The sequence below is a fragment of the Zeugodacus cucurbitae genome, chromosome 6, assembly GCF_028554725.1.
Source record: "Zeugodacus cucurbitae isolate PBARC_wt_2022May chromosome 6, idZeuCucr1.2, whole genome shotgun sequence".
Lineage (NCBI taxonomy): Eukaryota > Metazoa > Arthropoda > Insecta > Diptera > Tephritidae > Zeugodacus > Zeugodacus cucurbitae.
The window spans coordinates 72,460,050-73,006,082 of record NC_071671.1 but is presented as its reverse complement, the minus strand read 5'-3'; the positions used below and the strand labels follow the sequence as shown (position 1 = coordinate 73,006,082).

General features: G+C 35.6%; 64 protein-coding genes and 3 long non-coding RNA genes across 177 annotated transcripts; 34 read left to right on the top strand and 33 right to left on the bottom strand.

Annotated features, from left to right (window-relative positions):
* Positions 1-1,731: 1,731 nt before the first annotated feature.
* Positions 1,732-15,922, top strand: LOC105221415 (uncharacterized). Of its 3 annotated transcripts, none has more exons than XM_011198386.3 (24): positions 1,732-2,054; positions 4,489-4,691; positions 4,765-5,112; positions 5,204-5,298; positions 5,440-5,549; positions 6,775-6,851; positions 7,067-7,199; positions 7,314-7,456; positions 7,652-7,838; positions 8,298-8,410; positions 8,499-8,759; positions 8,936-9,985; positions 10,108-10,576; positions 10,650-10,813; positions 10,878-10,971; positions 11,037-11,121; positions 11,202-11,341; positions 12,251-12,505; positions 12,566-12,900; positions 12,961-13,028; positions 13,285-13,454; positions 13,533-13,748; positions 13,844-13,969; positions 15,622-15,922. In XM_011198386.3, exons 2-24 carry the CDS (start codon positions 4,616-4,618, stop codon positions 15,674-15,676), a joined length of 4,770 nt encoding a protein of 1,589 aa, XP_011196688.2. In that variant the 5' UTR covers positions 1,732-2,054; positions 4,489-4,615; the 3' UTR covers positions 15,677-15,922. The 3 variants fall into 3 exon arrangements, with proteins under 3 accessions (XP_011196688.2, XP_054090079.1, XP_054090078.1); XM_054234103.1 differs by having other exon boundaries at positions 1,733-2,054; positions 12,269-12,505; XM_054234104.1 differs by lacking the exon at positions 8,936-9,985.
* On the bottom strand, positions 14,331-15,119 carry LOC105221414 (uncharacterized). Its single transcript, XM_029037624.2, has 2 exons — positions 14,900-15,119; positions 14,331-14,580 (listed from the first exon to the last, which is right to left on the bottom strand). Exons 1-2 carry the CDS (start codon positions 14,973-14,975, stop codon positions 14,450-14,452), a joined length of 207 nt encoding a protein of 68 aa, XP_028893457.1. The 5' UTR covers positions 14,976-15,119; the 3' UTR covers positions 14,331-14,449.
* Positions 15,923-18,129: 2,207 nt separating the features above from the next.
* LOC128922849 (uncharacterized) lies at positions 18,130-18,921 on the bottom strand. The gene is made up of 3 exons (XR_008472042.1): positions 18,823-18,921; positions 18,441-18,634; positions 18,130-18,373 (listed from the first exon to the last, which is right to left on the bottom strand). It is a non-coding gene; the product is annotated as an uncharacterized LOC128922849 (long non-coding RNA).
* A 3,265-nt stretch (positions 18,922-22,186) lies between these two features.
* On the top strand, positions 22,187-28,093 carry LOC105221506 (mucin-2-like). 2 transcript variants are annotated; one of them, XM_054234380.1, is made up of 8 exons: positions 22,187-22,816; positions 22,958-23,047; positions 23,134-23,247; positions 23,324-23,694; positions 23,759-23,970; positions 24,032-25,153; positions 25,344-27,767; positions 27,826-28,093. In XM_054234380.1, the coding sequence occupies exons 1-8, from the start codon at positions 22,625-22,627 to the stop codon at positions 27,912-27,914; spliced, it is 4,614 nt and encodes a 1,537-aa protein (XP_054090355.1). In that variant the 5' UTR covers positions 22,187-22,624; the 3' UTR covers positions 27,915-28,093. The 2 variants fall into 2 exon arrangements, with proteins under 2 accessions (XP_054090355.1, XP_028902113.2); XM_029046280.2 differs by having other exon boundaries at positions 22,188-22,816; positions 25,371-27,767.
* Positions 28,094-30,698: 2,605 nt separating this feature from the next.
* Positions 30,699-33,896, top strand: LOC105221412 (GATA zinc finger domain-containing protein 14). The gene is made up of 3 exons (XM_011198385.3): positions 30,699-31,193; positions 31,252-31,926; positions 32,225-33,896. Exons 1-3 carry the CDS (start codon positions 31,031-31,033, stop codon positions 32,887-32,889), a joined length of 1,503 nt encoding a protein of 500 aa, XP_011196687.1. The 5' UTR covers positions 30,699-31,030; the 3' UTR covers positions 32,890-33,896.
* LOC128922459 (farnesyl pyrophosphate synthase-like) lies at positions 33,645-38,613 on the top strand. The gene is made up of 7 exons (XM_054232943.1): positions 33,645-33,929; positions 36,040-36,128; positions 36,949-37,019; positions 37,083-37,223; positions 37,324-37,685; positions 37,749-37,975; positions 38,209-38,613. The coding sequence occupies exons 1-7, from the start codon at positions 33,745-33,747 to the stop codon at positions 38,388-38,390; spliced, it is 1,257 nt and encodes a 418-aa protein (XP_054088918.1). The 5' UTR covers positions 33,645-33,744; the 3' UTR covers positions 38,391-38,613.
* A 3,148-nt stretch (positions 38,614-41,761) lies between these two features.
* On the top strand, positions 41,762-45,521 carry LOC105221505 (uncharacterized). 2 transcript variants are annotated; one of them, XM_054232944.1, is made up of 8 exons: positions 41,762-41,894; positions 42,713-42,920; positions 43,039-43,130; positions 43,268-43,338; positions 43,394-43,534; positions 43,613-43,974; positions 44,224-44,450; positions 45,022-45,519. In XM_054232944.1, the coding sequence occupies exons 2-8, from the start codon at positions 42,748-42,750 to the stop codon at positions 45,204-45,206; spliced, it is 1,251 nt and encodes a 416-aa protein (XP_054088919.1). In that variant the 5' UTR covers positions 41,762-41,894; positions 42,713-42,747; the 3' UTR covers positions 45,207-45,519. The 2 variants fall into 2 exon arrangements, with proteins under 2 accessions (XP_054088919.1, XP_054088920.1); XM_054232945.1 differs by having other exon boundaries at positions 41,828-41,845; positions 45,022-45,521.
* Positions 45,522-45,605: 84 nt separating this feature from the next.
* Positions 45,606-50,513, top strand: LOC105221411 (farnesyl pyrophosphate synthase). 2 transcript variants are annotated; one of them, XM_011198384.3, is made up of 8 exons: positions 45,606-45,760; positions 46,085-46,292; positions 48,747-48,838; positions 48,978-49,048; positions 49,115-49,255; positions 49,460-49,821; positions 49,904-50,130; positions 50,243-50,513. In XM_011198384.3, exons 2-8 carry the CDS (start codon positions 46,090-46,092, stop codon positions 50,425-50,427), a joined length of 1,281 nt encoding a protein of 426 aa, XP_011196686.2. In that variant the 5' UTR covers positions 45,606-45,760; positions 46,085-46,089; the 3' UTR covers positions 50,428-50,513. The 2 variants fall into 2 exon arrangements, with proteins under 2 accessions (XP_011196686.2, XP_028893447.2); XM_029037614.2 differs by lacking the exon at positions 46,085-46,292 and having other exon boundaries at positions 45,614-45,760.
* On the bottom strand, positions 50,335-55,178 carry LOC105221410 (CWF19-like protein 1 homolog). 2 transcript variants are annotated; one of them, XM_054232940.1, is made up of 11 exons: positions 53,883-55,178; positions 53,504-53,823; positions 53,288-53,454; positions 53,128-53,229; positions 52,769-52,998; positions 52,592-52,692; positions 52,295-52,508; positions 52,097-52,217; positions 51,707-52,035; positions 51,490-51,647; positions 50,335-51,426 (listed from the first exon to the last, which is right to left on the bottom strand). In XM_054232940.1, exons 2-11 carry the CDS (start codon positions 53,521-53,523, stop codon positions 51,288-51,290), a joined length of 1,581 nt encoding a protein of 526 aa, XP_054088915.1. In that variant the 5' UTR covers positions 53,524-53,823; positions 53,883-55,178; the 3' UTR covers positions 50,335-51,287. The 2 variants fall into 2 exon arrangements, with proteins under 2 accessions (XP_054088915.1, XP_054088917.1); XM_054232942.1 differs by having other exon boundaries at positions 53,504-53,715.
* Positions 55,179-55,617: 439 nt separating this feature from the next.
* Positions 55,618-57,399, bottom strand: LOC105221408 (UBX domain-containing protein 6). Of its 2 annotated transcripts, none has more exons than XM_011198380.3 (6): positions 57,259-57,399; positions 56,719-57,186; positions 56,569-56,663; positions 56,079-56,502; positions 55,869-56,017; positions 55,618-55,805 (listed from the first exon to the last, which is right to left on the bottom strand). In XM_011198380.3, exons 1-6 carry the CDS (start codon positions 57,310-57,312, stop codon positions 55,694-55,696), a joined length of 1,302 nt encoding a protein of 433 aa, XP_011196682.2. In that variant the 5' UTR covers positions 57,313-57,399; the 3' UTR covers positions 55,618-55,693. The 2 variants fall into 2 exon arrangements, with proteins under 2 accessions (XP_011196682.2, XP_054088914.1); XM_054232939.1 differs by having other exon boundaries at positions 56,719-57,203; positions 57,259-57,392.
* On the bottom strand, positions 57,257-57,990 carry LOC105221409 (uncharacterized). Its single transcript, XM_011198381.3, has 2 exons — positions 57,502-57,990; positions 57,257-57,421 (listed from the first exon to the last, which is right to left on the bottom strand). Exons 1-2 carry the CDS (start codon positions 57,776-57,778, stop codon positions 57,342-57,344), a joined length of 357 nt encoding a protein of 118 aa, XP_011196683.1. The 5' UTR covers positions 57,779-57,990; the 3' UTR covers positions 57,257-57,341.
* Positions 57,991-66,628: 8,638 nt separating this feature from the next.
* On the bottom strand, positions 66,629-68,061 carry LOC105221407 (uncharacterized). The gene is made up of 5 exons (XM_011198379.3): positions 67,903-68,061; positions 67,664-67,804; positions 67,383-67,602; positions 67,004-67,331; positions 66,629-66,928 (listed from the first exon to the last, which is right to left on the bottom strand). Exons 1-5 carry the CDS (start codon positions 67,917-67,919, stop codon positions 66,735-66,737), a joined length of 900 nt encoding a protein of 299 aa, XP_011196681.1. The 5' UTR covers positions 67,920-68,061; the 3' UTR covers positions 66,629-66,734.
* A 1,444-nt stretch (positions 68,062-69,505) lies between these two features.
* On the bottom strand, positions 69,506-80,354 carry LOC105221406 (uncharacterized). 3 transcript variants are annotated; one of them, XM_011198377.3, is made up of 2 exons: positions 79,163-80,354; positions 69,506-70,240 (listed from the first exon to the last, which is right to left on the bottom strand). In XM_011198377.3, the coding sequence occupies exon 2, from the start codon at positions 70,175-70,177 to the stop codon at positions 69,608-69,610; it is 570 nt and encodes a 189-aa protein (XP_011196679.1). In that variant the 5' UTR covers positions 70,178-70,240; positions 79,163-80,354; the 3' UTR covers positions 69,506-69,607. The 3 variants fall into 3 exon arrangements, with proteins under 3 accessions (XP_011196679.1, XP_028893449.1, XP_054089843.1); XM_029037616.2 differs by lacking the exon at positions 79,163-80,354 and adding an exon at positions 78,204-79,131; XM_054233868.1 differs by lacking the exon at positions 79,163-80,354 and adding an exon at positions 75,404-75,422.
* An 11,485-nt stretch (positions 80,355-91,839) lies between these two features.
* LOC105221404 (uncharacterized) lies at positions 91,840-121,137 on the top strand. Of its 20 annotated transcripts, none has more exons than XM_054234701.1 (13): positions 91,840-92,056; positions 101,816-102,158; positions 102,236-104,065; positions 111,915-112,250; positions 112,324-112,579; positions 112,642-113,071; positions 113,387-113,582; positions 113,645-114,204; positions 114,468-114,697; positions 115,268-115,579; positions 116,634-116,789; positions 116,952-118,231; positions 118,362-121,137. In XM_054234701.1, the coding sequence occupies exons 3-13, from the start codon at positions 103,907-103,909 to the stop codon at positions 119,181-119,183; spliced, it is 4,737 nt and encodes a 1,578-aa protein (XP_054090676.1). In that variant the 5' UTR covers positions 91,840-92,056; positions 101,816-102,158; positions 102,236-103,906; the 3' UTR covers positions 119,184-121,137. The 20 variants fall into 20 exon arrangements, with proteins under 20 accessions (XP_054090676.1, XP_054090675.1, XP_054090688.1 ...); XM_054234700.1 differs by having other exon boundaries at positions 101,805-102,158; XM_029046287.2 differs by lacking the exon at positions 91,840-92,056 and having other exon boundaries at positions 101,805-102,158; positions 113,645-113,918; positions 113,976-114,204.
* On the bottom strand, positions 107,834-109,502 carry LOC105221403 (uncharacterized). The gene has a single exon (XM_011198366.3). The coding sequence runs from the start codon at positions 108,650-108,652 to the stop codon at positions 108,083-108,085; it is 570 nt and encodes a 189-aa protein (XP_011196668.1). The 5' UTR covers positions 108,653-109,502; the 3' UTR covers positions 107,834-108,082.
* A 2,206-nt stretch (positions 121,138-123,343) lies between the features above and the next one.
* Positions 123,344-125,640, top strand: LOC105221402 (transcription factor grauzone). Its single transcript, XM_011198365.3, has 5 exons — positions 123,344-123,659; positions 123,725-124,073; positions 124,150-124,516; positions 124,652-125,234; positions 125,318-125,640. The coding sequence occupies exons 1-5, from the start codon at positions 123,549-123,551 to the stop codon at positions 125,501-125,503; spliced, it is 1,596 nt and encodes a 531-aa protein (XP_011196667.3). The 5' UTR covers positions 123,344-123,548; the 3' UTR covers positions 125,504-125,640.
* A 1,435-nt stretch (positions 125,641-127,075) lies between these two features.
* On the top strand, positions 127,076-128,593 carry LOC128919793 (transcription factor grauzone-like). The gene is made up of 4 exons (XM_054233529.1): positions 127,076-127,238; positions 127,297-127,475; positions 127,755-128,306; positions 128,381-128,593. The coding sequence occupies exons 1-4, from the start codon at positions 127,076-127,078 to the stop codon at positions 128,591-128,593; spliced, it is 1,107 nt and encodes a 368-aa protein (XP_054089504.1).
* A 2,280-nt stretch (positions 128,594-130,873) lies between these two features.
* On the top strand, positions 130,874-140,527 carry LOC105221399 (vacuolar protein sorting-associated protein 51 homolog). The gene is made up of 10 exons (XM_029046290.2): positions 130,874-130,999; positions 137,679-137,878; positions 137,939-138,565; positions 138,625-138,749; positions 138,822-139,330; positions 139,393-139,520; positions 139,578-139,724; positions 139,782-140,144; positions 140,213-140,325; positions 140,387-140,527. The coding sequence occupies exons 2-10, from the start codon at positions 137,798-137,800 to the stop codon at positions 140,493-140,495; spliced, it is 2,202 nt and encodes a 733-aa protein (XP_028902123.1). The 5' UTR covers positions 130,874-130,999; positions 137,679-137,797; the 3' UTR covers positions 140,496-140,527.
* Positions 131,126-137,383, bottom strand: LOC105221400 (WD repeat-containing protein 35). The gene is made up of 16 exons (XM_011198362.3): positions 137,208-137,383; positions 137,041-137,152; positions 136,684-136,971; positions 136,314-136,459; positions 136,091-136,250; positions 135,629-136,008; positions 135,387-135,573; positions 134,499-134,602; positions 134,111-134,418; positions 133,424-134,041; positions 133,216-133,359; positions 132,508-132,668; positions 131,984-132,446; positions 131,770-131,915; positions 131,543-131,711; positions 131,126-131,455 (listed from the first exon to the last, which is right to left on the bottom strand). The coding sequence occupies exons 1-16, from the start codon at positions 137,229-137,231 to the stop codon at positions 131,263-131,265; spliced, it is 3,603 nt and encodes a 1,200-aa protein (XP_011196664.1). The 5' UTR covers positions 137,232-137,383; the 3' UTR covers positions 131,126-131,262.
* Positions 140,528-140,669: 142 nt separating the features above from the next.
* On the bottom strand, positions 140,670-143,093 carry LOC105221397 (transcription factor grauzone). Its single transcript, XM_011198360.3, has 6 exons — positions 142,869-143,093; positions 142,380-142,806; positions 141,840-142,311; positions 141,580-141,774; positions 141,139-141,514; positions 140,670-141,076 (listed from the first exon to the last, which is right to left on the bottom strand). Exons 1-6 carry the CDS (start codon positions 142,977-142,979, stop codon positions 140,684-140,686), a joined length of 1,974 nt encoding a protein of 657 aa, XP_011196662.2. The 5' UTR covers positions 142,980-143,093; the 3' UTR covers positions 140,670-140,683.
* A 361-nt stretch (positions 143,094-143,454) lies between these two features.
* LOC105221395 (U2 snRNP-associated SURP motif-containing protein) lies at positions 143,455-147,289 on the top strand. 2 transcript variants are annotated; one of them, XM_011198357.3, is made up of 13 exons: positions 143,455-143,591; positions 143,655-143,771; positions 143,834-143,927; positions 143,991-144,183; positions 144,235-144,397; positions 144,463-144,852; positions 144,920-144,963; positions 145,023-145,355; positions 145,419-145,661; positions 145,726-145,909; positions 145,979-146,222; positions 146,307-146,680; positions 146,740-147,289. In XM_011198357.3, the coding sequence occupies exons 1-13, from the start codon at positions 143,586-143,588 to the stop codon at positions 147,190-147,192; spliced, it is 2,838 nt and encodes a 945-aa protein (XP_011196659.2). In that variant the 5' UTR covers positions 143,455-143,585; the 3' UTR covers positions 147,193-147,289. The 2 variants fall into 2 exon arrangements, with proteins under 2 accessions (XP_011196659.2, XP_054089135.1); XM_054233160.1 differs by having other exon boundaries at positions 145,726-146,222.
* LOC105221396 (cyclin-Q) lies at positions 147,245-209,018 on the bottom strand. 2 transcript variants are annotated; one of them, XM_054233171.1, is made up of 6 exons: positions 209,007-209,018; positions 148,475-148,555; positions 148,235-148,379; positions 147,959-148,177; positions 147,665-147,898; positions 147,245-147,603 (listed from the first exon to the last, which is right to left on the bottom strand). In XM_054233171.1, exons 2-6 carry the CDS (start codon positions 148,549-148,551, stop codon positions 147,508-147,510), a joined length of 771 nt encoding a protein of 256 aa, XP_054089146.1. In that variant the 5' UTR covers positions 148,552-148,555; positions 209,007-209,018; the 3' UTR covers positions 147,245-147,507. The 2 variants fall into 2 exon arrangements, with proteins under 2 accessions (XP_054089146.1, XP_011196660.2); XM_011198358.3 differs by lacking the exon at positions 209,007-209,018 and adding an exon at positions 149,083-149,234 and having other exon boundaries at positions 148,475-148,578.
* On the top strand, positions 150,788-164,925 carry Ric-3_1 (Resistance to inhibitors of cholinesterase protein 3). Of its 19 annotated transcripts, none has more exons than XM_029037640.2 (12): positions 150,788-150,938; positions 153,240-153,826; positions 154,018-154,125; positions 155,972-156,129; positions 158,166-158,309; positions 158,430-158,556; positions 159,428-159,448; positions 160,072-160,391; positions 162,654-162,905; positions 163,395-163,487; positions 163,957-164,112; positions 164,177-164,925. In XM_029037640.2, exons 2-12 carry the CDS (start codon positions 153,622-153,624, stop codon positions 164,312-164,314), a joined length of 1,722 nt encoding a protein of 573 aa, XP_028893473.2. In that variant the 5' UTR covers positions 150,788-150,938; positions 153,240-153,621; the 3' UTR covers positions 164,315-164,925. The 19 variants fall into 19 exon arrangements, 15 of the variants coding, with proteins under 15 accessions (XP_028893473.2, XP_028893480.2, XP_028893477.2 ...); XM_029037647.2 differs by having other exon boundaries at positions 150,818-150,938; positions 153,519-153,826; XM_029037644.2 differs by having other exon boundaries at positions 150,869-150,938; positions 153,244-153,826.
* Positions 165,773-166,937, top strand: LOC105221392 (NADH dehydrogenase [ubiquinone] 1 alpha subcomplex subunit 11). Its single transcript, XM_011198351.3, has 4 exons — positions 165,773-165,917; positions 166,147-166,411; positions 166,471-166,565; positions 166,629-166,937. The coding sequence occupies exons 2-4, from the start codon at positions 166,155-166,157 to the stop codon at positions 166,772-166,774; spliced, it is 498 nt and encodes a 165-aa protein (XP_011196653.1). The 5' UTR covers positions 165,773-165,917; positions 166,147-166,154; the 3' UTR covers positions 166,775-166,937.
* Positions 196,125-206,265, bottom strand: LOC105221391 (DE-cadherin). 3 transcript variants are annotated; one of them, XM_054233158.1, is made up of 3 exons: positions 205,748-206,265; positions 204,311-205,507; positions 196,125-200,796 (listed from the first exon to the last, which is right to left on the bottom strand). In XM_054233158.1, exons 2-3 carry the CDS (start codon positions 205,112-205,114, stop codon positions 196,888-196,890), a joined length of 4,713 nt encoding a protein of 1,570 aa, XP_054089133.1. In that variant the 5' UTR covers positions 205,115-205,507; positions 205,748-206,265; the 3' UTR covers positions 196,125-196,887. The 3 variants fall into 3 exon arrangements, with proteins under 3 accessions (XP_054089133.1, XP_054089134.1, XP_011196651.1); XM_054233159.1 differs by having other exon boundaries at positions 206,041-206,265; XM_011198349.3 differs by having other exon boundaries at positions 204,311-206,265.
* On the top strand, positions 206,480-208,653 carry Xpac_1 (DNA repair protein complementing XP-A cells homolog). Of its 4 annotated transcripts, none has more exons than XM_011198348.3 (4): positions 206,480-206,577; positions 206,889-207,013; positions 207,087-208,220; positions 208,304-208,653. In XM_011198348.3, exons 2-3 carry the CDS (start codon positions 206,895-206,897, stop codon positions 207,808-207,810), a joined length of 843 nt encoding a protein of 280 aa, XP_011196650.1. In that variant the 5' UTR covers positions 206,480-206,577; positions 206,889-206,894; the 3' UTR covers positions 207,811-208,220; positions 208,304-208,653. The 4 variants fall into 4 exon arrangements, with proteins under 4 accessions (XP_011196650.1, XP_011196649.1, XP_011196648.1 ...); XM_011198347.3 differs by lacking the exon at positions 206,480-206,577 and adding an exon at positions 206,602-206,620; XM_011198346.3 differs by lacking the exon at positions 206,480-206,577 and adding an exon at positions 206,632-206,815.
* Positions 208,488-211,830, top strand: LOC105221389 (F-actin-capping protein subunit alpha). Of its 2 annotated transcripts, XM_054233170.1 has the most exons (5): positions 208,488-208,713; positions 209,319-209,589; positions 210,371-210,540; positions 210,603-210,776; positions 210,881-211,830. In XM_054233170.1, exons 2-5 carry the CDS (start codon positions 209,349-209,351, stop codon positions 211,154-211,156), a joined length of 861 nt encoding a protein of 286 aa, XP_054089145.1. In that variant the 5' UTR covers positions 208,488-208,713; positions 209,319-209,348; the 3' UTR covers positions 211,157-211,830. The 2 variants fall into 2 exon arrangements, with proteins under 2 accessions (XP_054089145.1, XP_011196647.1); XM_011198345.3 differs by lacking the exon at positions 208,488-208,713 and having other exon boundaries at positions 209,311-209,589.
* Positions 211,831-211,954: 124 nt separating this feature from the next.
* LOC105221388 (uncharacterized) lies at positions 211,955-212,949 on the bottom strand. Its single transcript, XM_011198343.3, has 3 exons — positions 212,609-212,949; positions 212,427-212,549; positions 211,955-212,372 (listed from the first exon to the last, which is right to left on the bottom strand). Exons 1-3 carry the CDS (start codon positions 212,763-212,765, stop codon positions 212,230-212,232), a joined length of 423 nt encoding a protein of 140 aa, XP_011196645.1. The 5' UTR covers positions 212,766-212,949; the 3' UTR covers positions 211,955-212,229.
* Positions 212,950-213,046: 97 nt separating this feature from the next.
* LOC105221385 (39S ribosomal protein L54, mitochondrial) lies at positions 213,047-213,753 on the top strand. Its single transcript, XM_011198337.3, has 3 exons — positions 213,047-213,261; positions 213,323-213,465; positions 213,517-213,753. The coding sequence occupies exons 1-3, from the start codon at positions 213,168-213,170 to the stop codon at positions 213,676-213,678; spliced, it is 399 nt and encodes a 132-aa protein (XP_011196639.1). The 5' UTR covers positions 213,047-213,167; the 3' UTR covers positions 213,679-213,753.
* A 581-nt stretch (positions 213,754-214,334) lies between these two features.
* Positions 214,335-216,949, bottom strand: LOC105221386 (transcription factor Adf-1). Of its 2 annotated transcripts, none has more exons than XM_011198339.3 (4): positions 216,409-216,949; positions 215,316-215,436; positions 215,063-215,247; positions 214,335-214,980 (listed from the first exon to the last, which is right to left on the bottom strand). In XM_011198339.3, exons 1-4 carry the CDS (start codon positions 216,569-216,571, stop codon positions 214,679-214,681), a joined length of 771 nt encoding a protein of 256 aa, XP_011196641.1. In that variant the 5' UTR covers positions 216,572-216,949; the 3' UTR covers positions 214,335-214,678. The 2 variants fall into 2 exon arrangements, with proteins under 2 accessions (XP_011196641.1, XP_011196640.1); XM_011198338.3 differs by having other exon boundaries at positions 214,335-214,992; positions 216,409-216,937.
* Positions 216,950-217,147: 198 nt separating this feature from the next.
* On the top strand, positions 217,148-220,229 carry LOC105221387 (glucose-6-phosphate exchanger SLC37A2). Of its 3 annotated transcripts, none has more exons than XM_011198341.3 (9): positions 217,148-217,303; positions 217,807-217,968; positions 218,021-218,172; positions 218,234-218,799; positions 219,001-219,036; positions 219,180-219,384; positions 219,445-219,593; positions 219,662-219,863; positions 219,928-220,229. In XM_011198341.3, exons 2-9 carry the CDS (start codon positions 217,850-217,852, stop codon positions 220,092-220,094), a joined length of 1,596 nt encoding a protein of 531 aa, XP_011196643.1. In that variant the 5' UTR covers positions 217,148-217,303; positions 217,807-217,849; the 3' UTR covers positions 220,095-220,229. The 3 variants fall into 3 exon arrangements, with proteins under 3 accessions (XP_011196643.1, XP_011196642.1, XP_054089141.1); XM_011198340.3 differs by having other exon boundaries at positions 217,262-217,432; XM_054233166.1 differs by lacking the exon at positions 217,148-217,303 and adding an exon at positions 217,639-217,657.
* Positions 220,230-221,693: 1,464 nt separating this feature from the next.
* On the bottom strand, positions 221,694-223,518 carry LOC105221384 (phosphomevalonate kinase). The gene has a single exon (XM_011198336.3). It carries the CDS (start codon positions 222,996-222,998, stop codon positions 222,444-222,446), a length of 555 nt encoding a protein of 184 aa, XP_011196638.1. The 5' UTR covers positions 222,999-223,518; the 3' UTR covers positions 221,694-222,443.
* Positions 223,519-223,818: 300 nt separating this feature from the next.
* LOC105221383 (transcription factor Adf-1) lies at positions 223,819-226,710 on the top strand. Of its 2 annotated transcripts, none has more exons than XM_011198334.3 (4): positions 223,819-224,362; positions 225,594-225,714; positions 225,775-225,959; positions 226,135-226,710. In XM_011198334.3, the coding sequence occupies exons 1-4, from the start codon at positions 224,200-224,202 to the stop codon at positions 226,425-226,427; spliced, it is 762 nt and encodes a 253-aa protein (XP_011196636.1). In that variant the 5' UTR covers positions 223,819-224,199; the 3' UTR covers positions 226,428-226,710. The 2 variants fall into 2 exon arrangements, with proteins under 2 accessions (XP_011196636.1, XP_011196635.1); XM_011198333.3 differs by having other exon boundaries at positions 223,821-224,362; positions 226,126-226,710.
* Positions 226,458-228,964, bottom strand: LOC128922498 (uncharacterized). 3 transcript variants are annotated; one of them, XR_008471718.1, is made up of 3 exons: positions 228,826-228,964; positions 227,724-228,061; positions 226,458-227,009 (listed from the first exon to the last, which is right to left on the bottom strand). It is a non-coding gene; the product is annotated as an uncharacterized LOC128922498 (long non-coding RNA). The 3 variants fall into 3 exon arrangements; XR_008471717.1 differs by lacking the exon at positions 228,826-228,964 and adding an exon at positions 228,375-228,812; XR_008471716.1 differs by lacking the exon at positions 228,826-228,964 and having other exon boundaries at positions 227,724-228,348.
* Positions 228,965-229,088: 124 nt separating this feature from the next.
* On the top strand, positions 229,089-232,198 carry LOC105221381 (D-glucuronyl C5-epimerase B). Of its 4 annotated transcripts, XM_011198331.3 has the most exons (7): positions 229,090-229,228; positions 229,390-229,497; positions 229,631-230,137; positions 230,202-230,354; positions 230,483-231,273; positions 231,368-231,582; positions 231,659-232,198. In XM_011198331.3, exons 2-7 carry the CDS (start codon positions 229,429-229,431, stop codon positions 231,808-231,810), a joined length of 1,887 nt encoding a protein of 628 aa, XP_011196633.1. In that variant the 5' UTR covers positions 229,090-229,228; positions 229,390-229,428; the 3' UTR covers positions 231,811-232,198. The 4 variants fall into 4 exon arrangements, with proteins under 4 accessions (XP_028902152.1, XP_011196633.1, XP_011196632.1 ...); XM_029046319.2 differs by lacking the exon at positions 229,390-229,497 and having other exon boundaries at positions 229,089-229,228; XM_011198330.3 differs by having other exon boundaries at positions 229,154-229,497.
* An 866-nt stretch (positions 232,199-233,064) lies between these two features.
* On the bottom strand, positions 233,065-234,409 carry LOC105221382 (coenzyme Q-binding protein COQ10, mitochondrial). Of its 2 annotated transcripts, XM_029046324.2 has the most exons (4): positions 234,128-234,409; positions 233,869-233,970; positions 233,619-233,814; positions 233,424-233,565 (listed from the first exon to the last, which is right to left on the bottom strand). In XM_029046324.2, exons 1-4 carry the CDS (start codon positions 234,193-234,195, stop codon positions 233,554-233,556), a joined length of 378 nt encoding a protein of 125 aa, XP_028902157.1. In that variant the 5' UTR covers positions 234,196-234,409; the 3' UTR covers positions 233,424-233,553. The 2 variants fall into 2 exon arrangements, with proteins under 2 accessions (XP_011196634.1, XP_028902157.1); XM_011198332.3 differs by having other exon boundaries at positions 233,065-233,814; positions 234,128-234,381.
* A 136-nt stretch (positions 234,410-234,545) lies between these two features.
* LOC105221380 (UPF0545 protein C22orf39 homolog) lies at positions 234,546-235,357 on the top strand. The gene is made up of 2 exons (XM_011198329.3): positions 234,546-234,737; positions 234,793-235,357. Exons 1-2 carry the CDS (start codon positions 234,669-234,671, stop codon positions 235,189-235,191), a joined length of 468 nt encoding a protein of 155 aa, XP_011196631.2. The 5' UTR covers positions 234,546-234,668; the 3' UTR covers positions 235,192-235,357.
* A 4-nt stretch (positions 235,358-235,361) lies between these two features.
* Positions 235,362-237,982, bottom strand: LOC105221377 (uncharacterized aarF domain-containing protein kinase 5). The gene is made up of 7 exons (XM_011198323.3): positions 237,663-237,982; positions 236,985-237,605; positions 236,677-236,922; positions 236,360-236,525; positions 235,895-236,246; positions 235,645-235,809; positions 235,362-235,582 (listed from the first exon to the last, which is right to left on the bottom strand). Exons 1-7 carry the CDS (start codon positions 237,675-237,677, stop codon positions 235,462-235,464), a joined length of 1,686 nt encoding a protein of 561 aa, XP_011196625.1. The 5' UTR covers positions 237,678-237,982; the 3' UTR covers positions 235,362-235,461.
* A 111-nt stretch (positions 237,983-238,093) lies between these two features.
* On the top strand, positions 238,094-239,766 carry LOC105221378 (post-GPI attachment to proteins factor 3). Of its 2 annotated transcripts, XM_054233168.1 has the most exons (8): positions 238,122-238,173; positions 238,276-238,359; positions 238,464-238,627; positions 238,697-238,849; positions 238,905-239,029; positions 239,089-239,225; positions 239,310-239,514; positions 239,566-239,766. In XM_054233168.1, the coding sequence occupies exons 1-8, from the start codon at positions 238,137-238,139 to the stop codon at positions 239,639-239,641; spliced, it is 981 nt and encodes a 326-aa protein (XP_054089143.1). In that variant the 5' UTR covers positions 238,122-238,136; the 3' UTR covers positions 239,642-239,766. The 2 variants fall into 2 exon arrangements, with proteins under 2 accessions (XP_011196627.1, XP_054089143.1); XM_011198325.3 differs by having other exon boundaries at positions 238,094-238,359.
* On the bottom strand, positions 239,724-240,591 carry LOC105221379 (peptidyl-prolyl cis-trans isomerase H). The gene is made up of 3 exons (XM_011198327.3): positions 240,366-240,591; positions 240,132-240,308; positions 239,724-240,070 (listed from the first exon to the last, which is right to left on the bottom strand). The coding sequence occupies exons 1-3, from the start codon at positions 240,447-240,449 to the stop codon at positions 239,780-239,782; spliced, it is 552 nt and encodes a 183-aa protein (XP_011196629.1). The 5' UTR covers positions 240,450-240,591; the 3' UTR covers positions 239,724-239,779.
* A 36-nt stretch (positions 240,592-240,627) lies between these two features.
* Positions 240,628-273,659, top strand: LOC105221376 (ribonuclease P protein subunit p25-like protein). Its single transcript, XM_011198321.3, has 5 exons — positions 240,628-240,778; positions 271,228-271,367; positions 271,424-271,605; positions 271,723-271,839; positions 272,451-273,659. The coding sequence occupies exons 2-5, from the start codon at positions 271,257-271,259 to the stop codon at positions 272,863-272,865; spliced, it is 825 nt and encodes a 274-aa protein (XP_011196623.1). The 5' UTR covers positions 240,628-240,778; positions 271,228-271,256; the 3' UTR covers positions 272,866-273,659.
* Positions 243,606-247,963, bottom strand: LOC105221373 (aromatic-L-amino-acid decarboxylase). The gene is made up of 4 exons (XM_011198317.3): positions 247,461-247,963; positions 245,799-245,983; positions 244,645-245,707; positions 243,606-244,155 (listed from the first exon to the last, which is right to left on the bottom strand). Exons 1-4 carry the CDS (start codon positions 247,588-247,590, stop codon positions 243,809-243,811), a joined length of 1,725 nt encoding a protein of 574 aa, XP_011196619.1. The 5' UTR covers positions 247,591-247,963; the 3' UTR covers positions 243,606-243,808.
* LOC105221374 (uncharacterized) lies at positions 255,951-259,961 on the top strand. Of its 2 annotated transcripts, none has more exons than XM_011198318.3 (2): positions 255,951-256,111; positions 256,174-259,961. In XM_011198318.3, exons 1-2 carry the CDS (start codon positions 256,086-256,088, stop codon positions 258,200-258,202), a joined length of 2,055 nt encoding a protein of 684 aa, XP_011196620.2. In that variant the 5' UTR covers positions 255,951-256,085; the 3' UTR covers positions 258,203-259,961. The 2 variants fall into 2 exon arrangements, with proteins under 2 accessions (XP_011196620.2, XP_028902151.2); XM_029046318.2 differs by having other exon boundaries at positions 255,978-256,155; positions 256,221-259,961.
* LOC105221375 (tyrosine decarboxylase) lies at positions 259,782-271,231 on the bottom strand. The gene is made up of 10 exons (XM_011198320.3): positions 268,344-271,231; positions 267,386-267,551; positions 263,610-263,846; positions 263,464-263,534; positions 263,141-263,377; positions 262,890-263,087; positions 262,504-262,718; positions 262,121-262,247; positions 260,078-260,592; positions 259,782-259,978 (listed from the first exon to the last, which is right to left on the bottom strand). The coding sequence occupies exons 2-10, from the start codon at positions 267,513-267,515 to the stop codon at positions 259,795-259,797; spliced, it is 1,914 nt and encodes a 637-aa protein (XP_011196622.1). The 5' UTR covers positions 267,516-267,551; positions 268,344-271,231; the 3' UTR covers positions 259,782-259,794.
* Positions 273,660-274,063: 404 nt separating the features above from the next.
* Positions 274,064-275,799, bottom strand: LOC105221372 (MOB kinase activator-like 4). 3 transcript variants are annotated; one of them, XM_011198315.3, is made up of 5 exons: positions 275,613-275,799; positions 275,461-275,538; positions 275,175-275,338; positions 274,912-275,121; positions 274,064-274,784 (listed from the first exon to the last, which is right to left on the bottom strand). In XM_011198315.3, exons 2-5 carry the CDS (start codon positions 275,518-275,520, stop codon positions 274,526-274,528), a joined length of 693 nt encoding a protein of 230 aa, XP_011196617.2. In that variant the 5' UTR covers positions 275,521-275,538; positions 275,613-275,799; the 3' UTR covers positions 274,064-274,525. The 3 variants fall into 3 exon arrangements, with proteins under 3 accessions (XP_011196617.2, XP_028902156.2, XP_054089147.1); XM_029046323.2 differs by having other exon boundaries at positions 274,064-274,763; positions 275,613-275,798; XM_054233172.1 differs by having other exon boundaries at positions 275,602-275,797.
* Positions 275,800-276,465: 666 nt separating this feature from the next.
* On the top strand, positions 276,466-278,529 carry LOC105221371 (ras-related protein Rab-2A). The gene is made up of 5 exons (XM_011198313.3): positions 276,466-276,646; positions 277,278-277,437; positions 277,502-277,657; positions 277,884-278,064; positions 278,138-278,529. The coding sequence occupies exons 1-5, from the start codon at positions 276,601-276,603 to the stop codon at positions 278,234-278,236; spliced, it is 642 nt and encodes a 213-aa protein (XP_011196615.1). The 5' UTR covers positions 276,466-276,600; the 3' UTR covers positions 278,237-278,529.
* Positions 278,344-286,212, bottom strand: LOC105221369 (monocarboxylate transporter 9). 3 transcript variants are annotated; one of them, XM_011198306.3, is made up of 6 exons: positions 282,226-286,212; positions 281,238-281,347; positions 280,958-281,139; positions 280,650-280,890; positions 280,330-280,537; positions 278,344-279,655 (listed from the first exon to the last, which is right to left on the bottom strand). In XM_011198306.3, the coding sequence occupies exons 1-5, from the start codon at positions 283,954-283,956 to the stop codon at positions 280,417-280,419; spliced, it is 2,385 nt and encodes a 794-aa protein (XP_011196608.2). In that variant the 5' UTR covers positions 283,957-286,212; the 3' UTR covers positions 278,344-279,655; positions 280,330-280,416. The 3 variants fall into 3 exon arrangements, with proteins under 3 accessions (XP_011196608.2, XP_054090926.1, XP_028902150.2); XM_054234951.1 differs by having other exon boundaries at positions 280,336-280,537; XM_029046317.2 differs by lacking the exons at positions 278,344-279,655; positions 280,330-280,537 and having other exon boundaries at positions 280,722-280,890; positions 280,962-281,139.
* A 141-nt stretch (positions 286,213-286,353) lies between these two features.
* LOC114803508 (uncharacterized) lies at positions 286,354-291,669 on the bottom strand. Its single transcript, XM_011198302.3, has 5 exons — positions 289,193-291,669; positions 288,102-288,211; positions 287,813-287,994; positions 287,228-287,468; positions 286,354-286,871 (listed from the first exon to the last, which is right to left on the bottom strand). Exons 1-5 carry the CDS (start codon positions 291,263-291,265, stop codon positions 286,730-286,732), a joined length of 2,748 nt encoding a protein of 915 aa, XP_011196604.2. The 5' UTR covers positions 291,266-291,669; the 3' UTR covers positions 286,354-286,729.
* LOC105221370 (SET and MYND domain-containing protein DDB_G0277331) lies at positions 291,374-318,005 on the bottom strand. 5 transcript variants are annotated; one of them, XM_011198312.3, is made up of 3 exons: positions 316,755-318,005; positions 293,949-295,766; positions 291,374-291,818 (listed from the first exon to the last, which is right to left on the bottom strand). In XM_011198312.3, exons 2-3 carry the CDS (start codon positions 295,207-295,209, stop codon positions 291,751-291,753), a joined length of 1,329 nt encoding a protein of 442 aa, XP_011196614.2. In that variant the 5' UTR covers positions 295,210-295,766; positions 316,755-318,005; the 3' UTR covers positions 291,374-291,750. The 5 variants fall into 5 exon arrangements, with proteins under 5 accessions (XP_011196614.2, XP_011196611.2, XP_054090931.1 ...); XM_011198309.3 differs by having other exon boundaries at positions 293,936-295,766; positions 316,755-317,981; XM_054234956.1 differs by lacking the exon at positions 316,755-318,005 and adding an exon at positions 296,477-296,929 and having other exon boundaries at positions 293,936-295,766.
* Positions 318,006-319,275: 1,270 nt separating this feature from the next.
* Positions 319,276-354,848, top strand: LOC105221368 (uncharacterized). 21 transcript variants are annotated; one of them, XM_054234938.1, is made up of 29 exons: positions 319,276-319,430; positions 319,881-320,450; positions 326,512-326,668; positions 326,982-327,148; positions 327,917-327,952; positions 334,380-334,562; positions 334,659-334,802; positions 334,874-335,007; positions 335,094-335,274; positions 335,374-335,688; positions 336,642-336,956; positions 337,103-337,747; positions 337,815-337,997; positions 338,067-338,204; positions 338,261-338,443; positions 347,970-348,101; positions 348,457-348,780; positions 348,838-349,026; positions 349,265-349,402; positions 350,441-350,662; positions 351,260-351,442; positions 351,647-351,778; positions 352,039-352,194; positions 353,278-353,434; positions 353,651-353,817; positions 353,910-354,066; positions 354,138-354,304; positions 354,379-354,561; positions 354,635-354,848. In XM_054234938.1, the coding sequence occupies exons 2-29, from the start codon at positions 320,231-320,233 to the stop codon at positions 354,820-354,822; spliced, it is 5,496 nt and encodes a 1,831-aa protein (XP_054090913.1). In that variant the 5' UTR covers positions 319,276-319,430; positions 319,881-320,230; the 3' UTR covers positions 354,823-354,848. The 21 variants fall into 21 exon arrangements, with proteins under 21 accessions (XP_054090913.1, XP_054090911.1, XP_054090922.1 ...); XM_054234936.1 differs by having other exon boundaries at positions 319,276-319,436; XM_054234935.1 differs by having other exon boundaries at positions 319,334-319,490.
* A 4,182-nt stretch (positions 354,849-359,030) lies between these two features.
* On the top strand, positions 359,031-365,590 carry LOC105221367 (protein phtf). 2 transcript variants are annotated; one of them, XM_011198285.3, is made up of 13 exons: positions 359,031-359,596; positions 361,252-361,324; positions 361,388-361,527; positions 361,595-361,905; positions 361,976-362,175; positions 362,265-363,387; positions 363,458-363,695; positions 363,759-363,893; positions 363,962-364,140; positions 364,203-364,423; positions 364,487-364,616; positions 364,677-364,934; positions 365,040-365,590. In XM_011198285.3, the coding sequence occupies exons 2-13, from the start codon at positions 361,299-361,301 to the stop codon at positions 365,265-365,267; spliced, it is 3,189 nt and encodes a 1,062-aa protein (XP_011196587.2). In that variant the 5' UTR covers positions 359,031-359,596; positions 361,252-361,298; the 3' UTR covers positions 365,268-365,590. The 2 variants fall into 2 exon arrangements, with proteins under 2 accessions (XP_011196587.2, XP_054090925.1); XM_054234950.1 differs by lacking the exon at positions 359,031-359,596 and adding an exon at positions 359,804-359,825.
* A 375-nt stretch (positions 365,591-365,965) lies between these two features.
* Positions 365,966-385,441, top strand: LOC105221366 (lysophospholipid acyltransferase 6). Of its 7 annotated transcripts, none has more exons than XR_008472030.1 (11): positions 365,966-366,120; positions 366,703-366,883; positions 380,330-380,553; positions 380,692-380,860; positions 381,046-381,216; positions 381,965-382,312; positions 382,388-382,588; positions 382,654-382,785; positions 383,126-384,106; positions 384,498-384,637; positions 384,734-385,441. XR_008472030.1 is itself a non-coding variant. In XM_011198284.3 (9 exons), the coding sequence occupies exons 2-9, from the start codon at positions 366,788-366,790 to the stop codon at positions 383,870-383,872; spliced, it is 2,088 nt and encodes a 695-aa protein (XP_011196586.2). In that variant the 5' UTR covers positions 365,966-366,120; positions 366,703-366,787; the 3' UTR covers positions 383,873-384,432. The 7 variants fall into 7 exon arrangements, 4 of the variants coding, with proteins under 4 accessions (XP_011196586.2, XP_054090927.1, XP_028902095.2 ...); XR_003753372.2 differs by having other exon boundaries at positions 384,498-384,645; XR_003753371.2 differs by having other exon boundaries at positions 384,498-385,441.
* Positions 380,329-381,133, bottom strand: LOC128922843 (uncharacterized). The gene is made up of 3 exons (XR_008472031.1): positions 381,001-381,133; positions 380,667-380,948; positions 380,329-380,585 (listed from the first exon to the last, which is right to left on the bottom strand). It is a non-coding gene; the product is annotated as an uncharacterized LOC128922843 (long non-coding RNA).
* Positions 385,442-386,356: 915 nt separating the features above from the next.
* Positions 386,357-387,977, bottom strand: LOC105221363 (activating signal cointegrator 1 complex subunit 1). The gene is made up of 6 exons (XM_011198276.3): positions 387,714-387,977; positions 387,555-387,657; positions 387,369-387,502; positions 387,166-387,308; positions 386,950-387,092; positions 386,357-386,892 (listed from the first exon to the last, which is right to left on the bottom strand). Exons 1-6 carry the CDS (start codon positions 387,874-387,876, stop codon positions 386,463-386,465), a joined length of 1,116 nt encoding a protein of 371 aa, XP_011196578.2. The 5' UTR covers positions 387,877-387,977; the 3' UTR covers positions 386,357-386,462.
* Positions 387,978-388,019: 42 nt separating this feature from the next.
* On the top strand, positions 388,020-392,942 carry LOC105221364 (putative methyltransferase C9orf114). The gene is made up of 2 exons (XM_011198277.3): positions 388,020-388,876; positions 388,936-392,942. The coding sequence occupies exons 1-2, from the start codon at positions 388,162-388,164 to the stop codon at positions 389,727-389,729; spliced, it is 1,509 nt and encodes a 502-aa protein (XP_011196579.2). The 5' UTR covers positions 388,020-388,161; the 3' UTR covers positions 389,730-392,942.
* LOC105221365 (palmitoyltransferase ZDHHC15B) lies at positions 390,837-397,303 on the bottom strand. Of its 6 annotated transcripts, none has more exons than XM_029046265.2 (8): positions 396,474-397,295; positions 396,288-396,409; positions 395,578-395,684; positions 395,266-395,503; positions 394,984-395,116; positions 394,784-394,913; positions 393,839-393,925; positions 390,837-391,713 (listed from the first exon to the last, which is right to left on the bottom strand). In XM_029046265.2, the coding sequence occupies exons 1-8, from the start codon at positions 396,622-396,624 to the stop codon at positions 391,575-391,577; spliced, it is 1,107 nt and encodes a 368-aa protein (XP_028902098.1). In that variant the 5' UTR covers positions 396,625-397,295; the 3' UTR covers positions 390,837-391,574. The 6 variants fall into 6 exon arrangements, with proteins under 6 accessions (XP_028902098.1, XP_011196583.1, XP_011196585.1 ...); XM_054234953.1 differs by lacking the exon at positions 390,837-391,713 and adding an exon at positions 392,199-393,665 and having other exon boundaries at positions 394,984-395,134; positions 396,474-397,303; XM_054234954.1 differs by lacking the exon at positions 390,837-391,713 and adding an exon at positions 392,199-393,665 and having other exon boundaries at positions 396,474-397,299.
* A 400-nt stretch (positions 397,304-397,703) lies between these two features.
* On the top strand, positions 397,704-463,653 carry LOC105221361 (cAMP-dependent protein kinase type II regulatory subunit). Of its 4 annotated transcripts, none has more exons than XM_029046267.2 (10): positions 397,704-397,858; positions 400,739-401,089; positions 443,861-444,081; positions 453,898-454,079; positions 455,059-455,159; positions 455,683-455,778; positions 458,912-459,059; positions 459,194-459,269; positions 459,340-459,522; positions 460,094-460,385. In XM_029046267.2, exons 3-10 carry the CDS (start codon positions 443,871-443,873, stop codon positions 460,234-460,236), a joined length of 1,140 nt encoding a protein of 379 aa, XP_028902100.2. In that variant the 5' UTR covers positions 397,704-397,858; positions 400,739-401,089; positions 443,861-443,870; the 3' UTR covers positions 460,237-460,385. The 4 variants fall into 4 exon arrangements, 3 of the variants coding, with proteins under 3 accessions (XP_028902100.2, XP_028902099.2, XP_011196573.2); XR_003753374.2 differs by lacking the exons at positions 397,704-397,858; positions 400,739-401,089; positions 460,094-460,385 and adding exons at positions 433,823-434,059; positions 460,449-461,526; positions 463,018-463,230; XM_029046266.2 differs by lacking the exons at positions 397,704-397,858; positions 400,739-401,089 and adding an exon at positions 433,821-434,059 and having other exon boundaries at positions 460,094-460,386.
* A 4,297-nt stretch (positions 463,654-467,950) lies between these two features.
* On the bottom strand, positions 467,951-472,079 carry LOC105221362 (transitional endoplasmic reticulum ATPase TER94). Of its 2 annotated transcripts, none has more exons than XM_011198275.3 (7): positions 471,902-472,079; positions 470,790-470,892; positions 470,211-470,657; positions 469,152-470,142; positions 468,489-469,081; positions 468,267-468,421; positions 467,951-468,180 (listed from the first exon to the last, which is right to left on the bottom strand). In XM_011198275.3, exons 1-7 carry the CDS (start codon positions 471,916-471,918, stop codon positions 468,087-468,089), a joined length of 2,400 nt encoding a protein of 799 aa, XP_011196577.1. In that variant the 5' UTR covers positions 471,919-472,079; the 3' UTR covers positions 467,951-468,086. The 2 variants fall into 2 exon arrangements, with proteins under 2 accessions (XP_011196577.1, XP_028902134.1); XM_029046301.2 differs by lacking the exon at positions 471,902-472,079 and adding an exon at positions 470,997-471,441.
* A 1,074-nt stretch (positions 472,080-473,153) lies between these two features.
* LOC105221504 (uncharacterized) lies at positions 473,154-474,749 on the bottom strand. Its single transcript, XM_011198533.2, has one exon. The coding sequence runs from the start codon at positions 474,747-474,749 to the stop codon at positions 473,154-473,156; it is 1,596 nt and encodes a 531-aa protein (XP_011196835.2).
* A 1,006-nt stretch (positions 474,750-475,755) lies between these two features.
* On the bottom strand, positions 475,756-477,844 carry LOC105221503 (uncharacterized). Its single transcript, XM_011198532.2, has one exon. It carries the CDS (start codon positions 477,589-477,591, stop codon positions 475,756-475,758), a length of 1,836 nt encoding a protein of 611 aa, XP_011196834.2. The 5' UTR covers positions 477,592-477,844.
* Positions 477,845-491,547: 13,703 nt separating this feature from the next.
* On the top strand, positions 491,548-493,365 carry LOC114805373 (uncharacterized). The gene is made up of 2 exons (XM_029046292.2): positions 491,548-491,809; positions 491,879-493,365. The coding sequence occupies exons 1-2, from the start codon at positions 491,548-491,550 to the stop codon at positions 493,363-493,365; spliced, it is 1,749 nt and encodes a 582-aa protein (XP_028902125.2).
* A 208-nt stretch (positions 493,366-493,573) lies between these two features.
* On the bottom strand, positions 493,574-494,713 carry LOC114805372 (uncharacterized). The gene has a single exon (XM_029046291.2). It carries the CDS (start codon positions 494,711-494,713, stop codon positions 493,574-493,576), a length of 1,140 nt encoding a protein of 379 aa, XP_028902124.2.
* A 1,414-nt stretch (positions 494,714-496,127) lies between these two features.
* LOC128922574 (uncharacterized) lies at positions 496,128-497,963 on the top strand. Its single transcript, XM_054233527.1, has one exon. The coding sequence runs from the start codon at positions 496,128-496,130 to the stop codon at positions 497,961-497,963; it is 1,836 nt and encodes a 611-aa protein (XP_054089502.1).
* A 730-nt stretch (positions 497,964-498,693) lies between these two features.
* LOC128922573 (uncharacterized) lies at positions 498,694-500,571 on the top strand. Its single transcript, XM_054233526.1, has one exon. The coding sequence runs from the start codon at positions 498,694-498,696 to the stop codon at positions 500,569-500,571; it is 1,878 nt and encodes a 625-aa protein (XP_054089501.1).
* A 359-nt stretch (positions 500,572-500,930) lies between these two features.
* On the bottom strand, positions 500,931-503,013 carry LOC105221500 (uncharacterized). Its single transcript, XM_011198529.2, has one exon. The coding sequence runs from the start codon at positions 502,854-502,856 to the stop codon at positions 500,931-500,933; it is 1,926 nt and encodes a 641-aa protein (XP_011196831.1). The 5' UTR covers positions 502,857-503,013.
* A 1,364-nt stretch (positions 503,014-504,377) lies between these two features.
* On the top strand, positions 504,378-506,237 carry LOC105221499 (uncharacterized). Its single transcript, XM_011198527.2, has one exon. The coding sequence runs from the start codon at positions 504,378-504,380 to the stop codon at positions 506,235-506,237; it is 1,860 nt and encodes a 619-aa protein (XP_011196829.2).
* A 4,889-nt stretch (positions 506,238-511,126) lies between these two features.
* Positions 511,127-537,598, top strand: LOC105221360 (uncharacterized). The gene is made up of 5 exons (XM_011198269.2): positions 511,127-511,343; positions 511,675-511,754; positions 532,856-533,228; positions 533,314-536,695; positions 536,903-537,598. The coding sequence occupies exons 2-5, from the start codon at positions 511,734-511,736 to the stop codon at positions 537,093-537,095; spliced, it is 3,969 nt and encodes a 1,322-aa protein (XP_011196571.2). The 5' UTR covers positions 511,127-511,343; positions 511,675-511,733; the 3' UTR covers positions 537,096-537,598.
* The last annotated feature ends 8,435 nt before the right edge of the window (positions 537,599-546,033 follow it).

The following is a 546,033-nucleotide window of genomic DNA, read 5'->3' as shown; positions in this document are numbered from 1 at the left end:
GCTGAACTTCAACAATCAAGCAGCGGACTGTGGCTTCCGGTCTGCGCAGCGTTTGCTGGTCGCGATTCATAGTCCGTCGAACCAGTGACACCCAGCCCCATAAGGTGTCAACGACAGCTTCAGAAGCAAATATACATACATATGTATAATTTGCAAAAGCACCAATATGATTATATGATACTCTCTATCAATCAATTTCTACATGGATTTTTTATTTTTAATTGTGTTTGCTCTAAAATAGGAACAATTGTTGTAGTTCTGGTCAGCTGGCCATCGTGGTTCTTCACATCATGCCATCAATGGAATTTATTGTTTAACGTATGTTGGCGTGTAGCCACATGTCTGCGTTTAATTAGAATGTGTTAGTTACACTTTTTGTCATACATAAATATAATCTACTTCATAGAAACATGTATGTGCACACATATATAAATAATTTTACCATTTAAATGAAAGAAATGTTTTTGCTGCCAAAGTCAACAAAATTGTATCGGTGGCGCAATGTGACAATACCATAATCTCTCATAACTTGTCTTGCGTGTCTTTAGTTTCATTTCATGAAAATTCACACATCCCAGAGATGTGCATATGTTTCACACGATACTATATTTTCATGGAAATTATAAACTGATATATTTGGGAGCTGCAATTGAAATGGTATGAAATTGGAAAACTCTTATGCTTTGCCTACAGCAACACCAATGATTTTTGGATTCGATGACCTTTAAAGCGGTCGCAAAAATTTTAGTACGCCTTTTTACATATCGACTGTCTGGAAAGCAATATTTGGCAATATTCGCGGACAGAAGTTTAGGGCCTGCCAATCACAATTGTGCCCGTCAGCGTAGCGCATTCAATGACAGTATGACGACACCTTAAATAGCAAAAACAAAGCCAAGAACAAATATTGAAGCAAAAAGTTGCGCTGCTCATTCAAACATGACCAACGACGCAGGCGCCGCAGCTACGTATGCTTTTCCGAGGGCAAACCACTGCAGCGACTGGCTCCGAAGCCATAATCGTCAACTTTGTACTCAGAACGCAAACACTATTTACAGAAAAATACCGTGGTGCCCAAAGAACTCAGTGTACAGTGGTAGAGTTTCGAGAACTTATGTATATCGGTCGAATATATACGTGTGGTCTGATGACATCAGGGCACACGGCGAAATCATTGCAGGGATCGAAATGATCACTCCATGAACGTGTAAGGTCGAAATTTCGAGTTTGTGTGTGGCAATATGTGCCTATGTGTACGAGTACGTGTGCGTGCGGGCCTGGTTAATTATCTATGTGTTGGTGGTCGGGGTGTTTTTATGACACCTGACCGCGTCGTCGACAACTCCCACAAATGACGCCTAGCAGCGCGACAATCATTCCAAATTCCACCATTTCGTGCGTTTGTGCTGCAGAATGTTAGTGGTGGTAGCAGCGCAGATTTGCATCACAATGATTTAAGTTTTCATATCGTTTTTGTAAATTTTTCGTTTTTTTTTTTTGTAACTTGTTACTATTGTGTGCGCGCATCTAATTATTATTTTTATTTTCTCTGTCTATGTAGAATGCGTGGTTTCATTATTTTAGTTGTTATTGTACATTAAACTCTATTATTCATTGTGCGCAAGTGTTGTTGGTTTGGTTTTATGCTTTGCTGATGGGCATCTGCTTTGTTGGCTCCAGCCTAAAATCGCCATCCACCCGTATCAGGGAATTAAGTTCTGACGAGCGTTAAGCACTTTTAGTACAGCGCGAGATTTTCCAGCAATCGGTCGAGTTTTCCGGATAATTTGCTCAGTAATTGTGAAAAAGTACAGTTGCCACATACTTAGTCCTGCGAAAATTAAAATGATATACAGAATTAAATTTATAAGCGGATATTAATTTAAACTAGTAAAAAATTCGAAAATAACGAAACAGAATATTGAGTTTTGTTGCAAATACGTGTGATTACGGTTTTGTGCATTTAACGAAGAAATTTAAATATTATGTCCATTTAGTTAAATTCACATTTTCAAATTGAGTTCTTTCGCCTGAAAGAAATTTGGCGTGCATAAGTAAGTTCAAATAAAAGTACAAATCCCTCGTCTAATTTAGGAATTGAGAATTGCGAAGAGCGTGCAAAATTTCGCGTTCGGGTCAATATTACCTCAAGCCATCGATGAAACATTGATACATACTTTATCCTTGCATCGGTCTGCAAATGAACAATAATATTCCTTGGTAGTTCGTTCAATGAAATGTGCATAAATTTCGGACATAAAAAGTTGTGAAAATACAGTTTTAACTGACATCGAAATAGTTACATAACTTTTTTCGTATTTATTATACAGTGGAATTTCCATAACAAGAATTTCTATAACTCGAAGATCTCTATAACTCGAACTTTTGAAGTGGCAATAGCGATTAGAAACAAAAATTTCGAAATCTCTCTAATTCAAAGATATTTTGTGGATTATGGTGATTTGAGTTAGAGAAGTTCCACTGTATATATACATATATATGTATATATATCGCATGTGCGATTATATCCGAATCTATAAAAGCGCGCCATTCATCTGAACCTATGACTACGTCGTATAACTCGTTGCTAAAGTTCAAAGGTCCATAAATCATTCGCTAAACCTTTCTCTCTCCTGAAAACTCCTAGTGTCGTCTCATCGGATGTCGAATCGTCCACGTTTCTGCACCATAAATCAGGACGGGAATAATGAGCGACTTGTAGAGTTTGGTTTTGGACCATCGAGAGAGGACTTTACTTTTCAATTGCCTACTCATTCGAAATAATCATCTGTTGGCAAGAGTATTTGATTGATTTCGAGGCTGACATTGTTGATGTTGTTAATGCTGGTTCCAAGGTATACCAAATTATCTACGACTTCAAAGTTATAACTGTCAACAGTGACACTTGTTTAGTCAGTTAATTTAAATAATGCAATTGTGTAAAGACGGAAAACTACATCTACATATAAAAATATGTTTATATATATGCGAGTATACATATGTAGTATATCGCTACTACGGTTCTATGTCATGAAAGTGTGTTGAGTTCCATTTCAGATTAATGTGAAAGTAATAGGCGTGCTAACCGTTTGAATCGAATGCCAATGCCGTATGACAAATATGCGCGCGGCTGTTATAACAACTAAAACAAACAATTGAAGTAACTAGAACGAATGGACAAGCAAGCAGTAAATGTCAAAGTGACAATTGACATTTTTCACTTTTGACACGCTTATGTAGATAACTGTAAGTAACATATAACGAAACGGAACTCACATCCGTCCATGCCGTTCACAATACAGATCGCTGTAAAATCGAATTCAAGCTCACAAATGAGTTTTCCTCGTATACGATCACCTCTTATTTGTTGGGTTATGGTAATCAGTTTGATTGTCGTTTCGTTACGCATAGTGCACCTAATGACCAAAGAGCAGCTCCCAGCGAATGACCGTTCAACAGCAACAAAAGTGCGTGTTTAAATGGCCAATACTTTTTGTATGAAACAGATTTACTAGCATATATACATACATATATAAATGGTCATAATTTCTTTATTCAGGTTAAAATTATTTCCTATCATATGAGTATATATTTGGTATACGCGAAAAAAAAAATAAATTTAATGATGAAATTATTATTTTATTTTATTAGAAATGAAGAATAAAAATTCGATTTAATATTTTGAATTCAAATTTATAGTTCTAAGGACACTCCATTCGCTCTTATTCTTATTTTATAATTTCTTATCTCCTTACACTCAAAAGGTTTATTTTGAAAAATGTCTTTAGGTAAATTACATTCGCATTAGCAAGTTCTCTGTTAGTGATCCGAAGAGAAATCTTTCCGTAGGTAATGTGGACATTCAGAAAATACATTCAGAAAACGATAATAACATTAATTAGAAAAAATTCCATATTCAATAAGATATCTCGTAGTTTGACCGATATTGTCGACAACAAATCAGCCATGGGCTCTGAGTTGTCCATATTCGGCATCTGATGTTTTGGCAAGTTATGGTCCGATTTCGACCACTTTTACAAAAACAGTGCCACATCTAATACTACTATTTACTATAAAATATACTACTTCTGATGTTTTTAGCGATTTAATGCGTAGTTTTTAACATAACCTTTGTATTGATTATCTGATTTTAGACATCTTCATACCCAAGAAGAGGTATGAAACGGAAATATGTTCAGTAAGTTTGCTTGATGAGGTTAGCTGGACAAAATTATTATACCTTGTACACCATGTTGCTAGAGTATACAAATTTATATCGGTTGTTGCGCCTTTCTGTTTACTATTGACATTCATAAAAGCGAATTTTGTAACATCGCTAGGAACAACGCATTATAAATCGTTGTAAACAGTATAATTCCATGAAAAATATATATTTTCTAAAAAAATAAGTTCAATTGTAAATACATATCTATAGATATCTGTACGAATTTATAAAAATTATATTTGTATGTTTTTCTATAATTCCAGCTAAAAATAATAAGTATGCGATTCCTAAGAATGCGACCAGAACCGCCGATCGACTTGTAGAAAAATAGTACCAAAGAATTTGGAAAGACGAAACATAAAGTAAAAAATTGTAATATTCACCAAAACAATGACGAACACCAAGCAAGAGTTTAATTTCATACCCTTAGCTGTAGTATTTATTATAGGCATCCAAGCCAATTACGGTGAGCATTTCTTCACATTTGTCTACTTTTAAACCTATAGACTGATATTTGTGGAGTTTGCCAACCTTCGCAGCACAAACAACGTGTAAGAATGGTTTAGGACGCGTCCTATACGAACGACTGCCCAACCAACAACTGCAGGGCTACGACGATGACGTGGTGCGTGACACAGCGCCTCCCTTTCGAGTTTTAGAGAAGTGTCAAGACTTGTGCCTGCGCGATCGCACCGGTACCAACAACTTGGTGCGCACCTGCACCAGCTTCGATTTTCAACCGGGCAGTCGCATCACCTCTTTCGGCGGCACCTCCGAATACGAAGAATCCCTATGCTATCTAACATCCGAGCAAGCGGGCCCTGAGGGCATCGGCAGTCTGATGCTAGTACCAAATAGTGTGCATTTCAATGAGATTTGCTTGACCTGTAAGTCCAGGCACAAAGTGAAGCACACAATTCTCATATCATTAGAATCTATATAATTAACTCATTTTATTTGTCGCTTGATAACTTGCAGCAAATCGCCCGGAAAGAGAATGTCCCAGTAGGCGATATGTGTTCGAGCGGCATCCACGCAAGAAACTGAAATTACCCATCTCGGATGTCAAGGAGGTGTGTGTGCGATGACTATCAGCAAATATAACTATAGCTGTTATTTCTTTCATTTTGTCATTGTTAATTGTATTGTATATTTGGTTGCTCAGTATTTGTAACACTCTTATCGTTAACACATTCAAGTTTGTATTCATACAGTTTACCGCAGCGAATCGTTCGGATTGTGAAGATAAGTGTTTGAATGAATTCGCATTCGTTTGTCGCTCCGCCAATTTCGATTCTACAATGCGTTCCTGCACGTTAAGCAGGTAAGTGGTACAGCCAGCTCACCATGGAGTTTTACATACATAGATATACTTCTATATTTACATACATATACTTCCTGTGATACATAGGTACGTATGAATCTTTGTTATTCGGCTGGCTCTGTGTGAAGATGCATTTCTCTACAAGCTTTCAATTTTCCTAAAATATATGAACTTTGCATCTAATATCGTAAATTGAAAGATCCAAATATTAACAAGTAAGGAAAGGCTAAGTTCGGGTGCAACCGAACATTTTATACTCTCGCAATTTATTGCTATATTTTTATTAAGATAACACACAATTCGGCATATACATATGTATATAGTATAAAGTCCATTGAAAGTTTAAAACCCCTAATATTAGGTATATGGGAGCTAGGGGAAGTTATGACCCGATTTTAACCATTTCTGGTACATAGACACACTATTAGAAGAAAAAGTTTCGGTGTAAAATTTAGTGTTTCTGACATTTTTCGTTCGTGAGTTAACGCACTTTTAGTAATTTTCAACCTAACCTTTGTATGGGAGGTGGGCGTGGTTATTATCAAATTTCAACTATTTTCATGGTGTATGGTGGGGTATGTAAGGGAACCGACTGCAGAAAGTTTGGTTTATATAACCCCCTGTTTGGGGGTGGGGCCACGCCCACTTCCCCAAAAAAATTACAGCCAAATATGGCCCTTGCTAGTGCGATTCTTCGTACCAAATTTTACTTTTATAACTATATTTATAGCTTAGTTATGACACTTTATGTGTTTTCGGTTTTTGCCATTTTGTGGGCGTGGCAGTGGTCCGATTTCGCCCATTTCATTTTGAATACCAACCGTCTCATGGTTCCAAGGAATATGTGTACCAAGTTTCATTAGGATATCTCCATTTTTACTCAAGTTATCACTTGCACAGACGGACGGACGGACAGACATCCGGATTTCAACTCGTCTCGTCACCCTGATCTCTTAGCAACTTTGTTGCGAGAGTATGAAAGTAATTGAATTGTTGGCTATCGGCCCTATTAAAACAAAGAGAGCTTGAGTAATCACATCCGAATGAGAGACTTGCATCTTGTGCCAACATATAATATATAAAATGCTAGCATATTATATTTAAGACATCTCACTAGTGTAACGCTAACATAGCATTAAGAGAAACATATAAACACATTCAAAAACATATGTTAATGTTAGGTAGTCAGCAACTACAAATTAAATATTTATCTCCCCATCAACAGATTCACACGTCGCACACATCCAGAATTGCTGGAAGATGACCCCAACTCCGATTATCTGGAAAACACCTGCTTGAATGGTATGCAAATTCTAGTTTCATAGTCATTTTCAATTTGTTGTATTTGTACTCACTAACACACATCCATGTAATAACCGGCTTAGCGAATATCTTGTAATCATTCAAATCAAAACAAATCCCACTTATCAGCAACTTCCTAACATATGCGTATATGTACATGAATATATTTTGAAGTATACAGCTGGTCTAAGCAATTAAATATTATTTTTTTTCAGCTGAGCGACGTTGTGACGGTCTGGCTGTGTTCGTCAAGGAGGAGAACAAACGGCTAGGCGGTCCCTTCGAAGTGGATATTTTCAATAACATGACATTAGAGGAATGCCAGACTATGTGTCTACGCGCCGAGAAGTAAGCTGTAGCATTGAAATCACACAACCACGTTACATAATAATTTACATGCCATTGTATTGGTGCAAATATAATGAAATAATTACTAGAATAGCATATGTTATGAAATTTCAGATACTTCTGTCGTTCCGTCGAGTTCGATGATCAAACGAAGCAGTGCATTTTGTCTGAGGAGGATTCTATTTCACAGAAAGACGACATCAGTATCAGTTCCAGTCCAACACACCATTTTTACGATCTGGTCTGCTTAGATAATCGTAAGTGACAGAGGACGATGGGTTGACAAAGTGGATGTGAAGAGCTTATGATTTGTGTATGATTTACCAGCCATAGGCAAACTTCCTCGTCCACCACTAAATATTACTTTTAAAACTGAATTTGTTTGTCTAATATTTTGTTTGTCCAGTGTGGTTCCTTATCTTAATTTCTCTTTGATCATAACCTCATTGCAGAACGTGCCACTGATTACCCCGACAATTCGGTCACATCGCATTTATTCTCGTCGGGTCGTCGGCCCGACACTGCGTTTCAGCGTTACCGTAATTCACGTCTGGGAGGCGAATTTCATTCCGAAATTACTGGCCGCTCCCTGAGTGAATGCCTCGATGAGTGTTTGCGCCAAACGAGCTTCCAGTGTCGGTGAGTGGATGCTATAATTGATACATTTTTCAGTTATATATAAACAAATGGATATGGATGTGCATGTAAATATAAACACCAAAAATATATAGAGTCTTATGGCTCCGCGGGGAGCACACAAAATACCTTGAATATATAAACTCTTGATTTTTATTAATAACATGAACAAACCAAACAATAGTACAACATTCATGAGTTAGGATGAGTAAGTCGAAGAAAAGTTTTCTGCTTTTGCCTTTGGATAGAATTTTTCTATTAGCCGGCATTCAGGCCTTACTCCTTCTAGCGAGTGGTTACATACACAAATTCGAAATGCTTAAACTCTGACAATGGGCCTAAAGCATAATCGTGTATACAGTTCGATTATACAATCAAATTAATTCAAAGATATTTCGCGTTAAATTATTTATCGCTCTACAGCTTGTCTCTTTGTCTTCAATATTTACTTCCTCCTTACAGATCGGCGGTTTATAGTGATCGATTTCGCACTTGCCGCTTGAGTCGTTACAATCAAAAGGACGGCATGCGTATTATTTACGACGCAGACTATGATTATTATGAGAATCTAATGTGTAAGTAGCCCAGTTTAGTAGACATAGTATTATTTTATTGCAAAAATGTGTGTGCATATAAATAAATTGTTTTTTTTTTTTATGCGAGTGAACGTGGTTGGCGGTGGTGATACGGATGGACACGGAGGAACCAGCAATGGTGGGGCTCACCGACCAAGTGAACATGGGAACCCTAATTGGCGACCACCCAGTAAAGACGATGACCGTTATGGTGCGGGGGGTGGTGTCAGTACTGGTAGTAGATACCCTGGCGGCAGTGGTGGTGCCGCTGGATCAGGAACACCTGGTGGAGGTAGTGCTGATGACTACGGACGCCCTTACGATCGCTATCCATTACCTAATGAATATGGTAGGTTTGTATTTATAACTCTATATGTATGTTGGTTTATGTTTAACTGCAATACGTCGACTAAATTTTAATTTCTAAATGTCTTTAATATTATAATTCGTATGACTGGCTACACACATACTTTGTTACACGCTAACAAACTAACAACTAACTGTTTATTAACACTCCTCTCCTAGATCGTTATCCTGGTGGTGGCGGCAGCGGTGGAGACCGTTATGCTAATGATGGCCGTTACCCACCACCTGTTGACAGTCGCGGTCCTTATGAAGAACGCTATCCACCAGGACGCCTTCCTGTTGGAGATCAAGAGCGGTATCCGAGCGATCGAGATCGTGAACGGTATCCAGGTGTAGGATTAGATTTATATCCAGGTGATCGGGAACGTTATCCCGGAGAACGTGATCGTTACCCTAATGATCGTTATCCATTCAATCGCGACCGTGACCGCGATCGCGACCGTTTTCCTATTGGGGAGCATGATCATGAAAGATATCCTGGTGGGGATCGAAATCGTTATACAATTGGTGAGAGAGATCGTTTTCCGATCAGTGATCGTGAACGGTATCCAGGTATCGAGGATCGTTACCCACCAGGTCGTTATGGTGAGCGTAACCGTGAACGAGATCGTGATCGTGATCGTTACCCAATTGGTGGCTATCCACCTCGCGATCGTTATTCTCACCGCCCTCTCGATCGTTATCCAATACCGCCAATCAACGATAATGACGTACCCAGTGATCTGCCTCACACAAGACCTTATCCTCCAGATGATGATTTGCCATATCGTCCTTACGGTACTGCAGGCCGTTATCCAGAAGATCGTTATGCTAGTAGATATCCTTCACGTTATCCACCGGAAAGAGATCATACATATGGGTACACTGGACGTGATGCTCCCGACAGTTTCTTCCTTGATAAACGTTTCCGCCCCTCCTCTATTGACTCACGCTACCCATTACTGACCGATGGACGTGGAGGTCAACCGCCACCACGATTTGGTCCAGACGGCCGTTATCCCCCAGATGACCTAATACATACTGCTCGGAGACCAGAACCAGACTCTGCAAAACGTTATCCCCCCGCACCTTTAATACCACCCACAACTATAAGTAAATATCCTTCCACACCAAACCGATTTCCGGTAGGTACTGACCGCTACCCGATCGATATATATAAATACGGCAACCGATACGGTAGTAGTAGTAGTAGCAGTGGCGTAAGGCCAGGTGAGCTAATGGAAAATAATCATATGCACTAACCTTATATAATAGCAAAACATTTTATTAATAATTAAAATTTTTCCTCAAATCTTAATTAGAATAATAGTTGCATGAGTATATTTATTTAGGTTATGAACGTCCACCTCCGCCACCACATTACTATGATGTAGAATACGAAGAACGTTATGGCGACCGTTATGGTGGCTATGATCGTGAATATGAGGGGCCCATTGGCAGACGGCCATTAGGTGGTAACGGTGGCGGTGGCTATCCTAATTATGAGAGTCCCTTCAATCGTCCCTATGGGCATGGTGTAGGCGCTCCGCCCCCACTTGATGACAATCGACCTTTGCCACCACCATTACATCCCTATGGTGGCGGTGGCTCTGGTGGTATTGGACAAGTCGCTCCGGGTGCTGGTCCACCACGGCCCCCTGTGACGCGTTGCGAAGAGACTGACAATTTCAAACAAATCGCAGCAAGACACAAAATGCGACGACACTATGTACGGCGTTCACTGGTTGTGCCCTCTCTAATTCAGTGCGAACGAGAATGTATTGAATCGCGTGACTTTATTTGCCGAAGTTTCAATTACAGGCATGTTAATTGAGCTTTTTGTTGATCACTGTTACTGCGTTAATTAACAGACTGTCCTCTATTTTCCCTACAGAGATACGGCGGCCACGAACTACGATGAACGCGATTTGCCCAATTGTGAGCTAAGTGATCGGGATTCACGCGAACTGGACGTACATGATCCAAGCAATTTCGATGCAGCTAATTACGATTACTACGAGCGTAGTTTGGGTCGCAGTGATGGCGAGTGTATGGATGGTAAGAATATAACGCCATTAATACTTGGAATTATATTTATGTATATAATATATTATAATTTCAGTGACTCAAACTTGCAACGAGGAGGGAATGGAATTCACCATACGCACTCCGGAAGGATTTCTTGGACGCATATATACATATGGCTACTACGACCGGTATGTGTAGTATTCAAATTGCCTATATGTCTTTATAATTGTTTTTTTTTGTCACAATATTTTAGATGTTTCTTCCGCGGCAACGGCGGCACTGTAAATGTGCTCCGCATCAGCGGTCCTCAAGGCTATCCCGACTGCGGCACGCAAAGAGTAAACCAAATTAAGCCTATTATTATCCCTCCAATCATTTCAATTACAATACCTTCTCAATCATTTGCTTATTTTTACAGTACGGCGACACGCTGACTAACATTGTTGTTGTACAATTTTCCGACAATGTACAAACCAGTCGCGACAAACGATACAATTTAACATGTGTATTCCGTGGGCCAGGCGAAGCAGTTGTCACTTCCGGCTATATTGGTGCAGGGTAAGACACAATTTCTGAACTGTACATTTGTAGATGTTGTAAAATTGTATAGCATACTTGTAGGAGTGTGGGAAGCTCATAATTTTGTAGAGTGTAGTTTGCTAGAATAAGCGGTTACACTATTTGCATAAGTAAAGAAATAAACAGCGAAAATATGAATATGTATAGTTAGAAACTAAAAAGATTGCTCTGGTCAGGACTGATGAACTCATGCATATTGTGTTGGGCTAAGTTTCCATCGTATCTTAAATCGGGAGTTATAAACAAAGCCACAGTGGAGAGAATAAATTAAGATAAATCTCGGATTTGCAGGGTTTGTATTCAATAGTTAAATAGCTGTTTATTTTAAATAAAGGTTATTGTCGGCAATTTCTTATAACAATATAATATATATAAATATTTCTTTTCAAAAAACAATAATAGCTATGTAGCACACATTTGAGAAAATATGTGAATCTTTTGGCATAATTATTTTTGCAAAAGATTCTTCTTCTTATTTTATGTGTATTCACAATAGAATTATTATTTACCTACCTACCTTCTTTCAAACAAGTTGTGAGCTTTTATTTGAAGCTCAGCTAAACATGGTTCTTGACTCAGACCTCGTCCGGGGTAATCCCACACACGCACACAGCACACACGCCGGTTTATACGCACATTTGCTTAGCTGATTGCAAAATTCATCTCTATTCATAAGGCTTAACACATAGTTAGACAATGATCTTTGATTTCGCTATGATCGTGGCCAAAGTCTACATTAATTTTAATTAGCTCTCACTAATCCCGTTAACTTGGTCTGTATGCAACACAACAAAGTGATATGAAAAACAAAGAATCTACACTTTAGTATTCTTTGTGTTTTTTGTTAACCTTTGTTGCTCTTCGGCAACAATATGTTTCTGTATGAAGTCTTTCTAATTCCGATAGATCCGGCAGTCCCATACCCATTGAATATTTGCCCGCGGAAAACACACTAAGTTCGAAGGTCCGCCTAATGATTCTCTACCAAGGGCGCCCAACAACCACCATAGCGGTGGGTGATCCACTAACTTTCCGTCTGGAGGCACAAGATGGTTATAACCATGTAACTGACATATTTGCTACTAATGTGGTGGCGCGTGATCCATACTCGGGCAGGAGTATACAACTTATTGATAGATTTGGGTAAGTGACGAATAAACGGTTCAGTCTAACTAAACTCTATTTTGTTATTTCTTATTATAGCTGCCCTGTGGATCCATATGTCTTCCCCGAGTTGGATAAACTACGCGATGGAGACACATTGGAGGCGCGTTTCAATGCATTCAAAATACCCGAGTCAAATTTTCTTGTATTTGAGGCTACAGTTCGCACTTGCCGTGACGGTTGCCAACCTGCTTATTGTCCAGGCGCAGCTGGTCGGCAAGAACCTTCTTTCGGACGTCGCAGACGCTCAGTGAATGAAACAGATGTTGCAGAAGTCGAAAATAATACGGAACCTGTTTCTGAACGTTTGATTGATGATCTCTCTGATGTAAATAGTACTAAAGTAATGGGTACACTTGGAGACTTTAATAAAAGTAAGTGATTTTAGTATAGAATACACTATATATTTTGAACAAAAATTTGAACTCTTGCAGCGAATACAAGTGATGACAAGTCTAATCAGGAGCTAGAGGAGCCAGAGCAAGTGCGTGAAATGATTGAGGTAAGTTTTATCAGACATGAGAATTGTAACAAATTGTTCGGATGAGGTTGGGAACGCATGCTGCTAAATACATACATATTAAAATATTTGAATTGTGACGCTTATGGGAATTTAAAAAAGGTTGCGGAAAATCAAAAAAATTTCTTAGAATTTATTTAATTGCTATTACTATTAGTATTTTTGTTATATGAGAACATTTAAACTAAATGATTGGCTTTTATTTTTGTGATATTTTTATTTCTTTCCATTGGTGAAGGTATTTGAGACTCGTGAGGAAATCGAAAAAGACTCTTACCCGCGAAAACTGGTTGCCCCGATTGAGACCGTGTGTATGACACCCTCCGAGTACCATGGTCTTATAACAGCAATTATATTACTTATGATTTTGTTGTTCAGCATCACATTGGTCTCCGGTTTAGCTTACAGGTACGTTCAAATTGGCTGGAAACTTAGTTAATTGAATGAGCATGTTTTTGATAAAAATGTTGACTTATTTCGAAATAGACGCTATTGGAGCACAATGACGAAAAATCGAATCGCCGACCGGCACTCTCCGATACATTCCCTAGGGCAGTCTTCGATACGTACGCACGAACGCTTCAGTGAGATCGGTCAAATGGCAGGTGGCAGCGGAAATGCAATGCCAAATAGTACCGCGAACGCATTCCGCGCCAATATGTCAATCTTCGGGGGAAGTCTTCATAAAACATTCGCCACAGGGTAAGCAAAATTCCCAATATGATCATCGCGATTTGTTGAAGCTCCTTGAGTATTTTTCTAATTTATTTGATCTAATATATTTTATTACTCAATAGGAATTTGGCGCGAATGTGTCAACTGCCAGTCATTAATCCGATGCGTAATAACGGTGGTACAAATCACCAATTTGAGGACCCTAGTGAACCAATATATACTGACCCATCATTGTTCGAACGCTCTAGGTGCGTAAATTGAAATTTGTGTGATGTTAAAGCTAGCATACCTCATCATCCGTATACATATAGCATAGGAGCAATTAGAGTGAAAATGATTTTATTATTTTTATTTTTAACCAATTTATAAATTATATAGAGGCATTCTACACTGTTACAAGCGCTTAGGTATACGCAAAAAATGTCGTCAAATAATTTTAGAATGTGAAAATATTCATGCCTAATGCCCAAAAAATTTGAAACTTCCGCTTTCTGTGTACGTGCGATTTAGTACATAATTTACCTATTTTAGTTCATCACTTATCAACAACGGATTTTCGAGAACATGTCTTAATGTATATGACAATATTCATAAGCAAAAGATGTAGTATTCATTTGTAAATAGATATTTACGATGACTGATTTATTGACTTATAAACAGGTTTACGTATGTCCAAAGTATGGGCTAACTGATATAAATAAGAATTTCGATTCGATGGAGCATTCGGCTTACATTTGCCTGCAATTACAAATTTTTGCTTTGTTGCAAATGCCGTCGCGCCCGCCTGCAATTTGACATTTTAGTGTGCACCAATCTCCGCCCTTCTCCTCACAAACGCCATTAAAAGTCAGAGTATTAACTGAAAAAATAAAAAGCAAAAACAGTTCCAATTCAATTATAAATTCACATTCATATTTAAAAAAAAATGCTTTAGTCGAACAACTCTATTGACCATTGGTCACATAAAATTACTAGGGGCACAACAACGAAAAACATTTAAAAACGTCATTGTCGAGAATTGATAAAAATATCTTATAGAATCCACAATGACCAAAATTACAAAAAAAATTAGTCTCGCCGTGGAGGAAGTATTTTTTCTTCTATTTATATATAATAAGTTGTTTCACATTTTGATTAAATATCTTGTTTGAACACAGTATGTGCAAATGTGTATGCACCTTCGATTGATGAAGCATTCGCGGCGAACACAAACAAAAGCAAAACAATTATTGTCGACGCGCGGAACCAATACATTCTCCCGATTCTTTATATTCCTAATTAGATATATAACTAATCACTCAAAAATAATTTAAGTAATAGTTTTTCAAGCGCTTCTTTTATCAAAAGCACAAACTTCAATGCGCTGATCACGTTTTAAAGTCAATCTGAAAGATTTCGCCTTAAATAGATGTGACATTTATATTTATATTTCTTATCGCTTTGCCATTTAATATATGTAGTTGTTGCTATCAGTATTATTTCAATTAATGGGCGTAAAGCAGATGTGCTTATCGAATTTTGTGGCCCAATATTCAGTTTGGTATACCAAACTTAGCAGGAAATAGGAAGAATGTTTATTGTTGATCAAGCTACTGAATATAAATAAATAACATTTTTTAAAGACAAAAAATATCCGAAAATCAGAAATAGGTGAAATAAATGTATGAAATAAAACAATTTAACTGAAGAAATTTGGAAAATTAGGAATTAAAACCTCATTTTTGGCGCGCGAAAGGTAAATATACATTCATACATATGTAAATATATATTCCATACTTGTATATTCGCGCACTATTAGTTTATGGCATTACCATTTTATAAAATATGTATTTAGGAAAACTTATTGCGGAGATTTTCATTACATTGAAATGTTTAATTGGCTCTACTCTATGTATTTTAGATCTTTGCGCAGTCTGACCACAGAAGGAGAAGCTGAGAATCGTCACGCAGTGTAGGGCCGACTATTGCACATCCAAAATACATAAACATATATAAGGAAAAATAAGTAAAGCACGAAGAGGATATTAAGAGACATAGTAGATGCAGCAGATTAAGTACATTACAAAAATCAAAGATATTACGTATAAAATCCAAAAATACGCGTGTAATTGGAAGTTCAATTTTAAGTAAACTATGTAAAATAAAAATATGCGTTTTGTTTAGATAACATCTGCAATAAAAATAATAAAAATGAGCATAAAAAGCAATACTAAAAAAAGTTACATCGAGGACTATCCGTTCATTGCCACAAATCGTATCTGAGCTATCCTGAACTAAAGTGTTCTAATCGAAATTTCCTTAGCTGTAGTGTGAAGCTTAGAGTATTTACACCATATGTTTACAGATTGGGCTTAAGTGGCAAAATGCAGAAGAAGCCTCTAAGAAAGAACGTTATTAGGTTATTAGTTTTCATAAGTGCAGTTTGAATACCCTTGTTTATCACAGATTTAAATAACACAAGTAAGGAAAAGATAAGTTCGAGTGTAACTGAACATTTTATACTCTCGCAATTTATTGAAGAAATTTTATTTACATAACACACAAATTTACCCATAAATTCGGCATAAAGTTTAATAGAATAACGAAAATCGTCATATATAGATATGAGGGCTGAGGTAATTCCTGAACCGATTTCATTAAATTTCATCAGCAAGGTACACTATATCCAATACTATACGCTCACTTAATTTTGCTAAGATATATCACATATTAACCAATACATATATGCGGAATAAAGACCACCGTGCTTTTGAAAAACCTGTAATTAGGTATATGAGAGCTAGGAGATGTTGTGACCCGATTTTAATAATTTTTGGAACAGAGACACACTATTGGAAGTAAACAATTTCCTCTGAATTACATTAAATTATCAGAGAGATTTATCATATTTTCGGTTAAAATTTACCCTTAGACGCGGAGTTCAACATGTTCGATTTCTGGGGCCTTGAAAAGTTAGAGTCCGTTTTCGACAATTTTTTCACAAGTGATGCCACAGATCATATACAGTATTTGTGTAAGGTTTTATTTCGCTATCTTCATTGGTCCCTAATGTATATATTATAAAGTGTAGGTTTCAGATTAGTGTATCTGACGTTTTTTGTTATTGAGTTAACCCACTTTTAGTAATTTTCAACCTATATTTCGTATGGGAGGTGGGCGTGGTTATTATCCGATTTCTTTCATTTTTGAACTGTATAAGGAAATGGCTAAAAGAAACGACTGCAGAAAGTTTGGTTTATATAGCTTTATTGGTTTGCGAATTATATACAAAAAACCTATTTGGGTCGGGGTCGGGGTCACGCCCACTTTTCAAAAACAATTACATCCAAATGTGCCCCTCCCTAATGTGATCATATGTTCCAAATTTTATTTTTATAACAATATTTATGGCTTAGTTATGACACTGTATAGGTTTTCGGTTTCCGCCATTTTTGGGCGTGGCAATGGACCGATTTTGCCCATTTTCAAAATCACCCTCAGGGTGCCAAGGAATATGTGTTCCAAGTTTCATTAAGATATCTTAATTTTTACTCAAGTTATCGCTTGCACGGACAGACGGACAGACGGACGGACAGACATCCGGATTTCAAATCCACTCGTCATCCTGATCATTTATTTATATATATATAACCCCATATCTAGCTCTTTTATTTCTTGGAGACACAAACAACCGTATTAGAACAAAACTATTATACTTTGTGCAACATGTTGCGAGAGTATAAAAATACGTAATTAAATACACATGAAGTATGAAATAATATTAAATAAGTAGGGTAAAGCTAAATTCAAGTGTAACCGAATTTAATTTTATTAAGATAGCACACAATTTGATCAATTTGATTAAGGGAAATTATGGCTCTAGTTTAACCAATTTTTGGTACATAAGCAATTATAAGAAGAAAGAGAAAACAAATTAGTAGTTGAGATACGATTTACAGTGGAACTTCCATAACTCGAACCTTCTATAAGTCGAAGATCTCCATAGCTCGAACACTTGAATTGACAATAGAAGTCAAATTTCATACAAATTTCCTTCCATAAATCGAACTTTTCGACACAATTTTAAAAGAGTCTTTCTATATCGTATGGGGGCAAACAAAGAATATGATTTTATACTTATAGATTTCCTAAATGTACATTTGTAAAACTCGAAGTCTCTCTAACTCGAATTTTGTTGTGGATTATGGTGATTCGAGTTAGAGAAGTTCCACTGTATTTCCAAAAGTGGGCGACCACAATGTTTTGATCATGTCAAATGAAGATATCGGTCATTTAACCAAAAATATCGGTACATATCTGAGACAGCATAATGGAATTCATTTATTCCCCACACTTATAATTTAATAAATTTCGGCTAATTTTTGGGTAAATATTGTCCTTTTAGTATCTGAATAGAAGATGCCACAATAATAATGAATGACAGCATTTATATTATCACTAAGTCTTCCAGTTAATATGACGCTAAATATGATTACATTCTACACTACAGTTTTGTCGAATAACGAAGCTTGACTAATTTTCAAATTGTTTTAATTTAAAGATTTCCAACACCTGAAAATATTTCGTCGCCTTTGATCCTTGCAAATTGCGTTTGTTTCAAATGAATGAATTTAATTCTTCTTTACTTGTTCTATAAATTTTCAAAACCTCATCTAGAAAATCAATTAATAATAATATATATAAGCTATTAAATAACAAATAACACAATTTAAACTTAACTATGTTTCAGTATATATGTATGTACATGTATGTTTAAATACATATGTATATACAATATTATATTTCAGCACTTGAAACTATTCCATAACCAAGTGCTGATAAATCAATCAGTCTCTCCTTACTAATGATTGTTTCTGAAACCCGAGGCAAATCCACAGTTGAGTACGCATTAAACGAAATTGTTGTTGTAATAGCTGAAACGTGAATTTCAGAGAGTTTTGATTTGTAATAAGCAAATGAATTGTTTTAAAATTATTTGTTTTATTTTCATTTTCTTTTCGGCGCATAAAACATTTTAGCCGCTACTAGCACGCGCCGTTGTTTGCATCTGTACGACCAGCATTTACTGGGCGTGCGCCGACCGCTAACCGGTAGTACATACACTAAAAGCACTGCAACGACCTTCTGCTATAACATTACACATATTTAACAAAAACTGAGATTTCGTTGACTTTCTTCCCACAAGTATAACTACAAAAACCAATGCATACTTTTCGTAAAGAAAAATTTCCGGAAACCAATAATTTTGTTTGTTTTTGCTTTATAGTAGGAAATAGTATTATAAAAATTTATACTATTTTAATTAGTGTGGCTGTCTAAAATTTGGGTTTGGCTGGCATTTGGCAGCGACTTGCTTTCTGATCAATGGCACTCAAATCACAATAACGAACTAACCCACCGCTTGGCTTCGATACTGGTAATACTATATAAGACATATGTATGCAAAATACTAAACTAAATAGGTACGCTTTTATTTCTTTTGAACTTCTTACCGAATAATGGTATTGGTATTCCTAAATACTCACACCTACTTGTTCATAAGTTGATAAGTTAGATATTTAAAAAAAATTGAACCACAGAAATTCAGTTAACTTCTGTATCTATATATCTTCTATATATATAAAAATTGCATGTCACGTTGTTTGTCCGAGATTGGCGCATAAACTAGTGAACCGATTTAAATGTAATTTTGCACACGTCTGCAGTTTGGTCCAACTTAAGAGATAGAATAGTTTCTATTTCAAAATTTAGTCGCTATGTCCATCCGTCTGTCTATTTGGCCATTCACATACAGCACGGAAAGGCGTTCGGATTTACACATTTTTAAGTAAGTGGACGTGGTCACAGCTCAACATCCACCTGTCCGGTAGGTCATTTGGTCAAGTGATAATTTGATCTGGATAACCTAAAATAACTAAGCTCACACTTAAACCTTGATACTATGAGAAGGTTGGTATTCTTGATGGCCAAAATCGGACTTCTGCAGCGACTAAAAAATAACAAAAAGGGGTTTAACAAAACGCACTACTCTTTGACTGCTTTGATTCAAATTGGGTGCATATTATTTTGACATCCTTTTACAAATATTATTCTTTGGGAGCGGTGGAACAGAACTACAACAAATACACAATGTATTAATCTGCAAGACAGTTTATGACCTATTGTGCACGACAAAAATTAATTAATTGAGGTGCAAGTATAAAATAATTACTTGGATCATAACTGATTTAGTAATCCCGATACTTTGGCAGCAAACAATTTTTATGTTGACAGCATTAACTTCAAGATAAAGCAGTTGTTGACAGAAATTTTAATTTTATTATAGTTTGATAGTATTTTTGTCTATATTTTAAAATAATTAGTTACTCCCTGTATAATTTCACTCTATCAAATTGTTAACCAGAATAGAAGTTAACATATATATATCTTATCCACAGCAATGCGTGGCCGGGACTACTAGTATGTATATGTATGTATGTGATTGGCGTTGCAACCGTTTAGCCGGTTATAGCCGAATCGACGATAGTGCGCCACCTGTCTCTCTCCTTCGCAGTTCGGCGCCAGTTGGAGATCCCAAGTGTAACCAGGTCGCTCTCCACCTGGTCCCTCCAACGGAGTGGAGGCCTTCCCCTTCCTCGGCTTCCTCCGGCGGGTACTGCATCGAACACTTTCAGGGCTGGAGTGTTTTCGTCCATTCGGACAACATGACCTAGCCAGCGTAGCCGCTGTCTTTTTATTCGCTGAACTATGTCAATGTCGTCGTATAACTCGTACAGCTCATCGTTCCATCGTCTGCGGTATTCGCCGTTGCCAATGTTCTGAGGACCATAAATCTTGCGCAAAATTTTCCTCTCGAAAACTCCTAGTGTCGTCTCATCTGATGTTGACATCGTCCAAGCTTCTGCACCGTAAAGCAGGACGGGAATGATAAGCGACTTGTAGAGCTTGATTTTGGTTCGTCGAGAGAGGACTTTACTGTTCAATTGCCTACTCAGTCCAAAGTAGCACCTGTTGGCAAGAGTTATTCTGCGCTGGATTTCGAGGCTGACATTGTTCGTGTTGTTGATGCTGGTTCCCAGGTATACGAAATTATCTACGACCTCGAAGTTATGACTGTCAACAGTGACGTGGGAGCCAAGACGCGAATGCGCCGACTGTTTGTTTGATGACAGGAGATATTTCGTCTTGTCCTCATTCACCTCCAGACCCATTCGCTTCGCCTCCTTATCCATGCGGGAAAAAGCAGAACAAACGGCGCGGTTGTTGCTTCCGATGATATCAATATCATCGGCGTACGCCAGGAGCTGTACACTCTTGTAGAAGATTGTACCTTCTCGGTTTAGGTCTGCAGCTCTTATAATTTTTTCCAGCATCAGGTTAAAGAAGTCGCACGATAGTGAGTCACCTTGTCTGAAACCTCGTTTGGTATCGAACGGCTCGGAGAGGTCCTTCCCAATCATGACGGAGCTTTTGGTGTTGCTCAACGTCAATTTACACAGCCGTATTAGTTTTGCGGGGATACCAAATTCAGACATCGCGGCGTAAAGGCAACTCCTTTTCGTGCTGTCGAAAGCAGCTTTAAAATCGACAAAAAGGTGGTGTGTGTCGATCCTCTTTTCTCGGGTCTTTTCCAAGATTTGGCGCATGGTGAATATCTGGTCAGTTGTCGATTTTCCAGGTCTAAAGCCACACTGATAAGGTCCAATCAGTTTGTTGACGGTGGGCTTTAGTCTTTCACACAATACGCTCGATAGAACCTTGTATGCGATATTTAGGAGGCTGATCCCACGGTAATTGGCGCAGATTGTGGGATCTCCCTTTTTATGGATTGGGCAGAGCACACTGAGATTCCAATCGTCAGGCATGCTTTCTTCCGACCATATTCTGCAAAGAAGCTGATGCATGCACCTTATCAGTTCTTCGCCGCCGTATTTGAGTATGTATATACAAATATTTAAATAATTTGAAATTAGTTACATAGTAAGTAAGCAATTAATGAATAGTGGCCAGTAAAAGCAGTTTCCACCAGTAAACAGTTACGTTACACCGTTTCCTTTCGTATCATACGGATATTCGGGTGTTCTGTAGCTGGGCAATTGAGAAGGGAAGGAAATTATGCAGGAAGAATTCCTTACTCGATCAATCTATTTGCAAAGTTTACCGGGCAGCTTGTGTGAGTCATTAATCGGAGTTGGCTTTGTGGAAACGCTGGCGAAGCGATGAACAAAAAGTGTGTTAACGTTGAAAGAAGAGACGCCCTTATCAATCGCTTAAGCACATAATATACCATTAAACAATTGACGAAAGCAAAGTAAAGCAAGTGTCTCGACCGGTGGTTTCGTTTGCTCGCCCATTACTATAGTTAGCAGACCAAGATATCAGGTGCAACAACAAAGCGCAGCATACACGTTCCGAGCGCATTATGCAATCCGCCGCCGCAGTTGGCAAAATGCATTTTATAAATGATGCACACCAAATGTAAATAGAACATTCGAACGGGTGCATTGCATGAGGCGAGACTGCAGCTGTGCTTTAATAATAGTAAGCAATAAACTACGGCCCACGCCAGTGTAGAAAATACCTCAAGTCTACCAGAAGAAACGAATCTTTTCGAAAGTGAAAACGGAAGTGCTTAATTAAGTGTTTAGGTTTAGAAGGATAGTGATTGTAACTGTATCCATACAGAGTTCAAAATGTTAAAACATTATATGTAAAGGCAAATGACATGAAATGAAATCATCGCTTGGATTTTTAAACACAAGGACACTCTATTACTTGAAAAATTTGCAATCTGAATAAGTGAAATTTATTACGTATAATACGTAATTGATAGTGTGAAATAAAGAAATTGAAAATTAACTGTTGTGAAAGAATTTTCCTGTGCCACAAAAGGCTCTAACAAAATGCCTACAAGTGATTTTATAATAAAACAGTTTCTTCTGGAATTTATGATATTTACAAATTTGGGATATGTTTTTCCCCGATCTGTACCAAGTCTGAATCAAAGGCCAACTCCACAATTTGAGCATCATTTTCAAAGTAGTTTGGCATTGCATCCATTCCGTTACGATCATTCAAATCTCCAAGCTTATCGGGTGAGTCCGTGAATCAAATATTATGCTATAATATATTAGGATTCAACACCAAACAAGGCTCACACCCTCAATCCATTTCATGTACATGCATTATCACTTCACAACTCAAAAACTACATTTATAATAGCGTATTCCTTTCAGCTCCCTGAGCCAGTTGGTACATTTTATGACAGCAAACGCGGCATATTGCGCTCATTTCCTGGTGGGGGCGTGCCAGTGTTGGTCGACCATGTAAGTGTTCAGACATTGTTATCATAAAATTCATGCTACATGGGTATGCCAATAAGTATTCACTATATTCACTTTATATCCATTAGCACAAGCGTTGTTCCAGCAACTTTGTAGGCATTAAGCCACATCCCAATCAACGGCAATACTACTACGTTTGCAAGCCCGATTGTGTGATATTTGGCAAATGTCAAAACCTACAGGTAGAGCGTGAAATAGCTTTTGGTACACAAATACTTAAACTTAAATAATAAATACCTTTAATCTTATTTTTAAAAGTCGTTCGATGCTATGAAAGCACAATGCATTCCAAATTCGACACCTGACTACAACCCTGTATGTACAAAGCCTGGCAGCTTCCCCATTTCAACAGATTGCACTATATACTACAGATGTGATGCGCAACTAAAATCCCGCATATACTCGTGTCCACAGAATACCGTTTTTTCGCCACACAATGAAAGATGCATATGCGGCGCTCATTGCAATCCAACGAAAGTTTCGGCCCACGGTTCGCATATACCTCAGGACAGTGAACACAAATTTCCACCATGCTTACAAGACGGCACATTTCGTACGCCAACGGATTGTGCACTTTACTATACGTGTGCTAAGCAACAAGGACCGCTCTATCTGCAAACCCGCTTCAAGTTTGTTAATTAACCGTAGACTAACCAGCTGTAACAACTGTACATTTTTACGAATTTCTTTCAGATGTCCAGAGCTGGAATTTTTCGATCCTGCACAAGGCACTTGTCGACCGCAACATGAAGTCGCCTGTGATTCCATTCAACTATCTGAACTTGTATTTCCCAGGCCACCACCAATGCCAAACCTTCCCGTAATTTACCCTGCTCATTATTCCATGGACTCTTTGGACGATAGTGAATATCCAACAGAATATTCTCTGTCTTGCTCTAAAGAGGGTAGGTCATATTACTTAATGGAAGTGTTACTTAATTTATAAATCCTCTTTATTTTGCTCAGATACAGTCAGTGCCAGCGTTAGCTCAAGCGAAGGGACGTCATCAGACTCTTCTGCACAAACTACTAAATCGGCGAAGCGTTCTACTGTATTGACTACAGTAACAACTGTAATTCCAAGTGATTCTATAAAACCTAAAGAAGTTTCCTTATTAAAAATTTCTACATCTACACTAAAACTTGATGATATATCCACATCAACATTAAATCCACCTACTCCAAGCTCATTTCCTACTTCTACCATCAGTATAAAATCCACAATAATTGACGAGAATTCGCACGATCAGATGTTCACATCTGTAAACGTTTCTAATGAGAGCCTTCCACCTGCAGCTTTTCCCACGACTAATTCAATTTCTGCAGGTTCATCCTCTTCAACAGCTTCATCATTAAATCCATCTGCAGCGAACTTCGTGACAACTTTGTCCACCGACATAATTTCAGGTTCAACCAGCTCACCAACTAATTTTCTTTCATTGAATATACACACCGGTGAATCTCATTTCCCCATTTCCCCCTCCGCATTTTCGTCAACAAGTTCGTTCAGAGATCCCACATTTAAACCTATGTTAAATACAAATGTCACTACAACAAATACCATATTAGCATCGACTGCTGAAATAAATACAACTCCGGTAGTATCTACTTCAATAACTTCTTTGCCAACAACAGGGGATTTGACGTCAACAACAAGAAAACGCCCTTTTCCAACAACCGCACAACCTAGTTCCCCTTTAATAAATAAAGTAGATAATAGTTCGCCGAATGTTCTCTCTTCTTCCGTCGGAATAATTAGAACCACAACAATTCCCACTTTTAGTTCGTCACTGAACACTTCTCTTCCTATAACAACTTTATCTCCGCTAGATTTGACAACAACTGATCCACCAACCCATTCAAATACACCTTTCGTCGAAACCGCCGCACAAACGTCTAGATCCATGCCTATTGATCCACCAATGTCATCTCCAGCAACTTCTAATCTAAGGGAAGTAACAACTACAATGTCGCCAAATACTGAATCACTAACAAAGGGTTCTTCAGTGACTACTTCTTCGATATTAAGTGACTCTCCCTCAAATGAGACAAATGAGTCTAAAGTTAAGCCAACTGTTTCGTCTGCAGGTATGACAAAAACAACAAAGAAAAAATATTTATTTTAAGAAGGTTTATTCTACCAATTTGTAAAAGGCATTTAGAACTTCTTTATCTATAATTATATTTAAACTAAAGCTTCTTTCTTAAAATATACATTCCCTTATATTCCACACTTACTCATTCACTACTCTCTTTCTCTCACATTGCCAATATCCAGACTTGACACAAAGTAAACTAATTTCAGAACAAACACCGGACACTATTACAAATACTCTAAGCCAAAATGAAGTCAGAAGTATAAGATCAAGCTTATTGACCGGATCAGTTACGGCAGAAGAAAACCATGCGTTGGAAAAAGCAGTCGATATTGAATACAACTCTAATGAATTTGAAAACCTTGGCTACTACGATGACTATGAGCTCATTTCTGAAGATACTGAAATTTCAACAACAAATAAATCTGCACAAAGTGATATATTGGACGATAATATAAAACCATTGAATATATCAAGCTTAATAACAAATACCGAAAATGATAATAATACAGCAGTTAATGGTACAGAGGGAGTGGTGAATAATTCACACGACGGCAGATTTAGTAACGATGTTAGTTATTATGAAGATATTGGGGATTACTTTGAGGAACTGTCTTCAAGTACAGTATCTGGTCCACGTATAGAAATGCTTTCAACGGCGCAATCAACAAGTTTGAAGTTAAATAGTACTCCTCTAAGTACACGGTCAGCCAAAAGAGGTGCCCCGAATTATAATTTTCAAATACACAATAAGTCCGACAAACAAACAAACGATAAATCAGATATTACCGATATGACCTTTGTCACAACTGCACGATCGGATACTGAAGTATCAAAATGTGCCATTCAAAGTATCGAAATGTCAACTGAGATCAGTCCAAATGAATATGAATTGGGGTCAAATAGCCATATTGCGATAACCACTCCTTTCTCAGAATCTGTTTCAAGTATCAGAACAGAAAGCAACCATGTTTATAAAAATGTAGCACATTTACATGCAGAAGACTCGACAGTGGTGGAAAGTTCCACAGAAAGTAATTTAAGTGATTTAAAAACGGCTTCGAATACAACAAGTGGCTATATCGCCACAGTGAGTTCGTACGAAGATTCAGGGGATATTCAAACAAAAACTTTAACCAAAGTGCAGACTAAGAATATTGAAAAGTTTTCTAAAGGAACGACAAATGAGAATTTAACGAATTCTTCAACTCCAGCAATAGATTTCAATACTTTTACATTCGCAAGAAATTTCATAAATAATATCGACGAAACCTTAGTAATTGACAACGAGATCCAAATTTTGGCTGAAAACTCCACAAAGATCAATAAAGGCGAAGAATCAACGAATTCGTCAAAAATCTCTTTTACAGTGATCGAAAAAGATGATATCGATATTCCACAAACAGTACCTAAATCGTCCACTGAGCCAACTACATTCAAGGTAGCGAGACAGGCTATAGACCAAATAAACAACAGCTTCGAATTATCAAATGAAAATGAAATATTTACGGAAAGCCCATCAATAGCGTTGTTTACTGTTAAATCGGAGATAGAAGCCGCAAATATAACGGAATCTTCACTAGAAACAACAACTGCGACTGAAGTATTGTCAACAGAAAAAATATACAATAAACACCATACACCTAAGGACTTATTAGAAACTCGTATGATATCATCAACAGCGCCTACGGTCACGATAGTAAATCACACGACTTACTATGAACAGGAAGCAAATGCTAAGGTATTATTATCCAGCAGCACGGAGGTAAATCTAACTGTGCGTGATTTAAAAAAACCTGATCCAATTCCCAACCTAGTAGATATTTTGATACCTCCACACACACAAAAACCGTCCCAAAAAAATAAAAGAGTTGTAGAATCTATTAACTTTGGTAAGAATTATACAAATCAAGATAAAAGCCATACAAATCCACAATATTTGAAAATGGATCGATATCTCAATTATGCGACAACCGTAAGCACACCAACTGAAACACCAAATCCTAAGGAAATCGTAATAAACCATTTCGAAAGTGCCGTCATCGATGTGATGAGCTCTACAGAACCAGAGAAACCTTTCAATTCTTTTGAAAAAAGTACTGGTCTTATAAAAATTAAAGATCGCTTCCAGAATAACAACTCAAATGAAGGAGATAATCAAGAAAATTCCCAAGCACCCAACTCAAAGCCTAAATCTCTAAGAAACAATGTTATTTTCAAGACACGTACGAATGATTTACTTTCACAATCCACTACAACACCAAATACAATAATAACTGTAAAGGAAAAATATCAAGAAAACACGACAGTTCGCACAACCTATTTAGACATAAAATTCCAAGATAATCTCGTAAATATCGAGTCCAACGATTTACGTATAGCTCGAAATGTGCCAAATACCAAAACTCTACAAGATACACCTCAAATATATAAAGGGATATATAGAACACAAACACCTGTGTCTAATTCGAATTCCGAAACAGTTACAGGATTTCCAAATCATGCTACCGATATACCCAAGCTTGAGGTTGTTGTCTTCGGAAACTTGGATTTGACCGTTCTTTATTGTCCAAAAGACTGTAGTAAGCAGCATGAACACAAATATGGTAAGTAGTATATTTGGAGATCTTTTACTACCATTTGCTAAATAACTTAAAATTATAGACAAAAAGTTCTTTGGCGATCAGCATGTGGTGGGCATTCAGTGGGATCCAGCAAAGACTAGAAAAACTATGAGTATTCAAACGGTTTAGCAGAATGGAGAGGATTGTTGTAAATAAATTAGAAGAATAAGAAATAACGTTTTATGTTAACTAAGAATACATATTTGTCAATCCCTTAATTAAAATAATTGATAATTATAGCTTAAGTTAAGGAATACGAATACTTAAAAAAATGTATTCAAATACTTCTTGTATTAAATAAAGTAACTATAAGATTTAAATAAATAGATTGTTGTTGTTGTTGTTGTATTGGCATAAAACATTCCCCATATAATTTTGAGGAATACTGCCGATTTTATAGTCCTTGACCGGGTTAAAATTCGGATCCGTTCCCGTTAAGGAGAACCGACTGTCGTGAGAACGGTAAATATATATATTATATATTCTTTCTTTATTTGTGAAGGAGTTTTTTTAACACCATTTTAAATATAAAAGTAAACTTGGGATTTCTTTGTTTTGCTCTTGTGGCCATTCATTATTTGTAAAGAACACATGGAGTATTTTAATATCATGATTTTTACATTCTGAGAATTTTGTCCTGTACGTTAAGTACAAGTGATTATATAATTAATAAGTTAATGATTGAGAGTATCTATATAATCAACATTTTTAAAATATAATGATGTAAGTTTCAAAAACCAATCATCTGTGTTAGCCTGTACGAAAAATGTGACACACAATAAAACATGATAAAAACCACTACTGTCAATACATATTGTCAAACAACAGAGAACGTTAAATATAGAGAAGGTCCAATTGCGGACCAGCGTGTGAATTGTCAAAATCTAACAAAACACGATGAGCGTGTTTCACCTCAGCCAGCTCGGAAGGAGAAATTTTAACAGCGTCACGTTAACATTGCTGAGCATTAAATGAAAAATATGCTCAGAGATTTACATTTCTATTATATCGGAATGTTAGCCCGTTTGCTAATATATTGATACATTTATATGCAATCATATGTGCTAATATGATATTTATTTATGACTGCATGCAAAATTTATTCAATTCAAATAAATTATGCGATTTCAGAGGCATATTTGTCATCAAAATGGTTTAATGTAATGGTTAAATATGTAATGTTTTAAAATAATATACCTACTTTCATAAAAAATGTTTTTATTTTTATATTAAATGTATTTCTTACAATACTAAAATTAACTACATATTTCATTATGTGAGTCTTGTATATATCTACATGTAAACAAAAGCGCTTACGTACATATGTAGATGCATATGTATAGACATCTTCCAAAATTCGAATTGTCTCGTTATCACTTATCAGTGAAGGACATATGCACGTATTGCTACAAATGCATATACATAAATATGTTTGTATGTCATCGACGAAGAAGTAATGCATACACAAACTTACATTCGCATATGCGTACGCGTAAGTTTGTCACCATCACAAAAAAACAAAAGCATTTTCTACAAAAACAACAAGCGCCTCAAACGCATAAGCAGCATCACAAGTCAATATGGCAGCCAATCAACGAAGCCAAATTTTGTAGTACATACAACAAAACCATTTTCATTCATGAACGCAAGCGCACATTCACTTGGCAAAGTTGCTTCATTCATAAAAGTAACGCCATACACACCTCCCTGCGCATGCCATGTCTACAAACGACTTTTCGCGACGATGACAAAAATCATAAATTGAAGATTTTTCTAATGTTCCCTCCAGAAGGAAAATTTACAACATCGCAAAAACCTAGGTACAAAAAGGGCAACATAGCCTTTTAAAATATTTTTCAGCAAAAATTCTGATTTGAGGCTCGCAAAAATTTATGTCGATATGTTTGCATGCTCATACATATTCATACATATTTACGACAAGCCGATTTTCTACCAACAACGCAAAGTTGCGTCGTTTTGACGTCGCGCAGGCGGCCATCAAACCTTCGACACATCGAGCTTTACAGAGGCGTTTCAAGTGATCCCTCCCTAATTATAAATGCGCTAATTATGTATTGTATAGTATTGACCTACAATTAGCAAATACAAGTAATTAAATGTATTTAAATATTCTACCAATGTATTATGCCATATTTCAATGTACTACGACTGATTTCTGTAAGAATCAAGACATAAAAATTCAAACGATAACATGAGTTGGGGACCTGGACCTCTTCCCTTCGAACGTGCGACACTGCTTTGACTTGAGAACAAAAAATCACAATTTGCGGCCATTCGTTGTCTGTGGCAACGAAGATTTTACAACGAACCATGAGGCTCATATTTACGCACATATGCATGTAAACAAATTTACAAACATTATGCGTATGGTTCTTTCGATTTTGTTTACATGCACACATAATTACAAATTATGCGCCAACTTTTATTCTTTTGGTATATTATCGAAACTTTTAATAACCAAAGAAAATAAATATTCATATGTATGCAGTATATAATTATATTATATTTTAACATATGTATATAAAATAATTATTTCATTATATACTTCAAAGCATTTTCTGGAATAAATCATAAAGTTTTGCATATATACGTATGTATTTTGATATTAAATGTAAATGAAATTATATAGCGAGTCGTTTGCGCACTGTATATAAGCGAATCTGTAAGCGTACAGTTATTAACATTCAAATTAACACAATTTTTCTCATTTAACACTGAAACCGCTCAATTCTGCTATTTTCGAGTGCGCTGATGTTAAACCTGTGGTGAAACACGCTAATAATTTTCTGTGGTGAAACACGCTCATCTTGGCGAGTACCCCTGCGAAAAGAGGACCATTTTGACAATCGGCACACCATGAACCTTCTCTATATTATACGTTCTCTGCAAACAATCTGAAGAGTTGATTTTATATGCGGTTGTTTTATTCATGTTCATTAATTTAAGTTTTTACTACGCAAGAATATACCTAATTATAGTGAAAACAAAATGATCATAGAAAAGGTCAGAACAATTGTAACTTGTAAAATTTATATACCGTAATTTGTGTAAGAAAATTTTGGTAGTGCATTATGTTGTATTATAAATAGTAGACAAAAATAATTAACAAATTTAATAAAGCGATAATTAAAGTGATATATGAGGTATTAAAGTGACAGAGACCCTAAAATTTATAACTTAGTTGACTTATCAAAAATAAATATAAATACCTACTAACTAAGAAAATGATGGATGAACAGTTAATTGATGAAGTGGCTCAGCATGGTGTTATTTTCAATCGTCAAAAATATTACCTTAATGGCAGTAATGGACCTGGCGCAGTTGGAGGAAAATATGAAACTAAAGATGAGGCTTGGCAAACAATTGCAATAAAATTGAGGACAGATGGTAAGTGTATTGCATATTCCAAAAATATTTTCAAATTCCTAAGAATGCTCTTATTCAGTTGAAACATGTAAGAAACGATGGAAGTATTTACGAGAACGATATGTGTCACAACGAAAACAAGGAGATCCTCCGGTATATGAACACCTTTCTCGTCCCTACCTCGAAAAAATGAAATTTCTCGACCAGCATATACAGCCTCGAAAATCATACAGAAATGTGCCAAATTTTCTTACATCACCACACTCGGTAAACAGTTCCAATTATAGTGAGTTCAATATGGATTCTAAATCAAATGGATCTATGAAAAATATAGCTCACTTCGGAAACTCTGCAGTCTCTCAACATCATTACCACCAATCAGATCCGCAACATACTATGAATGTGTTAGGTTCAACAGCTGTAGCTTCTTCAGTTCCAGAAAATGGAAATGGACATGTGAAAATAGAAGCGGATCAAATGTTTCGAGATTTTGCTGCAGCAGTGGCTTCACAGCAGTTACAACAAATCTCACAATCACAGCTTCATCATCATCAAGCAGCTGCTGTAGCTGCCGCTATGGCCGACTCCTCTCAAAATTATAATGAGCACTATCGTGATGGGAATCATTTGAATGGAAATGGGGTAACGCATAATGGTAATAGCAACGGTATGGGTATATCGTCGTCATCTTCATCAATGAAATCACCATTATCTTCTCCTTTAGATGGAGTAAACGGCAATCACAGTGGAGGGAGTAAGTAAATTTAAGTTTAGGTAAATTTTTTAAATTAGTTATTTTTTTGTGTGATGGGTGAGGGATATTAAAATGCGTGTAGCATCTGTCATGTTGGCTTTAATCAACGCGTGGTGCATTTACGTATTTAGAAATAATGAAAATAAATACGAATAATTATTTACGGCAGAGTCACCAATATGAGTAAAAATTAAACCCCACCTGGACATATATCTTTAATTTCGTTAAAAACGGTATTTGATGTAGTTTCTACATTCTACGTATATTAATATATTATTAAAAATTCTCTATTTTAAAGACTCCTCCACAAATGGCGCACAGCAAGCAACAGCACAGTCTTCATCCTCCAATCAAATATCTTCACACACATTTAATGCTTCCAATAATGATGAGTTGGACTCATCAACTGGTAGCAGCTATCATACTAAAAAGCCGCGTGTACATCTAAATTCCAATGTTACCAATATGACTCATAACAATAATCATTCGCAGCAACAACAACACCCAGGCGCACATAATACATCTAATTCAACAAACGCACAATACGTTGACGATACGGACGACGATTCAGATGACAATAGTAGTAGTCTTTTGCAACCTCAAGCTATACTGAATGATAACCAGAATAATAACTATGATAGTGCAGCTTCAACTTCTTCTGCAGCGGCAATGCAACGCAATCCCAGTTCGTCAAATAATAGCCAACAACAGGGCATGTTTCCGGCGAACGCTGACTTCCTTTTTCAGCTTTATCAGCAATTGCCACATCAACAGCAAACAGTTACTTCGGGTCAACAGCACCAGCATATTAATAAGTTCCAAACACCACAAAATCCTGCACCGGCGCGCAGTTCAGAGCATCTACTTGGGGAATTAGTGACAACAGAGTTATTAAAAATGACAAAAGAACGCCGTAAAAATGTTCAGAAACGGATACTTGAAATCCTATTCTTTGATGATTGAAATATAATATACTTGTGTATATGCTCGTTAACACCATACTATATTTCGCCAACTCCAAATTGGAGACGCAAATATATGTATTCATTCCATGTACGAAATTTAATTTAGTGATTATATCAGTACGTATATATACAATATATATTTGCTATAATTTTAAGTAATTGTATTTGGCTTGTGTTTGTAGGGCCCACCTTAAATATGTTTCCGTGTTAGTTCTATTTTTTACAAAATCAGTTTTCTATTCTAGTCATTTTGCAAAGTTTTGTTTAGAACAATTATCGCTTACTTACTTTTATCTTAAAACTATAACAATATGAAAAAATTTCTACGAGACGTTTAATTTCTTATGTTTATGTACATATTCTAATATATCTCTTGGTAAAACTACATTTTACCGTTTCCTACAATTGTATGTTAAAATTAAATATAAGTTGCATGAATATATATTAGAGTATAAAGATCTATCAATATCGCTTCTGGATATTACCCAAAAAATTAATAATAAACAATTATTCCTAACCCAAATTGCCGAAAACAACACAATGGCATTATGATTTCGAATATTAAAATATGTTATACCAAACTATATGTGAGATATAAACTTTTGCGTGTGTTAACACCTTAATTGTAAATAATGACTTTCATCGGCGCTGTTTGTTTTCAACGGCGCAGCCGTAAAAATGATCAGCTGATTTCGTTTTATGCGCCGGTTAACTAGGTTCCTCTGTGGTGAAAGTGTCAGTTGTATTTTACAAGTGATAACTGAATAGTATAAATAATTTATGGACATTTTTTCCACGTAATATTTTCCTAAATTACTAGATAAAGATAGATCATCATTGAATTTGAATAAAAATGATGTCAAGGACATTTAGGTTCCTACCATTGCGGCTTAATGTTAGTGCAATTTTTAAATCAAATGCAAACAAAGTTACAAGCAGCGCGAGAAAACTTTCCCATCATCACTGGTCAGCAAAGGATTATGCTGAGAAAAAGTCTATGCAGCCGACTCATCAGTATTTATTTGTGAATTTACAGCGGTAAGATATTTAATGGAAAAATTTAAATTTTCGAACAATAAACAAACAGCCATATTTTTTAAAATACTCTAAAATTTATTAAGTACATTTGGAAATAGAAGAAGAGACGAAAATAAGGCTCCAATTAATATTAACTGCAATGGGCTGGATTATACACTGTCTTTTGTCATAATCTTGTCTCTAATGACTCTCTCTAATAATATAACACCTTTTCCGGATAGTACTTGCGGGGCAATCTTGCGACATGTCCTATGCCGCTTGCACAGTAGTGCTGCAATACTTTCTTTGGTGGTGAGGAATACTTTAAATACTTTAATACTGCGCAATAAAACATTTGTTAGTTTCGAGAAGGGTCCATACTTTACGTTTTTATTTTTTAACAACTTATTGCAATTTCAATTCATTAAAAAAATTGGGTACTTACAATTAATAAAGCAGTTCTAGATAAAAAATAGCACCACGGTTATTCGCACTTCCTAAGATCTCCATAAATTGTTTTGTCATTATGGTTATTATACGGTTCCAACAATTTTTAGTACAGAGTTTTGTAGATACATATAACAAGCAGTTTGTGCGATAAGAATAAAAATCTTATTAGCGGGCTAGGCCAAGATATCTATCCAAAATTTTTTATTCAAGTTATCGCTGGCTTGGTAATATGTTAATAAATCGGTTAATTTGCGAGATATATTTATGAAATTATGTTTACTTAGTAAATAATACATTATAATTATTTTTTTTTTTATCCTATTGTAGTTTAATGTCCAGACTTTTCCATATTTTACATTGCACAACATCACACTTGGAGAAAATCAAAACAAAAAAAATGATAATCGTCTGAATAGTCTTAAATTATGCAACCCTAATATGGGTCAAACTCCAATGCCGCACAGGCATTAAAATTCCAAGGGACATCTTTCTCGATTGTCTTTCAGTAAATGACGTTTTAGAAGTTAAACCACCAAAGCGATTTTGTGATTGATATTGATGGTAGATACGATATCAATTTATTCAGACTGTTCTGTAAGATATTTAATATTCATACATATGTCCTGTATGCACTATTCTATTATATTAAACATTTTTATGCATGTCCACTTAAAACATATGGTTCGGCTATGCCAATAGCGTTTTCTTTCTTCTTGATGAAAATGTTGCCTCTTTATATTTCAACATTATATACATGCTTCATTCTTCCTCTTTGAATGTGTTCCATTTTTTATATGATAAAAGAACAAAAAAATGTCTTCCTATTATGCGGGACAACTCGCACTCACAATTTGAAAACGAGTACAGGCCAGAATAAATGTTACATATTTTTGAGAAAAGAAAACGCTATAAGTTAATTAACATAACTTATTAATATAAGTTAATCAAACATACTTTAGTTTGATGCAATAGGTTCATAATTTGAATAAATAACGAATGCCGAATTTAAGTTTTTATAATTCAATTCTACAGACACCTCGAAATACGGCCAAATATAGCATTGATTTACAGTCTTTTATACAATTTATTTTATAATTTTTGGTAATAGCTTTTTATTGTAGGATTTTTGTGCTTTATTTGTATATTCATTCATATATGTATTTGTATCCAAATATATATATACCTATATACGTACTATGTATAAATCGTTAGAAAGATTGTATATAGTATGCAAAATCCGTATTCGTACAAAGGGTTCGTAAAAAAGGGTTGGAAATTTGCAATATTGGGGACGGGAACAACTTTGTAAAGGAAGTGCTAGAAGTTATCCCCAAAACTTACGAAAAAGTTGTGGAAATCAATGCAAAGGCGATTGTACGAAGTTATTAAACAAAAATTACATCTCACTAAGTACTAATTATAATCTATGCTATTGATTACAGGTATCAGTTAGGAGTGTACGAATACGGATTTTGCGTGTGTTTATGCTATAATTTTAGTTTTTGTGGAAATATTATTAACTTTCATATAAAATCAATACATTGGCATTCTGCAGTCATTTTTCATCCATATCTAGTTTTTGTTTTCAAAATTGGTCAGAAAATGTCTATTTTCGCTAAAGAAAATAGGGTCTACGAATACGAATTTTGCATACTGTATATGTATAAATTTTTGCTTGCAGTCCCTTTTCAATACGGACGCATGTGCCTGATGCGGCTCATGTTAGCGGGTCAGACGATGGAACTGCTGCCTTCATGGCATTATTTCCAGGTAAGAACAATGAAAATGTGTATAAAATTAACATATCATACATCGGGACCTCTAGTGCACATATGTATGTATGCACATATGAAGCCATCCATAAGTAAAAGTATCAAAAGCAGGGGTTACTTATTGTTACACATTTCATATTGTAATGCAAACGTTTTCGTTTTGTTAGAAATATCTAAATAAATTAAAATTAAAAACACATGTGTGTTGCATATAATTTGCATGATGAGACCGACTCAAACTCTAGTCATAACAATAGGAGATTTATACAAATTATCACAACAATTGGTCCAATCGCTGAATGCAGAATTTTCTGATATGCATTTTAATGTAGCGTGGTTTAGGTCTGCTCATTGTTAGGCAAAGGGTGGGCTGATCAGGCCTTCGACAATCCAACATGTTCCTTGGTATGAAGACGTTGTAGTTTTTCGAATACTAAGATGGTGTTCGAAATTTGGGTGCTTTCGACCTCGACGTTTGGTACGACTTTCGTCTTTCGTCCAGTGGGTGAAAAATGTGCTCGTTAACCCAGAATTCATGCAGGGACAAATGTTATCAGTTAATAAGGTGATTGTTGATTTTGTCCCATAAGGGTTACCCGATATCAAGACAGCAATCTCCTTGCGTTTTCCATATCTCTCGAATAATGATTGTAGCTAAGGATAAATGGGTGAACTTGCAATGGGTAAATTGACTGCTACGATGTATATTTGGTTCGGCATCATCATGGATATCAGTTCGCTATCGAACTAAATTGTGTGGATATATGGGGCTATGTTCAATATGTTAACATCAATTTTAAAGCGTGGTTGTTTTACAGATATTGTACGTGAACTCACCGAGGAAATAAAGAGTTTAAAAGCAGATGAAGCTGCAACTTGGAACGAAAAGGTAGTTTAACATGTTTTTTACAATCCATTGATTTAATTAATAAGATTTTCCAATATATTTCAGGCTTTAGAGTACAATGGACTTGGCGGGAAAAAGAACCGTGCTTTTCTTGCTATTTCAGCATATAAAAATCTAGTCAAACCTGAAGAACTCACTCCTGAAAAACTGCTATTAATACAGTATCTGGCGTGGTACATTGAAATGGTTCGTTTCTCATATTTGTTTTTGTTGTTGTTTGTATTAGCAATGAAAAAAAAAATTATTTAAAATACATTGATTTTAAACATTTTTATTTTCGTCACAGTTGCAATGTTTCTTCCTGATAATTGATGACATAATGGACGACAGTGTTACTCGTCGCGGTCAGTTGTGTTGGCACAAAATGGATAACGTTGGGACTGTTGCTATCAACGATGCCCTGATGATTGAAAATGGAATATACGCGCTGCTGCGAAAACATTTTCGTCACTTAGATTGTTACGTTGATTTACTTGAATTGTTCCATCAAATAAATTTTATTACAACCTCTGGACAATCAATGGATAATATATATTCGAAGAAACAAGTAAACGAATTCAATATGAACAAATACAATGTGATTACTGCTACAAAAACTGGCTATTATTCCTTCTATTTTCCTGTGGCAGCGGCTTTACATTTAGCAGGGTAAGTTTGGAATTTTAAATATTAATTCAATTCAATGAAACGAATGTGAATAACTCATTCCAGTGTAAAGGACAAGGCTGTGTTTGAAAAATCAAAAGCTATTCTTTTAGAAATGAGTCAATTATATCAAGTACAAGATGATTTCATCGATTGTTTTGGTGATTCTGATATAAGTGGCAAAATCGGCACAGACATACAGGACAACAAATCTTCTTGGTTGGCTGTGATGTGCGTAGAAAAATGTAGTCTTGAACAAAGAGCAATAATGGAGGAATGCTATGGGCAAAAAGGTGAGGAATTATAATATAGAATCTTCAAACCTGAAATCACTATATGTTATTTTCTAAAAATCTGTCAATCAATGCTTACCTATGCATACTTTACAAAAGTGCGAAAAATTAATTCCCTTGGTCCAATACGTGATTGTTTAAATAATTAATAATCTTCCCTCAATTTATGTGCTCCCTAAACTCTTTAAACATTTTTTTTATTTTTTTTTTTTTGTTAATATCTTCCTTTGCAGATCCCGAAAAGGTCGCGCGTGTTAAACAACTTTACAAGGAATTGGATCTTATCAACTGCTACCACGTGTATGAAGAAACAAAATACAATGATATTAAATTGCAAATTCAACAAGTCTCGAATGATGTACCGAAAGATGCCTTTTTAACTTTACTCAACAAATTCTATAAACGTCAAACGTAAGAGGAGTCAAGAAGGAGTAGAAGTTCTTACAGATTAACTGAAATTGAGCAGCGGCACTATTAATTCATAATTATAAACCTATAAATTCCATCGGTTTTAGTTGTTATCTTAATAACTCTTTATTATTGTTTTTAACATTTCATATACCTGAAAATGAATGTGTTTAACTTGTTGATAACGAAAACCGATCAAACGATTCAAGAAAATAAACAGTTTTTATACATTTCTTAGAAATCATTATAGAAATTAAGGTTGGTGGATTCGGAGAAAGATTTGTGCGAAAAAAAATACTCCCTTGATATATACTATTACTGCTTTTCATAGTTGTTTATTAGACTTTATATACTGCACTTTTTTTGTTTTCGTTGCAATTTTTGCGCCAAAGAATAAATAAATTATAATGAAATAACTTTGGCAGATGGTGTTAAGATTTTCATCAGGGAATATTTACATGTACATGAGTAAATATGATAAATTGAATAAATGTCTTTACTAGCTAAAACTTAAGGAAATAGTGATTGTGATCAATTCGTATTGTAAACGGATATGTCCGAACCGCATACTATGGTCTGTGTATGCACAGAGAGAGTTAGTCAAAAGTATTAACACATCGGACGTTTTCGTACAAGTTTCACAGAAAAATCTTTTGCTTGTTGTTGTTGTCACAGGGTAACAAAGTGCTTGATATATTCCTGAAAGAATGAAGTCAGTTTCGCTAGAATAGCTAGAAATATGGCGGTGATATAAGCAAATGAACTGAAGACTCTGAGTAGTCAAAAGTATTTACACACGGCGATTTAGCCTTTATCCTTGGATTTGGTTTGAGCAAGAGTAGTAATTGGATTCTATTACACTCATAACAACCAGAAGGAGACGAACAATTGCAAGGATACTTTAAAGCGAACTGGGCAGAAACCTGTGACAACTCAAAGATAATATAGAAGATTAGCAGGAACTGTCATACAATATCCCACAATTCTTGACTGGCGTAGACACCGCTTACGCGGTATAGCCCATAATTAGTCCTGTTAATATTGCAGCAGCATCGAATCAGCATATTGCATGAACAGTCAATGATACTACACTGCTCAGAAGATTAAAAGAGTTAAGACCCGACGTTTTGTAAAATTGGTCAATATTTCCGAAAATAAAAAAGCGATATGTCAGTCTTAAATTAGATCCGGGAGCCTGTCGTGGGCAGATGATGCTGAATTTTTGTTCCAGGGCTTGTTTAGTAAACGCTTTATGCATTTACCACGTGAAAATAAGAAATATTCAGGTTTGGCGCTAAACGGAGTCGGAGGTGACATGATGATTTTTTGGCGAAGTTTTCCTTACTTAAGTTCTGAAGATTTGGTACTTATTTAGGGAGCCTAAAATATCCGAATATATCAGAACTCACATTACCATGCCATTGTAGTGGTTAGTCGGCCTTTTCCAACTATTGACTACATTTTACAACAGGACAATGCTCCATTTCATAAAGGATCGTTACCAACAAAACTTTTAAGTGAAGCAAATCAAGTTGACCTCCGCAGAGTCCCGACCTAAACTTTATTGGAAATATTTGGGGTTTCGTTAAATATCAGAGGAGAATTGATATAATAACCGAAAACGCCGAAATTACCGACATTTGGTCTAAATTAACAGTTAACCTAGCGCCAAATTGTGTTGAATCAATTCGGACCAAAAAATACATGCCAAAGGCGATGTAACCAATTATAAATTTATCGCCTTAGAATAGTAACATAGACTAAACATTAAAATTAAAAAAAAATTATAATTAAACAAGTAAGGAAGGGCTAACCGAACATTTTATACTCTCGCAATTTATTTATTTAACTTTATTTATATTATATAATACACAATTTAACCCACATATTTGTCATATATATTGTATAAAGTCCATTGAAAGTTGGAAACCATAATATTAGGTTAGAAGCACCGAGGTTCTCGTGTTCGATATATGGGGCCTTAAAAACCTATGGTCCGATTTCGGCGATTTTTAGAATGGGGCTGCCACACTATTAACATAGTATTTGTGCAAAGTTCTGCACCGATATCTTCACTAGTGCTTACTTTATATATTGTAAAGTAAACGATTCAGATCGTCTTCAAAGTTCAGGTATATAGGAAGTAGGCGTGGTTGTGAAGCGATTTGGCCTATTTTCACAACATATCATTGGGATATAAGGAAACTATTACAAGCCAAGTTTCATTGAAATCGGTCGAGTAGTTCCTGAGATATGGTTTTTGACCCATAAGTGGGCGACGCCACGCCCATTTTTCAATTCTGTAAAAAAATCTCAGTGCAACTTCCATCTGCCATTTCTTATGTGAAATTTAGTGTTTCTAACGTTTTTCATTAGTGAGATAACCCACTTTTAGTAATTTTCAACCTAACCTTTGTATGGGAGGTGGGCGTGGTTATTATCCGATTTCAACTATTTTCATGATGTATGGTGACGTACGTAAGAGAACCGACTGCAGAAATATTGGTTTATATATCTTAATTGGTTTGCGAGATATATACAAATAACCGATTTGGGGGCGGGGCCACGCCCACTTCCCCAAAAAAGTTACATCCAAATATGCCCCTTCATAGTGCGATCCTTCATACTAAATTTTATTTCAATAGCTTTATTTATGGCTTAGTTATGACACTTTATGTGTTTTCGGTTTTCGCCATTTTGTGGGCGTGGTAGTGGTCCGATTACGCCCATTTTCGAACTTAACCTTCTTATGGTGCCAAGAAATACGTGTTCCAAGTTTCATTAAGATATCTCAATTTTTACTCAAGTTACAGCTTGCACGGACGGACGGACGGACAGACGGACATCCGTTATGTGGACAAAACTATAATACTCTCGTAGCAACTTTGTTGCGAGAGTATAAAAATAACAGGATAACAGAGTACAAGTTGTGTGTAAATATTTTTGACTACTGCGAGTCTGTAGATCATTTGCTTATATCTCCGCCATATTTCGAGCTTTTCTTGCCAAACTGACTTCACTCTCTCAGGAATAGATCAAGGTTTATAACAACATAGCATTTTGTTACCCAGCGACAACAACAACAACAAGCAAAAGCTTTTTCTGTGAAACTTGTACAAAAACGTCCGATGTGTGAATAATTTTGACTACCTCTGTATGTAAATAGCTCGCCGGATGTGTTTTAATTATAATTACACACTGGTAGGGTATTGGGAGAAATTGGAATTTAATTCAATTTAATTTGAATCATTTTGTTCGTTATGAATTTTCGCGGAACTTCAATACTAGAGATTACTTTGTTATAAAATGAATTCACCTAAGGTCATCGTGTAATTAATAGTAAATGTATACACTAAACCGATTGATATTTCATGTTTTATTTTAAATATTTGCAATCTGCAGTCTCTCCATGCAGTTTTATTTCGTCAGTGGTGCTCTACACATGTTTTTGAAAACTTAAAAGTATAATAAAATCTATAAGTTGAAATAAATTATTTTTGTGATAAACAAGGTAGATAAAAAAGAAACCGTGCGAAAAAATTTTACATGCATATATATGCTCATATTTTACAAGTATTTAAATCTGCCTATTCGTCAATAAAACTTTGCAAGCCTACAGCACAAGGAGACAATAATAATTTATTCCAAATATGGCCATGTACCATCTACTTCAACAATGCATAAGGAATCTCCGAATTAGAAAAAGGAAATTCTGATTGAATAGTGAATACGTATTAAGGCGTCTTTCATTACATATGTATGTCCGCACTTACAATATGTACAAACATACATAGCTGTCTTTGTTGAAAATCTAAAGTAACAAAAATGTATGATATACATAAGTACTATGATTGATATATTAAGGAATCTGATCTGAGTACTAATATAATGAATATTCACAGAATTCGAAATGAATGCGTTGTTATAAAAAATAATTAGCCTTCTTCCCTTAATCTCCAACTTGGCATACATATATAAGTTACAGAGGAAGGTTAAGTGATGGTATTAATACACACTATACAAATATTACCAGATTGATGCCACATCCATGAAATATTAGACAATTTCCTCATTCTATGACTAGTTTCCTAATCACCAGGATGTAGTGGGTAGAAGTGAGCAATAATACTATACACTATACTATACTCTACTACTCTATAATTATAGATATTTCAAACCGCAGAGTGTATTTCAGTCTTACTACGGAGTAATTTGAATTAATCTAAAAACAGATCCCTGGGAAAAATTATGACTGTTCCAATTGGTTTACAGACAGAATGTACCAGATATTGCACATATATACATATCTATATATTATTTTTTTTATAGTGATCATTAACTTTCGAAATTAATTAAATTCGAAAATGTGTTCTCTGCTTCGGAAATGGCGACAAATACAATCGCCTTTGGTAACCGTAATCACCGGTGAAAGTAATTTTAGTATAAACAAGAAGATACACATTTTTCCCTACACATCACCTCGATTTGCATCATTTACTCGGGTGGTGCCGCAGCACAACATCGAAAGTAAAAGGAGGTGAGTGAGCATGGTCACCATTTCCTATATACTACATACATACATATACTCGTATACTTACATAATGAAATCGAACTGCGATTAATACATATATAATTTTCAATGTTATATTCCTTAGCCTTTCATCAACATTGGCAGGCGATTTTGAGTTAATCTATAGACGATTGATGTCAAAAGATGAAATACGAGAATTTGAGACCGTAATGCCAGGTATTTTCAAAAAACACACCGTGAAGTTACAATTGCAAGAAAATCGAAGAAATTAAAAGAAGAAAACTCATTTTAAAATTATTTACTGTGAATATAAATACATATGTATGTACACATACATATTTGATCTTTTAAAGATGTCGTGAATGACCTGGTCTCAATAGCCGAGCGACACAAAAGCAAAGAGGCAGGGGAATGGTTCGGGAAGGTACCGGTTTTGTTTAATCAATTATCAATTAAAATAAAACAATATATATTTACAGTCTCTGCTGTATAATTTATCACTATCGAATAACAAAATCGGTCTTATCCCCGTGTTGACATACAAAAGTTTAGCAAAAGGCGATCAACTCAATCCCGAACACTTAAAATTGGCACATATACTGGGCTGGTGTTTTGAAATGGTAAGGTGTGAACTGGTCAAAAATGGTCGCACGGAGGATTTAACAAAGTCACGTGTTCTACTTCTCTATGTTCCGCAGATAATATGCTTCATACTTATGGTCGATGACTTGGTGGACAAAAGCACAACACGTCGTGGTCAATTGTGTTGGCATACATTGGAGGAGGTCGGTCTCTTTGCCATAAATGATGCTATCCTGATTGAAAATGGCTTATATGAGCTTCTCAACAAACATTTTCGTAAATTGGATTGCTATGTTGATCTTATCGAATTGTTTCATCAAAACACTTTTAAATGTATATGTGGGCAATCATTCGATATGCTTCTGACAAAAAAGAATGTTACTACCTTCAATATGGAAACATACGATTCGCTTGTTATGAATAAGACTTCCAGTCATTTCTTCTATTTACCCGTTTTTGTGGGGTTACATTTGGCAGGGTAAGTAAGAAAGTAAGAAATAGGCGACCATAAATTGTTTATACTCTCGCAATATGTTGCACAATTATTAGATATTACAATTATCAAATTCGGAATTTATGAGTAAGACGTTTTTAAAACAAATTTTACTGACACAACAAAGTTTTCAGAGGGTTTAAATGCTTAAATATTGCAAGAGTGTGTAATGTTTTACTAGAGCCGGAAGAGCTGTTTTACTTCTTTAAAATACCATTTTCTAATTCATTTAAGGGTGAAGGATAGAAAGGTCTTCGATGAATCCGAGAGCATCATATTTGACTTGGGTCATTACTCTCAAGTTCAAAATGATTTTCATGATTGTTTCGGTAAATATGAATATACTGGTAAAATTGGTACAGATATTGAAACCAATAAGTGCTCCTGGTTGGCGGTGAAGTGTATGGAACTGGCAAACCCAGAACAAAGGTCTATTATTGCAGAGTGCTATGGTCATAATGGTTTGTATCGTCCATATATGTATATGGATTAGGGCTCTTAAAATTATTCGATTAACCTGAAAACCGATTATTCGAATATCCGGTTTGTAACCGCTCGTACGAATATTAACCGGCTAGTACTATTCGATTAGTCGCAATGTTACGACTATTCGAATAGTCGTTCTACTGCGGTTATTCGAATAGTTATACTGTCACTATTCGAATAAATGAAAATTGTTTGAAATCCAAGCAGGCTTTGATTTTTGTTTGTTTTTACTTGTGAAAATGTCAATTGTGCGCATTTTTCCTGTGTTTCGAATTTTTCAATAAAAATAGAAATTTAATGAACTTACACTATTCGAATAGTAGACAACGAACGGTTAACCGAATAGTCGGAAATGAGGGGTTAATCGAATAGTCAATGATTGACGATTATCCGAATATTGCAAACCGAATATTATTATTCGAATAATGCCCTATTCGGTTAATTCGGTTAGTCGATTAGTCGAATACCAAGAGCTCTAATATGGATAATTATATATAGGTAGAATTCGCTATAATTGTTGGTTCAATCAAATTTTCTATACTTCAGACCCTCAAAAGATAGCGCGGGTTAAGCAGATTTACGAAGAATTGGATATGCTCAACATTTATGCCAAATATGAGGAAGAGACGTGTCGCAGAATTCTTATGAATATCCAAAAGACATCAGATGCAGTGCCCCGAGACATTTTGATAGAAATTCTTTGTCAAATTTATGACAAACAAATTAAATGAGACAGGAATTCCAAAAGAACGATTGGACAAATAAATAAACTACTATTTCTTATTAATTTGACAGATTAACTTCAATGTTATAGAGTGAGAGTAATCTTAAGTTAAGTTTGGTGGTCATTTCAAATATATCCCTCTGCTCTCTAATATTATATAGAATGCGCCTTTGCTTCAATTAATTGTTCATAATAAGCCGGTGATTCAATAATTTTATTCTGAACTAGACCGCTACTATCGTTCAAACAATGTGCGTATATTCCGACTTTTTAGAAACTAAAAATTATGAACTGATGTTATCAAATGGTCATGCTATTAAAATAAGCAAAATAAAATTTGTATTTACATGCAAATAAACATATACGTGTGAATTATTGAAATCTATGTCAATGCAATCCGAGTGCACGAATCGGATAAGCTCGAGCGTGTTTTTTAATTTATAACACCGGATCTCGGAGAAACAGATGTATTCCGCTTTTGATCAGTTTCACATGCACATCGCACCAACTTCAGTTCAAAATACGAATAAAGTTGAATCGTATCGGAAATTAAAAAAAAATGTAAGCAATTTAAGAAACCACGACATCCCATGTTATAGAAATAAATTATTCTATTTGAAGTGTTGAAATTTATATCTGCGAGAAGGATCATTTAAACGCCAACAAAATGTTAAGTGGCATGTTGTAAAAATATAGTTAGTGAGACTAATTATTATAAATGTCGTTGAAATCACCTAAGATACATATACATATATGTTTATGAATATTATTATTTCTGACTAAAAGGCCTTATAAAACTCAGGTTCTAGTTAGAGCCCAATAAACAAACCTCATACGTATTTGATTATTAATTATAGTTTTGTTATTATTCATAAATTCTAACAGCGAATATGTTGTCTGTAATGCGAAAATTATCGCAGAAGTGCCCGCGTATAACGGCTGGCGCCGTTGGTAATATCGCAAAGAATATCGAAACAAACAAAACCTTTCCAGTTCGCCTTTTATCACAATATCCTTACATACTCGGGGTAAGCAGTGGTAAGCACTTTGCTTTTAATTCGAAGGAAAAAAAGTATTTCGGAATATTAAAACGGTAAGTGTGAAAATATACCAATTAAAAATATGGCATATAAATAATACGTTTTTACTAGTAAAAATATTACATACTAGCAGACCGCTCCGGCTTCGCACGGGTTTAACAAACATTTCAAAAGTTAATAGCTTTTACGCGCATACATATACACACTCTCCCATACATATGTATGTACTTTCCCGTTTCTTGCGTCATTTAATGTCATTTTAAAAAAAGTAAAATGAGGAAAATTCGAACATGAAATTATATATTTTTGTAATGAGCTAAAACTTGATTACGACCTCTAGTCTTTGATGTCCGTTGTCTTTCTCTCTGATTATGAAGGCGTTGGCAAACTCTCAGTGTTCCGACTCCCTAGTGCGAGCTTGTATATTTCATATATTTTGTTCTTCAAGCCGCTGCACATCCGTACTCGATTTTCAAGTGTTTACTCACGATTGAGATGCGAAGAGAATGACTTGAAAGAGGATTTTCAGTTTCAGATTAAGATTATCCACCACCAAGTCCTTTTTGATACCCTCCCCTGGGAACTATTCCCAGAAAGTTGAGATTTAGATTAAACTGCTTTGGTACAAAGTTCTAAATTATTTGCTTAATAGCTTTTATTAATTAAAAAATCATAAGAAATACTTGAGTCGCTACGCTGTTCTGATAGTTAATTATTTACTGAAACAATTAAATGACTTTTGACAGTTTCCACTGACCATTGGTGCACTATCATTTTCACCCAAAATATCCACGCGAATTTCATTTGCTGTTTTTGGTGGTATTTTTTTGATTCACTCGTCATCTCTAGCGATGGTTATACGAGGTATTTTCTTGCTAGGGACTCTTACAGTGGTTTTATGGGATTTAAAATACTGAACAGTATTGAAACCCATTATATTAAAGATCTTTAAAGATTGTGCAATCTCAAAATAAGACTTCGCATCGTTGCTCATATTAATAAGAATGGCTATCGTAATTTCGTCACAGGATTTGTTTCTGTCCATTTCACACCAGGCTAATTATGCACTATACTTAAGATAAAAGAGTATTAAAATACTGCCTTGCTAATTACGTGACCACTGTAATTTAAGCTTACTTCAGAAAAACACATGCGGTTTTTAAACTAACGGAACTTTTTGAATAAATTTAGACAAATAATGCATGGGAACCAATTTAAAATTGAAATCAAGCAAAAAATTTTACCAGAATAAAGAAATATTTGGTGTTAGGGCAACAAAGATTTCTTTGGTGCATATCGTTGTTAGTTGACCGTAGCTGTATATGCAATACTAACACTTTACCAAGATATCTAAACATCTAAATCATAAAGCTAAAGGTGTTCTTAGCTTTGTTAAACGTTAGTCTAAAGAATTTAGTGATCCGTATATTACCAAAATTCTTTTTACAACATTGGTAAGGCCTATATTGGAGTATGGTTCTGTGGTATGGAATCCTAGCTATCAATCCCATTCTGATAAGCTTGAGTCCGTTCAAAAACAATTTTTACTTTTTGCTTTAGGTCACTTACATTGGGATTCAAGATTGAATCTTCCCCCGTATACTAGTCGTTTAAAACTTATAAATCTTCCCACACTCACTAGTCGCAAAGAAATGCTAGGTATAATATTCCTAGTAAAACTTCTGAATGGTTTAGTTTGTAGTTCATTCCTTTTGTCTGATATTAAGTTTAATGTCCCATTGCGTTCATCCAGGCAGTTTAGACCATTATTTCTAAAATCTTCTAGAACAAATTTTGAGTTAAATGAACCATTCCGCCGAATATGTCAAGACTTTAATTCGCATTCCAGCACATTTGATCCATCTGACTCAATATTTAGCATCAAAAAAACTATTTTGTCTTCTCTTAATAAGTAATATTCAGAAATTTTTAACTTTTTGTTTTCATAAATTTTTAATTCTCAGCTGTTGAAATGTTTGTTTCTGTAGCTGAGCAGTTTGAGAACCGGACGCTTAAAAATCTCTTGCCTTTCTAGACTCGGCAAATTCCGCTCATATGCGGACTGCGCCCCACGCGTCGGTTGGGCGGGAGGAGGGTAATCGTTTGGGTTAATAATAAATAACACTGTGTGCAACGTTTGGGTTATATGTGTATATTTTATATCCGTTCTCTAAAATAGGCTATGGTAAAATAAAACGCATATAATTTGATGTTATGATCAAGAATGTAGCTCTATTATAAAGATAAGGGTTTGCCATTATATTTAAAAATAATTTGTGGCAAGTGTCGAATAAATTCCTGCCGAGAGGACCAATTTTTACAGCAAGAGGAGTAGGTCACCAACAAATCGCCAAGTAACAGTTGTCAAAAAGACCAATCCCGAAAAAAGTATTGCCTCATTGAAAACCACACGTCTAAAAAACACACGTTATATTACTATTATATGCAATTGTGCAAATATTACATTATACTTTTTTTTATTCATTTATACAAATTCTTCTCTTCAGGGCATCATCATCATTGGAATCCCATATTGCAGCAAAGTCACAGTACTTTTCGGCACAACATGAGATCCGTGATCTTATGACAATTTATCCAGGTATATGCGCTGTATTTTGTAAAATATCAGTAAATAAATTGATTGAATAACATAACTTGTTCTACGGCCTATAAATGTCTATATACTCAAAGGACAAGAAAATTCATTACAAAAAACAGAATATTTTTCTGAATTCCAGATATTGTTAACGACCTTGTTGAGACAGTAGAAGGATACAAATGCAACAACTTTGCAGAGAGTTTCAGAAAAGTAAGTGAAATAAAGGTGAAAATTAATTAAAGTACCACTTAGTAATAATATTTTACCACTTCCTAGACACTGGAATACAATTTACATCTCTCAAACAGAAAACATGGTATAATCCCTGTGTTGACTTATAGGTGTATAGCACAGAAACACGAGCTCACCGCTGAAAATATTAAGTTAGCACAAATACTTGGCTGGTGTATTGAAATAGTATGTACGCTGCAAAACTAACAGCCTACTTTTTAAATTAAATATTTTCAAAATTTAAGCTAAGTTAAATATAATTTGTAATAATTCTTCATTTACTTACTAGCGATATGAGTAGTTCTTGTTTTTCCTCTGTTTCCATTCGGAAAATACATATATACACATATGTATTGAACTAACTAATCTATGTTCATATGTGCTCTTTAGGTTCATGTGTTGTCCTTCATTACCGATGATGTAGTGGACAACAGCGACATGCGCCGTGGGAAAGTGTGTTGGTATAAATTAGATGGGGTGGGTTTGAATGTCATCCACGATTCGTTATTGCTTGAGAATGCCGTCTTCAAACTTCTTAAGAAGCATTTCAGCCATTTGGATTGTTACATCGACTTGTTCGAACTGTTTTTTGAATGCATTTTTAGATGTATTTGCGGTCAGTCATCGGATGTGATTGTTAGTACTATGCACGTGAACTCATTCGATATGGACACATTCTATTCGGTTATGAGAAACAAAACTGCCAGCAATTTCTTTTATTTGCCAATAGCAGCTGGTTTGCTTTTGGCAGGGTGAGTAGAGATATAAATAAATATAGAAATGCAAATAATTGGTAATCATTTTTATTAAAGCTGTTATTTTATGTCTTTCCAGCGTCAAGGACCAGAAGATATTTGAGGAATGTCAAAAAATTACTTTTGAATTGGGATATTTCACTCAAGTGCTAAATGATTTTCTCGATTCATTCGGAAATCCGGATTTCACTGGCAAATTTGGCACAGATATAGAATCTAACAAGTGTTCTTGGTTGGCAGTGAAGTGTATGGAATTAGCCGATCCAGAACAGAGAGCTATTATGGAGGAGTGCTACGGTCAAAAGGGTAAATTTCAAGCAAACGAATTATTTACCACATACCCACCAGTAGTTTCATAAATCAATTAATGCATTGAAATTTATTACATTTTATATACATATGTACATATGTATTTCAGATCCACAGAAAATCGATCGTGTGCGACAGCTTTACGAAGACATGGGACTGCAGGCCTTATATGCCCAGTTCGAAGTAGAAATATGCGATAGAATAAAAATGCAAATTAATCAAACACCGGTTCTGATGTTACGTGAAGTGTTTTTAGAATGTCTTAATTATGTCTGCAATAGAGGAGTTAAGTAATTGTAATCACGCTATTTACGTTTAATATGTACATATATAATTGAAAACGGGTTCCACAAATAAATACATTTGCATTATTAAACGTTTCGGATGTACATATGTACGTATATTCTTCTGTCCGTCTGTCCGTAGATATTAAGATATCTTAATGAAACACTCTCCTAATATGAGTAAGATGGGCGTGGGCTCGGCCCTTAACAATAAGTCGTTTTTGCATCGAACTGTGCTCGGAACGCAAAAAATCATCAGACCGACGGAATCCATAAATAGTCAGAAAGATGGGAAAGTGTTAAAGCTACAGATGGGCAATACTTTGAATAATATTATTCAACATTTTTTTCTTATATAATCGTTTAAATTAAAAAAAAAACTCTTATATATGGCCCAAATTCGTTGAAATAGGAGTTTGTTTACATTTTGAACGAGGTCAATGACTTTCACACGAGTTTGTCTACGTTTGAAGGAATCAGTGATGCCAGGTTTGTTGAGAGTTTGTTTAAATTCTACTGACTGACTGACTGGGTCACGTAAAGTCAGCTCTATTTAAATTTTGAGTGTTTCATGAGATCAATAATATTTACGAATCTAATTGTCTCCTTTATTCTGGATATTTGGTTACAACATAATGAACAGAGTACGTGATGGTCACATTAATTTATGTAAAGATATGTACCTCAATATTCCAAACACATATGTAAGCAAGTCCCTACGCTTCCATCGAAATTCTACAAAATTATATTCAAACACAGTCAAAGGTTATAAAAGAATGTGGCTATTATGAAATAAAGAAAAATGATTTGTTCGGGTAAATTATTAGTACATTACTAAATTTGAAATATATTTAAAACCATTGTAATAACTTAAAGAGTAAAGTCGTACTTTTGAAACTTTTTACGAAAATTTTTGACCATTTCAATTTCTTTATCTTTATCCAGTTTGCAATCTTTCCAATCTACTTTTTCCTCACAATTTAGCAGGTTCTCCGAGCAAAAGACATCACTGAAATTAGTTAAGCATAAATTAGTACATAAAATGACTACAAACTTGAAAATCGGAAAATACCGTGCAAAGTGCAGTGGAAAATGTTTCATTTGTCGTGTAATTAACGTGCTTTCATCTGGTAGTTCTGCTACAAAATAGGGCCCTTGTTGTGGCAACATTTGGGATGAAGTAAGTGCAGGTAGAGTTTCGAATTGTAAATTGAACTCCTCCGCTTTATCCTACAAGATAAAAATATTATTTCTCTCTCTAATATTATTCAGAGTTAAAGTCAATTTACTTCGAACGCATGTTTAATCTTCCACGCATAACCTTCGTCAATACCGAGCGCATTAATTTGCAGATGTGATGACTTGTAGTGACGTTCAGTGAAGCAAACAATTTGTCCGTACGATTTAAATAAGTACCGTAGTGCCTTTTTAAATTTCGATAATTCCTTCCAATCGTCATCAGATAATAATGATGCCGAAGAAATATGAGTTATTGACATAATAAGAACATGGAATTCGTTGATTGGTCCTTTAGCAAGAGCTAAATAAAAATTCTCTCCAATGGAAATTACTAAATGTTTTTCCACATCGGATGATGATAAACAGAACCAACATTTTTCTAAAAAATATATTTTACATTAATTGTAGCAAATGTAAGAGATACAATTTGGCGTTTTTACCTTGATCTATATTCATAATTCTTGGGCGTTTGTCATGACGTTGACCGCCACCTCCAGACCGCTTTCTATTATCATCTCCCACAATATTCATGTCATAGAAATACTGTTTATTTTCCGATTCCTATGCGAAAATGATTGATATATTAAACTACTTCTTTCCTTTTCAAATATTTTTGTACTTTACGCAAGAGACATTACCCCATCATGTCCCGTGAAATCATGGATGTTTATACCAATAAATGGGCATTTAGTTTCATTTGTGGTTTTTTGTATCAACTCCAAAACACGCATTTTCTCCACTGGCGTTAAACTTAAGGCATAAATATATTTTTCTTTAGCAGTATTGCCGACCTCCGCCAGAGAAATAAAACGAGTACAAAGTTCTAATGGAGTAAGCTGATCAGATGGTATTCTAAAATCATATTATTGTAAAATTTTATAACAAGTAAATATAAATAAATAAATATTACATGTGTGTACACGTTTGGCTATTACCTAAATGGAGGTGGCTCGTAATACTTGCTGCTAAGTCCACAAAAATGGTAGCGGGGCTTGATTTCCTTACATAAAAATGATATTAACTTAGAAGCGTTTTCCTGCAAAAATAATTATTGAAAAATATCAGGATAACAAGTATAAATGAAAATATTCAAACCTCCTAACACCACTTACATGATTATCGGTTATGCCGTATGGGTATTGTGAAGTGAGCAGAATATCCACACCTTTATAGTCCGAGGAAGATGTTTTACTAGCAACACATGAATTACGTAGAGATAAAACGTCATCTTTGTCATAGAAAATCTGTTTCTCATCTTCAGGATTGTGACCACTAACTTTCTCAAGCCCACTTAAGTAAGCTACTTTCACCCCAGAGGTAAGAGTATACAACCCACGTTTGCCTATATAAGTATACAAAAAAAAAATGTTTATTTTTAATAAATTTAATATCCAATTAGTTAATCCACGAGCTTCAGCAATATTTACAGATATCTTATAATGGTAATATATGAACTATTTTTTTTATTTACCCAAGTACGTTAAATTAACACATATTTCCCCATCTTTTATGTCATTGTAAAAACGTACGGTTTCCTTTGAACACGGTCCAAGGATATACGTAGGCACGTGCACTGTAATTAAACTGTCATTATTTTAAATCTTCTTAAAGCAGTATTCATCGCAGCTTACCCGATTTATTCCTATTTTTGTAAGCAATCAGTTCATCATTTTGTTCTACTGTGCCAAAAAACTCACCAACACAAAATATGATTTCAAAGGGGCCGGCTTTTTTGTTTATACTTTCTACGCGTTGAAAAAGTTGTCGAAATCGACCGCGTACGTCACCAATTATAAGTCTATAACAAATGTTTTAATTTACTCTCTCTGAATTTAAAAGTTACTTACATCTTAATTTTTGAATCCATTTTGTTCCAAACAATCTTTAGCTCTGTATACTATCTACTGGCAAGTGACAATTTGTCAAGTTTCAGCTGGAAAAACGTTTTCTTACTAAAAATATTAGCAGAAACTAGCAGAAGATAGCGCAGTTGATCGCATGAGAGCTGTTTGTTTCTGCTGGTGGAATTTTCGCTAGCAGCCGTCACATGTAGAAACAGCTGTTGAATGAATGCGTAAATCAGGACTGCTTTGAGCGTTTACTTTGATTTATTTCTTTTGTTTATTAAAATTAATATTAAATATTCATTCAGCACTCGGAAGGCTATCTGCTAATTTCTGTTAGTTTTCCGTTTCTTTACTTTCGATAGTTGTGAGAGTAACTTACTATTTTGGACATTCTTTCTCTTCCAAAAAGCCAGCAGCTATCAGCAGTTAATATACCGACTTTTTCCTTCGTTGTTTTTACAGCTTAGAGCTGTTTCAAACGTGTCAACTCCTGTTGCGGCAATTCCTAGTTTATAGGAGAGGGGGCGACGAAGAGACTAGAATCGGAAAAGAAAAATTAGGGACTCCAACTCAAATAAAAAACGAAATTTTTGTATCCCTTAAAAAGTTCGAAATAAAAGTTTTAATAGTGGATACAATCTAGCGTAGATAATTAGCGTAGACAATTTTATATCAGCTGTCTTAGTTTTATCATTCCTCTGCTCGCTATCCAGAGAACGTATTGTAACGGATTTCCAAAATCTATCGTTACCGCTGAAACTCTACCCTGAGTTCGATCCCTGGATTGCCAAATAAAAGTCAAACTTTAATGGCTATTCACTAATCTTTATTTCTAATTCCTTATAACTTAACACTTTATTACTCAATACTCTACTTTACAACTCTAACTTATAACTTGTTTACTTTTTGCTCGTCAACTCTCTCTTTAGAATTGTCCATACTCGACAACTCTCTTATTAGAAATGTGTCTTGCTGCCAGTTCGGCAGCCCTTATACCCCTGACAGACGGCGTCGTTAATTCGGGTTAACTGCTTTAATCGAGGTTAATTCGAGAGTTATCTCAGTTAACTCCGTTTGCTAACTCCCATTTAATCATCAAAATTTTAGAGAGTTAGTGGGAGTTCGTGGCATTTTCGTTGACAACATTGTTAAACATGGCCGCTTTTTATCTATTGTGAATGAAAATATCCAATACTGACAGCCATTTTTCAACTAAACGTAAACAAAACCATACGCATGCTAATTTTTTCTAAAATGGAAGTTTTAATAATAACGTATTTATGTATATTTTTTCAATAATTAGTGATTTTGTACTAATTGTGCGGCTAACAACCGCAATATTTCCTTTCTATCCAATTTATTTCACCAAAATGGAAATATTATTGCCACTCAGCTGTTATGGGAGTTTATAACTCGCTTTGCTGCCGCCTATCACCCAAAAAATTCGAACTGATTAAAAGCGCAGTTAATCCGAGTTAACTCTGCCGTCTGTCTAGCGTATTATATAATCGATTGTTAGCAATACATTGCCACTCGAACATTCTTGCAATATCGATGTCTGGATAAATCTGGCAAGTTATTGATTCGATTTTCAATTCTAGTATGTTCTAGTACCATTTTCGTTACAATATTCAGATTTTCTATTGTGAATGGTTAAAATGGCAATTTATTGCAAAAAGTTAACAAATTTTTACCGATTTTAAAATATTAAGACTTAAGAAAAAAATTAAAATCATTTTTTGGGTTTTTCGCGAAAAGGATTTCGCCAAATAGAGAAGGAATACATTTTTGCGCGGGTTGCAACACAAGTGCCGATAGTTTATTTGAAAGTCTGATATAGTTCAATTCGCTAATTTCCAACGGATTGTGAATCGAAGTTATTATTTATGAAACGATTTACAAAATTTAGTGGAATAATCCAAACCATTTATTTTATTAAATCTGGAGTAATTCATAATAGTCAAAGATAGTAGCATATATTTGCCATTTAAGAACTTCTTGGCAAAGGGAATTGTGATGTGCTGAGGCGTAAAAATCTTATCAAAAAATATCGCACTTAGTCCGTTTAAAAAGATGTAACAATTTTCAAATTTGTAAACACATAAAATAGTATAAATAGCAACTAAGTAAAAAAAATACAATGATCGCTTACACTTATATTTTGCCCTATTATTCTGAAAAAGGTGAATTTTACATCTTTTGAATCAACATCAAGAATTCTTCTTTTAAAAAATTTGTATCAACTGCCAACGAGGTGGTTGCGCCAGGAAACGTAAAGAGTAGCACAATATTTGGAATGAGTCTGTAAATGATGAAGGTATATATATATATATATTCTCAAAAGTTAGCAAACACTTTTTATTACCGAAAATCATATAAGGTCTTTTCCATGTCTACGTCGGTAAATTTGACACCATTAGTAGCAACTAAATTAAAATCCAAATTTTCGTCTATAAGACACGACTGCACAAATTCATAAATATCCCTAATTTTTTCGTAGACATTAAAGGTACCCTGCAAAAATAAATTAAGTTACAAGTTGCGTATATATTTGTATGTGCAATCGCTCACTCACCTGAATGTAAATACCATTTGGAAATTTAACTCTTATCAATGCAAAACGGTATAAACGCAAATTACGCTGCTCTTCACGTTCGCGCATTGCTTTTGTCCGTAATACTTGCGCACTTTCAATAGCTTCACTTCGTAGCTGCTGCTCACGCTTGATTTCCATGGGAGAGATTCGATAAAAATCATCAGGCAACTCTGCACTTCTAGCCTGTGAAGGCATTAGGACTCTAATGTTTCTGTCTAAATCTAATTGTATAGTTTCAGCATTTTTCAAAGCGTCAAGCAAAGTAGGCAAGTCATAATCATTTTCTATATTTTCCTTAGACCAAACGAGAAAAGGTTCACCATCGATATCAATCTCACGGAAACCAGCTGCAAGTAGAAAATCTAAAGCACCCTCTACGTAACGAACTTTCTCGGTAAAAATTCTGAAATTTATTAAAATTATTTTAGGATAATAAAGAACTTTGTGATAAATGACTGTCAAAACTTACTTATTGGACATTCTAATTTTATAGTATTTCTCTTCTTCGGGATGGTTATAGATGTTCTCAAGATATTTTGAAAGTGTTTGTATGCAATCATCAGACTGTAAGGTTAGATTTTAGAAAAATGTATATTAACAAAAAATCACATATTCCAACCTTTTCACGTGTGTTACAGTTGCAAATTATCAAGCAAGCTGTCAAAGCTCGTTCGGATTCCAATTGTTGATAGAGAAACTCTTTTATCTTAGTTTTCCATTCTTTTCTGGGCAAAATTTCATCACTAATTAGCGGACATCGAAAAAAAACTCCTTCGCATGCCATATTTCGTTTTGTCGCTGTACTTGACGACCCTGAAGATACGCTTAGCTCCTCTGTCCTTAGTTTCTGTTCTGCTTCTAACTCGCGTTTCGCTTGAGCTTTAATGGCTGCCAAGGACGTATTGAAATCCTTCGTCTCTTTATTCTCTATACGAGCTAATGCTGCTGCAGCTGCTTGACGTGCTTCCGAACTCATTTCTTGGCGCTTTGGTGGCACATACACACTACCGGATTTAGAACATGAGCTATTCGGAGGTGCTGTTGCGTTTAATGCCCGACCTTGTCCCATTCCGCCACCTATTTTTAACTACAAAAGTAAATATTCTAATATTAGTGGAATTGGGGTTTATGAATTTAAATCGATTAATGCATTGTGAACCTTAAATGCTGCTTCCTCCTTTTTCCGAGAAAAGAACTTTTTGATTTTCGACATGTTGGTTATTTAAAAACAAACCAAGTGCCCTATATTCTTGGTGAATGTTCCTTAGGCAATTTTAATTTGGCAACAGATAACTTAAGCTCTTCAATTTCTTTGAGTGTGCCTAGGACAATATAACTTATATATCGAGCAAACAAAATACACAATTATAAATAATAATATGTTAAATATTTTTTCACTTACTCGGCCGAACAAATTTTTCAGTTATTACTTTTCCGTATACACGCCACGAGTATGCTATTAAGCCTGCCGTACCCAGTAGCAAAACCAGCAGCACTTTCAGCAGTGTTAACTGCAGTGCTGAAAATTCTATAGGACTACGCCAATCGCGAGTTGTCTCTGTTAATTCGTGCTGGAATGAAACAACTGTTTGCACTGCCACGCCCACAAATAGCTCCAATTTTAACGCAAGGGCTTGCAGTGATTGATTTAACGACTGCTGGAAAGCATCAATATTCATTTGGTGCGATCCCTTCTCAATTAATCTCTCTAAACTTGATTTATAACACGAACTCACTCCTTAACAATTGATATGGAATTACCTGAAATATATCTTCAAAGTTCACAAGGACTTAATCCGAAAGTAATGTTATCGCTGTTCAAAATTAGTGAAAAATTTTAATTCAATGAATTGTCATAATTCCTCCGCAGCTGTTTTCTGATTCATAACAGTGCTGCCGTACCTATAATTTTATAATTGCTTGCTTATAATTTTTTTAATTCAATTAATTTACTTTGTCCTTCAAATCCACGCACATGGCAACTCTAAAAAGAATAAAGAAGAAATGCGGAAAATAGAAGAAAATATATTTATAATTTACATTCAAATATTTACATTTTGTATTTCACAGTCTATGCAAAAATGATAGATTTTTAGAATTGATATTATAGCATTCATTTCATGATTCATTATATTAATTGGAAGAAATATTAGGTTTTGACGTTATGGGCCTAAATATTAATGGAAAATTGTTGCTTTTTTGATTTAACGAAACCATTAATTGAAATTGTTTAATGGTTATAAACTAATAAATAGTTTATTTTTTCAAGCTGATAAGCTATTATAACAACAACAACTAATCAAACGCTTTCACTCTAAACGTTAACAACGTTTATTCGTTGGTTCCATCAATGTTCTTTTTAATTCAAAAAAAGTTGTTAACTGATGACTCAATTATTGGAACATGATTTTACCCGAACAAATTTTATTGAGAAAAAAATTTTCTTTTAATGTTACTGTAAGGTCAAATTTAAGGTATAATAAAAGGCGAGACATATACATAAGTATATATTTTTCAAGAGTCTTCCATTTAAAGTTTCTTTATTACATTTTATTTTTCAAAACGAGTGCCAAGGAAATGCATGTATTTAATTCACCGTTTTCATAGCACTCATTAAATCTATTGGGGTTAACATCGGCGTTCTCAGCGTGACAACTTCGTGTGCATCGTACGAGTTGCGACACAACTTGAAGGGATGGTAGTCACATTACTGTCTAAATACAAAGCCTTGATTTCGCAAAACCACGCTCAGCCGCAACACCGCAATGCACAGTGGTTCCGCTTGTAGAGGCCGCGGCCATAAATACTTCCCGTTGAGATATCGTTATGAAATTTTCACCAAATATCTAGAAAAATATTTTTAAAAAATCGTGCGACTATATCCTATATCTCCCATAGGAACGATAGGGCCAAGTTATAATAATTTTGTTATTTTCGGTTTTAAACTTTTTCATTTTATTGTAATAACAGAAGTATTAATATATGGAGAGAGAAAAGGCGTGGTACACACCGCCCACCCACTTCTTTATACATATATATACAGTGGAACTTCCCATACGAATATTAAGGACTCCCTTAAAATTGTTCCTTGATAGTATAATTTTAAATTTTGTATTATGCACCGGTCGAAAAATTCGATTCCCAATTTAAGAGTTCGAGTTATGGAGAACTTCAAGTTATAGAATTTTGAGTTATAGAAGGAAATTTGTATGAAATTTAATTTCTAAACGCTATTGCCAATTCAAAAGTTGGTGTTATAGAGATATTCGATTTATAGAAGTTCGAGTTATGGAAGTTCCACTGTATATACATATACATATTCTTTATAAGACATTTCTATACATATTTTCTATTCGGAGAGATTAACCGAAATAGCCAAAAACAATGAGGCCCTAATCTTCTATATCTGGGGTCTCGGATGGACTTCAAAATTGTGGTGTCAATGTTGTAAACCGATTTCGCCAATTTGCTACTGTAGTATTGGGAGGCAAAAAAAAATTATGAACCGAATTTCGTTGGAATTGGTAGATTAGTTCCTGATATATGGTGTTTAAACCATAAGTGGGCGTCACCCCGCTTATTGTCCATTTTTTATGCCATACATATATATGTATGTATGTATATATGTATAAATAAGATCAGGTTGGCCAGACTCTTTCCATGCCAAATCTTCTTTTAAAAGGGCAGAGGATATATTACGTCTTTAAAAAGTCAGAAATGTTTTTGAAAGATCTTATGATTTTATATTTAATATTTGTTTCGTTTATTTAGGATAAATAGTGAATTTATTGATTTGTTATTTTAATTTTATGGTTTATTTATCTATGAAAGAGAGTACCTTTAATTTGTAATACTATTTTATATTAATTTTTTGCTTGTGGTAAAATAATTATCTACCATAAACTTTACGTCTCTCCCCTGGCCGATGTATTTACCCTGGTCGTCGAAAAAGTTATAAAATATGTATTAAATGACTTGCTCTTGCGTGAGAAGATAAATAAAAGGGACACAAATTATAATAAAGAGGTTTCATGAAAAAAATCCAAAGTTTTTCTTTGGCCATGTTCTCTATGCAATTGAAATGGTAGAATCACCCATATAGTAGATTATCTGCAAATTTCTGCAGCAAACTTTAACATTTATATTAACTTAAGGCACCCACGAATATGCTGGATAAAAAAATCAAAGGGGGAGAGGGGGAACACAACGCTAACTTTAAGCAAACATAATAAAGACGCATACAAAATATCCAAAAAACCAGATAACGAAAAGCAGTAATTAAAATACAACACGAATTAGCTTTTAATAATATTGGAACATAAAATATATATTATACAAATTTAGTAATTTTAGAGATAATTCCTTTACATTTTGAAAAAAAAAATATTTTGCTATCGATTTTTTTTATTTTTGGCCTTTGGGGATACCACTGTGCAATGCAACAACGACCACATATCAGTTGACTAACCAACAACGGCATCAGGCGGTTTCGAGACAGCAACAGTTGGAGTTGTATACACTGCACTTTGCTGAACCTGAAAAACGTGTTAAGTGGCTTGCCATACCAACGCTTTGTATTCATTCTTCAGCAGGCGCCGTCTCTACTTCGTTTTTGCTCAGTCAAGCTTGTGATATTTAGAAACGATATATGTTCATACGTATGTATTATGTACATACTTTGCACTGCTCACGAAGTGAAAGCACTGCATTTCGCGCATAGTTGTTTCGTGCAATCTCTATATCCGAACGCGCAATGCTGTATGAAAAATTGTTATAGATATTTTCGTCCAATGATTGCATCGGATAATATCCACGTAATACGCAAAACGGAACTATTTTTAGACTAATTTTAGATTCACTAGCCTTTTACGATTACACCGGAGTTGAAAGAATCATAGGATAAAAGTAGAATGGAAAGTATGTACATATGTACATGTGAGGAGACTCTTGCGCTATTTTTTAGTTAATGCTGTTACAAAGGCATACATACTTACATATGTCTTAATCCTACGCTTTTACCTTGTATCTACATATATACATATTTGTATGTTTATATGCATCTGTATGTACTACTAAATCTAATGTATATCCATATGCACATTACAATGCAATTAATAAATTCGAGGAGCTAGCGAAATAACTAGTTTTATGCGATTTTATTAAGGTTTCTCTTTTTGCTCTTTTTATGTCTCTCTGTGCTTATTTCAGGTTGTCTTTTTTTTCAAAATATATTTAGTACACCGAAAGTCAAGGCTGTCCGCTCAAACCATTTAAAATACATGTTGACTTTGAAGTCAATGCGACAACACACATACGCACATACACGTATTTACATATTCATATTTAAAAGTGCGCTCAAATCACGAAAAGCTGTGAAGAGCACGAAAATATTTTATACGAACGCATCTAAACCCAAAAACACAATATATTTTTGATAAAAGACTTTCATAGTAACAAAGCGAAACAGCTGTTTGAGCAAACGATCCATTTCACGGTCAAGTTGACTAATTGTAATCGCAAAACGGGAGTATTGAAATTTACAAAGGGATTGGGTCAGCTGAAGCAGCTTCATCTCGCCGATAACTGATTGTAGTTTCAAAATGTGGAAATGATCGCATGTACATAAATAAATATGTGTCGGTAAATATGTATCATACTTCTCTGAGGCTACAAGAAAATTGTTGAAAAATTTCCCACAAATGTTCGAAAAGCTCCGCACTTCAAAATTGAACTGAATATACAACTTCACATTCACTTATGCATGTGTGTGTATATGTGTAAACAATTAATTTATGTTTCCATCCACTGTTTTGAAACAAACAATTTACGTACAATTGTACTTCAACTACCATGATATGAACTAGTAGAATGACTTCGTTATTGCTTCTTCTAGTTTTTTACACGCGAGGGTTTCAACTTTTCCCATCGGAATGAACACCGCGGGAGTTTTCCATGTTTACATTCCGTTGTGGGAACGCTCATATAAGTACTTTGGCGTATTAATAAATAAAAGACCACTCTTTCACCAGAACAACTACATCTATTCAAATCGACCATCTAGAAGCATTCGCTTTGCTGTAATATTACTAAGACTATGTGGCATTTTATATATGAACGCAATTTCTGTCATCCGTACTACAATGTTAGTATTTAAATACGTACTTACGTCCATATATGTACATATGTATATATATATTACATGCAACTTTTTGGCTTTCGTACTTGGAAAGAAATCAATCAAATATTACTAGTAAATTATTATTTGCTTGACGTATTTAAATTTTTTTTTTTTTTCATATAATTCTTTATTTATTGAATCTGCTCTTTGGAGCCTAACAATAAGTTATAAAATCTTAATTCTAATTAAAACTAGACAAGCTCAACCAATTGATTGAGTTGTTTTGGTGAAACGTTGCTCCTCAGTGTGCTGGCATATCTCTTCTTTTTAGACGTGATTGATTACAAGAATGTAATAAAGCATTAGCCAATGGGTTTGGGTGATCGCGGAGTTTGGACAAATATTTATTTCTGCTGTTCTCTACTTCTTTCTTTACCATGAGAATACCAAGATCTTTATGGATATTTTCATTACGCACATACCATGGTGAGCACGTGATTGTTCTAAGCATTTTTGATTGGAATCTCTGAATTATATCGATATTGGTTGCACAGGTCGTACCCCACAGTTGGATGCCGTACATCCAAATCGGCTTTATGACCGCGTTGTATAATAGCACTTTGTTGTCTAGGCTAAGTTTTGAATTTTTATTTAAAAGCCAATTTAAATGTGCTGCTCTTATCTTCATGCAGGTTATTTTGCACGATATGTGTTTTCTCCGCGTGAGCGTTCTATCCAAGTGAATACCAAGATATGTTACTTCAGTCGCTTGGGGTACTAAAATATTGTTCATTTTAACTGCCGGACACGTTTTTGGTCTTAGAGAAAATGTAACATGCTTGCACTTCTGTTCATTTACATTTATACGCCAGTTTGCTAGCCATTCTTCGACAAAAATCAAATGCGCTCCTAATACTTTTGATGCTATAATTGGGCATTTGTTTCGGCTCACTAAAGCTGTGTCATCCGCAAAAGTTGATGTCAAAATATTACTAGCTGTTGGAAGGTCTGCTGTATATATTATGTATAGAGTTGGCCCTAAAACACTGCCCTGAGGTACACCAGCTTTTATTGGTCGTTCTTCAGATATGAAGTCTCCTACTTTGACAGTAAACTTTCTATTTTTTAAATAAGACTCCAAGGTTTTATGCATTTCGAGAGGTAAGCTTTTTTTAATCTTATATAAAAGCCCGTCATGCCACACTTTATCGAACGCCTGAGCCACATCTAGAAATATAGCAGAACAGTACTCTCTATACTCGAACGCCCTTCTGATTTCGTTAGTAATTCTATTTACTTGTTCTACAGTGCCATGTTTTGCACGAAAACCGAATTGGTGCGTTGGTATTACATTATTTTCAAGGAGGAAAGGAGACATCTTTGATAGTAACACTTTTTCAAATATTTTAGAAATACAGGGTAGAAGACTGATTGGTCTGTATGAAGACGGCTGTGTCAAGTCTTTACCTGTTTTCTCTATCATGATGATCTGCGACTTTTTCCATGAACTTGGATAGTACCCGAAACTGAGAATAGCGTTAAAGAGCAAGGAGAGTACTGTTAAAGCAATATTTGGTAACTCAATTAGCATTTTTGGAGTAATTTTATCGTGTCCTGCCGACTTTTTAGGATTCAGCTCTTTTATGATTTTAATAATTTCAGAAGATGACGTTTGAATAGACCCAAGCGACTCGTTAGCGCTATTGGAGATGATTGGCAGCTTAAAGCTGTTCTTTGGGCAATTAGGTTGAAATACCTTTTCTAGGTGATTTGCGAAACAATTTGCCTTATCCTCGTCACTTCTTGCCCAGTTTCCACCCAAGCCTCTTATAGGCAAGTTGGAGTCGACTGGAGGCTTCATTGACTTTTGGGCTTTCCAAAGAGAATTTCCTTTGTTTGAATTTGGACACAGTTTCTTTATATAAGGAAAGGAGACATCTTTGATAGTAACACTTTTTCAAATATTTTAGAAAGACAGGGTAGAAGACTGATTGGTCTGTATGAAGACGGCTGTGTCAAGTCTTTACCTGTTTTCTCTATCATGATGATCTGCGACTTTTTCCATGAACTTGGATAGTATTTAAATAAGTACGCGGTCTTGTGTGGTAGCTTTCATTTGATTTTTGCATATTTTACTTCTTCACCATCCTTGATATATTTTCGTTTTTTTAGTAATATACATACATATGTATATACGTGATATAGTGCATATGTATATATCTGTTTAAAGTGAATCATTTCTAGTATTTACTTTCTTTTTTCTTTTCCTCACGTCATGGAGCATGACACACGCACTCAAGCGCTGAAATGGTGAAATGTTTAATTTTACTGTAATTGTATTCAAGTCGGAGGCGACCTTTATCTCTGCCTTTAGACCCGATATGTAAACATTTTGAACACGATAAAAACGGAAATACTTACGGAATACTTATGTACGTTCATTTATCTCAACATATAGACAATGAAGCGATAAAAAAATATTTGTATTTGGGAACGTCGCAGATCGTTCAATTCCCTTCACCCCTTGTACGGTCAGCTACGATATCAGAAATTTTGCGTATATACATACATCTGATTTTCTCAATGTGATCTTTCCCAATCTTGTATCATATCGAAATATATAGCGTTTCGTGAATTGTATCTACATACGTATCGGTAATACGAGTACTTTGTTTTCAAAGTTGGACAGTCCGTTACTCCGGCTACTGAAGATTGGTCAATATCTTCAAAGTTTAAAAGGTAAATTTTTAGATAAATATAGAAGGAAGGAAGGAGATCAAGTTTAATGGCGCTGTTTTAAACTTCTGGTATAACAACTAAGTATCTATGAAAATATTGTTTATTACTGAAAGTGTTTTAGCAACTCTTCTTAATACATATGTGTATGCATATGATATCGAGAAGTTTAGCAAATATGCCAATGAAAACTTACAATTTACTGTTACTCATGGGAAATTCAAGTCAATTGCATCACGAGTAAACATAAAATACGAGTATGCTTATGTAGTGGGGCTCCGTTCTAATTAGCTCATCCGCTAAGTGATTCAATTGATTCGATTTCAACATGTATACGTGTATAAATGGAAAATCAAGAGAATGTCTATATATCAGTATATAGTTTATATCGTACATGAAATCAAAGCTGCATTGTTTGTAAAGTAGAACACTTGAAAAGAACATAACTCAAAATTGTTTGTATCTCATCCAAATCCATTTAAATAAGTTGCACATACATATGTACATATGTATATATTTAGTCGAGTCACTTCCTTTCCTGTGGTGAGTAGTTAAAATAACCGGCAATGGAGCATACGTCGAACAACGGAACATTTTACTGTAGAACACAACAGGAAAGTTCAATTTTTCAATTTAGAACAATAAACATGGTTTCAATTAAACCTTTGAGACATCGAGTTCTAACACTTCGGAAGTCCAAAATAAGTAGATGCAACTCGTGTGTGAACTTGCGGAGTATTCAATGGAATCAACCTAGCAGAAGCACTTTAATACCTTAAATGCGGAAAAAGGTAAATGGGTAAAAAGTCAAAAGCCGCCACTTTCCTGTTTCCTCTCTCTCACACAGATGTATACACACATAGCGACACAAACTCTCATCGCACATCGCACAATATGAGCCATAGTTGGCACATTGCTGAGGCAGCGTAGTGTTGAGCGCGAAATGAGTGGACTTTATTGTTCTGTAAGAGTACGCGTCAATCTTTAGACGGTAAATGGCAAATGTATAAACGGGTAAACGGATGCTTAACCGCCGCTTTAGCGTTTAATTTAATTACTCTCCGGTATTGGTTGTTGTGGTTAGAAGTCTTCACATAACGCGGCTACAAAGTGAGTATTTCATTTTCCATATTTACGTGTATTTCACTAACAGCATTTTACGAGCACGTGTATGTTGTAGTCGCGAGTCGTGCTTACTTTGTTAAGCGCGTGGTATGTTCTTGCATACACTCGTATACATAAGTACATGTTGAGTTGATATGTAAATGATTTCCTCTATATTGTTTTTCAATTTACATTATTCCTTCCTTCTGTCCTCTCTATATACCTGTTGTTATTTTTATTTCTCTTTTTTATTGTAAGTTTGGTGATTCAGTTCTCATTGTGCATTGTTTTGATCAAATACTTCCGCCAACAATTGCCGGCTTGTTGATCGTGATGGTCGGACGGTTGCGGTGGTGAGTATTTGGGGTAATAGAGGAAGAATGAGTGACCAACATTATCACCGGATATTGATTGTCTCGATATTCATATTTTTATATATATGAATATATGTAAATAAGTATGTATATGTACAGAGCTTTAAATAAGTCCAAGAACAAACAGAAAAGGAATTTAATAACGTTTGAACATTCAGGACAAGAGCATTTCTAGTTGCTGCGAAAAAGATTTAAGATTGAATAAATGTCATCAAATCTAGTTCTGTATTAACGTTTCGTGTTTAAATTTCAAAAAATCGAAATAAATACATATCAATAAAAAAACACCCAGACACACCTTTGCTACCACAAATTTCGCGCAAATTGCACAAACATCTCTACCTTCGTCATTGGCGGTTCCTCCTTATTGTACCAATTAGTTAGGAAACGTAAAATGCCGCCCAACATGTCAAACATTCCCTCCAGCTCAAAGAAAGTCGAAAAGAGCCAAGAAACAACGGTTATCAAAGTGAGTGCAGACGCAATGCTTCGCAATTCTGTAGGAAAAATGGCCAAATGGTAGTAATTAAAGACTTGTATTTTCTTCAAAGGCATTGCTTCCCAATATGTACCTGAATAGCTTTTAAATGACTTCTTCTCACGCGGCAATGGCAACACCCTGAGCGGCTGTCTGCGGGAACTGTCGAGCATGTCACCGACTGTTTCGCGGGGCACATAACGACGAGGGATCTGCAGTGGCGGCACCATTGGCGGTGGAAGATATGAACGTGGTGTTAAAGCCGAACAACTGGAGTTGATCTCTGTCTGAGTTTGCGCATTCATGTGAGGCGAAACCGGTTTGACTTTGACATCGTCATTGAAGAAGCGTGTCGGAATTTTGTCCATATTGCGCGGTGTAAATATAGGTCGCGTCTTCTGATTGGAATGGCGACGAGAGCCCTATGTGACAGCATTATAATGAATTGGAAATTTTGTTATTATTTTTCATACTTTCGAACGCTTGGTAGTGATAAGCCTGGAGCAATCATTTCCAAAACCCGACATTTTCGTTGATGAAGCGGTATTCTTTGGCAGTGAAAAGACCTGAGAACACTGGGAAGAAACGGTGAATGGATTTAAGTTCGTCTGCATATTATCCTCTTCCAGGTGAATAGAATGCTTTTCGCCTGTTTCGGTAACAGCAACTGCACGTGGCCCTTCATGCATAACACTAGGATACATTAAAAATCTTAGTAATTCAAATCAGAGGCAGCTGTAGAAACCTTGCTCACGTGTCACCGATGAAGTTCGTCTTGGAACTGTGGTTCGCCATGGTATAAGGGCTCCGCTCGTTTTGAAACAACTCAGTACGCGGACTGAGCTGTATGAGATTAATGGCAGAGGGATCATTGACAAAACCTGCAGTTTGTTTTCTACCGAACAGATATAGATAAATCGTTAAGTCGCCTATGTGTATAGAGTGTGCACGTGCAGTTATGTGCGCAAATAAATATTCATTTTGTCTACTCACCGAGGTTTTGAGGACATTCGGCAGTATTTTAAGAAAGAAAAATATCAGTTAAATGTATATACAAATAAATTTTTGTATTTATATAAAAATATATATTTTTGAATGCAAATCACAAAAGTACTTGACACAGACAACTCTGTGAAACTTACTGAAAAGAATGCTAATGATTGTGATTTGTGTATGGTGTGTTTATTGACATGGATATTAAGCGTATCGGAAATAAAATACGCTTGTCCGATTCCAGATTATCTACCTGCGAATTTATACATATAGAACTATACCCGATATTGCGGGATCTTTTAATCTTTTATTGCGGGTTTTTTTTAACAATATCATCGATTTGTGGGCTGCTCATAGAATTTTCTGCTTCCGCCGAAGTGCTCTAGATGTGTTAGAAACAATACGTGAACACTGGTCATTCAGTTATGTACGTACTTGTGTATGCGGGATTATTGAACGCTGCAGTGCCGGAAATGCAAATTTGACCGGTACCCATTGCTCCATACAACGCCGACTAGGCATCGTGGATTACCTTTAATAATTTTCTTCACTTCTATTCCATTTGTCTGAAATTATTTTACTTTCGACTTTGCATTTCGAATTCTGCTATTTTATTCTACCTTTAAAAAGTTCAAACACGTACACTCCTATGAACTCACGGATGAACATAAGGCACACTTCATTCACGCGCCATTAGAAGACAAGGCGCTTGCTTCTCTTCTTGATGCTATTTTTGATGCATGAGTGCATTTGCACATACATACGTATATAATGTGAAAAAATACATATAGATAAAAAAACATATAGAAGTCGCAGAGACTTGGATGAGCTATAAGGGTTTTAGTACCTGCGTAGTCGTCGTCTCACATGGAGTTAATTTTTTGCCATCGACTGTGTGAAAACCGTTGGACCACATCCACTTTTCCAAAAAATTCATTGAAAGATGCCCCTCCCTGATGTGATCTCCTTTACAATTATTAGAACATGCTGGTCGAATGTCTTATTATCACCAGAAAAACGGTATTCCCGCTTAATAAGCGAGACAGAGTAAAATGGTTCTGAGTGAATTTCTTGATTAGCTCATATACGAGTACAAACCCATGTGTGTAAATGAGTTTGTAATATATTGTTAAAAATATAAGTTTGATGACATTTTTAAGTTGTGAGTTCTAGAGAAGCCTTAATATTAACTAAACGACCTCTGTTATGAGTCGCAAAATTATCAAATCGTTGAAAGAAAAATGTTAAGCAAGGACACCTTTAGTACTAAATACGATTGTAGCTAATAAAAGTCAGTATTCAGCCACAAAGAATTATAATGTTTTGTGTTTGTTTTAATTGTCTTCTTTTAGGAACAAATTTTTATTTATTTGAAAGTTTTTATATTTTCACATTCCTTGTTTTCTATTTTCTAATTAACAATACTACTTACTTTTGGACTCATTACATATAACAATATATAAAATATAAAACAAATGCTTAATATAAAAATTATGATTATCTAGGAATTGTGCCTTAAATACTCGTTAAACTAATAGGACAGCGATATTTTCCAATACTTAACTAACATACAATTAATCATCTTTACATATATGTGTGTATGTATATGTGCATGTGCATGTATGATCGCTTATAACTGATAGCAAATCAACCCATATTTATTTAATTTTTACATAACTATTTATAGGAGTGTATTGTCTAGGATCTACGACAGTAACGCCATAGCACGCGCCAACCGGACACGAAAATCACGATAAAGCATTTTGCCACCCACCGGCACTCGGCATAAATACATATCGAGGCTCATAAGACAGAGAGCTTTGCCGTTCATGGGGAACTTTTGTGGCAGCTCTGGCGTCACTTCTAGGCCCTCCGACAGGGCCATATTGATTAGCCATTTCCAGACATCGGCGCGTGTCCAATCGCGCGGGTCTAATGGCAAGCCGTCGGAACCCAGTTGTTGCAGTGAGGTGTTTTGCGGTAGTATTGTGTTAAAATTGCCGTTGTTGTTGTTGCTGATGCAATCATCGATGTTATTATTGTAGTTATTATTACTATTGGCAGCAGGGGCGGTAGGACTGGGCGCAGGTGTATGTGGCAAATGCAAGTAAGGATGCCTTAGCGCGGTGGCTCGTTTCAGCGCAGACGGCGAATTCGCCTTGCTACTCCAAAGATGCTGAAGCTCACTTTCATTGCGGCAATTGGTGCTGACCTGCGAGAGGTCGAGAGGCGGCACGCGACCGGCGTATTTCATAAAACTCGATTCCACTTGCATGATTAAATGGAGACCGACAAATTCTGATGTGGGGGTTACCTTCAGTATACTTGATTCGAGTGTCTGCAAAGAAAAGATAGTAAAAATATATTTATTTTATTTTCTGCCCAATTGTTACATACGAAAATATAGAATACATATGTATGTATAAACTGTCTTTCATATTAAGCTAATAATAATAACGTAGGTAATCAAGTGTTTGATTCCACATTGGAGCGAGAAAAAACACGGAATTTATGTACATACTAGTAAATGTACATGTTAAAAGTTATCACACATATCCATACGTATGTATAATCTCAGGCTCTCATATCTGTATATATAGTTAAAGAAACTATATAAGTATAATTAGTTATTAGCTATAATACATATATCTATGTCAATGTGTCCAATACTCAATTAACTCTCTCCTTAATTTATAACTTAGGGACAACCTGAACTAATCAGTTATACTAACTCAATCAATTTGTTCGTTCGACATTTATCACCAGCGGATAATACCTGATCGGCGGAATGCATATCCATATAATTAAGCTGAATAGTATTGAAAGCGAAGATATCAGAAGGGTTTATAATTGGCCCTTTTATTAAATCAATGTATTAAGTTATTGGAAGAAACTATTTCATGTATGTATAATCTGCTTGTTTCTTCGCTTCATTGGACACAATGAAACTGTTTACATGTCCGGCTTGGAAACAATTTTTTATCAACATCAACAACAACTTCAAAAGAGACCAGCGTTAATAAATAAGCAATAATCGTAAATTACGATGACACCTACCCAAAGTAGTAGTTTTTTCTTTACGCATTTCGGTGTACGGGTATGTGCACACTTGTAAACTGGCATTCCAATTAAACACTAAAGGAAATGGAAACCCATAAAACGCTAATAAGTTGGTTTAATGATTTAACGTACGTACCCAATACGTAGCACAATGTGTGGCATGAATCACTTTACATGGCATGAAATATCTTTTAGCCACGGGATATAAGCCTAAAAAGCAAATCACATGGTCAACGTGTGAGCAAATGGGCACCCCTTTAGCTTTTGCCATTCAAATAAAATAGATGTTTGGAGTCGGATAAACGATTAATAAATTCTGGGCAGTCAAGGTACCGATGCCAGACAAACAGACAATAAATTAAATTAAATTAAACAAGAAATCGAAGTGTAAATAAAATAGAGATTTGAGCCACGTAAGCCTCTATTCTAATTATTAAGTATTTTAACTTGCTTGTTAGTTAATTACCACTCTCCAAATATTTTAATCATTATTGGATTTCTGTATAATTTAAGTTACTTACACAGATATTTAAATCGTTTGTAAGTTTAGAAACTACTGGGCAATTGAAGCACTCCTTGTCATTTACTTATCTCAATGAGAGGCCAGCCACCGTTGCGCTCCGATAGATCAAAACGAAAATAATAAAAACTGTTAGAGGCATAGCCCCATGAGTTCACGCATGCGCCATTCACAACTGATGAAGACTGCGACTTTTCCCACCATCGTGTACTAACATATTACTATATTCCCAGGGTTAATGCTATTTCGTTCTCATGAGCAGTGAGTCAGTGCGCCTACGTACGTACATTGAGAGCGGTTTAGATAATTAACGAAGAATGATTACAATTTACCACAATAAGGCAGAATGTTAAAAAATCGCATGAAAACTTCACATGTATGCTAATTAACGGATATAAATAATGAATTTACTAAGAACGCACACACATACATATTTAGTATATATTGTATCTAGATATTAATCCAATAAAACGCAATTTATAATATTAAACAAAAGGAAAATGTTACCTGTTGAATCTGGACCTTTTATAGCGGACTTAATTGCATTTATTATATAACTAAATGGAGGGATACTTTGAGGGTGTAGTAATGATGAAAATTATTCGGAGTGGGTATATAGAAGGCAATGTTGCTGTAGTTATTTTGAATTGTTGTTGTTATTTTTTTAAACCATTTGTGTTAAGAATGCGGAATCTTTGCTACAAGTTATTCTAAATTAATTTTTTGCCCTTAAGGTAAATAAACACATCGGGACTATATGTAAGTGTATAATATGTACATTTGTATGTAAGTACGTGTTTGCGCATATGTACTTCCTGCAGATTGTCGATTCCCATATTTAAGTCGTATTTACAATTGCGAACCTCATATTACAACTGATGATTATACATCCAGAGTTACTCGCACTTAGTGGCTGATCGTAAACGATTATGGTCGGATGATTGGCTGATTTGAGCAGGAAGCGCAAACGCATGGGCACGCGTCATCTGCACTTGAATGCTTCCGTTGCGCGCCACGTCACGCCACAATCGCACGAGCAACCACCCGCATTTAATTTACACATATGTATGTATGTGGGTGTGTACATATAGCAGTTGCAGTATACATATATGTAAATATTTATGTATTTACAACAGACTCATGCACAGGAAGGAAAACAGAAAGAGAAAAAAATAAGAATTTCATAAATGCCTTCTCCTGGTGGCACCGCAGACGTTGTCATCGACAGGATGTACTCGCACAACAAACAACGACAAAAATAGTCAGTTTGTGCGTATGTCTGTATAATTTGGGTGTCTGTGGCTACAAACGGCAAACAGCAACTATAACTAAACCAAACACATAAGGCAACAGTAATAATTGTACGTACTTCCTCCCGCACTTCCACAACTGACACAATGCACTGGAGCGATCGGTTGTGGTTGTGGCTGTGACTTTCGTTTGAATGTCAACGGGAAATTTTTCTGCGGAAATTGTATTGCACATTAAGGGAGAATTTTGAAAATGGAGCCACTTGGCAAACACATTCACAGCCACTTAAAGTTAAATTGTAATTTCTACCTATTAACTTTTGAAGTTCATTTAAAAGATTTGAAATTCGTAGCTTCTTCCCCATTCTTTCAGCGATGTACCTATGTATGTATACGAATATGGTTGTAAATGTACAGTTCTTCCAGCCGCAAGTGAAATGTTTTGTTGAAAATGAAAATGACGCGTTTCCTGCCATTTGGCGAGCACTTTCAGTTTGGCGTAATTTGCTGGCAGCGCTTCAGTCTTTGTGTTTATCATTTCGAGCTTACAGACACACCTACATACACACATATATTCATTCAATGAATGTGCGAGCGTGTGTATCATTTATATGTGCATATGTAAATACAAATGTATGTATGATAAGCTTGAAAGAATGGAACGAATGATGACCCGCACAGCGGTGGTTCTTAGGATCCTACATAATTAAGGACTAAAACTGAAAAATATAGACATTTAGTTAATATTTTCATTTTCACAAATGGAAAATTTCACAACACGGAAATAAAAGAAAACTTCAAGGCGAGTTTTCGGCGATTTTCGAAATGTAGTTATGAGTATATACTGTACTTGTATACATGTAAAGGTTCTACAAACATTGTATATATTAGGGCTCTTAAAATGATTCGATTAACCTGAAAACCGATTATTCGAATATCCGGTTTGTAACCGTTCGTACGGATATTAACCGGTCGCAATGTTACGACTATTCGAATAGTCGTTCTAATGCGGTTATTCGAATAATTATACTAGCACTATTCGAATAAATGAAAATTGTTTGAAATCCAAACAGCATTTGATTTCCGCATTCCAGTCACTTTACCAGAATCAGAGAGGACGTTCTCCATTGCTAGTAACATTGTGACACCACGTAGAAGCTACTTGCAACCAACAAATGTTAACCTTTTAACTTTCTTATATCAAAATATGTAGATGTTTTATGAAAAATACTGATTTAATACATTCGTCCAGTTGAAATGGTTAACAACTATTTTGTCATTTCTTAATGGGTCCCGTGAAATCATTGTTATTTTTTGTATTTTAAAGCAAGTTTTTTGTTAGTTTTAATGTTTCACTTTTTTCAATAAAAATAAGAAAATTAATGAACTTGCACCATTCGAATAGTCGACAACGAACGGTTAACCGAATAGTCGAAAATGAGCAGTTAATCGAATAGTCGATGACTGCCGACTATCCGAATAGTGCAAAGCGAATATTATTATTCGAATAATGCCCTATTCGGTTAATTCAGTTAGTCGAATACCAAGAGCTCTAGTATATATGTATATACTATAGAGAGCGTTGGAAAATTTGGCTGACGCTTGAGAACAGCTGTCGAAACGCAGTGAGGCGGAGACGATTTACAGCAGAATCGAAGTTAATGCAAACATCAATGCTATACGAGTATTCACACATGCTGATTATAAATTATGATACAGGTATTCATGTACGCTTGTATACGACGATTATTTTATAATTTCTGCAGTAAAATGCTTTATTCGCTCAACCGACCGCCGGCTTCGGGCAGTCTCAATTATTTGCTTCCTGTGACAGTTTTGTTAATTTTGTAAAACTAAAAATAACACATACAAAACCAACTATTCTCTTCTGTTTTTTGTGTACTGTTGAAAGTCGGGACAACAAATGGATAGTCAAAAAAATGTAGATATGAATGCGCGATTTCCGGTAAACATCTCTTATTACAGACGATGTAGCCGGATGCAAGTACAGTAGTTTTCCGAAATAACGAATATTCGTTTTAACGAAAACCGCTTATAACGAATAAGCAAATTTGTTACATTGAGTACCCTAAATAACGCACATCGGGTATTTGTAAGTACTCGGTTTAACGAACGACATGAATAACACAGACATGTAGAAAGAGTTTAAAATAAAATAAAATATGTATATTACCACGGCAAAAAAAAAATATTATAATAATATATAATATATTATATACATATATATACATACATTTGAGCGATTTTTTACGTCTTGTATTAATTTGTTTCCAAAAAATGTGCAAAGTAAATATAGTAGAAGAAAAATATTGAAATTCATAGAAAAGCTTAAAATTATTGCTCAGACTAAAAAGGACTAAAAAATGTCACAATTGTGAAAAAAAAAAAATTTAAAAGATGAACCGTAAACCTTTTAAAAAAATATGAAAAATATTGCATAGTGGAGAGTTTCCTGAATTAGTCCATTTTGGAATAATTTATCTGATAAAATCTAAGTACACTACTGAAAAATTTTTTGATCTCATATAACGTGAATTTGCTTTACTTCCTTTAAATAAAGTTTTGAATTGTTTTGTTATGTTTCTGTTCACAAATTATTTATTATATTGCAACTTTTGGTTATTTAAATATTTTTTATTGAAAAACATACCTCTAGAGTACTCGAATTAACGAAATATTCCACATAACGAACAGGTCTGACAATTAATGTGTTCGTTATTTCGAAATACTACTGTATATACTATTTATTCTTCTTGAAGAAACTGATCTGTTCTCCAACAAAGGCCTGTGGATATTTAAACATACTTAAATATTCATTTGAATTTTATTGTAAATGTTTTTATTGAAATTATTTGCAATTATTCGCTAAAAACCCGTTATTGGATTTTATAATACAATTAAAATCTCTACTGTAATAAAAATAGTAATCCGAATCATAAATCCGATAGTAATATTATATTAAATTAGTTTTGTTAAACTCTTAAAAAACGTATGCAAATTTGCACTGATATATGGCCCTTTAAAATGTATGCCTCGCAATTTCAACGCCTATACCTTCCACTTTTATACATAAATGTATGTTAATGGGGGCGCTGACACCAATTCTGCCACATTATGCATTGTAAATGTGTACATAAATACATAAGTATGTATGCACATTTAATACACACTCATTTGTTGTATATGAAGTGCCTACCTCTCTGTCCGGTATTTTATTATACTTTAGACATTTTATTTAATGTTTAATTGCAGTAAGTACGTAAAAGTAGTGTCTTAAATACGTATTACTTTTGTATGTCTTATGTATGTATACGAGACGTACATATGTATGTAGCAATAGTTTGTTGTTGCCTTCCGTTTTAAGATCTTGCGCCGACTCAAGTCATAACTTCAGATAGTGCGTTATTCAGTTTCATTTTCAGTTGGATGCACTTTCCATCTTCTTTTCAATTCAGAAACTGCAACGACAGCTGACTGCACCATATTTGTAATTAATAACAGCGTAAAATGTTTGCCTTAGTTAAAATTGTAAACGAAAAGAACGAAATCATAGCGCAGGAAACTGTATGTTACGAAGCAGAAAATAAGCACACAGCGAAAGTGAATACAACAACTCAATTGAATTCCATCGCAGCGGAAAATTTATTTTAATACCCATGCAGCCATAAAAGTCACCCGAAAAATAACAAGTCAAAATACGAATACATACTAAAACGTGCAGAGCAAACACGCTAATGGCGCCTCGCGTGGCCCCTTTCAAGCCTCCCCAAACAACTTCATAATCATTACAGCGACCAACGAATGATCCACGCGTCGGCAAGCAGTGTCGTCTAATGTGCACCAAATTGCATTGCAAGATGTGAAGAGTGCCCATCTCCATTGTACGATCAAATACAAATATACTTGATTTAATTTCATATGGGTGTCTGCATATTTCTTGTGCAAGACGAAGGACTACGTACGATTGATTCACTTATACAAAAATTAACAAAAATATTTGCGTTTTATGGGCCGTGGAATAGCTGTGTACCAGAAGTGTGTAAAATTAATTTCGGTAACACACGCCATTCATATGATACTCTCCAGACTGATGATAGGCGCGCAAGCTGAGCAAAAAGAATAATGTCAGACTTTGAAGTGAAAATAAATAAATATTGTAAGATTTAGCACTCTGATAGCCGGTTCACATCGTTTCCTTATATTCTGTAAATTTTTGGACAACATTGAATTAAGAGTACTTTAATAAATTATGAATAAATATATACTCGAATGTGTATGATATATAAACAAATGTTCCTAGTTTTTGACACGAAGGACCTCCGCGTGTTTCCAGCAGAATTTTCTCAGTCAAAGAATTTCTCTAATGAATTTCCCTTGTTCTTTAACATTTTAAATGTTTCCCCTCTAAAATTAAATTTACTTTTAAAACCTCATTAAACTACTAAAACGTTTTTCTTGCTAACAAATTGATGCTGGCAAATATATGTCTTTCCATTAAAAACAAGCAAATTTACATTTATTTTATATACCTTTAATTATTAATATCCGCCTGCGGTTGTCGTAAACGAAGAAGAAGGCCTTGCAATTTGGGCGAGTAGTCGACAACGCTGTCTGTCTAATATGTTTTTGAAAATGACGTCACCATGTAATCAAACACAGACATATACATACGTACAGTCACAGTAAGTCACCTTGTGAACTGAAAGACCAAAGTCAATGCGTGATATTCTTAAATACCAGGCGAAGCTACGCAAAGCCCAAAATACAAAAGGTTTGTATATACATACATATGTACATACATATATAGGTATGTGCAATAATATACTTTCCAAATGTGCATATTATATGTGTACTATATCGTAATTTTTATTAAAAGCCACAGACCAACATTGAAAATATATCATTAGGGGCGGACATTTTTGTTTTAATTTTATAGGGTACAATGTTGACCATTTTTAGACGAGCTCCAATGCAATATTTGTGCAAAATTGTTATGTACTACAGTTTATTGAAATGAATACGATGAAAACAAGAAAAGATGTTTGTTTGAAATAAAGTACTATTGTTTGATACCGAATTCTACCCAACGCCGAAAATCTTCCTATAGATAAAATTGAAAAATTTACTCACATTTTGTGATTAATTCAGATTATCTGTGGCTGCGTTGTTACCTTTATAGTATCATTGCAGTAAATTCTAAAAATCTACAATCGCCCTAGCCTTAGATACATGCGTATGATTTCGATACTTATAACATAGGTTTGGATGTGCAGATTTGCCATATATAAGTTTTGGTCCATTCAAGTATTTATTAGAATTATCAATGTAATTAAACAACATTCAAACGCTGTATAGTGTAGTAGTGTATGTGTGGTGTGCCCCCTTTAAACGATTTCCTTCCTTATCTACTGTAATATATGTAAATATACATAGGAATGAATAATTTTTACCGCAATCAATTATAATTTCTCGTTCACTTCATATCAATAAACCCTGTACTTAGTTCGATGTCACCAGGTAAATTTTTTTTACAACCACGTTGTTATCACATAGATCATTGGCGGCACCCAAGAGCACGAGAAAAAGCGTTGAACAGCTGTTTTGTAGCCGAATATGCGCCAACTCATTATTGTAGCATCACTCTATACGAGTATACGTACTTAAGTGGTACTACACGTTCCTGGCTGCGGTGCCTTTCACTGCACATGCGTGCGCATTAATGTTGCCACATGCTCAGATACATCTGTGTATTTTGGACATACGAGTATGGGTATGTATCACCACAGCACACTCTTAAACCATTTGCTCCTGATGTCCTATCTGCACCTTTCGATGCCTTCTTCAATTTCGAGTCAATTTCAAGGCGTACGTTTCAACTGAACCGACAATTCATGAGTTTCAAATGAGTGTGCGTGCATGTGTGTTTATTGAACTAATTTATGTACCTTTTTCGACTTTAGCAGCATATTTGTACCTTTGCAGCTGCCGTTTTCGAAATTTGTTAAATTTTTCAGTCTTTAGACTACAGAAGTCCATGTTCGAACCAACGTATGTATGTACATGAGTATATGTATATACATGAGTATATATGTACATACGAGTATAAGCATACATACACACATACATACATATGTATATATGTCTTTATTACTTTAATATAGCTGTCTTCATGGTATGTTTTAAAACACATCTTCACCACTAATTCTTTGTGGCAGTCTTTATGCAGAAGCTAGCCAAATGTGTTCCACTCATAGCAATTACACATTTATACCTTTATCAATAGTAGTACTATTTCTAAAATTATCAAGTATGCATACCACTTATTTTTATTTTTCGGCATAACAACTGATTATCTTGCCAATAATTATTTACAGTTTTTAAATACCGCTTTATCATTTCGAGTACTCACATTTTGTATCAGGTATTTATTTCCGAGAATTTGATAATTGTTAGGAAATCCACTTCCGCCGGGAAGCACAGTAGCGTATGTCGTATGTGTGTTGTATTTATTTATTATTGCTTTTTATTGATAAGAAAACACTTGACGCGCTCCAATTAATCGAATAGAGCATGGAGCGTTTAAATGACGTATCCAATATTTGATTACCGGCTATTTATTAAAAGCTTCTCTCCACTATCGCAAAATTAAAATAGTATGTTGTTGCTATTGTACAGCAATTGTGACGCTCGATCGATAGAGAATATTGAATCCAATTAATTTGTTGGCACAACTTGACACAAACGAGAGTGAGCTCATATGCACTGATATATGTATGTAAGTATGCAAATTTATATGAATTCTGCGTGTGCTAACAATTATAATTTGTGGGTGGCTGTGTGTGTAAATTTGTTGCGCTTCCGTTGTGATTAGACGATTTGTGCGCGTTTTGCAATCCTTCGTATTTCGTATTTCGTATTTCCTATTGCCAATTTAATTTCACCTTTTCAACGATTTTTTGGGTTTTTAACCATTACACTAATTTTTTCTGATCACTGAATTTCCCTTTTACGAAATCAAATATCAAAAATCACAATTCACAAAGTTACGAACGACCGTTACGCGCTGGTTATTTTAGCTATTTTGCTAATGTTGCACACTGTCTGCCTCGCGCATTCGCTGCTAGGCAAGAGTAATAGATGCCAACACAGATACTCGTGTAACCTGCGCTTTGAGCTACTTTTTGAAAGTTTCGAAAGTTTTATGTTTTCGTTGTCACTGCTCTCCACCGCTACCGCTAAACGGTCTTTACGCTCTGCAATATGTTACTTTATTCTTGTGAGCGTCTTCTTTATTCCGATTTCTTTTGCAATCTGTGTAGTTGCAAGCACGTAAACTAACGAAAACTTTAGCAGACTATTTTGTTGCTATTAAATGTTTTCAGACTATCACTTCCACTACGTATTCTTTTTTAGAAATGTGTTTTTCTCCAACTCAGTTTATCTTCGTCACAATTTACACCCGATGAGTAAATATTAAGAACTTTTATTTTTCATGCAATACAAGCACTGTATCGGAAGATTTTCTTATTGTTAAATTTTTATTTTTGCACCACTTGCTCGCATCCACTCGCATCCACTCGCACTTTTGTACGTTAACGTATAGCTCACTTTACCGAATGAGTTGTGTTTCTGTGTGCGCTGCTAGTTTTGTTATTAGACCGGAGTAATTTATGTTCTCTGATTCGATAGCGCATTGTGCTGAGAACATACAAGGTATATTTTGGTCTCTCTTGGTGCTCTTCGATGCTCTCCCGTGTGATTCCCTGCATTCTATGCATTCGGTTCGTTCGATTTGTGGTTGATTAGTTGAGCAGACGGACAGTAGTTGCAACATGTTCGCGATGACATTGGTCGGTGCACACCGACATCGGAATTATATAAAACTGGCAAATTGGCAATATGGCAATATGGCAATATAAGTTAAATGACAATATTGCTATATGACTGATATTTTATCATAAAATCTTTGGTTTCTAAAACAAAATCGTTAAATATTTTAATATTACCTCAAATTATCTTTCAATCTTATATTTTAAACCAAATAAACGCTTTGAATTAGAAGCTGATTATGAATTGCGTAAACTTGCCATGAATGCCACTGAAAATGGTCTCGCATATTAGCAAGATTGTCGTAAAGTAAAATGCATGTAAAAATGAACAGCTGTTTTACGACATTGCCATACGTTTGCGACGTTAAATGAGTACCACTAAAATGTTTTATGGTATTTTACATTCTCATATAATCAATCACGTTCCATATATGACATTGGTATTCTTTACATCTGCGACGTTTCATTTCTTATATTCTATTGGATATGACTTTAGGAAAGCATATTGTACTAAATATGAATTAGTATTCATGTAAAAAATGTGACCAAACAGTTACAAAGTTGCGGATAATTTATGTCCTTAATTTGATAATCCCCTGGGCACCTAGCGAAGAAATTAAATTTAAAACCTTAAGAAACCAAAGCTTGAAGAATCGCAAAAAATACACACAAATATATAATATATGTATGTATGTGTATGCATCGTTGGGTAGGCGTAACTTGTATCTTTTACTAAATCGGATGACAGGAAATTCGTTTCGCTTTCACTAACATAAAGGTTTTGTCCGCATGTAGTCAAATGATGATTGTATTTATATGCTATATGTAAGAAATTTCATAGAATCACTACCCATCAAATCACTTGAACTATCGCAATTTGTTTTCGCTACGCACATGTATTGCTACTCACATTGGAGTCAAAAAAATTATTGATTTAAGCGCAAAATATTGTTCACTGTTTTAATAACATGAGTATACTTAACACATACATATGTATATATGTATAAGTGGACATGTGAGAAGGCGCTTGCACGAAATCCTAAAGGAAAAAAAAAAGGAATCGAATAACGGACACCAGTCAATACTCTGTCCTGCATATGTAAATACATACATATATAAGCATATATGAGTACATTAGAAAGAAGACACACGCGCGCATCTCTTGTTACATAATATCGTGCGGTGGCAAGGACATTTAAATAAAACTTAAAAAGAAATCGAATTTCTATAATTCAAGAAATGCAAATGAGCCTACGAAAATGGAAAGATGATACTCAAAATCTCATATGTACTACATCCTATGTGAGATTGTTATGTCGAACTTCCAAAAGATTTATTGCTGCAGATGATGGTCAACGCATCCGTAATAAAAAAACAACAATTCGTATACATACAGTCGTAACCATACATATGTACAAATATCAACCCTAGGTTATTTGATAAAATGCTAACTGAACCCGCCAATCAATTTAGGTAATTCTTTAATGCAATGAAGAGTACTTAAAATTGTTAGTACGATTGGAGTAGAGTCAGATGTTCTTTATACAATATATGAATTTGTTAATTTCTTCAGTAAGACAATGGGAGTATGATTTGAATCATACATTTAAGCTTGATCGCCCTTGAGTGTTATACACATATACATACATATACAGTAGTTTTAATAAATAACGAACACATTAATTGTCCAGGGCATCGAGTTATTCGTTACATCGAATTTTTCGTTAATTCGAGTACTCACTTAGAAAACTTGAAAAACATACCTTTTCAATAAAAATGAGTAAAAAATCCGTAAATTGCAGTTTAATAAATTGTTCTATTAATTATTTGTTAAAACATGAAAAACCATAACAAAACAATTCAAATCCAATAAATTCACCCGAAATGGATCAATTCTGACACTTATACTTCTATTTGGTGCTGATCAATAATATTAACCTTTTTTATAAAATTCAACATTTTTTTCAATTTGCACATTTCTTTTGAATTTTTTCAAGTTTTATTTTTAATTCTGGTTCGATGTTATTTGATTTTTTCACATTCTTCATATGTCTCCTTCATGTTGTTCGTTAAACCGAGTACTTACAAATCACCATGTTCGTTATTTAAGATACTCAATGTAAAAATTTGCTTGTTCGTTATAAGCGGTTTTCGTTAAACCGAATATTCGTTATTTCGGAAAACTACTACATATATATGTACTATGATTAATAATGGCGTTTGCAGTAGGCTAAATTTCGAAACTCGAGAGCGAAAGTCGATTTTGCCGCATAGTGTAATGGAAAGGAAAACGTTGGTTCTCTTTTAGCGGCACTTCTGCAATTGATTTAGTTCAGAGAAAATTTGGAAAAAAGTTTTTAATATCTCCTTTGTTCACAGTCACGTTCCGGATAGGCAGGAAATCCTTGCACAAACACAAATCACATAGAAAACAAACAAAACTCATAGGTATGCCATATACAGTACCCATATATAGAAAATAAGTATAGCACATGCTGCATGTACATAGGTACATATGTATGTTGGCAATTGCAGCCGCATCCGGGTATTTGTTAGCATCCGAAGTGAACTGCCGAACCTACAACTGGCTGATCCTAAATAAACAACCCCGTTATCGTTGTTACTTGATCGAAGCCGCAGTGTTTGTGTTGCTTAATTTCTACGCATGCGTACACACATACCGTATACCAATAAATAGCTAATAGACAATTGCCTGTGCTGATTGCTTTGAATGGCTGATAAGTCAAAAATGTATTATTTGGAGGGCATTTCCCGCATATTCAGCGGTTCCCTTAGAACTTGATGAAAAATAGGTAAAAATCGCCATTGCTATTTAACGTATTAGCCAAGGCCGAAACGCGAAATTAACGGGAGTTTCCTCAAGCATTAATTATGCCCATCAGCTGCAAGTGATCCTGTTAATAAACGCTCTCTAAATATAGCCAGTAGTGAAGCTTAATCCAACTTACCAATTTTCTGCCGCAATTTAATGGCCGATTTCAAACCAGTCAAGAAGAAGTCACAATTATAACAATAATACACAACTTGCTTAAAAACCGTTGTAGTATGGTTTTTTTCATAAAACTTAGAACAAACAAGTAAGGAAAGACTAAGTTCGAGTGCAACCGAACATTTTATACACTCGCAAATTATTGCTATAGTTTTATTAAGATAACCCATATATTCGGCATAAAGTCCAATAGAGTAACAAAAGTCATCATTTATAGGACATATATGATTGCTGAGGTAATTCATGAACCGATTTCACTCTTTGTCACCACCAAGGCACGCTATATCCAATACTATACGCTCACTTCATTTTGCTAAGATATAAGATCTCACATATTAACCGATATATGCCGAATAAAGCCCACCTGTAATTGGGTATATGAGAGCTAGGGGAAGTTATGACCCGTTTCTAATAATTTTTGGAACAGAGGCTCACTATTAGAAGAAACAAATTTCCCCCGAATTACATTAAAATTTCTGAGAGATTTGCCGATAATTTCGGTGAAAAATTTCCTTTTCCTTGAAAGGTTATTTCAAATTTTGTTAAGAAAATATTATATATACCGAATTTTATTGAAATCCATAAGTGGGTGAGCCACGCCCATTTTAAAAAAATCGGAGTGCAGATTCCTTTTCCTTTTCTTCTGTAAAATTTAGTGTTTCTGGTGTTTTCCGTTAGTGAGTTAACGCACTTTTAGTTCAGTTTAACCTTTGTATGGGAGTTGGGAGTGGTTATTATCCGATTTCACCTATTTTTATGGTGTGTAATGGGATACGTAAGGGACTGCAGAATGTTTGGTTTATAAAGGTCCAAAAATGTCCCTTCCTAGTATGATCCTTTATACCAAATTTTACTTTTATAACTTATAAAAACTGAATCATTTGAACCGAATCGAACCGCGGTTCAGATATACAGTAGTTTTCCGATTATTTCGTTATCCGATTTTTTCGTTATTTCGGAAACCTACTATACTCATAAAGCTCTTGAAATGGTACAACATTTTTCAGAAATTTTGAGCTTGCCGTTCTTCGTCTAAGGGCGATAACCTAAAAATGGATTTACTAAACTGTTTAATGAACGCATGTGTATTTATATTTATTCATAAACAATAACTTTCTGATTGCCACACTACGTTTTTCCCTTCTCATAATTAATGAAGAAATATAAAGTATTATTTTTAGAATTGGTGAAAACTTAATATGGTGTATAAGAAGTTGGTACATAACACTGACAATTCTTTATTGATTTATTGTCGTCCAAAGTGCCAATAATAATTTAAGTATTATTGGGACGAAAGGAAAGAAACAGATGCGACTACCCCTCAAAAGGAATTTAAAATATGCTTCCACAGATAAATACATACATACATATATACATACATCTCCTGTATCTGAACTTATTTATAAACTCATTGCTACTTCGGGAAGCTAAAAATAACAAAGGAACATAATTAAAAACTCTGCCAACGTTGATGGAGTCTGCTCAAGAAATATTCTATATTAATGAGTAGCATATTTATATTTAAATAATATTAAGGGGGTCTATATTTGTATTGTAAGAGATCTGTTAAGGTGCAACTTCAGGAGAAGTTTTAGTCCGCTTCATAGTGTAATGCCCAATACTATTCCACCGAATAAGGGTACAATCATAGTTTCCCGTCAATACTAAAATGATCACTCCACATTTTTTAAGAGAAATAAAGTCGTAACCGCAATAAGGAAAAGAAACTTCGTATGAATATCTAACAAAAGTGTAAACTCCTATTATTTACTCCCATACATATGTACATGTGTTGAATTATTCCCGCAACGCCGGAATCTGAGATGATAATTCTAGTGTCCGACCGTTTCCAAATTTTTGGCCGAAGCCGATACCGATTAATCGGCCATTTGACGAAGTATCGGAATTATGAAATTATCTACAAAATCTCAACAAGTTGTTGAACAAAACTGTGTACATTTGAAATAAATCGGGTCATTCTAAATAATGTAATTATTAATGTAAAACAAAAATAATGAAGTTCTTTATACTAGACTTAATATTAACATCGTGAGGAATGATTGGTTCAGGGAACTATGAATCAAACTGTGTTTTATGAGGTGAACAGAAGACTTAATTTTTTTGGCACTGAAGAAATCAAGAAAGTAAAAAAAAATTAAAGTAAGTGTAATTCAAAAGAAATAGAAAGAATCTGTTAAGAATCGGCCAAATAGGGCCGATACCGATGTGGCCGATACTGGCCGATGCGGGTGCCAAGGCCAATTAATCGGTCGGACTCTGGCTAATTCATCTTCACTTTCGACCGCTACGCTACTACGGCTTAACAAATATTTTTATTCTTGTCTCTGAAACTTAACACAAACAAAAATGTAGATAATTGTTTTTAATTTTTTGTGACATTAATAAGATTACAAACACATATACAAATATTAAGTCATAATATGCGTCGTAAAGCAACCAGTCTACGTATTCTGTTAAGCTGCGACGGAAGTAACCACCGTTACAAGCCGCATTTGTTGCATTATGCCACAAACGAACCGACATAAGAGAACAAATCAAAACAGAAGGTGAAGTTATATACATATATACTATACATAGTATATGTATGTACATACATATATATGTACATATATGAACCGAATATCGAATAGGAAGATTGCGCCTATCATGATAATATTGTTCAGCTCACATATATATATTTTTTTTTTTTTGTACGTACTGCCAAAATCTGTCTTCAGCCATACAATACACCTCCAGTTTCCCGCAGCTTCATCCGAATTGTTTACTTTTTTTATAATTGTATGCAATAAACCACAGCTCCATGACACACGGTGCGTCATCTGCTTCCTGCATCACCATTGTATTTCATTTATTAATTATATATGTATATATAAGTGTATAAATATCTTTATTCTTTATATATCTTTATTTATGAATGAAATTGAAGATGTTATTTAGCCGATTTATTTTAAATGCGCACTGTTTTGCTCGACAACTGGTTCATATTTCTAAGATAATTTCATAATGACACTCTCATATACGGACCCTCGTCCCTATTATGTCGATTCTCACAAGCTTCTCCATCAATCTCGGTTCCTATACTGTTGGTCAAAACTAACCTATTACCGGCGATTGATTCCTTCAGACGGTCCAATTGTTGACGATACAGTTCCGAATTAAGAGCTTGACCGCACAGAAGGAAATTCAGTAAATGACGCGGAACGAAATTGACGGAACCAAAATTGAGCTTGATAGGCTATTACAGTATCAGGACCATAGGCACTACATATTTACCTTTTTATCCCTCTGGGTTCGAAGAAAATTTAGACGCGTGCTCAAACAATACTGAGTCAAGCAAACCTCACATTATCATTTACTTATTAATTACTTATACAACGCGAGACACAAATACTAAAGCCATTAATTGTAAAAATAGTGGATTTCTTTTTACCAGATAGCTTTTTTTTATCAATTCCAAAATTTCAAAATATTTGTTGCATTACTTTTTTACATCTATTTCAGTGTGGCATCGGTTTGGACAATGTTGCTCTCCTGGTAATGAATCTGGGTCAATAAACCAGATCTTATTGAAAAAAGTTTTCGAATACGCTGGCAAAGGGAATCTCAAATGGATTTCTATTGATAAACTAACAACTGACATCCTGCTGAGCATAAAATATAAATAAATGGCATATAAAATTGCATGCTCTATATAAAATATGGAGCAGATATGAGGAATAAAAAACAAACAAAGCGACAACTACAGCTGGTGCGCGCAAACAACAAAAACAAGGAAAAGGATGTCCTGCTCAGCGGGCATAATAAAAAAATCAATCATGAACACAACAGATAACAAAAGTAATAATGAAAGATTAAATATGTACATACAATAAATACATATATGTTTGTACAATGTACATATGTAGGAATATACATGCACATACGAGTCGTTATGGATAAACATTTAAAAGGCTAGGCGATGGATATACTCGTACACTTAAACATAAAAGGAATTAATAAACAATGGGCAAAGGCAAATTGTGCGCAGCAAATTCGTATGCATGCACTAAGGACGGAATAATTTTGCTGCTTGTCCGATTAGGTCCCATCCTCTTCCGGCCTATGTGCGTAATCCGGAAGTGCGGTGCAGGCGCTTAATGGCTCAAAAGAAACCTTTAAAAACGTAAATGCATATGCGATGTAAAACCTCGTGGTGCCAGTTGCTTGGAGACAGTTCGAGGAAAACGGCATTTGTGCACCAATAATAATTTTAAAGGGTGTGAACTGTAAAATAATGTGAACTGAACGGCATTCCTCATAGGGCGAAGATACTTGCCTTTATTGAATTGTACATTCGCATGTTTGTAGGCATATACATCCTAAAAATTACGCAATTATGTATATTTTTTAATAATTGCAATTTCTAGTAAAAATTGTGCAAACTCATATATAAATATGAAATCTTAAACGTACGCACATTTGTCAGTTATAAGTCAGTCCGTGAATGAGCAAATGTGTTAAATGCGTGAAGTTACGAGCAGTAAATGAAGCAATGTCTGAATGAGGGAATACGAGCATTTGCGTAGTCTCTATGTCCTTCTCCTGTCTTTTGTTGGCCGCACGTCGCCTCCCGAGCATGTGTTAGTCAAAGATCCGATAATAGTTTTTGTATTACACGTACAAAACAGCATGTGGCAAAATACGTACATACAACGATGCAAGACCTCGACAAGTACAGCAATACAAATCGGTGTTGAACAAATACACCGCAATACCAATTCCTCTCGCTTCCTGTGCCATTCATTTATCAAAACGATGCCTTTATGTATTATTGCAGTATAGATACCCTAAAATATTTAGCACTATAACCATTTTTGTTTTTGTAGATTCCGCATTTCATAGTTTCGCATCGGTTTTGCCCCATCATTTCAAGTGTCAATTGTGCGAGTGAAACGGTAGTGTTATGGGCTTGTGAGTATTGGAAGTTTGTGCGTTTGCGTGACTACTCTTAATAGCCCCAAAATTTCTTTTTTTCAAATTTCATTTGTTTTTTTTTTATCCTTTCGTCGATAACTCACCTATTAAATTCCCCCGTTGGAAATGCCCCTTCCACATTATCCATCAGTATTTGTAGTTTTACAATTTTATTCTGATTGATTGCCTCATGTGATCGGCCTCAACTTAAACCAACAGCTCTCATTTCGATCTTTTCTATAACTAATAGGGTCAATTGTAATGTTGATTGACTCCGTTTGAATGCTAAATTAAATTGAGGAATTAATTTACAATATGCCAAATATAATATATACATGTACATATGGTTTTAATGTCGCAATATGCCGGATGCCCCATGCCACTCACCAATTAATTTAGAAAAGTTATTGTGAAAATGATTATAGCGATACTAATGTGGTTGCTGTCGAATTATCAACGATTTGTTTATTTGACAACATTCAGGCCTCTCTTCCCCAGCTATAAGTATGTGGCCCTGAAATTTAGTTTGGTATGCGTCAAAGGATGTCGCCTCAAGGTGTCTACAAAATATGTAAATATGCGAAATTGACGAATTGACATCAAATTATGTTACAGGTCACGTGCTATATGTACATATGTTTTTATTGGGATATCCGATACTTACCCATCGGTAGGTTATTATATTATGTAACCACAAAACTTTGCGACCTCTTCTTTTGTAAAAGATCTCCATAGAAGAAGTACTCGTACGAAAAGCTCTCGCTAAAAATTCATATAATAATGTGAGCAAAAGAGAAATAAAATAGGGGAATACATATGAGAACACAAGCAAAGGTTTTACCAAAAAATTCATTCATAAAAGCTTGATAAATGCGATGATGTTGGAAAAGGGAGAAAAGTAAGAGGGAAACTTGCCGAATAGTGAATGAAAGAATCAAAAATGAGTGGGAGGTTATGTCTCTTCTCGCTGTATGAATACGAGTATATTTTTATATGTACATTCACGAAGTAAACTAATACAATCATACCATCGCATATGTAAACTCTCTTAGACGAAGGCCGAAACTCCTGTAACAACAAATCAAATTATAACTGCTCATATATAGGTATATTTGTAGATAAGCTGAGGGCTTATCGTATTCTTACGTAAACTGTATTGAATGAAGAAGCCAGCAAGCCAGCGTCCAACGGCAACGGCAACGTCTACGTTGGCGAAGCGAACAGTCGTGGGAGAGAATCAATGATGCTACGTTAATTTCGGAAGAGCTGAGTGCCCAACCCGAGCGCAAATACCAGCCAACATGGCGTACAATAACAAAGGCCTCAATAATACGAGTTTTGCACCAATTTTAAACACTCTCAACTCCACCAAGTCGCCTGGTGTGCCGATTTTGGTGCGTATTATCGAGCTCGCGCCCAAGAGGTCCTCGGCGATTTGGTCCACTTGTCGGCAAAATTCACATGCATGTGTCTATGTAATTTTGCGCAGCGCCCACGTGCGTCAATGAAGAGAGCTCAATGATGTGCGTAGTGATGCGTAACACTTCTTGTGTATGCTGGAAATACATAACTGCGTATATATGTATGTGTAGACACATTGAATAAATATAATATGGATGTGTATGTGATTGGTGAAAAGTTGTTCATGTATTGTATGTCGTATTTGAATGTATTTATTGGCGACAGCTATTCACACTGTTACAAATATATACGTTTTTCAATCATTGAATGAAACACCAAACGGTTGCGTGGGTTTCTGTATCAGAATGCATGAATGGAAATCTCTCCAACAAAGGAGGACCTACTAATTTGGAGTAGTAAAAAACGGAGTCTGCGTATACTTACTTGCGCAGTTTTAGGATTGGTAGTGGTTCGACTTTGAAAAAACTTGAGAATAAATGTTGTCAATGACGTAATTCTACCATCGACTTGAGATAGATGATGCAAATGGCTTTGTGGGTGCTTTTTTGAGATATACGAGAATGGACATTTTAATAGGATTGAGATGCAGACTTCTTCAGATAGACAATGCTTTGAAAATGAAAAGAAAAAATAGAGGAGTTCAGAAGAATGAAATTTAGATTTTTTAGTTTGAGCTGAAATCAAGTTATATAATTTGAAAAATGTTCATTATAGATAATACGGGCCTTTATCTAATTATTGACTTTATTATAACCATGTCACAGACAGGGCGAGAAATTTAGTTTACAGCTTATGAATTGTATTAACTTGTTTTTCACAAAAGAAACCAAAAGCTTCAGAATTTAGAATGTAAACATAATTACGAATGTATCTGTGTGCTAATATTTATAAATTATTTCCTATTTCGGAAATCAATATTCGGAAATGAAAACACATATCCTATAATTGATGAAAAAATATTTAGCCTAAAAGTATGCAAAAGGAAATTAGACATTCGACCTAGAGAACGTATATTGTAATTTAAATACATTAAATACATTTATATACGTTCTCTGGCATGAATGTACAAACTCGTATTGCTATCACAGAGCAAATAAATTATGCATGTATGTATGTATATATGTACCTAATTGTGAATGAATAAATAATAATTTCTTGAACTAAATATATGAAGCACAATACATATATTCCCGAACAATGCGAAAATAACTTAAATTGCAATCCAACTACTACATATGTATGTAAATCGATGCACATGTATCTATACCCAATAGAATTAGCAGTTGCATAGCACCACTTGCATATACATACATATGTACATATTTACATACATCTGTTATTTTTGTTATTTCACATAAAGAGCACGTGACGTCAAAGCGCTCAGGTAAAATTACACAATCGGAGAGCGGCAACTGCAGCGGAAATACATAGGCATACGTACCATATTTATTATACTGATAAGAGAGATTGTTCAAATATGTGGATCCTGTTAAGGACTCTTCTGTAATTTGACTAAGTGTTGCCATAACGACTATTCATTAAGTAACATACGGAATTTTGTAATTAAATTTTATAATGCATTTAATACTTTTAATATTTGAAAAATGAATATACAACGAATGACTGTCTCGACAGTAAATGCATAAAACAATTCATTTCGGTCTTAGCCAAGGTCCTCCCACACCCACCTGCTAGTCAACATCTAATCAGCTGCCAATTCGATCCAATTGGAATTATACACCGTGGAAATGCAACCGTGCATGTAACAGTGTTGCCCCCTTATACTGTTTGCGCCTTTTCCATTTTGACAGCTTTACCAAGTACAATGGCATGCAATGTGTAAGCGCCTCGCTGCTATCTTTCTCACTCGGTATCAATCTCTCGTTTTGTATCGTTTGCTGTCGTATCGGTATCGGTATCGGTCTGTGTACAAAATATGACGGGGAAAATATTTTATTTGTGATTCGAATATTACCAACGAAAGAAATTATTAAAATTAAATAGAATAAAAGAAGAATGTACGAAAAGATCTTCGCCACAAAAATCTTGCGCCGAATAATAAGCTAAGGTTCACTAGCACTCTATAGTATATTAAGGTGTATATGTATTATATATCACATATATGTAAGTGCATATATGTACGGAAGTGTTGGTGGATATTGAAGTGATACAGATTGTGTGTGTGTGTGTGTATTAAAGAGCAAAGAAGTGCGGTGTCAAAAATAATAATTTTGTAGTGGGAAATTGCAAACAAATATGTATTCTAAGTAAATAATTAAGGAAATTTAGTAAATGAAGAACTATAAAAACAACAAACCCGTGCAGCTAAGAGAACATCTGTAATGGCAGCGGGCCATTTATAAAAGTGAAGAAGTAAACTATGAAGCATGCATAAATATATGTATGAATAATCAGAAATTACGTGGACAGGATAGGAAAGGGTGTACATGCATACGTGCAAACGTACATCCATATGTATTTCTGAAAAGGTGAGCAGTCAGGCAAGGAGGCAGATTGAGAAAGATACCGATGCGATAAGTAAGCCCGCTTAGGGTTTTTGACAATAGTTCGTAATGGTAACGGAGACCGCGCGTTCATCAGTTCATCACATTATTCGTCACATACGTCAGATTTTCATTTCCACACCTCACCAACATCGCTGCCATTCTCATCCATATTCTCCATGTTTCTCATTATCTGCCGTTCTCACCACCTCCGCTTCAAACTGCTCAAGCTTGCGTCGTAAATGTCGACAGCAATAACATAGTGACGATAATCGTCCAAAGTCATCGCCGAAGTCGTCGCTCTCATTTTTCTTTTGTTATTGTTGCTACCTCATATTAAAGTGAAGTGAATGTAGTTGTTACTTTTTGATGTTTTGCTAGGTTGTCGACGTCTTCATCATCTACATATGTATGTGTATGTATAAAATATGTACAATTAATGCATATAGTCGCCACTGTCGTTTTTCCCAACATCATCGTAGTCATCGTCGCCTCCGCCCGTTCGCATACTCGTTCACCTATGTATATGCACATATAGATTTTTACATACATACGCACATATATGTGTATTGGCCGTCTCGGCGGTGTCTGTTTACCGAATGGAGCACCATACTAGTACGCCAGCAGAGCGGTCGGTTGGAGACTCCTCAGTTGCTTTTCGGCGTCTGAACTGTGAGCGTGTACCAGTACACCACTCTCGTCGTGACGTGAGCACCTCTATCTGCATGGGTACAAATACAAAACGCAAAAACATAAAACCATACATATCTTTATTCACACACACACAAATCCGTAAGAGTACATAAATTGTACCGTATATATGTACACATGTATATGCTGTGTGTAGTGTAGTTAAGCAAAGCAAAATTGTATTATTGTGCCAATTGTTTCCATAACATGCAATTTTCATGTGGAAAGTTTAATTCGCTTTCAATTTCCCAGAAAAACACGGCTTACCAAAATAAAGTGAAAAGTGTGCATACCGTTACTTCAGACAAATATGTCCAAGAGCAAAGTGTATAACAAAGTATACGTGAATACAACTACATATATAAATATAGAGGGGTATATTTGCAGCCACAAAACATAGGTTTTCGAAAAACAAACTGAATTAATTGAAATACGTATCTGTATGAAAATACTAAGATTTAAATTTGAGAAGTGAAGTGATATTAATTGTGAAAATATTCGCGTATTATTAACAAATTAGGAAGATGTACTTTGACTCCTACTCACCACCAGGTCTCAAGATCTTGTTGCTGCAGGAAGATTTTGTGAATGAACTTCTATGCGTGGGTTTGGCAGTATACTTAATTGCTGTGGTATGCTCTCGCAGGCGCATCGGTGTTTCGTCAAAGCTAATCCGGTGTTTTTGCCTTCATCATGATTGGAGCAAACACTCGCAATCATCAGTTTTATTGTTGTGGGCTTATCAAATTCACATGTGTATGTATTCACGTGTATCTGATCCGCATATGTACATACGTATGTACATATCTCTGAATTTATGACACTTAATTAGAAAAAAATGTCTGTTGACCAATTACATCGTGCATATTTATGTAAAATGTAAATAACATAAATGCATGTACATATATGTATATGTATATAAGTGACAATGCAATCACTTAATTGAGATTAAGAAAGAGCGAAAGAAGCGAAGATGTTTTGTTGTAGTTGCTATTGTAATATAATTTGTTAAGATACTGATGTACAGCAAGTGACTTTTCTACTATGGTCTTCTCAATCAGTGTACTGTTGCGGATCTCTATTTAAAATCATCTTTTGGGCCTCAGTACAAGTCTTCCACCCTAAACACAGGATATCTCTGAAACATATAATATATGTATGTATGTATGTATGTACATAGAGGTCTTAACCTTCCTCGTCGAGTAAGCTTCCGTTTAATTTTTGACCCACTATGCTCTTTATTAGCTCATTTGCTATTCAAAATTACAATCGGATAATTGATCAGTAAAACACCAGTGTTTGATTGACTATAGTAAAGGACAAAAATGTTCCTTATATAAATTAATTTCACATTGGACATTGGAGCTCTTCTCGTTAGCCAACATCTCATGCGTATCGCTCTCAGGCATTTCAGCTACTCGTTTCTTTATTCGACAAATACGTGGATGTTCTCTTTTTACCACTTTATTTCACTTTCCTCGTGTCTGAGAACTCACTATGGACACATCAACTCACCGGCAACCGAGGCAATATAGTATGTATTTTACATGCACTTGGTATATTGTACAATATATTTACGCATACATATACTGTAGTTATGAAGTACGATTGGTAGTTGCCGCAAAGCACTTACGAACTAAGCTTTTGGGCAGAAATATAGTGAAGAGCAGGTTTTCGGAGCCGTACATCCAAACATAGTTAAAACAGCTGTTGTGCACAATGAAGAAAATGTGACAACTTGAAGGCAAACTACTTTCGAACAAGAAAACCCTACAACTAAGAGAAACACAAAAAATGTGCTCATATGAATCAATATTGTAAGAATATTCAATTGGAGTTGGGTTACGTTTTGCACCAATTGAGCTTTGTAGCAAAATTTTCAAAAATTTTGCGAACCACAATTTCGAAAAGAAACCATTACTGCCTTACCTACTACCACTATGGGCTTAACCTACGTACGTACATACATAGTATGAGATTAAAACGTAGTAAGAGCTTCTGACACCTATTGAGTAAGCGAATCACCGACCTAGAAAATATCATATGCACATGTGTTTGTATACGATATAATGAAAGATATGTAAGAAAATATAAATAAAATAAAAACGAAAAACAATTCACGTTCGAAAAAACGCATATAAGGCGAAAGAGAAGCAAAGAAAAAATCTAATTAAACAAGGTCTAAAATCGGGTGGGACCGTCATACTGGACATAATATTTCAGTTAATATTAACTGCTCTGCCCAATCCATAAAAAGGAATACCCCACAATCTGCGCCAACTACCGTGGTATAAGTCTCATCAATATCGCATATAAGGTCCTGTCGAGCGTATTGTGTGAAAGATTAAAGCCCACCGTCAACGAACTGATTGGACCTTATCAGTGTGGCTTAAGATCTGGAAAATCCACCATTGACCAGATGTTCACCATGCGCCAAATATTGGAAAGCACCCGAGAGAGAAGAATTGACACTCACCACCGTTTAATCGATTTTAAAGCTGCCTTCGATAGCACGAATAGGAGCTCCCTCTATATCACGATGTCTGAATTTGGTATCCCTACGAAACTAATACGGCTATGTAAACTGACGTTGAGCAACACCAAAAGCTCCGTCAGGATCGGGAAGGACCTCTCGGAGCCGTTCGATTCCAAACGTGGCTTCAGACAGGGTGACTCACTATCATGCGACTGCTTCAATCTATTGCTGGAAAAAATAATACGAGCTGCAGAGCTAAATAGAGAAGCTACAACCTTCTATAAGAGTGCAGCCAGCAGCGTACGCCGATAATATTGATATCATCGGAAGCAACAACCGCGCCGTTTGTTCTGATTTTTCCAGACTTGATAAGGAAGCGAATCGTATGGGTCTGGTGGTGAATGAGGACAAGACGAAATATCTCCTGTCATCAAACAAAAAGTCAGCGCACTCGCGTGCCACGTAATCCAACGCAGAATCAGTCTTACCAACAGGTGCTTCTTTGGACTTAGTAGGAAATTGAAAAGTAAAGTCCCCTCTCGACGAACCAAAATCAAACTCTATAAGTCACTTATTATTCCCATCCTGATGTATGGCGCTGAAGCTTGGACAATGACAACATCCGATAAGACGACTCTTAGGGTTTTCGAGAGAAAGGTTCTGCGCAAGTCCTCTTAACATTGGCAACGGCGAATACCGCAGACGATGGAACGATGAGCTGTACGATTTATACGACGCCATTGACATAGTTCAGCGAATAAAAAGATAGCGGTTACGCTGTCTAGGTTATGTTGTACGAATAGATGAAAACAATCCAGCTCTGAAAGTCTTCGATGCAGTACCCGCTGGAGGAAGCCGCGGAAGTGGACGACCTCCACTCCGATGGAAAGACCAAGTGGAAAGTGACCTGGCGTCACTTGGTGTTTCCATTAGGCCAAAAAACAAAAAGGAGGAATGAGTGGCGCGCTCTGGTGGATTCGGCTATAATCGCTTAAAGCGGTTTCTACGCCAAATATATATATATATATATATATATATTAACTGGGTGGACTGAAACTAATACAGTAGTTTTCCGAAATAACGAACACATTAATTGTCAGGCCTGTTACATCGAATTTTTTGTTAATTCGAATATTCACTTAGAGGTATGTTTTTCAATAAAAATTAGTTACATATCCGTACATTTCAGTTTAATAAATTGTTTTATTAAATGATTTGATAAAATAGGGAAAACCTTAACAGAACAATTCAAATGTTGCCTTAAGAGATGTAATGGTTCTAGGCCTATTCAGCATTTTCACGTTATACGATACCAACATATTTTTTCATTAGTGATACTTGATTAATCAGGTTCGCTTTATTGGAATACGAAGATTATATTTCATGTTTCCTTCCTGAAGTCAATCAATACAATAAGTTTTTAGTAATTGACATTGTTCTTCTTTTAGTATCACTTAAATTACAGCTCTCCTCCCTTGGATATTTTTCTCCCGGCGTTCTGCAGAGTATACATTTATTTTATTTATCAACTAAATTCTTCCAAAATGTACCAATTCAGCAAATTCACCACTTCGGAATGTTTACTTTTTGTAACAGGAGCTCATATTTTTCGAACGGTTTACCTTATTTTTTAATATAGTCGAAACGGTGAACACTTTTAATCTATTTTTTACACAATTCCGACACTTATACTTCTTTATGGTGATGATCAATAATTCTAAGCTTTTCTATCAAATTCAATATTTTTCTTGTACATTTCTACATGTGTCATCCTAATGTTGTTCGTTAAACCGAGTACCTACAAAACCCCGATGTTCCTTATTTAAGGTACTCAATGTAAAAAATTGCTTGTTCGTTGTAGCCGTTTTTTGTTAAAACGAATAGTGTTTTTTTCGGAAAACTACTGTATTATGTATTCGGCCGAGGACATAGTTACCGCTAATCCGTATAGATGGACGATGCTTCGAGTATAGTCACTCTGAGCACTCTGGTACTTAACCATTTTAAGCAATTACAATCAAATGTTCACGAACAAAGGTAGATGGTAGGTAGATGTTGTGTCACTCTAAAAGCAAACAGCAGGCAGTTTGGTTTATCAAATAACAACTGATCGGATACAAAAAATTAAATAAAAATAACTAAGGAAAGGCTAAGTTAGGGTGCGACTGAACATTTTATACTCTAGCAATTTATTGATGTAATTTTATTAAGATTTACACAATTTTACCCATATTCGGCATAAAGTCCAATAGAATATCGAAAATCATCATATATGGTATATGAGGGCTGATGTAATTCCTAACCTATTTCACTAATTTTCCCCACCAAGCTACACTATATGCTCACTTAATTTTGCTAAGATATCTCACATATTAACCGTTAATTTGGCGTGCTTGTGAACCGATTTCGCCCATTTTTCATCCGTGTTGTCAGGGTGTAAAGAAAATATTATATGATTTTCAACATAACTTTTGTATGGGAGGTGAGCGTGGTTATTATCCGATTTCTTTCATTTTTGGACTATATAAGGAGATGACTAAAAGAAACAACTGCAGAAAGTTTGGTTTATACGGTTTTTTTGGTTTGCAAAATATATACAAAAAAACTAATGGGGCGGAGCCCCGCCCACTTAAAAAAAAATGCGTCCAAATGTGCCCCTCCCTAATTCGATCCTTTGTACCAAATTTTACTTTCATAACTTTATTTATGGCTTAGTTATGACACTTTATGTGTTTTCGGTTTTCTCCATTTTGCAGTGGACCGATTTTTCCCATCTTCGAAAGCAACCTCCTACAAGGTTGCCAAGGAATATGTGTTCCAAGTTTCATTAAGATATCTCAATTTTTACTCAAGTTATCGCTTGCACGGACAGGCGGACGGACAAACATCACTCGTCATCCTGATCATTTATATATATATAACCCCATATCTAACTCTCTTACTTTTGGGTAATACAAACAACCGTTATGTGAACAAAACTATAATACTCTGTGCATCATGCTGCGAGAGTATAAAAATATATACATATAACCAATACAGTAGCCACTTTTCATACATATTGATCTACGCTTCGCATATATGTAGTTATAGCGACTGATTGCTGTGAATATAATTGTAAAAGCAAACCGTTGATCAAACACACAAAGTATATGCAACGAATAAGGGCTGTTGGAATGGAGTGAAGCATATAAATATATACTACGCATCTCTGAGTTTATAGTGGAAGAAAACATATGTAAAACATGACAATTTGAAGATTTGAGCAATTTTGTTTATGTTGCGTTGATTTAGTAAGCATAGAAGCATCTAATACGGTTATATGGCTGTGAATTCTGCAATCCGTTTAACGTGTAAAAGATCTGACTCGTTATCATTGCTCTCCTTTGAATATCTAAACATCAAAAGCAAATGGCTCCAATAAAAACTATTATCAGTCTCTAAATAATGATAATATTGATAAAGAAGTGAGTAAATTAGGTAAAAGAATAAAAATATACATCATACTATGCAATAAACCATGAATATCTCACTATTACAAAATGATCTCGACATCTATAGTGTTTCACTGCCTCACATATTTGGTTAAAAATATACCTATATATGTATGTATGTATACATAAATGGCATATTTGTCGAATATTATGTCCGAGCTATGCTAATTGGCCTGAAGCCACTCCAAAACAAGTAGGGAAGGGCTAAGTTCGGGTGTAACCGAACATTTTATACTCTCGCAATTTATTTATTTAACTTTATTTATATAATATAATATATATTGTATAAAGTCCATTGAAAGTTGGAAACCATAATATTAGGTTAGAAGATGCGAGGTCCTCGTGTTCGATATATGGGGGCTTAAAACCCTATGGTCCGATTTCGGCGATTTTTAGAATGGGGCTGCCACACTATAAACATAGTATTTGTGCAAAGTTCTGCACCGATATCTTCACTAGTTCTTATTTTATACATTGTAATGTAAACGATTCAGATCGTCTTCAAAGTCCTTGTATATAGGAAGTAGGCGTGGTTGTGAAGCGATTTGGCCTATTTTCACACCATATCATTGGGATGTAAGGAAACTATTATAAACCAAGTTTCATTGAAATCGGTCGAGTAGTTCCTGAGATATGGTTTTGACCCATAAGTGGGCGACGCCACGCCCATTTTCCATTTTGTAAAAAAATCTGAGTGCAGCTTTCATCTGCCATTTCTTATGTAAAATTTAGTGTTTCTGACGTTTTTCGTTAGTGAGTTAACCCACGTTCAGTAATTTTCAACCTAACCTTTGTGTGAGAGGTGGGCGTGGTTATTATCCGATTTCTTTCATTTTTGGAATGTATTAAGAAGTGGCTTAAAAAAACGACTGCAGAAAGTTTGGTTTATATAGCTCTATTAGTTTCCGAGATATGTACAAAAAACCTATTTGGGGGCGGGGCCACACCCACTTCCCCAAAAAAATTACAGCCACATATGCCCCTTCATAGTGCGATCCTTCATACCAAATTTTATTTCCATAGCTCTATTTATGGCTTAGTTATGGCTCTTTATGAGTTTTCGGTTTTCGCCATTTTGTGGGCGTGGCAGTGTTCCGATTTTGCTCATTTTTCGAAAGCAACCTTCCTATGGTAATAGAAATAAGTGTGCCAAGTTTCATTAAGATATCTTAATTTTTACTCAAGTTACAGCTTGCACAGACGGACGGACGGACGGACAGACAGACAGACATTCGGATTTGAACTCCACTCTTCACCCTGATCACTTTGATATATATAACCCTATATCTAACTCGTTTAGTTTTGGGTGTTACAAACAACCGTTATGTGAACAAAACTATAATACTCTCTTAGCAACTTTGTTGCGAGAGTGTAAAAAATTTTTCATTACTACTTAGTCTATCAAATCAATATTGAGCTTTCAATCTATTGGAATTTTCCCACATTTATTTTGGACCATGTTAAGTAATCTTAATCTGGTCTATATTCACATCTGAATTTTGCTTATTGAGCCTTATTTTAATTTGAAAGGCATTTGGAAATGCTCACTTCATAACAATGAATTAATTTGTGTCTCTACGTCACCACAGTATATATGTACATATCTAATAACATGTTATATGTAATTCTTATACGCTTTCTTTAAATGTTGATATGTAAATTCATGTGGCAAACAAAAAGTATGATCACCGTAAGATAGTGGTAAGGAACAATCTTCTAATTCCTATTACTGAAAAATAATTAATTTTAATTACAATACCCGGGAACATATGACAACTGAGACATTGCGCTCAAGATGAGATAAATGGCTAATGGAGCATTGGCAGCTGGATAACTTCTGTGGCTAAAACTTAAATATATGAACTCTAAACTATGCGTATTGAAAATAATCCATTATTAACATGTACATAGCACTATATAAACTTTATAATATATAAATAAGGAACCGATAAAGATAGCGGAATAAAACTTTACACAAATATATGATATATCTGTGGCTTCACTGATGGAAACATTTTCGAAATCGGACTATAACTTTTCTAAGCCCAGGATATCTACATGAAGACCTCGGTGCCTAAGGGTAATTTTTCACCGAAAATATCGGCAAATCTTTCAGATATTTTAATTTAATTCAGAGGAAAATTTATTTTCTCCTAATTGTGTGTCTCTGATCCAAGTATTATTATAATCGGATCAGAACTTCCCCTAGCTCCCATATACCTAATTATGTGCGGGCTTTATTCCGCATATATCGGTTAATATGTGAAGGATCTTAGCAAAATTAAGTGAGCATATAGTGTAGCTTGGTGGGGAAATATTCCGTTATTCGTTATTCTATTGGACTTTATGCCGAATATATGTATGGGCCAAATTGTGTGTTCTCTTAATAAAATTACATCATTAAATTGCGAGAGTATAAAATGTTCGGTTGCACTTAGCCTTTCCATGCATAAATTACTTCCCCCACACATACTAGCATCCCTCATTTTTCGGTCATCCTCAATTATTTTGTAAAATTTTTAATTTTTAATTGAGCAATTTTGAAACGGCTTCTCCTGACCACACACCGATAACACCAATAAAGAAATTGTTTGGTATCAGCAACATCATTATTTCTTTTATAAAAAATAACTATAATATTGTCTGATCAATCAGAATATTCTTAGTGTGAGATACAACAATTGCAATTGTTGTATATAGACATTTAGATATGTATGTACGTATGTACAAATAAATGTAAACTGTGAAACACGTGACCAAAGCTGTGTAATAAAGAAATACAAATTACATAGATAGGTATTCAAGTGAAAATATAATTAAAAACTCGAAGAACGTAAGAAAGAAGTTGAAAACCACCGGACAGTGAGTCACTGTTCATTGCACTTACCGTGCGTTCCCAGGCACATTTGCGTGGGTGTGCTTGCCCACGTGGCTACCGTAAGCGACCACCTTCATTTAATTTTGGGTCTGCACAGATATTACGAAACATACACATAATTTCAGAGTAAGGTGAGTGAGAAAACTAATAAAAGGTACAAACTAATAAAGGTACAAATACTATATTTTATTTGAAATCATCAACACAGTGTTTCGGGTCCATCATTCATCGAGAAATAAGTGATAAACTGTTGCGCAAATATCTGGCACGTACGATATTCTGCGACTGTGTAAAAAATATGGAAAATGTTTTTTTTTTTTTGGCGGTTACTTATCGTACCTTGCGCTTGAGTTCGTTGTTCTCGACAGCGCCAGCGTCATCGCATCTCAACAAATCGGCCAACATCGTCTACAACGAAATCAATAATCTAAAGAGGCATCCTCATTATTTTAAACTTCAGTAAACAGCCGGCACAACTATTGCCGCGTAGCTGTCGTTAGCTACAGTTAAACCCCATGATCCCGTGGTTTTCCCTGCCTTGCCCTCCCGGTGTACACTGCTTGCGGACTAATTGTTGATTTTGAATAACAACAAGAGACCTCACCGCCCACGCCGGCATCAGCGAACAGCAACAATCAGCATCAGATCAGAAACAACAACAGCGAAAACATCACACATATGCAAGTGGATAACGCGTTTTTTGGTGTGTTGATCAAGCGGTTGTACGGTTGTTCGGTCGTTCGGTCCTATATCGTTGTACTCACATTATAAATACGTCTTCTCCAAATCTGCGATCGGTAAATTTCGTAAAATAAACGGAATATTGTTCGTTTCTCACAAATTAGCAATAATCAGAATACCACCCCTTTGCCCTTCACTGCAGTTTTATCCGGCAAAAAGCTGAAATCGTTCGCTGGCGGTGAGTTTGAGTATTTGTAGAAACGACGGACGCCAGATGATTTGTTTATTAGTCGATATATTGGAGCATACGTGAATTCCTAGGCCACTTGTACGTCACCTCAAGTTCGTCGACAGTTGGCGCACAATCGTATAGGAAATTGAATCGCAGAATCTCAAACGTTGTCGTTTTACTTGGACAGACATTTAAAGAAACAGAAAGTGAGATGTAAATATTCCAACAGATATACATATATAATATAAATATGTAGACATACATATGTATGTGTACATATGTATCAGGAGAGAAAGAGAGCGCATACTTCATGCAGAGTCGGAGCTCAAAGTCAACTTATCACTCAGTCGACAATTGTGGCAATTTAGTGAAATTAATTTTATTAATGAATTAACGCATGTCGTTACTACACACACACATACATATATACATATACACGTATTTATATTTAGTAGCAACAATAATAACAATATAAACTAAAAACATAAAAGCTTTGCCTTTACGTTATGTAAAAAGTAAAGAAAGATCTCAGCAGCTATATCAGTTACTTCACAAAACCATTTAATAGAAATAAACATTTCCTTTCCATTCCTTCATGGTTGGAACGACTACACCCCAGTGACTCAAAGTCACATTTTCATACACTCCGAGCTTACTTTGCAACGACTCTCATCGGTACGACCATAGCATTGCTAATGAGCAGTGCAGTGCAAGGTAAACAAGCTGTAGCAGGAACATAAAAATGTACGCGCACAGATTGTACTGAAGCACGTCTAGCCAGCTTCCTGCCCCCGACAAGCCTTCATATTCGTGCGCAGAGTTGTAAAGTGGCTCGCCAGGAGGAGCAACAGCAGTTGTCAGGCGATAAGCCCAGCCATTGAAAAATATCACTACAATTGTTTGTCTTCGCGTGTGTTGTAGGCGGTGACGGTGAAAATAGTACAACAAGTGAACGCACACGCAGCGATGGCAACCTCAACATCGGATAACTACAAAATTCCGTCGACAAGTAAAATTTCTGTTGATAAACTGTTGCGAGTTGGCTATTATGAGCTGGAGAAGACGATTGGCAAGGGAAATTTTGCAGTTGTGAAGTTGGCATCGAATATTGTGACCAAGTCAAAGGTAATTACTCGGACGTAGCATAGAAGTATAATATATAATTTTCCATTAATATTATAATTCCAAAAATGTGCACATGCAATACATTTGTACATATGAATGAATGAATGAATATTCCGCCCATTACTTTTGCTATTATGTGTTTGACAGTCAAACAGTACACAAATGTACATAAATACATCAGATAATATTTAGATTGGCATTCATGGAATATCGGACTTGAATTTGAAATAGTCGCAAAAAATTATTAGATGAATTAGATTCCCTTTAAAAAAGTTTTCATATCGATACATTGAGCATACTATTTTGTCTTGAAAGCGGCGAGAGGGGTTCCTCAACACTTAGTATAAGTTGCACATCTGCCTAGATAGTTTCAAAGTTATCATAATATTGACAATTTTAACAACAAGTTTATGTTACTGGCCCTGGCTTATCAATGGAAAGTCAATCGATCCCAGAGAGTCCGATAAGGGCTAGAATTTCTACTAATTTTACCTTTCAAAATACATTCACTTTAATCGAAATATAAAACGCAACCTGTATGTCCAGTGTTATTTATCGGTTCTAAGGAAATTTATGGTTTTCTTTTGGTACTTTAACTAAATTAGTCCCGCCAAAATTTACAACAAACCAAACAGTTCTCATTCTAATAAGTGTTAATATACAAATGTATATTAATGGTAATATATAATTGTAGGCATATGAAAGTACCTACGAATTTTTGAGATAAGCTCTAGAAGGTGAGATAAGTTTTCGGGTATGCATACATCAGACTGGTAAAATCCGGTCTAACGCGGTATGGCCACCGAAAGCATTACTCTCAATTCAAATTAGTTTGCTAACCATTTGTGTAAGTAAATATATATGTACATATATATTAGTCCCGAAGCATCTGCGTGCTTCGGTACGTGGGCGACACTAAAATGTTCACAAATGCAGCAAATTTACACTATACCCAGATATGGACTCAATATACATACCTATAATTTAAATGATAGTTTCAAGCTGATCTCGTCCTTATGTTATTAGAGTCTAACTCTAGACTTGAAACTAATAGTAGCTTGGCTCATTTTTACCCCAGGTTATTTAATTACATTCATATTGGTTACTCATAAATATCGTATGAACCTGTTTACGTTTGATACTTGAACACTATTGTCAGAAGAAATTAATTGTTTAAGCAATAACAATTTAAACAAGTTAGATTGTGTAAGAGAATTCGTAAGAGGATTCGATATTTCAAATGTAAACACATATTACACATTATAAAGTACTGAATACCAAAAAGTATATAAATATACCTAAATGATAGTGTTTTTGTTAGTGTTGATAGTGTTTCGTGACTACATATCAGGTTTACACCGATAAGTCAAGTCGAAATACATACATATATGATAAGGAAAGTGATAACAGATTATATGTAAGCAGCATCTACACCAAACTATACAGAATAATTCTCGCAATATGAAAAACGAAGAGAAGGTTACGTTAAGGGATGTAAATTTCTGCGGATTCGTTAAAATTAGATGCACTGATTGGGTGCTTACACACACGCTTTCGTGTCACCAACGAACTGAAATGCGTACAAACATATGTGAATGAAACGATCACCAACTTAAATAAACCCTCAAATTCTAAACACACAAACATAATAAAAGCCCAGTGATAGTCCTAAGCACATATGTATGTATGTATGTCTGTAGGTACAAATATATGAAATTATTTATTTATACAGATTGGAAAGAGTTACTTAGCACCCAAACAGAAAACCCATATTATACATGTATTCCACGGACTACTACAATGATTTTGATTTTCAAGCAATTTACGCCTTATTTGTAAAATAAGTTGACATTCCTTATTGACAATTTATTATCAACGAATTAAATAAACCGAGATTTCATGAAACAAATCTGAAGTTGTAAGTATGAGTTTCGCAACCCCATACAGATGAAATTGCGCCCATAGAAATCAGGAACCTTTACTAAACATGCGTGTACATATGTATACCTATTATATACATACATACATATATGCAATTATATATAATTGGCACTCGGAAACTAGGAAGTGTGCCATTGTCTACAGAAAGGCGGCTGTTATTGGAGATAAACATTTCTCATAAACTGGAATCAACTCTGTCATTAACCACTGCCACAGAGATAATGAATAATGTTTATCTTCCTTTCAATATTGGCCATTATTCAGACCCATGTATATGAAGTGGGAAATATGTATTTATATATTATTTTCTTTATATTCTATCCAATCATAGATTTCTTTACGATATTTTCCTTAAACATTATTTATCTAGCCTATCTCCCATTTTTGTTAATACTTTATTTATACTGTTATCTATATTATTCTTTCTTTCTGCATTCATTCTTATTTTGTTTTCACTGTTTACCTTACAGTTTTGTTGTTTCTAATTTGTTTACTGTCAACGTCAGACAAGACGATTATTTCTTATATTGTTTTATGACGTGATCTAATACACGTAAGTGTAGCGAATAAATAAATAATACAAAATATACATTAAATATATGGTATATATAATCATTCATACATCGAGTATAACGTAAAGAAGATAGTTCAAAAACAAAAAACCACAAACTAAATAAATGCATTTTGGATTATGTTCTCTTTTTACTTTATTTTTGCCAAATATTGTTATATTTTATAGATAGATTAATAAGTATGTCTTTCTGGAAAGATTAAACGAGCGAAGATTCGGAATTTCTTCTTTTCCACAATTTAGGACTTTCAATGTCCGAGAACCGTCAGGTTGCTTAAACTTACACGAGTCTAAGGCTGGGAGATATTCATATTAAGTCCAAATATCATAAATGAACTAAAATATGTAGGTACAAACATGCATATGTACATAGTAGGGTTCTTAAAATTATTCGATTAACCTGAAAACCGGTTATTCGAATATCCGGTTTGTAACTGTTCGTACGAATATTAACCGGTTAGTACTATTCGATTAGTCGCAATGTTACAACTATTCGAATAGTCGTTCTAATGCGGTTATTCGATTAGTTATACTGTCACTATTCCAATAAATGAAAATTGTTTGAAATCCAAACCGCTTTTGATTTTTTAAAGTTTCCGCATTCCAGCCACTTTATAAGAATCTCAGAGGACATGTTACATGACGGTATTGCATTATCAGTTCACGTACGGCATCGATGTTTTCTGGCACAACGGCTGTTTTTGGACGACCTTCACGGAATTCGTCTTTGAGCGAGCGTCGGCCACGATTGAATTCGTTGTACCAGTTTTTCACAGTGCTATAGGATGGTGCTTCATAGTCATACAAAGATTTTAGTTCATCGATGCACTCTTGTCACGATAATCCTCGTCGAAAGTTGTGAAAAATGATCGCACGAAAATGTTCACGAGTTAATTTCATTTTTTGGCCGAGATGATTTTTTTAATTTGTTATGCTAAAAAATGTCAAACTTTCGAATGGAAATGTCAGATTGCACCTGGCAACACTTAGTGTTGCCTAGGCCAGAAATATATATAGCAGCCCTCGTATATTCAACTTTTTGGTGGTTTATTAGGATTATTTCAAATATAAAAATACGGACAAAGTTTAAGCCAAGGGATATAGTAACTTGTGAAAGCACCGACGAACGTTGAAATTTTACTAAAAAGTTTTAAAGAGTTGGTTAATTAGAACAAAATTACTAACCCAATTCCAAATTTGCGTGTTAACTCATTCGGAGTAGAACCAAAAAAGTGATGCAGTGATTTCAAAATAACTTGAAATTTGACTTCAATAAATTGAATAATTTATTTCACTAACAGAACTTAGACAAACATCCAATACATAGGTATTTACATACATATTTATATTTGTAGTAGTATTAAAACCGTATACAATACTGACCTAAATAATGGTTTTAATTAGAAACCAAATAAATGAATATATGAATGTTTGCATACATATGTTTTTCATTTGTTTTAATTTGTTGAACTTATAATTTCACTTTTCTAAACATTCACAAAAACTTATTTATCGTGCTCAATCTTTTCATACTCGCCCCGCAATTTCTCCATTTCCTTTTCGTTTTTGTCGCAGAGTTGCATTAGTTGCGTATTTATACTAATAATACGTTCACGTAGTTCCGGCAACGAGCATTGGCTCAAACGATGCGGCTGAACATCGTCGCGTATAGAGCTCACCACTTGTCGAAAGTCTCGCACCTCACAATAACAGTTTTCCCGATAAGCTTTCAAGCTACCTTCTAAATGCACTTTGAGGTTTTCAATTTCATTTATCATTTGTTTGGTGCTATTGTTTTTACTTCTTCCGCTAACCGGTTGATCTTCATAGTGAGCCGCATTCAATTTAACCTGATTACATTCGAGATACTTTTGCTGGGACCTGAGATGTGTCAGCTCACAAAGCAGCGATGTGCAAGATTTCTTCTTATGTAAACTCTGCTCGGCAATTCCAGCGGCTTTTGTTGCTTTTCGTGAAGACACTAACTCTTGTGAAGGTACTACCTCTAGCGTGATTGCTGCTGTATCGATAGCCATTTTTGGTTTTGAATTACGAAGTTTTCCCACGACTTTCATTATTTTCGGCCAAATTACTGGATCCTTGCCACTTGGTGATTTATTTATTTGTCGCCCTCTTAAATGAAACTGTCTATTCGAATACACGTATATTGGCCACGTGCAGATGCATGTGCGGCAAACGTTTACTACAACTCCACAAGAGGACTCAGTTCAGCTAAATTTACTTTCACCCTCTTTACACAAGCACTCCTTTCGAAGCCTGTTTATATGACTGGCTGGCTGTTGCTACTGTTCCTTCTTATTTACGGAATGTAATCAAACCCAATCCAGTTGCCACTACCAACTGCAATCACCTTATGGGCGTTTTAAGATGAGAGCCGCGTGGTTAGTTGCTACCTGCACTGTCCTAGAAAAAAAACAACAAGTTTTCCCTCGTCAACCAAATGTCGCAAGCGAGTCACTCGTTTTTTACGGTTAATTTAATCGATAGGCGCGCAGCTCTGCAACACTTTTCTTCTATGCTACTTTTTGTTAATATAATTATTTTAGATTTTGTTTCACTTTTTAAAGTATATCGGCATAGATTCAAAAACCTTCTCGCAAAGGAGGAGTCTTTAGTGGTTGGTGCACTACTGCTGGAAGCAACCGTGCAAATTGTGTTTTTGTCAATAGAAGATTTCTTGACACACTTTTTCTTTGATTTTATGTTTTTAAACTAACAATTTTTAAAATTTATAAAAACTAACGTCAATCGTCCCTATCTGGGCCCAATTTGGCCTCATCTGATTGCTTTCGAACATTTCACCACTAAAGTTTGAAATTTCCGTTTAATATTATATTTTTTTATTTTCTTTCGCTATCAATAATACTGAAATTTGAAATTTGGATGAAGGGTTATTAAACTTTTTATTCCACAGTATTGCACAGTATAGTTCCACTTTTGGCAAATTACGTACCTTGATTCAATACAACATAAATCATTTCTATGAATGTTATAATTTAAAGATACTGCGTTACGTTTCTTAAGGTAACTTATGTTTTAGTTGAATTCAAGTTTATTTCGAAAGCTCTGCAGATATAGTTCCAATTAATAGCCTTATTGATGAAGCAACATGCGATAGGGTATTATCCCCATTGACGAAACAGTGGGTTGTGAAGCAGTTTGTGGTCTTCACGTATACCTATAGAGTAATGCCGTGACCACGGTTGCCGTTGTGGTCTATTTTTTCTCTTGTTCCATTGGTCCAAGACTTTGTGAAATGGTCCATTTTGAATGCATCATTTTATCCAATAAATGAACAGGTTTTTTTCATTAGTGCTACAATAAAATTTCAGCTTAGTATATCCGAAAGTCCTGTTTTATTTTTTTTACACAATTCCGACACTTACACATACTTATATTTGGTGCTGATCAATAATTTAAAGCTTTCTCATTTTTGAAATTGCATATTGCATATTTCTTTTGAATTTTTTCAAATTATATGTGCTTTGGTTATCTGTTTTTACCACGATTTTATTTTATTTGTAACTCTTTCTACATAGCCTAATACATGTTGTTCGTTAAACCGAGTACTTACAAATCCCCGATGTTCGTTATTTATGGTACCCAATGTAAATAATTTGCTTGTTCGTTATAAGCGGTTTTCGTTAAAGCGAATATTCGTTATTTCGGAAAACTACTAAATAAACAAAATTAATGTTTTTTTTCTTTTTGGAAAAATATTTTGTATATATATGTTTTGTTGCTTACACACTCGCCGCCCTCTTCGGTTTCGAATTAGGTTTGGTCCATTTTTACTCTATTTGGACCACTTTTTGGACCATTAATAAAAAGTCAAACGGGAACCGTGACCGTGACGTGTGGATATTTCTTCGTCTTCGTATCGCGATTTGTCGGTTCAAATTGTTACGCTGTTAATACCGTGTCAGTCCACGCCCTGACCTCATTGTCATTGCATTGAAAAATTATGCAAATATCCACGCTCATAACATAAGCGAAGGCTATAAACGAAAGGTAGCAAGCATATTTGAATATATTTTGGTATTTAACCGCACACTCTTGAAAGTCCTAACAACAAGAAGTTGTCCTTTCGTGGCGAAAAGCTCTGGTAATGCAATAGATTCCTTAAAGAAAATTTTGAAGATACATATGTACATAAGTGCATCAACTTGCCACACCTGTCATCATTGTACCAATATTTTATATTCGAATTCTTGTACACGTGTACAGGTTCGTATCATAAGTACATAGTGTCTCATAGAGAAGTTTTAGAAATTTTGCAACTGTTATACATACATACATATATGGTAAATACACATCTAAGCGTGTAGTATTATTACATAATTGTATTAATCAACAAGTTGTATTCCTCGATAATGGCACAGCTCATATGATTTGATCGTGATTTTTAAATATCTATATACATACATATTTATAATATATAAAAATTTCATGTCACGGTGTTTGTCCGGGATTGACGCCTAAACGACTGAACAGATTTTAAAGAAATTTCGCACATGTCTACAGTTTGGTCTAACATTAAAGATAGAATAGTTTATATTTTAAATTTTAGTCGCAATGTCCATTCGCATGGAACACTTGATCACGGTACGGAAGGGCATCTGTGGTTAATTGCTAGGTAAATTGACGATCTCACAGCCCAAAAGAGATTTTTTCTAATTTCTGCCTAAACCAATGTAGATATCAGAATAAAACGTGGCAAAATATAAGCGATAAGCTTTTCGAAAGGAGGAGGGGTTTCTACAGCATTTGCCTAAAAAATGTTTGATATCGATTATATTTTCAAATAATTAGTGACTCGCTAAATAATATAATTTTATCAAACAGTTAACTAGAATATAATTTAAGTTACCCACAGCAAAGCGTGGCCCGGTCACTTGTATATACATAAATTATATACGCAAATGCCTTTCCCGTCTCACTGCTAAATATTTATAACCATTTGAAGGACATATATTTTTAAATATGATATTAGATTTAATTTTTTTCCGTTTTTTATGTATATCCCAACTAAGTACATATATGTAAACTATCATATATCCAATATTATAGAAGTTTGTAAAAAATCATTTGGCAGATATTCGTTTTTAAAGTCAAGAAAAAGGACCTAAAGGACTTGCATTTAATTTATATTAAGTTATGTTATATCTATTAAGAGCTCTACGTCAAGAAAATATTCGTTTTTAAAGTCAAGAAAAAGGATCTAAAGAGCTTTCATGTAATTCTTATTAAGTTATGTTATATCTATTAAGAGCTCTACAAGTTTTTACATTTACATTTTTCATTTTAAATTTTTAGGTAGCAATAAAAATCATTGATAAGACTTGTTTAAATCCTGAGTACCTAACTAAGACATTCCGCGAAATTTCCATTTTAAAATCCTTACGTCATCCACATATAACTCGCCTCTATGAGGTGATGCAGTCAGAGACGATGATCTATCTTGTCACCGAATACGCATCAAACGGTGAGATATTCGATCATCTAGCAGATAATGGTCCCATGAAGGAACTCGAAGCGGCACGTGTATTCACACAACTGGTCTCGGCAGTGCAGTACTGTCATTCGATGGGTGTCGTGCATCGAGATCTTAAGGCGGAGAATGTGTTACTCGATAAGGATATGAATATAAAGGTATGATAAGATTCCTATGCAATTGTGCAGTTAATTCCATCGAATTTTAACATTTTTTAATTTAATTTTACAGCTTGCCGACTTTGGTTTCAGTAATCGATACGAAGAGGGCAGTCCATTAACTACATGGTGCGGTTCACCACCATATGCCGCACCTGAAGTTTTTCAGGGTCTGGAATATGATGGACCTAAAGCGGACATTTGGAGTCTGGGTGTAGTTCTTTACGCTTTAGTATGTGGTGCATTACCATTTAATGGTGACACACTACTCGAGTTAAAAGGACGCGTAGTTACTGGAAAATTTCGCATTCCATACTTCATGTCACGAGGTAAATCAAATTGTACATCACAAATAATAAGTATTATTATTAATTTAACTTATTTGACATAGATTGCGAGCATCTGTTACGTAATATGTTGATAGTTGAGCCGGATCGCCGATATACATTGAAACAAATTATTAAACATCGCTGGCTAAGTGACTGGGCGGCGGAACTGAACGACATCAATGATAGCGTTGGTGGGTGTAGTAGTGGTGCCAACGCCGCGGCGTATACACAACAGTCTGAGAATAATTCACTTATTCGAAGCGAGAACAACTGTAGCTTTAATATGCATGGACCAGTGGCTATTGCCAATCTGGATACAGAGGTAATGAGAAACATGTTGCAGTTGCCCGGGCTGACTGCCGATATGATTGCCGACTCGGTGCATAACAAACGGTTTGACAATATCTATGCCATCTACAATTTACTTGCCGATAAACTGCAGCAAAAGCGTCGCGAGCATCATAGGATGCAACATCAAGCCGCATATTCAAGGTACATACTTTTTGAACGGACAGTCCATTTAGATATCAGTATAATATTCGAGTGTATCGTAATCTTAATTCCATAATATTTAATTTCATCTTATAAAGACTTACGAAAACGACAGAATTGTCACATAACACCTTAACTCAAGCGTAAAGCAAAAAATTTGTCTGGTGTCAACCAAGTTAGAATCCCAATAAACATTTTATACGAAAACAATTATTTCATTCTTGCTAGTTAAAGAAAGTAGAGTAGAAACGTTCATCATGTACGAGTATGTTATATGCATTGATGATGATGAGCCTTCTGCATTTATTGCTTTAGATTACGTAAAACCAGCATAACAACAGGCGTGGTCGATCGTTCTGAACCAATTAAGCAGGAATCAATTGATCGCTTGAGTCCGCTGACCAACACAAATGCGCTGCAAGGCGGCTTGGGCTTCCAATGGACTGATGTTTCGGTGGATTTGGAGAAGTTTGGCGAGCTCGAATTGGAATGTTTAGCGCGAACAAATGAGGTCCGTCACGTGGTGATCAAATTGAGTCTATGCATTATTAAATGTTATTTGCAACATTTCAGCCACAAAATCAAAATCAAAATCACTTGTGTGCCAATGCTGGCGGAAACGGCGGCAATACGAGGCGACACACTGTCGGACCTGGCGATGTGGCACACGAGCAAGCACTTGCCAATCCAAATGTGCCGCCAATCAATTTTAAATGCCCGCCTGAAAATAAGAATGACACAGGCCCATACTTGCCAATGAACCTGCCAATGTTACAGAATCAACCTCTGCACAATTTAACTATTAAGGACCAGCATCTATTGAAACCACCAATGGTGATGGGCGCAAGTAGGTGTAATAAATACTTCACACATGTGTTTCTTAATTTTATGCTCATCCACTTAGGTTCATTTGGACGTCGTGCGTCAGATGGTGGCGCAAATCTGCACATTTACTATCCCTCGACCGGAAATAATGTGCACCAAGATCATGTGCACCATGGATCAAATACGAGCGGATTGAGTGGAGCATCCACAGATAGACACATGGTGCACGGTATGCGTGACCAAGCCCATCTACCGCAATTGGGGGCGAGCGATACTGTTAGCGAGGAAAACAGCGAGGAGATACAGAAGTAAGTGAACGGACATTGGGCAATCAGTCTAAAATAATTGCAAAACAATATATATACATATATTGTATATGCAAAAGACTTTTTTGTAAACAATTTGATAAATAGGTCAAAATTTTACCCTATAAATGATATAATATAATGTTTTACAATTACAATTACTATTTAATAATTTAATAATAAGTATTACATACACACATATATATATACATATATACATATATATATATATATATATATACCGCAATATATATATATATATTCAGATATATTCAAATTCGTGGGAAACGACACACTGTGAGTTGCACAGAAGACCTATCGATACAGCACCAACCGGGCGAGACTTGTACAGTCTGTGGGATATATGAACCACCTCTAATACAACAAATGCCGACCATCATGTCACCGCAGTCGGGAACCAGTGGGGCAAGTGGTGGTGGTGGTGGAATGCGCATGAGACGTACCGGTCTGCTCACAGTGACGGAACGACCGCCAGGTAAGTTGAAAATACTTCACATTCATGTAGCACTTATGTATGGTATTGTGCCAATCGAACGCTGCATAGACATGCTCCTAATGGCAAATTAATTTATAAGGATTGTGATGCGCATGCGCAGGTTCGCTTCATTGCAGTTATTGTCCATATACTGCTATAATTTCCATACATAGTATGTAAATAAAATTGAATGCTTTACACATTTAGATATATTTTAATAGACCATGAAATAATAAGAGCTTATTAAGTTTACTTTTTGTTTCATAATATTCTTTCTAAACTTATTTGTTTTAATTACATATTAATTTTATGTTGTTTGATTTAAACCATTAATATTTTACTTTTCGTTCTCTTTTCGTTTTATATACATTATAAACAAATCGTTGAAATTTATTTTATTTGATTTTTGCTTGGATGTAATATATATAATATAATCAACTAAAAATCGAAATGCCCTGCGTTGCCTCCGCCATTTATCGGCTCTTCCACACTCGTACACATATATAATCCCGTAACCGAACCAAACGATCCCTATGTACACATCCATTCCTTTCCCTCCTTGCATCATAGTTATCAGTCCTGAGCTTATACGTGAAGTGGAATCGCGTATGAATCGAAATTATTTGCCACCTGCTTTGAAAATGCAGCAACATCAATCGCATACACATCCACCACATGGTGCACCGAATCCCACACTCAGTCAATCCCCTCCCACGACCAGCCTAATGACTTACCATTCGTCGTCAAGTTCCAATATTTTGCCAGCACAGGCATTGAGCAATGCAGCTTTGGCGGGGCAACAAGGTCCACCAAGCGCCACTGGAAACAATAGACGAGTCCATTTCAAATCCACAAATAAATTACCAACAGTGCAAGAAGTTGGTAAGTTTTTATTTTTCTTTATTTTATTTTAATATTACCAAAATATGTTATTTTTCTGTTTAAAGTGATTATTTGTTAACTTTAAGTAATTTATTTTTAATTTGTATTGTTTTCACTTTCAATTGTGATTACGAAACCTTCCTTTTCATAGGACATTTATTATTTTGTATTGTTTTATGGAAATAAATACTAGTATATTTATATATAAATAAAGAAAACTATGCTCAAAATAGATGTAACATATTAATCTAGTAGGGTCTAATGTACATATGTCTAATTATAGAAAACCGTTTACATATTTTGTTTGTCCAGACATACTGTGTATTATAGGTTTGTAGAGCCAATTTTTTAGCTTTAATTTTTAGCTAATCAGAGCGCTTACTTACACATATTAACTATTTACAAAAATTACAAGCATTTTTTTCTGTTATATGTTTTCCCACTTACAACATTATTTAATTAACATTTATTAAAACGCTTTAAGTGAATTATCCCACAAAAAATATAATAATAAATAAATAGGGAAATTATTCACTGATAAAAATATCCAATTTCAGTTAATTTACATATACTTGTGCTCACACAATTAAGCCACTGCGTTTCAAAATTACGTTTCTGAAAAAAAGTTATCGAAGAAGCTTTGCATTTTTATAATGGTATGAAAAATAAATCCGTTATAAGTGTAGAAATTACAAAGAGCATTTTCAGAAAAATTAGTAATGTGGCATGCGAAAGAATTGCAAATATTCTGCAAAGCCGAGCATTACATTATTAATCTGTATAATTACAGAACGGTTTACTTACTACATCTGAAATTACTTGTTTCAATTACTACGTTCATATTATGTGTGTAAACATATTTAATTTTATCGAAGAACAAAGAAAAAATCTAATTACTTCGTAAAAATATATAAATTATACAGTGTATAAACACACAGAAAAAAGAATTTGGATTAACGCTGATTAAATAAGCAGTTTAGCCCTTCATTTCTACTTAATGAAATATGAAGGCGATTGTTCATTTACGTTCTTCTCTCTAAATGAATCGTTATAGGCCGTTATAGCCCAGTACGACGTGCTTCTGAAGGGTCCAAAGCGCAATTCCAAGGACCGCTGCAAGAATGTCAGTATCTACAAAAGGTATCGGCACAACGTAACTTCTTGATTGCCCCAACGCCCCCACTTTCAGAGAACTCGATTAGTTTGCCAGGTAAGTTTCCAAGATGTATACGTAAAATGTTATTCTTACAAACCATCTACAACAGTTTGTCAATTTCGTTGAAATTTAATATCGTTTAATTTGTAAGATTTGAATTAATTTGAACGTTCATCGTGAAATTATATACTTCTCAATCTCAATTAATTGTTGAAGGTTCTCCCATACACGGTAAACCCGCACCGCATATGATGTTCCGCCGCGGTCAGGATCTCGAGGTGCCACCCGAAGCAGTGCGTGCTCTGATGCCACATCTTGATCGCCTCGTCAAGGAGCACCGCCTGAATACAGATGTAGCAAAGAGAATTATTTCTACTGGAATTGTACCTTTAGACTTGGCCTCGCATCTGGGTTTGACAGCACATTCCGGAAATGTAGCAGTGAGTGGTGGCCACTTAGATATGACATCACCTGGAATGCAGCATCAGGGTGCAATATATAGTTTAAGTGTGGCGCCACTATCTTTGCCAAATAACGCCAATACAAGTGTTATAGGTGCCGTGAGTGGACCGTTAACGACGCAGCAACCAGCTTTTAACCACAATATGGGCACATACTCAAAGCAAATGTTAGGCAAAGGGCCATATCAACAGCAGCAGCATTTTGGCCTGGTGCATCCACAAATGCAGCATCCTGGTAATGGTATTGTGGGGCAATTCAGTCATATTACCCTTAGTCAGGGTGTGGCTGCACTCGCGAGTGGTGGACACTTCAGCGGTTCAAATAGCAGCAGCGGTTGTCAGTCACCAATCTATAGCAGTTTCAGTGGCTCATCTTCGCCAAATCCTTATATTCCAGGTCCTGGACCATTTAATTCTTGCACTGTTAGCGGCAATGGTGGTGGTGGATCTTCTCCACTTCATCAAATAACCAAAGGTATTTCAGTCCTATCTACGGGTGGAGGCGGTTCAATAACGCGTGGCACTTCAGCGACAAGCGAAATTGCTTCTTCTGCAACATGCGTACCTGTAGCTGCTGATGCTGCTTCTATCAATCAGCCTTTAGATCTTTCCATGGATATATGTACGTCAGATCACACTAACACTGAGATGCCAACAAGTACATTTGCTCAACAACATGTGAATTGGATGATACCACAGTTATCTAGCTTTGATCTCAAACCATTAAATTTGTCGCCAGCACAACCAGTACGAGTGGTGCCCACGCCTCCCGCCTCACCGAATCTCTGTATCATACAGGAAGAGAATGCAAATGGACAGATGTATCATACAATTACAACAGGAACGCCGCATGTTGGTTGCACGGGTGGCCTTATCAACGAAGACATGTCATCGCCGTGCCAACCTTCTCATCCACAAATATGTCTTACGGACGTACAGGGTAGTGAAATCACTCTAGTAGCATTGAGCTCGGAAAATAGTCGAGACAGTGAATGCGATTCATTGGAACCACCTGCATCTCTGATGTCATTACAGGTGAGTGATTCAATAATTTTTTTTCCTTTTGACGAGTCATTCAGAAAATTTAGTATATTCGTTTTAAATAGTTTATTTACTACGAAATCGATTTTTATGTAGTAATGCCAACTGGACTTCTTTTTAATAGGGCCTGATAATAACAGAGTCCTCCAATGATATGCCTTCGATCACACGATGCATTGGACGCAAAACCAGTTTGGAGTGTGCGGTCGATAGTCAATCAAGCCGATTGGAAAGTGATGCCAATGCAACAAACAATGTCGGCGAGTCAAACCGCCGTGGGAGTGATAAGTCCCTTGGCTTTTCTGATGATTCATTAAGTAATGATTCAAACAATCTCTCACCATGTCAAGAACCATCGGCCAGCTCAGGTTTTAAATCAGAATCACTTTCCGAAATTGGCGATCAAACGGAGGGGCATTTGTCACCCGATTCCATTTGTGACTCTCGTCGTATGTCCGAGGAGATGTGTTACGAAGTACCATTGCCACATGAATGCTCTAACCTCGATTCAACCCGCATACTAGAATTAGTCAAACAAACCATCGACCAAACGATGCCACCAAAAGGCGCGGTTCTTCACAAAGGTCTCCCAGAGGAGTATAGTGGCGCAGTTGGTGCATCTGATATGAATGCAGAGGCACGTTTAAGCAATGCTTCGAATGCTACCAGTGAATCATCGGCTATCTCAATGGACACCAGCAGTAGTATCTCCGGCTGTTATGGAAACTTTGGCGGCATCATCGGAAGCAGCACAAGTACAAATCTCAGCCTAGAATACTCAGGCGGCTTACAAATAGAATTGCAAGTGTGCGAAGGTCGTAGCCGTGACAACCAAGCAGCAGGCAAAGGTATCAAACTGCGCCGAATATCGGGAGATCAATTCGAATATGGTAAATTATGTCAGCAACTGATTAATAAGTTGACCATGCAGCAGGTCGCCGGTTAGGGTTAAGAGGGTTGCAACAAGATTATGTTCCTTCCTTAAACTTACATACCGACAAACGACGCATGGCAAAGGGAGTACACGACTTGTTAGTAACACAGCATTTAGCACATAAAAGACAAAGAATATGCACACATAAGGAACAAACATTAATATATTAATAACGTGATAGTAACGCTTTGCCAATAAAAATAATTAAAACGAATATAATATCATACATACATACATATATGGACTCCTAACCTTACTTCGACGTTAGCAGAAGTTTCGCAATTAAATATTATAACAATTTTAATATGATTCGGTTTTAATTTTTAATCAATTCATATGTACATAAATATGTCATATGCGTGCGTATAGTATGTACATATGTATGTATGTGTATGGAATATGCATACATTGTAATAAAATATGTACATATGTAGATAGACATGTGTGAATATTCGAAGTAATTGCAAAATTACCAAGTTATACTAGCTATCATTAAATATAAATGTAGATAAAAGATCGTATATATAAAAATTAAGTAAAAGTTTACGTAAATAGTGTTAAATTTTCAAGTATGGGTATAATACATACATACATATACATATGTATCTAGTGCTGATGTATATGCATACGAACGATACGATATATATACATACCCGTATCTGCATATGATAATCAGCTAAATTTTTTTAATTTAAAAAAGTTCGCTATTGTATGGAGTGTAAAATAGTTTTACGCAATTGTTTCATCTTCACCATTGTGTTGGGTTACTTCCTCAGTTATGCATTTGAAATTCGTATTATATATTAATTAAAGCAAATTTCACCTATACGAAGTATATAAATCGCGATTATATGTACATATGTGCTCGATTAAAAAAGTAAGAATGGCAAAATCTGCAGGTATTTCTCGCATAAATTCGCCACGTCGTATGAAATACGCACGTAACTAAACTAAATTTCAGCTATAATAAAATCTATACATATGTATGTGCATATATGTGAAACAAAGAAAAACTAATTATAGAAAACAGATTTAAGACAAAAATATTTGCTATTCAAGATAAAAAAGAACTACTGAATGTTAAGTGTACTATATTGTCCATTTTTGTTGTAAATTGTAATTTTGAAATTATTACAAATATTTTATAATGACAGTTTTAGTTAAATTCATCAAAATTTAATTTACATTCAAAGTGTAAACTTATACTTAACTCTTAAAATACCTAAAATATACATACGTACATTTCGTATTTCTAACCATTTCCTCTGTCCGAGTAATATTATTAGCAACACAAATCAGACGTTATACTTCCTGTTTGAAAGGCGAGCATCCAGACGCTCCCTACTCACTAATCAAATTCAAAGTATGCGCATGTACATACTACTGATTGCCTTAAATAAAAATAAGTTCTATAATGTTGTTCTACAATTTTATATATTTGGAATAGCTACGTATTCCACCTGCGCGACTGCTTCGGCAGCAAGTGTGTACTGGAGAATAGTTGCTCGCGAAAGTGTACACATACTTTCTGCACAATATCTTGACCGAGTGTTGGCAAAAACCTACAAATTAATAAGTAATTGTATGTAACTTTATTGAATCAATTAAAATGTACATATTTGAAAAAATATATAACTTCACTTGTATATGTGTAGCGCTCTTAAAGACATCCAAAAATGTATGCAAAAAAAAAACAAAAATAAACGCTTCAACAATATTCTTCAAGTGCAACATCAGTAAGAATAAAAATTGCATTCCATTGTAGTAAAATATTTGCATAAATCAATTAAATCACAGTTTTACTAGAAAGCACTAGGCGGCAGAACTATTTACTTCAATTCATTTTAGAATTACGTTTTAGAATTAACTTGTTGTTTAGAGGTTTTACGTTTGACTGGGATTTAATTCAATATCTAGAAATGTCAGGGTCATAGAATTTTGACCATTTACTAATATTGGCAAGTATTCAATACTGTTGTTGCCGTACAAGTGGCAAGTGCATAATTCTTAAGTAATTATCTACTTTCATTCAAGTGCAGTATTTAGAATTTTTACAATACTTCCAATATGCCACAAATTCCAATACCTTAAAACAGTTATTCTAAAACTAGTGTGACTTTTTCTTAAACAAATTGTATGTCCTAATTTCATTTAATTATGTATTTGTTTTCGGCACATTACCATATAATACAAATATACACGAATAGACACTATTAACTAAAAACATTTTAAGAACAAGTAAAAATTATGTGAATGAAAGTACCATCAAATAGAGTTTGTGAAAAAAATTATATATTGTTTAAATAACATATGTATATATGTGTATACATACATATGTGTATATGAAGACTGCTGTGATTTAAATATATTTAAAAAATAATCTAAAAATACATATAAAATAACAGTTATAAACTTACGAAGCTCTAAATTAATGTCTTAATAAATTACGAATATTGAAATCAAAATTAATGGTCTTCTTATCAACAAAAACAATAATAAACTTATTTGTTATTTTAATTGCGGAGTGTTTGCATACCCCTCTATATACTGCACACATCCACATGTATATAATATTTTCCGGGTGTTTGGCCAACTTCTTCTGCTGTTCTCCAACAACCAGAGGTTATTGTCAGATTTTAGCAACTTGTATATGGTTAACATAGATGATGTAACCTTTACGGAAAAATCTTTTGTGGAAAAAATCGGTCAAATACTCCTACTTACTAATGTACTTAATATCATGAGTTTCGAACCACCTATTGTCTAAATATCATAACAACCTATTTTCTTAGACATCTTTAATATATCAATTTGGTTCCGACAATACTTGAAATTAGTCAATGAATTACCCCATCTCTCGAACTTTTTGCCGAAGATATAGGTCATAGTGTGAGTTATCTTTAAAAAATTTGGTGGATTATAGCATATTTGGTGGATTATAGCATATTTGGTGAATTATAGCAAATTTTGTGGATTATAGCAAATTTAGTGGATTATAAATGGAGGAGATCGGTTCAGACCATGATCTAGTCCCCTTTTAATGAATTGGATGTACATGTATGTGTACGTTATTGAAATGAGGGTGATATGTAGATCCTAAAAGTATTCAAGTTCTAAATGTAGTCTATGGTCCTGGTTTCTTATTTCTCACACTACTTTGACAATTTGAGCCATATAAATATATAGATATCTTGAAACCCTTCATGTTTAGTAATAATTATTACTCCTGCCTTGTTAAAACTAATTTCTAACAATGAACGAAATCGCAATACAGTGTATTTTGACACCAGAAAAGGTATTAACATTATTAACAACTAATGAATTAAAATAGTCGTTTTGGTTAAGTCTATCATATTTCAAAATCCATGCTTTATTCATTATTTCGTTAATTTCGAACCCTTTTATCTTCATACAAAATCTAAAAGAACTTAATGGGCCTAATCATTGAATCCGGCGCTAATAGATGTCGCTAATTACGAAATCATTGAATCCGCAAAATCGAAAATTTTGTTCGGAATTTATTCGTTGGTGAATGATTTGCGGAAATGTTAAAGAAATAAACCATTTGGAAGTTTTTGTGTAAATAATTACTGATGACGGACTAACTTATGTTTTAAATGGTTATTTTAGAGCCAAGAGACAAAAACAGACTAACAAAAATAAATTAAACATGTTTAAAAGCGATATAAAATGGCCCCTCGAAATAGCGATAGAATTTTCTCAAAGAGGCTCAGGCGAATTAAATAATTTTTGGAAGAATCGATAAAGGTTGATAAAACAGTTTTCATTCTTTCGTTCTCACTTTGTGTTAAAGCAGTTTATCGACGGAATCAATGATTGCATGCACATTTACCATCGAAAATCTTTATCGTCGTAATCGAATTGAATCGCTGCGGATTCAATAATTAGACCCAAATCTTTAATGTATGTATTTTTTAAACTCATAGAATGTCCTTCTGCTTAAAAATAGGGTTTGTAAATGTATAACTTTAAAGCAAGATAAAAAAAAATTCCAACTATATTTTGTTGAATACCCATTTAATAATCGCCCATCGTTATCGAGAACGTTTCTATTTGCAGAGCGGCCTGCATATACATACATAAATGGCTGATTGATCAACCAATATTTCAGTATTACAGATATACTAACTTACATTTTACATTTAATTACAGGAAAAATAAATAACAAACGTACATTTTCTTAAATTTTCTGTTAAATCCCAATGCTACATAGTTTGATGGCGTAAACTTTATTTCCTTTATTTAACCTTGATTGGGAGGGTGGCAACGCCACTTACTCGATTTTTTTTTATTTTGGAATAACAAAATTGCATTCTTTGTGGAAACAAAATTGGGCGAAAGATTTGACTTCACAGGATGGTGTGTCGACTATGTTTAAAATATTCTGATTGCTGTTTGGAAATATTTGACGTTAATGGCGAACAATTGGAAATAGCGGATATATTGAAACGACACTTCTGGTTCCAGGTGTTTATCGCCAACAATTTTATATAAACATATTTTTTAATTGTTATTTGGATTGAATTATTTAGCCCCTGCCCAATGATACCATTTCAACGGTGATATGTCGAATTTGTTGGTTAAAAGTCAGCGATTTTCATCAATTTTATTTGACAATAGAACAAGCGCATTCGTCTCTGAGTGATACCTACGTAAAACATGAAACCGTAACTGTGGCAATTGATCAGGATTTTATTGAACAATCTGTACAAATTAAGGAAGAATGTCTAGACTATTTGCGCACAAATGAGAAAGTTGAAGAAGAAGTTAATCCATTATATGAAGCAGAATTGGATCAGGGTATGAATGAGGATTCAGAAGAAGGTGAAATAAGAGACGAAAAGATTAAAGAAGAATCAAATGTGGTAAAAAAATCGGAAGGTCAGTTAGCAAACTTGAATGATTTCAGAAAAAATAAGAGTAATTTGATATTAATATACGATTATTTTTCATTTAGAAAAAACACCGAGACAAAAACGGAAATATGTGCGAAAGAAACAATGTAAAAAAAAAGTGTCCAAAAATGAAATAGATGAAGATGACGAAGATAGTGAAGATGATGATGATGATGATGAGCAGGAAAAACCAAAACGTCAGAAAGTTATTACATCAACGCCGCAAGACGATGCTATGGTTAAAAAGCACATTCCCATGGGTTGTGAACTTTGTACATTTGTAGGAGAGGACTTCACGGCAATGGCTAAACACTTTCGTTTGCAACATCCTCTGATTAAACCCTACATTCGTTGTTGCAACAAAAAACTAAATAAACGATTTAAAGTAGTACAACACGCGTATAAGCATGAAGATCCTGAGTTTTTTAAGTACGACTAATTTTGTTTATTTGGTCTTGATATCCTTCGGGATTGGTAATATAATTAAATAACTTAATTAACTATCGTTGCTATTTTTCATGAAACAACATTTAAATGCATATTTTAAAATATATAATTTTTCAGATGTCAGGATTGTCAAAAAGTTTTTTCCGATCGGTACACACTAAGGTCTCATAAGATTGCCACCCATGCGCCAGAGGAAGAACTCAATTTCGCCTGTGACCAATGTCCCAAAAGGTTTTCACGGAAACATTTATTAGAGTTGCATCGGCCTTCACATGTACCAATGGATAAACGTTCTTTCGTATGCGATCAATGTCCAAACAGTCGATTCGCTAGCAATCATTTATTGAAAATTCACATTAGCATGCGTCATCGTCGAGCAACAAACGTATGTCATGTGTGCGCTAAAGAAATACGGGATAAAGCATCATTTGAAAAGCATGTTCGTTTACATTTCGAAGACAGCGGTCCTCGTGTTAAATGTCCACGCCCCGATTGTGATCGATGGTTGAAGGATGAAGAAAATTTGCGGCAGCATATGCGTCGACATAATGACGAGGGACTGGTTTTTAAATGTGACGAATGTAGTCGCGTTTGTAAAAACCGCCGTGCACTACGAAGTCATAAACTTTATGTGCACTCAAATGAAGTTTTCACATGTGAGGAGTGTAATAAAACCTTCAAAAAAGCCATTACTTTGAGGGTAAGCAAGAATATTATTTTGTATATTTAGAGATTTATTTAGACAGAGGTAGTAAATAAAATTAATACCCACATGATTTTCAGGAACATATGGCTCAGCATACTGGTGAAAGTCTCTACAAGTGTCCATTCTGTACTCGAACCTTCAATTCGAATGCTAATATGCACTCGCACAAGAAAAAAATGCACCCTATTGAATGGGACGTTTGGCGTAAAACGAAACAAGGGAGTTCGCAGCAGTTGATAAGTAAACAACAGAGCACTTTATAAGACGAAACGTAATACATAGAGACGTATTATGCTATGTTCTTAATAGTTAAAGTTAAAATGTCCAATTCTATAATCAGTTTCGTTAAATTTCTTATATTTATAAATAAATAAAATAAATACAACTTTACATATCGGAATAAATTTTCAATTTCCTTTGCAATAGAACAATATTTGCTGTAACTAATAAATGTATAATATGTTAAAAACAATTTTACTAACACAGAAGTTGATTCTTATTTTCAATCCTTAGAAGGCAGTTTTGTCATATGTAGAAGTGAGAAATTGTGGAAGAACAAATTATATTACTTTTTTTTGTTGTGTGTAATACTACTTTCAACTGGTGTACACAAAGATATTACCTTTTTTTGCTCTTTGCCGGGTATAACAGAGTAGCAAAACTGCGAGCGTTCTTGAGTTGACAAATGTTATATGAGGGTGAGTTTCTTGTGACATCTAACTAACAAACTTTTTGTCGAAAACGGTTGCATTTACTTATTCATAAAATTTTGTGAAATGTTGTAATGATGCTCAAAGAACCGACATTATTACCAATATAAGAGTAATAAAACTTTATATTGTTATCTATTTTTACCATGATATTCACCTCAGACACAAAGCAATAATAAAACATATGTTACTTATTTTAAGAAACTTCTCTTTTCGAGTTGCCAATTGAGTTCACACGAGCAACTCGCTGGTCCCCTCCAAACACGAGTGCTGCATAAAAAATATACACCTAAATACAGTGGAACTTCTATAAGTCGAAGATCTCCATAACTCGAATTTTTGTATTGGCAATAGCATTTAGAAATCAAATTTGATACAAATTTTCTTCCATAACTCAAACTTCCCTAACTTGAAGTTCCCCATAACTCGAACTCTTGAATTGGTACATAAATTTATTTAATTCCTAATACTAAGTTCTACTGCCGATAATTGTAAATAGTAGCATTCAATATTCATGCAATTTTTTATAATGCGCAACCCATTTTGGTGAATATAAACTCCGGCTATAGTTATTGTGCAAAGATTGTTCTGGTGGTGAAAATTGGGAGCTTCACTACTTTCTTATTCATCGTTTATTATTCTTTGTGATAAGATTTAATGTGTGCTTCTTGGATTTAATTTAATTTTTATCATGGTCTGCACACTTTGTGTAAAATATTCCGATAGTTTGCTAAGCATATTTAAAACGGATGGTCTCGCATTGGGTATTGCTGACATTATCAGGCGACACTTTTGGTTGAAGGTATTCAATGAATAAAAATTGCTTGCATTGATACTACATACATTGTTTAGCTTCATCCTGATGATGACAGGTCCGCAGCTATTTGTTCTCCGTGCTGGCTGAAATTAAACGACTTCCATCAATTTTATAAGACGGTAGAACAAGCACATTCTGCTCTTACAGATGACAGTATAAAAAAAGAACCCCTAAGTGAATTAATGGACATAGAATTTGTTGATCCTGACTTAAATATTAAAGAAGAACCCGATGAAAAGACCAATTCCAAAGCCAAACAATCTACAGATATCTCGAGAGAGATGATAAACCAATTTTGCGAGCTAGAAATGCCCTCTGCGAGTAGCAACGGAACAACGGATATAGAGGCGGAATTGCAGAATCCTTTTAGTGAACTAAGCTCCCACGATATAAAAAATGATAACATTTTCGAGAATATCGAGAAACATGATGAATTTGAGGGTAATGTAACTAATTCCCCTGAGAATACAGGTAATATAAGGTATCTGCATATACTATGTATGAATACATATTAATTTACATTTCAAAGATATAAATCCAACAAATACGGAAATGCGAAAGAATCAAAAATACGTTACACGCCAATTAATGACTTCTAAAAGAATGAAGCGTAAAGCTGAAAGAGATGAATCGTCAAAAAAAAAAGATTGTCCAGAAAAGGTGAAAGGTCGATCAAGTATTAAATCAAATTCAGAAGATGATGAAATGGTGAAAAAATACATTCCAATGATATGCGAGTTGTGCACTTTTATCAGCACTGACTATTCTTCAATTCGAAAACACTTCCGAAAACAGCATCCAAAAATGAAATCATACGTAAGATGTTGTAATAAGAAATTATTTCACCGCCTTGAAATTGTACGTCATGCGTATAAACATGACAATCCGGAATTTTTTAAGTATATTAATTAAAGACGTGAATATTATAGTGTTTAATTACAATTTCGTTAAAGGTGTAAAGACTGCAAAAAAAATTTTGCGGAACAGTCAACACTCTCCCGCCATATGATAACTGCACATGCACCAGAGGAGGAACTAAATTACCATTGTGATCAATGTCCTAAAAGATTCCCTTGTCAAAAGAAGTTGGAAATTCATAAAAACTCGCATGTGCCACAGAACGAGCGTGTATTCGTTTGTGACCAATGTCCTAATAGTCGATTTGCAAGTAATGATCTTTTAAAAATTCACATATGCATGCGACATCGTCGACCAACCAATGTTTGTCATGTGTGTGCCAAAGAGATACGGGATAAAGCCTCATTTGAAAAACATGTACGGTCACATTTCGATGATGGTGGTCCGAAGGTAAAGTGCACATTAGAAGGTTGTGACCGTTGGCTTAAGGATGAGGATAATCTTCGACGACATATACGAAGACTACATTCCAAAGATCAAAAAGCGGTTACGTGTGATACATGCGGACGGGAGTGTAAAAATCAAGATGCATTAACCAGACATAAATACCGTGTCCATTCGAATGTCGTATTCACCTGTGAGGAATGCAAAAAAACGTTTAAGCGAGCGATTTATTTGCGGGTAAAAGTTTTTGTTTAATTTGCTGTTTCAACGCACAAGAATTACCATTTATATATGTATGTACCTATTTTCAGGAACATATGGCGCAACATACTGGTGAAATCCTTTACAAATGTCCATTCTGTACGCGTACTTCAAATTCCAATGCAAATATGCATTCGCATAAAAAGAAAATGCATCCCCTAGAGTGGGAAAATTGGAAAAAAACAAATAATGGAAATTCTCGGCAGTTATTAAGTGAGCAACAGAAAAATAAACCAAATTCGTATACATTATGTAACAATTAATACATAATCATAGTGTATCTTCATTGAATGTACAATTGAACTTCCCTAACACGAGTCTCAATAATCTACAAAAAAATTCAAGTTATATAAGTTTTATTTAAAACATAAAATTCGTCGAAATGTTGTGTAGATTTGTACATAGTTTTATTTATTTAATTCGCATACAGCTTTCTGCTTATGCTCTTTATGAAACGAGATTTTAATCTGTTTAGTGCTTTGTAGTAATCGTCAGTTCTATTTACATTCGTATAAGAATTTAAATTTACAAATGATTGCGCTACATATTTTATGGATGGCGGTTGAATAATTTTTTCTTCAGAATCCTCATCGTTTTCCATGGCGCTAGAAGTCATATTCGTTGGGTCTGAAATGTTCGGTTCTACAATAAAATCATATTTTATTTATCTGGCTGAGCAAATCTCATTGTTCACCTCAATATAATCTGTAATAGTAAAATTTGAAGGTATATTTATATTAATATTTCTCATCCATAATTCGAAATCAGTTTCCATAAATTTTTGAATATCGTCAATGCTTTGCAAAAAAATTAAAAGTATATACACGTTTTTCGTTCGATTTATGGAAGGACATTTGTATGAAATTTGACTTCCAAATGCTATTTCTTTCAAGTTATAGAAGTTCGAGTTATGGGAGTTCAACAGTATATGTATGTACCAGAACAATATGCCGAAAATTGATGAATAAGCGAAAAAGTGTTTTTGTTTTGTGTATGCATCGTAAATTAATGATAAGGGAAGCATATTTGGTTCTGAAATTCATTCATTGTTTATCATTTGCAATACTATATACAAATGTACATATATAATTCATATTTATTCAATAAATTTTTATAATTGGTAAAACATGCCTACTATCACAATTACCTCATTAGTACTTTTTTTATTTTTAAACACAATCAAAATTCACAGAGGTCATATTTTGAACTTATGTTTTTTCAATTACGGATGTTGCCATCATCTATGTCTACTTTATTTCAGCTGAAAGAATGTTTCCTAAACAGTGTTTTTTCCAACAAATCATTCAATAATAAAACATATAAAATAAGTAGTGCAAGACGATATGTTTGAACACGATCATTTTGAAAACGAGTCGGTTTCGCTTGGGAATTTTAATATAACACATATATACATATTTACTAGCTGACTCCGCAGACGTTGCCCTGTGCGAAATTATTTGTTTTGAAAAGAAAACAAAGTGGAATTTATATTGTGTTGAAAATATTTATTTGCAATTTTTCTAAATTTTTTCAACGTAACGCAGCTTGATAATCAACAATTTTTGTTTTCTGTACTGGTGCGTAAATGTACAGAGATTATGGTTTTCCAACTCACATACCACACATTATTCGATGGCTGCGTCACAATCAGTCGGATTAAATTACACAGTTTCGGCGCATGAAGATAGCGAAGCATAGTAATGACAGATCCAACTTTGAGACACAAATGGTGCGGCGGAATGCCAGGCAAATCCAAAGGCTTTAGAAATTGAATAGGATAATTCACCGCTTTGTCTTCATTTCCAACACAAATCTCAGGGAATTTGACATGAATCGTGTAGTTATGACTTAAACATCGGTATTTTTGACAGCTAAAATTGCGCGTCCACTCAACCTATCGTAGTTAGGATAATTTTGGAAAATGCTCGGATAAACATTCGCGATAAGTTCATCTTTCGTTGAAGTGAATTAACAAATGGCATTTGGAATTGATATCAAACCATTGGAAGTATCAACCGGAATTTGCCCATTTCCAATCCTTAGCAGTTCTTCTGCGGTTCTATACTGTTGCAAGTACAATCGCATATTCATAGTCAATCGTATGGTTTTCACGTACCGCCACAAATACGATGATTTGATACATGTGTTCAATTCATCCGCCGCTGTTTCGAATTTCGAAATAACGGAAGTGTTTGCCAAAAATAACAGGAGCATTATGCCACCAAAGCAGCGATTATTATTCCACAGAACTTCCATTGTTCTGTCAAGTGCTTCTAGAGAATTGAACACATCTCTTCAGTTTACAATTCTTCAACACTTTTGCCATAGCCGATTGCGTTGCAAACAGGTGTTTCATTAATTTGCATGTTTAACGGAAGTTTCAGTGCCGAATGTACCGCTCTTCCAACTTCTAGTAGCGTTGCAGCAATTCCAGTAGATGCGAGAGCCAACGCAATGCATTTTGAAATCGTATAGTTGCCTAAATCCTTATTAATTCAAATCAAATACAATTATCAAAATATTTCACTAAAACTTCCAAAAATTTCTTAACAAAGCAACAACGACAACCTTCAAAATTTCAAAACTAAAATTACCCAAATCGGTTCTGCCATTCTCGGCTTTTAGCGAGACTAACGAACAACAAATCATTTACATATATGTACGAAAATGTAAGTATTCGAAATTTGGATACGGTAAATTTTGCATACACTTCATATAAGGCTAGCTAATATTGCTATTAAAAGAAAAAAAATACGCTATAATTAAAATAAATAATACATTGAGAACACGATAAATCTCTTTACTGTGATAAATATAATTTAAATAAGAAATCATCGCCCGCTTCTTTCAAGGCAAGCAATCAGTAATATAAATGTCCCTATTCCTACAGGTTAAGTGAATATATACTTGTTATGACCGTCTGAACTTTATATTAAATTTCAAGCGTCATTGAAATTATCAAACTATGACAGAGAGGACAGGTATGATGGCGTGAGATTTCAACTGGAGCAGCACAATGGTGACAGATGCCACAAATCCAAATATTGCTTGTGGGTTGAGTGATAGGTTTGCCTGAAGACACACATGCTGGAAAACGAGCGCCACAAACTGTACAGACCGGCAAACTAAAAAATAAGAAAATATATTAGTTTTAGTATATACATACATACATAGCTATGAACATATCATGAAGCTACAGATCTCAAGCTAACCTATCGGGCACCGGCGAATTGCATGCGTAACATTTAACCGTTTCATTTTTGGTATCTTCAGTGGTATACTTGGAAAAAATACTTTCCGCAAGCTGTTTATACTCATGGACTCTACACTCCGGAATATTCTCCAAACCTTCTAACTTTGTAAAAGCCTTGACGCATGTTCCTAATGAAAGTGTCTCTTTGAATATATTATTTATAAGACCAAAATTCTGAGTACCCACCAAAGGATCGATCTGCACAGCAGGAAAGTGCGAGTATATTATATACATCTTCTGCCGGCAAAATATCATCGTAATCGCACAAGCGCAATGCAGTAACTACCGCACTGTGTGCAATACCAAAACGTAACTGACGCTGTGCCAACATCCTAGAGAAAATTAATTAATTCAATAGAATATTGAATATATCCGACCACTTATATCTGCTTATAATTACATAAAGTGATAAGCTTCCGCCGCATGCCACATATGTTCAACGACATGTGCGTCCTCTGGACTCATCGTGTCCAATATAGAATTTCTATCAACTTTGTAACTCAATTCAGCTGTACTCAACGATTTTAGATGTTCCTCGGATAATAATCCAGCCAGAATATAGAGCTTCTTAATACGTAACATACTGGTATCTTTCTCCGCTTCTCGTTGAGCCAGTTTACCCAACAAACGCGCGGCTTCCAAATAGAATCCGGCTTTCTTTTGAAGTTCGATTGCTTCAGGTAGACGATCTTCTTTGATAAGCTGTGTTGCATGCTTGCATAGCAATTCTCCAATTTGTGGCATATCGAATTTTCGAGCAAGTTGTACCGCCTCTCCCCATTGTCGAAGATTAACACAAGCATTTACCGCCGATTTAGGATCGCCCATTTTTAAGTACGCCTTGACTGCCTCTGTGCACATTCCTGCAAGTGAATCAAGTTAAATTATTTCATAATTTTAATATGATCTATCAATGTTGTTTACCAACTGAAGCCAACATTTCGGCTATTTTTGCTAACAATGGACTTTTCTCAGGTAATTTATCAATGCATTGATCCAACTCATCAAATCTCTCAAGATGGTAAAGAGCATCCATTAAACCTTCTAAGTGATGTGATTTTTCATAGTATTCTTTTGCGCTCTCCCTGTGAACAGTTGGGTAAAGATATTACTTGTAACTTACAACATTTTGAACAGAGATTATAAGGAGTTTTAATTACTCTAATCACCTAACGGGTTAAATTGACTTTAATTTATTAGTCTCATTTGAGATACTGAAACACATCGCTAGTTTCCACGGCGGTCATATACGGATTTTTATCCAGCCAAGGACTGTCAACAGTACAGTATTCCTCAAAATTATTGTTCTCTGACACTGTAACAATAACAAAGTTCTGAAGCACAATAGCATTAATTAAATGTAGTGATCTCTTCCAAAAATACTCGAAATCGGTTCATATCTTTTCCATTTACAGAATAAGAGGATTTCCGTCATTTCGGTCGAATTTTCACATTATACATATGTATGTATATTGGACTCTTTCCAATATGTGATAAATTCCGATGCTAATAAGCGCATTACATCTAATCGTTTTTTGAAATCAAAAATATGCGAAAGTAGTCAATACTTTCTCCTAACTTCCTTATATAAACAATGATATCAAATTCTTTTACTGTTAATATTTTTCTTACCATGAACGTAAACTTGCAAAATGATTGCCAATTTCACGCCAAGCGATTTCCATTTGTTGGTCGGACACACCCGAACCCATACGATAGAGTTGAACGGCACGAAACCAGTCGCATAGAGTAATGCGCAGATTGATGGCCAAATCTCTGTTTCCAAATATTGTTATTGTTTTAGTCGAAAATCAAAAATTATGATTTTTTATGTACTTACCTTCTATCAGCATCCATATATAATTTTTCAGCTTCCTCGAACTCACCATAGAAAGCGGCCACTTCAGCTTTTTGTAGCATGGGCGTTGTGATATTTCGCATACGTTTTATTAATTGAATCCCCTGATAATTAGCGCAGCGAACAAATGCATTTTCAGCGGTTCCTAATTCGAGTTTCTTTAATGCCGCCTCAGCCAACAAACGCCATAAGCGTGGGTGTGGATTATCTTCAATGAATTGCTTCGCGTCTTCTAAGCCCACATGTTGCAGCAGATCATCGGTGTCACGCAACGATTTAACTCGCAACTGTATAATATGATTAACAGAATTTTGAGTCTCATCGCCACTAATTATGTCATCAAGCAGAACACTAGTGATCTCCAAATCTTCAAAAGCACATATATAACCGGAACAAGAAATAGGTTCTTCGGGATCATTGCCACGAAATACATACATGCGTGTCTTCTCCATTAATGCGAGTAATAAAGGATTATCCTTGGCCCAACAAACAGCCCAAACATCCTTTCGTTCAACTCGATTAAAATTCACCTGTGATTGACGATCATCCTCTAAATCTAGCAACGTCATAACACCAACATCATCTATAACGGCCGCACGACTAGAAAAGTGGTTTTACAATATTTAATTATATTTAACAAACTTAATGACTGTGAAGGGATTCAGATACCTAGAATTGCAATTAATAGCCAATTTATGAGGTGTTGCATTGATCTTATGACGATTTCGCAGTGCTACATTCGGTACACTATACTCATTTATAATGCCCGAGGAACGTGCCACCAACAATATTTTCTCGGACATAGCGAGTGCACATATGGGATCTATGTTAACATGTTGCTTATAGGCTTTTCTATCACCACTTGCTCCACCTGTAGCAATTACTAAATCTTTTGCCATTTCGACGCCAGTTGGCGTATCATCTATATGAAACCGATTCTCTTTACGTCCCTTCGCCCCATGCAAATTCGCTGCGCTCTAAGTATGTGTATGAATCAATAAAAAAAAATATATATATATACATTGGTACTCTTTTAAATTACAAAGTTGAGACTCACCTTGGGAGTGTTGTAATGCCAAATGAGTACTTCATCAAAAGAGGCTATTGTTACATGTCCAGAATTAATGCCAATGAAATTTGGTTTCATATCAGTGTATTTAGCTGCCAAATCAGACGAAAATTTAAACACATGAATAAAGAGAATTCTTTCAAAAGTGTAAGAACAACCGTCCGAAATGTATTATCTGCCTTTATGACTTTCTTACAATTATTAATATTTATTAAAAAATTTAAGTAAATTAACAAGTTAATATAACGAGATAATTTTAATGGCTGTATAACAAACGGCATAGGTGTGGCTTTGACAAAACTTTTTATAAAATTTATATGAATAGTGAACAGGTCCTTAATTTGTTGGTTGAATTAGACTGGTTAGAGGAGGAAAATAAGGAGGAGATATGAATTGATATACAGTTCAACTGCCCTAACTCGAATCACCATAATCCAAAAAAAAAAACTTCGAGTTATAGACACTTCCGAGTTACAGAAGGTAATTTGTGTAAAATTAAACTTCTATTGGGAATTCAAGAGTTCGTGTTATGGAGAGCTTCGAGTTATAGAAGTTCGAGTAATGGAAGTTCAACTGTCTTTGTATAATAGTCGGCGATTAATATAGCCGATTGTATAATAGTCGATTTCTTGAAATATCAGCACTGTGTCAAATGCCGAAAATATGTAAATGTAAATGTAAATATATGATGAAAGTCGAAAAATTGCGACAAAAATATATTTTTGAATAATCAAATGTTTAGTTGTTATTATTCCGCGGAGTAGTAGAATTAAGCTCATTGCATGCAATGCTGGGCGACTTGTAACTTATAAGAGCAACTCAACATGAGTAATAGTCAATTACCATATATTTTGAGACTATCAATTGTGTACTTACAGTCCACAGTAGTTCCAATAGAATTGCACAACATTAACTGATAGCATTTATCGTCATTCTGATTTTGATTTTTAGCATCAGTAATAATATTTTCCTTCATATTACTATTTAAGCATTCTACAGCTAAAACGCAATACTCGCTGCAAGCAGCCATCCCCAATGCAGGTTCGACTTCCTTTAGAAAACTCTGAAAAACTTTATTATAGACTATATTGCAATTATTCATTATATGAATACGACACCTGATTAGAAAGTGTATTCCAGAATGTGATAACATTCGTCGTTGAATTACGAATATGATTAGTATTGTTTTTGTTTAGGAAAACAACAGTTTTTTCAAAATAGCACCACATATAATCGGGACGTATATTTGCAAAATATATGAATGAATCTACAGCCATTGCAATACGTAAAGATTTTCCTTCCCATGAAAGGGAAGAGATCTCATTTCCTGGAACCTTCAGAATGCGTATCAACTGTCCGAATGGCGAGTAAAAGTTTACTTGATTTGATTCCTTCGAAGTACTGTAATCTATAAGAGTTCCACAAACAGATAGTACAGAACCGTCTTGATTCCACTCCGCGTCTATATTTCGCATGCCAGTATCGATGATAACTGGGGCTAGATGAATGCATATACATAAACACATATTTCAAATAAATTAGCGGTCTCTTAAAGCATACAATTAAAAAAAAGTACTTACCGTCATCGATTTCATTACGCATAATTTGCAATTTGCACGTCTCAAAACAAATCGCTAGAACTGGTCTGTTGGATGGTGCTCTTCCGCTGTACCAACAAAGTGCCGAAATTCTAAAGTTTCTATTTGGACTGAGCGAGACGCATTGTATATTTAGCTTCATCTGTTTTCGGGATGAAATGCCATTAGTATGACCATGTATGATAAATAATATTTAAATACCGACCGCAAAATTTCCTTGGTTGTCATATAGATGACATTCACCATTAGCTAAACCAAATAAAATCAAGCGATTATCCGGACTCCATTGCACACTAGTTAAATGTGTATTCTTTAGTTCCTTGCCCCATATACGATTTCCATCCACTGAGCCTTAAAGTATGCAACATATATTTATGTATGAAAACTGAAGAAATCGGAGATAGTTAGCAAAGAACCTGAATGTAATAAATGGATGAATGTTCTTTCGATTTTTACATGAGCAATGTATCTATAAAGACTTGCGATACGATGTAAATTAAAAAATTAAGAACGAACCTCCAGTTCCTGATACATAGAATTTTCACACATTCATTCATCCCAATATTGGTACTTACCTACAATAATGGCCCCATCTTCATACACTATGCATATTTTGGCACCATCAGATGTCCAACTCATACTATTAACGGTGGATTTTTTGCGATCATTAGTCATCTCTTCGTACCAAGAACCTTTATAGATCATCCAAACCATAATGACTCCATCCAGATCCGAAGAAGTCAATTTCTGCTGCGTCTCATTCCAAGTGACCACTTTAACCCCTTCCTTATGCCCGTCCAGTGTTTGATTCATGGACAAGTTTGATACGGCAGCTAGATTCCCCTTATTTGGCCCACTGGATGCTAAATAAATGGAGCAACAATAAATTAGTTTTTGGATTTAAATTAATAAAAAAGACTATAGTATACTACCTTGCTCTAGTTTCAACACCTTAAGTAGGCCCTCAGAACCAGCGACAGCTATGTACCCATGCTCCTTATTCCAAGCTATGCAATTCAATTTTACATTGTTTGGTATGGCAATCTAGATGTTTTATTAGTGTTTTACAAAGAATATGTACGAATTGAAAAATGCAAACCTTTTTACTTAAATATACAAACATGATGTTGAGTATTAGTTTTCTTTGCTTTCGTTTGATTTAATTGTACAATGTTCATATCCCAAATAAAATATGTTAAAACTCGTTCCCATAGCGACTACGACTGTGATATGTCTATTTTATGTTTGTTGTGTTTACCAAGTGTTGTTTTTGTTTGTTGTTTGATGTACTCTACTGAGGGTTTACAGTGATACTAAAACTGTTTCGACAGTCTAATGAAATCTTTACATTTTTCCGCTTTTTCGACATTGTCTAAATTCTTATACAAAATGTATAGAATTTCTATGACATTTTCACATTTAATATTTATTTATTAATTCAAGTCAGCAAAATATTTAGAATGGTACAACAACAACTAATACAAAATCTGGCAGCACTTGCTGCACTGAACTTGAACAGCTGATGCATAAACATTTTATAATTGTACATTAAACATTTTCATTTTCATAGAATAAATACTTAAACCATACTTCTTGAGCAAGAAATATTGTAATTCAAATTATTCTTTTAACGAGTGTATCGCTTATCCAAAACAACAACATTGATTTTTGATTGCAAATACCTCCAAGATGACGGAAAGTGGTAGTAATCCATACGACATGGATAGCTCGGCATTTAATTCTGAAAAATATTTGGAAAAGTTATTGAAGGTAAAGATGTACACAATTATTTATTAAAATAATGTTTTTAAAATTTGTGGAGTTTTACAGGATTGTACCTTAAAGCAAATTATGGACACTGAGACTGCTGTAATAAAGGATACTCAAACACTACATTCCGATATGCAGACACTCGTCTATGAAAACTATAATAAATTCATATCGGCAACAGATACTATACGAAAAATGAAAAACGATTTCAAGCAAATGGAATCAGATATGAATTTATTGCGCAATAAAATGAATTCTATAACATCATTTAGTGATCAAATTACAGACACATTACAAGGGACTCGTTCACAACTGTGTCGTCTATCTGAAAAACACTCTCTACTTAAGCGTTTACAATTTTTATCCTCACTACCAGCTAAGTTGAAGGGCCTGATAGAAGAACACAATTACACTCAAGCTGTGCAAGACTATTTACATGCACAAAAAGTGTTTGCCCAATATGGTCGACAACCTTCATTCGATGGTATTCAAAGGGATTGTGTGACAATATTACACGACTTGAAGGGACGCTTGAGAATCGATTTCCAAATGGCGAGTAATTCAGCTCAATCATTAAGTGAGATTGGAGAGTTATTATTGCAGTTAGATGAAAAACCTGCAGATTTGGCGAACGAAATGCTGACTTGCGCTTCAAAACGTTTGCACGAACAAATCGTACTTTTACAGGTATTTGTAACATTATTTCAAAGTTCATATAAATATGTTAAAACTATTTATGTAATTAGGATCAAACTGAACGTGACATGATTGAATTTGTTGATATGGGCATAGAAGGATTTCTCAATGACCTGACAATAGTCGTTACTTCATATTTTGATATGTTTGTAGCAAAAAACTATGACAAAGAAAGGTAAGAGTTGTGATTTACATATGTTTTTTTAAAGTTCCTACAAAATTGTAAATAAATATGTATATATTTTAGCGATGATTTTCAAGAGAATACCTTGCGTCAATTAAACGTATTTCTTAATCAAAATGTTGACAAATACTTGGCACTTGTTCATGATCGTGTTGAGTCAGACATAGGCTTCGGTGACACCCAAATAATGCTCCGTGGTCTTGATCGCCTCCATCGGCGCCTTTTGGCTATGCGCAATATTTGTCGTGGATTGGAAATACAACGTAATACCATAGATATCATAATTGCCGCAGCACATCAACTTTGTGAAGCACATTCTAAAGTCTTAAAAGATCACTTCTCCGATAGCCTTAGCTCTGTACGACTGGCGCTGGTTTCGGCAAAAAGTGACAATAATAATGGTGCAAATTTAAATGAATTAATTACTAATTTGTATATGTCTATGGTGGAAAAGGTAAAAGGGGTGCTGCAAGATTTATTGGTATTTCTGCAGACAGATTGGTCATTTAATATTAAAGCTGAATACAAAGGAGGTCTATGCGTTGAAGGTATACGGGAGAGTTTATTGATTGGTAAATATTGTCAATACATTTGCACTTAATTTTTAATATATGCTGTATATCACATTTATCAGGATTCATGCGTCATATTTCTAAAGTGATGTGTTCTTTTGCTGAATTTTCAAGTCCAAGTCCTCCAAATCTTCTATTGGTATTATCAAAAACATGTCTTGAAATGGAGCAGAATGGTGTGCATATTTTGGTAAATTCAAAATTTATACTGTTTACAAGAAAATACTAATTTTTCTTTATATTTTAGATAACATTGGTTGATGACTTATATGAAATTGATTCAGAAAATAGTGCGGTATTAACTCATGAAACAGAAATTTGCGCGGAAATGCGAGAAACCGCCCAAACTCTACTTGATGGATATGTGCGTTTACAGGGAACAAATATTTCGCAGGTATTTCAATACTGCAAGAGTATACATGAATCAAATTTACAACAATAACAATTTCAGATGCTAAGAAAAAGCGTAGAAACTCGTGATTGGCTAAATTGCCTCGAACCTCGCTCAGTGCGGGCCGTAATGAAACGGGTTGTAGAGGAGCTTGGTTCCATTGAAACTGTTGTAGCTAGTCTTTATGAAGCTGGCATTAGGACGACGGCAAGCAGTGATTCAAGTCGAAAAACCCATTTTAGCACATTGACAACAACTAAGCAACAGTATCGTTCAAATTGGTCGAATTATACGCCATCACAATTAGAATCTAGTTATGTCTCGAATATACATCGATTATTTTCGGAACGCATTGACATATTTACTAATGTTGATTTCTCAAAAGTATCCATTGTGACTGGTATTATAAAGATTGGTTTAAAGGTAAATTTGTTTGATTCGCTCGCCGGCTTCAAAGTAATTCTATGCTATTATTCATATGTGTAATTTAGACACTTCTGGAGTGCATACGCCTTAGAACATTCAGTAAGTTTGGCTTGCAACAGGTACAAGTGGATACGCATTACCTGCAAATGAATCTTTGGCGATTCGTTACTGATGAGAAGTTAGTATGGTAGATTATTCAGTATTAATTCCATTGAATATATTTTTTACACATATTTCAGTCTCGTGAATTTTCTGCTTGATGAGATACTCGGTTCCGCTGTTCATCGATGTTTAGAGTCCATACTTATGGAACCGAATGCGGTGGAAATAATATGCGAGCGCGGTTAGTAATATCTTTTCAAGTTCATCACATAAAACAAAATTATAATAAATATCTAATAATAATAATAATATATTTTAATCACTAATTATTAGAAATATCTATCTCGTTAATATGCTAGCCTAAATATGGATATAAATACAATCGAAGAGATTTGTATTTAATATAAAATAAACATTAAATTTCAAATAATATGCTAATTTATTGTAAAAACTATACTCTCATCGTTAGCATTATTAGCATCTCCCTCGTTATCACTGAAACCTTCTGTGGTTACTAAAATGTTGTGTGTTTCTCTTCCGTCGTCTGATTTAATCATTATTACTTGTGGCATAGAATCATCATCACTGCTTATATCTACTTCAGACACAGTTTGTCCTTTTGGAGTTTGTGTTTCGCTTGCTTTCTCTATATTATCGATATAAACATCAGGTTTCGCAGCATTTTCACGTCGTTGTTTGCGGGTCTCTTCAAACTCTTTAGGATGCATTTTTTTCCGATGAGAGTGCATATTTGCATTGGAATTAAATGTTTTAGGACAGTGTGGGCAACTATATAAAACTTCGCCTGTATGCATGGTCATATGTTCCTATAAAAGATATACATATATGTTTAAGCCATTGTGATTATAGTATATATATTACAAAATACCTTCAAAGATATGGCCTTTTTGAAAGCCTTCTTGCAAACACTGCACTCGAAAACGCGTTCAGATTTGTGAACATAACGTTGATGACTGAGCAGCGCACTGCGATTTGGTGCCACTTTTCCGCAAATACTACAAACGTGTAATGTTCCATCGTCGTTATGACGTCGCTTATGTTTCTGCAAGCTGTATTTATCTTTATGCCATGAACCACATTTTTCACATTGAACCTTCGGCAAAACAATGCCTGAGTGTTCCAATTGATGTCGTGCAAAGGCTGTGCGTCCTCTTATGACCTTTGCACAAACATCACACATAGTGGCTCCATAACTCGAATGCATTGTTTTCATATGTGTACTGAGCATGTTGGCTGATGCAAATCTTTGGGGCAAATTAAAAGTTATATATGTACTTGAAATTAAATACGATACATGAACTATATTTACCCTCTTTTACAGACATCGCATATGTGACTACGTTCTTCATGAATAAGACGATGTTGTTCTAAGATATAGGGCCGTGCAAACCGTTTCGGACAGTGTTCACATTGATATTGCTTTTCTTCTTCCGGCTGATGTTTGATCAAGAAATGATTACGCATACATTGTTTGTCGGCAAACGTTTTGTCGCATGATTCACATCTGGACAGAGATAAATTTTACTACTCAAAATACTACATTTCAATTTGGTTTACATTTAAGACTACCTATAACAATCCGGATTTATGTGTTTTTCAATGTGACCTACCAGTAGCGCACGTTTATTGAATTTTTTATTACAGCAAGTTGCGTACCCTTTACATTGGTGAATTTTCTCCATATGTTTTCTTAATTGAGAAAATGTTTGTTGTTCTGTTGCACAGATATCACACACTAAACGTATGCATTGTGCGATTTTTTCATCGATTTGACGCATCCGTTCCTCATAACTTTCTTGTTGCGAATCATCACCTTCATTTGTAAACATTTTAGATTTCGTTTTCCCTTTTTTATCCCTTGTTTCACTTTTAATTTTAGGTGGTCGACCCCGTCGTTTACTATTACCAAGTTCCGCTTTTTGGCATTCATTGCCAATTATTTTCGATTCGGAGTCTAAAGAACTTTTGTTCTGCTGAGAAATATTTTTTGTTTTAGAGCGGGTGGAGCGTAACTGCCGTTCTGTCGGTAAAGCAAGTGCATCTAATTGTTTTATATATAAAGATTAAAAATTACTATGCAATAGAATATATATGTATAAAATATATTACCTTCGCTTTCTTCTACGATGCCCATTACTTCTTCCATAAATGATTCGCTATTTATATAAGGCTCATCATCATTTATGGACTGTTCACTTTTTAATTCTTTCGATTCCAGATCTAACCCTTTCGCAGTTAGCTTTTCGGGCAAAAAGTCATTTTTTTTATTGCTTTCTATTTTTTCATCATTATTGAAATAATTTGTGGGAATTGCAGTTGACAAATTTTGATCCAACCATTCGTTGACATCTTTATCCTCGGTTATTGAATAATTACGCCTCTTACGACAATTGGGCTCTAAATCCGTATTTAATGAAAATCGTTCAGTCAATAGCCTATGAGCTTCTTCCACGCCCAAGTAAAATTCATTGAAATTGGAAACGCTAATCCAACACGAATTGCATATTGCAGTAGATATCGGATCATCACTCCTTGGCTAAAAATAAGCATTTTATAAAAAAAATAACATATTATGAAGGCGATGTTTGGATAAGCTACCTCGAACCAGAAGTACTTAGCAAGTACGGCAGCCACATTCAACTCAATGCCTATCTCATCAAAAATATTAATTACATCTTTAATATGCTTCAGGCACAACCTACAAATCATTTTATATACGTTTTATAATCGTTTGGGATAAATATTGAAGTTTGATAAATAACACATTGGCAACTAGTAAAAAAGCAAGTACAAATCACAACCAGCCATAAACAAAAATAAAAAAAAAACAATTGGAAAGTGTTACCACCATTTGTTAATTAATAGTAAATGAAATGTTTATTTAAAAAAAATTTAAATTTGCAAGTTGTTGTATTTGTTTTAAGCATAATCCCAATTTCGAAAAATGGAGAGCATATTCTAACTTAATAGATTTTAACAAAACATATTCAATATTATCTAAATATATTATATTATTTAATCACACCGGTAAACAAATTTAGGATAAATCATTATTTACCCTCTTTATCCAAACCAAGTAATAACAATTTTAATTGTTGGTTAACTTGTATTTTTATTTATCTATCCAAAAAATTATTAAATAATGAGCTTAATATGCAAAGAAAAATACACTTCTTATCGATAAGATAATCCCATTTCTAAAGGATTTAATCGATGTTTTAATATTAAAGAAGAAGAACAATTAGTTTGACTTCTTATGGACAATTTTTTCTTGGTTCTGTTTTTGTATAATTTTGCTTTATATGTCCACTAAATATGAAGGTAAATAAAAATGTGATATTCAGTAATGTCTTTAGTAAAATATTATATAAATTTTATTGCCAGCGTATTAGTGAAAAGAAACTTGAAGCGTTTGCCGTTGGGAATATGGGCAAACGCACCCTGTCTAAAAAGGAAATTGAAGAACAGAAAAAGAAAGAAGATGAGGCAGCCGCGGCACATGTAATCAACTTATTTATTTAAATAAAAATGGTTTCGTCTACTAATTTTTTTATATGTATCAGGTTTTCAAAGAATTCGTTGAAACATTTCAAGAAGCTCCCAGTGCCTCATCTAAAGTATGGGTAAAGGCCGGTACTTATGATGCGGGATCAAGACGTAAGTTGAATAATTTTTTTTTACTTACATTAAATTTGAATTCGTAAAATATTATTTGTGAAGGTGAAGACAGCCGTGAGAAGGGTAAATTATATAAACCAGGATCAAAGTTGGATGAAAAAAGCGCAGCAGAAAAGGCACAAGAATACGCTAAAATGCTTGCATCGGACTTGAAAAAAGATGCAGTTCCGATAAAAAAGAAAAGTCAAGAGAAGAAGAAAAGCAATTTGGAATTGTTTAAAGAAGAATTAAGACAGTAAGTTTGAAAAAATTATCCGTACTGCATGAAATATATACCATCTTTTAGAATACAAGAGGAACGTGAAGAGCGTCACAAATACAAACATCTTGCGGGTCAGGCAGTAGCTCAACAGATCGTTGAAAGTGCACCCGAATCCCGCGAATCGGGTTCATTCGATACTGGCGACCCAAATACCACTAATCTCTATCTAGGCAATCTCAGTCCCAAGGTGCTATTGCGTTTTATGAGTATATCGGTAAATAAATATCCTTTTTTTTACATACATCACATTAGATTTCAGAACAACAGCTAATGGAAATTTTTGGACGTTATGGGCCTCTTGCAAGCATAAAAATTATGTGGCCACGTTCCGAAGAAGAAAAACAAAGAGGACGTAATTGTGGATTCGTTGCTTATATGAGTCGTAAAGACGCCGAAAGAGCTCTAAGAACTCTGAATGGTCGATACATAATGGGATATGAAATGCGCCTAGGTTGGGGTAAATCCGTACCAATTATGAACCAACCAATTTTTATACCACCCACACTTTTGGAACTTACGTTACCACCACCCCCATCTGGTCTACCATTTAACGCCCAACCCCCACCTACAGAAGTTCAAAATATACCAAGAATAAACTACAAAGAATACACTACAGAAGAAGAGAAGGAAAATATGGAAAAGGTAATATATTATGATTATTTCAAAATAATGTTATTTCCCTTCATAAACGTTTTTCTAATATATTCAGATACTATATAAATCTGTTGTGAAAGTACTCATACCTACAGAAAAGTAAGTGTTAATAAACTTGTTAATTAAAATATATATAAATCGTTCATATTACATTTTAGAGCGGTTCTCAATATTATACATCGTATGATTGAATTTGTGATACGTGAAGGTCCTATGTTTGAAGCTCTGATAATGAGTCGCGAAATGGAAAATCCATTATTCTCGTTTTTATTCGATAACGAAAGTCCTGCGCATATATATTATCGATGGAAACTATTTTCATTATTGCAAGGAGATACACCCTCAGAATGGAACGAAAAGGAATTCCGGATGTTTAAAGGAGGTCCTATTTGGAAGCCACCGATAGCAAACTTTTATACGATGGGTATGCCAGATGAACTTGTCATTGATCCAGATGCCACCGTTGTGCACAAAGGTGCACTTTCAAATGCGTATGTAATCATTAGTATTGAAGTGTTTTGTATTCATTAATAGCTATTCACTTTTCATTTTAGCCAACGCGATCGCTTAGAAGACCTTTTGCGCCACATAACACCGGAGCGTACGCGCATTGGTGATGCAATGATATTTTGCATAGAACACGCTGATGCTGCAGATGAAATTTGTGAGTGCATTGCCGAATCACTGTCCAATCCAGACACATTAGTATCAAAAAAAATTGCTCGTCTCTACCTCGTCTCCGATTTATTGCATAATTGTACTGTGAAAGTTTCGAATGCTTCCTTTTTCAGAAAAGCGTAAATATATATGGCATTGAAAATTTAATCGCAGTATTTAATAATAATCATACAACTCTTTCAGCATTGAAAAACATTTAATGGAAGTATTTGAAAATATGCACAACTTTTTCAATTCAATGGAGAGTCGGCTAAAAGCTGAAGGCTTAAAGTCGCGTGTTATTAATGTAATACGTGTTTGGGAAGAATGGACAATATATCCAAAGGAATTTTTGGCAAAACTTAAAAGTGTATTTTTGGGAAAACAGGTAAAAAAAAACATGTTAATTACAATAGTAAATATTTATTTATGTACAATATGTATTTTATATATGAAGATCGCATCGTCACCACCTCCAATAGAGGAAGCAATAGAAGAAGTGCACGATGATATTGATGGTGCTCCCTTGTCAGGTGATGAAAAGGACGATGAGGACTTAGATGGTATACCACTGGATGGTGCAGCTTTGTTGAAAAGCGCTCTGATGCGTGGCTTACCAGAAGCAATGTCGATACAAAAAAGCACACCCACAAGACGTGGTGCTGACATTGAAGAAGATGACGATATCGATGGAGTACCATGTAAATTCAAAATCAGAAATATTATATTATATTATAAATTTGATTTGTTGGAACTTGTTTTATTATTTTGTTGCTAATTCATAGTGGACGATGACATTGATGGTATACCTTTGGAAAAATTATCTTGTGATTCATCAAATGCCAAGAGCGGTGCATTCATACCGTCGAAGTGGGAAACAGTTGATCCCGAACAGGTTGAAGCTCAGGCAATCACAACTAGCAAATGGGATACTCTGGATCCACCACAACCACCAAAGTTTTACGACTCTAGTGACGATGAACAGTTAAGCAATAATGTTGCACATCATTATGACGAAGATAAACGTACAAAATTACGTGAAATTGAAGTGAAAACAATGCAATATCAAGATGAGTTGGAAGCTGGCATGAGACAACTAAAATCAGGCTGGACTATAAGTGAACAAGTGGAATACTTTAGGCACAAGCTACTTAAAAGGGTTAGTAGACCGAAAAGCTTTAAACGTGGACAAATATAATATTTTGATATTTCTTATAGGATACTGATGTAACAGATTCACCGTTATCTTACATGAATATAAAAGATAATCGTCGAGGAAGTGAATCTCCAGATAGCTCTAGCAGAAGAGCTCGTCGTCTTAAGCATTCGCCATCAACAGTACAATATAATAGCAGCAGTTCACGATCGTCTCCAGCGCGTACAAGTTGTAAACGGTCACGTTCTCCACTAGTTACACGACGTGAGGGATCACCAAACTCTACTAGTACGCGCAGCACAAAATCAAAAAGAAATCGTTCACGTTCCCTTTCAGACTCGCCAAAACGATATATTGAACGCACAACGTATATATCAAAATCTGTTCGATATGAAAATTCACCACGTTCCCGCAAATCGCCTTCGCCGGGCTATTCGTCTTCGCGTTCAACTAAACGTGATGATAGAGAACGTGAATATCGTAGCGAAAAGCACAAAACCCGGCATAAGCATTGAATTGAAAGGAGAGAGTACATCATAAATGTATGAAAAATAAACATTTTCAATAATTAAGCAATTTTAAAAATAATAAAAATTTATTTAATCAAACTAACATATTATTATCGAGATACATAAATAAATATGATCAGTATGCAGGTATGTTTTAAATCTCTAAGGAATTCGGTTTCAATGAATATGAACTAAAATACAAGGCAGAAATAAACCATAGCCACTTTTATAGCTTGAAAAATTTCCTTATCACAAGTTTTACATATTACTTGAACGTAGGTATCTACGCTTATAAGAAATAAATTCAGTATAGAATTTCATTTAAACGGAATTAATATCGCTTTCTTGCTTATAAGTCTCTATTATATCTTCAATTATTTCCCAGTGTTTTTCTTTTGTTAAATCACTTACAAATGGCTGAAACGAAGAAGTTAAAACGTTATACATTGTAAAATCAATATCTTGTAGTTAAGCTCACCGTATACCACATGGAAGCTTCATCAGATTCATCGGCAAGTGGGACCTGGACACCATACGATTGCAATGCCAAAGATAAACAGCATATAGCAACATGCGATTGTTTGTGGTTAAGGATTTTCGAGCTGTGATGGAAATCTTGAAGAAAAGAGGCTGCTGACTTTGCTATCGGTACTGATGACCAAATAGTAGGACCTAACCAAGATTGTAGCGTTTTCATATAGTAAAGCAAATACTGTTGAGAAAATTATATTTAATCGTTTATACGGAGTATATGGAGGTACAGTAGTAGTACCTTGTGTGGATGTTCAATATTCAAATCAAACTTTAAAGTGCGAGCGAGTAGCAACTCGGCCTGGACTATGGCATCGCGTATTGACCAATATTCATCTCCCAATTCTAGTGGTGGAACTCCACGATTCAAAGTATTATGTGTAACATTAATAACATCACGAATTTTGACAGGATCGTCCTTAATTTTTCCTGCTAAGTATAATGCGGAAGCAGCAATAAGCTGTGGAGAAAACACAAACTTTTAGAAACATTTTTTATTTTTCAATTTTCAATTTACATATTCATCATAATCGGTGCTCGATACTTCTTTAAAGAAACGATGGAAAATTATAGCTGCACTTGCTGAGGTCAGTGGCTTAATTTGTAGTTTAATAGCGCATTCAAATAGGAAACGTGGCACAACACCAGGCTTATCAACTTTGCTGCAATGATTACAATAAGTAATACATATTGGTAAGTAAATATTTACTCGTCTGAGAAATTTCAAATGCACATCTTTATCTATGTACATCTTTACCGATAATCTGCTTTTATTTCGCATTTATTGGCTTCAGACCGCTTTTGAATTGTCATCACGTCCAATAAGTTCTTCATTATTGTCTTCAATTTATAATTTTAGTCCTACGTAAAAATGGAAATTTAGTTATTTTAAAGTTCAATATTCATAATTTTTTGTATTGTTAATGCATTACTTTCTAATAAGCCTTTGTATTAGTTATATGTTATGCTATATGACAATTGAATTGAAACTGGTTATTTGACCCTAATGAAAGCAAACGGGTAATTTCGTTTTTTGTTCGTGTATGTCACCTACAAACTGTTTAAATTAATAGTTAATGCATTTGTCATAAATTACAGAGAGTTGTTCAGGAAACTTATATATTTTTTTTAAATTTCAATTATATCTAAAATTGAAATTTATAGTAAAAATATATATTTTCATATATAAATTGGTAAACTACATACTAAACAGCTGTCATAGTTATACACGTTGTTAAGTTCCCCAACCACCCCACATTATTTCAACATAAACAACATCTTCACGAAGTACCATGTTTTAAGCATAACAATATTGTAAAACCTATGTGATTAACAATTTGTAATTGTATTTGGTTTTCGACTTACCTACAAGAAATCAGAGATAAACTACAAACAAAAACACTTTAATCACACACAAATATGTTATTATCTATCAAACTAAACAAAAGTAAACCAGAGATAAAAGTAAACTTTTTAAAGTACTGTAAATCTGAGAGTAGAGACCGGAAAAAACTATCGATCAGTGATGCCACAAAAAATAAAATTGATAAAAACGAATTTACCACACAGAAAGCAAATTATTTTTTTAATGAAATAAAACTTTGTTATGTTTAAAATTTTAATTATTGATTTAACTATCGAGCTTTTATATCGTTAAAATAAATGTGTATTCTTTCATTACGTAGTCGAGTCTGACGGGTAGTTATTGCTTCTTTATGCCAGCGCTGTTTTGATTGCTCTCTTATCTAAAATTTTGTTTCTAATATCATTTGTATTATTTTTGAAAAAGTTACAAATCGACTGTCTTCTTAGTACAAATAACTAGTAACAAATAACTCCAAGTTAAAATTACTGCATTTACTTAATGCTTGCTACGAGATATGGCAACCACATATATTTGGTACCAATGCCTACCATTATTGATTTTTATATAGATGTGTTAACGGCAATTTTGTAAATCGGAAATATTTTTGTCGGCATTGTTCCTGTAATGGAAAGCGGGCCTTTAGTAAAATTATTCCATATAACGTAACGTAAGCATTTCCTAAGGCTGGAATTATAAAATTAATATCATAATATACAATAACCATAATTAAAGATGCCGAGTGTTAAAAAATGTTGCAAGTACACACCCTTTAGGACGAAATGTTTTTTTTATTTATTCTACATTTAACACATAGTGGGAAAGTGTAAACCATACTTGCTTAAAGCAGTTTATGAGATACATATGAGAAGCTTCAATAGTGTTTTACAAATGTGCACTATAGAACCACTTCACTTTTCAAAAATAAATAAATATATATTGTATATACATACATATATAATTTATCCGGAAGGACCATATTATAAATTCTAAAATATTAAAAAAACATATGCAAAAAAACAATATAGAGATTTTGTTGTACATAGACTCTATGTATGTATATACAAAATGTTGTTAAAAAATTGTGTCAAAATTATAAATAAAACCGTTAGATTAAAAATAATGGCATACTTAAATGTACATATGTACATATTTATGGAACTTTTGCTGCACCGTATGTGAACGTGGTAATCTTCTCCGAATATAATAAATGCCGAGTTGTTACTACTGTTGCTTTTGCATTTTCAAGATTGGTCAAGTGCAGTGCAAAAATGTAAACAACAGCTTTAATGTCTCTACATATGTACATATATGAAAACATCTTGAGAATATCCGAGTATTTGTGGGCAAGTTTTGCTTGCAAATTATTCATGTATTCAGGAAGGCAAGTATATGTGTGTGTTTACATACATATGTACATATATTGAGCGCCAAAGTGAACGGTAGAAAATCGCAAGAGAGAATGTGTTAAGTGGAAAACTGGCATGATATGATTATGAAAAGGCTTTTGTGTATAGGTATGTATATGTGTATTGTCTTAAGTTGCAACAACAAACTGTAGTGCACGGAAAAACAGCAGCAGACAATCCACGACAATTTTCCTAAAAATATTGCTCACGAACTCAAATGCAATAGACGTCATTGACTAAGAAAACGATGGATTGTGACTGGTGTAAAAGATGGTGTATACGTATGCGAAAGTACATATGTATGTACATACATATGTATATACACAATTTGCACAGTTGATGGTGGTTGTGGTGCTAAAAGTTTTCACATTGAAGACACAATTTCGCCGTCGAAATAGTCTCCGAGATTTACTTGACTAGATCGAACGTGAGCATCGATTTTAACGAAGGTTCGAAAAACATTTAAAAACTGTTAATGTATCTAAATGTATAAATAATGGAATACGTTTAAATTAAGTGATAAAGTGATAGTAAACTAAATAATATTAATATCAAATACAATATCAATTAAAGCAACGGTATAAGCACATTATAATTATACGGAAACTAAAATGCGAATTGTTAAGATTTTTTTTTTGAAAGAAATTTTAGGATATATGTTATCATACATATGTGTACATACTAATACATACGTATATATGTATGTATGTATGTGTATATTTTGGCTCGTTAGCTTTGTGGAACAAATTCTGAAAATTTTTAATTTCTGAAATGCTCAAGATGTGAGCTAAAAATAACTAATTACGGGGAGAATATGTTTTTAGTCACAAAACGCAGTGCGGATCGCAAAATTTTATGTAATAATAAATTGAAATGAGTATATATGTATGTGGTATATATGACATGAATACATAAATTAAACATTTAATTATATTGCATCGAAATTAATATAAAAGTACAAATGAAGTGAATCAAGTATACATTTGGATGTCCAGACATGTACCAACGGATATAAAAAGTATTAATGTGTAATAAGAAAACAGTGTGAATACTTCAATATATGCACATACATATGTATGTAAAGGGTGATTTTTTAAGAGCTTGATAACTTTTTAAAAAAAAAAACGCATAAAATTTGCAAAATCTCATCGGTTCTTTATTTGAAACGTTAGATTGGTTCATGACATTTACTTTTTGAAGATAATTTCATTTAAATGTTGACCGCGGCTGCGTCTTAGGTGGTCCATTCGGAAAGTCCAATTTTGGGCAACTTTTTCGAGCATTTCGGCCGGAATAGCCCGAATTTCTTCGGAAATGTTGTCTTCCAAAGCTGGAATAGTTGCTGGCTTATTTCTGTAGACTTTAGACTTGACGTAGCCCCACAAAAAATAGTCTAAAGGCGTTAAATCGCATGATCTTGGTGGCCAACTTACGGGTCCATTTCTTGAGATGAATTGTTCTCCGAAGTTTTCCCTCAAAATGGCCATAGAATCGCGAGCTGTGTGGCATGTAGCGCCATCTTGTTGAAACCACATGTCAACCAAGTTCAGTTCTTCCATTTTTGGCAACAAAAAGTTTGTTAGCATCGAACGATAGCGATCGCCATTCACCGTAACGTTGCGTCCAACAGCATCTTTGAAAAAATACGGTCCAATGATTCCACCAGCGTACAAACCACACCAAACAGTGCATTTTTCGGGATGCATGGGCAGTTCTTGAACGGCTTCTGGTTGCTCTTCACCCCAAATGCGGCAATTTTGCTTATTTACGTAGCCATTCAACCAGAAATGAGCCTCATCGCTGAACAAAATTTGTCGATAAACACATTTCGAACCGAACACTGATTTTGGTAATAAAATTCAATGATTTGCAAGCGTTGCTCGTTAGTAAGTCTATTCATGATGAAATGTCAAAGCATACTGAGCATCTTTCTCTTTGACACCATGTCTGAAATCCCACGTGATCTGTCAAATACTAATGCATGAAAATCCTAACCTCAAAAAAATCACCCGTTACATTATTGTATATATCAAATTTATTGCATTGAAAATGATTAGAGAAGACAGCACGGACTATCTACCACACTTATTACAGATAATAGGTGTAGTTTTATATTTTGATGCATTCTAACTTTAGCTTAAAAGGATATGCATTTTATTATGAACCAATAACATGGCACATTGGGCCATATTTGGGAGTTGCATGTGTACATATTATGCTCACAAGTTATGTATCGACGGTCCCAACATGAGAAGCCTTTTTCTGACATGAAGAAGGCCCTCAAAAACCGATCATCCTTTCTTCCGCTTAAACTATTGAATACCGGAAACACACAACTCATATGAGTGGAGTTTCTCTGAGGAACATCTAGCGATATGTATACAAAATAAATACTTTCATTGGATGACGTCGAAGATGCATATGCCCTGCACCGCAAATTGACTCAAACCAGTTCAATCATTCGATTCATTTCAAATATAATATTAGTTTGTATTATTATTATGTATTTCAATTTAGTATTGTTCATTTTATTATTACTTTTTGCTTGGCAAAGGATGTTCCAGGTAGCAATATCCAAAAATTCTTTTTTTTTTTGTGACAAGTTTCAAACTCAATCTACTCCTTATCTATTACAACGATGCAAATATATGTATGTATATTATTCTGGCATTAGGGAACAAATTGTGGTCTATATGGACAATTGGGAAAGCATCAAATACAAAATAATTAAATAATCGTGTATTTTTCAGATAGAAATGCCAAGTGAAATTAAAAAATTTTGCCAGAAATAATGGAACATTCTGTTATCAAGCGGGCGCCATAAAATTATCACTTTGAAAGGATATAACACTCGAAAATTCCGAAATCCTAATTAATTTAACTACATATAACTAATCAACGAATAGTAATAAATTAGTTATAAATAAATGAGAAAACATAATAAAAACTTAAACAAAAATAAATAAATTAGTAAGATAATTCAAAAACAAAAAATAGTATTATCTATATATATACATATGTATGTATAGCTTATTGACAAATTCATAAAAAAATAAAATACATACACATACACGGATATATATTCAATATACTTTTTGGAAGCCGTCAAAATCGAATAACCAAAAAAGAAAAATGCAACAAACGCGTTCACAACGAATGCAGTCTAGTCATCCTTTCCAAATGCAGGATGGGCTCAGTCCTAAAAAAACCGCCATTATAATTGTGACAGTGGTTGGCTGCATTGCGATAATTTGGCCGAAGGTATTCCACCCTATGATGTTCGGTAACAATGTGCCGGCAAAAAGTGGAAATTTGAAGGATCAACGCGGACCGGGAGGTATGTAGATAATGAGGGGACCTAAACTTACAGTTATGCGTATGCCCATGTTTGTCAATTTTCGTTTCATTATTTCAATTTATAATTTATAATTTATTTATATGTGTATTATTTTAAATTTTTTTCTTTTGTATGGGAAAACGTAAATCCGTTGTAAAATTGTGCGTGCTATGTTGTTTATCAATATTCAGGTTGTTGTGATGTTGTTATTGACAGAGATAAATTTCTGAATGAAACTCCAGCAGAAATCGGTCCACAATTGTACCGCAAGCAACTGAATTTATATACCGGAGAGATGAGTATGGTTTCTTCATATTTTAACAAAATATTTTCATTTAACATAACTAAAAAATGAAATAATTATATGCGTGGAATTCTAATTCCAACAAGAAAATGGTTGACGCTTACTAAATTAGTTGTTGCATTATTAATCAGTTTTAAATTTATGAATTACTAATATAATTTAAGAAGATCATAGTATCCTTGATGTCCTTGTTTCGGAATATTATCGTTTAGATGTGTGCTTTGGGTGAATATAGTAAATCTCGTATTAATGTTAGGCCTGTTAAGACAGGTAGCTTGTATATATTTATGCTTACATATACACCTCGCTCCAGCCAAATATCAATGATACTTCCTCAAAATTGTTGTTTTTCACTAAACTTGATCTCCTTTTTACACGGTTAAAAGATCTAATTTTACATGTAAATCTATCTATTCGTACAGTGAGAATGACACTGTAGATTTTTTTGTATTATATGTATGTTTATGTATAATGATCTAAAGCCTTGATAACAGTAAATTATAAATTCATTCCACAGGAAGAATGGTGCATTTCGTCTCTCTTACCAAGAAATATATTTATACCCTGAATAGGGTATATTAAGTTTGTCACGAAGTTTGTAACACCCAGAAGGAAGCGTCGGAGGCCCTATAAAGTATATATATAAATGATCAGTATGTTGAACTGAGTCGATTTAGCCATGTCTGTCTGTCCGTCCGTCTGTCTGTATATATACGAACTAGTCCTTCAGTTTTTAAGATATCGTTTTGAAATTTTGCAGACGTTATTTCTTCTTCAAGCAGCTGCTCATTTGTCGGAACTGCCGATATCGGACCACTATATCATATAGCTGCCATACAAACTGAACGATCGGAATCAAGGGCTTGTAATTTAGTGTGAGTTATTGTTCATAGAAATAATTTAATCTCCGAAAAAATTGTTCAGATCGGTTCACTATAGCATATAGCTGCCATACAAACCGAACTGTCGGAATCAATGGCTTGTATGGAAAATTTTCGCATTTGACGTGGTATCTTCACGAAATTTGACATGGATTACTGCTTAAGGTAATAATGGAAGAAATTGTTCAGATCGGTTAACTATATAACTTTAATGTTTCTAGCAAACAACCCGGCTAAAAAGAATTAGTAAAATGTTTTCTTTTCTTTTTACTTACTTTTTCTTACGTCTTTAGATTTGCTTAAACACATAGTTACTAAAAGAAATGCACTTGTGAAGGGTATATTAGCTTCGGTACAGCCGAATTTAACGTTTTTTCTACACTTTAAACAACTTTACCGGAGTATGTTACTATGAATGTATATTACTATTACGTAATCTGTATATTTAGATGATTTATACAATATATACATTCTGATTAAATTTTGAAATATAAACTATCCCATCTGTTAAGTTGGACCAAACAGCAGACGTGTACAAAATTTCATTAAAATCGGTTCAGTAGTTTAGACGGCAATCCTGGATAAACAACTTCACATTTTTATATACATATATATATAGATTTAGAGGTCTTTACTTAAACCAAAACATTTTGTTCGGATACTAAAATAGTACTGATTTTAACTAAAACATCGCCTTCAAACTAACATCGATTAATATTGAATGACCATTTAAGGCATTTCCTTTTTTTGCTAAATTTAATTAACATATTAGTAATTTACCGTACATTGTTGATAAGTACATATGTACATATGTGTATAGCATAACTCTGACAATATTAAACATTTAATTAGCCTTAATATGTTTTAATTAAGATTTTCATCACAACACTAATTCATGGTTTAGAAAATATGTACATAAATATATTGGTAATCATCAATTAATAAGTAATTATCATCTAGGTTTAAGGCAAGAACGTCCAGCACATTTACATCCCGAATCCATCTATCAGGCGATGCGAGAACGGGGACGAGCTATACCTGCAACTACACCAACAGTGCCAATTTTGGAGCGCAAAGGATCAGCCAGCAACCCACCGCCACGTATCATTGATGGCCGCGTGAGTATAATATGCATACGTCTTGAAAGATATGTCGTGACGCTTTCTACCCACAACGTACTGCTCCTAAATCCTGATCCTGACCCTCTTTATTACTGAAAAATCCTATACGTACATGCATACACACGTATGTATATGTATACTCAAAATTTGAATAAGTATTTTCTCATAAAATTTAAACTTTTCTCGACTTAGTGAATTTTCGAGTACAACACCCTGGAATTAGTCAGAGACGGCATTTATTTCCCTTGTGCTTTGAATAAACATATAACTCTATCGCCCACTCAGACATTAAAGTTCCAATAAGAATTTTCATGAATAATAGCATATGAATATTATTATATGTATATGTATATGTAGGTATATATATCAAGCATACCAACAATGTTCGCGTATGTGTAGCGATATGGACTCTGAGTGAAAATTGAAAAATTCACGGTCAAAATACTACTGTACGCTTCTGTTCGCATTTTACGTATGTATCTATGTATGTACATATATGTGCTCTAACTTTCGCCTTTCTCTTTCAAGATCATTTCATTTTTATACTCTCACAACAAAGATGCTAAGAGAATATTATAGTTTTGTTCACATAACGGTTGTTTGTAACACCCAAAACTAAACGAGTTAGATATAGGGTTATATATACCAAAGTGATCAGTGTGAAGAGTGGAGTTCAAATCCGGATGTCTGTCTGTCCGTCCGTCTGTGAAAGCTGTAACTTGAGTTAAAACTAAGATATCTTGACGAAACTTGGCACACTTCTTTCTTGGCACCATAGGAAGGTTGCTTTCGGAGATGGGCAAAATCGGACAACTGCCAAGCCCACAAAATGGCGAAAACCGCAAACACATAAAGTGCCATAACTAAGCCATAAATAAAGCTATGGAAATAAAATCAACACAAAGGATCGCACTATGAAGGGGCATATTTGGAGAAGTGGGAGTGGTCCTGCCCCGACTAAGTTTTTTGTACATATCTCGTAAACTACTTAAACTATATCAACCAAACTTTCTAGAACCGTTTCTTTTCGATACTACCTTATACAGTCCAAAAATGGAGGAACTCGGATTATAACCACGCCCACCTCCCATGCAAATGTTGTGTTGAAAACTACTAAAATGCTTTAATTCAGGAAGTGAGAACACCAGAAATCTTAAATTTCATTATCAAGAAGGTTTAGAAGGGCTCCACCCAAATTGGTATACAAAATTTTAAGTGGGTGTGGCTCCGCCCACTTATGGGTCAAAAACCATATCTCCGAAACTCCGAATATCAATGATATTTGGTTTGTAATATTTTCCTTGCATCGCAATGATATTTTGTGAAAATAGGCCAAATCGGTTCACAACCACGCCTACTTTCTAAATACCAGAACTTTGAAGCTAATCTTAATCGTTTACTTTACAATAAGTAAAGTAAGCACTAGAGAAGATATAGGAACAGAACTTCGCATAAATACTGCATAGTGTGGCAGCCCCTTTCAAAAAATCGCCGAAATCGGACCCCTATATATCGTACATGAGGACCTCGATGCTTCTAACCTAATATTAGGGTTTCCAACTTTCATTGGACTTTATACCATATATATAACGAATATGTGGGTCAATATTAATAATATTATATAAATAAATTGCGAGACTATAAAATGTACGGTCACAACCGAACTTAGCCTTTCCTTACCTGTTCGTTTTGTTTTCATTCTTACATATATTTTACATTTTTACATACGTTGCAAGCACGCAGCCAAATTTACTAAAACATTTATTCACACATGAATTCATATGGTACATACATACATATATACAATGCATTTACACAAAAACTTGTATGTATGTATTATACATACATAGATGTATATGTATGCATGTAATGTAGTAATATTTAATACTCTCTCAGTCCATACTGAATGTAGTTTTGCTTTCGATTGGTTAATGCAATTACAAATATATGTAGTAAATAATTTTACAATCGAATTAACAAAAAAATTTCAAAATTGTAAATAAAATGTTATACCTATAATTTAATTAATTTAGCCTGGTCCTATTCCCGGAATGCGTCCACCCATGGGCGCCGGATCTATGCATCAACCGCAGGCTCGTGCTGGGAATAGTATGGGCTTCATAATGCCACTTTATACAATTGGGATAATAGTCTTCTTCGGTTACACCATTATGAAGGTAAAAAAAGTGTATATAAAAAAGTATAAAGTAAAAGTTAGGGATCATTTGTTGTTTTATACACAGGATTTACCTTCAAATATTCTCAAATTATGTCGTTATTTTATTTTGCTTTCGCAGATAGTATTCAAGCGGCCTACACCCAATGCGCCCTATGGACCCATGCCAACAAATCCCGACTTTAGAAAAGAAGTGTTTGGTCAAGAAAATGGCAAACATGTCGACGAAGTCAACAATTCTAAACTAGGTGAGTTATTTTCATGTTAATAAGTAACTCATATAGTGAGATATATTTTTTCTAAAACACTGCGATATATTCATTAAATTGTGTGTGTGAACCTTCAAGGGAAGATTCCTCAGAAAACGATTTGGAAAATTTTTCTAATAAACTCGTAATAGTTTGGCTCATCTTACGGAATTCTGTAGTACATATACTTGTATCAGAAATAATGAAATTTGTGAGAACAACAGATTTAGCCTACGGTCTATCCACTTTGCTATTAAAAAAATTAAGAAAAGAAAAAGAACCATTTCCACAAATCGATATTATAAACATATATTAAAATTTTACTATTGGTTTCACAACAAAAAAGGAGTCTTATGTGTGTCATTTCTTTCAATTACGCGATCTATACCAGCGTGGGACCAGAAATATATATATAATCTGAATATAACTGTTGTTATAGTCGTCGAAATTCTGTAATTTTTCATTTTTTAGATTCACAATTCCATTCGCTAATAGTTCCAAGCACACATTTAATTATAAAATAAAAAAAAATTATATTAGAAACGTAGTTAAGGCTTTTCAATCAATACCATAAAGTCAGGAAATATCAAAGAGCTGATGTGACTGTAATTGTAATCAAGTGAACTTTTTAGTTTGTTAGATAATGGGTATAACAAAAAACATGTGATGGTTGAGGCTTTAATAATTCAATCAATAGGAAATTACATAAATACGCGCCTACATACACATGTGTGTTGGCGTGTTTTTCTTAGTGACGGAATGATTCATATTTACATTATTGAAGGCATATGTACATAGTATATAAATAATCTTTTAAAATGTATGCCAAACAAATTCAACTTATTTATCTTCGTGTTAAATTATAAATCAGGGTGGCGAGAACATCAAGCAAGTAAGCAAATTTTGCGAACTCATTGCGAGTATAAGTTACATACATATGTATATTAAGAATCATTACAATCGCATACTTATGATTTTATTTGAATTAAAAGCAATTTTTATCTCAATCATTTTAAAATATGTCCTACTTTTCTGTGAGCTTAAAAAATATACTTTTACTCATTAAATATTTATTGGCATTTCTTAACACAAAAAACTGTATAGGATAGATTTTTATTCATTATTATTATTTATTCACACAAAAGCCTATTACGCCCTTACGCCAGCATCCAACATTTATTATTGTGAAGTATTATGATGTTGTAATAACACAGAAACCCACACAAATTATATTATAAACATACATACATACATGTACGTACTATACTTAAGCTACCCTATTACCTTCATCCAGTTACATAAACACCTTATCCACGTTGTTGCTTGCAAAAACATGCATTTGTAGAGTATTTGTAGCTCTGAACGCTTACATCGATTTTGTCGTCTAATCATTTTGAATTCACTTATGATTTTAATAAGTTATTATAGTATGAGAAACCCGAATTTAAAAGTGTAGTAATGTAGTGTTGTCAATGAATACACTGAAACCAAATACCGAAACCAATAACATTCTAGGGTCGAAACCACATGAACACATCAGCGGTAGTGGTGGCGGTGGTGTTGCAAGTGGCAGCGAGCTTTACAATGCAAGTTTGGCAACTGCCACGGCGGCTTCCATCCTGTCGACGCAGCTGAAGCAACATAGCCATGGCGTACCCAACAGTTTTGGTGGTGTTGGCAGTGGCGCTGGCATTGGTGGAAGCTTTATGAGCGGACCCAGCAAGGAAACCGAACAATTGATGGAAATTGAGAAATTGCGCAAAAAGCTTGAGGATACCGAGAAGGCGATGGCAAAATTGATCGCAGAAATGAACTCAGATCAATACGAAGCTAAGGTTAGATAGTCGTTCCCCAAAACACATACATACTTACTGATTTTTGTTTTTCAAGCAAACGATATTTCTACAAAATTTGCATAAATTCATTAATACCAGCATACAAATGTACAAGTACTTGTGGTCTTCAGTTAATTAATTTCCTAGAGAGTAAAATGATGGATGGAATTAATATATGTTGAAGTTGTGCTTTATAAAAATTAAATATTCTAGAATAAAGTACAAGATTTGCAATCTGCAATATCTATGCACACACATATACAAACATGCATAGTAATATAAAAAGATATCTATTGAAAGCAGCATATAACGACTACTTTTATCTCTGAATAATAAAAAAATCGTTTCAAACAATATCCAAGGGTGGGCTAAAAACGTAAATAGCTGTGGCACATTGTTTCAGTAGATGTTAGACCCATAAAAGAAGAATCCTTCGATATCAAAATGAGGAAGTGTGACTGTTTAATTTAAGTATATTATCCATATCTGTCACCCAATAAAAAGACAACTTCAACAAATATTTTGTTAATATTTGAAAATTTATTTAGTCGTATATACATATGTATATTTTAAGTTGATTTATAAGAAATTATATTTTTATAAATATCGTCTAAACAAAGCAAAGTTATGTTAGTTTAGTTAATAATTTGTAAATTTTATTACGTTTTATTCATATGTTCATTTCAAGATGATCGCAATACAATTTATAAAGAGTAAAATGCATTAGAATCTTCACAACGAATCAAGTTAAGAACGAAAATCATCTAAATGTCAGCTCTAACGCCAACACATCACCAACCTAAGTACTAGCAAATAGATATATGTGAATTTTTTCTTTCATTCATAACTTCTTGATTTCAATTTCAAACTGACTTATTTATGTATATACATATATACGATGCACCTTGTTGGTCCCGAAGTTGTGCAGCAACTCCTTAATCAGTCAACGACCAATTAACAAATTGAATGGCACCCTTTGAAAATAATCCACATGTTGGATGAAAATATGATGAAATCGTGTAACAGAGTTTACGCTTCTACTATGTATGTGTCAATAAGCCATTCTAACTCGAATGTTTTATCTTGCCCTCTATCTGATATACGAGTACCATTAATTCGCGCGACCTGGCCTATCTATCGTATCTTACCGAATTTCTCCTAAACCCACGGCATGCTAATAAACTTCAATATGTTGTGTAACTGCATGATTCCAGCAACACTACTAACTTCTAAATATTTTGAAAATATATCATAACTTAACTCATTCATAAATAACTTATAAAATCTAATTTGGTAGAGCATTGAATTCGATTAAAAAGGAACCAATCCAGAAGAGGACATATTTTAAATGATTTTTTTTTATTTTTCTAATGAGGTATGTTTTTGAAAATTTTCCATATATATTCTACTTTAAAACACTTCTATCTCTATATCTCGACTATTTCTGACGAAATACATCATCGCTTCTCACCACAAATCATTCAAATTGCAATTTCTATTACTCATATTACTTCATTATACACTTTCAATATATGTATATACATAAGTATAAGTACATTTATTAGAATGTTCTCTTCAGCAAAAATTAAATACCAAAACTTTCTTTTTCATTATTCTTTCCATATGGTGCACGTGCTCGAACCCTGTTTAAATTATGAAACAATAAAAATTCAATAAATTGAAAAACATAAACATGAACAAAACGAGTAGTTGTAACAGCAATTCAAGGTTTAATTGATGCTGCCGATGAGCAAATAAAATTACGAGAAAATAATGCGACTTCAGATACACCTAAGGTTAGCCCCGCCCTCATATTTACAAATTTATTTCACTACCATTTTCGCTGATTTCGTACTCAAAGTACCTGCTACGAATATTAAATTTATTTATTCTAACCACATCCTTTGAAGCTTCAAAATGCATTTCTTAAATACTATTTAAGTTCTTTCTCATTTCTCGTTTCTATACTAACTGTTTCATTTGAATGCGTGATAGTGTTAGTAATTTATTACTTACCCTATTTTTGTTTTTAATATAATTTATATTACTAGACATGTTGGCATGTAATTCACTAAGCATTAAACCATACATATGTGGTGCATATAAATTTTCAAAATTGAAAAAGCTAAGTAACCGCTGCTTTTCAACTGGTTTCGTTGCAAATTTTCGAGTCTGTTGAAATACATAATTACAAAAACACATATATAAAGTCGAACATATAACTGTGATATACATAAATATTTACCTTTTTAATGAACGCAGAAATCAAGCGAAAATCCGATATCGAATTTAGAAGATATTTCCAATGGGCATACGAAATCTGAGCAGGAACATGAGGATTACAAAGTAACGAACGAGCAAAACCTTGTGATTAATGAAACCCCCTCTAGCGTGGATAGAGAACATAAGCATGACAACCAGAGTCCAATTAGTAAAACCGTAGATAACCGTGCAGAACAAAAGAACATCCAACAACGATTGAAACGGGAAGGCAGTGCTGATCGATCAGTGGCGGTAAGTATTTCATTATAAACATTTAAAACACATCATCACATTTTTAAACTATTATAAACACTTAAGTATTATAAGTTAAATTGCGTAAATACTTTCCTGAACATAAATAAATTAAATTTAGTAAAAATAAATGAAATCATTCCATTTGATTACCAGTAGGGTCTCAAAAGCTGAAAATAGAAACAATACACAAAGTACTCTAACGATCGTTAGATTCAGTTAGTACGTTAGGTTAGGTTTTCATGTTATTTTATTATTTTCCGATGCAATTACCAACAAATAAGTTCGATTTTAATTTTGTGGTTTGAGTTTTACCAGAAGCAATTGTAATTATAATTGATTTACAATTCTAGCGACTATGCCCATCTGTCTTGGATTTTACCCAAGCAGTATAGATTTCAATTAAATGAAAATGAATTTACATATTTTTTATATTTTGTATTTTTTTTTATAATTTGTAATTTATTTTAATTTATCAATATTATTTAGGTTCTTGGAATGGAGGTGACAGCAAGTTGTGAGGGTGGCCAAAAGTGGACAGGACGCCCTCCAACGCCTGTTTTCTTTTTGCATCATGAACATGTAAGTGCACCAGGCTATCCTACATACAACAAAAATGTGCTTGTACAAATGTATACCAAGCCCCCAAGTTACCATCAAAACGCCCATATCTTGGTTTAATTAAGCGATATTTATTTAATTACAAGTATCTATCTTAATCTAACACCGAATCAATTGGAATGTAATGTTTATGTCCACTTAGGCGATTAAATTTTTAACCATATTTTTAAATAAGAAAAAATAAGGCAAAAAACTACAATTCAATATTGAATTATAATTGTAGATGATGTTTGAATTGAAATTTTATAAAAAGCTAGAAAATGAAATATAATTTAAAAAAATCATAGATAAATTTAGTAAATATTTGAAAGCACATACAAATAACGCATTTTTAAGTATTTGGCTTTAAAGATTGGCATAACTTATTCCATTGAATTAAAATTGTTTTTAATTTATATTAATATTACTACTTTCTGTTCAAATTTACTAGTCCAATGATAAAGACGATACTCAGGGGCCTGAACCACAATCCATCTACTTGGAAGGTGCTTTGGCGCACGAGTCACAAATATTAGTTACTGATTCGGAAATTAAAACTGAGGAAGTTTATGACAGAGAGCTCAATGGTTCACCAGAAGAGCCAGCGGTACATAGACGTAAAATAATAGTGTGAAGCACTCAATTTATTTGTATTTCAATATACTCCGCAGGTGGTGTTGAGCAGTAAGATGACATTATCACTAATCAATTTGGATACAAATCAGGAAAACAATGGTGAGAAAAATCAGCCGGAAATCGAAAGTCCCCTAGCAGATGATATCGAAATAATTGGTGATGATGAAAAATAGAAATTATTACTTGACTAAATAAAATTAATAAACCATTAAGTTGGATTTATTTCAAAACTGCTTCAAATGTCATGAAAGAATACCATTTCAATTATATACATACATGCAAACCTAATCAGAAATTATTAAGAGAATTCTGTACATGTATAATTTGGCAAACTTCAATAAGATTTGTATAATCTGTATGAATGAATTGTATGTGTATTCTATATTTGTAAGTCGTATTGATAATTGCTGTTTTTAAGAACATTCATTTTATCCAAGGCCGAGAAGTTTACATTATGCATGAATATGCTTGACTCTGCTTATGTATATTTGCTAAGTGTTTATTTGTCATAATATGAAAATCGTGTACTTCCGTTGTATGGAAATTTTTTAAAAATAATTTCAATAATAATATAAACTTCTATGTTATTTTACTTATTCGTTTCGGATTTTACTTCCTATCGCCATCATTTTTATCAATTTTTGCTCGTAATTATTCAGAATAATCAAAAAAATGTACTTTTGTACATATATGCTCAAAACATTTAGTATGCCAAATATCAACATTAATTAAATTGTGACATTAATGCCAAAAGTGTGCTCACACATACTAAACATTGAACTCATATCCTAAATATGTTAAAGACAAGAAGAAACAATAAAAATTATTATCTAGTCTTTACAATCAAATATAATAATACTCTTAATTGAATAAAAGTTTTGTTCATTCTAATAATTATTACTTAATAAAGTTATATATGTTTGTGTATCTTGAAGGGTATGCATGTATTATTTTCACAAACAGCATAAGTTTAATTTGCCAGTGGTTTGTCAATTTGGCAATGATCTGTAAATCAGTCCATACATAAATTTGTTTGTAAAAGACTCCAAATATAAATAGATTATAATTAGTACATAATAATAACGGTGTTTTATTTCGCACTGGAAAGCAATGGTTATAGTAAATAAGTACCATCAGTTAATAGAATTTTCTAAACTGAACGCGGGATCCAGCACTCCCAGCCCAATCCAGGTACAAAAAACTATATAATAAATAGATTGGTAGAAAAAGAAAAAAATTAACAAAAAATTAACAAAAAATTAATTGTGAAAGAATGCATGAACTGACCGATTCAAACAGGGTTAAATCGTCAAAATAAGATTGACTGGATAAATCCGGATCAATTCAGGTAGTGTAGAATCGGATTTTGTGAGAATTGCAAGTATACTCGTACTCGTACTTGACGCCTAAACTTCTAATTATTATTAGAAATTCTCAAATGTAAGTATTTTTTTTATCTCCATTGATATTAATTATTAAAGAAATTGTTTTATTAATTTTAGGAATTTATATATTTATTTAATTTAAACTAATGAAATAAAAAGATAAAAAAAATTAAAATTATATTCACTTGATATCTCCCAAATTAGAATACATCCGTCAAAGCATGCATAGCATAAAACCCTTTCCTTCAATTAATTTCTCTCCGTAATTGTTAAAATAAAATTAATTTAAAAAATGTGGCCACACTATTCTCCAATTAAAAACAGCTGTTTGCTTGTCAAATTCTTCTTTGGTACGACTGCAACTGTTTTCGTAAGGAAATTACGTAAAATTGTGAGTAAATCATATTTGTGCTTAAAATTGTTAATATTATATTAAAAAATATTGCCATAATACTATCTACTACAATGCAAGTAGTGCAACATTGGCATTTCCTTTGCATGCAACAATATGTTTCTTTAACTGGCCAGATATAGTGCCCAAAGCATAATGTGAATCAAAATATTTCGATAACCAAAGGCATATGTTCAATATATATAATTTTTGTATGTATTTCTTTAAGCATTTATTATGTCGTTCCTCAAATCACAATATTACGATTATCCTGACGGGGAGGATGCGTTTGGAAAAATAGTAGCCACCAATAAATATGCTATTGGCACCGGTCTCGCTTGGTCAACATTCGATGTACTGATGTTATCCAAAACGCAAGGTTACCTGCCAACAATAGCTCGATTTGCATATAACACTGGTCCAATGATGGGCATGGCAACTGCGTTCACATTGACCACTTTGATTTCGACAAATGTACGCGGCAAGGATGACAAGTAATAACAGAATTGGATAATTGCTTAAATGAAATTATAATATACTAATTTAATTTCAGATTAAATTATTTTCTTGGTGGATTTGCCGCTGGTGCAGTGTACGGTGCGTGGAGACGGAATCATGTTGCCGGTCTCGTTGCAGGTCTTTTCTTTGGTAAGTAAAATAATTTTGAATTTTTTTTTAATAATTAATGAATACATAATTTTGTGTATATAGGTATGGCAGGTGCTGTGAAGAAACTATCAAAGGAAGAAGGCTGGGAATTCTTTCCACCAATCAAACATCAACAAGGCTCATTAAATGGTGTTCTTCATGACTTTACTCTAATGAAAGACCCTGCCAAACGTTCCGTTGAAAATTAAAAATAAAAATATATCTAAAGAAATATAAACGAAAAACATCTAATTTAAATGTTGTAAAATCTCACAACTATGTGTATTAAGAGAAACAAATTAGGAGTGAATACTTACTAAATTCCTTGTAAGTGTACCGAATACATATCTAAAATTGTATATTTCAATGTGACATTATTTGATGTTTATTTTCCACAAGATCCTTATAATGAGCTCATTGGGAATTTAATTTTGAATTCTGAATAGTTTTATATCATACACAAAAATATTTATTGCACAGATTGGAAGCTACTGATGCGATATCCATGTGTGATCCATGTGTACATATATGTATACATACATATATCTATCTCGGTGTCGTGTTGCAAATAACCAATAGGTAAACCAGCCTATTTTACCTATATAGCAACATGTTGCGACAGTATAAAAATGACAAACTGGAGCCGGAGTTGTTGTTGAGATTGCTTGCACACGTATGTATGTATGTGCATATGTATTTATGTATGTAACTGACACATTTGTATGTATTGTGTGTGCAAAAGCATTCAATTTAATTACACGCATGTACATACATTCATACATATATACGGATTATACACAGCTTTAAAATAATTTAACTTGTACTTGTACGTATCGTACATATATGTATGTACATATGTAAAGTTCAACAGTAAGCATGGAATGTGTGGAATATAATTGAGAAGATGTCAGCCATGGTACTCCATGATTTGAATAGAGCAGAACAGCTAAGAAGGAAAGAACATAGAGTAGCGAATAGCGCGTTAATGACGTGAGCCCACAGGTTACGTTTGCCCTGTGATGAAATGACTAACGGCGGTCCCTCAGGGCCACAGTAAAGCTACAGGAGACGGAGTTAGGGTTTAGTTCGTAGGTCCAGAACAGTAGGTAATACAGACTGGGCGTCAGAATAAGGTATAGGTGCGGACAGTACGAATCGTGCATATTGCTACTGCAAAGTAGCAGTATCTATGCAAGATTCCCCCTTCGGCAACAAGAAAAAAAAACGGTAAGCATGGACTCAGACATGAACATACATCGAGTTAAGAGACAACACTTGCTTGGCGCAGCATCCGTGTGGTAAGTGAGTACGAAGTGCAGAGGTGTTTCTTGTTTGATACATCGAGTGCAAACCGGGTTTAAGACAATGATGATGAGTTTCATGCTCATAAATATCTGCATGGTTTTGCTAATTATTATTATTTAAGATTAAGACTTTATATGAAAAGAAGCGCATTTAGCACCGATAGATACAACTTATTGCTCTCACTTCCTATATTCGACTAACAAGTTTTGGCCTTAAATCTTTTGTGTTGCATCATATTTAGATTATCTTCCGTTTTAACCAAATTTCTCAAAATGATTTAAAAAGTAGTTTGTAGTATCATTTCGCAATTGGTAAACAATGCTATATGCAATTATTTCAGTGTAACTAATGTCACTCCAGAATTTCATAGACGACAAGTTCCAAGTTTACAATTAAAACGTATTATACGAATTCATTTACCACGAAGCAGAAACTAACATACTTATAACAATAATGTTTTCTAGAAAAAATTAACATATAGATCATAACATATCGCAAGACATATGGAAATGTGAATAATTTCTAAATGTCTGGAAAATACGAGTCATGGCACACCCGATTGGTATTGCAGTCTGTGCCTGTTGGTTGTCCAACAAGTTGACACTCACAATGGGCAATGCATGTCAACAAAATAATGAAGAAATGTAAGATATACTCGAAAGGTTTTAACAAAGCCCATCAATCTTGCTTCACCGGAGGAGTACAGAGCAAAAAGGTAAGTCTGGTGGCAGTCGAAGACTGAGGGAGAGAGAATGAGTAGGAAGTAATGTGGAGCGGCGACTGTATTTAGCTGCCTACATCGAAGAGATTCGTGCAACAGATATGACTGTATGAAAAATGTGTCTGCCAAAAGAAAATCGAATACACAAATACACCTTATAAATGAGGAGAACTACAAATGCAATGCATTGTTAATCAAATGTTGATATTCACTTGGCAAAGCTATGATGCCACAGTTACTATGACAATCGGTGTAATCACTAAAAAATAGCATTATATACATACATATACATATACGAAGAAGTGAAATGTTGATTGGATGATAAAAAACAAGTGGAAGACAGAAATGGTAACACACAAAGCAGGGAATGAAAAGTATACAGATGTACATATGCATATAACTACTATATACATTTATTACACATTATCTACAAATGAATGCACCACCATATGTGCTGTACGTAAAAGTGCATTCATGGTATGTGTTGATAACGCCGCTGTAGACAATTTGGTGGATCCATGTCATTATTAACACAGAGTGTAGCAATTTTCAATAGTGAGAGAAGGTAAATAAAGAAATGAAGAGAAAAATGGAAATAACAACAACTAAAATTCAAAATAAGGGCAGCGTATTTACTTTTTAAATATTACTAATAAGTTTCAGTATTACTCTTTATTTTGCTGTGGATACCTTTCGTTGAACAGGAAACATGACAGCTGTAATCTTATGACTGGCATACCTTTAAAGTGACTCAGTGTCAATGACAGACATCAATGAACGAAAGAAAGTGAATTCCTCAAATTACATATGTTGGCCATAGACAAGAACAGCAAAGCGAAATGTTGAGGAAAGGGTTTTTTACTTATGGAATTTTCTTTTCTTAATATTTATCCTTACTATTTCCTATATCAACACAGCGAGTTCTAAACTTCATGCAAACAACAAAAATTATGAACGAACTGCGAAAAGTTCAGAGGGCAGTGGTTAACTTAACGCAGCGCGCTCCCGAAGGATATATTATGCACTTATATTATACATACATATGTATGAATGTATTATGTACACTTGTGCATACGTACAATATATTTGTGATTGAAGAATTAAACGTTTATGTAAGTATAAGCAGTAAAAATTCAAGAGCACATATTGTATTTCTTTTCGAGCGGCGCAATGTTGTTAGTTTGCCTTTAAGATAATTAAGCTCTTGAAGCTGCGACTTATAACGAAAAATATACTTGAAACTCATTTCTTCTGGAACAAATTTTGATTTTGCTAGTGTCATGGCAAAGCAAAACAAATAAAAGCCAAAAGCAAACAATAAACATATTTAAGAGGCAATACCGTACTAATGAGTTGGAGAAATGGAAACATCTAAACTGTCACATGCACATACAGTGGAACTTCCATAACTCGTATTTCTAGAAATCGAAGATCTCCATAACTCGAACTTTTGATTTGGCATTAGCGTTTAGAAATCAAATTTCATACAAATTCGCTTCCATAACTCAAACTTCTATAACTCGGAGTTCTCCATAACTCGAACTCTTAAATTGGCAATAGAAGAATAGAATTTCTTACCAATTGCCTTCCATAAATCGAACTTTTCGACCTTATGCCCTGGTCAAAATTAAAAATTTTACTTTAAAGGGACAATTTTAAAGGAGTCTGCATATTCGTATGGAGACGAACAAAAAATATGTTATTACACTTATAGATTTCATAAATCGTGTAACATAGGCATGAGATACAGACGTCAAGAGCCAAACAATAGCAAAGTGCAACAAGCAAATTTGCAGAATGCATGTTTTAACGTCTGTACATAAAACTTTATGGAAAGTAAATAACTAAAACTGTGGGTAAATCTATATTTTACAGCTTTTTGTAAAATTTATATTTTAATGCAAATTTCTATAACTCGAAGTCTCTCTAACTTTTTTTGTGGATTAGAGAAACTCCACTGTACTTACATACATAAATATAGCAGAGCGCCACATATATATTGATAAATTACTGTTATCGTTAGATATACCGTTCCAAACGAGTGCAAACGAAGAAATCAATGTTCATCCAAATAGGGCTGTTACGAACGAAAAAATTATTTTGGAGACCTCTGACAAAATATGTATATACACAAAAAATTATGTTTTAATATCAAACTCGGTACTTTTTTTTGTTAATGGACTTTAGTATTGTCCTAGACGCCGAATGTGTAGGTTTTGTTCGGTATATGCTGACTAAAGAAAGATGTAGACCAATAGCTTCAATTTTTATTCATTTATTCTGATAAACTTGTTGTATATTTATGAATCCAATACATAGCTACGTGATTTTAAGAGTTTTTGCTTTCGGACCAATGAATTTGAAATGAATTCATTTATCATATACAGTATATTCTTAAGCCCGTTGGAATTTTGGGCCATTTAATATCAACTTCCATTAGAGCTTCTTAATAATAAATCAAACATTCCACCCCATCTCAATAGCCACTTGAAACTGACTTATTTTCAAGTTACTTCCACTGATTTGTTTAATTTTGAATAGAAGTAATTCACTTTAATTACCAAAAAGATTCAGTACACACTTGCATGCATAATTGAAAGAAAACAAGGTTGGCCTGAATTCGGGCGCAGCCAAACATGCCATGCCTTCATTTCGCATTCAAACTATCATTACCCCTCGTGATTCCATTTGGACGTTACGTGTATGTATGAAAATATATCAAAAATGTCAAAAATTATAAGTATAGATTTAACTACAATATATAAAATAAATATAAAAACATTAACTTCTTTTATTGATATTTACCTAATACCGCGTACGATTCGTTTTTCACACAGCAGCAATACAGTCACTCCATTTCTGAGTAAGAATTCGAGTTATGTGGACTATACTATAAAATGTTAAAAGCACGAAGGCATGTCTGTTCATAAGATACGAGGCGAATATCTATGATATATGAGGTATATAACATATAACTATGTTTGTATTTATATAATCGTCCACTTAACGTATTTATGTATTTTGCAAGTAAAAGCACGCTCAACAAGTCACAGCTATCAATATTTTCCAACATTGTCCATTACGCATACTAGCACTTGTTGACTGGGTATGTGTACTGCAGAGGTCAAATGAACGAGCGATCGTTCACCCAACGCCAGTGCCGCTTGTAAAATGCATAACAATTTACGCATTTATAAAAACGAACCGCCACTGCAATTGGGACTACAGAACTCTGCACCGACAAAAGCTAACGATGCGTCTGGCGTCTGCGTTGGTGCACAAACTAACTCCGCACTTGGATGCCATGTGACACGCGGCAGAACGTCGAAGCAGCTTAGTGGCGACACACTTCAACCATTGGCACTGCCGCACAACCTTCTTCCAATGGCATCACGCCAAAGCTGAAAGAGGGAAAATCTGTTTTGTATTTGCATGCATTTACCCAACATATTCATTGCACTCCACGCCAGATTGCCTTATTGAATTGGATTATTTTGATTTTATGTTGCTACTGTATTCGCTCCCTCCACTCCATTAGCTTTCATCATTTTGGTGTGCGACACAGGGTGCTGGATAGCTGAACGAGCTGGACAAAATCAAACAAATAAAAACTGAATACATTGATTTCTATTAATTTAGATGTCAAATTTATTTACAAATATACATATATGTACATTATATCCGATATCACCTTTGAGTGTTATAGCGCGTATGCTGTTTATAACGGAAAACTCGTGATATTATTTAGTTTTGTTTCTTGGTTCACCGATTCAGCCCACTGTACGTAGTAATACAAATTCGTGGGGGAAATTGTTTTTACTATTCTTGCATTCACACACACACTTACACTAGTACCTACTTATGTGCAGTTAATTGTCGAATGTAATTGGATTTCGTTGCATATTAAAATGTCCATTAAGAATTCCTTTTCACACAGTTATTGTTTTTGCTATATAACAAGAATTATATTTTCAGAGAGTGCATGTTGCATATTGGCCTTCAGAGTAGAGGTTTTTGAATAGTTAATTGACATTGATTAAATACAAGTTTTATTGAGTTAAACTGACTGAATATATTATAGAGCAGGACTAATAGCAAATTATTTCATTGATGAATTTTAATTTCTAACTGTAATAAATGGTACTCCAAGGATGTCCGTAAATCCTGTGTATCGTATTTTTATACTCTCGCAACAAAGTTGCTAAGAGAGTATTATAGTTTTGTTCACATAACGGTTGTTTGTAACACCCAAAACTAAACGAGTTAGATATAGGGTTACATATACCAAAGTGATCAGAGTGAAGAGTGGAGTTCAAATCCGAATGTCTGTCGTCCGTCCGTCCGTCTGTGCAAGCTGTAACTTGAGTAAAAATTAAGATATCTTGATGAAATTTGGCACACTTATTTCTTGGCACCATAGGAAGGTTGCTTTCGAAGATGTGCAAAATCGGACTACTGCCACGCCCACAAAATGGCGAAAACCGAAAACACATAAAGTGCCATAACTTAGCCATAAATAAAGCTATGGAAATAAAATTTGGCACAAAGGATCGCACTATGAAGGGCATATTTGGATGTAATTCTTTTTGGAGAAGTGGGCGTGGCCCCACCCTCAAATAGGTTTTTTGTATATATCTCGCAAGCCAATAAAGCTATATAAACCAAACTTTCTGCAGTCGTTTCTTTCAGCCACTTCTTAATACACTCCAAAAATGAAAGAAATCGGATAATAACCACGCCCACCTCCCATGAAAATTACTAAAAGTGGGTTAACTCACTAACGAAAAACGTCAGAAACACTAAATTTCACACAAGTAATGTCAGATAGAAGCTGCACTCAGATTTTTTTACAAAATGGAAAACGGGCGTGGCGTCGCCCACTTACGGGTCAAAAACCCACACCTCAGGAACTACTCGACCGATTTCAATGAAACTTTATATAACTGTAATAGTTTCCTTACATTCCAATGATATGTTGTGAAAATAGGCTAAATCGCTTCACAACCACACCTACTTTCTATATACCAGAACTATCTGAATCGTTTACTTTACAATACATAAAGTAAGCACTAGCTGAGATATAGGTGCAGAACTTTGCACAAATACCACGTTTATAGTGTCATTCTAAAAGTCATCGTAATCGAACCATAGGTTTTCAAGGCCCCATATATCGAACATGAGGACCTCGGTGCTTCTAACCCAATATTAGTGTTTCAAACATTCAATGGACTTTATACAATATATATGTGGGCCAAATTGTGTATTATACGATTTATACAATACAATAACGGATACGAATTACAGTGGAACTTCTCTAACTCAAATCACCATAATTCACAAAAAAACTTCGAGTTAGAGATGTTTGAAAAAGATGTGAAATATAGATTTATATACAGTTTTATTTATTTACTTCGCATAACGTTTTATTTAAATACGTTAAAACATGTATTCCTTAATTATATTTGTTGGATTTTGCTATTGTTTCGCTCTTGACGTCTGTATCCCATGCCTTTCTTACATGATTTATGCAATCCATAAGTGTTATATCATATTTTTTGCTCGCACCCATATGATATGGAGGGATTCTTAAAATTATGCCTCGATAGTAAAATTTTTATTTTTGAATTATGCCCTGGTCGAAAAGTTCGATTTATGGAAGGAAATTTGTATGAAAATTGACTGCTATTGTCATTTCAAGTTCGAGTTATGGAAGTTCCACTGTATTTGTGATGGCAAATTTAATTTTTTTTTATATAAGTATATCTTTGTTTATTCTGTTTACTCAAGAATATCTCTCTTTATAGAGGGCAACATAAACTTATTTTTCTCATGTACAATGTTGACGTTGACAATCATTTATACACCTTCCAATATATACATACAGTTATGTACATACATACATATGTACATGTCAAACAATTATTTGCATTATATTTGGGAACAGCTTGGAATTGTCTTGTCGATTTGTTAGTTTTCCAATCAAACTTTCAAAAAAATTTAGCCTCATAACATAGTCATAACAAACTGTCAACACTTAGATGTTACAGTCCCGGGAATAAATCACTGAAAAAATAATGTACAGAGAGAAATCTAACTAGTCGCAATGAAGCCAACCTGATGCCAAAGGTCTTCATTATTTTACGGTTTTTGGTTTTTAGGATTTCACAATTTCAGTAGCTTGGTTTGTTCCACAAAATACTGGTTGTACATACATAAATGTCTCTCAAAGTGTAATTCTCACTTTCTGAAATATTAACAAATTACCCGGAGACTACAAATATGTACCTTGGTACGTATGTATGTATGTATGTAAATCACGTGAACTTTTACTTTAACGTAACTTTCTTTTTCATGGAGTCGAGCGCAGAATATGGAAAATTCGCAACAACGTTGGATCGCCTCCTCGTTAGATGGTGGCTAATTGGAAAGACACTCACTTTGCTCATTGAGTTTTGTACATTTGTAATGTACTCGTATAACGCGAATATAAAACATATTTTTCCTTACTATATGTATGGGTATGTATGTATTTCGCTCAAACATGTTTACTTTGCATTTTCGTACCCATACCGGCTTAAGTCATTGCGTATATCGCCTTTTATGACGAATCAACTATGTATCTCATTGTAGCCTCTGATGATTCATAGCATAACATTGATCAATTTAGTGATCTAAATATGCTCGTGACCTTGCTTTTTAATTAAAGTGAAAAATATTCATACATGCACACATATGTATATACATACATATTTTATAGATACATCATATGTATAAAAGCATGTATAAACATATTCTACAAATACATTTGTATAATATATACATACATACATATGTGCTCATTTGCTATAAGTTCGGCTACGCTTCTTTCCTCTTTCGAGGTGCAGGTTAAATGCCTCTATTCGAAAATATAACACTCCAATTGTGTGAGGCGAGAGTATAATATCCACAATGCAGACATGAACTGGCAATTGGAGTTTGTATACATTGAATATCTTTAAAGAACATATGTATATATTTTATTTTATTTTATTTTTTTCATGAACGTTTCCAATTGAATAAAATTGGACATTTCCATAAAATGTTCGTGTTTTGATACCTTATGAAATTCTATTATCAAATAATATTTACTTCGTTTCTTACTCTTTTGGTGGAAAATATTTTCAATCATATTTTTGATAATGTCTACTGATGTGTTAGTTTGGTTTATATAATATTTATAGTTGTAATAATCTTATGAAAACGCCGTCTTCTTCTTACACAGAGGTAGTCAAAATTATTTACACATCGGACGTTTTTTTTACAAGTTTCACAGAAAAGGCTTTTGCTTGTTGTTGTCGCAGGGTAACAAAGGGTAATGTACATAAATGTAATCATGTTACAGTACAAAATAATTAAAGTAGAATATATGTAAATTTTCGCAATGCAAAATATTCACACAACTTAATAGGTCTTATAGACGAACTGTTTTACTGATATACAAACATAAATATTTTTTATATAATCCTCGGAATCACATTTTTATAATTACATTAAACAGACAGCGGATGTTTTGGAATAGCTGCATATTATTTTCCCGTTCACTTACAAAATCCTAAGCGGACAAAATGGATACATATTTAATATGTATGTATGTATATGTAATACTGTAGATATTTGTACTCCATTAGATTACCTCGTAATCAAAGTCAATGTGCCATATTGTCTTCCAAGTGTGACACAACTGATTTAAAAATGAGTAAACTTCACGCCTGCGCATTCTCATTAGTGGCACCACATGATATCACAGCAATGGCTTTTGCGTCTTCAACTTGATAAATTACAAACGTTTTTTGTGGTAAGAGAAAACATTGTTTGCTGATACTCTCGATAAACTCGATAACTTTCACACTGAAGCGGTGGATAACTTTGTATTATCATTCATTTACTGCACTTTAATGCCCTAAATATATAAATTTCGCATTTGAGACTTAAATGAAAATGCACAAAGTATTCCGTTTTTGGAAACTTACTGTTTTTGGAAGCTTCGCGTAGAACTGACTCTTCAACAGTTTGTAATGTATTCAATTCTTCATGGTGTCACTATTATTACTATTATACACATTAGCCTAACGATCTATTGTATTGACTGCCGTGCCTCTACAATAATGCTTATGAGTAGAAATATGTGCATATACATATCGCTCATTTACTTGAATAGTGTCACAACTCAAAAAAGTCGATTTTTCAGAAGAGCGATTTAAAGTTTTCAATTGTCTCTTATTTAGCAAATATAGAAAAATGGCATCAGTTTATTGACAAATCTAGTGGCCTGTAATATATTAAATACAATGTTGAGCATAAATGGTCCAAATAGAGTGTACTAATGCTTTTTCTTGGGCATAAATGTGACCCACTTTGAATTATGTCATTATTTGTGAAAAAAAATAATTAAATTTCGTCGTCATAAGTCAAATGTGTCGGTTTTGTTGAAAAAAAATCAATACGAACAAGTAAGGAAGGGCTATGTTCGGGTGTAACCGAACATTTTATACTCTCGCAATTTATTTATTTAACTTTATTTATATTATATAATACACAATTTGACCCACATATTCGTCATATATATTGTGTTAAGTCCATTGAAAGTTGGAAACCATAATATTAGGTTAGAAGCACTGAGGTCCTCGTGTTCGATATATGGGGCCTTAAAAACCTATGGTCCGATTGCGGCGATTTTTAGAATGGGGCTGCCACACTACTAACATAGTATTTGTGCAAAGTTCTGCACCGATATCTTCACTAGTACTTACTTTATATATTGTAATGTAAACGATTCAGATTGTCTTCAAAGTTCTAGTATATAGGAAGTAGGCGTGGTTGTGAAGCGATTTGGCCTATTTTAGTAATTTTCAACCTAACTTTTGTATGGGAGGTGGGCGTGGTTATGATCCGATTTCTTTCATTTTTGGACTATATTTGGAAGCGGCTAAAAAAAATGACTGCAGAAAGTTTGGTTTATATAGCTTTATTGGTTTGCGAGATATGTATAAAAAACTTTGTAGGGGGCGGGGCCACGCCCACTTCCCCAAAAAAATTACATCCAAATATGCCCCTTCATAATGTGATCCTTCATACCAAATTTTATTTCCATAGCTTTATTTATGGCTTAGTTATGGCACTTTATGTGTTTTCGGTTTTCGCCATTTTGTGGGCGTGGCAGTGGTCCGATTTTGCTCATTTTCGAAAGCAACCTTCCTATGGTGCCAAGAAATAAGTGTGCCAAGTTTCATCAAGATATCTTAATTTTTACTCAAGTTACAGCTTGCACAGACGGACGGACGGACAGACAGACATTCGGATTTGAACTCTCTTCACCCTGATCACTTTGGTATATATAACCCTATATCTAACTCGTTTAGTTTTGGGTGTTACAAACAACCGTTATGTGAACAAAACTATAATACTCTCTTTAGCAACATTTGTTGCGAGAGTATAAAAATTTAATTACTTTTCACCAATATCGTTGTAATACAAAATATGTCGTTCTTTCTGAAAAGAAAACCAAATTCACTCTATGACAATAGAGAGAAGTGTTGTTATTGTAGTTAAAAAATATTGCAACATATCAAGTTTAATAACGGCACATTCTTATTTCACCGCTTATTTTTCTACGCATCGGAATGAAATTTTTATACAATGTGGACGCTGAAATTGCACACATTTCTGCATACTCAACTCAGAAATCGTGTTTTTTGAGTTATGACACTATTCAAGTAAATGAGCGATATGTATATAATATATTTTCATCATATATACAATGGTAATAATAAAATAATCGTAACGAGCATTGCTAAGTGTCTATTACTAGTAGATGTTTTGAGTGTAAACTTCGTTGGATCACAACAAATAAACCAACGACAATTTACTTGAGATCTTTGCTCATCAATCGCATAGGAAATACACTTTGATTGTATTTAATTATTGGTGTAGTATGCACTGAAATATTTGAAATTTAGAAAACTACAATTGTTATTCTTCTTAGTAATATGTACACATGTACTAGGACGGTAATTTATCCACTTCTGGTGCCTCATTCACACCCCATTATTTTGCTAATACGTATGTACATATATCAAATACGAGACGAGTTTAATAAAATTAGCTAAATATTAAGTTGGCAAATATCTCCCTTCCATTTTTTACTGTTTTTTCAATGCTTTATAAAAACTGTTACCGTGATGGGATTTAGTGCGGAGGAGTTTATATGTGCCGTTTCGTTCGATAATTTGTTTCCATTTAGACGGCAACTTCATAATACCTCCTCGTGAAAGCCCCGCTCCTTATTTGCAAAGAACTTGGACAGTCATTTTTCACCAGCCTCTGTTGAGTTCAACTTTACACCACCAAAGTCGTTCGCCATGGACAGGAACAGGTGGTAATCACTTGGCACTATCTCCGGGCTATATGGTGCGTCTGCCATATGGGAGCAGCTCATAGTGGATTATTCCCTTCCAATCCCACCAAACACACAAAAACCTTCCTGGCCGTCAATCCCGGCTTGGCCACTGCTTGGGACGATTCACTGGCCTTCGACCACGACCGTTTTCGATTGATATTGTTGTATGTGATCAATTTTTCGTCGTCAATCACCATCCGCTTCAAAAATGGGTCGAGTTCGTTCCGTTTCAGCAGCATTTCGCAGGCGTTGATTCGGTCCAGAAGGTTTTTTGCGTCATGCAGCACCCAAACATCAAGCTTTTTTGTGTATCCAGTTGGTTTAAAAAGGTTTGGTGACTAACACCCATCTCCTGGGCGATGTCACGAGATGCCACATGTCGGTCTAACTCGATGTTTTCCATCATTTTCGTCGTCCCAGGTCTTACGCCGGCTGTTATGACGCATGAATTACATACTGTAAAGTAAAATAACGTATTTATGTGTGTACATTCTATTTTCTTCTCAATAAGAAAATTGATGAGATATACATACATACACATCTTATCGCATGTAAAATTATCATATATAAATACCACAGAGCATACATCAATACACAAAACTGTATGTATGGACATTTTTATATTTAGGTTGCTGATAAGGAAAGAATTCACTAACTTAGGCACAGAAAGCACTTTCGGATTCACCAACGTGTGGAAGAATGAAAAACATTCGAATATGATGATATGATAATATAACAAAATTTATGTACCATATGTGGATGTATGTGTGAACATATATTATATATTCACCCAACTTCAAACCGATATTACATAATAGGAAAACGATCTTAACACTTTTACCGGAAGTCAGCATGAAGACTTACCTTGTATAAAATACTGTTGTCCCTTCTGTGAGTGGCTAAAAACCACGGGACTAAATTAAATAATCCGTCGATTTCCAACCACTTGGACCTACATACATATGTATGTGAGTTTCAAACTCTAAAATATTAAAGAAATAAATTACATTTGTAAGTGCACGGTATATATTTATTTTTACTACAACTAAGTAATAAAATAATTATTGCTATCCACCATTTGAGAGAAGAACAAGAACTTCCATTGTCATTTTTAAATACGTACGAATATACATGCATATGTATTTAGAATTTATATATGCATGCATGTATGTAGAAACAACCACAAGACGAAAAGCGGCACCAGGCTCTAGATTTTAGACAAGATGATTAAAGAGGTATACTATTTGTGACTGTGATTTGTATTGGTACCGTTGATCACGTCTTTTTACAACATTAGCATTGCCTCTGCCCCACAACGGCCAACAACAATTTAGTAAAGTTGCATTCCAACTACCTCATTGTGACTATTCGTGCAGCAAATGCATTATTGCACTGCTGTAGATAGTGAATAAAACATCTGGTGGATTTGTCGGTAATGCTTCGGCGATTTAAGCGAGTTAACTGCAAAGTTTGCCACTATTGCAAATCACTAGTTTGTGTTGACATTCCTTTGATTGGACAACGGGCATTCAGCTTGTGTTCAGTCGTTGATATTCGCTGATTATTGTAAGCTGCGGTTTTAATTCATATGGCTCAGGTGGATGCGAACACAGCAGAAACGAATTCCCCGTCTAAAGTTTTTAACACTTTATGTGCAATATAATGACACATTTATAGTCTTATATATAGCCTTGAGTGGCATAATAATAGGATTTAAAAATTTTCCTATTTCCAATACATATGTGTCAAAATGTGAAAAATTTTACTTCTAATTACTTTAAATACCTTAAAATGAGTTGAGTGTAACTGTAAATGGCACGTGGCATAACTGTAGTACATGAATTTAATAAAAATAATGTTAAATATTGAAATACTCATTAAAATCAAGTTGTATGTATAGTTTAGTTTTTTTCGAACATACATACATATTTAGCATCCAAACTTTTACGGTATACATTTTGCTTACATGCTGTCATCACAATACTTCACTCTTCATTAGAGTTTCATTTTGTTCACAATTGGTCATATGGTACCAGTTTTCCATTTATTCAAGTTTTCTTTCAAGCAAAATTGCAATTAATTTGTCTAATTATTGGTTATTAGTCTAAGATATCTCAATCATTTATACGATGTTGTAAGTATATATATACATATATTCCCATTAATTTGTTCTGTTACAAATAACTGTTAAATTAAAGATGCTATATCTGTGGAACATATTCAATATTCGATCAATAGTGCTTTTTTCTACCAGACACATATCTTGGATATCTTGGATATGTGTCTGGTTTTTTGAGAATCTACGAGGCAGACATCAATAAGAAGTCGAAATTCATATCTCCCTCGACGATATTTATCAAATTAGCCGAAATGTATGCTTTAATTGCTATAGTTAGTACATACAAATAGATACAAATATACATGTATGTACATATGTATGTATGTATACACATACGATGAAAAATTGCCACTGTTCAAATTATAACTTGGCTGTATTGCTACCGCGATTTTGTTTATATGCCAACGCGCGACTGCACCCATTTGTTGCCCCAACATTGTATTACCGTCAATTGTATAGATTTTAATGTTTTTGTCGTCACTTTAGACCGCTTTGGCTTTGTCACCTTAACATACCGCTTTGCGCCACGCCCATTTTCCTATTTTATTTTGCTAACACAACAGGTTTGTAAGGTCTGTACATATGTACTTATGTATGTTATGTTAATTTGTGGGACTTAAATTATAATTGGCATTCTAATAAACAAAATTTAGTAAATTGAAATCATATTTAGTTACACAAAACTAGTTGATTTGACTAAAGGGTACATACACAGAGAGATATGTATGTGTATGAAAAAGTGATTGTTTTACTTATAATTTAAATGCATTCAATGCACTTCCCTGTTATATAAGTCTCTTAAAATCAAAAATAAACGTCCGTGTATCCAAAAAAAATGTTGATAATGTAATTCATTAAATCATTCACTATGTAATATTGAAAACACATAAAATCTATTGCTATCTTTTTGTACTGACACTCACCTCCAAGCCCTCGTCATTGTGTCACGAATTTGATAGTATAGCAAAAACGTTATTTAACTGTCAACTTCGTTTGAGAACTGAACCCTATACCTAACCAAAAACATGTATGTATGTGTATGCACATAAATATATATATAAGTATATGTATAATGAATTCAATAAGAATCGTCTCGCAACGTTCATTTCATTTCCATATTCCCTTCTAATTCAATCAGTATTCATTTAAAGTACCATTGATTGACACCAACTCTACTCATCAAACCAATGAAAGACCAGCGCTTCAATAGATATGGTATTTCATGTGTGTGTTTACACATTTAGCTTTCGAAATTCACTCTGCAGTGACGCTTCTCTTTCCCATAAAACTTATTACGAAATTTCTTTTGAAATGTCAAACTCAAATAAAATCGAATATTACTCAAACTCAGCTGATTATACGCTCTTCTTTCAGCGTGGCAATCAATTACAATCAAGACTGTGATACATACATACATACATTTCAACAGAGGCCCCACATGGAGTGAGTGATCTGTGCAAATACAGTGGAACTTCCATAACTCGAAGATCTCCATAACTTGAACTTTTGAATGGGCAATAGCGTTTAGAAATAAAATTTCATACATATTTCCTTCCATAACTTGAACTTCTATAACTCGAAGTTCTCCATAACTCGAACAGTTGCATTGGCAATAGAAGTCAAATTTCATACACATTTTCTTCTATAAATCGAACTTTTCGACCAGGGTATAATACAAAATTAAAAATTTTACTATCGAGGTAGAATTTTAAAAGATTCCCTCTATCATATACATAGATCCGAATAAAAAATATGATATTACACTTACAGATTGCATAAATCATGTAACAAAGGCATGGAATACAGACGTCAAGAGCCAAAAAATAGCAAAGTGCAACAAACAAAATTACAGAAAATTCTATAACTCGAAGTCTCTCTAACTCGAAGTTTTTTTGTGGATTATAGTGATTCGAGTTAGAGAAGTTCCACTGTATGTGTACATGTATACGCGTAGGGGGATGAGGTTATATGTGGAAGTTCACGTACGTGAAGAAAGTTTCTGATTGTCATTCACTTGGGAGTGGCCAGGAACGATTATTTTGCATATGACTCAAGCAGCTCACATCTTCCGGTTTTAGACCAAGTATCCCCTGGGTAGCCAACAGACATCCATTTTCCTCTCTCGGCGAACCAAAATCAAACTCTACAAGTCGCTTATTATTCCCGTCCTGATGTAAGGTGCAGAAGCGTGGACGATCACAACATCCGATGAGAAGACTATTGGGGTTTTCGAGAGAAAGGTTTCGGGGAAGATTTATGGTCCTCTGAACATTGGCAACGGCGAATACCACAGACGATGGAATGATGAGCTGTACAATTTATACGACGACATTGACTGGTTAATTCGGCTATAGTCGCGTAAGCGCTTCCAAATACTTACACAAATGTTCGCAATTATTTATTAAGTGCCTTACAGAAGTTATCCTACATGTATGTACATATGTATGTATACATTTTTTGTTTGCACATAATGGATATTTTACTCTGTAAATATTTATGTAATTTATGTTATTAGTAATAATGTCACTCACCTTTCTAAAATCATATTTCTTTTTTTTCATTAAATGTCAATTGACTTTAGGATTTAGAAATTAATTTTTAAGAAATTTCAGATTAGTTACATACATATGTAGGTAGAATATGAGTAGAATGAAATCTCTCCATCCTAATTATAATGTAAAAATTCATTTTCAATTCAGTACGTACACATTTTCGAATGTGGCTGCCTTTATGACCAATCAAATGATTACTGCGTTCTTTGGAGATTTATTTATATTATATTATTCATTATTTCCACTGTTTACCCAAGTACACACCTAATTTCTCCATAATTAGACATTTTGAATTATTTTCGAATTAATTTATAGCACTTAAGCGGTGTGCTGCATGATGTGCAAATGTTGTGGGTTCTCAAGGGAATCACACTAACACTAACAATTCCAAATATTTGTCTTAACATACATATGTACATATGTATGTATGTATATACAAAAACTTCCGCACATTGTATAAATAGAAATAATTCAGTCAATTGTCCCAAGGGCACATTGAGAACAACCACAATATAACCACAACGAATGTGCTCTTCGTATATTCGTCCATATTGCTCGAATGAAGGTAATGAAGGGTAAGTACTCTATATGATTTGTTTGTAATTTCACACTTATTAACACAAGATCTAAGTCTTTTGAGATCTGTTGTCAATGACAATAACTAACTATCCTAACCAATACACCAACTTAAAAATGGAGCTTTTTCAGTGCATATTAATGAAATTTCAAACCTTTGCCGTTAGGCAACTTTAATATATTGAAGAGATTGATGAAGAGGAAGTAATAGCAGTTGACTATTCCTCCCATAGGAGTATGTTTGTATGACGTCCGTATTATGATCAGCCTAGTCGAAGTATTAACTTGGAATGCTTTGTGTTTGTAGTAAATACTTTGAAGTTTTCTGCAGGAATTTCATAAGTTGCGAGAGTGGCGTGAAGTGATCATCTAAATTAGCTCCAAAGCAGGCATTTAAATTTTACGACACTCGCCGTCGTCGCGCTGTTATTTATGCGTGCAATGCACTGATAGCAGTAACAACAACATCGGCAGCAAAAAACATGCAACCACAGACACAATGCCACGTAGAGTATTTGTAAAGTGTCTGTGTTGCTTCGATGGGAGGGGTTTGTCAGCTGTCATAGCCCAAGCTATTCTGCGTGAGTTCCCATATATCGGACCATCATTCATTGCCTCGCTGACAGTTGGTGCTGGTATTTGGGTAAAAGATGCGTGTTGCAAGACACGAGGCGCTATTCAAAACAGAAGAATAGTGAGTCTGATGCTTTGCATATTTTTTCATCTTTTCCCTGCCCTTGCTTCATGTAGTGATTTATACTTTGTTAAATCTTATAAATACTTCAGTTTATGTTAATGCAAAGCGACAATGACGATTTCCTAAGCTCTTTTAAGTTATAATCAAATAGTGGCATTAACAGCACATGTACGTAAATTTATTGTTGGTTGACGCCGAAGTCTACTTTAATAAACAAACAATTGAACTGAGCTTAGAATCTTAATGACGCCAAGACATTTCGGTAGATGAATATACTCTATATTAAAATAAACAAGTTTTTCATACTTTGAGTGTGTTAGGATACGCCAGGATACAGTTTTGCCAATTATATATTTTTCGTACAAACCTCGCAAATAAAACAAATTATTAAGCGTCATATGTTTCAGTAAATGACAGTGGAGGTCTAATACGAATTAAATATTAAAAAAAAGCATAAGTTAAAACGGGGAAGTTATGTAAATTTCTATGTATGTATGTGTGTGTATGCATATGTACCTAGTTAAACTGATACAGAAAAATTTATTATATAATACAACATCAAAGCACAAGAATAAGCTAAGAATTCGGATTCTCTGTTATATTTCGTGGCTGCTTAGTGGTTGAACTACATATACATACATAATATCCTATGTATATGTATATGTATATCTGTGTTCGCACTTATGTTTATGGGTACGACTTTTTTTGTAAGCCACTTTACTTCATGATGGACACATTTTAAACAGTCTCATGTAGGAAAACTTTAAAGTCAGCATTGGCATAATTAAGTGCCAAAGACAAAAATGTAGAAGCATGTGTGAAAAAAACTAAAGAAATTAAAAACCCACGTGATCAAAGTATGTAAAATACCTGTCAGGCCGTGAGACGTGCCAATAAATTTGTAATACCGAGGAAGTAGAAAACGGCTCGCCTCCTGCATTTATACAAAAATGGTGCAAATAGTGATATTAAATAATTAGGCCGGCTTATATACAGGTGGACCACCACCGATTGTTGGACTGATAAGCGATAGAATTATGTACATATATGAGCAGAAGAGGGTAAGTTTTTATGCCATTTTAAATTGAAGTTCACAGCACATTCTGGGTGCTTCATTCACATGTTGCTTCTAAAAGCATAATGGAATCGAGATATACATATGTACCTAAAAAAGGTAAAACAAATACTTGCAAAACCATTCATATAATGCCAAGCCAGTGTTCGGTGAAAAAAAAAAACAATTCTACTCTGTTTAACAAAAGAATAATGATCAAACAAGAAAAATAGTAATATATACATATGTATGTGTATGTCCATATTATGCTAATTTCGTTTCTTTTCAGTTGATTAATTTCCCATCGAAATTCGATGTGTTTATTCTAATGGAAGAATCTGGTAACGAACCTACACATAAATACACATATAAACCAGAATATGTATATATTACATGGAACTTAGGTATATATGTACATACATATACTAACTAAAACTATTCGACGTTTCGATCCAACAATTCGTTTGCCATTAGTTACCAGTCACCAAATAATGCTCTTTTCACTTTTATTCAATACTAAAACTGTCTAATAGACAGATAATACATTTGTTACCAATATACCTATTTTGTGCATATGTACATACACACTAGTTTTGGGCATAGTGTATATCAGAGCCGGATAGGGCATTATTCGAATAATAATATTCGGTTTGCAGTATCCGGATAGTCGTAAGTTGTCGACTATTCGATTAACCGTTCACTCAATTTCTATTTTTATTGAAAAAAAAGTGAAACTCACGAAAAATGCGCACAATTGACATTTTCAAATGCGTCCTTCTTTTGAATAACATTATAAACAGTATTCCATTAAATTCTATAAAGTTTTACTAACTCCTTAGGCGAAACACCAGTCTTAAACTTAGTAACAGTCTCCGATCTATTAATAATCGAAAATTCCTTTTTTTTCGGTATATTATTTACCAATTTTTATATTTTAAGGTTGAGTTAGTCTGTTTAGAATGCAATAAACTCCAACCACTATGGTTACTTAAAGCAAATCTAAGGATAAAGGCTCAATCAGGCAGTGTGTAAATACTTTTGACTACTAAGAGTGATCAGTTCATTTGCCCATTTCCCTGTCATATCTCCAGCTATTCTTACCAAACTAACTTCGTTCGCTTAGGAACAGATCAAGGTTTTCAACAACATAATATTTTGTTGCTCTGCAACAACAACAGCAACAATTAAAAAGTTTTTTTAGTGAAATTTTTAAAACCGTTCAATGTGTAAATAATTTTGACTACCTCTGCATATACATACATATACCTATAATATGTATATTATATACACGCCTCTTACACGCACCATACGTGACCCCAATTTGTTAGCGGCAACAATAAATTCCTCGGCATGTGACAATCGCTTACATTCATGCATGCATTCATACACGCAGATATTGTACATACATACATATACACATTCAGAGGTATGGCCAGGATAGATGGAGCGTCAACGACGCATTTTTAGAGATGCCGCTCAACTGCAATCGATCGTAAGTTGTTTTCCGTACACACTTCCTAGTTACAGTATACGTGTACAAGTTCAGTACTATCAGATACACCCGATAGTTAAAGCTAATAATGGTAATTTAAAAATTATTTATTCCTTCGTCTAGATTGTTGTGGCCTTTAAAATAGTCCCCATTTGTTATAATGACTTATGCCGGCGCTTCGTACTTCAGGGGTATGCATATCAACATAATAAATTTTTTTTGGCCATTTGACTCTCCAAACCGTGCATATACCGTGAATATGTATGACTGTATTTTGTATACATATGTATCAGCAAGTATTTAGACATTTACCAATGGTTATAAACCATGTATTTATGGAACGGATAATGAGCCTGCCAAAAACTAATAAATTGGATAAGTAAGCATTAACGAAGCGCTTCAAATGAAGTAGGGCATAAAGTGTACTTTATAATAATCGGTTTCAAAATACTATTAGTTAAATGTTCATTAAATTTAATAGACATTTAATGTTTGGTAAATAATTACATAAAGTCTTTTATTTATGTGAGTTACAGAGTTTTAATCGAATCGCAAGTTATTCTATTTCTAAGAGGAGAATTCTTGTTCGATTTAAACTTTACATTCGTTAACAGCAGATAATGCCGCCTTGAGCATAATATTGATGTGCATTCCAATCTCTTATAAAACGACATCACAACTGGTGATAACGAGCCAGTATTATTTATACGAACTCATATATGTACATAAGTACATACATAAATGAATAAAATGAAGTAAGTGCAATTGTTCAGGCCTATTTTTTAGATTGGAAGTCGTCCGAGAGATTTATCAACTAAGAAATGTACCAAGATCATATATAGCAACCAAAGTCTTGCCACTTGCAGCTTGTGTTCCTTTCTTAGAAACAGATAAATTTAAGTTTGGGGAAAACTGTGTTACAGATTTGTTAGCGGTAATCCACAAATTCAGTTTACGAATTACCTAATTTGGTACTCAGGCTTATATTGAATTAAAAAAGAGTCATATTTCAAAAATATATGAATGTTATCAAATGTCAGGCAATATCAAAATTTTATATGCAAATGATCTGCGTCTACGGATCCATATACTTATGTATGTATAGGCATATACATATGTATGTACATAGGCATATACATATGATTATACATACATATCTACTTGATACGAAAGATTCAATTAAAAATGATTAAATACTTAAATTTGCCAATACGAAAAGAATAATGTTAGTAAATCAGAGATTACTAATAATTATTTATTATTATAAATAAAATAAATCGAACTTTTCGAGGGCCAAGGCATAATACAAAATTTAAAATTTTACTTTCAAGGAACAATTTTAAAGGAGTCCGCATATTCCTCCATACGAATATCTTTAAAACAAAAAATATGATATTACACTTATAGACTTCATAAGTCGTGTAACAAAGGCATGGGATACAGACGTCAAGAGTCAAACAATAGCAAAGTGCAACAAACAAAATTGCAGAATGCATATTTTAACGTATGAACATAAAACTCTATACGATGTAAATAAATAAAACTGTGTATAAATCTATATTTTCCAGCTTTTTGAAAAATTTATGTTTTAAGCAAAGAGTTAGATAAGTTCCATTGCATTATTTCAGTTATTCAACTATTTGATTTTCACTAATGAACACCATTAAATCAATGACTCAACGCAGTAAAATCTACGCACAGCACGTGACATATGTAAATGTTTATGTGTATATATGTATATGCCTTTCTTATCTATATAAATACATATGTGTATGTATCTGTTCAACTTTGACTTCATGAAGAGGCAGCCATTCAAGTGACAGCATACCCTAGTGCTGACTAGTGATGAGCGATATTTCACTACCGGTGATTTTTTCACTGTGATTGAAAAATCGCATATAGCAACTGCCATCAATTTTTGTAAATAGCAGTGATTTACAATCGCAATTGCAGTTCAGTAATTTGAGTTCGATCACAATAGCTATAGAGAAGTTCAGTGCTTTTGTTCGATCACAGTACATATAAGAGTTCAGTACTTCTAATTCGATCACTGTTCGAAAGCAATAGTAATAGCAGTTCAAAGGAGCAATCACTGTTCAGTAGCAATATCAGTTCGAAAGTAGCAATCACTGACCAGTGATCACAGTAGCAATTTTAGTTGCGATTTCGATCATTTTGGATACGGTGATTACAAAAGTAGTTAAATGTACCCAAAATTTTTTTAATTAGTTAATTATGATTATAAAAGCATGTAAATTTTGGATATTGTTAAAATTAATAAAAATGTGAATGTAAAAAATTAAAAAAAAATGTGGAGTAAAAATTCTCATAAATTCGTTTTTTTTCGCAATAGCTATATAAAATCACAGTGATTTAAAAAAAGCAATCACTGTGATTCAAAAATAGCAATATCGCTCATCACTAGTGCTGACACAGAAGTCGGTCGAGCACGCCATCGGCATATACTACATTTGTACACCGTAAATTGAAACTTCTGTGTCAATGCCTTTGTTTTAGTTGAATTTTGTTATTGCTTAAGCTTTTAATTGCATAACAAGAGTCGAATTGTCATGCTGATATATCACGAAGTGTGTCAACGTGTACCTACGATAGACGATAAAACGCAATGAAAGCACATTTTGAGAATTCTTATTTTGAGTTCATACCTATTTACACAATATCGCTTTAGATATGTAGGTATGTACTTAATAAATATAAGCAAGAGCACGTACATACTCAAAAGTATGACTATATTCCAATTACGATTAATAAAAATTAGAAATCACTTATATATCGAACTGTAATCCTCATTTGTATTTTTAGGTACCTAGGTGCATATTAATGTACATATGTTTGAGACATTTTTTCTCTTTGTCGAGAACACGAGTTAACACTTTTTCCTCATACATGTTGAATCCAAGACTGATTAAGACTGATAACAGACAACGTTTCATCTTTAGCTTATCTACCACCACAGTCATCCACATCCACATCCACAATTATTTTTTATGTAAATGTATACATATATATTATTATATGAACGTATGTACATATCTACATAAAGAAGACATAATTAACACAATTATTGTTTAATTTGATATCTCGATGCCATGTCGGTTACACAAGAGTTTATACATAAGAGATTGCATTTACCTAATATCAATCATATTTGAGATCCTAATGTTAGTGTAGCTCAAAACAACATTATGAAGATCGCTCAGATTCAGATTTTGTTATCAGGTCTAAAGCCTCCCTGTTAAGATCTACCAATTATAGAGTCAGTCATATGCATATCCGATTTGATCCCATTCGTTCATTATTTTATAGTTTTTTTATTATTTAAAACTATTTATTAATGAGACTGGTACATTTCCGACCAATTTCTTGTTTGGAAAAAACACGTCGACTTACTAATCAACTTCATGTTTACAACTAGTTCAATTCACTACAGGGTATATATGCAAATATATGCATTCCCTATTACATACATTTACTTCACTAAGGGTTGATGTCATTTGGTTAGAGTTTATTTTGAGGTCATATTTCATCAATAAGGTTTCCCTTTTTTGTTATGAATTTTACTGTCATATCTGGTTGGCTAAATTTAGCTTGATTCTACAAAAGTGTTGATATTCAACAGAATCGATGACTGTCGTGAATACATACATATGTGCATTACACAATACCATAATGTTTATTTGTAACACTAACTTAAAATAATCATCAAAATGATCGTACTGATGAGATAAATTGAATTTCCCACAAACAAGTAAAACATAATAATTAAACTAATTAGGAATTTTAAGCTTTATTTAAGGTTCCAATAAAGGGCGCAGTTGTATTATTAGCACCAAATTTTATTTTTTTTTATTGACCCGAAACGTTTATTCAAACGACTTTTAGTAAAATATCATATCGACATTAACATTATGGTACATCCTTTAGCGCCAGTTTGAGTGATTTCAACTACATATGTACATACATAGTAAAAGTATTACCAAATAAAATCAAATAAGTTTAAATTCGCGATTATCGAAAGTATAGTAAAATTACATGAAGATTCTTTGTTTTCATATCTTAAATCTTCAATTGAAACCCCAAGACAATGAGATTCTTCTTTTCACAAATCATATTGGTTGCATAAAATGTACATTGAACAAAAGGTAGGAACTTACGTATTAACGCCACCTCAGCAAAAATGTAATAGTTAGAAAATTCGAATAACCGGGGTATCTTAAGATTTTTTTTTTGCCTAGAACTACTTTATGAATTCGCTGTCTCCGGCCGCGCTTTATACAAAAATAACCCTAGTCGATCCAACCCCGTGGTATCCATAAAAATATTAGGTGCGGTGGTGTTAATACGTAAGTACATTAAAATATTAAATTGCATTGCAACTTTTAACAACTTAAAGCTGTTGGTGTGAAATGCCATATGAGTAGGTCGATATATGAATAGGAATTTACTTTTTTTGTCACTTCGCACAAAAATAATTTGGTTTTTTTCGCTTGGTAGATGGACAATATTGTTGGCAAATATTTTCTTCTATTTTAGTAATTGTCTAAAAACTCACCGGAACCTTTATGTATGTGTGTACATACTGTCTCTGAAGAATTTAGACTGTACATTGTTCGCCACCTTATACTAAAATTAATGTAATTTTTCAATCCGACAGAATTTCATTTTAAGATCCCACTTACTGGCATATCGGTAGACGCGCAGGATACCCACCTTAACCACAAGAAATTAAGTATTATTTTAACAATTTTGCATACTTTCCGCTCACAAATCCAGAATTTATAAAAGTGAGTATAATTGAGGTCCACCCTGTACCAAGGCTACAAACAATTATATTCAGAATGTGCAGCTGTTCTATTATTGCAAACTAAAGTGGGCAAATATTGCGCTTCGAAAAGACGAGGTAAATTGTGCATACCCACTTACATATGTATGTTCAATGCACAAAGCCATTCCAAATGCAGCTGCTGACGGAAATGAAAATAAATATTGGGAACAAAAGTCAAGATGAAAAACAGAAATAAAACAAATTTAGAGTACAAATGATCAGCTCAGCTGGTAGACCCCGTATGTATATGTACATACATACATAAGTATGTATGTATGTAAACAACGCATTTTAGGTTGGATTTCTTTATTTCATACTGGCATGCCGAAAAATATAAATGTGACAACGCGTGCGCAGCCCCACTATATCGACAACAGGTAGTTGAGTGTTGGAAGGTGAGTAATGCGAAAAATTGTCTGGAATGCGAGCGAGACATATTTAATCAAATGACATTGGTTAAAGCTAAGGCAGAATATTACACCGGTATAAGAAACAGTACAGAAAATAATGAACAAAGCAACTGAAGTGAAGTAGAGCTGAGTAAACAAAAATCGTCGTGGTAGCCATTGTTACAGGGACATTACCACAACCACCAAACAGACCAGCACGTAAAAGCGAACGAATAAAGACGGGAATAAATGCATATGTGTATGTACATATGTATATTTGTATGCATGTATATGAAGAATGCATATGTATGAAGAAAATGCACATATTTATACACAAATACATATACATATGTATGTACATAGATTGATGTACTTTTGAAAAGGTGAATATAAACGATATAAAGCAAACAAAACACAACAAAGATAAAATACTGGTTTATGTTGCTGCAACCGGTAGCAATATGTGTATATGTAAGTATGTACGTGCCCCTACTTCCAACAGAAACTTCCAACGACACCAAGAAACGAAAGGCGAACATCCACATTGGACACCAACACAACTAAACAAATGTATGCCTTCAGAGATATGTATGTACATACATATCTATATAATTTGATGGTATTTGTTTATGCATATGTATATACATATATGTACTCAACTATGTACGTATGTGTGTAGATGAGCAAATGTATGTGTATGATAGTTGAACGTGGAATAGTTTCTGAACGTCGTTATTATATTCAAATGTATTATATGTATGTACATACATAGAAATATTGTGCAGCGCAAAATCAAAATAACAACCAAAGCTGAAGCCAGAGTAGCAAGCATAAAACACCGCGGCAGACTCTGGAGACGCCAAAAAAATTCGACTAAGAAATAAAATAAACAGCAACAGATGGCTCGTCGCGAAGTCGACTCCATACTTCCATACAACACGAATATTTGAACAAGCTTGTACAATTATACTTACATGTGTATGTGTGTATGTTTGTATGTACATGTATAAAGGGGTTCTTCAATTAGGGCGAATGGATTTTGAACAAAGCAAATTCAAAAATTTCATTTTTATTTGAAAAATGCATTTACATACACGCTATCTACATATAAAAACGAAGTTGAAGTTTATGTATGTATAAGTAAATGTAATTAGATTTTTCGTATGCCTCCGAGAAAGAGAGCCACTGTGGAGGAAGGTATGTATTTATATACGAACAATTACTATGAATCAGAAATACAATATTTACTGCACACAAATAAATGCTCTGCACACCTGTGCTTCCAATTGCAGCTGTTGCAAATGAAGGAGACGAGCAGGTAACAAGTTGTAAAGAGAACATGGCATGTCCATATTATACTAAAATAACAGCAACAATATGGTTTCTTTTTTTGAAACGTACACGTTGCATGTGCAAAAAAACACAAATTAGTTATTTATCAGAATAGGTCATTTGATGACGAGTCGAAATAAAAAAACTGTTTTTATTACAGGTATTACTATAGTTTTATTGAAAAATCAAGCTTTTTATTAATTATCCTATGCATAAAAGAAATATAATCGCTCCAAAATATTATGACAAAGCTTAGAATCAAGAGAAAAATAAATGTAAAAATTCTCTAAACTCACTCAATAAATATATATGTATGTATGTACATATATTCCCTAACTCGAATCATCATAATCGACAAAAAAAACTTCGAGTTATGGAAGAATATTTGTATGAAATTTGGCTTCTATTGCCAATTCAATAGTTCGAATTATGGAGAACTTCGCGTTATGGAAATTCAACTGTATATTTGATATAAAAATATAATTGATATTGATAAATAAATATATAAAATGACAGTTCTACTACCTATGTATTTGACTTTTTTCATGATTGCGATATGTCCAAGGTCTGTAATAATATGATCTACGTGTCTCTGTTAGAGGACAATGATGTTAACTATCTCACTGAATTTTATTTTACGATCATTCTATAAAATTTCACGAATTTTCTCGATTTTCCTGGTTTCTGGTGTCCTTTCAGATCAGGTTACATCATTTGTGCGGGTCGAAATTCAGTAAACCAGTATTTGACCGTTCCATATGCGGTAGTAGATTTGTTAAGTTTGTAAACGAATATCGAATATTTTGCAATCGTTATGTTTAATATATTATATTATATTGGTGATCTAAATTAGGATACAATATTTTTTTTATGACAATTCCTTCATTTTACGTAACGATTTTATCAGTATTCTGATCGCATCCCTCATAACATCTATTTCTTTTTTATCTTTATTGTTTGAAATTCGAATTAACGTTTTCCAAAAATATCACCTGTAATGCATCGAAATTTTTATCTACACTACTATTATAAAGAGGAAGATTTGTATGTATGTTTGTAATGAATAAACTTAAAACCTACTGTGCCGATTTCAAAAATTCTTTCACCATTGAAAAGCTGCATTCACCCTGAGTAACATAAGCTATATTTTTTGCTAAAAAAGATTATGGATCTAAATCTCAATTTTCTGAAAATAGTTCCCAGGAAAAGGTAACAAAAAGACGAAGTGGTGGAGAATCTTCATCAGAAACTGAAAATCTTCTTGCAAGTCGAAGAGAATACACATCGCAATCGCGTGCCAGAGAGTCGAGTAACGAGTACAGCGGATTGAGCGGGTGAGCGTTCTCAACGCCTTCATAATCAGAGAGAAAGACAATGAACATCAAAATCTAGAGGTCGTCAAGTTTAGAGAGGTCAAATTTTTCATGTTCGAATTTTCTTAATTTTACTTTTTTTAAATGACCCCATGCTAAAAGGAGAAAGTACATACATACATATATATGGGAGGTAGTGTATGTGTGTGTAAAAATTACAACTTTTGAAAAATTTGTTTAAACCCGTGCGAAGACGGTGCTAGTATAAAATAAAATACTTTGTATCATTTTTTAATATTATATTTTTTTATTTTGATTCTCAAACTCATCAATACTCACACTTTAATCATATTTTCACATTTGTTTTAAAAATTCTGGCCAGTAAAAATAAATGTCTTACAAAAATAATTTATGTTCGCGTTTATATGTATTTGTATGTATGTATGCATATTAAAAATCCAACACACATACATACGTACCATCCAATTACACTTAGCTGTCTATAAACAAATGTCCGTATCTGGACTTCAACTTACACATATCGTATATTATATTATATTATATTAGTTATTGTAACTACAAGTGGTTTTTCGCTTTTCTATTGCTACTCTAGAATATATCGAAAAATACTATATTACATTTACATTCTTAAATATGTAAATGGAGCTACACAATTTAAAAAATATGGTAAAACGTCGTCGTCACTTATATTAAGGAGTGTATGTATGTTTAAAATTTAATTCAACTGTGAATTATTTAGTCGTAACTCATATACATACATACATATCCATTAGCACTACATCGATCGAGCTTCAGTTTTGCACTTGCATTTGAATGGAATTCAAGTGGGTAGGGAGATTACCCTATGGAACTTGTGACCCTTAAATAATGCTTGTTTTAGTTTTTAACTGCCTTTTTAGATAAGATATGTAGTATGGTTTCAGTTTCAGTTTGTCGTCATTCCTTTACATTTTAAATTATTTTAGTGTATAATTGAAGACTTTTTCGTTCGATATAAAATAAATGGAATCAAAATGAAATTACAATAATTATAAAGATATCTAAAGGCTTTATTTGTGTTTATTTCAAATAACACAATATTTGTTTGATATTATATGATGTGTATACAAATGGATGTCGCATTCCTTCCTGGAATATGCTCGCTATATATGAGATTGTCAATGTGTTTCTTAAAAGCGAAAAAACTATTTAATATAAATATTTGTTCAATAATGTGCGAAACTTTTTTCTACAATGTGTTTTTTCTTTTCTTTTCTTATATTTATGTACTTCACTTCTCCATATTAATTTATTGATGAAAAAATTAAAATTAAATTTAAAAAATATATATTAAGACAAGCGCCAATTTACATTTGCATATGAACGTGCATTTGCATAGTGTAATTATGTATGTATGTACATTTACTATACGTTTAGCTATGGTCTTAATTTTTAAGTCTTTTACATTCGGTATGAAATGTCATTGGAAGTTTATATACGCCAACCTTGTTCATCATCCACATTTGAATCGGTGTCGGAGGGTTCTTCGCCGTACATATCCGCCAATTTACGGAATCGTGGCCCGAAATTCGACAAATAATCGAAATTGAGATCGCCATCATCTGTGCAGGAGGCTAGACTAGAAAGGCTGCCATCCGAGTTGCCATCACCTTCATACGCGTAGTGCCGCACATCGTCTACCAGATATGTGCCAGCTTCCCGATCACAATTCTCTTTTTTATCACCCAAAAAGCCACCAATATCGGGAATCTCATTATTTGGATCCTTCATTGATTGTAAGGTATGTGGGTCTTTGTACAGCTTCTCTTCGTAGAACGGCTGTGAGCGCAACACATTGAGATCATAGTCAGTATCTCTTTCACCACCGCCCTCATCTTCGTAATTGATTATCGTTTCTCTTATATCGTCAATATCCTTTTCATGCCAACCATTCTTTTGCTTCTTCTGCACTACCACAGCCAATAAAATAATAAGCAGAAGAAGTATACATGCCACAATAGCAATGATAAAGTTCCGATCAATGCCAAAACTAACAGCCACGGCAACGGCTCGTTGACAACCCGAATCAATATTACGTGATATTGCAGGCGTTCCCAAATTATAAGTATGATTATTGATCGTTAAATTACGTATGCAACCGAAGAAACCCTGACGGCTCGGCGTATATGTCCAGTTCAGCTTTTCGCCAAGCTGCAGGAGATCCACTGGTGTACCACCAAGTTGTAATGGGGAATTCACATTTAGAAACTCATTGGGGCCTTGTGGCGCTCCCAAGCTTATGCAAGTTGATAAGCGACAATTGTCAACTACCATTTCAATACTGGTTTTTTGTAGTATAATGTCCAACTGATAAGATTTACCAACCTGTAGCTGAATGTGTCGATGCTCAATACGTATGGCACCAGAACCATAGTCCGCAGTAAGTGTGGGATAACCCTTAACCAACTCCAATGACAAGAAGTCAGATAGTGGTAAGAGAGGGTTATAATTTAATGGGCCTAGATACATAATTAAACCCTGATCAGTTTGTGGCGCTACCTCGAGGCTGATTTTAGTGTTTTCGCATGGCGATATAGGTTCGTAAAATGCATAGCCGTTACCATAGAACCCAACCGATACTAATTCACAATGGGGTCCGGTAAATCCGTCAATGCAATCGCACATGTCGTTCTCTCCAATACGCGGAGTTCCACCATTGAGACAATAAGTGCTTATTCTTGCTTCACAAACACAGTGCCATTCAATAAATGCGGTCACGCCCACAAAAGACGAAGTATTCGAGTATATCATGTAAGGAATGTTGGATTTATGCAGCGTGTTCATGCACGATGATTCGCATTTGTACTTCTCAATAAGACATTCGTCTATATTAACCATAAGCATTTGCAAACCCAATTCGTTCTCGAGTTTCTGTTGGTTCTGTCCAACAATACCATTTAATTTTTCTTGTGCATAATATGGTGAGCCATGTGCTGAATAACGAACATCCAATGTATTGTTAGCATTTTGCAAAACGGTGAACACATCCACATTTGTAACTGAAGTATTGAATAGTTTGGCAAGTGAATATTGTAGGCGATCTTTTAATGAGAGTGAATCGTCGGCTTGAGCATCGCGTGGAACACTGATAAAACTCTCCTTAGTAATGTTATAGAAACGTATGCTACCACTTTTGTCTACAGCTTCTTCAGGTAATTCACGTACAATAACAGTAACATCAGCATCTACCGAATGGCGTGGTATAAAAGTCGATTCCTCAGTAACAACGAACTCGAGCAGATATTCACCCTCGTGTGTTCGCTCGAGCATTGTTATCATGCCAGTGTTTGGATTTAAGCGGAAATTATCATGCGGAAAACCATTTTTCCAACGAAACTCTTTGTCATCAAGATCCCAATCATCAGGATCGTCAACAAAAACACGTCCCACATCGGTGTCAGGCGCCTCACCTTTATAATTATAAATGAAAATACGCGAAGAACCCTCCGACATAGCATTGTCATTGTCGTCACCAATAATCAAATGTAAAATGCTTACTTTACTTTGTTTTGGTTTGCCGGAATCGCTGATTCTTATAGGTATATAATATTCTTTTTGTTCTTCCCGATCGAATTGTACATTCGCAAATAGGTAATCATTATCGATGCTAAATTTTGTCTTAATATCAGCGGACGCTTCACTATCGATACCGAACGTATATGGCGGTCCATTCTGTGGCTCATCATAATCATTTGCCTGTAATTGTACAACTTGTCCAGGATTTCGATTCTCCTGCCAAATAACAGGCATTGTGTTCACCAGAAAAGGCGCATTGTCGTTAATATCCTGCAGATTTATGATCAAATGTGTAACAGATTTCAAACCCTGTCCATCTTCATCAACTGCTGCGACTAATACCTGCCAACTCTTATGACCATCGGGGGGATCACGATCTAATGGTTGTATTAGTTTTAAACAACCATCATTATCTATGGTTATCATCTTTTTCTGTTCCTCCTTAACCACTGAATATTTAATATGCTGATCTGCTGTACGGTCTTTTATATCCGGATCGTAAGCTTCAATATTCAATATACAATAGTCAAAAATCATTTCTTCTTGTATGGTTTTCGAATATTTCTCCTTAAATTCTGGAGGATTATCATTGACGTTCGCTATTTTTATTTCCACAGTTGCATAATCATCATAAATCCCATCAAATGCTCGAATCTTTAGCACATATTCGGTAATATTTTCGTAATCAAGTCGCTGATTCACTGTTATTTGGCCCGTCTTCTTTTCAATTTTGAATGCATTTCCCACATTTCCACTTTCGATGGTATATACAATTTGTGCTGTATTATCTTCGTCAACAGCTTCTACCTCGATCACCATAAAATTTATGTTCGCATCTTCAGGTAAACTGTCATGGACATATTCGGCTAATTGAAAATGTGGCTTATGGTCGTTCTTGTCCGCGATTTCAATGCGAAAAACTTGTTGCCCACGATTCGGCTCACCGTTGTTATACAAACTGGAGGGAGAGTTATCACTTGCGATCACTTTCACATTGTAGAAATCACGCTCCTCGCGATCGAATGTGGTCAATGCCGTTATGTTACCAGTATGAGGATCAATTTTGAAATATTCCCGATTATCAGCCAATTCGAAAGACACAATATTATTTGCTTCTGTACCGTCCATATCGAAAGCACGTACCTGCATTACAGGTGTACCTGGTAGTTCATTCTCAAGCAGTGTGCCTTTGTTCACCTCAGTAAAGTATGGTATGTTATCGTTTACATCCACAACCTTAATTTTAATTACATGCTCTGCGACTAAATCGTATGTATTGCGCGCAATCATCGTCAATGTGTACTCAGTGACGGATTCATAATCAAGCAATTTTCCCAAACCAATCGTTACCGTTGTGCCAGTTTGATTAAATACGAATGTCTTTTTACTATTCGTCTGCTCTGTACGCCCGGTAACTAATTCAAATATCACTTCAGGCTTATCGGGAACATTTGAAACAGCTCGCAAAGTTGCAATGGGCGTGGAATAGTTCATGTAGTCTTCTTTCAAATATATAGGATCTTCAATTGGATCAACAAATGATGGTGGCTTCTTCGACGATTCTACTACACGAATACGCACATCGATTTGCGATTCTTGTTTGGAATCTGGGCTTATTGGACTACTCGGATTATAAGCAGCAACAGTTATTGTATAATATTGTCCAGGACGCTTATCAATGGGACGGTTTAGGTAAATAATTCCGGCTGCTTTGTCGATCTTAAAGTACAAATGATCACGAACAGGTATGATTTCATATTCGATAATACTGTTATTGCCGTCATCCAAGTCACTGGCCGAAATACGCATTACAATTGCATCAGGCTGAAAAAAGAGCAAAGCAGAAAATCGAAATTCATGTAAAGATAACCAAATGTACTATATCAATGTTGTGATCATAAAAGTATTGGACTTTTCCAACACTTATGCCACAATATATACCTATAGCATATATATATGTATATAAGAAGAAAAAATTATTTATCGAGACATACATGAAATTTTAATCGGTAACTTAGCTGATCAATAAATAAAACGTTAAATGTATGTATATTAAACGGTCAGTTATTGGCACTGCATTAATTATATTATTAAAAAATTTTAAATTATTATAATATTATATAATACTTCCCTTTATATGCGCCCGTATCAAGAAATAGACACACATCACAAGCTAACTTATCTTGTAATTGTACATAAAAGTTTACATTAAATAATAATTAGTAGTAAGCAAAAATAACAATGGAAAGCGAAAATTTACTCAGCAGATACTTTTCTGCGACAATTCGCAATGAAACTGAAATTTAAAAGTATTTCACGTACTATTAGAACTAATACTAACAAGGTGTTGGTTGGTGCGTTGACCTTTGGAACTGGAATGCTTACAAGAATACAGAAAAACTTATAAAAATATAGCCTACATTTAACCCTAAGAAGCTCATAGCACACATTTCCCTGGAAAATGTCTATTGATGGACTTTTGTACATACAGTGTTGATCAGAAATAATGCCCCTAAAGTGTGTTTTTTGAAATTGATGTCTTAAAGCAAAGGAAACAGAAAAAAAATTTACTATACATACATACACTTGTTATTATTTTCTTCTGACGAACAACCAAAAAAAAATTGAAGCTTACATGATATGTGATAGGACCGGAGACTCAATCACAAGCATCCGAATATGTTGGTTATAATATTATATAAATATTGGTGGAGCATTTTTCTCCTGTGCGAGATCAGGGAGATTCACATATAGGGGTCGCAAACGCAATGAAAACCCTCCAGTGAAAATATCGAAACTAACATTACACAAATATTGCATTGATCGGAATTGACCTACATATTTTCAAGACCACAGATACCGAACACAAAGACTTCGGTACCAAGAAAGACTTATTCCTGGGCCTCGCGTTAGATGACTTCGATCACAATTAGGCTGGGCTTGTCGTTTCAGGCAGACTCTTTTCATAAAATATCGGTAAAAAGCAGAGTATTTTAATGAAATGCAAAACGTAGTTTTGTTAATAGTGTGTTCTGGTGCGGAAAATTAACCAAATCTGTTCAATACCTCTCATGTCCCCATTTACCTTATATAAGGATTTTTAATTTCCGGTAGGATTTCTACGGTATATATAAGTTAATATGTAACTTATAATCTTAAATATAATGTAGTAGTGTACACCAGCCCCTTTATTGGTCAAATTGTGTGTTGTCATAACAAACAGGATCTTAGATATGGACCTCCAACTAATTCAAATATACTCAATAAATTGATGAAATCGGTTTAGATCTTAGTCTACATGAATTTATTTCTTGACGCCAATATAGTGTGTACTTTCGTTTTGTCCATTGAATTTTTGACAAGTATGTATTATAAAATAATATACAGTTGAACTTCCCTAACTCGAATCACCATAATCCACAAAAAAACTTCAAGTTAGGGAGAATTCGGGTAATAGAAATTTTCAATAAAACATACAACTTTTCAAAAAGCTGTAAAAGATTTATACACAGTTTTATTTATTTCACAGTTTTATATATACATATGTATACGTAAATATTTTACTATTCTGTAATTTTGTTTTGTTGCAAGAGCCAAACAATAGGCTCTATCGTCTGTATCCCTTCCCTATGTTACATGATTTATGCAATCCATAAGTGTAATATCATATTTGTTGCTCGCCTCCTATTTTAAAATTCTTCTTCAATAGTAAAATTTTAAATTTATAATTATGGCCTGATCGAAAAGTTCGAGTTATGGAAGGCAATATGTATAAACGCTATTGACAATTCAAGATATCGAGTTATGGAAGTTCAACTGTATTAACAAGTAAAATATACAAAATTTGTTTTATATTTTCCTTATTTTAAGAAAAATAAAACAACTACAGGGATATTTTAGTGTTTGTGTCTTTAAAAATCTGTTTAAGATACACTCACAAAAATTTTACTTTTCAGTAATTTCCAACATGGGAAATGCAACAGGTACCAATATGATTAAATTACTTAGATTAGATTAGATTTTATTAGAGGATCGCACTACGACCTACGGTCTATTGAGCCCTTTCCTGTTTATCACAGAATGCCATCCAGTCCTGTACCTCTAAAAAAACTTAGTAACGCTGCAGGGCTGGTGGTCGCGATACTTTCCCTTTGGGGATATAGATACCCCATCCATTACTCCTTAACCCCGCAATCGCGTGACATTTCAAGACTAGGTGCTCAGTTGTTTCCGGTTCCAAATCACAGAATCTGCCCAGGTCCGTTGAGCAGAACCCGAGTTTGTTCAGATGACGCCTTAGTCTGCAGTGGCCAGTGTAAAGTGCCACCAGTTATCTCATTTTGTTTCTTGGCAGCGCAATAAGTCGTAGCAAGTAGCGTTTCCTACTTACCAATTCGCCTTCGAGTAGTCCATGTCTGAGTACTTGCGGACCAACAGCAATGAAGGCTCCGGCACCACCGGCCTTACAGCCCCGCCCTTCCTAGCTAGCTGGCCTGCGAGTTCGTTGCCTTGTATGCCTCTGTGTCCCGGTACCCAGAACAATGTTAATCTGTTGTTGCTGCACACTCTATTGAGTTTTCCGATGAAGTCCAGGACCAACCCCGAGACAGTGCGTGGAGAGCCGCCTGGCTATCACTGATGATGGCAATTCGTTCACCGTGATAGTTCCTGTCAAATATTACTTCAGCGCATTTGCCAATAGTATAGACCTCAGCTTAAAAGACACTGGGAAAATATCCAATGGACATCGACAGCTTAATACGTGACCCCGTGAGCCCTATACCATCTGTGATCTTAGACCCATTAGTGTACCATTGCTGGGTTCTTTTGCTTATAACTTTCTTAAGGGAGAAATCCTCCCAATCCCTTTTATTATTCAATACTATCTTGAATTTCTTTTCAAAGAGCACCTTTTTGGTAATTTCATCCCTTGGAAGGAGAGCCACTGGAAGTTTTCCCCCTATGATCTCCAATTGTCGGACATTTACCACCCTGCTGCTACCTGGTCCTGGTCTCGGATTTGATTTATTTACAAAATTTAACACTTAGATATTTAGAATTTATATGTATGTAAGAAGAGTTTTTTGCAATGTTAATAAATTTTAGTTCTTATGTTTATTAATGATAACACTAATATTATAGTTCAAGAAAATAGCGCCTTTTACTATATGGTTTTGTTACATACGTCAGTATTATTATGTTAAATAGCAGTAATCCAGGATCCACATATTTAACGTCTAACGCTTTCGCAGCAACAACCAACTATGTTTAGTCTACACTTTATTTCCTTCTTCAAAACAATGTAAATTGTGGTAAGTACATATTTAAATTAACTCACCTGTTTATCTTCTGAAATAGACTCGTCGTAACGCGCCTTATTGAAGACTGGTGCATTATCATTGACATCTTCAATAATCACTTTAAATGTACACACATCGTCTAATGGCGGATTACCATTGTCAGTCGCCTGCACTGTTACATAAACCATTTTTTCGTAGGTTGGTTCATCTCGATCAAATCGATGAGTTGTTACAATTACTCCCGATTTAGGATCAATATGGAATTTTGATCGCTCTGTAGCCGATTGAACAAGACTATATTTTATTTCTTGATCATAGTCAGGATCTTCTGCTTGCACCATTATAACAAACGTATTTTCAGGTTCCTCTTCTCTGACGGACGGTTTATAGCTAGCACAATTTTTAAAAGCCGGTTTTCGATTATCGAAATACTGCTTAGCACTGCTTTCATGCGTCATCGCAGACGACGAAGACATACCAAAATATATGGCAGAATTACCGGTACGGGCTGCTGGTAAAGCTGAGTAAAGTGACGCAACGGAATCGGAAGCAGGGTTGGGTGAACGCCTTTGTCGTATAAAAGAGCTTCCTGCACTCAATTGTGAGGTAAACTGTTTTGACATGGAAAATGGGTCATCTCTGTTGCTTGAGACGAGATTGGACCCGCTGGTGTAGCCGCAAACAAAAGTAGCCGTAAGTAATTGTATTAAGGCTAACGCAAAAGCTAACGTGTGATATTTGTGCAGCTTTCGACATAAATGCTTTTTCGGTCGCTGATGATACAGCCGGTTCTGTAGTAGGTAGTGAACTTGTGTTTCTGGATGCAGTTGTTGAGGAGACATTTCGTAGCATTACAATTTATCCACAGGAAAAATAAATATTATTTTAGATTTTTAAAATAGTTTTTTTTTTATTTAAATTGTTAATACTTTTCGTAAAGGCACACAATTTTCAGGAAATCACGGCATGTGAGTCACCCAGTATTTATTCATTCACCTTTCTATTCTGTGTACGATCACGGCGGAATTGTTGTTGTTTATTTAAGCACCAATGAAATTCTCTCCGACAAATATTTCATCGTACTTAGGTTGGTTAATTTATTTTAACATTCATTTCAAAGGTGTATCTTTTGTACATTTCGTAATCGTGTTTGCATTAAAACGGGAATTCTTTATTCATTTTTTAACTAATTCCAATGTCGCTCATTGTTGTTCTGTTGCATTTTCATGGATAAGCTGTAAACATATATCAAAAGCTGTTTAATATGGCATACCACCATACAACAAAGTATTATTTTTAGTTTAATTTAGTTATGCTATATATGTATATGCACTGTGGTTTTTACTATTTCTAAACACACAAACTTCATAATTATTATATTTCCAAGCTCTCTCCACTGTTACTTTTTGATTTTTGTTAAACTCGTTTTTCATGTTCGCTTTGTTCTATAGCTCCACCATACTTTGATTACATACATTTACTTGAAACAGGTAATTCCAGGTAAAAAATAGTGGTTAATACGAACACTGTTGACACTCACACAATCGGCCAACTACAATGAGATATACACTGCGCTGTCTACGTTTAACCAACGTTTCACTTTAACAATAGAATATATATATCGTGTATATATTTACGTGAACGGTTACTCTTATTTCTGTAAATGTAGTTGTTTGCAAACCCAACTTAACCGATAGTTTCTACCAATGTAGTCGGAGTTTTCACATACACATAAGTTCAACAATTTATTTAAAGTAGAGTTAAATACTTTTAAATAAGAATCACAGATTTCCACATGGTACATTAATTTTCAAAATTTACAGTCCATATTTATCAATATGGATAATTCGCACTTTCAACGGTTTTTCTTTAATTCAAATTAACTTCACTCCTTCCACGAATCAGTCACACAAGTATTAACCACGCCACAGAAAACGACACAATTCCGTCTCGACCAATCTCTACGCTCGTTCAGCAACAAATGTGAATGAGCTTCCACCAACAAAATGATTGCATTCACCTAACAGTGATGCCAGATCTTTTTTTCAACTTATATCATTAAAACATTGCTTCATAGTTCCGCTCTTTTTTAAAATGATATATTTATTTGTTTAAACTATACAATGTAAACTTTTTAACTACCTAATAAAGATAGGAAGGAAAATATAATTAATTTATGTTCAACTGTTAAATAGTTGTTACAATATGTGTACAGTGGTAACTCCCTATTTTTGACAGACAGAATGCACAATTGAAAGTTTGTGGTGAACAGATAGATGGCGTACAAATAAATTGTAAACTCAATGTAAATAATACTTCAATTGAAAGCGATATTATCAAAAAAAAAAGTAATGTTTTAGTATCTTACATATACATCAAACTTCATTATAATTTGAAATCAACGGCAGTAGAAAAATTAGAATGATCGTAATACCTTCTATTAAAATAGTGGGAACAAATTTGCAAACAACCATCTAATGCAGAGTACTTACTTTGTGGATCGTAAACGAACTTCAAATAAACAGGCGACACACACTGTCACAGTTACTTCTTCTTGCAGATATTCCAAAGACATTTCTTCTATATTATTGATAATAAATCTTATTAATATTATAGAACGGTATGTCGAAACCCGATGGACATGTTTTCACTGAGGCTGAAAAGGCGCGTATGGAGCGAAATCGAATAAAAGCTTTACATCTCAGACAAGCCAAACTAGTTGCATATCCTTATCGAAAAAAGTAAGTTTACAGATATTCAGGAGTGCAAATATGCATATCGAAAAATTCACAATTTTATGAAACTATACTATAGGAATGGAAATTCAAATACCGACCAAGATTCTGTAATAAAAGTACAAGGCACTAAATATATTGATAGCGGAGGTGGCTTTCTATTAGAACAACCCGTTATTAAATCAAAGGAATTGACAGGAACCATTGGAAATGAATGCGGAGGTTCCAGTACAGATATCATTAAAGTTTCCAATGATGCCATTAGCATACCAGTAAATTTCGAGGAGTGTCTTGAATGTGGTGATGCATTTGTGGAATCTTATCTATTCAGTAACTTTGGTGAAGCTGTCTGTGATAAATGTCGCGATCCTGATGGTCGGCACTCACTGATAACTCGTACCGAAGCCAAGGCTGAATATTTGTTGAAGGACTGCGATTTTGACAAACGTGAACCTCCTTTGCGATATATAAGCCGAAAGAACCCGCACAATGTTCGATGGGGAGAAATGAAGCTTTATCTTTTAATGCAAGTTGAAAAACGTGCAATGGAGGTTTGGGGTACCGAGGAGGAACTGAGCCGTCAACATGAACTGCGTGAAGAAAAACGTGAAGTAACTAAAGTGAAGAAATATAACAAACAAATGAAACATTTACGTATGGAAATACGAAGTAGTTTATTTACAAAGAAGACGAAATCTGTTCATCAACATGACTTCGGTCCCGATACGTACAATGAGAATGACGATAATTATACACACACCTGTAAAACGTGTTCCTACACAGAAACCTATGAAAAAATGTAATTTCTAGAATAATTTAATATATTTTTCATATAACAATCAATTTAAATATGCAGGACATTTTAAACCACAAGTATTTATTTCTTATATAAGCTCCCTTTGCTATTGATTTGCGTATAATTCGTTGTATAATAAAATTTAATATCTTCAAAAACAACTTTTATAATTGATTATTTTATTTATTGAAATTCATACATCAATAATTGTTGACATGAAAACATAAACAGTAATATGTTTGTTGTGTCGCTATTTCATGATTGTTCTTTTGTTATTGTTTCTTTTTGTTAGTGCAAGCGAGATTGGTGATTACGGAAAGCAATAATCGAAAAGTGGTATTGTAGCAGATGAGTAATCGATAAATGAGTTAATTTGGTAGACCTAAAGACAAGGGCGAAATCAGACGGCTGATAGAGGTATAATTCATATTTAGGTTACACCAAAATTAACTTTCTGTTTCTGTAATTCATTCACATTATTATTTTTTTGTTTTTTACAGATTCATGCATTTATTTTAAATTGATTGAAACTTAAAATAGGTAATTTTCATCGCAAATTGCTAACTTGTGTAAAGCTATATCTTTCCATCCCTACTGCTTTGTCATGCTTGGACATACACACACAGTGACACACTATTATTCACAAATGTCACATCTATTACTCACTTTTTGGTAGAGCGATTAATTTGTGCATTTTTCTACAGCTAATTTACTTGGTGAATTTTTGAGAATTAGTGAAGATTTTTTATATTTGATTTGTTAAAAAGGAAAAGTGTTTGTGGTGGTTAATAGAACAAATAAATTTAGATTATTTATTTGACCCAAAACGGAATAATTTAAAGGAATAAAATAGAGATTCTTGAATCCCGACAGAAGTAAATACAAACCTGAAACCTCGCAAGAAAGTTAGCAGGGATAAAGGGATGTCCAACTTATTCCAGTGTGAGCGCGCCTCAAAATTTGCGTTTTTTATAACATTTTGCATTATTGCCATATCAGACAAAATACTAATTTTTGGGCATTTAAATTAAAATACCCAACATTTATTATGGTTAAAAATTATTATATACTGAATGTTTAATATAAAATAACTTATTTCAGTTTCATTTAGTGATAAAATGGTATATTAAAATAGCCGGTTTTCGAAGTTTCAGTAATAAATATGGTCAATTATTAAGTGTCAACTGAAAATAAATCAATTTCTTTTATAATTTTCCATGAAAAATTAGTTTCTCGCTGCTGCAATTCAGAAAAATAACTTTTAAATTACGCGTTTTCATTTATATTTATTGTTTTAAGTTCTTATTAGTGATCTTGCAAGGCGGATAAAAATGTCTCCATCGATTTATTTTTTTTGCAACATTTCAATATGGCCTTTCCAGTTTCCCAATTGCGAAACGTCAAAACCTCCTCATCTCGACAAACTGTCAAAGTTTAGGTGGTTTTGACGTTTACAATTACGCTCTCACTTCCAGTGATATGAGAGTTGTACATCTCTTTATCTCTGAAAGTTAGTCTGTAATCTGAAAAAAACTGCATAGTGAAATGGAGCAAACACAAATTAGTGATGCCGAGAAAGTGCGAATTGTTTCCGACTTTATTATGCACGCACCACCTGGTGAATTCAATGAAGTCTTCACCGACGTTCGTCAATTGCTCAACAATGATGCGTTGTTAAAAGAAGGGGCTAGTCACGCCTTCGCACTTTACAACAAAGAACAATTAACTCCGGTGCACATTGAGGCTAGCGAATATAATGCAATTATATCGGAACATAATGATTTAGGTAAGTAGGAATCTGGAATCTGGAATCTATACTTATAATAAGATTTTTGAAGCACTACACACACTGCGGATAATATACAAATATACATGTATCAACACCCCTACTGAGATGTTGAGTCATAGTCAAATACAGTGGAACTTCCATAACTCGAACTTCTATAACTCATATACATATCTCCACAACTTTAACTTTTGAGTTGGCAATAACGTTTAGAAACCAAATTTCATACAAATTTTCTTCCATAACTCGAACTCTTGAATTGGCATTGAAAGGCAAAATCCATACAAATTTCCTTCCATAAATTGACCTTTTCGACCAGAGTATAATACAAAAACTACACTTATGGATTGCATAAATCATGTAACAAAGGTATGGGATACAGACGTTAAGAGCCAAACAATAGCAAACTGCAACCAACAAAATTACTCTATGCGAAGTAAATAAATAAAACTGTGTATAAATCTATATTTTCCAGCTTTTTGAAAAATTGTATGTTTTAATGAAAATTCTATAACTCGAAATCTCTCTAACTCGAAGTTTTTTTGTGGATTATGGTGATTCGAGTTAGAGAAGTTCCACTGTATTATATTTATTCATTACTCAACCTACATTGGCAGCATGCAGAATGTATTCGTTGATTAGACCTATGAAACAGTGTCTAAACAAAATGATGTCTGATATCTTGCATTCGATAATATTTATCAATGTTAATAAATTGTTTGAATATCATTTTTGGTTGAATGAAATTGACTATATTTAGTATAAATTAATTAAATTTCAGGTAATGGTCGTTTTTATGACCCGCGAACCAAACAATCTTTTAAGTTTGATCATCTACGTAAAGAAGCTAGTGATTACCAGGATATGGAACCAGATGCTACAGCTGAACCGTGGCGTGCAGCACTTGATTTAGAAACGATTAACTACACCAATAGTCATTATCGTAATGGTGTATGTCTAAGTATTTATTTTATCACTAACAAATAGTTAATGTATTTTTGCTTCATTAAAAGGTATCGTCGGTATTTGGGAAGACACAAGGGGGGCAAATAACTTTAACAGTTTGTATTGAAGATCATCAATTTCAACCAAAAAATTACTGGAATGGTCGATGGCGATCACAATGGAGTGTTACTTTGCAACCCGGCAACGGAAATGCAGAACTTAAAGGAGTGCTTAAATTGCAGGTTTGTTTGAAATATTTAAAATGTTAGACTAAAGTAACATGCATTCATACAAAATATTTATAAAAAATAATTACTTCTTTGTTTACACACTTTCCGACTTAAAGGTTCATTATTATGAAGACGGCAATGTGCAACTTGTTTCAACCAAGGAGTTTCGGGAATCAGTGGTTGTGTCTAATGAGCAACAAGTTGCAAAGGAAGTTATACGTTTGATTGAGGAAGCTGAAAATGAATATCAATTAGCAATTTCTGAAAACTACCAAACAATGTCTGATACTACCTTCAAAGCGATGCGTCGTCTTCTACCAATCACTAGAACAAAAATTGATTGGGGAAAAATTGTAACGTATAGTATTGGTAAAGAATTAAAAACGCAATAAAAATCGGTAGATACTAAGGAATTCTTGTGAAGACAATTTTGGTAGGAATATTAACAAAAAATATTTTATTTCGGATCGTCCTACTAGTCTTCCCATACTTTCATAACTGATTCAAATTCAACAAATTTGTCAAGTTTAGCTGGCCCAAAAATTCAACTGAATAAATCTGAGTTTTAAAATTACAGAAACTCCCAATATGATTAATCACATTAATTACATCGATTTGGATTCGAGTTTAAGTGAAAAGTAAATTCAAAATGGAATTTAACAATTTTTTATTAAAACAAACACTTGCTTTATACAGTACACAAGAGTTCATTATATTAATACATACATATAATGGTGACTATAATTACAAATTTATCATAAGGTATCTATTTCAGAGAAATTTACCAACTATTGTCGCCTTTGTCGTTTGATGCGGTATATGAGTAAAATAATGTATTAAAAGATACTAAATTAGATAAAAAAAAAAAAAGTTTTAATAAAGTTAGTCCACAACATACAAATTTAATCATCTACGCGGCATTCATATATAAATATACAAGCATAAATATGTAAAAGTTGGTCGTTTTCATATTTCAAATTTTGGTCAGTGAAAACAAATCAAAGTAACTATGCAATGTATGTGAAAATTTTACCCAATAAAATATTATTGCCCTTTATAACAAAAATTTGCAGATGTATGAAGTTAATTTTAAAATTAACGTATTATAAGTTTCGGAGGACAAATCGTTGATTCTACATGTATTTCAAAAAGATAAACATGAAAATTTTACTAATAAGAAAAAAACGATGTAAATATTTAGTTTAATTTAATAATTTGTTACATTTTGTCAAAAACAAATGACTTTTATTGAAAGTGACTATTTTCATTTATATTTTGAATATACTACATATTATACACACAGGTTAAAAATATAATCGTCGTATTTTAACTTGTCACTGCTTATTACATTCGACCGAAATTTTACAAAAAATCTTTATGACTTTTTATGTGTTAACACCTTACGTGTTAATGTGATGAAACAGATTTGTTTCGCTGATTAATTGCACAATTTCATAAGTTACTTTCATTGTTCGTTGGTTGTTGTTTTCATAGTTTCTAATTTTTTTATTAGGAAACGTTTATCAGGTTGGGAGCGCAACTCTAATTCCAAGCGATCAATAAACCATCCAGATTCAGTCGTTCGTGTCGCCCAAAAATACATTTTTCCTAAAAAAAGTTTTATTTCCGTCGTCATATTTTTTTTCAATTTAAAGTGAATACCTTTATCCTTAAAACCTTTTACATTAATCATAAAATGGGCATTTTGACCATCAGAAAAATTGTTGCTATCACTTAAGTCGAAGCCAAGTTCTTTAATCGGTTCACCAAGTAAGCTGGAAGCGCCTAAAATATATCCTTATGATTTTACATATATTATACGAAATATTAGCTAGAGTACATACCCTTGTGCTGTCTTAAGGTTTTTAACGCTAACTTGAAATATTCTGAATTCCTAATGCGATCCTCAATTTTATAACGCATGTACATTACACCCGTAATGGATGCAAAGGCTCCATACACAGCAATTTTTCCGAGTGTTTTATTGGAGGGGAATCGCATGGTTGGAATATAAATGTATTATTTTACGGCGTTGTTTTTTTACAAATGTTTATACCTCGGAATCAGCTGTAATCACGAGTTGCCAATATATTTCATAAGTAAACACTTTAATATGTCTGATTATGAGTTGTAAAATGTATTAAACACTAGCCGTCCATGAAACGCCATTTAAATAATTATTTACTTTTGGGGAATGAAACTTTAAAAATCAGTAATCGCGACATTTGGATGTGAATTTTCTTTGTTAAAAAAAAAAACAATAATAATCTGAACTGGTAACACTGTATTTAATAACCAGCTGATACATATTTAAGGTTATACAATTCCAACTGGCTAGGTACCATCACTGGTGTTATTATTACTATTAGTTAGTATTGTAACTAATATATTTAAAATTTGACAATGAATGTTAATATGTTTACAAAATGTTTACACATTTTTCGTCAAAAGTGGATCACACAAGCAATAACGCGTTCATATGCGAAACCAGCACCTGGTGGGTAACAAACATACGTCTTCTGCTTTCTTATTTTGTATTAAATAATGCAATATTTTAGCTGCAATTGGAGGCAAAAAGAAGAAATTAGGAAAACTTGGTCCAGTAATAGAAAAAAAAGAAATTCCAGTTGAATCTGATACTAATAAACTAGTTAATTATGTCTGTGGAAGCAACATCTTAAAAGCCGGTCAGGACATAAAGGTAGGTGCAAATAATATTTGAGTATACATAATTATTGATTGTTGTTATTAGCTTAAACCAGATTCGGAATACCCTGACTGGTTGTGGTCTATAAATGTTGAGCGTATTATACCTGTAGAAGAAATGGACCCGGAAACAAAACAATATTGGCGACGTCTTCGGAAGCAGGGACTACGACGAAACAATCAACTAAGCAAATTGAAAAAATTTTAGTTTCTTACGTGTATTTCTATCGCATTAGTTATACAAGTTGAACAGATTAAAACTTACTAGTATTTGGATAACTAACGCACCCTTGTTTATTATTGAGTTCAGCTGTGCAGTACCTCAACGATTCTATACTTAGCATGTATATAAAAGATATGATCAAGAATCACCGCATAAGGCTAATACAAACGAATATGATCACAATGCCAGAAAATATAACGATTTGTTAACAAAATTGTTTTTTTTTTTAATATTTTTTATATGGAAGTAATTAGAATTAAAATATACACCTACCAACATACGTCTGTACCAATATTATTAGGTGGTGTCTCTTGGAAGTGAAAATTAGAGATGACTTTTTGAAGTTCCTCTTGTCGTAAAAAAAACAGCATGATTTCAAATTATATAATTTGCGACAATCCCGTTACTAAATAGTATAGATAAAAACAAACCTGGTAATATAATAATTACAGCAAAGCATAAACTCGATTTGCATTTTTTCTTGAAAAATTTGGCTTGGTGCTAGTTTATTAAAATAACGTTTAATTCATTTCGTTTTTAAAACTAATTCTAGTGTAATATTTTACCATTATCGACTAATGGGAATTATTTATAACGCAATATATATTATAAATACATTTAAATTCTTTAAGTGTATATACTTAAAATATCATTTAGGAATTAACTTAACTATAAATAATAAACCGCAGATTTTATAATGCAAATTTTTAAAACTGTTTATATTTCATATATATATATATATATATACATATATCATTTTGTTTATGCAAAACTTAGTTTTCCTTCTTTCATTTGTCACCTCTTAACGAAATTCATATGTATATTTGTAATTTGGTAAGTTGCTTTTTTTTCAAAGTACACATCGAAACTTTTATCGCAGGCAGACAATTCGTTGGAATGTAGGTTACACGATTTAATATTTTCTCAAAAACGTTGCACCACACCCCAAATTTTAAGAATTTTAGATGGCAATATACGCCCTAAACTAATATTTATTATGTTGTGCCAGTAGCTGCATATCTGTAAGGTATTTGATAATGTGCACTTTCGCTTCGGCCTTCTGTCGCACCCCTAGAGTATTTAGCATATCGGTTACCACCATACCAAACGACTGATCCTCAGCGCTAACTGCTTGAGTCATTGAATTTTGAAATATTTTAATTGTATTTAACATATTATCGTGATTGTCCTCCTCCGTACGTTCACGTTTTAGTGCTGGTTCATAAAAATATGGTTTTGGGTCCTTGGCGGCGGCGGTTAATTGAGTGTCGCCTGTAACTGTAATTTCTAAACGTGAACCTAGGTGTATAGTATAATGTTGAACTTATGTTGACTGAATTATTCCAATTTTATTTTGTTTGATACCTACCATGTGGATGTGCTAGAGCTTGCGTGGATGTTGTAGCGGTGCCATTAAACGGTTGTGCAAATACATCCACGACGGCTTGTTGCTGTGGTTGTTGTTGTTGCTGTTGATTTGGATCAACCTGTGCAACCTGATTGGTGGTCTGTTGTACATTATTACATTTGCCTAAGAGAGATTCTCGATACTGTCTGTCAAATTATTAAGCATTATTAGACACATAAACCTTATTTGAAAAGCAATCAACACGTGCACTTACCTTATGGAATCCACAAGAAATTGCATTTGTTTGAAATAACGCCAGCGCGATTCCTGACACAGTTTCATCTCGCGTGCAAATTTGTCACGTAAACTCTTCCAACGCTTCGTACATTTTTGTTCTGCAAAATATATTTTTATTGAAGTATGTTATTATTTCAATATTATTTGTTTGGATCCACATATATAAACTGTCACACTCCTTAAGAAATATATCATTAATACAAGCACTATATTTACTGGTACCTCTTGGTATGGGATGATACCAATTTTCTTAAAACTTCTCGGATCAGGCTTGTTCAATGTGACAAGGACATCTTGTTAATGAGGTACACTTATTGTTAAAAAAAAAAGAAAAAAAAAAACTGAGCCAAAAGTGTAGTAACAACGGATGCAATAGCAAAACCAGGAACGAGATGGAATAACAAAAAAAATTGCCACTTGTTAACAAAAACGCAGTGTGTACTTGATAAGCTGCTGATAAAGACGTCGCCGCAGATTGAAGATTAAATAGACGAGCGTCGTTGCTGTGCTGCTTTTTAGTTGCCCCCACAGTCGGCTGCACTGCGTTAACATGTGAAACTCTCAACGTTTTTGTTAATATAGTCGTTTCATTCACTCTCAAATATATTTATACTTTGACTAAAACGCGCGTATTACCCGCAGCGTAAGAGTCAGCAGACTCACTACTGAGCTACAAAGTACAGCAACGCCAGCAGTACGCAACAGCGACATTCGCATCGCAGGAGAAATGCGGTTTACTTCACCTATTTCACCGTAAATCGGACATTAGCAGCAGCCATTAATTCACACAGCGAACTAAATACCACATTCGTGCATACAGATATTCACTGATATTATGTTTGTGAGTGAACGCACCTTTTTATTTCAACTTATCACCATTCTGACTGAACTCATAAATGTGGGAATAGTTTTTGAACACAGTTCGTTTAATTTTTTCAACCACAAATCTACGGTCGTCCAGTATAATTTTTTCGCTGACAAATAAAAACTATGTCACATTCATTTTTACGCATGAATAACTAATAGGAGAATTAACATATGTATGTATGTTCAAACATGTACATATTTACCAGGTACTCCAAGTAGTTCTGCAATCTGTTTCCAAGTTTGCGCCTTCCTTACAAAGTGTTTGTAATTGTAATGTGACCGGTCGTATATAACAGGATTTTGCTTTACTGCCTCAATAAGATTGAGATCGAATTGAGTCTCCAAGTTAGCATCCATTTTTTCCATTTTCGGTGTAAATTTGCAAATTTACAATTCAAGTTACCGCTAATTGCACACTTGCACGTTTATTTTTCTGCTTCTGTCCACAGAGACGCCCACCGAATTCTGCCAATGATTTATGCACTTGGATTTTGCACAAAAATAAATCTTTTTAATTTCTATCAAAGCCGACAGTCGCTGCTAACCGTCATTCGTTTGTTTGTTGTTTTTTCTATTAAAGCAGAGAAATTTCTTCTGTAGATGTTTGTATAACCACTCGAATTTCCGAACTGCGAAGCGACGCAAGCGACATGAAAAACTACTGCGGACAGAGATAGCCGATGCCATTGACGATAGCCGAAAAGTCAGCGAAAGCCTCGACTTCGGCTTTCTGATGCGCAGCGCTGTAGCAGAGATGCCACAGAATCGGTGTGGGCAGCATTAGCTTAACTCTACCAGATCTTTAAATATATTACATTATTTATTTTTCTCAAATTTAGAGGTAGCACTTATGTATTAATTTAATATTTGGTGTATTTCAAACATTGGCCAGATCGGAAAATATACAGATATATGTATAATATACTTAAAATTATAAATATTGGTATATACGCAGCAAATAGCTTAAACTATCGGATTTTGTGGAAAATTGGCAATGCGATTACTTTGTGTCAACATGAGGCCTTTTTCTATGTTGGCGTAATTTATTTGTTTTGTTGTCATCAAAGCTGTCATTAACAGTTGGATAGAAGCAGAGAAGTGAATATTATTTTAGTTCTTTGTTGTATTTAAATATTTGGCTGTAATCGAAGATGGATATTTTATAGATATCTTCGAGAACCTAATAGTATTATTGACTTCAATTTATAAAGGATAACGAACAGTGAAGTGGGTAGAAAACAGTAATTGCTAACATAAGCTAAATAAATTAATGGATATGTGAACTTATCTCACATGATAAAATGTACACAAACAATGTTTTGAGATATTTTATAAATATTTATCTGCCAACGAAGCATATGTTTGATTTTTAAAGTAGTGTGTGAATTATTTTGGATAATACCCATACATATAGTATAAATGTTGGAAAATTTTATTTAGTTTCCGCTTTAGGTTTGTGTACCAAATGAGATAAGCCAAACAAGTACACACATTAGACATACGTACATATGTATAAGAAAGTATTGTGGACTTTTAAGCTTAGAAGATATTAATAATTTATGTGATGCACAAAATTTTTAAAAATATATTCTTTTCAACAGATAAAGCGGCCAATTAAAGGAAATATTGTAGCCAACATTTTTTATGCACCAACACCGGTATAGTAAAAATAGCAATATGTTCGATATTCCCCTGGGTGTCTGGGCTGCACAAAAGCTAAGTATGATGTGCTGTCCACGCTTACAATTGCGTAAAGATTTCATGTGAGTCATTGAAATAATATTTGAATTTATTAAATAAAATTTGTATCTATAGCTTTAAGGGATCTACCATCATTCTGACCTATTTGGCATATGCTGCTTATCATATGTCCAGAAAACCAATATCTGTGGTAAAATCAGTATTACATGAAAACTGCACAAATCCAAGAAATACCACTGATAATGACTGTGGCTATCCACCTTTTGGTCAGTATGAAATTTTTAGTTTTACAAATTTGTTTCAATTGTGAATTTTCGTTTATTGTAGATGTTCCTGATGCATCCACATTGTTTGGCTCATTAGACTCCGCATTTCTCGTTACATATGCCATATCGATGTTTCTTTCCGGCATAGTTGCAGAAAGAGTATCACTCCGTTATTATCTAAGCCTGGGCATGCTATTTTCTGGACTATTCACTCTGCTTTTTGGCGCTGCCAAATCATGGAATATACATAGTATGTGGTATTTCGTCCTTGTTCAGGTATTGGGTGGGATAGTTCAAACAACCGGTTGGCCAGGCGTAGTGACACTGATGGCACGTTGGTTTGGCAGGTCGAAACGTGGCCTTATTTTTGGTATTTGGAATAGTCACACATCAGTTGGTAACATACTCGGTACTTTGATAGCTGCACACTTTGTTGAAAGTAATTGGATGTTATCATTCGCTGTGCCCGGCGCCATTATGGCCGGTTTGGGCTTTGTAATGTTTTTATTTATTGTCGATGATCCAGAAATTGTTGGATTACCTTCAACTCGAACACACTTGCCAGTGAATGATAGTAATGCATACGATGATGAAGAAAGTATACCAAATGCAGCTAGTTTTGAAGCGGTAAGCGGTTTAAATATATTTATTATTTAAAAGAAATTGAATAGCTATTCTTAAAATAGAAATATGTATTAATGTAAATATTGAACATAGAAAATATGCATATGAATATAAATTTTAAATATGTGTTTAAAACATGAAACTGGCATTGTTAAAAAAATAATTTGACTAAACAATTAATTGTTTTGATTTCTTTTATCACAGAACCGTGGTATTCATGGCTATACAGACGATTATACAGTAAGTAAATGTTTTATTTCATATTTACAGATATTGAATTCAATATTTAAAAAAAAATTAATTTGCTAAGTATACGAAATTTTGAGTCTTTCTATTTAGGCATATTTTGGTAGACTGAATGTCTTTGTTTGTCTCATATTTAGGAAATAAGTCATCGTGCATCTGAGCGTACACCAATATTAGCACGCAGTAGATCACAGCCAATTGCTCAAACTGAACGCAATGCAGTTGGTATACTTCAGGCTCTATCGATTCCCGGTGTTGTGGAGTTTTCATTATGCTTATTCTTCGCCAAACTTGTCAGTTATACGTTCCTCTATTGGCTTCCATTATACATACAGTCTTCCAGTAAGTATTGCCGTTGGTTATATAAAAATGTAATATCATATAATATACACACACACACAGCTACATTAAGTCCTAGCGTTGCTGCTGACCTCTCTACACTCTTCGATATTGGCGGAATATTTGGCGCTATCGCAGCGGGAACAGTATCTGACTATTCGGGTATGCCAGCTACGACTTGCCTTGTTTTGCTAATATGCGCGGCTCCACTGGTACACATATATTACAATAGTTACAAAGAATTGTAGTAAATTAACTTTTCTGATTTTAATTAATTTAGTTGTTTATGTATGTGCACTTTGGTGGATTATCGATAGCCATCAATATTATATTGCTCCTGCTGGCTGGATTTATGGTAAATGGTCCATATGCCCTTATCACGACATTTGTTAGTGCAGAACTGGGGCAACATCAGTCGCTGTCTCATAATTCCAAGGCCTTAGCTACAGTGACGGCCATAATCGATGGCACCGGATCAATTGGTTTGAATGAAATATGTGAAATTTGGAATAAAATAGTTTCTTATGAAAAAAACAAACATTTTAGGAGCGGCTGTGGGTCCCTTCATTGCGGGTTTAGTGTCACAAAGCGGTTGGGAGAACGTTTTCAACATGCTCATTTGCGCCGATATATTGGCTATGGTGATAGTATCACGTCAGGTAGTTAAAGAGCTCCTTAGGCTACGTCGTAGAAGCCGTATACGTATAGAATAGAGCCTTGAACAATGCAGAATTCAAATTAACTATATATATAAAATAATATTTATCCACATATCGGTGATATTTTATTTTTATTAAACACTTTTACGAAATACGACCAATAAATCTCAGATGACATAAATAAGGTAATATATAAAATTTATTTAAATTGGATTTTAGAGTTATCCGTTTTAGTTCCGTTCAAGTGATTTTATTAAAGACTAGCAGACCAAACAACATTTTCAAAGTTTCAAAAGTTATAAGTTTTTACATAATTATACACACTCTTCCATACATATATATGTACTTCCCGTTTCTTGGGTGGATTCATTATAAAAAAGTAAAATGAGGAAAATTCGAACATGCTGCACACGCTCCGTACTCGACTCGCAAGCGTGTACTTAGAAGATTTTGAAATTTTGTTCAGCAAGAAGCTGTGAGCGCTCGTTACTAGACTCTCTGGCATGCGATTGCGATGCGAAGAGAATGACTTGCTAGACGATTTTCAGTTTCAGATTAAGATTCTCCATCACGGAGTCTATTTCCAGAAAGTTAAGATTCTGGCAAAAAATATAGCCTATGTTACTCGGGGTGAATGTAGTTTTCCAATGGTGAAAGAATTTTTGAAATCGGCACAAATATACATACAAATCTTTCATCTTTATAATAGTTGTATGGATTAATAAAAATTGCATCTTCATATAATTATGTATGCATATGCAATGTTACGCCTATGTAGTAATAATTATTTTGATAATTGTAAGCAGAGTGTAATTATACGATTAAGTAATTTTTATTATTTGTATGAAAATAAAAGCAAAGCAATTTGAAACTAATTGTTATGGTCGGCTTATACATAAGTTCATCATGTCATAGATATTCAAAATGTCTTAATACAATGTCATAAGTTGCATAATAATTATTTCAAAGCTTCTATTTAAAAGACAAAATTGAAGGGATTTCCACATACATACGAGTATAAATATATAAAAGATAAGTAAGGAAGGGTTAAGTTCGGGTGTAACCGAACATTTTATACTCTCGCAATTTATTTATTTAACTTTATTTATATTATATAATACACAATTTGACCCACCTATTCGTCACCGAGGTCCTCGTGTTCGATATATGGGGCCTTAAAAACTTATGGTCCGACTTCGGCGATTTTTAGAATGGGGCTGCCATACTATTAACATAGTATTTGTGCAGATTTCTGTACCGATATCTTCACTAATACTTACTTTATATATTGTAAAGTAAACGATTCAGATTGACTTCAAAGTTCTGGTATATAGGAAGTAGGCGTGGTTGTGAAGCGATTTGGCCTATTTTCACAACATATCATTGGGATGTATGGAAACTATTACAAACCAAGTTTCATTGAAATCGGTCGAGTAGTTCCTGAGATATGGTTTTTGACCCATAAGTGGGCGACGCCACGCGCATTTTCCATTTTGTAAAAAAATCTGAGTGCAGCTTTCATCTGCCATTGCTTATGTGAAATTTAGTGTTTCTGACGTTTTTCCTTAGCGAGTTAACCCACTTTTAGTAATTTTCATAGGAGGTGGACGTGGTTATTATCCGATTTCTTTCATTTTTGGACTGTATTAGGAAGTGGCTAAAAAAAACGACTGCAGAAAGTTTGGTTTATATAGCTCTATTGGTTTGCGAGATATGTACAAAAAACTTAGTAGGGGGCGGGGCCACGCCCACTTCCCCAAAAATATTACATCCAAATATGCCCCTTCCTAGTGCGATACTTCATACCAAATTTTATTTCCATAGCTTTATTTATGGCTTAGTTATGGCACTTTATGTGTTTTCGTTTTCGCCATGTTGTGGGCGTGGCAGTGGACCGATTTTGCTCATTTTCGAAAGCAACCTTCCTATGGTGCCAAGAAATAAGTGTACCAAGTTTCACCAAGATATCTTAATTTTTACTTAAGTTACAGCTTGCACAGACGGACGGACGGACAGACAGACAGACAGACATTCGGATTTGAACTCCACTCTTCACCCTGATCACTTTGGTATATATAACCCTATATCTAACTCGTTTAGTTTTGGGTGTTACAAACAACCGTTATGTGAACAAAACTATAATACTCTCTTCAGCAACATTTGTTGCGAGAGTATAAAAATTGTTAGTTTATATTTTCTTCTGTTATAGTTTTATTAATCCAGCCTAAAATTTGCTTACAATATTAATTAAATTAAATTATATTACAATATTAAGTAAACTTTAACAGTGGATATTTAATGTAAAGCTCAAATAATATGTATATACATGCATACATAAGTATTTTTGAAATGTTTATGTAAGCTTTTCTTCGAGTTCTTAACTAAATTAACATGTGCCTCTCTTTAAATTGCAAGTTTATCCCCTAATATTTTAATACATAATTCACCGTCCGAAAAACAATTGTTCTCCAGCACAATGTTCCATTGATTATAATCGTCTAAATCGCACTCGGAAGGCACATCATCGACACCTTTTGTGAAAATCCAACCTCGTTCGACACGTATTGAATCTTTTGTATTAATCCGTATTGTAAGAACAAGTGAGCCATAATTTTCATTGAAGTATGTAATATCTGTTTTTCGTCTTATGTCGCTAACAATTACAATTTCAGCGTGCACATGTAACATTGCAGATCGGCAGAAATATCCGTAGTCCTTGATACGCACAGAATCACTCCACTCAATCATATCTTTACGATAATTTTCCTTGTACGGACCATCACTCAGCAACTCCTCCAAGTTGAGATTAAGGCGTTTTGCCCACTCTGTTTTTATAGGCTCTGAGATTCGAACTATTTGACATCGGTCACCAAGTATATTTTTCAGTGTGCTCGAAATATAATCTTTTCCCGACTTTCTTTTTCCACTAATAAGTAGAATTTTCTTCACACCATCCATTTTGCTGTAAGTGCTGGACTTAAATGCTTCTACAATGCTTCATCTATGTATGTATATATGTTGCTGTAGTGTATCTATGTATGTCAAAGCGATATTTACTTTTCACAAATAAGCATATGTGCTTTGTTTTTTAATATATGCGCATTGGAGTATGTACAAATATATTCAAGATAGATATTTCATTCCTTTGTATTAACTTCTTTTTTATTCCCAATGTAAGAATTTAAAATTTTAAAATTCTGAACTCTGACTTTTAATCTGTATCATATTCAAACAATATCTTTTTTATTTAAAAATGACTTTGTAGCTGGTAACAATTGTACAATCAAACTGAAACTCTAAGACATTTTAGAACTCATTGTCTAGAATACAAAAGTATTGTGTCATGTATGTTTTGAATCATACATTAAAGAGGAACACTTAATAACATAAATCATTGTTTTCATTTCATTAATAAAACCAAACTCACAAAACAATAACAAAATACGAAGGTGAAAGTGACAACAGAGAATGTAAAATATATTTTTACATTCTCTGGTGAAAGTGACAAACTTAAATGTTGCGTTGCCAATTATGTAAAATATATCGCACTAATGTTATCGAACCATTGATGTGGAATTTGAGTAAATATATATGTCATCATACATTGCCATTATATTAATTAATTATTTTATAAAGAGGTATGAGAATATTTTTATTAGCTATTAAACTATTTCAATTGACATCCATAAGTTCTTTAAATAAGTATAAATATATGGCGGTGATTTAAACTTATAGATTGAAATCAATTGTATGGCATCACCACCACTGCGCTGCGACGAATTGCTAGACTGAAATTTTCGCTGCCTTTTCGGCCATCGTCATCGTCATCGTCTACCTCTGTCCGCAGTCGTCGTTTGAAGTCGTTTGCTACGCATTGGCGTAGCTTCGCAGTTTGTAGTGTCGTATAGTTACACAAATAGCAAATGTCTACTACCTAGAATAAAAAAGTAGCTCTGCTTCAATTGGAAAAAATTTCACTGCATGCAGCGACTGTTGACTGCGATAAATTTAGAGATTTTTGTGCGAAATCCAAGAGCAAAATTCGTTGACTGAGTTCTGTGGACGTCTCGGTGGGCAGAGGCAGAGCAATAAACGTGCTGGTTTAATTAAGAGATAAACTCAAAATTTATTCATTTGAACTATAAGCATATTAAAAGAAATGGATAAATTGGATACTAATTTGGAACAACAATTTGATCTGAATCTTATTGAAGCGGTCAAAATGAATCCGGTAATATACGACCGTTCCCACTACAATTACAAGCACTTTGTAAGGAAGGCGCAAACATGGAAGCAAATCGCCGAATCACTTGGAGTGCCTGGTAAGTTTTTCCAGTCCCACTAATAGTCTTATAAGTATGTTGTTCGCAGATATAGGGCATTTAGATACATTTTACTTATCTATAAACCTTCATTATACATACATATGTATGTATATCCGATGACTGTCATATTGGTCAGCTCAAACTTCGAAATCATACATATGAGAAAGATTAATACACGCCATTTTTAATTTTACCTTATATCCACGACTAAGTTTTTATGCAAATGAATTAAATAAAAAAAAGTTTGTAGGAGGAGGAACATTGCAGTGAACCCCATTTAATTTTTCACAGTGAGCATTATATTCGACAGTGAAGTGTTAAAATTAAAATAGAACCACACATCGCACATTGGCTGGGTGGCCAACGGGCACTAGGCTTTTATTTTAGATTGTTTTTGTCAGTTATTGACGACAGAGACGCCTGCGGTAACAACTGCAGCGGGCTCGTTTTCATTGCTTTCATGTATCTACATAGTTTCCATCGTCCCTCGACTTTCGTCAACGTTGACGGTTTCAAACCAATTTCGAAGGTGCTGATGTCGTCGTTGCTGACTGCTTGCGTTTGCTGTACTTTGTAGCTCTGTTGTTTGCTTATGCTTCGAGTGTGACGGGTGTTTTAATACAAGAGCCTTTGGGTGAGTGAGATAGTTGTATGATGCCTAATATGTTGCGATAGTAAGCGCAGTGCAGCATTTGTGTAGCGACGCTTGCCAACGTCAATAAGGCAATGCAAAGTGAGGTCGCAAGCTACAAAGCAGCAGCACTGCAAAGCCAGACAGTGGCAGCAACAATTTTGTGTACATTTTTTGCGTTCGCAACGTTTTGCCTTTATCTCATCTCGATTTCACTCGGTTGCCTTGTCTGGGATTGCATTTGCGCTGCTTTTTATGTTCTCTGGTTCAGTCGCTGTTTCCCATTTCGCAGCAGCGCATATTCTCCATTTCCATCTGTTAGACCTGTTTCAGACGTGTCAACTCCTATTGCGGCAATTCTTAGTTTTTTCGAGAGGGGGTGCGACGAAGAGAGGAGAATCGCGCCTTTCATAGACATGTTCGGTGTATTTGTTTACATATCACAATTTCATTGAGCAAATCCATGATGACATTTTATCGTCAACAATGATTGAATAGTCTTAATAATAAAAATGTCCCTTTACTAATCATTATACATATATCCAAGTAAATGTTTATCTGAAATTTATAAAAAATTGATTGTCTTCCTTATTAAAGAACAAAAATGTACGAAACGTTGGAAGAGTTTACGTGACAAATTTGCACGTGAAATGAAATTGTGCCAGGAATCGCGCTGGCGTTACTTCAAACAAATGCAATTCTTAGTGGATTCCATAAGGTAAATTTTATTGTTTTCTTATTAGTATCGAAATTAATTTACTGTTTCCTTATTTTGTAGACAATATCGTGAATCACTGTTGGGTAAATGTAATACCGTGCAACAGAATACGAATCAAGTAGCCCAAGTTGACCCGAACCAGCAGCAGCAACAACAACCGCAGCAACAAGCTGTTGTTGATATATTTGCACAACCTTTTAACAGTAGTGCTACAACTTCGGCACAGGCAATCGCACATCCGCATGGTAAGTTAAACTTATTTACTTGCATAAATTAAAATTTCAATGGATGTCTTAAAATATGAAAAAATTGGATTAACAGTCTACTTTAGTTTAGTTGCTTATAAGAACTTTTGTATTTTGAATTGGAATATTGTTTTATATCACACTATACACTCAAGTTCACGTTTAGAAATTGCAGTTACAGGCGACACACAATTAGCCGCAACTGGTAAGGATCAGAAACCATACTTTTATGAACCGCCTCTGAAGCGTGAACGTGCAGAAGATGATAATCATGATAATATGCTGAACACAATTAAGATTTTCCAAAATTCGATGTCGCAAGCGGTTAGTGCTGAGGATCAGTCGTTTGGTATGGTTGTCACCGATATGCTTAACACTTTGGGTGTTCGACAAAAGGCCGAAGCTAAGGTGCACATCATTAAATATCTTACGGACATGCAATTGCTGGCACAGCATAATAAATATTGATATAATACCGCATTACAATCAACACATTAAATGTGTGTGTGTGGGTGCGTATAAACTGTAGTTTTTGTAATAGTCATTTTATGTACCAATTAATACAAAAGAGAATTAGGGTAAAATATAGTTGCGATTTGTAAGCAACTAAGTATCGAAAAAGGAACTAGAAATATGGAGGTTATTATTTTTATTTTATTGAAATGCTATAAAACTAAATTTAATTTAATATTAATATAACATGCGGTTAAAATCGTTTAATAAATATTGAAACAATCAATATGCTTTAAAACATTTTTTTTCTATTTAAATGAGTTTAAACTTAGTACTTCCAGTAAATTATTCATAAAAACATAAATTAATGTACATATGTATAACATAACAAACGTGTTTTTTAATATACTTATTTGCGTATAAACTAATCACTTAGGAAAAGGTTCAGTCACGCCTATGAATACATTACTTTGATGTATTGATTCGCATTGGCTGAAGTTATTATCAAGACATTATCTTCATGTTGTTTTTAGAAATGTTTATTTATATTTAATTCCTCGATTTCATTTTTGTTGTTTCGATCAATAGATATATTTTCTAAAAAGAAAAACAATGAGCTAAATGTGAAATAGCTAAACTACATATTAAAGGATAGATATACAGTGGAACTTCTCTAACTCGAATCACCAGAATCCACAAAAAACTTCGAGTTAGAGAGACTTCGAGTTATAGAATTTTCCTTAAAACATACATACATACATAGTTTTTCTAAAAGCTGTAAAATATAGATTTAAACCCAGCATTATTTATTTACTTCTCATAAAGTTTTATGTGCACACGTTAAAACATATATTCTGTAATTTTGTTTGTTGCACTTTGCTATTTTTTGGCTCTTGACTTCTGTATGTATACCATGTTTTTGTTAAATGATTTATGCAATCTACAAGTGTAATATCATATATTTTGTTCGCCTCTATATGATAGAGGGAATCTTTTAAAATTCTGCCGCGATAGTAAAATTAATTTTTTTTTTATTATTTGTATGAAATTTGACTTATAATGCCAATTCAATAGTTAGAGTTATGGAGATCTTCGAGTTATAGAAGTTTGAGTTATGGAAGTTCCACTGTGTTATAATTTTCAAATGAAAAAATTAATATATTGTAGAATTTAATTTTATACATACACATATGTATGTATATACTAGCAGACCCGGCCACACGTTTTTATGGCTAAGGTATACATTAAATTAGTAAATTTTTCAATATAGTGAATATAGCCGGTAAATTTTAAAACGATTGATATGCATACATTGCAAATTTAAAAGTTGGCTCAATCCTGGCTTCGGTGCCGATATTGATTACTTTCTTCACAGTCAGTATTGTTCTATTGCAAAGTCGAGATTGATTTATGTTACGCAGCATGATGACAACTCACAATACTTTTAATTTAGTTCAGGCAATTTTAAATAGTCTGTGGGATAATTGATTACGTCAGTCTGGTTTGTAGCTGTGTCAACTCTCCTTTGTTTTTTACCACCAATATAGAAAATTCAACTCAGCCATCTATGGTTATTATACCTTGGCTTCGGGTCAGGAAAAACACACGATGAATAAGCTCCTCTTTCGAGTCCATGAAGTGAAAGAAATCTGTTGGAAATGTTATTAATTCGTCGATGTAATTGGCGATTCTTTATGTGCCGCCACATACTTATATGGGTAAAATTGTGTGTTAGCTTAATAAAATTACATCAATAAAATGTTCGGTTGCACCCGAACTTAGCCTTTCTTTACTTGTTACAAATTGTTTTGGACTATCGACACATCCTTGTATAATTGAACAATGACAAAAATATTTAAAAAAGCAACAATGACAACCTTCAAAATATTAATATTTTTGTTGTCAACTCAAATAAAATTTTCTTATTATTATCTTCCTTGCAATTTTTCCACATTTACTTACTTTCCAATCCGTTCCTGGCCGTTCCTTCCACAAATATTTCAAGACTAAAATTAGCCAGATCGGTTTGGCCGTTTTCGCTTTTTGCGAAACTAACGAACATCAATTCATTTTTATATCTAATCTTTAGACTTTTTAAGTCCATTTTTTTAATTTTTTTTCTCTGTAAGAACCATCCTTGTACTTCAAGGAATATTCTAACAAAAAGACTTATGCGCTTAGCAACACATTTAGCGATTCATTTTTATATTATAGATATGTATTTTGAATGGTCTTTTTACAAATATTGAACTTTTAACGAACATTGAAAGAAGTAACTGATCCTTGCATTTTGCAAATGACTTTTTATGCATTCACGAGAGCAATCTACAGAAACTTATATTAATGTTTGGTTTGGAGAAATAGAATTTTTAATGCTTAATAAGGTAAGTTGAAATATAAAAAAAGAGTATACCTTTAAACATTCAAAATCTGTTAGACAGAGATTGACGGTTAACTGAAGCAAACTCGCCAGAAAAGAGATTTATATTCTATAAGACTCCTATGATCCACCGATGTCCAACTTGATATAGTTAAAGAAAAATTATTTACAAATGTTATTACAGATTACTTGATAAAATTAGGAGTCGTTCACATCATAGAACAATCCCTTCAGCAAAGAATAAAATAAAAAATGGAGCTGGCAACCCTATATTAAATTATTTTCACTGCTTCTGCCAAACATTTGTCAAAAGCATATGTAATCTTATGGAATAAATATAGAAAATAATAAAGAAGGAAAATATCAAAATATTAACTTCGCTAATAGTTCAATGAAAATTTGATTGTTTTAAATAGAAGTAAATGGTGACTCCAAGGTATTTAAGCGAATGATTATTGCGTCCTTTCAATTAAAATATGAAAATACGCTTCACGTATGGTAGAAAAATAATCAATCTTCCTGTAAATGTATAAATATTTGGATAAAAGTCAAGAATGATAGATTTTAGGAAAAATATTAATTAGTTTTAATATTCAGGATAATAAAATCAGTCGAAAGAGTGTGCCATAAAATCCAATGTTCAAGAGTTACACAAAAGTTGGAATTTCTGCAAAAGGCGCTTCAACAGCAGCGACCTTAAATCCGGTAAGGTCGTAATATATTATGAACTATCAGATTATAACAACTTTTAGTGATATTTTCGAGTTACTATTGTTGGTAATATTGTCTATTTATATCATAGTTCCAAATATTAATGAAACGTCTTATATTATTTCAGCGTGAACATTTATTTGTCCTCATCATAATGCGTTTAAACTTAAAGAGTTTCCTTTTCGCACTCATTGCATTTGTAGTATTTACCGGAGTTGTGCTATATTATTTTTTTCCGGATTTTTTATTTCCTCATCATTTGGTACAAAGCTGGGATCACAGAAATATTCACGATACTTATGATTCCAACATAATAAGCAGTGAGTTAAAATCAATAGCCGCTCCACTACAGAATATTGAATGCTGGATTAATCAAGAGTATTCGATACCGTGCAAGCATAGCACTGAAAACCACGAAGTTTACGTGCCATTTTCATTTCTGCGGAGCTATTTTGACATAAATGGTGCAATAGTAACAGTCACGAGCAGTAGTATAAATGATAATAACAACAATGAAGGAGATGGTGTGGTATCCCGATTTGCATGGTCGCATAGTAACGCAAAAGTGAATGTACCCAAAGGAAAATACAATACACGTGGACGCTTCGCCTACTTTGAGAACTACAATGTGGAGGTAAATTTAACGATTTAAATGTATAGTATTTTTTTACAATATGTTTATATATTTATATTTATAGGTGCGAGACCGTGTCAAATGTATAAGTGCAGCCGAAGGAGTGCCAATAAGTACGCAATGGGAGAAACGTGGATATTTTTATCCCACTCAAATTGCACAGTTCGCTTTGGCACATTATAGTAAACATTTAGCTGAACCACCAGCAAAAAATAGGGTATTAATTTGATTATATACATACATATATAAGATATATATATATATATATATATACATATATATGAAAAAGCATATTTTTGTAGATAACTAATATAGATGTTTTGTTTATGCTTTTCCTTTACTTAGATGCTCGAAGATGCTGATATTTACAAAGCAAGTTGGCATACGCCGAAATCCAGTAATATTTCACGCATTTGGCATCCAAAATTTAACACATCCGTTATACAATACGAAACAGCAATTGGTTATGACAGCGCAGTGAATATGGAGGTTACTGAAGCAATTGAGTTAGTACTAAGCGTTGATCTACTATTGGTCACCAATAGCAGTAGTCTTATGGTAATGTTGCAATCTCGTGAGACCAAACAAAATTACACATTGCACTATATACCCGCGGATTTGAGACTAAGTACTCAGGAGCATAATATATACTACGGCATGGGTACTAGTTCTGTGAATAGATGGCGTCATATAACGCGAGACCTTTTAATTGACGTACAGAAAGGTTTAATAAACGGTATGGAAAAGAAACTTCAACCCAAAATACGTCGCAGTGATTTGCGTGTAACGTCGCTTGCGTTTCTGGGTGTTGGATTTTTCGACAACATTACGCTTTCAACATACGATCATATGACTCATTTTTACGATGCAGCAGAATGGTTTATACATAATCAGGATTTAAAAAGTGGTGGGTGGCCCAACCCTGTAAAACGTAGTCTAAATGGCTTCACCGAACTTAAAGCTGGCTGGCTTTCGGCTATGGGCCAAGGGCATGCTATTTCCGTGCTTGCAAGAGCCTATTATCATTCCGGTGGTGATAAGCGGTATTTGAAATCAGCGGCACTTGGACTGAAACCTTTCAGAGTTAACTCAAATGAGGGCGGGGTACTAGCGCAGTTTATGGAAAAGTATTATTGGCAAGTGAAATGAAAATACAATTGATGTGGTTTTCTAAATTGTAAAAGCAAAATAAGTTATATATAATATATAATTATATTTTATATTCCACAGGTACGAAGAATATCCAACCACACCTCCTTCGTTTGTACTTAATGGTTTTATTTACGCTCTATTGGGATTATATGATCTAAATTCGACAGCACCTACAAACATTGGACTTGAAGCTGGTCAACTTTTCAATCAAGGGATGTTGTCATTGAAAAAAATGTTACTACTTTACGACACGGGTTCTGGGACCAGTTATGATTTGCGGCATTTAAGTTTAGGTAATTTTCCAACATTTATATAAACAAAGAAATCTTCGCAAATTGACTGATTTTCTGTTGCTGCAAATTTTAACAGGTACCGCACCAAATTTAGCCCGAGACGACTATCATGCAACGCATGTGAGTCAATTACTGTTATTAACTACAATCGACAGTGATCCCATTTTAATGGAAACTGCAGAGCGATGGAAGGGTTATATGTTTGGCAAACGCGCCAAGCACAATTGATGACGTAACAAACGTCGCAAAAAAAATCTCAGTCTTTGGAATAACTGAAACCCCGAGTGATATTAAATTTAAACGAAATTAAGTTTTCTTTTCCTTAAATAATTTTATAAACATAGTATTTGATACAAATTGTAGAATCTACATTTAGTATAGATTTGCAATTGATTTTTGTATTTGCCTTGCCAACCTATGAAAAAACGTTTAGTATACTTTCCGTTTTACGTTTTACACACCAATTTTTTCTATATACTTACATTTTTGCTTGCTGTAAATTACATGTATAACACAAATGTTACATTTAGATTTATGCAGCTAACTTCGTTAATTTGTACAAACTGAATAATTAGGGAAGTATGTATTTTTTTACTTTTGTAATTGTTCATAATGGTCAGACGATTAGGTTTGTGTGGTTGTAACATTCTCAAAATTAATAAATACACATTGTTATACTGTTAAAACTCGACGACTCAGTAATGGGATTGTTAAACAGTATTTATTGAGCATCGTTGATGCTACTATTATTATAAACATATAAATGTGCATAGGCATTAATATCATACATTAAAATAGAGATTAAGAAAATTATGAAGGAGGAAAATATAAAATCTTGTATTTTTTATAAAATGCGAGTTGATAAAAATAAAATGAATTCATTACAGGAGCGGAAACGAATTGCTTATTAGCTAATTAGAGTTGACATCTTGTGTAGACATATACAGACAGACACTCTTTTGTCAGCACATATTTCATTCATATTTAGTTCCGTAGTCGATGCTGCTGTTAAAATTATTTACATTTGTAATTAGTAGTAGTGTTGAACTAACACCTTGCCATTTACACCTTTCTAGACCGATAGTAAATATTAACTTTACATATGTAAATATATAAAAACAACGTACATTTCGATTTTGTTCATTATTTTACTTAACATGTAATGGAACAATGCAATAATACGAGTACAATTACATTGTTGTTAAAAATTAGTTTGAAGTCAACTGACAAACTATTCTTAGTAAAGAAATATTGCACTGTAAAACCAATTATCTAGGCCACTAACATATTAAGTAGTATATCCTGAATCCATTTTCGCGAAATATACTACTTTACAATTAAGAAAAAAACCTCAATTACAATATTGAAGTAAAAAAATTAATTGAAGAAAAATATTAAGTCGTTTTAATATAAGAGGACATAGATTCGTATGCTACATTTGTATTCAATTCTCATTCTAATTAATATATTAAAAATCATGAATTATGACTGACATAGCCATTATTTTAATATTTCTTTGATTTAGATGTGTTTCACAATACTTAATATTTACAGTAGGCTTAAAAAGTTTAAAACATAAATTGAATAAAAAAGAAAGTACGTCTGAAAGCCATTTTGTGCACTATTGATCAAAAATCACCAGTGCTAATGCTTACTATCGTTCACTAATTGCAATAGTATACAATGCTTTCATTAATCTTTTAACAAATATAAGACAATAATAGCACACAAGCTCTTTAATAAAGTTTAGCTTATATTATTTTTTTAACGAGCTTTAGTCAGGATCTTCGCCATGATAGAATATGCGATTTAATCGAAGGTGGCCCATATCTTCGTTCGGCTTCCGCGACAAATGCATGCTCCATTTGATCACAAATCAAATCGAAAAATATATTCGCAATATTACTGTGTATGAGGGACTTGAATTCGAAAGTTACTTTGAAATCGACAACACATGATTGCGGAATATCTTTAAGTCCTGGACTGAATCGCCAATCGTTTAGTAAAAAGTTGAATAATCTACCATCATTACATACTGATTTAACCAGGTTAGGAGCATTAAACGAAACATTCGACGTATACCGCTCGTTAAGCGGTGGAAAACCGACGATAAGATCAGCTTTGAAACCGCCAACTCGTTGACTATGTACAAGTGACTTTTTTACGTATGGCACAAATTTATAGTAATTGGGAACGTCTGCAACCACATCGTACATTTCTTGCATTGAATAGCTGCAAATGAGCGAGAAATCAACTTAAGTAAGTAAGATGGGCACTCATGCCTACCCTATTAATTCCTTTTTAACATATTCCCGATTTTTATTCGTCAGATCACTGAAAGTGAAAAATGTTCTTTGTGCATAATTCGAGTTACCTCCGCCAGCAGTACTGTTACAAGAAAAATTAATTATAGTTATTGTTGTCAATTGCTTGATTCTTTTTAACTCTTGTTTTTACATTTGAATGAATTAATTATGAAATGCAATTTGGAGGTTATATAATATGTAATGCAATTCCGAATTATATATGAATGGTTTGTACTTACGACAATTGTTGGCAGGAGCAACATACAAATTTGGTATTAGACAACAATATTTGTCCATTTCTCAGCATTATACCTTAATAATGCAACGTAAGTATGGCCTGCTACCGAATATATATGTATGTAATTTAAAAACAATAATAAAGCAAATGTCGCAGTGCTTCTTCATTTTTGCGCTACCGTCCAAAACACTAGGCATTTAATCAATTGTGCAATGAGGAGAGGTGTTTAATCTATCGATTATAGAATAAAGTGTTTTTTCTACTGCGGTGTTTGATAGCTTTAAATCCTTTTTCACTTAAAAAAATAATATTACTTTAGTATGAAATATCATTAATTTATATACACATAAAAATAATAAAAAATAAGTTTAGATTATTTCGAATAATTGTGTTAATTTATTGTAGCTTCGATTTATGGAGAAAGAAGAAGAATATTGAATTATAAAACAGCTGCTTTTATTTATTGTGTTTTTATTATTATGTATTTTAACATTCTCACCTATTCTTAATAAATTGATTGTGAAATATCATTAAAATATAATATGTCAAAAGGCGGTGACAATCTACAAAATACCACTGAAACCGGCTCAATTTTGAAAGACTCTTGGTCTGTAAGTAGAACTTATCATATTGTTATTAAATTTTCAATAATTTGTTTTAATTCAGATCCGTCCTTGTTCTGCGTATAAAGACGAATATGATGATTGCACAAGTATAAAAGCACGTTTCCATCAGTATTTTATATATGGGGAAAGCCTTGATTGTTCACAGTGGAAGAAAGATTACGATAATTGTGAGCGTTACATAAATTCCAATGGGAACGATGTAACAGCCGGAGAGGCAGTAGTTTGCAGCGAAGCGGAGCGTCGACAAAAACGCATGGAAGCGTATTACGGTAATACAACATGGAAAAAACGAGCTCATCCTCCGGAAGACTGGTCAAAACCTTTACCAGAGTGGTTGGCTAAGAAAAACGAGAACACATTTTTGGAGTTGAAACAAATGGAATTGGATGGGCGCAAACCAGTTGAAGAGATAGAGAAATCCTATTGTGCCATAATGTAGTTAAAAAGTCAGCAACTCTCAAATGCTAATATATTTTATTTTTATAATTTGAATAAAATATATAACAAATAGATGAAAAATTTTTATTGAAATGTATCACATTATAGTCAGTTGGGGTGCTAAAGTAACTGCCAACTTCTAAATAAATAGCAAATGAGAAAACATACATGTGTATATATACCTCCACCCGTAACTAAATTTTCTTTATTCTTAACACGCAAATTTGACTAGTTAAATGAAAATACAGAAGTGTAACATTGAAAACATTTTTTATGTAAAATTATGCCTTTTTATATCATCTAGAAGTGTTCGTGCTGAATTAGGCGCTCGATTAAGTTTATACAAAATAAGTATGTATAAATCGTAGCAAGATATCCGAAATGACGAAGACCTAAAAACATTATAAAAAGACTGTACATATTTTTAATAAAAAAAAACGATTGCTACTAGTACCACAAATTATATTCGAAAATCAAACGTCTGTAAAACCAGAATATGTAGCTTCGAATTGAACTGTATTTGACGTAAATGCAATGTTGGGCATACCGTGCCATCGTACGTGGTCTATCCACTACATCACCATGCTGTCGACTAATGGCTCGTATAGTATTTAAATTTCTTTTAGAGGTAAAATAATTAAGATATTAAGGATATACGTTAATAGGTAAGTTGTGTATGAAATATATATTTCGAATTTACTCACCGCACTACAAAAAGCATATTGCGTGGCATTTCTTTTAGAGTGCCCATAATTAGCTCAAAATTTTTCTTAGCCACCTGCTGGATATACTCGATATCACTCTCGCTCAATTTCGTCTTTATACGTCCACCATGTATGCGAATGGGCTGCTGGAAAAGAACTTCCGCAAATTTCATATGATCCTTTATGCCTATTTGTCGTGCGGCTAATTTCATTTTTTGTTCATCTCTCAATACCGTTGCCTCCCAAAACTCACAAAGAGGATTGCGTACTGATTCGGGTAAGTATTCGTATAAGCCATGATCAAGAAGGACCAAGTCAGCTTTACCTGTTTTAGGATTTTTTCGTACATAAACTAAAACAAAAATATGCATATGTTTACTAATTGTAAGAAGGATTAAAGTAGCAAATATTAATTAATTTAAACATATTTTACATTATGAAAAACTAGATCAATACAGCATTTACCGTTTCCCGGATGAGGGTCAGCATGTACAAAACCTGTGTGAAATATTTGCTCTGCAAAAATGTTGAAAAGTTTGAAGTCTACATCCTTTAAATCCAGATTTTCGTATTGTATTCGTTCAACATCGTTCACTTTGAATCCGTTGACCCATTCCATTGTGAGAACTCGCTATATAAAAAGGTAACATTAATATTGAAAATCGTTTGTACTGGCAAAAAATATTCGGCATATATTTTGCAGAATTCTGCAGAGTTAGCAGCCTTAGCCGTCTGCCATGGAAATAAATTTATTGGTCATAATATTTTAATATAGTATATACCGGTTTTGTATATGTCCAGTAAATATGTGGTATATGCACATACTCGAATTTTTTCAAATCTTTGGCACAGCGTTCAGCATTTTGTCCTTCATTTTCAAAATTCAGTTCTAGTATTAAGTTTTTTCGTAAGTCGCGTAATATCCAACCGAAATTGTAACTTTTAAAGAATATTTCAATGACATCCTGCAGAAACATAATAGTTCCCAAGTCACTGGTAAAACGTCTCTGCAAGTCACCATATTGAACCTAGGAAGATAAACATATATTTTATATCCCTCCCTATTGCAGATAAAATTCGATAAACACACCTTTACGGCGACATCCTCACCACTTTTTAACTTTGCCTTGAACACTTGTGCCAGACTCGCTGCAGCAACTGGAGTGTAATCAAAATTAGAGTACATGTCTTCCGGCGTAGAACCGAAGTCTTCATAGAAAACATGTTGTACATCCGATTTTGTTGTAGGTAAACATTTGTCTTGTAGTTGTTCCAATGTACTCGTATACTCTCTTGGTAATATATGGTTAATAGCAGCAACACCTTGACCCATTTTAATGTACAAACCTCCATTTAATAAGCACGTTTCAAGCAAACGTTTAGCGCTTTTCAAATGTACTTGTTTAAGTTGAAAATCATAGTCCGAACTATTTTCATATTTTTGGAGTATATAATAATCCATTGCAATTAAAGAAGCAGTTTTAAGAGAGCGTAGGAAGCGTATTGTAGAACCACAGTAAATGAATTCGTTAACAATTCCATCATAGGTAATAAAACCAGTTATTACTCCTAATAAACTGATACCAAAGTAATGTTGCCTATGAGGAGGTTTCGCAGATAACTTAGAAAAAGCAACATGGTCGTAGGAATTACTTCGGTTTGTAAGTTTTAAATACTTTTTGGATGGTATTCTTCCTTTCCATAGAGCCAACTGTCAGTTAATATGGAATCAATTATTTTGTTTTCTATTTTAAGTAAATAAACTTACAAAAATTTTACTCATTTTCCTTAACCGTATTGGAGGTGTACTGAGCTTATTTATTTATTTTAATTTAGTTTGCACGCCTTAACTTGTTAATTATTACTTAAGAATGATAGAATTTCGATTCTTTATATATCATTTTTGACTACTGTTAACACCTGACTGTTATAATCAAAACAAAAAACAGATGAACATTTTGGTATGTTCAAATTTCTTTTGTTATGTTGAATTGTGTATCGTTCGAAATCATATGTATATCACCATTAAATGTATATTTCTTAGTAAATATTTATATTTTTCTATAATATTATAAATTGGTCTTTGGCGCTCACACCATTAAAACTGAGGAATTTTTCTTAAGATTTGACGGGTATTAAAATATTAAAAAAATGCTAATAGATTTATATCCCAAAATTTTATGCAACACTGTTTATTGACTCCACAAATCCCCAACTACCCCAAAAATCGATAAGGCGTTGGATGTGGGGAAAGGGGTTGGAAAAATGTTTGATACAAAGTGGTGAAAGTTTATAAATATCTACTATTAAACATTTTACAATAATGTATGGTTCAGTTTACCCTAACATACTATATATTTTACTACTTATTTATTTCGTAGTAAATTGTCATGCGTCTATTGGAGATCGTACACAATTCTTCCATAATTGTCGACAAAACTGCGAACGACAAAATTGTAGTGCTGGTAAGCTAAGATAAATGGGTTTAGTGCTCCAGTAATTAGAGTACACTGTATCAGTGCAGTGGAAGTATCCAATAGAAATACACACTACTCTATATTTCCTGTAGATGGGATCGAAATTCAGGAGCAGGCGATAAAATATTATCAACAGTCTTTATTTGATAAGGTATTTGCTTGGAATTGTGCAGATGAATGCCAGTATGGCTGTATGTGGCGTACTGTGGATGCCTTTGCAGAACGAGGTTGGGATGTTCCACAGTTCTATGGAAAGGTACACTTCTTAAATTCTAAACAAATTCATTTTTTTGAATCCACTTTAATTTTTCTACCAATAATTTAGTGGCCATTTGCTCGATTTCTCGGCATGCAAGAGCCGGCTTCGGTGTTGTTTTCCGCGTGCAATTTAATTGCACACATTCGCATGCTGCGCCGTTTTCGAACTGAAGTTCGCCCGGATAGTCCGTGTTATAAGCTCTGGCACATTTTTTCATTTGTAAGATCTGTATTTAATCTATGTAGTAAACCAAGTAATACTTTGAAACTCTTAGGTGTGCATTAATGGTTGGATATGGTCGTCCGTGTTTCATACAAGGGACTTTCCTGTAACAGAGTTAATGGATTATGCCTTTGCGTACAGTATTGTACTTGTATCATTTTATTGCATGGTTATGAGGTAGGTAAAACTATATTGGAAATTTTGCTCTTTATGAACTATATGTATACAATTTTCAGAATGTTATATCGTCATTCATTGATTCTTCGAGGATTGATTTCATTAATGTTCCTGTCGTTTTTCGTCAATTACTTTGCGTACCTAAGCTTGGGAAAATTTAGTTACTCTCTTAATATGACAACGAATGTTGTTACTGGTAAAATGAGTAGCAAAAAAATTGCAAATCACCATAAGTTTGAGTTAAAACTCATATTCTATAATACCATTTTTTTATCATTAGGCGCCCTCTCTGCTGTTGGCTGGTTTATTTGGTGTTACTTTGAACGTCATCGTCGGCCAAACTATCGAAAAATTATCCGCTTCTATATATTATTTGGTATGTCAATGAGCTTAGAACTTTTGGATTTCCCGCCCATTTTTTGGCTCATTGATGCACATGCTTTGTGGCATTTAGCTACGGTACCGATAATTTCAGTGTTTTATGAGTATGTATTTAAATATATTTTTTTCGTAATTCACATCATATTTATGTTTAGTTTCATCATTGACGATTGCCGTTCATTAAGGAAGGAAATACAATTTGAGTACGAAAAGGTCGGCAAAGTGAACTAAGACTTTCAGTAATTTTGTGACTATGATGAACTTATGATTAATTAGCAAATTTTATTCACCTAATATAAGAAACAAAGTCGTGTAATGTTTTATTCTAATTAAAATGTATTATTATTTAAAAATAAGATGGTTTAGCTTCTACATTTGTCCGCATTGTGATATCGTAACTGGTAGTTTAGGTTTATTGTTTGGGCCCGTAGGAACATTTTCAATTTTTCGCATTATCAGCAGTCCGTCTAGCACACGTCCAAAAACAACATGTTTTCCATCAAGGAAGTTACATTTGGCACAAGTGATAAAAAATTGGCAACCGTTTGTATCTTTGCCACTGTTAGCCATAGAAAGAAGGCCTGGCGAATCATGTTTTAGCGTGAAATTCTCATCGGAAAATGTGCCGCCATATATGCTCATTACACCAGTACCATCTCCCTAATTGGTGAATTTCCTTTTATTATAAAAATAAATTTTTCAAACCATCAATGTTACTTACATGGACAAAGTCACCTCCTTGGATCATAAAATCTTTAATAACCCGATGGAAACTAGCGCCTTTATATCCCATTGGTACATCGTCTGGCCGGTATTCTCCTGTGCAAAGTTGTCGGAAATTTTCAGCTGTTTTTGGTACTGTATCCGCAAATAATTCGAAAATCATTCGCCCAATTTCCTAAGCAATAAATTTTATATTCAATATTGACTGACTGCGAAATGTGCTACAACTTACCGTGGTACCAACAGATACATCAAAGAAAACCACAGGATTGTTGGGGTTGCGTAGCTGCGATAGTATTTGGTTCCATGTCGGCATTTTCTACGTGTATCCCAAATTTATATGATTTATATATGTATGTATATACTTTATTCCACACAACTTCGGAAAAATGTCCGCGTCTTAATAAACTTATAAATTTTTAAATGACAATTACCGGCGGAGTATAAACCACAGTGGTATAAACTGGGAATGTGTTGTGACAGCTGTCACTTCTTAAATCAGCTGTTTCTTTCTGTAATTAGTATAAGTATTCTGTTTATAAGTGTGCGCGCAAAAAATTTGTGTTTGTTTATAAATCTGCTACCAAAAAAGATTTCGTGTATTAAAGTGTATTGAAATCATTTAATAATTTATTTTCATAATATGTAAGTAAGGATCAATGTAAAAAATATTGTTAAATAATTGGATCTCCAAAAGCATGTACATGTGTCGCAGAAGAGCATTCAATTTTATTTTTTGTGGGACATATGTATGAATGTATGTACATTCCACGTAAAAAACTACATGTGCATACTTAAATTTAATAAATGCATTGTTTAGCTGGCACTTTCATCCCAGCCCTTGAATTTATTGGGGTTTAGGCAAAGATGACATGACAGAAGTCATCCTTGGTTTAGGATGTTGGACTTGAACGGGGCATTGTCAGAGGGATGTTCATAAGAGAGAGACGACAAACGCATTGAATTTTAAATTGAGTCCAATAGAACGTAATGTTCAGAAGCTTGCGGAGCATTATTTAATCGTGTTTTTCTGTTTGACGCGATATATTCATGAAGTGAAAAGTGTAATAAGAAAGTTGTTTCTTGTACCAAAAATGTAATATACAGTGGAACTTCCATAACTCGAACACTTGAATTGGGGATAGCGTTTATAAGCCAAATTTCATACAAATTGCCTTCCATAAATCGAATTTCTATAACTCGAAGCTCTCCATAATATGAACGCTTGAAGTGGGCATAGAAGGCAACTTTCATACAAATTGCTTTCCATAAAACGAACTTTTTGGTCTGGCATAATAAAAAATTTAAAATTTTACTATCGAGGCAGGATTTTAAAAGAGTCCCTCTATATCGTATGGAGGCGAACAAAAAATATAATATAACAATTATGGATTGCATAAATGATCTAAAAAAGATATGGGATATAGAACAACTCGGTCGATAGTCTAGTGTCTCGTTATCCTTCTCGCACGCCCTGCATTCTGCCGTTTTTACTATACCAAGTCTCTGCAGGTGTCCTCTTAGAGGTAAGTGCCTCGTGATAATCCTTGTGATACAGCTTATTTCTCTTTTGCTCAAAATAAGAAGTTTTTTGGCCTGTCCACTGTCAACATTACCCCATAGTAGTTTTGTGGTACGCCCCATGTTGCAAATGTTCCAAGACCTTCCCCCAGCATCCATTGCTTCAGGCAGCGTTTGAAAGAACTGAAAGATCTAGTGCAGTTTAAGGGAACTGCGTTGCCAAACCCAGGTGATTTTAACTGAGGTTTCTCCTACTAGTCTTTTAATTGCCTCTTTGATTGATCGAACGCAATGAGACTTCGTGTTGGCTTAGCGCCTAAAAAAAGAACGTTGCCTTTATCTCCACAACAGTCGCAGTTTTCCGGTCACAAAACCAATCTAATCCGAGTTCAGTGACAAGATTTTGTATGATACCAAGTCCCCATTCGTGCAGTGTTTGTGTCCAGTGGCCCAAGATCTTCAGCCTACAAGCTGTAAGCGCTGCATCATACTTCATTTGAATGAGTATTGGCCGGATATCTGGGATAACCCGATTTCTTCCGCACAAACTGTATAGTCGACTCACTGCTTGTCAGTCGCGTTACTGACTTCTGCGCCTGAAACGTGCTTCTCATTCGGTAGTTTGGTTGCAGGTGATACGCTATGCTTATTTATTTTGTCTCTGTCGAGAGTAAGTTCACACCGCTGGTTGTGCACGGTGTCTTCCTCTTCTTTATCTCCTCCTTTAGGCACCCCTATATATGGTATCGCGTTCTTTTTTCTTTGACTCTATGCAGCTCAACATGCTATCGTGGAATTTAGTAGAGTTTTACTCTCCCTTGTCATCTCTTCATGCACCTTGAACAGCGCATCCTCTTCTGCTAAGGGTACCTCTAGTTAAGTTGTCACTGCTGTTGTTTATTTTGGCCAATTGGCTCATAAGTTGAGCCTCAAGGTCAATTGTAACTAGGAGGAAATATAAATTCCGTCCAGAGTGCCATGATGCATTAAGGCCACGGTTACTTCCCAAGACGGCCCAGTATTAAGAAGGCACCCTTTCAAATACGGCTGAATTTACCTCCTGCAATTGATATAATGGGCTCGGGAATCTCATAACAACCTCGATTATGAGGTAAAAGCTAGATCATGATGCCCTACTGGATATAAACCGACCATAGGTGCGGTATAATGGGAAGAATGATCCTACTGCTGGAACTTGTGTAACACGTAAGTCTTACACCTTTTTCAAAGTGTAAATAAGACCCTAAAACATAACCCTTCATAATTAAATAAATAGCCTATGGATAACTATTTGAAAGTAACAAAAATCTTTGGAGCAATTTTTAAGACCATCGATATTACTCAAATTGCATTTTTTCGGGGAAGCCAGTCTACCAAACATTGCTATTGTTTCCAACGGCTGATCAGTGAAAGTTAGTGAAAGTTAACCTCTTAAAAGTGTTATATTATACTCCATTGATTTTGAATAAGACTCAAGTTCGCATAATATATATTTTATTACAAACTTTTTAAATCTTAAACTATACAAAAATTATATCTATTTAATACATTCGCAGAGACATACACTCGAGTGTAATTTGTTCTGTAATTACACTAATATACAATAATAAATATATAAACACCTACATACATATATTTATATGTAAATATATAAATTTTTTATTGACATACATATGTAAGCATTACCTCGGGACTTAGATCTATGATTTTGCATTATAATAAATAAATAAATACAACTATATCTGTTACGAATGTGTATGTGTGATTGAGAGCGAAAACTCAGAATATGAAAATAGGAACACAAAAAGAGGCGACATGTGACGATAAGGAACAATTATGCTTTTGTGAAAATTTGTTAAACTAGATTAATTTCTTACTTAACATAATTTACACAACGTAGAAACCTGGTCCGATCAGGTTGAAATTCAAGTTTTCGATTTTACTTGATGAATTAATTGCTCACTTAAAGAATCGAACAGTAATAATACAAGCATTGAATTGTTTAGAGGTAATTTGAGCTAAAACTGGGCTAATAGCTTTTTAATGTAGTATGTATGTACATATAGAATATGTGTACGGGTTTATAAAGGAATGGCGCCCAGCGCCTAGGCCTCTTGGTGCTTTAATTTGTATTTAATTTGTTCGTCGTATTGGCTAATTACTAGCTTCGTCGGCTTCTTCATCTTCAATACCTCGTAATTTTTTTTGGTCCGTTGTTGCTTTCATAAAACTTTGCAGCATGGTGTTAGAGTCTACCACCAAAATCGGTGTGCAACCATCCTTGAGATGTTCATTTTGACTTTCATACATTTCTCGAGATATACTGCGAGTGAACGAGAAACGTAAAGATTTGGTGCGAGTAAGCTTCTTTTTAATTGGTGGTTTGCCAATAACAGGTTGAGGTTCCGAAACGACTTTCTCCTTTTCGGGAGTGGGCGATAAAGCAGGCACATCGCGAAGAATATCATCAGCAAAGGATTTGATTTCACTCCAGGCATCGGCTGGTGAGAATAAAATGCAATAAATATTTATATATTTTATTAATATTTTTAAATAAAACGACTAAATACATACACTTATACATACATGAGTATTTGAATGTAACAGGCAAGCTGAAAAAATGCGTATCGATTTAACGAAATGCAATATCTTGAGGTGAAGAAAACAGAAAAGGAATACGGTGTTTACATAAACAAATCGAGGCTCAAATCATGCTCCCATAACTTGTACGACATTTAGCAGACCGCTTACGAATGGTTGCTTGGTGCAGATTTCAGATAACACTCATCACAATGCTTTCTTAAAAAAAAATTATCTGTTTTCAAACGATAAAAACGATATCATACTTTTCAGCCTGCCTGATATATTATTGTATGGTAATACAACCCAATGAAGAAAATGAAAACGGACAATGGTCTATATAACCGTAACACCTTCAATATAAGCTCTACTTCTATAGATGTGTTTGTTTATTTTCAAGTTCTACTTACTTATATCCTTCTCTGTCGCATGCTCGTACGTTACGCAGAAGCGAATCACATATTTGCCATTCACCATAGACGGTATCATGTGCATCTTGCCCGAGTGATTGATCTGTGCCAAGAGCTCTTGATTATACGTGTCCTCTGCGCGCATGCGGAAGCACACCAATCCCAAGTATACATCATTTCTCACCTCGAAACGATCATCCTTTCGCACAAGCATTTCGAATTTCTTCGCCAATGCCATGTGATTGCGTATGTACGCCTGCAGACCCATGATACCATATGATCGAAAGACAAACCACAATTTAAGCGCACGGAAACGACGACTCAAAGGTATTCCATAATGTCGATAGTCTATAGCTTTCTCATGTTCGTGTTGCAAATACAAAGGGTTAACGTTTAAAGCGGTCTTCAAACTCATTACATCCTTGACCCACATTGCGGAGGCGTCAAAATTTGTAAGCAGCAATTTGTTGGGATTCGTGTTAAATGAGTCAGCAGATTCTAAACCCTCTGAGAATTTACGCATTTCTGGTAAAATGAACGAATTGCCTGCATATGCGCCATCCACATGGAACCACACGTTTGGCAGCTCTCTACACACTTTACCGATTTCAGTGAGATTATCAAATGCACAAGCTCCTGTCGTACCAACTGTGGCAACAACGAAAAATGGGGTAAGGCCAGCGTTTGCATCATTTTGCATTGCCTGTCGCAACAAATCAACACGCATGCGTCCACGTTCATCAGCCTCAATAATCCGCAGTTTTACGAGAGCCATTTTAGCTGCTTTCTCTACCGAGGAATGTGCTTCCTTGCTAGCATATGCGATCAATTGTGGCAGGAAAACGCTTTCGTGTATCTCTGAGCATACGCCTTTCAGTTTTTGAATGGCACGTGAGCGTGCTGTAATCATGCAGACGAGTGTACATTCGGATGCTGATCCTTGTAGTGCACCACCACCTCTACTGCCTGGTAGATCACTGATGAAGGCTTTGGGTAATCCAAGCGCTTTCGCATACCAATCAAGTACAATGGTTTCAAGTTCTGTAGACGCGGGACAGGATGCCTGTTTATTAGCGGGACATGGGATGTACAATTAATTATTGAAAAAGCAAACTTATTGTTATGCAAAGTGTAGTCTAGGCCTAAACACTTACCCATGAGAAACCGATCGAACCGATAGCTGCGCTCAGCATATCACCCAAAATTGAAGGGAATGAGTTGCCCGAAGGAAAGTATGCGAAGAATTTCGGATGATTCCAATGCACAACACCTGGCATAACTTTTTCCTCAAAGTCAGCTAGAACATCTTCGAATTTTTCAGGTTTCAATGGCGCTTTGACTGTTAATGAAACGAAAGAAAAAATACATAAATATCAATAAATAAAAACATACATATGTGTATATATATCTGTAAATAAACAATTCCGATTAGTTGAAAAATCAATTGGCATTGAGAGAAGTTCTTTGATTACGCATATGTATGTACGTACATAGTATGTTTGTATGGTTTTTGGCAAAAATATGCCTCATTGTATGAATAACGAACAAATGTTTACGCCCACAATTTAAGCGTGTACATGTGCGTACGGCACATTTTGGGTGTATTTAATATTTCAATTAACACTTTTGCATTATTCTTTTAGAATAACATGGCGTGTGAGCTAATTGGGCGCTAGTTTATAGCGGAGCAGATTGGCAGGTGCACACAGTCAACATGTTGGTATGTATATTATGTACATGCCGCTCCGCTTATAAGCACATTCATTTGTACGTGTTTGGTTATTTTTGGGCAATGCGTACAAGTGTTAGGAAAAATAACAACAACAGCAACAAACAATGCTATGACTGAAAAATGGATTATTAAATTTTATTCAACCGAAGTGTTTGAATGGCTCATACAAATAAACAAGTAAATAAAGGTGCATATGTCCATTTTGTATCTTAAAGTACGAACATAAATTAGCTAACAGTAGGATTAAGAATGCCATTATTTGCTTTAGAAGTGTTAATAATTTAATTCCTAGTTGTTGCTGTTGTTCTCGTTTATTTATTGGCTGCTAATTGGCTAGCGCATTCGCACATACATATGTACATATGTATGCACATATGTCGATGCTTATGTAAACAGAAATGAAATGTTTATGTATTTGCGAATATTCCCCGATTGGTGTGCGCGCTCCGTAATAAACCTCCAATTGGTACCAACACCTATTCAACAGTTTAAAATGCGGAGATCAGAGCGTGCACATGGCAACGCTACGTAGTTGTTAATTGTAAAGGCGAAAAGTGTAATGTTTGAAGATATTCAATTGTTAATATGAGTAGGAGTACTTTTTTCCATACATTTTTATTTACAAAATTACTCAGCCACAATATTTGGCGCCCACATATTCATATTTAATAATATACTTTCAATAATCTTTCCGCCTTCAATATTTTGATAGTTTCTATTGGAGTTTTGGTGAAATTATCATTTACATCTGATGCTGATTGAAATGCGGCACTTTCGCTTTGACGGTGTAAATCCTTTTTTATTTGTATTGTACGAACTTTATGCACATATATAAACCAAACTCTGTTTTTTTGACTGCCAAGCATAAAGGTGATTTTTAGCCAGCTTGGAATTGATGATGACTAGCTGAGGACCATTTAGCTGGTTTGCTTTATTAAAATTGCCCAATCTGATTTTATTTGGCTTTACTTATTACTTATTAATTTATAAAACTCGTATTCATTGAAAACAAGTCGAGCTATAATATGATTCTCTCCAAATCGTTGGTTATTAACTTTCATAATTTTAAAATTAAGTTATTTACCTGGCAATAATTTTTTTAAATATCCTGGATCCAATGTTGGCGCTACGTCACGTTGTTCAATATTTTTTGCGTAATCACAAATATAATCCACCATATCCTTGCCATATTTTCTAAACTCCTCAGCATTCATTTTGTCTGTGTGTTTTGTCAAATGCTTATTACTAAACTATTAATACTTTGAAATTAAGCCTTGTGCTCAGTATTTGTTCTTTGGTACTAGATACGCTTCTGCGATTTGATTGATTTTTATTTTCACTTTGAATGTCGAATTTCTTTAATTTGAAGCACTTTTGTTTGGAAGAATGTATGTTTATTGCGATTTTTCTTATTCACGAGTTATTTTATATAAAATGCACTTTTAATATAGAATGTTGTTGATTTTCATTGACATCACTTCCTAACTGCGCTTTGTTGTATTTTTATGAAATCGATTTATTTGTAGTACGAACAATGTCTTACCACTTCCTTTATACGAATGACTTGAGCTTTGTCCAACTGAACGTCTTTATATTAGCAAGCATATCAACGACGAGTTGGTTCGTCGGAGATCGATCCGTACTTCGTTTATGTGGGCTCGTTCTGTTCACAGCGTTGTAGACACGAAATCAAATGTACATGTACACACATTAATAAAGGTATCACATATAACCATAGCAGGCAGCAATGCTTCATGCTCTTAACTCGATCGATCGTCACCTCCTCGATGTAGCCCCTTTGGGCGGGGGCAGCACGAGCGCGTGATCATTGATCAGTGAGAGCGTAACACGAACACACAAACCGACTGAGTACCCAGTAAGGAAACCCCCAACTAGTCAGACAATTTCTATTGTAAAAAGAAAAAAGTTAAAGTTAAGAGAAATTAAATAATAAGTTAAAATATATATGTTTATGTACATACATATGTATGTGTATTATATATCTTATAGATATGAAACAGTTGGCTACTTTAGAACCGCTCACACCTTACGTATTACTTGCAGGAATGTTCAACAAAATTGCCAACATTTTTTTATCGAATAACAAGACATGTTGTAATACTCAAGTAGTGACAGATTTCATCTGCATCATCTAGGCTCTTAAGGCTTTGGGCCACTTTCATTGAAAATTTCATACTTTCAAACTTGTTACAGATTTCAGCTGAATTGGAAAACCATGAATGGAATTAAACGTAGTGAATTTTCTCACTAATTGAAATTTGTTATTTTACATATCAAGTATATATGTATGAATGTGTGTATATATGAATGTCGTGGACATAAATATATTCATTATTGGAATGAAAAGTTATTAAACTATTCATGACGTTTACAGATGATGTTCTATGTGCTGAACTTGTACGTATTCACTGTTCGCGTGTCGTAGCAAGCTGTTGTATCCTCACTTAATTAACCGCAATTAAATATGTACATACATACATATTGCGAAAAATAGCTTTGTATTTCCCAATAAAAGTTATGAAATGTAACTTTTAAATTGTATGGTAGAAATCACAAAAATTATCTCAATACTGTTGGCGGGAAATTATAAAGTACTAACTTAGTATGTAGTTTACATAATTTTTGGCTTATTAATATCCGCTTAATTATATATTTTATTTGAGCAAAACCCCTAATCCGCAGTATAATAATTACATATGTGTTTAATCGAATTATTTAGGTGTTAAATTGAGAGGCCCAAATCTAGTTATTCGTAGTTGGAATAAAGAGCCCATACGTATATATTTAGATCTCTACGAATATTTTATTTGAAGCTGAACTTAATTTATTTTAAAAATTATTATTTTGGGCCAATATGTATGTTAGTATGTGCTTATTCTTCTAATCTTAAACGGAAAAGATTATCCGATTCAGTTTCCTTGGTAGTCTGACTTTTAAATTGTTTTTGTCATGAAGCACGCGTTTACAATTAGCATAAAAATACCCCGGTGTATTTAATAGCCAATTAATTTTATTTAATAACTTAATTTGAATTGTACAAGTATAGGTTTTGCTGTTTTTGAATACTTAAATGTACAGCTGCTGTAATAATATGTTGTTTGCTGTTTAATTGGAACTTTTCCATATATAGTACATATATCTACAAATATATCAAACTTGTGAAATAAATTCAGCTTAGTTTCTTCGAAAACGACATTTTCCGAAATTTAACGTTGAGTTTTCCATTTTTTTGTATAAAAACACATGTACGTGAGTATGTGAATACCTTTCTTTTACCATAATTTCAAAAATAGATAACATAATGATAAAGTGTTCGTTTGTACAAATCTTCCATACTTACAATATGGTATGTTCATATACATAGATATGCATGTATGTACGTACAGAGATAAATCTGTATTTGAGAATATATGTATGCATGTACGATTTTTTTCAACATGATACAGCATTAACGAACGAATCGATTACTAGAAGTTATAAAATCAACCAAATTGTTTGATTTGCTCAAAAAACATTAGACTTTAGACCGATTTTGCATTAATGAATACTTGAGATTTATTTTGCTTAACGCTACGAAGGCGATTGTCGACTATTAAAGTCGTTGTCGTCAGATCGGTTGGTTAGATTAACGCTAAACTTGCTTTAACTACTTGAACTTGAAAAAAAAGAAAAGACAACATGAATAGTAAGACCGGGGTAGCCAGGCAAAAAGCGGAACATTAAGCCTGGGGATTTATGTACTTGCTTACATATATATGTATACATTGTATATTGTGTGTTAATTAAGCAAGTATTGACGATTTTGAATTCTTCTCTTGCGGAAATTACAGTTAGACCAAGATTATTATCAATACAAATTAAATAAAAAATATTGTCAAGTGGACCGAAAAGCCTCAGACTTAACAATGAAAAACAAAAAACAAAACGTTTTTTTAAAACAAAATTGTGCCTTTGTCTTTGACCTAATTTCAATTCATAGTAATGCACTTGCTGGAGAGGTTTCGATGCCGCTTCGACAGTGTGGAAATTCAAAGACAACGGCATTAATGACTTCTTTTTTCTTTCTTCGAGAGAACCTAAATTAATTTGGTTCAAGAAAAATCATTAATAATTCTGTAAATCGAATGTTAATCACATGGTACCCAAACTTCAAAAGTATTGAATGTTATAAATTCCAGAACCGAGAGAGCCCGAACAAGTTTAATGTCAATAAAATTCACTGACCGAATTTGAAAAGGATTGCAACATCGTCCATTCAATTCAAATATGCTTCAGATGCCTACAGCTCATACTTCGAATCTAACTGGCAGATATGGAGTTAATGTGTCTCAAGCAACTTGCTGATCATTATCATCTTACCTGGAGGAGTTATTCTACTTCCAAAATGGAACATTACTCATTGTCGTGTGTTACACTTAGTATTTAGACAATTTTATTTTATTTGCGAGTAATGGCTGAAAAGCTTCAAAAGAATAGACATATGTACAACCAGGGAATGTAATGATGTGTTAATTACTATTGTACATGTTTACGTAGATGCCGGTGTGTATATTGTAATATTTCGTAATGTGGAATATTTTCGAAACTCAAACCACAATAAATGTACATATGTATGTTCGCTTGTACAGAATGAGAATTGCAGTTTGTGGGGGCACGTCTCTTTCCACATTCCGCCAGTACCACAAAGCATTTGAATAATCGTATTTTGAGAATTTGTAAATCAGGGAATTCGTGGGGAATCACGCCAAAAACTCTGAAATCGAGTACATTAGATAAACTTAGCATTTAACATCATTCGTTCAAATTGAGATTCTCAATTATTTGCGCAAGTCATTTGAAATTCGCATCGTGTGTTTGCTTGGCAAACTTAGCCGCAGTTCAGTAAAGTAATAGACACTAGCGCCAAAGGGAATCACTTTAGATACAGAAAATGCTAATATCCAATGCGTTCACCGTGAGTTCTCTGTGTCTGTGTGTGATTTATAAATGTATGTATGTATATGTGCCAATACTTTTATGGGGTGCGTCATGTATCTAAGAAAAAACTTTGCGTTCATTGAGCACTTATACGTCACATATACCACCTCTCCATTCGTAGATGGCGACAAGTTGTCAAGTGAGTTAGTAAAATTCGTGGGAAACACGCTTGAACACTCACATAGCCCTATTAAAATTAAAGTATGTGCAGTGGCACGCGTTCAAATGCACGTTTATTGTGCTGCTGTTTCCTACTAACTGGTTTATGGTAATAATAATAGTGGAATTACCACTGTAATCGCGATATGAAACACATATGTATATATATAAATGGTTGTTATTGTGTCTGTTCAGTTCGGCTTCGATCTAAAATGTGCCTAATACATTAATTGGTGATAATAACCTATTCGGAATTTGCTATGCTATTAATTGATTTAAATAGAATGATGAATGAGGAATGATTGCGAAGCTGGGGAACCCCAAGCTTTTATCTACATACATACATATACTGATGATGTTAAAGCCATTCTGAAGAAACCAATGTGTGATTCTTAAGAAGAGTAATTATACACTAAAGTATCTTTCTTGTATACTTTCTTTAACGGTCAGCCATACGTAAGAACTTACACACTGCAAATGTTTGGTGCAAATTAACAGTTATTTAAAGACTTTCAACAGCAACTTTACCATTTGTCCGTTTGGTCTTTAGGTGTTGCTTAAACATTTCCTATTGGTAAATGATCTCGGCATTTCGGCATGATTTGCAAAACAAGTCGTTCCACTATTCGTAAACTGTATTATACTCTCGCAACAAAGTTACTAAAGTTTTATAGTTTTGTTCACATAACGGTTGGTTGTAAGTCCTAAAAAGAAACGAATTAGGTCTAGGGATATATATATATCAAAATGATCAGTGTGACGAGTAAAGTTCAAATCCGGATGTCTGTCCGTCCGCAAGCTGCAAGCTGTAACTTGAGTAAAAATTGAGATATCTTGATGAAACTTGGAAGACGTATTTCTTGGGACCAGAAGAAGGTTAAGTTCGAAGATGGGCATAATCGAACCACAGCCACGCCCACAAAATGGCAATAACCGAAAATATACAAAGAGCTATAACTAAGCCATAAATTAAACTTTTGAAGTAAATATTGGTACGAAGGATCGTACTGTGAAGGGGCATATATGGATGTTATTTTTTTTTTTGGAGAAGTGGGCGTGGCCCAGCTCCCTAGTAAGTTTTTTGTACATATCTCGTAAACTGTTAAATCTATATCAAGGAAACTTTCTAGAGTCTTTTCTTTTAGGTAAAAAAATGGAGGAAATCGGATTATAACCACGCCCACCTCCCATACAAAAGTTATGTTAAAAACTACTAAAAATGATTTAATTCAGTAAGGAAAACCACCAGATAACTTAAATTTCATTATAAAGATGGTACAGAAGAGCTGTACTCAAATTGATATACAAAAGTTGAAATGGGAGTCGCTCCGCTCACTTATGGGCCAAACCAATATTTCCGAAAGTACTCGTCCAATTTCAATGAAATTCGGTGCATAATATCTTCTTAGCTTCCAAATGATATGTGAAAATAGTACTTTGAAGTCGATCTGAATCGTTTACTTTACAATATATAAGTAAGCACTAGTGAAGTTATCGAAACTCGTCGAAATCAGATAATGAGATTTTCAGTGCTTCTAATACATTTTTTACCGAAAATATAGGTAAGTCTTTCAGATATTTTGAAGAAATTCAGAGGGAACATTTTTTTATGTTTCTTGCAATAATATGCCTCCGTACTAAAAATTTGTGAAATCAAGTTATAACTTCTCCCAGCTGTCATATACCTAATATTAGGGTTTCCAACTTTCAATGGATTTTATACCATATATAGTATAACGAATATGTGGATCACATTGTGTGTAATATTAATAAAATTAAATAAATAAATTGCGAGACTATAAAATGTTCGGTTACACTCGGACTTAGCCCTTCCTTACATGTTTTTATTTTTATTTGTTTATTTCTGATTTTTCGCTAGCACATAGTAACATGGTCTTAATCTGCTCATCGCTTCATCGCATCGCACCAAAACGATTGAATGAAACGATGACTCATCGACGTTTACTGAAAACGTCACAGTTCAAAAATCAAAGACACCAACACAGTCACCACCTCTACAGCACAAATATGTTTTTTTTTATTATTAGCGGCCACAACACTTGGTACCGCTGTTACCACCATTCACCACCATAGTCCCATACCATCACCAACCAGAGATAGGGGGTCAAGCACGCCGCAGCCCGAACCTTGCCGTCAGTGTAAGACGTTGTTCACACTGATTTGCCCACTTGCTATTCGGAATTTGTCCTCTTTTATGTACCACTTTATGTTTGTTGGTATTGTCTCATACTGGGCATCGCAGAGCGGCTTTTTGTTTAAAGCTCAACGCCGTGTATGGTGTTTCGTTTTTTGTTCCGCTTTTGACCGCATACATATGTGAGTCAATTGTTTCTCACACAAATAACAGATATGCACATATGCTGACAGTGAATTGATGTTAATAAATGATATTACATACAAACAAGCGCTCATGCATGTGTATTTCGAATAATGAGGTTGTGCCTTTTACCTTAATCGATCGCCTTAACGCAACATCAGGTTCGCAGGTTCACTCGATGACGTCGTTCGGTAAATTTAACTCAAAAAGTCAAAAATAGATCAATAAACGAAATAAAAATAGCTAGTTTATATACATATACATATCTATACATACATATGTATGTTATGATTTTGCTCCGTTTACTTAACTTGCAGTTTGGTTATTGCTTATGCTCATTATCGTACTCAGTTTACTTCACGACGTCTGGTATGACTTGTAGACTACAAAGTAACCATGGGTGAGTACAGCCTAAGTTTGAATCTCTTAATCATAAATAGGATATTTATGTAAAAATTCCATTGATTTATGTAGCATATCAATCCCTAAAAACTCAAAAAATAGTTGTTATATGCATATATGTATGTATGTATGTAGTTTTTACAAAATGCAGTAGTTTTCCGAACGAATATTCGTTTTAACGAAAACCGCTTATAACGAACAAGGAAATGTTATACATTGAGTACCTTAACTAACGAACATCGGGATTTGTAAGTACTCGGTTTAACGGACAACATGGACATATGAAGAAAAAGAAAAAAATCAAAACTTGAAAAAATTCAAAAGAAATGTGCTAATTGAAAATATCTTAAAATTATAGTAGAGCTTAATATTATTGTTCAGCTCCAAATAAAAGTACAAGTGCGGAAGTGGCCCATTTGGAAGAATTTAGCGGCAAAGAATAACTATATCAATTTCGCTAAAGTTATTGTATTGATTGATCTTCAGAAAGGAGCCATCAACTATATTCTTCGTATTCCCACGAAACGAACGACCGTTATTTAAGTTTTTAAATAGCTATAGAAATTTAGGAGTATTACTAATGAAAAAATATTTTGATCTTATAAGACAAACACATTTCTTCTTTTAAGACAACATTTGATTGTTCTCTTATGGTTTTTCATTTTTTAACATATAGTTTCATAAAACAATTTATTAAACTGAAATTTTTTTTTTCGGATATTTAACTAATTTTTATCGGAAAACATACCTCTAATTGAGTACTCGAATTAACGAAAATGCTATGTAACGAACAGGCTTGACAATTAATATGTCCGTTATTTCGGAAATCTACTGTATGTACTTATGAACATAAGGTTAGATGATCTATTGTTGAATATAATTCAAGTTGTTTGCGAAGGCTTCAGTAGCACGCACGCGTCGCCCCACGCATTGTTGTGTTGGCCACTTGACAACAGTGTTCGGGCCATTGTGCTCAGCTGTTGGCAAACTATTGCTTCTGTTGTTTGGAAAAAAGCTGACAGGTTTGTTAGTCCGTATTTCGTATGAGGCTGTTCCAAAGCCATGTATTCATTTGTTTGGCATTTATTGTGTCTGCGTATTTCACAATTTTCATAAACGCTTTGGAGGTAAGCGTCTTTTTCTTGTTTATCTTTCGCACGCTCTTAGAATTGAGGAATCAATTCGTTATGGATTGTGAAATTATGTTGGGTTGTTTTGTAAAATCATTGACATATTTTAAATACTAGTCACGCTAGTGAGCGCTTTCAAATTTATACGCTAAAATGACAATTTTGCGAATTGCAAATAAGTACAAACCAGTTATTATATACAAGTATGTAGATAGATATGAATGTATGTCCATATTAATTGGACAGTAATTGAACGTAATATATAAGGTATTTAACCTAAACATTTTCATTCTCCCGGATTTTCAGTTTACATTGAACTTCCTCTTTTTATGGATTGTTAAACGCATTTGCCAAGTTATTTGTACTATTTCATATAATTATTCAATGGATTTCGTTTTTATTTGATTTCTAAGTTATTACTTTTAACACACATAGATTTAATTTTTTATCAATTTGTGTTTTTTACTTCATTCCCAATATTCAGTGTAAATATATTGCTTTCTTGTTTATTTCCTTTTGTTTTATTCTTTTAAATTCTGAATTCAAATGTTTTCCAATACTGCATTCAAAAACATTCGAACATTCAAATTTTATAGGCGGTCGTCAAAACCATTATTATTTACTAATGTACATACATATGTATTTTTGAATTGTTTATAAACCTGGATACGTAAATGCTGCGATGCAGCAAATATTCCTACTAAAATGGTGATTGTACTGTCTTTAGATACTCAACAAATAAATGATTAATGGTATGGACCAAATTTTAGGTTTTTTTGTTGTTTCATAATTGTTATACGATGCCTTGCATTTCAAGCCTCTGAGTCTCTGTCTCAGAGTGAAGATACGATTGAAAGCGTGCCCAAAGAGACAGTTGATTGGACTGGACTGCTCACAAATCTACGCGATAGTTGGCAGTCACCGCTTTATTACTTAGAAAAACGCGGTTATCTGCCCCCAGGTAATGAAAATCTATTGGAGCAAAAACTAAACGAATTACGTGGAATGAAAACAAATGAAAATAATTTTGATGAATTCGGGGAGAAGGCTGATGAGAATATGGAAGAACTGTCTTCTTCAAATGTATTTAATTCAGCTGAGCCGGGTTCTGCCAACTCTGTTGAAGATGGCAATTATAATCGAGCTATTATTACATATGCTAGCCAGCAACAACAGCCACTGGATTCGACAGACGTCTTGTTCAAAGAATTTTCAGTTGATATGCATCCTGGCACTGATTCTGATAACGAAATAGATCAGGACTCTGAAGAAGACTTAGGAAGTCTAAAAAACAATATAGCAAATGCTTGTGCAAAAAAGCCGTCCACAACCGCAACGAAATCGAAGTCCAAATCAAAGTCAAAATGTAAGTCGAAGTCGAAATCGAAGGCAAAATCGAAGCCTGGATTTTTTCAAAGACTAAAGGAGAGCTTTTCATCTATATTTAAGAAGTCCCAGTCCGCGAATTCCAAAGATGAGCAGATAAAAAAGCCTGCGCTTTCCTCAGATTATGCAAACTATTTTGTGAAATATTTGGCCCATAGGGACATGAATGCTGATGCGAATAATTTGAGTGTTAATGATTTAAATAGCCAGTATGCTGGTATAAAAAGTTCTGACAATTCAGAACATGCTGGTAAAGGCTTATACCGAAGAGAGTACAGTGACAAAGATTTAAGTTCGAAGTCTTCAAATAGTAAGGTCTCAACGTTTAGCAATCTTAATGATAAAGGAACATCAAGCCAGACTCTTAGTAGCAACACTTTTTCATCTGAAAAATTTACTGACGAAGCTTTAGAAAAAAAGGATTCGGTGTTGAAAGGTTTTCCATTCCAGGACTTTAATTTTGGAGATTTAAATCTTAAAAAGCTAAGTACAAAAGATGTCAGAAGTAACAACAAAGCTGATGATGAGTTTTCTGAATTACAAAACTTTAAATCAAAAGATGAAGAAGTTAATAAGATCGTGCATAGTTTGGCGGAACAACAATCTACTGCAAAGGACTCCTTTAAGACAGAAAAGTGGGAAACAAAAGATGATTCTAGTTTGAAAGAATTAGCACTACCTAATGACACTGGAAATTTGCTACTTGAAAATAAATTAATCCATGAGGATTATAAAGACCACAGTGTGAAAGAGATCATGTCTACTAACGCAGGGAAAAGGATTGAAAACGAAGAAGTCGCTGGAAAAAATGAAATTAGTTCAAAAAATGATGTCCTTGATGAACTTACCACATCAAGTTTTAACATGAGAAGGCCGAATTCTCTTGCGAAAGATGATTTAAACAAACTAATGAGCCTCAAGGATTTTGATTTTTCGAATCCTGAAGTAGAATCAAAAAATCTGGCTTCTCTTTCTAAAGATACCGTATCCAATGATGATAATTGTGAAGACTTAAGCAACTTGGACATGTCTAGTCTTAAAATGAAGATCAAACCTAATGCAGAAGAAATAGATGGTCCTAACGATATTGAATCAAATGAATTTTTAACACCCGTGAGCAGTAAGGATAGTAGTGATTTCACTGTTAATGAGGATATTTTGAAGGAAAGCGGCATCAACGAATACTCCGTAGAGCAACAAGATGCCACAGGTTTAAATACAGATAGCCTTAATGATAAGGCCAAAATCGGATTGACGCAGGCTAAACAAACAAACATAAATGGGTTTGTAATAGGGGATATATCCGCAATAGCAGATAAAACTAATCTGGACTTAGATCGACAGTTTACAAGGCAGGTTTTAGAAAAAGTTATGCGAAGTACAGTTCAAGAGCATAACATTAACAAGCAGTAGATTACGGTACTTACTATTTTGAAGTGAAAAGCCGGGAATATTTTGTAGTCGTATTGATATCTCAAACAGTTAACTATTTAAATAGTGTTCACTTTTAACAATTTATTTAAATAAACAGTTTTTTTCGATTTCTTTATGCAATGCATTTGTTTTTTGTTTTGTTTATTTTTAACACATAACTCGCGTTTGAAAGCGTATACAGACAGTGCAAATATAAATTTTTTGTAAGTTGTATCCCTTTGGAAGACGCTTTAGAATGGTATATCAATAAGTGAAAACATTCAAGCCATTATTTGTATCTTTGTAGTTTCTATACTTCCAGGAACTGCTTAAATAGTAGCCTCAAAGTTTTTATTGGGGTTCCCTAATAATAAAGCTTAAAAAAGCCTTGGTTCATGAACTGGAATAATATTATTATTATGTATCATACAAGAAATAACAAATATTTATAAAACTATTCTATGGAGAAATAAAACTGAAATATTAACAGCGTTTGGCTTTTTCTTTTTACCATCTTCTTCATCCATAACCTTTTATACAGTAAATCGAAGTTTACAAGATATTAACGTAGGTAGGTGTAAACACATCTATAAATATTCAATACTGAGGAGATCACACCTTTTCTAACACACGCAAAACACATATTGTACATACATACATACATACGTATACTCATATGTACACTAAGTGTGTGGGCCCAGGGGCAATTTTGTTTACACTCATCAATACACACATGGTGTATGTGCGAACACATTTCTGATATGAAATGAACTTGTTAATTTGCCTGTGTATTGTCTTAAAACAATATGTGTATGTAAACAATTCAAATCGTTATTAATTGCGCAAATAGAGCGCATGAGAAATATCATCAAAATATTTCTGCGTACTCATTTTTGCTTCGAATTCACTAGATCTGAGGCCATAAAACATTTTTGGAACTTTTTATAGACCCCCAAAGAATATATTAATTAACTTAGGCACTACTTACTCATGTGTGCTTTGTAAATTTTATAATTAGCACATTGTTTAATTTAGGGTTTCTGCATTCTACATATTTCCACAATCAATTATTTGCAGAACTGAATAAACAAAAAATAAAATGCAAATTAATAAAAACAAAAAATAGAGGTATGTGTATGTGTGTATGTATTCACATGTTCACCGAAATTTAGCAATTGCATTTATTTAAGTCTAAAATTAATGATTTCTCCGAATTTTATTTATGATGAATAGTCCACCTGTTTCAAAGATTTGCCGCGCATACATACATACATAAATATATATAATATATGTACATAGGTACTTACGAAGCATGACCTTTAACTATCACATCACATGAAAGTGAATGTGTTGAATTAAAACGTCTTTCACCAAATAATATCTAACTTGTTCAACTTGCAATAAGATCCAATTTATTTAAATGTTATAACACTAAAACGCATGCATTGCAGTTCTGATATAAGCAAATAGATTTAAAGGTTTTATGTATTCAACCTTGTATACGAATAACTATAGAACTTTGCAAGCAAAATGGGAGCTTCTTTTTGTTTTTCTTATTTGATCTTAATATATTGTCCTAGGAGGAAATCCTTTTAGGAGTGATTGTTGGTTGTGGTGAGGGAGAGACCGCCTTTTCGGGGCGATGGTGTGGTTGCCTTTATAGGTGATTTCTTCAAATTAACAAAGCCCAACTCATTATCGGGTGATGGCGAAGATGTGGCACCGGAATTTCGTCTCGATGAACTTGGTCGTACATTTGTATCTAAATGACGAAAACTGCATTGAAGAGGGGACAGAATAAAAGAAGAAATATTTACTTATTCTTAATATACTCGTGATATTAATTTCAAATAAAATAACAGGAACATTACTCACCGCAATGAAACATTACTTTTTTGCCCTCCATCATCGTTGTTACTATTGAAGAGAAAGGCTAAGGGCCAGGAAATCCACGAGTTCCGATCCATAGATGTTTGTGTTCTTATAATGGGATTTGAAGAGTGCCCAACCACTGGCGATGTAACATCTAATGACATATTTGGCGTGCCAGCCTTATTGATAGCCGGGTTGTAGATTTTCGGGTCACTGACCATGCGTACGAAGAAGGAGCGTTTCTTAGCTAATGTGTCCTCCTTCTTTCGATTAATTATCTCCGTAAGTTCGTCGTGTTGTTCCTTTTCAAGCAATTCATTGGCAAAATCAAGTATGGTTTCCCAGGCGTAATCGATGTCGTCTTCACTGGCATTTTGTGCCACCGCACAAAACCGTATAATGTATTTATCGTTGACACTAGCAGGAACCATATGCAGTTTACCTGATTCATTTATGGCACTGAGTAGTTTCTCATTCAGCTTGTCGTTACCTTTCAATCGGAAACAAACCAATCCAAGCTGTAGGAGAATAATAACAAAATACTCGAAATAAGTAAATACTAATGTATCTCCTCAGTATAGAATCTCGATTTAAACATAAATTTGTGACTTTATTTAAGCTCGAAATTGTATTCATAACAGCAATATCTAAAGTGATGTAAATGCCGCATTAATGTCAGAAATACACTAGTCTCGTGGTAGTTCACATCTAGAATATAATATTTCCAAATTATTTTTTGTTTTGAATTTATACCAGAGGGTATATACAAATACATACGCTTTGTGAGCATCCCTTGAATTCTTTGGGATATATGACATACAAACATATATATTATACAATTTTTCTCCAGTACAACCAACAAAGAAACTGTCAACGACTACAATCTGTGATTGCCTCTCAATGTGATTGGTTGGATGAAGAGGCAGCCAGTAGGTTAGGCAGTCAGTCAACCACAATGCTAACTAGACAATTGAACTGTTAATCAATCAAAGACACCAGAAAACAATTTCAATAAGTAAGGACTATTTGACTACTCGTGTTTTAATATGCAAATGTGATAAAAATATCTTGCGAGAGTATAAAAAGAAGCTAAGCACGTCAGCCAGACATGGAGGCGAACTTTGTGTTGTGCGATGTCAGGCGTATACACATGTATACACGTATGTATGTACATTGGTAGTATGTATCGTAATGTGTTGGCCGATGTGCAATTTTTATATAAGATATCAAGAAGCATGAAAGCGCTGTCATTAGGATGGATCACTTTGAATGATATGCTGGTTTGTTGGATATACAGTTATCGCCGCTTAAGTGTCCCCTCTTAATATGCAAGACTATTGAGACACAGAAGCGGGAAAGGCACTTAAGCTTTTTCTCAGATACTTCGATCTAATATTTGTTCTTTTAGAATGAAAATCACATTTCATAATCACTGTAGTTATTGTAGAAAAATAATTAAATTATGGACATAGTATGCCATGGTCTTTCTTATCTTACTATTTTTTTATCATTATCAACATTTCCAGTACTTTTTTCCAGTCCATAGTCAACATGCCATCCAAACTAAATTCAATATCTTTATGTATATGTAGCATTATGGACACATTGTGCATTAAAAATGTTATATATCATCGCTAGAACTTTGTAAGGAAAAGTGTGACACAGTCTAAAATTGGACTCGAACTGTGCAATCTTTTCAATTTGATGACAAATATACATATATTTTTTTTTTAAACAAATATATAATTTATTTTTTAATAACAAATTTCTGCATGATATCATCTAATTATACATACAATCACCGACCCTCTCTAGTATACCAATGCGCGTTTGTATATATTGTTGTGAAAATTGTAAATGTGTTTGTGTTTGAGATGGGGTTTCCTTACACAATATTCGTCTTTACAACCCATTCAACACAAAAAAATTGTGTTGGGGACCCGTGTTCAAGTGTTTATTATGTTTAAATGTGTAAACGCTCCGGTTTTTGGTTTGTTTTGATCGATGGAAAGCAATTGTTAGGTTGGGTCTTATTCTGCCACTCACCTTGACTTCATTACAAATCTCGAAGCGTTTATCTTTAAGCACATGCTGTTCGAAGCGTTTGGCCAATTCGATGTGACGTCGTATATATTTTTGCAATCCGGAAATTCCGTATGAACGTAAAACAAACCTATTGAGAAATTGACAATCTCGTTAAAAAGAAGAAATAAGTAAATTGTACGGTTTTATGTGCGAGTAAATAGGTTTTAAACTATGACCAAAACCCGTAAATAGGGCATTTGATTATGTTAAAGTCGAAAAGAACCTGATTGATTTAAAATACATTCGAATTGTTGCTATACATTTCAGCTTAATGATTTTTGTTCATTGGTATACCGAACTGTGTTATTTGATTTGCAACAAGTTCTACATACAAACATACATACCACAGTTTCAATGAGCGAAAACGTCGACTGAGCGGAACTCCCCAATGACGATAGTCAATCGCTGCATCATCATAGCAATGCTTCAGGTACAATGGATCCACGACAAGTGCTGATGTCAAGCGGATTCGATCGCGTACCCACAATGTTGAACAGTCGAAATTTGTTAACAGCCATTTATTGGGATTCGTATTGAATGAATCAGCGTATTCGATGCCCTGTGTATAGCAACAGCAATACTATTATTAAGAAAATGTCGGCTCAAGTAACTTATGCGCAAACATTGTTAACATGTGCATATGTAGGTCGCTATGTGTATACGTGTATGTAGATATGGGATGAATATTAATATCGTGCGCATTTCGAATTAAATGTGGCGAATTGCTCACCTTTAAGAGCGGCTTCAATTCGGGACAGATAAAAGAGTTCCCTGCGTATGCAGCATCCACATGCAACCAAACACACTGAAACTTTTGCAATTCCTTGCCAATTTCCTCCAAGTTATCAAAGGCACAGGAGCCGGTAGTTCCGAGAGTGGTGGAAACGAAAAATGGCACCAATCCTTGTACTTCGTCCTCCTCCATAGCCTAAAGCACATAATGTGTAAAGGAATGCGGAAACTGTTGTTTTTAATCCTCACCTCACTTACGGTGCGGCCACGTAAGCTAGCATTTTCATCTGGTTCCAGAATTCGCAATTTTACAAAGCTTATCATGGCAGCTTTCTCAACGCAGCTGTGCGCTTCCTTGGAACAATAGGCGATCAACTTGGAAAGTAAGTGACTCTCCTCGGTAAATGGATGTTGGGCCATAAGACGTTTGAGCGCTTGAGCGCGCGCCGCTAACATACTGACCAACACGCACTCAGAAGCGGAAGTCTTGAATAAAAATGAAAATAATATGAATTGTATTCTCTTACAATTTTAATGAAATTTTTAATTTATAAGATTCTTATTGCACTTGCCTGTATGACTCCACCACCCGTGCTGCCCTCTTTTAAAGCTAAAAAGTGATCCGGCAAACCGATTGCCTTTCCTAATAATATATAAATATTTATTTTTTACCATAAACGAGTACTTACAGTACAGTAATCAAAATTAATAGACATACCTAGCCAATCCAGCACAATGGTTTCCAGTTCCGTACATGCCGGACTTGCCGCCCAGGAGAAGCCAATACAACCGATACCATCCCCCAGCATATCACCCAGAATAGATTCGAATGCATTTCCTGCCGGAAAGTAGGCATGAAACCGTGGATGCTGCCAATGTGTCACACCTGGCATTATTTTATCCTCAACATCTTGCATTATATTTTTCCATTCCTCCGGTTCGAATGGAGCCTCAGCTATGTTTGAGCATGTTTTGTATGCAAAACACAAATACATATTAAATACAATCGACAAAGTACATGTTTTGCCCCCAACTCCCCACATCTTTTCTTATATAATTATAATTTAAAGTCGAATCATTTTGTGAGCAGAAAAGTGAATGTGATTAGCTCGATTATTGAGTTTTATTCTACTTTACGAGTACGGCCCGATAAGTACTTAAAATCACAGCGATCGATGACGCTCCAATCGTGTAGTACATTTCGTGGTTTAGAAATATAGAAAAAGAGCAATATCGGTCTGGTTTTGGTTCGGTCACACTTTGGTGAATAAACCACCCATTATACTCGTACTACTACATGTAACATGTTATACCAAAGAAAATCATCTTGACTCATCTAATGGTGGTTATATAATATATCTATTCATCAAATTAGTGTTATGGAAAGTTTTATACCAAAAGCCACGCAAATTTATTAAGTCACACGCAACTCTGCTATTAAATCGAATGCTTTTGACGATTTTTTTAGTGAGTTTTGCTAAGTTATCGCATGCCCTGATGAACGGATTCACAGACATCTGATTTTAATTTGTCTCGACAAGCCGATCATTTTGATATCTCTACATAACTACACTTGTGTAATTACATTGTTTCATACGAATTAGTGTAAACATTTTAATGAGGGGCGTAGTTAAATAATCGAATCAAGGGGTTACATGGGTTTCGTGGGTTCAAGAAAATCTTTATTTTGTTGTTGCTTATTAATTTCAACCTCTCAAGAATATTGTCCTAAATTTTCAAGTCGATCCGAATAATAGTTTAAGAGATACAGACTTTGGAAGGTCTGCGCTCCAAGTCAGGTATTATTATTACTCAAAACTTTAAACGCGTTTTTCTCGGAACCGTGTTTTCCAAGTCGGTTGTCAAATGTTTTCAAAAACTACTCAATCGATCTTGATGAAATTTTGCACAGGTGTTCGAGATACAATTTACTCGTGCTTGAACGAAGGATTTTTCTTTTTTCCATTGCTACTACAGTAAAACCTGTCTAAGCTGGACACCTGCGGTTCAGCACTTTTTGTCCAAGTTACGCGAGTGTCCATTTTATAAAGAAATGGTTTTGTTCTCATTTTATTGACTAAGAACTGAGTAAAAAGTGTACATTGAATTGAATAAATAATAAAAAAACATAACAATTAACACAAATCAAATAAGCGTAATTGTATACCAAATTACCTTAAAAAACAGTATATAGCAATCCCATGATATCTCATTAAAAATATTGGATGAAATCTTTATCTTTTCTTATATTACGAATTTGCATGGTAAATGGGTATCTGAAACAGTGACTTGCATATTTTGGTTAATTTTGAAGTCTACATTATATGAGAATTTCAAAAATCAGCCTTTCCCTAATCTCTATAAATCAAAATCGAATTCCGCTAAGCATCTAGGTATGACTTAATTAAGTAACTAAGTTCGCTTTCACATCAAACGTTTGTACTTTTTATACTCTCTGCTAAAGAGAGTTTTATAGTTTTGTTCACATAATGGTTGTTTGTGTCACCAAGAAATAAAAGAGTTAATTATGGGATTATATATATATATATAAATGATCAGGATGACGAGTGCCGTTGAAATCCGGATGTCTTTACTTCCGTCTGTCCGTGCAAGCGATAACTTGAGTAAACATTAAGATGTCTTATTGAAACTTGGAACACATATTGCTTGGCACCCTGAGGTTGCTTTCGTAGATGGGCAAAATCTGTCCACTGCCACGCCCACAAAATGGCGAAAACCGAAAACGTATACAATGTCATAACTAAGCCATAAATAATGTTATGAAAATACAATTTTGTACAGAGGTTCGCATTAGGGAGCTGCATATTTGGATATAATTTTTATGAAAAGTGGGCGTGACCCCGCCCCCAAATAGATGTTTGTATATATCTTGCAAAGCAAAAAAACTTTCTAAACCAAACTTTTTGAAGTCGTTTCTTTTAGCCATTTCCTTATACAGTCCAAAAATGAAAGAAATCGAATAATAACCACGCTCACCTCCCATACAAAGGTTATGTTGAAAATGACTAAAAAGAGTTAACTCGCTAACGAAAAACGTCAGAAACACTAAATTTTACATAAGAAATGGCAGGTGGAAGCTGCACTCAAATTTTTTTACAAAATGGAAAATGGGCTTGGCGTCGCCCACTTATGGGTTAAGAACCATATCTCAGGAACTACTCGACCGATTTCAATGAAATTCGGTATATATGTAATATTTTTTAAAATTCACACATTTCTAACCTTCCATACAAACAATTTGTTATCTATAGATATAAAAATGAATGGCTGTTCGTTAGTCTTGCAACAAGTCGAGAACGGCCAAACCGATCGGGTTAATTTTAGTCTTGAAATATTCCTGGAAGGCCAGAAAAGGATTAGAAAGTAAGTAAAAATGGAAAAAATGCGAGGAAGATAATAATTAAAGAATTTTACTTGAGTTGACAACAAAAACATAAAAATAAGAAAACGAAAAATAATAATACATATTTTGAAGATTGTCATAGTTGAAATATTTTTTTTATGGTGCAATTGTATAAGTTTGTGTCGATAGCCCAAACCAATTTGTAACAAGTAAGAAAAGGCGAAGTTCAAGTGCAACCGAACATTTTATATTATCACAATTTATTGGTATAGTTTTATTAAGATAACACACAATTTGACTCATATTTTCGGTAAAGTCCAATAGAATAACGAACATCATCATATATAGTGTATGAGGGCTAAGGTAATTCCTGAACCGATTTCACTCATTTTTACCATCAAGGTATAATGGGAATAGGGGCATCTTGGCAGCTGTTAGTAGGAAGACAAACGGCACATTCGGCTTTGAAATTACTCCTAAATTGCAAATCAACGAAACACCAGTTTGCAAAATCGCCAAAAATATCGCTATAGCGAAGACAATACACAGGACTTTAAAAGGTTTACGCGAAAACCAAAACATATTTGATGGAGTCATGATTCTGTTGGCAGGTTGTGGATCAACTGCTCCAAGTCATCTAATTTGTGGCGACACACAAAGAATCGTTAATTAATCACTGGAAATAGTAGGGTCGGAGTTGACACCTCGACGGATTAATAGCTTTTCTAACAGAGATCTGACCCTTCATGGACTCGACAGAGGACCTTATTCATCGTGTTTTTCCTGACATGAAACCAATCAATCTCGACTTTGCCATAGAACAAGACTGACTGTGAAGAAGGTAATCAATATCGTCACCGATGCCAAGATTGAGCCAACTTTGAAATTTGCTCATTTGTTATATACTTCAACATACGATTAAAAAAATTCAAAGTTTAACAAATTATGATGATTTACGTTTAATACAGATCTACAATAATGTATATCAATCATTTTCAAATTTACCGGCTAGAACGTTTTCGTCTTTTTGAATTTTTCACTATATTGAAATATGTAATGTATACCTTGACCACAAAAACGTGTGGCCGGGTCTGCTAGTAAATAGATAATTGTTTTACTAATAAACTTACATGGTATTAAATGTCTTAGATAGCCGGGCTCGACACTGGGTGTGACACGCCGGTCTTTCAATGTGTCCAAATATGTGCAAATATATTCCACCATCTCTGTGCCATGTTTACGAAATGCTTGACTATCCATATTTAATAAATGACTGCTCTACTAAGTTCTCTGAGCCTAGGGAAATTAGAGAAAGGCAAACATAAGATATGAATACCAGATGTATCGTAAACTAACTACTTTAACATTATGTAATATATTTTATTTTATTGCAAATGGTTAAAGATATATGGAACATCTATCTAATTTAACAATCAGTGCGTCGGTAGAAAATCACGGCATCTCAATTATTCACTTTTTCTATAAATATTAGAAGACTGGATATTTTGTTGACAGAAAATATTATATTTTATTTTATCCTTGTTCAACTACAGACCTAATCACCCAGAAATTGGGAGAAATTTCATTCCACCGCTATATGAGCTTCCTCATATGCGGTCAATGCAACATTCGTGAAATACGCTTAGGTATCTTCTGGAATTCTGAATTTTTGGAAGCTTTTACTGACTGATTTTCGTCGACTTTTTCTTGCGTTCGAAACAAAACCTTATACTATAAACATACTCCTAAATTTGTGTTATAAAGCTATTGAAGCGATTTTTGTTATGATTGATTGTTAGTCGTTTTGTAGATTTGCCGATGAATAAACTTTAGGAACTTTTAAGAACCGATCGAATTTATATTTCATGACTAGTTTTATGCGAAGCGCTCATATTCGGCCAAGTCCAATCATACATATAAATTATTTTATTTCCAATAAAAGGATTGTATTAAATATTTCATTGTCAACAAGCACTATAACTTATTTTTTATATTTTTACTTATTAATGTTCACTTATTAATTTTACCCAAAAGGATGATTAGAATGAGTTTAATATGTAAAAAAAATATTTATTCAACACAAACTACCTTTTGGTCAGTATTTTCACTTCTTTTCCGAATGGAGAATCCTCAGAATACCGTTTGAACTGCTGACGCAGCAGTAACTGATCGTTTGCGTGTGATTTAGCCACGACATAACCTCGGTATATTACTTGCCTCAATAATTGCTTGGCACGCCAGCATCCAGTCCACCCACACCAGCTTCGTGCAATTCCAGCATTTACCAAAGGATGTAAATAATAGGAATAGGGGAAGGACACGAGACAATTCTGCATAGAGGTGTGTGCGAGCAATGTTTGTTGCAGTGAAATGAGTAAAATATTTGTTTCGTCGCAGTCATCAGTCCGTAAAGTTGGTTAGTTGTTGTGTATAGATATGTATGTATGTATGTGAATGCTTGTGATTGGAACAGTGCTTGGGACAATTTGTTGTTATCAACGTTGATTGTTCGCCATTTCTATTTCGCATCTTCCACCGTCACTGTTCACAAATATTAGGTTTGTGTTTGTAAATAACTGTTGTTGCGGGTATGCATTCGGTTTTATTTTTTTTTATTTTTATTAAGACGCTATTATGAGGTCAAACATTTAAATAGGAAAACGTGAGATTATGCCTTTGGCAGAGTGCGTTTCTGCGTATTTTTACTTTCTTGGCAACATTTGACATTGTGGTGCTGTGGTTCTTATATGTATGCTTCTTTGAACTCCTTTGGTCCGCATAAGAAAGGTTTTTTTACCTTTTAAATTATTTCGGGAGGATCTTGTCCACAATATTTTAAATGAAAGTATAATCCATGTATGCTCTCCTACGAGGAGAGCGAAGACAAGGTGTTTAAGGCACTTGGGTTAGACTCGGTCATCATATACCTTGAAGACAAGCTCACAGAACCATTCTCTAATTTTGACTCAGAACATAATTTGTGTAGCCCATCTGAAATGGACCAGTAGGTATAAAAAAGCTTTTGTTGTTAATCAAAAGAAATGGGGCCTGGATGGGGTAATAGTGATGCCAACAACCCATATGATATGAAACGGAACACGCAAGTCAAGCACAAACGCCTAAGTTGCTGGTTTTAGTGCTGGAATACCACAAAAATTCTTGAAATAAAATATCTGCATGCGCCTTTGGAATTTCGAGTCTATGTGTATGAATGAACATATATGTATATCTATAAATATGTACATACATCAATTGATCGCTGAGAAATCAACTGAAGATTATGCCAAGCGACATACTCGGAAATAAACTTTCACAGAACACACACACTGTACGTCGAACGGATATTCATCTTTCACTCATTAAATTCTTTTAAATGCCAGTGCCTGCCCTCTGCTTTCCACTTTTTAATAATGAATTGAATTATTGTGCGTGGCATCGATGGCTTTGCCGGCTGAGTTGATGTTATTGTTAACGAAGATGCCACAACTCGATGGCAAGTCATGCGAGGAAGGAAAGGGAATGAGGGCCGGAGGCTCAAAGACAAGTGAATGGGAGGGAAATAGCGTTGCGCGTTATTGGCGCTAAGGAATTTTAACGCTCAATTCGAGCATTCCTACCACTTCTTATAGTTCTGCTTATGTTGCTGTAAGATATAGGAGATGGCATAACAATCATAGCTGAATGTTTTAACGTGTGTGTCTGGCATGTCCTTATTGCTAACGCACATCATGTAGACCTCGTGCATACATCAATTCTATTAATGCAGCCAACGCGTGGGCTAACCAACTCCTTAGAATGTACGACTGTCTGTACATATATTCGTTTATGTATGTTTGTGTAAGTACATTCATAAAGACTTGGGCGCGTTTCAAGTGTAAAGCGGCTGAATCGAACGTCACTTTCGTTGCTGAACACTTGAAGATGGTACGGAAAAATTCAATGATGATAGCTTAATTGACTGAAACGTGTTGAATATTTCGTCATTTTTTTTTTTCAATTACGATGCACTCTTCTGCTATTGATGATTTTCAATTAACAAGCAATTTCGTCATTACATGCTTGGAATTGAAAGTTGTTGATTTGGTTTTTTTCTGTTTGAATTAGTTGAGTTACAGTAAAATGATTAGCTCCCCAATTAGCTCGAAAGCTCGAAGCAAATAGATAAAAAGTTCAAATTTTAAGTTTTAAATTTATGTAGTTATGGTATTGGTGCTTTTACGAATTTGTGACCTATATCCTCATCGCGAACGGGTATTGCAAGTAAAATTGGAAGGGATTAACTGATTTTTAGGTAGAATTTCGAAGTTATGTATGGATGTAAACGTGTCCTGGATTTCTTCGAAGTATTCAACGGATATATTTTCGGCTGAATTAGCCTCTCGAATACACTTCAAGTACTATATAATGTATCTAAATTCATTTTTAAGCGGACCACAAAAGCAACCGTCTATGTACATCCTTCTGTTGTGCATATATTAACCGTTATTAACTGCTGTTTTCAGAGCTAAATGCATATCTGAACATAAACTAAGTTATTTTATCATAATGAGAGGACTCAAAAGTTTGAAGTCATGTTTTTCGGTTTAACTTTTTTACAAATAATATTTTACAAATTTCCCACGGCAGCAGGTTGAAATTAATTTATTTTCGCCATGAAATTTATTGCTTTCAATTATTCGAGCCAACAGACTTCGTTTTCTACAGCCATTCAGTGGCCTTGGCTCTGCTAACCCAATTTGTTGTTGGAAATTGTTTTACAAATTCATTAAACCAAATAATCCACGAAGTAGAAAAAGAAAAAACATGGCTAACACATAACTCGACAGACACACTCAAAGTAATTGAATTATGGCATTCAGCATGCTCTACTGCTTCCGCGCGCTTTAGTGTCCAGTTGGAATCCTGAAAACGTCATATTGTATATACTATATACGTATTGACGAATGACACCTTGTTTATCCTTCCATTGTAGCCCTAATTCAGAAAGAACAAACGTAAAATATGATGCATTATCGGAAAGGTGAAAATATCGAGCAGGAGCTAACCAAGGATGACTTGCCATTCGATGACTGTTTGCCCAAGTTGCCACAAAAAGACTTTCTCTGGATGCATGTACGTACATACTTACATAATTAAGTAACAATAATTAATGCGAATACAATGTGTAGGTAAGAGGAGGCACTAAAGTACACAACGTTACTAACTATGCAAAGAATGCTTTGGACAAGGGCGAATATCGAACAGTCGTTTGGAGCGGTTCAGGTGGCGGTGTGGTGAAGACGGTTTCCTGTGCAGAAATATTGAAGCGCAACTATCCGTTGCATCAGTTGACACGCATGGATCAAGTGACGTTAGTACGATGATATTCATTAATAAATATATGTGCATGTAACTGATTTATATAGTACAAATTTTGCATATATATGTATATACATATATAATATATAATTATTTTTTTATTCTATAGAATTGAGGAGCATTGGGTGCCACAGATGGATGGCTTAGAGCCAATTGTAGCTAAAAGAAAAGTACCCAGTTTACATATACTGATGTCGTTGGATCCCATCGATGAGAGCATTGGCGAGTAAGTTCAATAAAAAATTTCTGAAACCATAAATTCTGCTGGAACACACTGGTCTAAAAATCACACCAATATTATGTAACTTTTGAGTTTTTACAAAGACCCACTCCATATATGTAAACCAGGCTTTGATAAGAAAGAGTAAGGGAACCCGGATCTGGGTCTTGGATGGCTTGAGACATGGCTTTCTGCTGACTTATTTTATGTTTTTGTTGATCCATCTCGTGGTAGTAATGTAATTATCGCTTCGAGAAAACAATTCTAAATTATACCTCGAAAAGGCATTAATTCTTATCTTCAGTTTTAATGGAATAAGTATCTCGAATAACTTTAGGATGGATAATATTAAATCTGGATCACGGAGATGTCTTGCGCGGATGTGTTCCACAGATTACCTTTTCGGTATTCAGACTTGGAAGTATAAAAGTATAAAATAAGACCAAGATTAAGTCTAGGTGCTGTTAGTATTAAAGCGCTTAAGTGTACAAGAGCCTAGATTACCCATTAGTTAAATAATTCCACTTCAATATAATAATAGAATTGTATCAGAAAAAACACTTTGTACAGCTTAATTTAATTTGCTCAAACGTTCATTTGCATTTATTCCACCATAGTGTTCAGAAACCCAATACGACGACGGAGTATTGGAGATCTACAAACTCTAGCCCGCAACAACAAAAACAGCCGCGGCAAGTAGGACAAAATAATGAAGGTCTGAAACAGCGACAACGTAATCAAGGGCAAAAACAGTTTCATAAGGAGAGGCCACAAAGCCAAGAAGCGCGACAAGAACAGGCAAAAGATATACAAAGAAAAGACCAACGAGAAAGGCAGCAACGATCACAAAATCCAAATAGAAAGCGTAGTGAGCTACGTCAGAACAGTAACGGCCAACATCGTCAGCAGCGACCACAAATAAAGCAAAGCGCCGAATACCAGCAATCTGCCCAAGGTACGCAGATGGAGGGGGCAACATCAGAGGCCATTAATGCAACCCCTTCTAATATTATAGAAACTATGGAATCTTGAAAATGAAATGTACGTGTATATAAGAATGAAATATTAAACAGATTACTATAATTTTGACGAACAATTAATTTGTTCAGAAAACAAACCGCATAATGTCTTTATGTTAAATATACAAATATCCATATCCAAACTAATAGCTTACATGAGTATTTTGTATTTTTTAGTTTTTATATTCATTACAGGTTTGTTCAATCTTTTCTTCAATTATTTTTGTTTATTATGTTTGAGTTATAGTTGTTATTTTGCATCTATTGTTAAATAATCGAAACTGTATACTATAAATATATATGTAAAGTATATATTTTTTGTTTTGTTACTATTTTGTTAGATATTTCACATTCTCCTTTTCATATTGGAATATTAAAAAATATTTAATTTACCGATGTATTTCATTTACATTTTTATGTTGATCGGTTTTATATGCATTTATCTTGAGAAATTACTTTCAATAAAATATTTTGAAAAATGTCAATGCAAAGTGGGCATATGCTTTGATTATTCTATGACGACATATATTTAACGCTTAGCTTCGTTATGCTGTTTGCGAAATGCGAGATTAACGAATTATAATGATTGGTCGTAGTCATTTGTTTTTTCGATAGCCAATACATTATTACAGCAACATTATTTTTGATACATAATAATTTTCGGATGAAATAATAAGATTGTTTAATTTTAGAGTGTATTTAGGATTTGGAGTTATAGTTTGAATAAGCGCAAATTGGATTGATTAGAATCTTATCCTTATTAGTTTTTAGTTGCAAAATTACAGTTACTATGCCTTTATATGTAATGATACTTAAATAAAAAAACAATTCCAATATACTGTCTTACGTTCTTATAACGGTCGATTTTCAGTCAATACAGCTCAAGATTTTCAATCGCATACATTGAAATATTCATGACAGTTAAATTAAACTAATAAAATTTAGTGCAATCATTAAGATTTAATATTTAATATCAGCAGTATGCTCTAATATTAATTATCTACCCCAGTATTATCAACTCATTGGATTCAATTCAGTTATAAAATGAGAGTGGGGATGTACTGATGTAAGAATTCTAACAGAAGAGTTATATTTTAATTGATTTGACCAGTTATGTATATCTTTTTTAAGGGTTTCATATTTTTCTTTCTTCCTGCAGAGCATTCTATTAATATGCATTTAGACGTTTATTAATTTAAAGTAATCTAACGCATGTGTGCTATTTCGAGAATTTATTGAATGTTTTATTTTGCTTCCAAATAATATTTAGATTATAGAACGTAAATTTGTAACGTTGCGGCAATCCCTACAATGGGATTTCTCGCACGTATAGCTCTTTCATAATTCACTTTATCTTGGATATTCTTTCTTATTATGCATTCCCATTCCGAATTTGCAAAAAAAAATTGCTTTGATTTCCGTTCTTTTACAATATTTTAATACATAGTTTTTCAAACTTCCTTTTCATTAATAAATTTCATAATTATTTTAATATGATTATAATGTTTTAATGATTTGCTTTCTATTTATGATTTTTCTAGTTATTATTGTTTTGTTGTTACTGTTGTATGTGTCTTTCCCATACGTATTTGTTCTGACTTCGCACTCTATTGTGTTGGATATTGCTGCATTCATATTTACACACAATTTTCCAAGCTCCGAATATAAAAGCTCTAAGCATCACTCTCACCAGGTGTTGAATTTTCCTCTTCGTTAATTGGAACAATGAGATTCTCCTTGGACATGAGGTTATACTTTGTAACAAAATGAGTGAAACGATGACATAAATATGTTTCGGCCTCAAATTCATCAAATATTCGCCGGTGATGGAAATACGCATGAGAAAATATTCGGTAAACACGACGACACACCGAACCTAACTTGGTCACTGATGACTCCTTGATTGAAACCCTAGCGAAAAGTGTAAAAATACTGAAATTAAGCAATAACTATAAATACTACATTTTTGAAAAAAAAAAAGAATAATGGAGGACTCAAAGGAACTATTGAGTAAAGATCTATTGAATTAAATTTTATTAATTAATGTAATTGTGTTTACCTGCTTGGGAAGTATTTATTACTATTCAAGAGGCATGCTGCACCGTCCAATGTATGTCGTGTATAATCAATGGCGGGACATTCTTTTGGGGTTTTATGTGCAGCACATAGGAATATCCATTGATCGGTGGCTGTCATTTGTGTACATGTTGTAGGTGAACATTGTTTTTGTAAACGAACAGCAAGTCCATTTAGTTCCATACAAAATTGTCTATATGCAAAGTAAAATTAAATGATTGAAAAATTATTATGTTAAGGATTTACCTGAGATGTTCGTATTTCCAAACCCCTTCGTCTTGGGCTTCTGGCATTGTCAAAATTAATTCAACATTTGATGGATCACGTTTGATCAGTTGCTGAATGTACTGCTGTACAGCCAAAGTGCTGTCCATTTCTTCAAGTGGTTCATCTGCCCAGCGAGAGAAATCCTGCAAAGAAATTGCATTTCTATTTTTTTCACCATATTCTCTGATTACACATAATTTTGTATAAATGGAAATGGTATCCACACAAAGAACACTAATCACTGTATTACTTCCTCCCTACAAACCTTCGCTTTAGTTCCTGGTCTGTTTCTTCGCAGAATCGTCGTGCTGTCCGCCATCTTCATGTTTCTTCAGACTCTTCCCTTTTAAGAAAAAAGAAAGAACAAGTGAAGTGCTCTGATCCTTATTTCGGGCGTGTTTATCACTTTTATATTACCGCTATTATAATTTCAATATTTTGATAATACAAGTTAATTTAATCTAAATAAATATTCGATTTAAATTTAGTATACTAATATTAGCCTTTCATATGAAAAATCTTTAGTTTATCGTAATCCTCTTTCCACTAGTTTTTCGTTTTGTGAAAATTTTTGACAACTCCTCCGTTCATTGATACAGAGTTGTTGCATGAGATACATTTTTTGCAGAGTTGACTTTAATGTAACAAATAAAATATGTATAATGGAAGTGTGTGGACATTATTATATGACCGCAATTCTACTTTGACCCAACATTTTTCTTTAAATATTTTAATTTTAACTAAAGATTTCTGAGTTTATTATTCACCGAACAAAACAAAAGTATTCATACAAACGTGTAGAATAAAATATTTACTTATTTTATATATATTTTTAATAATTTGAAATGAATTAGGATTGCGTTAGATTTTTATTGAGTTTATTAATCACAGAACAAAATAAAAGTATTCATACACACGTGTGGAATATAATATGTACTTATTTTATATTTATTTTTAATAATTTAAAATGAATTAGGATTGCGTTAGATTAATGGATGGGTTGTGTAAACCCGCAAGTCAAGACAGTTGTATGGTTAAGTGATCGGTTAATTACCAGATATTTGTGTGTAAAGTTATACGAGTTTCTTAATGCTGAATTGCAAACTACCCAAAACTCATAGTTTTTTTACCAATTCCTTTTATGTACTGTAGTTTCGGTAGTCTTAACCTGTTGTCTAGCAATGGTTATTTTGTAACGCATTTTTGTATCGTAATCGTATTGCTAAATTCTCATTAAATACATGTGGCAGCTCTCAATATCGAAAATAAATAGACAAAGGAAAGAAAAAGTGAGAATACGATTTTGACTGTAACACAAATTGCGTTTCTATTGTGCGAAAATTAAGAAAAATAATTAATTTTTGTGATATTTACAAATAAGCAAATCAGGAAATCAAAAGATAAAATGTCGTACGCATACTTGTTCAAATATATTATCATCGGTGATACTGGTAAGTATGCAGATTGTTTAAATTAAAACTACTAATTGTGTACACAAAGAAATTAATGCAAATTTACTGCAAAGACTTCTTGCTAATAGTTGACCAAATCCATATTAAACTTAGAACAAAAACATTTTTTTCGCCACACTGCCCAGAAAAGCTTTATTTAATTTTTTTTGAAACAATTGTATAATTCTGTCTAGTACATGAATATTAGCAGCTGCTAAGATTAATATCAGTAGGTAATACATGTGTGATGACGAAAGCAGAGGCTTGAAAATGTTTTTGGAAAATCGATATTTTGATATTGTTGTGAGCATTGCTGCTAGCATACGGATATGGATATTTAATGATGTTGGATCGAAGTTCATCTATTATCTCGTAGATATTTCGCTCTAAAATTTTAATAGGGTATATTTTATATTTAATACCTCCTTTTTCTCTCACTTTTCCCACATCAACTTCTAATAATATGGTTAAATGTATGTATACGATTATTAATATGTAAATTTGGGAGGATTAAGGTGAAAATGATACCGTATTATGTTTTATCGCTAAAGTTGATTAATATTAATGTTAAAAAAATTGGATATTTCTGTGATGCTTCTATTGTTACTAATTAATGATATTTTATTATAAGGTGTCGGAAAGTCATGCCTTCTACTTCAGTTCACCGACAAACGCTTCCAACCCGTGCACGATTTGACAATTGGAGTGGAATTCGGGGCACGCATGATTACTATTGATGGCAAACAAATCAAACTACAAATCTGGGACACAGCAGGCCAGGAAGCGTTTAGGTAAAATGCTATACAACTCACGTCTCTATAAAGATTTAAAAATTTATTCGACGAATTTATTTAGATCAATTACTCGTTCGTATTACCGAGGGGCTGCGGGAGCTTTACTGGTGTATGATATCACACGTCGTGAAACCTTCAACCATTTGACTACATGGCTGGAAGATGCACGCCAACACTCGAACTCGAATATGGTTATTATGTTGATTGGCAACAAGAGGTATGCAAAAAAGACCTAAATGTTATTATATGTATATTTACAAACGATTGAGTTTGCATTTTTGTAAATTATAAAACATGTTCTTCACTTTTAACACCACATATAATTGATGAATCATTCTCTTCTCCTTCTTTATCACTATTTGGTTCGCACACATTGGTGTGATTTGTTTGCAAACTTATATTTTTATATACCCACAATGATATGCAATTGTATTTTGCCATAGTGATTTGGATTCCCGTCGCGAGGTTAAAAAAGAGGAGGGTGAAGCCTTTGCACGCGAACATGGGCTAGTATTTATGGAGACATCAGCTCGTACTGCTGCCAATGTAGAGGAAGCGTTCATTAATACAGCGAAAGAGATTTACGAGAAAATACAGGAAGGTGTTTTCGATATAAACAATGAGGTGATTAGTAAACTTGAAAAAAGTGGACAAATAATATACATGTGTAATAACAATTTCTTAAATGTGTTTACAGGCAAATGGCATTAAGATTGGACAACAGCATTCCCCAACGAATCCCTCACTGCCGGGTGCTGGCAATCAAGCTGGATCAGCTAGCAGCGGCTGTTGTTAAGTAGCATTTCCCAGCTGCGGCTGAAGTTAGTGATTTTTTCTAACAAAATCAATAACTATTAACTAGATGTTTTTCCTTTCTTCACAAGTTTATCATATTTTTGTTTACTCTGTTTTTTAATTTTATTTTAAATCCACTAAAAGTGAAATGTGTGTAACGGAAAACCGGCATTTCCTAATATTCTTATAATATAAGACATTAAACGAATCTAAAAAATTATATCTACGCATATATCAATAGATCAACTCCACGCAAATAGAAAATCAAAAACCAAATAAAGTCTTGAAAACTTATTTTTTTGGCTATGAGATTATTACTGTTATGTTGATAGAGTCCGGATTTTTAAGCAGAGAAATTAGGCGTATAACTTAACTAAGAACAAAATATATTTCAAAAGTTTTAAAGTTACTGTGGTAACCACTGTAATGAATTGCTTAAAGAAAATGTAAAGGTATTTAATTTCAGATTTTCAAATTTATTCAATTACTTATATTTGAGAACTTGAAACTTTAATCTCTTTTTGGAAGAGATGTTTCTATTCTGGAGAAACTAATAAATTGGCAGAATTGTAACACTTGAAAATTTCTGATTGTCAGTTGCCATTAGATAGTGAAAAAACACAAAAAAAATGTCAGACTGTATAAAAATCTTGACTCTTATCATTAATAACAGTTATAAATGCTAAAATTAAGATAAATAGTTTAAAATTTATTTCAATTAGTTACGACTAAAGCAGTGCTACTGGTGGTGTTTTATGATTTATTTCTTCTTTTTCTAGTCTTACAAATTTCACAATCTTCGCGCAAAGGGTGGTCGTCAATAATTTTTCACGTATAATGAAAAATGTGCGCTATATGATCTATTAGAATTAAACAAAAAAGACAAAAACCAAAATTGTTTTAAGCGCTTTTAAAAATACCAAAAACCAATATTACAAGCATACAATTGAACATATTTTAACGCTATAAATATAATACTAATTGGAAATAAACAACTGATCTTACAATACCTAGGACCATTTGAAAAATAAATCATATATATGAGAAATCAAACACTAACACTATAACTCAGAAGAATACAAGATTTTATATAAGTACATTCTTAAATACAATGCTTAATGTTTATCTTAAATATTTTTTTTATTTGTATGAATACATTCAAAATCTCTTCAAAAGTAATTGGTATATATTTCAGTTAGGGTAAGTTGCTTGCATTTGCGTTGTTTTTAGTATTTATCGAAATGTAATTTTTCATTTGTATATTTTTAAAACAGTGGAATTGTAGGAGTGCAGTGATGAAACTGTTCTATAGTCCTGAGCTCTGGAAACATTACCTGCGCTTTTACATTCCAAGTATAATTTTTTATATGCTTGCGATTTGCTTCTGTGCTCATTTATTTACGGGATGGAATGGTTATTTCTGAAATTATTTAAGGCGAATAAAATAAATGAATTTACTTAAACACAACCATTAAATATATATGATAAATGATACTTATAAAAATTACATACCTACGTACATATATATACATGCGAATATTTGCATTAATGGATATTTTTGAATTGATAATTTTACACAAAATATTGCGAACAACATAATATGAGATAAATATTGCAGAAAATATTTTAAGATAATTAAAGTTTGATATGTGACTAAATAAAATTAAATAAATAAATACACTTACAACCATATAAAACCTACATGATTTTATGAGTATGTGGTATTGCAATTGCTTTCGAATTATTGTTTTTGCTGGGACCCAAACTGTTCCCTGGCTAGTACAGGGGAGAGGACTTCGTTGTTGCCAACACCCTTCGTAAGTCCTTTTGATAGGGTATATGAATTAATTCATAATCTTCCACATTCCGTCATTTAGCTAAAATTTGTTTTGGCGTTTTGGCGACCGATCAAGATCACTATAGTGAACTAATTTAATATAATTCTGTTTTTTCTTGCTTAAGTTTGGATATGTTCCAATATCATTCTCCTTCTTGCTTGTATATTAATATACTTTTATATGTGTTAAAATAAATACTAACGTGTATTTGTCCTGAGGTAGTTATAATAAATTACAACAAAAAATTAAAAATTACCCATACATGTAAATATACTATCAATCGGTGAGTTTTTCTAAAAAGTTGAATACAAATCGAACTTTGATTTTCATATCTTTATGTGCTTTATATTTCAGATACATCATTGGATCTGACTTTCTCTCCCATCTCGCATAGTTCAATCAGATAGGAAGCCGCACCAGATAGGACTATAAATGCACCGGCCAAATAGAATGTGTCGTCCCACCTGCAGTAGAGTAAATAGGAATGTAAATGTTTATAAGTTTAGATTAGCAATATATGTACCTAGCCCTAAGAATATTTCATAAATGGTTGGATTTGAAAGTGTTTTAACTTACCTCAGCGTCATTTCAAAAATTGCGCCAGCAATTGGTGGTCCCACAATCATACCGACGCCCTGAACCAACAACACCAAACCATAAGCGGATGTAAAATCATCTAAATCCACAATTCTAACGCAAATGCTTGGCGTAAGCGAATATGAACTGGCAAACGTGAAACCGAAGGTAATACAAGCCAGCAGTAGTCCACCATAGGTGCTCACCAGGAGCGGCATTAGAAGCACCGCGATTCCACAAACTAGAAAGAGAATATATTAACTTTCTAGGCGCTTACATCTCTCTTGACATATGCTTGAGGCACTCACCTACCATACACACCGAATAGCAGACATTAACATTCATCCAAGAGCGATCGCCTACATAGCCCAGACCGATCATGCCAATTGTTTGCGCGATGCCAATAACTGAAATCATATGTGCACTGTCTGCTGCTTCGTAACCATAAATCTTCATATGCTCTGGTAAATAGAGATATGGGATCATGAACCTGCAATTATGGTAACCAATTTTATTTGTATTTCAATAAAAATACTATTGATTTCCTTGCTGTACTAATGGAAATACTTATTGGTCGTTGCGACTTACCAAATGAACAAAAATAAAATCGATAAATTAAATAGTGTAAATTTCACATCCGCAAATAATGAGAATTTAAAGGAGGACTTCATGGTGCCAACCGCGCATTCGTACCAAGTCTGGAAAACAGATATATATATATATAATTTTCTTACAATTGCATATGTAGTATGTATATACAATACTTTGATGCAATAAAGTCGTTGGCATTATCAAGATATTCTGCTAGAGCCCGCAATTCTGAATTCCATAGGCCAACACCAAATACCTGATACCTTGAAACCTATCCGTCTACATTCCTCATTGTACTGAGTAGATATATGTAAATTGTGACCAATTTTACAACACTAATTACAATTTGATTTCAAAGATATGTTTTCCTTGTATATGTATAATTAAGAAATGCTAATTCGAAAATTTTTATTGTTTTGAAGTTCGTCTTCTTCTTGGGGCTTTAGACTCACATTTGTTTGGTTGTGATGTAAGATAAAGAGGGAGAAAAGAGAATCGGGTTGCTTCTAAAAGAGAAGTTCGACACTTCGTATAAAGGTTGGCTAGCCAAATTTAAAAGCTCGCAAAATCTGATGTAATGGACATACATGTATGTATGTACCACATGTATAAGTTGATAGATTCACTGATTGTTCATAATTACACAAATATGCACATAGTATTTTAGTACGCAACATAAGGCGCACATGAATTTAAATGGTCCATTGTTATATTTACATATATTAAATACTTGGGTGACGATAAGGAACTTTCACTACGACATATACTATGTATGCATATGACACCCTATTATCGGATTAGCCTAATTTACTTCATGGCGTCTACATTACAAAAATTACATTATATAAAAAACTAATGGACCGAAGTAATATTTGCTAACATCTTAATAATTACTTGAGTTGGATTTCTATTTCCTATTTTTTCTGATTAAGGATTGCTCCATCCCTGATTAGGGATTTGAGCTCGTCGTACATAATTTACTCACGTGTTCTTCCACATTTGTGATTGGCACCGTCATCGAATTCCGGAAAATGTTCGGGCAGGAAGTTGTACGGTGAAAATATGGTTTTAATATTGCATCACGATCATGTGATATGTTAATGTGCATTCGCATATTTTTCTGGAGATTGGAACTTGGTATTGAGCTAGTTTGCATTAAATTCAAGTGCGATGGGGTTTGAACCCGCACAAAATGTTTCGGGTCTTTCAATATATTATTTTCGGATTTCAAAATATATGTCGTACAATTGGTAAGACCTTTAACATTGTCATTTGCCAAAATTAATGGACAATCGTTAGAATTTGTTCTATAGGAAGTCTCAATTGATTTCATATTCAAGTTTCTCACTTCATGTTGAGTCTCAGTAATGTCAGCCTTCAGTGCGCTAGCATAGGTATCTATAATGACCGCCGTTTCCTTTACTCCCTGCATTGCCAAATATGGCATGTTCTCATGCGAAGATGACTTCATATCGTCACTAAATCGTTGTGACAAATGAGTATTCAGACTACTAACTTTATACTCGTTATCTAAATATTGAGATTCATAAAAGGTAGGAATGACCATCTCACTATGTAAACGTTTCATGTAATTTGTATCATTGATTTCATTTCTTTCGATTGTATTGTTTTTACTTCCAAAATTTTCATTTATTGCATTCTTTGTAGCAACTATGTTGAGCCCATTTTTATTTTCTCTAGGGTTGACATTAGAAAAGGGAGTTGTGGCTAAATTTTGTGAATGAGTTTCCTTTTCTAAACGTTTTTCCGCCATTAACCAATCGGGATCTCGCATCAACGCACCACAGATGCAAGTATTTAGCATAGTGCCGGCGAGAATTAATGTGGCTATTCTCCAGCCATAGTTATCTATGAGGCATTGTGTCAGCGGTGCATATAAGAACGTGCCAATTCCCGTGCCAGATGCAGCAATGCCAGTAGCGAAGGTACGTTTCTTATCGAACCAAAAAGCGATTGATACAACTGCTGTTACATAGCCAATGCCCAGTCCCAAACCAGAAATTATCCCAAAAGTCAGCATCAACATTTCCACAGAGTTACAAAGTGAGGAGAGGCCAAATCCGACGGCTGATAGAAAACCCCCAAATATGGTCATTTTACGACAACCATACTTATCAACCAGATTCGACCAAATCGGCCCCATTAACAGTGGTACCGAAAAGAATAACGAACTAATCCAAGCTGTTTTTGAGGCGGATTCTCCAAAGTAGTCTAATAATTCGGAATTAATCAGACCAAATGAGAACCCTAAACCATCAGCGATTAGCGAAACAACGAGTGAGGCTCCTACTATGGCCCAGCCATAACCGCCATCGGGAATGGTTGGCGTCTTCTTATCAGTCGAGCTCGAACCTATCGAATCGGCCGATTCGTTAGAGATAAGGCGACTCGGCGATCTTTTGGCACGACTCTCAAATATTGCAAGCGTTTCTTTATTGGTTGTTGTGGTCAAGCGGTCATTGCCATCGTTAATTTTTATTGGACAACCCAGACGATTAGTGGCAGCATGGTCGTAACTGGTAGAGTCATCGGGAAATCCAACCTCAAAGTAGCAGTCATGTTGACTAGATGATGGACATGTCATTGATGGCCTTATCGACGCTATGTTCGAACTTATTTTAGTTGGTATGGACATTGCTTGATGCACTGCACTTTTTGTTTGAATAGTGTCTGCGATGGGTTGCTTCAAAACCATTTTTTTCTTATTGATTTTACAATCAGTTACAAGGTGACAGTTTAGTTTGAAGTGCCACGGAACTTCGACTTGCTTATACGTGTATTTGAGCTGAATATCGTTTACGTTCAATTAATCTGTTAGCGATGTTCGTCACAAGCACATTCGTCTTATATTTTTCAATGTAACTTAATTAATTTGAATCTTTTATTCTTTCACTATATACATATTAATATCACAGTTCTCCCACATTTATTTAAAAGCAACACACGCGCTACGGGGCATCTGAATCGCTCTGACTACTTTCGAATCTGAAACTTATGGCGCATTGCGACTGATGGTACTCGCCGATTTATTGTGACTGCAGCGACGTCGGTGATAACACAGCTAGGGTAGTCTAATCGTAATTGTGCGCGTCCACAAAATACTCTTGAACTGAGATGAGAGTGGAGCATTCAGTTGGAACATAACTTAGACACATACCTATGTAAGTAGAAGTGATGGTCAACACAAAGGGAAGACAAATGCGTGTATTGGACTGTTTGAGCTTTTGATTAATTCAAAAGCCGCAGGTATAGAAAACTAAGTGATATACCTAATATGTGATTACTCTAAATCGGTATATAGTGACGTCAAGTGACGTCGAAATAGCAGAGCTCTTTGAGAAACTGGAAAATATTGTCAATTGAGCCTCAATTTTGAATAATTGGCTGTCTAAGTCAATACTCGTTGATAATTGATAAGCGGTGCTGCGATCATCTCATGGGGTATGAAAATCTGAACTTTGACCGAGATAAGAAACTGATGAAAGAGACAAAAATCCTTTGTTAAATATGTAACTGCTTGTGGATTTAAATGTTATAATAAAATTAGTTGAATTCATAAGTGATTCTGAATTCTTTAACGAGTATTTGAAAACAAAAATGGCGCTAAATTCAAATGACTTGGGCTAGTTGAATTTACAGTTAGGTTTATGTACATGGACTATATACAAATATTTATAACTGTATGGTAACGTGTCGGTACATTGTGCTCAAATAAGTAGGGAGTATGCATGTTTAATAACAATGTAAGTTCAATGCCTGAAATATGTACCAGCAGCGTCATTAAAATCGGTTGTTTATTTTTGTATATTTGCTCGTTTTGTTCGTATCGTAATATTGTGAACTATAAGCCAGCTGCCGAGCAGTTGCTAGAAATCGTGAAAGTAGTTATTTATTTTGGGTTTCTTCTAACACACATGAAGATTTCAGGGTAAAAACAGTAAACACATTGAAGCGTTTTCTGCAAGGTGCAGGTGGAATGAATGATAAGATTTCGAAAATAGATGCCTCATTCTTAAGACCATAGCATGATTTCGATTTAATTCGAACACTTGGACTCCATAATTGGTTTTTTACTCTTTGCATTGAATGTAAATAATATATTACCTTATTTGCTTATGTATTTTTATTTATTGCAACTTTATTTCTTTTCAACCTGTTTTACAGTACAATGAGCATATAAGTATAAGTGTTTGTGAGGTTTATACAATATTTTGTTCGTGTAAATGTGCATCTGTGTGAATATGTTTTTTCTTCTATTTTAGAATTTCAAGTCTAAGTTGGGATACCCACTCCTCCTTTTGGTAATACTACTGCCTGTGCAGAACATTATATAGCTTAATTGATTTTTATTTCAAAATTTAAAACGTTATTAGTTAAAGCTAAAATATAAGAATATATGCATATATCTCTATATAATGTGTAATTGAGGATTTTTTAAATCTGAGAATATTGACAGCGTATCTGGAAAACGTAAAAATATTTGGTATTTTATGAAATGTTGGCTTACAATTTCAATACTTATACAATTGCATAAAATAATACATTTAGTGCACTGACTGTTTTTTTTGTTTTTATCACTCAATTTTCAACATTATAAATATAGTTTCTGAGTTTTCCACAATATCCCCAATAGTACAACTACATACATATGTACATATGTAGTTAATAGCGATTGCTATTCAAATCGGTTTAATACCAGTTTAACGAAAGCTTTTTTTTGCTTCAATATATAGGATCACTTTAAGGGAACAGAAGACGCATGATTAACTGCAGTCGAATCTTGATAAATTTTCGAAATTTATGTATCAAGCTCTATAATAGATGAACATGCTATCATATTTGCATATTCACTATTTTGTTTAGATTAATATGTAATTAATGTGCGCATTGCTTGTTTAACTGCTTATTCAGATACTGTCATCTATTATTTCTTGCATATTTATTGTGCAACTTGTATTCAGTAATAAATTAAGTAATCTACAAAAAAAAAAACCAAAAAATAATAATAAAGATGAGAATAAATAAAACGCTTTAATTAACAGTTAAGTTTTTATTATACAGAACACAAATTGGCCTGTTGTATTGTTGTGTGATTTATTTATGTATGTATGTGGGTATGTGGGTTTAAAAACTTTAAGTTGCAGTGTGTGTGTATTTTCTGTTATCACAAAGATACGAAGTATTTCAGATGTTTTTACTTTTAATGATAATATATGTAAGTGCATTATCTATGAATGTATACATGTGTTCATTTGCAAATTGAAATTTTTAATCGTCAAGTACATGAGAAACTTTTGTAAGCTTAGTTCAGATGAATTTTAATATTATATTCAAACATTCAATACATAATTATATTATAATGTACGGTGTACTATTGTACAAACATATGTACACACATATTATATTTCGTACATGTAACACAGAAGACATTGTTGCTATGTTGTTGTTATGAAGCAGGAATTAGAAATTTAATGTATTAGATTAGCTTTCTTAGTCTCGGAGACATCGCTGTCGCTGCCTTTTTCTCGCTTCTCACAGAATTCTATCAAATAGGAGGCCACGCCAGATAAGGCAACAAATACACCGGCAACGTAGAATGCGTTATCCCATCTGTGAAGAGATTAGATTAATATTTGGTTTAGTCAAATTAAATATGTAATTGAGTGCGTTCCTAGATGAGAAGTTTCTACAGCCGATCGACTATGTGTAATCGGCAAATGAATCACAAATACAAAGCCATATAAAGCAAATGTTTGCATACATTTAGGCTTACTTTAATTCCGTGCAAACAATTTGATTTATTTCCAGTATATCTGTCAAATTTTGTATTGTTTTTATGGTGATAAAAAGAAGATTAATTCTAAAAGTGTTGAGAAAGGCTACTGATTGATTTCTAAATTTATTGATTTTCTAAAGGATGCTTACGCTAGGCATTTAAGAAAGATGCTTATTTCCATTCGACTTACCTTAGCGTCATTTCATAAATAGCACCTGCGATTGGGGGCCCTGCAATCATGCCAACACCTTGTACCAGGAGCACCAATCCATAGGCACACGTAAAATCATCCAAATCGACAATACTGACCAAAATGCTGGGTGTAAATGAAAAGGAGCTGGCGAAAGTGATTCCGAAGATGATGCACATTAACAGCAGTCCAATGTAACTACTCACAAGAATAGGCATCAAAAACACCGATAAGCCGCAAACTGAAAGTATAACGAAAGTAAAATCGCCTGATTTGAAATGTATGCAGATGGTGGTGCATTCCAATAATGCTTCTGATAAAAAAATCTCAATTCTTTCGAATTGGAGAATTATTCGCCTGTTTATAGTGGTCATTGAGCGTGAGTAATTAAAAATCATGTTGTGCTATGGAATTAGTAAATTTAAGATATTTTGCCACTGATTCAAAGGGACAATAAATGTATTGCTTCACTAGTTTCATTAAATCTTAGTTCACGTTAGTGGAAAACCATTTGTGTATCCTTTGAAAATTCCCTCTTCCCCCTTATTATACAATTATGTGCTTGTTTTTGCATTTCACACTTACCCACCATACATGCCGAATAGCAAATATTCACATTCATCCAGGAGCGATCGCCCACATAGCCCAAAGCGATCATGCCGATGGTTTGCGCGATGCCTATAGCTGAAATCATTTGTGCACTGTCCGTCGTTTCATAGCCATGAAGCTTCATATGCTCCGGCAGATAGAGGTAAGGAATTATGAACCTGTGATGACAAATTCGTATAAAAAATTAATTCGTTTCCCATCTCTGCTATATAAATACATATAGTTATGGTGTATGTGTACAAAGAATGCAGTGTATTTTACTTACCAAATGAATAGAAACAATGTAGATAAATTGAAAAGTGTAAATTTCATGTCTGCAAACAACGAAAAATCAAATACTGTCTTCATTGTGTCGACCATACTCTCGTACCAAGTCTGAAAATATATAATTACAATATTTATTTACTTCTTTCTTATTTATTAACTAGCAGACTGCTCCCAGCTCCAGCACGGGTTTAAACAAACATTTCAAAAGTTAGTTTTTACACACTTATACACACTCTCTCATACATATGTATGTACTTTCCCGTTTCTTGGGTGGGTTCATTTAAAAAAGTAAAATGAGGAAAATTCGAACATGAAATTATATTTTATTTGTAATGTGCTAAAACTTGATTACGACCTGTAGTCTTTGGTGTCCGTTGTCTATCTTTCTGATTACGAATGCGTTGGGAACGCTCAGAGTTCGACGACCTAGTGCGAGCTTGTATATTTCTAATATTTTGTTCTTCAAGCCGTTGCACACGCTCCGTACTCGACTCTCAAGCTCGTACTTGGGAGGTTTTGAAATTTTGTTCAGCAAGATTCTCCACCACGGAGTATTTTTGATACCATCATCTGGGAACTATTTGCAGAAAGTTGAGATTCTAGCAAAAAATATAGCCTACGATACTCGAGGTGAATGTAGCATTCCAATGGTGAAAGAATTTTTGAAATCGGCACAGTGGTTTTTGAGTTTATTCATTGCAAACATACATACAAATCTTTCCTCTTTATAATAGTAGTATAGTTGAAAATCAAAGCAAATCTTTCAATAAGTTTCGGGTAGGGTGCAGTCAATAGAGAGATGAAAAGCTCTGTTCATCATTCTAATATATTTTCCTATATCCGTCTAATATTTCTCTTGCTTATGCCTAAACTGAAAATATACTAAAGTGTAGGGTTTTGGAGTGTTTCATTTCAGTTTCAGTTTTTTAGGGCTATTGACACGTAATATTGAATTGTAATATTTGAAAAGGGGACCTTTGTTTGGGAATCTTGACTGGTTTAATATTGAAGGATTGAGAGTGCGAAATAACTCACAGAAGGTGAGAAAGCTTCTATTGATAAGGACAACAACATTTGCAGAATACTCACGTCTTCTTCTTCTTTCGCTATTGTTGTCATTGAGTTCCGGTATATATTCGGACACGAAGATGCTCGCAATCGGTAGCGATGTGTGTTTAGTATAGCGCCACGATAATGTATAGAGTTACGGTGTATACGCATGTTCTTGAGGAAGTTGGAATTCCGTATGGAGGTATTATACCGCAAGCTTGGTCGAACTGACGGTTTCTTTGACTTGGAAAGACGACGCATGCCGCTAATGCTATCGGTACGTGCTCTTTTCGTTGGCTTAACGCTAGCATCATTTTCTGGTATTCCAATTATTACCGGGTCTTTGTGTAGTTTTCTTAAATTACCATTAACTAGTTGTGCATTACTCTTTTTAATTGACATAAAGTAAGTCTCATCGCTCAGTATATCAACAGAATTGTGCCGCAAGCCATTAGGCTTAAGGTCTACAAAAGATGTAGTTGCATTCTTTGCACTGAAAAAGTTTTCATTTAAAGAATAACGTGAGTTGGCCATATTGCCATCGTTAGGAGAGTTGCGTTGGAACTCGCGTGGGTTTGCTTTAGAATTTATCCCACCTACAGCTTGTTGCGAAGATAACGATGCATCCGATGGTGTAGCATGACCAAGAGAATTCTTCTCAGATGGCGAGAGTGTTTCCATCGATGCTAAGAAACTTTTTCTCGCATCTTCAGCGACGGTTTCAGCAATACCACCCATCATAGTGTCATCGGGTGAGCCAATAATGGCTGCAGTTGGATTAGGGCCAGCAGAAGACATTGATAATAAGTTTTCCCGTGAAGGCGCTTCCATTCCATCTTTATTACGTAGTGAACGCCTACTGAGACTCTTAATTTCGTAAACACATTCCAAATCTTGAGAACCCAAAAAGGTCGGTAAGAAGATTTCGCTTCGATAGCGTTTCATAACAAATTCGTGTGGGTCATTAATTTGTTGATTAGCCTCTGTATTATTCTTTGTTACCAACGTGTCAAGTACTGCCTCCTTGGTTATCCCAGTATCTAAGAGCTTTTTGATTTCTTCGAGACAAACGCTTGAATTCGAAAATGTGGTCATACTTTGTGAACGGCTTTCGAGACGATTTTCTTCTATCAACCAATCTGGATCGCGCATCAATGCGCCACAAACGCAAGTATTTAGCATCGTGCCTGCAAGAATGAGTGTGGCACCGCGCCACCCATAGCTATCGATTAGCCATTGAGTCAAAGGTGCGTACAAGAAGGTGCCGATTCCAGTTCCAGAAGCACCTATACCAGTAGCGAAAGTACGTTTCTTATCGAACCAAAACGCTATGGATACTACTGCTGTTACATAACCAATGCCCAGCCCTAAACCGGAAATGATACCAAAAGTCAGCATTAACATCTCCACAGAGTTACAAAGAGAGGAAAGACCAAATCCGATTGCTGACAGTAAACCGCCAAATATGGTCATTTTACGACACCCATAATTATCAACCAGATTTGACCAGATCGGACCCATCAAGAGTGGTACCGAAAAGAATAACGAACTAATCCAAGCCGTTTTCGAGGGAGACTCTCCAAAGTAATGCAATAATTCAGAATTGATAAGTCCAAATGAAAAAGATAAACCATCTGCGATTAGCGAGACAATGAGTGACGCTAAAACCACAACCCAACCGTAACCACCATCTGGTATCTCTGGCTTCTTTTTATCTGTTGAACTAGAATCAATCGAATCACCCGATTCATTCGATATAAGACGCTTACGTTTTTTCACATCATTATTCTCCATCACCAAAAAGTTTGTTGTCGTGGTCGTTGTCGTGGTTAGACCACCATTATCGTCATCTACGGTGATAAGGCAATGTTTCAGTAGACGTTCATTCACCGCGTAATCACTGTTGCCATCATGTAAGTCGCTTGCCGATAGATCACAGAACTTTACCTCGGGAAAGAAATCATGTTTTATGGATTTATTTAGTGGGGTCGTTGTGGGTGTAGGCGTAGGCGTTAATGATGCCACGATTGATTGTACGTCTGTCGGGGTGGATAGTGTCTGATAGATTGCACTATCCGGTTTACTTTTAATATTCGTTTGATTCGCAACCATTTTTTAGGTTCTATAAACTATTTTAAACAGGATAAAATATGTAACTGTGGATCTTATTTTATTGTGTGAAGGCTGATATAAAAACGTACGTAGGTTTTTTATGTTATATCTGACGATGACCCCTATTTTTTATTATATCAATAATTCTCCAATTAATTTTTTGTTTGTGTACGTCTGATTTCGTTTTGAACACAATGGTTTTCAGCAATGCTTTTCTTATTGTACTTGGTCTAATATTTGTTTATCTTTTTTATATCCTGTTACTCTTAATCTGTTTTCCGGTAAGACCAGCTTCTCATCAATTCAACGGTTTTTATTTTAATTCTCGACAAACAATCTGCGTTTTAACATTCCTTTTCTTGCGGTATATATTTGTGAGTTTTATCTCCGGATTAAATGGCACACCACGGAATTCAGTATAACAGCAACTGTGGTGAGGAACACGGAGATGGTTAGGCAATTCGCTTCGCACAATGAGTTCAACTTTACACTTTACAGTAGAATACCAACTGTATAGTACGCTGCGTTAAATTCTGGGGACCCAAGTGAGTTCCTGTAAATAAATTACAAAATATATTATTCAAATTATTCAAGGCAAAAATTATACACACTTATTATATACATTCTTGAGTACGATTTATTTTAGATCTCTAGGCCTTTTTCAAATGCTGGTGGAATTACTTTCCTGTTGTTCTTTCTGATGATGCATACAAATTTTATGTAATAGGAACGATGCTAAATATCTCATATACACATTTGTCGTTGTTGTTGTTGTAACGGTTACTCAAGCCTGTCTGAACCGATAAGCCTAGCATAATTGTCATCGAAGTCATCTAGCGGGAGGTCCAGGAAACGAGCTGTTTCGATAGGGTCGGACCAAAGGAAAAGGGGTGTTAGATGAGTAGAGTTAATTCTAGTTCTTCTATATACATTTGTCAAAACTGATGCTTAATATACACAATTATTGTAGGCATTGAAACCGTCATTTAATTTGGTGTTTTATTATACAAACAACTTTGGGGTCACTGATTCAAAGAAGGAATTAGATTTTTGTAGAAGCTTACATAAGAGAATGTATGTCGTATATTTTTACATTTCATATAATTATGAAAGCCTTTAACACTGTTATAGTTTATTATTTTATAGCACGTTATTTTATAGTACATACAAACACATACATGTAAATATTACACAAATATTAAAAATAAAAAACAATTATTATTGAAGTTAATTATTGTAATTTTATGAATTTAATAAACTTGAATATATAATTAGTATTTAATTAAGTAGCCGATAAACAGAGAAAATAACAATCTCATTATGATACTGTTGAGAGACTGCTTGGGCGAAAGCAACAACAAGTTTTTGGTAACCTATGAAATAATAGATAAAAAACAATACCAAAACATAATAAAATCAGTTTGAGAATAAGGTGAGTTTCCTTCAACTTGACCTCCTAAATATTGAGAAATAGTAGAAATTCAAAATAAATCGTCAAGACGAAAATAAAAAAGAATGTTGAATTGCTGGCAGCCGAAATGCGCAAACGAATGAACCTAAAACGACCACGTAGGTAAAAATTAAGGCAATTATATTTTTGTTTCAACTGAGAATTTCAAGTAAACTGGCTCTTCAAGCAGAAGATTGTGTTATGTTGCATTTACCTTTATGTACCAAATACCTATGTATGTAGTTTATGAATATTATTCACCTCAATACAAGAGAGGATGGATTTAGTTTGGAATATATACTTTGAAATAAAATAGTAAAATAATTATATTGTATTTAATTGTAAAAATCTGTTAAAAAATACTAATGTAGATAGGTTCCTTAAATTAAGTTGGCCATAAAATCTCATTTATCTTGATAGAAATTAAAGGGGAAATAAAAGGATTGATTTGTGGCTAACAGTTGATTGCTGCAATTCAAATCAATGTATTTCCCTGTGGGTCTCATGTGTAGACACGCTAACTAATGCTCACCTACATACATACATATTTACATTTAAAGTATAGTATATAAGGTATAAACAAAATTTTGGCCTAGACGCTGCATTTTTGCGAATTAACGTCAAACTGTCGGCCCCCATTCCTCCAACGGCCCGCAAAACTAAGATGTTGACAAATATTAATATTGCCAGAGAAAATTTGTTTATATAAATAAACAAGTGAAGGTGTTCGGTGTTCTCCCATAAACCATCAAATAGGAGGACGGCAAAAGAGTTGTACTCGTGGGTTAACGCCTTTCCATTGAATTATGCTTGCGTTTAATCATATGCAACTGCCTTACTAATGTTCCTTTTTTTGGAGTTTATGTTCATACAGCTTGGTTGTTCTCTAATGTTCGGTCCCGAACTATACTCCCCCTAAAGACACTAAACGTATATCTGAACTATGCGTCTAAGTCATATGCGCATATTCATAACTGTATGAAATAATAACGGAGTAATTTCGCCTGCAAATTTTGATGATGATGAAATTTTGACCTTTCGCTAATATAATTGAGTTGGTGAATTTTAGTAAACAGTCTTCACTATCCAATTGGCGTTTTTTAGAGATATCAATTGCTTGTGGGAAATCAGGAAATATATTAAATTAAACTTTGTTTAAAGCTTAAAACACGTTTCTAAGGTGAATGACAAGGTGACAATATAAACGGTGACAGACTTACCTCAAGAACTTACTTTTCACTTTAGGGACCTTTTCGTCTGTTGGGTGTGTTGGGGTTTGTGTCTCCTTGTATATCAGTTTGAGGGAGTTGATAGACGAAATAATGTTACTATGCGAAGATTCACTAATAATTAAGTTGCGGCTTGCAATACTTTTACATTCACTTTCACTTTCACCATCAAATTCACTATTATTATTCTTACTAAGATTACACGTATGGTTACAATTAATAATTTGATTACAATCACAGGATATTTGTAAGTTAGCGCTAACTTTTGTTATTGTTACTATTGTGGAGGAACCTCCAATAACTTCACCATAAGCGCATAAATCTTCAGTTATTTTCAATTCACTAACACTATCGATTTGGTGTTTATTAATGAAAATCTCTTGATTTTCACTGACGTTTCTTAAACGCGGATCACGTGGTGTATAGTGTAGAAATACTTTATTCGATTTACTGCCGTTATTGTAAGTGCGATGATTGTTCGACGAGAAGGAGTTATTATTAAAGAGGTGTAATTGTACAAGGGCGGCCACCGTGATGATGTTTATGCTATTTCCTGATGTTAATATTGAATAGAGGGGGGCGATAGCCTCACTGATGCGGGGGATTTGATTGGTTAACGTTGTTATTATTCTTGTGGTTTTCTCCACTATAAATCTTAATAGATTGTTGCTGTTGATATTATTGTTGTTGTTATTATTATTGTTTTCTATCACTATGCGAATAGCTCTTAATATTTTCGACAATATTACAGTCAATTCAGTTCCAGCTGCTACTGTTTCTGTTGTTTTTGTAGTTGGCTTATAAAGTGTTTTAACGCGAATGTCATTCATCAAGAATACTAACTTCGATTTAACCGCGTTATGGAGGAAATGTTGAATGCATAAACGAATAAGCGATACGATGAAAATAAGTACGATATCGAACAGAGGCCCCGTCGCTGGCAACAACGGTGTGGATACTAAAAATGCGATGGGCACACACTCGACTATTATTAATTGGCTAGAATATTGCTTTGGGTTAAAGGCTACAGCTTTTTCTGCTACACTACTGCTGATGTTGCTGTTGTTATTGTTGTTGTCGTTCTTGCTAATGGGCGCTAAAGCTGCAACTAATATTGTTTTTGTTGTTGTTATTGCTGCTACTATTTCTGCTGACAATTGGTGTCTGACGAGTTTCGCTTTGAATTTGGTTGCACTTTTGCAATGCGGCGTCGTCCACTTCAACAACGTCTTTGGCAGAATCACAAACACTGATATAATCCACATGCGGCAAGAAGATTTCCGTTCGCTGAGCGTATTGATCAATTAGAAGTATTTGTATTTGTATTATATATTAGTTTTTTCTCTCGAATTCCTTTTGCTGTAGGTTTATCAAGATTTTTGCATTCTTTTTTTGGTATAAACAAACAAGAACAAAAAATAAAAATAAAATAATAGTTTTCAACTCAGTTTTCCGACTGTCTCACAACAGTGTTCGTTTATCTAATTAATGTGTAAGATTTAAATTTATTTGAATTTTTTTTTTGGTTCAGCAATTGAACTGCGTCCTTTCACTTCGTTGTATTTGTTATTTTTCTTTTGTCACAACATTTATTCGGTATGTGTCAAATGAGTTGACAATCTTGCTGCGTCGCGTTCATTGTTAGAAATTAAATTTACACTATAACAACAAAATAAATTGAGAAAGTATTGTTGACGATCACTGTAGAGGTGATTAGTAAGCGCCGATAAGCAAATTGATGGCTAATTGGTTGGATGGTTCTTTTGAATGGTCGCTTTCTATTCGTTCCGTTACACTGCAGTTCTGTATTCGCGATGACCAACTGTAAAGAAGGGGAAAATAAAATATTATTAATGGATTTCCCAATTAATTTAAATTGTTGATTTTAAATGCGTATAGACTATATTCAAGCCTGATAATAATATTATAAATTTTAGTTCCGTAGACACAGATTGATTGTTAAATTTGTTACAGCAGACCATGCGGAATAACTTGTTAAAATAATTAACTTAGTTAATTTAAATAATTAAATTAGTTAATAAAATTAGATGGCATCCCTCATTACGAACTATTTCCTTCTGTTGGACAAACCTAAATGACTCTCTAAATCGCACCTAAAACGGTTCGATTTTTACCCTCCATTTCCTTCTTCTTCTTGACTGGCCGAGTAGTAGCCGACAGCGCTTTTTGGCAGTTTGGCGCCAATTGGTGATACCAAGTGAAACCAGGTCCTTCTCCAACTGGTCCTTCCAACGAAGTGGAGGTCTCTCTCTTCCTCGGCTTTCACCAGCGGGTATTTCCTCTATTTCCTCGACATGCGTTCAATGGGATTAATATTATGAGACTGAACTGATCTCTCTAAAGTGCCTATGCCTGTGCCATTACACAGATTACAAATAAGTTTACCAATGAGATCTATCATTCAATTTGAGTTTATATCTGAACCAAAATAAAACAAGAGTAAAGCAGAGTTGTTTTTGTTTTTTTTTTTACGTTCAGAGAGAAACTTAATAATGTTTACAGATATATTACCATTTTCTTACTTCTTACTTTATATAGTTATAACCGCGTTGACTTATTTAAAAGTTAATGGCCATATAAATTTGACTGAAGACTTTCTTATATTCGTGTCGATTGCGGTTTCACATACATTAATATTTTAAATATGTATATTCAAACACTTATGCGTACAAAACGCGCACACACTTTACTCCCTCAGGGAGGCTCGTCTCACTTAATGCGGTAGTCGTCTAACGTCACTATGCACTATAGTCGGCACTTAACCCATATCGACCTATGCATTTCTTACTGCCAGCCGGCTGGACTACTTGAAGAGCCCGCTCCATGCCGCGAGTAACTGTATAACAAGACTGAAAGAGCTTAGCGCGTTGTTTGATCGGCTAAGCGCTGCAAAAATCTGTTTTCCATAAAAACCATAATATAGGTCTATCCGTATCTGCTAGTACTTGTTTGTGTGAGTACGTTAAGATGATGATAATGTTTATACGTCGTACGATCGGTTGACGGCAGTAGAGAGGGGATAAGAGAGGGTCAGAGTACCCCCCAGTGAAACAATAAACTAGCCAGGGAAACTAATAATTTATAAATGCAGCACTGATCGAGCTTTGTAACTCAATTTTTCGAACTGGCAGTAAACTAGTTTCAAAGGGACCAGTGTTGTACCAATTACAAAATTACTTGTTATTGAAATGTTTTATTTGACTTTAACGATTGAAATTAATTAAAATTAAATTTAACACATTCAAGTATGCAAAGAATTAGCTCTTCTTATGATTCAGTTCGAGTTTGACATGGTTTTACTGAAGGGATTTTAATGTCTTTTTTGGACTAGTGTTGGGGATAGGTACGTTCTGAACGAATTAGAGTTGTTTCTTTAGCACACGGACAGTCGGCTGACTAGTTGGACTTACGGTTCATACTTCATGTGTTCAGATAGACCTATGTGAGTATGTATTCATATACATATGTATGTTGATGAAGTACTCGTATGTGGGAGCGTGTGTGTCTATTTTTAAATATTCATATATTTGGTTATAGTCGTTGACACTAATTTAATAGCTGTTCTTATCGCTGATTGTCATTTTATTATGACCACTACAATACATATGTGTATACATTTATGTACTCGTATATAGTATGTATGTGAGTTCGTGTGATTAAGGCAAAATTTTTAGCGAAGGTGGTTGTTCCTATTTCTGTTTACACTGATAGTTTTCTGCTGTTCTACAATGATTATGGAGGCGTTTGTGGCAGTTGTAGTTCACAGCAAAGACACATTAATTTTCAGATATTGCTAATAATTGAGATAAGCTGCTCAATTGGCTTGGTACTTTTGTCAATGCACGAGTTGCCTACATTGCAATAGGTCGGTAAAGTGTTTTCGTTTCCCATGGAGTGATTTAGATTCTTAAAAAGGATGGCTGATTCTTTTAAGAGACTAGGGCTAGTCCAATGAGCGAGTTTCCGTTTTATTTTTATATTACATACTGTAATTTGTGATAAATAGTGGTAAACAATAGAAAGATACCTTAGTATCACTCATACATACATATGTACGTATGTGATGAGCTCTTGACCCATATTTCTTAACAGGAAGAGGCCATTCCAATCATGTGAAAATAACTACCGTATGTCTAAGGTGATATTTCTACTTCAGTATTTGACAATGTTGATTGCGTAAAGCCATAAAAATAGCCATATAATCAGTCATATATTCACACATATTTATTAGTTAACTGTAATTATTGTGGTATAATAATCGCAATCACACCAATGCGTGTAATTTATAGTCACATAAATTATGCATACAAATATACAAGTGCCATTGCAAAAAGCAGTTCTGTGAACATACCCTGTGGTAAATCGTCAAATTTGTCGGAAAAACTAGAAAATATAAAAGGAAAACAAAACAGCGGACTTAAATTTTTAGCTCAGTTGGTTTGCAATGATGACTTCGCCGATGGTCGAGTGCATATTATTTTGAAAACGTCGTGTTTTTGTAAATTATCAAATTGAACAGCTGCCAAGAAGGAATTCGACGGATGACCTAAATTCAGATCCAATCTATGTGATTAATAGTTTAAATAATAATTTTGACAAAAACTCGAAGACATCGAGTTCGATATAAACAAACTTTTTCAAATAATCTTTAGTAGAAAATATCATATGCACATACATAAATACATATGTATGTACGTTAAAACTTTTAGACCTTCGAGTATACAAATGATAAGCCAACAAGTTCGTATTTAACTTTTTATAGATCAAGGCAAAAAAGAACGTACCTCCAAATTGATTACACTATGTACACGTTGATATACATATGTATTTGTGTTTTTGTTATTATATTGGTCTGATCTATAACTCCGTGATGATATTTCCTAATTTTTTTATTTCTCATCATTTATTTTGTACAAAAACTTATTCCGATTGCTTTATTACTACGCTTCCAAGTCTCAAGTATATGAGCACCCGCAAAGTGATGGCTACTTTAGCCCGAGTGGTGCAGTTTATTGATAAGATATAGAAGACATGATAAGTCGCTTATCTTTAGTAACACTTGTATAACGAAGCCCTAAGTTACGGCGTTGTACTGATATTTATCTTTAATACCTTTATTTAAAGGGCATGTAAACACAAAATTATGGGGAATAATTCATAAAGGAGTGATAAAACTCTTAAGGCTTTCGCTTATTAAATGGCTGCTATAATTACTCTAATGACATTTCCTTTCCAGTTGTGATTATATTTACTCCTACATAAAATAATTTAGTTGTCTGATAAAAGGAAAATTTGATTCCACTATTTACGATTTGTCTATGTTAACGATTTTGAGATCTTTCATAAGCATTTTATTGGATGCAATGCTTTTTAACAAGTGTACATAGCGATAGGAAAGTCGTATGTGCATGTCATGAATTTGATATCCAAATTTTAAATACACTAAGTAATAGAACTAAGGTTTTCAAATTTATTTGGGAAATAACAATATAATAAAGATTATTTTGACAAAGAATTTAAAATTTGTATACATAGAGACCAATATAATATAAACAAATCCCCTAGTAAATATGGTAACAAAGATCTATGGTTGAACTTGGGTAGATGTGTTGACTCTTAAATGTACATGTTATCTAGTTCTATGTGTAGTAGAAATACATATCTGTCACCAATGGCTTCCTTATGATATCATTTCGTGCCGCCACGACAGTAACTAATTGAAATTGAAATTGTTGTTGCTCAAATGCTTTTACACTTCAAGTGGTAACCAATAAATGCTTAGCACCGTTAATGCAAAACAAACGCACCCAGCAAAATCATAAGTGGTGTAGCTTTGTGAAGGGTGTCAACAGTGGCTTTGATACACTTACATACATATGCACATACATATGTAGGTGTTATATGAGACAACTGGAAGGATAGTAATAAACTTTCAAGGACATTTGTTGCATTGATGCGCATGTTATTGCTGTTGACAAAGTTTCTGTTTGCAACTGAGTTGTCTCTCAACCTTCGTTGAAAAATACGTACACAATAACTGAATACTGTCGAAAAGTTTATATCCTTACGAATGCATATATAATATACTCCCTTTTTGCAATTTTAACGTTTTCTTAGACCTTCTCCCGAAGTAGCACAATCGCCACAGAGATTTGTTCGACTAAACTTACTTTTAATCCAATACAAGAGTATTGGACTTCTGGCCAGGATTACTCCATCCGCTATATTTTATTTTAAAGCGCCGTCTTTACAATATTTCATCAATTTATGTTGATAACTTCAAAAATAAACCTATATACTATGTTATCACTAATAGCGAATGATAACCGCCCTAAAAGCACTCAAGAACTTGTAGAGCGTAATCCAATATTTATCTGTAAACGCGAAACGATTCCTCCATTAGTTTTAAAGAAGGCGAAGGAGTTTCAAATATCTTAATTTATTTGTTTTACAGTTTCGATGACAAAACTAACGACAAGATATGGAGGATTTATAAGAAAAAAGAGTTTGTTAACCGCAACTTTTCAACTTTTATTTTAATTGTCCACATCAACATCGACGTATACATATGATGTATATATTTAAATATATGTATATATATTTATATTCAATAAAGCTCAATTTCACTTATATTAAGTTGATTGTTGTTAAACCGCATTAACCGCAGAATTAATTGAGCGCACGCTTAACAGAAACATGAGCTTCACATCAATGCATAGCATTGTTATTGCATCCGTGTATGCTATGCAAGTGATCTGGAATCACTTAATTAGTCAGTAAATGCATGGAGTGAAAGGGCTGGGCAAGTGTAAGAAGGTGCTAATCCATATGGCAAGGCCCAAGTGTAGCTTGGGCGATTATTTTATTACTAGCAACAGTCAATATTTATATACATACATACAGTATGTAGTAAACATGGTAAATACAAATAGATATACATCTATCTATACTATAAAAATGAATCGCAAAATGTGTTGCTAAGCGCATAACTCGAGAACCGTTGAACCGATTTCGTAAATTCTTTGTTTAGAATGTTTTTAGAGGTACCGGGATGGTTCTTACGGAGAGAAAAATTAGAAAAATTGCCTGAAAAAGTCTTAAATTCACAATTTTCTAATCACCCATACAAACAATTTGTGTCGATAGTCTCGAAAAAAGTCGGGAAGGGCCAAACCGATCTGGCTAATTTTAGTTTTGAAATATTTATGGAAGGCCAGGGAAGGATAAGAAAGTAAGTATATATCGAAAAATTGTGAGGAAGATAACAAGAAGATGATTTAATTTGAATTGACAACAAAATTATAAAAAAAAAAACAATACAAAAAATAATAATATTTTGAAAGTTGTCATTGTTGCTTTGTTAAAATATTTTTGTCATTATTCAATTGTATAAGGCTGTGTCGATAGGCCAAAACAATTTGTAACAAGTAGGGAAAGGCAATCGAACATTTTATACTCTCGCAATTTATTGATGTAATTTTATTACACACAATTTGAAATATAGTCCAATAGAATAACGAAAATCAGCATACATAGTACATGAGGGTTGAGGTAATTCCTGAACCGATTTGACTCATTTTCAACGCCCAGTTATATTGGGAATAGGGGCAACTTGGCACCTGTTAGTAGGCAGACAAACGGCAATTCGGTCTAGAAATTACTCCTAAATTGCAAATCAACGAAACACCAGTCTGCAAAATCGCCAAAAAAGGAGCTATAAAGAAGATTTTCAAGATATTCAAGTCGCTGGAGGTACTGTACAGGACTTTAAAAGATTTACGCGACAACGAAAATATTTTTGGTGAAACCATGATTCTGTTGGGAGGTGCTTTTCGCCAGACTATTCCTGGATCAACTGTTGCTGACGAATTAATCACATTCCTAAAATCATCTAAATTGTGGCGACACATAAAGAATCGCCAATTAACAAATAACATACAAGTGTTTTTCCAACAATATCATACTTCGATTGTAGAAATAGTTGAAAATGGTAGCGACGCAGTTGACACCTCGATGGATTAATAACATTTTTAACGGGTTTCTGTCACTTCATGGACTCGAAAGAGGAGCTTATTCATCGTGTTTTTCCTGACATGCAACCATAATATAATAAACATAAATGGCTGATTGAATGGCCTATATTGGTAGTAAAAAACAAGGATTAAATTGCTGGACTATCACCACTCACTTTGCAATTAAAAGTTGTGTGAGTTAACATCATGCTGCGTAACATAAATTAACCTCGAGTAATCAATATCGTCGCCGAAGCCAAGATTGGTCCAACTTAATTTAATGTATACCTTAGCCACAAAAACGTGTGGCCGGGTCTGCTAGTATGTATATAAAATTCTAAAATTCTTCTATTCAAACTCAGATGATACACAAGGCATACATAAATGGATGCAAAATTTTGAGGGTAAGATAATAATGAAAGAAATATTTATATGAACATAATACTCATCCAATTATTTTTCGAATATCCGTTGAATTTCTGAGCTGAGAAAAAAAAAATGGTATATTAGCTTATTTTACTTTTAATTGATTTATATTTTTAAAATACTTGTAAATCTAGTACACTTTTACATAAGCGTGAGTGGTTTGAACCGGTTTTTCGGCAAACGGTTGAACTTCACCGAAACTCGACTGAGCCAAAAAAGTGCAATACGCGTCAAACCGAACCGAACGAAATTTAATTATTATTTTTTTCGGTTCACATTCTTGATATACAAACAAACATATCACGCTTGTGGATATCAAAGAAATCGTACTGACATAACTCTTGACAGTTATAATTTCACAGATGCCAGAATTTCTCTCGTATGAAATCCGAAATAACTTCAACATGCTACAGGTCTTATTTTGGACTGTTAGCGCAATGTGCATTGTGCGAATTAAATGAGTTTTTATTACAGCATTACTTAAAACTATGGTTTTAAGGATCAAAGCAAAAGTTTAAGGAATGAAGTAAGATCTCAAACTATTTAAATGAAACTGGGATCGGCTGTCCCATTATTGCATCTCGCTCATTTTTGTTTAACATAAGCTATTTAGAGTGCCTTGTAAGGAAATCGGGATGCCGCGGGTAAACTTAATATTATAATTTTTAATTCACACACCACAAAAAGAGTCCACTGACATTATAGTCACCACACTTTAAGGACTCACAAATAAATAATGTCAATATTTTAACTGACTTCAGGCATCTCTATGGGCTACGATTATGGGTTCTAACAAATTATTTCAATTTGTAAGTTTTGCAAGAAGTTAGGAGTATATACAAATCATAATATTCTTTAGTGGTACTCTAAAGTGGTACAGACAGTGGAAAATTGTTCACAATAAAATCATCTTGGAAACTATTTCTTCATCTCGTTTCAATTTCCACCAATAGTATACGCGAAAAGATGCGGACAAAATTGAACTTTCCCTACCCAGTTCACTTCAGCTAAATAATAAATTAATAAACATTATTAAGGTCAGCGGTAAAATTGAGGTCATTTTGGGTTGACACGCTTTAGCGCACAGCAGCATCCTCCAACCCTCTAACTCAATTCATTCAAAGTGGAATTCCAACGTTAAAACATATCCAGTATTGTTTTGAGAGGCTGGTGGGGAAAATCAATACAAAGTGTGACTAAGCAAAATAAGGCTAAAGAAAAAATTTGCAGTACCTCATCTCATTATGAAAATTCCCACAAGTGAAATATGTAAAAATAGCCCTTGTAAAGCAATGATGTGTGAATAGAAGAGAGCATGAGCACACACCCAAACGTTGTCCGATTAAATGAAATATTGTAGTAGTAGCAAAAAAATAGCTTTAAAGCTGTAGAATTGCAGATATATTTCAATAACTAGCTTTTCGGTGTTCCGAAAAATTCTCGAATATGGGTTGCATCTTTTGAGCAGGGGCCAGACTCAAAAATCCCCAAATATTATATATAAAAATATGTATTCATTTAGAATTCTTTGTATTTGTGTTATTTTTTACAATGCAGAAATTATTATATTGTGTCAGATGCCTTGAAGGGGCTCATGACATTGTAAAAGGGAATATACAAATGCACGAGAGTGTTCAAAAGACAAGGTCTCATATACACATCGCTCATTTACATGAACAGTGTCATAACTAAAAAAACGATTTTTGAGTTGAGTATGCAAAAATGTGCGTAATTTCATCGACCATATTGTACAAAAATTACATTTTGATGCGTAGGGAAAAATAAACCATGAAATAAGAATGTGACGTTATTCAACTTGTATGCTGCATTATTTTTTAACCACAACAAAGACACAGTTTAGTTGTGCCAGAATTTTTTATGATTTTTTTTTTTTCAGAAAGAAGGATATATTTTGTGTTACAACGTTATTTGTGAAATGTTAATTAAATTTTTCATGTTGTTTTTTCGGCAATAACGACACATTTAACTTATGACAGCGAAATTGATTTATATTTTTCACAAATAAATTTATAAATTTCACAAATAACGACACGTTTATGCCTCAGAAGAAGTCTTGGTACACTCTTTTTAGTCCACTTATGCACAGCATTTTTTTTAAATATATTACATGTCACTAGTTTATTCAACAAACTTATGGAGTTTTCTCATATTTTCTAAATAATAGTTCAAATAGTGAACGACGTAAACCCGTTGACGGAGAGAGCCGATGCGACCTATCTTATGAGACTTCAATGTAAATGAACAGTTATCACCGCTTCTGTCTCTTATACAATTGAAAACATTAAACCGCTCTCCTGAAAAATCGACTTTGTTGAGTTGTGACACTATTCATGTAAATGAGCGATACGTACATATTCATAATATATACATATTTAAGTTTGCATTGTACAAAGCCGTTGCTTTTCCATCCACATATTACTTTCGTTATAATTTCTATAATGGAGAGGGCAAAGCGAACTAAAATGTTTTATTTATGGTTTTTGTTGCAGTCATACACATTTATAAATGTTATTTTATGTAAAATTAAGGTATGCTACAGAAATGTTTCTCTAAATTCTCAGTCTACAAGGCTTTTTGTCTTCAATGCGATGAGATTCCTCCTCGAGAATGCGAGCGGCTATGAAAAAAGAACCTGAATGCTAAGTATTTATGTTTTCATGATGGATTGATAGCCTCAAATGTAAAAATGTTTCTCCCGTTTTTAGAGAGATATATACATTATTGAACCATACGACTCCTCACCACCCCACCTGGTAACATTCTCAATGACTGAAGAACATGTTATGTATATCTTCAACTACGTATATATGTATGTCTATATATTACGACATTCGTCATTTACACACTTATTTCAGTATATACATATGTATGTATGTATTATGCGCTCGAAAATAATTATAACATAGAAATACTTTGAAGTCGACAATACTGAGCTTTCCGCAAATTATATGCCACACACAAACAAATATATGTATTACGTCGTATAATGGCCCTTTCAAATCAAAAAGTAAACACAAAGCGAAAAATTGAAACGTTTGTTCACAGATATCTGAAAATGAATAACAAAGTGAAAAAGTGCACTTGCCTTAAAGAATTTGCGTTAAAAATATTGTTATTACATATGTACTTACTATGTATGTACATATGCATTTATTTATATGTTTTTTATAATTTACATATTTGTGAATGTATGTATGTTATTTGTGAATGTATGTACGTTATAAGACTTCACTATAGTTGAACCCCACATAATATAATTTTCGTGTTTCTCAACACACAACTCACACTCGCACTTTGGGTCACTTTTAATATGGGAAGATTATGCAACAGCAGCGAAAAGAAATCCCTTGACAACAACATTAAGGGCGATATAAATCTCCTCCAGCAGATTACCATGAAGTATTGGTCCGCGAATAAGGTATTTAACAACGTTTTTTGTTTAACTGAATTTACAATTTATGTATTATATGTGTAAGTCCGTTTCTAAATGCTAAGTATTTTCCAATTCACACATTTGAATTGTAAATGCGTGGAAGTAATCGGTGCTAAAAGCTGAAAATCACAACTTTGACAACTATTTATGTATATACTTATACACATATGTACATGTATGTATGTGAGCTCGACCAAAGCCATTCATTCAACTGAGGCGTCATTACAACTTTGCGTCGCCGTTAACTACATAGTTGGTGGGCTGGCCAAATGGCAAAACCAGCGGCTAATTTAATTTTCACGTATTCTAATTTGATTTTCAAATATCACGACCGCTCGCCGCGTCGGTATGTAATGTACTTACGAGTATATACTTATGTACTTAAATCTGCACTCGTCTTAACTTGTGCAGTCTGCTTGATGTGAGGATATACATACATACATACGCACAAGTAAGTACATATTTCCACAATTTTTCTTTTGCATATATTTAAATAAGCATTTTTATACAAATTTCTAGCCTTTCCGATATTATCGGCGTTATGTCACATGGTGCAAAGACACCATGGGTCACTGAATGAATATACCATAAAGGAAGTTGATGCGCTTGATGTGAGCCACAATGTTGGTCTCCGCCATTGCAGGGGGTGCACGGTCAGTTTGACTTGAGAATGACGTAAGTTTTAGAAATTAAAATTAGACATTCTGTTTTCTCATGTTTGTGTGCGCTGACGATAAGAGTAAATGTATCGACAACCTATATTTGTATGTGAGGTGAGGAGGGCTCGTTTGGGTTCAGTAATGACATTTTTACACAAAATCGGAAATTGCAGTAGTAGTTGTTCAGCGAAGATCTCTGATATATTAACAAAAATTATTCGGCGAATTTAAAATCTCCATTTTTAACACGGTATTAATCATCATTTATTTATCCACGAGTATATGTATATCATATTCCGCATTTTCTTCGCAGCTCTGACGTATAAGTGGCTGCATCACTGAGGATACTTGATATGAAAAGGATAACATAGAATAGACGAATCTTAGGGTGTGAGTCGGTCGTTAAAAATGGACGTGTAAGAGGCCACTAAGCGACAAAATACGATTTGTCAGCGGCGCTCGAGTGTTGTCTTGGTTGTTTCTGAATATGTTAAAATAAAAAGCGCTGGCACTCTAATGCTTCATGGCCATTAAATCTTAGGCATGTCCTTGACGATTGTCATTAGAAAATTTGTTTACTAATTTCACTTTCTTTTGCATCGTCCTACGTTTTTATATAATACATAGATAGGATATACATATATACTAGGGTTTGTCGTCTGAAACACATACTTAGGCACATACATACATATATGGTTTCAGTTCTGAATTAGGTAAAGTCCTATTCCAATTCTTACCAGCTCATGTTAATCTAAAATTATCTCATCTTAAATTTATAATATTTATTAATACATTTTGTTATTTTAACCTGAGTAACAGTGGCACCGAATCCGGTTTTAGGAAAGTTAATTTCTCTGCGTTTTTGTCTCTTGTCTCTAAAATACCCATTTAAAACATAATTTAGTCCGTCATCAGTAATTATTTACATAAAAACTTCCAAATGGTTTATTTCTTTTACATTTCCGCAACTCATTTACCAACGGATAGATTTCGACCAAAATATTCGAATTTGCGGATTCAATGATTTCGTAATTAGCGACATCTATTAGCCGCGGAATGTATTTTTTCGAGTCGGTAAGTGAGTTCAATGTGATCGTAAATTTTATTTACGTATGGTTTCAATGATTCCGAAACGGATTCAATGATTAGGCACAATGATTGCAAGAAAATTTTGGATCGAAAACGAATTCTCTGCGGATTCAATGATTAGACCCATTATCTACGAATATAAGAAAATGTTCTCATCCATTTGAGATGGAGTTTCGGTTATACATTTGTTTATATAAGAAGGCATAAGAACGCATACACACAAGCTCAGCTGTAAAAGTTAATTAGCCGTAGCAAAAGTACAACGCAAAAACGCTAAATTAATTTAAAGAAAATACCTGAATGAATAACTTTACAAGTATAATGGAAGCGTTGGAATGAGGTAGCTATTAACTCAATTGTATTAAATTTAACAATAAACTAATAGAATAGGGCTAATTAGAGAATATCTATGCAATGTAAGGTTCATTTTACATACTCGTACATAGTTTAATGTGTGTACATATGTATACTAAAGTCATACGATAACACTAACTTTGGAGACAACTGCTAGACTCATGATTCCGAAAATGATTTTTTCATTCAAATTATTTCTTTCTTGCCTAAAGTTAAAACTCAAAAGAGAAAAACAAACTTTAACGAACATCACCTTATCGTTTCAACACTCGTGGAATGCATATTATGCTTTTACAGCAATTCATTCCATTGCTACAATTTGTGACTCTGTGCGCAAATTAAATGAAATAACAAAGATATCAAATACTCGCATCAAAATAAATATTTACTTTGTTTTAATTCACAAAATATTCACAATCAGCAACTTTTTACAAATTGTGTAGCATACAATAAAGAATCACTTTGTTGCACTAGTTTTTCGGTGATATGACGAAAAATTCGCGAAAGATTCAACGCGAGACGGACTTTGTCTGGAAATGATGGCACTTGATTGGAAATAACTCTAGCTACGACTAAGAGGCAAGTCAAACTGAATGACAGTCTTAGCTGATGGTTGCAACACATTTCGTATATATATATGTATATATATATATGGATATGTACGCACACATTTTATACATAGACATATACAATCATACAATTTTAGATCGACTGTGGTGGATACTGCCATGTTGTGTAGTATCAACGTAGTCAGGAAATTAATAAGTTTTCATCTAGAAATTCATGTCTAAACTCGAACTAATCTTTTAGCAATTGTAGAAAATTTGGATTCAGAAAGGGTGCAATATACCGTGGGTACATCAGTATTCTTGTCTATAAAAACAAGGACAATTTGAATTAGGTATAAATATATCTGCTATGAACTGGTATAAGACCAATGTATTCCTGACGGAAATCTGACAATTATAATCTCGTTGGACCAGTTGCTTGAATGGAAAAATACAGTTGTCTGACTAGTTGGGGTTTCATTTTACCCTTGCAGTGTACTAGCTTGTACACGGTTGATTTCGATGCAGGGTGGTTACCACTTGTCCACAAACATACATACATACATATGTATGGGTGTAAGTACAATCATGCTACATGGAGCTATTGAACTGCTTTTTAATGTTGTGCCGGATTATTTGCTTTCAATTCGTATTTTCTTTATACATTTATACATATTGCTCTCTCTTACAAATACATATGTAAATATGTGTATGTGTGTGTGAGAGCACAGTTTTTATTCCTTGGAATACATATACATACATCAAGCATTGACTCGCTCCGTGTTGAATGGAAAATTACCAGCGCCAATAACAGCTGATGTACTTATAAAAAAAGAATCTCTTGTGTAGTGCAGATGTCATAACGAAAACAAATGCACTAACATTTATAAATATACATATATGTATGTTGTTTTTTCTGGATCAAAAAACAAAACACAGATCTTCTACATAGCCACATACACACATACACCCCTGAAGCTGTGAAGGCGTTAAAACTATTGAGAAGGACCTAGTTAAGCGCCTAATAGCAGACAATTTGATGATTTCGTATGTTATGCACAATGCATACTCCAAGCAAATAGAATTATTGCCTACATTTAGGGTGTGTTCTGTGGTACCGTTTTGTGTTTAAAATGCAATATCTCGAAATTCTTATCAGCATACTTCCTATGCTATTGCAGTCTCTCAATACAATTCGCTGAAAGAGTTTTACATTTACGAGATATTTGCGGGAAATGTGATATTTTATGAGCAACGAGACTCTACATACATACATATGAATTAAGAAACGTATTAGTTTTTATACACACTATAAGAATTAACATACATACTACATATGAATATGTATATGTGTCTGTGTTTGATTTCATATGTGCGTGAGTGCGCGTTGCCTCACATACATTCACTTAACAAATTTACACATAACTCACTATCGAGATAATGTTAATCTGCAAACATGCGTAATACAATAAAAATCGCAAATAAGTTTAGACGCCCCAGTCAACATAATAAAACATCGGTGAATGACTGACAGACAGGCATAGAGGATGAAAAACAACACAACTTTAACGTCAGTAAAATGTAGATTTCTCACAACAACAATTACAGCTGTTGTACATATAGATAAACAGTAACTGCTTTTTGGGCTTCAGGTACACCTTAGTGATTATTATGTACTTAAGTCTATGAGAATATAATCGTAAGCACATATCACGAGATACAAACAGCAGCAGACACGGCAACTAAGAGCGAAAAGATGTATGCATAAATACAGTGGAACTTCTCTACCTCGAATCACCATAATCCACAAAAAAAAAACTTCGAATGAGAGAGACTTCGAGTTATAGAATTTTCATTAAAACATATGCACATACATAGTTTTTCTAAAATTTGAAAAAAAAGATTTAAACCCAGCTTTATTTATTTACTTCTCATAAAGTTTTATGTGCACTCGTCAAACCTGTATTCTGTAAATTTGTTTACTGCAGTTTGCTATTTTTTGGCTCTTGACGTCTGTATCCCATGCCTTTGTCACATGATTTATTCAATCCATAAGTGTAATATAATATTTTTTGTTCGCTTCTATACGATTGAGAAAGTCTCTCTGCGATTCTGCCTCGATAGTAAAATTTTTAATTATGTGTTATGCCTTGGTCGAAAAGTTCGATTTATGGAAGAAAATTTGTATGTAATTTGGGTTCTACTGCCAATTCAAGAGTTCGAGTTAGAGAAGTTCCACTGTATGTTTATGCATAAATACAGTGAATGACAGGCTGGTTGAACAGGCCCTTAGGATGTACAATATATAAATATCGTCTTAAGGTTCTGGCTCAATGAGCGCTTTTACTTTGGAACCACATACAAAAATTTCAAATTGAATATGACACTACTTTGAGACTGTTGACAAATCATTGTCAACATATGTACATCTTATAAATGCGACTTGGATGCTGAAACAACCCGATAAACACGCATACATATGTGTTTGCATGCTAATTGAATTGATTTGAATTATTGCGTGTTGAAGCATCAAACTAGTCGATACACTAGTACTAATATAATATACTTGTTTATAATAGTGTAATCATTTAACGTCGCAAACGTATGGCAATATAGCGAAATAGCAATATCGTAACAGCTGTTGATTTTTGCATGCATTTTATTTTACGACAATCTTGCAAATAGTGGCAACCAGGGCAAGTTTACGCAATGCGCAATCAGCTGATAATTCAAAGCGTTTATTTGGTTTAAAAGATAAGATTAAAAGATAATTTGAGGTACTATTAAAATATTTATGTGTTATTAACTCATTTTACATTCCACGATTTTATTTCAGAAACCAACAACACAAAGATTTTATGATAAAATATCAGACATATAGCAATATTGCCACAGAGCGCTCATTTAACTTATATTGCCTTGTTGGCAATTTGCCATTTTTATATAATTGCGACGTTAAATGAGTACCACTAATATCGTTTGAGCTAGTATTAAAAACACCAGAGTTATAAGAATTTCGGGTAATTTACAAATTAATTTTTAATATGATTTTAATGTACGTATATCAATTAGTATATTCCACTTTGTCGAACAAACTGTTTAGAAAATGAACAAATGCTAGAAATAAACCGTTATACATCGGAAATCAAAAAGAGGAAATCAGCAGAAAAATTAAAGAGAATTTTAAGAAAATAATGACAAACCTATAATGTTAATGTTGGTAAAAGAATACATATTAACTTCATATTTATATGCATACTCATAAATACGAGTACAAAAGTATACATACATGTGTATGTATACATATGTATGTGTATGTTTTATAAAATTTTGGGTTAGGTCAGGGCAGCGCCGCCAATAGCGCGTACTCTTCTCAACTCCGGTCAGCTCTATGCGGATAGCAAGAAAGCAAGAGAACTGAGAATGAGATGAAAATAAACGAAGTCTATACACACAGCTGAATCAATTTTAGGTCGCTTTTCGTAGGAAAGAAGAGAAATACAATAATTTTTGGGGTCTACCAAGAAAATTAAGTATCAGACCAATAACTCTGAATGACTTAATTTTATTTCAAGCGAGAAAAACAAGTTCATAGGCGTGATTGCTTGTAGGCTTTCTCAGCTGGCAAAAGTATTTGATTGAAGAGCGCGCTTTGTGTCGAAATAGTAATTAAATTTACATATGGATGTAAGTGGGGAGATTACATTCGAGTATAAACCTTAAATTTCGAGTTGTCTTTTGGTAAAATAAAGCATATGTACGTAGATTTGTAATCGTAGCTTCTGAAGAAATCTAACATAGGTTATTAAGAAGTAAATTAAGATTTACTTGCAAATTGATTTAATTGTTGTCGAAATCTGGCGTGTCACCCTTATTACTGGGATACAATGCTTTAAAACAACACATCCAAAATCTCCAAAAAGCCTTGTTAATTATAATTATTATTTAATTTTGCTTTAATGACCAACGAACTTAACATTCTCTTGGCGTTTAGTAGCATTTCGAATATGTTTATAAGTTTTCGTATTGTCCTCGTATGACGTAATCCTTCATGTACATACATATACATATACACAACCGATGGTATATTTGTATATGTACTTGTATATAAGCATGCTAACTTTGCAGTTTTCCATCCGCCTCATTATTGGTTTAAAACCTTTGGTGTCAAATTTCCCTTATTCATTAAAATAATGATATTATCTTGGCAAGAGTGTGTTATCGTACCACCGACTTATTGATAAAATGCGTCAGTGACTGACAAGCGCATTGCTTTACTTTATTTCAAAATGTGTTAAACGTATTAATGGCCATTCACTGTTCCCTAGAAACGCATTCAAAAGGTACATTAAATTATTATTGTTGTTGTTGCCATTATTGTCGTCGATTCGTGCTAGCAATCGGTCATCCGACTAAACAATCAAGTAATCAACCAACCCAGCGATTGAACAATTATGCAACCATACGAAGAAAGCTCTCCTCGGTGTTACACACATATGCACACGCCTGGTACTCGTACAATAAGTACTACGTCGTAGTCACGTCTAGTATTTTCTGACTGAAATCGAACTAGGCATTATTAAACGACTTGTGTGGAGAGTTGTAGCATCTATGGACGAGTCGGCTGACTAGTCGGGCTTGAAGCTCATGCTGGTTGGAATGCAGTTGTATATTTTGTTATCATTGTGTACTATATATTTGCAATAAATGCTAAAATACGGCGAACAGGTTGCATACTGATTGCTTTAAGGGCGTTCGTGAATATTGCAAAACCAACTATGACTTTTAATAGGCATTTATTTTTGTTATTGTTTTCGTTTTCATTGTCGTTTTGTGTCTACTATTGGTAAATACCCTACAGTAAGTCGGTAAGCTGTACTGACAGCTATGCGGGATCTTATGGTATTTATTTTAAATATACATATATAGTATATATAATTTTAATTCAAATCTAAGGAATTATTTACTACATTTGTCAAGTAATGTTATTTTTTTATTTTAATAATATTGTAAAAGCGAAAGGTCCCAAAGTGCGCATGGTAGGGTACCTGCATATGAATGTATGCATGTATATGAAATACAAAGAAATAATATTAAGATAAATTGTTTAACGAGCAAATGCAGTGGTAATCACACACATTCACACATATGCATGTATATAAATATAAATTGAATCAGGGCTTTCGACACTTAATTATTCTTGAAATGTACTACAGTGACAGTTGAGAAATTGAGGACCTAATATTTTTATGAATTGCTTTAGTATTAAAAAATTATTAATTATAATTATTTGTACTGAGTTTGAGTTTTCTTCTCCTTAATACAAAGTATCTGATCCGAATTAGTTGCTAATTATGTTTGGGTTTATAAAGTAATATGTAAATAATATTTTCAAGTTGCTGCAGTGCCCCACTTTACTACTGCACAAAGACACTTTTGAGGTTTTGAGATTCTCTCTCTAACCAAAAAAACTGGTTTACATTATTTTTCTTTTCTACAGTTACTGTCAAGTAAATATTGGGGATATTTAAATTTTTAAGTTAGCAAAACTATTTAAAAACTAGTAAGGAAAGTTCGGATCCAACTGAACATTATATACTCTTGCAATATATTGATATAGTTTTATTAAGATAACACACAAATTTACCCATAAATTCGGCATAAAGTTTAATAAAATAACGAAAATCGTCATATATAGTATGTGAGGGCTGAGGTAATTCCTGAACCGATTTCACTCATTTTCATGTTATGGCCCGATTTTAATAATTTTTGGAACAGAAACACACTATTAGAAGAAAAAGATTCCCTCTGAATTAAATTAAAATATCTGAAAGATTTACCGTTATGAAAAATTACCTTAGCCACTGGTTCTTCATGTTCAATATCCGGGGCCTTAAAAAGTTATAGTCCGATTTCGGCAATTTTTTCACAAGTAGTGCCACAGATCATATACAGTATTTGTGTAAAGATTTATTTCGCTATCTTCATTGGTTCCTTATGTATATATTATAAAGTAAAGGAATAAGATGAAATTCAAAATTGAGTTATGTGTTATCAAGGTGTCAAGAAAATATTATATACCGAATTTCATTCGAATCGGTCGAGTAGTTCCTGAGATATGGTTTTTGACCCATAAGTGGGCAACGACACGCCTATTTTCCGATTTCTTTCATTTTTGGACTGTATAAGGAAATGGTTAAAAGAAACGACTGCAAAATGTTTGGTTTATACAGTTTTTTTTTGCAAGATATATACAAAAAACCTAATTGTACTAAATTTTACTTTTATAACTTTATTTATGGCTTAGTTATGACACTTTATGTGTTTTCGGTTTTCGTAATTTTGTGGGCGTGGCAGTGGACCGATTTTGCCCATCTTCGAAAGTAATGCCAATTTTTACTCCAGTTATCGCTTGCACGGACAGACGGACGGACGGACAGACATCCGGATTTCAACTACACTAGTCATCCTGATCATTTATATTTACATAACCCCATATCTAATTATTTTATTGCTGGGTAATCAAACAACCGTTATGTGAACAAAACTATAATACTCTGTGTAACATGTTGCGAGAGTATACTTATGGTTTATGTAATAAAATTGTGTTTCTTATGATGAGAGGACAATTTTAAAGAAACACAATTTCTTTGAAACAAAATGTGCGTATATCATCTACTAAACCATCTGACTCAATGACGCAAATAAATACATATGTCTCAGTGGTGTCTGAATTTCGAATTCAAAGCATACATTTAAATTTTTGGCGTATTCTCAGCTACTAAAAATAACCGACCGACATAAAACAAAAACAAACTGAAACAAGTAAGGAAGACCTAAGTTCGGGTGTCACCAAACATTTTATACTCTCGCAATTTATTTATTTAATTTTATTAATATCAAACAAACAATTTGACTCACATATCCGGCATATATATGGTATATAGTCCATTGAAAGATTGATAACCCTAATATTAACTATATGTGAGATAGGGGAAGTTATGACCTGATTTCACTCATTTTTGTCACGGAGACCTATTATTAGAAGAAAAATATTTTCTCTGAATTTCTTCAAAATATCTGAGAGACTTACTTATATTTTCGGTAAAAAAATTTGTTAGAAGCACCGAGTCCTCATATTCGATATATAGGGTCTTGAAAACTTATGGACCGATTTCGATGATTTTTAGAAGGGCGATATCACTCTTCAAATGCAGTATGTTTGCAAAGTTCTGCACCGATATCTTCACTAGTGCTTACGTTATATATTGTAAAGTACACGATTCAGATCGACTTCAAAGTTGTGGTATATGGGAAGTAGGCGTGGTTGTGATCCGATTTGGACAATTTCACAACATATCATTGGGAAGCTAGGAAGATATTATAAACCGAATTTCATTGAAATTATTCGAGTAGTTTCGGAGATATGGTTTTTGACAGATCAGTGGGCGGAACCACGTCCATTTAAAATTTTGTATACCTTTTTGAGTGCAGCTCTTTTGTACCATCTTTATAATGACATTTAAGGTTTCTGGTGGATTTCCTTACTGAATTTAAGCATTTTTAGTAGTTTTCAACATAAACTTTTTATGGGAGGTGGGCGTGGTTATAATCCGATTTCCTCCATTTTTGGACTGTATAAGACAGTACAGTAAAAGAAACGACTCTAGAAAGTTTCCTTGATATAAATTACATCCACATATGCCCTTCATAGTGCGATCCTTCATACAAAAATTTTACTTCAATAGCTTAATTTATGACTTAGTTGAGCTCTTTATATGTTTTCGGTTTTCGCCATTTTCTCTCTTAGCAACTTTGTTGCGAGAGTATAATAAGCAGACAATTTGTAAAAATGCGGACAATTTTGGTGCGTTAAGCATTTCTATTGTATTGTATATAAACAATTTATTAAGCATGTTATGTAATGTTGAACTTTTCAGCTTCCAACTCACATAGTCTCTAAAAGGCACATCTGCAATTTTAATAAGCAAAACTTAAATAATCAAAAAAGAGAAAAAGAAACCAAAAAATTTATGTTTATAATTATGTTTATAATCGTACTTGTGTATGCATACACATATTTACGTACATATATATATATTTACAGACACACACATTTAACTGGGCACTTTCAATCTTCATTTAAATATGTATATATTCGAAAAATTTGACATACTAATATACATATGTACATGTATTGCGTTTTCGTCACTTGTACTACTTACATATATATTATTATGAACTCACCTTCACAGCTGTTTTCGGCTGAAACAGCTTAACAATCTTATCGTCAACAAACTAAGTTTTTTGCAAATATTGACGCTTATTGGAGTTTTAGATTTTGGTCGACTGTTTTTCGCCGCTATGATTTGGCGACTGTTCACCTCGGACGTTGGACTTAACTTTGAAAATTCACGTTTTCTTCTAAGGGATTTTTACAAATGTACGAAGGGGATATATTCTTGCCTTTTGCGGTTGTCCTCGTTTTTAAATCTGTATTTACATACATATGTATGAATATTTCTCTCAACGTTAGTTTGTAAACACTCGCGCTCTTTTGAAAACAAATATTTGTGTGCTCTCCCTGGTATTTTAGCCGACCAGCAGAACTGTCATTCGCACGTTTTTCCTTCTGGAGTCAATGTCAATTTTACTGCTTCTTTCTTATATTTAGCACAGTTTTTCTAACTGTTTATTACACATGTATTTCATCCAAACACAAATCCATATATATGTACACATAGGTGAATCAACCAATGGACACTTTGCGGCACATAAAAAATCTTCACTTAGCGGTTTACATTTTAAATTCTACAAAGAATACATTTGCCTTTGAGACCCCCGAAGTTGATTAAAATGTTTTGATTTGTTTTTGTTGCCTTTACTGTTAACTGGACGCATAACAGTGCGTGTTGTGGTAGTTGTAGGATCGGCAAAGCATTTAAAAAAAACTCACTGCACAACTGAATATTATCTTCTTTTTGACTTTTATTGCGACGCTTCTGAACTGCACTTAGTCCACTGCACTTTCACAAACACGTTCTTTGTTGTCTTTTTAGTTTATTTCACGAAATTTCGTTTAAATATTCCTGCTATCGCAAATGGCATTACAACGCTGGGCTGACCTGCGTACTCCCTTTGCCCACGTTCTGATAGGCAGTTTCGATTTTCCGCAAGATATGCTCGGCTGACGCACTCAACAATAGTGGACGGAGGCAGGGCAGCGAATTCGCTGACTACTTTATACTGGCCAAACAAATACCGTATTCACAAATAAAAATGTAGAGACAATTCCCTTTTCGTGGGCTTAAATATAAATTCAAATTGAAGTAAATTGTTTAGACTTTTCCGACACTAATGTGAATGTGGTAATCAAAAATGGTGCTTCAGGTGTCTCACCGCTGTACGAATTATAACCGCGTTTAAACAAGTATAAAATATTACTGAATTCATTTCTACTCCCAGCTGAGTATTTGTACGAATTGCGAGCAAAGTGACATGCTCGGTGAGTAATTGGGGAAATCGCGAAGAGTCGGCGACACTGGTATAATCATGTGTTCAAATGTCAAGTAGCTCATTTTAGTTGAACATTAGTGCTGCGTAAAAATGTAATAGATTATAAGCGCACAGTGTGATTGAGAAGGCATACTTTCAGGCGTAGTAAATTTAGTTCTGATTTAATATGGGAATATTTATTCAAATGTGTGTAAATGAATTGACAGTAATCAAAGAACATGCCATTTAATAAACAAATCTATAAATAGATATTTAAAAGACAAATATTCATTTTGTATGGTATGGTATGTAAAATAATATAGTGTTAAACAATAGACTAAAATATGTACAAAAAAGATGTCGAGATGAAGATTGCAGAAAATTTCAATTGCAAGGGAAACAATGGAGGACATCTTGACATAACCTTTAAAAGTTCGTGTTAAGCGGTTCTAAAGCACCATCATCCTAACATCCCATCCTAATCTATAACATATGTAGCACAAATAGAGCTCCTGGCGAAATAACCTACCGCATGGTATTTTTCATTTTATTGAATACGAGGGGTCCATATGACTAGTGCCCTTGCCTCGTATATTTTAATGATTTACTTTCTGCCGGTTGACTTTAAATATCGTATATATATCGGTATGAGTGAGTTATTAGTAACTGTAAACACGGAAGGCGCCTTGTATTTGTGCTTTTCAAATTCATTACCGATTTGTTTACTCCAAAGACTAAAATAAGAAAAATATATATTTAAAAGATGATAATGTCATGCAATTTTGTAATATTTATACATTTTCTTTTTTGTAAGTCATTCAGTTAATGAACGACAAAGCGCCAACGACAAAAGCTAACTAAAAGCAAATCCAGTGCCGCGTCCTTCAATGAATATAAATATGTTCACACGAATATACACACTACTGGTTACTAAGCAAACACCTTCAATCTTGAAATTTTATGGCTTGAGAGAAAATTTTCCAAATCGCTCCTGGCATTGTTTTTCCAAATATTCGTCGATGGAGACAACGTGGCTAACGATTCGCAATTGATGATGCTCTTTTCGCTCTCGATTCTCGCGAGAGCGAAGAAGCTTTCCCCGAGTGTGACGACCACCGACCAGCACATTTTCATCAACATAATTTGATTCACATATGTATATATCCTTCATACATGTATTCCCATCAGAAAAATACATTTTTCGATTTTCGTACGTTTCGGATTTTTGGTATTTCCTTTGTCTTCAACTTGCCACAGTACAACAACTTTTATACACACACTTAGCAGATGTGTTACCGATCTTGGCGATCGAGGGAAAATTCACCAAAATCCCACGAAATATATTTCAGTTGCGAGCGGACCTCTGCACGGAGTGGAACTAAAAATCAAAAAAAAAAAAATACTAGAAATAATCAGTCCGCGGAAAACGTTGAAGTTCATCTATATTTCCTACTACATACTACATATACATATATAAAATATATATATGTATATAGTATATAAGAATATTTGTACCAAAAATATATTAGAAAAGAGCATAAATATAATATATACATATCTAAAAATATAAATATATCGAAAACAAGTTCATTTGAAAGCATCGAATATTACTTTGAAACCGTTGAAATTAACGAATAAAATATCAGATTTTGAAGCAAATTTCGTTAAAATATTTGGATTAAATCTTAAAAGTGTTTGACCAAAATAATCGTTTACAATATTAAAGAAGTTGAAGTTTTTAAAAGCAATCGGAATACATTTTAGAATTATTAACTAATGAAATTAAAAAAAAAGAAGTGATCAGCGCTAGATTGACCAACCACCACCATCAATTACTTAATCGATTTTTTTTTTTGTCTTTTCTCTTTTTGGTTTTAGTTAAATTCTTTTCATTTTAAGTTAAATCAATTAATACACATATATGTAAAGCCAACTGCAAAAAGTCTACGCCCAGTGGAAAATTCGTAACGAAAATTAATCAGCTGTATTTTTACTAAAGGAAAAGTATAATCAAACACAATAAAATTCATTCGTTCAAGCTTTGTCGGAAAGGAAACGGAGCGTAACGTTGCGAGGGGATCTGTGGATCGGGTTAGGAACGGAGTGAAATACATTGTGTGCAGTGTGTAGCGGTGTAGATTAGAACGTAACGTTACGTTACCAAAAAATAACGACGGGGTCGTAACGCCAACGACGGCCATATACATATACGAACGAAAATTAGAATTATGACTTTTTCGCGGAAAAAAGTGCTGACGTTATGCGTGTGCACGCTATTGGCACTCATCAGTTTTCCCGGATATGTAGACTGTGCTAATAAAAAGGGATCACAGGCCGCAGCAGCGCCACCACCAGCGCCCATCGAACCCGAGGCTGTAATCGAAGAGGTCAATGCCAAACAATTGGAGAAGCTGTTGACCGACAAGGATTATGTTGCTGTCTTCTGGTGTAAGTATACTAAATATGGGGAGGTGGGGTATGGGTGGCATTTGCATGTACTGAATAGTCGTAGAGCTGTAATAGAATTTCCCGGCTATCAGAAGAGAGCAATCGGCAACACGTAATCGCAAACAAGATTTGTTGCAAAGAATCAATATTGGGAAAAACTAAATAAATAAAAAAAAAGATTCTTAAATCACCCACAGCTAAAAACCGAAATAAACTGGTGCCATAAAAATTTAAAAAATATATGTATGTATGTATGTACAAATAACGTGGATGAACTAAATAAAATCCGAGGCTAAAAAATGTAGTAAAGTGAACTAAACTGTACGGAGCATCGAAACCAGAAAACCGAAATAGTGTTGAGCATTCCAATTTAGTAACGATGGGTACATATATGTACGTACACACGTACATATTATATAAAAACCGCAGCAAAAAATTAAATCTCAAAAATAAGTAAAAAGTAGAATAGCAAACGTATAACATGACCACCACCAACAACAACAACAACAAAAATGTGAAACAAGTAATCGAAAATAAAATCACACAAGTCGAAATGAATAAAGTAAATTGAAAAGCAAACGAAATTCTGAAATTCTCACACAAAAACGTCTAAGGCAAAAATGTGAACAATTCTGCGCTCGAAAATTTTTGAAATTGTTACGCTGTGTTCATAAATACACGTCAAAGTGGTATTGGTGACTCTTCAAAAGCTCCGCAAGCACACATGTCTATTGCTAACTAAATGTTGTTGTTGTTGTTATTGTTTAAGTTTTTTTTAATTCTTTTTAATTATTATAATTTGTTTTTGTTTCTCTCAAATATGCGCACATCAGCTGGCAGTAAATTTGTACGCACACATACATATGTTGGATACATTTGAATGTATTTGTGCGCGCCAAAGAGGGACAAACAGTTGGTTTCCAAAGTGCACCTGTGAAATTCACCTTGCTCAGTTTTCCACGCCACCAGCACAAGTTCGCTCTTAAAGAGACATTGTCTGTCGCAGTTTCCTCTCTGCTTCTCAGTTGCAGTGTGTGGGAACACTTGAGCTTTCTCACCACTGGGAACATTATTGAATTCACAAAATATAGTGAAAATTCCTCCCTCGCATTTATATCCTTATTTTTTTCGCGATTCTACAATCCAAACATATAATGGGGAACCCATTAGTGTATTTAATTAAACTCTTGCTATTTATCAGCTGGATGCTCCCATCCATGTTTACACAACATCTGGGCATATATCATTATGTAAACCACTGAGATGGAGAATAACACCTGTTATTGTTGATATTTTTTCATATGTGATGCTTTTGAGTTCTAATTCATGAGTTTGACGTGGAAGAGTCTATGAGAAGTGTTGTAGTACCATGATCTTTCAAGCTATTTGGATATTAAACAAAGTATGAAATAATAGACACATAGTAAAATAATTGGAATTAATAAATGTATAATTGGATTAAGGATTTGATACACTGACAGTAGCGACATCCAATTATAAAACATTTTCCAAAAAAAGTTTTCCAAAACAATTTTATATGCATACCTTTTGGCAATTTCAATACAGTAACAATTGCTCCATCTATTTTTGGCGAATATACAACATTAAACAAATTTGTAAATTTAAAATGAATTGAATGCACTATTTAAATTGGACCGAATGGTGACTGCAAATCATTCTCGAATCCACCTGAAGACACACAATTTCAAATATAAAGATTAAATATAATACTCATGTAAACATATGTATGTATAACCGTAAATGCGGCATTGTTCGACTCCGACAAAATATGACCAAATTTTCATAATTTTGTTCAATTTTTTCAATTTTCATGATTAAATAAGACAATTTGATTAAAGTGTTAATAAGCTTCTTGGATTTATTAGAATTAGCTTCAATTATTTTTATTGAAAGGCAAATTGAAAAAGAAATAGAAATCTTTGGGTATGAATCCTTAGAAACTTATCCTATCAGCGAACAATAGCCAAATTAAAGCAAGAATGACATGATTATATTTCAAAAGTGAATGCATGTATGGAATACTCCAAAAAACTTTGCAGACGAACGTTACACACGAGTACACGCATATAACCGATAAGCGCATCGGACAATAAAGTGAATATCCATCTCTTTGTAGTGAATTATTGAAAGATAATTTTCGTATTGCTTAAAACATGTACTTGAGGAATGAATTACCGAAACGTATCTAGATATAACAAGCTGCATGATGAAAAGAAAATTTGTTGATTAAATAAACAATTGAATTTATACAAATATATATGTGTATGTATATAACGGAAAGTGCTTATCTTGTAATGTATTAAAAAAGCAGATGTGGCATCAGTGCCAGTTTCGAAAAGCATTTTGCAATCTTAACTGGTAGTAAATAATTATGCAAATATTACAAAATTCGGAAAATATGGAATTGAAAACAAATAGTTCCTAATTTTATGGCGCCATAATTGAGCATTCCTAAACACCTACAAAATTCAAGCCTATAACCATTCTATACTCGAGGTGAATTCTGAATGGAATTAATCTGAGAGACTTATATTATACATCTTTGAGTTCTTCACATTGACTTTTATTCAGCTGAAATTAAATTATGGAAGAAAATATTATAAATTTTAATAAAACTTTTGGTAAATAATTAAATTTTTAGCGAACAATTAGCAATACGGGAACCCTGTATATGCAAAGCTGATTTGACGTTCAACTTAACTCTAAATCCGTTTATGCACCCGAGTAAACACGCCTACATACGTAAAGAAAATGTGTATAATCTATCCGAGTAGATCATTTAAGTCGTGGTGAAAAAGTGTTTATCCATCTGGGTTGAACACTCCCCTTGTATAATATAACCGAGTAGAAATGAAGCATAAACGTAGTATAAGTTCGATTTGGCAGTAGTATGTTACGTAATTATGAAAATATATATTCCGTCTGGATATCTGTACAATTATATATAATTTTTATTCTTGACAAGTTCAATATCTCTAACTCTTCTCACCAGATGTTTCTCATTTTCAAAGTATGTTTGAATTGTTTTGAAAAAGCATTTGGGAAAAAATCTCTATTTTTTAAATTTTAATACTTTTAACAAAAGATTCTGCAAATTTCTGTGATTTCTGTGATTTCGGTAGTAATTTTCTATGGCAATTCCCAATTTAATTAACCAATTCCTCAAACTAAAAGCAAAATAAACAAATGTAAAACAGCATAAAAATGAAATAGCAATAGTAATAGCATATTACCGTAATGTGAATATATATCCGTGTGCATATAGTTATTGCTATAAAATAGATCTGTTTCAGAACATAATATTCATATGCTTAAATAAACAACTTAAAAAAACTATTTTTTTTCGATGGATGTGTATTATTCGAAAAATGTATGTTCTATTACCTTTGTAGCAAAAATAAATTTCGAATGGTGGCAGATGAGAATTGCTCTTTCTTGCATGGTGATAACCACCTCATTTCCGGCCTTGGTGAGTAAGTCATTCAAAAGACATGCAGGTAACACAATCAACGCCACCATTGTGTGAGAGACGACTGTGAACACGTCAGCGGCGTTTGATCGATGGCAGTTTTGTTTTCATTTGTTTCATTTATTTTCATTTTGTTGTCATCTTTCAATTTTAAATCAGATAGAGCAATCAAGGCAGTGCAGCGTATTGGCTATAATGCACTAGAATTGACATTTCTAAATACGCAGAGAAATAATATGAAAAACACTTACATACAGATGCAAATTAATCTGAATGAACCCATGAAAGCTCAACTCTTGTAATTACAATTACTAGTGTCATTCCCCAGGTCCCTCGTTTGTCTTGAAGTAGTGCGGGTGCATGTGAACGCTGTTGGATGAGTTTGCAATGCCTGAAAGCGGCGTGCGGTCACCCAGCCGCAACCCTAATCGTTGTGCATAAATTTCTGTGAATTAATTCAAATTTTGGCAGTTTAGTGATCATTAATAATGCGCTTTGGTCGCAAATGACTCTGCTTTTACTATTCATTCAGGTTCTTCAGATTCCCACACATGCTCAAATACAGTACGTGCATAACACACACACTCATTTCGGTATGTTTGTAATAACATCGATTGAACTGTTGCAATGACAATATTTAAGGGCTCTTTCTAGTACCTTCACATTCATACATGCATACACACACTCAAATATGTGTCCGTGTACTCGATGAATGCATTATCGCTTACAAAGTAATTTTGCTGATGTGGTGAATTAAGGAGGTCTAATGAGAGAAGGCCGTACCAAGTCCTATCTATCGAAGAATTTCAAATAAGTAATGTCCACGCCATTATCAGATATATTTACATATTAAAATAATAACCGAAATTAATTATTGTGATAAATGATGTACATACTTAAAATGGAATGCTGTATTTATGACATGGATATACCAGTTACTTTTGGCGTTCCTTTGTATTGAATTGGAGCAAGAAATTTAGAGTTTACTCTTGTCTAAAAATGTATCCATAAAAAAATTAAGAATAAATGTAATCAGACCCGAGAGAAGAATCCCGTCTGGTCAGTAAATTTTTATATTGAGAAACCCCCAAATGCCAAGACCAGGTTTTTTTTCTCGACGACACTACATCTTTTAAGGAGTTACATATAGACAATCTCACTAAGGTTAATTTTGGATGCGATATGCTGTGCATACTTATTAGGCCTACAACTTTGCTTCCGTCGTTTTTTTTTTTTTTGTAAATTTAAGGTTTTTTTTGTATAAAAACGGTTACAAAAACGTTATTCAAAATATTGGCCGTCGCTAGCTACTACTTTTGACCATCTTTCTGGTAGCATGCGTATTCCGTGCAAATGTCGAGAATTCGGCTCAAAAAGTGACATTTTGACAGTTGAGAATAAGTTTGGGATACAAACAGACCTCTACAAATATTTTGTTTGATGTAGTTAATGTTGACACAAATGTTCAAGATCGATATAAAACGATGTAATCTATTTAATCGATCAGTGCTTGACCTTAGAGATATCTATTGGAAAACGGAATTTAAAATGCAAAGACACACTTAACAAAATTGTGTGATAACATCAATGTAAAAATAAAAGCACACCAAGAGCAATAATATGAAATTATGAAAAACCATTGGCTTTCAGGTAATAAAATTTAGTTTTGTAATTGCAAAGCTAGGTTTATAACAGGAAGAACTTTTGGTGGTCATTAAAACAACTGCAATAGAAAACTCGTTTTAATATGCTTTTCCACCTGTATCTTTAAATGGTTGTAACTTCTTTTAGTGGTACTTAGAATATTTGGAGGACACTGTACGGAAGTGCCCTAAAAGTATGTATCGCCTACCTATAAGTTATTTGAATAACATACATCAGTTTATTGACAAATCTAGTGGACTGTAATATATTGAATACAATGTTGAGCATGAATGGACCAAATAGAGTGTACTAATATTTTTTTCTTGGGCATAAATAAACGTGTCCTATTTTGAATTGTGTCGTTATTTGTGAAAAAAATAATTGAATTTCGCCGTCATAAGTCAAATGCGTCGTTTTTGTTGAAAAAAATCAATACTAAAAATTTAATTACTTTTCACCAATATCGTTGTAATACAAAATATGTCGTTCTTTCTGAAAAGAAAACCAAATTCACTCTATGACAATATGTGTTCTAACACAAAACATGTATCTCTTTCAGATAAAAATCCATGCCTAATTCTGGCGTTATTGTAGTTAAAAAATAATCCAACATAACAAGTTTAATAACGGCACATTCTTATTTCACGGTTTATTTTTCTACGCATCGGAATGAAATTTTTATACAATATGTTCATATGTTCCAAAACATCTTTATAAAAGCCAATTAGTAACAGGAAGGTTCTGCGTAAAAACTGAATACTGCCTAATTATCGATATGTTTCGTTAATTATTTTTGTCAGCATATAACTATAATATTAAGAATTATTTTTAATTTTTTAGTTTGATGTGGTTTAAAAGCGTGTTTTTTTGGTTTTTTAAACTATATTTATTTATTTACTATTTCTCTTTATTTTGCTCTAATTCTAGATGCGCGAAGCTGCGTCACCTGTGATAAAGTATTAGCGGAACTCGAAAAAATCGACGATGACACCGATTCATTTGGTGTCGACTTCGTAAAGATTAACGACAAACGACTAGCAAAGCAATACGGAATAAAGAATTTTCCAGCACTCACGTACTTCAGGTAAGTAATTGGCATTACTTTACTATGTACGAGTATATCAGGCTATGTAGTGACTCAGTTCACGAGTTTCCAAATTGGGTTGTTGTCCCAGAATTAAACGGAAAACGAAACAATATCCATTGCGCAAACTCATTACATATGTGTGGGAGCTCATGAGAGAAACATAAACATTGGTTTTAATTACTGTGAGAGAGAATTAATATCATCACCACAAAGATAAAAAATAACTGATTGTGCGATTGTTCTCCAAAACTACATTAAGAAAGTAAACAATATTGTAGCTCAAGCATTAATGTCAAAAAATTACCTACAGGGAAAAAGAACCAATTATCTATGATGGCGATCTCATGGACGAGGAGGGCGTACTCGATTTCCTTACTTCCCTTGAGGCCATGGACCTGCCAGATCGCATTGAAGAGGTTAATGCAAAGATACTTTTAAAGATTATCGAGGATACTGATTTTGTAGCTGTTCTATTCTGTAAGTCTTTTGTTGTGTTCATAAAATTTTATTTTACTTTAATTTGCTCTTTTCGAAAGTTGAATTTTATACTTTTTTCACGTAGTTGATTTTCACTCATTCTGTAGAGACATTCGAAGCATTTATGTACTACTCCTTAAGCATCAATTATGAAGCGTTGCACACATTTATTTAGGCTAATTCTTCTTTACGAGTTTCTTTAGAGAAAAAATAACAAGCAGTTGCAGTTTTTAGTCTACTATTTAGTGCTTGTCCACAAAATACTGTTTTCACTTATACAAAGGACATCACTTAGGGCAAATTCAAATTCGTGATGGCATAGCTAAATAGACATTTTGAATTAATTTAAATTATATACTAATAATGTTCATAATAATACAAAAATTGTGACTAAAATTGAGAGATTTCAATTAGGGTAGCTTAGGAGGGTTTTCAGCTAACCTTTGCATTTGTGACTAACAAAGAAATTATAAATAAAAATAGAAAAAGAAAAAGAAAAAGAAAAAGAAAAAAGAAAAAAGAAGTATAAAACAGCCATGTGGAGTTGAATGCGTGTCGCAGAACATTTATTATTGAAGATTGATGATTTAAAAAGGATCAAATTTAATATGATAATTGAACAGTAACAATAACGATAACGATAACAGTGAGAAGAGCTCATAATACGCGTCGAGCTCCTCATACTGCATACTACTTAATGTCCTATGTCTACCAGACTTTTGGATATCTACTGTACATAAAACTGTTCTGAATTGTCAACTACTTCAGGTCCCGACCATGCCACGTGTCCGCCTAGGGTGATGGGTAAGTGAAAGTGTGCATTTAAAGTTGGATTTTCGAAATTCGCCTATCAATCAAAATTGCCTACCCTCCGACTTACCAATTGCATCACCACTACCACCTCTACCAACAAAACTACCAAAGCCAAAAGTCAACAACCAACAACAAGCATATAATTAAATCTCTTGTCTTGGTCTTGTGTAAATATTCATTAATTTTCTCCCATGCACATAATCCTGCACTGAATGACATGTCCTGAGTGATCAGCGATCCATCTTAGCTCTTACTATCACCTTAAAGAACTTTTAGTTGCCCGTACACTCCACTTGTTTGTAAATATATACTTGTAAAGACATACTCATATATAATATATGTATATGTGTACATTTGTATATGTAACTTTGTATATATTAGTGTATTTAGTGTTGACGTTTGTGTGCAGCTAACTGTATTTGCGCTGATCTTTAAAGCTTTGCCTTGCCTTTGCCTTAACGCTTAGTTATGAAACCAAACTTTAATCGCTTATGAGGCGGTGTGTGTATGTATGCATATTTATTATCTAAGCATATGTAAATGTATGTGTAAATATATATAGTCAATAGGTGGATGTGTAAGTATAATATATTTATGTATAATTAAATATGTGCATATTAAAGTTGCAAGTATGGATGCTATTTCGAAAATCGAAATAAACCCACACAAAATTGGGAATTAGGAATAAACAAGAATCATATACTTTATCTTTTACATACACATTTTTTATTTTGATTCAAAGAGAATATTTGTGGGCAGCGAAGTGAAAATTAAAAGATTTAAGAAAATAAACACAATATATAATACATACATATGTATATGTACGTTTCCTTTTGGAATAAAGAACAAACTGCACACGCACATGTACATTGTTCCCGAATCGATTTGTGTGGATAAGACATACACATGCTCGATTGTGTTTACAAATTTTGAAAATGTTTGGAAAGACGTGAATTATACACAGTGAAAAGAAAGTGAAATACTTAGGAACTTGAGATTTAATGGCGTGCGAACTTGTGCAGTGGTTATTAAACTTTCACTGAAAAGAAAATATCCATTGCAAAATTGCATTGCACGATCAGTGTCTGAGCATGAACTATTAAATAACTCAACATGGACTCTTACGTCATAGGGGCACATTTTATACGAGTATACGTATCAAACTCATTTCATGACTACTTGGTGTTGGGCTTGCGATTTGTTTAAATTGACAAGCCTCAAATGCCTCTGAGCGCGTAAAGTCCAAGTTTGAGCTTGAAGAGCTCGTTTTCATGCATAAAGATGCTAATTAAGGTGGTCAGGAGCTCAAATCTGTTCTATATCTTTTGAGTTTAAATGAATGGTAGTCATCTCTGAGCACTGAAATCCCCCTGGTAAAACAAATGGCTCAAAAATCATATACTAAAAGAGTAGGTGCCGAAATATTTCTCGGGTTGAATGAAATAAAATGCGAAAAGATTAAAATAAAGAACAGGAAATGCAATTCATTTAAACTATTTTTATAGCAGACGCGCGAACACAAAAGATTAGACAAGTTCATATGGCTCGTATGTTTTATCGCCGACAACAACATGTCCACCCCACTGGTAGCTACCACGAGAAAAGCCCCGACCACATGCGAACAGACATAAAGAGCATAAAATTAGAAAAGTAAATTTAACAAACATGACAACACTTACAACTCTAACCAAGCCAAATATACATATGTATATGCGCTTACAAATACGCATGCCAATTTAAATGTTAGCAGTGGATGGGTTTGCAATGCGCTATGCGAATATGTATGAGAAGACCGTGTACGAGTATATGCTGGGAGACCGCATAAAATAAAAAAATACTGCCGTGCGGTAATAACAATAATAACATACTCGCTGATTTAAAGAGTCTCGAAAACTTCAGGAATTCATGTTGTAGGAACATAAAAGTTAGGTTCGCAGCGACACATGGCGTGTCGCCAAAACGGGAAATAAGACGTTGGATACAGTGGGAGGTTAGGATACAATGTGTAAGAGAACTCCCCCATTTTTCGATATTCTTAGACGGGAGTCACTGTCTCATTTAGAAAGAAACCTATATTTTTTCTTCTGTCTGAAGTGAAAAATACTCTCTTTCAATTAACAGACAAACACAAGCGCCATACTCGAAAAATGACTTCAACATCAAGAAAGCAAAGAATTGAGAATTAAATTAAAAATTTTAATAAACTCTCGCCACCTCAGCAGCACAGACAAGTGCTGTGGTACGCATTTGATTGGTATTTAAATATCCGCATCGAGTGTAGCAACAATGCGAGTTTATGCACACGCATGACAAAGACAGGGCGACTCGGCGCGACCGAAACACGTACCCATGCGACCGCTGCGCTAGAAGTGAAAAAAAACGAGGAAATCAACCGAAATTAGCAAATATCTTTTGAGTGTTTGCATGTGCGCGCCGTCGCCTGTGTATGTTCTGGCGTGATTGTGAAGCATTAAGTAAAATGTAAAATCAAGACGAAACCGTGGCCGCGGCCGCAGCCACAGCCAGGTTAGTGTCCACCTACAATCGCTGATAAAAATAGCACTGAAACGATTTCGCGCCAACGACAAGGCGAACACAAAGGGACAATAAGAACAAAATAAGAACGGCGACGACAAACACAGATTGATTTTATATTCTTTTTGTACATATGTATGAGTATACGCGAATGTATGTACGAATATGTATCTATTTTGTTGGGGATGAATGTGTGTTAGCCGCAATAAACTTGTTCGGCTCACAGGTGCACACATACCCACCAACCCCCAATCGAGTATGTATCAGATCACTTTTGCAATTGGGCATGTAGAGGTTTCCAAATACAAGCATGCATTTCTTTGATTTGATTCAGATTTTACAAGCAATGAACTCGTAAATAATATTTTCAAGGTCAATTTTTATGGATATTTCACATTTCCAATACAATCTTGCATAAACGTAAATGAGTAAATGAAAATGTTAAACAAAGCCAACGATATTGTCTTCCACAAGATCCATTTTGATATTAACATTTCAGTGTTTACTAGTATTGAATAAAGTTTGCCGAAAAACAATAATAATGAGGCACTAATGTCCGTCTCAATATCGAAATCATAACAATAAAGGATAAATAACAAATCCCAATAGTCAGAATTGTTAACCACTTCAACTTACTAGTATTATAGAGATATTACTGATACGATTCTTAAAGTCATAATTAGCGCCTTCAAACTCGGCCAAAACAATAATGCAACCGCTTACATCCCTCGCTTTCTCCAACCATCGTCTCCGAGAGATCGGTAAGCTTTAGTTCTGACAGCTTGTATTCTCGTTAGTATTGGTAGTGACATGACATATAGCACCTTCTTAGCCCAAAACTCATATCCGTATGTAATATGTTAATCTTTGCTTTCAACCAACAGTAGTTCTTTTCCTACTTCACGACATAAACGCCATATGGTTTCACTCAAAACGAGCTATTCAAAAACTGCATTAAAATGCTCTTGGAGGGGGCGGTGAATGCAGGTGTGTGCAGGTGTGTGCAGTGGAGTGGAGTCCTTGGATGAGAGGGTTTTGCGGCCGAGAGGGGCACACAGTTTGGCTAGTAATCTGGCCCATCTTTTTGTTGCTGTTGCTGTTGCTGTTGCACTTAATGGCGCTATTCGCAGTGGCCTACAAGTGTCTCGCAAGTATAACGTACGGGTGAAGGCGAACATGACTAGCGCGTGTGCCGCCATTAAACGTTCTTCGCGCGATGTTGTTGTTGGCTGCGAGTGTCGCTATTTCGTCGCTGGCAAACGCTTCGCGAGAATGGCTCACGAATTGACAGTCGAACATTAATTTTTGCGCTTGGACGGGCCAACAGAATTTTTAATTGCATTCGCAGTAAAACACATAATTTAGTTTCGCTGCAACTCGCCGAGCGAACGCACACAAACAAACACAATATACTCGCACATAGCTATGCGAACATAATTGCAAGCTGCTTGTGTGCTGAGTGAAATTTGAAAGAAATGCAAATGCAAATGGCCTGAATGGCCTGAATGGTTGGCAGTGGTTGGCAAATGCATTTTAAATCGAAATACCTGCGGTGTATTTTTGCGCTTTTCGTCGCGTTTTACTTCTGTTTGATGTAATGGGGGGCGTATACTTGACCAACCTCTTCCCACCACACACCACTCTTGCGCATGTAGGGGTGTGTGCGTTTGTACAAACAACACATCTAATTTACAATGCAACTGTTGCATTAATGTCAGCACTTGCCATGTCTGTCTGATGTTCAAAATATGTCTTATCGCAGCTCCAGCAGAACGGTAAGGAAGGGTTCCCATGTACATATGAATATAACATTTTCTACGTTCTATATATTAATAAGCTGAAATATAGCAGCCTGAGGCAGTGAAAATTCCAGATAAATAAATATATTTGCTTCGGTGGATACTCGTACCGATCTAACCGTAATCAAAATTGCAAATGGCTGACATCTCGTCAGCTTACCAAAATTGCTGTGAGGGAAAACGATGTTGCTGTTGTGGTGGTGTTTCTCTTCGAAATATTTTTCAAGAAGTTTGCGTGAATTATTATCGTTTTACAGAGGAAAATTTAATAAGGAGAATTAAAATTAAACTAATTTTATTACTAAAATCCTCGTCGTGGCCAAAAATTGCTAGTAAATATGTATATATTATATACGATTCGGCACATATGTACATATGTATGTATTCCCGAGCTGTAATGAGTAATTTCGCGAAATTTATGTGTTAAAAACATTTTAATAAAATATACAATCAAATGCAAAATTTGGCTCCGGGCCAATTGAATTTCACTTAAAACTTAGTACGAAAGATGATAGCAATGGACTAAGAAATGGCATTACAATAAGCTAATATGTAGACACATATGTATGACAGTCAACCCCACACTCGGTGGCAATATCCACCTCTTATTTTCCTTTTTTTTTTGGGCCAACAAGTTTGTATTTTGCGAGCATTAGCAATAAAAAACGTAAAAAATATATATTTAAATTCAATCAAATATAAATAATTTCGTTCAAAATATAACATAAAGTAAAACAACATACGATGCAACAACAATAATAGCAAATACAATGATCCGTGTTCGTCTATGAAATTCACCACAGTGCTGTATTTTTGAGTAGCACACTCTCGATTTACAGGAGCATGCGCCGTTATTTGTAGAAAGTTCAGAATGAAAATAAAGAGCGAGAAGCGTGTAGAGAGAACGAAAGCTTTTTAACTTTGAGTATGTGCTCTCACTGAACCGGGATCGTTTGTTTACATGCTCACAATGACAATAACAATGCGTTTAGTTACTAAATATGCTCCCGTCTAACAAACATTATATTAGTTTATCTGAAACAGAACGGATAAATTCACACAATTCAATCAATTTCTATAGCGGTGGTATTACGAGTATATTGTATGCCGATAAGAGAAATCAATTTGTATGCAATATACCTGAAGCTCTGTCTCCGAGTCTGAATTCTCGTTTCTACTTCGACAGTGCGGTAGTTCCCGTAGCGGTTGTTTGTCACTTGTCACACCTGTTCCTTTCCATTTTAAATCATTTTCAGTAAAACGTTACATAGGGCAGGATTCTAGCTTGACTCCTCCTCCAACTTTCGCTTGATGTTTCTAATCAAATAGGACGCACATCTTCCTCTAGTGATTATTTAGGGAGTAGACAAGTTTCCATGTGTTCGGTTGATATCTCAGACATTTGATAAGATACCTTACTAAGCTAAGTTGGCATTAGGCAAGTCGGTACAAATAATGAATGCTAAATATCTAGAAGTATGTTTTCCAACAGTAATCCATCTCATACTCGAAGATGTGATATTTTGCTCAAGGTTGCTCTGAAACATTTCACTAAGAATTAATTTTTTCATCATTTACACAACTGATATGCTATTAGTTGACATATTGTTGGTTTATGAATGTACAGTTGTATTTCAGGCTACACGTTATGTTTAATTCTATATGCATTTGAAATATGAAACACAATTTCCACAGAAATAAATTCTCAATAAATATAACGAGAATACTATGGACAATTCAAATATAAATTCAAATAAATATCACGGAGGGGAAAATGTGTAGGCATATGCATTTCTCCTTTGCTCGCGCCAACCTACACATACACACGCACACATACTGCTATATGTACACGAAAGCGCGCCCTGCAGCCTTCCGATAATATTTACACATACACAAAAACTTGTATTATAATCCAGATGCCTGCCTACTTGTTGTTACATATATTCGCCCAGCGCACTCACCGCCTCACCGCCTAAAATGCATCCAATTCCCCGATCGAAAGCTATCGATTCTTCCACAAACACAATATTATAAGCGTTAATCAGAATTCGATATTAATAAATATCTGTTCCACCCCTGAACAGATAAGCCGCAATGTCGCAAATGTGCTAAGGCCTTGCAAGAACTGGAAAATATCGACGACGAAGCAGATCAATTGGGCATCGGTTTTGTCAAAATTCACGATGAAGCATTGGCCGAGGAATACAATTTGGGCAATCTTCCAGTTTTGGTCTACTATCGCCACCAGACACCAATCATATACGAAGGTATGCAGCTTGGCAATAAAGCCAAAATAAAGTAGATAGGAATGGTCGACACATGAATATAATCTATGTACGTTGTCTACTGAATTATCAATTCAGGTGAATTGTCACGTGAGGAGGACGTCTTAGAATGGCTGGTGCAAAATAAATCGACCGGCGATGAGGATGACGTCATAGAAGATGTTACGGCTAAGACGCTATCCACACTAATCAGCAATATCGATAACCTGGTTGTATTATTCTGTACGAATTCGCAATTAATTATACACGATATATGAATATTGACGATTCTCATATGTATGTTTCACGACTAGATGATCATGGTAATGATGATTCAATGACTGTATTGGAAGAGCTAGAACAAATTGACGACGACTGCGACAAACACGGTATTCAATTTGTTAAAATTGACGACCCAAAAGCTGCAGCCGAATATGGAATCGACATGGTAATGCATTGAGTTTGACAATCTTCCAATGATTTGACAATATGATTAATAATGAAAAATATCTATACACACGCGTATGCGTACAGATTCCGGCAATAGTTTATTTCGAAAAACAAATTCCAAATATTTATGACGGTGATCTCATGGCTGAGGAGCAGATACTGCATTGGCTGGTGGGACAATTGGAGCATGACGAAATCGAGGATGTCACCGATGAAATGCTCGATAAGATGGTGAAGGAAGGCCGCGTTATGGCAGTGTTATTCTGTAACTATACCAATCAATTGACCACCCTGACAACCCCTCCACCCTGGACCTCCCTCCTCATCGTTGCGTGCTAATGTATTGACTCATTTCCCGTTTTAGATGATAACAATGACAAAAAGTCACAGAAAGTACTCGAAGAGTTGGAGAATATCGACGATGAATGCGACGCATTGGGTATAACTTTTGTGAAAATCGACAATCCTGAAGAGGCCATCGAATACGGCATAAACAAAGTTCCTAAACTAATTTACTTTGAAAAAGGCATTCCAACCATTTACGAAGGCAATCTTGAGGATGAGGAGAAATTGCTGAAATGGCTCGAGGAGCAAACAACCTCCGATCAAATTGAGGATATAACCGACGAGATGTTGGATTTGATAATTGAAAAGATGCCTTATGTCGCTGTGCTCTACTGTAAGTTGTTGCATGAAATCTAGCGCAAACTGGCCAATGAAGCTACTTTCGAGCTAACACGCATGTGTTCGCACTCGCTGCTGTGGTGACATTGGCCACATTTGCAATGTTCGTAAATTTTGCTCCAATATCGGAAAGAAATAATTACCACCCGATTTGTACATAGTGTACTTTATGTAGTTGTAGATACTCGTTGTGCGTGCGTGTGTGTGTTTGGCGTGGTGTAGATGTTGTGAAAATGTTTCGAAGTAAATTAAGTTTTACATTTTTTAGTTATATGATTTACATATAAGATAAGACGTAAAACCCTTTCGCGCTTCGCCTAAAATTACGCTTTATGTGCTCACATGCATACCTATGTATGTACATCACTTGGGTGTACATATATTATACATATATACAAAAAATATCAAACCAAAGATATCGTTTTACGAAATTACCGCTCAAACTACACAGATGTTTGCACAGTACAACTCGATTGTAAGGTCAGTTGCAGCAATTATATTGAGATATCTGATCCGTCATTATATAGTATACATACACGATAAAATCATTAGAAATAGCTAGTATATACCTCTAGTATTAGACCACCGTAGAGTTAATGATATCTGATCAAAACTTCTCTGTATGTATTATGAAAAGCGGGACCAGTATTTAGAATCAAGCACAAGCAATTGTGCAAACATCTGTGTTGTCTCAGGCGAACAATATTTGCTGTTGTAACAATGAGATCTAACCACTAACAACTGATGAAGAGCTGAGATGTGATTTAAAATGGATCATTCGCAAATAGTGTCAGGTGTTAGAGTTTCTCCAAAGGTGTTTTGACATTTAGTACACTAGTGTATTAAAATTGAACTGCGACATGAATAATTAGGTTTTTTTTTATATATACAAACTTATTTCATCCATAAAAATTAAAATAAATCAATAAATCATTGTTGATCTCATAGACGACAAGGACCAGAAGAAATCGCAAAAGGTGCTCGCCGAACTGGAGAATATCGACGATGAATGCGATCAGAATGACATCGCTTTCGTCAAAATTGACGACGACAATGAGGCGAAGGAATGGGGTATCGATGAAATACCCTCAATTGTCTTCTTCGAACGTGGCATACCGCATATTTACGAAGGTGATTTGATGAAAGAAGATGAACTGCTGGGCTGGCTCGTACATCAGAAGCGCCACTCGGAGATCCCCGAAGTTACCGACGAGATGAAGGATAAGTTGGTTGAAAATACTGAACATTTGGCTGTTATTTTTTGTAAGTTTTTAAAGAATCCCGTCGTTTTTTACCAAAAATTCTGTATCTGTATTTTCTTGAATCGATGCACAATTAGTTTCTTTGTTCTTTCACTTTTCTAATCAAAATTCTGACATGTTTTAACTAATTTATGTAATTTTGATTAGATGACAAAGATGATAAACAAGACATTCGCGTACTCAACGAACTTGAGAATATCGACGATGAGCTTGAAAAAGAGGGCATCGTTATTGTACGTATTGACAATGCCGCCGAAGCTAAGGAATATGGATTAGATCACTTGCCTGCGCTCATATATTTCGAGAACAAAATACCAGCGCTCTACGAGGGCGATTTGATGAATGAAGACGAAGTATTGGAATGGCTGATTGTGCAAAAACGTACCGCCACAATTGAGGAGGTCACCGATGAAATACTCGTCGACTTAATCAACGATCATGAGTATGTAGTGGTATTCTTCACCGGTCCCTGTGAGCCGGGTGAAAAATGCGATAAGACACTGAATGCATTGGAGAGCATTGACGATGAACTGGATGAGGCGGGTATCATTTTTGTCACCACCGAAGATACAAACATCGCAAAGAAGCACAACATAAAGAGTTATCCACAACTGGTATTCTTCAGAAATCGCGATCCATTAGTATTTACAGGTGATTTAGATGACGAAGACGAGGTGCTGGCATGGATCACTGATGAAGACACGCTTGAAATACCCGGTAAAATTGAGGAAGTCAACACGAAAATGTTGGATAAAATACTTTCGGAGAACGATCACGTAGTGGTATTCTTTTGTAAGTGAAAGATGGTTGATGCCTGTTTCAAAATTATATACACGCTTCTTTCTGTATTTTTTTAAAGACCGTGAGGGTGATAAGCGGGCTCAAAAGATTTTGAATGAACTGGAGAATATCGATGATGAATGCGAAGAAAAGGATATAGATTTTGTCAAAACTTCCGACCCAGATGTTGATAAGGAATACGATTTGGCTAGTCTGCCAGCATTAGCATTTTATAGACACAAGTTCCGGACGATATATGATGGTAAGCTTTAGAAGGAAGTGCATTCTTGTATCACGCCCCATAACTTTTGGTCGTTCTTGTTTGTTTCAGGTGACCTTATGAAGGAGGAAGAAATTCTAGATTGGGTCATCGACCTCCATGAATCCACAGCTGACGTTATCGAATCTGTCGATCGCAAAACATTGCAAGTCTTAATTAATGACGTTGAACACTTGGCTGTATTTTTCTGTAATTAAACCCTTTAAAAAATTTGTATTTTTTGTTAAAATTATGACCGTTTTAAGATGACGACAAATGCGAAACTTGCCCACAAATCTTGGAGGAATTGGAAACCATTGATGATGACACCGACAAACATGGTATACAATTTGTCAAATCTAATGATGTGAAGTTGGCACATGAAATTGGAATCTTTGCATTCCCCGCCTTGGTATATTACGAAACAGGCGTTCCAATCATGTATGATGGTGAGTTACCATATGTATATCGGTCTTATTATCTCTGATAAAGCGAAATGCTGAATTGAAATAATATATACAAAATTATTCACTTTTATTACAATTATTCCGACAGGTAATCTCAAAAATGAAAATCGTGTGTTGCAGTGGCTGATCAATCAAAAGAGTAAGTGTTCTTTGTTCGAAAGTTATATTTTTCAGTTTTGGTCGAGAACACTCACACAATTCTCTTCCCAGTCCTTTAAACTCGAGACACACACGCCACATAGCATTAAGACTCAGTCAATATATTATATTCATATTTGACTCATGTCAACCCTTATTCATGTAGTAAACTACACACACTCTTAGATCTCAGTCTATCTAACTTAGTGAATACACTTATTGAGAATTGATGAAAAAATAAAATTTGTTAACTTTGTTAGCGCCATACTTTGAACGTATGGCTAAGCGAATTATCAAAGCAATTCTGACAGTCTAGGCCATATCCATAACGAAGAGGTGCGTATATATAGTTGAATGAAAAAACTTATGTACATACATATGTAGCTCACGAAAACATCTATCCTTCATTCCCCATGTGTATTTTTATAATTTAAATTGACACTCCTGATTTTCAACCACATTCCTATACAGTTCGTAATACTTTTATTGTATACAAAGACTTTTTCCGTTAATTGAATACCCCATTTTTTGGCTTTAAGAAAACCGATTCAATCTATTATCAAAACTAAAATGTTGTCGATACAGGTGAAGATGATGATGATGATGATGATGATGATGATGATGATGATGAGGATGAGGATGATGATGAGGATGATGACGAAATTGACAGAAAAATAAAACCGAGATTCGCCACAAGACGAAGGTACATCGATATAGACAATGACGATGACGATAACGATAACGATGACGATGACGATGACGATGACGATGACGATGACGATGACGATGACGATGACGATGACGATGACAATGACGATGACGACGACGATGACGATGACGATGATGATGATGATGAAGTCACCAAGCTAGTTTACCCCAAAACGGATAGAAGTAAAGAAGAACAACTCAAACGATTAAAAAAAAATATTAGGAGACAACATAAAGCTGATGACGATGATGATGATGATGATGATGATGACGATGTTGAACAGAATGACGCTAATGACAAAACTAGAAAGAAATATAAACTGATCAAGCGTAGAATTGCATATGACGAAGATGATGAAGATGATGAATCCCGTGATGAAAACGAAAATGATGATGGGGATGAAGATAATGACGATGACTATGATAATGACGATGAACCAAATATGCGCGTGCGATATCGAAAGCCAGGTTCAAGAAGATTAAGATTTAAAAAAATTGTATTTAAAAGTCGTTTAATGGAAACAGATGATGATAATGACGATGATGACGATGATGATGATGATGAAGATGAAGATGAAGATGAAGATGAAGATGAAGATGAAGATGAAGATGAAGATGAAGATGAAGATGAAGATGAAGATGAAGATGAAGATGAAGATGAAGAAGAAGATGAATATGAAGATGAAGGTGAAGATGAAGATGAAGGTGAAGATGAAGATGAAGATGAAGCTGACGATGACAATGATGATGATGAAGATGGCGACGAAGATGAAAATCAAGCTTACAAAAATAAAAAATATAACACAAAGTCACAAAGAAAATATCGACATCGAAAATCGAAGAATAATGGGGATGATAACGATGCTGATGATACCATAGTAAAAGATCGTAGTAAAAAAACATATAAATATACGAAACCTAATATAAACAAAAAAGACAAAAACAGAAATGACAACGACGGAGATGACGATCATGATGATGATGGGGAAGACAATAAAGGTTCTCGAAAATCGCACAAGTCAATAAATCCTCACAAAATTCATCAAGCTAATGAGCTTTCCAACAAACGTTTCTTAGATAAGTTAGGTAAATCTTTAAAAATATTGTTGGCAACCGAAGACTTAGTATTGTGGCACTCCCCACCCCTTCCTTTACTGATGTAATCCTCATATAAACGAGTATATCCCTCCAATTAATTACTGTATCTGTATATGTTTATCTTAACCGATACAGGATATGCCATAGTGTCAAAGCATAATCGTGCAATGCCGAAAGGCACAAAAGACAATCGTTTCTTACCGAAAACTGAAGGTAAAACAAACGACTTTCACATGTTCAAATTTTTGGCTCAGTTCAGCAACTGTCACAGTGCTTTTCGTGTGCGAAAGTAAATATATGTATTGAATTTGTAATTACCATAAATATTGCGCCCTGATATACATAAGGCACCCAGCTAAATGCTTTGCACGATTGCACACAAGTCCTCCTGAAAGTGTTTCCTGTTGAAAATGTTCCAAATTCGTGTTACAAGATGCATTCGAAAATGAAAATACGTATCATACTAATATAATTATTTTACTCGTCACACTAATAACAACAATACAAGGAATCTATATATGTAATGAAGAGATGTAATGAAAGCTGTTATTAGACAACAAACGAAGATGGGAGTTCCTTCGACACTCCCGTTCGTATATTTAATAGCTAAATAGTCGTAGGCATTGAATCAAATGTATAATGCCACATGCAGTAGAACTTATTCTGCTGTGTCCGGATTCGGATATCTTACTGATGGTCGTGGGCTTTAAATTCAACAACGAAAAGTTGGGGAAGCAAGTGGTAAAGCAGCAATATCATTTATAGCAAATACATATTCAGCAGTTTCGACTCCTATGCGAAATGTTTACGAATGGCTTCTGGTACATATAAATTTTAAATTCGGGTGCTTTATTTTTGAAGTCGTGAATTGAAGTTTTGAATCGAACTCATTATGGACAATTTCAGTCCATCTCCTTGGCCATTAATGTCAATTTAATGACGATATTTCATATGTTATAGGAAGTTAATTATAAGTGTATCAGTATGCACATGGACATTCGGAATCCATAATTTGCGAGAATGCAAATATTAGAAGTTTATGGTGAACTTTGCAAATGGTATTGAACTCTTACTTACAAGAGCTAACAAAGTCCAGTTCCTTCCCAAACCCGTACATCAGCCTTGCTTTTCCAGTGATCAGTGTAGTATTTATCCGTTTCTTATTGTTGTGATTCTCGACAGCGCCAGTTAGGCAATGCAGTTGTGTTAAAAAGTTTGAAGATGCATATCCCATAATTGTTACTAAGAGCCTAATAATGTGAATGTATATACTCGTACCTCTACAACAATTGAAAATTTATCACGTTAGCTGAAATTGTTTACCATTTAGTATGATTATTTTATGAATTTTGAATGATCCAACGAACTAACAACAACTACATAGAAAAACATAGCTGACACAATGTTTTTACGAGAAAGACTCCAACTTGATTTTTTCGAACGTACAAAAACAAAATTAATAAAGAGGATTAATAACAAAATACAACGAATGTAATATTTGCCGTTTGCGGTAGTTTTTTTTTTTACTTTTGAGTTTCTTATTTTATAAGTAATGGTTGTATTTGTTTAAGTCTTATGTCCTAAACTAAAAGCAAAATAATTTTCCTGTAATATAAACTGCGGCAATGTGAAACAATATAAATATGAAATAAGAAATCTCAAACCAACTGAAAATATTAAGAATATAAAACAATACCATGAAAAACGATAAATTGATTATAAATATATTTAGATATGTATATGGAATTATATAAACGATTATTAAAATTAGTCACTCATATCGATTTGAAAACAATTGAATCGCTTAGCTTATCAATACCTACTTAGAAGAATGTCAGCATCAAAAGCATTTTGTCAGTTATAAATTCTGTTTGTGCCGATTTTGTGTGTTTCTTTGACCGGGCATACAAAATTGCCTACCGCGTAATAGAAGTACTAGCAGGTAAAGCACGCTTTGCGCCAAAACATTTTAAATTTTCCAAATTTTTTTATTTGTAAAAAAGCACAAACGAGGAATCAAAGGAAAAGTTGATCACAAATAAACGGGAAAATTTCCTAAAACCAAATTGAAACTTAAAATCTCGAAGCAAGGTCTTACTAACTTTTCAGTGGTTCTTCATTAGTTTCAATATTTCAAATTGTGCTTTAAAGCATTTTTGTTGAGCGTTAAAACATAAAATAAGAACAAAGAATTAACGATATATTAAGTAAATTGCAAATAATGTAACGTTCAATATGTGAACTATATACCACCAAAACACGAAAGAAACCCTTTAGAGAATACTAGAAACTAAACAAAGCTAGCCATTTCTAAACTATTCCGTTACTTTCGTGTACTTTTCCACAACTATTTTGCGCTCTCTTTAACTTTACTTAGTAACATTCCGTTTGCATATATTATGTTTTGTAATTAAAAGAAACCGTTTAATAACAACCGAAACCCCGTTTACGAAGTTTGTATAGACGTGCTTTGTTGGCAGACTTGCATTTTTGTCTCTAGATGCCACTACTTTTTTGAGAAACAATCTGACAAAATGTTTTTGTTTGTTTGCACACAGATGACGAATGTTTCTATGTTGGATTGGGTCACGACGGAGGTTCAGCACGGCGTGGAAATAATTTTGCACCAAACGCATACAAACCATTCCAATGTTGTCCCACTAAACTGGAAAAGTCAACCAAAGTCCCCAAAATGACCGCACAGCGCATCGGCCACGGCGACGACGATATTGCAAGCAAGCGCGGCGGCAGCTCCGCAGGCAACTTTCAATTTGGACCGGCTTCAGCGAGCGGAGGGACTGGTGCACCCGGCAAATCGGCCAAAGCAGTTCATAAAATGGATAAGGAAAGCAAAAAACCATTCAGGAAAATTGTGAAGAAGAACGCCGATGATGATGACGACGACGACGATGATCGCGACGATGATGATGACGAGGACGACGACGAAGTGGCTGCACCAATGGGCAAGGTCTCCTACACCACTCCCCGTAAATCTAGCAGCTCTGCAGCGAAGAAATCAACCGGCGGCAACAAGCAAGTGGCCAGCGATAAATCCTATGACAGTGGAAAATCGTCGAAAAAGGCTAAGGATGGCGACAAATTGAATGTGAAGACCGGTATGTTCGGCTTTGGCAGATATATTATCTGGTAGTTAAGTGCCAGTTTATATGTCGATAGAGCTTCTAGAATTTCAATTGTTGCGTAATATGATATACACATATACATAAGAGATGTCAAATGAATTATGTTTGTATGTTTGCATGTATATATGTATGTATGTATGCTATGACATTGTCTTTGCATTACATACATACATACATACGTACATTGCATTTGTGGAGAATGTGCGAGGAGACATTTTTTCCTGTTTTTATGTGTTTGTTTTATTCTTCTTCTCTTTTCTTCTGTGTCTTGCAGGCTTTTATTATTTGCATAAACGACTAAAAAATCTATATGACCTTTTTCAGGATATCTCTCTATGGGAATAAGGAAGCAATATAATTGAAAAAACACTATGTAATCAAAAAATTATAATTTACACAAGCAAACATCCACACTGCATTGTTCATATGTACTAAGATAATAGAAAATACCAACTACTAATCAAACTCTGAGGAAATTCATATCAGTAGAAATACATATGTACATACTGATTTGATGCAAAAATTCTAAAATACTAACAGCAATTTTCATATATAAAACTATTTAATTTTATCCGAAATCAATTACCTACTTTAATGTTTCCGACTAAATGAAATTACTAATTGTTAATTGTAGCAAAAAGTCGAAAGAGAAATTTGTAATTTGCACTAATCATGAAGTCCCCCAAAGCTACAGCTTCCTGTCCTCTGGGTCATAAGTATTTAAAGCACAGTAAACATTTATCATGCTGTCTTAGAAAACAGCTCCCAAAACAACTATAAAATTTCTTTATGAAAGTTATCACAGCAAAAATACAATTTTAACAATTTGTTCACTAAAATATTAAAAAAATAAGTTTTTAATACTTTTATAACTTAAAACATATATGTATGTAGTTGAGAGCTAGCAAGCTCATGAATAATAAAATCGGTTGAATACAGGCTTTGTCTATACTGTGGGAGATTTGAAAAACTTCCAAATCTCTGAAGAACTATTTCAAAAATAAACTTAATAAATTTCATCAAACATACGAGCACAGCGAATATCGTATATAATGAATTTATCCAATGACTAAATCAATAACAAATCCAACCCCTTTTGGCAAATCACGAAAAAACAGGATAAAATGTGCGTTGAAATCTAGATTTTGCTTTAAGATAAAAGCCCTAAGGCAAATGTTTATCCAAAAAATAAGTTTGTCCTTATGAAATACTGCCATGGCAAGCCGCTTACCACAAGCGCAATACTCGCTAAATTCGCCAATTTCGCCAATTTCGCCAATTTCGCAAGAGCGATGCATTAACAAAAAAGCACACATATTTCATTATGTTCATAACTTTTTGAGGTTATGCATACCTGAGTATATACTCGTAATATTCAAAATACATTGCAACAACTAATGGAAATTTAGCAGATAATCAAAAATCCCATATCAGATATGTAGCATCCATCCATATAACCGTATATCTGATATTGGATTTATTTCGGGATGCACAGTTGTCGTAAATGACCAATCATATGCCAATAACAACAATAACATAAATACGAAATACGAAATACAAAGCAATGCAACAACAAACATTGCAAAAATGTTCCACTCCTTTGCAGAGATGATTCGTTCAACAGACAACTCAATCCAATTTAACTCTTCAATTCTCAAAACAAACAAAAAATTAACCAAAAAAATAATTAGTTGTCTTCTAAGTAATTTCAGTTGTTGTACAGCATTTGCACAGCGCAGTTGTTGGGTTGAGGATATGGCTGTTAAACATACAGAAATAAGTTAAGAACCCAATCACCCAATCACATGAAGTTTTAATATATTTTGATTTTAATATATTTTTCATTAAAAACGGATGCAAATGTACACGTACTCGTATTCTACAACCCATGACTGTGCTGTGTGCAAATCTGTTTCTGGTTTCGTAAATTTTATTTTTGTAGTTGCTTTTGCTAAAAGCTCCAATTCTTCCGCTCACTCTTTGCGCTCCTCGTTTCGCTACCACACTTGAAAGTGGGTATTGTACTATGTTCTCACATTTGTTGATTCTTGTATTCACATAAGCCACTCCGCTTGCTCTTCACAGCCGTTCGACCAGCCCTTCTTGCCAAGTCAATTAGAATAAAAGAAACTCAATTAAACTAAAAACTTGTTCAACTAAAGGCAATATGTACTTGAAATGCCAAAAAACAATAACAACAAATGTCAGTTAACTATTTTAATTTTTATACTGTTATACTATTTACATACTATTATTGTTAGAGAAGAGAACCGAGAATCAATTCACTTGATAATCTCGAAAGTTAAAAGTTGAAAATTTTTCTCTATAACTACAAGAAATGATAATTTTTGTAACAGTACTTAACACTTTTGATACTATACATTTACACGTTTTGTGCCTTTTTGTGTACACTTTACAATGTAGGGGACTTGAAAATTATTGCTATCTTTTTTTAACATTTATTTTATAATAATATTTATGTATTTATAATGCAAAATCTGTTAACTATTTTTGGAGCTGATAAGAAGTAATAATAATAATAAATAATAAAGGAAGAAGAACATTGTAATAATCGAAACAAATGCTGCTATTCATAAAAACAACATAAATACATACATATGTATGTATGTACCTATGCGGCGCTTTCGATTAATATTTTTGTAAGTTTTGTTATGCAAAAAACGCAGTTGTTGGTGGCAAACGGTGATGTTGCAAAGCCACCGTAACACACCGCACCAGCACACAGCCACAACTAAAACGAAATATGAATGTATATTTTTAGCGGAAGTCCTTGGACGACAACCGCGCGATTTTTGTAAACTTATTTATTGTTGTGCCGGTATTCTAAATACCGTTAAACTAACGCCTTTCCCAATTGCATACGTACATTCATACCTATGTACAGCAATAATTGTTGGTATGTATGTGTGTATGTGTGTGTGCAGATGTGAAAGCGCTGTTATAATTTAGTAAAGTTGAAGCACTTGTTATAAATGCAATTTTCTAATTTTATTTAAAGTAGAGAAAACACAAACATACATACAAAATTTTGACTTATGAATGAAGTAAGCTTTCGATATATAACTGTTTTTTTTTCAAAAATACAAAAACAATAACAATACTTATGTAACATTTTATAATACAATGTTGAACAATAGCGAAATTTCGAATGTACAACGGCATACAAAAGTATGTCTGTCTCCATGTATGCCAATAAAAATAAGAGTGCCACGGAGCAATAGTTAAAGATCAAATAATTTCAATTGTCAAAAGAATCATTTATTAGTAAAATTGTAATTTAAAACTGATATTTTTAGAACTTTAATAAACAGATTTATACAAAAAAAAAAAAACAAACGCAAACGCATTCAACCGAAATTTTTAGTTGAAGAGAACTGAACAGAACTAATCCATCTGATTCGCAACAATGTTAACATTACTCCCTTGACCGCAACTAACAGTCCAGATATGTATATCCCTAAATAGTTTGGCGCATAGGGTCTCCCAATTGTCACCCAATAAAACAAAACGATTATTAAAACACTTGCATACGATTAGTCTGAATACATTTTATAATTGGCGCTTTCGTTGGGTCCTGAATTCCTCTTAAAGCACAAATGGCATTTAATTTAGTTTATTTTTTTAATGCTGATATATTTACCATTGTGTTACGAATTTCTCAAAACTTCGTTTGTTCTTTTGTCATTGCTATAAGTAAACCCTCTTATCAATTTTCTAAATCGTCTTACCTTCAATTGTACTACAATCGTGTCGCAGAATTTCATTTTCTTCACCAGCAAGCCGATTTTATATCCTTCTTCTCCAAAATAAATCTGAAGATTGCAATCTTGTATGTTACTATAGCAAGATAGAATATTTACAGATTTCTGTTTGCTCTGCATGGAGATAAAAAATAGTATTTAGTTGCCAGGGAAGTAAAATTTATTTTTAATGAAAATATACGGTGTGGCACTTAGAGATCATGAAAATATTGTTATGTCGGGGACCTGTGAGTGCTACGGGTTATGTAATACATTTGGAGATATTCTTTTCTTGATACGATTAACATTTATCTTGGTATGATTCAACCTAATGAGTTCTGAAGAACATAGCGAGATATCGTTTACATTAATTCGCTCAGTTATCAGGTTTTCAAAAATTGTCCATCGTTGATCTGGCGTTAGCGAAAGTTTACAAGCTACCATATTTACTACATTTCCTGTATACATTTAGTTTCGTAAATACAACATATGTTTATATCTTCTAAAATATTTTTGACGCTTCGATACACTTTTGAATTGATCGGCACACTGCAGCAAACAGGTAATGAATATCTATAGACATTTGTTTATAAACTAATCAGAAGAAGTTGTTAATTCAATTTATTTATCATTTAATGCATTTACATTCGAAATGAACAGGTAATATTGAGGACCCACAAGTCGTCTTCAAATGGATTTTGGAGCAAAAGGCCGATGAAAGTATCGAGCTGATAGATCGTGACACTCTGAATGAATACATTAACACCAAAGACTTTCTGGCTGTCGTCTTTTGTAAGTAAAAACGTCAAGAACAACAACAACTACAATACTAAGTAGAAGTATTAATAAACTAAAGCGACAACAATATCGAATCGACTGCAAGTTAACGTTGCTTTTTATGACAACAACTACAATAGGCGATGCAAATAAGAATTGTAAAAAGTGTTTGAAGCGTTTGAAGCGTTTGAAGCGTGCTAGCGATATTAGTTTAGTTAGTTAGCCCACTAAAAACTGTAACTGCTTATCATTCATTAAATTACATGGCATTTACTTAGTAGTAACCACTTGAGTTGGCCTAAGTAGTTCTATTTTGTTTGAAACTAAATTTGCACTTATTGACATCACGTTCCATGCTTATCGCTTGCAGATAAAGAGGACGATCCCGATGCGCCGCGCGTTCTTCGCCATATCGAACTGATTGACGATGAGGCGCTCGAGTACGGTATCTATATTGTCAAAATGAGCGACAAGCTAATGGCGAAGAAGTATGGCTACCGCAATCCACCTGGCTTGACATATTTCCGCAAAGGCAAATACATCAACTATGACGGCGATATCGACGATGAGGAAGAGGTATTGGATTGGCTCACCAGTCCCGCTAATATGGAAATGACCGACCACATCGAGAAAGTCAACCGCAAAATGTTTGAGAAGATACGCAAATCATCCGATTATTTGGCTGTGATCTTCTGTGAGTAGCGATCGCTCTTGTACATTGTCATTTTCAAATTGGAAATTTTCCTTGCAGATAGCGAGGAGTGCAAGCAATGCCCGCGGGTGCTCGCCGAGGTGGAGCACATTGATGACGAAGCCGACAAGGCGGGCATCGATTTTGTTAAGATCGACGACAAGCACATGGCAAAAGAATTTGGCGTTTTCGCGTTACCTGCAATTGTGTTCTTTAAGCCATCATCGAAAGAACCAGTTATCTACGCCGGTGAGTAAACTATGGAAGTACCTTGAGTGACTCATATTCTGTTTGATGGTTAATCTACTCTAACGCAAAGTTGTCAAACAAGGGTATGTCAAATACTTAGCTCACTTTGTTGAATACACTGTGCTCTAATGTATGTAGTGCTTTATGGCAATATCATTTATACTACTATGAATAAAATATGAATAAAATATTTATCCCCGTATTGATTTATAATTGATTTCATTGCTTTTGATTTCAGGTGATCTTTATGAAGAAGAACAAATTCTTGCTTGGTTACTCACGCAAAAGGACCCAAGCGGAGATGTTATCGAAGATCTCGAAGGCGAGAAACTGGTTCATTTGATTGAGGAATCTGGTTCGATTGCGGTGTATTTTTGTAAGTAAACAATTTCGGGGGATCATTTAAGAATCTAGTGACATGCTGCAATCGGTTTGGTGGCATTAATGGGCAAAGTTGTAAGCATTTCCCAATTATTTCTGTCAGGCGAACTGTAAGGAGCAATGATATTCTATCAAAATCCTACTGCAGTCAGCAATGGAAACTATGAAGAAACACTTTATCAGAATACTTTTCTGAAATCTGGACGTTCGAAATCTCTGAATGATCTAGCAGTTTATCCCATCCTCTTTCCAAAGCCATCTACAAAAGTAATATTCACATAAGAATGGAGAAACGACAACAAATATCATGCTCTATCAATACTTTGGCTATGTTTCCTTCACTTATAAAAAGAGCTCTTAGGTGGTCCATTAGTTTCAATTCCTTCTATTTGTTCTTCCAAGTTTCTTCGCTTGAGCCAATCAACATATTTTATAATTCGTTGTTAAAGAAGAATCTAAAGACATGCCTTAAATATCGTCAATATTTGAGTTTCTCTATCCAAGCACTTACATGTACATATCTATCTTAGACATTATAACCTATAATCCTGACGTGTATTTCTTAGCAACTTGCAGAATTTATTGCTACACTTTTGCGCAAAAAGATTGCAGCACTCAGAAATAACCATAATAAAATAATAGTTGATTTAGTACATTGCATTACTTGTCTAATTCAGATTATATAACTTAATGTAATTAACCATATATATATTTTTATTCGAAGCTAATTTTCTAATCCGATCTTTCGTTCAAGTAGTTGCAGTTCATTGGCGACAAAGAACTTCTCTTCTGTAACTAACCATAGAATAAGACAATAGAATATAATTTTGCTATTCTATCGATCGAATTTAATCATTTTTTCAAACTTGAATTCTTTTCAATTTTCAATTAATATAACGAACTCAACAACGACGGCAACAACCATTTTAATAAAAAAATATACTTTTGACTCTAAAACCAAAACACACAAAAACAAAACCAAAAACATTCGAAACCGAAATCGAAATCGAACCGAAACCAACTCGGAACTTAGGGAACAAAACGCAGTGTGACATTTGCACTTCAAAGGCAGCACGTAAGGCAAGACTAAAGAAGGAACGCGAGGCGCAACAGCAGGAGGGTGGTGCGGGAGCAGCAGCATCTTTCGGTGGAGAGAGTGAAGCAGCTGCAGCCGAAGCAGAAGCGGTGGGAGAAGCTAGTGCGTCCAAGGCAGCGTCTCCATCCTCCACCGCTGGCAGCAGCAAGCACGACGATGGTAGCGAAACATTAGCGTAGCACAGAGATTCCCAAGATCCCTAAGAATACCGACTGTGTAAAAAAAGAAACTTTTTGATTCCTTGCCACCTTGCGTGATTATATATATACATACGTACATACATACATATATGTATATTTATTGAATTTTTGCAATTACATAGTTTGTAGAGAGTTCCCTACTTTTGGCAACCCAAAAAAGCGACTGAAGTTACGCAAAACTTTTTTGGCACATCCAATCCTCCGAAGTAATACTAAAAGAGATCAATAATATCCTAAAAACCTGTCGCATTTTTTACCACTGCCTACCCTCACACAACAACAACGAATCAATTTTGTGCCCCAGCTATCTAGCAGGCTTATGCCAGGTCCACCATGTAAATATTTTAAGCAAGCAAATCTCTAAAAAAATTTTTAATGGAGACTTTATTCCGCTAACCATCTATCCAAAAACACGGCACCCCAAACAGTGTGGACTCGTTCGATTTTGTGCTAACTTTCTTGCTTTCTTCTAACTCTTAAATGTCCTACCATCCGCTTTTCTGTAGCCCCTCTCGCATGCCAATTTTCCACTCAACTTGATATTGTTTTTGTTTAGATGCCGACGGTTGTGAACAGTGCACCAAAGTATTGGAAGAGCTAGAGAACATTGACGACGACTGTGATAAACACGGCATTACATTTGTCAAGACTCGAGATTTCTCTGTTGCCGATGGCTACGGTGTACACGAGTACCCAGCCTTGGTGTACTTCGAGGGAGGTATTCCAAATGTATTTGAAGGTAAGCAGTGACATAATTGAACTTGGCTGTCTCAATACGTTGATAATGTCTCGGACGAATATTTGATATTGGTCGAAATTACATTATTCCAAAAGAATTTAGAGCTCACTGATTACAACAATGCATAAAATCACAACACACCAATCACAACAACATGAAATAGTTGGTCTATGTTTTTAAGAGAAAGTGTTTTATTCTCTATAGGTGAATTGAACGAAGAGGAAGAGGTCTTACAATGGCTAATAACGCAAAAGACTGAAGACCGCATCGAGCTAATCACCCGCCAGATGCTCGAAACTATGGTTGAAGAAACACAATACTTGGCCGTTTATTTCTGTAAGTGTTCCCTGTAACTATTTGTAAACATTCTAGTTTCCACTGGAGAACATTTGTTTCTTCTGTTTTTCGTAAATGTTGCTTAAAATATTCTAATAGTTTTTTCCCCTGTATTGTACATTTATTTATATTTATCATGAACGTCCACACTACCCCACACCAACAACACTATAAATACAACCATACAATTTATATATAAAAAACAAACGACTATACATTCCAATCCAACACAAACCAATACCAAAACCACAAAATCCCAGTGCCCACTGAGCGCAATGGAAAACCACCCGCTTATTGCCGCAGTTTTTGTTCGCCTGCCTCTTTAAACGGAAGCATGAACAACACCTCGAAACACGCATCCAAACAATTTATAAAGAATTACATTTCACGCAAAAGAAAACGTATCGAAAATCAAGGTATTCACAAAACAAATACTACATAACCTAGAAAATCTGTACTTAATCTGTAATTAATCCAAAGAATGCAACGCGTACATTAAAAATATTATACTTACACTCTGACCTATCTGGAAACTGATAAATGCTCGTAGATTTCTTTCATTGCATTTTCGAAACTAATTTGATGCTTCTGTGTCAGCATGATCGCAATTAAGGTTAGGTTAGCTTTGAATATGGTGTTTACTCTTTCTTTTACAACAAATACCTGCCGAGCTGGCCAAATGTCAAATAGCAGAGTATCTTTCCAAACTAAATGTTACATGTTAAATAAAATATCTAAAAAAATCAACAATAATTTAACTAAAAAACAAATACAACAATTTAGAATGTCATTATATTATGTCTCTATTCGACTGACTCTGTATCCCATTTTTACTATTTTAAAATCTTTTCTTTTCTAAATATACGAATTATTTTGAAGTTCAAATAAAGAAATAAACATCAAAATCCAATATATGAATATAAATAAATCGGGTATCAACCTATGTAGGTCTGTTTTAAAATTGTCTCTCTAAGAGGTTGTCAGAGCTGTAGACAGTTATTGCGTAAAGTGAGTATGCATAATTCATTTACTAACGGTTGTTCTTTTAAATATATATATTGTATTTAGTTTGGAAATGAATACCTTCATTTTTGGCGTTTTCTTTCTCTGTCTCCTTGTAACACAAATAGTTTAATTTTCTTTCTTCAAGCTAACCTAAGCAAAATTCGGCTTTACCCCAAGAAGCTCAAAGCTGTGCAAGCTCACTACTTACAATTCCGAAGATATATATTTTCAATAATGATAAACTGGCATGCTTTCACTCATCACTAACCTTCCAAATAATAACTACTAATTCAAATTGATCCAAAATATATATAGTAATAGTGATTAAGTATTTGAACATCACATCCATTCCATATTTAAAATAACCACAAACTTCAGATGTTCGTAACATTTTACACAAAGTTATTGTCTGTGAAAAATAATTTTTGCTGTTAAAAATATTCCTTTTATAATTCACACTAAAACCTATATACTGATATGCTTTCGTTATCCAGACAAAATCAACTGCAACATTTGTGATCAAATTCTGGAGGGTCTTGAACTGATCGACGACGAGTGTGATGTCTTTGGCATTCATATGGTCAAGATACAGGATCCGCAGTTGGCAAAGCGTTATTCGATAAAGACATTCCCGGCGCTTGTGTACTTCCGGTAAAGTATTGCCTAATCGTGCACCCAAGAAACCTTGGCCCATTGAGTATTGTTTTAACACAGAAATTAGTATATATACATAACACTAATGTATAATATGAATGTAGTCAGCTATAAAACCGAGCTCTGACGACTTCTTAGATAATGAAAAATATTGGGCAATATTGACAAAATTTTATACTTATTGATTAACATTCTTTATTTTCTTCCTTATAGAAATGGCAATCCTCTGCTTTTTGAAGGCGATTTACAAAACGAACAGTCGGTTTTGGAATGGCTAATAGATGACGACAACCGTGAATTGGCAGATGAGATTGAAGAAGTAAACGAACGTATGTTGGATCGGTTGATGGCTGAGTCTACATTACTAGTGGTGTTCTTCTGTAAGTAACGATGATTCTAATTAACGTCACTACATTTTTTATCTTTGGGTATACTTTTAAACGAATGATTTTAAATATCCTTAACACTATAGATGAAGACGATTGTACCGAGTGTGAGGAAATTCTCGAGGAGCTGGAAGAGATTGATGGTGAAGCTGACATGTTTGGCATTGACTTTGTGAAGATTGCAAGTATAGATGCGGCAAAGAAATACGATGTGGTGAATATTCCCTCACTAGTCTACTTTAGGTGAGTAAACTGAAACAAAAAACATAAAAAGGGAGATCAAACAATATTAATAATATTAATAATCTTTTCAGAAAACAAGTTCCTGTATTGTATGACGGTGATTTACACCAACACGACAAGATTATAACCTGGTTGACCTCCCAAGATGTTTTCGAAATTAAAAATGAAATTGAGGAAGTAAATCGTAAAATGTTAGACAAACTACTTGAGGAGAACGAATTCATAACGGTTTTCTTTTGTATGAAATATTAGCATATACAAAATGTAGACAATGCATTTTACAACATTCGTTTCCCACTTATCTTTTTTTAGATGAACACAACCAGCAAGACAGTATCGCCGCTTTGGAAAAACTGGAAAACATCGATAGCGAAACGGATAACCTGGACATCACATTCGTTAAGATGGCCGACTCCCGCTATGCCAAGAAATGGGGCGTTACAAAACTGCCAGCTTTGGTCTACTTCCGACGAAGGTTTCCCAGCATTTATAGAGGTTAGTTCGGGAATATTTGTGTTGAGACAAACGTATGCATGTATATATTAATTGTTTTCCAACTTCTTTGTAGGCGATCTTCTTTCCGAAGATGAGGTTTTGGAATGGTTGCGCAAAAATCGATTCCGTCAACCGGAACTGAATATATTCATGTATGCGCTAATCGCATTGGCTGTCGGTTTCTTATTATACACTGCCTTCCTGCTGCAATGCTTTAAGCCGGCGCCACCGCCGCCACCGCAACATCCAAAACAGTCCTGATAAATTCAAAAACAGACAATAATAAATAGTACCATAAATTAAGTGTTAAATTGAACATAACACTGGAATATAACGGAAAAAAATCAACCGATTGGGAAAACACTTAAACACACATTTCAATATATCGACAAAATAAAAACTAAAAAAAAAAATACGAATTATCATCCAATTCCTACAATCGTCTAAATTAGACGTAAGGAAAATGACTATAACGATTTTTTAGCAAACATAGAACCGAAAGCGAATCCAAATAAATATTCACAAACAGAGAGAGAGACATAAAGAGCATCGATTGAAATACATTTTTTGAGAACACTATCGGTTATGTGGAATTACACAGGAAACTGCAAACGAATTATTTCTGAACGGAAAATTCACAAATAGATATGTAAAAGAATGGTCCGCCGCAACTAAAACCCAAACGAAATTAACATTTTATTTGTTTAAGCGCAATTGAGAAACTTACTTTATTCGTTGCCGTACGATTTTCGAAAATGAATTCGAATTTATTAAATAAAATCCAGCTGCACGCGTACATAGCATGTATGTTTAAGTCGATTGTATTCGCACTTGTAAATTAAATAAATATAAATTTTTTGCTACAAAATGGATGAAATAAACTAAACTTGGATGATAAGAAGTAGATGTGTTTCTTTTCCGTTTAACGGAGGGGCAAAAACAGATAAGCCTTTATTAGCAATTAGATTTTAATTGATCGTTTCTTTAGTTTTTCACAAAAGTAATTTAATTTTTTAATATAACTTCACCACTTTTCACTTTGCAACTAATAAGCCCTATGTGTACAAAAGGACTGAACGATCAAACGCTCGCAAGAGTTAATTTTGCCAACTTGACCGAAAGAAACTCAATGAAACTTTAAACTTTTAAAACTAATCGTGATAGACATTGAGTTATTTATTATATATCAAAGTGATCAGGATGAAGAGACGAGTTGAATTCTACATGTCTAGAGGGCCAGTTCGTCCCTCTGACCATGTATGTGACAACTTAAGTAAAAATTTAGATAGTTGAGGCTTGATATTGCAAATTCAGGTATTGCAAATGGCTAAAAAAAATCTCAAAAACTTCCATATAAACAACATATTGAGCTATAAAAGTAGGGATGGGCGTCACCGTGGTTTGAAATTACGTTGGAACCATTTAAGTGTACGGTAAAGATAAAACGGCAGACTTGCATGTGGACGAGTGTGAAAATTAGACAAGCACCAACAAAGATATCGGAATAAAACTTAACACACACAGTACATTCGAGATCATTTACTCTTCTCAAGTAATCATTCTCGAATTACCCCAGCATTATATATTGCATATAATTATATTACGCCGAATATGTGGTCTAATTGTGAGTTAACACATGATTACTAAGATTTCTACTCTTACATAGACATTGATATATTACAGTACACATCATTAAAAAACGATGAAAACACAAATTTTGAATGTTTAAACTTATTAGTATTTTATATAAATACGGGCATATGTGCATATATTAATTCATTGATTGTTTTTTATTATAAAAGTTAATAAAATTTTTGCTGTCATTAATTTACTTTATTTAACAATTTTTTCAAAATGTATTATATTTTCATTCCGCTGTCTGTCTGCTAATTTCTGCTAGCTTTCCGTTTTTTACTTACGCTAGCTGTGAGAGTTACTTGCTATTTTTGACATTATTCCTCTCCCAAAAAGACAGCAGCTGCCAGCAGTTCGTATACAGAGCTAATACCTCACGGTACTCTCAGCTGTTGGTTTTCCTTATCAGCAAATTTTGCCAGTTATCCCTTATCAATATTTCATTCTAACAGTGTTGCCAACACTTGCATAACTTAGGGGGTTTTACATAATTTCATTTCAGTCCACCAATACTTTCATTTCCAATCATTCAGACACATATTCATTTCATTTTTTAAAATCATTCATAAAAATTTCATATGCAAATATTTGCGTTTAATTTATAAAACAAACAAAATTATTATTGCTATTGATATTTTAAAATCGCAACACTGTTTCGCATTTCAGTGGTGAGTGCTGTTGATTCGTGGGCATAAAACAAATGCAAATACCAGAGAATGTCAATTATAGAGAAGGTTCATGGTGTGCCGATTGTCACACTGGTCCGCTTTTCGAAGGGGTACTCGTTTCTATAAGCGTGTTTCACCACATGTAGCTATAAGCGTGTTTCACCACAGTTTAACATTAGAGGGCTCAAAAATAACAGATTTGAGCGTTTTCATGTTTAAATGAGAAAAATTGTGTTAATTTCAATGTTAATAAATGTACGCTTAAAGATTCGCTTATATACAATGCGCGAACGACTTTGCATATAGTATGTATATATGTAATTTATGGATATTTTGTTTATATTTGATATTAAAGTACATGCGTACTTATGTAATAATTGACTTAAATAATGATTTATTCTATAAAATCTTTGAAATATTTAATAAACTAAAAATATTACATATAATATGTAAATGTAACATAAATGCCCATATATGTATATGTATATTTAATTACTTTTTTTCATGAATAATTTCTATAATATCTCAAAATCATGAATATCCGCGCATTTGTAATCATGTGTGCATGTAAACAAATGTCAAAGAATCATTCTGATTGTGTAGATATGTCAATTTGTCAACATTCAATATATATATGTAAATATGTGCACTCATGGCTTTATATAAAATCTTCGTTGCCACGGTCAACCAATGGCCGAAGATTATGATTTTTTGTTTTCATGTCATAGAGTTGTAATGATTGTGGAGCGTACGCAGGCAAAAAGGCCCAGATGCCCAACATACTATGACGTTAATTTTTATGCCTTGTTTCTTACAAAGATCAAAAGTAATTATTTAAAATGTGTCTTAATATATTGGTAGAATATTAAAATGTATTTAATTGTGTAGATACATCATTAATACTTCAATATTTGTCAACGCATATTAAGCGCAATTATTATTACGGCGGGATAACATGAAACGGCCCTGTGAAGCTCGATGTGTCGAAAAATTGATGGCCGCCTGCGCGATGCCAAAGCGACGCAACATTGCGTTGTTGGTAGAAAATCGGCTTGTCGTAAATATGTATGAATAAGTATGGGCATGCAAACATATCGACATAAATTTTTGTGAGCCACAGAATTTTTGCTGAAAAATATTTTAAATCGACTCAAGGGCTATGTTGCCATTTTTAACCTTTTTCAGATTTTGCGGCGTTGCAACTTTTCCTTTTGCAGGGAACATTAGAAAAATCTTCAATTTATGATTTTTGTCATCGTCGCGAAAAGGCGTTTGTTGGCATGGCCTGCGCGGGGAGATGTGTATGGCTCTGCTTTTATGAATGAAGCAACTTTGCCAAATGAATGTGCGCCTGCGTTCATGAATGAAAATGTTTTTGTTGTGTTTACGACAATATTTGGCAGCGTCGATTGGCTGCCATATTGACTTGTGATGCTGCTTATGCGTTTGAGGCGCTTGTTGTTTTTGTAGAACAATGCTTTTGATTTTTTGTGGTGGTTGACAAACTTACGTGCACGCATATGCAAATGTAAGTTTATGTGTTTGTTCAGTGACATGCAAACATATGTATGTATATGCATACAGAGCAATGCGTGCACATGTGACATGCCCTTCACTGATAAGTGATAATGAGACAATTCGAATTTTTGAAGACATATCTGCATACATATGTACAAACGTAAATGCTTATATGTATATAGATATACATACATATGTATATGCAAGTTTAAGTTATGAAATTTGTTGTTTATTTTAGTAATATAGGAAATGTATTTAGTATAAAAATATTTTTATAAAAATAAATAAAAATATCTATGAAAGTTAATTATTGTATAACATTATATACACGTATGCAGCTTAATTTGGTTTTTACTACAAATATGGCTCTGAAAACGCATAAGTCATTTTCAATTGTGGATGCATTCATATATAAGAATCATATCAGCTCATATGATTGTATATAAATGTATCAACACATAAGCCAAATAGCTAACATTCCGCTTTAAAAAAATGTAAACTTCTGAGCATAATTTTCAATTAATACTCAGTTCTGTTAAAAGGCACTGTTAATATTTCTCCTTCCGAACCGGCCGTGGTGAAACACGCTTATAGAATCTTGATAGGTTTTGACAATTCACACGCTTGTCCGCAATTGGACCTTCTCTATATTATACGTTCTCTGTGTTTGGCCCAGAAGAAGAATGGAATAAAAACAAAATTGGAAAAGTTTTGCTTATCGGAATACCAGTAAATGCAGAGAACTTCGACTTGTAGCTGGAAGTGCACGAGTATACACATAACCAATCGGCGTATCCACTACCGAGATTCAAAGTGTGCAGCAAAGTTGACAAGTAGAGAGAGTTAGCAATGTGTGCCGGAAGAATACAAATCCATTGAGAGCGTTATTGTTGGATATTGAGTGGAGCTGCGCTCCCTGGAGGCACGACACAACGACAAATCGTTTGCATTTCATATTTAAGGGAAAATCAAATCAAAGGGAGTAACGAATTTCAGTTGATTTCTGTTGTTCCGCGATTGATGTGAGTTGAAAAATAAATGCGCTTGTCTCACGTACATATTACGGTGCCATATCAAATGAGAAGAACACCAAGAAATATTAACTAAATTGGCGGTCGTGGAAAAAGCACAAAATCGTTCGGAAAATAAATTAAGTTATTCTTTATTTCATTAATATAGTGAAACGAATTGACATACCATTGATGCGTAAATTGGTGAGTGAGGCCATTTTAAACCTGAATATATACAATTACGAATTTTGTTAGTTTCTTTGTCGTAATTGATTTACCTCTAAAGTGCAGTATAGAAAACAGATGTGCTAGAAAAAAAATAACCATAATAACCTTGAACTCGCTCCCACTAACAACAGTGGACGTCAAGAAGTGCATGCTCAATAATTAGTGATTATCACAAAAAATAAACTATTAAGCACTTTATAAAAAGGTATTATAACATAAGTTTGTAAAATACCAAATCCTTCTCAAAGGCGTCTTAAACAGCTGTTGTCTTGCTAGTTTCATTATATATAATACTAAACATACATTTTTAAGTGCTATTGATATGTTGGTATGTAAATGTTGGCATGCAAATGCTTCCATTCATTGATCTCGCAATGCGGAAATGTTTTGACACTGTTTATTTTCATCTTCTAATATGTTTTTTGGTTTCTAAAATGGATGTGCCTATTTTGAGCCTTTAATATACTGTATGCATACATTTGTATTATTTTATTGGCTCTTAATTAACACTATGCACACCATGCCTCTTTTTTCAATTTACAAACTCTGGATGTGAAGGTGAAAGTTGTCAGCGTCACAGTTTATAGCTGTTGTTAAAATTTACACCATGATTATGATTTGCCTCTATGTTATATGTATGGGTATATAAAGGCTAAAAAAGCCTGTAAGAAATTTTAAGTCCGTTGTGCGGATCATTTCTCATACTAAGTAGTTCCACGGAAACTCAATTAATATAATTATACAAGACAAAAACATCGCCCCATTATGGTTGTAGGGAATGGGAAGGCATAATTACTTTTATTTTATTATTATTTTCTAATTTGGTGATTACCAATTTTTTACAATTATCATACAGCTCACTACATACGCATATTTTATTTTACATAAAGCGTCGGTTCAAATACTGATAATATGTATATAAGTATGTATGATCAGACATACCATAAAAAATTATGTCCAGAAAACTTTCAATTTGATCGCTGGTCGTTACGTCGATAATTTCTGTACGATATTTAAAATTGAACTATAAATGTGTAAATATATATCTCCCTTTAAATACCTCAAAAAAGTGTATTATCTTTATATTAGAACTGGTTGATTCAACATCAGAACCGCGGAGGTGTACCAGCAAATCGATAAGCGGAAACTAATTTTTTTAATTTTCACACGAAATATATATATTTCTTGTTTCGCGGCTCGACATGTTCTTGTGACTTGTCCTTAGTATGGACCACTTCGACCCACTATCCTCTATAATATAAAGTCTTGGGTTGAAACTTCAGAGTCAAAAAGCACAAAATTTCTGAACACAAGAAATAACATAATCGGGAACAATTTCGGCGCTAAAAGTAATAAAATTTCTTGTATTGTATTACTAAATATTAATATTGATATTTATAATTACTATTATCTCACAGTAAAGATTTTATAAAAGAACAGAAGAAGTAAAGAAGATTTATGACATATAATTAAACCAAAAACAGAGTATTGTTTTTGTTAAATATTGTTTAGAATATAATTCGTAAGATTATTATATGCATGTTGAGAAAGATTTAAACGTTTTATATTGCCATTACCGTTATTCACCGTACAATGTACAATGTTCTAAAATTTTATATAATTGTTTTCAGATATTTCAAAGGAAATCTTTTGAGAAAAATTGTATGTAAACATTACTATGAAATTGGATGAAATTGTTGCATGGTAAGTAGGAATAAGTGAGACTTGAAAACAAAAAAATTAATTCTTCATTTACTGTTATTTCAGGTATCAGAAAAAGATTGGCACCTACGATAAGCAGCAATGGGAGAAAACAGTTGAGCAGAAAATTTTAGATGGTTTTAACAGTGTTACACTTAAAAATGCAAAGCTCAAAACAGATCTGATTGACGTCGATTTAGTTAGAGGTTTGTTCACCCCAATATTTACTTTCCTCTGTTTTCGAACACACTATATCGGTTATTTTTCGAATAGGCTCCACGTTTCCTAAGGCCAAGCCCAAACAATCTCTTATAACTGTGATACGTTTGGCTTTATTACGTTACTTCTTCTTGCCTGTGTTTTCACGATGGTGGGTCAAGCAAACATCACCAAATACATTCGCTGTGCTCCTTCTAATGTACATTACACAAATGGTCACTTGGGCAGTATACACCTTCAATGTGCATCGCTTTGGTGGCATCGATAACTCAAAATCACCAGCATCACTTATGGACACAAATTTGACCAGGAGTAATGCGACCAAGGCCGATGCCGAATATGCGACTAATCTTGAAGAAGAAGAGGTGCCAACCTGTTTTTTATCAACATGTATTTTACATGTTTACATTTAATTTTTGGGATCCATTTTAACAGCACGTTGTCACTTTATCGGACCTGATTATACCCATGGTACTGGGCATGCTGCTCAGTTTTATACACTCGCAAATAGTGGCAACCAATATTTTAACTAGTGCAAAGTCCAAGCATAGACGCTGTTCGAATGCCAGCCAGAGTGGTAGACCACCACGACAGAATGGTGAGAATCGTGTACGCAGACGAAAAAAACTGGTGAGGTAAACTTTCGTTGACATCAGTAAAGTATATTTCAATTTGCATAAATGAACTTATGCACATACATTTATAATTTATATATAACATGTAGAGTGCGGAGTCAAGAGTCTACTGATGCCTCGACGCAGCAACAGCAGACAGCAGAAGTGCTACAACAGCAACAGCAACAGACAGCCACTACACAGAGCTCACAGCAAACACGCTTATTATGTGCCATGCAAAGAATGCAAACGAATTCTGAGAAGCTATCCAAAATAACTAATGCCACTACTAATGTCGTGGATTCGGCGCTAAGCAATAGTGCTGCCGATGCAAACGACTCCACAACAATGCCAAAGAAACGGCCACCAGTGCCGCCGAAAATAGCACCAGCTCGTATAGGCAGTGCAGAGACCTTCAACAACACGACCACCACCACGACCGGTATACGACGCTGCAACAGTCCCGCCAAACTGAAGCTTGATCTCAAATGCGCAACGGTAATGACGACAAGTGCTGCAGATTTCAGCAGCACAAGCACCGATTGCAATACCGATAATAATAGCCCTACAAGTAGTCATAGTTTAGGAAGTAAGAAACGAAATGTTAATTGGCACTCGCCAATACATAACTTTGCCATAGTGAGTAGCGAACCGACTGCGATAAGCACACAAGAGAAGCACCAACAAACCTCGCCACAATCGTTGTCATCCCCCTCCGGATCAGCCTCCGTATCGGCAGCAACTACAACTAACACCAGTGAAACAAACTCTCCGAATACAACATGCGGCTCAACAGGAACCGTGCGTAATAGTGGTGGCGCGATCGACACCAGCTCCACCACTTCTAGTGCTGACTGCTCTCCCGGCTGCAAAACGGTACGCATCGATACGTGCGTACAAGAATTCTATGATGACCTCATTAGACGCACTGATCGCCTAGTTAGTGCACATCAAAGGGAATGTATGGCGGATCAGAACGCAGAAGGGGCACTTAATAATATTTCCTTGGCGACACCGGCCGCAACTCTTAACAACAACCGGCGCCAAATCTGTGAAGATGATGGCTTTGAGAGTCTGAATGGCAAAAGTTCAAGTGGAGAGGAAATGAATATAGCGTTACCGGTGTCGTATGCAGAGAAACCGCAACTGTCCGAAGAGAACAAACTTCGTTTGCGATTAAATGCAAACAACCGGGTAGAACGAGTGGAAGACACCAGCAGTTATGAAGCAGAGGTAATTTACTGAACTATATTGGAAGAAACGTTGCTAACTTTTATTATATGCACTATGAATGTTGTCACAGCCACAATCAGGCGCTTATTATCGCCTCAAACCGCTGAATGAAAAAACTCGGCCGTGTGAAATTTATCAGCCAGCGAGGAAACTGAATGTTGCAATTGGAGCGGATATAAGCAGTGGCGACACCGATGAAGAAGGTGATGACGGAGAGACTATATCAAGTCCTGCTTCGCTGGGCAACGTCTCTAATTATACGGAGTGTACAACCTCCGCTACAGAATGGCTTGGTGTTACAACAAATAGTAATTGACTTGAATTATTGAATTATTATTTGAATTATTAAAATGAATATGATCTGTTCGTAGGTGAAGAATGCAGTTACAGTTCAGAGTTGGAGAATTCTGATAACTACAAAAGTAATCAGTTTTCAGATGAGGATGGATACGATGCAGATTTCATGCCCACAACTATATTGAATCCGCACGGCACATCCGATCGCAGTAAGTTGAGCGTACTTTCAGATGCGAACTAAATAGTATTTTTTAATCTGTTTCCGTTTATCTGCTAGTCAGTTGCACGGTTTGGGAACAACGCGAGATAAAGAAAGCTCAAATGTCCGTGCTTGAGATTTCATCTTGCATTATCGAGCGCGTTGAGTCAATGCCAGAGACCAATGATTACATCTATATTGGTCTGGGTTTCTCATTTATTCTCTCATTAATACCATCGTTTTGTCGACTTTGTGAGGTATGTCACTTAATGTTACTCATAGCTCGTTATAATTTTGTGCTACTTCTTATTCGCCTTAGGTAACAATCGACAGCTCCAATGCGAGTGAAATTAATTATCTCGAAGTACCTATGCTGCTGTGGCAGAAAGCGGCATTTTCCTTGTGGACAATATTTGGCTTTGCCTTCGGTAATACTCAATGGGAGCGCACTGTATTGGTGATAAGCTTCCTACAGCGGCTCTGCCTCACCACAATTCTTTTTATTGTGTTCGCTGTAGCGGAACGTACTTTTAAACAGAGGTAGGGAGTCAGTTGCACAAATTATGTGAAACATCTATCTTAATTGTATGATAAAATTTATAGATTCCTCTATGCTAAGCTCTTCTCACATCTGACATCATCACGTCGAGCACGTAAATCCAACCTGCCACATTTTCGGTTAAATAAGGTGCGAAATATCAAGACTTGGCTTAGTGTTCGTTCATATCTCAAGGTAGAATACATTTATAAAATAAAATATATTTTAAAAAGGTAATATATCGTTTGTTTAAAGAAACGTGGCCCACAACGTTCCGTTGACGTCATTGTGTCAGCCGCATTCATAGTCACCTTGCTATTGCTGGCTTTTCTCAGTGTAGAATGGCTTAAGGACTCAGTTCATTTACACTCCCATTTAAATCTAGAAGCGCTAATGTGGTCTACGACAATTGGGATATTTCTAGTCCGATTCATGACTCTGGGCAACAAAATACATCATAAATATCGAAGCGTCTCTGTTCTAATTACCGAACAAATAAATTTATATCTACAGGTATGTAGCATATTTTTCACTACAGAGCTATTTAATAAATATAAGCGAGTCACTTTTCAATTCAAATTTCCAATTTTTCTCTCCACATCTTAACCTTAAACTCAGATTGAACAAAAACCCAAGAAAAAGGACGAACTCATGGTGTCCAACAGTGTGCTTAAACTGGCTGCTGATCTGCTAAAGGAATTGGAATCACCTTTCAAAATATCTGGGCTTAGCGCCAATCCCTATTTGTTCACCACAGTAAAAGTTGTCATACTCTCAGCTTTGTCAGGAGTATTGAGCGAAATGTTAGGCTTCAAATTGAAACTTCACAAAATTAAAATTAAGTAAATTACAAAATACACGGAACAAATTCTTAATATCGGAATGATGTAACATAAAGTCCACAATGTATTTGAATCGTACGTATTCAATGGAAGTAGTAGCAGCACTGAGTTACAAAATTTATGTTTAAACACACATTTTGTTATTTAAAATATTTCAAGTGGTCTTATTTTTACTCTGATAATTAAATGCAATGTTTTAATACAACACCTTTCATAAGGATGCAATTAAATTAGAAATCTCTAGAGTCAAAATAATGAATAAAATAAATATGTATTTAATTTTAAATAATAAAGAATGATGCAAACGAAATATTTGCTGAAATGAAATGTCTACTCTGATATACATGGGTGATTATCGTCTAATATTTATGGTGGTACAATAAACAACACACGATAATTACTATGTAAAATTATAAAATAAATAAACGTATCATAGTTTAAGTTCCGTTCAATTAGGCAATCATCTTACCATTTGAAGAAATTTCCTTATGCAGCTAACTACATATTTTTTCATATAATTTTATTACTATAAAGCTCTAACTTTTATAAAAATTAAGCAAAAGAAGTTAGCCAGTTTTATTAGTATCAATTCAGGATAACCTTTTTTGACTGACGAAAGACGTATATATACCGCTATTTTCGTTTCGACATTAAATTCTTTAGTTTTAAAATATAAAAATGTAATTGGCAACGCGACAGTGACAGTTGTCAAATACACCTCTTTGCGTCATTCTATATTCATTGTATTCGCCGCAAATATTCGTCGTTGACTTTGTTAAGATTAGTTTATTTTGAGTCGTGGAAGTGAAACAAAGTGTTAAAGTGTGAAAGTGGGGATACTAAATTGGTGTAGAAAGGTGAACAATTTTGCTAATTAAATATATGTTTCTCTGTGAATACAAAACTTGGGAATTCATTCGTTTTTGTTAAGAAAACAATGCTATCAGACAATATCCTATCGCTTTAATTCGTTCTAATATTTATATCTACATATATACGTATATGGATGTATAATATTAGTTGGTTCTAGATTTCGTCTTACCCACCACTCCTATCGTGCCAATACATTTAGCTAGCTAACCAATTGTTATTGCGAATGTATGACAAAAATCAACAAATTATAAATTTGTGCAATATATAAAATAAAAATATTTAATGTGACTGTGTTTGTGAGAAAATGTGTTGAAGTATTTAAACAAAGCGAGAAAATGGAAAAATAAACCTTCAAAATAAAGAAATTGTATAAATCCTATAAAAAATGTGTTAAAGAGTGAAAATTTCTTGTATGAAAATTTATAAAAGTTAAATCTTAAAGAATTCACGCAACCGTTTGTACATTCAATTTTGTTACCACGACCGCGAGTTTCATCTTGCTCATTGTGTTGCAATTTTTCCTCGTTTTTTTCTGTTTAAATGAAATTATTTCATTTCTTCTACAGGTTTATTTTGAATGAAAAGTAATAGTTAAAAAATAGAAAAATTATATAAGAAGCGAGGACGACGTATGAGCAGTCTGGCAGCAAAATGCTGGAATCGCCCAAATTCATAGATAATGACAACTATCAAGGCAGTCGAGCCTTCACTTGGCTGGCAGATATATGTGGATTATCGGTAGATTTGGTAAGTACATATATACTTTCAGATGAAAATGAGCATGTGCTTTATGTGTCATTACAAGCCTCAAATAACTATACTTCATGTACTTTCCCAACAGCAAACAAGAATTTAGTTCTTGAAAGACCGCATTCCAAATGAATTGCGTCTTTTCCACATTTGTTGCACGTGTGATTGTGTATGTGACGTTTGTCTATTACCCGGCATTTGGAGATGCGATTGAAAAGTGGTTTGCTATTTTAGCCAACATATGTTAGCAAATTCGCTGGCTCATGGAAGCATAATTTGGCCGATTAAGTGGTCAAGTGTAATGTGTACCTAAATAAATTTGACCGAACGGTTCATTTAGAAACCCCGGGTTTATTTGTTTGCTTTTTGATGCACAAGCAATATAATGATTTATATGTCATGTTGTAAGTAAATTCAATTAGTCAGACTGCCCAAAAACCTGTGAAATATTTGATGTAGCTACAATTTGTTTAACGTAGCATATTAAGTATTTATTCATTAATTTCCTCATCTGGCGAATGTAATGTGCGATATATTATCCGCTTCACTCTATTTTCCTTTATCTATATGCGCACACACTGTAAAAAAATAGTGTGAAATGAAAATATATAAAACCTTAAACTACGTTGAATTCGCAATAAAGGGTGGTGGCATGTTCTGCACCCACCATCAACGCTGTTGAAACGTAATGTATGCTTCAGAGCTATAAACATCACCCGATAACGATATGTGTTACTTTGACAACCTTTGTGTTCGTTTGACACCCGGAGATCATACTCACATCCAAAGGCGCTTGTGTGAATGCTCTCAACAGTGCATTTACATTTACTACTTATACGATTGTGTCATGGCAAGAATCCGAGAGACGGAGCTGATAGGATATATACACATATATCTCGTAGAGAAATAGTTACTGTCAGTCACTAGCAATCATGAGAAGTGCGGTAAGCTAAGTGGGCGCTTAATTTACCCACCTAACGCCACACCGCAGCAGCAAATCTGCCTGCACAGTTTGTCACATGGAAGAGCTGCTCGGTGTCGATGATCTAAACTACACCTTAGTTGTGTGTATATCGTTATTTGTTTTTGTTTCACTTTTCATATTTCTATTTTTATACCCGGTTTGGCATGTATAGTACATTCATACGTTCACGCTTATATACATTCTAGATATGCAACAGCAAACGCATATTTTCACTTACCTAAGCGCAGATTTGAAGCATCTTTAAGCACCACTTTTCTTTTAATGTTGCAAAATTACTTACATATATATACAAACGATACAAATGATTTACATTCAGTTACTTAGCCCCAAATCCTCATTTATTTGTTAATAATTTGCCTCCTTTTTGTTTGGTCAGCTGCATTGTCTTCAATTGCGCGGTTTTGAGAACATTTTGTAAACATTTTATTCCGTTGTCATATTTGGCGATACTTGTTAGATTCAGTTTATTATTTTGTTAATTCGAGTTCCCATTTATGTCCATCATCCAACGAAATTTTGTATTTTCGTTACGAAAGAATATCATAAAATTTAATTTAATTTCACTGAATTATTACATACTCACATTCTACATACATATACATGTACATGTGTACATTTATACATGATGAAATTCATTTGCAAATATTAATCACACTTGATAATTTCTATTCAGTTTTACGACAATTTTGTTCTACGCTTTGTTTGCAATTTAACATTTGGATATTCATAAATTTTCATTCTCTATTAACATAGTATCAGTAACATAAACAACAGTTTTAGAATAATGCTAATTAAAAACGGTGAATATTTTTTCAAAAATTCAACTCTCTGTGTGCGTCAATCGTTATTTAGCGGCGGGTAGATAGTGAAGAGAGACAGCGAGTAGGAATAAGTCGCTAAAGCTTCTTGTGCGTTTTTCGTCCAAACAAATATGAACTTTGTTTTATAACAGACAGCACCTCCTACGAATATCAAATTAAATTGCTTTCTATTACAAGTCTGAGTGAAAAACGATCATAATTACAAACAAATTTTAATAGATTAAAACATAATAAATACATAAAGACGACGATTACTGTTATGTATTATATAAAATGATGCAAAACATAGTGATGTTTAGTGCTGGAATCAACCGTTGATTTTCTTGCTTGTCTTCAAGTTTTCAAATTGTAAACAAGGGCTTACAGGGCTTGTAAACTTAGGCATGATGTCATAAATGGCTGAAATATGCACATACATACAAATATACATTAAAAACGATTTAGCTATTTGCGCACATATCGATCAAAAGCTCGAAAACGATCAGTTCTCTCTTAAAAGGTACTCAACTGGTTTCCACAATACACAGACGCATTGGACGTTTGATTAGATTTCCCTCCAAACAGAATTAGATACAAAATTTCAAGCAAATGATAATAAATAGAAACGAAAAATAGAAAAACAACGAAATTGCCGCAAACGACAAACAAACATGCATACATACATATATATATATATATATATATATATATATATATATATATTTGGCGTAGGAACCGCTTTAAGCGATTATAGCCGAATCCACCAGAGCGCGCCACTCATTCCTCCTTTTTGCTTTTTGGCGCCAATTGGAAACACCAAGTGAAGCCAGGTCACTTTGCACTTGGTCTTTCCACCGGAGTGGAGGTCGTCCTCTTCCGCGGCTTCCTCCAGCGGGTACTGCATCGAATACTTTCAGAGCTGGAGTGTTTTCTTCCATCCGTACAACATGACCTAGCCAGCGTAGCCGCTGTCTTTTTATTCGCTGAACTATGTCAATGTCGTCGTATAAATCGTACAGCTCATCGTTCCATCGCCTGCGGTATTCGCCGTTGCCAATGTTTAGAGGACCAAAAATCTTGCGCAAAACCTTTCTCTCGAAAACCCCAAGAGTCGTCTCATCGGATGTTGTCATCGTCCACGCTTCAGCGCCATACATCAGGACGGGAATAATGAGCGACTTATAGAGTTTGATTTTGGTTCGTCGAGAGAGGACTTTACTTTTCAATTGTCTACTCAGTCCAAAGTAGCACCTGTTGGCAAGAGTGATTCTGCGTTGGATTTCAAGGCTGACATTGTTGGTGTTGTTAATGCTGGTTCCCAGATAAACGAAATTATCTACAACTTCAAAGTTATGACTGTCAACAGTGACGTGGGAGCCAAGACGCGAGTGCGCCGACTGTTTGTTTGATGACAGGAGATATTTCGTCTTGTCCTCATTCACCACCAGACCCATACGCTTCGCTTCTTTATCTAGTCTGGAAAACGCAGAACAAACGGCGCGGTTGTTGCTTCCGATGATATCAATATCATCGGCATACGCCAGGAGCTGTACACTCTTGTAGAAGATTGTACCCTCTCTATTTAGTTCTGCAGCTCGTATTATTTTTTCCAGCAATAGATTGAAGAAGTCGCACGATAGTGAGTCACCCTGTCTGAAGCCTCGTTTGGTATCGAACGGCTCGGAGAGGTCCTTCCCGATCCTGACGGAGCTTTTGGTGTTGCTCAACGTCAGCTTACATAGCCGTATTAGTTTTGCAGGGATACCAAATTCAGACATCGCGGCATAAAGGCAGCTCCTTTTCGTGCTATCGAAGGCAGCTTTAAAATCGATAAAAAGATGGTGAGTATCGATTCTTCTCTCTCGGGTCTTTTCCAAGATTTGGCGCATGGTGAATATCTGGTCCATTGTGGATTTTCCAGGTCTAAAGCCACACTGATAAGGTCCAATCAGTTCGTTGACGGTGGGCTTTAGTCTTTCACACAATACGCTCGACAAAACCTTATATGCGATATTGAGGAGACTTATACCACGGTAGTTGGCGCAGATTGTGGGGTCTCCCTTCTTATGGATTGGGCAGAGCACACTAAGATTCCAATCGTCAGGCATGCTTTCTTCCGACCATATTCTACAAAGAAGCTGATGCATGCACCTTATCAGTTCTTCGCCGCCGTATTTGAATAGCTCGGCCGGTAATCCATCGGCCCCCGCCGCTTTGTTGTTCTTCAAGCGGGTAATTGCTATTCGAATTTCTTCATGGTCGGGTAATGGAACATCTATTCCATCGTCATCGATTGGGGAATCGGGTTCGCCATCTCCTGGTGTTGTACTTTCACTGCCATTGAGCAGGTCGGAGAAGTGTTCCCTCCATAATCCCAGTGTGCTCTGGACATCCGCTACCAGATTACCTTCTCGGTCCCTACATGATAATGCTCCGGTCTTGAAACCTTCTGTTAATCGCCTCATCTTTTCATAAAATTTTCGAGCATTACCCATGTCGGCCAGCTTTTCAAGCTTTTCATACTCACGCATTTCGGCCTCTTTCTTTTTACGTCTGCAAATGCGTCTCGCTTCCCTCTTCAGTTCTCGATATCTATCCCACCCCGAACGTGTTGTGGTCGATCGCAACGTTGCGAGGTAGGCAGTCTGTTTTCTCTCCACTGCGGAACGACAATTCTCATCGTACCAACTGGTTTTTTGGCGTTGCCGTAGACCAATTGTTTCGGCTGCAGCGGTATGCAATGAGTTTGAGATGCCGTTCCACAGCTCCCTTATATCGAGATGCTGATGAGTGCTCTCAGAGAGCAGGAGTGCAAGTCGAGTAGAAAATCGTTCGGCTGTCGGTTGTGATTGCAGCTTTTCGACGGCGAACCTTCCTTGTGTTTGTTGACGGGCGTTCTTTGCTGCACAGAGGCGAGTGCGTATCTTTGCTGCTACTAGATAATGGTCCGAGTCAATGTTTGGTCCTCGGAGCGTACGCACGTCTAAAACACTGGAGACATGTCTTCCGTCTATCACAACGTGATCGATTTGGTTGCGCGTGTTTCGATCAGGGGACAGCCACGTTGCTTGATGAATTTTTTTATGCTGGAATCTGGTACTACAGACAACCATATTTCGGGCCCCAGCGAAGTCGATCAGCCTCAGGCCGTTTGGCGATGTTTCGTCATGGAGGCTGAATTTTCCGACTGTTGTGCCAAAGACACCTTCTTTACCCACCCTGGCGTTAAAATCGCCAAGCACGATTTTGACATCGTGGCGGGGGCAGCGCTCATAGGTGCGTTCTAGGCGCTCATAGAAAGCGTCTTTGGTCACATCGTCCTTCTCTTCCGTTGGGGCGTGGGCGCAAATCAGCGATATGTTGAAGAACCTCGCTTTTATGCGGATTGTGGCTAGACGTTCATCCACCGGGGTGAATGCCAGGACTCGGCGACGGAGTCTCTCTCCCACCACAAATCCAACACCAAATTTGCGCTCCTTTATATGGCCGCTGTAGTAGATGTCACAAGGACCCACCTTCTTCCGTCCTTGTCCCGTCCATCGCACTTCTTGGACGGCGGTGATGTCAGCCTTTAGTTGTATGAGGACATCAACCAGCTGGGCAGAGGCACCTTCCCAATTAAGAGTCCGGACATTCCAGGTGCATGCCCTCAAATCATGATCCTTAGTACGTTTGCAGGGGTCGTCATCAAAAGGGGGGTTTCTCATCCGAGGCTCGGTGTTTGTTTTCATTGGGGAGATTTTTTTATGTGGTGGGTCCCAAGCCCTACGCACAACCGCACAAGCGGGCTTCGCCTTCTCACTTTAGCTCGCCTCCAAACGGATGTCTGTTAGCTACCCAGGGGATACTTGGTCTAAAACCGGAAGTCGTGAGCTGCTTGAGTCATATGCAAAAGAATCGTTCCTGGCCACTCCCAAGTGAATGGCAATCAGAAACTTTCCTCACTTGCGTGAACTTCTACATATGACCCCCCCCATGCACATACGTGCATGTAAATGTAATTATTGTCTTCGCAAGAGCTTGTAGGTATCGGACATGTGTATAGACACTCACGGATTTATACATAAATAATGACATTCATACATGACATGGGATTCCGATCGTAATGACCGAGCATGTTTCTCTTTCGCAATGAACAAAATTATTTCCTAATTGTTTGGATATACTGCCAACTGATTATTTCGTTTGGTAACTTTACTCTAGGCGTCAACTGAAAGTTTACTAAATATACCATTCATATGGTATTGCATTGCCTTTAATCGTCTGCAGCCTATTAACTGCATTTACGAGTAATAATAACAGGTTTTATCCAAAGTTCACAGTTCATTTATACTTGTTTACAACAAATTATATAAATTGTAAATTAATTTTTTATCGAATAATGAGATCAAACAGTCGCAATTAATATTGAATAAAGCAGTAGACTATTCTGAATAAAGTAGAAGTAATTCCTACTATTTGGAATTTCATTATTGTCGGTAACAAGTTTTAAAATACGAAAGTCAACGGAAGTGCCTTCAACTTGAAATCTTTTTTCTGTTTTATTGCCCCCTGTTCGGAGCAATACTTGTAAATTAATAACAATGCCACGGAAATACTTCTGTTCTCCTTCCTTCATTCGCGTTGTTTGCAAAAAAGGTTATATTATGTAACTATACTTGACATACTTTAATAGAACCGCTTACTTGGCTACAATTAATATTACAGACAATAGTGAACATCTGCTCGCATATTTAATTCCACGTCTCCTCTCTGCCTGTAAGCCTTATTCATAATTGTGGGCTGTTTTTTCTTTTTAAGGGCAGTGGCAATGCTGGGTAGCGTTGGTATTTTTGTATTCAATTTAGCATTATCAAAAGTTCTGCCGACAATTGGATAAAAATAAACCAAATGTCTAATGCGTTGAGAGGAAATGCAAGACGTAAAAATTATTTTGTTTTGTTATATTTCTACAAGTGAATATTAATACTCATAAAAGTATAATTATTGTCTAGTTCTCTATAGTGGTATATGTTCATAGTTTTTGTTTTCCTATATAGTAAACAAAGTTTTTATTGCTCCGAACTCACTGACTCATTCTCCTAATTAGCATGCAAATGGGGTGATTTCGTGGATAAACTTTCGTAATCACTTTTTACTGTTTTAATGCTCCACTCCACTATATAGGTTTACAATTTCCCAGGGCGACATTTAATCCATCCTTCCATGATGAGCAATAGGTCTCTGTCACGATAATTAACATCTTTACTGGTCAACTGCGCTTCAATTACATTTTAGCTTTCCTTACCATTGAAAGGAGTACATGAGGTCTCTATGTTAATATTTCAAGTACCAAGTGTTTCAGGATAATTTTATAGTTTAATATCGTAAAAGTTTCAGATGAATTTTCCTTATCAAAGTAGGAGACACAGCTGGCTTGAGGGCTTTATTCCAAGACCACTTTCAAAAAGAAATTCCCCAAATCAGTCAGAGAAAGTAATTTATTGGAACACACCCAGAGTTGCGTGTGTCGCCCGTCAAACTCTAATTAGAACAGTGGGCGCGCACACTCGTACCCAAACAACCGACCGACCCACTTAGCGAATATACGTACATATATATGCACATATGTAAACATTTGCAACATTTTATGTCTTTCTGAAATATGGCGAGCTGGGCTGTGTATTTACCCTGGCCACATACAACTGCGGAACGATTAGGCGAGCATTCCACATTTTCTCAATTGAATTGCTGCAATTAGCCGCCCTGTTTGGAGAGTTGGCTAGTGCCACGTTGCTAGCCCCGCTGAGCCGGCCGGTCAAGCGAGACGAAAGCACCTGTTAACATCGTTTAAAATGGTTTTGGGCTTTTTACTACCGTCCATAGGAAGGCAGTGAGTTTCACTTGTTGATGAAATTAGTGAGTGAATTAATACTCGTAAATGAACTTGCATGTATGTATGTCAGTCTCTACCCATTGCCTGCGTACTAAAATCCATCGACATCTAGGACAAAGAATTATTCCTTCTCAGTTTCAGCACATTCATTGTCAACACTGCAATCATTCATTATAGTAAAGCACTGTAGGTCCCAATTCCGAAAATTGGAAGAATATATTCTGTCAGTCATGACTCATGAGGTAGTCTAAACGTGGCGTTGTATATTTAATATTAGTTAATAGAGAGTATATCCACCATCATCGGAATGGTTTACTTATTTTTTTTTTGGACATACCAGATGGGTTCAAGGTTATACTGCTCAGTTGAAGAAGCCCTACAAGTTCCCATCTCAGAATGCATGGACAATTACTTCTGGATATTGCGAAATTAAGGGAAAGGTCTCATAAAATCTTTAACGTGAAAATCTAGTAGTTAGACTCGCGAAAAACGACAAAAAATGAATAAATTTCTTGATTGCCGTAATGTATTTTGGAAAAAGGACCTTTTCAAGTGGTTGGAGGCGATGGCAGCAATAATTAGAAATGAAGATAGTGATTTAACAGTTCCCTGATGCTTCGAATAGCCAGGAAGCTTCCGTTATTACGATCAACAAACTTTAATATGAGGTTAAACTTTGATTTGAAATAATTTGCATTGGCCAGGAGCAAAAAAGGGGAAAAAATGATAAATAATAAATCGGACGTGGAAATCCTTTCCTTATGGGTGACATACACTTGTTTCACAATCGTTAATAAAAAAAATTTTGTTTGGTCGCTCTACATATTATTTCTCCACTTTTTTGCTGTGTGATGTGTTTTACTTGAAAAAAGTTGGTGTACCTATTATTTTGAGCAGGTGTGTATATTCATAGATATGTGATAGGAATGTCCATGCTTTTGCTTTTTCCGCCGTGCACATTCCGTTAGAGAGAAGCTAACTGCCCATATAATTCGACTCAATATTTCTGTTTTACATGCATAATATGTTTTTTTTGTGGTCATTCCTCGTAGACTTCCATATGTTTTGCTTCCAAGAGAGCTGGTTTACTTCAATGTCGTGCACGTCAAATTGAGCCCTTGAAGTAAGACGTGTCATTCCAGTTTTGTCAACTATTTACATACACTTATACAAATGAACATGCACATTTACACATCGAAACGTCTAATATCAAATTATTGGTTGCATTATAAAATTTTGTTTTTAATTTTAATTATTTACATTTCATATTGTTTTTCTAAATTATGTGTATTCTTGGAGTTACGCTTCAAACCGTTCGTTCCTACTTAATTTAATTATCTTGCTTTGTTTGTTTTGCTAATTTATTTGCCATGGGGTTTCACTGTATTTGCATACATCGTCATCACCATCACTTTTGTTGGACGCATAATCACAATTTTTACATATTTGCAATTTTTATTTTTTGCATAGAACACTGATTAATCATTTTCGCTTTCTGTCGCGTTCAATTCATGTTCGATAGACTTTGCCAGAGGTAGCAGCCCCAAATACACACACATAGAAACGCCGGCTGACTCATATGCTTCGAACAGGTGAATCAAACAGATATTGCCATTGACAATATTCAGCAGAAAACTAGGATTTTGAATGTGAAGTTGGGTGAAAAGAACACGAGGGGAGTTCACCTTTCTATGACAATGATACTTCTCCAAAGTGTATAACACAGGGCAACTTGTTTATGTATGCTTCCTAGTCACTACTTTATAATTTTCAATCCCCACATAAAATTAGTAGTCCCTTAAACTTACTCTTTAAATCTAATAACATCTCACTAGATAACTTTCTAAAATTGCACTCTCTTAGGAAACATAAAAATGGAGCATAAGCTCACTTCACTGAGTCTGAACTTAAGCTCGAGCAAATTTCTCTAAAAGTAGTGGTTCGCCTCCTGACATACTTATATATTGTACATATTTAGCGCGGAATATATTATTAAATAGAGTACGTTATATACTAGTATGGGTTTTATTTAACAGTTAAATATGGCAAACTAAAATAAATAGCGCATCAATTTTATTATTGTAATTATACAGTATTGAGCAACACATATGCAATTGAATTACATATACTTTGAAGTTAAGAAACTGTAAAAGTTGAAGTTGTACAAACCATATCCCAAAGGGTCATTAGAAGTGTTCTTATTTGGACATTGGACCGAAATTGAATTTGAAATTGCATAAGAGGAAAGGGAAAGTGTTATTAAGAAAGATACAAATTAAAAATACATTCGTAGTATCCTCCGTAACAGTAAACTCTTGAGAGTTCCAGTTCCGATCTCCATCTTTAGATCCTGTTGTATTTTCCAGTAACAACTTTTTTCCCAAGACATACTCGTATATGTATTATTCCCAGCTGCTGTCGATTCATGTGACTGTCATGGACATCTCCGCAAATGCTTCTGACACTGATGTCGTGTAATGGTTCAGCTTTGACAGTTATTCTCTCTTTCCGCCCGCTGCGCACGTCCCAAACACATTAAACCTTGTCGTTTTGCCGTATTTCTTACATACATACAGTATCTGCGAGTGCATAAGTATTTATAAAACGTTGAATGCATCGCCTTTGCGGCGAGCACGGGTTGGTTGCATGCTAAATTGGCACCAAAATTGGTTTTACCGAATGTTTGATGTTTTCATTTTCTTTATTTTGGCTTCATTGCGCCAACATCATTGGGTTCTCCGACCTTTTCTGTTTCTTAAAAATTACCCATAGAACATTTCGATTTTGAAGCATTTAGCATATTTTATTGATCATACATTATATTTAAGTGAAGAAGTTTCAGAACGCAGCCTCCTATTTATACACACATATATGTTTTTTTGGTCCATCCACCATCACTCCACAACCACCGGGAGCGCGACGATCACCAAAATGAGATTTGTTCACTTTGACGCGCTGGAGAGGATCGGGTGCGTCCGGGAGGTGGCTCAAACTTTTTGGGCAACCTAGTAGGTTCCATTGGCTACCATCTGCGCCATTGGTAGCGAACCTAGCGTCACCAGGATCGCGACAACCCTATGAGTTCTGCATATGGGAAAATGAGCTACTTTTCTGAAATTCTTCTACATATAATTTCAGAAAGGTTTTATACACCTCCTCGATACTCAAACAGCGCACAGATAAATACGTTTTTAGCAATACATTCATTGTTCTCTCCTCATCACAAAGTCAGGGCTCTAACATTTTTATTGCGGCACTAAAAAGTTTTCCATTCACTCTCGCTCTTTGCATTTTTATTATTAATTATCACTCTATAGTATGCGTCAGAAATATAGTCAGAATACTTGTATGTATGTATGTAGATATGTGCGTATAAGGGAGTGAAATGTATTATAGATGAAAATCTCGAACGGCGCGAACAATTGATATCCTCTGCACCCCACGCCCCAGCTATTGTTGTTCGATTTGCTTTGTGAAGTTACGTTGTGATTGTGTGCGTGTGTGTGTGTTTGTGTAGAGCTGCTAGCCGGTCGGATGAAGAGGCTTAAGCCCTCTCCAATCGTAATGCACTCTCATAAAGTGATCGGCATCTTTCAATTCAATATTTGCTTTTGTATTTATTCATATGTCTGTACACATGTATGTAAGTAAATAGTACGGTGTTATCAGCTTCACAAGACTTTATTGAGTCTACTGTTTCGCACTTTCATGTGTATCTACCAGAAATGTATGGCGTTGTATTTACTCTTACGTGTGTATCTATAATATTTTGTATAATACGAAGTATTCATCTTTGGTTCAAAAGTTTAGTCTCTCGAGTGTGTTTTAGATAGGATTACAACAACCGCTCCAGAAATGGTTCCATTGGCTGAATAAGCCCGAGAATTATTTTGTTTCACAATAACCGAATGGCCAAATATTTTCCGGGATCCCGCGATTCCTGCAAAGAATTTCTCATCGGTTGCACATACAAACGAAATGTGCTCTTCTTTCCGAAAATTCATCGCAATCCCGTCTTATCGGGATTTGCAAAGTAGAGCGGGTCGGGGACTCACATATTATACGGTGCCGTTTTGTTGCTTGGCTGATAACGAAACCATCGAATAAAAGTGTTTTGCTTTGTTTTGATGACCACATCTGTGTTGGTGCTTGTTGGCTGGTATTTGGGGTGGCGTGATGCGCCAACAACAAATGTACATGCAAATATGAATACTTACACAACCTTACCAATTTACATACATATGTCTGTATGTATGCACGTAAGTATAGTATTCGACAATTAAATTTAGAAATAAAAATTCTGTTCGATTGTTTTTGTACAAATAAACAATCCCCTCTTGCGCCCATCATTGGAATAGTTTTATATTTTTGCTAAATGCTATTCAATTTAATTACTGATCAGTAGTAAGGTAAATCTTTTGATTTTTTTCCTCACGTATAGTACAATTAAGTGCCGTTATTATTATGCTTTGCGTGGTTTCGCTTCCAATCGGGCATTCAGTGCGCGCATTCTTTTCGATTCCACTTGCAAGCGCCCCACTGAACTATGGCGATTCGAAGTGATTTGAAGAATCTTAAAGCATATTTCTTAACAAAATATAGTACAACTGTAGCAGAAATTATAATTTAATTACGTTCTATCAGTTACCATATTTTTATTAACATCCTCTGTTAAGAGCGCGTGTCATTTATTCATTCAATTATTAGTAGAATCATGCAGGATTTACCTCTTATCGAATTGAATGTTCTGAGATCGCTATCAGTTTGAGGTTATGACATCCATTTCGTTGATATTGTTATTTATGGAACATGGTGAGTACTATTGTAGTAAATATACTTGCAGATTTCCGTACACACGCAGAACATTCATCAACAGGCTTTTATTTAAAATTGATTTTAAAAGTGAGCTTATTTTTATACTTTACAAGGCCTAACATTGATAACTTATTCTGATAGTACGGAAAGATGAAACGCAGTTCTTTATTTCATTATTTATAAAATGTATATAGTATATACTATATATGTACATATATTTGAGTGTAGAAAATGTTCACACTTAACAATAATGTATTCGGCCAATTAACATGTTAGGAAGCCAACTATAACCCAAAAATCGATTTTAGACTGACCATTTTTATATCAACAACGCCTTAGACTGAAGCAGTAAAGAGGTCCAATCAGAGATTTTGTCATCTCTTCAAATTATGTCAGCTACGAAGTGATGAATAAGTAGCTGCAGGCTTGTTCTGAAAAGTTTCGTTTTTGGTCTGCAGTTTGGAATATATGTGCCACTGCCTAAAAATCGTGTGGGCATTCATATTTTATATCATAAAAACCACAAATAGTTCTGTTCCGGTTACGTAGAACCGGCTGTCTTGGGAACGGGTCGGGAGCATAATATTACTAAACCCTTTATAAGTATGTATATTGAATTTGTCGAAGTTGTAAAATTTTGTGTGCGGTTAATGACGCTTGAATGTACTCATAATAGTAATTTGGACTTTGAAAAGTGCACTAGGTCCATTTACAGTTAAATTCTTGTCAAAATACTGTAATAAAAACAAAGCCCATTTGCGCGTTTAAATTTGTTTTGTTAATTTTCATTTAATTGCGGTAATTTGATAAATAGCTGATATTCTTTTTTGACATTAAAAACAAAAATTGGGAAAAACAACTCTGTAGCGGTTTTTGAGTATTCAAGTTCAACACTTAACAATTAATATACATATGCACATACATTTAAAGGCGATAATTAAGAAACATTTTCTCTTTTTTTTTTGCAGATTAACTTTTTAATATGTCAAATCGGTGCACTCTTCCTGGCCTCCTTGTTCCGCTCGATACTGCATCCTTCCAGAGTATCAGCCCATGTGCGTCACATTTTCGCGCTAACTGTGGGCTTGGCATTTGGCTACTTTTGCTTTGGTCCACAAGCCATACATATTGCTGGGCTTCCATCCGTTTGCTACATTGTCATACGTACACAGGATCCGCGGGTGGTGCAGCGGTAAGGATAAATGTACATCTGTATACACGTATCTGCTTTGCAACAAGTGCATAAATATTTGCATTTGCTTTAGAATAATACCCTTAAATTTTTAATTACTACTTTTTACTAACGCATTCTCCTCTTCTATATTTGCAGAAATGTCATGCTCGTCGCCATGACATACCTGTTGTGCATCCATCTGATTAGGCAGATCTACGACTATGGCTCCTACTCGCTGGACATCACCGGTCCACTAATGATAATTACACAAAAAGTGACAAGCTTAGCGTTCAGCATACACGACGGCTTTGTGCGCCAGCATAAGGTGAGTGCGATAAACTGCCTATAAGTAGTCCCAAGAGCAGGATGTGCGGCAGCCAATATAGTTAGCAGTAGCGCGTGAGTTTGGGAACCTGAGAAAGTTGATACCTTATTTATGATAATTTTATATACTCGTACTTATACTTATTTCCTTTAATCCAACTTTTACATTTCGCTTTGCAATTGCAGGACCTCACAAAAGCACAGCAATACCACGCCATTTATAAGGTTCCCTCGGCGCTCGAATATTTCTCATACGTCTTACACTTTCAAGGGCTATTGGCGGGCCCATTGGTATTCTACAAAGACTACATTGAATTTGTTGAAGGCTACAACCTCCTCAAGCGACCATCGACCAATGTGAGTAGAACAAGCACGCACCCACACAATATATGCAAATGAACAAGTGTAAAGGTGCAAATGTATGAGTGTACTATGTTTGTAATTGTATGTATATAAACATGAGGATTTGTGAGCTTCACTCGAATAATATAATGTTTGAGCTTACACTTTGTGTGGTGCAGTTCAAAACGAAAAGTAATTACTACTATACAGGATTGAAAGCACGTTCCTGGAAAAAATTAAGAGTTCTTCGACATTACACCGAATAGTAGATTTTACCCACCTATTGTTATAACGGGCAGACTGAAAAGTTGGTTTTGAAGAAAAACCCACGTTTCTGGCAAAATTCGTTTTTAATATTCAACATGGTTGCCGTGGAAAGTGTGAGGACAGAAACAGGTGGATGCGAAAGCAAGTCGAAGCCCAATCCATGTAATTTTGTCATCGTTTTCATTGATTTGTGGCACTGGCCATTGTCTTGATAGAATAGAACTTTCTTCGTTTTCGGTGCTCTCGCATAGACACGTATCTATGAATTATTGTAATGTCATTTGGGAATTATTAAATCTCTGCAAGTCATCACGTCGGAGTCATCACTATTGATTAAAGATATTATTCTGCAGGCCAAAATTTCAATTAGGCAACTGTGAAATTCTATCTGCGGACATTCATTTGAACTATTGCATTGACTCCTATAATGTACTCGTATGCGCATTCTTTGGTAATTCAATTGATTGGTTTCTTATTTCTCTTTCACGTTGCACAGGGCAATTTAGATAATGGCAAGTCAGAGTTGGTGCTGGAGCCCTCCCCCGTCAAGGCGGTTATCAAAAAGGTCATAGGCAGTATGGTGTGTGCATTTATATTTATGAAATTCGTGAAGATGTATCCTGTGAAGAACATGAAGGACGATGACTTTGTGGAGAGCAGCTCGATGGCGTACAAGTTTTGGTATGCCATGATGGCCACATCATGCATACGCTTTAAGTATTATCACGCATGGCTTCTAGCCGACGCCATATGCAACAATTCGGGTCTGGGCTTCACCGGCTACGACAAGGATGGCAACTCCAAGTGGGATTTAATATCGAATATTAATGTGCTGGGATTTGAGGTATGTACCTGGGACCTTGCTGCGATGCAAGTGCTTTTCTTTACTGAATGTGGCTTATTCGTGAATTCTTTGCAGTTTGCCACGAATATGCGCGACGCAATCAACAATTGGAACTGCGGCACAAATCGTTGGCTGCGCACCATCGTCTATGAGCGGGTGCCCAAAAAATACGGCACTGTATTGACGTTCGCCTTGAGTGCAGTCTGGCACGGTTTCTATCCTGGTTACTATGTGACATTCGCCACCGGCGCATTGGTGGTAACGGCTGCGCGTGTGGTAAGTGTCTTAACTAATTCCCATTCGAATAAGTATTATGAAATGTAATGTTTTTGTTTTTATAGGCGCGTCGCATGTTCCGCCATCGCTTCCAACGCACCCAATTCACGCGTATGTTCTACGACATACTCACATGCCTAACTACACGCCTAGTAATGGGTTATGCAACATTCCCATTTGTTCTACTTGAATTCATGGTAAGTTCGTAAAAAAAAACGAACGGTTATTAACGTTGTTGCTTATTTAAAATCTGATTTGTTCCAATTCAAATTGTAGAAAAATACTTTGATAATTAATAAAGACGTTTTTTGACGTCTTGCGACCAGGACATTGTACCTTTCCTAAAGAAATTGCATTCATAAATTCGGTGCATTGAAAAGGTCAATTATATAGATATTTTACATTGAAGTAACTAAGAATATGTGAAACCTTTTCATTTCAATTTAGTCACTGTTTGTCCATTTACGTAATATTTGAAGTTCTCGTATAATTTGTGAATTAATTTGATTCTTATTTTTTATGACTCTCCCATTGCAGGGCAGCATTAGATTGTACCTGAAATTTTATTTGTGTTTCCATATAGCAGCATTGGTCACCATATTTATTTTACCCAAATATATACGCGGCGAACAACGCCGTGAGCGTACCCCACAAAAACAACACAATCCAAGTGAAGAAGATATCAAGTCCAACAACTTCAGTGCCGCCTCATTGCCGGCGGACAACACAGCTGTACGGGACGTTCTTAATGACATCACAGCAAAAATACCTCAAGGCAATAGTAACGATCTCAACGACGACGATAATAACCTCAGCGCTCCAGCGCCCAAGTCGAGCATCAATGCACCACAACCGCCGCCTCTTCTGCCCACTGTGGCATGTGCACGCGAAGCGGTCAGCGTCAAGCACGAAGAGTGCGAAATGGATCAATTAGGCAATAAGATCAAGGAGAAGATTGGAACGGAGACGAAGAATATTGAAGAGTTCATTGATAAGACTGTAGCGGAAACGGTTAGCGGCATCGTTGAGTTGAAGAACGATCTGATGCGCAATCGCGACTTTCCCACAATACCCATATCACAAGAAGGCCTACGCAAACGTGTTGGAATCGGTGCAAATGTGACAGCTGCAGGCGGCGGCAGCGGCAACGAGACTATTGACAAAATAGTAAGCGGTGTTGAAGAGAGTGGAGCCTTTCTGAAAAAAGAAATCGAAGTGATCAATGCAGTGGTGCAACAAGCAAACGTCTTGCCAGCAGTGCTGAGCAACGGCCATGCTAAATAGTAATGAATGTCACCAACAGTTAAAGTAATGAGTTGGAGTTGTGCGACAGCGAAGGCAACGAAGACGACGAGAAAGTGGGTGGGGTGAGATACAAGCTATTGACAGCGGTGAAAACTTAAATATTAACGGGCAAGAGGAAGGCGGAAAGTTTTCAACAGCAATGACATGAAATTACTAAAGAGAGAAGTAAATGCAAAGTAAAGGCTTTTTTATACTGGAAAAAGCACAACAAACGTAAGCTACAGGATTAAAGCACGTCACACAAAAACACCAATACACACGCACGCACACAATAGCATGAATGAACAGGAATATTCAGCACAATATTTACAACAGCAACTTGCTCATGTAAATATATTACACATTTGAATGTGAAACAACTGATTTACAAATGAAATTGTTTTAGAAGATATCTCGTCGGCATAAATTCATGTTTGTTATTGCATTGTGAACATTTGGAAATTGTCATTACATTTTTTGTATCCATTAATATTCGTACTGTTATTTGCACATTGAACAAAGCTTAAAATACTTCAAAATACACTTTTTATTAATACATATCCCGCTATTTTACAATTTATTTTATTATCACTGTTCGTCTTTTGGCAAATTTAAACGCGTAAAGATATTGGAAGGTATGATGCAATGCGAGCAAATAAGAAATGAAACCACAAACAACCATGGGTTAAGACTATATTTCAAAGGGATTGAAATCGAAGAAAGCTACAACTGAACACTTTCACCACTTTAGAGTTTCATTAATATGTATGTATGTGAGTGTATTTGCTATGCTTGATTGAAATTGGAAAGTTTTGTGTGTATAAAATATTTATTGAAGATTTATTTTTTACCATTACCTAGTTCGAATTCCAAACTATAGCTGAATTCACGCCAATATGGATTATACTTTCTCAACAGACTAACTAACTTATAAATAAAACAATAGTCAAGTTTGTTGATTGAACTCTGAGAGCTAGGTCTGATGTTATAAGCATTGCCATTGTTTTTACCGACTGTGAACTTACTGTTACTTGCCGAAACTCAGATGTTATTGCCTATTGAGTTGCGCCTAAAAGATACTATTTAAAATCGGCCTATTTTCAACACAAATGCCAATGTCTAGCTTACTTCTTATAATTTGATTATACACTTGCATATGTTCGTCTATTTACAATAAAAACTTAAAACACATTTGAATCACAAACTTCCATTAATTGTCCGCCAATTTTTTATAAACTTAACTATATATACATAAATTTTGTACAAGGGTAAATGTAATATCCGCACAATTCTAAGGCAACAACTACTAAGTTTAGACAAACAATTTAGTAGAAACATGAATAAGTAATTATGTAGTTGATTATCCGATTCAATGTTATATGTAAATGTTTTCCAGCCTATGAAATTGAAAATGTCTTAAAATAACTTAAGTGCATTTGTGGAAATGCAGTGCTAAACCAAAGGGTAATATACACAAATATAAATATTCACAAACAACGCAAAAAGAATCAGCAACATACAGTTTTACAAGATAACTCACAATTTTTAGACTGAAAAAAAAAACAAAAACAGCAAAAGCAAATGAAGGTCCTAAAGAGAAAATAAATTACGTAAACAATGTGAATTTATTGTACTCAGTTAGAAAAACAAAAACAAAACTATAAAATATTAAATGTGAAATATAAATTGAAATAAACCGCGCTACAACAAAAACACAATCGCCTCAAATTCTTTTGAATTAAACGTGAATTCGCCCCTAAGAGCGTGTGCGCAATTTTTAAATTACTTTTTACAAATATTGTGTATACATTTACTACAAAGAACTAGTACTCATGGAACAACACCTTCACATGTGCGTCTGGAGGAGCTTAATAATAGTGTTTACGTTTTACTTTCGCCGCACTTCAAAGAGTCTTGCATTGCACAATGAACATGTTGCTTTTGACTTCTATTTGAATGAATGCATAGTGTTTGTCGTCTTTCACAAACTAATAAAGTCATATTTTTATCAAAAGGTTAAAAAAATTACTTAAATTTTATAAACTAACCTTTACAAAAGGACGCAGTTTTTTCTTAGTACTGTCGCACCCAGGCTAATGTTTAAAAGCAATACATTTTTGTAAGCAAAATTTGTAAAAAATCTTATTTTATGCTAGAAGCAAATACATAAATTATCTGTTTAATTATACAAAATGTAATGCAAATACTATTTGAGTTAAGTATACAAGCAATCGCACACAATAAATATTTAGTTATGTTTTAATTACATTTACAACAAATTTTTCCACAAACATACATAAATATGTGTGCATAGCTAGCAAGTGAAGTTATTAAACGCTGAAAACAGTTACTAAAAATTACAAAAGAATAACGGTATGAAAATACGTGTTTACAATTAAAAAGCGAACTAGATAAGTAAAATTTTTGAATGTAATATAGTAAACGATTAATTTACGAATATTGAATGAAAAGAGTAAATGCAGATATTTTTAAAAAGCAATTAAAAGTGTTTTATTTGAATTTATCAGTGTGGTATATTTAAAGGTAGCACAATTAGTACTAAAATAAGAAAGCAGTTAGAAGGGTGATTTTATATTTTTTTAATATCTTTTTGGAACTTTAAGGTTCCGGTGATTTTGTAAAATGTTCCATGATCGTCACCCGATGTATGGTGCATCACACACAGGTGCACCTCGTTGCACTCCGCTCGGCCAAAATTATAATCACCGTAACGTTTTAATATTTCCCGTGCGTCGAAAGATCTTGCTGACTTGTCGTCTAACTGCTTACGAAAGCGATTGTTCATTACAGTCATATGCAATTTCACATGATCTCGTTCGTAATCTTCGAACCCTAGGCCACTACGTAAAAAAGGCTGAAGCGCCAAATCAGCGAACTTTTGCAGTTCAGGCGATTCTATACGGGCATATAACACACGCACAGCACTTGGGTCATCATTCATGATTTCTAGTCCCCTCACTTCAATTTGAAATGGTGTTTTTAGGTCGGAGAGGAATGATCTTTTCAGAGAATTTGTTGATATACAAATAATATAATTTAAATACGATATCACCTACTTGCAACTTTGTAGTATTTCGACAGCTTTAGAACGCTCAGCGGTATCTAGCAAAACACAAGTGCTTAATGTCAAATGTATGCACTCCTCGGTTTGGAAAAGCTTTTCATCAATCCCAGGTAAATTAAGGGTTAAAACTTCTTTCTACAGAGCAAACGATATTTATGATAAGTACAACTCCATAAGTATATTCGTTAATTTAAAAACTTATTTGCACCTTAAATTCACAGAATCTTTCCTTTATTTCACCGTAGTTTAACGGTACGCATGCAAAATGCGTCGGTCGCATACGTTTGCGCAGTGATATAACTAGCAAATTAATTTTTCTCCGAGCCGCCATAACGTTTATGCGTGTTTTACCTAAAATTATAGTTATTAATGTGATATAAACTCTTAAATACAAATATATTTACAACTGGCCTTTTATAGTAATATCTTCGACTTGTTTCTGGCCACCTTCCCTACTACGCGGCACATTAATATCTGTTTGTGTTTCTGATTCAATGCGCCGCTTTGTGCTACCTTTGAATCCGATCAGGCCACCGTAGAAACTCCTAATATAGAAACATTTATATTAAATGAGCGTTTTAGACAATTTTCCCTTACTGTGCCACATGCATAGTCAGTTTATAATGACCGCTTGGAAGCTCCTCTATATGGAAGCTTCCGGTATCTTCTTGCTCATCATCGTCATCTTCGGCATAGAGGTCTGGAATAATATTCTATTAAATGATGGGTAATGAAGGATTTTACGCACATACATACCTTGCTCAGTATAAGCAGTTCCGGTATTGGCTGCTTGAGGCTGATTTCTTTTGTGTTGCATGGCTGCAAATTGATTACCAAAGTCTTCATGTATTAAATTCACACGATAACAGCGATTGTTGTCCATTCGTTGTAATGGAGGAGCTAATATTTCTCGGCTCATTGTGTTGTAAAATTGCGGAATGTTTTCTGAAAATTAAAAATTCTCTCTATAAATAACGGAACGATGATTGATATCAAAATCTGAAAACGAAAAGATCAAAACAAAAATACGAAACAGTTGATAAATCAGCTGAGCATTACCTGTCAAAGAATTATATTCACCACACTATTATTGTCATTTTCTACACGTGCATATCCCAAATATAATATTATAAACAATTTCTATAATCCATAATTTAAATTTTCCGGTATTTTTTGGCAAAGGAATTGCATAGCTAATTTTAAAATGCCGCCAGTGTTGACAGGGAAAGAGCCACCAAAGTCGTGGAAAAAAATTAATGAGGAGCGAAAAGCGTTAAAAAAGCAACGTAAGCAGGAGAAACTGCTCAAAGATTTGGAAAAGAATTCACAATCCGAACTCGATGCAGCTAAGGCTAATATAGAAACTACAACCAATTGTAAAGCGCAGCCTTCTACAATTAGCATAGCGGTACCTGGTTCCATATTAGAAAATGCACAATCCTCCGAACTACGTTCCTATGTAGCGGGTCAAATCGCGCGTGCTGCTTGCATTTTTCGTGTACATGAAGTAATAGTATTCGACGATGTGGGTATGGCAACGGCGCGTGAAACCAAACGTAATTACGATTCTGAAGATGGTGAAGAAAAAATAAATGATGGTGATAGCCGACCGACAACAGTGCGTAGCAGTTGCTTGCAATTAGCGCGTATCCTCCAATACTTGGAGTGCCCTCAGTATCTGCGAAAATTCTTCTTCCCCTTACATAAAGATTTGCAGTACTCGGGGTTGTTGAATCCATTAGATACGCCACACCACTTACGTCAACAAAATGTGTTTCTATATCGTGAAGGTATTATTGCAGATAAGCAAGCAAAAGACGGACATTCTTATGTTAACGTGGGCCTATTAAATGACGTGTTAGTTAATAAAGCCATCGAACCAGGTGTTCGCGTCACTGTTAAGCTGGATAAAGTGAAAGGTTTAATTAACCCATCAGACTATTGTAGATCTTGTTTTGATCATTTTATTCTTTTTTAGATAACAACAAGAAGCTGCGAGGCAAAATTGTCAGTCCAGATGAACCGCGACGCGAAACTGGCATATATTGGGGTTATACTGTACGCATTGCGCATTCCCTTGCCGATATTTTCACAAAGTCTCCATATACAGGAGGTTATGATCTTACAATAGGCACTTCAGATCGTGGCACTAATGTGCACGAGGTGCCAAATCGATCTTACAAGTTTAATCATTCGCTAATTGTATTCGGCGGTTTAAAAGGCCTCGAAGCGGCACTGACAAATGATGAAAAACTGAATGTAGATGACCCAGCTTTACTCTTCGATCATTATGTGAATGTGTTGCCGCGTCAAGGCTCGCGTACAATACGCACGGAGGAGGCATTGTTAATTGCCTTAGCAGCACTTCAGGAAAAGTTCGAACCCAATGTACCGGAAGTGGAGGAGAAGCTTGAGGAATACCAACTGCCGCGCAGTGATGATACTGGCATCCGACCGGATGTGATTAAAAGTAATAAGAAAAACAAAAAACGAAAATTTACTGAACATGCAAACGGTCAAGAGGATAACCAATTATATCAGCGGAAGGATATAATGGAAAACAAAAGGTCAACGGTGAAGGCAAAAAATGAAAAACAAGGCGAGACTTTAACATCCCCAGAATTTGAATCAAAATCTAAAAGAGTAGATCCAAATCTATTTAATAATGCCTCGAGTGCGATTGATGATGATGACTTCGAAGTAGTCTCAACGAATGAAGTCAAATCAATGGTATCATCAACGAATTTAGGGGATCTAAGTCGTTTTGACTAGCTGGTTTACTAATTAATTCTTCATTAAATTTTTAGAAAAACAAACTAGCACAATAATACGCATTTTAAGGACAGACTTTTGAAAGTTCGTTTAACAAGATTTCTAAGATTTATCATTGGATCAAAATGGATATGAACATTTTGTATATACACATGTAATTATTGACATTAAATCAACAAGTTATTTACCTTTTCCGTTTTACCTTGTAAATAATCTTAATGAATCTGTTGTAATAAAAATATTGACGTCTCCAGTTCCCACCACAATGAATCAATCCGAAAATATATGTTTTGTGTAAAGTTTTATTATCTATTACTAGTAATCCACGCTCACGTTTAGCTATTAGTTCAAGCTCCACTTAAAATTAGTTTTCTGTTTGTAATACATACATATGTATATGTATATGAAATTTACACACTCGAAACTAAGGATACCGTTCATGAGCGAATGTAGCGAATAATATGGTGAACTACAGATGAAATATTTGCTTCGAAATCTTTTATATTTTTCTGAGTACATCTACATATTTATTTGAATCTATGCACATCTACACATATATTTATATGCACATATACAAACGCGTTATAATCCGATAAAACTTTGTGAAATTCTTTGTACGGAACAGTTATGCCAATAACAGTTGGTTAATTTTTTCTTATATTCTAATTTTGGTTTGTATAATACAAAAATTTACCAATAACCCAGAATTCTTTATGACCTATTGTTTTAACTGATTAGGTTCTGTTAATTCTACATTTCAATACATTCTTAGGTACCATGACATGTGCTTACACGTATTTTTTACTGTTAAATATAAATTAATTTATAGAAATGCACATAATTGAATAAAAAAACTATAGATAAATAATGACTAATGTTTGAAGAGAAATGCCATGTTATGAAAATGTTATGTGGTTTTAACTAAACTTGTTGAAGTAAAACTGGAAAAACGCACGAGCGTCAAAAACATCCACCTTTCTGAAAACCCAACTCGCTCCCCAATCCTCAGAAGGGGTATGTTTCCTGCGGTGAGTCACATAAAGTAACGTGTCAATTTTTGGAATATCTATTTATGAGGCTGATGCACATTTTATGGACTGAACAAAATTAAAGGCATTTCCGTTGAAATTTTATTACTTACATAAAAAATAAATAAATACAATTACACTGTTCTGGTTCTATTTGCATTTTGTTGTTTTAACAATTACATTTCCTCTTTGCCACATTTTTTTTTCATTGAGTTGATATGAAATGCGCACAAACATATGTATGTATGTATGTATAAATATGGTATTTGGTATGAAACTTATTAACTAATATATTGTACATTATTCTCTATAATTTCTTTCAATTGTAATACTTTTTCATTATTTATCATTTCGCTATACACAATTTAGCGAATAGAAACTTAATTAAACCACTCACAATCGTGGAAGTTTAAGCTTGAAAGTTAAAAATCTCGTATGTCCGTCGCATTCCGACAATATCCTCGAAGCACTGTGGCGGCATCTTGTAAAAAGGCATACACTCAATAACAAGTATATAACTATGAAGTGCCAGCGAAAGTAAAAGTTAATGTAAGACTCAAAAAAAGAATATATGTACTCGTATATCTTATAAGTATCTTCACAGTATGTGCACTACATTTTTCTTTTGCATGTTTTCGTTGAATTCTTGACAATGTTGTAACGTGGCCGTAATAATAACTCGAAAATTAAGGAATCATATTCTAAAATTGTGTGAGGTGAATAAGGTAAAATAGCAGACCCCGTCTTTCGGGGTACGTAGTACCGTTAACATCAACTAAATATAGTAAGAAGCCACGTTATCGTCGGAAATTATCAACTATGGAATGTATGTGTTGTGAAAACGAGTCTCTGGGAAGACATCCTCCTCCATTTCAATGCGCGTATCACTATTGCCAAGCAACGACTCGGCATCCTCCTCCAAATGACGTATCGGATAGCTGATGCCATCACCCATGCTGAACGTAAAGGTAGAAATTCATTTCTATACTATAATTGCTAATATAAATTGTTCGAAACACAAAAGTTTTCACATTCGAGCAGACCAATATACATAAATACTTGGGGACTCTCCGCGTCTAGGAAATGTATTCAATACATATATTGCATAGGGAGAAATCCCGATGAAACGAAAATATATGGACTGTACTTTTGCATTGCACGGCTTTTCTAGACGTAGAGGATCCCCCCAATTCGATTTTCGGAAGACTAAACTTTATGAATCAAGTTTTCTTTTGCTGAATAAAACATTAAATTTAGATACAATACGTATTTTTTATAAATAAAGTGAATTTCATGCACAACTACTCATCGCTCTTTCATAAAAAGCTGCTGACTAGCGTCTGAAAGTGAATTTGGCAAATTAAAAACACAAAACTGCTTCGCATAATTCCATTGCTTACATAATTAAGCAACTACTAAATACATTTAAAGGATCAAAGAATTCATTGTACGCAATTCGGCTTTAAAAGGTATATTTAATTATGAATGTGTTACAAAATTATACAGTATGTATGTATGTAGTCGATATACAGATAGATTGATACATTTTTCGGTAAAATATACACACTTAGCATGAGGGTATTACATTGATAAATAATATTTTATGCAGCATGGAAAATATACAACAAATACACATGTAATTAAGGGTAAAGTCATTATAAAAGTCATGAGTAACTGTGAGCTTTTAGCCGGTTGGCTTGCATGCCCTTTCTATTTGAATTTTTCCATAATAAGTTGAAAGAAGCTTCAATCACATGAAAAGCAGAATGAAGAGTTAAATGAAATAGTTTAGAATGTCAAAAATATTAAATACCAAAAATAATTAATTTTGAATAAAAGTATAAAAGGCTTAATCTAACAAGCAATTACTTAATATTATTCTAGTGGATACATGTATACATGTACATATACATATGTGTTTGTATACACAGATAGACATTTGTTCTTGCGATTTTTAAATGACTACCGTTCTATTAACAATTAGGCATACACATACATATATATAAAACATTGATTTATTTTTTTTTTATTCCTACATCTCCCTTTGTCGAGTGTATACCTAGCTTAGTTGTTTAAATGCAGTGTATATTGTAAAACTTTTCAGCGACGTATTTATAGTGTTCAACGCCTTTGTCCGTACCGCAAAACTAAAAAGATATATTTAAGGAAATCTTCGCAATACAAATAGACTAAATTACATAAGCAACAATATAGCCTTTAAAGTTTCGTTTTAACTCTTATTTCGGCTTATTTCCTTTTATATCGTTTTAACTTGATAAACATTGAATTGCAAAAGCCTACGAGCGGCCTTCATACTTATATTATTTCAATTCCAATGGCATACACAATGGTGTACTGTTACATATTCATTGGCTCCTCAACGACTTAATTCTAGTGATTTTTAAGCGCACTTGAAGTCGCCACGTTGTGTAATTATATAATTTGATATCGTTTAAATAACTAATCGTTGGAATATCCTGCAGCAAACTAATGTATGAGCTTATTCTAGACGTTTTGATTATTATCAAGTTGGTGCTGCTGTTCGTCATTACTGCTTTCCAATTCTCTCATATTGATGATTACATTCCCGTTGGCAGTATCCAGAGTTGGCACAACTACAACTTCTAGGTCTGTCGCCGTGGTCGTTTCCACCGACTGTGCCGGCTGAACTGGTATTATAGCAATCATTCCATTAACCCCAGTTCCGTCCGATTTTACCGTTGCAGTGGAAGCCGCAGATACTGAGCCGACAGCCGCACCGGTCATATTCAGTGGCAGTGTATCGTCTTCGCGTAGCAACTCATGTTGGCTATAGATTTTTGGAGTTTTTTTTTTGTTTGGTATAGGTATTAACAACAACAAAAGAGATGTGTATGGGTATTTACTCAAAATTGTTGAAATCAAAAATCTTAAATGTAAATAGCGTGGATAAGAAAAAATGCTGCGCTTAGCGTAAAACAGTTCGAAAAAACAACAATATGAGTAAGACGAAAGTCTTGGTTCTACTAGCGCTGTCAAGCTGCTACAATACATTTGAACTTATCTGTGTACTATTTAACGGGTATTGGTTCATTTGCTAACCTGGTTCGCTGCGTGGTGTCACCCATGGAATCGTACGACTGCATCTGATGCTGCTTTTGTGTTGTGTACGTCAATCCATCGCCGACACTGCGACAAATACGAGTGTGGTAATTATTATTATTCGAATTATTTCATTTTGTTATGTGTTTTTAGTAATCTCTTCACGGGCATTTACAGTTAAGTGTGTTATTAATTTGTGTGCGCAGCATTTCTCTTCTATTATTTTGCCTTTTGCTCAGAATGCACCGCAGATTTAGGGCATACAGGAAAGACAAAGACATCGTTTTTAAAGAAGGGTTCATAGTTTCAGTAGAACTAAATCAAAGCCTAATAAACATGAGCTAAGCTGCTATTTTCTTAAGAAAGTATTGCTTTTCAAAGTAAACAGATCAACACATGTTTTAGCTGTTAATATTTCACATTGCGGTAAAGCTTAAATAACTGTTCTGTCACAACATAAGCGACCTTGCTCAATCTTACATACTAAATTTCAGCTCACAACAATTTAATTTTTCCATTTTGAGATATTTATAGAAACTAAGATTACTTTTCATTTCATATTATAATTAAAATTGACATTGCATAAGAAATCATATTTTACATTAATAAAAAATAAATGCTCATGATAATTGCAGATAATTAAACTCATATATAATAAATATGTTTTTAATTTGCCAAATAACTTTTTAATGCTATTTACACTCAGCAGAAATAGTTTAAGGATCAGAAAAGAAGAATTGTAAGTATAGTAAGGCAGAGGAAAACTGATTACATAGTAGGAGTGCACCTTCTACAGTAAAGAACATTTAACTAATTGTAAAAATAAAAAAGCTGCACACACATACATTGCATAAATTATTAACATTTGTGAACAAACAAAAAATGTTGATAAAACACACACTAGAACAATTAAATACAAAAACCATTTAATGAAAGAACCGTTACCTCGTATAGACTGGCAAGAACCACAGTTTCCAGTTGTCACCAAAAACTTCCTGGAAATTGGCGTATTTACCCAAATTATAACCATTCTTGTCGGGACCACCGATACGGAAAATTGGCGCACGAAAAGCCTCTAAAGATTTTACGGTACATTCATTAGGAAATTGCTTTCAATGGAATACTTTTTTTTGCTATTAACTCACCTAACGTTGTACGATTCATGAGCGTCAAGTAAACATGATAACCGAATAGGCTCACCAAGCTTATTGCAAACATTATCGACACAAAGAACAGGAACACTATGTGAAACCGTCCCATGCCGCCATCCAAATTGCCCTGTTGTGAAAGTTCCAACTTCATTTTTGAACAATTTTGTAATTGTTTGGATTTGTATGGAGTTCAGTGTAAATAATAACAACTACTTGATCAAAACATGCTACATGCATACAGCAAAGACAAAGTTGTGTGTGTGTGTGTGCACTTACCCGCCAGAAACGTATAAAATACTCCAACGACGTTAAGGCCACATATAGGCAATAAAGTAACGCATAGCCCAAAAAGAGTACGAAATATTTGTAGTTTGTGAAGTTTACACAATTGTTCACCCACGGACAATGATGATCCATTTTGAGTACACAAGCCCCGCAGACACTGCAGTGATGCGCACGATCCGGCTTGATTATTTTACATTTTTCACAGAAACGCACTGAACCATTTAGTGTGCTTAAAACAACAAACGAGGGAAAGTATAATTCTTAATTACATACATTTTTTTTTTTAATTTATAGAATTCAAACCGGTTTGTTACTGGCAGGGTCTTGGCAAAGTTTTCTAGTATTCTCTTCTGTTGATCCTGAGTGTCGGCGTGGAATATGTGCTCTATATCTGTTTCTGGAATTCGCCACTGAGAGGTGCAGAAACATGATACATATTATTAAAGTGAAACAAATTCTAATCGGATATTGCTTCGAATGAGCAGATACAAATTTTATTGTTATGAAATACTCATTGGGGGATTTTGAGATCTAGTTTCATTCAATATGTTCAATTTAAATGACGAATTTATTTTCTTCGAAATAAAAGCATTGAAATAAAAAGCAATGTACTTTACTTGTGCACTTAGGAATCGAAAATAATTGCAGAATTGCAATTTTTTTACGTAAACCACATCAAATATGACATCATTATGTATCCGGTTTGGTTTATCAAATATACAATTTGTATGTGCAAAATGTATGAACAAAAACAATCTAATAATTCATTCCCTGGGCCAATAAGAATTTATGTAAATATACTCTAAGTTAGCGATTCGCTGATTGCATATTTCATAAAACACTGACTCATTTGTTTAATAAAAACCCCACCTGTTACATGAAGTTAAGTAGAAGCGATAACGCATATATTTCTGATAAGAATTGATAACCGTGCAATGTACGATTGCTTTAAACCACAAATATATGCACATATTTAGTTGAAACAATGCACAGCTTTGTGTACTTATACTTACATTCGGTGGTACTGTACCGACTGGTGTAAAGATGGTATTCCAGTAGGACCAGAAAAACAGTCCACATATTATATGATAGAATATCAGAAAAACTATTTGTTCAAAGACATTGTCGATAGATACTGCAAATACATTTATAATTATAATTTAATCATTTCAAAAACTGTAATTGTGTTTAATACGTACGTAAGCAGAGCTGCACCACATAGGCGTAATATGACCAGGCGATCACAGCCGCGATGAATATAACTGGTATCCATTTTAGTGCCGACATACAACTGCCTAAAGCTGTTGATTTTTTACTATCGCTATCATAATTGCCCATTGCTGCTGACATGAACTCTTTGGGTATAGATTTGGGTGCTCGTTGTTAGGACTAGCTATAGGGTAGTGGTAAATGTTGGGCTTTGCACAGATTGCGAATACATCTATTCGATAGTAACCCCGTTCGAAAATTCCGATTCTTCAATATTACGAGAGTTTCGCTGCTGATATAAGTACACTACAAAATTACTAACACTCAATAAACTGTCTACTGCACTAGTTGGACTTAAGTACAATTGAACACCCGCGCTTCACCTGTAGCCGTTGTCAATTTCGTACTCAATCATACACTGGCTACTTTATTTTTCAACAATTTCTTTTACCCTACTGTTTTGCAAGTTAATAGCACATTAGCACATATTACAGACATTGCTCCTTTATAATGTAACACCCACAATTGGATTATAATAAAAGATGAACACTTTGTCAATTGGCGGCTTTTTTGTTCCTCGGTAAAACGGAAATTGTTGTTTAGAGTAGTGAAAGTGAAATTAAAGTTTTTCTTTTCTAAATTTTTGCCTATACGTTGTTCACTATTTTTGGAAGAAAAGAAAAACACAATATACGACTGTCAGACAAAGAGCAACAAACAACGAATAATTAAACCAAGAGTGACAGAATAGTGTTGCCAGAAACGATGAATTTAACATTTAAAATCCGTTCCAAAAGAAATAAATTTATGTTACGTTTGAAATTTATATTTTCAGTTAAAGTATTTTCCAAAAGTAATTCTGATATTTCGAAAACAGTTTTTACATAGTTAGCAGAATACATATATTATGAGAGAGATTTCACAAAATAATCGACTTTACACTTTGTTATATAATGATTTTCAGACTAAAAACACCCAGAAACCCCTGATTATATGTTACGAGCTCAAATCTACTTAATACACTACTTATACATTCAAATAACTCAAACAAAAAAATATGAAAAAGTTACAATCTCCAAGTTGAACACCTAAATAAAATTTCTAGAGGAAAATGAACCAAGTTCTACAAAGTACACTATCATACAACCCTGCAGAAGAGACTGTTTGCATGTACATAAGTAAAAGAGATTGAGTACCATTAGAGAGCGAGTGCGCCACAAAACGTTTAAAGGGGGCCACGAAAAAGTATACAAGACAAATTGGGTTGCTCAGAATTGAGTCGAAGTAAAGCCGTTGCCGAGTACAGTGAAGTATAGTAGATTATCGGAATATCGTTTGCACGAGAAAATCATCAAACGTATCAATTTAAGAAAATGTAATTTTCCAATAATAAACCGTTAATTTCAAATATGAATGAATGAAAAGTGTTTTGAAAAATGCTCTAGGTGACATCAAAAACCAAATCAGCTAATCGCCACTTGAATTGAATCAAGCAAAAGTTCGTTGAGTGAAAAGCAACAAAATTTTTGTCATACACTTTGCCCAGCAATTGAAAAAGTGACTACCAGACGGCCAGAGTCAATCTTCGTTTTCGTGTACGAGTGCCACTGTACATATGTATGTAAATACATGAGTATAGGCATTTGCATTTACGTATGTATGTACATATATATATTCGACGTGTGGATCAAAGCGAACGAGCGAATGTCCCGAGTGTTTAGTATGTCTGCATAAAAGTTGTTTAGTCTTTTTGTTCGCTTGCGTTCCCTGCAATTCGCCTGCCTACTCCCCCACCGCATGCGGTTTAACGAAAGGTGAAATATGATAAAAAGAGAAATACATCGGTACGCGTGTGTGCGAGCACACATACATACAACGTATGTCCGTGTGTATGTTCATAGATAAAAATAGTGTTTGAGAAAACTGAGTGTTGTTGATTTTTCGGCGACCGCGCTGAGGCTATCGGCTACAAAAACTACGATAAGGCGATAAGATTGTTTGCCGCTCTCTTCGGCGCGTTTGACTGTTTGCCCATTCCCTACCCTTCATCTTCACTTGGATGCATGTGTGTTAGTGTGCAGTGTTCATGTGATAAAAGAAACAGTGAAGGTGATATCTCTTCAGTCGGGTAAAAATGTGATAAAGACCCCAAAAGCAGCTGAGGGTCTCAGTTGAATCACCCAGTGAACAACTTACCTTAACGTAACGCTTACAGTTAGGCTAGTGTCAGATAGATATTGTATGTACAAATATGCGTGTAAATGTAGGCGACATGCGGGGAAGGAGACATGTCTTTGTTAATATAGTTTATGATACTGTCATGCCCAGCAATAACATTATTGATTATTCACCGTCCTTCGCTCCATTTGACGTTATAAAAAGCCGGCTGCTGCGCGACTATCAAGGCCTAAATTGGTTATAGAAACATGTGTGTGTATGTTGGGTACATATACGAGTATTCTACATAGCGGTAACTACTCGTCATCCATTGCATTCGAGTACAAGTTGCTGCCGCTGACTGAGCGCTCCCACAAGGAACAACCCACACCCATATACCGTATAGACGCACTGTTGCTTTTGTTGTTGCTATTTACGAAACTGGTGTCGGTGTTGGTGGTGGTGGCCCGCTCGCCTATGTTGAGCAACATTGCAGCGACTATGCGCGCTTCATTCGGTTTTCGCCACAGTCTTCGCCGCACGACTTGTTGCGATTTCTTTTTGCTACCTTTGCTATTAACTTGCCTTCATACAATGTACACATACATAGCTATAGGTACATTTGTAAATGTGTATATGAGCATACATTTAGTATGATTACATGTCGTTTATATGTACATTAGCCTCGGCAGCAACATTTGTAACGAACGAACGAGCGGAAATTAACGCTCATTCATTTTCTTTGCTCGACCACAAGTCGGCGGGTTCAGGATTGCGCTATCCTTGTGCATGCAACATTCAGTACAATTTAGTTGGTTATCAAGTAGACATTTTTGTGGAAAATCAATTCGCCGTGCTTTGCAGTAAACCACAATGCTGATGCATATATGTATAAACATATATATACATACACGTATGTACATGTATGTACATATAATATCCATGTATGTATGTGGGAGCGATTTTTCACCTGCCAATTACAGTTATCGAGTCACTATTAATTCGATATCCATTCGGTGAATTCGAGACCGAATCGTGTGACCATTCGTCATTGGAAAGATTGTGCAAATTAATTTCTCCGCAAAGTAGTGAAATAAGTGCGATGCGACCTGAAAACACCTGTAATTTCTTTAATAAATATGGATAATGTTTTTATATCACTATGTGCTTCAATCTAATGAGATATAGTTATAAAGAGTTTTATGAGCCCCTATAAGAGAGCTAAAATTAATGAGATCGATTCAAGCTTCACCTCATCTCCGAACAGGATAAGCTGACTGTTGACAACCGCTATATTCTTTAGGACCTTCTATTGACTTTTAGGTATTTTAGTATCATTCCGACAAGGAGGCCTAGGCCCATCTTTAGCGACAGCTACTTGTAGAATATTCAGATTTCTTATTTCAAAATCAACTAATAACCTTTGTTTGTAGTTACTGCTGAACTAACCAAATTTGAAATCAGAAGAAGTTTAGATATACTTACAGTTACTGTACAGTGTGACCCACAATAACTGTCAAAGACACAAAGTGTAGTAAAAATTAAAGAAACTAATAGAATTTCATGATTACTTTTATTTGATAAAGAATACTTCAAAGTTTGTTTCTGCAGTCATCAGAATATATTGAGCTTCTCGAAAGTTTTTTCTATGTTCAGGATAATACTTATCATGACCGCTGATAATCCATTAACTCCCGTCTGGACATGCCTTTCGAAAATGTGCTTATTTGCCATATTCTATATATTTTTAAAGTATTTTTCGAGCCCCATTCGAACCCCATTGATATTTTCACCTTGTTATTGCGTAAATATATGTAAGTGTATTACAACATCTTAAAAAGTAAAAAATATTTTTAAAAGTTCTTGAGCTCTTAAAATGGTTTGAACAAACGTATAAACGTGAACTAACTGGAAAACAAAGACGGAATATTTGAAATAAAAGAAATTCTAAAAAGAAGTTATAGTGCGAAAGTATAAGTGATTCTCCTTGCTGAGCTGATAAATAATTCAATCGATCATTTTGCTGTTGTTTTTGGGATTGATTACAATCTCATCAGTGTTGCTTTAACGATCTCAATTTAACATTCTTTCCCTCTAGGAATAACCACTTTAGGTGTCATTAGCTATCATCTAGTACATGTATGTGTATGGTATATAAAAATCTGGTGAAAATATCAACGCTCGAAAAGTAAATAGTTCAAGAAAAAAATAAGCGAGTTTAGTGAAATAACATACATATATATTCCTATATACTGGGCTGTGTGATAACATTTTTGGCAAAGAGTGAAAGTGTAACAATAAACCAGCTAACTATCTACTCGCCTGCAATCGATCAGCTGGAAACTCTGCATAACCTGTGTCTCTGTGCCATAGAGTTCATTTTGGCGAAGGATAAACCAATTAAAGAAATTGCCGTAGTGTTTTAGGAATATCAGCGGAGCGAAATCAGGTAAGTCAAAACAAATAGAACTTAAGTATAAATGGGACATTATTGCAAGTGATCCATTGTGATCAAAGTATGTATGAGTATGACTAGAGCAGGATATGCTGCAAGTCTGGAAATATAAAGCGAAAAATTAAAATATGAATGTCTTTTAAGACAATCTCTTTGGACTTTTGAAAATCCAACACTTGAGAGAATAATGAAATTTATAGTTAGTTCTTCTTCTTCTACGCTCCAATTTCCATTATATTTCCCTTTAAAATGTTCCTTAATTGTCATCTCTTCATTTAATGCTCGAGTATTTAAAAGTTTAATATCCTCACACAACTCTGCTCATCGCGCGGAATACACTTTTATGTGGGTGTATTTTCGCTCTGAAAACATTCACATTAAATTTATTTGGATAGCGACAGGCAACACAACTCCACATGTCGGGAGAAGCGCTGAGCATTACCGAAGGCAAATTATAATTTACGAGCTTCCGAGCGGAGCGGAGCGTTGTTCGGTTGTTCATGCAGATACATATTTACATATAATATAGTGCGTTTGCTTTGAATATGTTTATGGCGCTCATACATTCAACTGAACGTATAATACCATTTTATGCGTCGAGTTGTTGCTCCCCCTGGTATTTGCCTGACATTGCCACTACATTGGGAGCTAAGGCGCTGACACTCGTCTGATAGCTTCTTGGTAGTTTGCTCAAATACATAGAATTAGCTTAATTGAGCTCTGGATTGTCAGCAGCCAGATTAGGTAATGCATTGCCCATTACTTGTCGCAGAGTGTTTGCTTTGGGCATTGCCCGATACTTTGGAAACTTAACGAGCGTTTTGAAATTTGGTCGGTGTTTTAAGCCTTTGCACAAGGGCTGTATTTGTCTAAATTTCACATAACGGCTGTTTTCCAAATTACAAAGCGTCCTTTATACATTTTCATCATGCGTCTAATAGGGATAAGAAACCTGGGTGCTTTAATGGATAGTTAAGGTCATCGACCGGCGATGAAACTATTTCATAAGATGATGCATCAATTATGCGATCTTCTTCTATGTCCGCTATTTTCTGGAATTTCAAACAACAGTTATGTGAGCAAATCCACTCTACTCTCTGCAACATACTGCGTACACTCTCGCAGAAGAACTAACAAAACTGTAAAACTATACTTCTGACAACCAGTGGGCTGTTGGCACTTTTTGGCCGTGTTTGAGTATGTTGTGGCGCTGGTAGTGTTTGTGGCAGCGGAAAAACCCCCACCGGAAATCAAGGTTTGGGTCTGCTACACCGTTCAGCGAAATTAATGAGTCATTCGCTGCATATGTAAACATAACGGTAAAAGTACCGTAAACATAACGGTAAAAGTACCGGCACACAAGTATTTCCCAAAGGTGCAACAGCAGCGCCAACAAAACAATGGTTCGACAAATGATGCTTCGGAGCAGATATTGATGTGCGTGCAGCATAAACGCCTATTTGTAGGCAATGAAATTTGCATAATTTGCTTCTTGTGCAGATGCTTTTTCCACGATTAAAGAGGGATAATTTTTCTTATTTTCATTTTGAAAGTGAATCAATGAAAGTTCATATTCATTGATAATGAATCGATAGGGATTAAATAAAGGACGAACTTGTTTGAGGAAATGTAAGAAGAAAAGCGCGGAAAATAAAAGCGAATGCAGAGAGCCAACGCATTGTTTTGTATCAGAAAGAGAGCACGTGGCTCTACAGTTGAAATGGTCCAAAAAGAGTGGGGGTCGAGTGAAACGGGGATTAACTTTATGTTGAAAGCGAAGCAGATATGTCATCAATCGTGGAAGATAAGAGTACAAGTACAGTTACACCATTACATAAAGTGAGAAGAGTGAAGAAGAGCGAATGAACAATTCGAACGCCATGTGGAGTGTTTGCGGCGATATTCGACAACCGCTGAAATGGAAGTAAACAACCGCTTACATACCCGTATGTTCCATACAGAATGGCATTTGCATATACATATGTACACCGCACCGCCACAAACAGACCAAAATAAGAATAAAGTGGGAAAAGGAAGTGAAAATCATCATCTAGAAAGGGTATCAAGGTACATATATTAAATGATTTCAACATAAACCAGCGCTTTGTGACAAAGGTAGGCATAACAACCATGACAACAACAAACCATACGTCGGCAAAGCACAAGTGACAGCAGGATGCCAAAAAAACAGCTGCTGAGCGCTAAATAGGCCCGTCAATAGAATTTTCGCAAAAGGGTCGTGAAAACAACAACCACAACAGTTACAACAATAACATTACGAAAACATAATCATCGTGAAGGGTTTTATGTATGTAAAATTTGATGTACTCGTTTGAGAAACATTGCTGCTAACAACAACCACAAGGCAGCAGCGACAATGTGGCGAATGGTAGCACGCAATCCCGTCTTCTAATCATCAAAGGGAAATTATTTAGTACGCGCAAAAACCTCGCGGCTGAAATCTCCACAACAGTATACCTGCTTATGGATTATTTTGTTTGCTTTCTTCTAACATTTTTCTTCATAGTATTTTCCTAAATATCTGCACAACAAGAGACTTAAAGTAAATGCACCTGTCGCTGCTTCTCAGTAGATCGATTTTTAAATGCAGAATTTAATTAGAGAAACTGTGACAAACGGTACTGGCAAACCAGTATTTTCCACACGAACCATTAAACCAAACTTGAGTGAAACACACACAGACATAAATTAGTAATGAAAATCCAAATTTGAGAATACGAAATGAAGAACGGAAATTCGTTATACTGAAAATTCTTACGACGGTACGAACACACCCCAACATTCTTCTGCTTTTGCGCTGACAGAACGAATTACAGTCATAATGATGAACTCCTTGGTATTTACGCCCGTTTGTTTGTGTGTCCGTATCTGTATCTGTTGGTGAGTTTTCGCGTTATGGCTTTCACTGATGGATGGGTATATTGATTGATTGAATTACGGCGCTGAGCGCTCCAGCTTAAGATTCATGGCTGTCCGATTGTCGATTGCCGATTGCCAATTGGTCGTCTCATTGTTGATTGAATCATACAAATATGAAATGGAGTGTTGATAAAATGAAATGTAGATTGATGGTGAATTTTTGTTGATGGCTAGCGTACTTATCTACGAGTAAGAGGTGGTTGAGTTGATATTCGGATAGGACGGGCGACCGATGAGCTTCGGTGAACTTCGTTTCACATTATCGCTTGGCGTATTTTCGAAACTCTTTATTATGTTTTATACACTTATAAATACACATGTAGATGTACACACGATATGGGTAGATATGAACAAATGAACCAAGCAGTGAAATCAACTAGTTACAGGCCGCCTTACAACTAGTAGACTAGACAGGTCTAAACTAGTCGCTTTACATTTCTTCTGCTCAAGCAGCTGGTATTTTTTACATGTTGTTGTAGGAATCTGGAAGAGGAATTTATATGAATCAGTTCAAACTCGACAAACATTTTTGCACCTCAATTTGAGAATCAATCAACCTTAATTTAAAATCTCAAAAGTTTGTTCTCAAATGCATTTTAATTTGAAAACATAGTAATTCTCAAACTAAAAGGTACATTTTTAATATGAAATTTTCCTTTGTTCTCAATTTGAGAATGTCAAAATCTCAAACATTTTCTCAAATATGGAACGAGAAACTGGTTTTTCTAAAAATGTAAAATGATGGAAACAAATTTGAGAAATAGCCTTTGAGAAACGTTTGAGAAAATATTGCCTTTTAAATTGCCTATATGTTAAACTTCAAATTGAAAATTAATAATTTCTCCAACGTTTGAGAATTTCAATTCCAATGTTTGTTGAGAATGAAACACGTTATATATGGTTGTATTGGAAAAAAGGGTAACACTAGTAAAGTCACATTTCTTGCATTGAAATATTTTGAGAAAAATCTTACAAAAATCAGAGAAACCTGGGCAATTGGCACAAGTCACTTTCTAAAGCTTAAAGTTGTATTTGCATGCAAGTATTATCCGACTACATTCACGAGTTTCCAGTTGTAAATTAGTATTTCTCTGACAAGTTGGATATTTCACTGCAGGGTTTGTTCATTGTCGTTTTTGTTTACTTTCTTCTCTTTTTCACATAGCTCAATTAAGGTGTGTGTGTGCATGTACTGTATATAAATAGATGCTAAATAATATCTAATTAGCAACTTAACAGTTTTATTATAGTCGTACGTGCCCCATTAACATTGAACTGTTTGAACTGAATCTGAGCATTTAAAGCCGGAATATAGGTAAATATGTACTTTATTATGGATTGCAACTGTATAATGTACACATTGAACATATTAATTCTGTGGTCCAAAAAAACCGTAGAGTCTTACAAAGCAGTAATATAAAGTAGAAAAATTGCATTCTTTGATCTCAGGGATATGTATAGTTCTCACTCCTACATAGTGTTTCATAATCTGAGATGTAGCTCTTCGGGAAAGGAAATCTGAAAAATCATATAATTCTTAAATAAACAAAATTTGTATAAACCAGCAGAGCTCTCTTGCTTCCATCGTACATTAAGTGGCTTTCCGTCTTCGCGTTTTTTTGTTTTCACCTTTGTTTACTCTGCTGATATTTATTTTACTTTTGCGTTCAGTTTTTGTTTTTTCTATAAAAAATTTATTATTTTTTGTTGTAGACAATTTTAAATATTTATCCGCTGCTGAAATCCATGTTATAAATTCCTTATACTACAAATATATGACTGTTCATATAAATTTGTTTTAAAATTCTTTCGGCTATTCTTGGGTGTTCCAAGAACAGATACTTTCGTATATATAATATATCTATGTACAAATACTTGCAAATCGCTGTTTAATATACCAGTTAATGGACTGTAAGGACCTGCAGACCATTTCTTAGTTAAGCTTAAGGCTTAAGGTCGAATTACCGTTTCCAAAGATCTTACATCAAACTCAAATTGAACTTACTCAAAACCAATTTACTTAAGAAACACCAAATTTGAAAAGATTTAACTTCAAAGTGAAATGAAAAAGCTCAAATAATCTGCCTTCCTTTTCTTTGAAACTTCTTTGCTCTTCTTTAGCGATTTTCGTTAAATATTAGAAGCGGCAAATCAGTGGTGCTCTATAGGAATTCTGCCAAACAGTTTGTCAATAATTATGTGTTCGATTGTATATATATATAGATTCGCTTTGCTGACGTATTGACGCTAGCACGTGAGGCTGACTTGTTGAGATACTCGATCAAGTGTACATACATACACACTACACACGTTTATATACATACATACATACCTAACCCAATAATTTTGGGACAGTGTTATCGCTTTGCTGTCTGACGTTTTTGATTGCCCCCAGATTTGACATTCATATGCCAAAGCGAGATTAAAGCGTTTGTAGTGTCTTTGTGTTGATTTCAGCGAGATTTCAATTATCAAATCGTTCGTTATGTAAACTCATATTAATTGAGATCTGGTGTGTGGGAATCATTGCATATCATCGCTGTTGTCATTGAAAGCTTCACGAATTCTAATTTCTTGCATTCTAGGTTAGGTGCTTTATAAAAATGACCCACTAATCTCTTTCGGTGTCAACCAGAATGAAGCATTGTAATTGAATAATACTTGTTGTCCCTTAATAAAAGCTCCGTATGTTTCACCTAATTCATATTGTTATTCAGTATACTTGCACAACTCAAGTCCAATGTCAACAAGAAATCAGTCAAGCCGCTGTAGGCAAACTCAACAAAAGCCGGCTTAAAGAATAATTGAGACAAGAAAAGTTGGTTGAATGAACAAATGACCTTTTTAAACTGTTTATACAAGATACAAGCCATTAAACGCACACAGTGAATGAATGGACGAGAAGAGATCTTTGCGAATTGACCGAAAGCTTCCATGACCTTTTAGGCGACCCAAACCAACAACAACAACACGTGTGTATGAATAGAGTCGTCTTTGGCGCCGCATGCGAGTAAAAACTACTTCCAAATAATAAATAAAAAACACACACGCACACACTCACACTTACGCGACTTAGGTCTGCTTTTCTATGTAAGGATGTGTGTGTGAATGTGTATAAGATTCTACCACAAGTTGACTAATCGACTGAGGCTTACCCAATTGACTGATGAATAGTGGCTGGCTGTCTGCTGTACGGCAATAGCACTGATTGACGCCAACAATAACAATAACAAATTGACGTTTGTGTGATTTAACAAAATGGTGTTGTTGGTTTTGTTGTTTTTACAAAAGCCCTCTGACACATGTCCAACATTTGCGAAAACACCCGAGCATGCGAGGCCAAGTGGTTGCCCAAGAATCGGTTGCCAAGATAACGGCTATTTAGAGTGTAAGAAAAAAGTGGACGCGCTCTGCTGAGTGCGAGTAGGAGGAACGAATGTGTATCACAGACACTTTCTTGTGCATCTTATCTCAAAAGTCACACGCTGAAATTGCGTTGAATGGCAAATGGCTTTAATGCTCAGAGGCAATAAACATTATTGTAGCAAGTCATTCTGTGTTTGCACAGCGCTCCACGCCCTACCACACCTCTCCTTCTTCCGCTCTGTGTCGCGGTCGCCCACATGCTCGTACGCTCGTACCGTTGTTCACACTTCGCTTAATGACAATGATAAATGAGGTGTGAATTCTAGCTTCTTTCTTTCTTTTTGCGGATCAATGTTGGGTTTGGATTCTCGCGGCACGAACACATGAACTTCGAAGCGCGCGACGGGCGGACAAAGGGTGCGAAGAAACAATAACCTATCCTATGTCATGCCATGTCACTCTACGCAACTTAAGTCCATTCATTGATTCTGTGAGTAAATTTATTCCATTGTTTAGACAGCCAGTGCGACTGCCAGACAGTCAACCAGTCTGGCATCCGGCAGTGTGACAGCTAATAAAGCGGCGATTAAGGCAGCAGGTGCGAAAGCGCAAGTACATGAAAGCGAAGCACACAACAACAAATAGACATTTTTATCTATAAAGCAAATAAAACGGCAAAGCAACAGCATAAAGAATCACTTAACGTCTGGCTGATTGCTATTTAACGTCGAAATTCGATCAATGGATATAGCGAAAATATCTAATGAAGCAAGGTGAGACAAGTCGATTTCATATACGAGTACATATGTATGTGTATATGTATGTCTAAGCATAAACTTGATTTTGTGCCTGTACTTACACCTGTACGCACATACGCAGACGCAGTGCCCCATGCATTGGATGTCTGCGAACCGGTGTTGCCACCCATACGGACTGGCGCATAGCTGGTGCAGCTCACATTTAAGGCAAAAGCTTGTCTAACGGGTATGAGAGCCCAAATATTTAATCGAAGTTCATTGGCGTTGCAGCGAATTTCAGTTCAAATTGGGTCGCATTAATGCGTTTTTGCATTTTTATTACAAACTCGAACGTTTTATTTAAAGTTTTTAATGGTTGATATATACCTGTATATCCTGACTTGTGGTGCGACACAGCGTATGAGTAACTTCAACTTTCATCGTCGAATAAATGCTGGCCTTCAACCTTTTCCTTAATCAAATTATTTGCTTTTCATAGATAAATGGAGGATTGGCCATGCAGGAGGGTGAAGTTTCAAGCAAATGAAGAATAAGAAAAAGTGGCTGGCGTAGTCAAGCAACTAAATGTAGAATATAAAAAATGCTGATACTAAGAAACGTAAATCTATTTTGAGCATGGTTTGCCGAAAGTCAATCAGACATACATATGTACGATTCCCTCAATATACATTTTGATTAATTCAATGCGTGTTATTGACAATTGACAACTCATAACTCACACATGTACATATGTTCATCATACATTTACTACAATAAAAACAATTTTCGTATTTCTGTGTACATATGTATTATATGTATTATATGTATTATATGTATGTATGTATGTGTGCAGTGTTCAACAACGTGTGTGTTCAATGTGTGTGCTGTTCACCTCACAAATATGTAGGTATGTATGTTTGTAGAGAAATTAATCACCAAATAGGTAATACAAGATTGCGGCTAGACTTGCGCTCCCACTCCTCTCACACTTCAATTGTAGTTGACATTGATTTGCTGAAATACAATTATTAAAACCAAATTTGCGATTTGTTTTCGCATTTCAGCGCAAATTCAGCCAATTTCTGAACTCACGTGATTTATATATTTATTTTTATTGAACAACGTAGCTGCAAAGTGTTGCCAACATTGAGCACAGTTTGATTAGCTGATGCTGCGACTTTCGGTTTTGAGTGTGGGAATGTCGAGCAAATATTAAAATATAAATATATTATTAAGAACTGAATTTGAATAAAATCTTACCAAATAATTATTTTACTTTTCGAACCGCCCCATCAATCATACTCATATATACTAACGTTCTTGTATTAAAGATATTTTTGATATTCTTGTAGAACATTTTCGTCCAATAGTTGTTGTTTTATGTGAGTTAGGAATTTTTCATCACAATTAAAAAGTTTGCCTTTGTTTTGGAGTTAATTTGAAATTTCTCTGTTTGTTCTGCATCTCTATATTTGTGAACTGGTCTCATCTGATTAGTGGCATAATTGCATTGCAAATGTGCGAGCTCTTCATTTTTATACACTCGCAACAAAATAAATAAAGCTATGGAAATAAAATTTGGTATGAAGGATCGCACTATGAAGGGGCATATTTGGATGTAATTTTTTTGGGGAAGTGGGCGTAGCCCCGCCCCTTACTTAGTTTTTTGTACATATCTTGTATCTAAAGCTATATAAACCAAACTCTCTAAAGTCGTTTTTTTAGATACTAACTTTTACACTCCAAAAATGAAGGAAATCGGATTATAATCATTATAATGAAAACTACTAATAAAACAGTAAGGAAAAACACTAGAAACCTGAAATTATTTTATTATAATAATGTTACAGAAGGGTTGCACTCAAATTGGTATACGAAATTTTAATTGGGTGTGGCTCCGCCCACTTATGGGTCAAAAACCATTTCTCCGAAACTACTCGACCAATTTGAATGAAATTCGGTTTATAATATTTTCTTGCATCCCAATGATATGTTATAAAAATAGGTCAATTCGGTTCACAACCACGGATACTTCCTTTATACCAGAACTTTGAAGTCAATCTGAATCGTTTACTTTACAATATATGTATATAGTAAGCACTAGTGAAGATATCGGAACAGAACTTTGCACAAATACTGCATTTATTGTGTGGCATCGTCCTTCTAAAAATCGCCGAAAACGGACCATATGTTTTAAAGGCCCCATATATCGAACATTTTTTAACGAAAATATAGGTACGTCTTTCAGATATTTTGAAGAAAGTCAAAAGAAACATTTTTCTTCTAATGATATGTCCCCGTGCCAAATAACTTTACCTAGCTCCCACATACTAATATTAGGGTTTCCAACTTTCAATAGACTTTATGTTATATACATATTATATATGACGAATATGTGGGTCAAATTGTTTGTTATATTAATAAAATTAAACAAATAAATTGTGAGACGATAATATGCTCGGTTACACCCGAACTTAAACCTTACTTACTTGTTGTTTATTTATATTTTAATATCTGTGTATAGGAGTATGTATAAAGGAACACATGTATTTCACTTTGGTCGCTGTCGCGTTTGTTCTTTTTTGACAATTAAATACGCTTTGCTGTCACTTCGTTTATTTATTTCCCGTTGTCTTCTGCCTAAAGTGTTGGTGTAAACATTTTGACTCAAAAGGCAACTTTTAACATCACTTAACATCTCGCAGATTTCCATTTCTCCGCTTGTCTCTGCTTTGCTTTGTTTCTGTTTTTGTTGTTTGTTTTGCACATAATTTATCGGCTTAGCATCGCAGACTTTTTGTCGGCGGCATGTTGCGGTTCGCCGTGATTTCTACACACTCCCACACACAGATCCGTACCTATTTACCTCAGTAGGTGGCTTCATCTAGATGGGTATGTAGCAATGCATGTCGTACATGCCTCGATTAGTGCTCATTGTTTTACTTGTTTTTGCCATTTCTTTATACTTTCTGCCTTTTAAGCTCGTACACACAGCGAAATAATTAGAAATTGTAATACATGTATGTGATTCCGACTGGCTTGGGAATTCGGAAATTTATTTTTCAAATTATAAAACACCCGCTTTGGTACATACATAGTAGATATATGAGTACAGCTACAGAAAGAGCTTTCTGAACATCGAAAGCTTCGGAAAAAATCTGTCCGAAAAGATAAAAAAAGAATTTAAGTCAGTTTTGGAAAAGACTATAGAGATATTTATATATATATATTTTTTTTAAATAGTAGCTATTCAACTCAACACACCGATATGTACCTAAATGCCGAATATCAATAGCGAGTTCTACTTTGGGTGACTTTAATTTAATTTCAAAGAGTTATGTAGAATGGTTCCAAGTGGCTTGGGAGAATATTACTTCAAAATTGTACATTTTTTTCAAAATTTCACTCAAGAGAGGAAGTTTATACAAACTGGTAAAGGTAAATATTTCACATAAGGAACGAGACACCCTTTATTTACTACTGGTACCAGAAGCGTCGCCAAATGCCGGTAGCTCATTACGAGCATGTTCACGGCGAAGTTAATTACTGAAGGCACAGCTACCGCAAAAATATTTACAAGTCTACTTACACGCCCGCACACTGCCATACAAATGAGTATATACATTCAGGTATCTATATCTGGCTACAGAGATGAATGTGATAAGATAGGCGCAACCCGCGCTCGCCACACAACAGTTCATATGATTTCTTCTTTGCACCACATTTGGCGGCGCTCAGCTACCATCTCTCATACTCACGAAAATCTCTCTCTTATCGCTTATCTGTGTTGTCTATTTCAACAACGCTGTCTTATTTCTCTTGTGGCCAGTGCCTTGGCTGAAAGAAGCAGAAAATTCGGTGACTCTTTTTCGCTGGCGATCTCCTCTCGCGTAGGTGTTTTAATAGAAACAATTTTTTATGGTGCCGTGGGTGCAGATGTGCTCTATTTATTGCATACGCATATGTACTATTTGGAAAGTTTCTTTGTTTCAGAGAATTCGCTTTTAAAATGAAACAAAACAATCAACCATACCATCTATTCTGAAACATTTTACGTTATTTGAAAAACGAAATTTGTTACTTCATTGTAACGATGCGTTAGTATTGATATTAATTCCTCAATTGTGTCGCTTAAAGAAGGTGAAATTGAAATCTGCACAAGGTCGTATAAAGTTTCTAAAATTTTGCGAGCTCCGAGCTCTGGCTACCAGCCACTTTCATATATGTATGTGCTTTTGTATAGAATGCGAAGAAGAAAAATGAAAATTTAATGAATTTATTAATAAATAAATATAAAAGAATGTCGGCCTACATTAAGTATTGAGAATATTGTCGTCCTTTGTCTGACATCCTAATACAATATTTAACTTTCGGGCTGGCCGGCAACCTCTACACACATGACCTGTGTGACTTTACGAGTGTGAACAAAGACAAGCATTTCCTAAAGAATTCGGGTTTTTTGTTTCCGTTACTTACTTTCTTTCAATATTTTCCATTTCGCAGTCAATGAACAATTCATTGTTTGAAGGATATGGGATATGTATGAGTGTGACAATGTGTTTAGGTTGTCAGTTCTTTAAGTTTTTCATGTCAAATGACTTTTAAACTAATCAAATGTTTTGTTCCTTTTCTTTTCTTTTTAGGTAAGTCCGATGAATCCAATATTCATGATGAACTGACTTGGGAACTTTGTTGGATGGTCAATTCTTTGTAGTTTAGTAACTGAAGTAGATTGTGGGCGAAAAGTTTCTTCAGGTATTACTCTTTAACTTTGCGATGTAAATAGCACCATTATCACAGCTACCGTTAAGTATTATTTCGGCTATTGATAGCTTGATCATAAAAAAAGTCCATTGATCAGAAATTATTTTGCTTTTTGCATGCATATGGTTTATATCAGATAAAGGCTTCGTGAGTGCCGAAGCTTTGTAAAAATGGCGCACTACAACGCAGCTGCATTAATTCCGACTAGACAACTTTTTTCATTCCTAATCCTTCTGTTGGGAAAGTTCTTCGCCTCTCCACTGAAGTCGTCTTGCAACTGCTTGCTGCGCTCGGTGGATCTGCACTCCGAGTCTTGTCTCAGCAAAAGTTTTACACATTTAACTAGCGGTGAATGACATTTCACTTGGCAAACAAGTGGCAGCAAATTGAACGGATACACAAACTTTCGTATGTTGTTGTTGTTGCCCAGGTGGTATTGTCACCGAGAATGTCGTCGGTGTCAAATCGTGGAGTTGTGATAATTCAAGTCGACTCGTACATATGCATGAGTTTCGCTTATTCTGCGATATACGAGGTCTCTGGTCACTTTTGCCTTCAACTAATGTAATAATGTAATTCACTTTGCGTTTAGTTGCAGTTTTCCTGTCCGTTGGCGTCGGCATCAAACGCTTGGCTGTTGTCTAATTGGATTTCTGTTTGATATTTCATTAACTAAGGCATTTTCTGTTCCGTTACGGAATTTAATTTTTCTTTTACTTTTGTGGCCTGAACAGTGATACTTGTGCAATATTACGCACATAAATAATTTACAGTTGTCTATAAAATGGTTAGAAATTATACTAAAATGCAATGCTGCCTCGGGGGATTGGTTGAACGGTCCCATAACTGATTTTATTGAAAGCTAGAAACTTTGATTTTTAGAAGGTATCCTAGATGTTCCTTAAGATGCTCATTCACCAATTCTAAACATTTATATAAAACTGGAATATTTCGATAAGAGCACAGGAGAATATTTATCGCCACAATGTCCTAATAAAATTTTAAATAAATTTTACGCCTCACAGGACTTGTGCGACTCACTTCAATTACTGTACTCTCAATTTCGCCATCTTGTCCGTTGGATTACTGTAGAAGGGAGTGTCTGCGACATGACTTCAACAGTGTGTCAGTGAGCTGAGTTGATTTTCTTCTGAAATTATTCGCATCCGCGTTTTGCATTGCTCTCTTTTTGTTGCTGTAGACGGCAGTTGGATAGAATTTCACAGCTGATCAACTTAAAAACGCTGTCAATGGCGTTTCCTGATTTTCATTGAGATTCAAATGGCACTAAAGCAGACGAAATTCAAATCGGTTTTGTAATAAACTTCGGTCCGATTTGGTATTTGCAATTTATTTAAGTAATAAACCCAAAGACCATATATACACATATATATATATTTTTATCTTTTACCCGTTATGTAGCACCCCTTTTGGTGTGTAAAACGCAAGATAACTTTTCAAGCACTGCAATTAGATAACTTTTTGCATTTAAGTTGCATCCCTTCCTTCAAACCTCCGCATCAACCCTCTGCCTCGGCCGCGACGCAGCCAATTTCATTTCAATTTATATTTACAAATGTATTCTTTTCAAGAGCGATTTTTTATTTCATCAAAGAAAACGAAGCCAATAAAAGAAGACTCATTGAAAAGCCGTAAATTTTGCTTTCTTGCCCTTTTCTCTTTGTTTGCCACAAATTGTTCGGTTTAAAGGGCGGTCGTCGCCAGTGGGATCCTTAGAGCGGTTAGCCCTGCAAAGGTCGATAGATTGTTAGGTAAATGGGTTGTGTGATACCCTCCGTCCCCCGCCTGTCACGAACACACACTTTGTGGTTTAGATTATTTTTTGCCTTGTGACATGTGCGAGCCACTTTTATAGTTTGCAGAAAAAAGCGATTGACTCTCTGAATAATGTGACCAACAAGAAACGTGTTTTTGAACAAAAGTCGAGTGTTCTGTTTAGAGTGTCTACAGTAACAATAGCGTGCCAAATGTTTTTGTAAATACTTAAAGCTGTCAATGAACTGTTCCGTAATGCAACTTACGGTTTTTGGTATGAAGTTGTTTTGTTAAACAGCGAATAAACTCGAATTGCACGCAAATTGTTTGTATAAACAGGGGAATTGTTATCTTAGTCCTTATTCGGACTGATTTCATGCAGGCATTTTATGCCAACAATTAAATATGTAACTGTAAAATTGGAGGACAAACCGCTAAGAGTTTCTATATTTAGTAACTGTTCGTTTGTCAACAACTTTGACTACGGTAAAATAACTGTTTGAAAGAGGACTTGTTGGCGACGTCTAACTGATAAACAATTTATTTGCACAATAATTTTCATATTGATACATTGTAGTTTGAGCGCATGACTGTATATTCAAGCGGTTGTCAGATGTTCTGCAGTCAACAGAATGATGTTGCAAACTTCCGGAAAGTGAAAACACAATGGAGGAGAATGAGGGCAGGATGCAGAAGACTTCTCTGTGTAACTGTCAGACGTTGCAAATGCATTTATAAGTAAATAAAAATACAAAAAATACTGTATTTTGCAATTTAATCAGGACATGTCGTTTATGACGAAACACTCAAGTGGTGGTTGTACTCAACATTGTTGACGATATGATTTCCCAGTATTTGATTTCCATTCAACTATGTATATGTTTGGTCCAGTAATGCCCAGCAAGTGATACAAAAATAATTGAAGCCGGAGTAAGAATGCTCGTAATGGGAAATAATTAAGTTTGTCTCCAACACTGATTTGAGTTCCGATAGTTCGAACTCAGCTCATAGTTAGTTTCGCTGTTTTTTATGTGGGATTTGTGGAGGTAAAAACGGACAGTAAATGTCAACAACTACTCTTATGAAAAGAAATACACCAAAAATTATTCATACTTAACCACTTTCTATCGCCATGCCTTTCCATGAAATACTCTTGTGTAAGCGCATAATTTACTCAAATGTTCGACATGTTTTTGCAATTCCCTTAAAAGATGGCCGACCATCCACTCCTGCATGCCTTTCGCAATTCCGCACACGCTGCTATTTTTATTTCAAAATGCGGCGCAAATGTTGCCCATAATTTCATTTCCGCCACTGCCGACTGCTGCTGCAGAAAGCTGTTACGTGCAACACACACGAGGACGTGCAAATATGGTTACGGTTATTACTACCACAAATGTGCGCTCAAACACACGGACACACACAGAGAGCCCCGACGGCTCAAGTCTTCAGATGAAATTCTATTACTCTATTCTACGTATTTAACGGTACCATGTTGCAGCAAACACTCTATGGTTGCAACAGCCAGAGCACTTTTCTCTATTACTGCCCCGTTTACTTTCCTGTTTCAGTCGCAAGTGTACTTTCACGGTTTCCTTCTGAGACTGAATTTTGTTGGTGGAAGGAGGGTGTAGGAGGTGAGGTGACTTAGTGTCGGTGCAGCACTCGACTCACTTGACTTCTTCACACAATGACACTGAATATAAAGTGTCTCTATGGTCGGGACAACGGAAAGGAAATATACGACAAAGGATGGGAAGAAGTCTGCTGGAAGTGTTTGAGCACAAAATGAAGAAGATAAACATTTTCAAAAACGGCATTACCAAATGACGAAGCGTCTGTGCGACTGCACTCGTCAAGAAAATTAGATTTTTTCATTGCTCGGATGGGATATATTTAACGCAAGTGCATAAAAAAGCAAAATATTGAGATTTGTTGTAAATTGAGCGTGCATTTCTAGTAGTCATCTTATTTGTCGCTTCTAAACTAAAGAATGTGTGTAGACTAGTGTTAATGACTTGTTCTTCATGCTTTTATCAACAGTAGTAATGTTGTTGTTGCATGCACCAGCTGGCGCAAATGACATGTTCACGGCCACTAGGCAAGAACGCCGGCAAATACGTGCTTTAACGGTACTTCGCTTCCCGAATCTACCTCATAGGCAACCGTCTGCAAGTCACACATAAAGGCATGAGAATTCGTACATAAAGGCGCCAGACCTACAAACAGATATGTACATAGTTTTGCTATACTATCTCCGAGTACTAGAAGTTTAAAAAACATAACTCGTACTAATTTATATTGGATTTTTTATTCAGAGGGACTTTATTTTTTTAGGTTACAATAAATCTCTTAATAATATATGAAAACGTCTGCTATAATTTCCGTTCAGAGATTACAAGGGCTTGCGCCGTTGGAAACAGAAGTGATCAATTTAGTGAGAACTCTGTCTTTGAACTCCTTTTCTCCTCGACCATTTGGTCCAATGCCTTCGGACTAACCCAATATTTGTGAACTGTGTGCATTTCAAGAGCAACCAAACTCATCTCGACACTTTCGCGGTCATCTCCAGCAATTGTACCTAGCAGTTCTGTTGAAAGGTCACCGGGTCATGCCGGGGAAAGTGTTACATAAGCAAGAGAGTATGCGAATGTCAGCGCCTTGTGCTCACTTATTTATTTTGACCTGGAACTGCCTACTGCCTTTCAACGTACTATGTTTTTGTTTGGACTTCCGCTGCAAAACAGTTACACCGTTATTAATTGCTCTCATAAACTTTCCTTAACGCTGAATACCACAATGAATACAAAGCATGGTGAGATTATAAAAGTCCTCTTGTGTACAAGGAAATGAAAATGAAAACTAACGGTAAATTAACTCTCCGCTGCATTGCCGTGCAACAGTGCCTCGCTGCATATATATTTGCCTATGCATATGTGAATTTGGAGTTGCAACAGCTAAGAGTTTGTTACCAATAGACTGCTTTGTTGGCTGCGGCACAACTCAACGTGGAATTACGTAACTTTTAAATACAACTTGGTCAGATAGGTTTCGAAAGTTGTGCATTGAGTAACCTGAAGCTTCCTTCCTAATTTGTAATCGACAAGGCAACAAGATATCCCATCTGGGCCCAGAATATACAAGACTTATTCAGGTAAGGATTATTTCTGTTACCTTAAATTTCGAAATGGATATGTATTTCTATATGAATGATATCCAAATGGTAACAGTCCTAAAATCTTGAACATATTTTTAACATATGTGTGCATGCACTCACACAGCATGAATGTGCTGTTTTCTATTGAGTACTGCAATATGGCCGCCGGTACATGGCTAATGACTCCATAAGGAGGTTACAAACTACGTCAATACTCATTGCATGCCATGGCAACAGAAAACAATAATTGCAATAATAACAACAAACACCGCTCATACATATGTATTATATTAAGACATAAATCACAGCAAATGTATGAATACACTCGACCGTGTTATGGTAATTTTAGAGCGTGAACTACCCGCTTGATCCCTGTGAGGCTAAGTGCCTTGGCTCGAACTTACGGGAAATTAATCTAAAATCCTTGTACACTCACCTCTTCACTCAAACGACTTGCGTAGCTGTGTGTATATGGTGGTGTAGTGTTTGGCTGCAAAAGTGGAACGGAAGTCCGTTGGCGGCAAATATGCCGCCACATATGTTAAACACCGCAAAAATTTCAGCTTATTCATGAAAGCGATAAAATTGTATGGTCACACAGACACACTCAAGGATATCTTCGACTGACTATATCTTGCACGTATTGCTTATTTACTCGTCCTTCGTACGCCTGGCATTACTTGCCAAGTGTGGTCAGCGGTCGCTTGGCAAAAGTCTATTTATAAACCAGTGCTTGTTGTGATTGTCGTTCACATTATTCTTAAGCCGTTCAAAGGTATATATAAATATGAATTGTGCAAGTTTATATATTTTTGGCAGAACATCTTAATGGATTAATATTCTGAAACCCCAACGATATACAAATATTTTAAGAATGTGACGGCGACGGTAAATTCTTACAGAACCAAAATAGACTTCAAGACTATCGATTTTTTGAAAACTTTATTTGATAGCACTCCTATTTTGATTTTATTGGACATTTATTTGGAGAAACTCATCAAATAAATTTCAGGAAGGCTGGTATTTTCCTATTTTCCGAAGATTCACTATAATTTTGGAGTAAATATTCAGTAGACACTTCAAAATACCCAAACGGTAGCGTTAAAAGAATCGCAAATACATTCCAAATTTGATTTTATTACGTCCATGCACTCTGGGTAAAAGTGCAGGGCAAACAAAAGTATCGACAATATGAGCCGAAAAAGGTCGCATCGGTGTGTGCACGTGGCTGGAAGCGCATGACTACTTGAGTGTGCAGCTTATTTGTCAAAGTATCGTGAGGTGGCACACACCGCAACCCCCGCTATGGCCGCACATGTCCTCATCACCCACATCCGCCTTACTTATCCTTATGGCGAATCGGACATGCCAATCTGGTATGAAATACGCTATAAACGCTTGTTCCCTAAAAGGGTCGAACGCTCACATAACTGCAACAAAGTAGCGGCATTTGTAGTACAATAGATGTCAGCGAAACGATAATAACTCATACGCCCGGGTGCACCGCCATTGTAACGAAATGGAAGCAACCAGCGACCATTCACTCGACGATGCACAGACAGGGACAAGCTTAGTGAACGGCAAAACGGCATGGCACGAAAGGACGCACGCTCAGGCTGATAGCGAGCGATTAGTTATTGCAACAAATTTGCTAAGCTGCCGAGTTACAAACACTCCTTCCACTGGCGACAGCTGTATGCGCGTGTGTGTCTGCATTTTATGTTCGTGTTGTTTGGCGTCCATTAGGACAAATTAGATCAAAATTACGCTCGCATCATGTCTGCCGGCATTGGCTAATGAGCACTGGCTGAAAAATGTCAGCGAATAAGAGAGGGCAATACGAATTTGTTGTTGGACCTGAGGTGTCTTTTATTCTGACAATAGAACATTTTCTAGTTTTGGTTTGAAATTCTCTGGTTTCGGTTTGAACTATATCCTCGGAGTCCATGATATTATCTTTGCCTTGCTTACAGATATATGCAATAAATAAAATGACTTGCATACAAGAAAATATCTCTACTTAATCAAATGAAACGGCCTTTTGTTCTTCCTTCACTATCAGACGCATATGGCGTTAGGTCGTTCTGGTCGAACCTTGGTCGAACAGAGTGGGATCCAGTGCAATGCAAACAGATATTCGATTAATTCATATAAACACACACTCCTATGATACCTAGGAAAGGTTATTTATGGCCTGCGAAAGCACACAGTATCCCCATGAAGCTTATCCTGTATAAATATAAACTTTCTTTTTGCATTTTTTTATTTTTATTGCTATCTTATTTGGCAACCATCAATATATAGTGGTGAGTAAGGTAAAAAGTTCTCAACCTCAACCTCAGCTTCCATTTACACCGCCACAGTTGGGTAACAGACATTGGAAAATTGATTTCCACACACAACACATAGTTAATCTTCGAAAGTGCTTTGACAAGAGTGTAAACACCTATTCGCACAACTTTAATACAATAATAGCGGTAATAATAATAACGGTAAAAAGAAATAGTGAAACTTTAGCAATAAAATATTTGAAAGCAAAAGGCAACATTTGGATAAAGAGCTAAACAGCAAAACAGTTGTTGAGTGGGTAATGGATAATTAGAAATAAACAACAACATCCACTGGAAGTTGACGTGCAGAAGTAGTTGTAGGTGCTCGCGGAGGCGTTGAAGCTGGAGACTATTGCATATTACTTTTGTAGTTGCGTATACGCCATGGAGGACCGCTTTGACTTTGCTGGAAGCTCACCAAGCGAACTTTGGCCATTTTTATGAAATTAATGAGTCTTTTCTGGCATTCTGGCAAAAGTGCTGCTTGCCGTTTAGGGGTACCCATTGACAGCGAGCGGGGTGGAGACAATTGTTTGCTTAAATTTTTAATTGCAACAACAACGCGTCTTAATTGTGTTGGGGGAGCGCTTTCAAGTTTCTTGTTGTATGTTCTGATGCTGCTGCTATGACCTAGAATGCTGAGTTTCTATTTATTTTATCTGTTTCTTACTTGCCAAATCGGAGCCTACGCCTACATACAGAATTTAATTACAAAAACATTTGTAAAAACGCCACACAATCGCCGTCAGCTTATATGGAGTAGGCAATGAATGCTCTCACACTCCGTTCAGGCATATTATGCTGGACTCCTCACTCGCCTGCGGGTGGCCGTAGGGGATTACGCTGGTAATACGTAATGCTCAATTGGTTAGCGCGTCAATCCGTTAACCACTGACAGTTGCACAACAATGCACAATTTATTTTGAATTAGCTGCAAATTAATTGTGCTGGCTTAGCTTCAATATAGCGAAGCGCAAAGAGAACTGAAAGCGCTCGCATTAAGCGGCGTCTAATGAGTGCGGAGTCGCAGTGCAGCGTCGATTCGCTGATTTCGTGCACGCAACGCTTTGTGCTCGAGCGTTTTAGTGAAGGTGGAATTGGTTCGAAAATGCGTCGAGCGCATATTTGGGGCCACTTAATTGGTAATTGTATACATTGGTATTTTTGAGGCATAAAAACCTCCAATTTATTTATAACTAAGTATAGACTGGAAAAATAAAGCGATAAATAAAAATAAATGGTTAAATGGATTTTCAACGCAATTATTTCATTTTGATCCACATCTAAGCTTTAGTTTGCTCCACGTCACATACACTCTCACCAGCTGCTGCTGCTGTCCGTAGTTAAAAGCCAGAAATATACTGTGTACACATAAACATTGTATTATATGCTTGCTAATATAATTGGGAACCTCCTTTCCATTCCATTTCAATAAAAAATTTTTACTAAAAATTACTCATACGACGTTGCGGCTGAAATTTGGTCGAAGTTTATATTCAAGGCAATTCTATTTATGTATTGGTAATACTTAGATTATATTTTCGCAATTTTTAGATGGATAAGAAGATTACTATTTTGACTTGGGGACAAAAATAGATCTTGTATTAATTTTCAGTTTCATTAGTAAACCAAAAAAGTGGAAGGATAATGCTTCGTTCAGATTGTATCATGGCAGCTATAAAAGGCTTCAGCATACGTTTCGTTTTTAATTTTATTATTGAAATATGTTTGTGAATTTTACAAGTCGTGCGTTTGCCGTACCAACACAGTCCAATATTGTAGAAGCTCTTAGTAGAGTAGAAGTTATGAACACGATGCGCTAATCATGCCATTAATCAACTGTTGAGGATAAAAAAGAAACAATGCGATATAAAAATATGAATATTGAAATGCCTAGCAAGAGAAAAATAGTGAATTAATAGCTGCGATTTGTCAAATGCCTAAACAGGAAGCCCTGAAGAAGTAAATAATTCCTCACGGAATGGACGAGAAAGAAAAACAACTGACCTTGCGACCTTTTTGTTGGCCATTACAAATAGAAGAAGAAGCGAATTGGAGTTTATGCAGAAATCGTGACCCATGAAAATGCAGAAAAATTGCATTTTCAAATTTGTCATTCGAAATTGTATCTTCGAAAGCATTGCCAAGCCAGTTGCTGTGCGTCATAACATTACATTCTTCTTACATTTTTAGCTAAAAATCGCCCACTTATTTTCCCTATTCCCAAGGCATACTGCGAATATGAGACCAATTGGGGCATAATTTGCTATTTATAATACATGCTATTGTCATGTATAGTGGGGAGTATTTTCAACTAAAAGGTCAACATACATATGTATTTATGCGCATATTTACATAATGTTTTGATGAATCCCTGAGCAAACTACAAACAAAAACACCAAAAATATTCGCATTAATTTGTATATTTATATTCCGAGGGAGAACTTGTAAGGTTCGTTTGGTGCTGTAACTCAAAACCGTTATTTTGTATGCATTATTTATGTAATTACACGAAGTACATGAGATATATTTATTCATGGAAATAAACGGTGTACAAATTACCGTTTATCGGTTGCTCCATTGTATTTGCCACACCTGACCCCACAGCCGCACTTTGTTGGGGGTGCACCATTTTGTGGATTTTTGTTTTTTGCTTTTGTTGTTTCGAAATGCTTAAGTTCACGGCAGACGCGTTAAAATGAAATATGGGTCATTCTTTAACATTGTGTTTCTTTGTTTATATGAATTGCTGAGACTAAATTTACAAACGCAGGTCCGCGTCTCCGCGTCTCCATGTGTCCATGTATGTATGTGTGTTGCGCATTAACATTCTCGCATGTGCGCGCATAATTCACCTAAGCGAAGCGGCGCAAAATGAAAATGTGTGCTCATATCGAAAACGAAATGGCTGCGATAATAAAAAATATATATTTACTTACATTTAAAAAGCCAAATGCATTATTCAGCCGACGAGTGGCGAATGGGCCAATGGGCGAATGGCGCTGGCGAAATGCGCAAATGAATATTTCTCAAAGTTTTTAAATCATATTTTGAATACACACACATTCATTTTCTGTGTTGAAATATGAGTATTCGCTTAAATGCAAATGGGAAGAAGAAGAAGTAGACTCACTGCAAATTTATTCACATGTGCGCGCATACGTTTTCTGTATCGTTTCTGCTTTTCAAGTTCCCAAATGAAATGCGAAATTCACTTTTTAATTGAATTTGCTTTCGAAAAGCAAAAAGTAACGAAAAGCAAAAAAGCTTATGGTCTCGCGGTGTCCGAGAATATTTAACGAAAATGCGGATGATTGTTGTGGCAGAAATCTGTGAAGAATCTGCTAGAATATAAGACTAAAGAACTCGAAGACTCTCTCGTTATGCTTTATAGGCGCCTTCTGAATACTATTTCTTGCTATTCTAATTTTTAATTTTAAAAAAATTAATTTTTTGATTAATTTTAAAGCAACCATTTCCCGAGTAAAATTGTTTAACAAACACAGTGAAAACAGTGTGGAATTTAAATGAGGCGTATTTTCGTTTAAAATGCCATTCTCAAATACTTAAATCCAATCTGTCGCTGTTAAAGTCCTCGCAGAAAATACACGATTTACAATTCAGACATGACAGAGCGAAAGCCATATACCATATGAAGCAGAGTGAAAGTCCATAAACAACGAACGGGGAAAGGTTTGTTCAACGTTCGATTTATGGGCGAAATAGCGCAAAGCATTGCCAGCCAGAAGTTAAGGCGCAAAAGCTGTGACCTCCGCCGAGAGTGTAAAGCAACGTCAGCAAGAACGATAAGGACGCAGCCGGCAAAGCGAGAAAGTGATAGAAATCTTGCAGATTATTTTTATAATTGAATCAGGCAACAGCAACACAAAAGGCGTGCGTTGTTCCAAATTGCCGTTGCGCTGATATTTGCTTTAAAAATCGCAGACAACAGCTCCGGGGACTTCTCGCAAAACATATGTCTTATGCACATACGTTTACTTGCATACATATGTATGTATTTAGTAAATGGATGAGTATAAATTGGTTTTTGTGTGTGTGATATTGGCTGAATGAGAACATGCTCTTAAATCCTCAGGAGTTTAGTAATAAGACAATGGGTTATACAAGCTCCCCGCAGAACTGGTTGGTTAGGTCTTTCCAGTGACTTTCAGAAATCATCGAAAGGAGAGGGATCAACAGCGATCAAGCTTCCTGCTCTGCATACAAAGACGACCACACGACGCGACATAGCGACACATGTCGGTTTGAAGCCAGCGTCTTGAAGGCGGCAGCGACATATTAAACAACAATTTCAAACAAACTAAAAAAGAAGTTCCTGTTGTTGATAAGTTGTTCCTTAAATAAACAGCTGGATTCTATTGGTGCGGAAAAGCATGCCATTTTCCCATTCAGTTTATTATTATTTGCATTCACACTTGCTGCGGCCTTCGTGCAACATTTTCATTTTTTTTTCATTGCAAATCGTGAACGTGACTAAAAGAGCGTCAACTCAACTTCCTCTAGAAACAACATACATATATTTATACATTTGTCATGTATAATTGTAGTTCAAATGTCAGCTTATAGAAATCGTTATGAAATATAATTGACTCATTTGTATCATTCCATTTAACAGTAAATTATTTACCTGTTATTTATGCCTCCGACTATTTTTAGCGCTTTCCAAGAGAGGAGGTTATCAGCGCATTGCTCATTTCTCGCGGAGAAACACAAACAACAAATATTTCTTATGGAATTCTCGTTCAATTATTCATCTTCTGATATGCTCACAATAGATCAGTCGCGGGCAATGTAATTGCAAGGTTACAAGTTGTGAGATCATGGCATGGCATGAGTGAAGCTCTGTCTTCGCGGACAAAAAATAAGTAGTAAGGACCATCGGGTATGCACTAGGTTGAAGAGTTAGGTTAGGTGTGTACTGGTTCTGAGTCCAATAAAATGAGAAGTGTAATAGATGTGATGATTAAAGTTTTTATAAAATGTTTGATATTCTTTCAACTATAGCCTCTTGGCACCACTTTGTCTTACTCTCATCGCAATCCCCCATGATTATGTTAAACGTATGTTTTACATAACCTCACATATTTTGCTTTCGATTTCGTTGAAAGTCGATTTGAGTTTTAGATCAAAGAGGGTTTCACTGGCTTCTCGACAGCGCTGTTTGCTAACGCTTATAAACTAATACATCAAAGTCGAATTCATGTTTGTACATTTTCTCTTCGTATTTGGATTCGCTGTCGCTATCAGTCGGCTTTTACATAATTACTTGACAGCCTTTGCATTGCGGGTCATCATTTATGATACCCTTTTCTTCACTTGCGTGACTTTGTCAAATTTGCTTTGCATAGCAACTCACACTTCTTATTTGTTTTGGATTTGCCGAACGTTGAACGTTCCCTGGCATGTCGTGGGCACACAAATTCCTTGAAAAACGCTTCGCTGCTACAAACTTAAATTGAAAAGCAGGTTGACAAAAAGAACGAAGCTTCTCGCTTATTTGCGTTTTAATCAAACTTATCAAAGACTTTTAACGAGAAATATCCCACACCTGTTCTTAGTCAAAAGTACCGTTAAATTTGATTTTCGGAAAAGTAAGTTGAACTGGGCTTAAGCTAGACCCTTAGTCCATGCCATAAGAACTCCTGTCCTCTCCGTCGCGATGAATATTTGTTTTCTTGCATTATGCAATTTTACTTAAATTCTATATTTTTTAACATTCTTTGAGTTTTCCCGAACAAGTTGTCAACTGTTTTTGCCTTAAACGACTCACATGTGATTTTATGTGTATGTGGATCTGATAGTGGACTTGTGCAAATACAAATATTAGTACATATTTTACTCCAGTAGTCGATGCTTGGCTCTAAATGGCTTTCTCCATCAATCCTCTGTCGCGCAGCTCATCAACTTTGTGTTTACGCAGTTCTCTTTCAAGCTGGTTTATTCACACTCCTCCCCCATGTTGGCGTTATATGCGAGTATAAGTACAAGAGTGTGTGTGTGCTTGCATCTGTTTGCCTGGCTCCCGCTGATGTTTGCCTTTGCTCGCCTTTTTGCAGCTCTGTCACTTTGCCTGTATCCCGATGGGTGAATTTAACTTGAATTTAATGTCAAACTGCGTGTCAAGTCAACGGGACATTGTGACACCGAGTCACTAAGTGACCGACTTGTGTGTACGTGACAAACAGCGAACGAGCTGCTAAGGGTAAAAGTTCCAGCACAAAACAACTCTGATATGTTGACGAACATGCGTGCATACATACATGCATACATATGTACATAAATGGAGAGGCCGGAAATTTAATTCCATTTGTGTGGATGCTAAAATTTTATGAATCACAAATTCATAAAATGTAAAATTTAAAAATGTATGTGTGCACTGATAACAAATTATAATTAATTAGATTTTTTACCAGATTTTGTGTCACAAATTAAACCGTAAAGTTTGAATTAGATTTATTGGTGTATATTCAGAACTAGTAGGAACCCGATCGATTCCTCATCAGCTACTCAGCTACTTCCATTTTCGCTTTGACTTTTTATGGGTTTTGGTATGATATACGACATTTCTCTGCTAGCTTCTTTATTTTTGTAGTATACTCGTTACTTTAGTATTTATGTGTACCAAATTTTGGACATCTACTTATACTTCTGACATCTACACATACACATGGGCTACACATGTAGATCGACTGCCGCTGGCTGCTGAATAATTTCTCCTTGGCAACCGCTTTTGATAGGGCTTTTTTGTTGGCAAACTTCCCGTATTTACCCCCTTTCGCCGGCCTTGCAATTCGCGCCGCGAAAATCCTCCACAAGGACGCCACGCCGTGGGCGCTGTTCGTCACGACATTTGGCATTGCGTGCGGCGCACAATCACTCGTATGGTCATTAAAATTCCCGGAATCGCAAAAATGGCATGGATACAGCTATGTAGAGCTGCTATGCTTGACACTGCGATTGATTTACACTTATTGTTGAGTTTCACTTTTTCTTTGTAAGCCTTGTCTTCATCGCGATTTGGGGTCATGCAGTGACAAATGGGATATAAAGGGAAAGACAGTTCAATGACGGAAAAGGAAAAGACGAAAGATTTTAAATTACAGTTTTTTGCTCAATTTCAATGTATTTACAATTTAACCAAATTAAGACAAAATAGACCCGGAGACCAGTCAGCTCTGCTCTTACATGTACACAATCTATATAAACATAAATAAGCTTTACCCACATCATTTGTCAGCGCGAGTTGAGTTTAAATTGTGGAGAAGACGCTTGACCCCTTTCCATGACAATCATCGATTTCCAATGGCAGTCATTTAATTAAGCAAACAATTAATTAATTAACTTTCGAACATCATAGAGGTACAATTCTCATTACCGATTCTTCGACAGACTCGCACATACATACACACGAAAAAACTGCATTGTTAGCGACACTACGAGGGCGGAGTAGTGTTCAAATTTATCTTAGCAAACAACAACAACAACAACGACAGCGACAAATAGAGCCGGACAAAGGAGGAAAGTAATTAATTTCGCCACAATTTACAACAAGTGTATCTTTGTTGTTGTAATGAAATCAAACACTAGAGCCAGTAAAAGCAAAACAGGAAGCTGTGACCTCGCCAACCAAGACCAACAATAACATTTACTATTTTCATCTACAATTACTTGACCCTTTTCACTTTGTGATATTTAAGAGAAGAACATTTTCATTTCATTAATAGAACTCATGAGCCTGAATTTCATATGTGTAGGTGTGTGTTGTTTCAGTGGAGTTTTCTTCGAACCGAGTCCGATAAAAATGTTCAAAGAAGAGACAAAATTAGAAATGATTTCCCGGGATGCAGCCTTTGTCCCTTTGTCTCACCCAATTGTGAACTTTCAATCGGCAAATTCGTAGAAATGAATGGGGCGTGCTTGGAAATCCATGGCATTGGCGGTTGTTTATATTTATGAATATGAGAATATGAATGAATACGCATTCTCAGATTTGAATATGCATGTATTTAGTGCCTCGGATACTACTGCCTTGTAGTTAGCTTGTGGTCATTTCCCATTGCAACTGTGAATATCCGATTACAAGTAAGTCCCACCTAGTGAAAATGCGTGCAAGTACACTTTCCTCGCGGCCCACACGGTCTCCATTTGCTTGAGTGGTTGGTGGTAAACTTTTATGTTCCCATTTATATGAGTATACATAAGCTCAAGGGTGCTTACGGCATAAACATCAGCATATTCTGGACAAATGTTGTAATGTGCGTTCTGTGTGAATCTATGCAATATTCAACATTCATATGCGGTGGGCGCTTCGGGTAAATCGTATTTTAATTGGCGAGTAATAGCAACATCACTAATTCCATTCTTCTTCCAGGCACGCATCCACAATAGCTCCCACGCTTGTTCATATTTTTTTCCAATTGCCATTCCTTTATTATTTCTTATAATTTTTCTTTTTATATTATATGCTTTTATGACTTGAAATTTTCGTATTTTTTATCGGAACATAAGTTTCTTGGTCCCGAATAGCATAAATAATATATGATGCTACACGCCGCTAGAGAGAGAGAGAGAGCGAAATCGTCTAAATCTCAGAGTAATGCGGTAATGTCAAAATTTCAAACTATGACTTTTTCGGGAAACAAATAATAATTAAAATTAGATTTTTGATTGTTCTTACTCTGGCTGTCAACTCTTGGAAATGCTCTATGTTGGGTTTAGTGTGAGGCTTCGATTGAAGGATCGATATTGCTGAAGGTCCTCTCAACTTCTAAAGATTTAACTAATAAAAGCTGTTCGGAGATTTGTCCGGATAATACCTTGACAACGTGCACTGCAAAATTCAAAATTTCAACTTACCTCTTAACACACCTCGTATGAGCTCGTAGACCATGTTAAAAGTTCTATGATATACATACAGTTACATTAGAATTGTAGTATATAAGCATGTAAATTGATTTTTTTGTATTATGTATGTACTTGCGTGTCCTCAAGGACACTTGTGCGCACAATTTCATTGCGTATTTATGCGTTTGCCGCGTCCACGCCTTCGAAATTTCGGCTTGTTTATACACCAAAAAGCGGTGTTGTTGCGAGGTGCTGAGGTGTTGGAACCAACCTGTGCCGTCTCAAACAAGAAACAAGAAACCAAAAAACACAAAAGCAATAAACACCGCCTAATGTTGTGACGTAAATGAGTCAAATATTCAACGAAAAAAAAAAACAAGTAAATAGTAAACGCAATAAAATATAAGAATAATAATATCCAGCGACCGTGAAATGAGTCACAAGCAACAAACACAACACATTAATATGTTTATTTTCCATTGGAAATTTTTCAAATACACACACATAGACGCTTGATGTACTTGGGATAGCTCTCTAATAATAAAAAGTGAAATTCTGTAAACGATTCTTTTTCGGGCTCATCATACATTCGAGTGGCAATTTCGTAGTCAGCGTCTTTTCTCATAAATGATATACATACAAAAGAATGAATCTGTAGAGATGAGATTTAGTTATTCCAAAAGAGGAGCACATCGCGGAATTGCTGAGCAATATGAGTGCTCTCTATACACCTACACGGGCTCGAGAGCATGTAGATATTGGGCCCCGAACCATAATGGATTTTATATATCCATAGTACAAGCTTGGGTGTGTTGTAGAGCTACAACCAGTGAAATATGTTCGAAATGTGTGAAGTTATTTATAACGAGTGACTCCGTTCTGTTGCTGATTGACCCAATTCCAAAATTAATTTTATATTTTTAAACATGGGGCGCCACTACAACGGCCTACTTATGATTCTTCTTCTACTCACCACTCCTACGATTGTCCAATGGATTCAGAAAGATCTCTATTTATCAGGTGTAAAGATTACATGGGATTTTTCTGAGGACTTAGTTGTAAAGTCGACTCATTTCAACTTCACTACAAATATCTTCAACAGATGACTAACATAAACGTGTTAAGACCGTTAATAAATCAAATCGCTATAAATACGCACAGGTGCTCACCCCTCAAACACAAACACTTAACTTTGCTTTCTGGGTACATATGTTGCGGCGACCAAAATTCTGATTATTTGCTTGAACTTCATTTCATAAACTCAATGGAAGAGCAAAAAGCAAACTTGTTTCGCCCGGTTGGTGGTCGTTTGCTGGTCAATTGCATCGCTTCGGAAGAGGAGAGTATCAAATGTCATAATAAATATGAAGAAAACATGCATATGACGTTAAGAACAACAAAGTAAGGAGCTTAAGCTTTGCATGACTAACCAATCGGTCAGGCGTCTGACGACACAACACATGCAACAACAAAACACATGAATATTTAAATGTGCACAACAACAATATTTACCTACAGTGACAGTGCGGATCCAAAGCAGCTGCTAATTTTGACAGGGGTTTCGCACTTTCGCATTTGTTTTCGAACACTTTGAATGGTTTTTTTTTGATTATGCGTGCAACATGAGCTGCGTTGTGAAGCATTTGCCACGAGAGGCTACATATTTTCAAATTTTATCTTTATTTTGGGATTTAATGGGAGATAATCAATTAGTAATATTTGAATTTTAAATGCTGCTGTTTGAAATAATAGCTTCAGATTTATTTTATCCTTCCTTCCAATATTATTATTTTTGAAGGTTTGTTAGCATTAGAAAATCATGATCCCTAAAGCCCAGAAGTAACCCACCCCATTTCAGTTGCCGAGAATATTTCCCTTAAATCATCCCTTAATGCGCAATTACTGTTAAGACGGCTAACAACTAGTTAACATCTAGTGCGATTTGAGCTGCATGGCCGTATCAGTATATTACTTAACACTTAGTTCCCTCTGTTCCTATAATATATAGAACTTCCTAAGCCATAAAATTTGCCATATTTTCATTGCACAGTGCTACTGCTTCTATTAATAGTCCAATATACATACATACATACATACGCTCTGGTGTAAATATGTTGATGGTATATACATATTTATGTATGTGTGTTGTTATTGTTGTGCAATATGCCTGTTGTTGATTTCGGTGTTCGCTTAGTTGACCCCCACTGGAGCAAATACCCGCTTGTGCGAGTATACATGTATGTGTGTTGATATGTAATTGCTTACTGCACACTCGATCACTTACCCACTAGGCAGTGAGGTTTTCAGCTTTTCTGTGTTTGACATTTTATTTATTTGATTGCTGCGCTTTGACGTCGCTTATTTCAACATTTGTAAGTTCACGTATTCGTATTCCCATACACGCGCTCCTACAATGCCAACGTTAACGAACACACATCCGTACATACGTACATATATGCATATGTAGGTATGTACACACTTGCATTTGTTGCGGTCGCTGTTTTTCACTTTTATTTAAGGTGTTTCCATGTACGCCTCGCGAACGATTTATGTACGTGCTCTTGTCGCTATTTTGACGCTCGATGTATTTGGGTATTTTGGTTGGTCCGAATTCGAATTCGTGCTTGTTTTGACAGTTACGGCGATGACTTAATTTAATATTAAATTTTCGCTTCGAAACTGAGGTGATTCGGTCGAAAATACTAACATAATGTACCGCTTAACGCTCATGTCAGTACTGAATTTCGTATTTACAGACATGCTCACAAATATGAATGAGAAAAATCGATGTGTAATCATGTTATATTTATATTTATATTTATATTTATATTTACTAACAAGAGACTGCACAAAGGATGGATGACTATGCGAAAGCCAAATACATACGTGTATTTCCCCTTCCGCGGAGTTCCGCTATGTTTAGCTTAGAAGAACTCAAATCTTATATTCTACAATGAATTCTCAAAAAATTACTAATATTTCGGAAAATCCATGGCTTTGACCAATATATTCCTCAACATTACAATTACACCTTCGTACATATATGATCTTGTATATACAATATATACCATTATCTATAACATCTTCAATGCACCATTGAGCCGTGGCCTATTTCTTCCAAAAATTACCCACTATACATAATTACACAAAGCTATTATAATTACATACGCTCATATACTAAATAATAATAAATTACTGAAAGTAATGCCATCGATTACCTGAATAAATAACCAACGTGCGGTGCAACATTTAAACAAATAGGAGTATTTATGCGATGCACATCCATACATATGTGAACCAATAATGGCTCATATTGTTCGGTTAGTGTCATTGATAGTTGAAGTTGTCTCGAGCTGTCAGAAATTCCAGCCCGATGACCACCTCCATTGGTAGTCATTAACCTAATTTGGCATTCCAGGCGTCAGCTCTAAAGCGACAACACTGCGCTGAAATTCATAACAAAAATGAAATAAATAACGAAATTAGCAGAAATCAAAATTAATAAACCGAGTCCATTAGCCGACTGCATACTCGTACACACACCGATTCGTGTCGCGTATTTTCGCGTAACTTACCAAGAGCGTAATGATCGTCTATTTAACAATTCTGGTTGTGTCTTTATATAACTTTAGCCGACCGTTATACATTCGAAATTAGTTGAATGAGTTAATCCCAAATATGGGATTTATCGATGAACTGCTGAAATTGCGTCGAAATTAATGTGATTGGTCATTAATACTAACTTATGGACTCGCGGCGTCAGTCGATTCACACACATATTATATACACATATAGTATAGATTGCTTCAGATTTTGTTAGGCAGTAACATATTGCACTTCGCAAATTCGCACTAGTTTCAGCTTTCAGAGTTCTTCGGTTACACGTTTCAATGGATTCCGAATACTCGGATTTCAGTGACTTTGTTGTTGTTGCATTGACCATAAGGAAATTTGGAAACAGACTGAGGTCATAATTTCAAGAGAATTTGGTTACCTGTACTTGAAATTCAAAAAGTACATGTGTGTAGATGTGTGTTTCATACGCAAGAGGGCTTCTAATGGCAGCGTGGGAAGAAATTTCAAGGCTGATTTCAAATCCATCACACCAAATATGCAATTATACATTATTATATGTGAGAATGTATGTAAAGTATAATATATTAGGCTGTATACATTATTATTGATCATCATTATTGATTACGCCCTGTATGTGTATGAACATTTGGGGGTCTGCTGCATCTGTTCACTGGTGGCTTATAGACGTCAAAGTTTTATGACACCTCTTCGATATAATGTAGACCATTTATGGTATTAGCATCCCTTCCAACTGATAATAACATAATTTATAGTTGGACAGTAATTTATAACAATTTATCATAATATGCTGCCTAATGGCATGTCATTAAAGGGTTTTTCGCGAAGACCCACAAATTACTATATGTTAATGAGTTGAAATGAGAGATGTGTCATATAAAGTCGAAATCGTACTTATCATTACTTTTGTTGTGTTATATTATATAACAGAACCATATAAGGGTTGCTTAATTCATTTGCCCATTTATTTATGGCCGTTGGGAAGGTACACGAAAACTTCTCATAACTTTGTAATTTGCTTCAATATTTACCGATGCGTTACACCTTTATTACAAACTTGGCCCAGGTTACACTTTCGTGATATTTCTCTTCTAATGTTCATATGTATGTATCATATATAGGTGTGTGTAAACTGTGTAAACTTAAAACACCTTAGCTTCCAACATTTGCCACTTTAAAGTCTGATAATTCAGTAAAACTGATTTTTATTTCATTAGAATACTTCACAAAACATTGCGAGTGTTTCTATAAACGAAAATTTCACTATTAGTCAAGTCGAATAGCCTCAAGCAAAAACAAATAATTACACAGACACAAGCTGAGAGAGTCAAGTTAAGTGCGGCACCACCGATACAATCATGTCTGAAGGAAGTGAATGCTCGGATGAACAACTGCAGAAAGTTCCGGTTTCCTTGATGAGCTCCAGTAAGGCCTCGTAAGTAATAAGTGTGTAGATATTTGTTATGAGAAAAAAATAAATATCTATTCGAATTGGTACATAAAGTTATAACAAATTAAAGGAAGGCAAATCGTAAAAGACCCCGATGCAAAAGAAACCAGAAGTGCGGAGCTTTTCGACAGGAATTGAACGCTTTATAGCGTCTTAAAAAATAAACAAAATGTCGCGTATGTTAATGTGTATGAGACCGTTATTTATGCTACAAGTTAAGTGCTTCGTTCCCTTTACTTTGTCCGCCGCTATTTGTCGTCCTGCTAATGGCTAAGTACAAACGGTTCCGTAGTGAGAAACAATGAATTTCACTTATCCCGAAAACTGAAAGGTTCTGGCAGTATTCGTGCGACAGACGCTCAGCATGGATTGGAGCCAACACGCTTGACATACAAAAGCTTTCAGGAAAAACTAAATTCCATATTTCCCCAAAAACATATATTTTTTAAGCGATTGCTGAAACTGCGTGGTGTCTAATAAATGGGTACTAGCTCTTTGCAGACTGGCTTATGTGAATGCGCTAACAGAACATAATTACAAACAAGTACAGTTACCTCCTCTGATATCGATGTGTTTGAATTGAGAACTATAGTATAGTATAGTACAGGGAAAGAAATCCCACCCATTTTGACTCCCTTTTGCATAGCAGCTAACCTAAGAAGAGGCATTCCACACAGAGGTTACCAAATAAAAAAAAAAACGTGGAAACAAAATATTTCAGCAATAAATGCATGAGTCTCATCGTACACGTTTACTTACTCGTATGTGCATACAATTGCAGTGACGTCGAGAGTTTTGGGTACGCATGCAACGCGTACCGGCCGCAACTCGCCGTCACTGTGACGTCGGTCAGTCAATTAGAAAGGTAGCTCAACTTGCCGCCAAGTCAAACCCAAAGCCTATCAAGTTATGTAAGTGTGCGTGTGTGCGCGTATATCGTGGACCACCTTGACCCATTATTCGGTGTTGTTGCCTTTCAGTGCAATGCGAAGCGACGTGTGTTTGTTGCCAATTACAAATCGCCGACTGTCGAGTTTTACAGTCAAATCGTAACTAATATTATTCCAATACGTCGATTGCATTGTCTAACTGACTGCCAGCCGCTACATACGAAATCATTACGATTATTCTCGCACACATGTGCACCAGCTTACAGGCCAGACGACTTTTCAGTCTGTCTGCCAGTCAGTCTTCGCAATGTTCTTGCAGTCATTTGTGCATTTATTGCTTTCGTTGCAAAAACTTGCTCCGTTTGATTTTGTGGAGGCACTTGTCGTGTCTGTGATGCAATGCGGCATTTGGCGCTAGATTAGCAGAAGCTCATATATGCCTCTTCTTATGTGCCTACATTGCTATAAATTTAATTGCATTTAGGTTATTTTCGGAATTCGCGAATAATTTATACGGTAATTCATCGTGAGGCTTGTAACCGTCTTTGTACCAGTCTGGGAGCAGCCCTCTTTTGTACTACTGTTCATTTACGATTAGTACTCATCCGTGTGGATCACATAGAGAAGATAAGCTCTTTTTGCCAATGTAAATGTTCCTCAAGCACCCTTTAAAGAGAAACGGCGTTTGGAAGCATTTATTAAACTTTCTCTTAGGGAGAAGAAAGTCTGAATTTTTACTAATATGAGGAACTTCGATATCTCCGTATTGGCTTCGTCTCAAATACCTCATTTCTTTCACATGATTTCGACTTTAATTGCAATGTGAGAGAGCGCGAGAGCTTGTTTAGTGAACTGTGGAATTTACCGCTTTCGAATGGTCAAAGAGATCGTGCGATGCATGCAAATGATCGGATTTTTATGTGTGTGAGCACACGTTACTTAAACAGTTGTCTTCAGAGTTGTGAGCTGAGTTTTGTAATAATTTTTACTTGTTTTTTCGACGAAATTTATTTTTAATGCGCTAATATTCATAGTAATATTATTTAATCGCAATTAAGCATTAACTAATTTGTACCTAATAGCTTCATTTAGTTCCATTTTTGGTGTCTGCAGTTTGACACCCCAAACAGCGGGGTTGCCACCCAAAGTGAATATGTTTTTGATTTACTGATTTTTGCTCGCTAAACTGTTGCTTTTCGTATTACTTTTTAAGCTTTCCCTTTTGCTCCACAAACTTTACACTAACTACTTTTCACTGCTACTTTATTAGTTTTGTTGTTGTTTGTTTTGTATAACAAAATAATAGTTTACCAACAAGATGCAAGAAGCATGAATATCAATTAGGGTGGCTTATGGATACAACAACAACAACAAGGTGTATATGTATGTACCTGCGCAAAAATAGACCTTCATGCACGAATCCATGCGTACCGTTATGCATGTTGGTGTATGGGTTTTCATAATTATGCAAATCACTTATCTGCAAACACAGAACTTTATGTTTAGTTTCAAAACTTTTCACTTTCGACTGAAATGCGGCGAATGCTCGAATGTGTACGAATGAACATCCGCAGCTGTGTGTGTGATAATCGTCGAAAACAAGCACTTACATTAATTTCAAACTTGGTCTGTCTTCCCGTCCCGCGCTATCTGCTTCTGTTTGAGTTGCATCCACTTTAAAATGAATTCGCCTTCCCCCGCTGAAAACGTCCGCGACTCTAAAGTGAAATACCGACGCGCACATACCTACACACCCATACTCGCACACGCAGCGCCCATTAGTGCCACACGGTCTGCAGCTGTGAACGCCAACACGATCCAGAAGTTGTTTCACCCGCCCCCGGCTGAGTCGGCTAAATGCGACGTTTACTCAAATCAGGCGAATCGGAAAAAGTTTTTCAATTAAATTCATTAATATGCAATGATTAAGTGGTTGCCGCTGCTTGCTGGCATCTCCCTTCGAGGAGCTTACGGTGTCGTCGATGTTGTTGTTGTTGTTGTTGTTTTTGGTCTCGTATATTTGAATGCTTTTGCATGTTCTGCTGTTTGTTCTTGCCACGCAGTCGTTACTGTTGACGACGCTGATTACTTTGGTGTTGGCTTTGGCTCAGCGCTGGCCAACCAAATCGCCCAGAAAGCATTTCGCTTCGACGAAAGTGAATTGCCCAATTAGATGTGTGGCATGAAGGCCTTGGATTGCGGGCAACTTTGGCTAAGTATTTTGTTATTGTGGTGATTTGATTGCGGTGTTGCCGCCGTAACTGCGAATTCCATGCTGAGAAATTTTGAAAGACCTGACGGACCATTAATGGAGCCATAAAGGATAATTGGGTGTCAAAGGAGTTAGTATTAGAATGTGATATGGACAAATAACGATTTATTTTTTGGCATGCCTTTGGCTGCTACCGTTGAGGGACATAGGTATTACGTATATACAAATTCTGTAATATTTGTAATGATGTTATTGCGGTTGTAGTTGTAGTTGTGATTTTCACTGGAGTGCTGAGTGATTTTATTAAACGTTAATTTGAATTAGCGGTGAAAATAATAACGGACACACCCATCACTCGCAATGTTGCTCATACGCATGGCTCATCCGACCCCCGCACCGACGCTAACACCCATACGAATACTCGTACTCTTTCAGGTTCAACGATTCTGATTTATGATTATATTTATCGCTGACAAGTCCCACAAGTGTTTAGTTGTGCATTCGCCTTCTTATTTGTTCGCTAAATTTTCAAATGAAACTCGCACTTGAGATATTTACACACGGAGCTAATAATCATAGACGGTTTGTTTACCTTTCGGCCACTATCACTCATTCTCAGCTCATATTGCTGCTTGCTTGATAGTGAATACGATGAACGCTCACAAACACCTTTCGGTAATTTAGATTTATTTGCGAGAAGCGACTGGGCGTCTTTCAATAAATCTCGGCAGCCGCACTTTATTGCCCAAACTGAGGCGGAATTCGATTACGAATAATAAATGGCGAAGCTTTCACCCAAGGCCACTGTCCAATGGACGCTGACCTCTTGCCTGAAGTTTTCATATTTATCAGGAAGGTTGAGCCAGAGCTTCGCGATATTTGCCAGGAACAGATTGGATGATTCTATATTTCTCATATAATCTCGTTCTGCATGCCTTTACAGAGCACCGTTGGTTTTCGCATACGCTGTTTTTTATTTCGAAAAGCTTCCTTACTATTTGCGTTCTTCTATTTACTGTTACACAAACATTACGTCATTTTAAACTTAGTAGTCGTTCTTCGAATTACTTCTTTCAAAAATTCCTTAAAGTCTTACAAATTCCAAATTCAAAGCGCAGATACAATACACAACAACATAACTGTTTTCCTGGAAACTGTTTTACCTTTAAAGTTTAATGCTTTTAACACGAAAATATTTGCTTCCATTGCCTTAAAGTCGTGCTTAAATTTCATGTTACCTTGTATGTAAGCACGAGCAGTCGAGCATTTCGGCAAGACGACTCACAGACCTACACACACATGGGTATTTTCGAGCTTTTCCGACATCTGCATGACATACGAGCTCGTGATATGAACCATAAATGCCATAATTGCGCTATATTACCGCATAAAGAATACAACAAAACGCATGAAATACTTTCATAAAGTGCAGTTAAAACTCATATTACAAATCTAAATGAGCCGTGCAAATCATTGTTCGGGCATACGGTTAAGCTTCGTTGTCTTTCCATAGGTACCCAATAGAGAAACGCGACAGTATTACAGAATATTTGGAGTATGACACGACATGACATGACAAGACAAGATATTACTTGACAAGACAAGACCTGACATGACAAGTCATGACAAGACAAGACAAGATGAGACATAACATGACATGACATGACCTGACATGACAAGACATGACAAGACAAGACAAGAAATGTCAAGACAACACAAGACAAGACAGGACAAGACAAGACATGCCAAGACACGACCAGACAAGACAAGACATGACATGACCAGACTTGACCTGACATGACCTGACATGACCTGTCATGACCTGACATGACAAGACATGACAATACAAGACAACACAAGACAAGACAAGACAAGACAAGAGAAGACATAACATGAGATGACATGACATGGCATGAGATGACAAGACAAAACATGAAATGATATGACTTGACAAGACAAGACAAGACAAGACAAGACGGGACAAGACAGGTCAAGACAGGATATGACATGACATGACATGACATGACATGACATGACAAGACAACACAGGACAAGAGAGGACATGACAAGACAAGACACCATAAGACAGGACAAGACAAGACAAGACAAATCAGAACAAAATCTGTTTCGATAAACTTAACGTATCTCAGGAAATTGCGAATCAGAAATTAGAACATAATACGTGGTTTTCACTGATCCGATCTTTTGTGGATGTCATCAAGACATTCTATTCTTCCTGTTTCAACTCTGAAGTAACTCAAAGTAAGGAAAGGACAAATTAAAAATAAATTCGAGTTAGTTGATATCATCACACCTATAGTCTATGTCAGTATTTCCTACTGGGCAGGCACTTGAGTGCTCAGCGACACATCAACAACTCATTTATTGACAAGTGGCACTCGTGATACCCATTGCACGGCAAGTGCTGCTCGCTCTTTAGGTAGCACCGACGCGTCTCAAATCCAGACAGACGTATCGGCTACTGTTTCACCTGAACAAGATTAACAACAACAATAACAAAATAATAATTGTTTGCAACAATTTATGTTGTAATCCAATTCGACAATGTACAGTTGTTGTTGTTGGCACATAACACACAACACATAAGCATAAGACAATATGGCAATGCATATGATAAGGTGTTGACAAGCTCTGTCAGGTTTTATGTTTTAATTCTCCTCAATCTTCGTGCAATTCCGAAATTTTATTGGAGCTTTTTTCATCGGCTCATTTAGTCTGCTTCGCCGTTGGCGCAAAATTTCTATTAGTCACGTACGAAGCTACACCGTTAGATGGCAGGGTGGTGAGCTTTGACTGTAAATCGCTCTGGAGAATGCAGGTGTTGCTCAAAAACGGTTAACGCCAGCCGAAAACCAGCCGTGTTGCGATGTGTGTGTATGTGTGTAATATGGAAACATTCGCACGGGTCTATAATGTGGAATAAAATATTCGCCGATGAGCAATAAAAATAAGGCCGATTCACGCGAAGTTTGTATGTACATATTCTTGCGTGCAATTAAGCGATTTTCAGTTTAGCGGATTAATTAGTGCGACGCTCGTAATTCGCAAAATTTCGGGGAAAAATGGTTTTGCACATTTGCATTTTGGCGCCGCATTTTTCGCCTAATTCATTTGGCTTCAACACGATGCACTCGCATTCAAGCGATATATTCGTATTTATTTTATGAGTACCGCTATGGAGAGAAGTTTTAAACTTAAACATGTTTACGCTATGAAAAATGTAAATTTAGGGGCGTTAGTTTGTACTGTAAGCACATACATATCGCTCATTTACTTGAATAGTGTCATAACTCAAAAAACATGATTTTTCAGGAGCGATATGTACATGTAGGATAGGATATACATGTGTGTGTGACAAATTTATGAGAGGTAGAGTGTAGCAAATTTTAAAGTAAACACATTGACAGCCTACCTGATGACATAGTTGTCATGTTGATAGACCCTTTTTTGAGCGATTTTCGATTCAGCGTATGGGAGCATAGTCGGCTCAATTATTTCCACGTACATTTTGGCATCCATGTTTTTTTAAATCCAATATAACGGACCTATACCGTAGTAAAAGAAGCCTCCCAATACGTTGATTTAACTCTCCCCTGTTTCACAGCCCTAGAAACAAATCTAGGATAAAATTAAGATTTTTCTGGCCTTTATTGATGTTCCCGGGAACAAAACAAAACATTTTTCGTTTCATCGGACTACGATATCTTGCGTAATTTTTCGACTCGCCAACGCAGCTCTTCAGTAATTTGAACTGTGGCCTGCACATGACGTGGTTCTAGTAAAGGCACTTTCAAATATCAATTTAAACACAAATTCCCAATATTTAGGCCTATGTTTTTGCATACAAAAATTACATGGCTAGAAGTTTTTAAGTGTAATAATTTCACTTATTTAAATTTTGATTAGGCACTGCTAGTATTTCGAACACATTTGTCGTTGTTGCTATATAAGTAGATAGTATTATGTCAAAAGTGGCGATAAAAAGCTAAAAATTCCCATGTCATACATGTAACAACAAGAATCGCCATCAAATGCTTGCAAAATAGAACTCCTCGAAAAGTAAGTGCTATTGGTTTACACACAAAAATATTTCAACTGAAATTGCATACAAACACAAACAACATTGTTGTTGGTGTTCTCGATCCACCAATGCAATCGAAGTAGATAGAAGAGGGAGGCAGAGTGCACAAATTCCCTTTGAAATTGGTATGCAAGTAGGTGTTGTTGTTGGTGTGGTATGCATTTCGTTGATCTCTTTGTATATGCCATCTGAAACCATATCTGTATATACGTATGCGACACGCACGCATGCTTTGTGTACAACCAGAATAGTTTCACACATTTGCCAGCGATACGTCAATAATAGTAGGCAGCACAACAAAATTAAGCGCTTTTATTGCTTTGTTATCAACGGCACTTCTTGATACAGACATATGTATATGCATACATACATACATACATACATATGTATATTTGAGAGCGAATGAATGTATTTTGGTTTGAACGTGTGGTGGCAATGTCAAGCATTATTGCGACCCTGGCAGTCGAACACTATACAAATATACCCTGCAAAAAAAGCTACAAGTCCGGTATGAGTTCGCGATTAGCCACAAAGTAACATGTGACTAGTGACACCTTTGATCATTTCAGATGGAACGAAGAGACTAATTGTACTCTTTTGTGCCAGAAAGACTGACCACGATAAGAGATTATTCGTTTACGAGCTTTTATCCACTAGTCATCGCTTTTAACCTAAAACATCTACAATAAATTATTATTTTTTTTTAATTTAATTTATATTTTTCATTTTCCTCAGACTTTCAGCGAGAGTTCCAAGTGAGAATCATATACTTTGGCTAATTCAAACATATTTTCCACATTGCAGTTGGCTCGTAGCTTTCCTGTTGGGTGTACATATATCTGTATGTACTACAATGTGCACGTGAGTGTGTGGAATTTGTCAATTGCAATGATTGTTGGCTTGAATCCTTGCTTGCAAGGCAAGCCAATCGATCAACTGCATAAGCTTACATACACACAGCTGTACAAGCTGTGCAAGTGTTCTCTTATGTACATATATGTATATCAAATTTATATGTGTTTGCATGTACATGACGTAGGAAGCCAGTAAAGCCAAAGTTGACAGACATTTGATTTACTTAGACAGCTAGTAAGTTGCCTGGTAAGTCAACTGAGAAACGATGAGTGGGAGGCGCACACTTACCTCCATATGTATGTATGTACGTATGTTTGTACAGAAATCTACAACAATAGCAGTTACTAGCCAACCGCCAAACCGCTTCCAAAAACAAAGGCGGGCGGGTGGTTAAGACAAACAGCCAACGAACGGTGTTTGTGCCGTCGCTTTATTCGAAAGCATTTTCATGTAGTTGTACGTATGTATTTATTACTGTCGAATACTTGCCCAAGTACTTAAGCACACAATTGAAAATTTGAAAGGTGCAATCGATTGTGCGGCTCCTACCAGAGGCGGGTTAACATTGCAACTTTGCTTGCATCGGCTGATAACTGTTAATCTCTGCTATTTGTCTGTAGAGGCTCTTTGAGTATGTGCCAACCGGATTGTTCGTCTTCATCTTCAGCTGTTTTGTTGTTCTATGATTTTGCTTTGTTAAAAGAGGTGCTACTCTATGGTGGTTTTGGGGAAGACTGCAGAGTATTAGTCCCTGATTAAGCAATTATTATAATCGTTCCCATGTGTAGACCAGAATGTCTTGACTACTTCTACAAGACCATTGTTGGACTACAGACTATCATAACGGTATTCTTCACTTTAATTACTTGCTTAACTCCCTCAAATCGACAAATTATCCAACTATTGTCCTTCGCTCTCTCCAATCGCAAGTGTAAATTCGAATAGAATCAAATTAATTTCCCCTCGTTTCTTTCGCGCTCCAACTCAAGCAAAAGTTTCTCCAGCGAAAGCACTCAAAAGCCGCGTTGAAGCTCAGCCACCTTCCCGGCTGTACGACTATAAGTACTCTATAAATATGTATATATGTATGTATATGTAAATGTAATGTGAATTTGTATGTGTGTGAGTCGCTTGCGCTGGCGGGAGGCGCTTCCGCTGTCCGACGCAAAAATACGTTGATTGAGAAACAACAAAGCGCGCTTACGGTCATTGGCTGACGGCGGCAGTTGGCACTTGTCTATGCTCGATAGCCAAACACCGATACACAAACACACCTGGGTAAATACACAAGTACAATTGTTTACTTGGACGGACGGACGGACAATAGCGCGCCACAAATGGAAGCGTGTCTGAGCACCCGCCGAGCTATTTTTAAAGTGCTGATCAGCAATGCCGTCTTCTCGCTACAATTTAACTCCAGATGCTGCCAAGTGGCCGATGAACGCCGATTACTTAAGTAACGTACTTAGAGTGCGCGCATACACTCCCGCAGACATACATACGTACATACAAATACAACGAAAGGTGCGTGCCGCATGAATTAACAATTGAGGTGATGTAATTGTGTGGGTAGCTACTTGTTCGAGCACCCACACATCGGACTTACACTGGAAACTTACAATTCTTCGAAGTGTCTTTGATAATTGTTGTTGTAGCAACCACTCACTCTCATAATGTAAACAGCAATATGCTAAAGTTTGATAATTCTTTCTTTTCGATATTTACAGAGCGGAGAACATGTCGGCCGAATCTAAGCAGCGCATTCAGGTGCCCGAGGCATTGAGGGAAGTGCTCTTGGAGTTCTCAATAGCATATCTGCTGGAGCAACCGGGCGATGTGATCGAATATGCAGTACAGTATTTTAATAAATTGCAGTCAAATCGCCAGGCAGCTGCAAATTTCTATCGGCCAGACTCCCCAGAGAGCAGCATCATATCACAGGAAGAAGGTAAGCGGCTGAGATTAGTTTATAAAATCCAATCTAAAATTAAAAATATAATGAGACAAATTAAAAAAAAGGGAAAGCAAAATTAGCACCTTCCTTCAACGGCCAATCCCTTTCTGACCACGTCAACTGTCATTCATTAATATTTGACCATATACAATAAGGTTCGATCTAAAAGGAAGTAATATGCTTAAAAAGCCAATTCACGCTAAATTTATAAAAAGTTTTTTAATTGTCGTTCGCTTCGTTGGAATACGAAGGCTATATTTGATGGCTCCCTCCTGAAGTAAAATCAATACAATAAATTCTGCGAAATTGATATAAATTAATTAATTAAATATTTTGTGCCACTTAAACAGCCACTCCTTCTTCAGAGAATTATCAGCTAAATTCTTCCAAAATGGACTAATTCCGATACTTATACTTCTATTTGATGCTGATCAATAATTTTAACTTTTTCTATCAAATCATGTCTTCTTCATGTTGTTCGTTACATCGAGTACTTACAAATCCCGAACCCGATGTTCGTTATTTAAGGTACTCAATGTAAAAAAATAGCTTGTTCGTTATAAGCGGTTTTCGTTAAAACGAATATTCGTTATTTCGGAAAGCTACTGTATGTATGTATCGCTTTGGTGGTGGCATATTTTACGTGCGTGAACAAAATTTCTAATAGTCCGTGTGCCTCTTGGCTTTTGAATGTCGTGAATGTCATTTGTTTGTCTTTTTCGCTTTTTTGGTAGTTTTGATCGTTTCTTTGTATGCTTGATGTTGTAGGTGTGGTTTCCGTGAATATATTCACTTTGGCGAATGACATCGGTGATAATGCTTGCATGCAAATATTTAGGATGTTTTTGCTTGCGATAGTCGGCTGATTAAAATGGATAACGGTTGTTTCACCAAGAACAACAATTTTTCGCACACATTTTGCTGTACCGTTATATACAGCGACACATATATATACAACTGAATATTATAAACTTAAATACGGATATACTTAGATACGGATATACGGAAGTCTGAGAATTCAACTTAATCATACATAACACGACTCAAATGTTCCTCTATATGGATATAATTATACTTAGAGCTTGCTAAAATGTGTTTTAATTTCACGTTGCCTTGATAAATCTACTTCATCTTGAGTTCCTTTAAGACTTTCGCTTAAATTGGTTCCAGTTTCTAAACGAACAAAATGACTGCGTTAATATTCAAGCGTATGTATTTCGTGCACCCTCTCATCAAACCGCTGGCGTCAACGCATTTCCACTTCGCTTTATCCACACATTCTGGCTTGCATCGACGACAGGTCAAGTGGCATTTATTGGGTTAGTTTGTTCAAATTATAGACGCTTCTCATTATGTGTCAGCAACTTTGAATATGCTCACATTCTCGTTGTTGTTCTTGTTTTTGTTATTTTTAGCATCCTTCGTTCACCATGCTAAAAAAATGTGTGTTTGTTTTGTTGTCTTTACGCTCGATCGAACTTGGTCAAAGGCGCTTCACCCAAGCGTTTTGACCCGCTTGCTCCGACTTCGGCCACTTCACTATGCTTTGCCACAAATTTACACAGCTTCGCTCTGTTCGTCCTGCTCGCTCATCGCAGCGTCAGTTTATTTTTGCGTCAGCAGCTGTCAGCATTGTGGCCGACATCACTTCACTCTAACCGTTCTTGTCGGGGTTGTGCTAAGAACTTGCCTCATTAAAGAACTATTAATTATTTGCTCAGTCTCCGCTGATGCGCACCGCTTTGGCGGTAGGTGGGACAGTTGGCGTTGCGATTCGAGACCTAAGCCATACCAATCACTTCAAAGGCTTCTTTGTGAACATGCCCATTAATTTTCGTTTATCGCCAGCTGTCATTGTAATATTTTTGTTATTGCTTACTGAAATGTGAAAGAGTGTTTGAAAGAGCAAAGAAGCACTAAACGCCCGAAGAAAACTAAATATATTCGAAAGGGTACTCTACTATACCTGGCTAACATACTTGATGGGTGTTCTTTAAGACATCGAAAAATGTTTAATGAGCTTTTTCGATGGAATTGCCAAAGAGTTTAATTTAGTTTAGTTTAGTTTATTATGGTATCATTGACCCCCAAATTTATTCAGTAAAATTTAGTTGGCGGTTTGGTGAGCTAGAATGATCATGAAGTCAGAGAAAGACCCATAAAGATCTACCTCAAAAGAGATGTTGTCCAAACTACTTTGAGTATCACAATTTTTAAAACTTCGATTTCATTGAGAAAGGATTATTGCTCGTATTCGGTAGATCTCAATCTTGTTAATATTTATGGTAAGATATATTTCCTAATTTGAATTCCGGATCGTTCTTTATTATCTTTCATTCGCAAATGCTTTCTCTTACTAAAGAGCTGAATAAAGCTCCCCGTTCTGAAGTTTACTCCTAAATAGACCTCTTCGCATAAACACGTAAAACATTTGAAATTTCCTGCGATGTCCGTTGTCACGAATCAAAGGGAGGATATATAATGCTCCTCGGTTTCGGCAGCGATGAGCTTTTGCAAAGCTCCTCATCTAAAATCATTAAAAATACTTCATTTCTCATTAGAGGCAATGCTGTGTGGATCTAAATAAGAAGTGACGTAAGAATGTACATGGCCATATACTATTATAAATTTGATTCATGTTGGAATTTATTAATATACTCACGCTTTCGCTGCTCGGAGCGAATTATCGATTTGCGCTCGCATAAACGGCTACCCGCCTACGGGCCAATAAATTCAGATGTTGGAGCTGTGTTGTGGCAACGCCGTTAGGTGCTAAGCAGCGGCTTACAACCTTCTGTGTCCTTTGTACACACAAAAGCTCGCAGAAACCATATTTCATTATACTTTCATTCATTTCGCTTGATAGCTTGTACAGGTTGCTGATTCGTTGACAGCGCCTTAAGAGCCATTAAAAGAACACAAACACAGTTTCACAGTATCTTAAACACACATACAAACATGTTTGTGATGCTGAGTGCTTGGCCACCTACTATTATTGATCGTCGCCAGTCAATCATGCGACATCAAAGCCTCTGCCCACTGACAATGACGATTTCATTAGAGAGCAAAAGCAGCACAGCGCATCTCGACAGACTCACTCCCCTCATATCTACTGTTGGATGTGTATGTAGGCTCTACCTGTGCTCTCTCTTTCATGGATTTCTAAGCATTTTTCCGTTCCGTATTTGCTTCGATTCTCCACTCCCTTCCTTCTGGGCGATTGCTAAACCGCTCAAGCGGAGGTTCCTCATCCATTTTGTATCCCATGTATTGTGTCTTTGTTTTAACTCATCCTTCAAATTATTCCCGTTTATGAGAAATGGTCTCGTATTTTAATAGGGCGGGTTCGTAGCCAGATATAGACAGGTGTCTCTATGTGTGTGGGCAAGTGGTAAGCTCTTGTTGGCTATTAACAACATTTTAATGCGATTTATTCGAGAGCGCAGCTGTCTCTTGAAGGGTCCGTCGATTTCCCTCTCGAATGCTGGCTCTTCTAAGGCAATGCGTGAAAGTAGTAAACAATATTTGTTGGATTTGATTGCTTTCCTCATCCGTTTTGTCACTTTCACATTTTTTGGGCTCTGCTTGTTCATATATATTTAGCAATGTGTGAGTGCTACCGTTATATAAAGGGTGCTAACTAGGTGCGGTTGCTTTCTAGAAAGTAGAATTTTGCTTATTACCTATAGCTATGTGGCACTTTTAAGGCTCCTTATCGGTATAACAAAGGACTGGCTTAAGCTGTCCAAGTGGGATCTCCGGTGGCACAGGAGATCTGCCTCCTTTAACCTAACCTAACCTAAGGCGTCTCATCCAGTAAAAACCTATTTCTTCGGCAATATTTAAAAACATTATTTTATTAAAAAAACCTCTTTATTTTCAATTCCAAAAAAAAAAAAAAAATCAGACACCCGTTATCACATCCGTTCAGTTCATGTGTGTGAGTGTTGGCAAGGCCCTTATGCTTCTGGATATGTTGACACGTACGGCTCTCCAACTTGTTGGATTCTGTGGTTTCAGTACAACACTGTGGAAGGGGACTCATCCATCGTCTATGTTTGTGTATGTCAAGCCGCTTCATTGCCTTTTTCTCTCTGTATTTCTGCTTTTCCACTCCAATGCGCCGTTGAACAAACACTTACATACAAACATTATCTTGTTCATCGCACAAATGAAAGTAAGCGCGCACCGATGTCGCTGAGGTCCAACCGCAGCTGCAGTCGTTCGACGTCCAGTGTAGCTGACAGTTCGGCTTTGTGGACACTTATGAAGATTTAATTCGCTGCGTTGTACCCGTAGAGTTTCAAGTGCCGCGCTGTCCTTCCTCTCGCAACGGTATTAATGAAGGACGTGTTGCTAATTAATTGCGTTCCGCATTGTGTCCTCGCGTGAGGCTTTTGTCGCTGAATTATCACAACATTGCAAAGCTCCACGCGTCACTTTGGATTAATCCGTCGCAGCCACGCCAAAAACGTTATTTGCATAAAACGCATAACGCTAGCCGATGCGGTGAGCTTGTTAGTGACAGCACTTTTCGATGATAAGCAAAAGTGTTTTGCTGCCAGTTTGAATTCCGCAATAAAAAAGTGAAAATAAAATAAAATTGTATAAAAATTTGCATATCTCAAGGCGCGTGAGCTTACGCCTGCAAAAAGTGTTGGCAAAATATATCGCCGCTTGTTGTGACCCCGTTAACGCGTTTGAAGCTCGCAAGTAGGCAACGGCGCGCACCTGTTACGGATCGAGCAAATTATCGCAGTGACCGTTTTGTTGTAACTCCCCAAGGCGTCGGTGCGAATTTGCGGTGTTTTGCGAATTTCGCGTTATTCGCCGACAATGGTGACGAGCACTCGCTGTCATCGCTGGTTTACCACCGGTGGCTGCACTTGGCAATATTATTTTGGGTTTTATTTCATCGCTTTTGCTGTGCGCCGCCCACACTCACTCGCCGTTTAAGGTTGGCGACGTAACGCGATTATATTAATGCAATGCTTAATTAACCCAGAAAAGTACGAGTGTACGGAACATAAATAGTGTCATTAAATGTGGAACAATAAATGCGCACCCATTTTCTGTTACCTAGAATTGTGGACACACACGCAGACAATTTTTGGCTGTTCTACGTTGAAGATTTGTTATTTTATCTGTTGCCCCTAACGCAAACGTTCCTTCATTATTTGCCTTATCACTTTCATAGTCTCTTGTGTGAAGGATTCTCACTTTGATATTTAATGATTTTTCCACTTTCCTTACTTAGATTTCAAACTTCCGCAAGTTTTTCGTTTGTAAATTATCCACAAGTGTCGGTTTAATGAAAAACGAATCATGAAATGAAGCCTTGGCGAAACTGCAGAAGAAAACATTTTTTGGTCATCGAACTGTTAAATTTCTTGTAGTCTGTCTTCCTTCACATCTTCTACATGTCGCAGTTTTCTGTGAGTTCTAGTCAATAAATATTTTTGTATTTTTCGTCCTCGAAAATGCTGACAACAAATTCTCCTAACGTCATCGGTTATTGACTCCGCTTCTTCCAACCGAACATTACTTACTCAAGTAGACCCCTCGACGGAGTGTGTCAGAATGACCCCACTAAAGCTCAACTTGAGAAAAATATTGTTTTGACTTTTGACTTACGCAACACATTTCACAGTTTCATTTCATCAGCATGATGAATTTGTTACATATCCTTCAAGGTTAGTATTACATATATGTGCACAGAAAGCTGAAATTCCTCGCTTAAATTAACAAATGTGAATCTACAAACGCGTATAAATTTACATTCCCAACATTTCATTTAATTATTCCGCTACTACAGGCCCTTCCTGCTTAACAGAGTCATTGGTAGCCTCCACTCTTTCCATCGCTTGGATTACTCATTTTATTTTCACACTGAATTTCAAGCATTTCAACTTACGAGTATATAATTATTTTTTTCAGTATCAGTTTTTGAGGGCAAACATTTTTATAAGAAAAGCTTTAGAAAGTCTAAATTTTGTAAAAGCTCTCTTGAAATGAAATGTTGTAGCAATGTTAACAATGAGTAATTTGTCACTTAGGGTTCAACCCTGCTTCGCAAGCATAACATTAGATTGCATTTGGCGATCGTCCACCGATTTCATACTCCTTCAGTTATCCATATATTTTAGATTGTACCCACTCGTTTTAAAGTAGTCGAACCTAAATATTTTTTTGTTGCGACTGGAATGTCTGTTTTATGTACACTTTATACCATATCTTTAACATAAGGATTACGCCACTTGTTATTGTATTTTGCACCTCTTGGTTTTGCATGCCACGCGCGTCTGGCACACATTCACACGCACACACACACTGAAAAGACTTAAGCTTTCATGAAATCTCTAAATCAATTCTTGCAACGCATTTAAATGCGGGGAAATCTGAAAGCGAAGTTAGCGTTAATAGCGCATTTCCCTCGATCCATATTTCATATTTACTGCCTGTGAGTCCCGGATGCGCTGCAGTTGTGGCTCTGTTTCTATATTTAGCAGCTTTAAGTGGAAGCTTCGCATTCAACTTTTTTAATGCCACACTTATCAGCTGCTTGTAGTCGTCATGTTCCCCTGTGTGTGTGTGTGTGTCAGTGTGGGTGCGCGCGCGTGCGTTAATAATGCCAACAACAACAATAACAATAGTATTTTGCAAAGGGAGTTTTATAAGTTATACATTCAACAAGTAGCAGCATAATTTTCCATCTCATGCGAGTGAGCGTGTGTGTGCTTGGAGGCAACACCAACAGCAACATAAAGCATTGCAAACTCAAAAATAGCTCCAATTAAAAACAAAACACAAAAACAGTATTAAAATTAAAAACTAACAACTAACTAATACAATTAAGTACGGCATAACTAGTACCTGAGCGAAAATAAACTGCGCAAAACAACAACAACAACAACAACAGCGTCAACAATAACATCGCATAACTAACCAAGCCGCGAAGCATTCGCACAAAATTTAATTAAGCCACTCAAAAGTGCATGCGTGTGTGATTGTGCGAGCTCGCGAAGAACCGTACGTGGGCGTCACTGCATTTCTTCGCATTCCGTGCGCATCCACTGAGCGCCCACGCGCTGGTGCAGTCGAGCGCTCGAACCGTTGCCATAGCATCGCCGAACAGCACAGCGGGGTAACGAAAACGCTTCTGACATCGCGACGCGTTGCAACTAGCTGTGCGCACTCTACCGTAAACGCGTAATTTCTTGTGGCACGCCCGCCCGCTGGCGCATTGCCGCTGCCCTGCGCCTCTTCCACACGCATCCGTCTTTCGTTTGAACGCTTCCGCGCCCGCGTTCTCGCAAATCAGCGTCATTTGCCGCCAGCGCCTCTCCCGAGATGGCTTCTCAAGTTTCCACTGCCACTGCCAGTATGCTTCTCGGTAAGCTTATGAAAACACACGAGTCCCACACACACCACAACCTCTCACAATTACTTATCACAATTATCAACCTTATTATCGTGACAGCGCTGTCATTAGGCACTCGCGTAAACGCAGAACCTGGAACTCCTGGCAATAAGAATTGGAGGTAATTGTTGTTAGGAAAGCAACAAAAAACAATTAAAGACATGTTGAAGATTCTCTCAATGACAATATCCAGCTAAGACGTCATGATTTTAAATATACTCGTTTTTTGTCGCCTCGGATTCCATAGTTTTCTTTCAAAATCATTTCAGAACTTTTAAGTAAGATAGACTCCGGATATTTTAAAGAATTAAGAATTATTTCCAGGTATTTTTCGGGTAAGGTTAATCTTTTTTCCGAATTTCATAAATTATTCTCCGCTGAGAAGGCACACTGCGCAGAGAACTCCCACATCTCACATCTCCGAATTGGAATTGCAACATGATTGCAGCAATTAAACGCCAAAGTGCATTCTTAATTGAGATGCGTAAATTAATTGCGATTTAATGCGCCCATGGATTTGTGGGTGGCCACCGCAACAGGCACCGCCGCCAACGCAAAGGCAAACGCAATGAAAATTATGACTGTCCCGTGGGTATATTCAGTTCGTGTCATTGTTATTGTTGTTGCTGTACTGCAACTGTTTGCCTTCGCTCTTGTGGCTGTTGCTGTTGTTGTTGTTCTTACTGTTGCATTTAGCTGCAGTGAAACGGAAATGAATTCCAATTCGTAGAGTCATTTTGCCCCGGAGAAGACTTGAATGGGCGAATGGACGAAGAAGCAGAAAAGCGGTAAAGTGTCAGCAAATGAAATAAAAGGAAACTACAAACCAGAGCTCAAGTTTAACAAATTGCATCAACTTGAGTTTACTTCGGGAGTCTTACGTCCGGAATTATATTGTACTGATTTTGAGTTTATATTGAATTTTTTTCTGCTTCACTTACATACGGACATGTTTCCGGCTCAATCTTCACTAAATCACTTAATTGAATGGAATTGCAAGTAATCATCGATAGATTCTGAAGATTTTAGAATGCGCCAGAGGATAGAGAAGAGTCGAAACCGTGAACTCTTTTTATCGAAGTAACGCATAAGGCGTACATATAAGCTGTTCTCTTTATCAACTGTCTGCTTGTTGTTACTTCGAAAACTAATTAGAAGGACTTCATTTTCGATCGATGAATAGAGAGGCCTGATTTTATTTGCAAATATATGCATCTATTCCTACAAATTTACATTCATGCTTACATACATACACACACACATACATATCTCAACATCGAATGGCATATATTAGGTTTACAACGCAGCTGCGCTGCTCTGCTTGGCCACAAAATATTACATTCAACAACACCTACATACCCACAAATGCATATTTGTATGCAACGCACGCATTTGCATGCATTTTAATTAAATTTATGGAATTCCCACTTGTTTGCTGTAAATATTTGCCAATGAGCCAAACGAATCAGCTATTCTAGCGCCTAAAATGCAAATACACACAAATATACCGTTCAGCGGTTGCTCAAATTTCACTTTGGCTTTCATCATGAAATTCACGAATTGTACAAATTTTGTGATTTTTCTGGCTATTTTGAGCAAGACAAACATTATGGAAAGTTGACAATTTAATTCATTTCGGCGCTTTATCTGACCTTGTCTAAAATCACTTCTGCATTAGCATCATGATCTGGATGATGGATTCCCCTCAACGTTGAAAATAAAACCAAATCACTTGTCGCTAACGCCTGTGACTTCTAATTAGAAAATCTCGCACTTCGTATTCGACTGGCGCAAGTAACGGCGTCTGCCGTCCGCTGTCCACGTTTGCATTTCAAAGCGAGTCCATTCAAAAATGATTTATGCTAGCGCAAATTGCCCGTGAAGTCTCGCACATTTGTTCGCTAAAAGTGCAAATCATTTAATTTCATTAAGTTTTTGACGGAGAACCGCATATTTTGCATGTTAAGTGCGACAACGCTGTGTACAGCACCCAGCGACCCAGCGTGGCGTATAAGTAATGCACTTAGTACGCGCACGTACACACACACCCACACATACAGACATGTCACACAACTAAATCGACATTAGTTCATTGCGCGACCGTTAGTTGATGGGATTTGAGTGCTGGAAGAAGCGGCGCCCTTCGAATTCTACAAAGGAAGCATTGCTTAAGTATCCAACGAAGATAGAATTCTCAACACTCTGAAACTAAGAATCATTATAAAAACAACAGCTATGTCATTTTGGGCTTATGAAGGACTAAATTTGTTCTTCTTAGTTTTCGCATCGTCATTTGATCTTTTGACAACTTCGTACATTTTTATCATCGGCCGATTGTCGTTCGCAATTTTCTCATTATTAATTGATCACTTTTCTTTTTTTATCTTCAGAACCAGTCCGTCGTTTTACCACACGCCGCAAATCTGTATTTGCCGAGGCTTATGATCCAGAAAACGACGCCGACGATGACGAGGCCGAACGCAAGGTCTATCCCAAGTCAGACGAGCAGCGCGCTCGCCTAACCGATTCGGTGAAGAATGTACTGTTATTCCGTTCGCTGGATGATGAACAGGTGAGTGCGGGACATCTTCGAAATAACGCCGACAGATACCCACATATATATTTACATCCAGTACATAAATAGCATATTGTCTTTACCCACCCACAGATACTCGTGGGGTTCATAAGATTGTACTCGTATTTCATTGTAATTCTTGTGAAAAGTATTAAATTTTATTTCCACTTACACTTGCCCCAGTATATGTGTGTGTGTGTGTGTATAACGGAATTGTTTGCCATAATTTGCGGTTTTTGTGTAGCGCTTAAACTGAGCACATTGTTGTTGCCTCATGCCAGTTGACTTTTAATGAGGTAATTTTCACGAAATGCAGTTGGAATTTTTTCGAACAATCACTCAAATGAACAAGTGCTTGTGCTACTTGCTATGCAACCTAACCGCACTTAAAACGCTTCAAACACAAGCAATGCATAATAGCCGAACGAAGCGTGTCGCAACGAACTTCCAAATTCAAATTCTTGTATTTGCTTAAATTTCGCTCAAATTCGAATACAAATTCGATTAATAGCGTAAGTGCAAAGTGTCTTCTGTGTCGCTTCTGTGGGTATTTTTAAATTTCGTCTGTTCAATTTTTCACGCGCAAATAGACAAAAAATTTTGATTTATTTTACATCATCATTTCAGCACACACGCACACACAGAGTGAATTTAGAGTGAATTTCACAACTTTTCTTCATTATTTTCAAATATGAAATACGCAAATGTAGACTCTTCGCTCAATTCGCGCGAAACCCTTAAATTCGCATCCTTAGCTCTGTATAACCAATTCAGCTTTCATTTGCACACTTTCAACATTTGCATTTCATTTAATGTGAATCTCCACATCTCCACCAGCCGCGATTCTTTGGTACCGTTTTTGAATTCCGTGTGAAAAGCTCGCCCCTCACACATCCAACTCTTTCACTTCAAACACTTAGAAACATATGCAAATTCATGCAGATTTTCATTTAAATTTTCATTTCTTTTCTCGCAGATGAATCAAGTGTTGGACGCCATGTTCGAGAAACGAGTGCAGCCAGATGAGTTCATCATTCGCCAGGGTGATGATGGCGATAATTTCTATGTTATTGAGTCGTGAGTATCGCATTTCAATTATGGTAATAACGAGCGGTTCTGTGGCCACGCAGCGATTTTTAAGCACCCATCTTCCGCCCCCACGCACAATCTATTATGTCTTGGATTCCTAAAAATTGCAATCGAGAGGGATATGATTTTTCGTTTGCTTAATCGACAAAGGTTTGGCAAAGTTTGACTTTTTTCACCCCGAACGTGAAATTAGTTTCTGTATATCTTGTGTTTTTATGACTGTTATATATCCCTTTGGGTCAGTCAACAATATCTGGGGCTCAGGCGTCGACATTGCTGAGTATGTAACTAGAGAGTTTGACAAATTTACTCATTGGTAGACGATGCCAAACTTCTAAGCGGTAACTCTCTCATAAAATTCACGACCTATTCGAAAAACTTCAAACCTCAGTGCCCCAATGGAGTAAAGCACGGGGATACTTTATGATTAAGAATATTCATATTCGTTATTCTAACTAATTCTTCTCTCTTTTTTCTATTTGCCGCCGATACGAAAAACACAATTTACCAGTGGAGTTTACAAGGTAATTTGTAATGGCGATCATATTTTCACTTACGACAATACCGGAATATTCGGTGAATTGGCATTGCTCTACAATGTACCAAGGTGAGTGCAAGTGACATTTTTATGGCTCATAAAAAAATCGATATTTTTAGCGTAAATACAACACAATTAGTATAAGATTATCATACATATAATACATCTATACTACTACTAGCAGACCCGGCCACACGTTTTTGTGGCTAAGGTAAATCTTTCAATGTAGAGAAAAAATTCTTACGCATAAAGACGAAAACGTTATAGCCGATAAATTTTAAAATGATTGATAGACATTATTGTAGATCTGTGTTAAGCGTAAATCATCATAAATTGTAAAACTTTGATTTTTTCCATCGTATATTGGAGAAAGTAACAAATGACCAAATTTCATAGTTGGCTTTATCTTGGCTTTGGTGACGACATTGATTACCTTCCTCACAGCCATTCGTGTTCTGTTGCAAAATTTGATGTTGATTTATGTTACGCAGCATGATTACAACTCACACTACTTTTAATTGCAAGGGAGTGGGGATAGTCCAGCAATTTAAAATAGTCTGTGGGATAATTGAATACGTCATCCTATTTTGTAGCTCCTCTCAACTCTCCTTTAACGAAATTCTAAATTGTCGCATTAAGCTCAAAAAGATCTTGTTTTTTTACCACCAATATAGGTCATTCAATAAGCCATTTATGTTTATTATATTATGGTTTCATGTCAGGAAAAACACGATGAATAAGCTCCTTTTTCGGGGCCATGAAGTGACAGAAACCCGTTAAAAATGTTATTAATCCATCGAGGTGTCAACTGCGTCGCTACCATTTTCAACTATTTCTATAATCGCAGTATGATATTGTTGGAAAAACACTCGTATGTTATTTGTTAATTGGCGATTCTTTATGTGTCGCCACAAATTAGATGATTTTAGGAATGTGATTAGTTCGTCAGCAACAGTTGATCCAGGAATAGTCTGGCGAAAATCACCGCCAACAGAATCATGGCTTCACCAAAAATATTTTCGTTGTCGCGTAAATCTTTTAAAGTTCTGTGCAGTACCTCCAGCGACTTGAATATCTGGAAAATCTTCTTTATAGCTCTTTTTTTTGGCGATTTTGCAGACTGGTGTTTCGTTGATTTGCAATTTAGGAGTAATTTCCAGGTCGAATTGCCGTTTGTCTGCCTACTAACAGGTGTCAAGTTGCCCCTATTCCCATTATAACTGGGCGTTGAAAATGAGTGAAATCGGTTCAGGAATTACCTCAACCCTCATGTACTATATATGTATGCTGATTTTTGTTATTCTATTGGACTTTATTTCAAATTGTGTGTAATAAAATTACATCAATAAATTGCGAGAGTATAAAATGTTCGGTTGCCTTTCCCTACTTGTTACAAATTGTTTTGGGCTATCGACACAGCCTTATAAATTGAACAATGATACAAATATTTTAACAAAGCAACAATGACAACTTTCAAAATATTATTATTTTTTGCTTTGTTTTTCTTTTTTATAATTTTGTTGTCAATTCTAATAAAATCATCTTCTTGTTATCTTCCTCACAATTTTTCGATATATACTTACTTTCTAATCCTTCCCTGGCCTTCCATAAATATTTCATAACTAAAATTAGCCAGATCGGTTTGGCCCTTCTCGACTTTTTCGAGACTAACGTCACAAATTGTTTGTATGGGTGATTAGAAAATTGTGGATTTAAGACTTTTTCAGGCAATTTTTCTCTCCGTAAGAACCATCCCGGTACCTCTAAAAACATTCTAAACAAAGAATTTGCGAAATCGGTTCAGCGGTTCTCGAGTTATGCGCTTAGCAACACATTTTGCGATTCATTTTTATATTATAGAAGATTATAAAGAGGAAAGATTTGTATGTACGTTTGTAATGAATAAACTCAAAAACTACTGTGCAGATTCCAAAAATTCTTTCACCATTGAAAAGCTACATTCATCTCAAGTAACATAGGCTATATTTATTGCTAGAATCTCAACTTTTTGGAAATAGTTTCTATGCGAGGGTGTTAAAAAGACTCCGTCTTAATGCGAAACTAAAAATCGTCTTGGAAGTCATTCTCTTCGCATCGCAATCGCGTGCCAGAGAGTCGAGTAACAAGCGCTCGCAGCTGCTTGCTGAACAAAATTTCAAAACCTCCCATGTACGCGCTTGAGGGTCGAGTATGGAGCGTGTGCAGCTGCTTGAAGAACACAATATTAGAAATATACAAACTCCTACTAGGGAGTCGAACTCTGAGCGTTCCCAACGCTTTTATAATCACAGAGAAATACAACGGACATCAAAGACTAGAGGTCGCAACAAGTTTTAGCTCAGTACAAATAAAGTATAACTTCATGTTCGAATTTTCCTTATTTTAATTTTTTATATGAACTCACGCAAGAAACGGAAAAGTACATACATATATATGAGAGGGTGTGTATAAGTGTGTAAAAACATATAACTGTTGAAATGTTTGTTTAACCCATGCGAAGCCGGAGCGGTCTGCTAGTATATATATATGTATACACATATTCACAAAAAAAATACTAAAAATTTAGAAAAAACATTTGTAAAAATTGTATTGACCTGACTTTCAATTAGTATTAAAATAATAAAGGAAAACTTGTCAATCAAAAGGCATTCTCATCAACATTTTTCACTTCAACTTCAACTAAAAACGGCCTTGCTATTTATATTTATAAAACGTAATATTTCCCATTAAATTAATTGAATCAAATTATTCGCATATTTGGAGCACAAGAGCTTACTGAAGAGAAAAAAGCGTGTATTTAGTGCTTTAATTATCCACATTGCAACCTTGCCGAGAGAAGTTCGTGTGTGTGCTTGTTGATCCGTTCACGGGGAAGGATACACCCGCATGTATGAGTGTATGTGTGTACGTGGATTCATCGTTGTTTTTATGGGAGGGGCGTCAAAGTAGAAAATAAATGTTCATTCAAATGGAAATTAAGCTTAAAATAAAATTTAAAATTATTATTTTATCGATTTATCTCTGCTGTACACATTTATTTATAAGTGTGAATATTCGACAAGCAAATTATCAATTAAGTTAGAAGAGAGTTCACATTGAATGCGAAGATCCACAAAAATTACAAACACAAATGAAATTCACCCACAGCCACATTCAATATTGAAATACAACCGCTGAATTAACGATTTTCGATTCCTTTCAGAGCCGCCTCCATTCAGGCTGTCACAGAGGGTCTACTCTGGGCTATGGACCGTCAAACGTTCCGCCGCATTCTGTTGAAGTCCGCTTTCAAAAAGCGAAAAATGTACGAAACGCTATTGGACAGTGTGCCAATGCTGAAAGCGTTGAAGGTGAGCTCCCAGTTCTGGAATTTTCATTCCATGCATGCAAATATTACTTTAGCAATGATGCTCTGTAATCCCATTCGGTGTCATCTTTCGCATTTAATCATTATATCGTTTCTCTTTTCCATAAATTCTTTTAGTCCTATGAGCGCATGAATTTGGCCGACGCATTGGTTTCCAAACATTTCTGTAGTACTGAGAGAATCATCAAACAAGGTCGGGAACATAAACTTACGCTAGAAAAGTCGCTCAAACCTGTAGAAAATCATGTTTTTTGATATTGCAGGTGATGTGGCTGACGGCATGTACTTCATAGAGGATGGCAACGTTGTGGTGAAAATGGACCAAGATGGCAAGGAGATTGAGATTTCGCGATTAGGTAAAGGTCAATACTTCGGAGAGTTGGCTTTGGTTACACACCGACCACGCGCTGCTTCCGTCTACGCAGATGGGGATGTCAAAGTTGCATGTAAGTAGAAGAAGACTTCATTTTAACTCATCTTCTTGATCGTTTTTTGGAAATTTCGTTTAATCTCGAGTTCGTTTATGCATTTATACCACATCCATTAAAATGACATTTTCACGAAGAAGATCGTTACGAAATTATTATTTCACAATGTTATATCTATTGTAGCATTATTTAATGTGGCAACTTATTTTTTATTTTTGACCTCATTTGTTGTAGTAATCAATTCAAAAATGCAATCGAAATAAATTTTTAGTGGATGTGGTATTTATCTAGTATGTATTTTGCATTTGAAATATTTAGTTCGGTTTTTTTATTGCATAAACTTAGTTTTCCGCCTATATTTTCCCTTTTTAAGCTTCAATTAATTTTGTTTTATTTTTATTTTTCATTTCTTTCCTAATTTTCCTCTTTTAATTTTATTCCCTAAACTTCGTAATCGTATTCTCTTTCAATGTAAAATTGCTCGTAAAACCGCATAACTTCGTATTTCTAAATTTCTCCGCTTGTGCTTGCGTATATTTAAATGTATGTTTATGATCCTTTATACACTCCGTGGATCCGGTGCTTGTAGTCTTAGACACCGATTGCTTTGAGCGTTTGTTGGGCAAATGTGCCAATTTATTGGAGAGCGGCATAAGCGGTTACCGATACTTAGACGATGATCTGCGCATTTATTACGACAACATCACAATGTTCCAGAACATGCAATTGTAGTGACAGCTCGTTTGCCTATTGTTTTTCTATCATTAATTATACATAGTTGTTCGCTTTTATGGCTTAAAATTGTGCATTATTATTATTTTCCTTTTCTATGCAATTCCTCTCATTTTCACTTTACCTTATGATTTTCATTCGAATGCCATCAATAATCAAATCCAATACTTGTGCTCATACATAATTCAACAATCAAATGCAATGCGTTAAAGATTTGGACAAGAGTGCCTTCGAGCGAATACTCGGCTTCCTTACGGATGTGCTCAAGCGCAATGCAGAAATCTATGAAGAGCAGTTATCTAATCTTGCTCGAGAAAATATATTTTAAAAATCGTTCATTGTTCATATGTATGTATTTACGTCCGTTTTCTGCATCATGTATATTCGTTTTTGTTGAATTTTCTTCACTCAGTGTTAGTTACACAAGCCTCCAAATGGGAGTACTTCTTACTAACACTGAGTAAATGTTAATGTTTCTTTTTTTAAAAACTTTTTTTATACCAACAAATAAATACAAAAAAATAATTCCACAATTATTTTAAATTATAGACCAGTAGGCATTTCATGACTGCAAACGAAATTCCACCAAGTGAAGTAAAATATTTCTTAAAAGATATATAGAGGAATCTAGAGAGATCTAGAGCGAAATCCTGCAAAACTTTAGATCATTTAGAGATACTGAAAAGTCTATTAATCCTTGAATATGCTCATCCCTCGGATAAACTTAAAAGAAATTCAAGTGAAAATGGTTTTAGCTATTTGGTTTTTGATGGAAATTTTAATGCCGAAGAAATTCAAATGAATCGCTGGTGGAAAGTGCATTAGTATTCTAAATAGTTTGGGATATTTCCCTGTCTTTCAGTATGCATTTCTTATAGATAGTTACTTGAATTTCTAATCTAATGTTACTACAATAAATTCATCAATATTTATACGGACAACTAACCAGTTCCTTCAGGAAAACCGGTCGGACGACAGATGAATACAATTATTTGATTTTATTTATGATTATGATATTCATAAACGTAATTAGAAAAATACAAGCCTCAAATATATATGTATGTAGACAAAGCCAATATAAGAATATCAAGTAGTATTTCCTCACAAATGTTAGCTTATGGAGGTGCTAGGGAAACACACTCGTATGTGCACTCAAACAAAATTAGATTGGTAGCAACTTGATAGTAAACCCCTAAGATTTAGGTAGCCTTACATGCCACGCCACGCCACTTCCATGCCACGTCATTATCATCACCGCTTTGGAGACAAGCTCAACTAAAAGCTCCTTTGGTAAGGCCCAAGTAATAATATCTATAAAAAAACCTAACGACGCATGTTAGCCTTTAATAATATTGGTTAACGAACTACACTGCTTCCGAAAACTCAGCACAAACCACCCACCCTTACACACACAACCAACAACAACAATAAAATATAAAAACACACACAATGTTTTAACAACAACAATGTGCAACTTTGCAACTTTGCAACTTTAATCAATTTACGTTGCATAAGATCACAATAGAACATGAAGCTTTGAATTTAAACCACCGTTATACGACTAGCCCTAGACAAACGCTTTTGACTAGCTGAAAACCATGGGTGCTAAGTTGTCTAAAATTAATAACATTGGTAATGGATTTAATTTTTTAACATTTTCTGCAAGAATATACACCTTTAAGCCCACTAACAAACACAACTGCATGTCACACGTACACACACACATGGAGCGCTTTTTAATATTTTAGTGTATAATTTTATTTACATATAATGATTTCAGTTTCAAAATGGATGTGCATATATACGGTTGATTAGAGCTCAAGAATTAAGATCAATAAAATAACAAAAGCTTCTCTAACAGGGGACTGTAATGAGAAAAATGTTGACCAGACCAGTTATAGCCCCAAGTGTTTAATTAACATAGAAATAAAGGTCAATTTGAAAACCGTCCGAAGTCATATTATGACAACATTGCATCACAAATCATATTAGAAATTGTCAAGCAAAATATATTTCGAGTTTTAGAATAATATGAAAAATATTAAGAATTAAACAAAAATTGTGATTTCATATTGCAAACTATTTTATTCGAGAAATTCGTGTTTTGGGAGTACCTATCTTAATAGAATCGAATCTGTATTGCCTGAAAAAAAGTTTGCTCTATACTAATATTCCAAAGGATGTTAGTACGGTACTCAATGGTATGAGCAGGTCCTCAACCAGCTAAACCTTTTTTTATTTTCATTATTTGGGAGAGAGAGTCGCACATCACTGATATTTTCCACTGGATTTTCAATCGAACAGACTAAACCATCGTTCTGAATATTTACGGTGAAAACGGAAGGCCCTAAAAGGTCCTTATCTATCTTGTATAAATAAAGCTTAGTATTATACATTTGTGAATATTATGTATGTAAAATATGTATGTATGTATGTATGTCTGTATATATCATCTTGAATGAGTGAGTGCTCTTTTATGTTAATCCTGTACATAAGACCTATTTTTACATTTTATTTGTTTTATGAATGTTTAGTTTTAAAATCTTTAACTTTGTCTCACTTCAACGAGCTGAGGCATACAAATGAATGTGTGTATGTAATTGTAGGGATTGTATCTAATTGGCAACCGAAAATCAGCGGTAATGTGTTGTGCATGCGGGCACACTAAAAGCAAATGATAATCAAACAACAACAACAACAAACACTTGCATTATGTTTTCAACTTTAGCTAAGCATATTTGATTAACACTTGTTTCTCCCAATTCTCTTTACTCACTTTAGTTTTGGAGGTGCGAGCATTCGAACGCTTGCTGGGCCCTTGCATGGAGATCATGAAGCGCAACATAGACGACTACGAGACGCAGCTTATCAAAATCTTTGGCACCAAAAACAACATTAGCGATACACGATAAAAAGTCTGAGTTCCAAGCAAACACACAAACAACAACAACTAAATACACACAAACGCACACACACACACACACACACCAACAACAACAACAACCAATACATGCGCTCACGTGCGATAAACACATATGTAACTACATCAAACAAACAACAACAAGAAGAACAGTTGACTGTGAAAGCAGTGAAAATATTATATAAATCTAATAATAACAAAATATGAATAATTTAATTAAAAATCCAAGTGAAACTGCAGCAGATGCCATTAGTAAGCGTAGTTAGAAATACAGCAGCAGTAGTGACAACAATAACAAAAAGAACAACAACATAAACAACATAAAGAGCAACACACTTAAATAATAGTCAATCATGTTAGAAAAGTCAAAGGATGTTGATGGAAGAGGTAACTAAAGCAACTAAAGCAACAAACAAAAACAAAAAGCAAAAAATCACAAATGCAGCAAGTCGCACAAGCAGTGACAACAATAGTAACAACAACTAGAGCAAGCATAATACAAGACCAAAAGAAATCCATATTTATTCACAAAACAACATATTGAATTGTAAGCACAAAGATTTATGTTTCAAATCGAAAAAGAAAAAAGAAAAAAGTACTTATATATGTATGTACTCTTGTACATATATATGTATGTATGTATGTAAGTATGTACTGTTATATCAACAACGGCAAACACACACATACACCCCTGTAGTGAACAGCAAACGAGCCAGTAGATCTGGAAATTCCCATCTGGAACCCAAGTTGGCAGCGAATATCAGAAAGAATCTGAAATGAGTTTGAGAATAACCTTCATTCAACTAGACGTTTTTGAACTGGTATGAGACTGGAATGTGTTTCTCACGAAATCCGACAGTTGACAACTACATACATGACACAGGGCAACAACATATTTATAACCACTTGAGTTGTCTGCCGGGTTGCCACTCGCCGCCCACAACCACTCATATACAGACATACAGACATACATATGTATAGCGTAAAGTAAGAGAAGTGTATCCCACAATTTCTTTCGTTTTTGTTGTTGCTATAATTTGCAAAGTGGGAAGTTGTGGGTGTGAGCAAGGCGATGGTAAAACTTTTCTTCTGCTTACACACTCATCCATACATACATACATACATATGTACCACATATATGTTTTGCTATTCTCATTTATGTTCCACCAAAGCAAAGAGAAAATTCTTCGGGAGAACAAAAACAAAAAACAACAAAAAATATTCGTGAAAAACTGTTAATTTACGTACATACATACATATGTAAATGCTTAATAGCACACAGAATAAGAAGTACTAGATGTAAGCGTAAACACGAAGGCAGCACAGTCAGCCGTCGAGGCAGTTACATACATATAAACCTTAAGAAGTAAATATTTAAAAGCAACAACAAAAACATAAACATAAACAAAAAAAAACATATTAATTAGTGTAATTAGAAGTTTCAGCAATGCAGGCCATTAAGAGATTGTTAATGAGAGAACTAGCGAGAGAGAGATAGAGGAGAAAGCTAATTATGAAAGATAGCAAAAAAAGAAAATAAAAATAAAAAAACAATTTTTATAAACTTGTTTGCGAGAATTATAGAAAGAATTCTAATTTGACTTGCTGACAGCTGAAAACTAGTAGTTCATTTGAAATGGACCAATGTTCTCTAGATTTTGCGAGAATCAACACACACACACACAGATACATACATACATTTGTTATAAATAAAATAATTTGTATTTATTTTTAATTGCAAAGCATGATTATTATATCTGGATTATAATAGGCACATTTAAAAGTCAATAAGACCTTAACAAGCCAGTTGTAAAAGCGACGGATGCGTAAAATATAAATAAATATAAAATATTAAGAATTACAAAAATAAAAACAAATAAAAATTAAAATAACAAATCTATTGCTGGGTAAACTCAATATTGTATTTAAACTTAAACTAGAAATATACACTATTTGTACCGTTAATTTCCCCAAAAACAAACAAAGTGAACGTATCCCATACAAACATACCTACATATTTCCACAAACTAACCTAAGAAGCACCTTAAACCAAAAAAAAAAATTAAAAATTAAAACTAAAAACCACATTTCAATGGAAACTATGAAACATCCATAGAAGCTCTTTGTTTGTTTCTTTGCACTTTTCGTTTGCCTTCACCATGTGTCATTGGTTTTAGTTCCGCTTTCCTACTTCCAGTAAAACCAAATTTAATATATGTATTCCTTGGCAGTTAGATGACCCGTTAATATCTGTTGATGGATCTGTGAGTCTACAGCACATTTAGATAACTTTTTGAGGTCTAATAAGAGTGATGACAATGAGACTTTCCTATTTTGCTAGCTAACTATTCGTTCATACTTCTAAGGCTAAAAAAACGATGTGCCCCATTTACGTATTTGACGAAGGGTGATTTGTTGTTATTGTTCGTGAGCTAGTAGCTCTTGTCCGTTTGGTGAAACAGTTAAGATTGAAGCATATCCACCGACTTAGGGTGATCAGCTTAATTTCACAGTTATCAGATTAGTAAGGGATCGCAATTTTTAAGATGAAGTAGTAGAATCGAAGCGCTAAGTGACCCACATAATCACATAATACAGACATATTTATGTATGTGCTAGAAGCAAATATTGGTGACCTACAGAAATAAAAATGGAAATGAGCGTGTATTTTTACCGTAATCACCAAATTCAAATCAAACAACCATGTAACCACACATACATACACAGATGCATACATTTAACTGTATTGTAATTAGCTAGTAAGAAATTATGAAATTACTTGTAAGCATACAATTACCGTTTTACATTGCACAATCGACAGCAGAGCAAATCAGATCGGAAACAAGCATAACAAATCTTCAAAAGCGTTAATAAACCCCAATAGAACATGCAAGTAATCACACAGCGCAGTGCAAATTGAGGTTAGGACAACAGCGCATCAAATCTCACGCACGCTTGACTAAAAAGTAGATTTTATTGCGAATTGAGGGAAATTTGCAAAAATTTTGTTCGCTTGAAATCAAGTAAAAATAATGAAAATGTTACCTTAAATTAGAATAAAAATCGAAAAAATAATAATGATAAAATCAAAATAAATCCGTTGTGTGTGTATGTACTACCAATGAATTAATTGACTATATACATATGTATGTATAAGCAAAACGGAGTCCTAAGAGTCAGCACAACCACATAATGTATGGACATTCTTGCAACATTGTTGGATCCTATTTAAGTATGTATGTACTCGTTTGTAATATAAATAACTTAACTTTGAGCCGCCATTGGCATTTGATGTGTTAACCGTAACGATTTGTTTTCTATGCATGTAACTAACTAGTCAGAGACGAACTAAAGCAATAATGCCTGTGCTTATTAAATTCATAAATACATATTTGTTAAAATACGATAATTCAACAGCCCCTCCTCTGCAACGCCTGAGTGCTCCCTGCAGCAACGACCCCAAACGGGAACTGACAATGCGCCTCAAAATAAAAGAATCCAGCAGCATCCACACATAGTATCTTCAGTTTTGATTGAAGCAAAAGCTTTATGGACTCTCACAAACTCACATTAGGGTTTCGACCCCGGAACTTGGGTTTTGAAAATGCAGCCAGGGGTCTGTATGTACTTTGAATTTTTGAAAAAACTCCACGGATTCCTTTTTGCGTTAACTAAGGCACAGACATGACCCTCGCTAACATGAGCTTATTATACCTGAACTGCACTCTAATATGAATAATGTATTTAATCGTTAAGCGATACAATTGAGAAGCAATTTTCAATTAAATCAATTATGAATAAGTGAAATGTGTAGTATTTAATACAAAAAATAAAAATAGTGATTAATAAAGAACCTAATGGAAGAAAATATGAAATATCAATTTGAATAAATGGAGAAAAAATGTAAGTAAGCGAATCATAAGTCAACTAGTGAACCTCGTTCGACTGGTCAACTGATGACCCCTGTTGGACTGAGTTCGATCCGACTCTGAAGAATTCTCAATGCTCCGTTAAAGTAATCCATCCAAACACATTCTTGAATCCACGTCCGATTACCCCTGGTCTACTATGTGCATTAGACAGCATTAGTTGTTTGAAATACTGTATAACCGATGATGTCGAAAGTGGTCCGCCCTGTGCACCAACTTAACGGAATAATTCTTATGCGGATTTTAGCAAATGAGTGGGAAATCGTTAAATCAGTTGGAACCCAATTATCCGGCAAGCCGAACAGACGAAGTGGGTAGTATTCTCTCCTACGTAACCATCATCATCCATAAAATCCTTATCCGTCTGAGGAAGCAAGAACCATTCAACGATAATAATCATCATCATATGGCCATTGATACCGACACCCCTAAGTGCTGCTCAATAAATTATCGATGCTTGCTTTTTAGTGTTTTCTATCTAGCTGATCTGCGGAACCATCTACAGCTAATTACCATTATATATTTCCAGTCATCGAATCAAAACACCAGCGAACTGTTGTGTGTCCACTAAACTTTATTATTTGGATTTTATATTTTTAAAAATTTATGTTTTCTTTACGTTATGTTAAAATGATTCAAGAGTGCGCTCGATTTGCTTCGTGAGTATGCATGTATGGTTCACACCTAGGTGCGTGTGTGTGTGTGTGTATATATAGAATATGTATTTACTGATGTGGCGATTTCGCATGCTCATTTACGTCACGCGATGGCTCAAACTCTGCATTCTCCAACTCATTTTCAATACTATCGATTTACGTTTTCGCAATCGCAACGCTTTGGAGGCGGTGATACGGTAGATAACATCTTACATAGTCTCATTTTCTTTATTTTATTATATTATTGGTTTTATTCAAATTAGAAATGGTTGTTTGTCTTGTTCAAGCATACTTCAATTTGACAAATGGGTTTGTTTAATATTCATTGATTTTAAAACTAAAAATCTAACTGTAAAGATCGTCATCACCATTGTCGCCTGGCGGATTCGCTGGTACATTCGGTCCAGAACCTTGTGAAGTGCTGCTGGCACCCGGGAATCTGTTCAATTTTTATGAAACGGGAGAAAGAAGAAAGAAATTAATTAACCAATTCTCCTGCAGAGGCAATTTCGGCTGATAGATTACCTGAAGTTCTGTCCAAAGCCGCGCGATTGCTGCAAAGTCTGTGCAAACATTTCGTATTTCCGAATATCGTTGTCTGACACCGAACGCCTTGCGAACTTCATCGCTTCTTCGAAGTGTGCACGTGTGATCTCCGGTACTGGATCATCTTCGTCCATCTAAATATTGTGACAATCTTGTGTGAGCAATTCAATTCAATAAATTTCTGCTTTATTCAGCTCTTACCTCCATGGTTTGCTTTTCTGCGCGCTCCTTTTCCCGACGCACTTCGGCTTCGATTGCTTGCCGAATTGCCAATTTACAGGCACGCTGACAGATTTCGGTCAAATCAGCACCTGAGAATCCTTGTGTCACCTTGGCAATGTATGTAAGATCGACATCCTTAGCCAGTGGCGACTTGCGAAGGTTTGCCTTAAGAATAGCTTCACGCGACTTGTCATCGGGAAGTGGAATATAGATCAGTTGATCCAAGCGCCCAGGACGCAAAATGGCTGGATCGATAATGTCGGGACGATTGGTTGCACCAATAATGAATACGTTCTTCTTAGCACCCATGCCATCCATCTCGGTAAGAATTTGGTTAATAACACGATCAGCGGCACCGCCAGCATCACCCACATTGCCACCACGTGCCTTGGCAATCGAGTCCAATTCATCGAAGAACAACACACAAGGTGCGGCCGAACGTGCTTTATCGAAGATGTCGCGTACATTTGCTTCGGACTCACCAAACCACATAGTAAGCAATTCGGGTCCCTTGACCGAAATAAAGTTAGCCTGGCACTCATTAGCAATAGCCTTAGCAAGTAGAGTTTTACCTAGGTAAATAATACGAATATTAAATGCATTCATAATCAAGGTGGAATAAAAGAGCATTGCGAAACTTACCACAACCAGGTGGCCCGTAGAACAGTACACCACGACTGGGCTGCATGCCGAATTTCAAGAATTTGTCTGGATGCTCGACTGGATATTGCACCAATTCTTGCAACTCCTTCTTCACACTCTCCAAACCACCAATATCCGACCAAGTAGTATTGGGCACCTCCACCACAGTTTCGCGCAAAGCCGATGGACTCGATTTGGTCATAGCATAACGGAAATTCTCCATAGTCACGGCCAAGGAGGCCAATACTTCGGCATCAATTTTATCGTCTTCCAAATCGATGAGATCCATCTTTTCACGAATTTGTTGCAAAGCAGCCTCGGAACAAAGCGAAGCCAAATCAGCACCCACATGACCGTGAGTTTCTGCAGCAATTTGCTCCAAGTCAACGTCTTCATGCAATTTCATGTTTTTAGTGTGAATACGCAAAACTTCCAACCGACCGGTGGCATCCGGAATGCCAATGTCAATTTCACGATCGAAACGTCCGAAGCGACGCAGCGCAGGGTCAATTGAATTTGGCCTGTTGGTGGCGGCCATCACAATCAGATGTGAACTCTTCTTCATACCATCCATAAGAGTGAGCAACTGCGACACAATACGACGTTCCACTTCACCATGTGTCTTATCACGCTTAGGAGCAATTGCGTCGATTTCGTCAATGAAAATAATAGCAGGCGAATTCTTTTCAGCTTCTTCGAAAGCTTTACGCAAATTCGACTCTGATTCACCGGCAAGTTTAGACATGATTTCCGGACCGTTTATAAGGAAGAAGAATGCACCCGTCTCATTAGCCACAGCGCGTGCAATCAACGTTTTACCAGTACCGGGTGGACCGTACATGAGAATGCCACGAGGTGGTTTCACACCGATAGCCTTGAAAAGCGAAGGATGACGAAGTGGCAGCTCCACCATTTCCTTGATTTGGGCCAGTTGTTTGCGACAACCGCCAATATCGTCATAGCCCACAGCGTTGAGTGATTCCTCTTCTTCCTACGAATTAAAAAAGGAAAAGTTTTATCAATCGAATTCTAAAAACAATAAGTTTCGTGAGACTCTACCTCGCGTTTAATTGGATCGCCATCGCAGAAGATTACGGTCTCAGGTGCTACAATACAGTAGGGCTCCGGGTCGGTGAGCACGACTTTAAATTCTATCGGACGCATAGCAGCGCGAACAATGAAGTTATCACCCATGTGGATTGGTCGGTAAGCTTCCAGGAAATATGGTTTCAAGTAGATTTCGAAAAGATTTCCCGTCACACCTTCTGCGGTATCGTCGATAGGCAAAATGCGAACACGTTTGCCGTACTTAACATCGGGACACGATTGGATGGACACCACGTCGGACAAGTGGACACACAGATTGTTGCGCACAACGCGATTCATGCGGATCTTCTCGTTGGGACAGTTTTCATCCGATAACACTATGCAGACGGTCTCCTTGCGGCGCTTTCCTTTCAAAATTACCGTATCACCTCTAAACAATTGCAATTCATCCATTTTTTCCTATGCAATGTGAAGAAAAAACATTAATATTACTAAACTAATATAAAACTAACGAATATTTTGGACAAAACAGGAAACACATTCCCTACGTCACTAACTGAACTTAGCCTGGATAAACATTTATTTTCGTACCTGCGACAATGAAACAACAGAATTATCATCGTTGACGGCTTCCTCAACGATTAAACGGTTTGGGCGGTCCTTACGCTTAAGAATTGCGGTAGCTAAATCATCACTGATGTTGGAGAAGAAAAAATATTCGATTAAATCCAGTAAATGGTATGAGAGAATTGTAAAGGTATGTATTATTTGAATGTAATTATGTAAAATGCATCAGACCGCTTGTCGTTTGAAGATTGAGCGCAAATAGGTCCAGAATTTCCACCCGAAGGATCTTCTTTACCGTCCTTTTTATTTGGCCCCGTCGAATTTGACGAGGGCAAGTATAGCGAACCCTGTGTTTTTTTCAAACTTTGCTCTTGTTCCTGTCGGTACTTGTGTACAAAATTTGTTAAGTCTTGATCGGCGTCCATCAAATCATCATCGCAAACATCGTCATCAGCATCGGCACTCCAATGAAACGGTACATGTCGGCGTCCACTATTACCTCCACTTCCAGAATTACCACTTCCACTAGCCATTGTTCAAGTTATATTATCGTTTCAGTTGGAATTCTTTTGTTTTCACAGTGGAGCAGATAATTTTCTTTGTTTAAAAGTATTTCAAAATTCGCTTCAAAGCGATGCCTTCAAATTTTAGGTAAAACTTTTGAAAACCGAATGATTTTGATAGATTTCTCAATACAATTTGAAATTTGTAAAACAGGGTGGATTTATTAAGCATATTGACATTTAGCAAGCGTACAGTGGATGGCTTTACTCTTCGACATGGGTAATTACAGGCAGAGCAAATGGCGTATTAGAGGCCGAGTTGATGCGGCAAGCAGGTCATTTGCAGCACTGTCGTGGTGCATATTGTTGTTTGGAGGTTATTTTTCCAAAGGCACCTGGCAAATGTTGCATTTCAAAATGGCAATAAATAGCACGAAAACTATGCATTTTGACCATTTTTAACCGATTTAATGGGTCATTTCATTAAATTAAAATATATTTCGTCGGCAATGACAACGCGAAATTGAAGCTAGCAGTGGATTCGCAGTCGCAGTCTCTGCAGCAGCAACTCATTGTGACAAAACACAAAGTCGGCTTTTTGGAATCAATGAAAATTATGTGCTGTACACTCACCCTTTAGAATCGGCCATATTGGTTGTTAACACTTTATGCTTAATTCACTAAATATATGGAAAACTTTAAATATTATTTATACCAAAATCACTTAAACACGGAGGAAAACTTTTCACTTTGCAACGAAGGCGGCAGACAGCGAACGCAAACGATTCTTTTTCCTGAGTGTGTCGAAGGTTCGTTGACGGGAGTCGACGTCTAGGCAGCGCAGCGACGATTCGCAGACATTTGCAGAGTTCTACTTTTAGGCAGTAAGACTTTTAAAGAACGAAACGATTTGTTACAGATATATGTATTTCCTTTATCATTTGTTATTAAAGTTATATTTCCCAGCATAACGCAATATACTTTAATTAGAAAGAGTAAACTAAAAGGTAGGTTGTTTATTTAAAAGAATTCAAGTCAATTATTTTGAATTGTTTAGGTTATATTTATTATAAACTTGCTGCTATCTAAATACAACACTGAAGCAAATGTTCGCTGACTCATGAACAGTGCTGCCCATTCGAAAAGACACGTCAGATCAAGATTCTTGCATTAGTTTGCACTTTTCCTTGGGGTGGTTTTACGTCCTCATATAAAAGTAACAGCTTTCATTACCCTGCTAATTTATTAGTCAAATCTTTTCAGAAACATATAAATAGATCGACATGAATGTGAAAATGTGCATATAACTTAAAACTTTCGGACTGCTTATAGGGCCATCTGTTGTTAAATTTTTGGTTTAGATCTGTGCTAAACACATAAATCCCTAAAGTGCTGCCATAAATTGGCAGTTAGGAGGAATCCGGAAGCTTTCTTTATTTATTATTAAAATGTTTTATATTCATATCACTGAAATTTGAAGAATCTATCTGGCAACCTGGGTCAAAGGATACGGACAAATCCAAGGAGTAGAACAACTGTTGATTAACGGATATATTTGCAATACAAGTAAATTTTTTTGATAACACTCAATTCAATATAATCTTAGTAAAGTGACGTTAATGTCATATATAATGACATAGTAAAGCGGTTTGTAATATCGTAGTTTATACACTTGACTTCCGTTTTGAATTGTTGGACCAGTGATACCAGATCAACTCCCCTGCGAAAATCATGATACTGCAACCAAATCCCAATGTCAATAGAAACCAGGGCATTTGCAAATCGCCAATTTTCATATCGCGGAAAGGCACATCATTGCTCAAATGCTTTAATGAAACTCTATGTGCCCGCCGTAAATCCTGGAAGGTTTTCACCAGCCATTGCTTCAACAAACCATAGCACGGACTATTAAATGATTCATGGGCTCCTTGTAAGCTGAATTCTCACCGATGGGTATGCTACCCATTAGTACTGACCAGAATTTCAGCGTTGGCGCCAAACAGAATACCTTCCGTGCAAAAAACTCCTGACGCATTTCAAAAATAGGCCAACGAATCTCGGGCACAGTGTATCCATAAGCGGTGTCCATAGATTCTCGTTTCTCCTGAAATATTTTCGTCTCTCGAAGTACGTAAACGCCATCAAACTTGCGCTCAAACTCATCACCGAGAACGATTTTGATCTTTCTTGCTTCTTGAGCATCAAACATTAGACGTTGGCCGCTTCGATGCAAATCTTCAAAGGTAATAATTTCCGACGACAGCGGAGGACTAATGAGCAGACTATTGAGAAATGTGGGATACATGCTATTGATGAAAAATCCTAGTACCAGGAGGCAGCAGTATACGATGTTCAGCGATAGCAAAGGCGCTTCCATCGGAATGGGGAACGATTGCCCCAAAAAGCCTCGCAAATTTTTGTCATTTAATAGTAAATACTGAAGTTGCCGTCCATTCTTCCGAAACGTCCATTCTTCAAGCGCATCTACCACGCCGAATACAATGTAAAGTAGAACCAGTAGGAGAATAGTTTCCACTGTGACAATAATGGTGAAGATTTCAGCGATGGGTATCGGCTGTGGGCAAGGTAACATAAGCAACCATCTGCCGTACTCCGCGGGATAAGACATGAAAGGCATCTCGCCACTGATGCTGGTCGTCGGCATGAAGACAGTGCCACCGAAGTCCAACTGACCCGAAAACACCAACTCTTGCAAAGTGGCCATGTGTATGAACTCGCCGGCAGCTACCGGTTGTGCAAACTGTAGCGTCGCATTGTGTTTTTGGGCAAATGAGGATATCAAATAGCCAATGTAGCCGCTTAAGTACTGCTTGCCCTCGTCATCGTTATAAAGCACCGTTCGTGGTAAGAGCTGATCGGGTAATGTGGTAACTGTTTTCCTCTGCAAATTGACGTAATGTGGCGGAAAAGCGCGATGCGAAGAGTTGAAATGCTCCAGTCTCACACTACCGTTAGGATATGGATAGTAACGATAGTAAGAGTTCGTAGAAGTATTTCCCTCGAAGGCAATAACCACATTTGTTATATAATTTTGATTGAAGAATCGGATCAGTGGATTTAGCATAATGGTCGGTTGCTCTGTGGGCCCTATTAGGAACATCAAGTTCGTTTGCCTCATATGCTGTAAACTATTTGCTAGCGTTGACAAGTCGTTAGGATGTAGATCTCCTTGCAGACAGATGACGATGAGCATGCGACTATTGAACCTGCCCTTCAAGTAAACTGGCGCACTGCTCAGCGAGAGCAAGAGCACAGGGCGCGCATTATTCTTGTTTAGTCGGTTGATGGTTAAACATTCCTTGGGGCTATCGTTATAGATGGTTAATGTGTCGTACACCTCTTCATCGTAAAAGTCAGTTAGAAAACCTCGGTCGTTTTCTTCAGCTGTAAATGAAGTAATGTCTATCGCGGCAGCCAACAGTGACGACCCTAAAAGTGTTACAAGCCAAATAAACAACATGCTCGTCCAAAGTTGAGCTCTCAACTAAGAGCTGCTTCCAATTCAAAGGACAAAGTTATAAAGCTACTAACTCGATGTATTCCGTTTTTCTGCGTAACAAATTTAATCAGAGATAAGAATCTTCAGCTCAAGAGGTTTGCCAGTTTAGGTGAACAATGTTATTTTTTTAATTATGTGCATACATACAGTGGCGGGAAAATACTAGAAGCCAGGATTATGTTAAGCACACCGAAGAACTAGCAATTGTTCATTACGTAAATTGTGATAACGGTAGTATTGTCGAAATAAAATCAAAAATTGATGCCATTGTATTTCCCATCGGTGTATTTGTATATATCAATGCTTATAATGAGAGTGTGGCCATAAATATAAAATTAAACAAACCCGCGCGTGTCACGCTATTAGCGCATTTGTGATTTTCTTTAGAGATAATGCGCCCCCAGCTGCGCTTCAATTAAACGAAGTCTCATTTTAATAAGTTTCCATACAAATCAGTGCACTCCTACAGGAAGTTCTGCTCCATATTAGTTCTAGTAATTGAAATAGTGAAAGGGAGGAATGAGGCGTTACAATCACAACTTAGTCCTATGTTACCCCAATGGGTTTCCGCTCAAAATTGGATATTATTGAGGCACCTGACGAATCGTACTAGTGCTCACGAATGAAATCGCTCGAATCAAGATATGAGTAGAAAATAATAATATGCCATATTGCGAGTAAAAGACAAGTCCTGGCTCATTACATGTAAATAAACGATGATCTTAAAAAGTAAACCCAAAGCAGTTACATTCTTCTGGCACTTTTAACTCAACTAGTCAGCAGGTTTTATACTCTAGAAAGTTATAATTATATTACAATCAGCTCTACAGCTTTCTAAAACATCGGTGAAAACAATGAGGTGAATTCATCTTCCAATAACTTCCCCTTCTCTCCATGTCATTTTTTAATTAAAACTTTTGTAACCTTTTATTGGTTTCTGCGAATTTTAATTATTTTTATATTACAATTATCTCTTAAATTTGTAGATAAGTACTTCGAATACAAATACTATGATACTAAGACTATAACTCACACCAAACATCCAAGCCATCCAGTAAAAGTCGCTGGGAATCAGTATGTTTTGTTGCCGTGAGCCATCCACGTTGTACTCCAAGTTAATGGAACCGATTGCGACCATGTCGTAATAGGTCATAACTTGCCAATAGTATATAAGTCCCGCTTCATTTACCGACATAATAAATCGATTTAGCGCAGATTTGTAAATCGAGTTCTCCTGAATGGGAATAGCCAACACAAGCGTATCGTCCAATACAATATCGGTGGCGAGGCGAAAGAGTTTCCGACGTCTAAGCGATTGCTTCAATTGGATGATGGGCCACAATGAGGTGGTGACAGTATAAGCGTAGGTTGTATTTAGTGACAAGCGATACGCGAGAAACTTTGGCCAAGACGATATAACCTCAAATCCGGCTTTGTAATGCGACCAGGCATCCTCTCCATGAACTTCTTTGAAAACAGGGACCTCTTTTTCGTTAATAAGACAACGAGTGTCCGACTTTATGAGATCATCCAAGCTGTTAATACGCGGTTTAGTAGGCGGTTGGGTAAGAAAAGTCTTCAAATACACCGAAAACAGGCAACTGGTTATGAGTCCAATAAGGAATATTGTGAAATATATGACACTCATACGCCAATTATTGTACGGGTACATGGGAAATGGCTGACCTAAAATGCCACGAAATGTTTGCCCATGACTGTAGAATGTGGTCCAGAATTTTCTCTCCGAACTGTGAGGTCGAATTTGGAAATATTCAAAGGCATTTAAGAAAAAACTCACTAGAATACCAATTAGAATGATGAACATGAACAGCTCGGATTGAAAGATATACAAGAGCATTTCGTTCACTTCTAGCTCGCGCTCCACTGGCAGCATCATCAGCCACTTGGCGAATTCGAAGGGATATGTGAATTCGGAGGTAACTGCGAAGAATTTGTAAGAACCTAAACTTGTTGCAAAGTCGATGACTCCCGTCCGTGTGCTGTTCAGCTGCTCTCTTTGATATATATTTTCGTTGATGTTAATGGGATATGGAAAACGCAAGGACCCATTAATGTGTTGTCCAAAAGCCTCCACCAACTTACCAACGTAACCGGACATTTTCAGCTCACCATTAGCGTCTCGAAACAGAAACGATCTCGGCTGATTCTGGTCGGGCAGCGTGTAAATTGGATGGCCGTGGAGTTGGCGAGTTTTGTCAGGGAAATAATTGAAAAGCGCACTGAATTGAAATGCATTGAGTTTGAATGTGGGGAAAGCATCGAAAGTGAACACCACACGAGTACTCATATAATCTCTAAACAGCGCAATGACGTTCAGCATCTGCAGTCTCTGGCAATGGCGGAAGAGTTGTTCGACGACTTCTTCTTGGTGGACCTTACTTGCTGAGACCCCCAGCACCAAAAGGATTATGTGAGAATGACGAATGAGCTGCAATTGCTTGGCCAGCCCACTGAGTACACTGGACGAATCGGCATAACTCTCCACACAAACTATGGCGAGCAAATTGTGGTTGAAGAGCATTTTCAATTCCCTTTCATATTGAGTGGTGGATAGTAGTTGCAACATCGGGGTATTCATTTTCGCCCAAAAATCGTTGACGGATAAGTTTTCGGCACAGTTTTCAAATAATACTGTTTGATAACGATGTTTATCCTTTAGCTCCAAAAGAAGATCGACTAGCATTTCATTGCGGACGTTTCCCCACTCTTGTTGTACTGCTAATACGAGGGGCCCCGAAAGTAAGTGCAAAAACATCAGAGTTGGTACACTTTTTGAAATCATTTTGATTTTTATCAACAGCGCTTTTTAGAACTGTAGTTCTGGAGCTTTATTAGACTACTAACTGTTGTCGCGTGCTTCGCGAGTAAAACATGTTCACACTTTTATAATCTCGAAAATTACATTTCTGATAATTTTGTTATATCCCACAATGATAGAGATGACAAAGCTTCCAGACGGTTCTTTTATGTGCTCAGTGTAATGAGTATAAATTTATGTAATAACAGTAATATTTGCATTGCCACGTGCTTAATCGTATCCCAATTAAACGGTATATTTACGAAGTATGGAGGAGGCCTACCGGAAAAATTAGCTCCACTTGCTTCTGTATATTTAGGCAAATTAGTAGCAAGTATGGCCAATATGCAAATTACTATGAAACATAATATGCAGTTCAAGCAAACAATGACAAATGTCTGCTTGAGCTCGTCATCAAATTATAGCTCCAAAATACTACATTTGTGTGAATAATATTGTAAGAAATATATAATAAATATATAATACCGCTATTTATAATGACATATTTACCTTGATGCGGCTTCGTTGCTTTCGGTTAAGGATTGAAAGGGAAAGGAAAGGAAATCTGAATTCCTCTGATCGATTATGGGATGTATATTACATCCTAATTAATTGAGTTTTCAGAGACCAGTGGTACTTAACTTTGAATTCCCTCACTTAACCTTTTTCTTTGGTAATATCAAAAAGTACATCAAAGCTTATGACAGGGTTTGCTAAAGTACAAAACATTTGATCTTTCATTTCAAGACGCCCATTCTAGTTTATATCCGGAAATGTTATGTACGAGTATCTGGCCAATAAAAAACATTCGTTAATTCATATAAAACTATGCATTCGCCTATGATTCACTTGTCGCTCTACTTTTACTTCCTCTTTGACCTTTTAAATTTTATGAAAAACAAAAACAAATCAACAAATACATACGAGTATACTCAAACCGATATGTGATTATCTGACGCATCACATACTTAGGTCTAGCAGAAAGAAGGTCGCGTGCCGCGTCATTGAGATTGCATCTAATTTAAAACCTCATAATCGAACGGCAAATGAGACAAGAAAAACCGATAAAACCGAAAAACCGAAAAACTAAAAATCAAAAATATGTGTATAAATGCGGGTATTAATGTAGATGGACAAAGAAATATGCAAATTTCCAACGCTCGACAATTTCGTATTTGATTACGAACCACATATTTTGTGTTAAATAATCTCGGTGTTAGTGGGTGACGGTGCACAGCGTTGAAATCTTCGGGCAAATATGAAGTGTGCAATAAACAGCCAAATGCAAATTTATTGGAAACATTGGGAAATCTAAAATTAGCCAAATTGTTTCGATATTCGAATGGCCCGGTGTTGCTCTGCCGTTTGAATGTTAGAGAGATGTCTTCAGGCACTCCAAACAAACGACAATTGACACCTTACATGACCATTTGACAAGTTTGTTTTTGCTGTTTTAATTATTTTTATTAAGATGAATTTGCTGGGAGGAATGTTGATCACGCTTTTACTGATTAAAATATATACGAATTGCTATAGCCAAGTCACAAATTAAGCTACCAAACATGGTGAAGAGAATATTAATAAAGAGTGGTATTTGTGATTTGAAAATTGTTGAATAGTGGGCGTGGTCGTCTGTCGATTTTTTTAATTATACAATCTCACAAATTACTTAAGTTATATAGACCAAACTTTTCAAGATAACAAATATAGGAATCTCAGTGCATTGGCTGACTGACTACCTGCTTCCTCGCTTGACCCCAAAATAATGGTTACTTTGAGAGATTGGCTATTCGATTTATTTTTTGATATGTGGGAAATTTCAATTATTTATTGTTGAAATAATAATTTTCAAGCGCTTCATATTGATCTTTCTTTTTGATCTTTCTAGTCTTCCTCACCCCTCTCAAATTTGAAAAATCAAACACTTGAAAAATTGCCTATAGATTTTTCAAGTGTTTTCGGTTTTCGTTACAATTATCTTCAAAACCTAAATTTGTGGTTTCCTTTGTGTTTTTCTACGCTTAGGAAAGTCGTTTTGTGGCACTCGCAGTAAGTGGGGCAGTGAGGAATCATATTGTGTATTTGGCTAATTCATTGTAAACACTGTAATTACATCGCATATTGGCCAATAATATTTACTGTTATATATGTGAGTGTGAGTGTGCGTGTGTGTGATTTTTGATTTGATTAACAGATTATGCTGCAGTCGCCAGAAACAAATGTTATTTGTCTCAAGTGTCGTTGTTGTTGTTGTTGCTGCAACTCACACTCGAAAGTTAATTAGATGTTATGCAATTCGGTTGACCGCAACACAATCCAGCAAATACTACATTCCAATCCACTTGCCGCGACTCTTATGTGAGTTAGTGAAATGAACGACGAATGTGCGACCGTGGAGAGATGTTACGGAAACCCACAAAGAGATATGAATACGAATGCAATGTAACATATCGTACACACCAAAGCGCACATGTGAGAATTATGAACTCACTTGGCTTACATATACCGACATATGTATTTCTTATTCATGTTTATGAGCGGAGCATATGGTCACGTGAACAGCTGAAGATGAGCAGCATCTACCAAACTCAGCAGTGAAGCATCATTTGAAGTCCAGCTAGTCAGGAAACATCTCTCTTCTTCACTTATAGCCCGATTTTTTAATGGCTTTGTTTGGTCATTGGATTCGCTCCGAAATTATATCTATATTCTTTACATTTCTTTTGGAGCTGGTTCATTTCGGTTCGAAATTAACGGAAAAAGTGCTAGCCATCCAAGAGTACTGATTTGTATCCCACAATATAGGGACCACCCTAATATTGAATTTTTTCGTCTTTAGAGTGGCTAAGTGAGTGGCATCAAATGAGGCACGTTCATCGGGATTCACAACAACGGCAATAACCTGAACAATAGCTCAAGCAATTTGTAGCAAAGAGTTGGCTAACACGCGCTTTCAATTCGTAATTTGTGGCTGCCACAGAATTACTTTAGCCATTCACCTGCTTAAGCCATTAATAACAACAACAACAATAACAAGCTCTGTTCTACACACAGAAGTCATAAAATCTCCAGCATCATTCGCGCCGAACAGAACTCCGAGTCGTTAGAGTGGGCGCCGGTTGTGTAATAGACCCGACTTGAGCGGGTCACACGCTAACGCTTGGCACATTGTGTGCCGCTATTCCGGTTCATCCGCTAATCGTCGACTTGCGTCGCATCGAATTGGAATGCCCGCACTCGTGGACTGTAACCGTAGCTTCCTTTCGCTTTGCCAGATGGACAGACTGTGGCTTGGCCTTGAGCGGCCAGATGATGCACATTTGCGCGTTTACTTTGAGCACCAGCTCACACTTAAGTGATGGAAGCTCTGTTTTGCAAAGCGTAGCTACTTGTGGTTGAGCGTTTTCTGAAATTGTTCCGCTCGTCGTCGTGAACGCTGACAATGCAACGCCATTGACGAGGTAACAGTTACGTTGTGTGCCGTTATGCTCTTATTTTTTGTAGACTTGAGCAAATTTAAAACGATTATGATTGACAAGCGTTCACTTATTGATTGGGTAAGGCGCCGCAAGTCATGGAATCACACTGATTATTCTGGTATTTCGCATGTTGTACATCGTCATTCACGGGTATCAATTTGTAGCCTCTGGTTTGGACCTCATTCATACCCTAGTGATATTTATATTAGTAAAGATGGACATGCGATGGTGAATATTAAGTTTTTGAACACCCATATTTGCATGCTGTAGAACTTTCAGACTGCAATGGCCGAGATTTGGCAATGTTGAATATCGTGAGGCTATATTCTGGCAGGAGGGAACACTTCTCCAGCCTGCTGAATGGCAGTGAAAGTACAACACCAGGAGATGGCGAACCCGATTCCCCAATCGACGACGATGGAACAGATGTTCCATTGCCCGACCGTGAAGAAATTAAAATAGCAATTACCCGCTTGAAGAACAACAAGGCGGCGGGGGCCGATGGATTGCCGGCCGAGCTATTCAAATACGGCGGCGAAGAGCTGATAAGGTGCATGCATCAGCTTCTTTGCGAAATATGGTCGGAAGAAAGCATGCCCGACGATTGGAATCTCAGTGTACTCTGCCCAATCCACAAAAAGGGAGACCCCACAATCTGCGCCAACTATCGTGGGATAAGCCTCCTTAACATCGCTTATAAGGTTCTATCGAGCATATTGTGTGAAAGACTAAAGCCCACCGTCAACAAACTGATTGGACCTTATCAGTGTGGCTTTAGACCTGGAAAATCAGCAACTGACCAGATATTCACCATGCGCCAAATCTTGGAGAAGACCCGTGAAAAAAGGATCGACACACACCATCTATTTGTCGACTTTAAAGCTGCTTTCGACAGCACGAAAAGGAGCTGCCTTTATGCCGCGATGTCTCAATTTGGTATCTCCGCAAAACTAATACGGCTGTGTAAGTTGACGTTGAGCAACACCAAAAGCTCCGTCAGGATCGGGAAGGACCTCTCCGAGCCGTTCGATACCAAACGAGGTTTCAGACAAGGTGACTCACTATCGTGTGATTTCTTTAACCTGATGCTGGAGAAAATAATACGAGCTGCAGAACTAAATAGAGAAGGTACAATATTCTACAAGAGTGTACAGCTACTGGCGTACGCCGATGATATCGATATCATTGGAAACAACACCCGCGCCGTTAGTTCTGCTTTTTCCCGCCTGGATAAGGAAGCGAAGCGAATGGGTCTGGTGGTGAACGAGGACAAGACGAAATATCTCCTGTCATCAAACAAACAGTCAGCGCATTCGCGTCTTGGCTCCCACGTCACTGTTGACAGTCATAACTTTGAAGTTGTAGATAATTTCGTATACCTAGGAACCAACATTAACACCGATAATAATGTCAGCCTTGAAATCCAACGCAGAATCACTCTTGCCAACAGGTGCTACTATGGACTGAGTAGGCAATTGAAAAGTAAAGTCCTCTCTCGACGAATAAAAACTAAACTCTACAAGTCCCTCATCATTCCCGTCCTACTTTATGGTGCAGAAGCGTGGACGGTGTCAACATCCGATGAGACGGTACTAGGAGTTTTCGAGAGAAAGGTTTTGCGGAAGATTTACGGTCCCTTAAACATTGGCAACGGCGAATACCGCAGAAGATGGAATGATGAGTGGTATGTGTTGTTCGACGACATAGACATGGTCCAGCGAATAAAAAGACAGCGGCTACGCTGGCTGGGTCATGTTGTTCGAATGGATGAAAGTGCCCCAGCTCTGAAAGTTTTCGATGCAGTACCCGCTGGTGGAAGCCGAGGAAGAGGGAGACCTCCACTCCGGTGGAGGGACCAGGTGGAGAAGGACCTGTCTTCACATGGTATTACCAATTGGCGCCAAACCGCCAAAAGGAGAGATGCGTGGCGCACTGTTGTGGACTCGGCTATAACCGCGTAAGCGGTTTCTACGCCAGTTAAGAAGAAGATATTCTGGCATGTTGAGGGAGGAAGAGTCTTACCGAAGCCAGTGCTGTTTTGCACGTAACCGTTATTAATTTGCGACAAAAATTGAAATCTTCACTCAATTCAAGCAATCGCGACGGCATAAATTGTCAACAGTAAACCCAGTGGCGCGTGCAATGCAACCGAGCGATGCTGTCACCGCCGGCACCTTCAAACCGAAAACGCTTCCCTCAATGGTGGCGGATGTGTGAGTGGAGGTGCTTCAACTTTTGTTGTTGATAAGAATGTCTAATTTATCAATTTATTTCCTTCCTTGTAGTGTGCGAAGAGAAAGGCTCAAATCAAACAAAAAAAGAAGTACAAAAACACAAACAGAAATTACTCAAGAAATAAGTAGCAATGACTGCGTGGTGGGAGGCAAATACAAAATATAAACAAAAGAGCCAACGCTGGCGGTACGCATGCATACTTGAGCGAGATTTTATGCCCGCTTAACGGTATAACTGCATAACGGCATATCTGCGACCATAACACAAATGAAACAAACAACACCCGCAACCAAATAAATAAAGCAATAACAATGCACGAGGCAGTTGGTGGGACCCAATGCCATCTCGCACAAATGCATTGTCACGGCTAGGAAACTCATTTCCAGGTCCAAGAGGAAATAAGTCTAATTTCGCTCCACTTTAATTCACGAATGAATCACGAATACAACCCACTCCACACACACACTGACACATGCGGACCAACAATAACAATAATTAATCGAGTAATGAATGAAAATAAACAAAAAATCATCGCCGACAATCGCACCACTTGTGGCAACACTTAGCGCAATAATCGCACGATGGACTGGAGGTGGTGGGAGGCGAGTGGCACGGTCGTATTTGTAACTTGCACCCACTCGCGCACACACATATACGTACATGTAATACATGAGTGTGTTTAGCAACTCGCAGCAGTAATTACGTGGCATGCGCGGGGCGGGTACCGCCGGCAATAAGGCAATAAAAATACTGGGTCACAAATATGGCTACAACAACAAAAACAACAACAAAACCATTATGCATGTATGCAATTGCTGCAAGTGCGCATATACATATGCACATGAGACTCACCGAAAGTGAAACAAACAAACAACAACAACAATGATATAAAATAACAGTCAACATTAGAAGCATTAATCAAAAGCGTTACAATTGAGTTCCGGCGGAGAGGTTCACTCTAACCAAATGCACACCCATACATGCACACACACACACAGACCTGGGGAAAGAGGTTAACCCAATGCCGAGTTGGCTTGATGGTTTATGGCAACAATAACAACAGCGACGTCACAGCTGGAGGTAGTTTATACGTGTGTATTGTTGTTGTAATATTGTTGTAATGTTGCTGCTAATTAGACACATTAATCACGGGTTAAAAGATGTGAAATGAAGGAAGGAAGGAGTCTGCTTAGACAGCCACCAGCAGGGGGTCCCCATTGGCAGCACACACTCCACACAAGTTACAGCATAGTTATGAACAACAGCAACAACAACAATATGTTTTTGTTGTTCGAACGGTATTTAAATGAAAACAAAAGCTTTCAAATATTTTCACACATTCATTTTGGTGCATAATAACCGCTCGGATGTGTGAATATGCAAATTTTTATCACACATTTAATCGTCATTCATGTTCACAAATAGCGACTGCATTTGAATGATTTGCCACTTTTTCGCTTGATTCACGGATTCTAATTTATAATATTTTTTCGGTTGACCAAAACGGCTGAAAGTTTCTTAAACCCATGCTGTGATATGTGAGGTTAGAAGTGAAAAAGTGTGTGTGTTTCTTTTCATATCTGCCTCAGTGATGATGTGTGTGATTTTAGACATTATTATGACCTTATGACCTTATGACCTTGAAAGTTTTTTGAAGTTGAACAATATTATTTATTGAAAAGTTGAACGTTATATTTTGAACGGGCTCTCACGTCTTCCGCCTTCCTCCTATCCATATGAACTATTTCCTTTTTGGGCTTTCATGTTTACACGGCCGGGAGCCTGGGGATAGAGAACGTTAGCTTCGGTTTAATATCAATGATCGAATAGAAATCAAGAAATCAAAAGTAACTGTTCACTCTGAGTGTAAGGGGTGATTTTTGAATGCCTTTCGTTCTGATCAGTTGGTAGGATGAAAACTAACTCTAATCTCTGCTTCATGACGCCACGAAGGAATTGACAGATCACATCAATTTGCACCAGTCACACCATCGCTATTCTGTTCCAGCCAGTATCATTTAGATCTAAAGGAAATGGAGCAATTTCCTTTTAAAAAAATTATAGTTTTATGGTACAATTATTGGCTAAAATGCTCAAGTGGAAAATTGTGCTTTCATTATTACACAACAACAACAACATAAATTAGCAGTCCAAAAGTGCCTACAATAACTGCAACAATGTAATAGGTATTATAAGTAAACTTGTTTAAATTACAGCCGTGATATCAGAGCAGAGTCTGATTGGCGCTGAGTCTCGCGACTCCCAAAATTAGCTTCCTATTAGCCATAGTTCTTGTTCAGGTTGTTGTTACACAGGAAAATGAGTTTCAACCGATTTTAAAACCGGGTGTCATCACTTCGTAATGAAATGCATTCATCTTGAGTTTTGGTTGCGCCGAGGATTTTCAAAACTTTGAACTTTTTTGTTTCGTAGTTTAGGCCGCGACAAAGAGTTTTCAATGTATTTTTACGTGTCATGTAGATCTAGATTCCGTACAATGTAAGATCTATTTCAAACAATAACAGTAACAATTAACCTTACATAAGTCACATCATTAAGAATCACTTTACAGTTGTATAATGATTACGTAACATTCTCACAGAATCTATGTACTCGAGCTTTAGACACTTAAGTATTTGGACATGTTGGCGCTTTAGTGGTTGTTGCTAAATATTTAATACTATTTCAATGTAATCGCACCGCAGGAAACTTAATGCAGAACTAACACTGATTAATAAGTGTTTGGCCAGATTTAAAGAGCATTCATAATTTGATGGCTCGAATCCGAAGGTTTCAATTAAGGGCGCGCTGTACAATGGCGATTCACGATGCAGAACAATGAAGGCGGAAAACAATGAGCGCACGATGGCGACGTTTCACACCAAGCCAAGCAACGCCGACTTAAACAGTGTTTCGTCAACAATTCGCTCAACTCGGACTGAAGAAATCATCAAAATATTCGCGCTTGTTGTTGTTCCAATTTACAAGCAGTATTTAGGTGAATTAACGCTGTGGGTTATAAATGGTAATAGTTGGACGTCATCAATGCCAAAAGGTTACAGCTCAACAATTTTATAACCAAAAATAAAATGAAGATACAACAAAAATTTACGATGCAACGCAAGCGAAAAGGAAAACAAACAAAGCCGCAGATACGAAGCTAAAAATAATTAAATTATAATTAAGAGCGGCGCTTAATTGGCGTAGCGTGCAGTTTGAGACGTTTAAACGATTACAACCATACTAATTTAACATGCTAATATTTAATAATATTAAAAATGTGAAAATTTTGGCATTGAAATTAATAGGTGAACGCGTCGTCCGAATGTTACAGCAACCGTCCACATCCATATCCACACATATGTAAGCGATTAGAAACACGGCATTTTCGAATATTTCGAATTGTGTAATTTTCGGCATCAGCATATTCCACTAGATGACTACACTCGCTTTGCTTTTTATAAGCGTTGAAAATATTTGTTATGGCAATTAAATATTGGAAAAACGCACACACACACACGCTTGTCTAGACATGTTCGAAAGCAAGAGGTAATAATAATCGGCTAATTAGCATTCGAACTGAAGAGGCAACACGTCAACTGGACGAGTTAAAAAAAAATTGTGGCCATCTCACACATCCACGAACACATTCACGCGTACGATGCGCATTCCTAAACGGTTGCGCGCATTAAAAGACGGCAAATGAGTGGCTTACGATTACTCGTTACGCGGGCGCAAAAGTTGGCCTAAAATTTGGTACTTAAAATATGAAACACACAGAAAGGGCATGTGATGCGCTGCAACTGACGCATGGACTCATAATGATACAGTTCCCATGGGCAATTCGAGCGACTTTGGTAATCTTTCAAAGTATAATATTTCCTCGTGCTGCATAGCATCTGCCTAAGCGTTTGATGAATTACTAACGAATTCACAACATTTTTGCGAAAGCAGTTATTTTCGAAGCTGAAACCGTTTACCTTCTTTTTCGTCCTACTTTCCGTAAAAGAGGTGTTCGCAGCTGTTCCCTGTGGCTCAATGTCAACTCATTTATTATGCGTATCGCTTAGCTCACTTGATTTGGAAATATCTCAAAGACGGCAAAGTAGCCTCGCAATGGAATTACATAATACTTAGATTAGTTGCAAAAGCTAATTGTGTCTGCTAGCCCCTAAGCAGCCTATTTAAAAAATAGTTAGTAACACAAGGAATGAGGAAGACCTGTCCGAAGTCTTTCCTTCAGAAGGTACATTATGAACTATTTTCGGACCCTGAAAAGTATTATATATCATATGTAAGGCATTGAATTTCAAGTCTATGAGGAACTGCCCATTCAGCGTTCGTCCATCAGTATTCACCATTTGAAGGAAGGAAAGATGATTGAACTCTGAGAAACTTGACTGAAATATATCCGAAATCAATGCGCGCGCCACTGAGACATCAGAGGCAATAGGGAACGAATTCAATGTCAGTCAAAGCGTTTCCTGTTACAGTTCGAGATGCACAAACGAGTTTGGCATCTCATTATTGCCACCAAGCCGAGCTTACGCAATTCACGTTCCGAATTCGTTCAATCGAAAATCAGTAAACTTTTGCTTGTCAAGACAGCAGACAGAAACTGTATGAAGTCAACATAAGCGAATGCGAGCACATTCAATGATTTCCGATTGCCATTAATTGCAACAACATACTTGCAACAACTACAATACAAACGCATACACACTTGTGCAAGAGCAAAAAATGGTTCCCAAGGCACTCTATATTGTGCAACTTTAATTGAGTCTCTGGCATTTACTTTGTTTTGAATTCGTTTATTTTTTTGTGCATTTTTATTTGAGGAAGCAATAACCTCTTGAAGCAAAGCTTGATAGCCGCCGAAGTGCTGCAGCGACATTGGCTATTGAACGTGTCAGTCGACCGGTGAATCTGTTATTCAAATGTAAATAGCTAACGAAATGAAGCATGCAACTACTAAGAAATTAAAAGAATATTGCAACAGCAACAGCAACAACAACAAAATGGAAAACGCTTATGACTTTAATATTGAAATAACCAATCGAAGCATATCAGAGAGATCAAAGGTTCGTCATGGGAAGACTTTCGGTGAATTTCTGATTTTCACGTTTAAATAATCTGGTGTCTAATTTCACACTTCCTCAGCTGTAGTGGCTGCCACTGTCTCGTCTCCTCCTAGCCTAAAGGTTGAGCAATTGTACCACTCCGTTTTCTGTGAGGAGAGCACTTCTTCACTTTGAATTTAGTTATTTTGGACTGAAACATTTCCAACAAGCTTCGCAAAACCTCCTCCCTCACACACATTGTAATCACTAGGCCGTATTGGTAGGCTCGATAAAGAGCTCAAAGCGCTGAATAACACGTTGCTGTATTTGACTGCTCATCATTGCCATTATCGGCGATTACATGCGAAATGCGATCAGCGATGATAATTACAGCGGGCTGCGACGGCGTTGCGCCACACAAATTGGGTCTTCGTTCAGCGGTCGCTCGCTACTGCTCCCACATCGTTGATATTGAGCGATTGATTGCTCGCTGCTGCCTTATGGACGGCCATTGCTGATTCGACAGGTCAAACCTTGAACAAATTGTTTTCATTTATAATGCGCTTTCGTTAAAAGCGACTAATGGGATGTTACACGCACCATACATATATACATATTTATATATTTATATATTTTTATAATGGTTATTGTTTTGATTTTTCATTTTTCTGAGTTAATGAGTGACCTTACAGACAATTAAACATTTGTAGTTATTGTGGACTTTGATTCAATTGAAATACCTAAGGTTGTAGCTTTTGTGAAAAGCCTTAAGTGGTGAATTCGGTCATGACTCATAAGTAATGAACCCATCCCACAAATCTCTAGAATTATTATTACTGGTAGACCAGTTCCAACATCAATGATTTTTGTTCGAAAGATTCTGTTTTTATTAAAAAAGTTTTCAAACCCTTAAAAATAATCAAGTTGCTTCCAATTCATCGAATGCAGTTAATCAAACGGAACAATACAAACTCAAAACGCATGAATATGCACAAATAAGCAAGAAAAATACTGAACTATTTAGGAGTTAGCAACTGACGGCAGTTGCATACATATGCCATTTGACAATCAGGTGTCAGCTATTAATTGTCAACTCCATTAAACGATTAATTTGTATAAACGCCACACACACATACACATCGTGCGGCACGACTAAAAACGAAGGCAAATCAAATAAACGAATAAACGGGACTTACATGCGGCTCTTGCCAATGTTTGAGCAGACAATTGCTTTACACTCCACTCCCACAATGTATGGTTGTGTATTGTGGAGGAGAGAAGGGCGGCAAAGGGCAAATGACTGTCACTGTCGATGTCAAAGAATGTGGCGACAGTCAACAATTCAGCCGTCAAACTCATTTGTCACTCGAATCCGAGCTGTCAACACCATTACAAAGTGTTGCCTTTGACAGTAATGTTTGTTGTTTCAATTTTAATGAAGAGAGCAGAGCCAACAAATTCATTGTAAATTACTGTCATTATAAAAATATTTAATTTTGTTTCCGGCTCATTTGTCAACGTATTTTTGGTCGGTATCCGAATTGATTTTTAACTATTGTATTTAGATCTGTTCGTTAGTTCTTCTAACTGTTTCAAGGAGGCCTTTTTCTTTTCCACGGATGACTGGGCCCATCATAAGTTCATATATATTGGGTATATGTATGTCATATAATTTTCTTTAGCGCCTTATTTCATTGTTGTAGGACATCCGTATCATAGTGTCTGTATTTCTAACAATGGTCAGCGATTTGTTATTGATAATAAAAAGTGAAAGTACACATGCGAGTACATTGTTATTGGGATTTGTTTGTCTCTAAAATGTTGGCATACATAGTTGTGTTGTTTTTGCTATTTTTCACGCCAATTTATTAGCATTACAAAACTTACTAATCGCACACAATTATAAATAGTATTTTTGTTTCAAACATTGAACCTTTTTGTTGTTATTCAACTCCGAACTTGACTCTTTTCGCAAATAAAAGGCAAAACAATTGATGATTTAATCGCGAATCATATTTTATAAGACACACAATCCCTGTTAGTTGGTATGTAAAAGTACTCATGCATGTCTTGTCGCATACTTTATTGCCACAATCATATGATTTTGGACTGCATTATGTGCAATAAAACTGTGTTGACCTGAACACCAATTTTTCAAATTATTGTTTAACTTTATTGGTGGTGATATAATTTGGTAAAATGGCTGTTCCTTTCTGAATTTAATAGGAACGCCACATTAAGCTCAACTCAAAATTCACATTTCGGCCAGTCTAGATCCCGAGGTGGTATCAGATGAGGAAGCCCTGTATTTGCCACCACCCATGCAGCCAATCTCTGTATACCCATTACGTAACACAAAAATTAATGATTATGTCTCGGGTTGCTAAAGACTCATCAAAACGCGAGCTATCCCAGCGGGTTCCTAAGTGAAGGTTACATTGAAAATGAACATAATGATGTTGGGCTCTTTTATTGGCAAGGAAGATTAATTGGCAACATTTTTCATCAGATTTCTTCTTTGTGCCGCCGCCCATTGCACACACCGTTATAAAATAAATGCGAACTTTGGCAACTTTTGGGTAGTGCCGATGAAGCATATGAAAAAAACTAATTTGTAGGAAAAATTTTATACTAATTTGACATTATTTTACATAACGTTGAAAGTATTGATAGAGGAACTTGACGCATTAACGCTAATTAACTCGGTGTGGGATTTCACTGGGGATTAAGACTATATATATGTACATAATTTAGAATTGATGAATATTAGAATTTCCCTCGATAAGAAGACAGAGGCTCTTATCAGGACAACACATTTTAATTGAGAATTCCTTCTTTTGCAGGCGCCCTGTATAATTGCAATGATATTTGCCATTATATCGCATTTTATTGTTTTTGTTTATAACATTTGCTTGCTTAACCGCAATTATTCAATACAAATTTATTATATTAGCTTACTGAATTTTAAAATAACTCTGTCATACGAGCACTAAAACCTGCTTCTATGTAAAACAATATAAAAGGTATCCCACGCAGGCAAATTGTATTAGTTGGTCTGTTTCGGAAACCCCATCAAAATGCACTTTGCAGAGTTAATAGTAATTTTTCCAGTGTTCATGCTAATGGCTTTTGTTTGCTCCTCCGCTAAGCTCAGAATCTTGCAAGACATGGACGGTGTAGCGGATCGTAACATCTCCTCACAAATATTGGTTGCAGCCATTCAAGAGGAGTCCTACTTCAGCACTTTGTTGTTGTGGCGTCGAAAGACCGCAGACTGCTTTGCTGACCTATCCGATTGGCGGCCAGCGAACCTCACGGCCAAACTCATCTTCGATGCGAACTACACAATCTACTTGAATGCACACTACAACCGCGCGCTGCTCAGCGTCGTGTGTCTCGATGATTTTGTGGACTTGAATCTGCTGGAGGGTATGGCTGAGAGTCTGTAGCATATGCGGGAAGTGAGAATATTATTTCTGCTGAAAAACATCACTGCAGCGCAGTCGGATGATCTAGAGGAGCTCTTCACTTTCTGTGACCAACAACAAATGTTGAATGTGCTCGCAGTGTTTAGAGATTTTCCGGCGACCGGACTTTTCTATTCTTTCAGTCGTTTTCCGAATTTCACCGTGGACACTTATCAGTGGCCCAGCGTATACTATCCGAATCGGCTCAGTGATCTGCAGGGTTATGAGTTACGCACCATGCCGTCACAGTCCGAACCGGGCTCCATTGTTTACACAGCTGATCAAGGTGAAAAGCGCAGCTCTGGCTATGTGTATCACCTGATTTCCACCTTCGCCACCATGTTGAATGCCACTCTCACTTACAGAACTCCGGTGAATGTGGGCGCGAGTATCGAAATCTCCATCTTGGCAGATCTGACAAGTAATTACGAGTTGGATCTGCCGATTGGCTTGCAAATGCCTGTAGAGAATGTGTCGCTTTACGGATTCTCGGACATTGTGGAGATAAGCAACTGGATGCCAATGCTGCCGCGGTCGGGCTATATTGAACGCTATCAAATCTACAAGTACATCTTTCGGAGCAACACGTTGATAATAGACGTCATGGTGTTCGTAATTTTCTCACTGCTCTACACTTGTATCATCAACGATCGCAAAAGCAATGCTCGAGGTTTAAAAGAGATAGCGTACAATGACGTTATCTTCAATGATAAAATATTTCGTGGCGTTATCGGGCTCTCCTTTGAGTTTCGCCGTAAACGAAACTACAAGTTTTACTTGCTATATTTTTTGATTTTTCTACAGGGTCTCATATGGAACACGGTTTATAGTGCACAACTGCATGCCTTTGCTAATCGTCCACCTTCGGGTGAACAAATCTATAGCTTTGATGATCTAAAATCTCGCGGCATACAAATTGTAATACCGCTAGAAGAGTATGAGGTACTTGAAAAATTCATGCCTGGGTCGTTTATGAAGAGCTACAATGATATTTTGCTCATTATACCCGAGCTGCGAGATTTCTACACTCTCCGGAAGAGCCTCAACACAAATTTCGCTTACTCCACACATTCGGAAATGTGGGCGATGGTCGAGCGTCAGCAGCGCTATTTCTCTCAACGTCTATTTCGCGTTTCTGAGGAGGTGCAGTTCCATCGCCAAATTCTGCTCTCAGTGCCCTTGGCTGAGAATAGTGTTTATCGTGCGGCCTTCAATACTTATTTGCTGGAGATGCAGGCTTATGGTTTCTGGGATCACTGGACTGCGATGAGTTTATTTGAAATGATCAAGGCGGGAAAGCTTAGCCTAGAGGATATCACCAAACCTCAGCGGTATGAGCCTCTACGATTTCAGGATCTCCATTACATTTGGTTGATGTATATCTTTGGTATTACCATTGGTAGTCTCTGCTTCATGGCAGAAGTATTAAATGAGAAGTTTCAGCAAAAAGCAGCCGCAAGAGATGCTCATCAGTACTTTGTATTGCTTTGGAAGGAGTTTAAGGATAGGCTAGAATAGTTATGAGGTTATGATAACTAGAAATATGTTTTCTATAATAATAAAAAATAATTATAATTAATATGCATACTATTGTTATTTCGCTTTCAATAACAATTGTATTATATATATATATATAATGTGTCCCACGTTCATAGATAAGTTCGTGTTCAAATGAACTCGGGATAGAAGAAGATATAATGCTGTTAGTAATGTTTTATTTTTGAGCTTATTTCCTCGCTTGTTGTTTATTCTTTAATTTGAATATACAAAGTTCGAGAATGAGAACGGTACCGCTCAGACTTAAGCCACATAACAGTAAATAAAATGGTAACTGCATATCTTGGATGCTGATATTGTGGAATTTTTCCCTCGTCTTTGGCCCCACCTGCTGCAATTGGCCACTTGCTGCCATATCTAGGAATGTCACTGTACGCCAGTGTTCCAAAAGTCCCGTTTCAACGACGCGTAGGGTCATCATACTCAGTGGATCCTTGAGGTAGGAATTCTCGGCCAGGGGTATGCCCAGCATCAATGAACCAAATAATTTTAACGTCGGAGCTAAGCAATACAGCTCTCGCTCAAAAGTTTCTTGTTGTGCCTCGAAGATGGACCAAAGCGGCTCTGGCATCGTATAGGCATAAGTGGTGTCATATGTTCTCCGATGAAGTTGAAATATTTTAGTGTCCTCAATCTGTAATATGTCTTTGAATGTTCTATTGAATTTAGAGCCAAATGATTCCTGCACAGAAGAGATTTCGTTGCGGTCAAACATTATCGTTAATTTTCGGGCTCGCATATCATCGAATGTTAATATTTCCTGCTCTAGGGGTGGACTGGTGAAAAGGGTTTGAAAGTACGCCGAGTACATGTTGTTGACGAACAAGCCCAGTAGGAAAAGAAACACATACAGCATTTTCATTGAGAGCACCGGATGTCTCTTCGTGAGAAATGAGAGACCGAAAATGCCCCGAAATATATTTTCGTTGACCAAAATGTCTATCCAATTTATGTGATCGCTTCTTTTATAAAACTGCTGCTTAATAATAGATTCCAGTGCCGAGAAGATAAAATTGAATACCATCAAAAGGCCAACTACTTCTGCAGTAACGACTAACGTGTATATTTCGGAGTAGTCTAGTGGCTGTGGACAAGGTAATGCAATAAACCAACCACTTACTTCCAGCGGGTATGTTAATAATGGGTATATGTCATTCCTCGTATATGCGAAGGGAATCAATGTGATTGCCACGTCCAGCGAATTATTTACGACAAACTGTAATAGAACCGTCAAATGTATTAATTCTCCTGGTATTACTGGATAGAGGTACTGCAAGGTGGCATTGTGCTTTTCTGCAAACGTGAGCATCAGGAGCCCAACATAGCCGCTCAGGTGCTGTTGACCGGCCGAGTCCACATAAATTAGGCACCGTGGTACAATCTGTCCCGGTAAGGTAAGAAACGTTTTGCCCTGCAAATCTCTTTCGTGAGACGGAAAGTAGCACTGTGTATTATTCAATAGTTCGAGCCTCCAATATCCGGTCGGAAATGGATAATAACGGTAGAAGTATGTCTGAAAATCGCCGAAGAAACCAATTACATTCGTCATATAGTGGTCTTCAAAATAAGAGGTTAACGAGTCTAGCAGGCTAGCTCTAGGTTTTTTAGTTGCAAACTGAAGAACAATACGCGTCTGACGTCTGTGTTGCAATTTGGCGGCCAAAACGTTGAGTAACTCAAGATCAAGGCGATTGGATGGCAAGCACACAATTACAAGAACGTTGCAGTTGAAACGATCTTTTAACTTGCCATCCGGAACGCTGGATGTAGCAATGAGCTGCGGTACTCGTAAGTTCTCCCACAGTTCACTTGTAGAAAAGCAAGGCTTTGTTGTTTCTCCTAACATAAGTATTGTATTAAAAGTCTCCACTTCGTATATCCGGAGAAGTGTTTCTGCAAATGCATCGTTAGTTGTCGTGTTTTCTTCAAGTGACAAAAGCTTTGCTTGAGTTGCGCAGATATAAAAGTGAAGTGAGACCAAGAAAAGTAGATACCACATATTTGGTTGGAGTTTAGTTAAGTACTGGCTAAGGTGGACCTTCTTATGACTTTAACCACTCATTTAGTTGTACAAATGTAACAAATGATGCAAGCGTGGGACAAAACATGTGATATTGATAATCAGAATAGATAATAAGAATTAATGACCTTATCCTACGTAGGACATAATTTATTTAAAGTTATGACATCTATACTGGAGGGAAGTCACTGTCAACAGGGTTCCTTAATAGATTAAGGAATAGAGAAACGTCGATAAAATCCTTGATGAAGTCAATTGACCATAAGTCATCACATCGTGGAACGCTTTAAAAAAGTGGAAGAATTTAATATTTTAGATGATGGGCTTTTAAAAATGCTTTCGAATTTTTACCAAAAGGAATTGCTGATTTTCTTTTTTGTACTAAGAATACCAACTGAGATACTTTTAGCCCAGTTGATTTTTCAAACCGCCCTGTATATAACATCCTCGTAGCAGTAGGGAGAGTAAGACGTTGAATCGGACAGAAATTTTTGTGAAACGCTTCTGAAAACAATTAATTTCTCTGGTGTGGTGATAAATGAGCCAATCTATATTCGGAATGATAAATTTGTTTTCCTGTCTTCAACACATGTTCTGTCCCATGCTAATCAAAACCAGTCGGAGGAACTAGTACAAGTAAATTAGAAAGTAATGCAATTAAACTTATCAAATGATTCAGTATTTAACTGAGCGTCAATATAAGATGTCGCATTTACTACTGTTAATGATATTTTACTTATTCAACAGAAACAACGCACGGATTTTACCAGTTTCCAATAATGAGATCACATCCAACACCTTTTTCGATACACTTCGTCAAATATATGAAGAAGAGCCTTTTCGAAATGTATTCTATTTAGGGAGAACGACTAAGACTTGTTTCTCTAACAGAGAATTGGCAGAGAGAGTGCAAATACCGTTAATCATCGCAACGGCGGACACTTTTGATGATGACAAATTAAAGGATCGTTTCAACAGTAATATTCTCGCCATCGTGTGCTTGTCCACCAAACACCTAGATCTGGAGCTTCTCAACGTTTTGTCAGCCAAGCTGCAACACAGACGTCAGACCCGCATTACTCTATATTTTGCAGCTGGAAAACCTTCAGCTTCGCTTTTGGCTTCCTTGAGTGTCTATTTCGAAAAACGGTATATGACAAATGTGATTGGTCTCTACGATGATTTACAGACACGGTCCCAGGCAGTTTTCTACCGTTACTATCCGTTTCCTACAGGCCATTGGAACCTTGAGTTTATAAACAGTACTCTCTACTACATTCCGTATTATGAAACAAATCTGCAGGGTAAAACCTTTATTACGTTACCGGACCAAATACTGCCACGTAGCCTCATCTATGTAAATTCTTCAGGTCATCAACAATTAAGCGGTTATGTGGGGCTTCTATTGAGTACGTTTGCGGCAAAATATAATGCCACTTTGAAGTACTTATATCCCGTTATCCAAGGCGATATGGTGCATTTAACTGTTATATTCGATTATGTCGTAAATGGTACACTGGATTTGGCAATCGCTTTAACCACGGCTTCTTTTAACCTGAGCCGTGTCTACCCTCTACTATCTTATCCGCTGGAGTTAAGCGGCTGGTTTATAATGTTGCCTTGTCCACAGCCACTAGACTACTCCGATATATACACGATAGTGGTTAACACACAAGTAATCGGTCTTCTGATGTTATTCAATTTTGTTTTCTCGGTACTGGACTCCATTATTAAGCAGCAGTTTTATAAAAGAAGTGATGACATCAAATGGATAGACATTTTGGTCAACGAAAATATTTTTCGGGGCATTTTCGGTCTTTCATTTCTCACGAAGAGACATCCGGTGCTCTCAATGAAAATGCTTTACGTGTTTCTCTTCCCACTGGGCTTGTTCGTCAACAACATGTACTCAGCCTACTTTCAAACCCTTTTTACCAGTCCACCGCTACAGCAGAAAATTTTAACATTCGATGATATGCGAGCCCGAAAATTAATGATAATGTTTGACCGCAACGAAATCAAATTAGCAATGGATGGACTTGGCTCTGATTTCAATAGAACATTCAAGGATATATTATTATTAGAACATACTGAGGTAGTCCAACGCCATCGAAGGGAATATGACACCATGTATGCATATACAATACCAGAGGCACTTTGGTCCATCTTCGAGGCACAACAAGAAAATTTCGAGAGAGAGCTATATTGTTTAGCTCCGACTCTAAAATTCTTCGGTTTACTCATGCTGGGTATACCTTTGGCTGAGAACTCAAATCTAATGGAACCCCTCAATAAGATGATACTGCGAGTTATTGAAACGGGACTTTTAGAACATTGGCGGACCATAACTTTCATAAATATGAGAGCAAGTGGCCAACTGCCGCTTAAGGGAGTTCTGGACAGGGAGCAGTTTCACGATATAACTATAGAGGATATCCAGTGGCCATTCTATTTACTATTATGTGGTTCTCTTCTGAGTACTATTGTATTTGTAGGGGAGCGCTATTTGTTCAAACAGAAGGAGAACATTAATAACTAAAATACATGCCATACATATTGTTTTAAGATATTCATTTGATATGTCCTATTTCGCGTGCGTTTCATCGAACAATAGGTATGCCTTATGTATTATTATCATAATTTTGGGGTGATATTTGTTTAAATTTGATGATTTTCATTGTAGATGGAAGGTAATAAGCGCAGATTAGTATTAGAGCAGTGTATGTAGAAGATTTGTTGTTGTTCACTGAGCCTTATGACGTTCGGACAAATGTTACAAATCTATGATATTATGAAGTAGAACGCTTGTTCTACACATTACTTCGAATGGTAATCCAATGGATCATCAATATTATTACTTTTAGAAGTGCCTTGTGAATGAAAAATGAAAATGAGTTGTTTCCTTTGATTGCGATTACTTGCAGCCACGTTCAAAACTGTCTATAAATATAGTCGTAGGTTCATCAATTAAATCACTTTCGTTGTCCCGTCTCTTGTTGTGGTTAGTTACCACATCACTGATATATGAATGTACCAATCAATCAAACAGCACTTACCTCCGATGAGAAGAGTCACTACTTATTTTCGAAGTGATAACATCGTTCACCATATTAATTTCATATGAAAACTTTAGCTATTAGTTCCTGTAATCAATTAGGAAATTGAAACACATCGAAGGTCAAAAATATTGCACGGTAGAGAATACAACAATATAGTAAACCTTGAATCAGTGTTATAAGCACATTCGCAGCGCGAGTTTCGAAGCGGAAATGTTAGCATTCGGCACCATATTGCTACTTCAAAGCATACCACTACTACTGGGCTATCCAGCTTATAGTTGGAACTCCTCAAATGTCTTTAAGATAGGTCATATTTTGAAAAAAATTGATTTGGAACGAAAAATTAACACGTTTGTCATTGTGAACGCGTACAATTCCCGGTCTAGTTGCCTCTGTGACGAAGATATTAAAATACTCAGCGCAAACACGACGGTTAAGCTATTGAAAGCGGTCAGTCCCATCCCAACATCCACTGGATTCGCCAACAGTGAACTGCTTTTAATCCGTTGTCTACCGGAGAGTTTTTCACCTGAGCTTTTTGAATCAATGCTCAACAGTCTTCGGAATAGGCGATATGTTCGCATGCTTTTCATTTGGAATGAGGAGTACACTAGTGCATCGAGTGAGAAGCGTCTTCAGTTACAGAAACAGCAACAACTCCTCTTCAATTATTGCGCCGAAAAGCGTCTACTGAATGTAATCGCCATATACCAGGACTACTTGAAAGACGGACACTTTTACACATTCAGCTATTTTCCACAGTTCCATCTCGAACGTAAGTCGTTGGATGAGGATTGCTTTCCTAATCGTATACGAGACTTAAAAGGTGTAGCCTTACGAACTCTGCCCGATCAGCTCGAGCCTTGGAGTATTGTGTGGCGCGATCGAAATGACGAGATCCAAATCGGTGGATTTTTGACTAAAATTGTGCGAGAGTTTGCTAAACGAAACAACGCCACGCTCACCTATCCAGTTCCTCTCGAAACGGATGTCTTTGTTGGAATAGGAACTTGGGCTCCTCTTTTACAAAATGACACGGTCGATGTAGTATGTGGAATCACGATTGCGGGAGATGGAAACGAATTTCTTGATGAAACTGCGCCCGTGATGATAGTGGATTGGACAATTATGCTACCCCTGCCTGCACGAATACCCGATAGCGAAATATTTGTGTTCCTTCTCAATTCAGTATTGGGTCTATTGCTACTTATACTACTCTTTGTCTTCTCTTCCGCATTAACCTTTGAGAGTTTGGTTATGCAGCGCCGAACATCAACCGAAAGCTTTTTCTTCTTCCTTTGGACGCTCACCAATGTTGTCCTTCGTGGAATAATTGGCCAACCGTCGTACGTTCAAGTACATATTTCAGCAAGGTTCTTAAAACGCTTCTTATATATGATTCTCTTCCTGAGCGGGATTTTCATGAGTACATTGATAAGTGCAAGTCTTCAATCGTATCTGACCAGCAGTCTTCGATATCCTCGCGTAAACGATATGAAAGACCTCTACTTCTCGGGAATGAAAATCAAAATAAGTCAATATGAATACTACTTACTTCCTAGATATTTTTCGCCGTATTATCTTAATGCCTTAGATAAAGTACTCGAAATCGTCCCTTCATTTGATGAAATCCAACGGCAGCGTACGATACTCGATGCACGCTATGCTTTCACAATACTCAGCCCAATGTGGTCTGTCATGACCAAGTATCAATCTCATTTGCGCCAACCGCTTTTCTATGTGAATGAAAACCTTTATCTAAGTAAGGGAATACCGATGGCGATACCAATGCAAACGAATTCAATTTTCCTGCAGGCCCTAAACAATATGATTCACGAAATCCAAAGCGTGGGATTGATGAAGTTGTGGGCCAATCAGGTGTACGACGATATGGTGGCGGCAAAAAAACTCAACATCACTAGCGTAGTCAACGACGTGAGAAGAGAACAATTGGATTTAAATAGCTTCTACTGGCTGTGGTGGATGTATGGCGTCGGTGTGATTCTATCAATCCTGGTGTTCCTCGCTGAACTATGGTATTATGAACGAGCGAAGAAGAAGAATTTGGCTAAGCAGGAAAGTCAATAGAGCCGAATCCGAACGCCGAATCATAGCTTGGCCAGTTTTGCATACTTATAGCTTTCGAGATTCTTCACATATTATGAAAACATAAATTCCCCGTGCTAAGCAACTTGTTAATTGATTTTGATGTAAAAGCTTGTTCAAAGTTAATTGTAATAAAAGTATAAGAAAATTACGATTCCATCTTATTAGTCAAAGGTTAGAGATAAGAAAAGTCACTTTGTTTTTGGGTTATCATATAAAAATTATCACTTTAAATTTTCAAAATCTTTTATTTTAGTTTATTGAATACAAATTTGCTTTATTAATTAGAACTAGGCATACATTTTGAATAAATTAAGGAGATCGATTAGGAACGAACCTCTTTAAACTGCATTCACTCTTTTCGCCCGCCGCTTTACCGCTCTTCTCCTCGGCACCTTCTGTTCCACTTTCGTCTTTTGGGTTGTTTTTTTGGAATACCAAAGCTCGGCAAAAAATACCAGGGTAGACATGCCCATTCCGATACCATAGAGCCACCACAACCAGTAAAAGTCCTCCAAATCCAATTCTTCACTACGCACATCCCCCTTGTGATAGGTGGCATTCAATTTCTTCGCCGCTATCATTTCTTCATACACCTGTCTTTTCCAAAGGTCAGTTAGTCCGAAGCAATGTAATTGATTTATCATCGTATTGAAAGCTTCTTTGAAAATTGAGTGTTTCTGCAAGGGTAAAACTACCGGCATTCCTTTAGTTATATACATTTTTTTGCTCACGTAGAAAAGTGGTTGTGGCAAATACGTTTGATATCTCGCCAAGATCGCCCACAGATTACTGAACATTGTGTAACCATAACGGGTGTCGAAATAAGTGCGCTGCCGTTGCAGTTTCTCCATCGAGGTTGAGGAAATGAAAATTGTTTTCATTCTGTTCAGAAATTGACCACTCATATATTTATCAAGAGAATTGTAACCCGCCTGGCTTACTTTGACAGTTATGCCCGACTTCATGAGTTCTTTAAAAGTGCTGATTCGGGGATACCGAACGGGGCTAGTCAGATACGACTGTAGGCCTGCAGATATCAATGTGCTCATGAAAATCCCGCTTAAGAAGAGGGTCATGTACAAGAAACGCTTTATTAATTTCGCTGAAACACGGACTTTTGCACACGAGGGCTGGCCTATAACACTTCGGAGCACCACATTAGTCATTATCCAAAAGAAGAAGAGACAACTTTCGGCTGGGGCACGGCGTCGCAAAATTAAAGCCTCTAAGGTGAGTACGAAAGAAAACACAAAGAGTAGGATGAACAGGAACAAGCCCAATGATGAATTGAGAAGCATCAAAAATATTTCGCTATCAGGTATCTGTGCGGGCAGGGGTAGCATAATTATCCAATCTATTGGGAAAATTACGCCCGTTACATCTGTGCTGGCTTCATTAATCGTGCCCGTACCAGCTACAATATCAATTGAATCATTTTGCAATAGAAACCTTAGCTCTGGCATGGTGGGAACATTTTCTGGCGTGACTGACATAGGGTAGCTAACTGTGCCATTACTCCGTCTAGCGAATTCCCGCACAATTTTAGTCAAAAACCCACCGACATTTACATTACCATAACCATCACGCCAAACAAGACTCCAGGGCTCCAGCTGATCGGGCACAGTCCGAATGGCAATGCCTTTCAAGTCCTTTACTCGGTTCGGGAAGCAATCCTCATCCAGTGGCTTCCGCTCAAGATGAAACTCCGGAAAATAGCTGAATGTGTAGAAGTGTCCGTCAGTCAAGTAGTCCCGGTAAATGGCGATTACATTCAGTAGACGAATTTTAGCGCAATATTGAAAGAGAAGTTGTTGGTATTTTTGTAGATCTACGAGCTTCTGGCTTGATGCGCTGGTGTACTCATCATTCCAAATAAAAAGTATGCGCGTATTGCGTCTATTACCAAGGCAGCTGACCATTGTGTCCAACAATTCGATTGAGAAACTCTCCGGCAGACAGCGGATTAAAAGATTTTCGTCATTTACATGTTCGAAGGAGTACGAACAATGGCTATGTGCTTGCAATAATTTAACGGTATTATTAGTACTTAACGTTTTGATGGTCTCATCGCCAAGGCAACTCTGACTGGTATTATAGGCGTTCACAATGAGGAATGCGTAAATTTTTCGCTCTAAATTAATGTTATTTATAATTTCACTTAGATCCGGCTCATTTGCTTGCTGCTGTAGATTCCAGTAAAGCGATGGGTAACCAGTAATGAGTGCAAAATGAAAAATTAACACAAGTCGATTAACAGTTAACATAGCTATAACAATTTGATCTGTGCACTGCCAAGGCTCTAACGAGACTAATTGGGAATTCACTCGAAAAATATTATTGCAATTACCACCATAATAAATGTTCCACTTTGGGTTTATACCCCATGCCCATTAGCTGAAAGGATTTCAACTTACAACTTTTCGAAACAACAGGGCTACCTTATTAGCATACAGTTATTATTTTGTTTTCTAAACAACTTTAAAAAGTATTATCGATAGACATCTCAGATAGATTAAATAATATGTGGTCTGAAAATTGTCTGTTACTTTGACTACAGTTGTCATTGTCTTCTATATAGCGCGAATATCAGATTTCATAAACTGTTTTTGATCACTAAGACAAACTAATGACAGAGCTTTCCTTAAAAAATACAAATTTATTGGAAAGTTATTTTGTGACTGCTGCGAACTCCTAATAGAGGATGTCCGATGGTCCGGTTCGCATTACGGTTCTCCCTTTTTTGATTTCAATTATTTCAATAGGTTCACGCTATTGTCCTCCTGTAATATTCCACTCAATTTTGAAATTGGATTGCATTGTCTACACTATGATGATTAATGACGCACATACTGGAACAATTGTCTAAATAACGGTTCGATCAATATACACGTTATGTTATTTAACGGCTCATATATATGTGAAGCTCATACAGAACTTTTTGGTAATTGAAAACTTGTCTTTGTAGATGACACCTGGTATTTATACTGACTGATGAGCCGTAATTAGTATATAGAAATTTATGAGTTTCAATGCTTCTTGCCCCTCGGCCTCGGCCCATCATTGCTCAAAAGCATTTCGAAGGAGAGAAATGCAATTAAATATTCAATATTATTAAAAGCATGTGTTAGCGGCTCTAAGTTTAATTCAGTGAAGATATATTGTTCAAAATTATAAAAATCAAATAATGGAACATTCAAGGAGAGAGTAATGAATAATTCTTTCTTTGAATACTTCTATAGACTCATGATATGTAGACTCAAAGACGAGTAAGTAATTTGAGGGTCTTGTAGTGAATATATGTTTCTTCTTTCTCATACATATATGGTATATGAAATCTTTAGATGATATTTCCAATAATGTTTGTTCGATGAACATAAGAGAAATGTATGTCTTACAACATAGCGGAGATTCCAATTTAACTGGATGCCCTTAATTTTGTACTACATTGCTTCGGATGGTACGCATAATGTAGCAAAGATATTCTTTTTTCGCTTTTCATTCTCCTTCGTTTCGAAACAAAATCCAAATAACTTGCTTTCTATGTCTTTTAATCTAACCGCATGGCAATTGCTGGTGGTTTCTTTTAAGTTATTCCCCTCAACTAATAATATGTCATTACATACTCGTTTGATTCGATAAAATCTGCAGACGTCTTGAGGATAACTGACTGCAATTAGACGCCGTTGAATTGATATTCCATTAATTTGCCGTTATTGTGTCCCGCAAAGCCACTTAAAAGCTTTCGAACGGTATTTTGAGCAATTCAGTAGACGGATTATTTCCAAATGTGGTGCACGTGCAGCATACTGTGTATACTTGTGGCTTACTTCCATAAAATCGACGCACATCTAATAATCGAACAAGAAGAACATGTGAACTTCGCTAATTTCTCCAAGCTCATTGAGAAAATTCGCTTGGAGCGTGCAATCGAAACGCTGGTGGTGTTTAGGGCCTTTCACGGGCGGCAATCCTGTCTGGACGATGACGCACTGCGTTCCCTGCAGCGTGCAAATATCACCGTTATACTTCTGAATGCCACAACCAGCTGCCAGCTGCAAGGCGCTGATGTTAACAGCGAATTGTTGGTGGCGCGATGTGTCACCGAGCCCATCCAGCCACTTCTGTTGGACATGATGGTCAGATGTCTCGGAGTGGTGCGCGATGTGCGCATCCTCTTTATGTGGCATGTCCACTACAGAAAAGCGTCGGCGGAAAGGCGCCAAGAGTTGCGCTTGCAAATGCGAACCCTTTTCGAATACTGCGCTCACACGAAGCTGCTAAATGCCATAAGCGTCTACAGCGATTTCGAGTCCGAGGGCAACTTCTACACATACAGCTACTTCCCGAGTTTCCATTTGGAACGCAAACAACTGCAGGACACGTGCTTTCCCAATCGTTTAATGAATATGCAGGGCGCCGCTCTGCGCACGATTCCCGACCAAAATGAACCGAGATCGATTGTGTGGCGCGATCGTCGAGGAAGATTGCAAATAGGTGGCTACATGGCCAAAGTAATTGAGACTTTCGCTGCACATCACAATGCTACGATCAGCTACCCGATACCAATCGTGCCGGACGTCACCTACGAGTACGAAATGATATTCAGAATGCTGCAAAACGAAACGATCGACTTTTTGATGGGGTTAACCGGTATCGGTTGGAAGTTGAATGCATCCCAGGTGTCAGCGCCGGTCTTCTCCTTGTTTTGGGCTCCCATGTTGCCGTTTCCACCGACACGTCCCACAAGAGATATATATTTGCTTATATTTAAATCGGTTATCGGCATTATCCTGCTACTGTTGCTGCTGATATTCTCTTGTCTGCTCACTTGGGAGCACGTGCGTTGGCATCGCCATCGTCGCACACGCATAAACACATCCGGACTCTTTTTGTTCACTCTCACGAATGTCTCTCTTCGCAGCATGCTGGGTCAGCCGACATACATTCACAACTCCGCTGCATCCTCGAAGCGTTTCATCTGTATTTTACTCTTTCTGGCCGGCATTTATGTGAGCACCACCAGCACTAGTTATTTGCAAACATATCTCACAAGCAGCCCTAAACTTCAGCGAGTCAATACATTCGACGAGCTGCTTCGTGTGCCGACACGCATTAAAATTTCCTCAGCCGAATACAATGCGCTAACAGATTTCGTCGGATCCCGCTTTTTAGAGAAGTATAAGAGTGTATTCCTAATTACGTCATCCATAAATGATTATTATTATCAGCGTAAAACTCTCGATACTCATTTCGGTTATACCGTTTCGCAATCGTTGTGGAAGACGTTGGTGGAGTATCAAAGAAAATTGGGTGTAAACATGTTCTACATTAGCGATAGGATGCATTTGGCGAAAAACCTACAGATGGGGATACCCATGAGTCCACACTCCATTTACCGAGGCAAACTGAATGTGCTGATCCAAAATTTAATAAGCGCCGGCCTGGTGGAGTTTTGGGAAAATCAAGCTTATAACGACATGGTGGCAGCAGGGAAACTCAAAGTAACACCTTCGACGCCCTCCAATCTGGAGCATAGGCTAACCTTGGGGGATCTCTACTGGATATGGTGGCTGTATGGGGTTGGCACGAGCTTGGCGTTTGTGGCCTTTCTTGTGGAGCGAGGCGTTGGTAAAAGGAAGAAATAGTTGAGAACAGTTCCGAACTGCCTGTGATTACTAGCGAATGGTGATAAGTTAATCGACAATGCACGATGTGTTTTTAACATGAATCGATCAGGAGCACTAATCACTAAGATTTATTTCTAAATCTATGATGGTGACTGTGCTACATATTCACTAGGTCCACTTAATGCTAGGTCTTTCGTTATAAAAATGGTTGTTTGCGAATTCAGTTATTTACATATAGAAGAAATGCACTTGTGCTCAGAAGCTAATATAAGCATTTGATCAAAAGTAACCACACTTTTCTCCAGCGTTTCTCTTCGAATGACTTTCCGCCTCATTTAAATTGTTTTCTCATGCCGTTTCTTTTAATCACCGCTAAAAGTGAGTCTAATTAGAAAGAGATTTGAATTGGGCAGTCGTGGCAGCTCGATGATTATCAATGGAGAAATGTATACGCAGGCAGTTTTTGATTTATAAGCACTCAAAACCCCATTAAAAACACATTAAATCAGTTGTGAAGACACACAATGCTTAATTCTATGAAAGTTATTAATAAAGCACAAAACAACAAAAGTAACAACATTTAAAGTATAATCTACAAGCCCGCAGCGCTTACGCAAAGGAAAGAGAGACTTTGCCGTCCAAAGAGACTTTAGATGAATTGGACAATATTGTTTTCAGGCGACCACCTAGGAACGACACGCACACACACATGCCGACAGCAAAGCTGCATCGAACGCTTAAGCGCGCTTAGCATTAGATGAAGTTTTACAGACATTACAATCTGATGCTCGAACCATTGATTCGCCGCAACTGGAGATACAAATCAATTCGCCACAGTCACAAGGCGGACAAATCGCCGCTCGATCCATCGATCGATCAAATCAAGGAAACCGACAGCTAGGTGAAAAAACCCGCAGCTCCACTCAAAGCTTACAACTAATAAATACATTTTTATTGAGCAAAGCGCAATAAATAAATGAATAAAGCTATGAAGTCAGCAATCAGCCGTGCTGCTGCTGACAAATTTTCAATATCGAAACTGTTGCATTCGCAGTGACGTATGCAACAACATTACAACAACGTTATTCATTAATGTCCGCAGCAATTGAAACATGTGCATTCGATGCGCAGACCCAGTAGGAAAGTTTCTATGAAAGAACTCTGTCGTTTGTTTTTAGTAAATAATAGTTACCGTGTTCTTCCGCCTTCTATTTATTGGATAACAGCAAATTCACCTTATTCATTATTACTTTATATGGTTCATTCGGGTTTGCCAGTTTTGCTAAGAGTTGGAAAACCGAGGAAGCTTCGCACTGATTACATTGATTGTTATAAAAAATGTCATCGAAGGACAGCCATAGAATTTCCTATAGGGTAAGCTGTCAGATTTTGTGACGGCTTATTAAAGAAATTCATTTAAAACATATCGATGTAGTTCGATAAAAACCCGATTGGCGACAACAAGCGGCGGCAACTTTACAAGGGAATGCGCGTAAATTCCAATTGTAAATCACTAAAACAAGATGAAATTCGAGAAATTTTAGCGTTTTGTGGAATATTTTTGGCATTTCCTTTCGGACACACTGTCTTAGTAAAAAAATATTTGATATCACAACTTTCGAACTGTAAATGAACTGGCCCAAAAGAGGTGGGACCAATTATCGAAAGATTTTTTAGTGAGTTGCTGAATGAATAATACAATCAAAGTGTATTAAATTTTATAACAATAATTTATGTATGTTTTTTTTTGGTTTTGATTAAATGCAGCAAATATTCCTAAGCAAAATTCTGGATGCAGTTTTTTTTATTTGAACTAGTTCATAACTAGTAAGTTTCCGACAAAAGTCTGACGGATGACAACTCGCCATTGAAATATAAAAAGGAACAGGTGTATGGAAGGGAAAATAACTGTTAACTGACTAACTGACTGCGTCTACCTCAACTGGGTTCATCTATATTCATATGTATTCCTGTACTTCCTCAGTGCTAAAACCGTTATGCTTTCGATTCGCTAGTAAAAGTCGAACAAATGTTTGATAACTTCAGTGAGTCGTACTAATAAATATGAAAGATATACATACATATACATAGTCTTATTCATACATATCAATGTACAAGTACAGACACACCGCTAATCCCGTTAAGACATCGTACTCGGCCATGATTTAATGCAGTTTTTACGAATGACCAAGTTTTCTTGTTTACCCCCTTTGCCTCTCTCTCTCATTCTCTCTGTGTATTTGACTGTAACTGCTTTGTAGCCTCGTAACTGCTTTGTAGCTGGCAAGTCTTGCTGCGGATTATCGCATAAGTTTATGAGTTTTTGGTGTCGTCGCTGATATTAGGCATCTGCCTGCTTACTTATGTACTTCAATGCTGTTGTTGTTTTTATGACATTCCACTGTCGCCCGCTCCACTTGCCGCCCGATTTGCATATTTAAATGAAAAGAAACTGGAAGTTTGGCATTTCGCTTTTGTCAATCTCTCGATTTTCTACAATATCAATATGCGTAAACGTCTTGATTATCAGCCATTTAATATAATATAATATTATTTAATATTCATTTTATGTTATGTAATTCCTTTTGTGGGATTTTATTAGTTATCTAATGAAAAAAGCTTCGTCGCATAATTTTACAAACACAAAAAACAAACTTGCACACAGACATACATAACTGGGGATGTAAAAGTGTTTGGGTGTTCATTAAATGAAGGAGAGAGTACGGTACCTCCGGTTTACATCTCACAACTATTATTTCTCTGTGCTGAAGTCATTAAATTGCGCTCTAATTCACTTCAGCTGGATACTGCATACAGTTCATTATCTATTATAGGTTACTCACCGATAACAACGCCTTTTTAAAGACTCTTCCCTTGACTATGCAAGATTCGCCTCATGTAAGATATGTTTGGATTTTTGCGGTGTCAGCAATGATTTATGTACATATGTAGTTACACTGCGAAGACAACCACTGCAAAGAAGAGCGGTAATATCTAGTCTGTTTAAGGAAGCTAGAGCTAGTTTTAAGCCTTTGTACATCCTCCTCTCTATTGAAGTGGTTCTTGATTGCTGCAGTACCTTAATCGGCCAGTTCAATTCAGATTCCCCCACCAGTGTGTCATGTGTTTGCGAAATAAAAACCGTATCCATAGGCAGTCTAATATATTAATTTCTCATATTGTTGCATAAATTATTATGGAAAGTTTAAGTCAACATCAAAATTGGAGTATGATTATTCTGTTCCTGGCTACCTAGGAAGTCTCAGTAAAAATAACGGATATATTTTTCCTAATTTGCAAATTTTGAGGTACCTTACTTACAAGTCTTTTTCTATTAACATTTTTTGTTGTTTTGTTTTTTATTAATTTGGAATTTGTTTGGTATAACATTATGGATGGAGAAAGGCACCAGATGCTGCGGTCACCGTCCCAATAAACATTGCTTTGGTTACCTTTATGCCAACTAAATGCATGGCTTTATGTATATTATATGAACGGATATGAGGGCGTACACAGATTCATTTCGTTTGCCGAGCCGCTCATGCGCCTTTTCCGGTTTAAATGTTAAGTCATGAACTTGGTCCGCTTGCGCGCTTGACCGCTCATTGATGCTGCATTTGTTTTGTTAACGTCTTCCATCAACTCCTAATTGCTGCGTTGCCTCCATTTGGCTGTGAGTTCAGCGCAGATAATCCGCGAAACAAAGTCAAATGAAAGTGAAGTTGTTATGTTCGACAGATGCCAAGTTTATATGATCCCATTAATAATGTGGCCGAGCTATAGTGCTGCTGTAGTTGTAATTGCACAGTCGAACATGAAAGATAATGTGAATTACGTGTAATGCAGTGAACCTGCGTGGCATGCAGGCATTAATTCGTCGAGATTAATGTTGCCCGTTTGAAAGTAGCAAGTTGCAACATCATTTTCGAAGTGAACAGAGCCTCAAAAAGGTTCCCTACCAGTTGCCTAGTTCCGCACGGAGAGTTGAGAGTTGAAGACGGCGACTTTAGTGTGATTCCAACATTTGTTTCCATAAGTATCGTCCAAAGACATTCAGTCAGATGTGACTGTGTTAGTCAGATGACTAACATGAATGAATCTTCGAAATATTGGCGTTGCTGTTCAGTAAATCACGGATCTGCTTGCCTGACCTTTCCCAACTGATCGGTTTCAAAATATTTTATTGAGCAGAGTGAATTCCATTTGGAATTATTCATAAGAAGAGCTATTTGCCTAATGACCTTTCCAACGCACCCGCAGCAGCATGTCAACAGCGGCTTATTTGTAAACCAAGCTTCCAAGTAGAGCATTCAAACATTTCAGCGCTATGGTGGGTTTCGCTGTATTTGTCGAAACCAACTTAGTCATGGTGAATTTGCATGCAACCTGCTCATCTGCAAGAGTTGGCTGCGCGAGCACCGGCGCATGCGCGCAACCTCTTCAACGGCGCGATTGTTAACACTTTTACTTGCGCGCTCGCCACTGTTCCGAAGAGCCAACGTTTGAGATTGTTTTTGCTACACTTTTGCTTTTCAACATTTGCCTGACGTCCCCTTTGTTGTTCGCCCGAAGCCCGCAGACTGTAGGCAACCCAGCAAGCGCCAGCCACTCCATCAGCACTTCAGCTCCACTTCATTCGGCTCATTGCAAACCTGACTCAACGCGTCGACGTTGTGCTGGCTGCGACACTGGGCAAGCACATGCGCAGCGCGCCGATGTTGCGCTTTCTTTGTCTGCTCTTTAGCGCAATTTGCTGTTGTCTTTTGCGCCGCTTCTTGTGGGCTTGCTTGTCTGTCCGCTGGTGAGCGTCTTTTTTGGCGCTTCGATAGTGACGGCGCACTGGTGTCGTCGTGGTAGCTGCGAAAGAAGCGACCCGTCGTCGCATTGGCCGCCTGACTGAAATTTCAATTCCGTCGAATTCAGTTCAACATTAACCATAACGTCGTACGGTTCGGTGGTGCGCGTGAAACCCTCCAACGTTCGAGTGACAGTCGCTACATACATACCTATATGTGTGTAACGTTCAAATAAAGCAAATCGAGAAAGGACATTCGCGTGTTGTTTTTGTATTTATTGTTTTTTTTTTTCGCTGTTTGTTGTGCTAAAGATTATCGCTAGTTTTACGTAAGTAAACTGCTCGTGTTGTTGTTGTTGTGAAATTGAAATTAATTAGACTTGCTCGATGATTTCTGAAGTGTTTTCGGCACATTTATGCTTGCACCCGAGTGACACCCAGTGAAACTTTCTTCGCGCCAATGCAAATCCACCTCGGCATGAAATGATAATCAAATAATCAAAAACAAACTAAGAAGTTACTAATTAACTGTAAAGTGAACGCGGTTGTTTAAATTAAATTAAATTCTTTTTTTTCTTTTCGCATCACTTTCTTCTGCTTCTTTGCTGTGTGTAATTGAAATTGGATTTTTACTTACTTCCCTACAACATTTTTCCATAGAAATTCGACTCGCTGTTGATTTGCTGCTGCGCCCGAAGATAACTGTTTCGCCTGCAGCCATGAGGATTACACTTGTGCTGGTAAGTTGAAGTGCTGCGAAGGCAGGCAAGAACTGATGTTAAAATGATTACATCCATAGCAAAAATTCATAATTGTAAATGTGATAGGGTCCGAAATATGTCATGGAGTAAACGTAAAGTGACCTCCAACTAAGAATATCGGTTTGCTATAAAATTCTACATCTTTCAAATGTTTTCGAAGCAGGCTTCAGGAAGCGCTGTTGTTCCACAAGTTCAACAGTTGGTTTGGAGTTCAAAAGATTTAAGAAACGAACTTGGTTTTGCGCTTGGCAAGGGTCGCCAATAGTCGTCAGAGAAAAGAGAATTTATATATATTATTTTTTCATAATTTCGTAGGCTACAAATTATTGAAATTTTAATTAAAAATATTAATTCTCTCGTAAATACATTCCCTCAGTCCCTTTAAAGCGCAGTAGTCTTCAACAAGTGAGTGGAGAAAACTGCCTTTGAGCCACAATTCTGTGGCATTCCTTTCATAATATATATAATGCTGAAGAATTCACAAATCCAAATATTTATGTGTATCTATGCTTGGCTGTGAGTGTGTGTGCCCGCAAAACGATGCTGATTAATTGCCATTTGAGCAAATGATGTACTAACCTATGCATCTAATAACTGTAATTAAACCCGTTAATCTCACAGCCACCTTGCTTTCGTATTGAATGTAGTTACCTTCAGTTCTTCGCATGCAGCCGGGTCAGCAGGGTACTCACATATGCCATATATTATACCGTTATATGAAAATAAATGAACAAACAAACGACTCACACAAAGCGGCTGAGAGGTGTTGCATGTGAAACCGCTTCCGGCAATTTGCAACACAGAAAATGAAAGGGAAAACGGAAAAGTGTGAGCACAGAACCAAAGTGAATAGATATGTACTCGCACTTAGTGGTAAGTAAAAGTACTTTGCGATTTGCAGAAGATAGTAATTACTCGGCGTGTTTTCGCTTCACTTTTGTTTGAAGTTTTGTGCTTCTTTGTGTTCGTGGGTCGAGTCGAGCGCCAGCGCAGCAAGATGATATCTGTAAATGCCATACGAAAGCATCGTGTGCCCTGCAGAGGATGGTCAGGTTTTTTGTCTGATCGTAAAAAATGGATACAAATTAACTAAATGAAGCTAAACTAGAGAAAATAAGAAATAAATGTTAATTTAGAAATATGCGGAAGTACTCTTGGGGACTAAGAAAGTTGTAATCTCGTTAAGTTCCTATGATTGTATATTGGGAAAATTCTAGCAAATTAAAATCCAGATAGAGTTAGCTGCTTAGGTGTCTCCCAGCTGCACTGCCTCAAAGATTATCCTAAAAATAATTGCAAAGTTTACAATTGGTAATTGGCTAAAAGAATTAAAAATTATTATGTTGAAATATCATCAGCTAAACCACAACTCAACTATTTCCATTAATCGAACTTGACTGCCTCACGATTTCCCAGCAGGGTCTGCATGCAGTGGCTGAGTTTGCATATTTGCTTTGTGCTTTGCAAATATTGAAATAAACAACTGTGTGGAAAGTAAAGATGTGTGTGTGTGTGTGCGAGTGTGTGTTTGCAAATATTCATTACATGCGTTGGCATATTTGTCAACATATCAACTTACTGCATAAATTCAACAATTCAACAGCCGCGTCCTACTGTCTGGCCACATATTTGTTGTAAGCGCGTCATTACTTAACATTTTATTGCAAATTAACGGCGAAACTCAAACACAACAACACAGGCGAGTATGGCGAGTCGGTCGATTGTTGCGGTGCTGCAACGCGCGATGGCGGCAACAGGTGGAGAAAAATTATAAATAAATAGCTCTCTCTCCGAGGGGAGATAAGGAAAGCACACAATTCTGCGAATGCGAAATTTTCGAAAAATTTTCGAAACCAAAAGAAGAATGAAAAGAGAGCGAAAAAAGTCGGTGAGTTATTTGTGCCACCATTCACCCACTTCCGTTTTGCGATTTGCATGCGAAGTGTGCAGTCAAGCTGGTGCTTTAATTTAGCGGTAAACACACACACATGCACGCATATGGTAGCATGTGTATGAAGGTAAAAATGTTAAGCCGAAGCCCACAAACTCACTTAACTTTCTACACAGCGCCAAAAAGGCAAAAGAAAACATTTTTATAATAACAACAATAAATACAGCGGGAAACAATCGAAGAGCGTCAAACTCAACAAAAATGCACACACACACACACAAACATACACACATGTTAACTGTCATGAATCCACTTGTTGGCCGATTAGAGGTGACGCTTGATTGGCGGTTTGCATGCCGAGTGAATATTAAAAGGCGCTTTTTATTACATTGTATTTATTGCTTATTGCTTGGGCTGGGCTTTGAGTTTAGCGACTGACTGGAGGAAAAGCTATGGGCTCAATGCGACAAAAGTAATTTTTCCAAGAATCTCCAAAACTGTATACCTGTGGTCATAGCCTGTTAAACTTATAAGAATAATATTAACGAAGAAAAGAGAAGAGTTTGCTAAAATTCACCGAATATAAGAAATGCCAAGAATATAGCATTGTTCCCGGGCATAAATGAAAATAATTGTAATAGAGAAATTTGTAGTGGGTTCGATTAATGTTGAGTGGCAAGGCAGCTAGCGTCGGTAATTTATGCTAATCATGTGCACTCTTCAAATATTTCCGATAAATCAAAAATATGTTTAAAAACTACTTTCTTTTGTTGGCCTCAAAAGCGCATGAAGGCTGAATGTTTTTTTAGATTTTCTTGCTGTTAAGCACACGTAAGTCGATACATACAGACAGTTGCTAGTTATGGGCACATAATGAGCGGTGAAATTGCTAACTTCCGTAGAAGAACCGATACGGCCATTTGAGTGAAGCATGCAAAGACTCTGATTGAGCAATCCATTGTTGATGTTTCTAGGAATAACAAAGCAATTTCTAGTATTAAAGAGTATAAAGTTTTTTTTTGTTTTTTTGGCTTATTAATTTCTACAACATCTCAAGAATATTATCCTAAATTTTCAAGTCGATCTGAATAATAGTTTCGGAGTTACACCCTTTGGAAGGTGAGCTCTCCAAGTCAGGTTACACAAAACTTTAAACGCGTTTTTCACGGAACCGGGTTTTCAAAGTCGGTATTAAATTTTCTCGTAAACTACTCAACCGATCTTGATGAAATTTTGCACAGGTGTTCGAGATACAATTTACTCATGCTTGAAATACCAAAGTAAAGTAAACTATTCTAAAAATATATAATGAAAATAATCTGTCGCCAAAAAATCTCTGCCAATCTTCAGCAAATTATTGACCCTCAAGCACTCCAGAGGCACCTTATCACTTGCTCCACATCTGTACTGCCAAACGAGCTGGCATTTCAACACTTTCATTGCAATTAATTACACCGAAGACCCCGCGCAGCCGCGCGTTCCCCACAATTTCACGCAATCAGCGTTATCGGTCGTTGTTTGGCCAAAGCAACGACAATTGTACAGTTAACGAGTATTCAATGCTTTCAATTGGTCACGCTTCTTCTCTCGCTGTCTGCCATTCTTCCATTCTGCCAGAGATTTTTGTATGCCGCTCACACACACACACACAATTCAGCCACAACAACACGCACTTGTTTGAGCATTTTGAAGGTTTCTGGGTCAGTCCGATAAAATTTGTCTTCTTTCTTTTCGATGAAAAGAAACTATTGTCACTTGTGAAGAAAGAAAACTGTAAGCTCAAATACTACTTAAGTACAATGTAGTACTTTGACAATGCCTTACACGCTCTCATCAATTGCATCAATTGTTAGTCCAGCAAAAGCAGAAGGGCCCTCAGTTGGCCTTTTGCCATTTAGTTAAGTGATATTCGCCTTCGCTGGAATGCGCTTCAGTTCGCCGCTATTTGTTTATATTTCGACGGCTTCAATGGTGTTTTGCAACAAATCTCATTGCTTTATTTGTGTTAATTGTGTTTGCTGTTGTTGTTGTAGTTGTTTGTTTTTGTCTATTAAAATTCACTTGTCGTCACTTTAGCCTTGGATGTTTATCTTTGCTCGCCACTTTGCGAACTATTAGCTATTGATTGTTGTTGCTCCACGCTCTGCCATGCCATGCCATGCTATCTACACTATCTAATTGGGGCCATCTGCGTTTGCTTTTAATTTGGGCGATTGGCCGATTGTGTGTTGATGGCGACGCGCTTAATGCAGACGCTACAAATATGCAAGCATTGTTGTTTTTGCAGTGCCGATTTGCTGTGACCCTGAGTCATTGTTATTGCACTTGCACCAACTAGTTTGATTGGTATGTGGGTCTTTAAACACACACACACACACTCATCACGAGATCTAGCCGCCGAAGAATTGCACCATTGGACATCAACCATATTGCAGATATGTGCATGAGAATGACTCTTCGGTTCGTCTGTGATCGCATTTAATTAATATGTAAGATAATAAGCTGATTCAAACGACTTACGCAACGAACTTCATTTGATTGAATTGGCATTTATAAAGAGCAAAGATCGGCTTTAATTGTTTCATTTACACTAGAAATGACATGGTTTCAAATAACGACCTTAATAGGGACAAATGTTCAGTTTAAATACTAAAGAAGCCGAGGCGAAAAGCCAGATGGGTAAATCAAACAGAAACCTTTATACTTCAGCGATGACTTTGATTTGTAGAGAATGGTCCACCCACCCAATTCTACTCTAATGACTCAAAATTAAACTTCCTTTAACCCCTGCTCCTGACAAAAAGTGAATTCAAAATCTTTTGAGAGGCTTCATTAGGAATTAAAATATTTGTCAATTAAACTCATAAACTTGTGCATTTGTTTATGCCCTCATTTATCCGTGAACATTCGCAATCCGCGAACGAAAGCGAAATTTGGACTGTCCATTTCAGCAACGAGTTTATATAATCTTGAACTTTCATGCCACACAAGGCAAAAATGGACATCGAAGTGAAGCGGTGACTTGAGACACAAACCGGCTGCAACACTCGCTCGCTACACTTGGCAGCGAACAAGCAGTCCGCGCGCGTTTTCACATCACCACACACGCAGCTGGCTGGCTTTACCCTTGGCGACCGCTTTAACAACCAGCTGCACTTGTTGTTCCGAAAATGGGAGCTGCGTCGCGATTCAGATCAGCTGGAAACACATTAAGAAATACTCGTACAAGTGCCCCTACAAGTTGAGCTGAACACGGCAAATGTAAAGGTCAACGAGAGCGTTAAGTCGTGTAATGGGTGCCATTAAGCCGTGAAATTAAAAATAAAATAAAATGTAATTAAAAATAAACATAAAAATAAAAATAATGAAATATCAAAATAATCGCACGACCATAAAACAAGTTTAAATGAAATTGGTTAATTAATTGGCTAAGTGCGCTTAACGTGTCCGACCCGCGTCGGTGGGAAGGTCACGCGTAATGAGGTCTCTCAGCCGGAAACATTTTCAACGTACGAGCGAGCTTTGCTGCAGTCTTCCACTCCACTTTTTGGACAATTCGGCTAACTAATATCGGAACTCAACTGATTGTGGAGCCTCTAATCGCGCACTTCTTAGCGTAACTGCGACAGCTGCCACAGACGCGCTTATCAAGTCAGTTGGGTAACAGTTAAGCGCGTGTGTGTGGCGCTTAACTCATAAGCGAGTCAACCGCAATATTACAAAATGCCAAACAATTGAAAATAAAATTAAATAATTTAGCCAAAAATCGAAATGAAAACAAAGACACTGCATGTATGTGTGTATGTGTGTGAGGTAAGCGTACAAAGATGCTCGCTCCATCACAGAAACACAAACAAACAAACAAACACACGCCAAGTCGTCGGCGCTGACAGCCTTAACTTCAAGGAATGCCTTTCACTTTTCAATTTGTTGGCGTCGCCGTCGCCGCCGTCGCTTATGACACACACACACACACAGCACACTTGGTGCTGGTTGCCAAGTGACCAAGTGAATCGCGGGGCTGCTTGCGTTGCACAGATGCAACCGCTCGCTGTGGCGGCGGCACCCGTTCGCTTTACGGCTGACAATGTGACTGCAACTCGTGTGGCGATGACTTTTGCATGTTCGCCAACGTTTATGGCCAAAATGTGACTTGTAAATGTGGCCTGTGCTGTGGTGGAACGACCATCCGACTATCGCTTGAGCATAACTTTGGGATTTCGTCATGGCATCGTAAATTTCTGTGTAGCGACTGGGAGGCCGTTAGTGTGTGAAGCGCCAGATCGCTGTGACGTAAAGCGCTTGGACATTATTGCAAGTCTTCTGTTTATTAAGTCTTCTATGAACTCATGTACGTGAGAGACGCACACACTGGTTCGCCATAAATATAAATCAACCGTTTCAAAAGGCGCCGAATATTAGTATAGTTTGTGTTTAGATTTAAGTTCCACAACAAAAATGCGCTCACTAACTTTCCTTGTACGTATCATCCTAGCCAATCTGCATTTTTGTAATATTTAATATTTTATATTATTAACTAATATCCGCACTTTGTATGCAATTACGAGACTTAATTAAAAATAGTGACGGTCGGGCCTTGCTGTGCGCCGATTCGCCACACTTTTGTATCACATGTATATGTGATGGCGTTAATTAAAAGAAATAATTAAAAGAAAAATGAGCGGATGAATTACTGCCAAGTAATGTAAATGAGAGAAAAAGTACAAGTAATCAAAGCGAAAATTAATTTAGCTTTCCAAAGTGTTTTTATTATTACGCTTGAGGCACAATTACACTCACACAAACATACAATTAATTAAACAATCTTTTATACTAATGACCAAAGAAATTGAAGCGTTTCTTTAATATCATGAATATATACATTTTCCAAGGCTCACTAACCCACATTCTACATGATTTTTTATTGTTTGTTTTTGCAAAGATTTTGAAGACCTTTTCCTTTGGTGATTTTGATTAAATTTTTTAAAATTCAGCTTGCTTTCTGTCGCTTCAAAGAGAAATTTAGAAAAAAAACTTAATTAAGCAATGCAACTCAGTTGTTGCTATAAATGAAATCCATTGCATAGATGTCATTTCTCTGTGTGAGGCGAGCATTTTGAAAACAAAGTTCGAAATACGCCGAGTACCTGAGCCACATTCAAGACCGATATTGCTGAGTACAAAATCAAAGTGACATAATTTCTTAGCCAAAAGTGGCCACACATTGGCGCTTCTGAGCGCATCGTGCACGCCTATTTAGCAGAACTAGTGGGATTTGTTGCCCAATTCGGTGCATATGTTCGTAAATATAATATTACTTCACGTCTTCTCGCTCTACTTTCGCTTTCATTTACGTTAAATCATTTTATTGCCTCCACTTTTGTCTACTTTTGTACACGCACACACACACAACAACAACAAACACGAGAAACAGAGAAATTGAATACTTTTGCTCCCATTGTCTCAGCTTTAATGTTGTTTCGATGTTTGGTTTAGCGCCGATGGCTTTTGGCCTTTCGAATACCTCGTGGCCCCGAGCATCAACAACAGCAGCAACAACGACCACAATATGTAACAACAACAGAAATCTATTTCACTCTCATAATTATAATTAGTGGTTTGCTATGTTGAAATTAACACTAAATGAAACCGATTTTTGTTCGTCTTTTCGCCTTTTCTCGTTGCTCTCCATTAATTGTCACTGTCGCTTTGTTGTTGTGAGATACAAATGTATCAGCATCGCCATCGCCATATTATAAAAGATAACCGCATAATAACCTTGTGCCTGCTCCAAAACACACATTTGCCCCCACATTTGTTTGTTGTTATTTGTTGCTATGCCGGAGGCTTTGTTGTTGTTGGACCATTTCGAATTTCGGCTGCGGTGTAGTTAATGGTGTCTCATTTGTTATACGAGAATGTGCTCGACACAAACGTGTGTGGGTTGCATGTATTGACCTTGCCCACCAGAAAGGCAGAATGTAACTGTTATGTAATAGATTTCAGATCTCTTCGTTCAGATGCAAAACTTCGGAATGAAATCTGAAAGACGCTCTTAAGTGTTGTATGGATTACTGAGTAATGCCGATAGTAAAAAATATTTATTTGAGATCTATATTTTGAGATCCGAGTTCTAAATACTCGGTAATCAGAACTACGAAGAAAGTGGTCCACTCCTAAACCTTTAATGATGATTCGGCAATTCTGCCTCGGCGAGTGTTGGAAGCCATGCCAACGATCACAGTTTGCTAATAAAATGTGGACAACATTAAATGGGTCGTCGCGGTGGCTGCAGTAGTCGTGATGCATGACTGGCGTTGCACAGACATTGGTGGCGCATATTATTTTCGAAAACCAAACCGAACAAATAAGGAAATGCATGAGTGCAATAACGTGTAATAACATGTAATTGCATAAGTAACTGCACGGGAGTGACACCAATCGCGCTTCACGTTGCAGGCGACCGTTTGCCTCCACCACCCAATTCACCCAATTTTCACGTAAACCCACATGAAAGCCCACAATTTGAGGAAATATGTTCAGAAAGTGATGGCAAATTGCCAAACCATTGAATTGACAGGAAAATCACCACTCCACTTTGAGCTAGTGTGGCAAGTCGACGCCACGACTAAATTCCTCTAAAAGTTAGTCTAAATGCTCTCCTCGCTTAGGCAAATAATCCCCTATTCCTCCAGCTTGTTTTACTGCCAAGCACATACATGTGTAAGTCTGTGTGCATATCCCGTTACCCATTTTGTTGTATCCAACTGGTTTTGATGGCCTCTTCTGCTTCTTACAACATCAACTGGTTTAAGCCATCCACTGTTGTCGTAGTCGAATTGCAGCCTGTGGCGGTGAGAAAGGAGGGAAAAGTGACTAGAAAAAGTCATTATACCCGCTTTCGTTTTCATTGAGTGCCCGTCGAAAAGCGATTGACCTCTGCAACAACAACTCCATCGACATCATCGACATTTCGATTGCACACAATCTCGCTTTGAACGTTTTCTTGTTTTCTTGAAAGCTGTCTTCATTTCGGACACATACTCGTAATATTTGTTTTTATGAGTTGCGTGCGTCTTTAATTTGTAGTCTCCATTGCTCTTTAACGGTGTTTACAATTCGCCGAAGGCACTTAAAATGCTTTTCTCACAAATTACGCTGATACAGTTTTAATGGATGGCATTTGAACTCCAGCGGGTCTCTGCATGGCTCTGGATTTGGCTGTTGATCGCTGTGTGCTTTTTGCAGTTGGAGCTCTTAGGCAGATAGCCCTCACTGTCGTAGCTGCAAATGGGTGGCCCTTGATATGCAATTGTCACCTTGACGCCTGCGTTGAAGGCCTATCTTCATGTGCAATTTGTGGCGATCAAGCGCCAAACGTTGACTCTAATTGCCGCAAGTCTATCTGAGGTGCAGCCAATTTAAATGACACATGAAGTGCTCGAACTATTTACGAAGTACATGTGTTACAGCGAGTGTAATTGCGGTGCAATTGTGTAAAACAGGGCTTAATCGAGTGTTGATGGCACCAGAATGACAAATTGGCCGCTGCCGGCGATATTTTAAGGCACTCAGCAAATCTATTGAAGGCTAAACAAGCTAATGAGCGACAAATGGGACAATTTACTTTTTAAGTAGAGAAAATGGAAAATATCCTGTCGAGTGCACTGATGACTAACACAACTCGAAACTCGGAATTGAAATTGAAACCAAATGTTATGGAAAAGCCTTCCACTCCAAATTATGATTTTTCATGGAATCAAAAGTTTAAAAGTGAGGCTGCAAGTGAGTAAATAACCCGAACTGAAGACTTCAGCTACAAACCTGTTCTTGCGTATTATGTCCTTTTCGACTTTTTTTTGTATATTTAACAGTCACTTATACTGGTATACACATATAAATATATTTATGGGAGTATTGAAAACGGCAGGAGTATATTGCTCTACATCCATACACACATTTACAGAACTCATAGACAAAAATTAGCAGCAACAAGTATTGACCAGAAAAACTACTTTCAAACACACATACACACACACTAAAGCACTCTTTGGGCCATCCTCACTACTGCATCGCAAATATTTGCGCATGCGATAAGTCACATGTTGAAGATGATGCTGTAATATCATTGCATGCAACAACAATAAAGGGCATTGGAGATTGCTTGCGCTGTGCTTCTTCTTATTAGCGAGAGTTTGCAGAAAATCTTCATTTGCGCCTATGTATATCCATAGATATATGTATATGGGTAGATATTTGGCATATGAATTTTGGTTTCCTTTCTTTCGCACCTGCTTAAATTGGCTCCTGATAACGGCTTGTCAGGCAGAAGGAAGTCTAAACCCCACTTACTGGCATACATGCCATTTGTAACCGCATTTACGCTTGTGTTTGTGTGTGTGTGTGTTTATGTGGGCTTAGTGCGGTGTGCCAGCAAATTAGAGGAAATGCGAGATTGGCGCACAGCGTAAACGTAATAATTTAATTATAGTTGGTTAGTTACGTCACACATATACGCTTAATCACTGGTAGTCGGGTGAACATATGTACGTGTATTTGGGGTACTAAGCTCTTAAAAATTGAATATGAACCAGTTCATGTTTCATAAGAAATATCAAACAACTAAATTCAGTTTTCTCCTGCTCGCCTTTAAAGATCAATTATCAGACAGGCGTTGCAGCGATTTTGACAGCCTTATTCAGGAAGTCGGAAATTTTCGGAGAAAATTGTATTCAAATAGAAAAATATACTTAAAATAACGTAAAATTTAATAATATTTAGCAACTGGATACAAGTACCGCTAAAATACGATAAATAAATCCACCATGTGGCCTGGGCTTAAGCATGAAGATTTGCTGTAGAAAAATCAGGGATTCATAAGCTGGGATGAATAATCGCATTATTTGGCAAACTTAAGATTAAGAAAACGAAGAAGATGCCATAACTGTTAACCTCAAATCATCGCTGAGAGTAAGTATTTCGCAACCAAAACAAATACAAGTGTATATATAACTGTACACACTCGCTTGCAGATGCCGACTGCATAAATGGCCGAATCCATTCACCGGTTTGGCAGGCGGCTTGGCAAGTTGCAGGTTTTCAAGTGACATGTGGCAAGTTGCCGAGCAGCTTCTTCAGCGCATGAAATCGAAAACGAAAATAACAACGAGAAAATGAAAAATGAAAACAAAAACAAAAGTAAAAACAAGTAATCAGACACTTGAACCATTGAATGCATAATCGAGTGGCATTGCGTTGAGAAAAAGTATCGAGTAGAAAGTGAAATGGCTGCAGCAGACGCTCGCCATACGAGTATAACATATATGTTTGTAAATATGTATGAGTTGTTGGTGCAATCGAAAAGAAACACTCTTCAGTGGGTATATCGCTTCAGATTAAGCACATAATAAGCTGTGCGCCTGCCAATCATACAATTGTTGCGAGAAATAACGGAAATTGCGTCAATTTAAGATAACGGTCGCTGAAATAATTAAACACGAACAGGTGCGACCGTTTTGTTCGACCCGTTTGCCAATATTATTTCATGCCTATACATGTATAATGGCAATTTTCTAGTCTTCAGTCTTCTAATTTGCGTAATCAAAATGGAATTTGTTATTGTCAAATGGATATGCTCATAAACTCAAATATTTCTACACCAAACAGAAGACGTCGTACATTAATTATGTCTTCACGCTTTTTGTACATGACTTGCAACAAATGCTCACCTAGAATATAAGTCGAACAAACCAACACCAAAAACAATAACAGCTAACTGTATAATTAGCAGTGGCATCCATCGGCCGTTACAATATGAGCATTTTGCGCCTCACTCCAAACAACAACAACAACAACCAGTTGCGCTTCTTCAACACCGCCATTTAACTGCATACTCAATTGCATATGGATGACTCGCATAATAAGCAACTGACAATCGACAATGAGTTCATGGCATGCAATGAGTCGTATAAGCGTTCAACACTCAGCGCCGAGGCATGTCCCACTGTCCGCCAGTCGCTTGCCGCTGCTTTGCACTTCCAATTCACCGCGATGTATGTGAATGTTGTTGTTGCTTTGTTTTTGTCTTGCGCTGTTGCCGTCACAGACTCCATTCCCAGCACATTTGACTGTGTGATTGTTGTTGTTTTAGTAGTTGCAAGCGGTTATAATTCGCCGTGGATATGCTAAGCTGCTATGGCATGGCATCTGTATTGGCATTCATTTATTCCATCACCAACAACTCGCAAACTCCGACTTTAACTTGGCTCTTCTGCAGCAAAGACACGTTCCGCCCCGCTCTTCGACTTCGTCTTCTCCTCTGCCCGATTATACACTCCTTATCAACGGCATTCGCAGGTAGCAGCTGCCACTTCGCAGTTATGCATTCGTAATGTCTGCTGTGGCAATTAGCTTCTTGTTCGCATCTAACTAATGCCGTTGCGTCAGCCGAGCTTGCGAATGAATCTCCAGCCGGCGGACCGCCTCCGTGCGTCTGCAATTCTATTTTTTTGCGTGGATTCGCGTGCAACTGATGTGCCACATGTTGGTTTTGTTGTTGTTTAGCTTGTTGTTTTAACAAGCGATTGCGCTACTGTCTTCTGTAGCTGTCTTAATCTTCGGGCACTTAGCAGTTGCTTTGGTTAACAGTTGCAGCCAACTACAGATACTCGTTGACGAAGTCAAAAAACGGCAGATATATACTAAAGATGATTTTAATTCACATTAAAGATAAAGGATAACGAATTGTCTTATTCTAAATTTAGTTTATTCAACTTGTCAAATGACTTTCAAACTCGGAAAATTGGAAGCACATACTTGGGACAAGAATTAGAAAACAATTGTGGTTGGCATTCAAGTTCAAGTCGCCCAGGGAAATAAACCCTAAACACGATTTGAATGATTTGAACCCTTCCTTCGGATATTGCTATTTTGTTTCCATAAATTTTTGGATTCCCAGCATAGCTTTCCGATGGCCTATTATACAATCTTCGGCTCATCGACGACCATGATTCGTTTATAGTGAAAACTCGTTTACTGTTACATATTTGGTACTTGTGTAACCTCAAGTATGTTTCGCCAAAATTTATGGGCTGTTTTGTAATAATTTACATTAAATCAAATATTTACCGTTATTTTATTGTTATTACCACAAACTATTTCACTTGTCAATTCACTTTCATTTCATCGAAGACACAAGAGACAAAAACATAATACCGTTACAAAACTACATACATCGATAGGCGACGAAAGTTTATTACGATTTCTCATTTCAGGTGTTAATTAGTCGCTGGACAAACAAGTCATCCACACCACTAACAACACTAACATTTGTATACTTATTGCATTTACATAAATATTAATATGCACATACATACATACACACATATCTATTGGTCTGTCTGTTCGAAAACATGACATTTACAATTCGCTTGGCACGCAGCGCTGACATTCACATACATACTTGTACACACACACACAAACTCACACATTCACAAACCAGACATTTTTATGGCGGCCAGTTCGTCTGTCCATTGTAGGCGTAAATTTTCGTCTGTCCATTGAAGGAGTAAATTTTACATTTTAAGAGGCCTTTCCAGGTGTTATTTCTCGACTCGAGTAATTGAAGGCGAATCAAAGCGATCATTTGGAATACAAAAGCTTTGGCACTTTTTGAAAGCATTATTCAAAACAAGTAAGGAAGGGCTAAGTTCGGGTGTAACCGAACATTTTATACTCTCGCAATTTATTGATGTAATTTTATAAAGATAACACAAGTCGACCCATATATTCGGTATAAAGTTCAATAGAATAACGAAAATCATCATAAATAGTATATGGGGACTGAGGTAATTCCTAAACCGATTTCACTCATTTTCACCACTAAGATACAATGTATCGAAGACTATACGCCCACTAAATTTAATATTACTTATAATTAGGTATATGGGATCTGGGGGAAGTTTTGACCCGATTTTTACCATTTCAGGTACAGAGAGAAACTGTTATAAGAAAAAAATTCAGAGGGAATGAGTTACATTAAAATATCTGAGGGATTTACCTATATTTTCGGTGAAAAATTAACCTTAGGCACTGAGTTCTTCATGTTTGATATCAGGGGCCTTGAAAAGTCATGGTTCGATTTTGACAATTTTTCCACAAGTGATGTCACAGCTCAAATACAGTATTTGTGTAAAGTTTTATTCCGCTAGCTTCATTGGTTCCTTATGAATACATTATAAGGTGAACGAATCAGATGGAATTCAAAATTGGGTTATATGGGAAGTAGACGTAGTTGTGAACCGATTTCGCCCATATTCCACCCGTGTCATCAGTGTGTCAAGAAAGTGTTATGTACCGAATTTCATTGAAATCGGTCGAATAGTTCTTGAGATACGCCACGCCCATTTTCCATTTTGTAAAAAAATCTCAGTGCAGCTTTCTTCTGCCTTTTCTTATGTAAAATTTGGTGTTTCTGACGTTTTTCGTTAGGGAGTTAACCCACTTTTAGTAATTTTCAACCTAACCTTTGTATGGGAGGTGGGCGTGGTTATTATCCGATTTCTTTCATTTTTGGACTGTATAAGGTAATGGCTAAAAGAAACGACTGCAGAAAGTTTGGCTTATATAGCTTTATTGGTTTGCGAGTTATATACAAAAACCCTATTTGGGGCGGGGTCACGCCCACTTTTCCAAAAAAATTACATCCAAATGTGCCCCTCCCTAATGGGATCCTATGTTCCAAATTTCATTTTCATAACTTTATTTATGGCTTAGTTATGACACTGTATAGGTTTTCGGTTTCCTCCATTTTGTGGGCGTCGCAGTGGACCGATTTTGCCCATTTTCGAAAGCAACCTCCTCAGGGTGCCAAGGAACATGTGTTCCAAGTTTCATTAAGATATCTTAATTTTTACTCAAGTTATCGCTTGCACGGACAGACGGACAGACGGACAGACGGACGGACAGACGGACAGACATCCGGATTTCAAATCTACTCGTCATCCTGATCATTTGTGTATATATAACCCCATATCTAACTCTTATATTTCTTGGTGACACAAACAACCGTTATGTGAACAAAACTATGATACTCTGTGCAACAGGTTGCGAGAGTATAATTATAAACAGTAGCTATAGAAATTGATAAATTCATACATTTCTGAATTGTTTCGCCAATAATACCTTAGAATGCAATTTATCAAACCTTACCTCATCATATGCCGTATACATAATATATTATAAGTAAAGGGTGATTTTTTAAGAGCTTGATAACTTTAAAAAAAAAAAAACGCATAAAATTTGCAAAATCTCATCGGTTCTTTATTTGAAACGTTAGATTGGTTCATGACATTTACTTTTTGAAGATAATTTCATTTAAATGTTGACCGCGGCTGCGTCTTAGGTGGTCCATTCGGAAAGTCCAATTTTGGGCAACTTTTTCGAGCATTTCGGCCGGAATAGCCCGAATTTCTTCGGAAATGTTGTCTTCCAAAGCTGGAATAGTTGCTGGCTTATTTCTGTAGACTTTAGACTTGACGTAGCCCCACAAAAAATAGTCTAAAGGCGTTAAATCGCATGATCTTGGTGGCCAACTTACGGGTCCATTTCTTGAGATGAATTGTTCTCCGAAGTTTTCCCTCAAAATGGCCATAGAATCGCGAGCTGTGTGGCATGTAGCGCCATCTTGTTGAAACCACATGTCAACCAAGTTCAGTTCTTCCATTTTTGGCAACAAAAAGTTTGTTAGCATCGAACGATAGCGATCGCCATTCACCGTAACGTTGCGTCCAACAGCATCTTTGAAAAAATACGGTCCAATGATTCCACCAGCGTACAAACCACACCAAACAGTGCATTTTTCGGGATGCATGGGCAGTTCTTGAACGGCTTCTGGTTGCTCTTCACCCCAAATGCGGCAATTTTGCTTATTTACGTAGCCATTCAACCAGAAATGAGCCTCATCGCTGAACAAAATTTGTCGATAAAAAAGCGGATTTTCTGCCAACTTTTCTAGGGCCCATTCACTGAAAATTCGACGTTGTGGCAGATCGTTCGGCTTCAGTTCTTGCACGAGCTGTATTTTATACGGTTTTACACCAAGATCTTTGCGTAAAATCTTCCATGTGGTCGAATAATACAAACCCAATTGCTGCGAACGGCGACGAATCGACATTTCACGGTCTTCAGCCACACTCTCAGAAACAGACGCAATATTCTCTTCTGTACGCACTGTACGCATTCGTGTGGTTGGTTTAATGTCCAATAAAGTAAACTGAGTGCGAAACTTGGTCACAATCGCATTAATTGTTTGCTCACTTGGTCGATTATGTAGACCATAAATCGGACGTAAAGCGCGAAACACATTTCGAACCGAACACTGATTTTGGTAATAAAATTCAATGATTTGCAAGCGTTGCTCGTTAGTAAGTCTATTCATGATGAAATGTCAAAGCATACTGAGCATCTTTCTCTTTGACACCATGTCTGAAATCCCACGTGATCTGTCAAATACTAATGCATGAAAATCCTAACCTCAAAAAAATCACCCGTTATAAGTGGTCTAGTAATCGCCGTGTACTTCTACATTCTTGGCGCTTACCCGTGTGTCACGCTGCTTGGACTATCATTAATCAAGTAATTGAACGGCATGACACCAACTCAAAGTTTATCCAGCAATTTGCACCTATGGACATAATGTAAACACATTTAACAGCTATGTGGGTGGGTGTGATGTGTGTGACACAGTGACACGAAAACATCGTGACCTTACATCCACACATGCATTTATTTTATCCACCGCAACCGGTGCAACAGGTGGCACCACACCCACCGCCATCAACGACGTAAAGCAAATAATTGCACGCAGTCAGCCTTTGTGGCAAGCGAAGCGAACACGAACAAAACACGAAGTACTCATTATACACCACTCAACCCATCGAGCCACCTCCCATTCCAGCTCATCGTTTAGTTTGGGATACTAATTTTATTCCATTTATTCTGAGACAGAAAAAATTAGAGTATATATTGGCATACTTTTTCCTCTAAAGGAAAAAAACAGCAAAAAAAATATTCATATTTCTGTAAGAGTTGGAAGACCTTAAAGACACCCATCGACCACCTGATCCCGCCCAGTGTGTGTGTGTGTGTGCGTGTGTCTATTGCTGTTGCAGATGTGCCATTGACGCTTGAAGTGAATGCCAGCGAACAGATTTCGATCGCTCGAACTGAAGCGAATGAAGCCACTCGCATTCGACGCCATTGTTCGATCGCCCTCATTAATGCGACTCTATTTATTTATGCAGTTATTTTTATTGTCTCTTTTGCCCTTTGAAAACTCACCGATCGCATGAATTATGCAGATGTTGGCCAAGACGATTGTTGTTGTTTTGCTCTATTTCGCCTTCTCTAGTTCAAAGCTTGTCGATGAACAGCCGAAATGCGAATGAAATGAGTCTGCAACTCCAGTTGGTCTTCTGCACCGGTGTGTAGACATGTCTCTAAAATTTCCAGACTCCCTTTGTTTTCAATTCATACACATCTGAGTTAACAGTTACTTTCACATTATTCCATAAATGTTCCAAATATTTGAGGGAATAGAAGAGAACTCGATAAAGATGAACTCTTTGTCATAAAAAAATGTTGTAAGAATAGAACTCGTGGTCTTTGGAATTCTTTAGATTAAGAGGAAAGTATTGATAAAAATCTTTATTTAGGTTATTCGGTTTTTAGAGTACGTAACTATATATGTGGTGATACTGACTTTATAATAAAGGTTTCAGAGAATGATCGACCACGACAGTGGTCTCTACGTAATCGGAATGGACCCGGACTCATGTCCGGTTAGGGAGTATCACCACAGTAGCCATCCTTTGAGTTATATGCAGAATGTTTTATGCTGCTACAACAACAACAAAAATGTTCTGGGAACATTTAAGCGAGAAATGGGAAGGTTTACGAATTTTCCGAATTTATCAATACTTGGAAAATATTATTATATATATATATATTTGTTTTGTAATCCAACTCTGTGGTCAAGGCACAGTCATGGTCATGCTTTGTTTTCGTTTCTATAATACTTTGAATGTTGTTTTTGTTGCGATGTTTTTAATATTACACTTTTAAAGACATCGGTCAGTGTGATTATGCAATCGCTTAGTAACTGACAAATTAGCTATTCATTAACGTTTGACATGAGTTTAGGTGAAATTAACGGTCAATTAACAACAATGCGGAAATGAGATAACACGAAAGAAGAAGCCACAAATATGCAAATTAAAGACGTCTGCAATTAGGCAAAACCCGTTATTAGTAAAAATAAAATTAATACCTAAGAAAACTAGGCATTCAAGAGAATGCAGAGAGTGCGGAGAACAGCAACAAACAACGATGGAGCGGCAATTTGTTCCCCCAAAAAACTGACCTACGCTTCTGCGTCTTCTAGAGGAGAGAAGTGTAAAAATTGGGAAATAAATGCGGATATTTTTAGAAATGTGCCAGCAGCAATGCGTTGAAAGAAATAAAATTAAATAACGGTGATAATAACGCTCACGCCTCCGCCGCCGTAGAAGCCGGATTGAGCGATCTCTGGTCGCAGACGGAATATTTACATAAATCAACCGCCAAGTGCGTGTGCGAGTGTGTGTGCTGGTGCACAACAATGAGAGAAAGTTGCGCACAGCTGCCAAGAAATCAGCAAAAACAAATGATTGTTGTTGTAAGCGAAATGCGATTGCTCCAACAAATTAACAGGCAACGCTGCCAACTCAGCCGGTCCGCATTTACGACTGAGGTAGCGCTGACAGTAGCAACGGCAAATTGAGTGGAGATAACCCCAGCAAATTACACAACAACAGCAATACACACAACCGCACACCGAGCTATTCATGATACCCATAATAATAAATTAACATTTTTTCTTTCGCATTACGAATTTCGAGTTCCGAATATGAATAAAGTGGGCGGGTCAAGGTGTGCAGCGCGAGGGGAGAAAGGGGGAGCGCATAAAGATTATGAAAAACTTCGAGTAAATGTAAATATTGTGAGTAAACAAACGAAGCAGCCATAAAGACAATGGCGGCCAACAAGTGGAGCGAGTTGGCAACTGGTGTTGTGTTGTTGCTGTTCACAGACATGCAACTGAGATTTAGTTGAACCGATTTTTAGCTTCGTTAAAGTGTTTATCAGTAAGTGGAAAAGAGTGAAAAGTGTCCCTGTTTTGAATGACCGAAGAGTTTTGGTTGTGCAAAGATAGAGAAGCGCTCGGGAAGCAGCACAGAAAAAGCAGTTATGACAATCGGCAATTCGCTCTTCTTTTGACTTTGACACCAGGTAACATGTGTCACGTAATAAAGCCAATGCCTGTGGTCACAAGGTCACAAGAGTGGTCGGAAAATGAAAATAGTGGACTTGGTGAGAGAAAGATCTTTGCAATACAGTGGAACTTCTCTAACTCGAATCACCATAATCCACAAAAAAATGCGAGTTATAGATATATGATTTATGCAATCCATAAGTGGCATATCATAAATTGTGTTCGCCTCCATACAATATAGGGAATTTTTTAAATTTCTAAAAAAATATTATCGCCTGATCGAAAAGTTCGATTTATGGAATGAAAATTGTATGAAATTTGACTCCTATTGCCAGTTCCAAAGTTCGAATTATGGAAGTTCCACAGTATCACATTTTAGACGAGCATTTGAAAAGCTGTGTTCGTTTCTTAATACACTCAAGAACTAGCCAGCCGAGTGGGTTTAAATTCAATGGTTACTGTTGTGAGGTCAATATATATCGAACTCAGATTTAGTCACATTGATTTGAAATCTACGATCGTATGTCGCTTTTGCTGAGATTTCTCTACAGCTTTTATAATTCAATTGGCTGTCGATAGAATTAAAGCTTTTAAGATCACACATTGACCGACCTGAATTCATAATATGTAATTCATTAGATATTCCTATTGTTTTATTGATGTTATTACGTTCATGCAATACTTCGATTTCGTCATTACTACCTACAAATATATGTTTTTTATCCAAAAACTGTTGCCTCTTTTATCATTTCATAATTGCCCTCTAAATTTTCTGTGCTTTTATGCTTCATACTATTGCATTGTAAGCAATGAATGAAGAGCAAAAAAGTCATAACGGTAAATTACTACTTAGTGACATTCGGAACGTGTTGGAAGCGTGTGCCATTCGTTCGTGTATTTGTGTCGTGCGTGAGGAATTGCGCTGAAAGGGTATTTTGGCGTAATTAAATGAAGCGATAAATGACTTGATAACTTTTGTGAGGCAAGACATGAGAAGCACGGCGTTAACGTATGTAGGCTTTTGTATAAAGGCATTACCTGCTCTTATTAGGCCATTATCAATTCGGTTGCCTACGCCGTCATAAACTTTGGCATTGACCTGCTCAACTTTTGCGCGAGTTCAAAGAGTTATTTTTCGCATTAAATCCAAGCAGTAAAGTCTGGGGCAAAAGTCTGTATGAGAAGAGCTTGCTCCTTGAGGTAAAAATACTTTCGATTCCATCCTGGGTTCAAGTTGCTGTCTTTTCCAATGCCAGCTCTCGGAGCATATTTTCCATAAAACCCATCAGACCTTCGAAGGCTCACATCACATATGAGTGGGAAATCTTGTGCAAATAACACGAGTCATCACTTAAACACGTACGAGTATGTGTAAGCATTAGCGTTGAACCTATAACTCAACTCATTTTGATTAATGATCGGTAGACACTTTCATTTCGCTTCGTTTCCAGATTAAACGCCGATTAACTGCAATTTTTCATACTTAGCAAATTCATTTAATTGCAATCGCAATTATTTCAGATATTTAAGCGTTTGGCGAACTAGCTGGCATGCGCTCAAGTGGCTTAGTGGTGGTGCGGTGTCATTTGTTACTTCTCAGTCTTTTTGATGTTTTTAATTCCCTTTCGCTTTCCGCGCGTTGGCCTGGCATAGGCGCACTTTGTTACGCAACTCGATAATTTGTTCACATAACGGCTTTCCGCGAACTTTCAAATTGAATTCGTTGCCAATTTTTATATTTGATTCACTACAGTCTCGAAAAATAATTTACTTCTTCCAAGAAAAATTGCAATCAACGTATAAGGTGACCCTCTGTTATGTAATAATAATCTCTTTCTTGCAAAAATATAATTAACCATCTCCTTCTTCTTTTTCCAGTTGATTGGGATTTCGATATCCATAGCATCAGCGCTGGCTACAGCCGACGGCTCCGATGCCAAACAACGTGCCAAGGCGTCGACGGTGAAGTCTACTACAAATACAAAGGTCGCAGAGAGCGAAAATACAAAGGCAGCGACAAAAACATTAGCGAAGCCTGCTACCATAGTGAAGCCAGCTCGTGAAGCGAAGGTTCTTAAGTCATCAGCAGGGACCACGAACACCAACGATAAACGCGGAAAGCGCACACTTTATGACTTCGAAAACGCCGGTTTCCTCTATCCGGAAATCGCAAGTCGACGAGCGGGCTACGAAAATGACGGACAAGCTTATTACCCACAAAGTGGTTATTACAACGGACAAAGTGCGATTGGTGAGTGAGAGTTGTAGGAGACATGAAAAGTAGTAACTGACTAACTAAAATTTATTTGATTTTTGTTTCTTTAACCGCTTTCTAGCACAATTCCCAAACAACTACGTTGGACCCCAATATTATCCACAATATCTGGAAGCGCCCGAGCCCATCATTGAGATTATCATAAAGGATTCAAATGAAACTCTACCTGAGCCCGAACCGCAACCCATTGTTACCAAGAAGAAGAAAGAAAAAGTTCATGTATTCTATGTGAACTACAAGAAGGACCAGAATAACAAATTGCATTTGGAAAGTCCCATCGCCTCACTTAACAACGATGACAACGAAGAAGAGGAGGAGGAAGAGGAGATCGTTCATTACCCAGTACCTGCAACACCAGCTCCACCAGTGAAGACCACCACATTGCGCACTATCATCCATCCGGATTCTGAGAAGTATCACAGCAATAGTGGTATTCATGTAACCTTCGGTTCCGAGAGCAAGTCCCAAACGGGACACCAGCTTGAAGAACACAACGCCGAAAGCGTACAGAGCCAAGTGGTTGCCATTCCTGTCGGCGGTGGCGCACAGTCTGGTAGTTTCAAGGCTGACGCTTACAATACACGGTCTGACTTCGGAGCTAGCACACATAGTCAGTCGCAGGCTGGTGCCAATCAACTATTTACAGGACATTTCCAGCAGGCACACCAGCAGCAGCAACAACAACAAGCCCAACAGCAGTACCAGCATCAGAAGCAGCAACTCCCATTGCAACAAAACGGCAATTACTTCCGACCACCAGCAGCCCTTGTCCAGCAGCAGCCTTCTCCGAACTTCTACCAAAAGCAGCAACAATCACAATATCAACACAACCAGCAACAGCAGCAACAGTCACAACAACAACAGCGCCCTCAGTTCAGTTCATCGTTTAAAAATGTGGCCGCTCCACCACCGCCACCACCCCAACCAGCTCTGCCGACTTTGCAACAGCTGCCACAACTGCAGTCACAATTTCGTAAAAATTTTGGAGCTTCTAGTTCGCCACAAAGTCACTTTTACTCCAACCACAACCAACAATATCAGCAGCAGTCCAGCAATCAGCAACAGTCCTTCTTCAGCAGTCTAATCCAGAAACCCACACCCGCTCCATCGAAACAATCGGTGTTTTTCCCCACCGCACCACCTAAAACTCAAGAGTTGCCTTCCCGCCAATCGGGATTACCTTACCAGCCAGTTAAGTTCCGTCCCACACTGCCAGCACAACCCCACATCAAGCAAGTGCCCATACCGGCTAAGTTGGAGAACACCAATTACCAAACTTCACAAACGCAACAACAACATTACCATCAACCACAACACTCCTCAAACGCGGTGAAACACCAGCAGAGCTATCACTCACAACAGCCCTTCCAGTTCAATCGGCAACCACAATATGTCCAACAGCCGACGTTCTCACTACCGTCACCACAGACGACACAATCGAGCAGCAACAATGGCAACAACAGCAATTACTTTAAACAGACTTCTCAACAATCTCACTCCCACTCGCAGTTGATCAGCCAGAAATTGGCCTCAAGTCGTTTCCAACCACAACAGCAACAACAAGCACAACAATCATATCAGCAACCTCAGCAACAGGTTCAACAGCAGCAGAACCAGCAAAAGGCTCACCAACAGTCCTACCCACAGATCCAACAACAATCGCAACAACAGCTACAGCAGTCACAGCAGCAAACTTATCAAACACAACAGAAAAACCAACAACAAATTCAGAGTCAACAGAGCAGCTTGCCAAGTTCAAACAGCCCCACCGCTGCCTCCTTGCAGTCGCCATCGGATCCAATTAGGTCCATTCACAACTACTTCGGTGTGCAAGCTTCCAAGGAAACCGAGCTTCTTAAGTCGATACCGAAATATGAACAGCACATAACAGAAACCATCGAGACCCCAATCGGCGGCGGCAGCAGCAGCGGGCAATACAACAACTTTGGCAGTTTTGGCTACCACACACAAAATCAGGTGTTGCACGACATACCAGCACCGCACTTGGGTCCCACGCCAGCACCACAAAGCGCTCAACAATCTTACCAACAACAGCAACAGTCCAGCTCAAGTTTTGCAAGCGGCAGCTCAGTGAATACTCATTACATCACAGCGGCCGCATTGCAATCGGTTAAAAATCAACAACAACAACAACAATTTAGCAATTTTGTGACAGCACAGAACAACCACCATTCCGCCTATCCCACGACGACGCCAGCGCCTCCACAGTACGCCCAAACGACAGATGGCGAGAAGGTCATGATTATAACGCCTTTGCCACCGACTGCATATAACCAATATCACTCAAGTCAGTACCAGCAGGAGGCAGGTGCTACGCAAGTGCTCGCCAGTTCGCCCGCATTGCAGACACAGCCCGCGACCAACTTCGCGCAGCAACCGAGACAATCCGGTGCCGGTAGTTTGATATCTTCAACCGTTCCCAACGCCGCTGCGGGTGGCTCGTCACAATTTGGCGTATCGACCTTCCACTCTGATGTATTCAGGGAACTTGAACAGCGCCGCAATGAAGAAAAGTCTGCGGTGAGTCAATTCAGTTTCGGCTCACAGGTAGCATCAAGCAATGACAAGCCCTACCTACCCGCTGTTCAAGCCAGTGCCAGCAACTCCAATTACGGTGCAGTCTCTACCGCAACCAGCAGCACTGCCGCTCCACAGAGTGCCCAGAACATCCAGGGAAGCAACAAAGAAGCTAAAGCATCTCAAACACTACTTCAATTGCCCGACGAAGTTCCCGATGACTTGCGTCAACAGCTGCTCTCATCCGGCATTCTCAACAACGCCGACATTTCTGTCTTGGACTATGATAAGGTGGGCGATGTAGCTTTGGAGAATCTACCTGCCGAGCACCTGCAGCACTTCTATGGCGCTGGAGGAGCAGCACAGATTTCCGCTTCTAAAAAAGTAGTCACGGTCGTCAAGCCGAATGGAGATAAAGTCTCACTTAGTGAAAAGGATATTGAACGTGTCAAGCAGTCGAACGCATTACCCCACAAACAAGGTGTTGATGTAAAAGTAGTGCATTTTGGTTCTGAAAATGAGAAGAGTGTTTCGGAAAAGTATATTAAGACCGATGCGACGGTGGTGCCACCTGTCGACTTGGCCGAACGCCAGTACAATCGATATTTACCGCTAAAAATTAACGGTGCCCATTTCCCTTTACCCGATAGTGATGAGTTGCGTGGTAAAAAGATCGTGAGCGTTGTGGTTTTGGCACCGGTGGAGGCCCAACCACCATCCAATGATAGCAGTGAACGGCGTAGTGAACGCGAGACCGCTGCAGATGACAAGGAAGTGAAATTTATTGGTGGTGATCTGATCAAGACTTTGGTGAAGAAGCCTACAAAGGAGAATTTCAAACGTTGGTTGGAGAAGGAAGCCCGAACGGACTTGGAACAGCAATCCGTGGTCCTTCTAGTGGCGAAGTAAGTATAAAACAGCAAAAGATTAAACACTTTCAATATCGGCTAATTCAATGATGACTTCTTCGACTTAGACTTAACGAAATGTTAAGTCTACAAATACCCTCTATACGTTTCGTTTAAAAGATAAAACCGCACTTTATTCACCCAAAGCCTTTATATTTTTTGTATGTTAAATTTATAATTTATTTTACATATTACTTGAAACAGATCCAGCGACGAAGCAGAGCAAGAGATCTTCATGTACGACATATCGACGGGGGCAGTGAATAAATTGAATGGTGAACTCTCCAGTTCTTTCGTAAATGTGGCTGAGGAGAATGCCAGCTCAGAAGATTTGGATCACGCCTCCACCTTGGACCCCAGCGTGCTAGAGACAATGATGCAAAAGAGCCGAAGATGAGCGATAAGCGCTGCGAACAATTGTGCCACTCAAATGTGCGAGAAAAGCCATTTAAATAAAGACATTTTTAAAACACTAACTGTTTGAGGAAAAAACTAAAACGACTCGTGAGAAATCAACACAAATTCCTTAGAAATTGAGCCAAGCGTCACCAGCGGAAAACGACTTGCGGGGATATTCCCCACACAATCGCCACCACCTTTGTTCTTATTTTTATAATCTTCCCATTTCCTATTTCTTCCGTTATTATTTTTCCATATTTTTTCCGGGTAACGGTTCGCGGTGGGCTTTTATTTCTCTTTTCTGTTTCTTCAAAAATCTATGAAGTACTCTTTTCGGCTGCTCTTCAACTTTTGTATAAATTTTATATTCTTTATTTAATTAATTATAGTTAATTTTTATACGATAAATATTTTTGTACATATGAAAGTTAAAATTAATGATGAAAGAGAACTATATTTTATGTAGTCTATAAAATGTTAATAAAAAAATTACAAAAACAAAATATCTTATCCTTTTAAACTTTTCTTGTTGTGTAACTTGTTCTTTGACTGATTCTCAATAAAAAGGCCAAAAGAATTGTCTTTGTACAAAGGAACATTTGGTAAAGACAAACAAGAAAGATGCTAGATAAAGGCCAGCAACTTCAATCGAATCAGCGAAAGTTAATTCCTATTGGGTCAAATGTAACGGTAGTAAAAGTTGGTGCGTTAATTACAACTAATAATTTGTTCAAGGCAAAGGTAACCATGCGCAATTCTCCACGAAATAAAAATAATGGAAGCGTAATGAATTAATTGGAAACACAAATTGATTTCGTGTCGAAGACGAGTAGAGAAAGTATTAATTAAATAAATGAAGGATGATATTATTTGGTGTTTGTAGATATATCAATTATGGTTAACACGACCGCTGGGAATGTCAAATGTCTAATGCTAAAAGAATTCCTCATTCAATATATATAATTACTCTTTTTTTCACAAAATAACGTTATTTCTTGCCCTGAAATTACCGTTTAATGATTTTTGTGCTCACTAACCAAGAAAGAAGTCGGTTTCAAGCCGACCCCTGGCATACATTCGCTTGCTAGTGCTACCAGTACTAAGACATACTTCCAAGTTACTCGCACGTCGGGACGTATACTCGGGTCAATCGTAGTTTGAATACTCCTCAAGACTTCACACTGTCAACGGTTACTGCATAAAGCCATTAAGAATTCCCGCTAAAGGTTAAATTACCTTAACTTTCCTACAGGGACTTTCTTATTCAGCAAACAATTGATAGTCACTAATTAGTTCAATGAAATTCCTTTGCACTTTGAAGTGGACCTAATAGTGTTTAGCTCACCGATTGCTGGAATATTTGTATATGCTAAACACACACACACACAATCTAGATAATAACTAGATAGAAAAATATATGAACTTGTCATGGTCATGATTAAATTCATTATTCGCTGAATGAAATGCAGAAAACAATGGCAATTGTTCAGAGAAGAATCTTTTGCATTTATACATAAAGTCTGTCCAAATATTGGTATTCGCTCACGTGCTCCTCCATCCCTTAAATAAATTAACTGTAATTTCAGCGCTCATTTTATTTCATATTAACAGGTAAAGTGTCGCTAATTGTCCAATTAGTATTCGAGAGCTCAGCGTGACAACTTCAACGCGGACGTAAATTTTTCCTCGGAAGACTATTATTATAATATTAATAAAGAATGTCGAACAAGCACACATTAATTTTGGGCAACTTTGACTGCACTGATTTCGCCTACATCGTATATCCTTTCGGACTGTTATACAAACTGTTGGGGTTTGCACCGATTCAGTGGCCACGCGCTCAAATTTCGGGAGATTTCTGCGCCCAACAATTCCGATGGGACAGCACGGCATGGATATGGAGTGGCCTCAACATTACCATTTACACAAGTGAATTACGGAGATATCTATAATTTGTAAAGTGTAGGGGAGTCAAAATCAGAAAACTATATTCGGAAGAACAGTAGCAAAAAAGAGTTTGTAGCTTTATTTGCGAATTTTTGCTTAGGATCTGATTTTCAGTTGGTTGAAAATGGATATCAAAATTATAAAATTTAAATATAATTCTTTCCATTTCAAATTTACAACAAAAACAATAATTTCCATTCTTAATATGCTAATTTAGTCGGCTTCTGTTATGGTATCAGCTCACTGCATTCAGCTTCCTTTTATCACGGCGATGGGATTTCACACCTCACTAGTTGGGCACAAGTTTTCACACTCTTCGTACTCGGCCTCATCGCCTGGATCACCGCTTGGACGTACATGGACGAGCAGTGCCGATTATTTACGCTCATCACGAGAATTGATCAGCAACTTCGCGAAATCGACGACATACAATTTGATTATGAATCGTTGCGGAGACGGCTGCTATGGCAATTGGGACTGCAACTGTTGATTGCATTCCCGTTATCGATGGTGAATTGCATCATCATTTTGCCGGATGATATGCCGTTCTCTCCACTTTCGGCCTGTTACATATTCATTTGCATTGCACCCATCTGCGTGCTCATCTTCAAGCAGTTCCAATTCTACAGTTTAATGCATATCCTGCAGACGAAATTCGATCTGATCAATAAGAAACTTAACAGATACAATAAAGATACACGCCTTATTAAGGGACGCAGGCGATTCGCCGCGGCACGAAAGGTCAATTCAGTGTCGGAAATGGCGTTGACGGTGTTCCCGAAAGCTATACCTAAGGCTAAGTTATTGGTGGAAATGCTGAATGTGGACTTGCTACAACAGCTGAATGTTAGCGATGGCATTGATTTGTTGCTGCGCATCTTCGCGTGGCACCTACTCTTCCTTACCGCCGTCTCCTTCGGCGTAATAACCGTGCAAAGTTATAATATATTCTCGCTGATTACGAAATCTTTGGTTGTGCCCACACATCATATATTTTTCATTGTTTCTTGGATTTTGGCACAAGTGATGGCGATTGCACTGAATGTCTTGGTATGCAGCAGAACTTCAAGAACAGTAAGGAAATCATCCGATCAATAATTACATTAATTCTCATTACAGTAATATCCTTAGACACTACACATACATTCTTACACATTTTATATCGAGGAATAAATTCACTGCATTCATTTGAGTGTTGTAAGATAGAAATTAAATAACCAGGGATCAATAGAGTTTAAGTTATTGTAAAAAAAAAACCTTTATTACAATTATAAATACAAAATATGTTTTCCAAATGTATGTTCTAGATGGATACTACGGTCTCAATATTACACAAAATGCGCTTGTCTTCGAAGGAGGCTGCAAACGCCTGTGTCTTCTACCAAATTCTGCAGCTTTTCTCAATGGAGGTAATGCAAAGAAAAGGAAACTTCAATGCAGCGGGTTTCTTCAACATGGACCGCAAGTTAATAACATCGGTCAGTAGCGTTTTTTATCTCAGAAAATATATTGAGCTTTTAGATGAAAGCTGACAACTTCACACAGATTCTTAACATATTTTCAGATTTTGGCTTCATCTACCACTTATTTGGTGATAATAATCCAATTCCATTTGACCAGCATTCATAAATGTCACTTGTAAGGTCAATACAATGGAATGCAGCGGGGATTTCCCTGTGAAGAATCTCTGTGTAGATATGCTGAATCACATACGATTCGGAAGATGCTATAAATAATTAATAAACTGTATTATATCATACTCTCATTTCAGTAAAGAGTGTTCAGAAAATATCGATTACCATTTCCGCTTTCTTTATGCTAAAATCTTCGTGAGTATGAAAACTATATAAGTTTTAATTGACGATAAGTAGACTGTGCTTTCATATATAAACTTTGTTAAAATCAAGGTTCATGCCTTGAACCGATTTGTAATTGTTATTTAGAGCGTGTATCTTTAAATATGTTGGAAGCCTATGGAGATACTCAAAGGGCAGTCAAAACCTCAAAATAAGGAAAGAAAGAATAAGGGAAGGAGAGGAGAAATTTTGGTTCCATGAGTATTTCTATTTTCAGAACATGGTCCATTAAAAAGAAGGATTGTATTCCTTACAATCTGGAATACTAAGTTGCAATATCGTTTCGTTCTAAACATCGCTGAATAAGAAAGTATATTAGACAACGTTATATACCGTTAATAAAAGGTAAAATCAACATTGTCGCATTGTTCCATATTGTAAATATGTGTTCGTGCGACATAGATCTATGTCAATAAGGGCAAAAATAATTAGCTGAAACGCGGTGGGTCATCAAATAGCCAACAACACACTGAAAGGGTAAACAATAAAATTTATAGGGAATGGTTGAGCTCTACCCCCTCATGGCTACCTACTTGAGTGCTCTATGTTGTATGCTTGTATGCTTGGGTACGTCTATCTGTTGATATCGAAATAGTATGTAATCGAAATTGGTAAGCGAGTTTTAAAAGAACGCGTTACGATTTGAGGTCCTATGGATATAGATGATACGAAGGGATTCCTTACTCACTGCACGAGTTTGAGAAGACAAGCATTACCTGCAAATTTAAATGAACTTGGGGCTAATTTGACTCAGAAAACTCTGATTACCTTTGTTGAATACTTCTCGCTCCTTCGATGCGTAAATTCGCATTTTTCCGCTCTTCTATTAATTTATTAAACAGTCCGCGCAGTCCGCTCTTGACGAATGCATTTACAGTTGTGTTTATAGTTTTTCTGCCACACATCTAGCCCTACATTAACGCAAATATTACATAAAGAGGTAATGCCTTTTGGATCACCCACTTTTATTTATGCAGTGGGGCTCTTAAACATACAAACACACATACGCGCTGATGACACACTCATTTTCCACCAACTGCTTGTCCTGCAATAAAATTAATTACAAATTCAAACGAGAGTGTTCGCGATAAGGCATAAGGTCAGTGCCACTTGCATTGACTCAGCAGCAAAGCGTTGCGGATCCTAGCCATTTGGCTAGTTGGACGTTGGCGTTTCGCGTGAAGACATCGTTCTGGCAGACACATAGATTACCATTTAATATTTAATAACTCGGTGAATTTCATGTTGTTTCAAAATGCCAAAGTTTTCGTCGTTTTCACGCGCTGTGCATACATTTATAACGGGCAATTTTCATTGTCACGAATTCGCTTACGTCATCTATCCCTTCGGTCGCATATACAAGCTCCTGGGATTCGCACCAATTCAGTTGCGACGCGGCGAGGTCTTACGCAGTGGCTGTGACCGGAATTTCCAATGGGACCCCAAAGCGTGGATTTGGAGTTGTCTCAACATAGTGATTTACACAAGTGAATATCAGTGAAAATGTAAAACGTATTATATATTGAAATAGTGAGATGTTTACTTCCAATAGGTCTATTGACTTCTCTATAAATGAACCACAACGATTGTATGCCACTATAAGAATTGCTGATGGAATAGTGAACAATTTTTAGATTTGTTTCTAGTTCTACAGAAAATACCAAATAGAAAGCCTTTGACTGAGCCCTGAGTATGTAAATATTCTAAAGTAAATTATGCAATCAGTAAAATTTCAACGATTTCTAACGAAATCTTGTCATAATATGCTCAGTCAATGGATACTGATAAAAACCTATTACGTGTTCCAAGTTAATGGTGCCTTTTATTCTCTAATTTGTACCAAAACCTCTAGTGGGCTTCAGCTTCGGCATTTTGAGACTGCAGGCAGTACCTTATAAGCATGGCGATGGCATTTCACGACTGACCAGCTGGGCACAAGTCTTCACACTCTTCATACTCGGACTCGTCGCCTGGATCACCGCTTGGACGTACATGGGCGAGCAATGCCGATTGTACACTCTCATCACGAGGATTGATCAGCGACTTCGTGAAATCGGAGACATACAATTTGACTATGAATCGCTACGGAGACGACTTCTGTGGCAATTGGGCCTGCAACTGTTAATTGCATTCCCGTTATCGATGGTGAATTGCATTATCATTTTGCCGGATGAGATGACGTTCTCCCCACTCTCGGCCTGTTATATATTCATTTGCTTTATGCCCATCAGTGTGCTCATCTTCAAGCAGTTCCTATTCTACAATCTAATGCATATCTTGAAGACGAAACTCGATTTAATCAACAACAAATTGAGCAAATTCAATCGGGAGACACGATTCGTTATGCAGCGCGCGCCTATAATGAACGTGCGGAAAAGTAACTCAGTGAGTGAGATGCCTCTGACTGCCGTGTCGACGGCGACACCAAAAGCAGACTTGATGAACGAAGAGCCCAATGTTGACCTGCTACAAAATCTGTTGAACATTTATTCGAATGTCAGCGATGGCATCGACTTGGTGCTGCGCATCTTCGGGTGGCATCTGCTCTTTCTCACTGCCGTCTCCTTCGGCGTAATAACGGTGCAGAGTTACAATTTGTTCTCGCTGGTAAGTCATTCTCTGGTGATGCCCACTTATCACATCGTCTTCATTGTGTCTTGGATATTGGTGCAAATCATGGCCATTGCCGTGAATATTATTATATGCGGAAGGACTTCGAAAGTGGTAAGAAGATCGTGAATATGTTCTTGAATGTAGATGTTCATTATATTTGTAATTTGAAAATTACAAAAAAAAAAACTTTCAGATGGATACGACTATTTCGATATTGCATAAAATTCGTTTGTCCTCAAATGAGGGCCCAAACGCCTGTGTGTTCTACCAAATTCTGCAGCTTTTCTCCTTGGAAGTTTTGCAGAGGAAACGGAACTTTAACGCAGCAGGCTTCTTCGACATGGACTACAAGTTGATCACATCGGTCAGTGTTGAAAAGTAATTGTGCAGAGTTTGTTTCTAAATTCCTCATTCCTCATTTCCTTTCAGATTATTGCTTCGGCCACCACTTATCTGGTCATAATTATCCAATTCCATTTGACCAATATCCCGGATTGCCATTTTCCCAAATGAAAATTTATGTTCAAATTGCAATTCAAAGTACACACCTGCGGAGGGTGCAATCAAGTTCCTGGAGCACAGTTCCGTGCAAATATTAAACGCGTTTTTAATTTTTAAATGTCGGTATTTTATTTTCGAAAGTATTTTAAATGGACACTAACAAGTATAGTATTTAAAATCTAAAATATAAGTGTTAGAATTGGAGTTTTCACTTTTTTCTGTACTCTCCCTCACCAGTCAGATGACTAAATTTCGTTAATGTTTCATTGAACTGAATAGTGCGGGAATTAATTTCAAAGTTGGTTCACTTGAGTTAACCCAGTACTGCCCAGAACTTTTTTCGTTTCAGATATTGGTGAAATTAAATACACTTATGTATTTTGACCTCCTGCGCATGAAGTCCGTTTTTCGATTTATTATGTAAATATTCCAAAAAATGGGAAAAACTAGCGTTACCATATGGTAACCGTGGGTCGCCTAGGGTACTGGTTTTTTGCTAAGCGTTTTTGAAATAATATCACGGTACTTTTTGCGTTACCATATGGTAATTGCGGGTTGATTCGGGTTGAGTTAATTTTTAGGCAGAGCTTTTCTTCAGTTCGATTTGATTAATGGTGTAACCAAAACATTGCATACATATAGGCGCAAATCAGCCAACTTATTGTTTCCTTCATGAAGTTTTGGTGCTTATGTTGGATGGAAGAGCTTTTAGCTCAGACACATTTCGGTGGCTCTCAAACTGTTTCATTTAACTGAAATTGCATCTTCTATTGATACATATCATTACTAAAGAACGTTTAATAAATAGTTCTTTTTCATTAATCTGCCTTCAAATTGCCGATTGAAGAATGATTCCAATCAAGTCACTTTTTTGAATACACTTTGATTCCAATGAGGTTTACTTTCTTATAAGAAACTGTCTTCAATGTTTGATACTCAGATAAGTATGTAATATGTAAATAATGTAATAAATATGTAATGACAGTTTTAGAAACAATAATGCTAAGAGGCATTGACAACGTATTTCAAATAACCTTTTTCGTTGCATATTTAATCAGTTGATATTTTCTGATTTATTGAGCATTGGTGGAAGGCAATCGCCATAGTAAGTATCCACTAGGCAACTCAGACACCGAATAGATGGCAGGGACCAAACAGGGTATATATACATAGGTATAAGAAAGAGAGAAGACAGCAAAAATAGAACATCTGGTAGTGTATGGAGTCGAGAGTAAGGCTAAAAGATTGTATGTAGAGTTCACTTATGTTTGTTTCATATAAAACTCCAACAAAATAGCAACAACATCAACGAGATTTACAAACATCCATTAATGGCTGAGCTCGCTTTTGGAGACGTGACTGATGGCGTGTACTTTGATTAAAGCTCACGAACAGCTACATACATACATACATATACATGTGTGTAAGGTTATAGCTGCGAACTATGAAATAATAAAGTAAATGTATCCGAAATTCGGAACAGGTCATACTGCAAGCTGATTACCGTGAAAAGCTTTTGGGGTGAGAATAAAACTGTAAACTGTAATAAATTGTTGCTGGAGCTCGATCCTGTCATTGAAGATATTGGATATATATCTAAAGGAAATGTATTCCTTCAGTTGTTGGTCTATATTTCACATAATTTACTCTCACAATTGCTCAACCCGTTCTTTTAATGCCCTCGAAATGATTTTCAACAAGTTTCAATATTTCTGCGCATCGACCAACACGCGCCTGTTTACATGAAAAATGGCATTGATTAAGAGATATTAAAAACAATAACTTCAATGAAAAGGAAACGGGTTTAGGCTCCTCATTTATTCTACAAAACAATCGAGACACTTAGCTCATTTGCTACATTCATACATACATACATATGTATGTATGTATCTCTGTTGGTATGTATGTACATATGTTTATAAACAATATCGAAACGATTGTTTCACAACTTTCAGCGAATAATTGTGATTTACCGAAATGTTTATGGTTGGTAAAATTATTTATTTCCAAGCTGATAAC

What these genes read in the sequence shown, in the direction of transcription:
- LOC105221415 (XM_011198386.3), top strand. Translation starts at nt 4,616, where the DNA reads ATGACGAACACCAAGCAAGAGTTTAATTTCATACCCTTAGCTGTAGTA. An exon ending in ATGTGTCTACGCGCCGAGAA is followed by an intron (nt 7,200 to 7,313) that starts GTAAGCTGTAGC and finishes ATGAAATTTCAG; the next exon opens with ATACTTCTGTCGTTCCGTCG. An exon ending in TTATTATGAGAATCTAATGT is followed by an intron (nt 8,411 to 8,498) that starts GTAAGTAGCCCA and finishes TTTTTATGCGAG; the next exon opens with TGAACGTGGTTGGCGGTGGT.
- LOC105221414 (XM_029037624.2), bottom strand. Translation starts at nt 14,975, where the DNA reads ATGTATTGGTTCCGCGCGTCGACAATAATTGTTTTGCTTTTGTTTGTG. An exon ending in GAATGCTTCATCAATCGAAG is followed by an intron (nt 14,581 to 14,899) that starts GTGCATACACAT and finishes TTATTTTTTCAG; the next exon opens with TTAATACTCTGACTTTTAAT.
- LOC105221506 (XM_054234380.1), top strand. Translation starts at nt 22,625, where the DNA reads ATGCCTACAAGTGATTTTATAATAAAACAGTTTCTTCTGGAATTTATG. An exon ending in CAAATCTCCAAGCTTATCGG is followed by an intron (nt 22,817 to 22,957) that starts GTGAGTCCGTGA and finishes TATTCCTTTCAG; the next exon opens with CTCCCTGAGCCAGTTGGTAC. An exon ending in GCAAATGTCAAAACCTACAG is followed by an intron (nt 23,248 to 23,323) that starts GTAGAGCGTGAA and finishes TATTTTTAAAAG; the next exon opens with TCGTTCGATGCTATGAAAGC.
- LOC105221412 (XM_011198385.3), top strand. Translation starts at nt 31,031, where the DNA reads ATGATGGATGAACAGTTAATTGATGAAGTGGCTCAGCATGGTGTTATT. An exon ending in AATAAAATTGAGGACAGATG is followed by an intron (nt 31,194 to 31,251) that starts GTAAGTGTATTG and finishes GCTCTTATTCAG; the next exon opens with TTGAAACATGTAAGAAACGA. An exon ending in CGGCAATCACAGTGGAGGGA is followed by an intron (nt 31,927 to 32,224) that starts GTAAGTAAATTT and finishes TCTATTTTAAAG; the next exon opens with ACTCCTCCACAAATGGCGCA.
- LOC128922459 (XM_054232943.1), top strand. Translation starts at nt 33,745, where the DNA reads ATGATGTCAAGGACATTTAGGTTCCTACCATTGCGGCTTAATGTTAGT. An exon ending in CTTCATGGCATTATTTCCAG is followed by an intron (nt 36,129 to 36,948) that starts GTAAGAACAATG and finishes GTTGTTTTACAG; the next exon opens with ATATTGTACGTGAACTCACC. An exon ending in TGGCGTGGTACATTGAAATG is followed by an intron (nt 37,224 to 37,323) that starts GTTCGTTTCTCA and finishes TTTTCGTCACAG; the next exon opens with TTGCAATGTTTCTTCCTGAT.
- LOC105221505 (XM_054232945.1), top strand. Translation starts at nt 42,748, where the DNA reads ATGTGTTCTCTGCTTCGGAAATGGCGACAAATACAATCGCCTTTGGTA. An exon ending in CAGGGGAATGGTTCGGGAAG is followed by an intron (nt 43,339 to 43,393) that starts GTACCGGTTTTG and finishes ATATATTTACAG; the next exon opens with TCTCTGCTGTATAATTTATC. An exon ending in GTGGGGTTACATTTGGCAGG is followed by an intron (nt 43,975 to 44,223) that starts GTAAGTAAGAAA and finishes AATTCATTTAAG; the next exon opens with GGTGAAGGATAGAAAGGTCT.
- LOC105221411 (XM_011198384.3), top strand. Translation starts at nt 46,090, where the DNA reads ATGTTGTCTGTAATGCGAAAATTATCGCAGAAGTGCCCGCGTATAACG. An exon ending in TCTTATGACAATTTATCCAG is followed by an intron (nt 48,839 to 48,977) that starts GTATATGCGCTG and finishes TCTGAATTCCAG; the next exon opens with ATATTGTTAACGACCTTGTT. An exon ending in GGAGTGCTACGGTCAAAAGG is followed by an intron (nt 50,131 to 50,242) that starts GTAAATTTCAAG and finishes TATGTATTTCAG; the next exon opens with ATCCACAGAAAATCGATCGT.
- LOC105221410 (XM_054232940.1), bottom strand. Translation starts at nt 53,523, where the DNA reads ATGGATTCAAAAATTAAGAT. An exon ending in TGTTAATTTAACGTACTTGG is followed by an intron (nt 52,999 to 53,127) that starts GTAAATAAAAAA and finishes ATACTTATATAG; the next exon opens with GCAAACGTGGGTTGTATACT. An exon ending in TTTCCACTGCACTTTGCACG is followed by an intron (nt 51,427 to 51,489) that starts GTATTTTCCGAT and finishes AACTAATTTCAG; the next exon opens with TGATGTCTTTTGCTCGGAGA.
- LOC105221408 (XM_011198380.3), bottom strand. Translation starts at nt 57,312, where the DNA reads ATGTCGAAAATCAAAAAGTTCTTTTCTCGGAAAAAGGAGGAAGCAGCA. An exon ending in AGGAGGAAGCAGCATTTAAG is followed by an intron (nt 57,187 to 57,258) that starts GTTCACAATGCA and finishes TTACTTTTGTAG; the next exon opens with TTAAAAATAGGTGGCGGAAT. An exon ending in CAAATGGTATTTACATTCAG is followed by an intron (nt 56,018 to 56,078) that starts GTGAGTGAGCGA and finishes TTATTTTTGCAG; the next exon opens with GGTACCTTTAATGTCTACGA.
- LOC105221409 (XM_011198381.3), bottom strand. Translation starts at nt 57,778, where the DNA reads ATGAATATTGATGCTTTCCAGCAGTCGTTAAATCAATCACTGCAAGCC. An exon ending in TGAAAAATTTGTTCGGCCGA is followed by an intron (nt 57,422 to 57,501) that starts GTAAGTGAAAAA and finishes ATATTGTCCTAG; the next exon opens with GCACACTCAAAGAAATTGAA.
- LOC105221407 (XM_011198379.3), bottom strand. An exon ending in ACGAACTTCATCGGTGACAC is followed by an intron (nt 67,603 to 67,663) that starts GTGAGCAAGGTT and finishes AATGTATCCTAG; the next exon opens with TGTTATGCATGAAGGGCCAC. An exon ending in TCACTACCAAGCGTTCGAAA is followed by an intron (nt 67,332 to 67,382) that starts GTATGAAAAATA and finishes GCTGTCACATAG; the next exon opens with GGCTCTCGTCGCCATTCCAA.
- LOC105221406 (XM_011198377.3), bottom strand. Translation starts at nt 70,177, where the DNA reads ATGCAAGTGGAATCGAGTTTTATGAAATACGCCGGTCGCGTGCCGCCT.
- LOC105221404 (XM_054234713.1), top strand. Translation starts at nt 103,907, where the DNA reads ATGGCAACCTCAACATCGGATAACTACAAAATTCCGTCGACAAGTAAA. An exon ending in AGTGACGGAACGACCGCCAG is followed by an intron (nt 114,698 to 115,267) that starts GTAAGTTGAAAA and finishes CTTGCATCATAG; the next exon opens with TTATCAGTCCTGAGCTTATA. An exon ending in GAACTCGATTAGTTTGCCAG is followed by an intron (nt 116,790 to 116,951) that starts GTAAGTTTCCAA and finishes TAATTGTTGAAG; the next exon opens with GTTCTCCCATACACGGTAAA.
- LOC105221403 (XM_011198366.3), bottom strand. Translation starts at nt 108,652, where the DNA reads ATGAAAGTCGTGGGAAAACTTCGTAATTCAAAACCAAAAATGGCTATC.
- LOC105221402 (XM_011198365.3), top strand. Translation starts at nt 123,549, where the DNA reads ATGGTGTGTCGACTATGTTTAAAATATTCTGATTGCTGTTTGGAAATA. An exon ending in TGTGGTAAAAAAATCGGAAG is followed by an intron (nt 124,074 to 124,149) that starts GTCAGTTAGCAA and finishes TTTTTCATTTAG; the next exon opens with AAAAAACACCGAGACAAAAA. An exon ending in GAAGATCCTGAGTTTTTTAA is followed by an intron (nt 124,517 to 124,651) that starts GTACGACTAATT and finishes ATAATTTTTCAG; the next exon opens with ATGTCAGGATTGTCAAAAAG.
- LOC128919793 (XM_054233529.1), top strand. Translation starts at nt 127,076, where the DNA reads ATGCCCTCTGCGAGTAGCAACGGAACAACGGATATAGAGGCGGAATTG. An exon ending in ATTCAGAAGATGATGAAATG is followed by an intron (nt 127,476 to 127,754) that starts GTGAAAAAATAC and finishes TTTGCGGAACAG; the next exon opens with TCAACACTCTCCCGCCATAT. An exon ending in AGCGAGCGATTTATTTGCGG is followed by an intron (nt 128,307 to 128,380) that starts GTAAAAGTTTTT and finishes ACCTATTTTCAG; the next exon opens with GAACATATGGCGCAACATAC.
- LOC105221400 (XM_011198362.3), bottom strand. Translation starts at nt 137,231, where the DNA reads ATGTTTGTATATTTAAGTAAAAAG. An exon ending in ACAACCAAGGAAATTTTGCG is followed by an intron (nt 136,251 to 136,313) that starts GTCGGTATTTAA and finishes TCCCGAAAACAG; the next exon opens with ATGAAGCTAAATATACAATG. An exon ending in CGAAATGTTGGCTTCAGTTG is followed by an intron (nt 132,447 to 132,507) that starts GTAAACAACATT and finishes ATTCACTTGCAG; the next exon opens with GAATGTGCACAGAGGCAGTC.
- LOC105221399 (XM_029046290.2), top strand. Translation starts at nt 137,798, where the DNA reads ATGACGGAAAGTGGTAGTAATCCATACGACATGGATAGCTCGGCATTT. An exon ending in TTATAAAGATTGGTTTAAAG is followed by an intron (nt 140,145 to 140,212) that starts GTAAATTTGTTT and finishes TGTGTAATTTAG; the next exon opens with ACACTTCTGGAGTGCATACG. An exon ending in CGATTCGTTACTGATGAGAA is followed by an intron (nt 140,326 to 140,386) that starts GTTAGTATGGTA and finishes CACATATTTCAG; the next exon opens with TCTCGTGAATTTTCTGCTTG.
- LOC105221397 (XM_011198360.3), bottom strand. Translation starts at nt 142,979, where the DNA reads ATGATTTGTAGGTTGTGCCTGAAGCATATTAAAGATGTAATTAATATT. An exon ending in TGCGATGTCTGTAAAAGAGG is followed by an intron (nt 141,515 to 141,579) that starts GTAAATATAGTT and finishes TTTGCCCCAAAG; the next exon opens with ATTTGCATCAGCCAACATGC. An exon ending in AAAAGGCCATATCTTTGAAG is followed by an intron (nt 141,077 to 141,138) that starts GTATTTTGTAAT and finishes TATCTTTTATAG; the next exon opens with GAACATATGACCATGCATAC.
- LOC105221395 (XM_054233160.1), top strand. An exon ending in TAGGCAATCTCAGTCCCAAG is followed by an intron (nt 144,398 to 144,462) that starts GTGCTATTGCGT and finishes ACATCACATTAG; the next exon opens with ATTTCAGAACAACAGCTAAT. An exon ending in GTACTCATACCTACAGAAAA is followed by an intron (nt 144,964 to 145,022) that starts GTAAGTGTTAAT and finishes ATTACATTTTAG; the next exon opens with AGCGGTTCTCAATATTATAC.
- LOC105221396 (XM_054233171.1), bottom strand. Translation starts at nt 148,551, where the DNA reads ATGAAGAACTTATTGGACGTGATGACAATTCAAAAGCGGTCTGAAGCC. An exon ending in GAAATAAAAGCAGATTATCG is followed by an intron (nt 148,380 to 148,474) that starts GTAAAGATGTAC and finishes TAATCATTGCAG; the next exon opens with CAAAGTTGATAAGCCTGGTG. An exon ending in ATATTGAACATCCACACAAG is followed by an intron (nt 147,899 to 147,958) that starts GTACTACTACTG and finishes TTTTCTCAACAG; the next exon opens with TATTTGCTTTACTATATGAA.
- Ric-3_1 (XM_029037640.2), top strand. Translation starts at nt 153,622, where the DNA reads ATGCAACAAACGCGTTCACAACGAATGCAGTCTAGTCATCCTTTCCAA. An exon ending in GGATCAACGCGGACCGGGAG is followed by an intron (nt 153,827 to 154,017) that starts GTATGTAGATAA and finishes ATCAATATTCAG; the next exon opens with GTTGTTGTGATGTTGTTATT. An exon ending in TCGGTTACACCATTATGAAG is followed by an intron (nt 158,310 to 158,429) that starts GTAAAAAAAGTG and finishes TTGCTTTCGCAG; the next exon opens with ATAGTATTCAAGCGGCCTAC.
- LOC105221392 (XM_011198351.3), top strand. Translation starts at nt 166,155, where the DNA reads ATGTCGTTCCTCAAATCACAATATTACGATTATCCTGACGGGGAGGAT. An exon ending in GTACGCGGCAAGGATGACAA is followed by an intron (nt 166,412 to 166,470) that starts GTAATAACAGAA and finishes ATTTAATTTCAG; the next exon opens with ATTAAATTATTTTCTTGGTG. An exon ending in CGTTGCAGGTCTTTTCTTTG is followed by an intron (nt 166,566 to 166,628) that starts GTAAGTAAAATA and finishes TTGTGTATATAG; the next exon opens with GTATGGCAGGTGCTGTGAAG.
- LOC105221391 (XM_011198349.3), bottom strand. Translation starts at nt 205,114, where the DNA reads ATGTCTCCTCAACAACTGCATCCAGAAACACAAGTTCACTACCTACTA. An exon ending in CTATTTCAGAAGATAAACAG is followed by an intron (nt 200,797 to 204,310) that starts GTGAGTTAATTT and finishes CTCTTTTTTCAG; the next exon opens with CCTGATGCAATTGTAATGCG.
- Xpac_1 (XM_011198346.3), top strand. Translation starts at nt 206,750, where the DNA reads ATGCAGAGTACTTACTTTGTGGATCGTAAACGAACTTCAAATAAACAG. An exon ending in AGGCGACACACACTGTCACA is followed by an intron (nt 206,816 to 206,888) that starts GTTACTTCTTCT and finishes TTAATATTATAG; the next exon opens with AACGGTATGTCGAAACCCGA. An exon ending in GCATATCCTTATCGAAAAAA is followed by an intron (nt 207,014 to 207,086) that starts GTAAGTTTACAG and finishes ACTATACTATAG; the next exon opens with GAATGGAAATTCAAATACCG.
- LOC105221389 (XM_054233170.1), top strand. Translation starts at nt 209,349, where the DNA reads ATGGAGCAAACACAAATTAGTGATGCCGAGAAAGTGCGAATTGTTTCC. An exon ending in ATCGGAACATAATGATTTAG is followed by an intron (nt 209,590 to 210,370) that starts GTAAGTAGGAAT and finishes ATTAAATTTCAG; the next exon opens with GTAATGGTCGTTTTTATGAC. An exon ending in ATAGTCATTATCGTAATGGT is followed by an intron (nt 210,541 to 210,602) that starts GTATGTCTAAGT and finishes CTTCATTAAAAG; the next exon opens with GTATCGTCGGTATTTGGGAA.
- LOC105221388 (XM_011198343.3), bottom strand. Translation starts at nt 212,765, where the DNA reads ATGCGATTCCCCTCCAATAAAACACTCGGAAAAATTGCTGTGTATGGA. An exon ending in AACCTTAAGACAGCACAAGG is followed by an intron (nt 212,550 to 212,608) that starts GTATGTACTCTA and finishes GATATATTTTAG; the next exon opens with GCGCTTCCAGCTTACTTGGT. An exon ending in AAAAGGTTTTAAGGATAAAG is followed by an intron (nt 212,373 to 212,426) that starts GTATTCACTTTA and finishes AACTTTTTTTAG; the next exon opens with GAAAAATGTATTTTTGGGCG.
- LOC105221385 (XM_011198337.3), top strand. Translation starts at nt 213,168, where the DNA reads ATGAATGTTAATATGTTTACAAAATGTTTACACATTTTTCGTCAAAAG. An exon ending in ATATGCGAAACCAGCACCTG is followed by an intron (nt 213,262 to 213,322) that starts GTGGGTAACAAA and finishes GCAATATTTTAG; the next exon opens with CTGCAATTGGAGGCAAAAAG. An exon ending in AAGCCGGTCAGGACATAAAG is followed by an intron (nt 213,466 to 213,516) that starts GTAGGTGCAAAT and finishes TGTTGTTATTAG; the next exon opens with CTTAAACCAGATTCGGAATA.
- LOC105221386 (XM_011198338.3), bottom strand. Translation starts at nt 216,571, where the DNA reads ATGGAAAAAATGGATGCTAACTTGGAGACTCAATTCGATCTCAATCTT. An exon ending in TTTCTTGTGGATTCCATAAG is followed by an intron (nt 215,248 to 215,315) that starts GTAAGTGCACGT and finishes ATAATTTGACAG; the next exon opens with ACAGTATCGAGAATCTCTCT. An exon ending in AGCTCTAGCACATCCACATG is followed by an intron (nt 214,993 to 215,062) that starts GTAGGTATCAAA and finishes CTATACACCTAG; the next exon opens with GTTCACGTTTAGAAATTACA.
- LOC105221387 (XM_011198341.3), top strand. Translation starts at nt 217,850, where the DNA reads ATGCACCAACACCGGTATAGTAAAAATAGCAATATGTTCGATATTCCC. An exon ending in ATGCAGCTAGTTTTGAAGCG is followed by an intron (nt 218,800 to 219,000) that starts GTAAGCGGTTTA and finishes CTTTTATCACAG; the next exon opens with AACCGTGGTATTCATGGCTA. An exon ending in ATTATACATACAGTCTTCCA is followed by an intron (nt 219,385 to 219,444) that starts GTAAGTATTGCC and finishes ACACACACACAG; the next exon opens with CTACATTAAGTCCTAGCGTT.
- LOC105221384 (XM_011198336.3), bottom strand. Translation starts at nt 222,998, where the DNA reads ATGGATGGTGTGAAGAAAATTCTACTTATTAGTGGAAAAAGAAAGTCG.
- LOC105221383 (XM_011198333.3), top strand. Translation starts at nt 224,200, where the DNA reads ATGGATAAATTGGATACTAATTTGGAACAACAATTTGATCTGAATCTT. An exon ending in CGAATCACTTGGAGTGCCTG is followed by an intron (nt 224,363 to 225,593) that starts GTAAGTTTTTCC and finishes TCCTTATTAAAG; the next exon opens with AACAAAAATGTACGAAACGT. An exon ending in TTCTTAGTGGATTCCATAAG is followed by an intron (nt 225,715 to 225,774) that starts GTAAATTTTATT and finishes CTTATTTTGTAG; the next exon opens with ACAATATCGTGAATCACTGT.
- LOC105221381 (XM_011198331.3), top strand. Translation starts at nt 229,429, where the DNA reads ATGTTCAAGAGTTACACAAAAGTTGGAATTTCTGCAAAAGGCGCTTCA. An exon ending in TTTATGGAAAAGTATTATTG is followed by an intron (nt 231,274 to 231,367) that starts GCAAGTGAAATG and finishes TATATTCCACAG; the next exon opens with GTACGAAGAATATCCAACCA. An exon ending in TTTGCGGCATTTAAGTTTAG is followed by an intron (nt 231,583 to 231,658) that starts GTAATTTTCCAA and finishes AAATTTTAACAG; the next exon opens with GTACCGCACCAAATTTAGCC.
- LOC105221382 (XM_011198332.3), bottom strand. Translation starts at nt 234,195, where the DNA reads ATGCTGAGAAATGGACAAATATTGTTGTCTAATACCAAATTTGTATGT. An exon ending in TGCTCCTGCCAACAATTGTC is followed by an intron (nt 233,971 to 234,127) that starts GTAAGTACAAAC and finishes TTCTTGTAACAG; the next exon opens with TACTGCTGGCGGAGGTAACT. An exon ending in GTTAAAAAGGAATTAATAGG is followed by an intron (nt 233,815 to 233,868) that starts GTAGGCATGAGT and finishes GCTCATTTGCAG; the next exon opens with CTATTCAATGCAAGAAATGT.
- LOC105221380 (XM_011198329.3), top strand. Translation starts at nt 234,669, where the DNA reads ATGTCAAAAGGCGGTGACAATCTACAAAATACCACTGAAACCGGCTCA. An exon ending in TTTTGAAAGACTCTTGGTCT is followed by an intron (nt 234,738 to 234,792) that starts GTAAGTAGAACT and finishes GTTTTAATTCAG; the next exon opens with ATCCGTCCTTGTTCTGCGTA.
- LOC105221377 (XM_011198323.3), bottom strand. An exon ending in GTGAGGATGTCGCCGTAAAG is followed by an intron (nt 236,923 to 236,984) that starts GTGTGTTTATCG and finishes TTATCTTCCTAG; the next exon opens with GTTCAATATGGTGACTTGCA. An exon ending in ATTTTCGAATATAATTTGTG is followed by an intron (nt 235,583 to 235,644) that starts GTACTAGTAGCA and finishes TAATGTTTTTAG; the next exon opens with GTCTTCGTCATTTCGGATAT.
- LOC105221378 (XM_011198325.3), top strand. Translation starts at nt 238,218, where the DNA reads ATGTATGGTTCAGTTTACCCTAACATACTATATATTTTACTACTTATT. An exon ending in ACGACAAAATTGTAGTGCTG is followed by an intron (nt 238,360 to 238,463) that starts GTAAGCTAAGAT and finishes TATTTCCTGTAG; the next exon opens with ATGGGATCGAAATTCAGGAG. An exon ending in TCTGGCACATTTTTTCATTT is followed by an intron (nt 238,850 to 238,904) that starts GTAAGATCTGTA and finishes TGAAACTCTTAG; the next exon opens with GTGTGCATTAATGGTTGGAT.
- LOC105221379 (XM_011198327.3), bottom strand. Translation starts at nt 240,449, where the DNA reads ATGCCGACATGGAACCAAATACTATCGCAGCTACGCAACCCCAACAAT. An exon ending in ATGTATCTGTTGGTACCACG is followed by an intron (nt 240,309 to 240,365) that starts GTAAGTTGTAGC and finishes TTTATTGCTTAG; the next exon opens with GAAATTGGGCGAATGATTTT. An exon ending in AAGGAGGTGACTTTGTCCAT is followed by an intron (nt 240,071 to 240,131) that starts GTAAGTAACATT and finishes TTCACCAATTAG; the next exon opens with GGAGATGGTACTGGTGTAAT.
- LOC105221373 (XM_011198317.3), bottom strand. Translation starts at nt 247,590, where the DNA reads ATGAATGCTGAGGAGTTTAGAAAATATGGCAAGGATATGGTGGATTAT. An exon ending in TTTAAAAAAATTATTGCCAG is followed by an intron (nt 245,984 to 247,460) that starts GTAAATAACTTA and finishes TTTCATTAACAG; the next exon opens with TCAAAGCGCCATTGAAACCT. An exon ending in TGCGACAGAGAAGGATATAA is followed by an intron (nt 244,156 to 244,644) that starts GTAAGTAGAACT and finishes TATTCTCACCAG; the next exon opens with CCGATGCCTGGAGTGAAATC.
- LOC105221374 (XM_011198318.3), top strand. Translation starts at nt 256,086, where the DNA reads ATGCAGCAAATATTCCTACTAAAATG. An exon ending in CAAATATTCCTACTAAAATG is followed by an intron (nt 256,112 to 256,173) that starts GTGATTGTACTG and finishes ACCAAATTTTAG; the next exon opens with GTTTTTTTGTTGTTTCATAA.
- LOC105221375 (XM_011198320.3), bottom strand. Translation starts at nt 267,515, where the DNA reads ATGGATAGTCAAGCATTTCGTAAACATGGCACAGAGATGGTGGAATAT. An exon ending in GTGGCCGCACCGTAAGTGAG is followed by an intron (nt 263,088 to 263,140) that starts GTGAGGATTAAA and finishes TATGTGCTTTAG; the next exon opens with GCTATGGAGGAGGACGAAGT. An exon ending in TTTCGCTCATTGAAACTGTG is followed by an intron (nt 262,248 to 262,503) that starts GTATGTATGTTT and finishes ATTTCTCAATAG; the next exon opens with GTTTGTTTTACGTTCATACG.
- LOC105221376 (XM_011198321.3), top strand. Translation starts at nt 271,257, where the DNA reads ATGATGCATTATCGGAAAGGTGAAAATATCGAGCAGGAGCTAACCAAG. An exon ending in ACACGCATGGATCAAGTGAC is followed by an intron (nt 271,606 to 271,722) that starts GTTAGTACGATG and finishes TTTATTCTATAG; the next exon opens with AATTGAGGAGCATTGGGTGC. An exon ending in ATCGATGAGAGCATTGGCGA is followed by an intron (nt 271,840 to 272,450) that starts GTAAGTTCAATA and finishes ATTCCACCATAG; the next exon opens with TGTTCAGAAACCCAATACGA.
- LOC105221372 (XM_011198315.3), bottom strand. Translation starts at nt 275,520, where the DNA reads ATGAAGATGGCGGACAGCACGACGATTCTGCGAAGAAACAGACCAGGA. An exon ending in GACCAGGAACTAAAGCGAAG is followed by an intron (nt 275,339 to 275,460) that starts GTTTGTAGGGAG and finishes ATTTCTTTGCAG; the next exon opens with GATTTCTCTCGCTGGGCAGA. An exon ending in TGGAAATACGAACATCTCAG is followed by an intron (nt 275,122 to 275,174) that starts GTAAATCCTTAA and finishes CTTTGCATATAG; the next exon opens with ACAATTTTGTATGGAACTAA.
- LOC105221371 (XM_011198313.3), top strand. Translation starts at nt 276,601, where the DNA reads ATGTCGTACGCATACTTGTTCAAATATATTATCATCGGTGATACTG. An exon ending in GCAGGCCAGGAAGCGTTTAG is followed by an intron (nt 277,438 to 277,501) that starts GTAAAATGCTAT and finishes GAATTTATTTAG; the next exon opens with ATCAATTACTCGTTCGTATT. An exon ending in ATGTTGATTGGCAACAAGAG is followed by an intron (nt 277,658 to 277,883) that starts GTATGCAAAAAA and finishes ATTTTGCCATAG; the next exon opens with TGATTTGGATTCCCGTCGCG.
- LOC105221369 (XM_011198306.3), bottom strand. Translation starts at nt 283,956, where the DNA reads ATGGTTTTGAAGCAACCCATCGCAGACACTATTCAAACAAAAAGTGCA. An exon ending in TCACAAATGTGGAAGAACAC is followed by an intron (nt 281,348 to 282,225) that starts GTGAGTAAATTA and finishes TCTGTTTTCCAG; the next exon opens with ACTTGGTACGAATGCGCGGT. An exon ending in ATTTTATTTTTGTTCATTTG is followed by an intron (nt 281,140 to 281,237) that starts GTAAGTCGCAAC and finishes CCATAATTGCAG; the next exon opens with GTTCATGATCCCATATCTCT.
- LOC114803508 (XM_011198302.3), bottom strand. Translation starts at nt 291,265, where the DNA reads ATGGTTGCGAATCAAACGAATATTAAAAGTAAACCGGATAGTGCAATC. An exon ending in TAGCGAAAGAAGAAGAAGAC is followed by an intron (nt 288,212 to 289,192) that starts GTGAGTATTCTG and finishes ATATATTTTCAG; the next exon opens with ACTTGGTACGAGAGTATGGT. An exon ending in CTATTCGGCATGTATGGTGG is followed by an intron (nt 287,469 to 287,812) that starts GTAAGTGTGAAA and finishes TTATACTTTCAG; the next exon opens with TTTGCGGCTTATCGGTGTTT.
- LOC105221370 (XM_011198309.3), bottom strand. Translation starts at nt 295,209, where the DNA reads ATGTGGATTATATCAGTGTTTGTGATTCTGCCAAAGACGTTGTTGAAG. An exon ending in GTGAAAAGTAAGTTCTTGAG is followed by an intron (nt 291,819 to 293,935) that starts GTAAGTCTGTCA and finishes ATTTATTTACAG; the next exon opens with GAACTCACTTGGGTCCCCAG.
- LOC105221368 (XM_054234938.1), top strand. Translation starts at nt 320,231, where the DNA reads ATGACTTTTTCGCGGAAAAAAGTGCTGACGTTATGCGTGTGCACGCTA. An exon ending in TTATTTGGCTGTGATCTTCT is followed by an intron (nt 348,781 to 348,837) that starts GTGAGTAGCGAT and finishes TTTTCCTTGCAG; the next exon opens with ATAGCGAGGAGTGCAAGCAA. An exon ending in ATTCATAACGGTTTTCTTTT is followed by an intron (nt 354,305 to 354,378) that starts GTATGAAATATT and finishes ATCTTTTTTTAG; the next exon opens with ATGAACACAACCAGCAAGAC.
- LOC105221367 (XM_011198285.3), top strand. Translation starts at nt 361,299, where the DNA reads ATGAAATTGGATGAAATTGTTGCATG. An exon ending in GCTTGGTGTTACAACAAATA is followed by an intron (nt 363,696 to 363,758) that starts GTAATTGACTTG and finishes ATCTGTTCGTAG; the next exon opens with GTGAAGAATGCAGTTACAGT. An exon ending in GAACGTACTTTTAAACAGAG is followed by an intron (nt 364,424 to 364,486) that starts GTAGGGAGTCAG and finishes TAAAATTTATAG; the next exon opens with ATTCCTCTATGCTAAGCTCT.
- LOC105221366 (XM_011198284.3), top strand. Translation starts at nt 366,788, where the DNA reads ATGCTGGAATCGCCCAAATTCATAGATAATGACAACTATCAAGGCAGT. An exon ending in GATCCGCGGGTGGTGCAGCG is followed by an intron (nt 380,554 to 380,691) that starts GTAAGGATAAAT and finishes CTATATTTGCAG; the next exon opens with AAATGTCATGCTCGTCGCCA. An exon ending in TTGTTCTACTTGAATTCATG is followed by an intron (nt 382,786 to 383,125) that starts GTAAGTTCGTAA and finishes CTCCCATTGCAG; the next exon opens with GGCAGCATTAGATTGTACCT.
- LOC105221363 (XM_011198276.3), bottom strand. Translation starts at nt 387,876, where the DNA reads ATGAGCCGAGAAATATTAGCTCCTCCATTACAACGAATGGACAACAAT. An exon ending in AACTGCTTATACTGAGCAAG is followed by an intron (nt 387,658 to 387,713) that starts GTATGTATGTGC and finishes ATATTATTCCAG; the next exon opens with ACCTCTATGCCGAAGATGAC. An exon ending in GAAATACTACAAAGTTGCAA is followed by an intron (nt 386,893 to 386,949) that starts GTAGGTGATATC and finishes TTCTCTGAAAAG; the next exon opens with ATCATTCCTCTCCGACCTAA.
- LOC105221364 (XM_011198277.3), top strand. Translation starts at nt 388,162, where the DNA reads ATGCCGCCAGTGTTGACAGGGAAAGAGCCACCAAAGTCGTGGAAAAAA. An exon ending in TAAGCTGGATAAAGTGAAAG is followed by an intron (nt 388,877 to 388,935) that starts GTTTAATTAACC and finishes ATTCTTTTTTAG; the next exon opens with ATAACAACAAGAAGCTGCGA.
- LOC105221365 (XM_054234953.1), bottom strand. Translation starts at nt 396,624, where the DNA reads ATGTCAGCAGCAATGGGCAATTATGATAGCGATAGTAAAAAATCAACA. An exon ending in TGTGGTGCAGCTCTGCTTAC is followed by an intron (nt 396,410 to 396,473) that starts GTACGTATTAAA and finishes ATGTATTTGCAG; the next exon opens with TATCTATCGACAATGTCTTT. An exon ending in TTCTTGCCAGTCTATACGAG is followed by an intron (nt 393,926 to 394,783) that starts GTAACGGTTCTT and finishes TATTTGTCGCAG; the next exon opens with TGTCGGCGATGGATTGACGT.
- LOC105221361 (XM_029046266.2), top strand. Translation starts at nt 433,983, where the DNA reads ATGTCTGAAGGAAGTGAATGCTCGGATGAACAACTGCAGAAAGTTCCG. An exon ending in GTTCGCTGGATGATGAACAG is followed by an intron (nt 454,080 to 455,058) that starts GTGAGTGCGGGA and finishes CTTTTCTCGCAG; the next exon opens with ATGAATCAAGTGTTGGACGC. An exon ending in AATTTCTATGTTATTGAGTC is followed by an intron (nt 455,160 to 455,682) that starts GTGAGTATCGCA and finishes ACAATTTACCAG; the next exon opens with TGGAGTTTACAAGGTAATTT.
- LOC105221362 (XM_029046301.2), bottom strand. Translation starts at nt 471,298, where the DNA reads ATGGCTAGTGGAAGTGGTAATTCTGGAAGTGGAGGTAATAGTGGACGC. An exon ending in CTACGGGCCACCTGGTTGTG is followed by an intron (nt 469,082 to 469,151) that starts GTAAGTTTCGCA and finishes TTATTTACCTAG; the next exon opens with GTAAAACTCTACTTGCTAAG. An exon ending in GGCTTTGGACAGAACTTCAG is followed by an intron (nt 468,181 to 468,266) that starts GTAATCTATCAG and finishes AAAATTGAACAG; the next exon opens with ATTCCCGGGTGCCAGCAGCA.
- LOC105221504 (XM_011198533.2), bottom strand. Translation starts at nt 474,749, where the DNA reads ATGTTGTTTATTTGGCTTGTAACACTTTTAGGGTCGTCACTGTTGGCT.
- LOC105221503 (XM_011198532.2), bottom strand. Translation starts at nt 477,591, where the DNA reads ATGATTTCAAAAAGTGTACCAACTCTGATGTTTTTGCACTTACTTTCG.
- LOC114805373 (XM_029046292.2), top strand. Translation starts at nt 491,548, where the DNA reads ATGGACGGTGTAGCGGATCGTAACATCTCCTCACAAATATTGGTTGCA. An exon ending in GGACTTGAATCTGCTGGAGG is followed by an intron (nt 491,810 to 491,878) that starts GTATGGCTGAGA and finishes ACATCACTGCAG; the next exon opens with CGCAGTCGGATGATCTAGAG.
- LOC114805372 (XM_029046291.2), bottom strand. Translation starts at nt 494,713, where the DNA reads ATGCTCACGTTTGCAGAAAAGCACAATGCCACCTTGCAGTACCTCTAT.
- LOC128922574 (XM_054233527.1), top strand. Translation starts at nt 496,128, where the DNA reads ATGTCGCATTTACTACTGTTAATGATATTTTACTTATTCAACAGAAAC.
- LOC128922573 (XM_054233526.1), top strand. Translation starts at nt 498,694, where the DNA reads ATGTTAGCATTCGGCACCATATTGCTACTTCAAAGCATACCACTACTA.
- LOC105221500 (XM_011198529.2), bottom strand. Translation starts at nt 502,856, where the DNA reads ATGTTAACTGTTAATCGACTTGTGTTAATTTTTCATTTTGCACTCATT.
- LOC105221499 (XM_011198527.2), top strand. Translation starts at nt 504,378, where the DNA reads ATGTGGTGCACGTGCAGCATACTGTGTATACTTGTGGCTTACTTCCAT.
- LOC105221360 (XM_011198269.2), top strand. Translation starts at nt 511,734, where the DNA reads ATGAGGATTACACTTGTGCTG. An exon ending in TGAGGATTACACTTGTGCTG is followed by an intron (nt 511,755 to 532,855) that starts GTAAGTTGAAGT and finishes TTCTTTTTCCAG; the next exon opens with TTGATTGGGATTTCGATATC. An exon ending in GTGGTCCTTCTAGTGGCGAA is followed by an intron (nt 536,696 to 536,902) that starts GTAAGTATAAAA and finishes TACTTGAAACAG; the next exon opens with ATCCAGCGACGAAGCAGAGC.